We start from the raw sequence: 576,716 nt of genomic DNA on the forward strand, positions 1-576,716 counted from the left end.
TGTTAGTGTACATGGCTTTCTGTATCAGCAGCTCTGACAGCCATCAGCCTAAACACAGAAACAAACTGCACTCAGAACCAGATTTATCAGTGTCCTTATTGCAAGAAATATTTCCGTAAATAATGAAGAATATGAAACCATATTACTCTCACTAAACATTTTGGTGGAAGCAAAAGATTTTACCTACCATTAATAAGTACAATATATAATAGGGCTATTTCTCCTTTATTTCATGCTTTACATTTTCAGTTTTGTTTTCTTATAACATATAATGCAATAATTATATATTAATGTCATGTACAAATGAATTACCTTTGTGCAAGTTAAGAAATGTCTCACCTATAAGATTGTGTGAGCAGAAGGAAACCAAAACAAGTATTGGAAAAGAGGCATCTTTGATCTGAGTTGTTTTTAGCAAGATGACTTCAGCAACAGCATGAAGTGGAGGATGACAGCCGATACTGATGGGGAGGACCTCAGGCCATGCCGATGGTGAAGGAGGGGAGAGATCTCCAAAGCAAGGGTCTTCAGTAGGGATGTGAGGATGTGTGTGTGTGTGTGTGTGTGTGTGTATGTGTGTGTGTGTATGGGTAGGTCATTCCCAGATTTGCAGCTCCCCAGTCTGAGTGGACAGTGGGACTAGAGACGATAAAAGGAGATATCCAGCAAGACACCAGAGTTCAGTTGAGGACACATTAAGTCAGAGGTGTCCAAGGCATTCCTGGGAGATTCCTGGGAGATGTCTACAGTTTTACAGTAGCTTTAATGTCTTGATCTTCATCCCTTTCTACAACTGCTGGCTTTAAAAAATATATATTTTTTCTTTAAAAACAATTAAATATTTGTAACTATTTATAGTGAAACAAAAATAATTTAAGAATCAGCTACTTCCCCTAATAGCAATAGGAACAAATCATTACTAAACAGACAATCCTAGAATATTAATTGCACACCTGGACTAGGTTCACACTTGACTTATTTAAGAGCCTATTGTCCTGTGCCAGTTCTCCACGTTTACTATTTTTCTATCCTTCCAATGTTCTCTAAGCCATGATCTGTATTGTAAGATAGTCTGTCTCTCACACTTCATTTTATTTTCCCCCATCTAAATCTTTGGTGCTCAAGCCAGACATTGTTTTTCTTTCATAAGTTATAGAAATTGTGAATGTTTTCTAATTCTGCTGCACAAATGCTCCTTTAGGAATCATAAACACTGTAAACCAGGGCACAATGTTTGCTCTTACTCTTTCTACATTGCTTACCAGAAAAACCTGTCATAGCACGTTCTTGATAAGTTATGATGATATCTTTCATGCCATGCCATTTTCCTCCATTTACTATTATATTACGATATAATAGAATATCTGTCTCTATCTATATATCTATATAGTATCTGCCCCTTGTTTCTGTCTCAGAGCTGCTAAAACCCATGTAAGGGGTGCTATATGCATCTTTTGTTCTTAATATTTGGTCTTTGGTATGCAGTTCCTGACACAGAGCTCTTAATCCCCTGGAATTTATCTTTCCAATTGTCTTTTGTTTTTGGTGGGCTCCTGGATAGGGGCTGGTCACCAGAAAGAAAAAAACAGGATTAGAAGCTTGGAACTTCCAGATCCACTTTCATTTTCCGGGAAAGTGGAAGAGAAGTTGGAGATTGAGTTCATAATTGATCAGGTGCGTATCGGGGTTCAGAGAGGCCAGGTTGCTGAATATCACAGGGTGCTACCAGGATGACTCACCAGGGAGGGCATAGAAGCTCCCAAGTCCCTTCTCCTCTATTTGCCCTGTGCATCTCTTCTATCTGGTTGGGCATCTGTATTGTTTGTAATGTCCCGTAATTAGCTGCCAAATTTAAGTAAATATTTCCCTGAATTCTGTGAGTCACATTAGAAAATTAACTCAATCCCAGGAGGGGATTGATGGAACTCCGATTATAGCTGATTGTTCAGAAATTTTGCATGACCAGATTTGCAATTGGCATCTGAATTGGGAAGAAGTTTCGTGGTATTGAGCCCTTCCTCAGTGAGATCTGAAGCTATTTCCCCAGTAGAGAGTCTCAGAATTGAGTTAAACTATGGAGCACACATTGGTGTCAGCTAAAGATTTTCTTGATGTGTGGGAACTCCTCCCACCACATTGGGTGATCAGAAGTGTAGAGTATTGACTATGTAAGAGGAGAAAAAGAGTTTGTTTCTCCTTTACCTTATACTTAGTAAGAATTGGCAGGCAGATAATTAACCACTGTTATTTTCAGGTTTCATAGAATTCTATTTCTAACCAATTACCTCATAAATGTAGACTTGTAGTTAAATAAGGGCAAATAGATATTTGTTTAAATTTGGATATTCTCATTTTGTGGCTTTGTGGCATGTTATTATTTAAAATCTCTAGCACTTATGTCCCATTTTCCATATTAAATTGGAATTTATTTAATGTAGGGTGTTTTCCAGTAGAACCCAAGGCTCAGATGAATCTATAAAAATAAAAGAACAGGAGAGATTCATAAATCTCTTCTGATTTGAATTTTCCTTTTTGTTTATTCAATCCCAAATTTCTATACCACATTGTATTATTTCTCTGTTAATTTACCAACCTTATTTATTAAAAAAAAAAAAACCGTTCAGTATAAGTTTATTGTAAGTTAGTAACTTTCACACCTACAAAAAGCTTTCTTCTTTTAGTATGTAGGAAAAAAAAGTCCTTTCAATCTTTTAGCTAACAGGTATGATAAAGATCACAAATACATTTTATACAAGTCTCCAAGCAATATTTAGGTGAAAAGCTTAATATTCATCTCAAAAATAAACCCAGAATTTACAAAGTAACAATTTGCTTTTGAATATGACAAATAAATAAAAAGGGAAACATAATATGTGTGAAATAGTTGAACAAGAGACCTTGAAATCCTTTTCTTAAAGAGAAAGATTATCTGTATCTGTGAAATAAATGCTAACCACATGCCACATTTCAAGGTCTTGCTAAAATAGCATCTAACCACATCCACAAATTAATTCTTGCCATCACTATCACCATTTCACAAAATGTTTTTATCCCTTATCTAAATTCTGAGAAGAGCAATTAGAAAAAAATGCCACTTAACTGTCTCAGAGAAATCCAGCTGCTACGGGTTGTGTGCTTGCTCTGGGGATTTGGGTCAGGACCTCTGTAAATGGGGATAATGGGTGGAGAATAAAACCTGCCGTGGTGGGAGAGTTGGCTCCCAAAACCCCCAAGTCAATTGTGCTTTGGAGAAACACTAACATGGTTTGCCACGCTACCATGTGTTTCTTTGTTTCCCAAGAACATCCATTCTGTTCACCACTCATGAGTGCACATGGACTTTTTATCCAATAATTGGGAGTGTAAATGAGCAAATATAGAATGCAAAATATGTTCCTACTGAGACTCCCAGCAGGTTTATTTAGAACTCCTCTTCTTTTTATTTTCTTTGTTGATTTTCATTCTTATGAACATCTTATAAGATGAAAGAAATTTTGGACAAATCACAATATTACTCTGTCACTTGAAAACAAAAGGATGCTCATAACAGTGATTATGACAGAAGAGCAGGAATCAGGAGTCCACATCACTGCCACAAAGACCTTTATGATGGGTATGGATCTTCATGGTTTAGTGATATTTTTTGATGCCAGGCCAGACTTACTCTGGCTAAAGGCCAAGTTGGCAACATGCTCTTTATTCATAATGAGCTCTAGTTTGCACCAAGTGAAACCAAGTGCAACATTTTTGATCCTGACCTCTAGAGACTTCAGGTTTCAGAGGCAGTGCCTAGTTGGCTTTTCAAATCAGGAAAGTACCCTGTGGATTTAAGGAATGAAAAGCAATTATCAAAAAGCCCAGAAACAGTCAAATAGTTAAAAGAGATTGTAGTTTAGTTGAGTGATGGATTATTTGATAAGAGCTAAAAAAATCATATAAAAATATTTAAAGGCATGGAAAAATGGTAACTTTAATATATTTAGGAATTAAAGACAAGATTAAAAGATTTTGAATATTGTATAACCAGTATGATACTATTTGAATAAAATAAGTTCCTCTATATTTCTATGTGTAGAAAAGTAAGTAGGTAGACAAAGTTGAAGAAAATATTTCAAAAGGGTGACATCCTGGATAATAGGAGATTTCTATTCATTTTTATAGTTTTCAGTTTTTAATGGACTTTTTGGTTGACTTTTGTATGCACACATGCACACACACACACACATACACACACACACAGTGTGAGAGGGGACAGAAGAGAAAGATTGATTTGAAGATGGTTCCATGCTTATGAGGCTGGTAAATCTGGAATTGGTGGGAAATCAGCAGGCTGGATGCTCACTAAGTGTTGACATTGCAGTCTTGAGTCTGAATTCTGCAGATGAGCTGTGCAGGCTGAAAAGTCTGGTAAGGTTTCTATGCTATAGTCTTGAGGAGAGGTCTTTCTTCTTCACGAAACCTTAATCATTTCTCCCAAGGCCTTCAACTTGTTGAATGAGGACCACTACCTTAAGGAAGTTAATTTGCCTTGCCTAAAGTCTATGGATTCTGATGTCGATCACATTTACAAAATAGTCTTGTAGCAACATCAAGACTAGCATTTGGTCAAACAACTGGGCTCCATAGTTGACATGCAAAATTAACAATCACTGCTTTACACATTCTTTTCCTCTCTTTTTATTCTAGTAATAGATTCTAACTTTGGATATTACCACCTTCCACATGTGGTCCCATGTGGTTTTCTTGAACATTTTTAATTTACCTAGCTACAGTTACAATTCAGGTGAGATGAAATGACTCAGATGATCTTAGTAGAGCAACAATTCTTGCTTGGAATGCTAGAGAATGTAGGGATGCAGAACTGATACCATGGAACTGATACACCTAGAACTGATACCATGAGGGAAGCTTGTCTCAGGAAGGCAGATGCTACGAAAAGCAGAGCAGATGGATGAAAAGAAGCTGTTCTTGCCTTAGCCTTTGGTTGCTGAATTGCATTAACCCTAACTGATGTTTTTCCCTCTGGATTTTCAATAATACAAATTCTAATTCAATCTAGTTTTTCTAGTACTTGATACTCTGTTTCTGTGAACACATGGTATTTTTTAGGTTTTCAAACATATAAATTACTTTTATAATTGGAAAGAAATTATTATGTTCACTGATTCTGAGAAAATTTTTAAAAACTTTAAAATCCCCCAAATTGACATGTATTATACATGTATCATGCAACCCATTGCATGTAATAGTTTCATAGAACTTTCTTTTGTACCATGCATAAAAATAATGCTTGAAATAGTCTAGCAAGAGTTGACCATTTCAAGCAAAGTGTCTGCTCTCTTTTCATGGAACTGTGATTTTGTTTAAGTTTCAAATGGCTTCAGAATCATCTCCCACAGTGATATTTCAAGCTCTTACATCATAAATACTTAGTGATAATAATACACCTTACACATGTATAAAATGTTAAAAATCTTTACAATACATTTTTATGTGTACCGTATAGTTTGATTTCCATAACATTTCTGTGAGTTCGGCAGGCTCTTGTCATCCCTTTCATATTCAAGAGACTTGCTTGCTGTTACAGAGTTGTGGTGGAGGTGGGATTTCCAGTGGACTAGAAAGGGCTGACAAATGAAGTTTTATTGCATAAAGTTATATGATCTGTGACATTAGCAAAAATAGAATACAATTTTAGAGTTTTTGAACTCTAGTTCAAGGTTATGGTTATCTTTTCACGACTGTCTTTTTACATATAGATATATATTCCTGTTGCTAAAAATGGTCACTGAAGAACCGAGGTCATTGCAATTCACGAATTTTTAAAAGGCTCTATTTGTTTTGTGCTTACAGTACACTGTAAATATTTCAATAATGAACTACCTCAAGAACTAAAGTCTTAAGTGCTATTATAGTTTACTACATTAATTTCAATTTTCAAATGATTTGTAATGTGTTTATTTGACCAGAATTGGTTACCTAAATCGATGATATTCTTTTATATCATGACAAAAATTAAATTAACAGTGACAATATGTGAAAAATTACTTCTACAATTTTATGAGCAGTGCCATGATATACTTAATCAGCGTCTGTGATAAAATTTATTAGTGGCAAATAAAATCAATCATACTTTATTCTCTAGTCCTTGAATAATATGTTAATCCAGATTTCACTTCGAAATAAATTATATTATCTTAGTCTGCTAACTTAAACAAAATGTTAATGTCAAATCCTTTTCTTGTTTTTACTTAGTTTGATAATGGTGCTGTGCTCCTGAGAGAAGCTAAATGCTCATTCATTCATTCATTCATTTAAGAAGCACTCATTAAAAGCTGCTCTCTTATTTCTTTATAATATTGTCTGTTGAATTTTCTTCAAAGTATTTGCAACTACTTAAAATTATTTAATGGGGGGGGGGGGGTAAACTTATGAAGTAGATAGATTTCTACCTAGGTTACTGCTGCATCACCAACACCTAGATCATCGTCTGGTCTAGAGAAGGGGCTCAGTAAATATTTTGTGATGGCTATAAAGACTACAAAGTGTGTGTGTTGGGAGAGGGAGCGACTTCTTGATATCCCAGTGTTACAAGTGAACCTGACCTTCCTGCCATTCCCACCGACCTGCCATACATATAAGTGGCCATCTTGGATGCTCTAATCCTCTCCAGCCTCCAGAAGGGGAAACCCCAGAACAACCATCCAGCTGAGCTCAGTCAATCCCAGAATAGTGAGGCGTTATGGAGTGTTGATTTAGGACCCTGAAATTTGGAGGAGGTTTTTAAATACTTCTGTAGGTAACCGAAATATTAGGTTTTCATGGTTTTGTTGTTGTTGTTTTGTTACTTTTTCTTTTCTTATGGAAGAAGTTTTAAAAAGGAGAAAAGGATCTTGGGATTCCAGAGAGTACAAGATTCTAGAAAGAGGTAAATCAGTGAATACTATAAAATAGGTTCTTACCTTCTTTCTTTCTTTCTTTAAATATTTATTTATTTTTTTAGTTGTAGATGGACACAATATTTTTTATGTGGTACTGAGGATCGAACCCAGGGTCTCAGATGTGCTAGGTGAGTACTCTACCCCTGAGCCACAACCCCAGATCCCCTTATTTCTGTCTTTTAAATTTATCTGTTTACCTACTTATTCTATCTATCTACATTCATATGAAAAAGAAAAAAATAAAAATAAATGTTTTTCCTACAAAAAAAACACAGTAGTAACATTTTAAATAGCAATCTGTAATTGGAACTTCACATTATAAGTAATGGTAATTTTTCTCCTTGATTATCAGTAATCCACATATTTCTCTCATATTTTCCTACAGTAGACTAGGCAGGAGTTAAACAAACAGGAAAATAATCACAAATTAACAGATAGGTATTAGCATGAATTCATGGAGAAATTCCCGGTAGGTGAATTCTGCATGTTTTGATAAAAGCTCTGCTTGTCTTATGAATTACTATCCTATTACATTCAGATTTATATTTCAAATGTTTTTTTTTTTTTCTGCATCCTTTCCTTTACCATGCTAGGCATTTCTGGAAGGCAGAGACTGCATCCTACTCTTAGGGATTTTTTTTTTTTTCCTCAGTATGCTGCCTGACACACAGTAGGTGCACAAGATCTGTTAGCTAGTGGACTTTATGGCCAAAAATAAGGGATAAGTCTTTATTTTTGTGGTGAAGTAGTTGAGCTCATCTGCCCAGAGGAATGGGTATGGGAGATTGATAGCACAAAAGGGAACTTTCTAAGGCTGTCCCAGGCTTTCCCAATAGTCCTGAGATTCCAGGGGAGGTGGGCTGCCACAGGCTTTATGTTTGAGTTTGGGTTGGGGTAGATGAAGAATTCTCAACTGGCTGCTTTCATTTTTGGTCTCTCAGTTTCTGACTGTGAATGGTGACCAACATTGAAAAAAATTTAAGCATTTTCCTTATTTTCTTTGAAGTGCCCATTTATGTAAATTAAATACAATGATTACTATTCAATACCACCTAGAAAAAAAATGGGACAATCACAGTGCCTTGTTTTATCTATTTGGGCAGCGGCCCTGAAACCATCTGGGAAATTCATAGAAAGATTCCACCTAATGAGCTAAGATAATGTTTTAGGTAAGTAATTAAAGTAAAACAGTGAAAACAAACAAATGAAAAAGCACTCTCACTTCAAGTCCTAACAATAAAGCAGTTTTATTTACTTAAAGAAATCAATACTTAGCCAGGCATGGTGGTGCACTCCTGTAATCCTAATGGCTCTGGAGGTTGAGGCAGGAGGATTGCAAATTGAAAGCCAGCCTCAGCAATTTAGCAAGGCCCTATGCAACTTAGTGAGACCCTGTCTCAAAATAAAAAATAAAAAAAGGTCTGGGGATGTGAATCAGTGGTTAAGTGCCCCTAGGTCAATCCCTGGTACAAAAAAAAAAAAAAAAAAAAGATACTTAGATACTTTTTCCTGTATAATTGTGAAAATTTAATTAGTGAGGAAAACAGGGATAGAGCAATGACATCATTCTGAATGGGTCGGGGAGGAGAAGAAATGGAAATGCACAGTTCTTTTCACACTTTATGTTGTGGGTGGCGAGGTGGAGACAAGCTCTCAATATAGCTACACATTGAAGCTGAACACCAGACAGTTGCAGGATCAAATTGGGGTTGTGTTAAAATCTTCACAGGAAGATACAGAAAATAATTCCCGAAAGAATCAGACAGTACTTAGATTTGTTGCAATGCAGACAAGATGGTGAAGGGATTGAAAATGCAAATCATTGAGAAATGATTTGAGAAATAATTCAGGGTAATTGTGGGCTGCTAGATTGTCCCCTTTTAAGAAATGAAATCCACAGTGGTTATAAACATGGGCTTACTCTATCCCAACCTTTCAAAAGATGGGTCTTTTGGTTGTCCTTGATAGCAGCTCTTGTTCATAGAAAAGACTCTTTATCCTTGTTTTCATTTTTAAAAATTAATATTTGATTTATTAACATTATAATCCAAAATCCAGTTTTTTTTCCTTGAGCTTTAAATTTAAACTCATACACCTATATTTTAAAATTTAATTTTAGGGAGCACAATAAATTTAATATATTTGATTTTTTTCAGAACAAATAGGACTTCGCAAGCATTTAAATTATTGTTAAACCTATTAAATTATAAAAAAATCTATAAATATCAGTTATTTTAAGTGTTGTTATATTGCTTATAAGCCCATATTTCTTTTGCTCATTTTTATTTTGCATTATGTCTAAAATAATTATATAATTGCCAATTAATAATGAAGAAACAGAATTAATCTAACAGATTCTATATTCCCTTAATTATTATATTATTTTTTGGGCAGAGGGTTGCTGGGAAATTAACCCAGGGGCAATTTACCAGTTAGCAACATCCCAGCTCTTCTAAAATTTTTTTTTTTTTTTGAGACAGGGTCTCACTAAGTTGTTTGGGACCTCCCTAAATTGCTGAGTCTGGCCTTGATCTTTAGATTTTCCTGTCTCAGCCTCCCAAGAGCTGGTGACACCCCTGCCCCGCCCTTAGTTATTATACCCTTAACGCCAAGGATTCATATGTTTTTCTAACATTTAACATAGGAATACTAGGCATTTGGCTTATTTTTCTTCTCTCTCCTTTAACCTATTTTTTTTTCCCCTTGGAGAAAAAAAAAAAAGGGAAGCATTTCTACCCAGTAAATTGGTGTCACTTTACCAAGACCTTCTAGAATGAACAAATCGCAGATATGATGGTCATTTTGTTTGGATCGCACTATGGTTATTATCCTGAAACACTGTTGAGGACTTAGGGCAGAGTGAGACCTCTATCTAGTGGCTTTCACAGGGCCTCCATCACTGATAGAAGGAGAGGACAATTGATAGCCTACTCAAGTCCCTGAAAATCAGTTTATATAAAATCTAATTCTTCCTCCTCATAACTGCTTTACCAATGGATAAAATGCAACTCATTTCTTTATCCCTTGATCCTATTCTGATTTCTTTCTTCCTTCCTTCCTTCCTTCCTTCCTTCCTTTCTTTCTTTCTTTCTTTTCTTCTCTTTCACCTGGTAGGGCCCAAATCTCATAAATGTTTAAATGGGATCTGATTGGATTCCTCATGACTTTGCCTAGTTCTTTAGCTACAACACTGAAGTCCTATTGATGATGGATTTATTTAAAGTTGGCCCTGAGATAAGGACTAGAGTATAAGTAGGATGTATAGTGAGCACTGTTAAGTGAGGAAAAGAAGGAAGCCAGTCAGTAAGAATTGTTTTATCAAGTCAATATGGGCTACTGGAGCTTAATGCTGATGAGGAAACTCTGAGAACCCATGCAGAACACAATTCATCCAAGGAATGAGGGTAGGTATTTACACATCAATTCCTGTTAATTTTGTTTTGAATGGGGCTCCTGGAGGTCATTAATTCCCAACACTTCTGCTTCCAGATTACAGAACACCTTCAGTCAAGGGGGTATAGGAGGGGAGGTGGCAGGAGCATGAGCCCATCTGTTATCTTCTTTCTTCTTCAGTACTTCCATTGCACTTAACAACCAACCATTTTCATAGGATTTTTGGTGCTGGGGATTGAACCCAGGGCCTTGTGCATGTGAGGCAAGCCCTCTACCAACTGAGCTATATCCCCAGCCCATTTTCATAGTTTTTAATAAACATTACTACCCAAGTCTTCCAAATACTGAAGATTTCTTTCTTTCTTTCTTCCTCTCTCTCTCTCTCTCTCTCTCTCTCTCTCTTTCATTCTTGTCTGTCCCATTGTTTTTTTTTTAAGATGAGTTCAATCTGTTTATGTTTTTAAAAACTTTGTTTTATTTATTTATATTTTATGCAGGGTTGGGAATCAAACCCAGTGCCTTACACATGCCAGGCTAGTGCTTTACCACTGAGTCTTAATCTCAGCCCTAGAGATTTTTCTTCTACTTATTTCATATCCTGTTCATCACAGTTGAGTCTTTTTTCATTTGGTCTTTTCAGATACACATGACAGTAGAGTGTATTTTGACATATTATACATACATACATACATGGAGTATTACTCTAATTAGGATCCTATTCTTGTGGTCGTACATGATTGTGGAGTTGCCCTGATTGTATATTCATATACATATAGAAGGATATATACTTCTACTATCTTTCTTATTCCCCTTCCCCTTCTCTTCTCTTCATTCCCCTTTGTCTAATCCAATGGACTTCTATTCTTTCCCTCCACCCTCCCTTGTTATGGGTTAGCATTCACATATCAGAGAGAACATTCAGCCTTTGGTTTTTTGGGACTGGCCTATCCATCCATTTATCTACAGATGCCAAAATTTTATTCTTATTTATGGCTGAGTAATATTCCATTGTGTATATATACCACATTTTCTTTATCCATTCATCTGTTGAAGGACACGTAGGTTGGTTCCATAATGTGGATATTATGAATTGAGCTGCTATAAATATTGATGTGGCTGTATCACTGTAGTATGCTGATTTTAAGTCCTTTGAGTGTAAACAGAGGCATGGGATAACTGGGTCAAAGGTGGTTCTATTCCAAATTTTCTGAAGAATCTCATACTGCTTTCCAGAGTGGTTGCACCAGTTTGTAACCCCACTAGCAATGTATGAGTGTGCCTTTCCCCCCACATCCTCACCAACATTTACTGTTATTTGTATTCTTGATAATTGCCATTCTGACTGGAAAATGAGATGGAATCTTAGTATAGTTTTAATTTGCATTTCTCTAATTGCTAGAGATGTTGAACATTTTTTTCATATATTGTTTTGAACATTCGTATTTTTTCTGTGAAGTGCTTGCTCAGTTCTTTGCCTATCAATCTAACAAAAGAGGTGAAAGACCTCTAGAATGACAGCTACAGAACACTAAAGAAAGAAACTGAAGAAGACCTCCGAAAATGGAAAGATTGCCCATGTTCTTGGATAGGCAGAATTAATATTGTCAAAATGGCCACACTACCAAAAGTGCTATATAGATTTAATGCAATTGCTAATAAAATTCCAATAATGTTTTTCATAAAAATAGAAAAAGCAGTTATAAAATTTATTTGGAAAAATAAGAGGTCCAGAATAGCCAAAGCAATCCTTAGTGAGAAAAGTGACTTAGAAGGCATTACAACACCAGAACTTAAATTATATTACAAAGTTATAGGAACAAAAATGGCATGGTGTTAGCACAAAACAGACATGAACACCTGTGGAACAGAATAGAAGACACAGAAATGAACCCACACAAATATAGTCACCTCACTCTACACAAAGGAACAATACACATTCATTGGAGAAAAGATAGCCTCTTCAACAAATGATGCTAGGAAAACTGGAAATCCATATGTAGTAGAATGAGATTGAACTCCTATCACTCACAAAACTAAAGTTAATCAAGGACCTATGCATTAGACCAGAGGCCCTGCGCTTAATATAAGAAAAAGTAGGCCCAACTCTTCATCATGTTGGCTTAGGAACTGATTTCCTCAATCAGACTCCTAAAATGCAGAAGTAAAATCAAGAATCAATAAATGGGATGGTATCCAACTAAAAAGCTTTTTCACAGTAAAGGCAATAATTAAGAGTGTGCAGAAAGAGCCTAGAGAGTAGGAGAAAATCTTTACCACCTGCATCATAGATAGAGCATTAATCTCCAGAATATACAAATAACTCAAAAAACTTAACACCAAAAATCCCCCAAATTACCCAGCAAATAAAAGGGCACTGTTAAGTCTTAATAGTTGACTCGCCACAGCATGCCTAGGACTGTTACCACTTTGATTGCCCTTTGGCAAGTCAATCATTCAGTTCTGGAATCCCATCCTAGGGATCTTCTTCTCAAGACTTCTTGTCTTACTAGGGATCTCAATTTGGGCTCTCACAGAACTATATCCTGGGAGAAAGATGGGGATACAGAAAGTATAATTGGGAGGTGAGGCGAACATCAATAGAATTTTTAAAAATACCAGGAGGGAAGCAGTCAATAAAAAGGTAAACTACCTGGTGATGTGGGCTACTGGGTTTTACCTCCAGCTGTGTGTGTGAAGGGGGTGTGTGTCTGGGATCTTCTGTAGAACATGCATCTCAGTGGTATTCTTTGCCACCCAGGGGTAAAGGATCTGAGATATTTATTTACTAATTCCCTTCCATGTTGGTGGATGGCTCCTGCAGAGAGATGCTAATTCGCGGGCACTATTGACCTGTTGTGAAGTGGCTAGCAAAAGCACTCTGGGAAAGACACAGGGGTACTGGGAGTGGGAGGTCTGGCACACATGCCCTGCAGGGGTGAGAGGATGTTAATGGGCAAGCGCAGCCTCCCCACACAGCACTGTTTTAGAAGTTTTTGCTCTAACTTGACATTAGGTGCTTAGGTAAAATGAGAATATTAAAGTATATTTTTTAAACAGATTTTTAAGCAAATTAAAATTTACAAAATTGCTAGAGCATTTAAAAAAATGATGAAGCATTTTCAGAGTGCTGGACAATAAGTGTGACTTTTCTAGGGAGGATAGATTTGCAAAGCTATTTAAGCAAAATTATTTATTTTTACTTCTGCTAATAAGACTCCCAGATGTAAATGTGAAGGAATAGAATAAACACATTTCTTGGATCACTAGAGGAAGGAAAGAATATGAGTCATGTGTATATAGACAGACAGGGATTTGTTTAGAGAGGAATTAGCATTGCTAAGTATTCTTGTACTTATTTTGGGACAAGTAAATAAGCTACATTGGAAGTTGGGATCTTTATGTACCATGAGAGAGTAGAAATAAAATGACAAAATAGAAAAGCTTTATTTTAATATTTGGCCCAATTACTTTTTAAAAAAGAAAGAAGCATGATATTATTATGAAATCATATGAAACATATGGAGATGAAAATTGTCAATAAACTTAAAACAAAATTTTGTGTCAAATTACACATGTACTCTGAAGACATGTTGAGGAAACACAATCAATTGTGATAAGGTGTTCTGAGTAAATTATAGCAGTAACAACACAAGTAATTTGTATTGTGTGTGAAAGAAAAGTTGAATCAGCTCTTCTGATTTCCAGAATCACTTGACCATTTTTACAGTTACATGTCAAACATTTTATTTTCCATTGACTGAAATCTATACTGTCATTCAGCATAATATGCAAAGCATGCTATTGGGCACTGTGGATAATACGAGGTCAACAGTTGCTGTCTAGAAGATCTTTATTGCCAGGATGAGAGATGACCCAATTTGGCTATTCATAATACAATCGGGCTTCCTCAGACATTTATTGAAAATAGGTCTCACCTTGTGCCTAATAGAGGAAAAAGCAGCCCACATCTTCATCATGTCAGATTAGGCCCAACGTCCTTAACAAGACTCCTAAAGCACAACAAATAAAATAAAAAAAATCAATAAATGGGATGGATTCAAACTAAGCTTCCTCTCAGCAAAAGAAACAATGAGGTAAAAAGATAGCCTACATTTTGGGAGCAAATTTTTGCCTCACACATGTCAGATAGAGCACTAATCTCCAGGATATATAAAGAACCCAAAATCTTCTTTTTTTTTTCTTTTGGTGGTACTGGGGATTGAACCCAGGGCCTTGAGCATGCTAGGCAAGCACTCTACCAACTGAACTATATCCCCAGGCCCCAAAATCTTAACACAAAAAACCCAAACAACTTAATCAATAAATGAGCTAAGGAGCTGAATAGACACTTCTCAGAAGATGATATATAATCGATCAACAAATATATGAAAAAATGTTCAAGATCTCTAGTAAATAGCGAAATGCAAATCAAAACTAAGATTTCATCTCAGGCCAGTCAGAATGACAGTTATCAAGAATACAAACAATAATAAGTGTTGGCAAGGATGTGGGGGAAGAGGCACACTCATACATTGCTAGTGGAACTGCAAATTGGTGCAACCAATCTGGAAAGCAGTATGGAGATTCCTTAGAAAACTTGGAATGGAACCACCATTTGACCCAGCTATCCCACTCTTCGGTCTATACCCTACAGACTTAAAAACAGCATATCATAGTAACTCTGCCACTTCAATGTTTATAATAGCACAATTCACAATTGCTAAACTATGCAACCAACCTAGATACCCTTCAACAGATGAATGGATAAAGCAACTCAGGTAAATATACCCAGTGGAATATTACTCAGCATTAAGAGAGAATAAAATTATGGCATTTGCAGGTAAATGGATGGAGTTGGAGAATATCATGCTTAGCAAAATAAGCCAATCTCAAAAGACCAGTGGCCGAATGTTTTCTAGGATAAATGGATGCTAATCCGTATGGGGAGAAGGCATAAGATAAGTGGAGGAACTTTGGATGGGGCAAAGGGGTGGAAAAACAGTGGAACGAGATGGACATCATTACCCTAGGTATGTGAATGATTGCACTAATGGTGTAACTCTACTTTTTAAAAAAATATTTTTCAGGTGTAGTTGGACACAATCCTTTATCTTATTTATTTATTTTTCATGTGGTGCTGAGGATCAAACCCAGGGCCTCACACATGCTATATGATCGCTCTACTGCTGAGCCACAACCCCAGCCCTGGTGTAACTCTATGCACAACTAGAGAAGTGAAAAATTCTGCTTCGTTTGTGTACAATGAATAGAAGAGCTTTCTACTGTCGTGTAAGACTGATTAGAACTAATAAATAAATAAATAAGAAAGAAAATACGTCTCATCTATGTCAAAGAAGGGCTAGTGACTCTACCATAACATTAGATGCTAAACAACATTTCTTTGTCTGTTTAAAGAAATGATTGGCTCTGCATGGTAAGAAAAGTGAATGGGAACCCAAGAGAAGGGTTATTGAGTGGTCATTTAAAACATGAAGGTTGTTAGATTCTTTCCAAATATAAAACTTCTTAGGCAGGCTGTTTGCTGTTTGGACAGAAGTTGGTTTCCCCTTCACAGCATCTCTAAGTATCTGCAGATGTGGCTGGAGTAGCTGTAGATGCCTATGAACCATTAAGTATGTTTGGGCAAATATAAGCTCTCGGAAATGGTTGAGTCTCTGCTAGATCCTTGACCTGCATGAACTAATTTTATTTGAGCCATTAGGTGTGGTCACAGTTGATTGTCCTGGCTTAGTTGCTTGGCGGCAATTGAACAGATCTGTTGAATTACCCAACATCTCAGATCAGGAAAATCACAGAGCAGTCTAGTCCTGTTCAGCTGTGTAATGGTATTGAGTAGGTGGGCAGCTGCCTGGGGGAAATTCTCTGTGCTGTCACCACAGTTCCCAAACCCTCTCCTGAACAGAATTCAGTTCTGCGGCCAAAACAGAGAGCAAATGAATCACATTGAACATGCTTTCAAATAAATAAATAAACAAATAATCAAAGCTAAGTCTGATTCTAAGGAAAAGCTTCAGTTACTTCCATGAATATTTTTTAAAAGGCAAAACCAAAACCCACACCTTATTCTGTATCCATGCCTTTATTATCTACTAAAAATGGACCAATTAGCACATTTAGGATAGGAAAACTATGAAATTGATAAATGTGTTATTCACTAGGATAAATGGAGTTATAAATTGTACAAATACATTTTAATTTTAATTTGGAATCACTCTGAACCCTACTTACATCTTCAAATCAACTTATATCAAAAGATATAGGTTCAACAGTTTGAAATGAGCAAACTCCAATACTCTTAAGTTTATACTGAGTTGACATCATTGATATGCATATGTCTCAAGTTGGTGCACATTTGGCTAAACAGATGCCCATGGTTCACCACTGTTGGTAAGGGCAAGGATTTGGCCTTGGCAGGTTAGAATATCTAGTACACCTTGATGGATGGTGGGAGTGAGAGATCCCTAACTACATCTTACAGGGAGTCTAGCAGTGACCCTGGGAACTGGGAACAGAGTTATCTGACACCCAAAGGAAAGACCAAGACCAACTAGGACCACGATACCTATTGTCCAGAGGAAGGAACTTTCATTAGAAAAAAACATGGGACTGAAATTCAGCTTTAGAAGTAAAGAGATGAAATGGCAAGAGATCTCAGATCCAAGTTCCAAGCCATTCCAAGAGTCTTGCTTGGAGCAAAGTAGGGCTGAATGACAGCAAGAATCAGCTCTCAGAAAATGGGATGGACTGGAGCCAGGTGGCAAGTAGCTCCATCTGCTCAATCAGTCATGGATGATTGAAGGCTGTGGACTTAATAGCAAGTACAGGTTTAGTAGACTAGCCATTGGAATCAGATGCAAGAGTACATTCCTCCAGGTTTGGCAGATGGAAATACAGAAGAAGATATAGAGAGAATGATGACATGGAAGGTGATCTGATCACCTTATGTGTATATTTGGGATAAGAATATACAAGGGACTTTGGTGCTCATGTAAAGAACAGTAATAGTGATTTTGAATCTACTATAGAAGTATCCATTCTTTTATGCATCGTGTGTTTATTGAATGACTATTGTACACACACACTGTTACTGTTCCTGTGGCTGCTAGCACATTCTTTAAAAAAGTACAGTTAATTACAAGAATGAGACGATGAAGAAGGAAGTGACTTGGTCCAGCACAGATCAAAGGTTGGAGCGGAAATGCTGACAGGTGGTGTGATTCAGACAGATAGAGCAAAACATAGACACAGTGGAGAGAGATGGTTTGTTTTACTGAGGGAAATACTAGCAGTTCAGCACTGTTGCCCAGATGGTGAGAGCCAAAGGAGCGTGAGATGCCACAGGACAGGGAAACTGACTGTGTGCCATTAACTTATTGCTCATAAAGAACTACAGGATGATCTGACCTTTATTGAGTGTGTATTCTGTGCTAAGTTTTGAATCTTAATTCATTTCATTTTCACAACAACCCTTTGCAGTGCGTACCAATGTGATCTTTGTATTATGATTGAGAAAGCTGGCGCTTTCAACCAAAGTTTGTGCATAAAGAAGGTTAGGGCTGGAATTCAAGCACAGGTCTGCCAGCCTAGAAAGCTCATGCCCTTTGCTACTACTGTGGCTGTGCACTGGAACCGCCTGGGAACAAACAGGGTGGAGATGGTGTCTCATTGAGGCATGCAAACTTCAGACCTGAGTCTGGGATTGTGGGCAATAGTGGATATTCAGCTAGGACACCAAATCATTAACCTGGCCTCAATTTCTGTCTTCCAAACTTGGCCCATCTACATCAAGAACTTTCCCAAGGTGTGGATTCTGCAAATAGATTCCATCAGTTTGAAGCTCTCCATTGGTTCATACAGTTGTACACAGCTGTGGTTCTTAAAATGTGGTTTGCTGACCACTCAGAGTCCCTGAGACTCTTTCTGGGTGTATTAGTCGGGGTTCTCCACAGGAACAGAAGCAATAGGAAGTATAATTATAAAGGGGGACTTGTTAGGTTGGGTTATGCTATCAGAAGCTGAATAGTCCACAATGGCCATCTGTAGGCTGGAGAGCTGGAAGAATCAGTAGCTGAGCAGTCCAAGAGGCCTCAGCCCCAGAACAAGAAGGATCAATGATGAGACCCTAGTCTGAGACCAAAGACTTCTGGAGAATCCCCTTTGGAAGAGTGAAGAAGCAAGAGTCACATATCATACATAGTAATATAGCAGCAATCAAGAACTCATTCAAGAAGAATTGAGCTTGCATCTACTGCTGCTTCCTTACTCTTCCAACTTTTATTCCATCCAAACCGTCCTATTGTTTGGTGCTGCCTACACTTAGGGAGGGTCTTCATTTCAGTTGGCTATCCCACATGCCAATCATTCATAGACAGACCCTCATTGACATGCCCATGATTGATCCTCGGCATTTCTTAATCCAATCAAGTTGGAAATTCAAATTAACCATTACATTGGGGATCTGTGAGGTCAAAACTCTTTTCATAATAATACCAAAGCAATATTTGTCATTATCACTGTGTGGGCATTTTGCTGATGCTATAAAAAACACATGAAATTTTAAAAATGTCTTTAATGAACTGGGAGTGTAGCTAAGTGGTACAGCCCATGCAGGATGCCCTGGTTCAATCCCTAGGACCAAAAAGAAAAGTCCTTAATGAGGAAAAATAGATAATCATACATCATATGGTATTAAATATTGACCCTTGACAACACATTTATGTGGCTGATTGGGAAGTATCCAGAAGCATCTTTGTTGTATCCTGAAATATGTCAGTTGTCTTGAGAAAAAGCATTCCTGTGGTTCAGTTGTGGGCTGAGCTGAGCTAACTTTTTTCTCATGGTACACCATTTTACTTCAAAGAATGGCTGTGAGACAAATATAGTTACTTAGGATTTGGCATACATATTACTAAACAATGAATGAACAGAGTCTGTCAATTTAAGAAAAAAGAACAGACATGATTTGTTGGCAACCATAAAACTCAATCTTTCAAGTGCAAATTAGAACTTTGGGAAACTTAGATCTGCTAATATGAGTATGATAGCTTTCTGAGATATATACACACATATGCACACATATATTTTTATTATATTGGAAATGATATTCATAAATGTTATTTGAAAATAGTATATAATGTTTGGAAGGGTTGCATGATTCATGAACCAAAGTTTGCCAAATGACCATTGCATGATGTTACAAAATTATATTAAACATTTAAAGGGCAAGAGAGACCAGTGGATTTTAATGTAATAGGGCAGCCAAGTTCATTGGTAGGGTTTCACAGTCTATCTGGCAACTAATCACCACTTCTTGAGTTTTAATATAGCATCAAAGAAGAATATTTACATTTATCTGAAAAGACTTTAAAATACAGCTCTACTTTCCAACTACATTTCTATGAGAGGATGAATTTTCTTCATGTACTTTAGCCAAAACATCCTTAAAAGATTGAATGCAGAAGCAGTTATGAGAATCCAGATGTCTCTGATTAAGCTAGACCTTAAAGAGATATGCAAAATTATAAAACAAGTTTGCCCTCCCCTCTACATATTTTTAGCATGGGAAGATATAGTTATTTTTTTTTTTTACGAAATATGTTATCTACATTAACATACATTGAGGGCTGGGATTGTGGTTCAGCGGTAGAGCACTCGCCTAGCACGGGCGAGACCCAGGTTCGATTCTCAGCACCACATAAAAATAAAGGCATTGTGTTATGTCCATCTTAAAAAAAAAAAAAAAGATTTTCTCTCTCTCTCTCTCTTTAAAAAAATACATTGAGTTTATTATTTTTAAAAATAGTTTAAAATTTTCCATTTTAATTTCTGATATAAATATTGATAGATGTAATTCAAACACTGTAACATTTCCCTGAGACCAAAATACTTGATTAGACAGTGTTTTGAGTCAGATTTTCCTTGAAAAAGTGTTTTCATCTGCTTATTGTTTAGGTGTAAGCTGTGTTTACTATTTAAATGTTGTGCCTTGAGAATTCAGAATACATACGAATTCATTTCTAAAGCATAGATTTAAGTTCTATAAATAGTTCCAGTGATATCCAAGAATCTTCAAAGAAACTCACTTTTGATCAGGAATAGAGTTAGACAGAGCCGACATACCCTCTTTTCTAGGAACAAGAGGAAATCCTATCAAGGGCAAATGTTACTTCCACGCCTTTTTATTTCAAGTCAATAAGCAAATGTGTGTACTTATGGCGTTTCTTACTGAAATTACTTCCTGCTTTTGGAAAAGATCTAATCTAGCGTTACCTTTTCGTGGCTCAATGAAGAGTAAAGTGTTCTTATTGATACTTGAATGATTTTGTGCTTAAACTTCATATCTGCTATCACTTGGTTTTAAAAAATTAGGCATATTTGTGATGCAAAAGCATTTTCTAATCAACACATTTACTGGATAAAAAGTGAAAAATTACATTGCTATTTATTTTTCTATAGAGTTAATTGACTTATTTTCACAATAAAAATAGTTGGGTCTGAAGACCAAGCAAATTGCTATAAGATGGTGATGGAATACTGAGTTTTGGGGGAAGAAGATCTTTTAAAGACTCTTATAAGTAGATGGCTTCCTGCCCCCTCATGAAGGGTCAGTTCCCATGGAACCCTTGGAACCATAGCAAGGTTCTTGGAGCACCAGAGTCAGTCAGCACTGTTAGGAACATAGGCTGTCAGGTCCCACCCTAGACCTGGGGAATCAGAATCTGAACTTTAAAAAGACCCTCAGGTGATGCATGAACACAGAAATGTTTGCCAAATATTGTCCTAAGGGATAAAAAAAAATGTTTTCTTCACACTCTTTTTAAATTTTTTTTTTGGATTTCTTTTTACTATTCAACTTCTCTTTTAGTATGTTTTTATGAAATACAATCAGTATTCTCAGGCTTATTCCCAGATTGTTAAAATGTTTATCCCATCAAACATCTTAAAATAGAAAAGATACTTAACCTCTCTCTTTTAAACATCTTATTACTGTGATGGTCAAAAAACTCAAGAAACATATTAAAATCTAAGTGTAATTAATTAAGAGAATCAATAGTTATTTATTTTTTAAAGTATTTTGTCTTACATGAGCCTTTCTTAAGGAAATTTTTTTGTTGTTGTTTAAACCAGCAGCTCTTCTATTTAATCTTCTATCTGCTTAATCCCACATTTTTAGGTTGGAAGGGATCTTATTTGTGAGATAAGTTGGTATTGACATTCTTTATCATACTGTACTTGCTTGACAGATACTGTTGACTTATTTGTCTGCCACCCAAACTTTGAAGTGTAGTGAATTCACTTTCTTAAAGAAAATGAGAGCCATTATCCAAATATCTTTTTTTAATAGCCCCCTAAATTGACCTGTTTGAATAGCCAGCCCCCACACTTGGTGGCTCTGTGGTAGCCTTCTTTAGATCCGTTGAGATCATGGGCAATCTTCCCGGAAATGATGAAGATCACTTTATAAAACCAGACCTTATTTTGCAACAGCTGGTTATTTTTGCTTCAAAGGAGCAGGCAATGAAATTCTACAAAGTATGAGGAAAAGCCCAACATGAAAATACGATGAAATCTTTTCATATTCTGTGAATATTTTAATGTACCTGCCATTTGGAATGTTGTCTCCCCCAGTCAAAGAGGTAAGATTTAGGCTTTTTACTTGAGATAGCCCACATTCTCCCTTGAATGTGTTTCCACTTCCTAAATAAACCTTTGTTTATGTCTTTGTCTGACTCATGCTGAGATTCTCTTCAGTCATGTATGCCAAAAAACCCCGGGGTCCTGAGTTGAATGCCCCTTTCCCTCTGGAAGCCCTCAAATTGTTCTCTGGGGACATCTCTCTCCCAAGGCATCTCTTGGTGGCTCATACAGGGACCTTCAGAGGTATCTGCTTCAATTATAACAATTCCATGTTAAGAGGATGGTGTCATAAGGATTCCATCCTATCCCCACAACTGAGAAGACAGCTGTCTTCTTTAGATCAGTCAGTATGAGACTTTTTTTTTCTTTTGTGTGTGTGTGTGTGTGTGTGTGTGTGTGTGGTGTTGTTGTTTTATTTTGGTAACTGGGCATTGAATTCAGGGGCACTTGACCACTGAGCCACATCCCCAGCCCTATTTTGTATTTTATTTAGAGACAGGGTCTCACTGAGTTTCTTAGCACTTCCCTTTTGCTGAGGCTGGCTTTGAACTGGTGATCCTCCTGTCTCAGCCTCCCAAGGCTCGGGGATTACAAGGCGTGCACTGTGCGCCACCATTTCCAGGAAACAACACCTATTTATTTATTTGGTACCAAGAATTAAACCCAGGGTATTTAACCTCTGAGCCAGATCCCTAGCCCTTTTTAATATTTTTTATTTTGAAACAGGGTCTCAATAAGTTGCCCCAGGCCTCACTCATTTGCTGAGGCTGGCTTTGAACTCACTATCCTCCTGCCTCAGTCTCCCAAACTGTTGGGATTATAGGCATGTGCCACCACACCTGGGTAGAAAACAACAGTGTGAGACTTTTGATCCCTGAGTAAGCACTTAATTGCCCTTTGTCAGCCTGAAACAGTCATAGAAAGTGGGTCTTCACTCCTTACCAATCCTTAAGACAAAGGGACCAAAGTCTGGGGGTGGACAGGAAATAAGAGGGATTTAGGATAAGGAGAGAGAGAGAGAAAGATACTGAGTCTCTGAGTCCTAATGGAACTGTCCACAAGTCATTGAGATGCACAAAGCACAGTTGTAAATCTTGAGCAACAGGCCTTGGCCCATGCCCTTGTAAAATGATAGAAATATAGAAGCACAGGGAAAGCTGTTGTGAAATTGTGTAACCCCACCCTGGGTCCACCTCTAGTCCAGCCCCTCCCCACCCTGGGGCCACCTCTAGTCCAGCCCCTCCCATATATATTGGGGCCCCAGTACAAGGCAGGCTTCTCACTCTTAAAATTGTTCTTATTCTCCCTTGGATGTGTATTGACTTCTTAAATAAATCTCTATCTATGCAGAAAAAAAAATTGTAAGATTTGAAGATAGACCCAACCTGGTGTGGTGATACCGGCCTGTAACTGAAACTGAGGCAGGAGTTTCACACGTTTGATGACAGAATTAAAATAAACAAATAAATAAATAATTGTGACCCATGCCTTATGTACAAAATATTTTTAATATGGAGTCAATAAACCCTTAATTGCAATTTTTATAATAAAAAGCACATATGTTAGACTTTCCTTCATGTAGAGCATTATATTAATTAAAGGTTGTAACCACATCATTATGTACTCCAAGAATTTAGATAATGATTCTTTCTTTTTCTTTTGTTTGCTCCCAATTTTAATGTGGTCCAGTGATAAATGTTTAATAATATGTGCTTTCAATACTCTGATAGAAATGAGTGTCATAATGTAAATATATTCCACGCTTCCTATGTATTACATTAGTCATTACTGGAAGATAAAATATGAATAATTTATTGGTGGAAAGTTAGAATTAATCTGCTGACAGATCATACTTAACAGTTCCTAAGGGTGTGGAGCTTTGGGAAACAAAGGCATATTCTTTGTTAATAATAGTGACTCCTTGAAAGACTGAGAAAATAATTTTACCTCCTCCAGAAAAAGTCAGATTAACAATTATGTAGCTTATTTTCTCATAGTGTGATGATCTTAAGTAAGAATTGTTTCATACATTATAACTGGCATTTTATCATTTTTTATTTTTTAAATATTTTTTATAGTAGATAGACACAATACCTTTATTTTATTTTTATGTGGTGCTGAGGATCAAACCCAGTACCTCACACATGCTAGGCAAGTGCTCTACCAACTGAGCTACAACCTCACCCCATAACTGGCATTTTAAATTACAGAGTTTTTGTAAGTGTTTGCCTGCAGATATGCAATAAAGTAATATCATTTATTTAAAATTCTATGTTCAAATGCGATTATTTTTAAAAGATAAGTTTTATATCAGTCCATTTGAAAAAATAAAATATTTAAATTTAGAATAAAAATAAAATCCATTAAAAGTACACATTACATAGAATAGTGCTCTACACCGAAGCTACAAGTAGGAACGGGGATTGAGATATCATGAGAGAGGGTTTTTGAAAATTGGAAGTCAGAGAGGAGAAAATAAGTGAATTGAGATACTTTGAGAACTGCTAATTTTGAGTAAAGTCTAGGTGAATAATAATGATTAAACATTAAAAATTTATTAGAATTTATAATGTTGCACGTGCGTTTTCCCCATTTAATCTTCAAAATAACTCTTCAAGCTGGATGCTATGTTTTTCCTGATTTCCAGTGAGGAAACTCAGGCATGGAGTTGTCTTAAGGTCTCAACTTGAATAGCATCAAACCTAAGAGGTTGATCCAGGAGCTCTTGTTGTCTAATACTGCAAGTCTGATGCATGGTAATTTTCCAATAAGATCTTCACTTGATTCCCCTTCCTTGTCTCCATTTCCTGGGATCAATTATATATATATATATAATTTATAATATAATACATAATATTTAATATATTTACATATTAAATATTATATATAATATTTAATGAGTATTAAAATATATATATTTTAATACTCATGAGAAGTAGCAAAAATAGTATAGACTTGCTCAAGTCCCAGCACTTGGGTAGATCGGTATTTTTTGTATTAGCCATTCTAACAGGTATGCTATAGCACCTCCTATAGTTTTGATTTGTATTCCTCTAATGGCTACAGATAATGAATATCTTTTAATGTGCTTATGTGCCATTTCTAAACTATGTAGTATAGTGTTCAAGTCTTCTGTCTACTCTCTAATTGGATTGCTTATTGCTTTATTCCTGAGGGTAGGGAGTTCTTGATAAATTTTGGCTATCAATCTATGACACTGATATGATTTGCAAATATTTTCTCCCAGCTTGTGGCTCACTTTTTCATCCTCTTAATTGAGTCTTTCTCAGAGTAGAACTTTTTAATTTTGAAGAAGTCCAATTTATTGATTTTTTTCCCCATAAGGATCATGTCAAAGACATAATAGGTGTCATGTCTAATAATTCTTCCTCTAACTCCAGGTCATGAGAAGTTTCTTTATGTGACGTTTAGGTCAAGGCCTTTTTATTTTTGCCCTGTTGTCCAATGTTCCAACACTATTTATTGAAAAGACTTTCTTTCTTCCCCACCAAATTTTAAAAAGTACTTTCAGTGCTTATGGACTCCTAGTTTCCCAGGCTAAAGTAACAGTGGAACATAAGACATTTTAGCAATGTGGAATTACTGTATCCTGAGCTTTCTAACTGCAGTTTGTTCATTAGTGCATGGAAAGGAGCAAGTGCTGGCTCAGCCACCACCCACTGGAGGCATGAAACACACTCAGGGATGGTGGGAGTCGTCCTCAAGTCCTCCATGTGCCCTCCCTGCTCATGCAGAGTGAACCAGTCCTGGCTAACATACTTTCACAAATTGTGATAGAAAACTATTTTTTTTCCCCAGAATACCTTCCATTTGCACACCCTGAAATAAGAAGATACTGTTATAGTTTTGTGTTTATTTAAAGGTGGCATTTTCTTATTACAAAAGGAATATACACTCACTGTAATATATTTGGAAATTAACAAAACAACTCCACCAACCCCTCCTCTTCCTTCTTCTCTTCCTCCTTCTGGTTCTCTTCCACTTTCTCTTATCTTCATTCATGGGAACGATATAATTTCATAATGGTGGTCTATGTCTGTTGTAGAAGGGGAAAGGTGAGAAAGGACCTTCAGCAGGTAGATGGATGGAGAGATGGAGTTTGAGGTAAATATAGTAGAGGGTAACATGTTTCATCATGGTACAGATATGAGAATCTATTTTTGCTCCCATGTTGGTCTTTCAGCTTGAAATGTTTCAAAAATAAAATAAAAATGAATAAAAACCCTTAAGGCATTCACTTTCAGATGAAGAGACACTAAACATTTATGATCTCTATTACTAAATTATACTGAACTAGAAGGTCAGAGGCAGAGTTCCTGCCATCCTGGAGATGAGTGGATGCTGCTCTTGACTGTTTAAAATGCACAGTGCTTTTATTACATGACATGAAAAATAAAACCATAATCTGTCTGGATTTGGGGGTAGGTGATAGATGGGAGGTAAATGAGATATTTTCCCTGAGTCTCTTTATAGGTGTACTATTCTTGGTATATGTGACAGCATGAATAAATGACAAGTATGGCAATTTCAAAGAATTTCTTGATGTGTTAAGATAATAAGAGCAGGCAGGTGAACAGAGTGGAAACCATTTGTTCAGCAAGTTGAATTTGCCCTTCACAGTCAAGTGACAAATTTTATAGAAGGTTTTGTAGGTTTAGTTTGCTAATGGGTCTGTTACTTTTTAATAAGTTCCTTTTTTCAGACATCTTGGCCCCATCGGTCACCTGATTAGGCTTTGGAGACTTAATATTGAAATATAATTATAAATATTAATAAGCTTTAAAAATGGAGGCATCTGTCGAAAATCTGTAGCATAAGAATCAAGTGGGAAAAGTTATTGAGGAAGCAAAACAGGACACAATTTTATATTATCTATTGTGTGAGCCCATGGCAAAAATCACAGCAAAATTATTTAAAAGAAGTATTTGGAAGTATAGGTAAGTTTAATTTCCTCATTTACATTTTTTCCTGTAAATCCGAGTTTTCTAAACCTGTGTATGAAGCTGGAGTTACATTGAGAGTAATAACACAGATGTCTTTGTCCTAATTCCCTGCCTGCCTACACAGAACTGTGGCTCCTTGTAAACCCACTCACCTTCTTTTCCAACACATGGAACTCCCAAACATCTTTAATCTGAGTTAGAAACTAGAATTACCCATCACTTAAGTAGAAATCTTGGCTTCACATATATTTATTGTAAGCAGGTATTACAACCAATCCTTATGACTTGCAGATTCTGTATTTACAAATTTTCCTTCTTGCTACAATTTATCTGTAGCCCACAAATCAATAACTCTGGTGTTTTCATACTAGTGAATCAGCATATTTATTAAGTGAGGTGTGTCTTTAAACAGGAAGGCACATAAAACACGATTTTGTATTAATCAGCTGATGGAAATGTGATCAGAAGCTCACTGGAACCTAATCCTGTGTTTCCCATAGAAGAAATGGCTCAGTATTTGCTAATCCACTGTTCATGGTTATTTTATATAATAAAACTATCATGAATAATAAGAAATGACTGTTCTTGAATAAAGATAGGAAAAAGATCTAATTAAAGTAGACTAAAATTACTATAAATCAATAAGATTAACATCAATCATCCTGATAGAGGAAGGCCAGAAATTATAAAAGGGTTTGAGGACTTGGGGAAGGAAGTAAAAGGGAGAAGTAAGGCGAAGGAAATTTGAGGGAAGAGTGGGAAATGGCAGAGTTGAAGAAGACCAAATTCAAGGAGTTGAGGTCATCTACCAAAGGCAATGTGAGACGTAGAAGGGGACCCAAGAAGAATGACAGCATTTGGAATAGCCACTGAGAGAAGCTCAGATTGAAAATGAAATGGCACTAGGGTGCAAGAACAGGAAAAATAAATTTATTTTATGGCATTTTTAAAATTAAAATAACATAGAAAAACGAGGCTTATAAGAAGATTTCATGGAAACTATAAAGCAGCTTTTTTTAAAAAAAGACAATATAGTCACAAAATAATATTGTTTCCCCCTAGCCATTAGCCCAGCATTTACATTGACTGTTTGGAGGTAGAACTATCATTTTCAGGAAACGTATATGTTCTTCATTCTAAAACAAATTGCATATGTGATTTTCAAGTGCCAGCCTTTATATTGTATTTTTGGCAATACAACATAAAGTAAATTTATGTTTCCTATTCTTGCATTCTAGTACTATTTCATTTTCAACCTGAGTATCCCTCAGTGGCTATTCCAAATGCTGTCATTTTTCTTGGGTCTCCTGCTAACTCACATCATCTTTAGTAGATGACCTCAATGCCTTGAATTTGGTCTTCTTCAATTCTGCCATTTCTCTCTGCCCTCAAAATTTCTTCAACCTAGTGCTTCCTTATTTCCTTAGCATTTTACATTTAGTAGTAATTAACAATTATTTATTGAGCTGTACATATAGATGATACAAGCAAGAAATATATAATAAATGAAAAAACATCCTCAACCACCAAGAGTCTTTTGTTGGTAGGATACACTGACAAGGGAAGAATTTATTGTGTTTTAGAGTGGTGGGTGCTACAATTGAATAGACAGAATGCTTGGATTTGTTAGAAGCCCCAAGACCCAATACTGGTGGTTTCATAGATGGGAAAACTTGACAGAACAATTGTGTTAGAAATGGTTGTCCAGGAGATAGAGTGGATTTTAGGCAGTATGAAGTCCCAGAGACACTAACTACATAAAATTGCCTATCAAAGAGAACTAAACAGACATTTCTCAAAAGAAGGAACACAAATGGCCAACAACTATATGGAAAAAAAAGTTCAACATCCTTAGCAATCAGAAAAATGAAAAGCAAAATTACACTGAGATTTCATCGCACTCCAATCGGAATAGTAATTATCAAGAATACAAATAATAAAAAAGGAATACAAATAATAATAAACACTGGAAAGGATGGGGAAAAGGTACACTCATACCTTGTTGGTGAGACTGCAAATTAATACAACCACTCTAGAAAACAGTGTGGAGATTCCTCAAAAAACTAAGAATGGAACCACACCATATGACCAGCTATCCCGCTCCTCAGTACTCATCCCAAAGTACTAAAATCAGCATACTATAGTGATGAAGCAACTCCAATGCTTCTAGTAACATAACTCACTATAGCCAAGATATGGACCCTGTCCAAGTGCCTGTCAATAGATGAATGGATGAAGAAAATGTGATACACACACACACACATCACTCAGCCATAAAGAAGAATGAAATTATGGCATTTTGCTGGTAAATGGGTGGAAATGGAGAACATCAAGCTAAGTGAAATAAGCACAACTCAGAAAAATCCAGGGTTGAAAGTTTTCTCTCGTATGAGGAAGCTAGAGCAAGTAAGAGGAAAAGAGCAAGGAGAGGGAGGATATCATAAAGATAGAGGGAAGATCAGTGGAATAGAAGGAGATGAGAGAGAGAGAGAGAGTGGGGACGTGAACAGGGAAGAAATGAGGAATTAATTCTATTATGCAATCTGCATATGTAATTATACCACAGTGAATTCCACCCTTATGTATATCCATAAGCACCAGTGAAAAATAAATAAATAAATGAGTGAAAGGAAGAACAGTAGAGTAAAGGAAGGGGAATAGGAAGAGGGAAGAAGGGAGGGAAAGAGGGGCACTGGGGACTGAAATAGAGTAAATGAAACTCCATATGTGTATGATTATGTCAAAATGAACCCAACTATTATGTATAACTATAATACATCAATAAAAGCAAAAAAAATGCTTGCCAAAATTAATGTCAAAATTTATGCTTTATTCTATGTTGTATTACAATTTTTTTTTTTTTTTTGGTACCAGGTATTGAACCCAGGGATGCTAAACCACTGAGCCACATCCCCAGTTCTTTTATTTTTGAGACGGTGTCTCTCTAAGTTGCTTAGGGCCTTTTCAAGTTGCTGAGGCTGGCTTTGAACTTGTGATCCTCCAGCAACAGCCTCCTGAGCGGCTGAGATTATAGGCGTGCACCACTGTGCCTGGTTATATTACATTTTTAAGACTAGTGGTTGTCATGATTGCTCATCTCATACTCTTCCTGTGTAAAGTTTTATGTCACCATCAGAATAATTGTCATGAAAATTTTAATGTTAGTATTTCTATAGATTGCATTTATTATTTGTTCTTTTAAACTATGACATTCCCCCATTTTTACTATAATTATAATCTATTTAAATTTTGAGTGGTCATAAAACATAATAAATTATTATAAATTTATGATTGTGTTATGAAAAAATAAAAAGACATTTATCTATTACTAAACTATTTTAGACACCTCACAAAGATGATTTAAGAATATATATGGAGAGGATTTGGGGTGAATTTTTCATTAAACATCTTTATTGACCAGCTTTTAAAAAACATTTAAAATAATCCTGAGAATTCTTTTATAAGCTAATATTTTTCTCCCAAGCAAGGTTGTGAGAAAACTTTCAAATAATAAGCCTCAAAGTTCTGGCAAAGTTTGAGGTTATAAACATATTTTTTGAGGAATGGAGCATTTCTATAAATATTCACCCTGGATGAATGGTCTGCTTGGAAGTGGTATATATTTCAACTCAAATAAATTTTACATTGGTTTATCTGTCTTTCGTTTATGGAATAGAAAATATAAGTGCTTTCAGATGTGTTGGGAGTTCTTTTTATTCTCCAACTGGCTTTTATTAAAACACTGTCTATAGAATACTTATTTGCAACTAGAGTATTTTCTGCTTTAGGACAGCTTTAAATTGTCTTAAATTTTTTTTTTTCATACACAGACTCATTGTTTGAAAACAGTTTGAGTCTTTCTAGAGAAATGCCCGTGAGCTGTGTGGTTATATATTACATTTTAAATTAGCCATTTTCTCTGACCTGTAGACTGTTTTTATGTTGCCATAAAAACACAGAGAACAGTATTTTAAATATATGGTCAAACTATACTGGCTGGTTATTGGAACTGGCTAATGGATCTTGCACAATATTAGATGTCTTTAAAGGTTTATTACTGGTTTAAAGAATACCAGGATGTACGTGCACGCACGCGTGCATATTAAAGATAAGCCCTTTGAATTCTTAGAACATGTGCATAAAGGCAAGTGTTGTACTTCATTAGAAATAAATTTATGTCAGTATATTTCATGCTGCTGCTGTGGTTTCAATTTTATATTGACATAACATATAGTCATAAATAGACATTTGGTATAATATTTCTTGTTGTCATTGAGTTGATATATTTGAACTGAAATGCTGTCTATTTTTCAGTTTGCTATTTGAAGTGAACATGGATTGCTTACACTGTTGTCGATGGCATTGGGTTACTTAGTTTCCTGAGGTGAATGTGATGTGCTAGTCCTGAAAGACATGAAATTATTTTAAAAAATAGTTTCAGAAGAGGAGAGAGAAAAACTACCAAGTTATTAACTTGACATTTTAGATGTCAATTATTAAATGACTGAATATAGAAACTGTCTATCACAGTATTGTAGCCAAGGGAAAAGTTATATTTGCTTGAGACCAAATGTAACAGAAAGGGTCAGGAATATTCACCAAGGCTTAACTTGAGCAATGATTTCTAACCTTTTCTCTTTTGTGATAGATTTTTGTGGATACCCAGTGTTGAAGAAATTTTTAGTGTTCTTTTATATATCACAGTGGATAACTGCTACAACTATTAACATTATATTAGTATTGTAGCAAACTGTTGATTGCTAGTCAGGATAAGCTGTGCTCATAATGTCCCTCACATATATAAAGCAAGTGAGTGAGGGAATGCTTGAAATCACTTTATGCATATCTGAAAAAGCAAATGATTTTAAAATATTGATAGTTTACCATATACAGCACTGAAACATGCCTCATGCTTGATCACTGCACAGAAGCCTATTCTGATAGCATGTTTAACAACTGCCAGTCTAGAGGACCCTGCCTATGGAGGACACACAAACATTGTGAATGATCAAGATTTTGTTATCATTGGTGGAAAGTAGCATTACAAGACCTGAGTTCATTGCAACATGTAGACTTTATTGGATTGAGCTGTTCACCAAGGAGCAGTATTGATTAAGTTTCTAAGATAAATGCTTTGACGAAATTTTAAAATCAATACATATGTTTGCATTAGGACTTTAAGTCACTTGTAATTTTTAATGGAGATGATGGTGCTCCATCTGGGAATATAATTTGATGAATTATGGATGAGAATAATGATTGGACTTCATTTATATCAATCAGGATTTTCTAGGATCTCTGATTGGTTACCACTTCTAGAGATTTGGAAGAATTAGGACTGGAATGTATCTGAATAACTATTATTTATGACAGGCATGTGCTTGGGCAGGATGTATGTCATTACAACGAATAAGAGAAGGATTATTTTTCTTTGGCAGTCAAGGCATTGTTTAAGTGTTATAAAGAGGTAGTTATTCACAATGACATCATTTATGAGATGCCATTGATGGAAAATGGAAAAGGAAAATGGCAAAAAGGAAAGAAATAGAGAAGTAGCTTTCAAGTTTTTCTCCAATGGAAAAATAAAAAACGAAATAATAACCAAAAAAGAACATGCCAGAGAAAATATTTAAAATGGAAGAATATTGTTTTTCTGAAGGATAACTGAATTAAATTTTTCTTTTAAGGTAAATTAAAAGAAAACATTACAGAAGATAGGGAGAAATAAACCAAAGCAATAATATATGGAAGAAATAATGTAAACTCTGTTTATTTTTTTTCTTCTAAAATATTTCTAAGGAAAAAGACTTTCTAGTGAAACATGAAGGAAGGCAAGAAAAACTCTCATGCAGTAAAATGTTAAGCAAAGTGTTAGATAGGTTAATGCAGTATAAAGATGTAGTACTGGCTTCTTAAGCAATGCAATGACTGAATCATTTCGATTGCTATTGCCTCAGGTAATTCCTCAAATGATAAAAATAAATTTATCTATATTTCTAATAACAAGATCAAACTAATCCCTGAAGGAGAATCTTGGTAGCATACATCTGGGTTGTCAGGCAATGACCTGGATAAGCTGTGTTGGCTGTATCTAAAGGTTACATTTATTTATTCACTTATTATTTACTTATTTATTTATCCAATGCCTATTGTTATCAGCAATGATCTAAGTGCTAAGGAGTACAAATTATTTTAAATCAATGAGTTATCAGTCTAATGTGAAGAGTGAATCTAATCAGTATAAAACATTCAAGGGAAAAAACAGCAACTGCATTCTTTCCAAACCCCCTTTTGAAACACACACACATATATAAATTTATACATAAATTTTTGTGTATAGTTTTATATATAATATATATATATAATATATATAATATATAATATATATATAATATATATAATATATAATATATATATATATATATATATATATGCCGCAGTCTGGCTGGGCACAAATGCCGCAGTCTGGCTGGGCACACAATCACGAGCCACCACACAGCTTGTAGATTCAAACAGCAACTCTTTATTCCCGAACTCACACCAGCCATCTACAATCACGTTCTGGGGAAATCCACGTTCTCTGCCCAAATCCACTGGGCTTCTGTCTCCCAAAAAATACTGTCTGAATCCCGTGAGAACTCAAGGGGAACTCAGGCAGCAGGATACGCCCTATTCCCAGCAGGAATAATCTTAAACCTTAAACCTGGAACCTAAACTGGGAAAGCCCTAAACCCGATTATCTTAAACCGGGAACACCCTAATCCGCCCTGGTCCTTGAGCAAGGTCACCTACATTCAATGTCACTGCAAAATGTCAGCAACATGGGGTACGCTGGCAAGGAAATTGTCATACCTACTTGGCTAATGGCTCCCAGTATATATATATATATATATATATATATATATATATATATATATATATATATAGGATTGTGCTGAAATACTGCTCTTGGATACACATGTACTTCTACAAATTTCATAATACCCATATAAGTAAATAAGGTCATGTGACTGTTCATGATCAAAGAGTTGGAAGAAGCAAAATTGATATAAATCATTTCCAGGTTAAAGCATTTATTCATAGGCGTGTTCTCTTCTCCCTACTGAGATGACTGAGAAGCTATGTGTTACTAGTTGGCATAGCAATATTGAGTAAGTAGACTGGGTTCTCAAGTCACCTCTTTGCCAGGAGCTATCCTGAAGAGCCTCTGGGCTCATAGCTGACTTTCCAGGCATTAATCCACTGAGAGATCATGGTTGTTGAGCTTGTAGTAGAACTTAACCTACACTGACCAATAGGCTGCCAATATCTGACATCCCCTTGCTATTGCTGTGAGATATCCCTGGATGGAACTCTCAAATACAGTAACGATGTTCTGGGAAATGTCAGGGCACCAAACTTCCCCACCAAACGTCATTAATTCCTTAGCTATAAATCAAACACAGAGTGTTTTAACCTTAATCTCTTTATCCTCTTCCCTTATTACAGGCTCTTCACTTGTGACCCATCATTTTAGCTGATAGAAAAATCATGCAACACTTGATTGGGCTAAGTGATTATTTTCATGCCTTACCTTGGTGTTGCTGGATTTTTATTAAATGGGACCTTTGGAACTTGAGATAATCCTGTCACAATATATTACAATTATTTCTTGTGTGTCTGTATCATCATATACATCACTGGGACCACTTCTTGTTCAATTTTATATTCCCCAAACTTTAGACATTGTCTGGAACATTAATAAACATATGAAGAATAATTGAATAAATAAATTGATAAGTGAGCAAATAAATGATTGTAATTATGAGGTCCCCCCCCACACACTTTTGTTTCTTATGACCAAAAGAGTATAGTTAAAGAAGAAAATGGAAAGAGGCTAGGGTTGTGGCTCACTGGTAGAGTGCTTACCTGACCCTAAGCACTGGGTTCAATCCTCAGCACCATATACAAATAAATAAATAAGAAGTCCATAAAAAAAAAGAAAATGGAAAAATGGTCTTTTTACAGTGAAAACATAAAGAATTTTTATAGTGTTACAACAACCTAAAATGTATTAATATAATGTTAGGCTTCAACTTCAAACCAGCATTTAATCAGGTGTCTTCTTTGCCCTGGATAATCAGATATGACCTAAGGGAAGAAAGTGACACAAGACCATTAGAAGGACTTATCTTCAAGGATGATAATCCTTTGTGTCTAGAAAGTGGTATTTCAGACGCTTGGGGGCATGGTAGGAAATGGCCTAGGGCTTTAATGGAGTGGTTCCCTGTGATGAGATACTGGATTTCCTAAATAACTTAAAGGCAGAACTGCAGAAGCTTAAAACCTAGTAGCAAAACAAAAGGGCTCCTTGGTCTTCAGTAGGATTAATAGTTTACATTGTATTTTCTTTACTATTTAATGAGAGAAACAAATAATGCAACTCAAGGTTTTCTTTGATAGTTAAAGCATTCCCATAAATGATTCCCTTGGAACTTTGAGATGATTTTCCAAAAGGTTAAAGTCAGGGTGGCTGAGGGGTATGCAGGCTTCCAGGCAAAGAGGAAGAACAACTTGAACACTTCTTACTGAATTGTCAACTTGAGCAGCATTAAGGCGATCTTAATGTCTAAAGGGGAAATAGAAGCCAAATTTTTATTGATGTGGTTAGTAGTATCAGTAGTTGCAGACACTGAGCCCCTACCATGTTCCAGGCATGATGATAACTCTGAATATTTTACCTTATTAAATCTTTCCAACAACCTTTTGAGTGTTGTTCCATCATCTCCATTTTACAGATGAGAAACGAAGGTGAATTGTGCATGTTATAATGTCCCACAGTTAACAGGTCAGTCCCCAATTGAGGCACTTCACAGTTTTCTCACAGATGAGAATGGAGTTCTGTCATTTCTTTCTTCCACCTCTTTCCCTCCTGTGCTCTTTCCAGCTTTGTTAGGATGTAATTGACAACTAGGAATTGTATATATTCAAGGTGCATGACTTGATGTTTTGATATACATGAACTCCGTGAAATCATCACCTTGATCAAATTAACTAACATATCCATCGCCTCACATAGCTATGTGTGTGGGGGGGTTATAGTGAGAACTATTTGCTCATAGCAAATTTTAAGTATACAATTCGCTGTGGTTAAGTATAGTTGCCGTGTTGTACATTAGATCTCCAGAACTAATTCATCTTGCCTACCTGAAACTTTGTACCCTCAGACCACATCTCTCCAATTCCTCCAGACCCTAAACCCTGGCCAGAACCACTATTCTATTCTGTGCTTCTATGAGTTGAACTATGTTAGATTTCACATATAAATGAGATCATGTGGAATTTTTCTTTCTGTGCTTAGTTTATTTCATTTAGCACATCTTCCAGGTTTATCCATGTTGACATAAATGGAAACATTTTCTTCTTTTTTTTAAAGGTTGAAAAATATTCCAGTGTGTGTGTGTGTGTGTGTGTGTGTGTGAGTGTGTGTTTATGTACCCACCAACTTGGTTCTTTTCCTTGTTACTAAGGCTCATTTCATTTAGCACCTTCATACCAAGAAGTTTTTCCTCCTTGGTCCACTATGGTTGGTCAGGTTGGAGAGTACATCTTTCTCTGAGAATCCTTCAGAAAAACCCACAGCTCTAGTTTGGGCTATAGCCTAAGATTGGGTAAGAGGGACTTCATAGTGTCTGACCTCCCTTCTATTCAAATGGGAAAGTGAGCAGCTTTAGCTCATATATCAATATTTTTCATGATTATGGGATAATTTTTTAAAGAGACTACATATTTTGAGGTAAACATTAAAATTAAAAAAAAAGAAAAGAAAAAAGATAGCCAGAATTTCAATGTTTTCTTAGGTTTAATGAATTTCTGGAACTCTTTTCTGCAAGTATTTTTATCACGGGTTGTTGGATCACATATATTTTTTTAAAAACAGTTCTTAAGTGCATATAAAGAGTATGTGAATAGAGAGATTTTGTTTTTGTGATAAATGGAAATATTTAGGGAACCCTAAAACTATTGAGCATACTTTGGCATTAGTAATAATAAAAATAAGATATTATGTTTAGCAATTGGATTTTTATATTTGTACAATTACCAAGTACTTTTGCTAGTGTATTTCATCAATAGATTTTTAGAAATGGTTTGTAAGGCATGTAGAGTGGGTGTTCTTATTAATTCCTATTTCATAGAGAGGAGACTGATCTTATGTGGCCAGATTTGTGAGGGGATTAAGGAGAAGAGAAAGAAGAGGCCTAAATAATGTATTTATAGAAGATTGGAAGTTGATTCTTGAGACCTGGAATGTTCGAAGGCAGAAAGTACAGCATCATGCTTGCAGGTGAGTTCTACTAGTCTGGCTCAATGACCAAGGTTGTTATATTCTCCTACCCCTTTTCTGTAAGTTGCTTAGCCAGCCAGAGCCATTCTGATTTGTTCAATAGATATTAACATTGCTTTAATCCAGTTTCCTGGAAAATTCTCTTCCCCAAATGCTAACCTGGCCTGGCTGGATTCTAATAGTGAATTCTGAAAGGAGGAACTACAACTATGGGAATATTGTCAGTTTAGTACTTCTTGGCTCCACAGATGATGTAATCAGCATTATAATTGGGAGCAAAAATTCACATCCTTGTACACACGCTATGCGTAAGATTGCATGTGAGCTCTTGGGATTGAGGAGAAATGCAAATGCATGAAATATATTTCTTAATGATCTTGCAACCTAATGAAATTGTTTCTAGGGCTAAAAATTAACTCAGTTTTCCCTCTCGTAAACAATATGCGGTCTTTAGCACTCAAAGATAAGGTAACCAGGAAAAAAAAGATGCATTCATTTATTTAGTAACAGTGAGTGCCTGATGGGTGAACTGACAACATCCTAGACCCTGGGGACCAATGGCACTGGAGACCACCAGATCCTCTTCTCCACTCAAATAGAGGAAATGATTTAAAAAGAAGTAGACACCAAAATCAACTAAATAGTCCAAATTGTAAGTGTGATGAGGCAAAAAAGAAAAAAAAATCAAGAGGCTAAGAAATGGAAAAACAAATTTTAATAAGAACAGGATGCTCAGGGAAGTAGGTACAGAACTTAATTTAAACTGAGACCTGGGGTGAGAAGAGCTGTATGGAGAGAAGAGGAATGGTGTTGTAAATAGAGGGAACAGCACCTTCCAGAACTCTAACTCAAACCAGCAAAAACAGAAAGAGGAACTTTTTGGTGTATGTGAGCAGGAAATCCAGGGGTGGATCTCATTTTCAGCATGCCCACGTGGTGGGACTCTGCTCTTGCTCTGGCCCCCACACTCTGCAGCTCTGTTTCTCTGTGCATGGGCTTTGTCCTCAAGGCCTCCCTCACTCAAGGCCAAGGTCTCACCTGCAGCTGAAAGCACAGGCAGAACTGGTGCCTTCCTCTCCTGTGAGCCATTGGTGGAGAGGGTTTTACCGGAGGAAAGGGGATTCTGGGTAGGTAAAAGCAACAGCCTTGCACTTGTGAAAATCATGAAAGCCTGAGAGATCTCAGCAAAGGCCACGGCAGGCAGAGGGAGGGGAGCGGGCTGCCCTGATGGGGAGGTCTAGAAGCCAGACTGTGTCTTCCAGGTTTTAGGGAGGCAGTGTGGACTCCCACTAGGAGCTGTGGGGGCTGTTAAAGGGTTTTAAGTGGAGTGATATAATCCAATTCATCTAATTTTGTAATTTATAAGTTTTTTCCAAACACTTAAAATGAACTTTCTACTCTTATCTAAGGAATAAGAGTCGTACATGAGACACGCACACCTGACTCAGATTCACCTGAGGTTAACATTTTGTCCATTAGTTTTATTATTTGTCTTTTCCATTTGTGTCTCTGTCTACACACACACACAAAAAAAAAAAAAAAAAAAAAAAAACAAAAAAAAAAACATACACACAAAACTTAACTTTTGGGCCACTTCAGAGTAAGTTGTATGCATCTTAGTACTATATCTCTGGAAACTTCAGAGTGTTCTCCTTAATAAGGATGTGATGGCAAAACCAGACCTAGTTGTGAAATGAAATTATAAAAATTCTATGGTAAGAAACCAATGCCTGGGGAAGGGTTGGTTCCCCTGCCCTCTCTGAGCCTTTCTTCAGAAAGCCTGGTTGACCCTGGGTCCCTATCTTTTGGATTGTAGATAACTTCCTCTGGGAGTCTGACTTCTCCCCTTTGAAGTGTAAATGCACCTGTGTTGGCTGAAGGGGGGCGGCAAGGTTGAAATTTACAAAAGGCCTTGGAAGAGGAGCCAGTTCTTTCCCTTATCACACTCTTCTTCTGTAAACAGGCTTTCTGCCAGAAACCACTGTGCACAGTGCATGATCTGTGTTGGGCAGACTAGAAAACTTACAACCCTAGATAGCCAATAAATATTGTAAGAAACTGTGGATGGGACTCAGAATTTGGAGTTTTGTTTTTCCTCTGGACTCTCTCCGGTGTAGTGCAGTTTGCTGCTTCTCAACCAGTCTGTTTCCTGCAGCAAGAATATTCTCTCATAAAACCCCAGCAGAGTTAGCAACTTCTGTGAATTTAATATTAATACAATATGTTAATGAATCTAACATCTGTATTCCAGTTTTGTTAGTTGTTCCCAAAATGTCCTCACTAGTTTTTTCCCCCCTCCTATGAAGAATATAGTGTATGGTCACATATTGTATTTTATAGTCTTATCTCTTCCGTCCTCTTTCATCTGGGACATTTCCTGTCTTTGTTCTTTATGACATTGACATTTTGGAGGAATACATACCTCCTTTTATAAAAGGAGCATGTTCCTTGTTTGGGGATCATCTGACGACTCCTCAGAGTCAGGCTGAGATGTATGTGTCACTTGCACGGGCTCCTGTTCATCTGCTCCCTGGGTTATACCAATTTTGCTCTCTTGGTCAAGATTCAATTTCTTCTCCTCTTCCTTCTCATTATTATTAATTTGAAGTTAATGAGCTATCTGAGCCAGGTGCAGCGGTACACACCTGTAATCCCAGAAGCTCCGGAGGCTGAGGCAGGAGGATCACGAGTTCAAAGCCAGCCTCAGCAAAAGCAAGGTGCTAAGCAACCAGTGAGACCCTGTCTCTTACCCAACGTTGGAATCAGCTCTTTCTCTAGTGGGGAATAGTATTAGAGACCAATAACTGGCTGGGTGCTAGGTGTACACATTGCTATTTGGAGGGTCCTGGTGATAGAACTAGGAAATATATGGGCATTTTAATTTTACACACATCTAGGTATGAATGCAGATAATGCATGTACACAGATACATATTTATGCATCTACACATATGCACACATATTACACACACCTATCTGCATTTAGAACATGAGTCGACACACTTTTAGCTGTGATCTCCCCTCAGACTTGTTCATCCTCTTTCCTTGTACAGTTAGAACTTGGCTCCCAACAACATTATCTACCCATTTGCTCAAGCCAGTAATACATATGTAACAGTTTCAGAATTGTTCTTCCTAAACAAACAAATGTATTGAAAAGAGTTCAGGGTGTGTTTGCTATTCTCCTTCTCCCCTGCTCTGCCAAAGCCTGGGGGTATATCATACATTACTGTGTTCACAAATGGCTTAGATCAGGTCTCTGTCTCCTTTCCTCTTTCTGTGAGATCATGTTGTTCATTTGAACCACAGTTGGGTTGGTTTGTTTTAGCTTACTTTCATTTTCAGTTTTTCCTCTTTCCCTTCCTGTTGATTCATTTTTTTTTGGCATGTGTGAATGTTAACATCCTTCTGAAATAAAAATTGCATAAAAAGTTACATGCACAGGGGTCCTATTCCCTCCCTTCCCCACCCTTTCCTATTAGTTATGCTTCCAAAACCCTGCTTCCTACTTATCTTGTCTGAATTTCTTTGTATGGATAAGAGGTAAATTAATGTCTTTTTCCCCCTTTCTTTCTTACAGAAAAGGTACATACTACATAAGTTATTTTACAATTTGATTTTTTTTGATTAACAACTTCTGGGAATTTTCTTTATCAGTTCATGAATGTTGTCCTCATTCTTTTCACAGCTGCTTAATACTGCATTATGCATATTTATCATAGTTTCTTCAGTTTCCTCTGCTTCAAATATTTTGCATTTACAAGTAATTTTGCATAAACAACCCTTTCTGCACATCTGTGGGTATTTTTAGAGATACCTTTAGAGTAAAATTCCTATATGTGGAGTTGCTGGATAAATGGTAAAATACATACATAGTGTATTATAGGTTGAAAAATAGTTCTCTCTAGAGAATATTCGATTACCTATAACATTGCATTCTAGTGCCTGTTTCTCTACAGCCTTATAAGAGAATGTGTTGTCTTTTGCCAAAATTTCTGCCATTATTTCTTGTTTAGATAAAGCTTATGTTTTAGTAGAATCCTCAGGAAGGGCATATGAGCACACTGGGTAATGATTACCTGATTTCTTGTATACTCAAGGGCATTTGTTTACAGCATTGACTAATGAGAACAGCTTAGATGGATGTTGTATTCTTTCTTTCTTTTTTTTTTTTTTGGTGTTGGGGATTAAACTCAGGGACACTTAACCACTGAGTCACATCCCCAGGAATATATTTTTTAAAATTTATTTTAATTAGGTATATATGACAGCAAAATGCATTTTGACTCATTGTACATAATTGCAGCACAATTTATCATTTCTCTGGTTGTACACGATGTAGTGTCACACCATATGCACAGACTTACATGTACCTAGGATAATGATGTCCATCCTATTCCACCATCTCTCCTGCCCCCATAACCCTCCCCACCTTCCCTCCTTCCCTTTTGCCCAATCAAAGCTTCTCCATTTTTCCTATGCCTTCCCACTCCCCATTATGGATCAGCATCCACTTATCAGAGAGAACATTTGGCCTTGGTTTTTGGGGATTGGCTTACTTCACTTAGCATGATATTCTCCAACTCCATCCATTTACCTGCAAATGCCATGATTTTATTCTCTTTTAATGCTGAGGGATATTCCATTGTGTATATATACCACAGTTTCTTTATCCATTCATCTGTTGAAGGGCATCTAGATTGGTTCCTTAGCTTAGCTACTGTGAATTGAGCTGCTATGAACATTGATGTGAGTGTGTTACTAGAGTATGCTGATTTTAAGTCCTTTGGGTATAGACCGAGGAGTGAGGTAGCTGGGTCAAATGGTGGTTCCATTCCAAGTTTTCTAATGAATCTCCATACTGCTTTCCAGATTGGTTGTACCAATTTGCAGTCCCACCAGCAATGTATGTGTGTTTATTTTCCCCCACATCCTAGCCAACATTTATTGTTGTCTGTATTCTTGATAATTGCCATTTTAACTGAGATGAATGGTGTGAGATGAAATCTTAGAGTAGTTTTGATTTACATTTCTCTAATAGAGATGTTGAACATTTTTTTATATATTTGATGATTGATTGTATATCTTCTTCTGAGAAGTGTCTCTCTTCAGCTCCTTTGCCCATTTATGGATTGAGTTGTTTATTTTTTTGGTGTTTTTTGAGTTTTTTACATATCCTGGAGATTAGTGCTCTCAAAATATAGGCTCTCTGTTTACCTCATTGATTGTTTTTTTTTTTTTTCAGAGAAGAAGCTTTTTAGTTTGAGTTCACCCAATTTATTAATTCTTGATTTTATTTCTTGCAATTTAGGAGTCTTGTTAAGGAAGTCGGGACCTAATCCAACATAATGAAGATTTGGGCCTACTTTTTCCTCTATTAGGCACAGGGTCTCTGGTCTAATTCCTAGGCCTTGATCCATTTTGATTTGAGTTTTGTGCATGGTGAGAGATAGTCATTTATTTTCATTTTGCTGCATATGGATTTCCAGTTCTCCCAGCACCATTTGTTGAAGAGGCTATCTTTTCTCCAATGTATGTTTTTGGTGCCTTTGTCTAGTATCAGATAACTGTATTTATGTGGGTTTGTCTCTGTGTCTTCTATTCTGTACCACTGGTCTACATGTCTCTTTTGGTGCCAACACCATGACATTTTTGTTATTATAGTTTTGTTAGTATAGTTTAAGCTGTGGTATTGTGATGCCTCCTGCTTCATTCTTCTTGGTAAGGATTGCTTTGGCTATTCTGAGTCTCTCATTTTTCCAAATGAATTTCATGATTGCTTTTTCTATTTCTTTATGGAATGATGTTGGGATTTTAATTGGAATCACATTGAATCCATATAGTGCTTTGGGTAGTATGGCCATTTTGACAACAATATTAATTTTGCCTATTCAAGAGCATGGGAGATCTTTTCATCTTCTAAGATCTTCTTCAATTTCTTTCTTTAGTTTTCATTGTAGAAGTTTTTTACCTTTTTTGTTAATTTGACTCCCAAATATTTCATTTTTTGAGTCTATTGTGAATGAGGTAGTTTTTCTAATTTCTCTTTTAGAGGATTAATCACTAATGTATAGAAATGCATTTGATTTATGGGTATTGATTTATATCTTGATACTTTGCTGAATTCATAAATTCAGAAGTTTTCTGGTGGAGTCTTTTGGATCCTCTAAGTATAGAACCATGTCCAGTCAGCAAATAATGATAATTTGAGTTCTTCTTTTCCTATGTGAATCTCTTTAATTTCTTTCATCTATCTAATTGCTTGGGCTAGAGTGTCAAGGATTATATTGAATAGAAGTGATGAAAGAGGGCATCCCTGTCTTGTTACAGTTTATAGAGGGAATGCTTCCAATTTTTTGCCATTTAGAATGATGTTGGTGTTGGGTTTAGCATAGATAGCTTTTACAATGTTGAGGTACATTCCTACTATTCTAGTTTTTCTAGTGTTTTGTACACGAAAGGGTGCTATATTTTGTTAAATGCTTTTCCTGCATCAATTGATATGATCATATGATTCTTATCTTTAAGGCTATTGATGTGATGTATTATATTTATTGATTTCAATATGTTGAACCAACCTTGCATCCCTGGAATGAACCCCACTTGATCACGGTACACTGTTTTTTAAAATATGTTTTTGTATGCAATTTGCCAGAATTTTATTGAGAAATTTTTCATCAATGTTCATCAGGGATATTGGTCTGAAGTTTTCTTTCCTTGATGTTTCTCTGCCTGGTTTTGGTATCAGGATGATACCAGCTTTATGGAATGAGTTTGGAAGGGTTTTTTCCTTTTATATTTCATGGAATAATTTGAGGAGTATTGGTATTAATTCTTCCTTGTAAGTCTTATAGAGCTCAGCTGTGAATCAGTCTGGTCTTAGGCTTTTCTTGGTTGGTAAGCTTTTGATGGCGTCTTCTATTTCCTTGCTTGAAATTGATCTGTTTAAGTTGAGTATGTCCTCTTGATTCAGTTTGGGTTGATCATAAGCCTCTAGAAATTTGTTGATGTGTTCAAGGTTTTCTGTTTTATTGGAGTATAAATTTTCAAAAATAGTTTCTAATTGTCTACTGTATTCTGTAGTGTCTGTCCTGATATTTCCTTTTTTTAATTGCAAATTTTAGTAATTTGAATTTTCTCCCTCCTTCTTTTCGTTAGACTGGCTAAGGGTTTGTCAATTTTATTAATTTTTTTAAAAGGATCAGCTTTTTTTTGGTCAGTTTTTTTGAATTGTTTCTTTAGTTTCGCTTTCATGGATTTCCACCCTTATTGTCATGGGTGGACTGTGTGTGGATTGTTGCACATAGTAGCCTCTTGAGGGGACAGGTCTGACACTGCAAACTGTCAGGGATTGATCATAAGATGCAGGTGAACCTCCCCCTCTAGCTCTGCCTAAGTTCCACACAGCACCTGAGATGGGTATGACTTGCCAAGATGTCAATCAATCTGCTGACCACAAGACATCATGAAGCAACACTCCACCCTTGAAACCTTATCCCTGCCTCTGATGTCCCCCGCTATAAAATAAAGGAAACTTGGGCTTGCTCTCTCTCTCCTTCCAATGTGGAAGCAGGACCCTTAAGTTCCCAGAGCCATTGCAGAACTGTCCCGCCTTCAATTTATAAATTATTTCTGTGTTGTGTGATTTTTCATCATATCTCTCAGCCGGCACATTTCACTCAGGGAAACCCCAAATTCATAGCTCAAGGGGACACAGGTGAGTAGTATAAGAATTGGCACCTGATTTTAAGTATTTCCTGTCTTCTACTACTTTTGGTGTTGATTTGTTCTTTTTCTAGGGCTTTGAGCTGTAATGTCAGGTCATTTATTTGTTGAATTTTCCTTTTTTAATAAATGAACTCCATGCAATGAACTTTCCTCTTCGCACTGCCTTCATGGTGTCCCAGAGATTTTGACAAGTTCTATCGGAGTTCTCATTTACCTCTAAGAATATTTTTTATCTCCTCCCTGGTCACCTATTATCCATGCATCATTCAATAGTGTATTTTCAGTCTCCAGATGTTGGAGTAGCTTCTCTTTTTAATTTTATCATTGATTTCTAATTTCATTCCATTATGGTCAGATAGAATGAAGGGTAGTATCTCTATTTTTTTTTTTGTATTTGCTAAGTCTTGCTTTGTGGCATAACATGGTCTATTTTGGAGAAGGATTCATGTGCAGCTTAGAAGAAAGTGTATTCGCTTGTTGATGGATGGAATATCCTATATATGTCTGTTAAGTTCAAATTTTTGACTGTATTACTGAGTTCTATAATTTTCTTTATTTAGTTTTATTTTGGAAGATCTATCCAGTGGTGGGAGAGGTAAAGTCACCCAGTATTATTGTGTGGTGGTCTATTTGGTTTCTGTATTTGAGAAGGTTTTGTCTGACATACATATATGCCCCATTGTTTGGGACATAGGTATTTATGATTGTTATGTCTTGTTGATGTATGAATCCCCTAAGCAGTATGAAATGTCCTTCTTTATCCATTTTCACTAGCTTTGGTTTGATGTCCACTTTATCTGATAGGAGGTTGGAAACTCCTGCTTGTTTACATGGTCCATGTGAGTGGTATGTTACTTCCCCACCCTTTCACCTTTAGTCTGTGGATGTCTTTTCCTGTGAGATGAGTCTCTTGAAGACAGCATTGTTGGGTCTTTTTTAAAAAAATCCGACCTGTCAGTTTATGTCTTTTAATTGATGAGTTTAAGCCATTCATAATCAGGGTTATTACTGAAATATGATTTGTAATCCAGGATATTTTGGTTTATTTTTAGTTTTTAACTTAATTTGGTTTCTCCTTTGATTATCCTTTCCTTTAGTATAGTTCCTCCCTTTGCTGATTTTCGTTGTTGTTTTTCATTTCCTCCTCCTGGAATATTTTGCTGAGGATGTTCTATAGTGCTTTCTCACTGTAATTCTTTTAACTTTTGTTTATCATGAAAGGTTTTTATTTCATCAAATCTGAAGTTTAATTTTGCTGGATATAAGATTCTGGGTTGGCATCCATTTTCTTTTAGAGCTTGGTATATGTTGTTCCAGGATCTCCTGGCTTTGAGGGTCTGGTTGAAAAATCTGCTGAGATACGAATTGGTCTTACCCTATATGTGAACTGATTCCTCTCTCTTGTGGCCGTGAAGATTCTATCCTTATTCAGTATGCTAGGCATTTTCATTATAATGTGCCTTGGTGTAGATCTGTTATGATTTTGTACATTTGGTGTCCTGTAAGCCTCTTATATTTGATTTTCCAATTCATTCTTTATGCTTGGGAAATTTTCTGATATTATTTTATTGAAGAGATTGTTCATTCCTTTGATTTGAAACTCTGTGGCCTCCTCTATCCCAATAACTCTTAGATTTGGTCTTTTGATTATATCCCATAATTCTTGGGTGTTCTGTTCATGGTTTCTTACCATCTTCACTATGTGGTCAACTTTATTTTCCAGTTTGTATACTTTATTTTCATTATCTGATATTCTGTTTTCAAGTGACCTAGTCTGTTGGTGATGCTTTCTATTGAGTTTTTTATTTGGTTTATTGTTTCCTTCATTTCAAGAATTTCTGATTTTTCTTTTTCAGAATCTCTCTTTCTTAAAGTAATCTTTTGCTGCCTGTATTTACTCCCTTATCTTTTTGTTGATGTGTTCACTGGTTGTTTGTATTTCCTTTCTCTTTGTTGGACTGGTCATTTTTTAAATTTATTTTTTAGTTTTCGGTGGATACAACATCTTTATTTTATTTGTATGTGGTGCTGAGGATCGAACCCAGCACCCAATGCATGCCAGGTGAGCGCGCTACCGCTTGAGCCACATCCCAAGCCCGGACTGATCAATTTTTGCCTGTATTTGCTCATTTAGGTCATTCTTTAATTCACAGATCATTTTAATTAAGTACATTCTGAACTCCTTCTCTGACATTTCATCAACTGCACTGTCCATAGGTTTTGTTACTGTAGTGTACCGATTTGTTTGGGGCACTTTCCTCCCTTGTTTTTTCATGTTGTCTGTGTCTTCCTTTCTTGCAATATGGACCTGAGGTATTGCAGTTTCTACCTTATAATCTTTTAGTATCCATGCAGATTAACTGTACCTCTCCTTGGAGTTGGGCTTCCACACCCTGCCAGTGTCCCAAGTATAGGGGGTGGAGGCAATAGTGGAGGTAACTAGAGATAGCAGTGGAGGTAACTAGAGATAGCAGTGGAGGTGCCCCAAGATGGATGCAACCTCTTTCAGAGATGGGGCTGAAAGGGTGGGCTTTACACTGGCTTTGAGATGCCTGTTCTGTGATGTACCTGCTTCTCACTGTAGTAGTGCAGGCTTTCTCACTGTAATTCTTTTAACTTTTGTTTATCTGTCTGTTGTTGTAAGGTGAAGGCTACTGTGTGAGGAGTTCTATGGCAATGGCTGCATGGTCCCAAGATGGAAGTGGGTTAGGCCTGGGCTCCCAGATGCGTGTGGGGCCTACCTGGGCCTACCCTGGGCCTGGGCTCCAGTGCAGTTCGGTGGGGGCGGGCCTGGGCTGGGGCCTGAGCTCCAGGGTGGGTCTGCTGATCCTCGGGGTGACTTCAGGCCTACTTTCCCAGCACTATTTTGTATTTTATTTAGAGGCAGGGTCTCACTGAGTTGCACAGCACCTCGCTTTTTGCTGAGGCTGGCTTTGAACTTGCAATCTTCCTGCTGCAGCCTCCTGAGCCGCTGGGATTACAGGTGTGCACCACTGAGCCCAGCTGAGTGTTGTATTCTTGATTCACACTTTCTTCTTTCTTGCCTTGCTTGGTGTGTTGATTTTGAGCAGTCTGTGCTAGTCTATTTTTCTTAAAAGAAGGGTCTTGTAGCAATGAATTTCCTCAAATTTTCTTTACCTAGGTTCATCTCTATTCTACTCTTATCGTTGAAACATAGTTTTGCTTGATGCAAGGTTCTTGACTGACAATTTCTTTCAACACTTTGTATATTTCATCCCAATGACTCTGGACTCTGTCCTTGCTGATGAGAAGTTAGTTGTTAATGTCATCAGGTTCCTTTGTAGGGGACAAGTCATTTTTCTCTCGCAGCTTTTAAGATTTTCTCTTTGCAGTTGTCTTTTAATAAAGATGTGTTGGGGTATGGATTTCTTTGCATTTATACTATTTGGAGTACATTGACATTTATTCTAAAGCTTCATTTATTTCTTTATCTCATTTTTATCTTTTGGTTGTTTTCTTTCTTTTTCTTAGATTTTTATTGGAATCTAACCTTGGGTAGCTTGTGATTTCGTCTTATTTCTGGCTTGATTTTATCTTGTTTTCCTTCTATTTCTTTCCTGAGTTCATTCAACTCTTATTTTACTCCCCTCCCCCCTCCCCAATTTCTGGTCTTAGTTTTTGTACTGAAGATTCAAGACATTTTTTTTTTATATTTACAATTATTTGTGTGAAAACATATAATTCAGTTTCAAGTGTTGGATTACAATTTCTTCAACTTTGTTGTTGATTTTTTTGGGGGGAAATTGTTTATAAATTGAAATCCTTAACTCCTACTTTCCAAAGGTTCCTAGGAGTTCTGTGTGGATGTGGTCTACTGTGTTTATTCCTACTTTCTTGGTGGTCAGTGCTCCTATTTGGTAAGTCTCTGGGCAGTTCTGCCCTCTCTTATTAGAGTGTCATGGATAGTCTCAAGAAGGTGAGGGGTTGGTGTGTTTTGTTTCTCTAATTATTTAATCTAGTAAGGATATTTAGTTTTATTTTCCTCTGCCTTTCCCTTTACTGCTGTTTCCAAGGGTTATATCATTTTTTTTTTCCTGATGCCTTGTTCTCCTGGGCAATGCTTCTGAGATTCCTGTTTCTGGTGCCAGAAACCTCAAACCTCTTCCCTTTGCCCAGTGCTATTAATTACCAAGTTCTGGGGATGATTTCATCTGTACCATGCCTAAGTTCTCTGCATCCCTTTGATATTTTCATGGAGTCTTCTAAGCCCCTGGCTCCAGCTCTTCACCCACAGGCTTGCAGAGGTCAGAGGGAACTGGAGTTCAGCTAGAATGTGCTGGATTTCTCTGCTTAGAGAAAGAATACTGCTAAAGGAGTGGATCACGTATGACTTTATTTTCTCTCTTTGTTGTCTTTATGTTTTTTTTTTCAGGGGGTTGAAGATGAATGGGTAGATTTAAAATCAGGAAGTTGTCATTAGCCAATTTTTTGAAATGCAACATCTCTGAAATCAAGACATTATCTTAAAATTGTTATAATGAGGAACATTGTGTTATTGTCCAAGAGGTATGTTCTCTTTTATCCATATATATTGTGTTTTAAAGGCAAGGGCTTTAGAGATTTGATAAAATATGGTAATGTCTTCAAATGATTACTCTTGCTACTTTAGGGACAGTGAGTAGTACAATAAGTGTAAAATTAGCATCAGTCATTACCAAACTTCTGTAGCAGTTCAGGTGAGATAAGACAGTGGTTGATACTTTAGGGAGAAGCAGACAGTGTTATGTTTTAGATGTGAGATAGACCCCAAAAGTTCATGTATAAGACAATGAAAGAAAGTTTGGAGGCGAAATGATTAGGCTGTGAGTGTCTTAACCTAATCAGTGCAGTAATCACCTGGTAGGGATTAATTGGATGGTAACTGCAGGCAGGTAGGGTGTGGCATGAGGAGGTAGGTCCCTGAGGTCATGCCTTTGGGGTATATATTTTGTTCTTGTAAAGGGGAGCTCTCCTCCTCTCTCTGCCCTCTGTGTAATATCATGAGCTGCTTTCCTCTGCCACACTTTTCCCTCATGATGTTCTGCTTTACCTTGGTTCCCAAAGAATGGAGTTGGCTGTCTATGGACTAAGACCTCTGAAACCGTGAGCTCTCAAATAAACTTTTCCTCCTTTAATTGTTCTTATCAGGTCTTTTGGTCACAATGATGAAAAAGCTGACTAAAACAGGTAAAAGAGAACGGGGCAAGATTGTTTTTGGCAGGGATTGCCAATAGGAAGTGAAGGAAAGACGAATAAACATTGATTTCCGAATTTTCAAATAGGGAAATTGATTTTCATTTGCTTGGATGGGGAGACTATATCTGGGAAGATTAGCAGTTTGGGGAGTTCTGTTTTAGACATCTCAAGTTGGAGCTGTCTGAATTTTTCAGAGGGCTCTGTCAAGGAATCTGGAATATATGGGGGTCTGGAGCTCAGAAGAGCAGTGTGGATTCAGAATATAAGGGTCTTCAATGTACTGCTATTGGGAAGGCTATGATTGCCTAGAGCATGCGTGTTGTGAGAGATCAGGTTCAGGGGACATAGTCCTGAGGTGTTACAATGAAAAACTTTTGGATGGAGATTGAGAATCCAGAAAAATGGACTGAGAACAGCATCCAGAGAGAAAGTAGAAAGACCAAGAGGGTACAGCAATGCAGAGGCCAAGGAAATAGATTGTTTCGCAAACTCAGCAGTGGCCTTTGTCCAAAGCTGCTAGAGGGGAAGGTGATGGACAAAGAGACATAGAGACATGCTCTTTCTTTCTTTTTATACTGGGGATTGAACTCAGAGGCACTAAGTCACATTCCCAGTCTTTTTAAAATTTTTTACTTTGCCAGGGACTCACTGAATTGCTTTGAACCTTGCTAAATTGCTGAGGCTGGCCTTGAACTTGTGATTCTCCTGACTCAGCCTCCCTAGACTCTGAGATTAAAGGCATTGACCACCACACCAGACTGATCTTTTAAGTTTATCAACTGAAAATGAATTTGGATCTTGAAATACTAGAAGGTATATAAAGGTTGTAGGTAGTAGAGAAAATTATGTCTTGTGGGTCTGTCCCTGTCTGGTACCATTTACAAAGCACATTAACTCTTTTATTACCTGTTTTCCACAATGTCCCTGTGCAGTGGCAATTCAGATATTGCTGTTATCATTTCACAGATGAATGAGTAGAGTCTGGTATGACAGAAACATTTATATATCTACATCATAAAGTCATGCTTTCCTTGGCTGGACCATAGTCCTCATGCCTCTGCCTCCCTCCTTGCAATTGGTTTTGGCCTTATCACTAGTTATTGACATTGGAATGTGCATAGAAGTAGGATGTGTCACTTGTAGGCCAAATACTTAAAAAGCAGGTGGGCCTTCTCCACGTCCTCTTTCCCTTTGCACTAGCTGGAAGCAGAGGACTCTTCCCAGTGGACAAAGAAATTGTAAAATGGAAAGAGCCTGAATTCCTGAGATACCACGTGGAGCAGAGTTGCCTGCTGACTAGGAATACCTGCATGGCATTTTCCTTGAGCGGGAAACATTCCACTCAAACCACTGAACTTCAGTGTTTGTTATGCAGCTCATGTTATCTTAACATGCCTGGGAAATTAAATGTCTTGCACAATATCCTCATTTAATGGCAGATTGATGACCAGAGCCCAGCTATCTCACCTCTTTGTTAAATGTTCTGAGCAGTCTCCATTGCATAGGGCACCATGGCATTTGGTAACGAAGCATGCATTTTATAGAAAATCTAAAAGTAGGTGAGTAGATAGGTACCTCAAATGTTCACTTTTTTAAAAAAATCATGTTTTTTTTTAATTTTGAATAGGTAAAACTAAGATATCTGCTCTGAGTACTTCATGATTCTGTGGTTTACTGAGAAACAATCTCTTTGAGGAGGATATCATGATTTTTGTGGTAAAAAACTAAAATATATGACTAACAGTGAGACACCAACAACGCGCACAGCATTTGAATACAGATGGCTCTCTCTTTTGCCAATTTTATATGGAAGTCGGTACCCTGTCCCGGTCATAGTTCTCCTTACGGAGGAATACACTCATGTGTTTTTCTCTGAGAGTGCCTGCTCAAGCTAGAATCCATTCCAAACTAAAGTATAATTAGTCCTTAAAGAGTAATCCTTATTCTAACAAAAGTATTAGATTTCACTATTCAGGAGCTGATGATCCCATTCATGGATAGCTATCAAGAAGTCACTATTATCAGGCTTTTGGTTTGTACTATTTTGGTTAGTACTCTTTCCAATATTTTATTTTTAAATTATTATCCATCACTGGTGGAAATGATGCCAACACCTCCACACGTGGCTTGACATGTTTTAAAGAGAACACTTTCCCTGTTGGCTACCCTGAGTCTATTCCTGTGGTTTGCAGTTCTGTCTTGTACACAGCAGGGGCCTGTTGCTGTCTCAGACCTGGCTTTAGGAAATGAGTTTGGAATTTTCCCTTTTAACGTGAAAAATCTCTCAGCAGGTTTTCTCCTTGGAGATTTAATGATTTGGGGAGCTTTCCATATTACAAAAGATAGGACAGGGCATGAGGTATGACAGAGAAGCAGACACAGGACCCTGGGATAATGAGATAAATGCTCTTGTTCTACACACAGGCCTCTCTGCAGCTCTGGACTCCTCACTCCTCGGTGGTTGTAAATTTGTTGAGTACAAAGCTCGCCTCTTTTTGTAACAGGCAGAGCCTTCCCTTTGCATCCAGAGGGTCAGGGGTGACAGGTGGTATGCATTACCCTATCTGTGGGCTTAGGGAGAGGGAGGCAGAGTCTACTGGGCACTGGTGCAACTTGTATCTCTGTGAGGTTAGAAATGGAAACATGGGGTCTGGTGGAATTTGTTGGAACTGGAGGGACAGGTCAAGTCAAGAGAGGGTACAAGAAAGTTTAGGTGCAGAAGCCTGGGAAGAATCAGAATGAAGATGTGATATTGCAATGTCACAGTAAAAAAATATATGTTCTCTGCCAAGTTCCTGGGACAGAGCTCCATATTAGAGGGGCATTCAGAGACTATTTTAGTCTAATATTTGGTCTTTGATCCTAGATCCTGACACAGAGCTCTTAAAACTTTTGCAATTTCCTGATAGGAGTGTCTGGACACACACCTCTTAATCCCTTGGAATTTCCTGGGTGATAAGAGCATTTTTTGTTCTAATGAGGTGGCTCTTGGTATGCTCCTGGATAGCCTTAGGATGGGGGTTAACTGCCAGGGAAACCAAGCATGTAATTAGAGAGTGGGAAACTTTTAGCTCCACTCCATGACTTCCAGGGAGGGAAGAGGTACCACAGGTTGTAGTTGATCGCCAATGGTCAGTGATGCAATCAGTGATGTCTACGTCATACCCAAAAGGACAGGTTTGGATGAATTTCTGAATAAGTGGATACCTGGAGGTTCCTGGAGAATGGTATGCCCAGAGAGGGCAAGGAGCCCCTCACTCCTTCTCACGATGAAAAGGTCGGGCGAACGTCGGAGGAAAAGACCACCAAGAGACCGTCTCATGCAACAGCAAAGGGTTTATTGGGGGTCCAGCATGCTGGGGCTCAGAGCTCACTTCAGAAGAGCAGAGAACAAAGAGCCCCGAGAACAACTTGAGCAGAGTTTATATACATTCTTTAGAGAGGGCAGGGGCCTTACATACATCATAACCTCCTTTAGCAAATCATCATATACCGCGGGAAAATCAAATAACAACTCTAAAACATGATTAGCACATTCATTGGCGGGAACAGGTCGGGTGGGGGTGATTGGTTAGTACTAAGATAGGTATATATTTAAACTGATTGGCTGAGGCCCTGAAATGTATACGTGCTGAGCGGCACGGTTTCTGGGAAGGGGTTATTTAGTAACTAGGTGGTCAGGGGAAGATTTCGACACACATCTAACAGGCAGTTCCGGGAATTGTCTTAACTGCCACAGGAATTTCAGGCTCTGAGTGCAGCTTGGAAACTTTACAAAACCTGGTCCTTTACATTTTAACTTCAATTTCTTTTATTCTTTCAACATAACTTGCTTTCATTTGGGTGTTCGTCGATAGCCTTTGTAAGTTCCCTCAAAACAACTGGGTAATTAAAATGAGTCACTTTAGCAAACTAATCTAACCTGAGGAGAGAGAGGGTCATGAGAACCCTAATTTGTAACCAGTTGGTCAGAAATATAGGTGGCAAACTGCTACTTGTGATTGGCATCTGAAGTGGAGTCAGTCTTGTGGGACTGTCCTCAGCTCGGGGGATCTGGTGCTGTCTTCAAAAATGTAATGTCAGGATGAATTAGGTTATAGGACACCTCGCAGGTGTCTGTTAGAGAATTGCTGGTGTGCATGGAGAAACCCGCTCACATTGGTCATCAGATGTAAGGTGTTCTATGCTGAGTAATGAGTAGTGTAAAAGTAGAGAGGAAAACAGGGTTGTTGTTATTGCTGTTTAAATCTGAGAAGTGAAGATCAGAGATGTGGATTGAAATCAACCCTATGAGGCCAAGAGCTTAGATGGAAAATACCAGTACAGGCAAAGTAGGATCATGACATAAATCATCACTTAGGACCAAAGGTCACTGTTGCCCACTTTTGGGGAAAGATATTTCTTTATGGAAATTCCCTAGAGCTCCCAATTCTCTTAAAACTTTTCTCCTTTTTGCCCTGGTGTGTGTGTGTGTGTGTGTGTGTGTGTGTGTACTTTGAATATTTTCCTACAGGAAATTCCTTCAGAGTTCCAGGGTGAGATACCAGAAACACTTGCTCTGCTGCAAATTGAACTAGGACTTGCTCTGACATATTTCCATTCCTTGCCTGGGCAGTAGGATCAGCTTGGGCAGCTGTAAAGCAAAGCACCAGGTTTGGTAGTGTGGATCCAGCTGGTAGCTGAACAAGAGTCAAATTCTGATCAAAGGAATACTTTCTGCAGTAGATGAACCCCTAGGAAACCAGGACGGAAGAAGCCTTCTGTGCAGTCAGACTATAAAGCCATAGATTAGGTAGCAGAAGAGATTTGGAGATCAGGATTACTGCTTTGCTGGGGGTGGTGTCTGGGGAAAGAAATGCAATTAAAAGATCATCATCTTAATCGGTTTAACTCTCCTATCCCGGTATGGCTACTGGGAGAGAAAGTTTTCTTTTGTTCTATTTAACAAAAGGGGAAACAACAAAACCTCCGCAGATTCTTCTAGTTATTTGCCCAAAACTTTATTAACCGATAGTACGTGATAGAGTGGCTCAGAGCCAAGCAGGGGTGGGCTTCAAAGATAGAGTACTGAGAGGCTGGGTTTCCCAGGCAAAACGAGGGTGAGGGAGCGGGATGTAAGGATTTCTGAGAACAATTTCTAAGGTAATAAAGAAAGATAACTGGAGTACGGGGATCAAATGCAAGCAGACAGTGGGGGACATATCTGATCTCCCTCTCCTTTGGTTTTTAAAAATTGTTTATGATCAAGTATATTTTAGCTCCACTAGGTTTTAGGTGGTGGTAATAAAAAGGTGTTAGTCGTATGGGGCTCCGGTTTTATTTTATTGAGTCACCATTAGGAGTACAGACACACAGTGTGGATCTACCCAGCAGGTCTGTGGCTCTCTACGACATGTTTTCTCCCTCAAAATGATACTCCAGTGATAGTCTTTTGAGTGAATGTCATTCTCTTCAAAATTACCTCTTGCTATTTACTTATGCCTTTATATTTGCTAAGGGCAAAGCTCATGGTTTCAGAAGCAAATAAAAATTAAGCTGAGTTTGAAAGAAAGTGTTTAGGAAAAGAATTCTAATAGAAAAAAAAAAAAGAAAATGAAGTTTTCACCAGTTCTTTCTTTATTCAGAGTGTTAATGTCATTGCTTTCAATCTGAGCTGTCACGCTACTGTGTTCAATATAAGTCATGCCTGGGGAAAATTTTGTTGGCTTATTGAAGTTTCTTGAGGCCTAAAAGACCCATTAAATCTCCTTTGCCAATGGTAAGAAGTCTAGCCAACATCCAGACTTTTTCTTTCATTCCTCTCTTGATAATTTTGTTTTCAAAAATGGAGTTTTAATCCACTTCAGAATTTATTCACATGTTCACCTGTCTCTGCTCAAGGCTCAAAATATAACTAAATCCGAGGGGTCCTGGATCATGGCTATAGTTTGGGGATTGTTGTTTTCTTTTGTTCAGAAAATATTGTGTGGGGAAGAGTACTTAGAGTAGTCTTTAAATGTAACAAAGAAAAATCTGGCTATTGATGGAGCTTCTGGTCTGAGTTCACTGGGTTCATGTTGAAACTCAGTTTTACTTTAATTTTACCAGATCCAGAGTCCAGTTTGGATTTGCATCTCCTGAGTAGAGAACACAGGCAGAGAATGCACATCTTCTAATAATATAAGCTCCTGATTTTCCTCTAAATACTTTATCCATAGATATTATAAATTTCTGATGCTAAATGATATGCATAACAAAACTTCTCATTTGAGAATATAGTGAACTATGTAGTTTCAGTCAAGCAAAATACTTTTTTTTTAAATTCACTGTAATCAGGCTGCACAGAATTCTTTGCTTTTGTGATATGAGTCATTATGATTCTACCACAAATGCTGAAAGCTGTGGCAGAATGATAATGTCTTCTTTAGTGTGAAATATAAGTTCAAAATGAATACTACAAAAGGTACATGCATGTTCCATTGAAACCAGTTATGAATATTTATGAAATTACTTAGAACAATGTGGTTGCCAAGGGTCATAATTTTGGAGGGGGGTGGTATCAGGGATTGAACTCAGGGGCACTTGACCACTAAGCCACATCCCCAGCTCTATTTTGTATTTTATTTAGAGACAAGATCTCACTGAGTTGTTTAGTGCCTCGGTTTTGCTGACACTGGCTTTGAACTTGAGATCTTCCTGCCTCTGCCTCCTGAGCTGCTGGAATTACAGGCGTGTGCCACTGCGCCCAGCATAAAATTTTATTGGTTCTCCTACTCAATATATGTGTGAAGTAGGCTACACTATTGTTTCTCATGTTTTAATCATTAGATTTTGTTAAATTTATCAGGGATGATAGTCCTAGTAAGAGGTAAAAAATGTTCCTAATAAGTAGACAAATAAATAAGCAAATAAGTAAAAATGTGTGTAGATGAGTGAATGAATGAATGAATAGAACCTGTGCTGGGAATGACCTGTTGTCTCAACAAGGAGGCCGTGAATGGAGTAGGAGGAGCTGGAGTTTGGTACAGAATGGCTCTTTGTACTATAAGAAGAATAGTTGCATTCTTCCTTAAGCTCCAATAAAACAATTGTCTATCCAGATCCCCAGGTGCTTTACTAACTTTGTGTTATTTCTATTTCCGGTTGTTCCTGTGGTGTGCTCCACCCAAATGAAAACTAGATTCATATTAAGGAGACCTGGATTTGGATCCTAATTTGGCACATTTTAGTATGACCATTAGTAAACCACCTGATCTTTCCCAGACTCAATTAGATGTTAATAAGGAGTTGTTTGGCACTGTAACCATTCCCTCCTACACAGATAGAAGATCAAAGTGTCAACTGAGGAGGCATTATGTCTATTAAGTTTTTATTATCACAAACTTGAAGGTGATAGCAACAAGGTAAGTGGATGCCACTGTGTTTATGAATGAAAATAAATTGCCCTTAATAGCTTATTAAATATTATTAAATAATTAGAAACTTATTATTAAATAATAAATAAACATCCAATTATTAAATAATTAGAATAGGAAATTAGTTATGTTATATAAATGATAACAATTAAAATATTACTGTACCATTTTGTATCCCATTATCCTCCTTATGATTTAAAAATTAGCTGAGGGGAACTCATCATGAGATTATAATGATAGAGTGAGAAACAAGTACCTCCAGGGTTTAAGTGCTTCTACAACAGAACTTTGACATCTTGATGTGGAGCTTCCAAAAAGGCACCTGGGGAGGAGGTGATGGAGGTGATGGGAGATGACCAGACACCTCTTATTTGAGTGGCTCCCATGTCTGGGCTGAAACACTCAACTGTGTCAATGCCAGAGATACTTGGCCACAGAAGGCAATTTTTGGTGTGTTTTAACAGCTAAACTGGAAGGAGAGTAAAAAAAAGGAACTGATTCCACACAGCGAAGTCAACTATTGCAATCTCACAGATGACATAAAACCAAAATGACAATGCCAACTACAAAAATGAAACCTAGAATGCATTAATTAAGTAGAAAAATCCTCAGCTCTCTCGGATCAAGTCTATCGCAGAGCTTGCGATTTAGCTACTATTTCCCGACCAAGTGGACGGCCGAGCACATCTCTCAACAAATGACCCTGGGGTTGGTCTGGGCATTTCAAGTTTCATATACCACTGTTCTTTCGTTTTAGTAAACAAATACTCTACAGCAATGGGCTGGGAGGGCAGAGATGGCTTGCTTTCAAACCCAAAGGGACAGGAGCTCTGCTTGCAGAGTGTACCCTGTGGGGTTGTGGCAGGGAAGGCTCTGCCCAGGGTCCCAGGGATCTGGCTCAGAAACACTGAGACCATTGTCTTTAGCGGCAACAAAAGGGGTTGTTGAAAAACCAAGCTTTAATATAAAGCCAAAAATCTGTGCTTGTCATTTTGTGTTTACTTGGCACTCAAGTGTGGCAGTCATTCGCGGCTCCTGCTGCTGTTTATGTTTAAGGGAAGGCCCGCAGCCACGGAATGGGGGCCAGTGTTCAATATCTCACTCTTAAAAAAACAAAAAAACAAAACAAAATTGTTTGTCTTCGTGTGTCTTTTGACTTCTTGTCTGAACCTCGGCTGGGGAGATGGAGGGTGACAGCTCTTGGGCTCCTTGACACTAGAGCCTGCTAACCTTCCTGACTGTCCTTCAGAACCAGATGCACTTTTGGATTTACTCAGAGGAGGGAGACAACATTCCTGGGCCATTGAGTCAGATTTTCCTCTCTCTCTCTTTCTCTCTCTCTCTCTCTCTGGATGTATGTGTGGTTCTTTGGCCAGTTCCTGTCAAATTGTAAGAGCCGGGGGAATGTAATCATTTTGGAGTTTGTCTCAGTTTCTTGGTTAGTAGCTCCATATGCCTCTGGTTTATGGAAAACAAAGCTAAGTTATCCTTGAGCCCTAGAGGAAGTGCTGCAGCTATGTAACCTTTACCCTCACCTCCTGATGAATGGGAGCCGGAAGCCAGGAGTGAGCAAGGGTCACTACAATGTTAATTGGTGTCTGCGCGGCAGTCCGATCTTTTAAGAATAGCATCATTCATAGAAATGGACCAGTGTCCTTCGCTTCTTAAAAGAGGTGAAGAAATTGATCACAGTAAGCTCTCTCAACATAAAAATTAACTAAGACAAACATTTGGGACTGATGTGGGGGGTAACGATAAGATAATTTACATTTGGTAAGTTTATATGCTTTTAATTTACATTGTAAATTACTATGAATATATTTCATTGCATTATTTTATTTGATCATCACAGTGCATCTGTAAAGAATTTAAAATAAGTATTTGTACTTTTGATTACAGATACAATGAGAAATTTGTTGAATATAAATTAAGTTACTGACAGAGTCAAATAAGGCAGGCTTTGCATAGGTATCTTGACTCCTAGTGCGCCACATTATTATTCAGTATATCATCTGATTTGTGAAATTTTGTCACAGAGCCAAAACTTAATGATTCAGCAGATGAAATACAATTGAGTACATGTCATTCAGTGAGAAATCTCTAATGGACATCCCTGTTCTTTAATGTTCCCAGTTCTGATCTGAAAAAAAGAATAAATACTTCTTGTGGGTCTAAGACAAGGCTTATGATACATTCCTTCCCATTTCTTTTGTGGTCCTGGAAATTGATTTTCTCTTGATCTCACTGATCTTTCATTTAATTCTGTTTTAAGTTAACTTAAGGCAAAGTCTCTTATCCATGAAATCTTAACTTTGAAGGAGTTGTTTCCTTAAGTCGTTGTTTTGTAGGTCACAACCAAACTCAAATGCCATCTCCTGCCATCAACATTAATACTACTCACAATAATGAGTCTTCTCAGTCAAAAGTGCTTATTGGAGCCCTTGGCTTAGGTAATCTGCTCAATATCCTTTCTTGATCCAATTTCTAAAGAGCGAATGAAAGCTCATGAGCACGAAATAATTACAGGATCCTATGAAATCCCAGTTTGCCAACTAGATATGTGAAGTTTATGCTATATACTAAAGGAAAGTGTATTGGTCTATAAAGAAAAAGCCTAATGGCTCCTTGCACTTCAAGGATTTAATCTCAATAAATATTTGCTGATGGTAAACATCATGACTGGAATTGTTTCCCTTTGGAATTTTATTTCAATTTTTCTAATACCGTCATGAGCGGGCGTTTTATGAATGTTGAATATAAATATTTAAGGGACACAGTAAAACTCTAGCTGTGAGCACTTACTGCTTCCAACCTTGTGTTTTATGTTCCAGTGAGAATGTACAGTAACCCATTTCGAACTCCGACTTGCCTCTAGACAAAACTTCCCTGGAGGAAGGAAAGCCAGGGCAAGAATTACCCAGATTGTAATCTTTGTGCCTGGCAGTTTGACATCACTTGTAAACTCTGCCAACATTCCTTTGGAAACAGATGTTCATAGAGAAGGAATGGTAATCACATATCCTCTTAACATTTGTTCAGTAAATGCTGATTCATAGAAAATACAAGTTTTAGGTTATAGTTAAGAACAGTTCACTAGAGAGATACCTTTTGGAAGAGAATAAAACAGGACCATTCCATTTTTTTTTCTCTTTACCAATATTTCTCATGTTTTGTAATTCAATCTTTCCCATTTAGTTACAGTCAGGGTGGATCGGACAAGTACTTTCTCTTCTCCTGCAGGGCCTCCTGTGTTAATCTGTGGGTGAATTATAAATCTTAGTAATATTTTCTAACCATTACTCTGATATCCAAATAAAAACGTCAGTCCCTCCTTCTTGTGATTTGTAAATTATCTCTTTTGGTTAAAAAAAGAAAAAATGAAATTATGACAAAACTCCCAAAGGGGCAATTTTGTTGATGATTTACTTGTAAACAAGAACAACATTAGCTTTCACATCAGCACTGGGATTACCATGGCCTTTGGGAACTATGATGAATGGATATATATTGATACATGAAGAAAGAAGATGCAGCCTCTGATGTAAAAGTTTATGTCAAGGATTTTAATTTTGCATGTATGCATTTAAGGAATATGTGTTATATGGAATATAATGCTGAATAAAACTTATGTACTACTGATTTATACTTGTTTAACTCTCGGCCAAAAATTCTTTATTGTCAGTTACCATTGAATTGAATTCAGTTGAATTTTCACCTGAATAAGAAAATTCATTCAGAGGTGAACTCTAGGTAACAATTCAACTAGCTTACCCAGGAACCTTTTATATAATTTGTGGTATGTTCTAGTTTTCTGGGTTGTCATAATTTTTCTTATTTTATCTTTCAAACTTCAAATTATTCAGAGAATTAAAATATATATATTATAACAAGTTTCCCCCAGAAATTACAGGATGTGGGCATTCTATATTGTTATGTGTCAATCCCACCATATGTTAATAGCTATTCCAGAAATATAAAGGTGATTCTCTCTTTCCCTCTCCCTCTTTTTTTTTTTGCTTCACTGCAAATGTAAGTCTTTACAAAGCTTATTGGTCTTTGGTTCGATTAATTAAAAAAAAAAAAAAAGATCTGTAAGGACCAAATAATTTGTGCCCACATGAGACCCCCAAGTTCATGTGTTTCTTGTTAGAGTGTTCCCATGGCCCATTGAGATTACAGTGGAGAGAGTGGGCATTGGGCAAGATAGGGTAATGGTACAAACAAGGCTTGTCTTAACCTGTTTCATCTACATGGTTAAAGAGTTTTGATTCTGCTCCTTGATGAATGCATGATGTCCTTCCTTCAAATAAAATAGGACAGCAAGTTAATAACCTGGTCAAAATTTCTGAGGTGTCCTTAAGAATACATTGATTCTCATAGCCAATCAGTGAGTTTTTTAAAAAAGCACCATATCAGGACAAAATTTGACTTATTTTTAACAGATTCTTCAGTTTCTAGATGTGTAAGCAACTCTAATCCATAGGATACATCATTTTAGAAACCCCAAAGTGAATTCACAGGTGTTCTCATTTTTAGATACCCCAAAATAAATTTTGCAGCTAGTATGTCCTGGGAGGATGGAGGCCTGCTAAAAATTAGGCTTCTGGGGAGGAGGAATGGGATAAGGAAAGACAATGGAATGAATCTGACCTAACCTTCCTATGTACATATTTGAATATACCACAGTGAATCTCACCATCATGTATAGCCACAGACACTAAAAAACAAAACAAAACACCTTATAAGTAAATAGCCGAAAGATCAGTTGAGAAAAGGAAAGGGAAAGGGGGAGGGAGGAGGGGAGAGAAAGGGGAAGTACTGGGGACTGAATTAGAACAAATTATATTCTATGCTTTTATAATTATGTCAAAGAGGATCCTAATGTTATGCCTAATGCAAAAGAACCAATTAAAAAAATAATAAGCTTCTGATAATAAAGCTACCTTCATAGTAGAATAAACATTTTCTGTCCTCGAAATGTCTACTCTGAATAATGTCTTGCACACTTTATGATGCAGAATTCGACTGAGAATTGTGACCTGCCTGGGAGCTGGAGCATCCCTTCTGCTTTCTTGGGGACCAATCAATCTGCAATTATGGGAACTTGGGGTTTCTTGAGACTCAGGGCTTTTAGTGCTAAAATGAGGTCAATCTCAAGCAAACTGCTATACACTATCTGAGGCAAATTCTTTGCAGCCTAGTGGTCAGAAAACAAATCACTGTCTCTCCTGCCCAGAATGAAGATCACTTCCATCTAATTATAGAGCTCATGGGTTTGCCTCGTCAATTTCTCACTTCTAGTGTTTACCCGAGTCTATTCCAAATAGGGTTTCTTCTATTCCGAAGCTTCTATGAAAAATCCTATGACCACTGATAGAGGAGTATCCTGGGGAATACTGCATCCCCCTTATTTTCTTTATTTCATTGTATTTATTGCTCAATCATTTTGCAATAAATTGGGTTAGGTGATGCTACAAATGAGGACAGAATCTACTCACCATAGGCTTAGCAGCTAACAAGGCAAATAAGTGAATGAGCACCATTCACAAAGTTCTGGCCCTCCAGCAGGCCAGACCAGGCCAAAGTTATTGTTCTAGAATAATTCCTGTTAGCTTTGTACAAGTCACTTTCGCAAACTTGCAATTTAGCCTCATGTTAACTAGTCATACAAAGAACAACTCTGTGCATTTTTAGAAAAAAAAATTGAAGACTGTACTTTACACTATTCAATGTTTATTATACAGAGATCATCACAATATATGCCTCGAGAGAGTTCATAGCTGGAAAAACATTTGTCTTATAGTTGAACAGCTTCCTTGTATTGGATAGTGGGAGCCGAAAAGCTAAGTACATTTGACATTCAGTTCTCAGTATTTTTTCTTAGACTTAGTTGAGGTTTTCTGGTAGAGGGGTCTCTCTTTTTTATTTTGTAAAAATATTTTGATCTCTCTCCATTGAGTTTTCTCTTTTCAATAGAGGAGAAATGTTTCTCTTTTCACATGTAGTATCCCCCAAAGGCTTCATTCTTTTTCTGTTTAAGACTATAAAGGATTTTATTTTTCAGAGAAGCATTGTTCCCAAATTGGCTGTGAACCAGGGAAAAGTTTTTTGCTCTGAACCTCTCCAGTTTTCTGCATCTAGACCTGCCTTCTCACTCCTGGCTTTTGTGTATTGAGTCTTAGGGGAGTACTTTGGGGAGTGTGTTCTTAGTGTATAACGCAGTCTGTTACGGAGTCTAATGTCCTAGAAAAAGAAAATTGAAATTCTCTTTTCACCTTTCCCTAGACCCCATTCTCCTTTACTCACCCCATGTTAAAAATAAATACTCTCAAAGTTCAATATATGTTGCTAAGGCAACCAGAAGACAGCAGGATGAATTAAGTCAAAGCCAGGAACCGAACACAACTCTCCAGTCCAATCTAAGTCTTGGCTGATACCATATCTGACGGCAGTGAGCCAAAGTCCCCTGGAGAGAGAGGGAGAAGCCTGCTTTTGAAACTTCTCCTAGAAGCATTCCATCGTCTCATAAATGTGAAATGACTTGATTTTTCCCTCCGCCTTTTGTTTGATGGCATACCTGGGTCTTCCTTCTTACGTTTTCTCATCTGCAGATGTTTTAATTGCAGAGAGCTTTCTAGGTTCTATTTCTGGGTGACTACACTGTTGCCAAGTGGATACAAAGGAGCATAATCTGGATTAAGTGGAGAAGGAGTATCTCAGGTTCTTCTCAGGTTTCTGTTGGCTGCCTTCACTGAGCACTTTCTGTAAATATCCATGAAGATGTTGCAATCTGGGCTCCAGCCATAGCTTTCCCACTGAGTGTTTTTTGGGCAAAACACTCCATGACTCTCATTTTTCTGTTTTGTTAGAAGGAGAAAAGAATCAACATTTTCCGGAAAGGAATATTGGAATGATTAAATGTAAAATAAGTTTTTTGAGAGTTGTAAAGGGTTGTACAAATATTGGTTATATTTTTCTGGCATCGGAAATTGGAGTAAGAAGAATAAATCCAGAGGAAGGGAAGAGAAGAAAGGAAAGCGAGTGTGTGGATTTTTGACCTTGAGAGGTTTATAACTTTGTGACAGGCAGAACGATTGACATGAAATGAAATTGCCTAGTGACAGCCCTGGTCTAATTACCAGTCAAGTGATTGCCTCAAAGGGGCCCTAAAAATTACAGTAATTCCTGAAGAGGCATTTATTTTGTTATTAAGGGGGTGGGGATTAAGGCAAGATAGTGAAGAAAATGAGGGAGGTGTCTGGTCAAATATATGCAAATTTTCTATCAAATGAGAAGAAATTTAATCCCATAAATCTGAACTCCTATTTAAGTCAAATAACTAGAAATTTAAAATATGAGCTAGTTTCACAGGCATTTCACATTTAATTTTTAACAGCTTTTGAGATAGACATTACTTTTATTCTTTAACATGTTGATCATTAAAGTAATCCATGTTATGATGGAATATGCAGAAAATATAGATGAAAGAAGGAATATCTTAATAATTTATTCAAAAGTCTTTTGCTCAAGGACAACTACTGTTAATATGTTTAAGTATTTTCCGGGGCTGGGGATGTGGCTCAAGCGGTAGCACACTTGCCTGACATGCATGGGGCGCGCTGGGTTTGATCCTTAGCACCACATAAAAATTTTCAAAAAATAAAGATGTTGTGTCCACCGAAAACTAAACAATAAATATTAAAAAATTCTCTCTCTCTTTTTAAAAAAAGTATTTTCCACCATTTTTTTCATTTAAAAAATAAAAATTAGACTCACATATTTTTAGAGTTTTCATCTCTCTAAATTCCCTTTGTCAGAAGCAAATGACTTCAAACTTTTGTTTATTCTTTTGATATTTACCTAATATCTAAATAACATCTTTTATCTCTTTTTGTTTTTAATAAGAAGTCCATAGATAATGTTTAGGCATTATCTATGGACTTCTTATTATGGAAGATGAGAACTTAGCTGTTCCCCTCTTCCATTTATATATCTATATAACTATATTGATATATATAGATATACACACACATATATATGTATATATCTTCTCAATGTATGTGATTTTGACTGATCAACATTCTGTGTGCATTTAAGATTCAAAGCTGAGCTACAAAGTATTCTATGATTACCTCTTTTCTTAAACAACTTGGAAATTAATGAATACCTTATTTTTCTTTCTCTACCCTTTCCCCTTTTTTAAGCTTGTTTCTAGGTAGCAATAAGAGTAGATCCAGGTTTTCTTGCTCTGAACATTATTCAATTTGGGGAACCCACTAAGAAACAGAATACAAATTAGCAATTGTAAAAAGGTGAAAGGAGCCTGAATCCCTAAGTCAGTATTTGGAGGAGACCTTCTTACTAATGAGGGATTCCAATTTTGGGATATATACTAGGTTTAAGTCATTGTTCTATGTGGGTTTGATATTTTAGCAGCTAGTGTCATCTAATTTCTCCAACGTAATTTGCTATTCCACTAGGTTGAGTTTTTGCCTCTCTTCTTTGGTCTCTATTATTTGTTAAAAGCTCTACTTGGATGTCTTGTCATGTTTGGTGTCTACTCATATTCAATAGTGGAGGGATCTAAATGAGCTGGTTGGTAGTCCTAACATATGAGGGGTAGAATTTGAGCATGAGTTTTTCTGTACAGTGCTCTGGTTGGGTACACATTGATATTTTTAGGGATTTTTTTTTTTAAATTAATCAGAGTCCCCAAAGAAAGCCCCTTATCTCTCATATGAAGAGTTTAAGGCTGCCAGTGTTCTGTGTATAAAGTTGGGAGAACTAACTGGAGGGTCTCAAGAATTTAGTATTATGAGAATATCAGAGCCCTTGTGTATGTGTGATCCTCATCCTCATGTTAGGCCTGGTACCCTCTAGACCCCATTAGACATTCTCTTTCTTGCCTTCATTGTAGTAGGAAACTCCAGTTGTCTATTTATTTGAAGAGGGCCAGTCACCCAATGAGATACAGAAGATAAAAAGATCTAGAATCTATTTCCTCAAAAGCTTTCAAATCGTCTTCCTAGTTGTCTCTCCCATTTTCAGAGGCAACTGATTCTGATTCCTGAGGCTTTAGGATTCTGGTTAGTTCTCTGCACAAGATTCTGATTTTTCAGATCCACTAGGTCAGTGACCCTGTGCATTTCAGTTTTCAAAATGGTTATTTCCTCCTAGATTGTGCTATTTAAAGGTATCACCCAGAAGTCTCTACTCTTTTTCAATCATTTTTTTAAATAGTTGTGTGCTTTATGTACATTTTTGGAATCCTACTTTGATCATTTTTTCCATAGGAAATTTGAGTGTTTGATCCTGTTATCAAAACATTCTTCAGTCATGTTTATTCATCACAGCTTTATTGAGATTTAATCCACATATCACAATTCAACAATTTAAAGTGCACAATTCCACAATTTTTAACATACAGTTGTGCTCATAGTATGTTGATGACAATTAATTTTAAAACACTTTTATCACCCCCAGAGAAAAATCTCATTTTACTGGCAGCCATTCCCCAACCCCTCAGTTCTAAGCAACCACTAATCTACTTCCTCTTTCTGTGGGTTGCCTCCTTTGGACACTTCATATAAATGGAATAAAACAACATGAGGTCTCTTCAGACTGGTTTCTTTCACCCAGCATACTTTTTTCAAGGTTCTCCCATGTTGTTGTAGCTATCAATACTGGTTGAACATCTCTAATCTGAAAACCTAAAATTTAAAATGCCACAAAATTAGAAATTTTTGAGTGCTGACATGAACATTCCACCCCTGATCTCATGTGATGAGTTGCAATAATAAAATGCAGGTACACTAAAAATGTGAAATAAAATTTCCCCCACATTATGTGTTTAAGATGGATATGAAACATTTGAATTTTGTGTCTCAGTTTGGGTGCCATCCCCAAGTAAATCATTATGCAAACAAAAATATTTTAAAATTCCCAAAAGTCTGAAATCCCAAACACTGTAGTCCCAAGTACTTCAGATTAGGTGCACTATCTTTACTTAATTCCTTTTTTATTTACAAATAATATTCTACTATATGTATATACCAAATTCTGTTTATCCACTCACCAACTGATATTGGAGTTGTTTCCATTCTCTTTGTTATTACTGGGAATACTTGTGTATAAATCTTTGTTTGAATGTATGTTTTCATTTTTTAAATAGAATTGCTGCATCTTATGGTTAAGTTTTATGTTTTATCTTTTGAGGAACTGTCAGACTGTTTTCCAAAGAGGCTCCACCAATTTACATTTTCCTCAGTTAATAGTCATTTTAGTGTTTCTGCATCAATGTTTATATGATGCAAAATATTGCATTGTTCAGATGTACATAATTCTGTTAACAATTTTCTGTTGTCTGTATTTTAAGTTATTTATATTTTTGTCTGAAAGTTTAGACTTGATGTGGTGTTATTGGATGATAAATTAAGGATATTTTTGAATTATTCTTCTTCCTTCCCTCACTGCCTCTCTTCTCCCCACACTTGTCTGTCTGCCCCCCCCCCCCCAACCATTTTTGCAAGTGCTTATTTCTCAGTGGCAAATACTTCACTTTCTATGATTTGTTGATTCTACTAAAAATCTTTGCTCATTTAATAGGTTTTTAAATAGGAATAACTATCTTAATTTCCATTTTATTCCTAAGAAGATTGAACATATTTTGTTATATTTTTTAATGTTAAATTTATTTTTGTGTTGATTATCCATATATAGAAGAATGAAACTAGACCTTTCTCTCTCACCCTGCACCAAAATCAACTCAAAATGGATCAAAGACCTTAGAATTAGGCCAAGAATTATGCCACTCCAAGATGAATACATAGAGTCAACACTCCAGCTTTTAGATACAGGCAGCAACTTTCTCAGTAGGACCCCTAAAGCTCAGGAAATAATGCCAAGGGTTACTAAATGGGACAGCATCAAATTAAAAACCTTCTGCACAGCAAAGAAAACCACTGGGAATGGGAAGAGAGAATCCACAGAATGGGAGAAAATCTTTGCTAGCTACTCTTCTGATAAGGGTTTAAATCTATAATATATAAGAACTCAAAATCTTTACAATAAAAAAAGAAGGGCGGGGATTGTGGCTCAGTGGTAGAGCTCTCGCCTAGCATGGGCGTGACCGGGGTTCGATCCTCAGCACCACATAAAAATAAAGGCATTGTGTTGTGTCCATCTACACCTAAAAAATAAATATTTAAAAAAATCAAATAATCTGATTAATAAATCAGCAAATGAACTAAACAGACACTTCTCAAAAGAAGAAATACACATGATCAATAAATATATGAAAAAATGTTCAACATCATTAGCAATTAGGGAAATGCAAATCAAAACTACACTGGGATTTCATCTCACACCAGTCAGAATGGCAGTTCTCAAGAATACAAATAATAATAAATGCTGGAGAAGATGTGGAGAAAAAGGAACACCATTGATGGGATTATAAATTAGCACAAACAATCAGTATGGAGTCTCCTCAAAAGACTAGGCATGGAACTGCCATATGGCCCAACTATAACACTTCTCGGTATTTATTCTGGAGCATTAAAGTCATCTTACTACAGTGACACATGCATACCCATGTTTATAAGCAGCACAAACTATGGAACCAACCTGGGTGTCCATCAATGGATGAATGGATAAAGAAAACGTAGTGTGTGTGTGTGTGTGTACGTACATAAAATGGAATTTTGTATTCAGTCATAAAGAAAAAGGAAATTGTGGCATTTATAGGAAAATGTATAGAACTAGAGACCATCATGTTAAGCAAAATAAGTTAAACTCAGAAAGTTCAGGGTCGTATGTTTTCTTTCATATGTGGAAGCTAGAGAGGAAAAAGGAAAACAGATTGGGGTGGATCTCCAAAAAATCAGAGGGATATCAGTAGAGGAAAGAGACCAAAGAGTGGTAGGTATAGAGGGAGGGTGGAAGTGCTGGGGAATGACAGTGGCCAAATTATATTGTTATATTGCATGCATGTACATGTGAGCAGGTATGAATATGTAACAGTTCCCATCAATATGTACAACTGTAATGCACCAATAAAAAATGTGGAAAAAACCTGTTGTCACCCATTTATGAGTGAGGATTGCAAGCCACACAAGGGTAAAAGGGAAAGGAACTGATATGTGCTGATGTCTGTCTTGCTCGGATGTCTTGCTAGGTCCTTTCCATGTATTCTTTCATTTAGTTTCACTCTCAAAGAAACCAATAGACAAATGCCAAACAAACACACAGAATGGCACAGTCATTTTTAAACTTTATTTTTACATATCCAGAGAGCAAGGAAGATTTATCATGTAGCACTTATTTCACTGAAAATAATCGAGGCAGGTGAAATTCCAAAAGAAAGAAAAGCTCCTCTTCCAAAAATAACAATTATATATTCTTTTCATTAAAAAGACATTTGAAAGGCCAATAGGGGAATATTTTCTACATTGATGTGGTTGTTATAACCCCATCACAATATGTAAATTTGTCAGTATTGTCTATGTCTGTTGACATCTCCAAAAGGGAAGACAGGAAGCTGGCTTGTGAGGGTGTCTGGAGATGCAACTCTTGTCAACTCTGTGGATTTATTATTTAGGACAAAAACTTCCTTAAGGCCCTCAGAAGGGAAACAAACATGCATTTCCATCCAGCTTTTCTCAAGATTTCATTGAGAATATAGGAATTTTTGAAAATAGCAAAGGGCTTCTTTGACATTTTTATGTTAATTCATTTCAACACACATGTAATGAGTCAATTCCTCATTCTTATCTTACTTGACCTATCAGCTGCACTCAGCATGGTTGATCACACCACCTTCTGTCTTGAAACACTTTCATCACCTGGTTTCTAGCCTACTATACAGCTTTTGACTTTATTACTACCTTTGTGATCATTCTTTCTCAATCTCCTTTATCATCTCTATGGTGATGACTCTAAGATTTGTGGCTCCAGTTTCAACTTCACTCCAGGATTCCAAACCTAGATCACCAATGTTGTACTTCTCTTTACCCTTGAGTGTTTAACAAGCCTCTCAACTCTATTATGTCCAGAAAGGAAGTATTGAAATTCTCCCCATCCAAAGTCTGGTCTTCCTACTCACCTTTCTGGTTATTTAAATGCTCAAATTAGCTACCATCCTTCTTTCCCTTCTTTTTCTCATACAAATTCGACCCAGCCACAAAACCTGGTTGTTCTATCCTTCAAAAAATATATTTAGGACATGACCAGTGTTATGGTTTGGATGTGAGGTGTCCCCCAAAAGACAGTGCAAGAAGGTTCAGAGGAGAAGTGATTGGATTTTAAGAGTCTTAACCCATGAATGAATTAATCTCCTGATAGGGATTAACTGAGTGGTAACTGAAGTGGTAGGTCTGGCTAGAGGAGGTGGGACTTTGTGGGGAGCGACTTTGGGGTGTATCTTTTGTATCTGGAGAGTGCAAACTCTCTCTCTGCTTCCTGATCACTGTGATGTGAACTGCTTCCCCCCCCATACTCTCCAGCCATGATATCCTGCCTCACCTTGAGTCCCGAGGAATGGAGCTGTCTGTTGATCTCTGAAACCATGAGCTCTCAAACTTTCCCTCCTCTACAATTGTAGTAGTTGGGTCTTTAAGACATAGCAGTAAGAAAGCTGATGAAAACAACCAACTCTACTCTACTGTTAGTCTAAACTATCATTATTTCTTTCTCTTGTATTTTTGCAGTGACATCCCAATGAATCCCCCTGAAATGTTATCTGTGGAGTTTGTTTCCATACATCCAAGAAACTCAATAGATTCCATGTAGGATAAACTTAATGGAATCCACATCAAGACAATTTATAACAAAACTCTTGAAAGCCCAAGACACAGAGAGAATCTTGAAAGTAGAAAGAAAGAAGTGGTTGTCTAAATCAAGAGAGTCTCAATCAAGATTTACGGTGGATTACTCATCAGAGACCAGGGAAGCCAGAAGGCAATGAGCATATTGAAAGAAAGCAAAAACAAAACAAAAACAAACAAACAAACAAAAAAACTATCAACAAAGAATACTATATATGGCACAACTGACCTTCAAAAATGAGGAAATTAAGACATTCCCAGTAAAACAAAAGCTGAAGGAGTTTACTACCAATAGATCTGTCCTGTAAGAAATGCTGAAGAGAATCATCATGATGAAATGAAAGTAATAGTAATCTGAAGCTGTATGAGGAAATAAAGTTCTCCAGTAAAGGTAAGTATATGGACAAATATAAAAGGAAGCATTATTATATGGCATAACAGAGAATATATCTCGTCTAGAGCTTTAAAACTGATATTTCCTGATAGGAGTGGTTTTGTTAATGAGGTGACTCATTGTGGGTCCCTCGATAACTTCAGGAAAAGGATTGGTCCCAAGAAATATCAATTATGTTATTAGATGGTTGAAACTTTGAGTCAGCCCAACCTCCAGAGAGAGGAGGTCAGAGATTGAGTTGAATTGATTTAATCAATCATGTCCCAACAAAATCCCTGTACAAAGGTTCAGAGAAGCTTCTTGGTTGGTGAACACATGGATGCGTTGGGAGAATGACATGACCAGATTTCACAAGGGGAGGGCACTGCTACTCCGTGTCCTTCCCCAACCCAGGACCTTGCCTTTTGTATCTTTTCATTTGGCCATTCCTGATCTGTATCCTTTGTAACAAAACTCTAGTACAGAATCTAGTGCACTCAGTGAATTCTGTGAGTTGTTCAAGTGAATTATTTAACATGAGGGGGTCATGGGAACCCCTGAATTTCTAGCTGTCTAGTCAGAACTGTAGGTGACCCCACAGACTTAGGACTGTCTTAAGCAGCATTATTGTGGAAGATTTTGTCCTTTGCCTGTGGGGTCGGCCCTAACTCTGAGTAGTTAGTGTCAAAATTCAATTACAGTATTCCAACTTGGGGTGGGGATATATTGCATTTTTTTATTACTAATACCATTTTTATTGCCTATATATGATTTAAAACACAGGTGCATAAAACTAATGATAAATCTATGATGTCACAAAACGTATAGATATAAACAGGTCCTGGCAAATAAACTCTTCATTACCTTCAGGTGTGTGTCCCACACACTAGATGAGTGAGACTCGAGTGTGTGTGAGGATTCCCCCTGCTTAGAGGAGGCACACCTTCATGCACACCTTTCTTCTCAGTCTCCTAGTCTCCCCACTTACTCCCATGGATGGCCGGAAAGGTGTTTGCTAAGAAATAATTACAAAGAAAGCAAAAATAACTTTCTCTTGGAGGTGTAGATCAGAAAGCAGGTCTAATTGTTCCTACCTAGGTATTTTCAAGGTGTAGCTATTCCCAAGCTAGAATAGCCACAAAGAGACTTCCAGAAAAATGGAATGTCAGATCATTTGCCCACTGCCCTTTATGTTCTGGTTGTCTGATACTCATCCTTAGCAGCATTTCTTCTCTTGGTGGCACAATCATGGCACTGCAAAGTGAAGGAGCCAACCACATATGTTGTTTAGCTCATGTCGCGTGTAAGCCAGCAGATCCAGTGATGAAGAATATCTACAGGGGCTGGGATTGTATCTCAGTGGAAAAGTGCTTGCCTGGCATGTGTGAGGCACTGGGTTCATTCCTTAGCACCAAAATAAAAAAAAAAAAAATTAACAAATAAAATAAAGGCATTCTGTCCATCTACGACTATATATATCTATATCTATCTATCTATCTATCTATCTATCTATCAGAATATCCATGGTCAGCATTATTGGTCCATATTTTTTGTTTCTATCCATTACTGAACTAAATAGCTTTGAGGAAGAGGGAATCACAAATTGTCACTATTTAACTTGATTCATAAGCCTCTAGTATGCTTATTATTTTCTTTAAAATAAACCAAGCATGCATATAATTTTTAATGCTCTGTAGCCTAACAATTCTATAGAAAGGGACTTCTTTATTCACTGAAGGCAAAGAAAATTCCCATATTTAGACGGGACTTCTAAAGGTATTGGGTGACTCAGCCTTATTTAAAAAAAAAAGTTCAATCCAGGTGTTTCCTATGTATTCACCCATCCATTCCCTCTATTCCAAATATCTATGGTAGGGAGCCTGAATAAGATAATGAAGAAAACAAAACTATCATCCTTAAATGCACAATTTAGATTGCTAATCTTTTGGCGTATATTTTTTTTTTCTGGGCCTTTAAAAAAAAACATAAAGCCACTCAAATATTTATAGGAGATAAGCTATTTTGCCTCAGTTAATCAAACATTCCATCACTGTTACCCTGCTCCATACTGTAAACGCTGATCTGTCTTCTTCAAACAGACTGACTCCATGTTGCTCTAGGAAAGAGTCATTAAATCCAGGAATAAAACATGCAAGATTTAGTGTTTTTAAAAACATTTTTAATGAAGAAATAATTCCATTCCAAAATATAGACACACAATTAAATAGTTTAATCACTTCAAAATATAACATGTCCCCAGGAGGTTCCAACACACACACACACACACACCCACACGCACACACACAAAACAATACTTAACAGCAATACAAAAAATCCATACAATAGTAGTTTTGTTACAATACCAATGAATATTGTGAAATCTTTAGTGTCTCTGAATTGGTTATTTCAAATGGTGTCAAATTACAGTAATCATAATTAAAAATGTCTTACAGTTAATTAGCCGCAAGATGTAATGCTTCTGATTTTTTTTTCTTTTTTTTTTGGTTCAAAAGTAAAAATGCCCTTTCTTCTGAGGACACAATGGAGTTCTTGCTTGTGGCTCCTTGCATGGAATCGAACCAAGGTGAATGCAGCAACCAAAGGTTGCTGTCTGTACAAGATCTATCTACAGTTAACAGCCAAGAACTAATAATGGTGGACAAAGATGATCAAAATAAAAGCAGACATCAGTGCTAAATTATGACGCAACAGTTTGGCTCATGCATATAAGAAAATACATAGTATATCACAACAAAGGCCACACTCTTAATGCAATTCAGTTCACATTACTACTTACAAATGAGCCTTCCCTGCCTTATAATAGATCATCCGAGAATCCGTTTTCACAATCTCCAGCACAACTCCCTCTGACCAATCGAACTTACCCCGACTTCCGTCCTGACCAACCACAACTGATTCCTGAATCCTGTCCTGTAGATTTCACCCTTCTACCCTCCTCTGTTAACATGGTGCTGTGGGGGAGGGTTGGCTGTGTTAGACCAGTGCTCATTAATAGGCTATAGCTCTGATGGAGATGGATGTGCAATTCATTGTGGAACAAGAAAGAAACAACCCCCACATGATATAGTTGTTATCTAATGGACAGGACAGATGAAACCTGCTGGGTTTGCACTTAGAACAGACCCCAAAAATAAATTTGGAGAGCCACGGAAAGAAACCCACCAAAAACCACAAAAACCCAAAACAACACACGCCATTTTGTCTCGGTTACAGGACAGGGGTGCTTGAGTCTGGTCTCAGTGCTGACGTGGAGCTAAGAGAAAGAAAAGGTGGCTGGTTAGTCAGAAATTGGTCATGGGCGGCAGTTTCCAGAGTCCTTGCAATGGCTTTGAACGATGGGTTATGGAGTTGGTAGGCCATGAGAGCTATGACAAGGGGGAAGGTTTTTAGCAGAACCGTTCAAACCTCAGACAGACGTTTTGATGTCAAAACACAAAGAGACAACATATGTCAGCTCAGTCCAGCCAGTGGCAGAAGTGCCACTTGCAGGGTCTGAGTTCTGAGTTCAAGAACCACCTGGCTCTGGTTGCGAACTGACAGCAATGTAGGTAGCTGGGATGTAGTGGTTTTCAGTACTGAGTATGAGGCACCAATGGCCACCTGCTCCATCTAGAGAGGTATGGTTTCACAGAGGATGGGCAGGGGAAGAGAGATGAACATCAACACACTGACAAAACCCGCAATAAAATTCATCTGTGCAAAGAAATCTGAGAACTGTGCAGTCGTGCCACTTTGGTGTTAGCCTGTGCTCAGGGACATTTGTTTAGGCGGGTTCTCTGGAGGGAAGTATGATTAAGTACATCCAGGGACAGGGTGGGGTCCTCACTGATGCCAGTTAATCACTTTACTATCCCCAAGGCAAGCGATTTTGTTGTGAAGGGCAGCCAAGGAGATGGTTTCTGACCAAATGCAGAGGCATAAACATCTGATGGCCCTCTGCTAGCAGAGCTTAAAAATATTGGAATGAGTATTCTCAGCTGACACCTACCAACTACAGACCAGGTACGTGGGGTGGGAGGTTTTGCAAACCTTGGAAGCAAAATGGAATCGCTGAAGCTTTGAGGTTGACTCAGAGCCTTTCCTACTTATAAGACCTTTCTGGAGACTTTACTATACAACTGAATTCTAAAGCAGTAGTTTCAACCTTTAGCATGCATCAGAATTGCCTGGAGGGCTGATTAAAACACAGATTGCTAGGCCCCATCCCCATCATTTCTGATTCGGTAGGCATGGGCTGGGGCCTAAGAATTTGCGTTGCTAAGACATTCCCAGGTGATGCTGATACTGCTGATCTGGGGAACATCGTTTGAGAACCACTGTTCTACAGGAATTCCAGAGAAGCTGCTCATTTAAGTATGAATATATCCAATATGCTGCAGGCTTTTATCCCCCATCAAATCTTGAAACAAACAGAAGATTGCTTTTCCATTTTCCCCAGAATCCCAAAGTGAGGGGAGGGGACGGTCTTTAGTTCTTTCTGAAGAGGGCCCTCCTAAGGACCATCAATAGACTTTTATCCTCTTGTCTTTGCAGTTCTTTTGCACATTAGTTATTTTTTCACTGAGTGCAAAAATCCCAGCTTAATATAGAAGAGCCTGTCCTCCTTTCATGTGACCACAGAACGCTGCATGCAGAACACCAGGTGGCCAGCTAAGGCAATCGACATTCAGAAATAAAAGGAGAGCGACGTTTCGCAAGCGCACTTTAAGCCTGTACATTTAAAGCTGAAGGCCTCCGTGACCTGATAGGGGAGCTTGTGAATGAGCGGTGCTGTTAAAGACATGCTTCCTAAAGCTAAACCGAGAGGAACAAGACCATGGAAGAGCATAGATAACTTTAGTCCGTTTGGGGATCTTATGGCACCTGTGGTTTATAAACAGCTTTAGTAACGAGTATTTCAAAACATAGTTCACAGTTTTTAAGAAGATCTGTGCTGATTTTAAAAACTAGATTCTATATAATTTGAATGTTGTCTTTTTTTTGAATATGATTATTTGGAAAAAATATTTACACTAAATTCTATGGCTGACTTGTTAGAGTATCTTGAAAGAAAACAACCCAAAGTTGGAAAGAAGCCCCTAAGAGTGGATTATTTCTAATGATGGGTTCAAATCACTGCTCACAAAATCTTTTGGGGTCAACTGCAAGCCAAGGATCTGTCTTGGCTTCCAGATTCTGAGCTTGTACACTCAGGAACAGGACCCTTCAGGATTTATGAATGTTTGCAAGTGGTTGTTTTTTTCCAATTGTTATGGGAAAAAAAAGAAAGGTCCAGTGTATAATATACTGTTTTGCTAAAATCTCAAAGAATCCAGAAATCAAACTTCTAGCTATAAACAGTATTAATATTGTCATTGTAAACTGAACAGGTTCAATATCATGTGCAAAGGTTTAAAATGCTTGTTAATACTGCCATCGTGTGTAACAGCAGCATGGTTCTCAGCCTGTGTTGGTTTGTTTTTAACCAGGGATGAGCCATGTTACAGAAGATGTAGTGGATAAATTAGCTTTGAACAGAAGTCTTTTTTTTTTCCCCTTCTAAAACACACACCTATGAACTACAAATCTTAAGAGAACAAAAAAATTAGCTGCACTAGAGGCATCAGAACACATCTTTAGGGGGTGGGGGTTTGTCAGGAGCTGCTGGGTGTGGTGGCTCCTCTCTCCGGTGAGGCTGCTGCCAGGCTGCCGTCTTCCTCTGTCTGGGTGCAGTGCTCTCCATCATCACCAGTTCTCATCTTATCATCTGTCTGACTATCGCTTGCCTGGGAATAAGGAATGTGTAATTTTTTTTTTAAAGACGAAAACTGTTTCTAAATTAGGGTTATGAAACTTAGGATTCCCCCCTTTCCCACACATACACACACACACACACACTCATGCACACATATATACACACGCACACACATACACATACATGTGAACGCACACTTGCTGTACTTCTTTCCTATGAAAATCAGGGACGGGTGTTGTAAGACACGGTGTGCTGTTGCACCTTCTGGAAGAGAGGACGGGAAGTTCTCTTTGTTGAGTTTCTTTCTGGAAAGGTACCTGAGGTACCATGGAAGGATTTGTGCTATTCTTTGGACAAGGAGAGGACACTACTGACCCACCATCAGAATTCCATGTTGATTTTTTTTTTTTTAAATTCACTTTCCATGGTCCAATCCTCCAATATCTAAGTTAAGATGTGACCAGGCAAGGAAAGTGATATACCAAGTGTCCAGAGGATGGAAAAAAATCCAAAATTTGAACGGAGTAAAATGGAGACAAGGGGGATACTAAGCTGAGCACTAATCATATTTGTACATTGTTTTTTCAAAAGGAGCTAGTTGAAAAGCAGTCCACCAGGAACTCCATTCGCTTGCTCAGGATGCTGATAAATGTGTATTTATTTCCAAATACGCCTAAAGCCCTACTTGAGCAGAGGATGAGTCTTCTATGTTTCTGATGTCCCACTTTCTGACTCCTTACCCATGTAGGGCCCTGCCTTGGTGGATGACTGGCTGACATCAAGCCAATGAAGTGGGCTTCAGGACTTCTGACTAAGAGGAACATATTTGGATCATTTTTGGTCTTGCAGCACAGTTGGAAAGTCCAAACAGAAATATTGTAATAATGTAAACTTTTAAAATTTCAACTATATTTCCTAGCTACATTAAGAAAAAAATTTAGTAGGATGGAACTAGTTACAAGATGAAAAGCCACTAGCTTTTGTAGTATTCTGAAAAGATGTTAAATGAATTTTGCCTAAGTGGCTGATTTAGTACCAGGCTGGTTCATATTCAGAGTCCTGTCAAATTCTAGATGGGGCTGGGGGTGGGAGGGACTACTTGATGCAGTTAACAGCAGAGGTCACAAATGTTTAATTTTTCACTGCCAATTTTGCAACAAGGATTTTTAAAAAATGGTCTTAAGAACTTTCAGGATACTGAATTTTTTGGCTTTTAGGAACACAATGAACCCAATGCCAACTTTTATGTGGTTTTATATTAAGGCCATTTTAGTAGGCTTTTTAAAAAGAAATATTTTTCTAAGAAAAATCTACCAATGTTTAAATAATGGATAGAACAAAAATGATTAAATTTCTGGAGCTCAGAGAAAGAAAATGCTATTAAAGGAAAAGGCTTGCTCCTTCGGGATTAGGTTTGTTATAACTGGAGTGAATATTTTCAGAAACTGCTCCTGGGAATTTTTTCACTCTAGTCATCGTGAATGTGGAGAGTATGTGGTGTTGTATTCTCAAATCCAAGCGGGGAAGAGCAGAGTGTGGTCAGTATGCGCTTTCCTCTCTGCTCATGAAATGTATATCATAGACATTGTACATGATTTTTACTTGTTTAATCTTAACCTGAGGATCAAGACAGGATGTCAGCAGTGCTCAAACTAACACATATTCTTTACTAATTGAGATGCCATTTAAAGAAAAGTATGTATATATATATATATATATATATATATATATATATATATATATATATATCCCTTTTTAAACTAGCAACCGGAGTTGGTAGTTTACTCTCAACTGTGCTATATAGACAGAAGGGATTCCACGATTGGAAAGAACTGTATAACTAAGCAGACACAAGTCCTTGGGCATGGGTGGTAAGATTACTGTGGGAAGTACATGAACTCTGAACTCTAGTGGGGGACATCTAAATGACCATCAGCTGGATCCAGAGAAACCATCTAGACTTATGGGACAGTGTAGCCCAAGATCTCTCAAATCATTGTATGTAGCAGAGGCCTGATTTTGTTTATAAAAACAGGGAGAGCCAGCTCGCTCTAGTCCCCGTGGTCCCAGCGGTTCCCAAGTGCTTGCATAACCACTATATATAAATCATGGAGCATCACGGCATGCATGTATGTGCATGTTCTTAATAAATTGTACGGTGTCTGCTACTGTGTCAAGCTCTTTAAAAACACACCTCAGGAAGTACAATTCTTTTATGAGGTAGGCTCCTGACATGTTGTGCAGAGGAAACTGAAGGCTAAAATAGCTTTAATAATTTGTCCAGATTTATGCTGCTAGAATTTGGTAAAACCAATATATATGTATATATTTTTGCCAGGAACCCTTAGACCCCCAGGTGTCAAAGGTCTTGGGGGGGCACTTTATCCTCAAGGAGTGGTCAAAACCCAGTAAATCATTATTTGAAATTGGGTCTGATGTCTTCCATAGCCTAAGATTTGTAAATCACCCTCAAGTGATCTTGCCAGATCAAGTGCTCTTTACATTATAACTATGAGAGATTTTACATGTATTCAGGTAGATCCTTGGGATGGGATCCCATACGGGATAAATTATATTTTAAATTAATTTATATCCTGCTCAATTACATCATGGATTTGAATCAGTTATCCCCAAAATATAAGACTGTAGAATCCCTTCTCCATTTTGATTCTTTTTTTTTGGTACTGGGGCTTGAACTCAGAGGTGCTTAACCACTGAGCCACATCCCCAGTCCTTTTTATATTTTATTTTGAGACAGGATCTCCCTAAGTTGCTGAGGCTGGCCTTGAAATTGTGATCCTCTGGCATCAGCCTCCCATGCTGCTGGGATTACAGGTGAGTGCCACTGTGTCAACTTGATTCTTTCATTTTAAAAATATTTGATTTTTTCTTTTTTGTTAAGGTACACGTTTGGTCGTTTGGGCCCTGAATGTAGCATGATTAAGGAGCTGATTCATCTATAAATGCTGAACAAGGTTGGTTCCTTCCTAGGTGCTACAGAGGGGGCAATTCTGATGTCATGATGGATTGGTGAAGTGGCTAGCTAAGCATCCTGGCTGCAGAGGACTTCCGGGGTGTCTCTGATGTTAAGAAAGTTTCTGGTAGACTTCCCTAATTCACAGAGGAAAAAGTCAACTCCCAAGGATGTCTGGGAGATTTCCACTGGATTATAATGAAATGCTCCATAGACTTGAGAGAATTTGTCGACAAATGTCAGCAGGGAAGGAGGATATTTTATTACACAGAAAGAAACACTTTGGAGAGAGTGATTGTGAATTCAGGTTACAAGCTCTCAGAATTCAGTGGAGTGGCCATGTTTCCTCCCAAACAAGAAGGTACTTACTTGAGAGGAGAGTGATAAAAGGATATTGCATTCAACCTTGCAAGCTGACCTGTGGGTGACAAAGGACACAAACAAGAAAGGTGACATGTCAAGTTGGTGACGCAGTCAAGCTGGTGAATTATTTGGCTGGAAGCCATGCACAAAGACAGAAAGAGAGTGCAATGAAAGAAAGTAGTGTTCCAATCCATTCAATAACCGTCTGCTCACAGAGCCCTCCAGGAAAACCACTCCAGCGTTCTCCAGGGCGTTCATCTTGAGGGGGGACACATGGGCTTATTATGTTCTCCCAGCCCCTTCTCTGCCCTTTCCCTTGAAGTCATCGGGCATGGAAAGGCAAGGAGAGAGACCTTCAGACTCACCAGAGACAGAGGTGGTAAGAACTCCAATGGGATTGTACGTCATTAATAGAATTTCCCTTCACTTTACTCATCTAAGATTAAATTCCTAATTCATTAAAATAAATAAAGATTTACTATTTGATATAAAATGGTGAAAGGCTGCCTCTTTTTTTTTTTAAATAACTTCTAGAATTTCAGTTACTGTTGTCACCCAAATCCAGAAACTGATAGGAATTTAAAGAGGGAGGCCTAATAAGGACACCCTAACAGCATGAACTGGAATATTGATTATGTAGCCACATCTCTTTCCCTCTATGTGCAGAGTCACGGGAGGCATGTGTAGGGATGCCATCCCTCAGAGTTCCCAGAGAAGCCCGGCCAGCTTCATTCTGGGATAATTTCCTTCTGTGGAGAACCATACAAGTTGCAAAGAAAGAGCGCCCTCCATGATTTTCAGACGACTACTGTTTCTGTAGCATAGAAGCATGGTTCCACAGATGCTATCTCTGTTTTTCTTTTCTTTTTTTCTTTGTTTGACTTTGATCTTTTCACGAAAGATCAACATTTTGGTTGCTTCTAAAATGTGTTTGCTTAACTAAAAAGTTGAATGGAAACTTCCAAAGAGGCAAACCTTTTTTTATATTGTTGAGGTGAAGTTGGCAGGCCTCCAATATCTCTTTTGCTACATTCTTCTTGGGAAAATATTTCAAGGCTTAATCTATAAATATACGAGAAGTGAGAGACAATTTATTCCCTCTATTTCTCTGTCCTTCACTAATGCAGTACAAAAGGGCCACTGCTGATCTAAGAATATGGAGAAAGGTTGTGTGGCAATTGGAAAGAAATCTGACAGGAAAACAGTAACCCACTGGGGTTGGGGACCAGCAGGTCTCCACCAGACAAGCATCCCTGAGCTCCCAGAACTTAACAACACACCTGCAGGTAAAGAGAAAGGATGCTCACAGAAAGACAAACAAGACAGGACAACGGTCCGTTGGGTAAAATGCACCTCTTTTAGCAGGAGTTTATTCCCAATTGCCTGTGCTATGTTCTATGAATTCTCAGATGGGCTAATATACTCTCTATCTGAAGATGTGTCTATTCACACCTCATTGAACTTGGGCCTGCAGTTCCCCCAACGTTCCTCACTAAGTTTTGTCACCTTCCCACTTCCATTCGGCATGAAGTGGGCAGTCAGGGAGGCTGAGGACAAACAATTCAAGGGAGGAAGTATATTTATGCATGCACTGTTCTTTGTATTCCTCCTCTTCTTTTAATTTATGGTGGGGAAGAAAAAGCACCTTAATGATCCTGGGGGAGTTTGGATTGTTAAGTCACCGTGTTTCTGCTAATGTCACAAGGCTTCTTTACACTTTCCAGACCCGAATTCATGAGAATGCACAATGAGTGATGGCTAGCTATGAGAAGTTTTTAAAATTTTTACTGTCTGGAATACATGGACTAAGAAGTAATGTGAAAATATTCTGGAACAAGAAGGCGGAAGGGAGGAGGAAGCTCCAATTTTGTGAGGATTGGGAAAGACCCATTACCGTGGGCTGAGGAGGTGGGGTTGAGTGGGGCTGGGGGTCCCGGTACCTGGTAGGCTTCGTCCTGCAGCTTCTGTTTCAGGTATTCCTCCATCTTCAGCTCATTCTCCAACTGCTGGACAGAGTCGTTCTCGTAGTTCTCGTCCTCAGGCCGCACGTAGGGATCCCCATCTTCTGTAACTCTGTGAATAAACCACAGTTGGCATTTTGGAGCACCTCTTAAAGACAAGTATGAGTGGAATTTGTGGCGTTAGCTATCTGTCCCTTGAGCCACTTCTATGTCTCTTTTCCCCAAAGGGAAACTTAAAAAAAATTGGAGGTTTGGAGGAGTACACAGTCAAGGCATTTTCATACACACTTTTCCCATGGCAATCTGGTGATCATTGGTCATCAGTGTGTTTGCAGGGTTTACAGGAATAGTCTGGCCCTTTACATATCCTATACTCTACAAAAAAAGGACAAACTTGTTTTTTGAAGGGTTATTAAATTTTCCCATTAGGGGGGATTTTCACATAGAATCCAAGAGCAGTTTCTATAAGGAGAGTGAGCCCTCTAGTGAAATAATTCTTAAAGACATTTATTCATAATTTAACCCTCTGTGTTACACACATGCACCCAGAGACACACACACACACTGACACATGTGTGTGCATACTCATGAGAGTCAATTTAGGGCACATGCTTTTGATCTTAAAAATTTACACTAGTTCCAAACCTGAAGATTCATTTAAATTGTCTAATTCCACTATCAAATAAATAGAAAAGAATGACTTCACTCATTGAGATGAGACATTATCTCCCTCTATTCATCCCAGGATATGTAAAAAACTCTTCATGGGGCTGAACATAAGTTCACTACTAAATCATGTGACTAGAATATTCTCAGTGTGTAACACAGTACAGATATTAAAATATCCTCTAAAGTGAAAAGAGTGGTCAAGGAGACATTTCTAGTCTGGAGATTAAATGCCATTTTTCACATTTATTTATATCTGTATGACATGTTCTTGTTATTTTTGGAGGTTTGGGGCCAGCCTAAAAGGTTCTGTGAGGTGCGTGTAAACTTATCCTTCCAAGATCCAAAATCACTGGTTGGTAGCTGGTCCTGCTCCCCAGCATACCAGGGATAGTAGATTGGAGTGGCACTAATGGTCTTGGCTTTTAGAATTGGGGCAAGGGACATTTTAGATAGCTACCATGTACATGCTTAACAATAAAAAATCAAGTAGATATGTATTTACTTGACAAAACAGATGACAATTAACCCCCCAGTTTGAAAAAGAAACAAACAATTCTAAATTATAGAGGAAAGAACATGAAAGCAAACTAAAATTAGAAGTGGCTGCAGCCTGCCACTTTCAATCATATCGTAACTGTTCTGCTCTGATCTCATACTCTGCTCCTTCACAGCTGGCTTTCCACAGGTCTCTTTATAGCTCTCCATTCTTGCTGGTCTTTTGTTCACTACTTGGATTGAGAAGCAAAACATCAGAAGGGCCTCTGGTTAGTTTTTCTTTGGGTCTTTAACACAGTCGATTTATTTTGATGGGGAAGGGGATGGTACTAGGGATTGAACTCCAGGGCACTCGATCACTGAGCCACATCCCCAGCCCTATTTTGTATTTGATTTAGAGACAGGGTCTCACTGAGTTGCTTAGTACCTTGCCATTGCTGAGGCTGGCTTTGAACTGGCGATCCTCCTGCCTCAGCCTCCTGAGCCACTGGGATTACAGGGCGTGTGCCACTGCGCCCAGCCCAATTTATTTTTGTAGACTGGTCTGGAATATTTTTCACTTTTCACATTAAGTGTCACCCTTCTGTTATTTTTTTAGTGCCATTCCCTTCATTCCCTTTCTCAGCCTTTGGTCAACCTTTCTTCACATTTCTCATAACTCCAGGAGACTATGCTCCTAGCGCCTCACTTCCAAATTCCCTTCCTTTATTTTATTCTTTTCTCTTCCCAAGCTGAATTTTGCAACTCTGTCTGGGGTTGTTTTAGTTTCTCAGCTTCATTTCCTCTGCTGCCTACTTTGAGCTGATCCAGAAAGGTGAAAACCTTTGCAAAACAAGTTTTCCGAGGGTCAGATCTGTACATAGTCAACATGTTCAGGAAAGTGGGTTTCTTTATAATGAGACTTTATGCCTTTATTTATTTTAATCCAATTTATATTCATTGTGAACAGAGAAACTTCTCCAGAATCACTAGGTCCTCTAAGTCCAGATACAATAAATTCTGAAGGCAGATGATTAATCTTCTGAACTAGCCTGAGTCCTGGAAAAGTAGCTACAGTGTTTTTTTAAATATGATAGACTATTCCTGAATTATAACGTGTTTGACGGACAACTTGACCACAGTGCAAAAGTGATAAGCACTCAGAAGAAGCCATACTTCCAATTTTGAATCTGGATCTTTTCCCAGGGTAGCCATATGCAGTGAAATATTGTTCTGTGATGTTGGGCAGTGGCGATGAGCTGCGGCTCCCCGTCAGTCATTCAGATGAGGAAAGTCAATGATTGATATTTTCTACAGTGTGCTCTGTAGCTAAGCTAGGATATTTGGTAGGCTAGTTGTTTTAAATGTATTTTCAACTCACAATATTTTCAACTTATGAGGGTTTTATTGGGATGTGACTTCATGGAGGAGCATCTGTGCCCAGAGCCTTGGGCAAGCCAAGTTCTCAACAAGCACTGATTGGCTCAGTTTATTGATAATCCCTCCAATTGTAAGGGGAAACAATCTCAATGCCAGATTTAAATGTAGTACCCTTCTGTCTCTTCTGGTAGAAAGGGAAACGGCCTCATTCCTTTCCAAAGTGAAGAACTAAACAACCATGTTTTTACTTTCTTAAGGCTCCCTACAGATTGGTTTTCTACTAAGAAAAATATATTCACACAAAAGATACTCACATGTCACTACGCATGGTGCTTGTGGTGGGGCCTCCGTGAATGTACCCAGGTTTTCGGGCGTGGATTTGAGCTAGAAAAGCCTTTTCAGAGGTTGGCGATGGAACCAGATCCTCAAACTGAGTCCGTGCAAATTCAGAATCCACGTTACTTTCCGTTTCACTGCCCACCTCTAGTGGGTGCAGTTGAAGAAATAAAAAAAATGACTCATTAGATAATTTATGACCTGCAAATCAACCTGTGGGGTATAAAACATCAGCCAGTGAAAGTACATTTGTCAATTTTTTTTTCAAAAAGAGAATTGATACTGACACAAATTACTATAAAATAATTTCATACACAACAATTCCTTCCTTCCTTCCTTCCTTCCTTCCTTCCTCCCTCCCTCCCTCCCTCCCTCCCTCCCTTCCTTTCTTTCTTTTACTGGGATTGAACCCAGGGGTGCTTAACCACTGAGCACTGAGTCACATCCCCAACCTTTTTAATATTTTATTTAGAGACAGGGTCTCTCTGAGTTACTTAGGGCCTCAATTAGTTGCCGAGGCTGGTTTTGAGCTTCCAATCCTCCTGCCTCAGCCTCCTGAGTCACTGGGTTGACTGGCGTGCATCACTGCGCCTGGCAATATTTTTTTTTTTTAATTTCAGAAATGTTAGGAGGAATTTTTGTGTTTTAATATTCGACTTCACTTCTTAAAACTCCTATTTTTTTCTCTCCACAAAAGTCTTCATTGGAATTGTTACTTTTGCTTAATATTACCCCAGTAAATATAAACCTATAATATTAAAATCACTTAGGTAAGAGTATAAAGTAATAGTGCATGAGACTTCCACCTGAAGAACCCGTTAGTTATCATTTGTTAGGGCAACTAGTATGTGCTATTAATTGGGATCTTATTTTGTCATTTTGGTAATCTTTTTCTTTTAAAATTTTTTTTGGTTGTAGATAGACACAACTACAATTTTGTTTATTTACTTTTATGTGGTGCTGAAGATCGAATCCAGTGTGTCACACATGCTAGGCAAACACTCTAACGCTGAGCTATAGTCCCAGCCCCTGGTAATATTAATCTAAAATTGCAGCACAGTTTTCAGTTACTTTAATTCTTATTAGAGAGGCTTTAAAAAATTTAAGTGCTGGATTTTTTTCTTAATACTGAAGTTTTATTTCTTATAGATGTAATCTACTGTAAGACCACAGTCCTGCCAGACAAATACCTTACTGGGTTGCTTTATGGAATAGATGGAGACATATTAGTAACTGCTAAGATATTTATGTGTATATTCATCCTGCTGAAATTTTAAAAACTCTGTAGTATTAGCAGGGAAAAATGTCCCCACAATATTATGTTATTTGTTTTCTGAGTAAATTTTTCTTAGGAGATATTGCAAAGGGAAATTTCAGTTTAGCTTCATTCAAATGATGATCTATTTCAAATCAACAGGGTGAGAAAAGGTATATAAAACACTTAATGCTGTAAATATAACTTCCACATCATGTTACTATGGATCACTAGATACATTAACAGTGGGTATCTTTGGATTCTAGGATTCTAGGTCAATTTTAATACTTTTTTTCATTTTTCAAACTTTCTGTATTGAGCATGTAGTAAGCAAAATATAAACATTATGAAAAAATCTGAATATACCAACAAAATATCACATTGACCTTTCAAATATCCTTTTAACATTGACAATGAGCAGGTCTCTGAAAGAGGCCCCTTGGACTTACAGATCTTTTGCAATGAGTAGATAAATGAGGGGGCACCAAGGACTCACCAGAATTCAGCTCTTTGACGAGAGAGGACATGGTATTAGTGATGGAATCTGCTGCCACTAGCAAATCATTCCTTAAATTTCTTCTTGAACCTTCAGCAAAAAAGAAATATTCATTAAAAAAAATAGGAGCTTCCCCATGCCTCCAATTTCAGGTTGTTTGTTTATCATTTCCTTTGATAACCTATAGCAAGAAAACTTCTAGTACTTCCTTTCAGAAGTGTTTTGGTCCATTTCCTAAAAGAAAAAAACCATACACCGTGCTTAGGGTAGTGGCCCCAATATAAGAAGACATGACTAATGATGGAGATTCACATAAAGTATCGTTCAATTTGGGACAATTTTTGAAAGTGAAAGAGATTAGCACTGATAAGACTGGGTGACCTGGCATAATAACTATGATGGTCCAGCTTGTGTGGTCATCCTTCCTAGGAATGTCCACACTGATAAAAACTCTGGTCTGTGCAGACAGCTGGACCTTCATAGTTATTTTTATTGTTCTAGCCATAACCTTGTGGCTGAGCACAATGGATTCTGGTCTCGGACAGCACAGACTCATGCTCCTTCAGGGTTTCCAGAGCTCTTCCTACCAGGATAGGTCCCTGTTGGGAATGAGAAGTTTATGCTCTGAGTGCTCCCAGAATGTGAGAAAAGGGTGAGGATTGCTGCTCCCACTGCCAGTATAGACAGATGCATGGCAGGTACCCTGAACTGGAGCTTGGACTAAGTTGGAACACACTCTATGGTAGAAAAAGATTATTCTCATATTTCAGGCATACTAAAGAGTTACATAGGCTGGCTTGGGAGTGGGGCAAAGTAGAGAGAGAACAGAGGGCTAATATCTTTGGGAAAAAGCATACAGGGTTCCAAATAACTGACTTACAAATGACCTTCTGTAGAATGAACATTTTATGAGCTAAGGGTTGCTTTTAGGCCTCATTTCATTGTTGTCTCACAACACAATATTAAATAAGTAAAATAATCAATGCATTTAAATCCGGAAAATCAAAGTAGCTAGGTGAAGACATTAATTATAATAGGAAGCACAAATTGATTTAAAATTCTGTACTTTCTCTAAAAGGTGATTTAGAAAAAGCATATTTTTCCTTCTAAAATTATAAAAACAGAAAGTTCTTTTGTGAATTACACAAACAGCTCTTGAATCATATTCAGTGCTCAGAAGAAACAGCCTTAATGTGGACTCTCTTTTTTCCCCCTCAAAACAGAATAAAGTCTATCATTCTTTCCCATTAAAATATGTTAAGGTATTACCCCTATACATGGAGGATGAGAGCGTCTGTTTCCTCCCCTTCTGGCTATCTTTGCATATTTTTGATGCTCAAAAGCATTTAAAAAATATTGTTAGGCAAAAGATGATATTGAAGATTTGTGTTTCTTTTGTTTTAAATATTTATTTTTTAGTTATAGTTGGACACAATATCTTTATTTTATTTATCCATGTGGTGCTGAGGATCAAACCCAGGGCCTCCCATGTGCGAGGTGAGCGCTATACCACTGAGCCACAAGCCCAGCCCTGAAGATTTGTGTTTCTAGTTATTTTTGAATGAGTTTCCTTGAGTCTGTTTTTGTCCTTTGATTTTGTTTATGCTTCCTTTTGCTTTAAAACATGAGTCAACTATGTTTCTCTTCTCTTTAGATCTTTGTATGAGAACCTGGAAGATGGTTCATGATATATTACTCATGTCAAGAAGATGCAAATTGTAGACCAAAATACATTGCTTGATCTGATTTTTGTAAAAAAAAATAATAATATGTGTCCTACACACATACAAATATATGTATTTATGTACAAAGTCCGCCAAAAACTGAAAAAAAAATATTAAAATTCTCTCTCTCTCTCTCTCTCAAAAAAAAAAAAAAATTAAAAAAAAAAGTGGTTGTAGGAAAGTTTTAAGTCACTTGCCTTGGGGGGCCCTCCTGTAGGTATAGAATACTGGTTATCATCTCCACCCCTCTTTGCCCTCCTCTGCTGGAGGCCTAACTTTGCGGTTCCATATCACAAGGCAATGATCCCCCTCTTTAGGACATCTCCACAGACAATCTATAAAATGACAGTGAGTTCTCTGATACCCTGGAGTGTCCACATGTGGCAATGGCGGGTAACTGTCCACCACTCAATGGATCTTGGTGACCTATTTGCCCATTAAAAGGAAACCACAGCAAAATAAAATAAAATAAAATAAAACAGTTTGTGCAAACCACTTACTTTGTGCAAATGCCTCCTGTACATCTCCCCCGACCCCTGTGAGAGAGTCCTGAGGCGCATGCGTCGGGGTGGAGCAGGTGGACACGGACCGGATGGGCATGGGGATCGGCCTGCTGATGGTGTGGCTGGGGGAGGAGCGCGGAGAGCCTGCCCCCTGGGTCTGGGGAGACAAGGTGAGTCATTAATTTGTTTTCCCAAGAAAATGCCATATGCCATCTCAGTGCCTTGGTCCAATGTTAAACACAGTGAAATTCCAAAGCAGGAAGAAATCTTAGGTCATTGAGTAGGTAATCTTAAACCTGGGTTGCAGGTGTGGATAATTTAGGATCCTATTTTCATATAAATCTGAAATTTGGGTTAAATATTGAAAGTTAACAATATTAGTACAGCACTGTTCTATAATATAGGAGATGTATACATATGATGAAGCTGTTGTTAAACAGAGATAATAATTACAAGGTGTGTATTTCCTCCTTAAAGGAAGTTCTATGTAGAATAAAAGCATATTGAGGAGAATGTTTTAAATACAAAGTAGGAGACTATTTGAAATGGATGCAGAATATTTGCTTCCTGAATGTTCAACCTGTCTTCCCTGGTATCATCTTCAGGGACAAATTTAAAGTTTAAATCATGTCTTGCTGTATTGTGCATATTAAGTCTCAAATTAGGAATCAAATGAAGTATAAATTGTTTAATCTTTATTTTACAGTAAAAGCTGATTTTGTCAAATTACTCTGAGACTCAGGGATTTGAATGGGGAAGACAAAAAAGAAATCTTGTTTTCTTTTTTCCCTTTGTTTAATTAAATTTATCTTTAAGTGGTACATGAAAATATAAAAATTGTAGATATTAATGTAATAACCATGTAAGGTTGTGATCTATGTATACATTGGGTAACGGTTGAATCAGGTTAAACATATCTGTTTTCTCAAGCATTTTATCATTTTTTCAAAATCCTGTTTTTTTGAAATACACAGTAAACAGGGTACAGTAGGGTGCTTTCGTCATCCTCCTGTACAATAGCACAGCAGATCTTCTTACTCCTATCAAGTTGTAATGTGGTACCTACTGATCAACCTTTTCCCATCCCTCACTTTCCCCTACTCTCCCCAGTCTCTGCTTCCTACTTCTGTAAAACCAACTTTTTATAATTGACATATGAGTGAGATCATGCATTACTTGTCTTTCTGTGTCTGGTTTATTTCACTTAACACAATGATCTATCTCCAGTTCCTTCCATGTTGTTGCAAATGGCATGATTCCATTTTTTATGGCTAAGTAGTATTCCACTGTGTACATGTACCACATTTTCTTTATCTGTTCATTAATTGATACTTTCCATCTCTTGGAATAGTTCTACAATAAACATGAGAGTGAAGATGTCTCTTTGACATACTCCTTTCACTTCCTTTGGATAAATATTCAGTCATGGGATTGCCTATCATATGACAGTTCTATCTTTAATTTTGTGAAGAATCTCCATACTATTTTCTACAATGACTGTACTAATTTACACTCTCATCCACAGGGTGCAAGTCCTCCCTTTTCTTTACATTCTCTCCAGCACTTATTATCTTTTGTCTTTTTGGTATCTGCCATTCTTTCTGGAGTGAAGTAATATCTCATTGTGATTGGGGGTTGCAGAAATCGTGGTTTCTAACTGTTGGTTACTGTTTCCTGCAGAAAATGTCCTTCACCTCTGAGAAAGCAGTATTATAGCAGAGTGAGAATAATAAGATTTTAAAAGAAGTAAAGATAAAAGAAAACAACTAAAAGCCCCTTTTCTCTGCATTTGCACTTGGCATGAAAGCTTTCTGAGATGTTGTTTCTACAATGAGGTCCCTTGGAAATAGTCTCTCTGTTTTAATAATTAGTAGCCAAAGGAAGACAATCAAGCATGCATGTAAGAAAATGCAAGGAGACCCTCAAGTGCAAACACAACCTACTTGGGGGTCCACACCAGTTCCATCCCAGCCTGCCATTTGGCCAAGCTACCGTGAGAACTCTCCCATAGCGAGGCCCACAGATTCATCATAAAGCCATCCAAACTCCTAGACATGCACTGCGAGAGCAATGGTCTGGAATATTCTATTTAGATCCTTGCTTTGGGTTCAGCTGCTTGCAGTTAAAAACACACAACATCAATCTTGAAAATGCCATGCCGTTAGCTCTCCAGGGCTCAGCATCACACACAATTGTCAAATATATAAATTGAAGAAAACCCCAGAATTTAAAATGAAGCAAACCAGAACAGAGCACAGAAAAAACTCATGTGGTGCCCAGAGGGCGGAGGATCCATTCCTTCCCTCTCAACAGTACCTTGCAATGGTCTTTCCAGGCCCAGGAGAGAGAACTTTGCTGGTTTGCGATGCTTTGCAGCCTGCTTTCCTCAGCCTGCTCAAGGAGGGGTCTGGTTTCCCCAGAAACGTTGCAGCTCAGCCCCATGGCCTTGAAACCCTGTGAGCTCCTCCTCCCCAGCTTCCCATGCCAGTAATAAATAACTCCATATTCGAGTCATGCTTTATGATATTCAAAGGGTTTTATAGATATACACATTGATTTCTCTCCATGACCCTATGAAGTAGGAATTATTCCTCTAAATATGCAGCTATGGATTCCAAGGCTCAGAGAGTGAAAAGAATTGCTCTTAGGAGATGGAGCCCGAGTGGCAGCGCTGGTAGCTGACACAGTGCTCTGGGCTAGAGGAGGGACTGTGGTTGGTGAAGTGTCCCTCAAAGGAGACAGATGTTGGTTAGGTGGTCTGAGTGTTCCCTAGCTGGACCACCTCTCCTGTGCATTCTTTCCAATCCAGGGCCCTTAGCAGGGTCCCTGGGTCTTTCCTCTCTGTCCTCTTTACCAAAGAACTAGTCACTAGGGTGTCGGGACTGGAGATGGGAAGTGGGGCAGAGTACTTGTAGAAGTGGTCTCTTCTTGGCCTCTCAACTCTAGGAACCAGATTCTTGGTAGGAAGTTCACAATAATAACAGAATTTCACTTCTTTTTTTTTTTTTTTTTTGTGGTGCTGGGGATCAAACCCAGGGCCTTAAGCATGCAAGGCAAGTACTCTACCAACTGACTATATCCCCAGCCCTAAAATTTCACTTTCGTATGTAATTTACAGTGCATAAACATTTTTAGACACATTGTTTTGTCCCATTTTCTAATATAGTAGTAGAAATGATAATTTATTTAAATAGCAATTTGCAGTCTGTCTTTAACACCCCTCCCCCAATACTTCACTTAATCCTCCTAACAACCAAATAAGTTATTATGATTCCTGTTTTACAGATTGACAGACTGAGGTTCCAAGGGGAGAACTGTGTTACCCAAGGTCTCTGAGCTAGTGATTGGCAGAGATAAAAAGGACCCCCAGCCTTAGCCCCTGGACTACAAACCTGGGCTTTTCCACAGCAGCTCAGCTGCTTCTCAGGATTGTGAATGTTGTCATCATCACATGCTTCTGTCTGTGGTACACTCAGCCTACAAAGATTTAGTGAGCTGCAGGCCGAGAAGGGTGCAGGCACAGCCCCACGAGGGTGTGCTGTTGGAGAGGGTCCTCATCGTGGGGAGATGTAGGTGTTCATGGTGGCAGGAGGGCCTTTGGCTGCTTATGGATCAGTACAGAAGTATAGGCCCCCAATCTCTTCTCTGTAATTTTGATACCCCTTGCCAACAAACTATTGCTTCCTAATGAATTGGGCTCTAATGGGACATGAAGCTATGGATACGATATTTGCATAACACTGCCTTTCAGAGACCTGAAAACTTCTGAATTTGGGGACCTCACAATTTCAGAGACGGGCTGTGGACCATATTTCAATATTTCAGTAGTTGTACTGGGGCTGTATTGACCCCAGCCCTGCTTACACCTGTTATGTCAGGTTCTCTGGCACAGGATGTTCATGGGGCTCTTCCCTTTAGCAGCATTTGTAACTGAGATGTACATCTGGCCCTTCCGCCTTTCTTTCTGTGAGCCTGTCCCCTGCTCTCAGTGTGCTGGGCTTCCAGGTGTCTGAGGCCCAATGCCTCCCTGCTTAGTGTCTGATCTTCAAAGCCAGCTAGCCCTAAGAATCTGCCTGATTCTTTTCCCTGAAACTCCCATTAGTTGTTCTGTGATAAGAGAAAAATAATTGACTGTGGTTCTGTGTTAAGGGAAAAACAATTGACTGAATCTAAATTACACCAATGTGTGAATGACTAATAGCTACCATCTCCCAAATGAATCCCTAATTGGAGCAATTTCAAGCAGTCTGATTATGTGAAGAATTTAGGTGGAAGATTCTGTGTGAAAAGATTCAGCTGCATCTTTCCTACAATTTTCAACTCCGAGGCATGTCCACCCTTATGCAGACTTCTGGGGGCAGGATGCTAACTGCCTGGGTGATCCTGGCCCCATCTCTTCGTCAGAGCAGTTTGATGAATGGTACCTTCCTAGCACTGGTGTGGAAAACACCTTCTCTGTTCTTTCTTTCTGTTCCATTCTTGTAGGGCCATTAGGAAAGGGCAGAGGCCTGCTGGCATTGGGGCATATCAGTGATGATGTCACTGAGTTTCATTTTCACAGGTGATGACCCCTGTAGAATGGTGGCCTCTAGCTGGGTCATGAAGCGTGGTTATCTGCTACCAACTTCAGAAGACTTAGAGTGAATAATCCCTGTGAGCATGCTTCCCTGGAAATTACTCCATGATTAATGGTGCAAAGACTTAGGGGACAATGGTCCATGCAGATCAATATATAGATCTAAAGTTCCCTAGGAGAGAGTTGATTTATTGAAGAAGGAAAACATATATCACACTTGGCAAATTTTAAAATAGCTCTCTTCCTAGAGAATAAATGAAAAATTAATTTCCACACACCATCCTCTGGGTCCACTCAACCTGCTATTGTATCAATTTTTAAAAAGTCTGACAAGATCCATAAATTTTTTGATTTTTTTTTCCAGGAAGTATTTTGGTTTCTACTCAGCTCTAGAAAGGAAGGGTTCTTCAAGCAAAGGGGCAGCAGTCTAACTGCTGAACAGCCCACCCTGACGGTAAGGCAGGGCATTATGCAGCCCACTCCCCAAGTCCTGTAAAGGCTGCCTCCAGGTCTGGCTAACAATGCAGCCTGGTCATGCCTGGTGGTACCTCACAGCCTGGGAAGGCACAGCAAAGCAATGTGGCACATTCACTGTCATCCTTTCCTCCAATACACGTTCACCCACTGTCATTGTACTGCTGGGATTTCTATACTATGGCTTCTTAAAGGGAAGGATGTATACAAAGTGTTGTGGGATACAGAGGAGGTGGTTCATTCTGACTGGTCTGGCAGTGGGAATTATTCCACTTGAGTCCAAACAAAGGATATCCAGGCAGGAGAGACCAAGTATTGAGAGAAAAGTACCTGGGTTTTGGACTAGCCTGAGCAAGGCATGGCATGTGTGAGGGGTATTTTGGGATGGTGGAGAGGCCAGTGGAGCCAAAGCACCAGATTCCCTGTGGGGAGTAAAGAAAAAAATGAGGTAGAGAAGGGGGAGGAGCCACTCTTGGGAAATTCAGTGTAGACTTTATTCTGAACTAGAAGAGGAGGTCCGTTGTCTTTGGAGGTTTTTAAGAAGAGAAATTCTTTTTATTTTCTAGAATTAGTTAATGAATCCCAACTTTTATTTATTTATTTTTTTTAAAAGAAGATCGGCACAACTGAAAAGGTACATTTTAAACACTAGATATTAGTGTTTATACTGCTGATGATCATCTATGAGATGAATTATTACCTCCTTCAATTTTTACTGGTCCATGACTTCATGGAAAACCCACCAAAGAAAATGACCAAAAAAAGAAATAAAGGAAGGAGAAACCCAGGCTGTTAAAACCGGTCCTTTCTGGTCTGGTCATATTCCAGAGTGTGTTTGGGAGTAATTGGAACCTGAGTGACAAGAATTTCCTGAGTTAATTGGACCACCCAGTTTAAACAGGGAAGAGAATGTGGACAGGAGATGGAATTGGGAATGATATTTGACAATTTTTTTCTCCACTAAATTGGAATAGTTGTACTGTTCAATGAAATATCAATGTACACACATTATTCTCCCAAATGAGGAACAATTTGATTCTAAAGTCTATAGTTTTCAAAGTAAATCTTTACTATAAATTCAAAAAGAGAATTCACTGCAAATAAACACAAACTTTATTTTGATCCTTGACTAAAATACACATCCTGTGCCAATTAGCTCTTTCAAACAAAAAAATATGTGTTATAAATAAAACTTTCAGAGAAGATCTTGGAGTTCTTGTTGAACACGGTGCAGAAAGTTTGACACTTTCAGCATTTTTCGGTATTGGCTGTTCAAAAATGTCTCCTCTGACATGAGTGATAGCAATGCTCTGAAAATATCAGCATACCTAGGATGATATTTATGTTACCAGAAACAGGAAAAGAAAATCTTATTAGATTGCTCTATTACTTTTTCTGTTACAAGCACTTACAAGAAATATGAACAAATTTAAAGTCTATTCAAATTTCTTCTCCTGATGGAGATACTGTTTGTTAACTGAGTGAGTCTGTGTGTGTGTGTGTGTGTGTGCGCACTTGTGTAAACTATGGGTCCAATTTGAAAAGTTTATATATACTTAGATACATATAAATACATACATATATAGTTAAAGCTGACATCCATCTAGTATTTTTGCGGAGTGCTTTCATATCCATAATCTTTTAAAATACATGAATTAATTCTATGAGCCATGTATTATCAGTATGTTCAAAATAAATTATCAGGAAGTTTATTTACTTACTCAAGGTCTTATAGCTGTAAGTGAAGAGCAGGAAGCACTGTGATACATGTCTAACCCTTGTAATTTTTTATAGAAATTTATTATTGAGACCTTACTTTCTAAACTCAAAGTCAGTCTGGCACATAATATTTGGAACTAGTAGTACACCAGAAACTCAGGAACATATTGTTATTGCAATTCCATCCCAGATGCTGCCTTCATTATTGAACTTTTTATGACTGTTCTTTTTATGGCTCCTTCAGTAAATCTTAAAGATACACAAAGAAGAAAGAGGGTAGGATAACTTCAATTCAAGTTTTGTAAAAAAGAAATTTATTGCTTGTGATACCATAATCATCATATTATATTACAGGCACTATTTTTTAAAAATTCATGTTCTCTCCTCAAGGGGGATAAATTCATGCATTACCCATAACAAGAAACAGTATAAGTAGGAATTATATATACCAGTATAATAAAACACTACATCGAACCACACAGACTTATGATAAAGCATGGAGAGGTTATTAAATCAAGCACAATTTGTTGTGTGGGGAGTTTTAAGTTTGATTTTACAAAGAAAATGTCCCCAAAGGGGAAAGGTTCATAAATAAAAATAGAATTTAGAAGCAGATACCAATCTAAAACCTCTAAATTCTCTCCTTAGATCATGTTATACCATGAGAAGTCTATAGATTTGAATGGCATTTGTTTTCTTTATAGAACTGCCTCTATAGGGCTGGGATTTATGGGATTCTGTCTTTAATTTGGACTGAAGGTCAGTATAAGGAACAGCCACATGAAATCTTTGACTGCATTTTTCCCTTTTATTTTGCAGTACTATTTCTATAAATTTCTCAGTGAAGACTGCCTTTTGTATCATATGCCACAGAAATTTTGTTCTGCTAAAGAGTGGTATTTCTGTACTGATGAAACCACGGATCATATTTCCCTTTTTTTTGATTTATTGCCAGAAAGCTCAGAGTAACATCCTTGTCCCTTATGATTAACATATTTGCATTTCCTCTTCCTTAGTTTTAGATTTTTCTATTTTCAATTTCACGGAATCCTTGTTTATATATTCTGTTGTAAGCTGCTCCAGGTCCTTTGTGAAGAAAGGCTTGAGCATAAAAGCAAATAGATAAAACAGGCAGGCAAAAATCTCTGAACACCCAGACAATGTTTAACTGACATCTGGGTGGTACTGATGCCCTCAGGTGCCAATGCTGCAGTACCCACTGCTGGCTGACCCTCCAAGATGCAGAGGCTGGAGGAGCTATGGGGCTAAAGGTGAGGTGGCAGGGATACCACCCTAAGGGCACTGCCATGGTTTGGCTCTGTGCATCTACGTGTTTATAAACATCCTAGGTGAGGGAGCCTCTCAAGAATGTGCTGCCTGGGAATGGTAGAAAAGGGATCCCATGGGAAAGGGTTGAAGCTCGGTTGACCAACTACAGTATAATTGCCCTCTCTCTCCCCCAGAAGGGGGGGAAGGTTATATTTGAGCAGTATTTTTTTTTCTATGCACATGCAAAAGTAAGAGACAGGAAAGAAAAGAGGCTGTTTGCAACGAGAGGTATTACAAGTAAGGCATTTTTCTCTACCATGATCTAAGTGTGTTGAAAGTACAATAGCAATACTCTATGTATGCATTTAGGGGCAGTTATACAGGCTGTACAAGTGATGTGACCTTAACCCACGAGGACTGTCCCTCATTAAAATTTGACTTAAGCTTAGTAAAGTAATTGTTTTCACAAAGTACAAAATAACGTAGCACATTGTTTTTATTATCTGACATTACAGATTGATTTAACACTTTCCTTTTTTTTTTTACAGAACATGGGAATGAAGGGTAGAAATGTGTCCAGCATTTTTGCAAACATTCTTTGTTACACACAAACACACACAATGAAATATAGAAAAGAGCATACAGAAAAATTAAAAGGTAGGTTGATATCGGACAGGCTGTAGTTCTAATTGATCCATGGAAATAATGTGAAACTTTTTAATAACACTAGCAAGTGGCATATATTGTCATACATAGTTTGGTACATGCATGGGGCATTAAAGCTGTTTTTCTTTTGCTTTCATTTAATCTAATTATTATTATTATTTTTAATTATGCTGCTCCCTTTGCTGATCCTGAACCCGACCACAGGGTCAGACACAGGGGTCCATTTTAGGACATGGTTAGGGAGTTCACAATGCCCCTATATTCAGAAAATAAATGCGTTGTATCAGATTTGTGAAATCACAGAGCAGAAATGTTCTTGTGATAAGAGGAAGACTGAAAGTGAATTAATTTTTTTAGAGATTATTGTCAATCAACAGCTGAGATTCCATACTGGGAAAGAACCAAAAATATGGGAAGTGGGTAGTTAGTTACCGAGTACAGTCTTACATGATTGAGCACATTTTGGTGAGCAACGGGGGGAAAAGGCCTAATAATTATGTGATGAAAAGGGATTTAATTGCCTGATTCTTATAAAAAAGAGTTTCCAAACCATTTCAGTAAAATGGAAACGGAACTGAATATTCATGGTATGAGAGGATGTGGAGGTTCCCTTCTGTGTGCTGTGGGTTTTGGGATAACATTGACCTCTGTGTATCTCTAGTAACTGGGTCTTTCTATTAAGAGAGAGAGGTCTGATCAACAACCCCTAAAAGCTTAAATTGATTTGAAACTTCTATCTCTGGGGACCTAAAATGTTTCCAATAAAATCCAATTTGTTCCCTCTTCTAAAAGATGTAATAGGTCTTCTTTTGGTGCCAACAGCCATGATAGTTATAAAAGAAATGCCAAATTTTATAATTTCAATTCAAGCACTACCATTGAAAAGGAAGCAAATTAGTATGAGTTTTTTTTTTTCTTTCCAAACTGAAGCATGAACATACATTAGAGGCAAAAGCAATGAGAAAAACAGCAGGACGCAGGCCCCTCCACTGTTAGTTAAGACCTGCAGTAGGGGACATAACTTACTCCCTGCTTCAGTTCTTCTTCCTACAGAAAGATTGAATCGATAATAGTTAGATTACCCAGGGTTCCAGTTAGAGCAGGTACACAGTGTGCAGGAAGGCAAGATGGGGAAACATCAATGGCTCTAAGGCAGGTCCAGGCCTCTGCTACTTCAGGGACTCTATTTCCAAGCCTAAGTGTCTAAGTATTGGACACTACAGACCCAATCCCTCCTCACATGTCCAAGCATCTCTCAGCACCATCTGTCTATCTCAGTGCTTGCACATCTTGGTAAAAGGCTGTGTTGAGTTGGGCCAGGTTGATACCAAGATGGCTGGAAAATTAATAGACTCCTATCCCATTGTTTTCCTTGTCATGGTGACAGAAACTCTAGGAACACTAGTAGGGGACATTTTTGAAAGTTTCCTGCCATTTGGTGAAGGGCAGGATAGGTTCAGACCTCTTCATTGGATATATTTGGAAAGGGAAGCAGAAAAGAGCTTTTCTGTTGCATCTAATGAGATAATAGGCCAGAAACAGCAGAAGGTTATTAATGATCTAGTCCTGTCTTACCATAGATAGGTGGCAACCCTGAATTCTACACTTTGTCGGTCTAAAGCACTTGAGTGAAATAAAACATTCCCCAAACAGATTATTAGAGAGGACACAGATGACATAAAAAAATTTAACTAAGGAATAAAACAGTAAAGAAAAACAAAGAAATATATGTTACAAGAATAGTGTCTGGAGATTTTAAAAGAAGTTTATTAATGAAATACAAGGAAAGAAAGGATAAAAGGAAAGAAAGAATGGAAAAGAAAGGATATAAAGTAAAGAAAGAAAGAGGAAGAAAAAAAGAAGAAAGGAAAGGTGATACAGAAATAACAAATGATGGTGTTTGGGGGATAGGGGGACCCTTGGCTGCAAGTCAGGACATCCTGCCTCCTGGGAGCTGCCCAGAGATACACCCTTCATTGTTCTCCCATCACAAGTTCCAGTTCTGCCTTTGGAATGTGGCAGGTCCAGTCCCTGATGGCCAAGCCTGATTACATCAGACAGATGACCATATGGCACGGGCACTTCTGGGCTGACTGTGGACACGTGGCCATAATTTGTATGAAAAGTAATTTCATGTATACTGATGAAGGAAATAGGCTTTATCAAAGAAGGAATGCCACTTCCAACGAGAATCGTAACAGATTATAGCACTCTGTAGAGGACTTCCGCAGATCATTTTATTAAACACTCTATCTACAGAAGAGTAAGGAAATATTCCCATTTATAGCTCGTATTTGAGACCCTTATAAGTCACGTGAAAAAGTCATACAAATGGGATAAAATATTTTACTGAAGTTATTCATCTTTTTTTTTGTACCAGGAATTGAACCCAGGGGTGCTTACCCTTTGATCCACATCTCCAGCCCCGCCCCCTATTTAAATATATATATATAATTTTTTTTTTATTTAGAGACAGGGTCTCACTGAGTTGCTTAGGGCTTCACTAAATTGCTGAAGCTGATCTTGAACTCTCGATCCTCCTGCCTTAGCCTCCCAAACTGCTGAGATAACCTAGCTAAGTTATTCCTTTTAATAAAATTATAATCACCAAGATTGTCTAGTGGCTATATCTTATTTTTCTGAATTAGACATTAGCCTTTGTTCAATTTGGTCAGAACTGCTGAAAGTGATCAAATATAAAATATTTCTAAATGAATCCCATTTTATTACTTTCAAGGACATAAAGGAACTAGAAATAAGCCAAGAAAAAGTTGCCCATAAAGGTCCTGGGTCCAGGAAAAGGTGAGAATGAGCTCTATAAAATTGACTACTATTGTTGCAAGGGTCTAAGAAATAGTTCCTTATCTGAGTTTGTAACAACATTTGGGGGAAAATCACATGTAGGAAATGGTAAAGCAAATTGAAAATTGTACATTATGTACAAAAAACTTACAAATGCAGTAACACAAATTGTAATAGTTCTTGGAAACATTTATTGAAATGTCTTACCTTTAGTAGCTTCATGAGACCTTCCAATTGGACCATTAACTCTCTTCGGCTCTCCTGGAGAGCAGACATTCTCTGTTCCAGCTCATCCTTGCGTTGTCTGAGAAAGAAGCAATTGTCATTAGAAATAGCATTCAATTCACTGAGCTAATCACATTTCCCAATTTTGTGGGACCGGTAGACTATCAGAAAACAGCATTGCTGGTTCTCTGATATGGTTATCAGGCAGGTAACTGTCTTCAAATGAATGAACAATTGCAGTTTGAGGTGTACTTTTATTTGTTAAAGTCATACAAAATTATAGAGAACTTAACATGAGACATTTAATGAAATATTAAATAATCATTTAATGAAATATTTTAAAAATGCTTACGATAGAGCAGGTCCCATTCTGTGCCATTGCCTTCTCTTGACAAAATAACAACAGTAACAACAAAACCCAAATACCAAATTGTCACTGAAAAGGACCAATCCTACAGATTCTCCAAACCAAGGTACCTTTTGTAAATTCACAGAAAATATGGATTACCTCAGTATTTGGAAATCTGATTTATAAATGTACTTTTAAAATCTGTTCCATCCTCAGTATGTAACATGGTACCCTTCAGAGGTGAAATATTAATTGAGCATACTTATTATAATCAATCTACTTGGTTTAAGTTTGATTTGATAAACTCAAGTCAGAATAAAGTAGTTCCTACATAATTGTTCTACAACTGAAAAAGATATATGAGATGTGTTTAATTTTGTTTTGTTTTTCTGGACTTGTATTAAACTGTCAGCAATAATGTAAACCACTAAGGACAACCTACACTCTCCCATTTATGTTGACACGAAGAAGCACCAAAAATATCTTTAACAGGGGAAAGAAATGAAACAGTAAGGAGAAAAATATTAATGGTTCACATTTCTGAAGGCTATGTATGCTTTCTGAACCAACTTTTGAGTCCATTATTTCAAGGTCATTGAGTAAGTAACATATATACTTTTTCCTTGCCCCGAAGACTTCTGTTTGAATTTTAAATATTAGAGCTTATATTCTAAAAATGTGTGGATGCCTTAACCATGTATGTTTTACTGTGTGAATGAACATGGCTGTCTCAATGGCACAGATACCATATTAAGTAGAGCTATCACAGGGACCTTGAAATAAAAATTGACAATATAAAAATGTCACCATGAGTTAGGTCTGTGACTCATTCAGTTGAAATATATTTATAGGAAGACAGGTTAGAGGTATAAATGAGACATTTCTTATTTGCTTTCATATAGGCTTTTTCTACAATAAATTATAAATTTAAAATTTATAAAATTCTCAATCCTTTCTGAATATATTTTTATTTTTAGCTTTTCTTGCTACTCATGGCTTACTCATGAAGTGCTTCTTCCTTTAATTTCCTTTATAGTTGTCTCTTTTCTGAATCCAGAGGTTCAGGAACATCATAATTTTGTAGACTTTAGTGGTTTCTTATTTTAGCCTGTCTCCTTGGGCTGAAGCATTCTAATTTTGTAAGTCTTGCCCCATTCAAAAATATTCTTAAACGGCAAAGTCATTGACTGTTTTTCCTTGACCTTGTGTGCTCATGGTGTTCCAGATACACTCACAAAAGACTTCGGACACGAGTAGGTAGTGTTTCTGATTTATTTCCAGTTTTTGTCTTAAGACTACTTTATAATTTTTTGCCCATTTGCCACAAGAACACCTTGAGAAGGTCCAGGCAAAATCCTAACATTGTAGGGAAGAAATACTAAGGGAGGCACTAGGCTCTATTATAAAAAGTTGATGTGCATTAACTTATAATCAGTCAACATTAAAATAATCTCATTGTACATTTATTTTACAGTACTTATCTTTTAAAATATGGCATTTAATTCAATTAAAATCATTTCATAATGCCTTTTCTCAATCTTCTCTGTAAGAGTTTACATCAGTGGTTACCAATTGTGAATCCAATAACAAATCTGCAATGTAGCCTTCACCATTCCAAGGAGGTATGAGAAAATAAAGATGAAAAAATGATTTTATTTTCCTACAGCTAAATGTATTCTTCTTTAAAAGAATGCCTTTTTTCCCACCCTGAAATTCTGTCAGACAATAATATATATTCATACTAAACTTCCTGTATTTGAGGATAGTAATGTGATTATATAATTTTTTTCTTAGAAAACACACACACACTGAGGAATAAAGAGGTATGATGGGCTGGGGATGTGGCTCAAGCGGTAGCGTGCCCGCCTGACATGTGTGGGGCACTGGGTTCCATCCTTAGCACCACATAAGAAAAAAAAAATAATAAAGATGTTGTGTCCACAAAAAACTAAAAAATAAATATTAAAAAATTCTCTCTCTCTCTAAAAAAAAGAAGAGGTATGATATCTGATATCTGCAACTTTTATTTAACATCTGTGAATTTCAGTTCCCTTATTTGTAAAAGGAGTGTAATAATATTGTCTATCTCCCAGCTTTGTTATGGCAATGATATGGAACAGTGCATGGAGAGCTTAGCACATCATACATGTCACACTAGCAAATAGAAATGTCTGTTATAGAACCACATCTGGGCTAGAAATGTGGCATTCAGTTTCCTTGTGGTCAAAGTAAAAAGGGAAACATGATCATTTAGAAAGTCAGAGATTTTAAGATAAAAATAAAACTATTCATTCATGAGAAGCAAGGCTCCACTCCTCTCTCCCTCTCCCCTGTCCCCAGCTGCAAGACATTTCTCCAGTTGGTTTCTTGGTAAGAGGTTCAGGAAGGATGTAGTGGAGGGGCCCTCTATGGCAGCTACAGTAAGGAGTTCCTGTGGCTGCCTCACACTGCCACCTCTCAGTGGGAGCCAAGGCCAAGGGAACTTTGCAAGAGGCCACTCTTTTGGAGCTCTTTGAAAGTCTGAAATGACACAAGGATAAAAGGATAACCAGAACAGGGTTTCTTAATCTGGGGTGTCGGGGCATCTGTGAAATCCTTAAATTGTGAAAATGTTCAGCACAGAGTAGGTAGTTTATAAGCATCTAGAGACACAGCCTTCAAGGGAGGCTACTTCTTCCTTCAGGTAGAAGAAGTGTGTAGAATGTGGAGGCAGGGGAAGCAAGACAGCTGGCTTTTCAGATGACAGGAAGGCCAATGGCACAGAAGTTCACGGCAAATCCAGACTCCTTAGTGCAGCCTTGGGCTCAGCTGGAGTCACAGGATGCCCACAAGTCAGGGCCAGGAGGGTGGTCAGATTTATCAGTCTATTCCAAGATGACCCATTAAGGAGGGAAGAAATATCAGAAAATAGACACAAGTCTCTTCAGATGACTTCCTGGACTCTCTCTCATATGAAATGGAATACTTTCAGAAACAAAGGCTAGATGAGGCAACCAATGAAACTGCTTATGAAAAATTTTTAGTCATCTCCCATGGAGCATAGGATGCACAATGGAAAAGATTAAAAAAAAATTCAGGCAGAGACTACACTGACCCTGGAAGAAGAATGACTACTCTATTTCCACCTGGGGTTTTTTTGGTTCTCTTTCTGTGTATATTAGATTTAACTTCCAACTTGTGAGTGTGGAGGACCTCCATGACCTTATTTGACAATGGAGAGTTAATAGGGACTCACTTTTAAATGCCTTTAGTGAAGATGATATAAAACATCACTTTTTCCTTCTTTTCATTTCCACCTCTTCTAGGTAAAGTGTAGTAGAATGTGTAGGAATGTCTAGTACATGGCATTGAGGGCAGGGCAGAAAGCATACAGGCTGAGAAGGAAGAATTCCTGTTTCTTTTGTTAAATTAATTTGTTACCCAAAAGTATGAAGTGATCTCTCCCCATTGAACAGCTCCATAAGCTGCAGGTTCTGCAGATGTCTTTCCCACAAGAGAAGCCTTTACAGGATCTGCTCCAGTCACGGGCTTGGGAGAGGCACAGTGGATCCCAGCAGAAGAGAAGGTGCTCATGGTATCACCTCTGAAAAGCAGGGTTGGGATGGAAACCCCAGAAACATCCACGACTGTAATCAATAAGGATTTGGTAAAATCCAAACACAGTCACACAGAACCTGCTTCATTCAGTTTCTTTGTAGGGAGGAAGAAAATAGCACTAGTTCTGATAAGGGTTTCTGAGAAGAGGCATCTATATTTACTATAAAACGTCTGTTTCAGAGTTATAGATATATACCTGGAATGTACTTGGCACCCTACAGAAGGATAAAAAAAGGTAATTCTTGCTAATTAAAAGTGTCTTGTGAAAGCTCAAGATGCCATTTCTGAGAGGGAATGCCTTTGAATTTATGCTTGTGTTGTTTCATACACAGATACATTTGAGTAGCTGCCATATTCAAGGCATAGTGCTCAGCCGGTCTGATGAGGTGGAGAAGGGGCATCCACACTGAGGCTTGTATTTAACACTGTGGGAGTAAATGGGGGCAACTCTGGCCCTAATCTAAGGCCATCTACTCTCAGCTGATTCTGAGAATGTGCTGAAACTCAGGGGTTGAGTCAGATGGCTCTCCAGGTCCCTTTCAACCCACATATTCTATTATGACAGACAAGACAAAGCTTTTTCATTCATTTGCAGAATAAGAAGGTATGATGACTAATTTTTGAAATCTGTATGTAAAGCTATCAGGGATCATGATTTAGACAAATGGTTGCCTTTTATGAATTACACGTAAAATTTCAAATTTAGAAATCTGTGATGTTTATGCAGCTGTTGATGTGTTTGTTTTGTGAAAAATTTGTAACATCAACATGCTGTTAATAATACAAACAACTAAAAAAGCTGAGTTAAAATTTTTTTCCCAGTGAGATTTTTCTTTCTGATCTAATGGATTATTTCCTTTATTTGTATCTACTAAAAGAATAATAGCAATTCACAATAGCCAAGCTTTGGAACCAACCTAGATGCCCTTCAACAGATGAATGGATAAAAAAATGTGGTATATAAACCCAATGAAATATTACTCAGCTATAAAGAAGAATGATATTATGGCATTTGCCAGTAAATTGATGGTGGAAGTGGAGAATATCATGCAAAGTGAAATAAGTCAGTCCCCAAAAAACCAAAGGTCGAATATTCTCTCTGATATGTGGATCCTAACCCATAACAAGGGAGGGTAGGGAGGGAAAGTAGAGAAGTTCATTGGAGTAGACAAAGGGAAATGAAGGGAAGGGTAAGGGGATGGGAATAGGAAATACAGTAGAATTAATTGGACATAACTTTCCTATGCTCATATGTGAATACATGACCAGTGTAATTCCACATCATGTTCAGCCACAAAAATGGGAATGGGATCAAAATTGTAAGGGGTTGCACTCCATGTATGTATAATATATCAAAATATACCCTACTATCATGTATATCTAAAACTAACAAATAAACAAAAAGAATAACATAAACTTCTTTCCAAATTGCCCAAATATCAGCAATTAGGTCTATCCTATTAAAAACCAAACATCTGGGTGTTGTGGCATGCATATTCCACAACTTGCTCAATTCCAGCAACTTGCTCAGGCAGGAAGATTAAAAGTTCAAGGTCAACCTCAACAATTTAGCAAGATCCTCTCTCAGAATAAAATAAAAAAGGGGTGAGGATGTATTTCAGTGGTAAAATGCCCCTGGGTTCAATCCCCAGTAAAAATAATAATAATAATAACAACAACAACAAAAAGAAAGAAAGAGAGAAAGAAAGAAAGAGAGAGAGAAAGAAGAAGAAAGAGAAAGAAAGAAAGAAAGAAAGAAATATTGGCGGTTATAGTGGCTCAGGGCCATTTCCCGGCTAGACACTGTTAGGCCATATTCCGAATCTCGAACATTCGTATGCCCTGCGGTGACTGGGGCACTGCCTTACCTGAGGAGCCGGAGCTCTGCCAGCAGGGTGGGGTTTTGCTGCGCCTTCTCTGGTGTGGGCTGAGAAGCTTGCTCGTGTTCTAGTCGCAGCCTCTGGATCTCCTGTAAGATTTCTCTTGGGAAAGAGGAGAAGGTGAGAAACCAGGGTCAGTTAACTTCTGGGACACCAGCCTCTGAGCAGAGTGATCTACCAGAACACAGAGCAAAGGGATCATCCTGTTTGGGAGCAGAACCGACTCTTACTAATCAACAGACTGTGTATGTTTAGGAGGCCTTGGTGTAGCCGTGTGGGTGCTGTGGGTGAGGGGAGGGCTGCTTTCATCTCCATGTGGCATGTCAAACCATGAAGGCTCTGCAGGCTGTCACGGAGTGTTATCACCAGGACCTAATCATCTCTCCAGGAAGTCATGTAGTGCTGTGGTAATGTGTCCAACTTTGATGAGTGCACTGCTTAAGAGACAAAAATGTATCTTCCTATTATTTATGATCACACTCTGACACCATAAAGTACACAGCTATCAAGTAAGAGGTGCTTGGAGGGAAAAGAAGGATAAATGGTGCTCATTGCACAAAACTAAATAACCTCATTCTCTCACTAAGAATAACATTCTTCTCACCAAATTTTTCTGAGATGCCCTGAGTTAGGCAACATTCTCTTTTTTTTCTTAACATTTTCAGCTTTAACAACTGGTCTCAATGAGGGCAGCCTGAGAAGGAAAATGCTTTTAAAAGGATTCATGTAATTGAGTCTGTGACATAGAGTGCTATTGGTGTGACCTCTGTAAGGAGGTGAGACATGTCAGCCTGTTATTGATGTTGAGGCCTGGGCTGCCCTGCTTTTGGTTGAACATTAAGCTGGCCATAAATGATATGCGCCCAGAACAAAGCCAATTATCTCTAAGTGAATCAGAAGCCATTAAGCAAGGTTACAAGTCACATATTCTTGGGGACTAGGGGTGTCAGTCTCCTTCTTATCAAAATGCACAAGTCACAGTAAGACAGAACAAAGATTGAGAATGGAAGGTAAACTTGGTGAGCCAGGGGGATGGCATTCCATTGTGAAAATAATTTTAAATGACACAGTAATTGTGCATCTATATGGGTTATGATGTGATAATTTTATGTGTGTGTGTGATCAAATCAGGGTAACTAGCATTTCTTTCTTTCTTTTTCTTTTTTGTATTGGGAACCTTCAAACTCCTCTTGGTTGGATAACAGGTACCAAAATTTAGTTAGTAAGGGATAAGTTCTAGTGTTCTATAGCACAGGAGGTGACTATAGTTTATAATTTATTATTTCTCAAAATAACCAAAAGAGAGAAGCTCCATGATTTTCCATTGGAAGGGAAGATGTATTTCTATTTCCTAAACACGGTGGGACCAGGAGGCTAATTAACAGGAGCCATTACACCTTTCATGGGTGTGCAGAAAAGGCTGGATTGTAACTCAGTGGTTCAACTACAGAGTTCTGGCAAGGAAAAAAATATAATGAAACAATACATAACCTGCATTGGTAGAACTGTGCAATCTTCTGTAATCTTATTTCACCCGATAACAGTTCTATGACATTTAGATACTATTATTATCTCTGTTTCACGGATGGGAAAATCAAGGAATAGTGCAGTTAAAAGATTTGTTTGAGTGTAAGAACAAGCAGGTGTTGGAGGCGATTTGAGCTCAGGCCGGCTAGCTTCAAATGCTGTACTTCAGACTGCTTCTGTTTCTGGCACTTGCTTTGACTGGTCTATTCTAGGTAGGCTCTGAAGAGTCGGCTTTTCCCAGGGTCCTATAAGGAAACATCACCCTCGAATGATTGTGGCTGACAGGGTGCTGTAGTTTGGATCTAGAGTGCTCCCAAAGGCCCATGTGTTAGAAGCTTGGTCACTAATCTGTGGCACTATTGGGAGGTGGCAGAGCCTTTAGGAAGTGGGACCTGAGGGAAGGAAGGAAGGTCACTGGGGGTGTACCCTTGAAGAAGGTAAAAATTGATAAGCTCCATTAAATATCTCATCTTGGCTGCAGTGTTAATATGCTCTTTCACCTCTCCATAGCACTTTGTTTCCTCCTCCCAATCCTCTGCTTCCACTGGGGCATGGGGATAGGACATTTGAGGGGGAACTGGGACTTCCGTTGTGGAAATAATCCCAGGATATTTGCCTTCATTTGGGTCTGCTCCTTCCTCTCTCTGCCTCCTGGCTGCCATGATGTGAACTCAGTTCCTCCACCATGCACTTCCATCATGTACTGCCTTGCCACAGACCCAGCAGCAATGGAGCCAACCAACGACGAAAACCTCTGAAACCATGAGCTAAAATAAGCATTTCCTCCTTTGAAGTTAATTCTCTCAGGTGTCTTGTCATAGTGATGGAAAGCTATGGCACCTGTTCATGAATTAGTTAGGGTAAACACAGTCATGAAGCAAAATGAGAAACTATCCTCCTCTTAAGTTCAGAGGTCTGTCTGATTATTGGGTTCACGGTCACTGTGGTGACCATGGGACCTGGAGTGAATTTCTATGGTGCAGGAGTGTGACCTGGATAATCCTCTGGAACAGGGCCCTGGAGTCTTTGCAGAGCATAAGGCTGCTGGTTTAGAGATACGAGTGCAGAATGGACTAGCAGCTACTCCTCAGGGATAAACTGGAAACTCTAGGAATCATGAAAAAACTCAGGCACAGGATGAAGTTCTCTTTCTACTATCCTTCTCATTCTGACTTCTTTTTTTCTCTCTGGTCCTAGAAACATATATGCAGAGAGTGCAGTAAAGCCATGGTGGTTAGAATATTCATGGTATTTTTTGGAAACAGAAATAAATTCACCTGAAGGCAGATATCACTGGGGTCTTTCCTCAAAGGAAGTAAGTCCCTATTCCCCCTTAAATGATCTACACCCATGGCCCAGTGGGAGCAGAGGACTGAGTGGGAAAACAAAACTCTCTGGAGAGGTGGAAGAGCATGTGCAACCAAGATGAGATATTTCATGGACTGGTGAATGTTACTAGTCTTTTCTTTCTAGGAAGAGGGGAAAAAGTGAAGTTGACCCTTGTGGAAACTCAGGCCAGGTTTGATCTGTTCCTCCTGATATTGCACAAACAGCTCTTTAATCTTGACACTGTATCTCCTATTCAGAGATCCAAACTCGGACTTTCCTCTTCATATTACAACAAAAAGTGTTTTTTGTATGTGTGTGTGTGTGTGTGGGGTGGAATCAGAAAAAGAAATCTGGGTGGTATGAAGATGATTAACTTTGCAAAATTTCTGATAGAAAGTTTAGAAGTGAACACTGAAGAATCTCATAAAGAAACATTCCACAGTATTTCTTTTTTCTAACCACCTCCTGGTGTGGTTCCATTAATCCTATCTCAGCATCACCTACTTAAAGTATGTCTTCCTCCCTTTCAGTTTCTAGCTAACTTCTTGTAAATGCAATATGTCCTGACCGATGCTTTCCATCATGACATTATAAAATTCAGATTCTCTGGCCTGATCTACAAGATTTGTATATTAATGTTTCCATTTTACTATTCATCTCTACCTCTTGGTGCTAGCCTGACAAGTATCTTCAGCACTTTTCTCAGACTTTATGGGTATTTTTACTAGTATATCTATCTTCCATCTTGCACTGCCAGATTTCACTATTTTTATATGTGCAACTAAAACCCCATCTTTTCCACAAAGTTTACCCCACCTACCTAGACCACAGTGGTGGCGAAGTGGATCACCATCACTGGGAAAAAAGAGCACAAGTGACACTTCACTTTTTAATTTTAATTCGTACCATGGGAATGATAATAGTCATCCTGTCCACCTCAAAGTTCTCTTCTGAGTATGAAATGAAACAATAGTTGTATATATATGTTCTGTAAATATATAAGATTGTCACTGATCTCTTTTCAACACCTTGAAACAAAGACCCAGGTTTCTTATTTCTGCCACCTGGCATCTATGGTTGGATGTTATCAATCCCAGCTTTGCACCTTCCCCCACTCAATGGCACCTTGCTGGTTAGCAGACATAGCAAGTTTTAGAGAAAAGGGTCTAAGGGTTGGAGAAGTGGGTAAGGCATGATGCCTGTTAGAAACTGAATAAAAGGACCATCTAGAAAGCCAAACCCTTCTCTAAAAAGTGGTCTCTACTTCTCTAGAACCAGGCCTCAAGCGTCTTGGCCTTCCAATTCCAGATGAGTCCATCGATGGGTCCCTCCTATCCTGCTTTTTCTTTTGCTCTCTCTGTTGACTTTATTATGAGGCACTCACTGATGTACCGAAGCCTATTATTCTAATTTGGAAAAACCTTTCATGTCACATGTTATAGGTTTACTTTGTTGAGTAAAAAGAAAAAAAAACACTTTGCATTTCAATTCTAATATTTGCAAAGGTTTATTTTTCCTAAAGGAGTTGAAATTTTGGATTAAGTCAAGAATTAAAAACTGGTCCATTTTTCTTTTTCTGTACCCTTTTTGGTGCCCAAATTGGTGTAAGGCATCGAGACAACATCTGAACATGGCCTCTACTCCCCATCACCATCAACACTCACACAACCATTCCAGGGACCTGGGTGGCACAGCAGATCTTTTATATTGTTGGTTCTGAACCCTCTGGCTGGCAGTTCACATGCTTTCTACAATGCCTCCCTGCTCCCATTTGACCTTCGCCTCCACCTACCTGCCCTTTCCTTTCTTTGCATTGTTTCTCATACTGGATATTAAGTGCCTTGGCTCATTTGAAATCACTTCCTTCTCTCAAATGCTTTTTCTGACTTAGGACAATTATTTTCACATAGTAGATATAATAGAGGGAATACAAAATAAAACAAACAGTTTCACAGACTTGCAACTATCCTGAACAAATTTCAATTTATATGGGCAATTTTTTCCTAACTCTTCACCATGCTTTCGTTTTTTCCCTTTAAAAATTTTGCCTCCTATTACTTGGGAAGTTGAGAGGGATCACATAGGGCACATCTCTTTGGGAGGTCAGCATAGAGCAATAATTTCAAAGGCTATAAAGTCCTGGTGTCACATTTATGGGACTATTTCCATTCTAATTAGTAGTCTCCTAATGATGAGAGATCGGTCCTGGGACAATTAAGCAAAAAATGTTTTTGCTATAAAAAATATGAAAATGTGCCAACAGTTGGCACTTTTCTTTAAATTTTTATCTATAGAACTTCAAAGAATGCTTTTGAAGTAAATGCACTTACTGCAAAATTCTCAGGTAAACCTCTATAGGTATGAAGTCATCATCATATCCTCCTCCTTTACCCCATAACCTCAAAAATGATATCAGTGTTTCAGAATGGGATTACATGTTTAAATATTGTAATGTCATTTCAAGAAATATGGAATATATGCACAGTTCCTGTTCTGGGCTTACTTAGCACTGAGTTTGAGAGCTGATTCAACTATTCATTATTTTTTCATTCAGGGTACTCCTAAGCATCTGCAATGTGCCAGGAATGGTTCTGAGCCCCAGGGGATTCTGTTCTCAAAGAACTTCCATTTCAGTGAAGGAAGTCAGAAAACAAGCAAGGAAGCAAACTCCTAAATAAGATTATTTCAGATAGCGGTAAGTCTCTCTCTCTCTCTCTCTCTCTCTCTCTCTCTCTCACACACACACACACACACACACACACACGCACATTTCTATTAAACGAGATTTAATAGAAATTGTCACTGGGGTAGGAAGTAGTGGGCAAGACTAGACAGATGGTTTTTAGGAGGTAGCACTTGAACAGAGTCCTGGATGACTGGAAGGAACCATCCTACAGAGACCCACAGGCAGAGCTTTCTGGGTTAAAAGAACTACTAGAGCAAAGGAAGAAGCTGCTCAAATATGGAGTGTGATGGGCAGTGGGATCTTATAGTGGTAAGGCAGGCAGGAGCCAGGTGGGGTAGGACCTTAAAACCCATGGTGAAAGAAGTTGGTTTGAATCAAATTGTAATGGAAAATCTTCAGAGGTTTCAACATGGGAATAATAACATGATCTGATTTATGTGTTAAAAAAAGGCAGATTGGATTGGGTGTTGGTGATGGAGATGAAGAGGACAGTTTTCAGGATATGCTGTGGAGACAAAATCAATTGAACCAATCTGTATTGAATAGAGAAAGCACCTGTTGATGGAGGGGACATGGAGATGTTTGGCATGAAAAACTGGGGGATGATGGTATCATTCCAAGTGCACCTTTAGTCTGGATCCTTACAGGAAGCCTCTTTGGTGAGCCTCCTCCGTGTCTCTGGGTGAGAGGGATAAACTTTGCCTAGTACCCAGGAGGGCCCTACTTCATGTAGCTTGTTAACAAAAACAGATGTGTCAGAGAAAGGAAATAAGAGTGTCTAGAAGTACAGCATTAATTTTTTTTTGCCATCTCAGAACACACACACACACACACACACACACACAGAGTTTTCTCATGAAATTTCTGTAGATCTGAAGATATAAAGACTCAGCTTTTCAGAAGCCAACATCACTGACTCAAGATGTCCTCCCTTAAATATGCATACAGTGTGAAATTACAGGCTATAGGTTATTAATGAATGCACAGATTGATCAAAAAAGCCAGCATGTCTGTTAAGCCTTACCTGTTCTTGTTTTCTAGTTCTGCAATCAGCTGCCTTTGTTGCTTATTTGCATCAATGGTGAAGGAGATGTCAGGAGCACTTCTCTGCTGAGTTGGCTGCTGTAAAATATGTAGTTCACATGATTTATTGCTGGGAATGTGAACCCACATGTGTTTGGGAACATAGGGTGCATGAGATAGGCAGACAAGGAAGGGGAAACTATTTCTATCACAATAAAGGACAAAACATAAAATGAAATTGCTATTCCTTTCCTAAGAACCAACTTTTCTGCAGCTCTAGAACATATCTATGCAGTGGAAAACAAAACATAATATGTTGGCAGGCAAATAAACAAAACAGGAAAAATTTGTTTTTCTGTTTTCTGATTTGAAGTCTTTTGGAAGCTATTTCATTCTTGCCATGTGTTCCCATGGCAATTATTCTGTCAATATAGGTGGGTTAAAAAATGTTACTGTTGAGGTAACTCTTTCTGTAGAACGATTGCTCAATCATTCTTATTGTAGATTTCAAAATAACTAGAAGAGAGGATTTTGAATGTTCCTAACACAAAGAAATGATAAATAGTTGAGATGATGGATATGCTAATTACTCTGATCTGATGATTACATATATATCTACACATATTACATGTATCTACATCACACTGCATGCCATAGATATGTACAAATATGTATCAATTACAAATAAAAGTATTTGGGCTAAGGATGTAGATCAGTAGGAAAGCACTTGCTTAGTGTGTGCAAGACCCAACATCAGAAAAGATACGATAAAATACAATGATTAAATAAATAAAACTATTTACAAAACTAAAAATAGAATTCTAACAAAAATTTCAGTTTTGAAAACAGTTAATTTCTTTTTTTCTTCTTTTGGTCAAGATGCTTTCATGTATGTCTTTATTCATCCATGTAACGTTACATCTATGGATTCGTATATATATTAGCTTCTTCTACCTTCATCCCACAGCAGCCCATTATTCTCAATCGTGCAACCAACTTTAATAACTGATATGTATGCAATCACAGATTTCTTCAATCTCATATGATACGTATCATAAATTCTATCATATAATATTTTATGTATGTCTGTATATGTGTATCTGTATTCATTCAAGGGTTTATTTGGGATTATTTTATTTAAAAAGGGGGTCAGACTAGGTACTAGTCTTGCTTTCTTTGTTCCACAGTACATTATAGAAATTCCTCCAAGCCAATTTTCATTGCTTTTAAAAATCATAAATAATTTTTCTACCAAATAATGTGAAGCTTTTAAAAATGGCACTTGCTGCCTAAATTGGAAGACATAGAAAAGTGCAGCCTACTTTTTAATGTCCATAAACCTAACTGTAGGAAAGGTTCAGAATAGTAAAAGTCTGGCTTTCCTAAAATTCTCCTATGATTTTTATTTTTCATTTCCTTTTAATAAGGAAAAAAATCTGTGTTGCTAATGAAAAATTCTGAGGTTCTGTGTTCTGTATCCTAATTGGCTTTTGATAGTTAAGTTTGACATGTGACATTTTTTATCTATGATCCAGGTTTTCCTTGTGATTTTGCCATATTAAGCCTCTCTTTCTTCTATATATTTTATGCATTGATAAAAGAAATTTACTTGAGCAAGTTATGGATTTCAGTAATTGGTTTGCTATTTATATTAATGGATCAGGAATCATCTAGATGAAGGAGGTGTTAAGTGGGCCTAGCAATGTTATAACCATAATATCTCAAGCTATGATTTTTGCTATACTAGATTGTTAACTGAAAAGTGAAAAAATGGAAGAGACCATAAAGTAGTCACTATTTAAGCTGCTACAGTATGTAAATAGCCATAGATAATATGTAAAAAAGTGAGATGGAGGTATTCTGATAAAATTTTTACTAGTGGACATTAAAATTAAATTTCATGTAATTTTCACTTGTTACAAAATATGACTCTTCTCCCTTTCCCACCAATTAAATATTAAAGATTATTTTTAGCTCATGTACAAAAATGGGCTGAATTTGGCTATAAGTAGTTTGTTTATTCCTCAAGAGTTAAGAAGTCTCTTAACTTATTTGCAATCAATCAATAGTAATCAACAGAGGGGGAAAACAATACCAAGCTATAAAATGTATAGCATCTAACTTACTTGATTTAAAAAATTAGGACTAAGAATTTAAAGTCAAGAAATATAAGAAATAATATATGGCAGGTCAGTTCTATATAATTAGGCCTTTTGAGGAAAAAAAATAAGAAAGAAGAAGACAATGAGAGATTTGAATTGGAGGAGAAAAAACAAATATAGGCAGACTAAAGGGAAGCAAAAGGTAGAGATGTAGGGAGAAATCAAAAGAAGGGAGATATTTATTAATTTTTACTGTGTTGGCATACTTTAAATGTGTAATTATTTTTAGCCTCTTTAATTGATGGAATAGAGAGAGATAGAGATAAAGACAGAGAAAGAGAAAGAGAGAAAAAACCAGATTTTTAGAATATTAGTCATAAAAGATAAGATCACCACTTTTGAAATTTGGTATGCAAATTTCTGATCTTACCACCTTCTGGCACCATTTTTGGGCACCATAAGGCACCCAAACCAGCTAATTTTATGTAGTCATGTCTCAATATGTGACCTTCAAGAAATCCAAAGTTATATCCTTATGTGGCTTTTAAAGTCTAGTACATTTTCATAACATAGACTCTCTCTGTGTGTGTGTGTGTGTGTGTGTGTATATATATATATATATATATATATATATATAATATTTTTTCAAATATCAGGTCTAGCTTATTGGTTAGCCATATTCTATTAAATAATTTGATTAATTAAAGTTCACATGTTATTTTACTATCTTGTTGGATGCCCTTCAGACTCAAGTTTTGAATTTGAGGACATCCTACTCTTCTCATTTGGATAAAATTTTCTTAAATTTTAAGTTGCCTCAAATATACTGACTCATTCATTTTTCCATTCAACATATTTTTAAATTCAACATCTATTATGAGCACATATTGTGGCTGATGTCCTATATTAAGATGTTTCTTATTCTCAAAGCACGGACAAATATAACTGCTATGATTACTACTATGGTTAAAGTAGCACAAGACTCAATAGAAGCATAGAGGAAACATGACTACATCATTAAGGTAACCAGGAAGGGAATATTAAGAGATGACACTGAGTCGACCTATTAAGTGGGTAGAGGGGTCATCTGCTGGATGGGTGAACTCTAGGTTTCTGCATGGTGTATTTGGAAATGGATAGACCACAGGGTATGAAGTGGTGAGGAGTGGAAAGGCAGAGTGCTGTAGGAAATCTAGTGACTGAATAGAAGAGCACAGTGAGAAAAAGATGTGGGGTTTTCCATAGGGAAGACGCAAAAATGGACCCAAGTAATGACCTTTCTATCTCCATTCTAACGTGGAGATATCTTGCTAATGATGATTTATTTAGTTAATCATAGCATTCTTGACATATCATTATGAGAAGATTGACAAAAAAACACAAATGATTGTGAGAATGTTATCATTCCTGTGATGGATCCACAAAGGTTGTATATGATATAAGTAGGTGGACAACAAAAATAACCAATGTTCTTAAGAAAGGAAAGAAACAGACGGGAGAAGTTAGTGCCATCTAAATGATCACATGCACACAGAGAGTTAACACTTCACCAGGAATCACTAATTCAAATGTTGAGTGGGGCCAGGGAGGTAAAGTAAATGAAAGAAAGAGACTAGGGGTGGGGGTTGTGGCAAAATGGTGAATGCCTTCCCTGTCCAGAGTAAGCAAGAAAAGGAATGTTCCTACTCCAGGTACCTGCTGCTATGAGCAACATGGACCTGGTCTTGTTAGTCTTTCAAGATAAACTGAAAATTCAGAGTTTTAAGGTTAACCATCTGACTTGTTAATGCTGACAGCTAGTAAAGAATTGAAAACACCGTGGGGGCCATATAAAACACTTCTGTGGGGAAAATTTAGACATAGACTGTATTTTTTGTGATGAATAGCTTATGTGCCATGTTCATAGTTTATTATCTCATTTGACCCTAATTACATGTAGCACTGATATATATATATATATATATATATATATATATATATATTTTTTTTTTTTTTTTTTTTTTTTTTCCAAGTCTGCCATTCTAAAACTGGGAATTCACTACTACCAAGAAGCCATAAATGTAACAACAGACACATGAATCAATAAATTAGTACTATTTTCTTGGTAATTAGCATCAACTGTAATGATAATAATGGACATGGCATGTGAAATTCAAGGATCCCAAATGCCAACAGATGAATCCTTTCACTCAAACTATATATATATATAATTATAGTTATACCTATTTATAAATGAGGAAACTGAGTTCAAAGAAGTGGTGCCTTGCATGAGGTCATGGAATGCTGGGACTCAGACGCACAAGCCCATACTGCTAAGTCCACGTCTTACTGCCCCACACCTTCTGTCCACAGAGATTTATGCATGAACAAGGGCCAGAAAACTTGGAAAATAGGTCTTGACAGAAATCGTGTTTTTCCTTTCTTTTTGAGTAAATCCCCCTAACAGGGTTACTTGTCCTAAAATATAGTTCTCCCATTCTTTCAGTTGACTTTAATTTTCTTGAGCACAATTGTTTTTTATTTATAGCATTTAAGATTTCACAAAGTCCAATAGTATCTCTGCTTTACCATGTCCCATTTTTGGGTCATAGTGCACTTTCAGCCGGCCTGCATCCTTTACCATGTAGATCATGGTAATTTCTAACAATATTACAGTTGCTGGTATTACAGAGAGCAAGTTCCAGGGCTAATGCAATGGGTCATGGTTTCCATTTGGGATTATTATTTAACTGCTCAGCATGAAGGACTCTGATAATGGCAACATCCCTTGTGAGAGGGGCAAGTAGCAGATTCCTCACTTTAATATCCTGCCACTCATTGTTTTTTGCAATGCATCAATAGCAGCTCATTCTCAGTTCAGCATAGATGAATTTCAAATAACAGTGTTAAATTATTGCTTTTGCTTTAGAGATGAAAGCATATGGAGAAAGATTTGAGCCCTATTTCCTCTACTGGTGTATTTCAAGTGTCACTTGCAACTATTCTGCCTTTAACCTAGTATCTTTGCTAAACATACTTGCTTTAAATTCATTGAAGAATCATAACCAGTCCTTACTCTTTTCTTTGTGTGCTCATATGGGGGACAGGACTAGGTAAAGGGGGTCGGATGGGCTTCTAGTTTGACCATATTGGCACATTACTGTAGATATTTTGTTCTTCAAGTCTGCCATTCTAAAACTGGGAATTCACTACTACCAAGAAGCCATAAAAGTAACAACAGACACATGAATCAATAAATTAGTACTATTTTGTTGGTAATTAGTATCAACTATAATGATAACAATGGACATGGCATGTGAAATTCAAGGATCTCAGATGCCAACAGATGAATCCTTTCACTCAAACTACTTACAGACGAGGAGGATTCTGCTGCCAGTCTTGCTGCATACCTGGCGATCAGCCTGTGCTCTTCATCAAGCCGGTTTGAACTCTCAAGCATACTATCCAGAATAGAGCAAGAAGTAGAGTGTTAGACAATCGAGAAAGATTGACATATTCATATCACCATCAGGGGGTCTTCCTATTTCAGTTTTTCAATGCCAAAATTTTGCAAGCTGTACAAAACCCTGCTAGATTAATGATCTCCAACTTTGATTCATGACATAATCTAATATGTGGACAGGAAGTTGAATAATAAATCCTGAGTTCACGCAATTCAATCATCTTACTAAGAGAGCTCCAAAGAGAAATGACTTTTATAATCAACATTTCTGATATAAAAATTCATTCTTTAATTTAGTTTTGTTGTCTTTAATATTTTTGTTTCCCTATTATACGAGTAAGGCATGGACAGAGTTCATAATGTTAGAAAATATGACAGCACATAGAAAGGAAAAAAAATCCCAGCTGTAGTTCGTTTCCAGTGACCTCTTCTGCTAGTTTTGACATCCTTGCGTAATTTCTTCCCCTCTAGTATGAGCTGGCATTACTAACTTGCTTCTGATGAATAGAATATGGCAGAAGGAATGGAATGTTGCTTCCAAAATTAGGTCTAAAAAGACCATGGTTTTGATTATGGGATCTCTTTCTCTTGAGCTCTCTTGAATTGTTTACCTTGTGGAAAGCTTTCTGCCATGTCTAAAGCATGTCTATGGAAAGGCACATGTGATGAGGGCTCCAAGCCAGCCAACAACCAGGTGAATGAATCCCCACCAATCCCCACCAGCAGAGCCTTCAGATGAGCTCAGAGCCCCAGTCCACAGCTTAACTGTAACCTCAGGAAACTCCTTGAACCAGATGCAGCTCATTAAGCCAAACTTGGATTCCTCCACAAAACTATGAGTTAATAAATATTTTTTTGTTTTTAAGCTGCTAAGCTTTGGGGGTGAAGGTTATGGAATAATAGATAGCTAATACAATTCTTATCTATAATATCTATAATATTAGTATCTATAATATTTACTTTCCAGGTAATTTACCTTTTATATTTACAAAGAAGTGGCTCCCCATAACATTAATGGTAATTGTTTAGTGTCTACTATGAATGTATAGAAACTTTTTTTACTAGGCTGTTCTGAATCCCTGAAAACTAGGACAGGTAGAAGTATTATCAGTGTTCCCAAATTTCAGAAAACTTTGTCTTCTGAAGCCCTTCATTCAAGCTTCAGTTTTGGGTGCTATTAAAAAAGAAGTTCTATGAAATATACCAATAACACTAATCCTGTTAACAGATTAATTGGTCTTAGTTTGTCTTATCAGTTATTATGGTGTACATTGGTCAGAATCAAGATTAGAAACTGGTTCTTCTCATTTCCAAACATACTGTGTTCTTCTCCATTGGCTCTTATACTTTTGTTTCTTAATAAAAACATTAGCATTCATGATTATACATTTTAAAAGACACACTTCCATACCAATATTAAGGTTATAAGAATTATCCATTGGGAAGACTCAGATCAACATGAATAACATACAACTATTTATATGTGCATTTACATAAAAATTAAACATGCGACACAATTTTTAAACTTTTGTTCTAAGGTGAGAGAATGAGTGGAGTTCATTACATACTTCTGGTACGTTGGCCTGCCACTTCAAAATAGCTCTCCCCTGGTTGGCTAATCCATCACTATAAATCTATTTCTGGACATCTGGAAGACTTTCTTGTCTCCGTTATCTCTGCTTCTCTCTGTACCCATCACATATATAAACTATACCTATTTTTAATCCTGAATACATTCACTCTAGATTTAGCTCCTTTTCTGGGCTACAGTAACAAACTAGAGTATTTCCAAATTTCCCTATTTACCAACTCACAGCTTCATTCTCAGAAAGAGGTATTTATTTACTTTTGTCCAAGTGATAATACATGTAAAAGATGTCAATGTATCATCATTGTGAGGAACACATTAATAACCTAAAAATTTTTAGATAGTACAGTATTACTGTTTTGCCTCATAAGTATCTTGTATAGATTTGTTAACAATTCTTGTTTCTTTCAAAAATTTCATCTACTATCTGTATGGTCCAGAGCAGTGCTTCTCAAACTTTAAAGTCAGAGCTATTACTTAAGGCTTTTGTGAAAAGGCAGTTTCTGAATTCTGTAGTGGGCAGTGGTAGAGTTTGGCCTGGGAGCTGAGAACCTGAATTCTTATGAGATCCCAAGAGATACTGAAGAACACTTTGAGTAGAAAGGATCTAGAAGACAAAATGGGAAATCCAAATACATGAAGTAAAGCCCAGATGTAAGTCATATAAAATGGATATTTTTCATGAGAGTTTAACTGATACTAACATAGCATGTGTGATATTTTTATAAACATTCCCTGAAGACCAAAAATTCTAGGAAATGGGGCTCACAGAATGTGTAGCGTCTCCTAAAGTAGATTGAGATCTCAAACAGCACACAAATTTAGACTTGGAATAAGAAAATAATTTTCACAGCAAAACACAGAATTATTTCTGGAAAATTGGTTCTTTAAAGCAGATGTTGGTCTTTATAAAACAATGTCTGCACTCTACAGTAGTTAAAAATAACTAAGTTTCTTAGTGTAGTTCCAACAAGAAAGAGCAAGTTACACTGTCTTTGCTTCAAACATATGACTACCAGACAAAGAGCCCATTTCTTTTGATTTTAACATGTTTCTCACTTCTTGCTGGCATATTAGAGACTATCTGCCTAATTCAATACAGTTTGCACAGACAAAAGGGACTTTTAATCCAAGTCCAGGATGATGATCTGTTTGCTTAAGACTGACTTTGAGCAGCTGGGGTGGTGGCTGAATGGTAGAGCGCTTGCCTAGCTCTGGGTTCAATCCTCAGCACCACATGAAAATAAATAAATAAAATAAAGGAATTGTGTCCACTACGACTAAAAATTTTAAAAAAGAGTGGCTTTGACAGAAATACTCATATGAGTATTTTGATAGACAACTTGATGAAAACCTCTTGATGTAATTTTTATCATGAATGACCAGCAAGTATAAATGATCTGAAGGTTAAATAAAAAGCCTCCTAGCAATGTAAGATGTGAAGTTATGGGGCTCTGTCTAGCAGGCGATAACTCATATTCCATGCCTTCCTTCCCCCCACACTGTGTGAACGAGAGCTGGTGTGATATATTACCCCTCTGTGCACACGAAAAATTTATGAGTCCACATGTTCCTTTTCAGTATGTTCAAATTATACAAAGGTGAATGAGGCATTCTTCTGATGGATTCCATTATTTCAAGACTTCAATTACAAATAGTTGAAAACGAATAGCCAATAATCCCTGAATCATTAAAATACATACCAATCCCAACCCTTCCTCCCTTGCTAGCTAATAATTTCAGGACTTTATTTTCAGTAATCTTGCTACAAGACTATGATGAATTAAAAAGTGGCTGCTGTGTTGACAGCCTTTCAGAGTGGAGAAATCCATTATTTTGAAAGCTCTCCATTTTCTATCTTATATGCATGGATGGAGTTCGTTGCCAGTGATTTCAAATGACAATCTAGGACACTCAAGTGGCCCCATCTAAGCCAGGACTTACTAAATTGTGATTCAGCAACGATTTCTGAGAACTCATGATGTGTTCACATTTTGATTTCTTGTGGGCCTGATCTGACTTCCAGGGTGGGACAGTCAACCCCAAATTGTTGTGATCCAAGGGGTACCACAAATGATTCTCTAGTTTTTCCTTGGTATTTTTTTCCCTATCTATCTAGGAATATTATCACTAGAGCTTAATTTTAAGGCCATCTAGTCTCATTTTCTGGTCTTCTATTAAAATACAAGTAGCTAATGGGAAGATTATTGTCTAGGGAGGCATTATTATTTAATGCTTAACTGGAGGGTTTCTTTTTCAGGTTGTTTCCAATCTTTTGCGGGTGGTTGAGAGCAAAATGCTATGGGAAAGTGCACTGTTCAGACAGTTAGGAGTCTGAGAGAGTAAGGGTGGAAAAGAATGAAATGGTATTGGGGCCTGAGCAGTGTTTTCGTGGGACTAAACCTCAACATTATGATCCTTTAATGAGTGGTTTGTAAGAAATAGACAGGAAATAATGGAATGGAATTCTTCATGGATAATAATAATTAAAAAGCTTACCATTATAATGTCTCCTCCTAGGAATATCTTCAAACTCTTTTATCAAGATTCTGACCTTAACAACTCACTATGTTACAATCTAGGTTACACGTTCAATCAAAGCTTAGGCTAACACATTAAAAATACTAAAGGCATACAGTTCAGTGGATTCAATGTTGAAGTGTGTTAGGAACTGAATTTAGTCCCCCCGCCCAAATTCATATATTGATGCCCTAATGCCCTACTTTAGAAAGTGACTATTTTGGAGATAGGGCTTTAAAAGCAGTAATTAGGGTTACATGAAATTTTAAGGATGTGGCTCTAATACAACATGACTGATGCTCTTTTAAGAGGAGGAAGGGATGTTAGGTATGCATGGGATCAAGGAAAAAGTTATTTGATGACACAGTGATGAGGATTATCTGCAAGCCAAAGACAGAGGAGAAACCAACTCTGCTGGCACACTGATCTTGGGATTACAGCCTCAAGAACTTTGAGAAAATAAATTTCAGTCCCTCAGTCTGTGGTATTTTGTCATGGCAGCCTTAGCAAACTAATAAAAAGTGGAAGAGATCAGAGAGCATTATTTTTTTTAATTCTTGCACAATGTCACTTTTAATTTTTCATTTTATTAACCCCTATTAATTGGCTTTGCCACATCAGTGAATTGCTGGTGCTTGTTCACATTTAGCACCTCTATATACATAAAGCTTAATGGTCTACTTTTTCATCTACTGTATACTTCTATACTAAGGAGTAATAAGGGCTACTCTACACAGATGATTGTTTTTAATGGTAAAATATTTATTTTATTGTTAAAATATTTTTTTTATGTTAAAAAAATTTCTGCATATCCTGACAATTTTGTTCAGGGTAAGAGGGAATTTTAGGTACAGCACTATCAATATTCTACATCTGCAGGTAAACACCTACTGAATACCAGGGACTGTGTTAGGTGCCAGAGAGGATCTGTTTCCCATAGAGGGGAAGATAGATGGTAAATCAACCACCCACCCACCCACCTAAGGATGACGGTTATGATGAAGAAATAAACAATATACCATGACAGTGATTTATATAGGAACCTACCAGAGGTGGTACCTTTAACCTAAGATTGGAATCTGGAAGAGTCAGCACACATGCATATGGAAGGTGGGTAGCAGTGCAACGAGGAAGAATGTTCTAGACAGAGGGAAGAGCCAGCATCATGGTCTTGATGCAGGAAAGAGCTTGGCTTGACTTAGGAATTGATCCAATGCTGATGTGACTAAATATTCTGATGGAGAGGGAGAACCTCAGGAGAGCTGAGACTGGGGAGGGGGTAGGCGAGGGGCAGCTCACACAAGGGCTTGTAGGCCCTGGTGAGGGGTCTGGGTTGTAAACTAAGTGCAGTAGGAATCCAGCAGGCAAGCTGATGAAAGTTTAGACCTCATATATGAAATTCAGAAGTGGGCATTTTAAGAATGTGGTACGTGTCTTTTTTTTTTTTTTACCAAATATAAAATATTGTAGAACAATTTCAAGCTAGTTGGGTTATCAATCCATTTATCAAGATATCTCTTGGCATTACAAAAGTACAGTCTCTTGTACAGGAGGAAAACACAAGCAGAACATTTTTAACCCAGTTTTATGAGAAGTCTAACCAAATGTCAGCAATCGATTGTGACAGTGAACTACAGACTGGAGCGTTAGGCTGTTTTCCCTCCATCCCTTCCAGAGTTAAAAGGAATATGCTAGAAGCTTCTGAATGATAAACATGTGGAATATAATTGTGGTTGGAGGTAGAAGTTCTAGGTTTGTTTCTAATCTTTGGTCTGCCAGCCAGAGACACTTCCCTGTAAGTCTCTGGTAAACCCAGATACTTGGTAAATTTAGGGGAGAGCAGAAAAGCCCCACCATGGTATATTTTGAGATACCTCCTACCTGAATTGGAGAAGGTGCTTAAAAGCCATAAAGGATTTTTTATTTTTAAATTAGGAAGGCAGTAGCAGAAGTTCTCCCCTGAGTTGCTATTACCGTAGGTGGCTTATCTGACATCAGAATCAGCAATGACTTGAGTGTTTCTTTAATTTATCAGTGGACTACTTACACATGGGCCACTTTCCCATGGTGTTAAGTAGTTAATATAGGATAGAAGAGTACAAGATTCCCACGTCAGGAGCCTGTCTGAATAGTGGCAGAGACCAACCTTTTGATGGAGATCAACTGAGGTGCCCATTTGCTGAGCATCTCATGAAGGATGCAGACAGGAGCCGGAAAGAATGGGGAAGAAAATGGATGGTGGCTGGTTTCAGAAAATCTGTGTGCAAGCCCCTAATGACATATAACCTTGGATGAGGTCTTAATGTCGTGGGGCTTGCATTTTCTTAATAGGGAAATGGAAACAATATCCAACCTTCTAGGACTTTGAAAAAGTAAATTAAATAATGTGTCGGAAAGGACCCTGTCATTTATAAAGCACTTCATAAGTGCAGAATTTATTATTCCCATTCTGTCTATCTTGATGAGATAAAAGAAAATGAAAACAAAATTCTCGCCTTTTTAGAAGCTTAGAATTACTACGAGAGGTCACAACTCATGGAGCTAGTTCACAGAAGTTAACTTACAGGCAATCACCATTTTTCTTACCCATATGTGTTCAAAATATTTATTAAAGGGAAATTAAAAAATCACACAGTAAGAGATGCAACTGCAGAAGTAAATATGTGTAGGCTGCAGTGTGGAGAAATTACCCATGAAAGCTTCCTAGAGGGCAAGTGTTGATGCAGGTTTTATAAAAAGTGATGTTAGCACAGTGGCCATGAACTTGGAGGGATAATAGTTAAAATCTCTGCTCACTGTTTAGTAGCTGTGTGACTATGAAAGAGTCAGGTAAACTCTTTAAAATGATTCCTTCACTCATTTATAAAATGGAAATGACTGTATTTACTCTGTGGGCTTACTCTAAGGACTCAGAGAAATCATGTGCATAAAGTTTTAGCAGAACTTAGCATGAAGCAAGTGCTTTAAAAATAGTAGCTCTTATGATTATTACCATTATATACCTCACAGTTTTGAATGATGGTCAAGCATTAGAGTTCTGATGACAATATAGAAGGTGATAGATCACTATATCATTTATATAAAATCATGACAGGTGTGAGAAATTGTCAAGACCTAATAAAACATAAAGGAAATGGAGGGGAAAAAATGAGAAATCTGAAGACGTTGGAACTTATTAAGGGGGTGGAAAAAACAATGAGAAATATGAAAGCAGCTGTTCAAATGGAGCCTGCTTCATTGATCAGTCTTACATGCTGTTTTGTTTTCAAAATATAAATCCCTTGTAGCTTTATCAGGCAGAGGTAAGGTGTCTCTACTGAGACAGTACGATGATCTTAAGTGACCATCAAGTCAATATGATTAATCATCTGAGTAGGATAATGGTTAGTAGTGACAGACTCTGAGCTTTCCTCTTTGGAGATTTCTTTGTTACAGCTTTAATTAAGAAAAGGTCAAAGAAGAGTGGTTGAAATGACTGGGGTGCACTTAGAATTATGGGGGAGAGGATGGAATGCTATCACATCACTGCCTTTTGATTGAATCTCTACTGACTGAATTCTTTGAAGATTACAGATACGTTTTTTAAAAAATAATTATTTAATTTTTCAGCTCCCATTAACATCAGGGTACTAAATTTGTTGGTAAAAAGATTAAGGCAATCTTATAGTTTTGAGAGGTTGAGCTATGAAAAAGTAGCTGCTACTGTATCCAGAAGCTCGGGGAATTTGAACAAAGTGATGGGATTAGTCAGCTGAAGAGTATATTCTTAACCATAAGGAGGGGATTAAATTAGCGTGCTTATACATTTTTAAACACACAAATTAATAGGTGTTTATTATATTAATCTATTAAAACAAATGAACATTCACTAGTTCATCAAACCTAAAATTGTCTTGGGCTAATCTTGCAAAAATAGGTCTAAGGCGTCAGAAGCAGTAATAGAAAGGAACTTTGGAAATAGTCAAGGTAGGAGAGAGTTCTAGAAATGAAGTGGTGAGGACAGTGAGCATCAAGCAGTGGACATTAAGTGTTTCAGCATGCCTTTGTGAAGTGGAAAGGGGACCTGGTAATGCTGAAGGTGGAAAACACTTTAATGGGAATTTAACCCACTGGTTCATTTAGTAGTGGTAACCTCAGAAAAACTATGGACCCTTAGCTCAGAAAAAAATTGGAGTTGTTCAGCAAAATTAAAATATTTCCAAAGAATTGGTTGGCTAAATAATTCTTGTATAACAGTAGCCTAACCTAGATTGAAACAAACATCTAAGTTTACAGTCTGTTCTTTCATTTTCATTCAAATTGCAAATGTACAATTATTAAGAAAATCAAGTAGCTTTAACCAACCTCCTATGTCACAATTGAAATAGAAAAACTTCATGAATAAATACCTTTATCCTAACATACAGGGCTACCTGAATTCCATATTTACACATCTGAAAGCAAACTTTGTATGTTCTGGGACTTGAAAGCAAGCTTCATCAGTATGGGTACTCAGATATGTTCTTAAGTAATCGAATTGTTGAAAGACAAAGAAGTGATTTCCATATGATCCTATCATACTACTTTTGTTCTTTTTCAGTTCTATGTTAAGTGAAAGGGCGTTGTTTCACAAATTAGCATGTCCTTGGAATGAGACAAGTGTCTGCATCACCAGCCTGTGGTCATCTGATAGGAAATAGCAAAGAACCGACTGGTGGGACCCAGTGTCCTGCATCCACCTGAATGCTCATCTTTGGCACAACACCCATTCGCACAAGTTTTCACCTTAGCTAAGACATAAACAAGGTTACAAATTCTATGATATATTCAAGGGAAATATCCAAACTAACATGGCAAAAGACTTCTATATTGAATTAGGTGAAAAGTGTCTTCGTGACACCTTCGGCATGCCGTGGCTCTGCCCCTTGCTAAGACTCCTTGTCACCAGCTCAGACTGTTCCCCTTTCTAAGGACAGTCAAGAAGCCAAACCTGCACTAACCATGATGGGTTGTTCCGGAGCATGTTGACATACAGCCCGATGAGAACATGTTCATCGGCTAGCCTGTCTGCCACATTCAGGCTGTACTGTATCCTGAAACAGGGCAGGAGGAAAGAAAGAGAGGTGAACAGAAATGAGCAGGAAAAGCAGGAGTGAGTCTGTGGTAGAAAAAAAAAATCTGGAAATCCAAGGCAGTAAAGGGAGTGTCTAAACAATGTTCTAAGAAAAACACAAGCAAAACCCAGGCAAAGGAATTCACAATTTCGTTTGACTAACTTTACAAATGAAGACTTCCATTTAGGCTGAACAATTTTTTTGGAAAACAGATCTGCATTCTTTGACCATGAGGGCCAAAGAATTCATCTGTACTGTAAGAGGTTGCAAGCAAAGCAAAAAAAATTTTTTTTGAAAATCATATCATCAGGTTAGTCATTTAAAAGAAAAACAAAGGATATTAGAAAGTGAATAACAACACAGATGTGTCCACGCAAAATAACTAGTTGGTGCTGTTAATTGGGTTATGACAGGTCACTGCTTTCACTAAACTGAATATGGTCTTTCACTCACAGAGCATTTTTGCAAAAGAAACTCCATTTTTAGTTTGGTTAGTTCAAGGTTCCAGTGCACTCTGGCTGTAACTTACCCTTTGCCCTTCAGCAAAGCTGGAGCAGCCCTAGCCAGCATTTTGTTCTGCTCTACTTCACTGTCCTTGGGAGGAGAGCTGGTTAATAAGATGGGAAAGCCAAGAAGAGCGTAAACACGGCAACGCATTCAAGACAGAAACTGGCAACAGAAACTCCCAAGGCTAGATCCAAGCTCTATTTGCAAAGATCTGCAATATTTTGAAACTTTCAAGATGTTTTCAGATCTCCACAGAGTTCGACTAGGAGTGAAAACCTGGTCTGAGAACTGGAATTAGAATTACACAGGCCACTTCAATTCCAGATTTGCCCTCTGCTGTTTGCTCAGTAAGTGAGCATTTATATTTCATATGCCTAGACATCATGAAAATTTTTTCAACATCCATTAGAGGTTAGCATGAAAACAGTCCAGTAGTTCACCAAGTCCTGCCAACCTTTAGATCCCACTCTAAAGGAATTCTTCTGTCGTCCCTAAATTTTCCAGCTGTCTATGTTGCATAGACTTGAAAAGTACCTAGAAATGGCTTCATATTAATAGTGTTTTACTACTTTAAGCACAAGTCACTTGACCCTTGACTGAGAAGTTACAAAGAAAACTGTCAGAGAAACAGAAAAATATACTCTGGAGATTATATATGTATTCGTATTTCTTATGTCAATATTGATATATAAGTAGTGAATAGAGTCCTGTCACTAAAGCCATTTTTAACATAGGAATATTAATTTCATTTAGTAATTTAAAGGACAATTTTAATGTTTGAAATATTGTTTTATAATTAATCAAGTGTGGCCAAGCCAAAGTCACCCAAGATTTACTGTGATGAATAGGCATACTTCCCTGGGATATATGGTATTTCAACTAGATTAGTAACCTGTTTTAAGAGAGTTTGCTCCTTTGTAGGTTAAGAATTTCCCTACACATTGGTGTACCTAAAACTATCCCACACTTCATGGAAAATACAAAGGTAAACTGTCCAACTTTGTTAAAATACCAAGTATTAGCATGGTATCTAAAAGTATAGGGTTTTGCCACAATTTTCTCTAGATTATATATAAAGTATTAAAATCTTACAAAACTTTTAACTACAAATTTTAAGGTACTACAAAGTACCACTTTTTCAGACAGAAATTCAAAACACATAGAAATGTATAAATGAATAGCCTTAGAATTATACATATTATGATTAGTATTGTTACTTTGTAACAGTGTATTCAAAAGCTTCCTTAAATAGTGAAATCTGATAAATTTATGTCAAATTTGATTTATAAATAAAATGTCATGATAGAGTAGCCGATGGTGTTTGTGAGTATTTGGCATATTCACTTGGCCTTTTAGATGGGCATCTGTAACATAAAGTATTTCTGTGCTTAAAAAGTATAGCTGCACATAAAAGAAAAGTGACTTTAGAGTGTGGGGTGCAATGTGATGTTTTGTTTTGGTGTATGTACATATTATTGAATGATCAAATCAAACTAACATTTATCATATCATATACTTATTTTTATTGTAGTAAAAATATTTAAATCCTATTCTTTTTGTGGGGGGGATATGGGGGATTGAACTCAGGGGCACTCCATCACTGAGCCACATCCCCAGCCCTATTTTGTTATTTTATTTAGAGACAGAGTCTCACTGAGTTGCTTAACGCCTTGCTGTTGCTGAGGCTGGCTTTGAATTTGCCATTCTCCTGCCTCAGCCTCCCAAGCCACTGGGATTACAGGCATGTGCTACCGAGCCCGGCTGAAATCCTATTCTTGCAGCAATTTTGAAGCACACAATTTGATGCTATTAACTACAGTCAACATGCCCAGCGATAGAGCATTACAACTTTGAAAACAATAAATTAGATGAATGTTCTAGGAGACTCTTCTTTCCTGATGGCCTTATTTTTTTCCCAGCATATTGATCTTTATATTCTAAGACTGAAATATACTCATCAGGGTCAAAGACCACCTTAACCCCTCATAGGTGGTGTTTTCAGTGACGTTCCCTTATCCCACCAACACAATATCCCAAACCTGTCTACTATAGTCTTTCTATTGCCCAATATCCTCAGTGACTTTTTTTTTCTGAATTAAGGTAGATTTATCTATCATATAATTGATTTCAGATGCTTGCAAAACCACTTGGAACACTGTGTGAAATATCAATGATTCTTTCCTCCCAACTAAAAGATTTCCCTGCCTTATTGTGTTTCTTTGTTCTTTGAATCCCAGAAACAGTGTAGCAGTATTTCTTTAAACCAATCTAATAATTACCCATGTATATCCACTGATGCTGAATGTGTGAGATAAAAAGAAAAGAGAAGAAAAAGAGCAAAAAGGAACACAAGAAAATCAACCAAAGAAATATGTTTGCTACAAACTATTCCCGTGGTGCTTTATGGGAGAAACCCACGGTTGCTGTGGTAAAGCCCAAAAGTGATCTTCCCACCACTTGGTCACTCCACAAACATGGAGGAGCTTTCTGATATAAGTACCTAGTAGGGCCAGGGTGTCAGGAAAGAGGCAACTGACTAGTTTTTCATTGGTGATCTTATTTCTTTTTCTTCAATTATTTAGCCTTTTCTCTTTCTTCCTCTCCTCCATTACCCTGTTTTCCCTCTTCTTTCCGGATCTCTCCTTCCCTCTAAGAGATGAGCAGATATTCTAAGTATTCACATCTCTTTGAGTTTTGTTATTTTCTTTGTACTGACCCTTGCCAGTGTTGGCTTGAGGGAATCATTTAAATCCTTTCATTTTCTTTTTCCTCCTCATATGAATTCTTGGAAAAACCTGTTGCTGAAAAATATAAGGGTAATACCATGCACATTTTTGAGTTTGTGGAAATAAATTATTTTGTTTTGCTACAGGAGCAGGAGCATTTCTTCCTTTTTGGTACTTACTGTTCACATAGTTTCTACACTTCCTGGAGCTAGATTTAAATTCTCATTACTTGTTTCTGGGAAGTCAAGAATATGACCATGCATGAAGGTGGCCAAGGGCACAAGAAAAAAAAAATAGCTACTCTTTCAAAATAAAATAGATCAGGAACTTCAGAGAGTTGAGTTAGAGGCAGGTTTTTATTTAAACTTGAGTCTTTAAAGTCTTCCCACCTGAGGTACCTTCTCCAGAATCCCTTCTGCTGCTCCCCAGGAGCTTGAAGAAGGGAAGCAAAGTGAACTTTTTTTTTTTTTTCTTCTGAATTGTGAAGACAGTGACTCCTTGAGGCAATGTATTCTCCTACTGTTTCATGGAATAGTTTAGATTTTTAAATTTTCATCTTATAGCTGGGTGGCTTGCATTGAGAAGTGAAGTGGTATTTCCAGTTGATTATGGGCTTTAGGGTCAGGCACATGGATGTGGCACCTCTTCCTTACCCAGAAGCACTGACAGCATCTCAGTGTGTCAGAATGCAATTATGACATTATACAACTCTAGCTATTGCTCCCAAAGCTGCTCTTTGCCCTGTCTCAAATTGAAATGCACTCTTCCTTTCAGCCTCTGAAACTGGGAACTACTTGGGGCTCCCTCCACATGGAGGATAACATGGCTGATAACATCTTTCCTAATCTAAGTCTCAAGGAGAAGCAAGACCACATTCCCAAATCATATATATATGATATGTTTACATATATCTCATTTTTTTTCTGCCAGGCTCATGGCAAGTTATACAGACATCCCTCTGCACACATATTATCATTGCTGTTTACCCTGGAGGGCACGGCAGGAAATTTTACAATTTGTGTGTTCTTCAGGAGGCAGAACGGCAGGGAATATTCCTTGAGATTGTGTTTTATTTTTTTTTCCCCTAAAATATCTTCAGCAATTTACTTTTAAAAACCTCTCTGGAAAACAGCATATCTAATGATAAATAGCCTTTTCCCAAAAGTTTCATACAAAAGCCTACAGATATGCAATGACTTAATGGATTCTGGAAGGATAGATATATTCATGTTTGTTTATTTTTAATTCTCCCCTTAGTTTTGGTAACAACCAAAGCCAGTATTTTTAGTTTAGTGCAAACATTTTTAGGAAATCCTCAGGTAACAAAATTATACGCAAATGCTCCCTGGAGTCTTACCTGAACCTTGAATGCGTTTTTAAAAGTCACTTATGCCTATGTTGGATCACTATATCAGTCTTGGTCAAATAACTTTTTTCTTCTACTGAGCACAGTATTTAAAAAGCCTGGATAAGAATATTATATAATCAAATTGGGAAATATGAAATATAATTATTACCACAATATTTAAAAATAAATATTTATTTCTGTTGATTCTTGAATAAACCTGTGTGGTATTTGGAGTTGTAAAGAAGGATTTGTAAAGTTGACTCTCTCTTTAAGTAACTTTCACTTGTGAATAAAATTTTTCTTCTCACTACTATTTACACAGTTTAGTAATAAAGTCACCAAACTAATTAAGCACAATTAGAGTCCATTGATCAGTTTTAAGAGATAATTTCCTGAAACATCCTGTTTCACTTTCTTTTTCTAAGCTTTTAGTAGCTTAGAATTGAAATGTAAAATGTCTCTTATATGCAAATCAGCAAGCATATAAAAAATAGGTTAGCATCTTAGTAGAAGAGTTAGATGTCAATCAAGTACGGCAGGCATAAATGTTGTCTCATGTTGAACAGGTACCAATCCTGCTTACTATGATGTCCCCCAGTATTATCAAGTCATAACAATTGCATTTTGCCAACAGAACCTAGAGAAGAGTGTGCTGAGTGCACAGTGTGTACCAAAATCACCTGAAGCATGTTAGTAAGATTAAAAAGGTTAACAAAGGAAAAAAAGAGAGGTGATTGTGGTTTTAATTATGCACTAACAGTTAAATATAGGAAATTGTTAGAATTGAGTGAAAAGACTGAGTGAATTCAAGTTTGAAAAAAATTTAGTGCATACGTGGCTCTAGGGATACATGAAATAAAGAATTATCTACAGAGGGTAATTATTTCAAATTTCATGTAATTTCACACAATATCCTCAGAACAGTGTAAGACTGAAGACATCTTCAGGGTGGTGTCAGATGTTGATTTATCTATTTCTCCATTTTTATGACTGAAAATGGATAGGCTTCTTAGAAAAAAAATAGTCATGGAGAGAACTTTTGATTTTCAGAAGCAAATCTACATTCAATATGTCAGTTTTATTTCTAGACACTTTTGATTACCAAATCACAAATGCTTGAAAGTTAGTTTGAACAGTTTAATTCAGATTAAAAGCCTTGGTTGTTAGGTAAATAATCTTTGGGTAAGCAAAAGCATTTGGAAAAAAAATAATAAAAAAAACCCCACAGTGAATTAGTTTTTCTTTGGATGAAAACACAACCCAATTAACCCAATGACCAAGAAGGAGTCAACCAACAAAAACCACCAACAAATGCTACTTCACCCAGGAAGAACTAGGATTTAGGAAGTGCTTGGGGTGGGTGGAGGGCCCTCCTCATAGGTATTATAGAGGCTAATAATGTCAGTAATAACCAGTGTGACTGCAATGAACCAGAAAATGGTATATTAGACTGCATTCAGCACACTATATGAATTCCAGGTCATTTCCTAATAATGACAGGATGATAGGATCTGGCTAGGTGCTCTATGTAATAGCCCAAAAGCTTCCTTTTATGAGTGATTTCCACCTTAGAAATTGCAACTATGAAAATACCTGTGAAGTCTTTAAGCAATATTTCTAATATCGGAGGTAAAAGAAACTAGTCATTCAAATTTCCAGTGTACCTTATAATGGCCAATGAAGAAGTTGGGCCATAATCAAAGAAGTTTATTTATCATAGGAAAGGCCTAATTAACTCTCTTATAAATTAAACCAGGATTTTGGAAAGATAATTAAGATTTTACAAGAGGCACCAACAAAGAAAGAAGATCCTCAGAGGCCCGAGGCTGTGGGCAGTGAACGGGAGAGAGGGCCATATGAGCCTGGCTTTGTGGTCAGTCCTTGCGATGATATTTGCAGTAAGGCTATGCCATCTTTCATAAGCTTAGATAAGAATGCTGGCTGCCATGTTTAGCTATTGGAGGCCTCTTCCTAGTGAGCATGATCGATGGCCATCAATCCAGCTATTCTTTCCTATAAATTTACAAGAAAACAATCTTGGCATAAGAACATAGATAATGATCAAGAAAATGAATGAGGTGAATATGTCTATAATTTATATTATTTGACCCACATCCTACCTAACTGCTAATCAGCATTGAGTGCACACATGTGCATGTGTACACATTTAGACAGGTACACACACACAAGAGGACTTCAAAGGACTAAAAGAGAGTGCCTTTGAGAATCCCTTCTTTTAAGTAATGGAAAAGTGTATCAAATATATCACTGGAAAAGGAACAGGGGATGTGACAGATGGTGGTGGTAACCAGAGGTACACACTCGTAAATCTGTGTGAGGTGGATTACTCGGGATGTCAGAAGACTTCAAAGATTCACCCTAGTGCCTTTTGAAGATCAAAGTGGTAGACTTGTAAAGGACTCTAGGCGGGGAATGCCAGGAGTGTGGAGAGAGGATTTTGCAATGGTGATTTTAATTCATCCTCACTCTGTTTTATCTTTCTAAGATCTCTGAGATTTCTAAGTTAAAGTACAAAAGACTAACAACTCAGGCTAAATAAAATACCTGCATGGCCAGCTTCCCTACTTTATTAACGCTGCCCTAATACTGAACAGTACTGTTCTTGGCCTGTTTCGGTTTTATTTGATTTTAAAGGGGGCAGCTGGGGGTGCAGTGGGGTTGAGGGCAGACTTCTAGGTTATATGTCTTTAGTCCTGTTCCAATCATAGAAGGAATAGGGCCTTTAACTTATGCCTTCATCTGGCATGATGGGTTTCCATCAACCTCAGTGTATCGACATACTTAAGAAAGCAAAGTGGATCACCATCATTATCAAGTGACAGAAACCAAGCACTGATAGTTAGAAGTTGGTTTTGAAATTGCTACTCCTACAGGAATCAGACTGTTCTTCTTGGGGGAGAAATGGCCCTTGCCCAGTGGAAAAGAAAGGTCTTAAGGCTGGTTAAGTCCTTAAGTCTTTCTTTAACTGCAGTAAGGTCCAGCCACATAACATCCTACTTAGCACTAAAGATCATCCCCAATGGCTCTTTAGTTCTAGTGTCTTAGAAGTCATCCTCTAGGGACTTAGAGATTACACAAAATCAGAGAGTTGTCCAAATGAGAGCCAGCACAGTACTCTTCACATATTCACCTCATATGTACTGGTATGAAGGTATGAAATGAATAAGAAAGAAAAGAGCTGAGAAGTCCAGCTTAGGTTGAAAATTTTCTACGGAAGCTCTTTAAATCCCAGAAGAACTTCATCTCCACTAGGACATGCGATAGAAGGATTTTAGTGCTCTAACAGAGAGACTAGCCATCTAGCTGGGGGAACTACTTCTATGATTAGTGATTCAGGGATACTGACCGTGTGCTGTGGTCAAGCTGATTTACATACAGCTTAATGAGCGAATGCTCTTCAGCCACAGGGCTGGGTGCACTTATCCCCTCAGGTAACCTGAGGGATGCAAACAATGAGACCTCATTAAAACCTCCATGGACAGAGCAAGGCCCACTCAGAGAGGAAGAACATTCAGTGTACAGAGCTTTATTGAACAGCACCCTTCACACAGAAACCAGGGTCCAGTCTCCATGGTGACAGGAAGAACTGCACGCTTTAAACAACATGTCTGTGGTTCACAGGGAACATGCCAAAAGGACTGAAAATGGGAGAAAAGGGAAATGATCATGTTTTAAGTTAATGGGTAGCATGTACCCTGGAGAAAGCAGAACAGCTCAAAGCATTATAGGCATATTTTAGGGTAGAGGAAGTCATGTTATCCATCTAGACGCATCCACCATAAGCACCGTCCGAGCTGAAATGATATAAAATGACCTTCAGTAAGGATGGGGTCTACCTCTGCTTGTCATTTACAGAATGTAGAGTTTCCTAATAAAAGCACAGTTACTCTAAATATCACACCGGTCCTTTCCTAGGTAGATGAACAGGCCTGTGTGTCTTATAGACTTCACAGGTTAGGGTTTTCTTTTGAATTTGCTGGTGGTTCTGGAAAAACCAACAGGAAGTTAGTGAGGACTTAAAATCATCATTTTGCTGTGGATGTTCTGCAGTACCAGGACCTCCTCATTTCTACTTGTTGGAAATAACATGTACTGCCCATTGTCCTAATGCTGCTTGCTATAATTATGGGATGGTGGGAAACATCTTCATCTCAGGTTCCCATTGATGGGCAAACATAGGAATGCAGGGGAAAAATTAACAGAGTCTTGCTGTCTTCTGATCCTTACTAGAATATGCCAGGATATTTGTGAAACTGGAACTTTACAAAACTCTTTGGGGAAAAGATGGATGGATTATGTTTTTTTTTTTTAATATGAGCTTTTTTTTTTCTCCCATTCTATCGATTTACTGGCAAATGCCATCATTTCATTCTTCTTTATGGCTGAAAGGCATTTGAGAGCTTATGTTAAATTACTCACTCCAATTTTCCTTACCTCTGTTCCTGATTTCCTGTAAACCTTCTCCATGTATATACAAAACAACTTTCAGGTGCTTGATTTGTGATATTTGATCAAATGACTCAGAGCACCTCTTGAGCCCTGCATGTTTCCAACGCTAACTGTTAGAGAGTACACTTCTCCTGTTCCTGAATCTTGTGCAAAAAAGATGAGACATACATCCACCCTTTTAAAAAGTTCTTGTTATCATCCACTAAGTTATGTACATGGAAACTACATTTCTAAGTTTGGTCTTCAGCCTCTAGCCTCAGGAATTCCAGAAGAGGACTTGCCAGTAGAAGATTCCTTTATATCTGGAGCCTCAAATAATGAGATATTTCAGAATCTAGATAATAACATGCCACACATCTTGAAATTCCAACAGACCACTCCATGTGCTATAACATGACTCACTCAGTGAGATGGAATTCCTGGGCGTCCATAGTGAAATTAGAACGTACCCCACATTCTTACTGTGGGGGCGATTAGAAATGCAGGTTTCGAGAAATGACATGAACCCCAAAGGCATCCCAGCCCTCTTTAAATGCTTCCAAATAACTGAAATTGAAGACCTGGGATGGATATGTACAAGTCAGTTTCCAATAATAGTCTCCTGCACTTGACTTACAATAGAATATTCTTCTTGCCATGGAACCAAGGCTTATTTCACAACAGGACTTAAGAGGACTGGAACTTACCTCCTGGTAATAAAAGGACTTCCTGAGGAGGGAACAGAGTGGGAGAACAGGGTGTCGTTCATGCTGGTTACAGGTCTGGGAGGCCTAAAACAGAATACAGTGAGTGTGGACATTTAAAGCAAAGCTGAGTCACAAGTGAAAAACTATCCACAGCCTTTGAGGATAGGGGATGGGAAGATGTTCTACCCTGCTCAGGGTCCATACGAAAGCAGACATGCTCCAGTTAGATTATTCAAGTGTTTTAAAGTTCCATTTCCTTGAGAATGTAGCATCTCAGTAAAACACGGAAGGAAGGTCTCTGGACAACATGAGCAGGTTTATTCATGGGCTTGGAGCCTTGGTGTTTCACTGAATCATGTTCTCGAATGGGTCAGGATGTGGAAGAAGGCTGTTGCCTTACTTCTACTTGGAAAACCTGATGATCAGAATCCATATCCTTTTGGAAAGAGGAGGATTCCTGAGCTCTTGGAAACTCCCCTTTATGTTCCCCATGACAATGGCCCTCTCTAATATACAAAAGGGCACAGGCTGCCAAACAATATTTTGCCCTATTTTCTCTTTATTTTTGTTGTTGTTGTTTATAAAACTTAAAAAAATTTTATTTGTTCTTTTTAGTTATACATGACAGTAGAATGTATTTTGACATATCATATATACATGGAGTATAACTTCTCATTTTTGTGGTTATACATGATGTGGAGTTACACTGGTTGTGTATTCACATATGTTATGTCTGATTCATTCTACTGTCTTTTGTATTCCCATCCCCCTCCCTTCTCTTCATTCCCCTTTGTCTAATCCAGTGAACTTCTATTCTTCTTTACCTACTGCTTATTGTGAGTTAGCATTCACATGTCAGTGAGAAATTTCAGCCTTTGTTTTTTGAGGACTGGCTTATTTCACCTAACATGATAGTCTCCCATTCTATCGATTTACTGGCAAATGGCATCATTTCATTCTTCTTTATGGCTGAATAATATATATATATATATTTGTGTGTGTGTGTGTATATATATATATATATATATATATATATATATATATATATATCACATTTTCTTTATCCATCCATCTATTTTCTTTTTATTCTAAATGAAGGTACAATGAAACAACACAAGGACTCACTGTTTCTGATCTTGGACTGATCCCTATGATGGGGTGCATGGTGTAAGGTATCCCCTTACTTCACTCTATTCATATGATCAGTGTAAGGAAACAGGATTCAGTGTTTTTCAGAATTCTCCTTGGCCCTAAACATCAATTAAGTGCATCGAGTCTGTCTTCCATGGTCTTTCTTCATTTTATTCTGTCCCTCTTTCCCTATCATGAGTATTTTTAGTCCAAACAAAACTATGGAGCCAAGATCCCTATCTCATCTCCAAGCAGTTTTTGGTCTTATTTTAGGTTCAGTGTAAGATACTGAACAATAAGGTGAGATGGGATTCAGAGTTCAGGAGATGGACAGGGAGGCAGGGAATCATTCTGAGTCAGAGGAAGTTTTGGTTTTAGTCTAATTCCATATTTGAATTTGACAGTATAGAATTTCTTGAAGATGAGGCAGTATTTACAGTAGCCCAGAGGATAAACTCAATTAATGTTGGCTTGGTTAAAAGCCAAATTTGTAAATAGTTTAATTTTTAGAGAACCAGAGTTAGTTTGGGATTTTATAACAATGAGACTCTGGGGAAAACAGACTTGTCTATCCCAATGTATTTATTGAAATGGACATGACACCCCATAGGTATTAAAATGTCAGTATTATGTGCAACAATTCTTTGACATTTTTTCCTAGTAGATGGTGCTAAATGGTGATATGAGACACATTATTTATTGGAGGAGGTCAAAATAGCATATTCACTATTTAATCTACTCTGGATATATTAACTTAAGTTCTGAAAGTGATCTTAATGTTTTGCATTACCTATCTAGGTTGTATCTTGTTATAAGTGAGCAACATGAGGCTGATTTAACTAATTCTTTCTTGAGCCAAACACTTTATAATCAGGATGCTAATTTTATTCAAATTTCCTCTGTAGTTACGAATTTAGGTACATCTGATTTTAAAACACTAAACAGAATGGAACCCCTTCATTGTAGCTTTGCAAAAATTTGAAAATAAAATAAAAGTGACTCCTCATTTCTGGTTCTCTTTTGTCTGTTTTTTAAAAAAATGCTCCTATCTTGTTCTATTTGCAGAAATTGAGAAAACAAGTGGATCTGGAATGCTTTTTAACTAGCTCAGTAAATTTACTCTATTGAACCTGGTCATTGCAAAGCTGAAATTGAGATTTCTCAGTAAATGGCTTCATGTATAAGGTTCACTATCAAAATGTTGCACTTGGAACACAGAATGGCTAACCTTGGCACCAAATGATGGCTTTCAGAAGGAATGAAGTTCCTATTTCCTCCATAGCCAAATGGCAAGTTGCCTTAATCCAATAAATAGGTCACATTGGGAATGTTACACACATTGACTCTCATGAAGACAAAACAGTTCCACAAAATGGAGAAAGTCATAAGGAATAGTACAAAGTGTTTTTTTTTTTTTTTTCCTCTCTCTCTTCAGGATAAGATCTTTGCAGAAGACATTTTTATAAAATTGGCATCCTTTTTTTTTTTTTTAAACTCAGAGTTCTGCTCAAGGCAGAATAAGTTTAAACTAGCCTCATGTTGCTTACTTGTTTTGTGTCTCATGACCATTTATAATTATGATTCTAAATCTTTATAAGTACACAGGAGACTATTGAACTACTTACCAAGTATCACTTTTGGCAGCAAAAAAATCGAACAGAACAGAGACTGTTAATCATGGCAACATTTACGAGCAATACAATAGATAAGAACAAATGCCAAAAACCAAAATGCCACCACCTGCTCGTTTCTATTTAGGGACTGATTCATGGTTGGCAACACCTCTTTACTGCATGTGTATAAAATCCCTTGGCTATAGTAAGGGCATGGCATTTTTTGTGTTACATGATTCATTTCCATATGCAAATGTGTGTGAGATAGCAGGATCACAACCTGTTTAAAAGTTCTATTGATTTGGTCTCATTTTACTCTATCTTAGCCTTCTTTTTTCCAATTTTTTACACTTAAAAGTTCAAACTAGAGTCTTAAATAATGAAAATATTTTCTAATTTATTTATATATGTATTGATCAAGTATAAGCCATGTATTTTTGTCTAATTTATATCTAGAACTTTTTACTTCTTAAGACTGGATATACATATTAGAAAACTAGTGCCATTTTTTTTAACACAATCACAGCCAAGAAGTATGCATTTAAGAAGACTGTATAATGCTCAGCATTAAATTCCATATTCGTGAGCTTCAGAACATTAAATATATTTCATTGTTGCCAAGGGACATGCATTCGTCCTTTGCATGAACATCTGCATCATGTGATTTTTTTTCTAAGTAGTATCTTTGAAGAATTTGCACTAATTGACACAATGAATATACTTTTTTATAATAACAAAGAAAAACTGCTTTGTGTTCTTAGTTATGCTGTAATGCTCAGTGTCTCAATCCCAGGTCACCCAGTGCATGACAGAGTATGCTCATCAATATTGTCAGTGCCCACTGCTTCCTTATTACCTTTGTCTCTAAGTTTCTGTATGTGTGTAAGTGATATAGGCTGGAATACTCTTGTGAACTTACATGAAAATGTGTCCAAGGCATGATAAAGATGTGGTCTGTGCCACAACTGACCAACTGATTAATAAACTATTTGGAAAAGGTCAGGGATCATACTGTCAGGGTGCTCTTTGCTAGAGACACAAACAATAAAGTTCACTATACATATCCTTGTACTAGGGTAATATTCCCTCAGCTTAAGACCTTTATGCTTTAAGCCATATTGGGGAGCAATAAGAGAATTAAGTGGGGGTGTGAGTATTGATGTGTTCTTCAAGTGTTCATTCACTTATTTTCACTCTCTAGACATGGTACAATGGCTTATGCTAAAAGTACATGCAATGGAGAGTCAAATATTTTTGTCAAATGTATCAAAATTACATCTATAATAAGTTGAAAGGATTGTGAATGTTCATTAACTTCTCAATACATGCTGATTATGGAAGATTAAGGTAATATTCTTTGTAAAAGATGAAAGATATGCCATTTATTTTGTCATTTAAATGACCCGTATATACTTGTGTTGATTTAGAATAGCTAAATGAGCAGCATAGTTTAAAATTAGAAGTCTTAGAATATCCTCACCCCTGAAAAGGTATGCATATCTATTCATTATATAGCATTTGACTAATGAAACAAATATGGGGGAGATTTCTATAGCTAAAAAATACAAAAAAAATTCTAATATAAACTGGACTTTCTGCATCCAGAATTTCTTATATATTATTTTAACAATTAAATGCCTCATATAATTTGCATTTTAAAAATAAGATGAATTTGGAAAAAGTATTTTATCAGTGAGTGTAGATCAGTATTTTGATTAAAAAACTTTTGGGAATCTGGTTAAATATATGGAAGTTTTATCAGAAAAAGGCACATTTTGTGTAGAATTTTAAGGGAATTTTGAAATTTCTCCCTGGAACTCCGACTAAGAACCCATTGTAGGGGTTGGGAGTATAACTCAATGGCAGAGCATGTGCTTAGCATATTTGAGGTCCTGGATTCAATCCCCAGCACCAAGAATAAGTAAACACATTAAATGAAGTACTTATTGTGTAGATATTTCCTTTAGTTAATGCAGCAAATAACACATCAAATTATATTGTCCCTATAAATTAAAATTAAAAATTTTTTACTCAGTCAATTAACACAGAGAGACACACACACTCACACATACATGCACACCAACCCTAAGCATTGTGTGTGAGGTGGGTAAATGCACTCTGAAAGTGACTTTCATTTCATGGTGGCTCACTTTCTAATTCTCTCTAGAACTGAGCAGCAGTATCCTCATTCTGTTCTCCTGCAAAGTTCTTAGCTCCAAGTGACTCACACCCATACTCTATCGCCTTTGTGCCCATGAAGGCTGTTCTGTCCTCCTGGGCTGGTAGAAAGTGGCTCTGGGCAGCACTCACAGCATGGACTTGCTCTCTGTGTTATGTTCCTTCACTAGCAACTTGGTGATGTCTCTTGTTGACTATAGGAAAAAAAGTTGAGACCTTAATAGGAACAGCTCCTATGAAGCAGATTTCTCCAAGACGGAAATTCCCCAGATTTATTTACTCCTAGAATATTTTTAGGAGAATAATTTCCATAAATAAGTTGGCCAACGTTTTCCATTTTGGTTTATATTAGTTTTCTGGATGCTTGGTTCAGACTAGTGTGTTGCCAGAGAAACAGGAGACTCTGTTCTGTGTGTATTGCTGGGGTCAGTGATCCCTCAAAGCACACTCAGGAGCACACAGCACAAAGCCCTGCAGTATTTATACAAAGCTCATAAATGCAATATAGCACAAAGAAGTTGATGTATTTGCTTGGGCCCCTCAGAGGAAAGAGTTACTGCTTTCATAAGGGTCTTATCCCCCCTAGTGCCTCTTACAGCTCATGTTTGACCTGCCCAGAGTATGAACTTTGCATCAGTCAATTCTTATACTGTTAGGTCCAGGATCCTGCCTGCTGATGTCAACATGTAAATACAGACCTTGTGATGTGGCAGTTCCCACTGAACAAAAGGTAACCCATAAGGAGGAGGAACCATCTATCCAGAGACGCCTGTGACTACACAATTCCTAACTGTACAGAGAAGCAGACAAAGAAAATTTTTCTTTTGAGCCCAAGTTCACAGCAAGGAAGAAGCACTTTCTTTTCCCTGAGCCCCTTCCTGTGGTGGCCGTCCAAACCTCAGAGAGGCCCCAGGGCCTGAGGCTTTGGGAGGTGGCTGGAATGGTGTCTGCATATCCAGTGGCCAACCTTTCTGCCCACAAACTCCAAATACTTTGGAGAATTTATCTATTTGGGTGGGGGTAGAGTGTTCTTATGAGGACTCCTACCAGTTCCCCCATTCAACCTTCTCATGCATAGATCATGAATTTTCTAAAGTTATGTAGCTTAGAATTTAAAAAAAAAACCCTACAATTTTTAGATTTGCTGGCTAATTTTAAGGTGACTGGCTGTGCAGAGAAATGAAACAAAGGGATTTTAGATTTGGGACTCAAAATGCATTTGCTATTAAAGTATGATATGCTTAAATTTTTTAAAACCATGGTAATTCCCTTGAGCATTAACTTCCAATTGTGAAAACCCCACTAACATTTATATTTTAAAATTAAGCTTTTGAATGTTTTCCACCTCAAGGAGAATTACGTTAGTGTTGCCTACTTTACAGTCAAGCAGAAGAACTGTATAGGCCAACAAGGAAAACCTATTACTTTGTTTCTTTTTTTTTTTTTAAGAATAAATTTTAAAACTTGGATTCTGACAACTGATATGAAATTGCTTCTGTATGGCTTCAGACAGGTGTCAGTGAAATAAGATGATTTTCACCTTAATCTGGAGTAGGGGTGGGGGAAGAAGATACTCACACAATGTGAGCCAAGTTGAGTGGCTTCTCAGGCTGATCCGGAAACATGGGGTGCAAAGGTTCACGGCTGGAAGCGCAGCTCAGGGACTTGCTTAATGCATTGGTTAGCTTCTTTGCAGGTGATTTCTGGAAAGAAGAAGAAAGAGAGAAGTGATAACAACTAACCATGATTGTAACATTTTATCAGGTGATTTGCTTTTCATAATAGCCCTTCATTTGTTAGTCATTCATTCATTCATTCATTCGTGAGCAAGAAATCCTTTTTGAGTGCTCAAAGTCAGGAAGCTCGGACTAGCTTGCTGCAACCAGCCACCAGGTCCTTAACTCCTGCTGCTTAGGGCAAGGAAATGTTGTGATAAATGGAAGCAGTTACTGAGTATGGGCCACCTCAATTAGATGGAATTGATGAGTCAGCGGGAGTCTTTCCGACAAAAACTCAGGGGACTGGGAAGATAATTCCAGATGGAGGAATAAGCAACTAGAAAGGCAAGAGGAGGAGGAACAGAGTCCATGGTGGAGAGAAAAGCAGGAGGCAGAACGTGTCTTTGTCTCTTGGGCAAAGGGAGGTGATGAAGACTTTATAGGGGTTACAGGATGAAACCTCACTTTCGAAGGATTGTTTCCACTGAAGAACAGAAGGATTGGAATGAAGGAGCTGAGCGAGGTGTTGCGGGAATCCAGGTGCCAGATGTTTCCAGCATGGCCCAACACATCCAGTTAGAAGTAAAAGTGGAACTTCAATCTGTGTCTCTCAAGTTTAAAATTCATGTTCTTCCCAGAGCACTGTGTGGCCTTTTTCATTTGAAGGGATGGAATCTTTTTCTTTATGTGACACCATCAAAATTATAAACATGTAATGTAGTTTTGTAAGATAGAATATTGTATCCATATAATAAATCCCTAACCAAATTTTCCCTTTTTGTGAGGAGTCATTTATAATTTTGGCACTTCCTTTTACATGTGGAGTTCATAATTATTAATATAATAAAGTGTCTTTTGCCCTTATTGTTTAAAGTATTGTTGAGAAGTCCTGCTCTATTGGGAGATGTGATTCTTGGGACTCTTAAGTTACTAGTAGAAACAGAGCTTCACCCATAAGTCCTGGGCACTTTGTTCTCTTGTACATTTGGATCCAACTTTGTACATGGCATCCTGTTATACAATTTTAGAGTCCACCGTACTTAGGAAAGAGGCTCCCTATGTAGCTTCAGCATTTACATAAAAACAACTAAAAAATGATTAGTCTTCAAACATAACCCTGTAGCATCTGGAATAGAAGTTTGGAAACTGGTAATATGTTGATCATAACAAAATAGAAAGTTTTTGCTTCTATCTTCTGTGCTGAATTGTAGTTTATGATCCATGTTCACATACCTATCCTCAGTATGTGATCTGAGCCATATCGAGGGATAGCCTATGACCTGGCAGGAAGCTCTCACGTACTTTGCCTTAGTGAAGAACTTGAAGTCAGAATTTGACAGATGATGAACTAAGAAGTTACACTGAATATCAGTTCCCTATAGTAATTTCTAGAAGGAACATTCTCATTTAAGATGCATGTTCAGAAGATTTTTTTAAAAAAAGAATAGTAAGTTACCCTTTAAGTAAAGACTATATAGATGGAATTGAAATACACTTACATATAGAAAATTCATACAGCTATGCATTTTCTTGTGACAGAGCTACTTTAAGATAGGCTGGCAGGGCTGGTGGTATATGTTACAAGAGCAACACTGCTAGAACTTTGAGCTGAACTGAGATAGAGGTAATAAAAGTGCAAACCATTAGCAGACATACTGAGTGAGCCAAATTCCTCCCATAGACCCAGCTGTGCTCCTGAGAATACATCATCACATGGACACTCACATGTGACCTTTCCCAAGCTGGTCATTAACACTATTCATAAAAAGTTGACTTGCTAATATAACCACAGTTTCTCCTCTACACTCTCTGGGAAAAGGAAAAAACAAAATGAAATAACATTAAGCCCAAACACTCATACTTTTTTCACTTAGTATTCTGTTCATGCACTCAAAAGAACTCAGGGATCTAGGAAAAGTGAAACTAACACTATTTTCCAGTATTTTCCGCAAAAACAAAACAAAATAAAATTTGGAAAAACTCTTAACTTACTGTGAAAATAAGACTGTTTTCCAGAAGATGCTTGCTCTTCAGTTGTTATTTAAATCAGTACCGAATTGTCTATATTCCAAGAAGCAACATGATTTGAATCTCCCTCTATTTAAGTCTTAGGATGCTACACTGGGTTCAGACAGAATGAGTAAGAAATCCCAGTAAGCAAGAGAGAAGGGGAGCAGGCGGGAATGTTAGAACGGGAGTGGAAGTTCAGCCTGCCCCTTAACACTGTCAGCATCCTTGATGCTCCCTTTCATTCCACACAACACTTGCACACACCCCACGGTGTGGGGACCTTGCCTTACCCATGACGTGTACTCTTTCATTTGGTGCTGGTTGCTATGGGAACCACCAGCATGCCCCCTCCAGAAGCAGTCCTGACAGAGTTGGTAATTGTGACACTGTTGGCATCGGTAGCGAAATCCCATCATACTCTCACTGTGGCAGTAGGAACATTCAACCGGATGGAAGACTGGGAGGTGGGGTGGGGGTGGGAGTAAATGAAGAAAAACACAAGAAAACAACAGTATGAACAAGAATAAGGAGCACAGTCTAAATGGAATTGCATTTGCTGTGTGTTGTGATTCCAGAGGATAGTCTGTTTGGCTTAGGAAAACATTTAGTTTATTCTTGGAATCTTACTACCCTTTCCATGCATGCATGTGTGTGTGTGGGGGGGGGGGATTAAAATGGGATAGAGAATAGGTGTCCTTTTAGCAACACAAATCTCTGTAACGCCATTTGCTCTTTCTGCTTCCATCTCTTACACTATAAGAATATAAATTACTCAAACTGGCTAGCTTTTCCCTCAAACTACTCTCTGTCTCCTGGAGACGGGCACAGCTCACTAAAGATTCAGAAGCAGAATAGATGGATACAGTTGACTGTCCAGGGGGTAGAGAGCAAATATCAAAGAAATGGAAGAAAAAGAAAGGGAAATGGGGAAGGAGTAGGAAAAGGGGATGAGAGATTTGAGTTACTACGTAAAAAGTGGAGTGGCTAGTGGGCTTATTTAAGAGTGACACTGGCTTCATCTAACATATTTCTTCTTCTCTGAGGCAGGTGGAGAGGACCCCCCCAAGATGTGTAAATTATCTGAATGTAGTTCTACTTCAGAGAGTTAAAGAGACACTTATCTTTCTTTGGCAAGAAATTAGAATTGTTAAGTAGGAAGGTAAAATATTTTAGATTTGAAACTAACAAAAGATAAAATCCATTTAATTGCCCATACACTCTGAGCTAAAGATGCTAAAACAACAGCACAACTGTTCTTGTGTTTGGTAAAGTATTCTCTGGCTAACCTTCCAGGAAAAACAATGCACATAAGAACAAATGAAGATAAAAGCAGTGTGAATACAAAGATCTAACCACTTCTGGGTGCACTGTCTTCTAAACAAGGTCGTAAGTCCCTTTCCTGACTCTGGGAAAGAAAGACAAGGAGGGGGGACTTCCATCTCAGACAATTGTACTAGGACAAATGCCTAAAAAACTGATCTCCTGCAACAGGAAATAGTGAGAGGGCAGAAATGAAATCATAGCTTTAGGAGTGGAAAATGACTAGTCCTGCAACTGCAAACAGTGATTAAGCTCATCTTGCATCATAATGTGAGCCTCAATTCCTCTTTACTTCTGCATATAAATAAAAGCATGTTAAAAATCTGATTGTTAGTAATCGCAAAGAGACTAGTAAATTCATCCTTCCAATTTTGCCCATGGGCGACAGGATAAATTCATAATTTTTAACTAAGAGAGCTAATGAAATCAGATGCCCCAAATTCTGATTGAGAATTTAAAAATGAAACCATCTTTAGCCCTAATATCTACTAAAGGAATAAATAGAGACTGAGATTCTAGTAAGAGACATAGGATAAATTATGTTTTATTCAAGTCTGGAGAAATTTCAAAGTTCAATTAAACTATAAATAAGAACACCTAAAGATTAGAGGGAAGTACTAAACTCTTCAGTGTTTAAACTTCTTTAACTCTGGTCCTATATTATATTTCATATTTTAATTTGTATATACTAAAAGGAAATACTTTTATTCTGGAAATACTTCCTTTTTGTTCTTAAAAATACTATGGAACTTTCATTACTCTCATCGTTAATGTAAGTATAATTTTTGAAAGATTACAATTTGGAGCATATGATTAAAGATTAGCAAGGTGCTACCACTTAATTTTTTTTTTTTTTTTTGCCATCTCTACCATCTATTCCTGGCTGACTGTCTTGGGAGAAATAGTGCCACTTATGCAAAATTGGAAATTCACATCTCAAAAACATACTAGAAAATGTCACATTCCTTATTGAGGCTCTTCTATTGAACACAACAGAGAGGTGCATGATGAGATTTAATGAGTTTTTAGAACTGACAGTTCTCAAGGCTTTATTGATCAAGGAGATGAATTAGTTTCTTGGGCTTAATAACTGCACACTTGATGATCTAATTTCAATAATTTTAAAAACTGCCTTTGCTCAGCAGTAACTGCTCACCATTTTCTACATTTGCCAGTCGATGCAGGAGAGGCAACCAGACCAGACACTGAGGGGGAGGATCTGACATGAGCGTGTCCAAGAAACCATTTAACGTGACTTTTTTCTGCATTAAAAAAAATCACAAAAATTTAGGACAGAGAATAATTTTAACTTACCTGCTATGTAAATATCATTGGAAATAAAGACATAATCCATCAATGAGGCTCTGATTTATGAAGAAATAGCACTTGCCAAATGTGTTATTGAACTAGTTCAGAAATGAAGACATCGATTGCTTCATGCACCTGAACATACACGAAACTGGATTAACTCCACCACTGGATGATGCTGGTGATAAAAGACTTTTATCACCAACATCATCGAGAGAAAAACCTCAATTTCATATATGACAAGGAAAGACAAAGAATTGAAATTCTCCACAGAATTATATTCAATAGAGCATCATAGCACACTCTGATTCCCACATCAGTCTTCTAAATTTGCAAATGGCTTCCCTCCCAGCTCCCTCAACTTGCTTAAGTACTCAATATTTAGTGGTTATGGTGAATGGCTCTGTTATGTAAGATCAGGAGGGGATTCTGTGAGGAGTAATGTTCTAAATTTTAAAAACTTCTCATTTCTTCTCTGTCTATAGCTTTCCTTCCAATTCAGTCTCCTCTGTCTCCTCGTCCAGGTCTTTTCTGCTGCAGAAAAGGAATGTATCATATCTATACACTTCTTTCAAACTTTGATATTTTAAAGTAATAAGTCAGTCCCCAAAGAGATATAATGTCGTTTTAAGGCATGCAGCTTATACTAGTCCTTGTAGTTCACTAAACAAATGTTTTGGAACCCATTAATTTTTTTTATTATCAGTGGAAATTTATAATTTAGTTTTTCCTCATAATATTAAATAGCGTAAGCTTTCAATAGGGTTGCTATCAGTATTACTATTAAAATATATATTGTGTAAAGTATTTTTTAAAAGCTACTAGAATTTATATGTCTAAAAGGAATATTCTCTTTCAAGACTATCAGTGGGTGTGGACTTAAAATTTTTTTTTCCACAATATCTTTATTCTATTTATTTATTTTTATGTGGTGCTGAGGATTGAACCCAGGGCCTCACACGTGCTAGGCAAGTGCTCTACCACTGAGCCCCAGCCCCAGCCCAGCATGGACATTTTAAATGAAGCATTTCCAACATTTTGGGACTTTCATCCTTTAAACTGTTATAAAAATATTAAGACAAAAATAAGCTGATCTTTTTATTTTTAATTTGGGTTACCTCATTTTGTACTTCAAAGGATCTTATTAATTTTAATCATTCACCAAATTGGCTAAAAATTACTCCTAGAAGTTTCCGAAACTGTTATTATTTTGACATGTATCAATTTTCATCACTAAGAATACATAAATGATCTCAAAATGGGACAACCTATAGGATATTTAAAAAGTAATTTTTAGCATAGGGATATCATATAATTCTCTTTGAGTGTACAGTTCCTTTTAATAATAATAATAATAATAATAATAATAATAATAATAAATCCAGGCCCAGAAAGACAAACATTGAATGTTTTCACTCATGTGGAAGCTAAAAAGTTGATCTTAGAGAAGAAAAGAGTGTGATAGTGACTACTGGAGTCTGGGAAGGGTAGGAAGACGGGAGGCTAGAGGGAGGCTGGATTATGGGTACCAAAATATAGTTGGAGGGGAGGAAAAGAACTCCAATGGGAAATTATTGAAAGAAGGACATTCAGTCTTTGGGGGCAGAGGGAAGCAGAAATGAATTCATAGGAGCACATAAGTCTGCCTGGGTATGGGGCACAGGAGTATGGGGAGGGCCAAAAAGGACTTCCAAGTGGGGTGACACAGGAGCAGAGTTAGCATTTAGTGCAGTGAACCATGTCTTCTTTGCTACCATTATGGATGCGTTTATGAGTCCACCCAAATTCATGATTCTTAGGAATGCCTTTGCAGCTTTGACCTCTCAGGTCACCAGGTACACAGAATGATGATACTTGCTAGCTGGACAGTCAATGAATTTTTCCAGAGGCTGCTATGCAATGATTTTATGTATATTTTGGAGCATGGAAACATCACATATAATTCTTTTTAGCATGTAATAAATTTGGAGGGAATAACTAATTAGTCTGGATTTTTAAAAGATTATAAGCAAACCTTCAATTTATGGATTTATACACCGTCACTGTGCTGCGTGTAGTCTTTCCCTATGATCAGAGAGGTGTAAGTATGGAAGGATCTCAAACCTAAGCAGCTTCCTTTGTGCCATGTTCGGTTAAAGCACATCATTTGGAACCCTAAGTGTGTCATATTATGGAAGACTTAGGCAGCTGTCTGTCACACTTTGGGCTGCTGTGGTCACATTGCAAGATGTGAGGCAACACCTTTCTACTCTCCTTTGCTGAACATTAGGAAAGTCTGGTGCTGGGTCAGATGTGTCTCATGTGGGGCTGAATGACAGTTTAGCCATTTCAAAAGTATAGTGGTAATAACGATGATACTGAGAGTCTAGGATTGTTGTAAGGATTAAATTAGATAAGGAAGTAAAGAACTTAGCATGGCACCTATCTCACAATCAGTGAACACCAGCTTTTGTTACAGTCCAGGTGTGGTAGGTTTGTTACTGGCTCAGAGGTCATTTGTCAGATGCTGGAAGAAACATCCTCGGCTATTGTCATGAAGAAAGATAGTCCTTGCACCTGTGACTGGGAACCACACACAGAAGGAGAATAACAGCTATTTGAGAAACATTTCCTTAAAAATGTTACCTGTTGGGAGAAACAGGATCTAGCTGATTGTTCTGTGTAACCAAATGAAGGGCCTTCAAAAACTGCTGTGGGTAGTTTGAGAACTTCCCGGAGGAATTGGTCGTACCGTCCATAAACCATCACTCCACTGGAGTCAGAAATCATTGAGAAAATATCTGATGGAAGGGAAAGGATGGAGATATTTATTCATCACATGAATATTCTCTACTGATCTGGTCAACATATCTGATGCAAATAACTAAACTGTGGCAGAATATACATTATCTTTATGAAAGAATAGTACAAAGCTGATTTTTATGCAGAAATATTCCTGGCATGGTGTTTTCTCTGGTGTCTTTTCATAGATGATTCTGAGACATAACATTAACTGGTTATTTGTGTAAAATTAATGTATTTTAATAAGACAGAGACCATCACATTTTGTTTTGAAGTCAGTCACTGATTCATGTATGACCTGATGGGGTAATTTTTGTATGTATAAGAATGGGCTGACTTCATTTGAAGTGCACAATGAGAATTTTACTACACAGTTAGAGTGTAGGTGTGTATCTATGTATTTATCTCGTTAGCAATTTCTTCATCTATGTTATCACCAAAACTTTTGGGTTTTGGTCTAAGATATCTGAAAAATGAAAGATGCAATAGGGATAAAGATATAATAAAGACACTTGATTAATTTCCCACAAAAGCAGAAAACGTCCTATAAATCATAGGGTTCTGGGTGGAAGGCGTTTTGATTTACACAGAAGGGTCTTTTGGCTCATGTAGTGAGCAGAAAGCCTTGCAGATGATCAATGAGGTGAAAGTCAGGGTCTTGGATTATTCTCCAAAGTGCCTCTGGCTTCACTGAAATTCTGATCTTCAGCTTCTACCACGGGGTCCACTTAATGAATATTAATGGCATAATTTCCCAAGGTGCTTTAGAATTCCTCTTTAGAAAACAATAGGGCACAAGGATTTGCTATTAGTTCATCATCATGTTAACATAATTGTCACTAGTCTAGCACAGCTGCTGGGATAAATTGCCCTAAGTCCAGTGTGTTAACTTCTGTTCAGTTTGGGTTTAATTTTTCCAGGTCCAAATGTAATCTGAGGACATTGCTTTTAGACTGCAATCAGGTATTAAGCATATTATGGAGTTTTACTGAATTATGTTTTAAGCATGTGAATTGACTCTCATTTTCTTTAAACATTCCAGCTATAAATTATATCTACTATATTTCAAATAGTCTATTAATTATGAGACTATAGAAATTCTATCTGGGGTTAATATCCAAAATGAGAAAGTCAACAACACAATAGTGAGAAAACAAATAGCCGGATTAGAAAATAGGCAAAACAAAAACAAAAACAAGTAGATATTTCCCCAAAGAAGACATATCAGGTACAACAGTTATATAAAAAGTGTTCAATAACACTAATTATCATGGAAATGCAAAACAAAATCACAATTACACCTCACTCTAGTTAGAATGGCTATTACCAAAAATCCAAAAAAGCCAGGCATGCCTGTAATCTCAGTAATTTGGGAGGCTGAGACAGGAGGATTACAATTTAGTGAGGCCCTAAGCAACTTAGCAAGGCCCTGTCACAACATTAAAAAAAAAAAAAAATTAAAAGGGCTGAAGATGTGGCTCAGTGGTTAAGTGCTCCTGGGTTCAATCCCCAGTACCAAAATAACAAACAAACAAATAACAACAAAAAAAACCCATGCATTGAAGATAATTTGGAGAAAAGGGAACCCTTATACACTGTGGGTTGGAATAGAAATTAGTATGGCTATTATGGAAAGCAGTATAGAGGTAATGTGAAAAGTTAAAAGAAGAACTACCATGTGATCCAGTAATCCCACTACTGCATATATATCTGAAGGGAATGAAGTCATACTGACGTGATATCTGCACTCCTGGGTTTATTGCAGCTCTATTAAAAATAGTTAAGATATGGAACCAACTCAAGTACCCATCAAAAGATGAATGGTTACAGAAAATGTGATATATATTCAGAGGAATACTATTCAGCCACAAAATAAAGGAAATTCTGACATTTTGCAAGAACATGAAGGAATTTGGAAGACATTGGGTGAAATAAGCCAGGCATGGTCTTATTCATTGTGTGTGGAGTCTAAACAAGTTGACCTCATGAAAGTAGAGAGTAGAACTATGGTTACCAGAGGTTTGGAGAGTTAGAGGGGATGGGAAGATAGGGAGATGCTGGTCAAAGGAAACATGGTTACAGTTAGATAAGAGAAATAAACTCAAGAGATTATTGGGCAGCATGGTGACTACAGTTAAAGACAATATATGGTAGTTTTGAAAAATGCAGAGAATAGACATTAAGTTTTCTCACCACAAAAATAACTATGTGAAATTATGCATATGTTAACTGGTTATATGTAACCACTTGATAATGTATTTAAACATCAAAACACGATGTACATTATCAAAATATACAGTTTTATTTTTCAATTTTTTAAAAAAGAAATTCTATCTGAACAAAAAACAATGCCGTTCTCATTTACCACATAACTTTGCTTACATAGTGAATTTCATCTCACAGTCCATTAAATTAGTCAAAAAACAAACAAGAAAGGGAGTTGCTAGTTGCAAAAACTGTTGTGTAATTCCAAATATAGAAGTTGGAGAATTCTGGTCAAAAGGGAGGAAATAATCCCAGGAAAAGTAAATTGGCTTTCTCATGAGAGCTGCCATCTTGTTTGGAGGCAGGGTGGTTGGTTATAACAGGGTCATACTCATGTTCTTCCAGGCTCTGATTTTCCAGGGAACACTAGGCTTTTCAAGTCACCTGCTGAAAAAATTTGGGAAACATCTCTAACTAAAGCAAAAGCAGGAGTAACAATGATGACCTTCCACATACTTGAAAACTAATTAACCTCGTTTGTGTCTGCAAGCAATAGATAAACTAGTGTTATGCCAATGGGATTAATTGGAAGTGGCTATTAATGGCCACTCAGGTTTTAATAAAGAATTGAGGGGACTCTAAGAATGATACCAAAATGATATGCATTTATACTTTAGTTTTTGGCTTTGGTAAAATGTCCACAATGTATATGTGTATGTAGATGACAGGATTATTTCAAGGAGTAAATTAGTAAATGTAAATAAAGCACTCAAAATGATGCTTTCCACATGTATTTTATCCATTTTTATTATTAATTTCATATGACATCATTTTTCCATTGACTTCATATGTTTAGGCTTTGCCTCCCCACTAGGATATTCACATTCTAAACTACCTTTGTATTTCCTGTAGCACTTAACAAGGATAGATACTTAAAAGAATTTGCAGTCACTGACTGACTCATTCAACTATAATCAACTTAGCACATACTAAGCATGTGAAACTGTGCTAAGCAGTGAATATACAATAAGTTCAGAATAGAGTTCTTTCCCCCTGGGAGAGTTCTTTCCCCGTGTATAGAGGGTGACCGAGAAGTGCTTTCAGGATGCATCTTAGAACATCCTAGATTATAACCTCATGTTGTGAATACTGGAAAAGTAGCATGAATGGATAGAACAGGAGCCGGACGAGAAGGTTCCCAGAGAAAGGAGTAGGTCTGGGACTAGTATAAAGGCTAGTTAGGGGCTAGTCTGGCACAGATGAGGGAGTGGGCTTTAGGAAACAGGATCAGGACTGCAGTGTAGGCACAAAGAGGACAGCAAGCATGGATCTTCAAGGAGGCCCTGTGGCAGGGCTGGGGGTGCACACAAGGGTGCGGTGGGATGTATGGCATTACATGAAGAGCTTTGAAAGCTCTATTATGTCCAGAGGATGCTGAGGGAGATACTGTAGTTCAAGCAGCCAATGAGTTAGAAACACTGCCTTGAATGTATCTGTGGAGGCAGATCAATCAGTTCAGTGACACTCAGTAAATACAAAGTGTTTGCCGTGATGCTAGTCTTTCAACTAAAGAAAGCAAGTACTCCTCAGTAGCAATAGATGAGCACATGACATCCCAGGCTTACAGCAGTGGATTTAGAACTCCTTAAGATCCTTAGGACTGACTGTCCAGGAACTCTGAAGCAGAAGAACCCATTAAAACAGTATATTACAATCAGTTGTGGAACAATTTAACAGAAAAGGAATATATTAGGTCAGTTGATGTTTAGGGTGCCATGTCACACAGCTGCAGGGGGCGCCCTTTTTTTTCCTCTACTGGGTCAATGATATCCCCTGGATTACACATTGAATACCCTGAATCTCAGTTGATGGCTCTGCATATTAGAAATCATGACATAACATAGAGTTGTTGTCCTTTTTAATGCATTTAAGGACATTTTTAAAAATCAGCCTTAATTTTTCTGGTTTTCTCTCTCTCTCTCTCTCTCTCTCTCTCTCTCTCTCTCTCTCTCTCTCTTTTAATTCCTAATTTATTTTCAGCCAATTATTCTGGCTCTATGCTCTCCAACAAAAGGGGCTAGTTGGAACAAACTAAATATCCTTCATCCCTACGCACAGAAATAGAAAAATCGCCAAACAAGCACAGCTGGCCCGTTGGCTTAAAGTGAATTAGAAAAATTTACAAAAAAGGAAAACAAAACCTTCAAAGCCTGAAACATTCCATATCCTTTCATTTTACTTTTTTTCTTATTACAAAAGTCATGCAGAAAATCATGACCTTGTGTGCTTTGTTGTTGAAATGAAAGCCAGCCAGAGACTACAGAAAATACCCATCATCCCACTTACCAAGAAGCAGCCATGGCTGTTTGTGGGTGGATTTGCCCACATTTGCTCTTTCAATCAATTATCATCATTTAACCTGGAAATATGGGTGACTGAGGATTTTCTTTTTTGACTAACGTTTTGGAGAGATTCTTCCAACCAAACTGCTTCTACTTAAATTGTTTTTGGTCAAATTGCTTTCAAACAAGTTAACTGGAACCCACCCAAACTGTCTTCCTGGGATTACCTATTTGAAGAGGGGATACATGAGACTGATTTTGGCCTACTGATCTCAAAGAGGGGAGCATGATAAATGGTGGTCATACTATCTGTTTTTCTACATAGTTTGTGACATGGTGGGACTTGTTTCCAAACTGCAGAGCTTAGTCTGTCTCCAGTGGGACTCACGCCTCTGCTTCCTTTGCTGTCCTCAGGAGGACTAACTTGAGCCCCTAGGTAGCATACCTGCTTTTCTTTCTGGAGAGTGATGGGATGGGATGTGGAGAAAGCACTAGAGCAGTTACACTAACGTCTGGGTTTGCAAGAGAACCACAGGGCTTCTGGGAATTATTACAGATCTGCTCAAAACCAGCTTGTGCTTCACAACTGTGCTGACACTGTAAGCTGCTTGCCTAACAACCATTCCCTTCATCTTTATTGGCACCAAATTTGTTCCTGGGCTAAGAGAAAGGAGTAGCATTTCCTGGCCCAGCAAGTGAAAGTGGATTGATTATGACTGTCCTGGTCAGGCCGTTCCTCTTATAGCAACTGGTTTAGGAATTGGTCTGAGATGCTGCCGTGGGCAATGAGACATAAAGACTGGGTAGAGTGTGGTGAGACTCTAGGCTCCCCTTTCCTGCAGGAGAGGGGTGAAATCTAAGGAAGAGGGATTCTGAGTGGGAAGATTGGAAGCACCTAGGGCACAAGATTAACCTGGGCTTGGAGAGGTTCTAAAGTTCAGGAAACTGGTTTATCAACTTTCCTCACACTTATTTTAATAGGGGACCCTTTTATTCAGGTACCTATTACCATGACATTGAATAATTATTTGAAAATATTTCTCAAGATTCCTCAGTATAAATGGCCAATTGTGACACAAAGTGAATAGGCAAGGCCCCCAGGGCTTTCTTCCTCTGCTTTGGTTCATTTTGCTAAACTTCCTCTTCCCAGCCTGAGGAAATACCTCCTGGATTACCCTGAAGCCACTTTTTAAAAAAGGCATTGGTTGCAGCACATTCTAATTGAGCTATTCTCTCTCAATCAAGCATGGAGGTAGGTAGTTTTCGTTTTTCTATGTCTTTTAGAATAACCAAAGAAAAACTAAACTGACCCTCATAAGGTCTGGTTGGGCTTCTCTGGATTGTGGCTGCATTTGGTTGCTCAATGAAAGGAAGTTTCTGGAAGTGAAGGAAGCCAGGTGGTTACTTGGGGCTTGGAGGCCCCTTTCACTTATCTCCTGGGCCACTGAGACAACCTCCTTAGAGAGTTTATGTTGAAATTCCAAAGAAGGAAAGGGTGTTTTTTTGTATCTTCCTTCACTCTTTCCCTCTTGGTCATCCAGAGGCAAGAGATACACTCAGAAGCTGACAAGTAGCAGGAGAGAAAGAGCCTCATGACGGTGAGTCACAGATGGTTGCAGCTGGGAGCCACCATCCAGTCTCTGATCCCAATATTTAGAATGTGGCAGGAAGCTGAGGACTAAAGACATGAAGTAACTTCCATAGGGAAACTCAGCAAATAAGTCACAGCTGGGCTTGCCACCTGGATCTCCCAACTCCATGGCACTACCCTTTCTTACAGCATTGTGACCCCAATTCTACAGTATTTAGGGTAAGGGATAGTGTGAAACAAAACTTTCCTTTAACAGCAGCATCAATATAATTTTAAACTAGTTAAAAATAAAAATTCTTGCTCCTCAGCCCCACCTTAGGAATACCAAATCAGAATTTCTGGAGGTGGAACTCAAAGAAGTCCATGGTCTAAAAAGCCCTCCAGGTGATTCCAATGCATACTGAACATTTGAGAACCATTGGTTGGAAACATCAGGATTAAAATACTGGTACCATCTTAGCTATATGATATGCTCTCTTTGGGTCTCAGCTTCTTTACTTAAAACAGAGAAATAAGAAAAATTCCACTATGATACTGGTTAAAAAACTGTGCCAGTTAGTAACAACATGTACATGAAGCCTATAGTCACTTGATGTCCTTTAGTTGTGCAGTTCCTGGTAATCTGATTAGCACTGGCTTAAAAAAAATGAGGAAATTTACCAGGAGCTTTGATTTTTAGAATATTTAAGGGGGAAAGATGCTCAATTTGACCTTCATGTCCTTACACTGATGAACTACTACTATAGTGGTATAATAAAACAAACTACAAAGAATACTTATTTTTCTTTAATATCAGAAAGAATCTATTTGATGATACTCAGCAAATTCTAAATAATAATAATCTGTAAGTAAAGGAAAATGTTCATTTCATCAACATTTATTCAATATGAAAATACTTCTTTGACAAAATCCCAGGCTCAAAGAAGATTGCATTTCAAACAACTCTCATAAAAGACACAAATGGTCAGGGGGACATGGCAGGAATAAAGGAGAGGAAAAGTGGTACATAAGAGAGAAAAGCAGGGAGAGGCGCAAGGAATAGTAACTTACATCTTAATTTGTCCATGATCTTCCCTCCACACAATGTCGCTAAAGCCATTTTGACAGCAAATACTGAAATTTTACCATGGCCTTCCCTGTTTAGTGATAATAGGAAAAAAAAATCATGTCATTTGGAGTACTTCCAGTGATGAGATCTGACATTTTCTAGTCTGTATAAATCATAGAATATGTGGCTGCGTGCATTTTATGAACACATCCGTTTTAGAAAAGGTTGTGAATACAATTCAAAGCACATTTCTGAAAAACTGTCTATTCAATGCTTCCTTTCTTCAAGAGACATCAGAATTTTCTAGTTTATTCTTTGTATATGTCACTTGCTCAAAACATGGGCTGCTAGCCAGAGAAATATACACTAGCTAACGATGGATTTAAATAACACTACATGCTTTTCACGTTAGGCTTCTCAAGATACTTTTGTGTATGATGATTGCTATCTCTATCATTTATTTAAACAAGCTTTGGAAATACATACATATTTCTAAATATATACACCCACACTCACAGTTCCTGAACTTGAGATTTTTTTCCATCACATAATTTTTCAACTATCATTTCATACCAAAAGGTCAACTGTGCTTATGTTACATATTTGCTGTTCAAAGGGAGTTGCTATTTTAAAGGGGCAGGAGTAAACACTTTGTTTGAATGCTGCTACTTCTATCTATATTGACACAAATACTGCCAAGTCTTCATTGATACAGGAAGTACAACCAACTTGTCCTTCATAAAATGTGATATAGAGGACATACTGTAAGAAGTATAATGTTTTACATAAATTATTTTTCCAGCTGGAATGAACTATTTATTTTTATATCCTTGGAATCAGAAATAATATCATATTAATAATTAATTGCTTTGATAGTTGCTACTCTTAAGAATTGTCAAGAGTTATTCAAAATAATGTGGCTGAAAGGTAAATAAAGTCTACATTAACAAGGATTTAGTACATAGAACAAATCCTTTATAAAAGCAAGATCATTACAAGTTATATAGTTAAAGAATAAGATGTACTAAATGATTGTGTCTTTTTTCCTAGACTTAAGAAGTGTCATTTGCTATCCATCTTTGTTGCTGTCTTTCTTAACACAGTACCTGAAATACAGCTAGCCAGAATGCAGATACTAATAGAATGCCATGCTAGTAACTCTGCAAAGCTACTTTTAAGCCTGAGTACCAGATTTATGTAGTTATTTATTGGAAATTTCCACTAGTATACCACCTGCCAAATCAGGTATGTTCAAATTAGAACTCGGTATCTTTACAGAGCCCTCTCACAATAAACCTTCCGTAAAAACTAACTGCTTTTTTCTCTAACACCCTTCTTCTAGTTGTTAGAACCACTATGAACCTTGATACCCCAAAATTGATCCTGGAGCAGGAGTCACATTTGATTTCTTGCTCTTCCTGAATTCACCAACATCCTGAACAAATGTTTGAGGCACTCAAATACACCTCTTAAATATATATATTGGGTCCATTCCCTTCCGCCCATTTTCATGGTCATTGCTTCCATTAGTTCTTGCTTTAACACTGTAATAAACTCCAGAACAATCTTTCAACTTGTACACCCATATTACAAATTTAACCATGTTATTTAAAATTGTTTAAAATTCTTGTTGCGTCCTTTTCTTTACACGATGAAGTTGTAACTTTTTCTCATGGCAAACCTCATTGTTTCCTCCAGTCTCCGAAGCCAGCCATGATTTCTGTTGTTACAGGGCATACCACAGACACTGTTCAATGACTCCTGGCCCCTGGCCCTCTAACTGTGGTCTACCGAGGATCCTTCCATCCACTCTTCAGGATGTTGATCAGCACCATCATTCACCCAGCTTTTCTCTTGGATGGGGAGAGGATCACTCCACCTTTAGTCTTACCTATCATGTCATGCCTATCATATCAAGATTCTTGGAGGAAGAGATGATTCTTATGAACTAGTTAAATTCCCAGTGCCCACATTTTTATTTCATACAGAATTAGCAATTAATTAAAATTTTTATATTAATGAACGGATACTAATCATTATGATAAACAACAACCCTAGAATTTTGAATGTCCATTCATTAAGTTGTTCAGTAATTTCAGACCACGTAGCTGTAATAAAAATGTGACAATTCTGTAAAAGCCATCTTATTCAAAATTATTTTATGTCCCCTGATTCTCAATTGCAAGGACAAACATTTAACTTCAGGAAATAGCTTCTAAGTGAGACCATGGTTCAAACAAAAATGGGAAAATCCACCAAGAACAGAAGATTAGGAATAATACAGCAAAAAGGAGTCTTCAAAATGCTAAGAATTTCAGGAGCATTACATGTGAGATTTCAAGAGCAATACAATTTCCTTTTAATGATTCAGAGAGAACAGTTTAGCTCAAGGGAGAGGATTGAGTACCGAAGACGCTGGAACAGAGAGTTCTCCAAATAACTCACGAGTGAATTCTTAAACCTTAGTTTTTAATGAGGAAAATCAGAGGGAGATCACCAGTCCTGTCTTTTTCCTAGAAATGGAAGACCAATCATATTAAATCCAACAATGGTTGTAACAGAACTATTCTGCCAAATTGACACAATAAATCCAGATAAATCACTGAGTGGAGGGCAGCTGAATGAGTTTTGCAGGAACTCAAGGATGAAATTAGGCCACTGGAATCTATTGTTATGCAAGCTACTGTGCCAGACTGCAAATGTGACCCCTGTCAGGAAGAAGGACTACAGGGTGGGGGATAGAGTTGCAGGGATTTAGATCCTGGTAAGCATCAACACTGGTTGAGTTCAGGTCTTGCTCACCCCAGGGGCACCAGAGACCTAAATGCAAATGGGATTTTTTTTTTTTTTTGGTTTGTTTCTTAAAGCACATTTTCAGTGGATATAATAGAATGGAGAACTGAAGAGGAAAAATTTTTCTAAAGGCCTTGAATAAGTTCTATACCAAAGGCCATTGCTTGGGACCAGGCTACATCAGGACCAGAGTCCCTAATTTTGTTGTGAAAAAGGAATTGGTATTGATGCAGGACGCATCAAGGAATAGAGAGAAGTTGGTATACCACACATGGAGACCATGAGAGTTATGTTCACCAGAGATTGTCATTAGTTGGACCCTGGTTTGATTTATGAACAGTCAGTGAAATCTTTTAGGGGTCTGAGAATGGAAAGACAGACTCATGAAGATGGATAACAGGAAGTTCCCAAGAGTCTTATGCAAAGCAGCAAAATAGTAGCATATTGTTCCAAAATGAGTCTGAATGCCCCGGGACTAAAATAGTCCACTGCCCCTTATGGGATGCTGGCAATCTGCCATAACTCAGGAAGCAGTCCTGAGGAGGCCTGCTGAGGAGATGACACTCAGATTGTCCCTAGTGCCCAGGTCAAACAACCTGGGAGCAGGCAACACCAGGAACAACACAACAAAAGGCTATACTCTTATGAAAAACTGTGAGAGCACATCTTCAATTTTACAAGGGGTTCTGATTGTCACCTCATAGTTTGAGAGTGCCACAGGCACCACAGTGTATGCGTTAAGAGTTGCAGACTTAGGAGTCAGTAATCAAAGACTTGTCCACACAGGATTTTCTTCGTGAATTAAAGCTGCTAGGGCAATTGATTTCTGTAGTAGTGTAGAAGGCACGGTAAGAGCTTAAAAAATAAATTAGGATTAGCAGATCATTTTTATTAAAATAATTTTATCTGAAAAATAAAACAAAATTTTACTGATTCTAAGGTTTTTCCCTTTCAATGCAGATGGAGGGCACAATGCATGCTTTATTCCTTTTTTCCTTTACTGTCTTTTGACATAAGGGAATTCATTCTGGTTTTAAACCAATTATCCCAGAACTTTTTCTTGGGCAAACTTTCCTATTCTAGCTTGATATCCAAAAATATCCAATTAAATTGTTCCATTGGTATTTAATGACTACCCAACAAGTTATTTCAAAGAATTAGGTTAATCTAAGCAAATTATCAAAGGTACAAACTGAAATTCCTTCATAAAAATGATATTTCTTTAACTCTTGTATTTCTCTTCACAGTTTGTTGTTGTAGTCTAGATACTTGCCAATTCTCCCAGGGCACAACTGATTGAAAATGGAAAGAGGAAAGCACTTACCCTGTGGCTAAAATATATATGGTGAGTTGTAGAGTATCTCAGGAAAACATGGCTTAAAGTTTGACTCATCATAATAAAAAATAACTGCTTTACTCTGGGCTGGGTTTTCCATTACCTGACCAAGAGACAAACTGAGTTTTATCAACTAATATGTTATTTTTAGTGGAAAGTTGCCTGGAAGGGAAAATTTGCTTTTGACAAGAAATGAAAGCAGCAAATAGATACTGATAGGCCTGGGAAGTTAGGCTGACCTCAGAACAGTACATTTTCTACAAATTGCCAAGAGAGTTTCCTATTTGAAGCAACAGAACACCATGATAATTTTTTTTTTCATCCTCAAAGGAAAAGCTGAATTCTGACTCATGCTTCCTTGAACAGACTGAAGAAATTATTTCTTTATAAGAGTACTAAAATCAGAAGCTCTTCTTTTACCAACATATTTGACAAAAACATTTGGTAAGCATTTTTGATAAGCAGATGCACAGCACTCAAATTGCTCTTTCTCACACACTTTGGTGACTTAATTAATTGAGAATTGCTTCCTCCCCTGTGCCTCCCCAACATGACACATTTCTTTATCTGGGAATTATTTTGCTCATAGAGATCAATCACTTAGTTGCTCACTAAATATTTATTGGCATTGTTCCAGAAGTTGGGGATAAACAGATGAATAAGAAGAGGTTTCACCCTCCATTTGCTGACAGGCTGTGGGAAAAAGTCTGAAACAGACACCTTGAATTTAAGATGTGCTAAGAAAAAAAAAATCAAGCCAAGTAAACACTTTTAAATACCTAGTTTTAGCCATAGAGATAACAGAAAAGAAGGACATTTGGTTGTATGTAACTCTTCTCTTTTTCCTTTGGTGCTATACATCTACGATATGTTTTGTTGGCACACAGAGAAATGGCCGTGTGTTTTGTAGTGCTTCTTACATTAAATATTGAGAAATTTCTTAAAATTTAAAGGGCAGTAGAAATTTGGCAGAGTTTCAAGATCATTTCATACCTCTGCATTTGAAATAGTGCCATGGTCCCTTTCCTGGTGTAGGGGGCTCAGCAGTGAGAATGGCTGTTTACATGGCTCAGCAAGGTGTGATATGTCACACAGAAGGGAAAATGCCAGGATTTTGTATTCTCTACATACATCATATGAAGGATTTGTTGTTCTGGGTAGTTGTCAAAAAACTGATTCTCGTGTTACAACATAAAGATTTGTTAAGTGCAGATATTTCCTTTACATAACGTTCTGTCAAATATGTCTAAATACCTCAAACTGGAAAGGTTATGAATGTGAGAATAATACTAATATTCTGTAATAAGCCAAGAAAAGGCTGGGAGAAAAAAGTGTATTCATTCTCATATTTCAAAAATTAAAGAAAAGCATATTAGAGATGAATTAAAACCAATTCCTGAAACAAAATGATCTTTTTTCCCATTCATCTCATGCAGTATGAAGCTGTATGATCTGCAAATTATTTAATCTCTTTATATCTTGGCTTCACCACCTCCTCACCCTGGAACATTATAATAATATAGTGCTAAATTAGTAAGATTGCTGGCACATGGTAAATGTTGAGTACTTCTTAGCTATCATAACTATTATTATTATAATTAAAGAATTGGCATTAAAATACAACTTGACCCTTGCAAATAAGAAAATCATTATTACCTTTAAGACATATTACTGACATACTATGATTTCTGAGTGACTGAAAATAAGTAGAAATGATATTTGCTAAAAACAAGGCCTCTGCCACATGATCTATGAGAAATTGACCTAAGAAGAGAGAGAGGTCCTATTGTGTTGAAGTAAGACTAAGTCAAGATGAAAGTTGTTAGTGTTTCCCAGGAAAGTAGGAACCAAAGAAGAGAAATCCATTGCTACTTGTAAAAGCAAAAGAGAATAAAATCATAGCATTTGCAGGTAAATGGATGGCGTTGGAGAAGGTAATGATAAGTGAAGTTAGCCAATCTCCAAAAACCAAATGCCTAATGTTTTCTCTGCTATAAGGAGGCAGATTCATAGTGGGGTAGGGATGGGGTGCCTGGGAGGAACAGACGAACTCTAGATAGGGCAGAGGGGTGGGAGAGGAAGGGTAGGGGCATGGGGTTAGAAATGATGGTGGAATGTGATGGACATCATTATCCAAAGTACATGTATGAAGACACGAATTGGTGTGAATATACTTTGTATACAACTAGAGATATGAAAACTTTGTGCTCTATATGTGTAATATGAATTGTAATGCATTCTGCTGTTATATATATATAAAACACCCACATTAGTAACCATGAAAATATGGGTGACCAGGACTCACTGGTTTGGGTAATTATACTAGAGATTAAGGAGAACTTAATCTTGAAAAAAGAATTTTAAAAAATTAGTGTAATGAGAGCTAAGATAAAAGGTTCTTCTTTGATTTTCACCCATCAGTTTGTTCCTGAACTGGAGACATGGTCTCAGGAACGGTGTGCATAAAAGAATAAGCCATCGTCCCATCCTGAAAACGGTCAGACATGTGCTGTAAGAGGACAGTAGAAACTTGTACAAGGAACAGTGGGTGGGACCTGGGGGAGGGTGATCAATTTGACCATGAGAGACAAAGGGCTCCACAGAGCATCAGAGTTTGTGACCACATTTCCAAAAGGTTTCACATTTCAGACTTTTAAGAATTATTTTCATCTTGTAAGTTTGGGCCCTATTGTTTTTCTTTTGAGGTATTCTTCATTTCCTAAAAAAAAAAAAAATGATAACAGCAGCAGTAAAGATCTTTAGAACATTTTAAAGAGATTTATTTCCCCCACTGGGACATGGCCAAGAGGTGTGAGCAAAGGATGTTGTCAGTTTGTTAGAGGATTCTGAAGAAGAGTGCCACAGATGGACGGCTCCAGCCAGCAAAGAAGGGAAGGTGACTGGCCGGTTTTTGGGGTACACAGAGGAAAGACAGAAGAGGAAGAGATTGGCCCAAGCTCTAATAAATATATTTCCTAATATATTCTCTTTTCATCCCATTTTCATCTTCTGTCACCTCTTTTCTCATCCTTCCCAGGCATATCCATCCACTTCCCTAGATACCCTCGAAAGATGGCTAATGGTTGTGGGAAGCATCTGCCTAGAAGTTGGTTTAATTGCTCCCTGGGTGACCTCCACTCCTAGGGAAGTGGCCAATATTAGAAGGAAAGTCAGGAGGAACAAATATCTTTTAGATTCAGAAAACGCTATCTCCTAACATTGTGCAAGTATCCTACACATGCTGCTCTGTACCCTGTCTTCTAAGAGTCCTACTAGGCCAAACAACAGAGAAACCTTATAGCTACAAAACATGATTATCTGCAGGAAGCATCCTTGTATGAGAAGTGAGGTCCAGATTTTTTGGGGGTGTAGGAAGTGCTATTCTTGGGGAACTACAGTTGTAGGAAGGTGAATCTGGTTTCCAGGGATACCTCTATGTGAAGTGGGCTTTGATCATTATTTTAGAGTCCAGCTGGCTGAGTCTGATGAATTTTAAGACACTGCCAAAAGCATGAGCAAGTTTCTTTGAATGTGAGTTCTTAGTCTTCGTAAGTTTAAATTGCTATTTTGTCTTTCCTTTTAAAACATTATCTCTTTAGGGTACAGATTCTTAAAACATCTCTATTTTTCATTTTGAAAAAAATTTTGTTTTTTAAATATGTCCAAGTAGCAAATAGGATAGATTTTCTAAATGTTTTAGTGATTCTACATCAACAACAGCCCATCTTTGTTTTACTAGTATCAGACTCATTCATATTTGCCAAAATAGAGAAGTTTGTCTTAAACACTTGGGCTCTGTGATAGGTGGTAGGAAGTGACTTCAGGTTTCCATACTAGAGCTCATTTGGGCGAACAGAAGTTCACTGTTCTGAGAAATAGAGTTGAACACAGATTTTATTCCTAAGGTTCTCTGGTTACATTCACTTCTAAGTTACATTTCCCATTAGTTGTATGTTTTAATGGCTTACATTTCACATTATAATTTCAAAAGCAATCAAATGGAAAATTTGAGCACAAGTAGAATTGCCTACATGCATTTGCTCTGCTAAGGGAGAGATGGCAGAAGTGTCTGCAGACTTGAATTTCTTTGTGGATGTGTCTAAAAATCTCTGCAATGAAACTTCTCAATGTGGTTGTGTTTCTAAATCTACAATTGAGATTAGGGAAATACACATTAAGGGCCTTCCTATCAGTAAGAAAATAGGTAAAAAAAAAAAAAACAACATTTTTTTCTGAATATTCTGAATTGCTCCTTACCTTAAGACAGGCCTTAAATTTAGCATCCCTCAGTCTTGAAATGATTCAGCTATACGATCAGTGGGGCTACTTATGGAACATGTATGACTGTATTTTATAATGATCCAATCAATATTTCTAAATAAGAGTAAAACATCTAACTCTTTTAGTTGGAGTCCCATATATTTCACAGAATACTGCCCCCTTACCAACCTGGCCTGGATTCTGTATTTATGAAGTGGGCACAAACTATTACTTAACTTGGATTCTCTGTGAGTCTTTCAGCAATAATTCAGAACTTATTGTGGTAGATTATATTTCATTTTTTATATTTTCCATTGTTACATTTTGTTATGGTTTGGATCTTAAGTGTTCTCCAAAGGTCCAAATGGTAAAGGCTTGGTTATCAAATTGTGGCATTATTGGAAGATACTGGAACCTTTAAAAGGTGTGGCCTAGTGGAAGTCAGTTAGGTCATTGGGGGTGTTAGTTTTTTGTCACTATGGCCAACATACCTGACAAGAATAAGTTGAAAGAGGAAAGTTTATTTTGGGCTTATGGTTTCAGAGGTTCAGCTTTTGGTCAGTGGACTCCACTACTCTAGGCCTAAGATGAAGCAGAACATTATGGTAGAAGAATGTGTGCCTAACTCTTGAAAGCCAAGAAGGAGAGAGGGGTGGTTGTGGTGGTGGATGGGGGTGTGAGGTAGGGACAAAGTACAATCCCCAAGGGCATATCCCCAATGACCTACTTTTCTAGCCACATCCCACCTGCCTACAGTTACCACTCAGTAGTCCTTTTAAATTATTAATCCATTAAATGGATTAATCCACCTACTAGTTTATAGCTATCATAATCTAGTCATTTCACCTTTGAACAATCCTTCATTGTCTAATATATGAGCTTTTGGGGGAATACCTCATATTCAAACTATAACAGGGATGTGCCTATGATGGGGATATTGGGACCCCAGCCTCCTCTTCTCTGTCTCTCTCTCTCTGCTTCCCAGTCATCATGAGGTGAATAGTATTCCTCTGCCACATCATCCACTATGATGTACTGCATCACCACAGGTCCAAAAGCATTGGGGCCTAGTATGGACCTCTGAAACCAGGAGTAAAAAAAAAAATCTTTCCTCTTTATTAATTGACTATCTCAGATATTTTGTCACATTGATAGAAAGGTGATCAATACACAAGTAAAACAAGTAAGTCCCATGTAGTCTTTAATGGCAAGTCTGAGAGCTGCCACATTCTTTTAAGAGGCCAGGACAGAAACGCTGTTGTAGAGACTCCAAGGCCTGGTTCTCTTCTGCTGCTTGTCATGTGGAATCACAGCCCTTTCTACCTGCCTCCCCACTCAGTTACCATAGCAATTAGGCCAGAGCGGAACATCTAGTACTGTAGTCTGCACAGATGAAGCAAGGAGTCTACCAAGCTGGACTGCTCATTTTAAAACTGCTTACTTCAACTTTAGAATATAACCATCATGGTGACAATAATGTATGCTGGTAAAACCAAGCAGGGACAATTCTGTTACTACTCTAGCTTGCAAAGTGACAGCTGGTGAGTAGCATAATGACATTATCCTGACTGGAATATTGCCACTACTAGGGTGAATGCTCCCAAGCATTGACCAGACAAGGAGACTAAACAAAACCTTCTGAATGTCTTAAAATGTGCTAAAAGGTCAGGTTAGCAATTTCCCTTTTTAATATTCAAAACAAGTCATGAAAGTGGAGGTAGTGACGCTCTGTCGAGACTTGGTCACAATGACAAAAAAGCCCTTTTGAAATCTAGGGCCGATAATGTAATTCAGTGGAGTTTCCACATTTCAAGAGGCTGTCATGTACGCCTTGGAAAAGAAACCTTAGCTGAATACTTAAGTCCCCACTCTGCCACTAACATGCTGCGAGACACTGGGTAAGTGACAATCTCTTTGTGCTTCAGTTCCTTCATCTGTAAAATGAGAGATCTGGATGAACAGTCTTTAAGATGTCAGCCAGCTCTGAAATTCCCCGATTCTATGAGGGGAAATTATACAATAATGAGGCTGACTTTCAACGGTGGTCTGTGAACAGCATGCACCGTTTTATGGTGCCACATAATTGACCAGTCCATTTAATGCAAGTCATGGTTACTTTGACTAGAGCTAGTCAAGAAAGTCTTTGCAGTTTCTTTCCCATCTACTCTGGAGTCTTGTCATGACACCTCAGAAACACTGTCTTAGACAATTTGCGAAGAAGAGAGTTAAAAACATCTTCCTACTTCGCGCTTCATTAAATTTCTCCACAGGAATGCCATCATGCCACACTCTCATGAGCGTCCATAGCTGCGAGGTAGCATGGGATGAGTTAAATAAAGGTCAGCTCATAAAACACAATTGTCCTCACATTCCTATGGCACTATATTACTCTCTAGTCTTTTCTGCAGCCTTTAAAGTTTCTGTCAATCACGTGGAGTCTTTATTGACATAAGCATCTGATGAAGGGAAAAGAGATAGTTAATCTGGAAAAGCATTTTGAGGAAAATAACCAAGGAAAGAACAAATAGAAATGCAAACCAAGCATGTAGAGAGCAAGTGACAGTCAGATGGAGCTTACGGATCAAAGGCTGCAAGCAGGAAGTTGAGCAGGAGGCTGATGGACTGCTCCACATGGATTTGGTGAGTGGTTGGCATCCGTTTGTTAAGCTGGTAAAAAATGGTGGAGAGCACAGCCTCCAGGCGGGCCACATTGAGCTCTATGTTTGGGTCCAGGTTGTTCAGAGCATTTTCCCGCAATGCTTCTATGACATTCCAAATGTCCACCAGGTGCACTACAATTAAAACAGAGTTAACACATTAGCCCAAAGTGCATGGAAAGGAAATACGTTACTTTATATGTCCATCTGCTCTGGTTTCTCTAGGCTCTTCACATGTGTCCCACTGTTGTAGGGGTGGATACAAATAAATGTACATACTGCGTGATCTCTAAGACTGGAGGTACAATATTTTGCAGCAAGCAAATGGTTTACCAAAGACTGCAGTAGATATTTATTTCTAGTCCTCACAGTAACCCCTGAAATCTAGCTATTATCCTCATGTTGTATGCAAAAAGACTGAGCATCAGGGAAGTTGACTGACAGGTGCAATGGTGCAAGGCCAGTCAAGGGCAAAGTTGGCATTCAAATCCAAGTCTATTGATCTAAAGCATTTTCACATACACAGTGACTCTCAAAAAGAAAAGACCAGCATCTACATTCTAGTTGCTGAAGGATAGACAAAGTACATTTGAGTATTTAAAATGTCTTCATTTATTATATATATTTCTAGTAGTATGTAGTTTGAAATAAGAAAACAAAGGAAAGTTAAGGTATGTAGGACAACAAGGGGGAAAAGACAAGTTATTTATGCTGTGCAGCAACAGAATGAAGAGATCACTTGCTAACCTGGTCAAGAACAAGCAGTTTCTCCGTTCCATTGTTGACTAGATAATCTAGCTTGATTCATGGTTACTTTCATTAGGGTATTCAAGAAATCTGTTTCTGTTTCTTCTCATTTGCCCTGAAGTATTTTTATGACATCCCAGAAACCATCACCACCACAAAGACAATGAACATGTATGCCACCTCAAGACTTTCTCTGGGCTCCCCCGTAATCCATTTCTAGCAGGTAGACAACCTCTGATCTGCTTGCTTCTTGTCACAATTTTCCAGAATTTAAAAAAGCTGGAATCATATAGTATGTACTAGTTTTTCATCTGGATGCTTTTACTTAGTGTAACTACTTTGAGATTCATCTGTGTTGCTTCAAATATCAGTAGTTGGCTCCTTTTCATTGCTGAGTGGTTTTTCATTATATGGATTTCTCATTTTTGTTTTGTTTTGTTTTGTAGCAGGGATTGAACTCAGAGGTGCTTAACCACTGAGCCACATCCTAAGGCCTTTTTATTTTTATTTTGAGACAGTGTCTTGCTAAGTTGCTCAGGGTCTTGCTAAGTTACTGAGGCTGGCTTTGAACTTGCGATCTTCCTACCTCAGCCTCCGGAGCCACTGGGATTACAATATATATCACCACTTGATCATGGAGTCACTTATGGATGGTCAGTTGAGTGATCCAGTTTTTGGTTGGGATGAATAGAGTTGCTATGACCATGTCCAAGCCTTTTGATAGACACATGCTTCCATTTCTCTTTGTAAATAGTGAGAAATGAGAAGGTGGGGTGGTATAGTAGATATATATTTAATTTTAAAGAAATTTTTAAGTGTTTTCCACAGTAGTTTTACTGGTCCATATTCCCTTAAGCAGTGTATGAGTGTTCCACTCCAGTTCCTCCACATCTTTACCAAGTTTTAGGTTCACTTTTCATTACACTTTTGCATATGAAAATAAATATTTTGTCTTTTCTCAATGAAATGTATTCACATTTCAGTCCTTGAGGAATGTGTAAGCCACATAAGTTTTTTTTCTCCAACAATTCCCTAGTTTTTATCTCCTACCTTTTTGCTCACCGTGATACTATATTTTATTTTTAATTTTTTATTGTTGGTTGTTCAAAACATTATATAGTTCTTGATATATCATATTTCACACTTTGATTCAAGTGGGTTATGAGCTCCCATTTTTACCCCATATACAGATTGCAGAATCACATCAGTTACACATCCATTGATTTACATATTGCCATACTAGTGTCTGTTGTGTTCTGCTGCCTTTCCTATCCTCTACTATCCCCCCTCCCCTCTCCTCCCCTCCCCTCTTCTCTCTCTGCCCCCTCTACTGACATTCATTTGTCCCCCTTGTATTATTTTTCCCTTTCCCCTCACTTCCTCTTGTATGTACTTTTGTATAACTCTGAGGGTCTCCTTCCATTTCCATGCAATTTCCCTTCTCTCTCCCTTTCCCTCCCACCTCTCGTCCCTGTTTAATGTTAATCTTCTTCTCATGCTCTTCGACCCTACTCTGTTCTTAGTTACTCTCCTTATATCAAAGAAGACATTTGGCATTTGTTTTTTAGGCATTGGCTAGCTTCACTTAGCATAATCTGCTCTAATGCCATCCATTTCCCTGTAAATTCTATGATTTTGTCATTTTTTAATGCAGAGTAATACTCCATTGTGTGTAAATGCCACATTTTTTTAATCCATTCATCTATTGAAGGGCATCTAGGTTGGTTCCACAGTCTTGCTATTGTGAATTGTGCTGCTATGAACATCGATGTAGCAGTGTCCCTGTAGCATGCTCTTTTTAGGTCTTTAGGGAATAGACCGAGAAGGGGAATAGCTGGGTCAAATGGTGGCTCCATTCCCAGCTTTCCAAGAAATCTCCATACTGCTTTCCAAATTGGCTGCACCAATTTGCAGTCCCACCAGCAATGTACAAGTGTACCCTTTTCCCCACATCCTCGCTAGCACTTGTTGTTGTTTGCCTTCATAATGGCTGCCAATCTTACTGGAGTGAGATGGTATCTTAGGGTGGTTTTGATTTGCATTTCTCTGACTGCTAGAGATGGTGAGCATTTTTTCATGTACTTGTTGATTGATTGTATGTCCTCCTCTGAGAAGTGTCTGTTCAGGTCCTTGGCCCATTTGTTGTTTGGGTTGTTTGTTCTCTTATTGTCTAATTTTTTGAGTTCTTTGTATACTCTGGATATTAGGGCTCTATCTGAAGTGTGAGGAGTAAAGATTTGTTCCCAGGATGTAGGCTCTCTATTTACCTCTCTTATTGTTTCTTTTGCTGAGAAAAAACTTTTTAGTTTGAGTAAGTCCCATTTGTTGATTCTAGTTATTAACTTTTGTGCTATGGGTGTCCTATTGAGGAATTTGGAGCCCGACCCCACAGTATGTAGATCATAGCCAACTTTTTCTTCTATCAGACGCCGTGTCTCTGATTTGATATCAAGCTCCTTGATCCATTTTGAATTAACTTTTGTGCATGGTGAGAGAAAGGGATTCAGTTTCATTTTGTTGCATATGGATTTCCAGTTTTCCCAGCACCATTTGTTGAAGATGCTATCCTTCCTCCATTGCATGCTTTTAGCCCCTTTATCAAATGTAAGATAGTTGTAGTTTTGTGGATTGGTTTCTGTGTCCTCTATTCTGTACCATTGGTCCACCCGCCTGTTTTGGTACCAGTACCATGCTGTTTTTGTTACTATTGCTCTGTAGTATAGTTTGAAGTCTGGTATCGCTAAACCGCCTGATTCACACTTCCTGCTTAGCATTGTTTTTGCTATTCTGGGTCTTTTATTTTTCCATATGAATTTCATGATTGCTTTCTCTATTTCTACAAGAAATGCCATTGGGATTTTGATTGGCATTGCATTAAACCTATAGAGAACTTTTGGTAATATCGCCATTTTGATGATGTTAGTTCTGCCTATCCATGAACAGGGTATATTTTTCCATCTTCTAAGATCTTCTTCTATTTCTCTCTTTAGGGTTCTGTAGTTTTCATTGTATAAGTCTTTCACCTCTTTTGTTAGGTTGATTCCCAAGTATTTTATTTTTTTTGAAGATATTGTGAATGGAGTGGTTGTCCTCATTTCCATTTCAGAGGATTTGTCGCTGATATACAGGAATGCCTTTGATTTATGAGTGTTGATTTTATATCCTGCCACTTTGCTGAATTCATTTATTAGCTCTAATAGTTTCTTTGTAGACCCTTTTGGGTCTGCTAGGTATAGAATCATGTCATCAGCAAATAGTGATAATTTAAGTTCTTCTTTTCCTATTTTTATGCCTTTAATTTCTTTCGTCTGTCTAATTGCTCTGGCCAATGTTTCGAGAACTATGTTGAACAGAAGTGGAGAGAGAGGGCATCCCTGTCTTGTTCCAGATTTTAGAGGGAATGCCTTCAATTTTTCTCCATTCAGAATGATGCTAGCCTGAGGCTTAGCATAGATTGCTTTTACAATATTGAGGTATGTTCCTGTTATCCCTAGTTTTTCTAGAGTTTTGAACATAAAGGGATGCTGTACTTTGTCGAATGCTTTTTCCGCATCTATAGAGATGATCATATGGTTCTTATTTTTAAGTCTATTGATGTGGTGAATAACATTTATTGATTTCCGTATATTGAACCAGCCTTGCATCCCAGGGATGAATCCTACTTGATCATGGTGCACAATTTTTTTGATATGTTTTTGTATCTGATTCACCAGAATTTTATTGAGGATTTTTGCATCTAGGTTCATTAGAGATATTGGTCTGTAGTTTTCTTTCTTTGAAGTGTCTTTGTCTGGTTTAGGTATCAGGGTGATGTTGGCCTCGTAGAATGAATTTGGAAGTTCTCCCTCTTTTTCTATTTCCTGAAGTAGCTTGAAAAGTATTGGTATTAGTTCCTCTTTAAAGGTTTTGTAAAACTCTGCTGTATACCCATCCGGACCTGGGCTTTTCTTAGTTGGTAGTCTTTTGATGGTTTCTTCTATTTCCTCAATTGATATTGGTCTGTTTAGGTTTTCTATATCCTCCTGACTCAATCTGGGCAGATCATATGACTTAAGAAATTTATCTATGCCTTCACTATCTTCTAATGTATTGGAGTATAAGGATTCAAAATAATTTTTGATTATCTTCTGTATTTCTGAAGTGTCTGTTGTGATATTGCCTTTTTCATCCCGTATGTTAGTAATTTGAGTTCTCTCTCTTCTTCTCTTTGCTAGCATGGCTAAGGGTCTGTTGATTTTGTTTATTTTTTCAAAGAACCAACTTTTAGTTTTGTCAAGTTTTTCAATTGTTTCTTTTGTTTCGATTTCATTAATTTCAGCTCTGATTTTCATTATTTCTTGCCTTCTACTTCTTTTGCTGTTGTTTTTCTCTTCTTTTTCTAGGATTTTGAGATGAAGTATGAGATCATTTATTTGTTGGTTTTTTTCTTTTTTTAAGGAATGAACTCCACGCAATGAATTTTCCTCTTAGAAGTGCTTTCAATGTGTCCCATAGATTCTGATATGTTGTGTCTGTGTTTTCATTTATCTCTAAGAATTTTTTAATTTCCTCCTTGATGTCTTCTATAACCCATTGATCATTCAGTAACCCATTGTTCATTCTCCAAGTGATGTATACTTTTTCCTTCCTACTTTTATCGTTGATTTTCAGTTTCATTCCATTATGATCAGATAAGATGCATGGTATTATCTCTACTCCTTTATATTGTCTAAGAGTTGCCCTGTGACATAATATGTGATCTATTTTTGAGAAGGATCCATGTGCTGCTGAGAAAAAAGTGTAACTGCTTGATGTTGGGTAGTATATTCTATATATGTCAATTAAGTCTAGGTTATTAATTGTGTTATTGAGTTCTATAGTTTCCTTATTCAACTTTTGTTTGGAAGATCTGTCCAGTGGTGAGAGAGGTGTGTTGAAGTCTCCCATGATTATTGTATGGTGGTCTATTAGAGTCTTGAACTTGAGAAGAGTTTGTTTGATGAACATAGCTGCACCATTGTTTGGGGCATATATATTTATGATTGTTATGTCTTGTTGGTGTATGGTTCCCTTGAGCAGTATGTAGTGTCCCTCTTTATCCCTTTTGATTAACTTTGGCTTGAAATCTATTTTATTTGATATGAGTATGGACACACCTGCTTGTTTCCGAAGTCCATATGAGTGATATGATTTTTCCCAACCTTTCACCTTCAGCCTATGTATGTCTTTTCCTATCAAATGCGTCTCCTGTAGGCAGCATATTGTTGGGTCTTGTTTTGTGATCCATTCTACTAGCCTGTGTCTCTTAATTGGTGAGTTTAAGCCATTAACATTTAGGGTTATTATTGAGATATGGGTTGTTCTTCCAGCCATATTTGTTTATTTATGTTACTAAACATGGTTTGTTTTCCTCTTTGATTATTTTCCCCCCTTTACTGTCCTACCTCCCACTGTTGGTTTTCATTGTTATTTTCCATTTCCTCTTCCTGTAATGTTTTGCCAAGGATGTTTTGAAGAGATGGTTTTCTAGCTGCAAATTCTTTTAACTTTTGTTTATCGTGGAAGGTTTTAATTTCATCTTCCATCCTGAAGCTTAATTTCGCTGGAAACACAATTCTTGGTTGGAACCCATTTTCTTTCAGTGTTTGAAATATGTTATTCCAGGATCTTCTAGCTTTCAGAGTCTGTGTTGAAAGATCAGCTGTTATCCTGATTGGCTTATCCCTAAATGTAATCTGCTTCCTTTCTCTTGTAGCTTTTAAAATTCTCTCCTTATTCTGTATGTTGGGCATCTTCATTATAATGTGTCTAGGTGTGGGTCTCTTATGATTTTGCACATTCGGTGTCCTGTAGGCTTCTAGGATTTGGGATTCTGTCTCATTCTTCAAGTCTGGGAAGTTTTCTCGTATTATTTCATTGAATAGATTGCTCATTCCTTTGGTTTGAAACTCTGTCCCTTCCTGTATCCCAATGACTCTTAAATTTGGTCTCTTGATGTTATCCCATATTTCTTGGATGTTCTGCTCATGGTTTCTTAACAGTCTTGCTGAGCTGTCTATGTTCTTTTCAAGTTGAAATACTTTATCTTCATTGTCTGATGTTCTATCTTCTAAGTCTTCTACTCTGCTGGTAGTATTCTCAATTGAGTTTTTAAGTTGGTTTATTGCTTCCTGCATTTCTAGGATTTCTGTTTGTTTGTTTTTTATAACCTCTATCTCCCTGTATAGTTGATCTTTTGCTTCTTGGATTTGTTTATGTAATTCATTGTTGAAGTGATCTTTCATTGTCTGATTTTGCTGTCTGATGTCTTCCTTGAGACTCCAGATCATCTGAAGCATGTATATCCTGAATTCTTTATCTGACATTCCATCTGCTGCAGCTATTACCTCTTCTAACGTTGAGTTGAACTGCATTGCTTGTGGTCCTTTCTTTCCTTGTCTCTTCATACTGTTCGCGTTCCTTTCTACTTGGTGAAACTGTTGTGCTATTGAATTTTCCCCCTATATATTTATATTGGTCTTGTATAGTTGCAAAGTCTCCCTCGCAGGTGCGGGCGGCGGCTCTGCCCCTCCTCCAATTGGGGCAATGTGCCTACCACGCCGGCAGGCCACTGGGCCTGCTCTGCCGGTTGGTAGCAGGTCCGCCTACCTTGCAGGCACGGGCGGCGGCTCTGTCCCTCTGCGGGCCGCTAGGCTTGTTCTGTCGGTGGTCGCAGTTCTACCTACTTTGCAGGCGCAGGCAGCGGCACTGCCCCTCTGCAGGCCTCTGGGGCTGTTCTGCCGGTGGGTCGCAGGTCCGCCTACCTTGCAGGCGCGGGGGGCGGGGTGGCTCTACCCTTCCTCAGGCCACTGGGCCTGTTCTGTCTGTCGGTTGCAGGTCTGGCCTGTTCTGTTGGTGGTCACAGTTCCGTCTACCTTGCAGGCGCGGGGGGAGGGGGCGGCTCTGCCTCTCAGCAGGCCTCTGTGGCTGTTCTGCCGGTGGGTCGCAGGCCTGCCTACCTTGCAGGAGTGGTTGGCAGCTCTGCCCCTCTGCGGGCCACTGGGCCTTTTCTGTCGGTGGTCACAGTTCCGCCTACCTGGCAGGCGCGGGGGTTAGGGTCGGCTCTGCCCCTCAGCAGGCCACTGGGCCTGTTCTGTGGGTGGTCACAGTTCCGTCTACCTTGCCGGCGCAGGGGGAGGGGGCGGCTCTGCCTCTCAGCAGGCCGCTGCTCCTCTTCTGCTGGTCGGTCGCAGGCCTGCCTACCTTGCATGAGTGATTGGAAGCTCTGCCCCTCCGCGGGCCACTGGGCCTTTTCTGTTGGTGGTCACAGTTCCGCCTACCTGGCAGGCGCGGGGGGTGGGGGGCTGCTCTGCCCCTCAGCAGGCCGCTGGGCCTGTTCTGTGGGTGGTCACAGTTCCTCTACCTTGCCGGTGCGGGGGGAGGGGGCGGCTCTGCCTCTCAGCAGGCCGCTGCTCCTCTTCTGCTGGTGGGTCCCAGGCCCGCCTGATAGTATATTTAAAAAAAAACAAAACTGACATCTATTGAGTGGCCCCCATGAGTGCCTGGTGTTGTCCTGTGAGATGTTTTTTGTTGTATCCTCTTTTCCTTTTGTTTCTCTACACAGATTTTGTGATTTCTTGTTTTTGTACAGCAGGACTTTATTACCAACAAAGAAAGTCTCTTGAAGTCAGATTCTCTTCTCCCAGGCTGGGTTTAACTGTAGATCTTTGAGGTTTAGAAGAACCAGGGCCAGACCTCCTGACTACCAAAATAGGCATAAGTTAAAACAAAACCCCAAAGTTTAGATTAGGTCTAGATAGGGAATAGTGGTGGGAGGGAAAGGGAAAAAGAAGGGGAGTAGGATGGATGGTGAAAGGAGACCCTCATCACAATACAAAATACATGTATGAAGATGTGAATTTGGTGTCAACATACCTTATATATAATCAGAGATATGATAAATTATGATATAATGGTGTATTAAGAATTGTAATGCAAAAAATAAATAAATAAATAAATATTACCAAAAAACCCCCAAAACCAAGTTTGGCTCTTATAACTAACTTTATATGCATTTGAAACCAAAGAGGTAAGTGGATTATGCAAATCTTAAAGCTGTTAGTTTTATAGAGCTTTCACCATGTCCTTCACTTGGATGTTTACAGTTGCTTTTAATAATTACTTAAAATAATGTTTTATGTTAGGAAGGGAAGAGACCGGGCTTAACCGCAAGGAACGTTGGAGGTAGTTTGTAATAGAAACCATTTACCAACTGAAATACTTTAATATTTATTAAATTTGAAAAAAAATCTGATTTATTATATTTGGAAAAATTCTGATTTGATCCCAAATATGCAATCTTTTCTGTATATCAAAAATATTAAACAAGGCAATTATTTGTATTTCTTAGCATCGTTTATTCGATTTTCAAGCAAGGCACAACCAGAGAAATAACATTTATAAAGAGAACTGGTTTATTTTAATTACCTAGTGGAATATCTGGGATTCCTTACATATTTGATCTACAAATCCTCTGGATCTGATCCTTGGGGGTGTATCTGGGCGCAGGATGAAAAAAGGACAATGACAGTGAGATCTGGCCTGTCGTCCTGGCTGATCTCTGTGCCCAGGTTACTCTGAGAAGCAGGCTCCTGGCCCTTGGCTGTGGATCATGTGGAACAGGCCTCGAGGAGGGGAGCAGAGACTGTAAACTGGCACCCAGTGAGGGGGTGCTATCAGCCATGGAGATAGCTGCTGGGGGACAGAAGGAACCTGGATGCCCCTGTCTCTCCTGTAAGCCTCTGAAGGCTAGGGAATTCTCCTGGGATTGCCAGGAGTGAAGTCATACAGGTCTATAGGAGTGACCATTATTATACATGCCCACGGGAGTGTCCAACATGCCCACCTGGAGGCACCTTACATACTTCAGCCTCCACTTGCACAGCCTACATTCAAAAGGGCCAAACTGGATCACTGGGGTTCCCATCTTTGGTGAATGGCACCACCTCTCCCTGCCCCTCCCTCAACTGGAATCTGGATCTCATCCCTGGATCCTGTCAATGTCCAAGACCCACGAATTCCATTCAATATCACTTTAGTTCCTCCATTGCCATGGACCCTGATGGCCACCACCCAACTCCTTCACCCAATGCTATTGGAAGCTCTTCCAGGTTAACTGAGTCAGTTCTCTCTCTTGGTTCTTCACCCACTTCAATGTTTTCTACACACAGCAGCCAGGGTTGGTATTTCTGCATTGCAAATCTGACAAGTCACTTGTAAACTGCTTAAAGTCCTGTAATAACTTCCCATTATTTTGTAATCCCAACATGCCTTGAAAGTTGTCATTTCATTTTTCAAATCTGGCCTCTGCTTATTTCTCATCTATGTCTCCTTTATCATAACTTAGCATCAACCCCACTTCCCCAAGGATAGCTTTCTGGATCCTCCCTCTCCAGTGTTCCCACTTCTCCTGTTGCCACCTTGGAACCCCGTTCTTCCTCACAACAACATTTAGGGAACACTCATGGCGCGACTGGTTGCCTCATTTCTGTATGGCATGTGCCCCAACGCAGGGAGGGACTGTGTGTGGTAAGTGTTCATATCTCTATCCGTCACAGTGTTTTACACAACAAGGGAGCTCAATCAATATCTGTTGACTAAGTGAGAAAATGACAAAGAAGTGACTCAACAGTGAAGCAGGGTTTCCTACAGATTTATTTGATTTCTAAAAGAGCAGTAAGACACAGTTGTGAAGAATTGCACAGGTATTGGTTTGAATCCATGATGTATCATCAGTGGAGTGACTTAACTTCTCTGATCTTTCACCTTAGAAAAATGGAACTGATAATAACAACTGCCCTTCAGATGATGACAGTGAAGATTAAATGAGATAATGCCTGGAAAACACTTGGATTAGGGCATGTTGCATAGGAAATAATAATTGCTTATTGTTGTGAAGCAATAAAATACCTAGAAATCATATGAAAGTTGTTAATAAATAACTATGCTCCATATTTGTGTCCCTACACATTCAAGATCTCAATATAAGGAAAACGAAGTATTAGTTCTGGATAATTGTAAGAATAGGTAGTTACAAATGATTTAAATAAAACTAGTTTTCATAATTGTGTGAAAGACACCATAGTAGGTCCTGGGGGTTCAAAGGCAAACAATACACATGTGGCTGCTGCCTCGGGGAGCTAATAGTCTGGTGGGGACACAGTTTCACGAAACTACTCAGACCAATCCCTCAGAGGTTATGATACACTGTTACATCCAGAATCCAGACACCAGGTTCAAAATGGGATTATGATACCCTTGTGATGGGGCCAATCCCTGGAAAATAAGTGGAATTACATGGCACATGATTGTAGTTTTTTTCTGCATACTACCACCCACCTATGTAAAAATACCACTGTCTACTTGGACTACAATAGGCTCATCAACTTCCCACTGCCTGCCTGTCCATCTCCATTTCTTTCTTTCCTACAAGTCAGAAATAATTTTAAGCCACATTTCTGATTATATGGCTCTTCTTAAGGTCTGTGTCTTCATACTCAAGACCAAGTCTTTCCATGCCTACGGTGCCCTCTGGCCTCGTCTTGTCTTCCTGGCTCCATCACACACAATCATGGGCAGAAGGGAACAAAATCCTGGGCTCTTTTGGGCTTCTCTTACCAGCAATGGGGACACTAAGAGTCTCCCAATTAAAGTGTTATTGTAGGAATTTAAAGAGATAATACACATGAAGCACTTCCCACAGTGCTTCGTACAAAATTAGCATTCAATATATATTTGTTATTATTATTATTGAGAAACAAGTATTATTAACCTCTTGTTTATTTAAACAGGAAACTGAAAAGTTCTGTTAGGAAATTACTAACTAGTGTGTTTTAAAAGTCTGACAGCTGTGTATATATGATGCTTACTGCTGTGCTCTGAAATCAACTCAGAAAATGAGGACATTTAGGATGTGCAATAATGATTACATACCGCTAGATGGCACTGCGCCTATTTTACTAAATAGCTATCAAGCCTTAATTGTTCCTCATAAGACACCTGCTAGTAGGAACAGGCAGTAGGAAGCGGGGCTCCCTTATCTCTACAACTGTATACATTTCACACTAATGTTCTTGGTAAAGCATCAGTTTGCATAATGAGTTTCCTTAGTTAACATTAACCATATCAAGAATAAACAAAATGTATTCTTAAAGTGTTCTGTGTGTCTAGAGATATACATATCCCCAAATGCATATTAACAAAATATATTAATTCCCAGCCCAACCACAATTTCCTTCTCTTCTAATTAAGAAAGCAATCATAACACAATGAGTGAATTTCTTAGAAATGTAAACTTCAAACCCCTCTAAACTAACCCCTCTAAAATAAGGTATCTGTTATTATATATAATAACAGATACCTTAACTAATAACTAAGCACTTCATATAATCCAAAAACTAAGAATATTAGTGTTCATTTCAGTCATTAATTATTAAAACCTAAGAGGTTTTCCTTATAATTAAATGTAAATAGAAAAAGCATCAATAGTATGCTGCAAGTTTAGCTAATGTCAGAAAAGGCAAGGTCAGGGTGGAATAGGGAGTTACAGGTGGGTAGGGAAGAGTTCATTCATATCAAGAAATTCTTGTTATCTGCTAATGTCTTACACTATTTTAATAGGATATGGACTCTTTAGTTCATAGTTAAGGATAATTTCAATCTAAGTATAGCTGGGAAAAGTGATAAAATGATAGGTGTTCAACAAATGACAGCTGTTAGTATTACTACAATTTAACACTCACTGATTTGAAGTCATCTGTACTTTTATCAATTCATAAGATCTATAAAACCCACTAATAACTTCACAGAAATGACTAATGTCATGAAGTTTATTAGGAGTAGCAGGATCATATAAATAGAGTAAAATATGGGAGGGGGTGGTACAGAAAGGACAGGGATGATAGGGATTTAGCCTTTTTTCAGGATTGAGTCCAAGGCCATCCTTTCTTGAACCAAATTCTACAGGCTGGGTTCAAGTCACTAAATTTAAGCTTGGTGCCCTGTTTCTAAAACACCTGGAGATATCAATATTCTCAACTCCAAACTCAATCTCCTCTTGATTCCAAGATTTAAGGAAGTGGGGAGGGTTTTGACAAAACTTTTCAGGTGATTTAACAACCACTGATTTGCAAACCTTTGGAAGGGTCTCAAAGGGCTTGCAGCTGGCAAAGGTCAGTGGACCATCATCTTAGACTAACTTAACTTCTGTCCTTCTGGAGTAAAGTGATTTTCAACCTTAGCTGTGCACTGGAATCTCATTCAATGTTGTAAAATGACCCCCTGGAGCTGCTACAAATGCTGGTTCAACATTACGCTTGGAGTAGAAAAGCACAGACTTTTAGAATAGCAGCATCTCAGGCCCCCAGCCCAGACCAGGGCAATCAGAAGCTGCCTCTTAACATATTCATGCAGTCTGCCTTCACAGTCGAATATAAGGAGCACTGCTTAAAGCCAGGCATCTCCAGTCCTTTGACATGAAGACAGACTGGTATGTCCTAATAGGTTGTAAGCTGTGTTACAAAAAGTTGATTACTATTAATTAATTTATGAAGTTTAAGAATGATTTATATAATTATGCATATATATGTGTATATATATATATATATATATATATATATATATATATATAATTTAAGAGGGGTTTAAAGTTTACATCTCTTAGAAGGTCACTCTTGCATTATGATTGCTTCCTTAATTAGGAGAAATAGCAATTGCATTTAGGTTGGGAAGAATATAATCCGTTGATGTGGCATCGGGGATGAATATATCCTTGAGACACAGATAATGTGTGTACACATGTGTGCCCCTGCCAACCTATGCACCAGCCCTCTCAACCCTCATCCTTGCCCCTGTGCTTAAAGTGATGTTGGTGGGTGTCTGAGATTTTGTCAACTTGTTTTCCCTGCTCTGAGACAAGCACCTAAATGCAGGAGGAGTCCTGCTGGTAACCTACTCATCATATCCCATGATGATGGACATAGATTGTTGTCTCTGAAAATTTATCTGATTCTTCCCTTCCAAGATGGACATTTCCTGGTCTTCTATGCATGAATTTTCCAGTGTAATCACACTTTTCAAAACATGAGAACCAAGTTCAGGTAATATTTTTGATTAGTTTACGTGTTGGGATTGAAGTGCAAATTGGGTTCTTTCACATAGCACACTCTTAAAAATATGTTTGTGAGCTTGTAGAAGAGCTACCTGTGGAGTCTCACTCTTGTACTTATCCAACAAAATTCTGATGTTCTCAGAACTAAAAGAACTAAAGTCTTTTCCTTGTGATAACTCTCAAATGGGAAGTTTCATCTAGTATTCTAAGTGACAAGTGGACACTAAGTAAAAACACTTAAGGGGCTTCACATGTGAGTAAGGTGTCGTGAGATGGTATATGAGGAAGTGGGGACAGGAATTTAGCCCCTTGTCATAAGGGAGTGCAGGAAAATTCCATATTCCTCAAATAGATGCTCACTGGCCTTTTTCCTTATCCTTCCATCTCAGAGACTTAAAACTTCTTTCATGAAGTAAGTATTTATTTAGCCCTTACTGTGTAGAACTATTGTTTTGGGTTCTAGAATTATTATAGTGTGATAGTAGGAGCAAATGTGACTCCATTTTGTTTTATGACTTCATCCTGTAAAACAACCATGCCAAGTAGAAGAGTCATGACTGGAGCAAGATGTTCTTTTCCTTTTGCTATAGAAACCTTTAAGAACACGGAACTACCTAATGGGGTATTGTTTCTGTAGCTAGGGTAATGGGGCTCTGTTTCTGTAACTGGGGTGACTGGGCTAACTGTGATTGGTTAGGCTTCCCTCCGCTTGACTGCACTGTCCTGCTTCTGTAACCTGGCTTGCTTGCATTGGCTAGACCCCCTGAACATCCCTTTTGCGGTTTTCAGGCTTATAAGGAGTGCCCTTGCAATTGTTCGGGGCTGATCAGGGGAACAGCCTTATGTTCTGGTCAGCCGCCACCGGTGTGCTTCAATAAAGGCTTGATTCGATTATACGTGAGTGGTCTGGAAGTCAGTTTATGAAACCCTGGGACAAAACTTTAACTATAACAATAGTATAAAAGACAAGTAGGTTCCTCAGATGTGGTAGATAGAGATACTAAGCAAATAAATGTATTGAACATGAAGCATAAGCTATTTTCTCTTTTTATTTTAAAATATTTAATTAAAAATAAAATAAATCAAATGTAATCAAGGTGTACATCATGATGATTTAATATTCATGCTAATTGTTATACAATTTATGCACATATCTGTTTTTTTTTATAGAGAAAAATGGGTTTAGAGATAGTAGACGGGATTCAAGTGTATCTTCATTTGTAGAAGAGAAATTATAATATACCCCTTTCTCAATTTGCAGGTGTTCTGAGGAACAATGAAAATGTATGTGAGAAAACAGTGAAGCACTACCTACATTTTAGGCATTATGTTTATTTTTTGAGAGAAAGTAGGCATTAAAATGCACTGTTGGGCTGGGAGCAGTGGTGCACACCTGTAATCCCAGGGGTTTGGGAGGCTGAGGTAGAAGGATCAAAGCCAACCTTAGCAACTTAGAGAGACCTTAAGCAATTCAGTGAGACTCTGTCTCTAAATTAAACAAATAAACAAACAAAAAAGAAGGATTGGGAATATGGCTCAGTGATTTAGTGACCCTGTGTTAAATTCCTGGTACAACCCCCAAGCACCCCAACCCCCCCCCCCACACACACACCAAAAAACAAAAACAAAACAAAACAAACACTATCATATTCAGGTAGAATCATAACACCCTCGCCCCCAGGAAAAAATTCTTTAAATTCTTTGCTCCCTTCTGTCTGTTACAAAGATATCTGGCCCTTACTATAAGCTTTCTTTTATAACTTCTGATTTATTTTCCTTTTACTGGATGAAATGGTATTATAAATCCATGAGGGAGTGTTGTATGGTAATCACTAGTTTAGTTCAATTTCAGGTCAGATATCTTGAAATCCACACAACTTCAGCTCATGAGAAAAAAAGAATATTTCACTGTATCACTACTTACCATACAGCCATTGCCCATGGAAGCAGCAACATATGGAGAAAGTCTGCCATATGCTGACAGATCCAGAGTTGGAAAAGGGAGCAAGAGATGAGATTCCATAACAACTTCGAAAGAAATTAAATCTAATCAGGGATTTTTAAGGATTTAGAATGCATGGTGGTTCATGCTGTAGGTGATTGGATAAAATATAAGAACTTGACCATATAAGAGATTGGATTCCCTTGAGGAGAGATAGATTCAGATGACCTAGCTGGAGATCAGCACAGGAAACTGAATTATGAATAGTCCACACCCATAGGGCAGTTTTTCTCTAAAGTGCTTCAGGAGCTGTAAATATGGGGTTACTATTGTGAGTTGGAAACTTAAGAAAGACTTGGAGGAGATAAGGCTCAAGTCCACGTCTAAAGCATAGCAGAAAGTGCACAAATGAGGATGAGGAGGGGAGAATACTCCAGGAAGAAGAGGATCAGGCGGCCAATAGCCCAAAACAGTGAAGGAGGGTGGTGTGTGTTCAGTTTTTGAATTGACCTTACTGGGCCAGAGAAGTTTGAGTTAAGAATAACAGGAGAGCAGGATTCATAACTAAGCACATTTATCTATTGCCCATTATGTTAAATTTCTCTAATTTTTTTGATAAGCAAATCCCTCTATTTTAAAATTGACATGAATTTATTTTTTATTTTATTGAGAATTTGCATTTTATAAAGCTTATGCCTAGTTTTATTTTCAGACTACAATGTGAGCTAATTCAGATCCCTAACTATAGCCAACGAAGCTGGCTGGGAAAACCAGGGTTGCTCTCTATAGTTTGAGTGAATCTCAAACTATGGTTTCCCACAGTTCTTAGGTCTGGCCAGGGCATCCCTAAGTATAAACAGCCCTTCAGGTGATTTTGATAGACAGTAAGGTTGGAGAGCCCCTACTATGGAGCATGAGTTATGAATGAAGTTAGACACCAGATAGGAAGAACAGGAAACTGATGTTCATTTGAGTCAGTGGAATTCATTTAAAAGATATCCCAAAGGGGCTGGGAGCCTCCTGGTCAAGAATGCAAGGAAAAAATTAGCCTGTTGTTCAGATTTTTTCAAATAAATATTTTAAATTTTATGCTCTGATTTATCTCTTTTTATGACAAAATATTATTTTAAAATCTGTTGGGAAGGAAGAACCAGTAAATAGTGTGCTTTGCCAGGGTAAACAAATGTATTTTGATGTGACTATATTGTGGGTATTAGCCATCACTCACATTAACCAAACAATGAATTCAGAAAGAAATGTTGGTGAGAGCACAATTTTTAGATTTTTAATTAGTAGTCATTTGCTAAGCCTTTATAAAATGTGAACATGAACAATGACAATGCCAGAGTAACTCACAGTTTTTTTTTTTTTTTTTTTAATGCTTGTAATCTCAACTTCTTCCTTGCTTCCAAAGTATGCTTTGATCGCTAAGGCAGTTAGTTCTCTATCTTAAGAACCCTTGGAGAGAAGCATCATATCTTAGAAAGATAACATTTCAGTTTCACTTTAATTTCCTGGTTAAGGTGATGTAATAATGCTTAATGAAAAGTTCTACAACACATTTTTGGTGTAAAATCAAATTGAATATCATGCCAATCCTCAGAGGCCCTGGCAGTACATCCTTTGCCCATTAGGAAAAAGTATTCAGTGTTCCTTAAATTGTGTTTGTAGACCAGCTTCATTTTTCAAAATGAGGTATAATAATTGTTGCCTCAATAGCTGTCATACTATAAATTAAACTAAATCCAATGGAACTAAGCATTTATTAAGCCTATTATTTTCAAAGTATTGCACCAAGGATTGTAAAAAATAATAAGGAAAAGTAAATGAAAAGAAAAATATGAATAATAATTTCTCCTTGCCAGTGCTTAACTTTGTATAGAATAACTTTGCATTTGTTTAATAACTTTAGTGTTTTAGTTTGTTTAATGACTTTAGAAGCATGAGGACCTAGTGTTTTACTTCCTCTGAGGCTAGTCACTGTGCACAGGGTTTTTAGATTAGATAACTTTGTTCAGGTTTCTTTAATAGGGTTTTACCATTTCCCATATTCTAGTCCCCTAGTTTAGGTTTTAATACCTTCTACTTGGAAGCAGGCCTCCTAATCATTGCCAGTTTTATACCTTTCTACTTAACCTAAGAAATATGAGGGTCACCTCTGGCTAGGCCATTCTTCATTGCCTTTTGAATCATATCCAGAATGCTCAGAGTGAAAAACCCATGTTTGGACTCCAGTTTACTGACCTTTAGTCTCATTTTATGCTACTCTCCAGCTTCTTCCAAGAGTCCTGTGCTCCAGACACATGAGACTTCTTACAATTCCAGAATATGCCTTGGCCTTCTTAACGTTTACCTGTCCTCAGTCTGCTCCCTCCACCTGGTGTAGCTTCAATCCACTATCCTTCAAGGTGATATATATATGCCATGTCCTCTAGGAAGCCCATTCTGATATCCTCTATATGTTGTAGACCTTTTCATTAAGCTTTATTACATCACCTTAATCAGGAAATTAAAGTGAAGCTGAACTATTGTCTTTGCTTGTCTCCAAGACTTCTTGGAAAATAGAAGGTAAACTGCTGTCTGTCTTTCGTCATGCCCGGAGTCCTTCACATATCTATTAGATCACTGATGACATTCTACATTTTCCACACTAGTGGACATAATTTTTCCCTTAATGTTCAAGATCAGCCCATAATTGGGCTTTAGAAGAAAAGTCTCTAAAATTATGAACTAAATGTTGTGTGTAAGGTCATGTGTGTTTTTTGGGAAACCGTCCACAGCTTTTATGGGAGTCTCTAGAAGATATGTGGGGAAACACAGAACTAAATGATAAGCAGATTGAAGATACAGACGATGTTTTACTCATGTTCGAGTTCTTCACAGTTCCTTGCATAATACCTAGTTCAAATTGGAGTGACTCGTCATGCCTATTGAATGGAGTATAACACCTGCTGCAAGCCAGCTACCATGCATAATCCCTAGAAGCTTTTCTCTGTGCTTCAGTATTTCAAGAAAGCTCCATGATCACTGAGCATGAATTTTCACTTTACCTCTTATTCTTTACACACTATGCCTGGCACAGATGGCCAGAACCCTAGGTGTCAGAGGCCACATTCCAAAAAGAAAGTGCATCCACAGGGCTGGCAACTATGAGCAACTGTCTTCAACTTTTTCTTTATAACCTTTGATGGGCACACGTGGCCCAACATGAAAATAGTTAGAGGACATAGGAGCATTGGAAACATTGAGCAAGTAGCAACTGGCTGTGAAGTGTTACTTTCTCTGTACTCATTCAGTACCATTTCAATATATAGTTAATTGTGCATTGAGAGTAGATAATGGGCTAGATAGTAGAAAATGCATTTCATTCACCAATTCAGATAATATTGACAGCACAGCTTCCTAGCACACAGAACATTTTTTGGGAAGTGGGGCAAGCATTTGGCTGGTGTTGTTATTAGTAGTAGCAGCAACAGGCATAGTAGTCTACAAAGCTTGCTTCATTGTACCAGTGGTTTTTTATTTTTATTATGTCAAGTTTTGACAGGTATTATAGGATAGCAATTCTGTATACTGTGACACCTGGCTGATTTTGGAAGTTAGAAGTTGAGCTCTTATATGATTTTATCTGGTGTTCATCCAAGGAAAGCTACTCTTGTGCAATGCTCTCCTCATCTGGAATAAATAGAACTAACTTTATAATGATGTATAAGGAGATAACACAGAATTCCTAGCCCAATACCATGAAGGGTATTACAATATGTATTAGATATACATGATTTTTTTTTTTAGCCACCACAATTGAATAACTTTTCTTTCCTTCAGAAAAATGACAGATGGCTCAGGGAACTAATAGGTTAGTATTAGTTTATTAAAAAAACATACAGCAAAGTTTTAGAGTGCATCTACTGTTTGATATTCATAAAATCCAGATCTACTATAAAGAGAGCACATTCATTACATTCTGAACTTGAGCTCATCCTATTACTAAATTTGTACACTAAGGAATACAACTATCTAGGATAACCTAAATTAATGAGATGATCTCATGCTGCATTTTTCTTTTTTGTGCTGTTTCAGTTAAATTTTTCTTTTAAATGCACTTGATAATTTCAAGAATCAGCACTATGATTGACAGGCCTCTAAATGTTCCTATAGATGCACTGTTGAAAAGGGGGACTTTAAACAGCAAAGAAAGGGACACACTTTCATTGGCTTATTTCAGACTTTCAGCTTATTTGCTATTGTTTAATATTTGGAAGATGGTCAAGTAAATCATACAGATCATGCCAAGCAGAGATTTTGGAAAGGGCCTGACAATACAAATAATTGAAAAAAAAGTACAAAAAAAATTAAATAAAGGGTGAGTTTAGGCCAAATAAAAGCTAGGTAAGTTATTAAATAGCTGTTTCTAGAATGGAAACAGTATACCATATGTATATTGGGTTTCTTATGATTAACTATAAGCTCCTAGGGAGAAAAGCTTTGAGTCTGAATCAGTCCCATGTTTCTCAGGGTGCTCAGAAGCTCAGCAAGAAGTCTTTAAAAAGTCATTACTTACTTTATGAACACATCTGCAGGTAAACATGGATTTAATATATGCTGTGTGTGGAGAATATAAGCAGCCATTAAGACACAAGTCTCACTGTCCTGGATTATTTTCCTCAGAGCGCTCACTCCTACCTAAATTGTTGTGTTATTTGCAAGAATGAAAGCTTCATGAGGGTTAGGTTTTGTTGTCTTGTTTCGTTCATTATTCTGTATACAGAATGTATACAGAACACTGGCATATGGAGGGTTAATTTGTTGAATGATTTCAAAAAAATGTTTTCCCAATGGAAAAGCTTTTATTTTACAACCTAAGTCACTGATGGTTAAGAATTTTTTTTTTTTAAAGGATCACCAGTATCATTTAGTCATGTTCTTGGTTTTCAAACACCCTTTTCCATATCACAGAACTGAGTCTGTGTAGTGGCCATCGCTGGAAAGAAAATCTGATAGGACCACATTTCCAGGATTTTAAAAGACTGACAGGTACAGAGTTTTTGTTTGGTATGATGAAAAGTTGTGGAAATTGATGATGGTGATGTTTGGATAAAATTGTAAAAGTATTTAATGAAACTAAATAGTACCCTTAAATTGGTTTAAACAGCAAATTTTATGTTATATGTTTTGAAGCAAATTTTTGAAAAGCATTGAACAACTTTAGATGGAAAAATAGAAGATTATGTTAAAATAACCGTGAAGTGGAGTCAGTGCCACTATACATTATGCTTCACATAATGAATTATACATTTTTTGGAAAGTTATTTTGCCTGGATATATTAGCTATTGCTTTTTAGGTAGTGAAGTAGTTTGTTTTCTGGATATTTGCATTTTTTAGAGTTTAATGTATTCATCCTTCCCCATCTTTTGTAAGGGTAAATATGTTTCATGGTTTAGAATGATTCCCTCAAGTTTCACTGAAATGCTGAAGTGCCTTCAACAACTCAGGAAAAGAAAATTTCAGTCTGCCTCTAGAACCTTCCACCCTGTGAAACTTACAAATCCATGGGGCTTACTCTGAAGGGGGTTTCTCCACATGAACTTCCAGTCATAGATTTAATAGGTAGGCTTCTTAGAGCTACTGCCGTTTCCTCACAACCATGGGAATGAAGTATAAGTTTTTGAAAGCATTCATGGTGAGAAAAGTCAAAGTTACGAAACTTAAGATTTTTCTAAGATGAGGAGGGATGAATACATTAAACAAAAAAGGTATCCAGAAAATGAGGGCACCTGGGTAAATCTAGAAGATACTAACAAATATTTTTCATTTCTGCAACATAACACTAGTGACAACACACTAAGTAGGCTGGCCGTGGTATTTTACTCATTTAAATTAATAGATACTGAACCATATACTGTCTTTGATATCACCAACTTGTTCAAAAGCTTCTTCCCAAATGGTCTCAAAAGGTCCATTCATTTGCTTAGTAAGTATCTATTGAACACTTAAGTGTCAGGTACTACAGATACACAAGTATACCGACCGACACACACTGATCTTTCCCTTACCCTATATTTAAATTAGAGAAGACATAATAAATATAACAACTAAGTAAATTATATAGCATATAGTATATTAGAATGTAATAAGTACTTTAGACAGAAGAAAGACAAGCCATAGAGCAAGAGGGATGAACTGAGTTCTCATTTTTTTTGGCTCTGGGAAAATTTGCTTCCAAATTCCTTTTCTTTTTTGTTAGTAGAATTCAGGTCCTTGTGGTTGTAGGACTGAAGTCCTCATTTCCTTGCTGGCTGTCAGCTGTGCATCTTCCAATGTCTAGAGATTGAGCATGTGGCTCCCTGTATCTTCAAGCCAGCTGGTCTTTCAAACCTCTGGCTTTCTCTTCTGCTGACAGCCTGAGAAAATTCTCTGCTATTAAAGAGTTCATATGATGAGCTCAAGCCCACCCATATAATCTCTCTATTTGATGATCAACTGTGAAATATAACAAACTTTATTAAATTCACAGTCCTGGTTGATTTTGCACAGGATTGCCCAGGAGGTAGGAAATCTTGGGGTTATTTCAGACCGTAGTCAACATCAGCTGGGAATATAGCTCCGTGGCAGAGCACTTGCTTAGACTGTAATTGAGGTAAAGGTGTTTTTGGCCAGGTATTTAACATCAGCACAGAAAGATGTAGAGGAACTTCAGAGGTATGTAAAATGTATAACTGATGAGACTTTATGATTGATTCAACTTGAGGTGGGAGAAGATGATTACCAGATCTATCATTTGGGCAACGTGATGGGTCTCTGTATCATTAACAGAGGGAGCAAGTGCTCTTTTTAAGGATCGTTTGAACCAATCTTCCACTGTTCTATCATCATCTTCAAACTCTCTTTTTCTCTAATTTTCAACAGGTGAGAATAATATATTAGAAATGCAAATTTCAGGATTGCTGAGAATCGAACTAAAATAAACATGCACTTATTAAAAGTTTGTATAGGAGAATGCTCCACTCACTCTCTCACCACTGCCTCATAGGGTTTGGCGTGCAGTCAGTGACTGTCCCTATTTGTTGAGTGAGTAAGTAAATAATGATTGCTAAAACAAACAAAGAATGTTAACGAGAACTCAGTGAAAAGTGATTCAAGGTGACATCAGGAATGGCTTTCAAGTAGAATGATGGGTGGATTTGGTTGGAGAGGCCACTCTCCCCTGAGAGTCTTTTGTTTTCTCTTAGTGTGCCCCACAGTCCCAAGATCCTGGAAGCCAGGCTGTGAGAGAACATCCTCTAAGGGTTCCTTCATCACTCTGCTGACTGGCTCTGGGCCAGGTGTGCAAGCTCCCAGGAACAGGGCTTGGCAGACCACAAGAGAAAGATCACTGAAGCCTTGACACTTGTTAGATAGGCTCAGGGAAGCTTGGCAGGCATTCCTCTGCATGCACCTCTCTTTCCCAACTGACCAAGACATTTAAAGATGATGCTCTTTCCTAACTTGTGGAAGGAAAAGTGTTCAGTCGACACAACGTATAGGCATGATGCAGAAGCAGAAGAAAGGGAAAGAAGCATTAGTCTATTATATCCAGATCCCTCGTAGTAAGACTGTAGGTGTTGGCTTAGTCCACACGTTGTGCTGTGGCACCAGCTTGAGCAGACAAAGCTTCCAACATTCTGTAAAACTAAAACTACTGCATCTTCAAGATCTTAAAAATAAACACAACTGAAGGGAAGAAGCAGCTTCAGTTAAATTTATATTACAATCACCAGGATTCTAAATGATGACTTCACTCTACCAGAGGTTTGCTCTGATAGAGAGGAAGAATTTTGCCGCAGGTTCAGGGAGCCCAAAGAGGAGCAGTTTTTCCACTGTCATATTCCACGGGTATCATTAATGGGTTTGTTTATGCTTTGCTGCCGCCACTAACCTCCCCACAGGGAAATTCCGGAACACAGAATTCTAGTGCAATGCACTTTTCTTTAGTCTAAACAAGTGTCTAGAATGATTTACCATCAGGAATGAAAATTGTAGATCCAAAAATTTGCAACAATACAGAGATAATTGTGCTCCAAGGACTAGTCATCTGCCTGTCCCTAACTCTTAAGGTTTCTGCCATTATGTCCTTCACTGTGAAGATCCTTTTCCCCCTAACTCTAGTTAGTTTTTTTTTCTTTCAGCTCTGTTTTTACACTCAAAAGTCTCCACATATCATGATCTGCAAGAATAGAAAACCTATGTTGTCAAGTGGTCTGATGGATGTATCCTAAGATGGGCTTCTTCAATTCCTGACCCCAAGGTTCTACATACCTTCTCCCAGCTATTCAATTAAACACAAATACTGGTCCCCCTCATTGATTTTAGAATATGGTGATTATCTGGGTAGGGCTGACATAAATGCACTATTTTAATAGCAAAACAATTTCACCTGCTGGTCACAGAAGGAGAAATCGGCAAAACACACCTAACTTGTCTGGAAGAAGAAGCAAATATTAACCTTCTGAATGGCCCAAAGGAGGCCACATGGCATTAAGAAGCTCTAAGAACTGAATGTATTCCTCAGTTGACAGCCAGCAAAGAAAATGATTTTTGCCAACAGCCAGTGCACTTAGAAGCACTGAGCCCACATGAGAACCACAGACCCAGCCAGCTCTTTGATTTAAGCCTAGTGATGCTGAGCCCAGAATCCAGCCACGCTACATTAGATTTCTGACCCACAGAAGCTCTGAGATAATAAATATTACACTGGCTGTTTTAAGATGCTAAATCTGTGATAATTGGCTATGCAACAATAAAAAACGGATACAGGCAGCCTCAAATCCACCTATTTAATCATGAAGCCAGGAGGAAGAATATACTGGCATACTAGGTTGAAGAAAAATTAATGGGATATTAGTATTTGCTACTAAAAACATATCCCCAGGGTTCTACTGCATCAGACTACTCACCTGGCTGGTGAAGAATAGAACTACATAAGTATATTCATCCATTCATTCACAGAAGAATATTTATTCAGGACCTACTAGATATCTGACACTCAGATTAATTTTGCAGTGATAGAGAAATATTTAGAAAAGCAGGTAACTGCATCCTTGGATTCGGAAATAGTCCTGAATGAAGTTTAAAGACATTAACATAGACAAAAGCTCAGATTCTAACTTAAATTACTTCAGGATGAAGCACATTTTTAATAAGTGTTTGATTTACTAAAGAAAAGATATATTGAGGCACTTTGAAAGCCCACCTGCAGGTATAGACTGTTCGCCCTTGTCCCTTTAGAGAAAATTTTAATTGATATGACTGATGATATGGATAGGACTATAATGTGAGCAGGGGGGTGAGGGAAGGAGCATCCCCTTGCCGCTCTAGTTCTCTTTTCACTATTGAACAGGAGAGATTAGATCGTTCTGATTTATTTTTCTTGTTTCCTTTTGATGTTGCCTTTTGAAGCTACGTTTCATTGACTCCAAAGTAATTTCTGAAAAAAGGTCTGCTGACATTGCAGGATACCTGGATCATTAAGCATGTCAATGCTGACCAAAGAAATAAAGTTCTTGTAGGAAGCAGTTATTTGTTTAAAATAAAGGCCAAGATGTTGCCATTTTACACATGCGTATAAACCATTTATGGGTATTTATTTTTTGTGGAAAGTGAACAAAATAATCTGGAAGCTCTAGATAATGTTGTGAATTAGAATGGATTATTTGAACTATTTGTTTTTTGTATTCTCTATCCTGTCCTCTTATAAAATACAAAACAGCCAGCTTTGTGCCCCCTAATTTTCAGAGGCATTAATTCTTTTATTATAGAAGGGAGTTTGCTATTTATGTCATGTGGAGGGAGGGCATAACAGGACATAAAAGAAAAATGATTAGGAGAAGTAGTGATTTGGAAAACCTTTCCTATGGAAAAATCTGGAAGGAATGGAAAGTCTTTTGCCTGAAAAAGACAAGGTGTTCTTGCAATTCTTCTATAGGGTTGGTGAACTTTTTTGATGGACACAGAGACATAACCAAAGATACTATATAGCTATACATGTAGGAGAAAAAGAACTTCCACACATTTTTATGGATGAAATTAAATATATAATAATCGAGGACAAATTTTAAACATTGTTGGCCTACTAATGAGAAGGGTGAAATTCTTTCTCGGGGAGACATTTTATCTTGCTTAATTGGGATTAGATGTTAGTGTTCCCTTTCATCAAATCAGTAGCAAATATCTGTCTCTAAAATCAATTCTTAATTCATGGGATATACAGAAAGAGGTGCTGGGCTGCATTTACTCCACAGGTCACAGTTCTCTGGCCTCTTGTTTGGAGGGAAACCGTAAATCTCAGTATCCATTAAGAATTGCATCAGAGAAAATGACCTTTGAATTTAGACAAGAAAAAAAAAAAGAAATCTTCTAAAAACTTATCCACTTTATGCTGTATCCAGACAATATTTATTTTTTGGTGATGGTGACTTTACAATGTTAGTTTTTATGTTTTTTCTTCCATTGTGTAGGTTTTAAACTTAATTTTGTTAATATACAAAATAAATTTTGCCCAAGGTCTGCACCTAAAAATAAACTGTTAAAATCCATTGATTTCTGCTGCTTTTCAGAATACAACAGACACTAGTATGGCAATATGTAAATCAGTGGATGTGTAACCCGATGTGATTCTGCAATCTGTATATGGGGTAAAAATGGGAGTTCATAACCCACTTGAATCAAAATGTGAAATATGATATATCAAGAACTATGTAATGTTTTGAACAGCCAACAATAAAAATTATAAAAAAAAGAATTAAAAAGTTTCTTGGACTTAAAAAAATCCATTGATTTCTGTGAAAAAAAATATGATAAGGAGTTTCTAATATGGTCTGAATGTTTGTGCCCTCCCCACTCTAACTTCGCGTTGAAATCTAATCCCTATTGTGGCAGGAGGTAGGGACTTTAGGGAGCTTGGTTAGGTTACAGTGGATCCCTCATGTTTGGGATTAGAGCCCTATGGAAGAAACCCCAAAGAGCGGAACTGCCCCCATCCTGTGAGGACACAGCAAGAAGGTGCCATCATCAGAAAGTGAGCCCTCAGCAGGCACCAAATTGGGTAGTGCCTTGATGTTGGCAGAATTGTGATGCATTTCTGTTGTTTATAAATATCCAGTTGATGATATTTTTGTTATAGCAGCTCAAAATGACTAAGACAGTTTTTGATAAAGCAATCTGTTAGCCCCTAGAAGGAGCTTTTAGGGACAATCACCCATGCTTGCAAAAAACAAAAAAGCTGTGGCCACTTGAAATGATGGTAAGTGTGCCTTTAAATTTTAAATGTTTTGTTGTTGTTTCAGAAAAGGCCTACCAGAGAAATTTATAAGGAGCCAGCCCAAATTACTAAGTCACCTGCTTCGTCCCTTTTAGGTGAGCTAGAGTCAACTTTGATTATTATAATACTAAATTCTGTTCCCAGAGGTGTTCCACCCATTATTTTTGGAACATGTAATGTATGAAGAAGCATGACATTGTACGGAGGATGCTCAGGAAAGTCCTGCCTCTACATGTGATGAGAGTCTGTCCTGCATGAATATGTATGAGTTTCCCTAATAAAAGCCCCATGCTTTGTTGGCTAAGAGAGAGACACTGCTTTTGGATGATCCCCAGTGCGCTCCAGACTTGCTGCAAGGCATGACCCTCTCTTCCCTCTTTCATCTCCTGGTTGTGCTTATCAGCTTTGCACTCACAAAGCAGCAAATCAACTGCATTTGGTCACAAATGCAGTTATATATATATATATATATATATATATATATATATATATATATATATATATACACACACACACACACACACACACACACACTACCTAAAATTTTTATCTAATTTATTTTGATGCAAAGTAAAACTCTATTATGTGGTGCCATAATTGTTTTGAGTTAGGTCTGACAACAGACTAAAATTATCTTCCTCTAATCCAGGAGAGTAAATTCAATGTTGACTAATGTTGTCAAAGTAAATAAATAAAGAAAAGAAAAATAAATCACTGCTTCTGATTATCTGTCTAGAAGGAAGTTTCCAACTTTGAGTAAGATGAGCCAAGACTAATTGTATTATTATTCTGTAAGGAACTATGAATATCACAACTGATATGTTTATTGTCAGGAAGGAAAACTCAGCAAACACATGTAATACTTGTATTAAACACTTCTGAAGAAGGTAGAAGCAATTTTAGAAAGAAGCTTAATTTTAGCAGAGCAATCAAATTATGCTTGTTTTTTATGCCTGAGCCTCAACTTTGTCTAGTATCTTTTCCTAAAATGAATGGAGTTTATAAGGTACATTGTAAAGCAAATAAGACTCCCCCACTCCCCGGCTTAATATCTGCTCATTCTTTAAGATCCAGCCTAGATTTCCCTTAGGAAAGTCCTCCCAGCAGCCTCCATCTCTCACGTCGGGGCACTCCTTACCAGGGTGCCCAAACACCATGTACGTATTTCAATTGTGATACTTCTACATGGGCTTATAAATTTGTTTAAAAGTCCGTCTACCCAGCCAGGTGTGGTGGCATGTGCCTGTCATCCCAACTCAGGACGCTAAGGCAGGAGGGTTGAAAATTCAAGGCCAGCCTGGGCAACTTAGTGACACCCTCTCTCAAAATTAAAAATGAAAAGGGATGCAGCTCAGTGGCAGAGCGCCCCTGGGTTCAATCCCCAGCACTGGGAAAAGAACAAAAACCAAACAAACAAAAAGTGTATCCATCCAGTTAGACTTGGAGCAACAGGAAGTCAGGGATGACATCCTATTCACCATAGCCCTTTCTCTGGTTCCTAACACAGTGCTAGACACATAGTAGGAGCTCATACATGCCTACTAAGCCAAGACATGAACAAATGGACAGGTGGGTCACTTTTCACCCACTATGCACCATCATCCTCTCTTCTTTACCACTGCTTTCCAAGAAGATCAGTGTGACAGAGACACAATTCTAGATGTAGGATAAAGACAAGGTCAGAAAATAATGAGAAGAAGAAGAGATGTCCAAGAATGAGAAGAGACCTTTCTCAGGGAGCAGGAGCCATGGAGCAGTGCGTGAGGGTTGCTAGGTCACCTGACAAAGGATGACAGTGTGTGTGCAGTTTGCACTGTTGGCAGGAGGGCTGCAGCTCCCTGTGAGTCTCTTTCCTTCCCTTCTGTCCCCTCCTCTCCACGCCCCCCCCACCCCTCTGTTCCTCTTTCTCTCTTCTTCCCTCTCTCTCACTTCTTTTCTTCTTCCTCCTTACCATTTTGTAGGCTTTTTCCAAAGAAAGAAGCCTAAGGAAGGCTCTGTTGGGCTAAGCTTTAAAAGGGGAACAAAACCCCCTTCCCCGTGCTCTTCCTGCCTCCCCAGTTTGGAGGGCCACTGTCATGCTACTAAATGGCCAGAACTTGGGAGAATCCTGTAATTTTTCATTCCTGAGAATGTCGAGATTCTTCCTCTGGTTCTAACAAGAGTGTTCCGTGTCAGGGGGAAGGGCAGCTTTTCTTCTCTGGGAACATTTTCCTTGTCCCCTAACCCTGGAAAGGGTTTTTATTGACTCATCGATGCCCAGGACTACAAATACAGCCCTTTTTTTTTCCCCATCTGCTGTAGCCCTTTTCTCACTACTGCTGTGGGATTGGCTTAGTATCCTGAGAGGAATCAAAAACACATATTGATGTTCTACCATTGTTTTTTTTTTTTTTTCTTCTTCTATCCCAAACCCCATGCTCAGCTAGTGGGGCTGGAGAACAGGCTATAGCTGGGCACCTTAAAGAACAGATGCACACTGCCCACCCTCCTGTCACCATCAGCTGTATGCTTGGAAACCTGGCCCTGGGAAATACCTGCTGGAGATTCTGGCAGGGTAGAAATCTGCAGGTGGCTGGTCTTTGCATATGCCAAGAGTCCCATTCCCATGCCAGTTATTCAAGAACTGTCTGTATGTGCTCAGGAGAACATTATGGCTTTCACTGTGTAGAATTTGTCCAATATTAATTAGAAAAAGAGACCATTATCAGTTTTTAAAAGCAGAGCCAGTTTTTCTTTCTTTCTTTTTTTTTTAAAAATAAGAATAATAAATTTATACACATGGAATAGGAAGCAATATTTTTTTTCCAAGAGAAAATGGATATGGTGATGGGACAGAAGCGTTGACCCAGCAGGGAATGTAAACTGCTCATTGTGGTCAGTGATCTGACTCATTTCCTATATTTTAAAATTCGGGAACAAGTTGAAGCGAGTTCCCTGGTTTCTTTAAGCAACTTCCCTTCTGTCACTGTTGTCTGATGTCAGTAAATGTAGTTAATACTCCAATACAAAGGGCTGATCTTACAGCATCAGAACTAAGCTTTGATGTTTTCCAGGAGCTTGTAAACATGTTCCAATACTTACAAAGGAAATACACATATCAGGAGGATTTAATAATGTTTGATGTTTTACAAAGTTCATGAAAACCATTTTGATGACATTGCATTTAGAATACCAAGGGTAGAGAAAAGACGAAAAACTTTTGCCAGACTTAAACCAGTTCAAAGTTGGGATGATCCATATTTCCAGACGCTCATGAATTTCAATACTTTAGTAGGTAAAAGTAATTCAGACCTCAGAATTACTTAGGAACAGTCTTTGTACCATTTGTGTATCATTATAATCCTTTTATTGTTGTGTAAACATTTTTTATCAATACGTGCAAGAAAATCTGGTTTCAATAAACTTAGTAATACATGTAAACTATAGGATTCATAAAGGTAATTAGCCCAAACAACTGGCATACTTACAATTGCATTTCTTCTGAACAAATCTAAGCTTGCATGCTGTTCTGTAGGTGGAGAGTCGGATGCGATCCAGATCTTGAGCCCCTAGTGGGGGAGAAAGAGTACACATATGGTATGCCACTTGTGTGGAAAGGAATTATCATGTTTATAAATAAAGTAACTGCAGATATAATCATACACTTATTAATTTTGTTAGAATACAAATATTATTTTAAGACTTGAAAAGGTCTGTCTCGCAGTCCTCAGGTTCAAGGGGAAAAGGAGCCCCTGCATTCCATTCAACATTGGAACCTAGATTGTCAACCAAGTGCATGAACCAGGGAACACAACCTCTTCCCTGTTGTGTCTATCATTTCCAAGAACAATCTGCTCAAGCTGTGACTTAAATAGCTAGATGATATCAGACACTATCATAAAATAAATGCACTGCTATTGAAAACATTGCTACTAGGTGACTGAATGTGAGCACCTTCTCTGTGGATCCTTCAGCCAGTTGCTTTTAGAAGCCTCTGTTTTCTCACCTGAAAGTTGGGGATAATGAAACTAACAGTACTTATTTCACAGGATTGTTGTAAAGATGAATGAACATATGCCTAAAGTACTTAGAACACTGCTTGGCACAGTGTTCACGATTGGCCTAAGTGTTCACTATTATTACGAATATCTATTATAATATTAGAGGAGGAGACTCCTTTCTAAAAAAAAAAAAAAAACTTGTATTCTTTCTTACACTATAGCTTCCAGTTCCTTCCTGGCAGAGGGAACATGCTCCCTATATTGTTGAATGACTTTCTTATTCCACACTTTAACTCAAGAATCCAGCCTGGTAGGTACCACATCTATCATCCCAGTGACTCTAGGAGTTTGAGGCAAGAGGATTGCAAGTTCCAGGCCAACCTCAGCAACTTAGTGGGGCCCTAAGCAAATTAGCCATACCCTGTCTCAATAAACAAACAAACAAATAAAAAGAATTGGGGGTGTAGCTCAGTAGTAAAGTGCCTCTGAGTTCAACCCTGAGTCAAAAAAAAAAAAAAAAGAATACAGCATGGCTCCCCGTGATCAGAATATCAGGTCTGAAAGCTCTGCTGAGAATCCATGACCTTGTGCAGGCTCTTTCCATCTTACCTGCCCAAGAGTACATCTCCCCAAGCCACAGAATCTCTGCTAGGTTTGGGCCAGTCTCTCCACAAGCCACATCACAGCAAACTGAGCTCCTAGTGTTTCCTCTGCCCAGATTTGAGTGGGTTAATCTCTAGACTCTATTTAGAACATATTCGACTGTCAATAAATGTGCCTGCTTTTCTTTGCTTTTAAGTTTTGGGCTCTCTTCCACCCATATTCATGTTTTGTAATAGATATAAGGCATGTAGCTATATTTTGTATTGAACTTTCTCTTCACCAGTGGTACATCGGTAAAATGTGCCACGTGAATGTTTCAAAATGTAATAGTGTACCAAGCCAATGAACTGCCATGGATGCAATTATATTAGGAGGCCAATGAAGTGCTTTCTCAGTGAAACTCAGGATGAATTAGTGAGAGTCCTTCACTGACAGCATTCAGCCTTCCCTCAATTCAAACTGATCTCTTTAGATTCACTTAAAAATATTGTCAATAGTCCTATTACTTTGTGGTTTTTTGAGGAACATCATTAAACATTCATTCTTATGAAAGTATATTTCTTGACAAACAGGCCCATCGGTACTGAACACTTATAGATACAAGAGGTGGGAGCTACCCTGACTCAATCCAGAAATTCTCTGAAACATGTTCTCAGGAGATGGACGTCTAGCCAACAGCCATCAATTATTTCTAATGATAGGAAAGATTATAATTTTGTAAAAATAAATAGATTTTTAAGCCAGTAATCCTTAATTCTGTCACCTCCTAGCTGTGTGAACTTCAGCAAATTTTTACTTGGCAATTCAATTTCCTCAGGCATAAAATGAGGATAACAATATGAACTTGAGCAGGTGGTAATAAATATCCAGTTTTGACCTCTGCACCAGGTAGTCAGTCAGCAGCTAACAGAAATGGACCGGCTTAGAGGGCTTTCTGTACAATAACAGATTTTTTTAAAAACATTTGAGCTTTAATATGCCTCTTTGTGACTTCAACCCACTTGATGTAGTTTCCTATCCAGAGCCACATACTCTTTTCTCCCCTGCCACTCAATAATTCATTTCTCAAATACTACGTGGCAACTATCATTATTATTATTACCATCTTAGTTGTCATCTGAAAATTATGGACAAAAGCCCTGTCACCATAAACTTTAAAGTTTAGCTGGGGAGGTAACTTTTCCTTCATTTTTTTAATGTTAAAAACAATATGATGTCTATCATTGAGTCTGCTTTGCAACAGGCACAGAAGTTGTTATTATTATTCTCATTATCATCAGGCATGGTTTTAAAGCCCTTAAGTATTCCAATCACCCTGTTCATGGCTGGTTAATATCTTCCTAAAATGAGAAACACAAAGTAACTCAAATGCCAGAGATAATGCCTCCTCATATAGAATGTATAGAAAGCAGTTAATGCCACCTTTCATAAGGATATTTATGAATGTAATAATATATGTATATGTATATATATGTATGTATATATACATATATATGCAGATGGTTTATTTTTTAGGTTCTTATTAAGCTTGCAGTTAATTCAAAAGCTGCTTTTAAAGAATCATATGTGCTTATTTTCTACTCCTGGATTAAGGATAAGGGCTGTATTTATTTGGTTAGTTTATTTTAATTTTTAGCTCATGCTTCTAACCTTTCTGATATCTTTTAAAATTTTGTTTTTGTCACTGGCATATCAAAGATCCTCCCCAGTTTCTTGTCTTCTGTAAATCAGATAGGCTCCTGTGGCTCCCTAAGATGCCAGATAACCAGAGACAGAGAGACTGTCACAAATGCCTGAGCACTCAATCTGCCTTTCCCACTGCATGGGGATGGACTTTTATTGATGCTGAGTTTGGCTCAGTAATCAGGAGAGGCTCAATATCTATACACCATCTTTTAAAGAAAATAGTAGGGGGCATAGACTGCTTGTGTAAGTTCCTTAAGAATAATGATTCAAGCCGCAGATAGTATACAAAGACTGAGGCAGATCGTAGTAAAGGTTCTTAGTTCCATCAAGACTTTATCTCTGGAGAACAGTAACCCTGGTACCTCTGATAGAGGTCCTGGGGCAATGTGGTAAAGATGTATCTCCATAGGATGTGGTAAAGAGACACAGAGATGATGCTGAGGGACTGAGGTGTGCTGACTGCTCCCTCCTGCTCTATCACTATGTTTACTTAACACATAGTGGGTTTTGTTCCAGGATCAAGAAGGGGCCTAGATGTCTATAAATGTTTCCCATCTGTGTATGTTCTTACCACCTGATGATGTAAGTCCTGAAGTGACATGGTGAGCAACAAAATTGAGCTCTTCAGATACAGCAGCATACGACCTCACACCAACAATGCAAATGGCACCAGAGGATCCATGTTGGATTTTGGGACCCAAAGAAAACTGAGATATGCTTCATGGACTTTTGCTCTGTTTATTCACCTTGCTTAAAATAATTTTTTTTCTTTACCTCAATAAATCCTGAACTTAATTCACTTCTCCATGTATGGTCTTTCTATAAACCCAAAGTCTACCTTGGAATTACTTGCATATCTTCTGTGTCCTCATCCAAGTCATTGATTAAAACCAAGGACCTGAGCAAGGTCAGCATACTGTAGAAGGCTGCCTTCCTCCCGCTTGGCTGACTTATTAATTAATCCTCTGGACACAGACACCACACCACCTGTCGATCTACATAATTATATGGTGACCCAGGCATCACTTGTCCAACGCATAAACAACCTAAGAGGCTTTGTCAATACCTTGTTGAAATTAAGGTTAATTTTTATTTGATGGTGTTTTCCTCATCTACCAGTCTGGTGACCTTATTAAGAGGGGAAATTATTTGGCTTAATTCTCTCATTAAAAAGATAGCATTTAAGTAAATGAATAAGGAAATGGAGACATTAGAGGAATCTTTGTTTTTAGCATGTTAAAGTGTTTAGGATCACTACTACCTTTTGTCCATGAAATGAAAAATCCATTTTATCATGAAAGCTACATCAGATTCATACTATAGAGTCTAAAGAATCTGTGTTCTGGGACTGTGGCTATGGCTCAGTGGTAGTGTACTTGCCTGGCATGTGTGAGGCACTGGATTCGATTTTCAGCACCACATATAAATAAATGTAATAAACGTCTATCAACAACAACAAAAAAATTAAAATAAAACAAAAAACTAGAAAAATATCCTTTAAAAAAAGAAACTATGTTCTTCCTTTTGAATAAAAAATGAGTATAGCATTTTTCTGTCAGTTTTTTTAAACTTTTTGCAATGTCTGCAAGATAATGGATCATAATTATTTTTCTCATAATGTCACTTGGATATAATTTTTTTTTAAAACCTAGAGATTCAATTCATTTAAATTATTTCTTATATTTGTTCCATACTAGTACACAGTGAGGGCTTGGGATAAATAATTAAGGGCAGAGATGAATACTACTTTCTATAGCAGAATATATTTGAAAATTTTCATAATAGAAAATTTAAAGTTCATTTATTTAAGGAATCTTGATGTTCTCACATCAGCTCCTCAAACCTCACCTCCTCATGTCATGGTTGAAAAAAGTGATAAAGATGAGGAAAGAGAGGTAAGAAATTATGTCTGTTCAGTGACCAGCTGTAAATTACTCCTCATCCATCTTCTCATGTTTCTCTCTCTCTTCCTTCCTTACCTCTGTTCCTGCCTCTCTCACTTCCTTATTTCCTTCCTCTTGCTTTTTTCCCATCCATTTATGAAACCAGCTCACCCACCCAACAACCAAGCACTTTACCTAATTTTTGACTTTAGCTTCATGACACTCCAAACGTTTCCACACAATTTATGTATGTTTTGCCTTCTGTTTTGATAGTTCGTTATACAATCTTCTATATAGTCAGTTCAATTTTTAAATATCTCATTCATTTTAAAAATTTGCTCAACAGAAATTTACAGAATGAAAATGAAGCCTACAAACTCTCCATCTGAACTCTGCCATACTTGATGACTCACTGAACGGAGGCATGTGTGTGCATGTGCGTGTGCGCATCTGCTTGTGTGTGTGTGTGTGTGTGTGTGTGTGTGTGTGAGAGAGAGAGAGAGAGAGACAGAGAGAGAGAGAGAGAGAGAGAGAGAGGAGAGGGCGATTGGGAGGGGAGATGAAGGAGTTGATAGATCAAGGATGACACTTGGATTTTAACCTTAGGCAACTCAGAGGGATGACCTGCCCCTCACTGAGCTCAGGTATAAACAGGAAGGAACAGGTTTGTAGACAGGGGAAGATGAAGAGCTCAGTTTCAGGTATACAGGGCTTGAGCTGTTCACGGGATATGGCGGTGGAGGTATCCAGTGGGCAGTGAGTCTTGATGGGGCCAAGATTGGGGATATTTTTCCAAGAGAAGACTTTGTGCACAAGTATACATTCTAGATGACATCAGGAGGCACGAAGTTGGGAACTGAAACTTGTTCCCACTTCTGAAGAGTGCCCAGCTATTTTATAGTTGTTCAGAGCCTATGTGAACTGGACAGCAGCAGCCTTGGCAGGGACATTGGCTTTTTTTGTGGTGGGAACTATTACTGGAGTCAATGATGAGCTCACCTCAAGCTGCTTTGTCAGCAGAACAGCAAGAAGGCAAGGCTGGAAGAGATGTTGAGTCTTCATGCTGACTGCTCTGGATAAACTGCTTCATGGGATTACAAGAGGTGGTTTTAAAGGACACTTGAGAGTTAGGGCAATCAATATGATGGCTTGGGTGGCAGAGAAATCATGGGTAGAGAGAACTGGCCAAGAACAAAACTGACTTCAGGTCTATTGGGTACAAAGAGAGAAAATATAACAACAGAGTGGTGGTGACAGAAGACAGAATGGTGATCTATGGTGTTAACATCTTAAAGAGAATAAGAAGCATGAGAAATGCAAACTCAAGTGAAAATGGTCACAGTGTTCAACACGACCTATGGTGATGGGATCATTCATGTCATTTTTCTGGATTTTTGAAATTGGTGTTCCTAAAACTCATAGTGTGTATGACAGAGCATGTCCCAGCTTCCTTACCAACTGTGCGCTTGCTGACTGCCATCATTCTGAAGAGGCCCGCCTGCCCTTAAACAATTCAGCATTGTTTCCTGAGGGCCCATGTTTGCCTCTTTTGATTTGGGTTCCCTCCTTCAGGTGGAGGCCAGTGGTGTCTTTGCCTTCTTCTCAAGGAGGCTGACTTCTAGGTCCTCCAAAGGTATTTCCAATTGCTTCCCTCTCATTAAAACCTAGCCACCCTGGGCCCCCTGGCTTCCAAGCAAACAGCGATTCAGTACCTAAGGTGAATGGATCTGAAGATACATGCCTAGGGTGTGTCTCTAAAAAGGAGTTTTCAATAGTGAATGACACTGAGAGCGTGTGTTCACAAGAAATTGAGAGTGGAAAAACACAGGAGAATTTCATCGGAAGACAAACAAGTTATTCTGCTAAAGGCCAGTCTGATAAACCTGTTTGAGCAGATCAACTAAATTGTTGGCTGAAAGGTCAAGGTGAAGATGATGTTTACATTTAACTAGAATTTTTTTTCTGTTGTAATCCAAGACCCTAAGTAAGCTGATAAATAGGACATTATAACAAGCAGAGTTTTTGTTTTAGTACAACTCGCCAAGGATTTCTTTCAAAGTAGATGGCCAGGATTTCTTCAAAAGTAGACTCACTTACTTGTGAGTCTGTGCTGTCTTAATTGCATTTCTTTGCTGTTTCTTCCTGCTTCTGCTGCTAGTGGTAATGAGCTCCGAGTAAATGTTTAATGCATATGTTCTGCAATCTCCTAGATTTGACAAACCTTCTTATCAATTATTCTCCCTATGGATTGTCGTTCTGTCTTTATAAGGCAGGCTTAACATTCCCTGCCACCTGCCTAACTTTAGACAGATTTCTTCCTGCCTCTAGACCTCTGGTCTCCCTTTGCTCAGAGCCTTTAGCTTTGGAAAGCTTCCCATTATAAATCTCTACTGGGCTTCTGTGAGATGTCAATCTCCGTTTCTTCCCAGCTTTACAACCCAGGGATGACTTTCTCAAAGACATGGGAGTCAGCCCTTTGACATGTAGTCATTCAAGGAGATCATGTCCTATCTCCCTGTCTCTGCAGTGAGGGAAGAGCCTAACTATTCTCCTGCCCAATTAGCAAATGTGGATGGTAGGCCTAAGCACATTGACCAAACTTCCCTGTAGTCCTCTGGTTATTTTCCACTCGGCACCCTGGTGCTCAAAAACTCTCCTCCAGGGCAGTTGAGGTTGATCTTTCTCTCCTATTGCCACAATCTTGAATAAAGTCCTCCGTGCCTATCTAACTCTGCCTGATGCAATTTTTCTTTCACATTCATAATTTCAAAAGTGAAAAAAAATATCTTTGGCACTTTGTTTTGCTGTCTTAAAAAAAATCATTACTAGATAAAACTTTATAAGCACCTAGCCTTTTTTGTACTCCCTGTCTAGACATGACAGGTTTCTGGGGTAAGTTACTTTCTAAGTCTCAGTCTTTTCCAACAGTAGTTTTCTTTTCTTTCTTTGGTGTCCTGCTGATAGAGCTGGGGTCACCCATATATTTTTTCAACCACTTAATACATTCTTAATGAGATTATCGTTCTCTTTTTTAAGACAGTCTACCTATCTGAAGTCAATCCTTTCCATTGAAAGCAGTCATTTGTTTTATCAGTAGATTTCTACCAACTGAGGATGTGCATTGTGGTGATCGAAACTTGTTGTTCAAACTAATGGATGATTAAGGTCAGACATGTTCAGCTGTCTTGGGCTGACAACTAAGTCATTAGTACACCCAGGGAGGAATGATGCATATTTCTTGGGCGGTTTATCTATTCTAATCATTAATGAGGAGAACTTATAAACTATTTAATAAACTCTCCTGACAGTCTGAGAACTCTCTACAAAAAGATAATTAAAATTTGGGAAATGAACACATGGTTTTCCTAAGTCTCTCTCCCTTGAAAAAAAATTTAGAGTTGTTCTTTTTTTTTGTGACTGTAAAACTTCTGTCCAACTTTCTTTAGTTGAACAATTTTAAGTCACTAGACATTTGCAACATTCCTATTTGTGCCTTGTACTACATAAGGTGCAGAAGGAACTGGGCATTTAAATTCAGATATGGATTTGCAAAAGCATTTCAGTAAAGCACACTTCTAGAATTCTTATGGTGTGCCAGCTGATATAGTCTTTAGTGCTACAAAATAAGTTCAAAAATCTCCCCCAGATTTTATTACCTTCTTAAAGTAAATATTATTTATTTTTTCTGTATCCGACAGGACATTTCTCCACTATGTCCTACTGGTCTATTTTGATGCTTATGCTCCTTTGGATTTTATTTATATGGGCAGTGGCAAGTAGGTGTGCTTTTCCCCTAAAATGTATTTTTTTAACTTTTTCCCTCTTGCATTTTAACTTTCCAGGTATACAATATATTTTCCTTTCTAGAAATTCATTTACTTTTAATTGACAAATAATAGTTATGCACATATATCAGGTACATTGTGATATTTCAATCTATATATGCAATGTAGAAGGATTTTTTAAGCTAATTAACATATCCAACTCCTCACTGACATATTTTTTTTTTTGGAAAAATGTTAAAAATCTGTTCTTTTAGCAATTTTGAAATATGCAATACATTATTATTAACTGTAGTCACCATGCAGTACGGTAGATCACTAAAATGTATTCCTCTGGTCTAAGATTTTGGGAGGGAGTAACTGGGCTTCTTACCTGTTGGGTTTGTATCTATTTAAAAAAAAATCCCTATTCCAGGTGACTGGCCACATCATAAGTAAAGATTCTGGTACCAAACAAGGCCTAGATAAAACCACAAGGCACTAGATAAAATTGTATTGGAATGTCTTGACTGAAACTCTCAGACTTTATATTCATCTCTAAAAATGGAAAAAGCAAGGAGCATGATTGAGATTCCCTATGTCAGCTTTAATTTTCTTTCCTCTTTGTTAGTTCTAATGATGTCTTGGTGCCTCAGATTTATTGAGAAATGATAAAAAGAAAATCTGAATCTTATTATCTAGGACTTTCCTTTATCTACTCTGACCCTCATTCTTGCCAATCACTTCCCAAGTTCCATAGCAACCTAATTTTTTCCTACTATCTTCTCAGGAAAGGAGGTTGTTCACAACTCAATTTGCTTGTTCTCACTCTTTATGCAGGAGGGAGAAATAAAATAAAACAAAAAACCAATAAAAGAATCACAGGGTTGTTTTTTTGGTAATATTTAATTTGAGACATCTGTTTTCCCTCTAATGTCAAGTTGTTGCTCTTTATGAATAAGAAAAATGTTCTATAAAGGAGATAATACCAATTATACCATGACTATGCATTTACATAAACCAATAGCCTTTATTTAATAGGTTCAACACCCGAGGCTGTAAATACAATCTTGGTTTGGTTTTCCTTGTACAGCAGGTCACCTCTAAGTTTGTTTTGTTTTGTTTTTCTTTGTACTTTAAGAAAACTAGTGTGTAGGACAGAATCCCCCTCTCCACACGAAATCTGAATGATAGCTTCTAGTTTGATCCAGTATTTGTATCTAACCCTTCTTTCTCCTATGAATATATGATATGATTTTGCAGGGAAGACATTAAAGGATGCGTTTCACAATTTTATCTAGTGTCCACACTATACCAGCCACTGTGACAGTGCAGGAAGAGGAACACAGACTTCAAAGTTTAGTGGACAGAATAAATGTCTGTACTAAGCAGTGTTTACCAAGTGTCTCTGGGTATGTGTGTGAATATAAATACATAGGTCCATAAGCTTTTCAAAATGTAAATCTAGAGAGAGTTCAGTAACAAATTTTAACAAATCACTAACTCTTACCTAGTAAGAGGCAAAATGGCCAAATGTATGCTTTATGCATTTTTCTTAAGTTTTAAGGAAAATTACAAATGCCATAAGGATTAAGTAGTTATTTCCAGCCTTTCCATGAATATTCAATGAAAACTGTAGGGAGTTCCTTAAAAGTTCCATACTTACTCATCTCTGCAAACAGCTGTCTTCTTTCTGCCATGGTATTTCCTCTTTTCCCACTATCTTCAATCATTCTATGATAAAAAACATTGTTAAAATATGCATTATCTTCACATTAATAAGGCAAACAGCCATTTGTATGTAAACACATTTGCTGCATTTGTGCCACAGAGAAAAACTATTTTAAAATTGCAGAGTATTTTAAAATTACAAAGTACAGCTTTACTTTCACTAATCTAAATGGCTGTACGTATTTTTTCATATGTAATGTTTTTGTATTTTGTTGAAGGAGGTATAAAAATTTTATTTCCTAGCATAAAAATTACTACAACAGCAAATGACCTTATGCTATAACTAAATACAACCATAGACCATCTGTTAGGAGATTGATTTAAAATATAGTGTCTCCTTCCATTCTGGGAATATCTATCAAGGCTACTAAGCAGATTTGGTGGCTTCCATTAAATAGCTGATGAGACTGAGAGTCTCATGGACTTGGTGGATGAAAGGCATAGGACCTTTGGACTCTGCGACAAACATACATCCCACCTCTTTCTTCTGCTAGTTGTCCCTAGTACACGCAAACCCTCAACTTAGAAACAGGAAACTTTCTTATGTTCATCTCCAAGTTGGGTGTTCACAAGGTGCAACAGTTTTCCTGCTCATAATAATTTAAAATAAGGTGGTTGGGTTCAACAGTCCTTAACCAGACCATTCTCTGCTGTAGAATGATTTAAAAATACTATTAAAATGATGAAAGTTAAAACAGAGAATAAGAAAAGATATAGCAAATTAAAATTTAGCTTGAGGAAAAGGAAAGTTAATGTAAGTGCTGTCTAGTTGTGTAGTAGGTTTTGGGCTAAATACAGAGGGTATCATAGGTTGGCGGACTTGATTTATAATCATACCTAATTAAACTATTAACTATTAAAGACTCAAGTTTTCTCTCTCATACATGCATGTCCATATGCACACATATGTATACCACTAAGACTTCTGTTTTGATTCTCAGGCATGGTTAACATAAGGCAGAACTGCATGCATCTTTTTGCTTTTTTTTTTTTTTTTGTATTTGTTCTAATTAGTTTTAATTATACGTGACAGTAGAATGCACTTTGACATATCATACATATATGGAGTATAACCTCTCATTCTTCTGGTTGAAACTGATGTGGAATCACACCAGTCATGTAGACATATATGCACGTAGGGTAACAATGTCCACTTCATTCTACCATCCTTCCTACTCCAATACCCCCTTCCTTCCATTACCCTCGGCTTAACCCAAAGTAACTCTACTCTTCCCTAGGGGCCTTTCACCACCACTTATTGTGAATTAGAATCCACATAGAAGAGAAAACATTTAGCTGTTGTTTTTTTGAGGGGAGGGAGGAGGATTGGCTTATTTCACTTAGCATGATATTCTCCAGCTCCATCCATTTACTGGAAAATGCCATCATTTCATTCTTCTTTAAGAGTGATTAATATTACATTATGTATATATACCACATTTTCTTTATCTATTCATCTGTTGAAAGACACCTAGGTTGGTTCCATAGTTTAGCTACTGTGAGTTGAGCTTCTATAAACATTTATTGGCTGTGTCACTATAGTATGCTGATTTTATGTCTTTGGATATACAAAGAACTCAAAAAACATAGCACCAAAATCCCCCCAAATAATCCAATCAATAAATGGGCTAAGGAACTGAACAGACACTTCACAGAAGAAGAAATACAATAGATCAATGAATATGCAAAAAAATGTCCAACATCTCTAGCAATTAGAGGAATGCAAATCAAAATTACACTAAGATTTCATCTCACTCCAGTCAGAATGGCAATCATCAAGAATACAAGCAACAACAAATGTTGGTGAGGAGGTGGGGAAAAAAGTACACTTGTATATTGCTGGTAGGACTGCAAAATGGTGCAACCATTATGGAAAGTTGTATGGAGATTCCTCAGAAAACTTGAAATGGAACCACCATTTTTGTCTGTTTTTTGATGTGTGCTATTCTTTCTCAAATCTAGGTCTTCAGGCATGTTCTTTTTGTGACTGGACTACCTTCAGGTCTCAAGTTTCTCTGAAATCTTTCCCAGCTCAATTTCTGCCTGGATTTGGTGCCTTTCCTCTGAACCTTCACAGGGTGTACAATGCCTTTCTCTTGATACTGAGCATTCACTCCACACATGTTTGTTCCATCCTTCTGCACTCCAAGAACTGTGCTAACCTCTGGGCATACCACAGGTATCAAGTCACAATTTCTGCCCTCAAGGTGCTTACATGATAGGGGAAGAGATACAAGAGCACAAAAGCATTTGAAACACAAGCAGCTGGAGGCAGTCATAGAGGTAGAAAGAAAGATGTGAGGATGAGAGAGGTTGATTTCCTGCAGCTGCATTTAACAGAACGGCAAGCAGAAGCCTTCTCAGAAGTTAATGGACTGTGTATAAAATGACTTATCTGAGAGGAAAAGAATTAGTGTAAAAATGATTTTTATAGTTTATAGATGAGGTGTCCCCCAAGAAGCCCATGTGATAGACACTACAGCAATGTTCAGAGATGAAGTGATTATATTATTAGAGCTGAAGTCTAATCAGTGGATTAATATATTTGATAGATTAATAATTTGCAAGGATTTCTGTACTGAGTGGTGACTGTAGGAAGGTAGGAAGTTCTTGGAGGAAGCTTGCCCTTAGGAGTGACTTATTATCCTCTGTCTCTTTTCTCTCTCCCCACTTCCTGGCTGCCTTGAGTGGCCAAATTTTCTCTGCCATGCCCTCCCACCATGATTTTCTGCCTTGCCTTGGGCCCAGAGCTACGCAGTGGGCCGACTATGGAATGAACCTTTAAAACCATGAGTCAAAATAAACTTCTCTAAAATGTTCTTGTCAGGTATTTTGGTCACAGTGTTAGAACGTTGACTAACACAATAATGTTGGCTAAACTGGTCAAATAGCTTCATGTGTTACTTCTAAGGACATATCTATTGCTAAGGAGAGAAAGATAGACCTGGGACAGCCTTTGTTAACAGAATCAGGGGAAGAGTCTACACACATTCATAACAGGTTAGATAATAGAACCAGGGTATAGCCTAGCTAGCAACTGGAAAGGAGGAGAGTTATTAATGATCTTCTTCAATTTGTTAACAACTCACCACAAAACATGGTCCAATCTTCTTTGGATGAGATTTTTAAATATGCAAGTAGAGTTGACAAATAGAGATGTGGAGAGAAAGTCCCTTTCCTGATACATATCTCCCTATCTCCTTTACTCCATAAAAATTGGGTAGCTAATCACTTGACATCCACAAAATAGTTCGCCATTTAGCCTCTAGTTCAAGGTCTCAGAAGGAAGTTGAGGCAATAAGAGAGACAGGGGATGGAGCCAGTGATGTGTTCTTATATTTGTCCATATGCTGGTATGAAATGAAAAGAACCATCAAAATAAATCACCAACAATGGCAGATTGGAGCTCTTATTGGGAATATCAGCAAGCTGAAGACTAGCATTTGAGCTCATAGCTCTTACTGCCTGGACAATTTACTTACACTGCTGTGACATCTCTTTACCTAGTTAACGTTGTGTGTCCCTGTAAAGTTTTCAAAAGAGTAGTAACTTCATTAATTTGAAGCTCTTTTTGTGTCTAGAAAAATCCAATCAACAACTGAGGTGACCAGTTAGTATCTATTAATTGAATGAATGAAAGAGGGGAAAAAATACTGGAAGTGGAAAAGAGAGAAAAACAAGAACTAAATTTTCTTTCCATGAAATGGACTTTCAATTAAATATAGTTCTAACTTCTGACTCATGAAAAGTGAAATCCAAATTGTACTAGTTTCAATGATTCATTATTTGAAATGAAAGAAACTAATTTACTTTTATTATAATGTAGGATTGTACATTTTTAAAGCAAAATCATGTCTCATGAAATAGAAGTTGAAAAAGATGCAAACTGTATGAATGTAGACTTTTGGTCTATTCATCACCATTTTTTGTTAATTAATTCATAAAAGAACCATCATTAGTTATACAATAGGTTTTAATTCTCACTTCTAAGTAAAATGTATACCGTAAGAGGAAAAGAAGGAGGTGTGAAATAGTAGGAGGAGGTGTGAAATAATAGGAGGAAAAAATACAATTATAAATAAAAAAGAAAAAAATAATATACTTCTCATTTTACCCCCAGAGGTTCCTGGGAAGCAGAGCTGTTAGGTACAATTGAGAACACTCATTCATTACTCATTGATCATAGGTATCACAGTAAAAGAAGAGGGGAGCGTACTAGCTTAAATAGGGGGAGTCTTCAACAAAGTGAGCTCAAGGATCGGACTGGTAGGGTCGCCTTTGTGGGCTCCTTAATTGCCAATCTGAGTTTGATCAGTAGATTAAGATACACATTCTTGACTACATTCTCATTACCCAAGAAAGAGAAAAGAATACAATCTTCAGCAGAGGAAGGACTGAGGGGTTTTACAGAGGGCAGTTTTGCTTCTGAAATAATGGAAATTGCCTAGTACCTCTTTTTTTCATGAATTTTTGGTATAACAACTCTTTCTGAAGTCACTTGGGGGAGCTGAAGGGAAAATAAACTCTTTGTAATGATACTAATGTATGTCACATGGGGACACCCGGTTCAATGGTCATTTTTTTTCTCTCTCCTTTATGTAGATAAGATGCTTACAACCTACAACCTTAGAAATTATCAGAGTATTATATAAATGTCAAAAGAGTGAAAAGAACTAATAGTGATAAATGCATGATGAACCCCTTTAGATGAACTCCTTACTAGAAATCCATCCCACAAATTATACAGGGCATGTGTTGTTCTCAATAATAAGAATTCATCCATTCATTTAAGAAATATTTATAAAGTAACTATAATTTGTCAGACACTCTGTGGCTTTCTCCAGATACAAAGATTAATAAGACAGGATCCTTAAGAAGCTTGCAGCCTAGAGGGGAGAATACATTTTCCTAGTAAATACTTAGTATTTGGTGTAATATATGCTATAATGAAAGCATGTGCTCTTTGATATAATAGTTTGTTTCCAGGAAGATCTGAGAGAGACATCAAAGAGAAGGAAATTCTGGAACAGAATTTTAAAGAATGAATAGGAATTTTTCAGATAGAAAAGAGTTGAGGAAGAAGAAGGAATCATAAGAAAAAAAAAAGCCTGGTGCATTAAAAAGGGTGTGGTCTATTGGGAGATGGGAGTCCTCAGCATTGTTGGGTGCAAGTGTGATTGGAGATGCTGGTGAGAGGAAGAGGCATGAAGCCTAGAAAGCTGCACTGGTCATGTCCAGACAATCCAGGCCCTTCCTACAGGAAGAAGAGTGGGTACCACCCAAGGTTGAAGTAGGGAGTTGATATACAGAGATTTAGGCTTTGGAAAGATTATGCCAACATGGCTTGCCAAAGTCTAAATTTCTATGGAGTGGAAGAATATTGGGTAGGCCAGCGGGGGGAGCATATGACTAAAGGAAGAGTCTAGTTAATTGGCTACCTCTGTGCCTTAGGAACACACATTATATCTGTGCCAAAAGGTTGATTTGAAAAAAACTTAGGAGACATATTCAGTAGGACAGGGTGATTGCCAGGCCCCATGGAGAATGGGAAAGGAAAGGATCTCAACTTTCACCCTTCCATATTGGGAAATGACCTTTGCCTCAATGGCAATAATGAGTTTTTAGGAGATGGGGCTATAATGACTTCTTTCAGCCCAGTCACCAAAAGAAAATCGCACAACTTGACAATAAAGTTATCAACAAGAACCCTGCATATGGGGAAGGATAAATTAAAACAGCCTGAGAACCAGTAACAAATAAAGAATACCAAATACCAAAACAGGGTACAGAGTGTTAGAAGAAATGTGAATTATGTTTTTGCATACTGAGAATAAGTTCACGTGCAACTTTTGCAACCTCAAGTTACTGCATGACCCATCCTTAATCCAACTCTATCCAACATATTTCTATTATACATGATATATGCGAAGTTTTAAAGGTAAACTTAAACTTAAAGAAGCTTAAACTAATTGTATCTTATATTTGCATAACTTTCTGAAAATTACAAACTGCTTATTCCTGTAACCTGAGAGGAAGTACAGAGGCATTATTATTCTCAAGCTGTCACGGAAGATCTTGAGACTCACTCAAGCAGGTAAGGTGGCTGTCCAAAAACAAAGAATTATTTTCTGGCATAGAAGGACATTGAATCCATTTTTTCCCCTGCTTTAGTATTTTTTTAAATCTTTTTTTTATCAGTGCACTATAATTATACATGATAGTGAAATTCACTGTTACAAATTTATACATGCACACAATCTAACAACATAATTTGGTCAATTTGTTCCCCAACATCCCCCCCTTTCCTCCTGTCCTCCATCCCTCTGGTCCTCATTCCCCTGCTCTACTGGTCTTTCTTCTATTTTCATGAGATTACATTACAGTGTTTTCCCCCCTTTTTTTCCTCTCTCCTTCCACATGTGAGAGAAAACATATGACTGTTGACTTTATGAGTTTGGCTTATTTCACTGAACATAATGCTCTCAAGTTCTATCCATTTTCCTACAAATAACATAATTTCATTCTTCTTTATGGTAGAATAAAACTCCATTATGTAGATGTATCTTATTTTCTGTATCCATCCATTCATTGATGGACACCTAGTCCAGTTCCATAATTTGGCTATTGTGATATTTGTGCTTGTTGTTTCTGATTTTTAAATTCCCAGGCTAACATGGATTCCAATTACCAGTTATTTTATTCCACATGCTTCTGCTCAGCCCACATTACATTTTCTGAAATTGGTAAACTGAAAAGACATTGATAGGACTTGGTGAATAGCAGACAACAAGGAGAATGGAGAAGACTCACAGGTCTCTCAAATTTCACTGGGGAATTCTTCTGTATGTCATTTCTTAATGGACACCTCCTATTCTAAAACATGGTTATGCTAAAAATAATCATGGAGATTAAAACAATCCCCAGTGACAAGATTTAGTAAACACATAAACACATCAACTCACACAGTGATTTGCACTCTCACAATTTAAATCTGCAGAAGTTGGGTAATGTTTTTAAGAAATGTCTGGCTCAACTTTGCTTTTGCTCCACTTTAGCAAACACTTGAAGACTCACAGAATGTGTTTAATACAGTGAGATTGTTCCCACATTTTATATCTCTCCTTTTGCTCCAGGTGGATGACAAGAAAATTCTGGGTTCAGCAATCATCAACTGCTGCAATCCCTGAAGTTAATAACTCCAATGAAGGCCGTCTCCAGATCCTTTCACCCTTTAATTGATTTATTGGTGGCACATAAATGCCCACTTCCATTTCATATGAGAGGAAGGATTCTCATATGACTTTCTCAGATTTACATTCTAGTCCTAATCTTTGGCAATATAATAAAAAATTATTCAGAACTCTTTCCTGAGGCAAAGTATAATTGCATTTGCTTTTACCTCCTCATCCTTTATCTACATGAGCCCTGACAGTAGGAAAATGGTGCTACTAAAATAAATGCTTATAATGAGTTTCTGACTTAAGTCTTTTACTTTGAACATCATCTTATACTCTTGGAACTAGGGTCTTTTTATTGACTGATTGATTGATGATTGATTTAGCAGGGGCATAGCTTACTACTTTAGTGTAATGACCAGCTAGATGGGTTATAGATTATAAGGGATTTGGTCTTGTCTCTAAAGTATTCAGCATAGTTGTTCTTAGCCGTGACTGTCCATCATACAAACCTGAGACCCTTATACAAAATGCAAATATCTACACCTACTGAATCTGGAGTCACAGCTGAACACTCATACTTTTCAACTGCACCCTAGATGTATCTGATACACAGCTATGGTTGAACTAGAAGTATGATGCTAGTTGAGTTTAACTTCGAACTTAATTGTCCAACCTTAGGTTGAAACCCTTGGAACCCTTATGTTGCTTTGTACTATGTTTCTGTAGTTTATAAGATTCACTTAAAAATGTTCTTTGGGCCAACGGGGAAGACAATTAATTCTTTTGGGAAATCTAAACATATACATATACTGACAAAGGTACCTAACAGGGCACACATTAAAAAAAAAAACAGAAAATGCCATTAAAAAGTGATAAAACCATTTTTATTCTGGAAAGAACTACTCAACTGCTCTTTCAAGACAGGTAGGAACCTCTTTGGCTGAGGTAAGGGTTACAAGATGTTAAAGAACATTTGGTTTTGTTTACTTTTTATGTGGCCTGGGGAGAAGCTGAGACTCCTTTTCAATAGCCTGTATCAATCATGCCTCCCCCTTGTTGTTAGCAAAGACTGAAGACTGAGGCTGGGAGCAAATGGGCATGGTCAGAAGATCCTTTTGGAAGGATGGTAATTAAAACTTAGATGATCAGGTGAGATTTAGAGTTGTTAAAATGTCTCAGAAGAAGTGAAGAGTCCTAAGACTGATCAAAAGGATCTCATGGGTCCCTAAGAGGAGATGTCGCCAGGAGGAGGCTGCCTGTCCTGGTACCTTGAGCACTGCATTAGGACCTCAGGCTTCTCCAAACAAGCCCATGTTAAGCCATAGGATGTGTCTTGGGACAGTGGCTTTGGACATGTGTGCATCTGCATTTTCATAATATTACACATATGGCCCACTTTGTCATGGTGGAGCCACAAGCTGAACCTAATACTGGAGGGTCGGAATTCCTTGTCCTCCCCCTGGAACTGCTGAATTCTTAACTTCTAAGGTCAGATGCTAGGACCTGATTTCCATGAAATCAGTCATTTCATGGAAATGACTGATTTCCAATGGCTGGCATGAGATATTGCTGTTCTTGATTTACCGTAAGATGTTACTATTCATAAAAATAGGTCGTTTTTTCTTAGAGATCTAATAAATGAAAAAAAAAAAAGAGTGAAATTCCCCCCCACTAATAATTATGAGACTTTTTCATTAACTTTGCAACAAGTCAACTCCAAATTTTGTAATTGAATTTTTGAACTCCACTCATCTCATTATAGTAGGAATATATTCCATTTATACATAAGCATTGATATAAATAAAATAACTTGGAAAACTTTAGGAACTGTAATTTCAATTTTTTTCAAGTGATTGGGCTTAATTAAACTTTCCAATAAAGGACTGCTGGGGTACAGGATGTGCTTAGCTGCTTAATTGATACAATCCTATCTATAATTTCTTTTAAGATTTGGACTTTTTAATGATCTGATAAAAGGTTTGGACTCTCATAGATAAAGGAATCATGGTTCCTTACCTGGGCTGGTTTAGGGGAAGAAGGCCAGGATTTGGTGAGAATTAAAAGCAGTTTTATTTTCTGTTAGTGAAATGGAAGCAGCCAAGTGTAGCAGACACACCTACAAAGCACCTGTCCCTAGAAGAGAGTGAGAAGGATGTTGGTGGCCTGACAAGACCAAGAGGGAGCAGTGCTGGGCTCCTCACGTGGGAGGGACCAGGGTGCTTGGACATACCAATCCAAGAGTCACGTGTCAGGCAGAAACTCGCATCTAGAAAATCCAAAGACATTACTGGCATGACTGCTGGAACTTAAAGGATTCTAAGCCGTCTTTTGTTTTTGAAAATCTTAGAAAGCTTAGTCGAAAGAAACTGATGCTCCCTTGTCCAGTTCTAATGTGTTGAGAAAACAAAACAAAACAAAAAACAGAGGCTGCTACTGACCACCAGCGAATGATTACCTGGACACCTGGGAGCAGATTTGGGGAAAGGAAGTGGGAATAAAAGTGCAGGGCATGTCAGTGGGGGCCAGGGAGGTGTATGTGTGTTGAATTTCCCATTCTTTTATAGGGAGGAGTTGTGATGAGTTTGGAGAGATGTGATAGAGAGAGGCAGGAAAATATATTGTATTTTTGGCAACAGGACAAGAAAGTCAGGCTTCTTCTGAAAGAGGAAGTAATGATAATGATACTTATAGCTAGCAGAGCACTTAAAAATTATCATTTTACAAAAAAGATGATTACGTGTCAGGCATTATTTAGGACTTTTATCCTTATGTTCTTAAAAGAGCACCACTATATTGGTTTCATTAGTATATTTCACCTTGTGAAAATCAAGGTCCAGAAGACTAAGCAGTTGCCCAAGTGGATAATTTAAGGCTTGACCCAGCTATTGCTCTCTTCGGTCTATACCCAAAGGACTTAAAAACTCATACTACATGGACTCAGCACATCAATGTTTATAGTAGTGCAATTCACAATAGTTAAACTGTGGAACCAAACTAGATGCCCTTCAATGGACAAATGGATAAAAAACTGTGGCACATATACATAATGGAATATTATTCAGCAAAAAAAGAGAATAAAACCATGGCATTAGCAGGTAAATGGTTAGAGAAGATAATGCTAAGTGAAGTTAGCCAATCCCAAAAAAACAAATGCCAAATGTTTTCTTTGATATAAGGAGGCTGATTCATAGTGGGATAGGGAGGAGGAGCATGGGAGGAATAGACCAACTCTAGATAGGGAAGAGGGGTGGGAGGGGAAGGGAGGGGCATGGGGTTATTAATTATGGTGGAACATGATGATTGTTATTATCCAAAGTACAGGTATGAAGACACTAATTGGTGTGAATATACTATGTATACAACCAGAGATATGAAAAATTGTTCTCTATATGTGTAATAAGAATTGTAACTCATTCATCTGTCATAAATATTTAAAAAACTCTAACTTAAAAAAATGATATTGTGTCAACCTAAAACTAAAAAACAAATATTAAAAAAAACAAACTAGACATGTCTGTCTACATAGCTCATCAGGCTTCTTCAAAAAGACCAAAATGAGGTTGGGGAGTAGCTCAGTGGTAGAGCAGTATGCCTATCATGTGCAAGGCCTTGGGGTCAATCCCCAGTACCAAGGGAAAGAAATACTAACAAATAAATGCAATTCTTAAAAACCTTTAAAAAAAAGACCAAAATGGAATAATGGAATGGATAGAATGTTATGACATAAGACTCAAAACAATTTTTGTGTTTTTTCCTGAATATATTGATTGAAGGATGTTGCCTACACTAATATGTTAGTGGATGCCAGGAAAGGTTGGTAGGATACAGTTTGTGGGTTGCACCATGTCCCATATTCGCTAAGTTAAGAGATCTGTGAGCTACAGCTCAGGATAGCTAAACTATGGAACCAACCTAAGTGTCCTTCAATAGATGAATGGATAAAGAAAATGTGATAGATATACACAATGGAATATTATTCAGCCTTAAAGAAGAATAAAAAGATGGCATTTTCCGGTATATGGATGAAACTGGAGAATACCATGCTAAGCTAAATAAGCCAATTATCAAAAAAACCAAAGACCAAATGTTTTCTCTGATATGTGAATGCTGATTCACAATAAAGAGGCAGGGGGCTAGGGAAGAATAGACTTACTTTGGATTAGGCAGAAGAGAGTGAAGGGGGGGGAGGGGAAGGGGTACGGGGGTAGGAAGGATATTAGAATGAATCAGATGTTATTACCCTGTGTGAATATATGACTACACAATCAGTGTGCTTATACATCATGTACAAGCAGAAGAATGAGAATACTCCATTGATGTATGATGTGTCAAAGTGCATTCTACTGTCATGTATAACTAATTAGAACAACAACAAAAAGAGAGAGATCTGTGAGCCATAAGGTGTCTTTCTTCTCTACCTCCCCACCCCCCACACTTAATTTTCTTCCATTTCTTTTCTTCTTTTCATTTTATTCCCTTATTCTCCGATTTGAAGTTCTGTTCTTTTTCTTTATTTTCTCCCTTTGCTTACTCTAGTTTTATGTGTCTTAGGGAATGGAACTCAAATCAACAAACTAGAGGGTCCTCACCTTGAGGAAAAAAAGGTAGAGTGGGAAGAGAATTATCACGTGGGGTCCAGAGGAGTCATGTTGTACATGATCAATGGCATGAAGATCATCATGGTACTTTAGACTACCTTATACTCAGAGCAAAGGGCTGCCTAGGTATGAGGACTCTGGTGTGAATGGGGATAGAGGAATGGTCACTTATTTGGGGGTGATTTTGATGAAACGAGAATATCTCCTTACCATGAAATCTCTCTGCAATTTCCTGTGTGTCATTGAGATTTATCTTAAAATTTCACCACCAGAAGTTTATTTGATGCCTTAAGATATACAAACATTCTTGGGAAAATCAGAACGTTCCATTTAGTGCAATTAATTTAGTTGCTTTATTCTTAATTCTTGGCTGAGCTAAACACAGTGGTAGGATTGCAATTTTGATTCACTGGGAAAAGGAAATCATAATGGCTCTAGTGTGCTTGTTAGGGGAGTTCAGGTCTGGGTGACACCCTCCAGAAGCCACATGGGGAAGCTGTCTTATGAGATAAAGATGATGGAAGGACAGATGGTAGATGAGGGATAAGATAGAGCATAGAGGATATCAAAATGTCCATCACTATGTATTTACAGATTCAGAAACAATAACAAAACATAGGAAGAGCACGTTTCCACATTCTGCATAAGAAGGGTAAGAAAAGACAATAAGTGTGTCTTTTTAAAAAAAATTTTAACTCTTCTTTTCCCTACTGATTATGCTATATGTTCCTGAAAATTCATCTGGGCCAGAACAGATATTTTTAAAGGGTAAGTCTCAGCAATTCTAGACTAGAGACAAAGTTGACTTTTTTTTTTTTTAACATGCATTTAAAAAGAGGATGTGCAGGAACCTACATTTAACCATGTTTCAATCTAGTAAATCAGTAAACTATTATAGAAAAATCCACTTAAATATTAATCTTATTTTATTTTTCCTTTCCCCATTTAACTTCTCTCTGTGGTAGATATCTAAGGCTGATATAATATAAAACAATTAAAAAAAAACATGAGTGACATGGCAGGGACACTAATGATTGCCATCTCCTCAAAGCACAGCCAAGCCTAGGGGTTAATGAATGCAGATGCCAAAATTAAATAGGCCGCATGGAAAAGAAACAGGCAGAGGGTCTGTGCCGCCAAAAGTTATGGCTGCAAGATCTCCAGCAGTCAACAATGGCATTTTGCACACTCTGGTCCTTTGCCCTAGACCAGGGTTGACGGGCACGACAGGAGTGCGGAATGGAAAGAGAAGAAACAGAGGCCGCCCTTATTTCTTGCCTCTGGATCTGTTCCTCTGAAGTATAAGGCCCTCAGTTATGTTCCTTCCATTGAAGGGAATTTTGTCTGGAACCAGAAGAAGACTGGGAGAAATCTGTTTGTTGTGAGAACCATGGCTCTCAGTTGGCGGTTGCCAAGAATTTGAGTGGGAAAGAATAGCTGGTGGGAACGCGCCTTCCTTTTTAGTCTTGGATCATCCAGGGCCCCTGAGTCATCCTGGGGAGGCACAGGCAGGAATGCTGGGTTAAATGGTGGGAAGGGACTCAGAGGTGACTTCACGGAGTGTAAATTAAGTGCTTGCTATGTGAGAACAGGTTTAGCACTAGTTAGTCATTTAACAAGAATCATTTTATTTTTTATCCTAATGTTTCAATACATCATATTAGATTACTGTATTTTATAGATGAGAAAATAAAGGCTGATGAGGTAGATAGAACAGAGCTCCCACCCTCAGAGAGGCCCACGTCCTGATTCCTAAGATCTGTGAATATATTACTTTCCATGGCAAAAAGGACTCTTTACACATGTGCTTAAGTTAAGGATTTTGAGATGAGGAGGTCATCTTTTAATTACATCCCTGGGCCCAGTGTCATCACAAGTGTCCTCACAGGGAAAGGGAGAGTCTTCACAGATAGGATAGAGGAAAGGCCCCCACACCAGGGAAGGCAGGTAGTTTTCCAGAAACTGAAAAAGGAAACAGATTCCCTCTAGCATTTCCAGAAGGAAAGTAGCCCTGCCGACACCCTACTTTTAGATCTGTTTTGGACTTCTGGATCTAGAGAACTGTAATACAGTTGTGTTGTTTGAAATCATTAAATCTGTGGTAATTTGTCACAGCAACAATGGGAAACTAAGACAGTTGAGAAGGGTTAAGAAATTTTCAGAATATTGTAGCTATCGTATGCTGAACTTCCTCCCATTCAGATGTAATCACAAGATTACACAATATATTTAAATATTAAGTAGCTCTGGTTACTTAATTAACATAATCTAATGTTATAGAAATATATATGATTAAAAATCTCAATTATTAAAATAGTGACTGCTCTAAATACCATGATAGAAAAATCCATGAAATCCTAAGCTAACACATCAAAGGCCATCTGAATGGGAGGAAGCTCGGCATACGATAGCTACGATATTCTGAAACAGAAGAGTGACTAGCTAACCAAAGCGTGTAGAAATGAAGATCATATTACTGGGAACTTTATGATCCCCAAAAGCCAGCACCATAATGAATTGTATTAACCCAATTAAAATACCACATCTTTTTATTATGCCATGTTATTCTCACCATAATATAAAGAACAGAGTGATATCCAATACAATTATGTAGAAAATGGACCTACCCAGAGACCCAGAAAATAAAGCTAATTTCTGAATTATAATTTCCCCAACTCAGAGCTTGTAAGTGGAACAAATAAAAACACACGTACATGTTGTGCTTCTCTGATTCATGAGGCTCATATGTCAAACCACTCCATAGACACACCACAAGAAATAGTCACAGGGATTGCAAAACAGAACTGCAGCATCTGTAGTCAAATGGCATTGACACCACTGTGAACACACTTTTGAGAACTGGAAGAGCATGCTGGCGATGCATGAATAGGCGTGCACTCTATGAATCAGCCAATAGTGAAGTGTTCCAGATTCATGCTTCAGCGTGTGCATTTATGGGAACAAGTGTCCCTGGACCTGGTGAGAACACAGCGCAGGCTAAGTGTCCTGGACTGAACAAGCAGTCCTTTTTAACAAAGCCTTTTGCCAAAGGGTACTCAAGTCATTTCCTGAGGGTGCTGGGCACACAGACAAGCAGCCGCCATTTCACTGTCATTCAATGCACCGAGGCAGCGATGCATTTAATAGCACCTTAGTGACTTGAAAGACTTAATGAGTCTAAACTACTACCTGGAAATGATTAGGCACCATGAGAAAGAACTATTGAAAAACTGTTCTTTGAAAGCTGAAAAAAAAAAAAAAACTGTTGAAAGGGATTGTGGGACTTAAGACATTTCCAATAGTATTCTTTGAACTCACATAGTGTAGAAATCAATCTCAGAGATGCTCCCTTCCAGCTGTGAGTTGTCACCTTATGAGCCTTATAGCATGAATGGCTCCTCTCTCAAATCAGACCATTTCCAATAAAAGCCAGAACCTCCAAAATATTTCAGGGACAAAGAAGAATGGTGTCCAAATGAAGGATCACGACAAGAAATTCCTCATCATTTCTTTCCCATTAGTAACAGGGGTCTAAGCTACTGTTTCCTAACTTCGCACTGTCACTTGGTGAGAACAATGAAAACTCAGAAGTAAAGAGATAGGACTAAGGCAAAGCCAACACCAGAATCTATATTTCTTGGACCCTATTTAGAGATGTTTTTTCTCTCCTTTGATTTAGAGATTTATTTCTTTGAGGCAGTGCCTCAAGTGTAAAAACTCTCAGAATACCTATAAAGACAAGAATATGTGATATCAGGAACGGGGATGGTTCCTGATGGTTCCTGAAATGAGAATCTTGGAGTGTGCAAGCAGTTGTTATAATCACTAAGGTCCACAGAAGACCTTTCAAGCAAGCAAGTAATCATCCTGTAATACCATCTGCCTGAAATGTTTTAACTCGAGTGATGGTTCTCTGAGGTCCGTTAATAGTCTGCAAAGGAACCAAACTAACAAGACTTTGGGATGACAGAGCTTTTACAAGTTTGATGTGCTTTTGTTCATCCAAACTTTAGGATCAAACCAATATTTCCTGAAGATATACTGGGAAACGGTGTTTAATAGTGAAGAATACCAAGACAGCTGGACTGCTCATCTCTAAATAAATAAACAACAAAAACTGATGGTCACTTTTTGTTTTAAATGTCACTTCAAGTGTGACAAATGGGTTTAAATATAGAGCCTGTTTCTATCCTAATGACACAGACGCAGAGTTCAGTGTTTTTTTTTTTTTATTTTTAGTTTAAAAAGTTCAAGATAATTATGCAGTCAAAACTCTTCAGGAATTACTTGCAAAATGATCTCAGAAATTTTCATCAGGCAGGGCATTCTGTATTAATCCTCCATTAATGTGCTGCTTCCAGCTCTGGGCTCTCACAGGACTTTCCCATGACTGTTAACTATGCACAAAACTTTAGGTATAGAGGGGTCTAAGAAAGGGCATTCCTGGTATTTCCAACTGTCATGCTCTCTCTTCTGTCAGACACACTGAACCCTCCACAGCCAAGGGGAGAAGTTGTCAGGTTGGAACTCCAAGTAGAAAGAATGTAAAGAGGCCCAGGTAGAGTGGGAGGGAACAGGGCGAAGAAGCTCAAAGTGACTCCCCCAAACAGGCTTCAAAAAGGTGTCCAGACTCAGCATGCACTTGGTAATATGGATGTTTAGTAAACTTGGCTTTCAATTGCAAAACAACAACAACAATGTGAGCACCTTTGGTTTGCACACAGTAAACATACTGTGTTGTTCAATTTCCAAGGTCCCTGGGATACTCTGCTCGCTAGCAGGATGGCACAGTGTGTGCCTTTCTTGGTTTAGATGTCGCACTTCTATCATTGCAGCTTGTATTAAAGGAGTTCATGTAATAGTAGCTGTGCCTGTTGTTTCTAATGGCCTCCATGGTCAATGAAGGCGATTTTTGGAGAATAGCAAATTAAAGCAGGATGGACTTCCCACTGCCTTTATTATTTAAGGTCCAAAATCCTTAAAGTGGCTTTGGAGGTCCTGAGCCATCTGGCTCCTAGGTTTATTCGAGGTCCATGCATCTGTTCACATACTGTGCTGTAGTCACACATGCCCCCGGGGCTTTCCTGTTGCTAATTCCTTTGCCAGGAATATTCTTTTCCCTTCTCAACCCTGAACCTGACCAGTACCAGTTAGCATCTTTACTCCAGGGCAGCTTTTGCCAATTTCTCTGTTACACTCCAGTATTCTACTTGCATAATGCCCCCATAAATCCCTTTCATGACAGTTATCACAATTGCCGTCATGAAATATTTTATGAACTTGTGTGTGTCTGGATCCCTCACAGCACTATCAGTTTCACACGGGCATGCACTGTCTCAGTGATGCTCACCAGCACCTCGGATGCCTGGAAGAATAAAGGTAAGAGCACTACATGGGCTGCAGGTTGGCTGAGTGGCTTACACGTCACAGAGGAGACAAGAAGGAACATGAGCAGATTTCTGTGCCCAGAATGAGGATTAAATTAATTGAATTCAGGAATTTTAATTCAACTGTAAATACTCAGGATGAATCAGAGATGGAGAGACCAAACCTTAGAAGATTTGACCTAGACGGACTAGTAATGAGAACTGAGAACTAGCAATTCCCAGGAACTGACAGCCATCTCTGTCTAACAGCCCTTGGTTGTCTACACTGTAAGAGGACATTACATAGGTGATTCAGTTGGAGCTAAGAGAAACTACTTGAAAAGAAAATGAGAAGAATCATTCACTTTCATTTTTATGGCTTTAAAGATATTTTTAAGAGATGGGAAATGCAGTAAAAGAAGACCATCTTAAGAGAAACAATTAAGATTTCTATTAAGTAAGTGAGGTTTCACCATCATTCTGCAAAATAATTTTGAATACACATGTATTTTTAAATTTTAAACCGTATGTTATTTGCGGATGTGAATTTAGATAATAGCCTTCACAGGTGTAACTTGACTCAATTTCTTTAATAAATGTTAGCTAGCTCTCTTTCTTTGATGATTAAGATAGCTTTTCATGTACATCAAAAATAGTCCTGTTTCAGATCAGCCCCAAGTGGTTAATTTTCAAAGAAGCCAAATATATAGATATTTTCAAAGAAGCCAAATGCCCTTAGAATATGAGTACTTTCACACTATACAGCTGTTTAAAAATGAAAACAAATTAACTTTTACTACTTCCCAATTTTGAACGGAGCGACTTTGTAAGCCATAGAAGCGAGAAGTGTTGCCCTGCAGTATCTTATGCCCTTTCTGACAAAACTGAGGATGTTCAGCAAAGGAGGAAGATCAAAGTGTATGAGAAGTAAGTACAAAGGTATTCCCCAGATTCTGTCATTCCTAGCACTAGAAAGAAACATTTTTTAAAATTTTTTTTACAGATTCACTACTGAATTTCCATCTCTATTTTTAAACAGAACCTATTCTCAAGTGACATGGTAGATTCACACTGTTTTGGGCCCAAATGTACTATGAATATTTCGTGAAAGTTCATAAAATCATTCTTATTACAAATGCATCATTTTGAATAGCTTAAGAGCATGTGGGCAATGTCTTCTCATTTCAATAAATTCAAGGCCTCTAAATGCAGGCTTAAATTTCAGAATGTGAAGATTTTTACCTTTATAATGCTGACTCCATCTTCTGTCTACTCTAGGGGTGTTAGAACACCTGGAATTTGATTTTTCCTCCTATTTGTGGCTCCATTTTAAGATCCATGACACAATGGTCATGGAAACCCATTACGTTCTACATTTGGTGACAACTGCTTCTTTGCTATAATATCAATGGGAAATAGACACCCTAATTTTTTTCTGGGTTGATTTATTTATATTAATTATGCTTATATATGATTCATTTGAAAAGACTCTCCCACATATTTTAGAAATGAAATCTCCAACCAAGGGAGACAACTGACAAGTAGCATATGCCCACATAGGAGTCTTCACAGCATGTGAATACTTGCTAGGGACAGTGACATTTTAGAGTTTATAGTGCGGTGTTGTTCTCTTCTAATTATAACTTTTAGCAGTGTTAGCCAATTGGAAAGCACAACTACAAGCTATAGTAATTAGTCACCAGTGTTGTCCAATTCTGCGGCACACGTGTCCTCTGGGTATATTCACTGTATATTTAAGTTCTGTGTATTGAACTCCATTTTCTCATTGGCTTCAATTTTTAAATTAGAAATAAACTCCAAAGGTACAGGGAATAGTGCCTTTTTGGCCAGAGATCCTGCGTGAGGTAACAAAAGAAAGAGTTGAAGGTACAGATGTGGTTGGCATTTCATGCACTTTTGGTGGTCCTGTGTAAACAGAGAACCTTAAAAACCAGATCCAGAGAGAGCTGCCTCTTCTGGCTGGTCAGTGGATGACACTGTGTTGTGATGTGACACAAGGCATTGAAATAGTGCAATGAATTTCCAAGAGTCATACCAATGAGTAATAATAATACAAGAAAACCAACAGAAAAAGTTCAACTTTACAATCTGTCTTTGTGTTCTTGGTGTCTACCCTTCCTACCCAGAGCGCCTAACATATAAAGTCTTAGCAAATTAAAAAAAAATATATACTTTTTAGTGTAAGTATGGCCCAAATATTGAATATGACATATGTTTATTAAAAAATTGCTCATTGTTTAATCTGAAACTGAAATTTCACTGGGCATCCTGCATTTTATCGGGTATTCTTACTAACATAGAGCTTTGAAGATATTTATTGGGTGATTTCATTTTCTTTGACTGGGATAACAGAAGAGTCTTTACTCCAGATTTCTAATTTTAATTTTTGCCATGAAATCTTTTATTCAGATGAATTTCTCAACGTGAGCCTAGCAGGAGTTGCTCTGGTAGAAAAAGGAGGGCAGAGTTTAGCCGGTTTAGGCTCCCAGCCTTCCTATTGTTTGAAATCCATTTCTGTAACCCTGAGTTCTTATTTTAGATGAGAGAGAGGATCAGTGAGAAAGGTGGCTGCGAATCCGTGTCTTTGATTTGGATTGTGCTGTCTCGGCACCTGCAGGTGACTGCAGTACAGGAATAAGGTATGTTCCTAAAGTTAATGTACAAGCTTCACTGTGGCACAGAATATATTTTCCTAATTAGAAAATACTGTAATATTAAAGTTAGATTATAAGGTGACTCAACAAGGTCGTTAAAAAACACAGAATACTCGCCACAGAAAAAACATTAGGGAAAAAAGCCTCAACTATTTAAAAAAATATATTTTTTTTTAAAATTATGGGTAAAATAGGCTTTCTTGGGATAATCTGAAAACCTAATGGTCATGGTTTGGGTTAAAGAGACAATGCTGGGGCTGGCAAACAAATATTATCTTTTTCTCAGCTTCATTGATACTGATAAACCTAACATAGGGAGCAGACTAAGGGGGTGGTAAGAGGAAAAAATGCTTAGAAATATGAAGTAAATAAAGAAATTATTAAGGCCCTGTAAATCTTTCCCAAACTCTTAAGAACTGACAACATTCCAAAAACATCCTAAATAACTTCACCTTCATTTGTCTGTCCTGTCATTTCTCTATATAAAGTTACAACTCTAAACAAAGAGAAAAATCTTCCACAAGTAATACCTGCCCATTTCCCTATCCATATGCCACATGTTAGGAGGCATTGGTGACATACAGTGGTAAACAAAACAGAAATAGTTTCTGCCTTCAGGGAAGGGAGCAGTCTTAGTAGTGGTGGTGGGGAGGTGGACAGACATTAAAACATGATTGCAAAAATAATTCATTATAATTGTGACAAATGATATTCAGAGAATTACAGTTACTGCAAACACCTACTATCCACTCCAGAGTCATCATCATTATCACTAATTATGCACCATGTATCATACATTATATAAAAAGTACCGTGCACCCTTTACACCAAAAATTTACACTAATCTTAGAAAATAGCAAGGTTTTTATTGCCAATTTTTAAAGATAAAGGAAACCTCCTTTTTTCTATTTATGATCTCATATGTCTTCTGAAGAGACCATCGGAAGACCCTCTGTTTTGCTAGCATCTTGATGCACTTGTGTATGAAAGTTGGGAACAAGAACAGAAGAGAGCAAAATTTCTCTTCATAGTAAGATAAAAAAAATTCACATTCCTAAGCAAGCTGGAGGCATATGTGAGTGAACAAGAAGATGGATTTTACTGGAGAGATGAAGGTGGCTGTGGACCTCTCCAGTCTCCCTATCCTTGCCAATCACTAACCTTCAGCAATGTTACTGGATACACCATACATGAGTGCTTTCTTTGATGGCATGGGGACACAGCTTCACTTGCAATATAATAATGGGGACAAAGAAAGCACAACATGCAGAGACATCAGGGCCAGAGGAATAATCGGGTAGGAGACAGTAACCTTAAGAACTCCCAAAAGTTGTGGGAATGGGTTCAAAGCAACTTTGTGTGAATCCTCAATAGGCTGAGTTATTCAAATGAGGACATGAGACTCAGAGCCACTTAATTCATGGAAATTATATTTGAATCCAAATCTGAGTCCAGTAGTCTATATTTTCCTACTTTGCTATATTTCCTTTTTTTTTTTTTTTGTCAAGAAGTACACAGGGCCACACACAACACTTCTCCTCTTGTCTTGCTCTGGAAGAAATGAGTTCCTGAATGATCAGGATACAGTTGACCATTCTCACCTTAGAGCCCTAGCAATTGCATTCTGCTTTAATGCTTCAAGTTCAAAGCACTTTACAACCATTACCTAATATATGGAATTTTACTCCTTCTGAATGAAGAATGAAATACACTGTGCTAAATAAATCCAGAGGCTTTGTCAATGCTTTTAACTCCGCAATCCTCCTCCAGCTGCTCTTCTATGGCATTATCTACCAAGTGCAGCTTTGCCAAGCATGGCCACTCAGCAGGGAGCAGTGCAGAGCTTGCATTTGGTGGGCTGCGGACAGACTTCAAGAGCAACTTGTGCATCCTGTAGGCTCTGGAAAGAAAACCGGGACATAATGTCCTGGTCAAAGCAAATGCCTACATTTATTTTTGAAATTATTCCTTGGAACTTTGGAGAGACGAGTTTTTTTTTTTTTTTTTTTTTTTTTTTCAGGCAGAGCCAAGGACAGGAAACAAGAAGGTTAAGGAAACACAAACCTTGAAGCCTTAAAGCTTTCCTGAACTTCTGTAGTGTGTTCTGGAGGTTTAATCACTAGGTTTAGTAAATCCTCAGAAGGTATAAATAACCCGAGGTTCCTTTTAGGCTGTCTGCTTTGGCTGGGGAACTGCCAAATCTACAAAGACTATTATTCCTGGGTTGCCATTTATGTCTCTCCACCTTGAATCTCCCATCTTCTGTCTTTTCTTTGTCTCCCAATTTAGACTGTGTTTACTTTTCTATCTTTGTGAATGCCTAGTAGGCTCTCGAAAATACACTGGAGTGCCAAATATGGAATGTGCCAACTTACTTCAAAAAAAGTTTAAAAATTTTAGTGTGAAATTCTTTTTTAAATATATTTAAATCCTCTGCTCAATTGGAAAGTATCCAACATTTTACCTAATACACATACTTTGAGGGGTTATTCACTTGATTAGTTTTTCTCCAAGCAGAGTTCTCAAGGGAGAGGGTAGCAACCTGACACCTAGGTGGTTAATCCGGTTAATTAAAACTTGGTTGCCCTCTTGCCATTTCTCACTCATAGAAAAAGAAAAGCTCCATCAGAGGTTTGCCCATGGAGTTAGACACCGTATTTCAAATAACCTGGCTGCCATATACTACCTGCATGTTCTTGAGCAAATAGCTTATTTTTTTTACCTTCAATTTCTTTATTTAAAAGTGGACATCATAATTTAATACTTTCATGAGGATTGAATGATTTTGTAAAATATTTGTTCTTATACCTGTTAGATTTTGTCATTGACCTCTGTCTTACTCCCTTTCCAACATTCCCTCTCCTTCTTTTTTATTCTGACTTTTGTTTTTAAAATTTCATGTTTCAAATAATACTTGTTTGTAAATTTTGGGGCAAAAATATTTTCATTTTAGATAATTCCTAAAAAGAATTATTATGTTAATGGTCATATTCATGTTAAATCAATTAAAAATACCACCAAATCTTCTCCAGAAAAATTTGTAGAAATTCACACTCTACCAATAGTTTATGAAAATACTTAGGGAAACCTCTATATAGGCTATAAAGGACTTCTCAGGTTTGGAATAATTTTAGCTATTCACTTTCCTCTTATAAGGTATTTGGTTGTTTTCAATTTTTATAGCTGTAAAAAATTCTATAAAAAGCTCCTCTGTACATAACCCTTTGTATCCATTTCAGATTATTTTTTTAGATGATTTTAAAATAATTTTTTATCAAAGGGTGTAATTATTTTCAAGCCGTAGATCCATACTGATATGCCAAATTGCTTTTCAGAATTATTACATTAATTTACACTCCCACCAATGAAGAATGAGAATGCTTTCTAACTTCACTAACATTAAATTTTACCACTATTAAAAAAGCAAAACAACCCAATAATATATCTAAAAATATTCATTAGATAGTTGTCATAGTGTGATTTTATTTTTAATTTCTTTGATTAAAATGAAGTTAATACTTTCATATAGTTTTTCCTTTCTCTTGGCTGTGAACTACCTAATTATGTTATTTTCCCATTTTACAAGTGTCTTATTATTTTCCTGCACATTTGCACAAATTCTTTATGTATTAAGGTTAGTGATCTACCATCTGATATATATGTGTATCAGACATATCCATTTTACAGATCATTTCCATTGTGTTTCATAAGTAATTTTCTGCATCAGGATATTAATCTTTTCTTTGACAGCATCCCATCTATGTGCTCTATGCTCTTCTCCACTCAGGGAGGCAGCACAGAACAATGGCTTAGTATATAGCCTGTGGCACTGGACCATCCTGAACAGGGATGATAGTGTCCATCTTTTAGGTTAATGAATGCAACAGTTTTGATGCCTCTTTATAGGTAGTTCTTACCATTGTCAGCTAGTATAAATTGGCTAGCATTTAACCTGTAATGTTATTAATGACATTTTCTGATACGCAGAAATTTACAATGTTAATGTTGTCAAACACAACTTCCTTTTCTGCTATGAATCTTAATTTTTCTATTATCAAGCCATTTTTCTTTCATGGATCATTTCAAATTTTCATATGAATGTTCTCAGTGGTTTTATTTATAATAGTCAAAAACTGGAAACAACCCCAATGTCCATCAACAGGTGAGTGTAGAAAAAAATAAAGTATTAGAATTGATCATAGCATTGATATATACAACGACTTGGAGGAATCCCAAAATAATTATACTGAGTCAAAGAAATCAAACAATAAAGTATGTACTATGTTATTTCATTTAGATACATTCTAGAAAATTCAAACTAATCTCTAGTGACTGAAAGCAGATATGGGGTTGCCTGGGAGGAGTGGGGAGAAGAATTACCAAAGAGCTGGAGGAGACCTTTGATGATGATAGATATGTTCATGATCCTGACTCTAGAGAGGATTGAAGGCATATACATTGTATCAAAACATTAAATTTTGCACCTTAAATAGTATAGTTTATTCCCAACTATATCACAACAAGGCTGTTTAAAATTCCTCTATATTATTAATTCTTATAGCTTGATTTATTATAAATATTTAACTCTAATCTAGAATTTGTTTAGTTGTATAAACACTCTTTTCCTTTTTAATATTATTTACTGTATAATAATAATAATCTTCCTTATGAATATGCACAGCTTTCTCTAGCACATCTTAATACACATGCAAGTATTTGTTTGTATTCTAGGTTTTGTCTAGACTAATACCTTCTTTAATTATAGTTCAACTTAATTATAATTATAGCTTTATGAAGTATTTAATAGCTAGCAAGATAAGTTCCTCTTGATTTTAATATTCTTTTCTTGCCTGACCCTAGCCCTAATCAAAAAATTCCAGATTTTACCCTTATTATCACAAGAGAATATTTAAATGCAAAGGATTATTTTAATACAATTTTGGATATCAAAGGTAATAACCATTGCAATTCATATTTTTTAATTTTAAGTAAAAATATAAACAAAATTAAACTCAAACAGCTGCAATACTAGCTTAATTTGAGCCCAATTAGAACGCCTGTTGCTGACAATCATCTGCTCTACCTTCTTTGGCCCAGATTTTAATCACTGATTCTTACAGAGAATTAGCCAGGGGTTAGAATATTTCTGATGTCTCTGGAAGGCAAAAAAGAGAGCTGGACTCAAGGGCAATTCTGGGAATCAGGGACTGTCAAGAATACAGATGGCACATGATACAAAACACACTGCAGAGATATCAGGGCCTCTCATAGGCAACTTAGACGTGTATAGTGATTGATTGTTATGTGGATATGTGGGGGAGAACAGTGTGGGGCTCATAATAATTTCCTTTTATTGGCTCTGATAGGTCCAAAATGTCTGCCCTGTTTTCCGGTTACTTGACGTCCTCTCTTTTAGGTTACATGTTAGATTATTTTCTTAAATCAAAAAGAACAGGTTCACGTTTACTTTTTCTGATCTCTTTTCCACACTGCAAATTGTAATTACTTTTTTTTTCTATCTAAAATAAGAAACGTTTTCATCCAATGTGTAAGAATCAGAATGATCACTTTTGAAGAGTGCAGAAAGACAACAATCAGGCAGTTAGCACTTATTAAATACCTACAGCGTACCTGTCCCCTTGAAAGTGAAAAGAGGATCTAATTTAAATAATATTCTGAAAAACTGCAAAAGCTCTTTGTAATGCCAATTTTCTAAAAGTGAATGTCTATCATTGAAGAAACTTTTCAAGGGGGGAGGGTGCTGAGGGAAGAAGTATGGGGTTGGTAAACCAGTAAATAAAAATCTGTGCTTTGCTAGTTAAGCCAGTGCCACTAAGGAAGCTCCTGAACTTGCTTTCCCTTCAGCTTTAAGAGGAAATGATGGTGCTATTTACCTTCCAGGATTGGTGAAGACTCAACTATAATGTAATTGCAACACCTTGTGAACAGAAGTCACCATACAGTTATTAATTTTTATGGTTAGTAAAAGCTCCTTACTTTTCTAGATAATAAGCTACATAAAATATTTGCAGAGGTAATGTCAGAGACCCCATGAATCTCTGCCATTATGAACACATTCCCTAATAACTGACAGAAACCAGGACCACTTAAGCTCATGGAGAGGCAGCAACTTGAGATGGGTGACAAGGCAGAGGACACACCTCTAGTGAGGCTTCCCAGCCCCACACCCCTGCGGCATCCTTCTCCAGGAATAACGGTGGTGACAGCTAGTGCATCCCTTTACTCTGCCTTCCTTGTCCCCTTATTGGGGTAGTCAGCTTGGTGCACTTGCCCAGTGACATTAAAACCCTTTGAATTCTCATCTAAGGTTACAGATAAAGACAACGGGAGCCACAGGAGACAGAGGCAGATGGCAAGGCAACTGCTGGGCCCTCAGATGAAGCCCTTCTTTGCCCTCTCCTTTCTGCAGCCTCCTGTACATCTCTAGAGTCCCCACATTTCCGCTGTCCTGAGTCACAGTGTCCTCAAACCTCCTCTGCCTCCATCTGTTGCCTAGTCATCACGCATGGCCTACAGCAGTACCCTCCTCCCCAGGAAATCCAGCAGCACCGAGGCGTTGTTCTCACACTGCCTGGCATCCATAATGTTTCAGTAGCTTTAATTCTGCATCTGCTGGTATTCTTGTTTCAGTTAGATTTCAAGCCTGGTTTTCCATAACATTCTTCCAGTGCAGAGGATGACAACCAACCCACCCCCAGCAAACCTGCATCACAGGGAAAAGAGATCAGAAGGCAGTTTGTACTTGACTCTGTTCTAGGGTCTGACTGTTCTATGCTAGAGCCACTCTCTTGACCTTGACTCTGTTACCCATCCACTCCCTATGACTAAGCTCTGGCCAGCCTCTGGCCTGATTCCCCTATCCTGGCTGCCAACCTCTCATTTGCTCCCTTAGGTTATAAAAATGTCAGAGTATTTAATTCCTAGCAAGATGGCAATGAACAAATTGACATATTATTCAAGTACAAAGCATAGAAGGGGATTTCATTTGCTCTCATTAGTACCATTAGCAGCAGTGGCTCTCTGTCAGAAAGTCAGGGTTATGCAGCTATATAGGGAGAACATTTCAAAGAGGCATATTCTTTGAGGTGAAAGCTTCAACTATGCCAGTCAAACTGATTGATAGTATTTGGGTAGAAACAGGGTTTCCCCACCTTCCAAGGGGCATGCTCCTCAACAGCTCTTCTCACACAGTGCATGAGAAAAATCTTAAGCTGCCCCGTTACTATTTCTGAGAAGGAAATAAACACCAGAAAGTCTTGTAGAAGGAGACAAACACCAGAAAGTCTTCTAAATCTTATTACATAATAATTGCTGACATTTTTAATGGTTTATTATATGCTAGGCACTTCGCAAGCACTTTACAAATATCATCTCTTTACATATAATAAGCTTTGCGTAGATGAAGAGTAGGCAAGATGGTCTGGTGGATAGTTAGCTCACCCTAGCTTTCTCTCTTAACTAACTATATGCTTTTAGGGGCTATTACTTGACCTCTCTGGCTCTGATTTCTTCATCTGTAACATAAAAGTGCTAAAAATACCTAGCTCATGGGGTGGTTGTAAGGACTAATGGAGAGGCATCCTCTGCACTGGTATTTATTCAGTGGATTCCATGTGTTAAGGACTGTTCAATTAATTTCAATGATTACTCAAAAAGCACTTGGAACTGTGTCCAGCACTTAGGAAGTATCCTGTTTTGTCACACCAGAAAACTCCAGGAATTCTCACCCTGTATGTGTGTGTGTATGTGTCTGTGTGTCTGTCTGTCTGTCTTCCTGTGTGGCGGTTCCCACTGTCATCCAACATATGGTCGGCACCTCGCCCGCTGGTACTGCCTTTCTTTCATTTCAGCTCTTCATTATCAAGGCCACACTCCATCTACTCCACCTCTTCTACATTTTTCCCAACACTCTTCTCCTACTTCAATGATCCTAAGACTGGGAGACATCAAAAGTAACTTCTTTTTTTTTTTGTATGCAAAAAATAAATAAATAAATAAGAGAGCTCATGTATAATGGCATAATTTGGTATGAACATACTTTATATACAGAGTTATGAAAAATTGTGCTGTGAATGGATAATTATGAATGTAATGCACTCCACTATTGTTATGTATGTAAGAAATGAATAAATAAATTAATTTTTTAAAAAAAGTAACTTCTTGGAAAACAGTGGGGTTCTGATGCCAGAAGTCCTGGCTTCTCCTATCTTCCAATCCACAAAGGGACCTGGTATACTGCCAACAGCGTGGAAAAATCCCAAGAAAAATGGTGCCAAAGTGGGAACATAATAGTGTACCCCAATCAAAAATGAAGTTAGGTTTCACAATGGTGAAGGGGACTGTGTTTTGACCTTTCCAAATGATCTCTAACTTCACAAGAATTGCTACATGTTGGAAAGAGAAATAAATCACTAAGAGCCTTAAGATTTCAACGCAGGAGAAAATCCCATAAGATAACACCTTAGTTTCTTTATATCCCCAAACAATACTGTGATGCGCCATATACTTTGTGAAAGTGGATGATGCAGGGTGGTTTGGGAAGGTTAGTCTTATTAGCAAAGCTTGGATGTTGCAAGATCTGCTCAGTTTCCTTGACCATCACAATCCTGCTTGAGTGCTGCAGGCAGTCACTGATAGTTTGGGGAGGCTTAAAAAACAACATCAGTTGTTTTCTTGCTAACTTTTGTAAAGCCAGGCAACTGACAAACACCTTTCAAATACACTCCTTTTCAAAGTCTACTTTCACTCCTGTGTCACAGAGCCACTCTCATTTTTGTCCTGAAGGGTTACATGTCCTGCATTGACTTCAGGACTCATTTCTGACATCTAGTGTGGTTTATTTTCTGTGTTGCTGCCATTATTAACTCCTCAAGTGCATATGGCTTCCCACAGTATTCAGCTATTCAGTATTCAGGTAGTGTTCAAAAAGGAAGTTTGAATTCTTTACAGAAGCAGGGAAGTGGAGTCTCAGCACAGTTGATAGAGCTGACTCTGGTCTATCATCCTGGCTCTGCTCTTATGTGGTATGCAGGTGTCTTCTCAAAAAACAAGGTATGCTTCATAGGTTGTGATGAAAATTAAATGGTCCACGAAAACAGCCTAATGCTAAGGGCATGGTCATTGTGGTGGTGGTAATGATGTCATGATGATGACCTGGTCCCTGAACACCTTTTTGAGTTCCGGTGTTTGTTTAATTTGTGGCTATTTTAAAAATCATTGGGGAGTTTATTTTTTCTTATTAGTTTATGAGACTTCATTAAACATTATGAATATTTACTTTTTCTATTCCACATATACTGTGAATATTGTTTCCAGTTTGCCATTTGTCTTTTAATTTTGCTTGTAGAATTTTTCAGAAGTAATGTTTTCCTCTCACCATTCCTTTAACTTTGAGGGCATAACTTTTCTACTTCAGTTTCTGTATCTTCTCCTACTACTTCATGGATCCTAATTTTATCTTGGAATTTCCAATCCACTTGGCCTTTTACTTCATGTGTGGGATAAGCAGAGATCAGAGATTTTTCTGATTATATTATTTCTGCGAACAACCCCCAAATCAGCAGATTTCAGATACAAGATATTGTTATTTGCTTAAAATGAATAATTTAGAATTTAAATAGAGTGAAAATATCAGGAGGGCATACATAGTGATTGTTTCATAAAATACATGTCAGAGTGGGGGAATTATAATAATATCACTATAAAATATATCCAGCTAATATTATTATCAAAGTAAAAGCAGTGGATTACTCCTTTGTACTAAAAATATAACAAGTGATTCATTCCCAGAAATGAGTTTATTCTTTTCCTATCAGATACTAGCCCACACATTGTGCAATTCTTGATAAGTTTAATCATTTTTCATAGCCTCTATTGCTTATTGAACAAAGCCCAACATGTATTATAATATCTACTAAGAACATAACAAGCACATCTATTGTTAGTGATTTATAAGTGCTATTAATGGAATTAATTAAATATCAGAGTAAATTTCTGAGAATCATATAACCATTTAGAAACGTTCATGTTCTTTTTTAAACATTGACCTTTTACTAGATATACAGCCAAGCTTTCTATTTTATTCTCCAAAGTAATCATTAGTCCAACATCCTCATCATCATGATAATTGTACCATTAGTTTTTCACTGAAAAGTTGAAGAATACTAAAGAAAAAAATTCCTTTTATCCAATTTCTTGTATACCAAAAAAAATGGTGATCAATAATAAAATTTAATAAAATAATAGGTGCAAAAATAACAACTCTTAAAAATGGCACATAAAGCTGATATTAGATCATCATTCCTTGGTTTCATCTTATTCTATATTAGAAATATTGTCTTGGGTTTCAAAAGTTATTAATTTTCTTTGTCGATACAATTCTCCTTTATTGTGACTCTGTTGAATGTCTATCGCCTTAATAGAGGTAAATGTTTGCAGATAATTAGCTATTAGTCTGAGCATCTAGGGAACTCTAGAAATGAAAGCTAAAATGTTAAGAAACATCAACAATTAACAGTAAAGCATGATTTAAACAACAGTTGACAAAAGTATTCAGTTAAAATGTCCTGGCAAAATTCATAGCTTTTTCTGTATTAAAAAAAAGAAAAAGAAAAGAAAGAAAGAAAAGAAAAGAAACAAGGGTGGGGGAGAATGAATGCAGATAGAAGTGAAATGTTTCATAAGTGCTATAATGATTTTGATATTTGTTATCATGAGAGGTTACGGCAAAAATTATTTTTAAATGTAACAAAAAATGTTTCTGTTGTAACTCCATGCTCAAACTTGGAAGATGACTTGAACATACAAAAACAAGAGACTAAGGAACTAGCAATGAAAATCAGCGCAGAAGTGGATACAATCAAATCTAAGTTCCCCTTTTTGAAGAAAGTGTAGTACTTATTCAACTTGGGGTAATTTATTGACTTTCATTCTAATCAGTGCCAGCTAGTGGCAAATTAACTGACTTAACTCACTAGGAAAGCATTTTTCAAAGATTTTCATATGTGGAAAAACTGCAGGTGGACAGTAAATACACTGTAATAACAGTAGTCTCTGCTACTGTGTAGTTAGGTTTTGTCTCTAAAAGCTGCCAAGACAACTTGGTCCAGAAAGAAGTTGCATAAGTTAGCTCTCTGCTAAAACGTGAAATGCATCGTAAAGTCCCCTAAGCAAGTCAAACACAAAACATCAGTAAAAACTATAAACAAGGAAGCAAAATAAGTTATCAATAAGGAAATGTTCCTCTTCTTCACTAGCTTGCCCTGTGTATCTGGAAGCCTCCCCTTGATGCAGGCTACCAGTGTGATATATAAACAGCTCAGGAGGAGGCTGCTGCTCTCTGGGATTTGATGCCTCACCAAGTCACACTGAATTGTTTACATTCAGGTCTTTGCCTCCAAGCAAAAGAGTTCATTTTACACTCACCCGTATTATATTTACTTCTATTTTTAAGTCCACCAGGACTCTTACAGCTGCAACACCTAAAAGAATTGAACGTTGCTGGAAATAAAATACGTTGCCAAAATTATAGATAAAACTGAACTATTCTCGTTGGATGAGGTGGTAATATGATACAAGAAGGAAAAAAAAAATCCCACATACAACAAATAAGCTAAATAACATGCTGGAGAACTTTGTCCTACTGCTTAATTTAGTATGAGACAAGCAGCTTTGGGCTAATGCCACTAATAAGGTGTCCCCTAAGAAAAGCGGACTGTCTTCAAAGAACAAAAACAAGAAAACACTCTTCTTGGTTTCTCACTGATCTGAAGACACTAATTATTGCATTCTTATTATTTCCTTGGCAGTTTTCTTTCTTTGACTCTCGTACACACACACACACACACACACACACACACATTCTACCAGAGAGCTCTAAAATTTTGCAATGTTTAAGACTTTCAAATGAAAAACATCAAATCGGAGGTGGAGAAGTTGGGGAGGGGACAGAAGAAATTTGTCTTGTGCCTCTGTGGGGGCTGGGGGGCGGGGGCGATAGTGAAATTCCACCCAGCCAGTTAGTTATGCTGCTGCTACAAAAGGAAGAGAGTTCAGTTTCATAGATTCAATTGTACCTTACCTGGTTTTGTAGTTAAATGCACCAACATGCCCCTAATTCTTCTGCCGAAGCACTACATGTGCTGAGAGCTATAGTATTTGACCTTACACATTTCCACAGAAGAAACTCCAAAGTAACCTTTAACTTCAATAAAAAGCTGTGTTCATTCTCCCCCTGTGCTCAACACACAGCAATCTAATACACCTCATCATGTGGTCCGTTACCATGGTAGCAATGAATCCAGCTGCTGAAATACAAAAGACTGACAAAAAGTTGCTTTTTTCCCCCTCCACCCACCCTGACAAAGTCAGATTTTTTTTTTCTGTATGACAGTCTAATTTGAATGTTTCTCTTGCTGACTCAACTCCATGAACAAGGGGAAAAAAAAACAAGAAAAATGAATAACAGAGGTATAAGAATAAAAGGTTTTCAAAAGTATTTAAACTAACTAATGAAATAACAACATGTATTTTTAAATCACCACTAATCTCTTGAAATACTGATCATTATCTCCTACTTCTGCCAACTAAATATTTTCAAATGCTGGTCACTAACTCAGTAGCAAATAATCCCACAGCTCCTTTATGAACATTAAAAAAAAATATTTAGTAAACACAAAAGCTCAAAACACTACATCAGTAGACAAAGTTTTTTTTTTCCTTAGAGCAAACTTTACTCACGGCTTAGAAGGAGGAGGAAAAATTCTTCATCTTCTTTTTATTAAAGTCTTGTGTTTAACCATTACTTAAACAGATTAGTTTCAATTCTACTTCAATTTTAGAGGATAAATTTGGAACTATGGTGATACACCTTGCTAGAATTAGCCAAATTATATTTGGGATGTTATATTAAGAGCAGGGTCTTGAAGTTGGGTCAATATCAATTGTGGTCACTTCTGGGAACCCCCAAACCAATGGCTGTGGAGTAGGACGAAAGGAGTGCTGGTCCTTTAAGGAGAGACTGACAGAGCCCGGGAGCCTGGAGCTTTCCTTCAGCTCAACCCTGCCCTTCCTCCCCACCAGCACACCTGCACCAGCTAGGGCTCCAGGCAACTGGGTCCCTCAGGCCTGGCCTTGTTACTCAGCTTTGTTTACCTCCCAAATTTAGATATTATTTTGCAATGATTTGTTGATGGATCTATCTTCCCTTTTTGGATATGGGCTCTCTGAGGAAGAGGAACCTTGTCTTATTCATGTTTCTGCACCAAGGAATTAGGGAGAGTTGGCATCAGGATGCAGGGCTACTTCTCCAATAAAGAAAAGCCGTTCACCCCCTGCGGTGCACTGGAGGGAAGCTACCTCTTGCGGTGCTGTTCACAGCATTCCTTGCTGCCTTTAAAGTCTTAGAATCTCTGTGCAGCCTTTTCCTTCACCCATAGTCTTACCAGGGGAGGCTGGAGAGGGGAGCTCCAGGGTCAGCCATGGACTCAAGCAGACGCAGGTTTGAAACCTGGCTCCCAGACACACCACTTTTGTGATTATGGGTAGATTATTTACCCTTTCTAAACCTCTACTTACTCCTCTGTAAAATCCTTAAAGTTATGAAAAAGGAGGCATCATGCACTGAGCTTGAAATATACTAACTTTTCAATAAATTCCTGACTATTTTTTAGTAAATATATTTATGACTTTTGAACAAGAGGGACAATGAGGAAACTAACTGGTACTTGACTTCCCCTTGTTGATAGAACTCATTTTTAACCAGTACATATTATTAGTCTCAAGTTTCATAATATGGGTTTGGATAATAACACAGTATAAATACAGTGGCCATTTTAGACAAATAGCTAAGGCAGCTTGCCACCACCCACAAACCAATCATCAGTTACACATATTTCCAGTGCAAAATGGATCATTAGAAGAATATTGAATTTCGAAGTAAACTAAGTGTGGTGGCTCACGCCTGTAATTCCAGTAATGCAGGAGGCTTAAGCAGGAGGATGGCACGTTTGAGTTCAGCCTCAACAACTTAGCAAGGACCTAAGTAACTTAGCGAGACCCTGTCTCAAAATAAAATATAAAAAGACTGGGATATGACTCAGGGATGTGATGGAGCATTCTTGAATTCCCTGATACTATATATATATATATATATATATATATATATATATATATATATATATAAAACAATACAAAAACAAAACCTTGGGACTATATTTTTTTAATCTCTAAATATGAAAAAAAATATTAAGTAGTTCACTGCAGGAAACATACTGGATTCTCAAAAATGGTCATATGATTTATTAGTATTGTTTCAAATTAAAATGAAATATTAAGGGATATTCACCATAAAGGATTTCAGAATAGAAAAATAGATTGAATCATTATTTACTTATTTATTTTTTAGTTAGTTGTAAATAGACAAAATACCTTTATTTTGTTTATTTAGTTTTATGTGGTGCTGAGGATCGAACTCAGTGCCTCACAGGTGTGAGGCAAGCGCTTTACCGTGGAGCCACAGTCCCGGCCCCTAGATTGCATTTTAAATAATGTACTGATATTTGATTAACAGGAATGTTTAAAAGGTCACCTTGATCTGTTAACAACTACTGTGAATTACTCAGCAATATAAACTTTCAGCTGCTTTTCTCCACAGTCATCTAAGTCAGGAAATTACCTGACACCAAAGCCAATTGCATGGGAAAATGAACATCAAAATCCCTTTGAAGACTACAGTGCAAAACAGTAGCCTGGGGTTAAAATATCCCGTGACAGGAAAAAAAAACAAAACAAAACAAAAAAAACTTTCCTTCTTGCAGGAAGTTACCAGAAAGAATGTTGTGCATTGCAAGGTTTCTCTATCATGAAAAACAGAAAGAAAGAAAAGCCCCACAACAAATCTGTTGAGATTATGAAAATAGCTTGGGCAACTGCTACAAACATGAAAAAAACCTCAAGTGTTATGACTCACAAGGACACAGTCCTGTAAAACGTATGAGAAAGAACAGGAAAAAAAAGAGAAGGAGCAGCCACGCTGGAAAACCAACATCCACTAATCCTCTTTAGAGCAGTTGATGAAGGCAAGACCAATAGACCCACATGTGAATAATTCATAATGATTCTCATGTGTGGCTCCCTGAACGGAGACTCTTTTAGGGCTTGTATGCATTTCTTTGGAACCGTGTCTGTGTGCCTTTTTGCTCCTATGGTCAGGTGCCCATTACATGGATCTAATTATTTTTTATTTTATAAACGTAGAGCCTGCCTTTATCTAGTTAATGCATACGACTACTAGAACATTTAATATGATCAGCCAACATGAGGAGCATCGTTTGTCAGATGTTAAATCAACTTGTTTGATTTTCTCTTTTTAAACATTATGGAATATGACATCAGTGTATTAGGGTTGTTGAAAATTTGAAATTCCTTTTTGTGAATGTTAAGATTAATTTCTCTCTCTGTGTGAGCTGAATTTGTAATATAATCTGTGCTGGTATGACCCACTTAATTGCATGTGAAGAATCCAATCACCTGGGGAGAGAAAGTTTTTGCAACATAGGTGATAATTTGGAATATACCCCAGGAAGTTGATTTGCCAAGCCCTGGTCTCACAGAGGCAGGAGGAAGCTTAAGAGGTTATTTGCTTCACTGCTTTCTCTTCTGATGTGAGAGCATATAATTTATCACAAACTCAAGGTACTAATATGGGCTCAGAGGTCACTGGTTTGAATTACGCAGCAGGGCTACAAAAAATACTGGCTGCCAATATTAGCGAAACTAAAATAAGAGAAAACGAGTTGAGCCTCTGCAAATGCCATTTTTAAGACTATTCTTTATTTATGAATACCACAAAGAGCTTTGTTATTCGGGTGCTGGTTTATATTGAATAAGAAAACATGGTAACAGCAATGAAAACAGATTGTGATCTACTGAACAATTTTTGCAAGCATATAGTTTCTTGAGCCACTTTGAGCAACTGACCTAAAAAAAATATTAATCAGATTAGTATCTCTTCTATTCATGACAATTTCTTATGAAAGAACAAGGCTGTTGCTAGCCATCTCAACTTATATCAATAGCCAGATATTCTATTTTATCCTTAGGATGTTTTCAAAATATACACGCCTCTGAATCATATCAATAGAGCTACAAATAATAAGGCTCTTTTATGCTCTCCTAGTGTGGAAATATCATATAAAATATCTATTTTTAAATAACATTTGTGAAATTGAGGGTTATATATTTTACAGACAACCTAACATGAACCCATGATTTTCACCTTACTCATTTATGGAAATTGATTCCTAAACTTGTTTTTGCACTTTTCATTTCTTTAAATTTCACAGCTATATAGTTATTTCTGGATTTATCCTTAGTAAAAAAATATTCTTGGTTTTTAAACTTAATTATATAAGTACATTATACTTCTTTGTCCATCTTCTCACTACTAGATAGTATCATGTGTCCAAAATATAGAAAATATTTTTGAAATAACATTAAAGGCTCTCATAATTCAATCATCAAAGGTAATCAATATTAACATTTTTCTGTATTGATTTAACTAAACACAGATAATTTTAAGATAATTTTAAGATTGTCTTCTTACTTAATGAAAGACATATAAAATAAGCATGCTCTAGTATTTTACACTCTTTGAAAGACTTTAATAATGGCCTCTAGGTCTGTTATTTGGATGTGTTAGAATTTATTTGGCTATATCTTATTGTTAAATGAATACTTAGCCTTTTCCTGGTTTCTTTGACTGATGTACTTTTGTATTTAGATTTTTGGTTGTATCTAAGGTTATTTAGTTAAAATAGATTTCTGGGGATAGGGGAGATTATTAAATTTATGGTAGGTAAATCCAAGCACAGAATTTTAGAATTGGCAGGATTAGCAGGATCATACCTATAATTTAGTCTAATACCCATTTTACTGATTTTATTGATGAGACAAGTGAGGCTCAAGGAAGTGAAAAAGTTTCCTCCAAGTCCCATCATGAATTGTTCTAGTACTAGAACAGAAACAGCTTTGCATTTCGTAATTCTGCCATTCTGATTCTAAATGACAATTCACTCCTGAGGAGCTCCCTCCCAGTTCCACCTTGGGGTTGTGGTGTCATCCGTGAAATTCTACCAGCATGCTCAGGAGAGACAGTCCACATGGCAACATCTCTTGCACTACCTTCTACTGATAGCAAAACAGAATAAATATTGAGAAATAAAGACTCCCTCAGACAAAAATTTATTCTATGAAGAACAAAACAGAAAGTTCCTGGAGTGTTGAGGGATCAGGGTCCTCTTAAACTTGGTGAGCTCAAACTGATGTAAAATCATCAGAGATGTTATGGCCTCTAAGTTCTTTTCATGGCCTTACAGTCAGTCGGGAGAGCAGCAGATCTGTGATTTGAGTGGCAGGCTGTCAGCCAACTCAACAAGAACAAGCCTGATCACCTGCAACAATGTCCCAGCCTGTAAATACAGGTGTGTTTGCAGGACTTATGAAGTCCCCCTTTGACAGGATATTCTTTCTCAGCTAGAGAGAAAAGAGAGTCTACCTAAAAGTCAAGGAGATAGGCAGATTCCTGAAACTTTATTCTTAAAATGATTCATTTTCTTATTCTGAATACACAGTACTAGAGATTATTATTTCCTGGTTTCTTCAGTGTGTTTTATTCTGAAATGAGATGACTTATTTTAATTCAATAGATTTTAATTAAGCGTCTTCTAAGAAGCACTCACAATGCTAGATGGAGTCAGAGAAATATAATGGCATACAATCTAGATGGGAAGGTAAGAATGTGGATATAGAAAGTACAACTGCAGATACAACAATATATGAGAAGGAATATAATCAACCTACCTGAGAGTGGATAGATAACTGAATTACGTCAGTTGAAGTAGAACATTTAGGGGAGAAGAATAACCCATTCAGTGCCCCCCAGTTTTGGAAAGTATTTGTTGTTGGAATCTTGGGCATGTTTCCCCTGACTCTTTCACTTTCTGCTCAGACTTTGAATACAACAGCACAGCACCCTTTCTAAGCTTTGAGCCTGATGAACCCTAACAGCAGATTTGGTGGCCGAAATTAGATGTAGGCGTAATAAAAACTACTGAGTTTCTCCTTGCCTCAGTTATAGCACCCTGGGAAAGGACAAGTCATTTAGTATTTGGTGGCAAGGGGAAGATGAACTGTAACTGCCTATGAAGTAGGGGGGAGAGAGAGGAGAGAGAGAGAGAGAGAGAGAGAGAGAGAGAGAGAGAGAGGGAGAGGGAGAGGGTGAGTGGGTGGGGAGAGAACATACATATCTATATCAGAGACAATGATAGAGATGAGACAGGAAGTAATGAAGGTTATGCACCTGTAGGCACTCAGTAAAAGTTAATTATTGGTGGCAACTATGATAAAATTACAGGGCTGTAGGAAATGAAGCAAGTTAGAAAAAAAATTAAGGTAATTTTACAGATGAATAAATTATGGAAAAAGATTAAAAATAGTTTGAAAAGGGTATAAACTGATTGGGGGAAAGAAAAAAAATAGAAGCATAAGTGCTTAAGAAAGCATGTAGCAAAATTACCATATGGAAGAATAGAAAAAAAAATCTTGAAAAAATATACCCTATTGGGAAAATGGTTTCAATAAACTGCGATAAGAAATAGACTAATAGTTGAAATTTCATTCTGTATACTTAAATGAATTCTATTATTGAAATGAATTAAAAACATCCAATCAGTAGTTAAAATATTTTATATAACTTGGGTCATAAAATAAAGATATGGGGCACTTTGAACCCTTCTGAGTTCGAAGTGTGTTATTAATGGCAAATACTCCATTGGCAGGGCTGTCCACCTGATATTTCAGAGGTTCCACGGAGGGGCTTACTGGAGTCAGTCTGGGAGACACTGTCCTTGCTCCACACGATGTCATTTTCTCCATTCCTTTCAGCCACTGCATTCTGTTTAGAGCCTCACAGAGACAGGTGAAATGGAGTAACTGGAGAAGGTGTAACGGTGAACAATGAACAGGAAGGGAAGTGGAACAGAAGCCTCTGAGAGAGATGATTCAGCTTTTGAAAGGATGCCTGCATGCAAACAATGGTGAACAGGTGTTCTTCATTTTTTACTGAAGCCACCACAGCATGCTTTGGCCAGGTTAGCCATTGGAAAGAACCTCTTGATGTAATATCAAAATTCTGGTTCATAAGAATATGAGACAGGAAGAATCAATGTTCAACCTGAAGATGAAAATGAGTTTTGTAGGGAATTAGCCACACATTGTTCTTTTAAGAATGCTCTACCTCCCAGTGGGGATACAATTATGTGTTTTTAAGTTCTCATCCACACATACCAAGCACAGAGAAATGCTATGTCATGCATTAGACATTGGCTGAGGTTTGGCTTGCCTACCCCTATTGCCAACAGAGCAATAACATCTAGAACACTGAACACAAAGATTGTGTGTTCTATCTGTTTTAGACTTTATGATAAACATGTTTCATAAACATTACAGACCAATTAAAAAAGAAAGAAAAAACATTTTCTAATCATTTATAATTCCACCAATGACAGTTCACTTTAAAAAAAAATCCCTAGTCATATCTGTTTCTAGCTAAACATGTAGCTTGATTATAAAACAAATTGTTATTTTTGAAACTGATTCCCCCCACACATTCTAAGGAAGGGTATAGATGCCATGGCATTACTTTTGAGAAAGGATCAGTCTTTTTTTTTTTGTAATCAGCTTTAATGGGCCTATTGATTACATATAGACTAGTCTAGAAGAGAGAGGTAAAAGAAAAGAAATGAAGCCATTTTATATAAAAGACAATGACAGTGTGTTCATTATGAGTTATTAGTCCTATCCCTAATAACTCATATTATTATGAGTTATTAGGGATAGGACTACAGACGAGAGCCAGGGGGCATGGGTGTTGAGGTTCTGATCCTGGGAGTCAGTTCCAGGTCAAAGGGAACTGTTATCTGTGGGGGAAGCAAGCTGTAAAACCCAGTGGTCCAGGAAGAAGCAGCCAATTTTGGAGGGACCTGAGTTATGGTGTAAGGAATAATTGTGCTGATGACTAATTTTAAATATTCTGATTTATAAAACCTTTTTATTATTGTCAAAATTTGAGGAAAGTTTTGAGAGGCAGTGGGTGGTTAAGTCCATTCTGGGAAAGGGGTATGAGGAAGGAATGTCCTCTTCAAGGGGATTTGGTGGGATCTCAGACTTCTCTGAGAAAGCGACATTGAGATGACACATGAGAAGGATGGGGAGAAAGCATTTCAGGCAAAGAGAAGAGCATACACAGGTCCCATAGGAGGAAATAGCTTGAAGTGATTGAGGAACACAAGGCGACAAGTGTGGCTGGAGCACTAGGCATGAGAGAGAGGGAACATGATGTGAACCTGGCAAATTCCACAGGGAGCAGCACTTTGTAGGGCCTGCTAGGGCTTTTGACATTTATTCCAAGTGCAATGGAAAACATCTGAAGGATTTAAAGCATGATAGTGACATAATATAACTTTGATTTTTAAAACAATACCCTGGCTATGGTGTGGAGAATGGGCAGGCCAGCAGCAAGAGTGGATTAAGTGAAGTGAGTTTGGAGGCTGACAGAAGATGGTGAACTAGATGTTGACAAGTTAACAATGGAGACGGTGAGACAGGATCACATTGGAAATCCACCATGGAGGTAGGATTGATGGGAATCAGTCATTGATTACATGGCGAGGATGGGTGAGAGCCAGGTACGCAAAAAAACTCCCAGCATTCCAAAAATGAATGGAGATGGCATTTACTGCAGGCAGAGGCTGGGCACAGGAGCCTGCTGAGGGAATGTGGAGAGGGGCAGTGGGGGTGAGGAAAGTGTTCAACTTGAGACATCACATAGGTTGTGCTTTTGTGAGCCTAAAGCTAAGCAAATAGGGTTTAGATGGAGACATACATATGAAAGTTGTAGACTTTTCAAAGTCATGGGGAAAAAACAAAGCATGCATAGAGACAATGCCCAATGCTCCTCCCCAGAACAGAGGACTCAGAGAAGTAGGAGGAAAGCCTTGTTAGTGTATTTCTATAGAAGCCAAGACAAGGGAGTTTTTCAGAGGGGAAGGTGGTCTTTGAGTTCAGAGGTACTGAGAAGTTGAGTTAGATGAGAATGGAAAAAGAAGTCATTGGCTTTGGCATGTGAAGATAACAATGACCATAATGAGAACACTTTTTTTTTTTTTTTCTGGAAAGGTAAAGGAAGAGGAGGAGAATGGCAAGTGAGGAAGTAGAATCAACCTGTGTCGACTTATTTTTGAGAAACTTGGATTTATAACGGAGGGCAGGTAGGGTAGGGATGAAAAGGAAATGTGAAGCCAGGGTAAGTTTTCTAAATATAGGCATTCTTGAAATATTTACTGGATGTATGGTCAACTCCAGGCAGGGAAACTGATAATGTAGGAGAAGAAATGGCTGACTGATGTGCTCAGTCCTTAAGAGGGTAAAGAGGACGAGTGGAGAGAAACTGCCTCTCCTATGACACCAGGGAGAAGTGTCAGAAAGTTGTAAAAGGATGCATATTTGTATATTTAGAAATGGAAGGAAGTAAGAAGCAAAGGGAAAAGGAAAGTAAGAAGTAAAAGAGGAGAAAGGAATAAAGCCTAGGAGGAGGCTCATTGGTAGCAGAAAAGAACGAGGATGATAATATCCTATAAGGAATACAAAAAAAAAAAAAATGGCAAATGTGGACTATCAGAGCAAAAGGGCTGGCAGAGAGGTATGTAGTGTTTGGAGATTGGGATAGCTTATTTGGTGATTGTGGTCCAGTTTCAGATAACTAGCTCTAGTGGTCAAAGAAGTAGATGGCAGAGGTCAAATGAAGGTCCTCCCGAACCCCTGCCATACGAGGAGGATACTGATTGGGACTGCTAGGTATGATGAAGTGATCAAGAACAGAAACAGGAGTTGGAGTAGGAATATTTATGTATTTATGTGACCTAAACAGGGCCAGTCAGAATTCTGTGGGAGTGAGGTTTCATCTCTTTTCTTTGTGACTCACAGTTAGGTAGATTATTTACACTTGCAGAGGCTGATGGCTTTCTTCCTCATTGCACGGATGGAGTCTCCTTAAATATTAATCCAATACTAGAGGAAAACAAGTGAGAATGGAGAAAGAGACAGAATCCCGAGCCAAGCCTTCAAACCTCTGGATCTACTCTTACTTGAAACCTAATTGTCCTTTTTTTTTTTTTTTAAGTAACTTGAATATTTTGTTTGTTTTGTTTTTGTCTGTTACAAACACAAAGCACAGACTAGTGTGGATGGCTCTGAATTTTCAAAAAGAAGTACTTGGAAATAGAACAGATTTTTTTTTTTTTTTTTTTAGTTACCTACCCAATATCCAATCTCTAATTTTTCTTTGCTGGCATAATACTCAGTTTTTGCTGTCTACGGTTCAGGGAAGGGTCTAAGTCAATCATCACTATTGCAGTCCCCTCACCAGTAGGATATCAGTGAACTGTGGACAATCTTCTGGAAGAAAGGTAGTAGTTTGAGTTGTGTGCCATTTAACTTAGGTGTCAACTTGACTGAAACATGGATGCACAGATATTTGGTCATATTTTATTCTGGGTGTGGCTTGAGGGGTTTCTGGGTAAGATTAACACCTGAATTGGTAGACTGAGTAAAAGAGACTGCCTTCTCCAGTGCGAGTGGGCCTCCTCTCATCCAGGGCTGGAAGAGAAAAAGAGACTAACAGGCTGAGCTCCAGGAAATTCGTACCCTCTGCCTGATGGTCTTTCAGCTGGGACAGGAGTCTTCTCCTTCTTTTGGACTTAGACTGGAACTTACACCAACAGCTCTCCTGGTTCTCAGGCATTTGGACTACAAATCTGGGGACTTCTTTGATTTCCATAATTGTGTGAACCCATTCCTAATAATAAATCTCTTTTATTACTATTTTTTTTTTGTGTGTGTGTGTATGTGCACAGTACATTGGTTGTTTCTCTGGAGTACTCTAATACAAGCAGTGTCCTTCAAAAGCTCATAAATACTTGGAAACTCAAAATGTCATCTTGTTTAGGAGTAGAGTCTTTGCAGAGGTAATCAGCTGAGGATCAAGATCAGATCACACTGGATTATGTTGAGCCCTAAATCCAATTACTGGTATCCCTAATGGAAGAGGAGAGGACATTACAGAGATGCACACAGGAGATGAAGCCACAGAAGTCTGAGGCAGAGACTTGAGTGACATAGCTACACGTCAAGGAATTCCCAGGATTGTTGAAGCCAACAGAAGTTAGGAGGCGGCAAGGAAAGCCCTTGGTTAGAGATCTCAGAGGGAGAATGGCCCAGCTGACTCCTTGATTTAGACTTCTTGTCTAAGGAACTGTTAAAAAATAATGAATTTCTGTTGATTCAAGCCCCAATCCTATGGTTATTATTAGAGAAACTCCAGAAAACTCACAGGGAGTTTCTGGGAAAGTTCTCATCACTCCAAAAAGACTCACAGAGAGAAATGAAAATGTCAACATGTCAGGTGAATGGCAAATGGTTATGCATAGCTGGGGCCCAGGTGGAGAGTCAAGGGAAGAGACTGAAGAGCTAATAGAGTTCAGCAGGCTATCACCAAAGGGCTGAAAAGCAAATGATTGACGGTCAAGGATAAGATCAAGGGAATCATGAGTGAAGAAAAAAATACCATTCACTGAAATCCCATTTTCCCCAGCAAAGCTGTGTTCTAAAGAGGATATTCCCAGAATGACGTTTTCTTTCACAGGAATCCTTGGTCTTCCTTTCTAACTGTGTTAGTTCTTTTCCAGTCCAGAATCACAGAAACAATTTTATTTACTCTAGACTCTGGGAATGGAGTAAGAGGCCATGGTTAGCCACCTTCCCATTCTGTACAGATGACATGCATGCATTTCAATAGGGACTCTTCGGAAACAAAGAGTTTTGGGAAGCACAGAGGTAGTTGATATGGGTACTTTTGAAGAATGGGGCATAGTGACCTGATAGGAGCTGGTCTTTAGTGTGTCCTCTGCTTTCAAATTCATGCTGACTGCATGGCCTTGAACAAGTTACTTACCCTCCTGAGCCTCTGTTTCATCATCTAAAAGTTAAGACAGCAGTACCTAATTAATGGATTGATGGTAATTAAATAGGTAATATGTGGAAAGTACCTAATAAGTACCTGGTGTACATTAAACAATAGCTCTTAATATTTTTGAGTGGCGTTTCAAAATCTTAGCACTAATAACACTTTGGGCCAGACAACCCTTGCCTTTGGAAGACTATCTTAAGCATTATAGCATGTTGAGCAGCACCCCGGCCTGTACCCACTGGATGCTTATAGCACCCCCTATCCCCGGACATGACAATCAAAAATGTCAACAGATATTGCTAAATTTCACAGGAGGAAAAACTGCACACAGTTGAGAACCACTGCTTGGAGTGAAGTGGGCAAGGTTCTGAACAACTTTCAAAACCAGTTGTGGATGATTGTTTTTGTCCCATCTATATAGTGAGCAGAATTCACATAAATGCTTTTGTTATGAGTAAGAACATTTTTCTTATTTAAATAAAACACCACCCTTCTTTCCACATAGTGGAGGGTCTATCTTGCATGATTGTCTTCCTTCAAATTTCCCACTGGATGGGCTGGGAAGGTAAAGCCATGGTGCTACATCAGATTGGGGTATGAGGGCAGAATTATTTCCAACACTGATATTTCTTTGATATCTTATGGTTTCCCATGAAAATTCATACTGATGTATCTTCTTCCTGGGACTTTGAAAGCTCCATCATATGATTAAATATTCCAAGTAGAAAAGAATGGGCTTTGGGTGCACTTCAAGCTATTGATGGTGTCTTGTATTCAGGTATTCAGATATCAGGCATTTTAAATTTAGGGGTTAATTTTTACTACCCAGCTAAAATTTCTTTTATTCTATACATTTTTTTCTTTTGCTTCTACATTTTTTTAAAAGCATACATGTTTTTCTTTTGCTTCTACTTTTTTTTTAAAGTAACCACCCTTTAAAACAAGGGGAAATATTTCAGAATCCTTAAATACTCAGCATGAAAATGAATACTATCAGTAAAAGGGGAACATGTTAAAATATTTTCCCAATAAAACTGAGCAAACAGAATAACAAGCACTTGAAACAAGCTGTCTAAGAGTGTCAGTTCTGGTGGGTATTTCATTCTGTATTCTGTTAAAATCATTTTGGAGACCGTAGGATGTAGACCTGTTATTCTATACTCATTTTCCAGACCCATACCATAGAGAACGACATTACATTAAATGCTAATTTTCATTTTTTATAATTTAATGAGCTCCTTCTGAGAAAGCTACTGTTTCACTGGCACATCAGAGATATGCAGGATGGCCAGTGAAGAATGAAGGTTGAGATGTTGCTGTTTCAGTTATTCACTGATGTTCTCCAGACTCTGACAAGCATCCACTCATTACTAAGCAACTGAAGCTTATTGAAATTAGTATACATTAAGCAACACTCTAGATATAAGTATGAAAGGAATCTAAATATTTTTTGGGGGGAGGGTACCTGGGATTGAACTCAGGGGCACTCCACCTCTGAGCCACATCCCCAGCCCTATTTTGTATTTTATTTAGAGACAGGGTCTCACTGAGTTGCTTGGTGCCTCGCTTTGGCAGAGGCTGGCTTTGAACTCACAATCTTCCTGCCTCAGTCTTAAGAGCCACTGAGATTACAGGCATGTGCCACTGTGCCTGGCGGGATCCCAATATTCTAATGAGAAAGCATCCATGAGCTGAAATAGGCTATTTTTTAAAATTAGGGAAGACAAATAATATTTAACTGAAAATCCCTTGTGCTTACAGGTAACAAATTTACACAGAATACTTCAGAGCTAGATGACATGGAAAATCACAAAGAAATTCTTTTCATCAGGTAGAACAACTTCTGTTAAGAACTGAGTTTTAAGGAAAGAAACTGAAGAAGACTTTAGAAGATTGAAAGATCTCCCATATTTTTGGATAGGCAGAATTAATATTGTAAAAATAGCCACTCTGCCAAAAATGCCATACAGATTTAATTCAATTCCTATTAAAATACCAGTGATATTTTTCATAGAAATAGAAAAAGCAATGATGAAATTTATTTGGAAAACTAAGAGGCCCAGAATAGCCAAAGCAATCTTCAGCAAGAAAAATGAAGCAAGAGTTATCACAATATCAGACTTTAAATTATACTACAGAGCTCTAATAACAAAACAGCATGGTATTGGTACCAAAACAGAGATGAAGACCAATGGAAAAGAACAGAAGACACAGAGACAAACCTACATAAATATGGTTATCTCATAGTAGACAAAAGTGCCATAAATACACACTGGAGAAAAGGTAGCCTCTTCAACCAGTGATACTGGGAAAACTGGAAATCCATATGTAGCAGAATTAAATTGAATCCCTATCTCTCATTCTGCATGAAATTTAATTCAAATGGATCAAGGACCTAGGCAGTAGATCTGAGACACTGCACCTTCTAAAAGAAAATGTAGGCCTAACCCTCCACCATGTAGGCTTAGGAAATGACTTTCTCAATAAGACTTCTAAAGTGCAGGAAGTAAAATCAAGAAACAATAAATGGGATGGTATCAAACTAAAAAGCTTTTTCACAGCAAAGGAAACAATCAAGAATGTGAAGAGAGAGCCTACAGAGTGGGAGAAAAATCTTTGCCACCTGCATCTCAGATAGAGCATTAATTTTCAGGATATATAAAGAACTCAAAAAACTTAACACCAACAAAACGAAAGAAAACCCAAATAACCCAATCAATAAATGGGCAAAGAAACTGAACAGACACTTAACCGAAGAAGAAATATGAACAGTCAACAAATACATGAAGAAATATTCAACATCTCTTACTATTAGAGAAATGCAAATTAAAACTACACCGAGATTTCATCTCTTTTCAGGCAATTATCAAGAATACAAGTAACAATAAATGTTGGTGAGGATATGAGGAAACAGGTACCCTCATATATTGTTGGAGGGACTGAAAATTGGTGCAACCACTCTGGAAAACAGTATGGAGATTCCTTAGAAAACTCAGAATGAAACCAACATTTGATCCAGTTATCCCACTCCTTGGCATATACCCAAAGAACTTAAAATTAGCATACTATAGTGATGCAGCCACATCAATGTTTATAGCAGCTCAATTCACAATAGCTAAGCTATAGAACCAACCTAGGTGCCCTTCAACAGATGAATGGATAAAGAAAATGTGGTATATATACAAAATGAAGTATTACTTAGTCATAAAAAAGAATGACTTTATGACTTTTGCAGGTAAATGGATGGATCTGGAGACTGTAATGTTAATGAAATGCTAATGAAACGAAATAAGCCAATCCCCAAAGGCAGGATGTTCTCTCTGATATGAAGATGCTAACACACTATAAGGTATGTGGGGCATTTAGAATAGAAGTTCATTGTTTTAGACAAAGGGAAGGGAGTGGGTATGGTAATAGGAAAGACAGTGGATTAAATTGAACATAGCTTTCCTATGTTCATATACGAATAGATGACTGGTGAAACTCCACATCACATTTATTCACAAGAATGGGACCTAAGTAGAGTAAGTTATCCTCTATGTATATATAATATGTCAAAATATACTCTACTGTCATGTAAATATAAAGAGAATTATAAAAAAAAATTACTTATAAAAAAAAACTGAGTTTTTGGGGGACTAGCAAGCTCTGTCCTTCTTGGGCCCTTTCACTCCTTGTACTGTAGGAAGGGAGAATCTGGGACAGAATAATGTGATTTTACCATTAAAATGTGTGCAGACCTTTCTTGCGTGCAGACCTTTCTTGCCAAAGAAGGGTTCAAATTGCTATGGGGATGCATTGGGGACTCAGGTAAGGGCATAGCTCTGTCTTACTCCCGGTGACATTGGTTGCAAAGGAACTCTGTTAACTGAGGGGTCTGTTGCTATATAGAATGGGGGCCTATGTAACTGCCATTATGGGAGGCTCATTTGCTATGGCTGAATGGGAAGAATGGAAACTTATGTGGAATATATTAAAGCATTTCCCCTCCAAATGTGCCCTTTGAGGATGCAACTACCCTAGGAAGAACTCCAACTTCAGAAGAGACACTGTTGGATATTAGAGTTGTTTATATACTAGGACCACAGGGCATAATACTACAAAGTTGTTCATAAAAAGACAGCCACCTTATTTATTCACATACTATTAGAAAATGCTCTAAGTATTCATCAGTCTCTGAAAGCACATAGACACACACAGTAACATTTATGTTATAGAATAATTAGGAACTGCCAGAATTGAGAGCTACATTATTAATCTCATTTGCTGGTTCGAAACCATCAGATTCACAGTTTTAAATTTTACTTATATAAACTCAGTACAGACTTAAAACTCACATTTTGAAGGTTATAAAAATCAGTTGATGGATAAAATACAAACTCAGACAGTAAACTGTCACTAATATGAATGCACTAACATTAAACCACATTGTTACTGGCGTTTGTAAGCCCATTTCAATCTCTAGTTTTTGATGGGAAAATATTCCTCTATTCATTCTCGTGATAACACAGTTTTTGAAATGGTACTTATGTAAAGGTAAATAGCATTTTGCAAGCTCTTCTGGAGTAGTAAAGGGCAATTAACAAACAAAAGATAACTCAACAAGTCAGGACTATAATCTGTGAATGTGAATAGACTTCTGTTTTCTAAGACACTATATATTTGTCTTACTCAAAGACACAACAGTGCAGATATGCCACTCATATTTTTAAAAAATTCTCTTTTCACTTTTGGAATGTTTAAGTAGGTATGAAACAAGTTTTTCATGTAACAGTAGTAGATCAAAGTCATGGATATGAATCTTTTCAATGCAATATATAAGGTGCTTATGGATCCCGTTGTTTTATATTTTTAAAAGTGATTATGTTACAATTATTTTAGTTGCCATGTTTAGCATTACATTGTGTCTATCATTGCCTGGACTATTTTATTTATTTATTTATTTTTACTGGGGATTGAACCCAGGGATGCTTTACCACTGAGCTACATCCACAATCATTTTTATTTTATTTTTCTAAATTTTGAGACAGGGTCTTGGTAAGTTACTGAGTTTGGCCATAAACTTGAGATCTTTCTGCCTCAGTTTCCCAAGTCACTTAGATTCTGGGTATGCACATTCATGCCCAGCTTCGACTATTTTACTGTCTACATGGGAGAGCAGTTTAACATCTTTATGCTGGGGGTTTACACACACACACACACCCAACAGTAAGCAGAATGTGGGCCTGGAAGACCTTCCTGTTTGTTTCCGCCATATTTCCAGCATTTAGCAAATATTTAATAATCTCAATAAACATCTAACGAATAGTAAATCTTCTGCACATTCTTTAAAACCAGAATCAACCTTATTTTCTTTTATTGTCTCTTTAGGCCTGGAAAGTTCTCTTGGAACAAAAGAGGACCAAGAGGACAGGGATGCAGACCACCCTGTTGTGTGAGAGGAGCTGGATAGGGGAAACTCAGACAGGTCCTAGCTGTGGCTTTGCAGCTAATTCCTGGAGTAGTCCTTAACTGCTCTGGGCTTCAATTTCCTCAAATGAAAAATTGATGGGTCTCAGTTAGATGACCTGAAACATCCTTCCTGATGCTTTAAATTCTAGGATTCTAACAGATGGTAAATCTAACCAAGATATTACTTGGAATAGTTGTACCTAGTTCAGAATCAGGGAACAAGAAGGATATGTAAAGAATGTTTAAAAACTGAAAGGAAGAAAGAATAAATAATTGTTCTAAGAATGCATTAATGCTGCCTGTGCATCTGTAGGATTTTCCACAAAAGGAAGGAGCTCTTGTCTATAGATATAGATTTTTGCAATTAAAACAAAGTCAGAGATTGTTTTTTGATAGTTTAATTTTAATTATATAAGTTATTCTCACTCTTGGTATTTAAAAGGTGTGATTTAAAAATTCAGAATGCATTTATATACTCCCTTAAGAAGTGCTAATAGGGTCACTATAGGTAGGGAAATTTTTATTTTGCATCTTAAGCCCTTTTGTAAGTTATAAATAATCATTTCATAAATATTCTTCAGGAGAAAAAAGAAAGGGAGAAATTCCTGCCTTAACAAAACCTCAGCTCCTAGTGTTGATTCTAGATAACATTTAGCCCCCAAATTCTATTAGTTTACAACTTCAGACATTGTCATTTCCAGAATTACCCTCATATCAGTAAAGGAGGATTTTACCTAAATAGGTCTCAGAACTATAAGGTGCTAGATCTTTGAAATTCTTTTTGAACAGAAGTAATACTAATTTTAGTATTAACCTAAACATAAACTTATTTGACAATCAGAAAAGATCTATGTATTTTCAAATAACTTACTCTTCAGAAAATATTTTAAATGAAAAATTCTAACATTATCTAACACATGTATTCTTCTTATAGGATTAAATCAGAATGTTCTTTAAGAATGGAATTTTGCTAAAGAAGACATGTCATTCTTGTTCTGCTACTTAACCAAAAATATGTCAGTGGTAAGTTATTTAAACTCTTGGAACCCTAGTTATTGCATTTGAATAACAAAGGTAACACCAGGCTTATTTGAGGGATTATTATGAATTTTAAAAAAGATAATGTGTATGGAGAATCTGCTTTGGTGCTTGACACAGAGAGCTAGGGCCCTCTGTCAGGGAAGTTTCCCTTCCCTGAATGGAGCTCTCCTTTTCTTGTAATGGCTGAATACAGTGTTAGAATCTTAACCACCCTGACAGCACTCAAGCCTCTCTCCAAACAGGACCCTCCATACTTCCTTCATACCAGAAAGAAGACTTCGCTGTCCTTGGTACAGGACTTCCAAAAGTGAAAAAAGACCAGGCATTTGTCCTTGATGAAAAATTCAGAAGGAAGACAGACAGATAGCATGAGGAATTACAGTCTGATGCTGTGAATGCTGAATGAAGATTGCTTTTATTTTTGTTGTCTACACTAGGAGCTCGCCTCCTAAAAAGGTCTATACTCAAAGGACTTAAAATTAGCATACTATAGTAACACAGTCACATCAATGTTTATAGCAGCTCAATTCACAATAGCTAAACTGTGGAAGCAATCTAGATGCCCTTCAATAGATGAATGGATAAAGAAAATGTGGTATATATACGCAATGGAATATTACTCAGCATTAAAAGAGAATAAAATCATGGCATTTGCAGGTAAATGGATGGAGTTCGAGAATATCATGCTAAGTGAAGTAAGCCAAACCCCCAAAACCAAAAGCCAAATGTTCTCTCTGATAAGTGGATGCTGATCCATAATGGGGGAGGGCTTTGGGAAAAACGGAGGAACTTTGTTTGGGCAAGGGGGAGGGTGCACGGGTACAGGAAAGATGGTGGAATGAGATGAACATCATTACCCTAGGTACATGTATGATTGCACATATGGTGCGACTCTACATTGTGTATAACCAGTGAAATGAAAAGTTGTACTGCAATTGTGTATAATGGATCCAAATGCATTCGGCCATCATATATACCTAATTAAAATAAATAAATAAATTATTATTATTTTTTTTTTAAAAAAGGGCCCAAAGGGCTATGTGAATTCATAGAGAGGAGTGATAACTGTTGATCCAGGAGGGCTTGTCAATGATTTCAGTGAAAAGACAACAACAATAGTTGTAATGGACTTTGAAGGATGACCAGCATATTGTGAGTCACTGGAGAGCACGTGGTAGTGAGGGGGATTTGGGGAGGAGAGTCTATGCAGGAGAACCAGCTTGTGCAAAGTAAAGGCACGAAGAACAAGGCTTAGAAAAGGTGAAAACATTCTGGAAAAGATCAGCTGATGAGGAGCAGAGGCAGGGACCCTGTATTATGACATACTAAGGAACACTGGACATAGATTTTTCTTTTTCTTTATTTTTTTGGTAACCGGGGATTGAACCCAGGGGCACTCAACCACAGAGCCATATCCCCAGCCCTATTCTTTGTATTTTATTTTAGAGACAGAATCTCACTGAGTTGCTTAGGGCCTCACTAAGTTGGTAAGGCTGGTTTTGAATTCATGATCCTCTTACCCCAGCTTCCTGAGCCTTTGGAGATTATAGGTGTGCACCGCCAGGCGCGGCTTTAGCCACGAACTTTTAAAACTTGAATTTCAGAACAAGACACCGAAGAATGAAAATGATGCATTCTGAATGTAAATCAGGAAGTTGATTTGGGCCATCATGTTTTAAAAGGAAAAAAAGGTTAAGAACACTGAGAAGGAGTCACTTGTGTTCAAAGCAAGGCTGTTTAAGATTTGCCTAAGATCCATTAATGTGATAGAACTTTTCTTTACCATTAAAAAAACAATGCTTCTATGTATTAAAGTTATTTGGTGTTTACATTACACGAGAGGCAGAGGAGCATAATCATTCAGAGTTTAGGCTCTGAAGCCAAAGTGTCTGGATTGGAATACTCACCCCGACTAACTGAACCTTAGATAGGTTAGTTAGCCAACCTTGATGAGGCTCCAATTTCCTCCTTAAATATGGAGTTAAAACGTGCACGTTGTCAGGTGTGTTAATACAAAATGAAGTACGTGTGTATACAGAAGGATGTCTGGCGTAAATGAGAACTCCGTAGACATCAGCCCATCTTGCTTTGAGCCTTTGCCCTCATTCACCAGCCATCTCTTTAGAAAGTCCCTACAGTGTCCAAGCTCTATGCTGACTTCCAGGGATACAAAGATAGATACAAAATGACTTTTGTCTTTACAATCATTTGTGGTTTCTCACATCACACTAGAGGGTTCAGCAATAGTAGTACAGACTTATATCCTAGTTAAAATACTTTTCTGAACTGTTTGGGCAACAGTGATTTAAAAATCTCGCACCACAACATTGTTTATTATTATTATTATTATAACAGCCAACTCCTCTCTTCTCCCTTCTCTTCTTCCCCAAAATTGGAGAATATCATGTTAAGTGAAATGTTATATTTCTGCAGCCTGAACTATCTTTGATGGCAGGTATTTCCTGTGATTCCAGGCAACAGTGAGCTTATTTTAGTAGCTTCCTCTACTTATGTGCACCAAACCTTCCAAAGATGAGTATTTCCACCATTGCCTTAGAGGTCTCTTTGCTAATTCATTTGACTTATGTGTTAATGTAGCATCTATTATTGGTGGGTGAATTTTTCTTTCCCAATGGTATTTTCCCCCCAAAAAAATCATAACTTCAGAAAGTCTTATTTCCATAAGCTGGAGAGAAATGTTAATGATTAGACTTTTCAGTGCTATGCCAGACTAAGGAGAAGACTTGCTTGGAAAACATCAGTTATTCGCTGCCTTTTAAACCACAGCATAAAGCTGTTCATCCCTGTATCTCTTAGCTGCAGGTTTATGACGGGGTCCAAGTAATTCTGTTCTGTTCATGATGACATTTGCTCATTGTCTGAAAGGATTCTAAATTAGGTATTGCAGGTTCAACATTAATTTTGGTTGAATAGTTGAAAATTGTTGGAGAAGGGACACCATGTCCTTTTGAGTATAACCACAGTACATTAAAATGGACAGATGAGCAGTTGTGATAGCCTCTAAGGAAAAAAAATTGAAAAGGAAAATGTCTGCATACAAATGAGAAGAAATGAAAACAGCAAGGCACTTACATTTAAAATAACTAAGGAAAGTACCAAAATGATTACATGAAAAATTACTTTAATACCAAGGAAGCCCCTTAGAATGAATGGGATCTTTGAAACAGGACAAATTGTTTACCTGTTAAAAAAGATAGACACTGGCATCCTGACCACTTTATACATCTATTCAGTATTTATTATAGGAAAGGTGTGAGATGTTCAGACCATAAGGCATCTTCAAATAGTAAACACCCATTCTTAGAAGACAGAGAGATCAGATCTCTCAGCTAATGGTGAAAGGTCCATAATAAAATAAGAAGCTCTAGGCTTAAATGTAAATGTCAAATGTATGGAATTGGAGAATATCATGTTAAGTGAAATAAGCCAATCCCCCCAAACCAAAGGCCAGATGTTCTCTCTGATATGCAGATACTATCTCACAATAAAAGGGGAGGAGAAAAGAATAGATGTTCCTTAGATTAGACAAAGGGGAATGAAGGGAAGGGAGGGAGAAGGGGACTAGTTAAGACAGTAGAAAGAATCGGACATAACTTCTCTATGCTCATATGTGAGTATACCTCAGTATAATTCCACATAATGTAAACCACAGAATGGGAAGTTATACCCCATGTATGTATGATACGACAAAATGTACTCTATTGTCATGTATATCTAAAAAGAACAAATAAAAATTTAAAAAGAAGAAATAATAAATAAAAATAAATATATTTAAGTATAAAAATAAAAAAGTTCCAACAAAAAAATGTGAATGCCAGAATGAGACTGGTGTCCCATGAGAAGTTCTTGTATTATACACACTAGTTTATGAAATGTGAACATTAAAAATTGAAAATCGTATTTAGGATATACCTAAAACTTTAAAAATATTTCTATTAATTTGAAAAGCCAAATGAGAAGGGTGACAATGATTTTGTTAACAGAAACAAATTAATGTTACAAAATTGTACAGCTTAGAATACAGTTTTAAATATAATAAGTTAAAAACTTTTAAGGATAAAAAAAAATTCAGTCTTTAAGAGAATGAGAAATAAGTATTTATAAACACTGCTATCCAAAATATACAAAGAACTCCCAAGATTCAACAATAAGAGAATGAAGAACCCAAATAAAAGGTAGGCCAAAGACCTGAATGGGCACCTCATCAAAGAAGATATACAGATGGCCAAAAAGAAAAAGAAAATATGCTCAACATTAGATGTCATTAGGGAATTGATAATTAAAACAACTATACACCTATTAGAATGACCAAACTCCAAAACACAGACAACACCAAATGCTGGCAAGGATGTGGAGCAAGAGGATCATTTATTATTGGTGGAGATTAAAAAAAATGGTACAACCACTTTGCAAGACAGTTCATCAGTTTCTTACAAAACTATATGTCTTCTTATTATACAATCCAGTGATTATACTCCTTGGTATTTACCTAAATGACTTGCAAAGTTATGTCTACACAAAAACCTACACAGATGTTTACAGCAGCTTTATTCATAATTACCAAAACATGGGAGCAATGAAATGTCTTTCAGTAGGTCAACAGATAAACAAAATGTGGCACATCCAGAAAACAGAGTATTATTCAGCACTTGAGTGATCAAGTCATGAAAATATGGGGAGTGAATTTAATTCCATATTACTGAGTGAATGAAGCCAATCTGAAAAGGACATACACTGTATGATTTCAATTGTATGGAATTTTGGAAAAAGAAAACTATGGAGGCATCAAAAAGACATTGGTTTCCAGAACTTAGTGGAGAGGAGGACTTTTAGGCAATGAAACTACTTCATATGATATTTTAATGGTGGATATGTGTCGTTGTACATTTGTTAAGATCCACAGAATGTACACAAAGAATGAACTCCAATGTAGACTATGTAGTTGGGTGATAACAGTGTGTCAGTGTAAGTTCACAGATTGTAATAATAAATGTGCCACTCTGGTGGGATCTGGATAGTGGGGGAGGCTATGTGTATTTGGGGACAGGGAGTATATGGGAAATGTTTGTAACTTTCCCTCAATTTACTGTGAACAATAAATTGTACCCAAAATTAAAGTTTATCAATTGAAAAAAAAAGAATGTTCTATTGCTGTTTAAACCACTGTATGATTCCATCAGATAAAGTTCTGTAATAGGCAAAACTAATCAATGGTGATATGAACTAGGATAGTGATTTCCTCTGGGGGAATCAGCTACAAAAAGGCATGAATAGAACATCTGGAAGTATTGGTGAAGTTCTGCTTTTTTATTTGATTGACAGTAATCACATTGTGAAAATTCATAGAAATACATGTTTCCTGGTATCATGTGTGTGTTATATCTCAATGTCTTTTTTAAAAAAAAATTTTGTAGTTGTAGATTAACACAATACTTTTATTTTGTTTTATTTTTATGTGGTGCTGGGGATCGAACCCAGTGCCTCACGCATGCTAGGCGAGTGCTCTACCACTGAGCCCCAGCCCCAGCCCTCAATGTCTTAATTTAAAGTTTTTTATAAGTGAAAAAAAGAAACAAAATCCAAAACAAAACAAAGACCAAATGAAACTACCCAACTTTAAATTTATTTCCTGTGGATCATTTGTTTTACTGGGGAGAAGCAAGTAATCCCTGCACACTTTTCTTCCAGTCATTTTGGAATGAGGCATTAATGGATGAGTTAGGATGCAACCAACAAGAGAAAACACTCTAAGTATTTTAAAACGGGTGGAATTTAACCCAAGAGAAATGATTACATTTGACGAGAGGCTAAACTAGGGATAGTAAATCAACCTAAAGAGCATAATTAGCAAAAAGTCCAAGATACTACCACCTACAGTTCTCAAGGGACCAGGGGAAGAGCCAGTGTTGCTAGGGTTCAGGGTTCAAGGTTACTGGGGGAAGCTGGAGGCAAAGGCTGGGGTTGGAAAGCAGCCCACAGGGGTCTATCCCCATGGAACTGAGCAGGTTCAGGGTAAAGCATGGACCTCAAGGTAAAAACAGGCACAAACTGGCACACTGGAGAACAGAGAACTCAGAAAATCAGTTTTTCATTTTCATTCCTCTTGGAGTAACTGCTCCAGTAGGGAGATGGACTTAATGATATTTTCAAAGTGCACTGTTTACCTCTTGGGAGGTAGACATCTAGCAAACATCTTGAAAACAAATGAAATCACCATTGTAGTTCTATATCCAGTCTCAACAAACCAAATTCATGCATGCACCCTTAAGATCATGAGAGAGTTACAGACCTTACTGTGAAGTTAACCAAAAGTATAAAAAAAAGTGTGCCTGCCTTTAAGGCAGGCAGTGAGCAATGCCAGCTACGTTGCTTTATTCAGAAAGTGACATGGGTGTATTCTGATGATCTGGACATCACCATTCTTCACAGAAGAAAATAAAACCACATTTTGAAAACTGATCTTAGAAGGAAGTGAAAAGTCACACAATTTCCCCAATATGACCACTACTCAATTCCTCCAATCCTCTCTGTCCTGCTTAAAAAAATGATGATATTTAAGTCTAATATTAAAGCACAAATTTGCAAGTTCTGTTGTACCATGGAAGGGTATTATGTCTGATGATATAAAACATATTTATTCATCCGTTTTATAGCCAGGCAAACAAAATTTAATGTGTTGTATGTGTGTACTTAATTGTTCATAGAAGTTAAAAAAAATTACTGCACTTGAACTTAACCATGTCCTGATTTTAATGTAGGCAACATAAAACCCTCCGGCAGGCAGCTTTTGAAATGTTATCTTTATCTCACACGTAGATGTGTCAATGATTAAACTGCCAGAGACACAAGCAAATTTTCCTTCAGTTTATACCTTATTAAAACATGGTTCTTACCTCATTCTGAATAATTACTCTAATATGAAATATGTTTTCTATCTTTAAAAAAATTGCTAATTTTTAGAGGAGAAATAAAACATTATGGCATTTGCTTAACAGAAACAAGAAAGATATTGTTGGGGCCATCTCTGTGTTGAACACCTCATAATTCAGATGGTTTCTGATAATAATAAAAACAAAAGGAACAGAAAATAAGTCTTTCACTGTCTGACACCCCATTAAAAGTAGAAAGCTGGAGGGTGTTGGTAATATTTAACCCCTTTTATTAAAGGGAGAGAAGCACTTTACAAGGACATCATTGATGTCCTTCTTACATCCGTGGGCTTAAACACACTCACCTAAAATTCCGTGAAGAAACAGCATGAATTTTCCAAAACCATCTATATTATTTTCTTTGAAATGGATGTTGATTATGGCATTTAAAGACTCCCCAAGTGCTTCATCCAGGGATTTGTAAATCCTATATATCTGCAATGACAAAACATCGGTTTTATTTAGCTAAGAAACTCACATGTTTACTACAGAAAACAGTCAAGAATGGCAGTTCTAGAACATATGTTATTTTACAAAACCCTCATGCACTATTAATAACTTGTAATATTCAACTCAGAACATTGGTTTTCATTTACTATAAGAAATAAGTTATTTCTTTTCCTATAAGAATAATGGCATGGATGCTAGAAGTCCTTCCACAGATGAGGATGGACAGGCCTAGAGGGATCAAGTGACTGTCCAAGGTGAAACAGCAGGTTAATAACAGGAGAGAGTCTTGAACCTGGGGGTCCTAGCATAACTCTTTGTTTTTAGATGATTAAAAACTTAGAAATGAAACCAGGTGTGGTGGCGCACACCTGTAATCCCAGCGGCTCAGGAGACTGAGGCAGGATGATCTCGAGTTCAAAGCCAGACTCAGCAAAAGCGAGGCGCTAAGCAACTCAGTGAGACCCTGTCTCTAAATAAAATACAAAAATAGGGCTGGGGATGTGGCTCAGTGGTTGAGTGCCCCTGAGTTCAATCCCTGGTATGAAAAAAACAAAAACAAAGCAAAACAAAACCTAGAAATGGGAGAATATGGAATCTGCTATGCTTTCCAAGTAGGTAATTTTCTAGAATATTGAATCACCATAATTTCTACTAAAGCCAAGGAACTTCCTGTTGAAGCTGGAGTCCTCAGACACAAATGTTCTCTAATGGCCTAATCTTGAGCAGTTGTAAGTAGATATCTCATAGGAATTAGTTACATACAGCAAAGGCAAACTAACATTATTTAATTATCCATATGATTTATTATGTTGTGTTGTAATAACATATAAACAGTAAATAGCTCACAAAATGGGCTGTTTATGTTTCTTAAAGCTGAATGGCTTTATAAGTTTTTGCCTTCTGAGAAAATTCATAGATGAGAACTGGAGGAGAGAAGCTCTGCATGGTTCTGGAAATCACATGTTAAGACAAAGGAGAAGAGAGGGAGGAGGGACACATTAAGGTAAAGGGGACAAGGTATCTGACAGCTGTGGGGACAGAAAAGGGAGGGACTGATAGGTAGAGGGTGCCCTCTGTCCCCAGCTCCAACCAAACTACTTTCCTCTCCAGCTGTGTTCTCTAACCCAGGTCATCTAAAATGATCATAATCATCATTTTAACTTTCATGACTAGCTTTAGGCATCTTATGGTTTTAGGTGCATAGAAAACAAAATCCTATAACAATAACTCCCCCTTCTTCGAATCCAAATTTTCAGATAAGTTTGTTATTTCATGAGTTATTAATAGGAGATAAAGAAAATTTCATTGCACAATTAACCCCTGTTGTGTCATATCAAGACCCAACAGTGCTAGATACATGCATGAATTTGACACTTTTGAATTAAATGTATTATTACAAAACTTTCTGATTTTTTTGTTTGTTTTCTTGAAGTACATGCTGTCATTATTTTAAAAATTGGGTTTGAAGTAGATTAGACCTATGCATTTGAAAATATGTTATATGTTAAAATGTTGCCCCTCCCCCCCATGAATGCAGGTCTCCAAACCACAGTGTCAGGAAATGAACATAAATTTACACAATCTTATATTCTTTCATGTAAAGCCGTGTGCATGTGTGTGTGTGTGTGTGTGTTAATAAAGTGAGCACACAGAGATAAACATATCTAGCTCTATTTGGCAACCCAGAATCATTCAAGAAATCCCTTGTTTTTGGCCTAGTGACCTGTCAGGATCTTGTTGCTGGTCTTTGCTCCTCCACCTGTCAATCTTGGGGTGGGTATTTTGCATGTTTGGTTTTTGCCTAGCTCCCTGGGTCACCCTGGACTGCAGTGGACTAGGAGGGAAACCAGGAAGCACTCAGACAGAGAGCTGGGTAGCCCGAGTGGACTGGGATCTATGACTTTAATAACAATTGCACCTTGGATGATATGCTGATTGTGAGCCAGCTTGAGTTTCTGGCCACTACTCCTTCACCAAGAAGTGACCCTGTTTCAGCCTGTAGCTCAGGCAGTGATCAAAAGCATGTGTCTAATCTGGAGGCAGCTCCATCTCTAGTACTCCTAGCTTTGTTCCCTGTGGGACCCCAGGATACACAGAACTGAATATAGATAATTCTTTCCACGTCTGAACCAGAGGGCGGCTTCCTCTGGTTCTGACAGTGAATCAAAGCCTTCAATCCTGCTCCTTCTCTTGCTGTAGCCTATTGAACACTTGAGAAGCAAAATTCTCACATGAACACTCTCTGGGGATAGAAAATGATACTTTTTTTTTCTTTAAAATTTTAGTTAAATACTAGGTCAGTAAACTTAAATTCTAGGTTGGCTAACCTAGAATATCTAATTCAACTAGAAGTTAAAGATTTAGTACACCGAGATAAGATAAAAAATAAGGTCTCCTTTACCTAGTTCCCTGACAAAGATTTCAGGCAGGGTTCCCATTCGAGTTAAGAGTTGATATCACACCACAGATAAGAGAGAGAAGTGTTTTATTCTATTTGGGGCACCATATTTTAGGCATCTAGGTTGAATGGAAATTGCAGGAGGTAGATTTTTGCTAAATAAGAAAACTTCCTTAAATTGGAGCATACACAAATAGAAACGCCTTCACACCAATGGTATTAATATAGGGATAAATATGATAGTCTATTGATAGTCACCGTGATGTGGGATTTGGTAAGGGCCATACAGCCATTACACAAGGATGGGGTATGTGGTCACTCCAGCTGTAATTCCATGGGACCAAGCCAAACATGAGACTCAAGCACAGTTAGTATTCACATTACCATTGAAGTTTGTGCCAGTGCTGATCTTCCCACTTAAAACAGCTCTCCATCCTCACTCTATAGTGTTTACCTTGAAATATTTTCCTCATAGCACTTCTAACTTTCTAATGTATTATTTATCCATTGTCATTTCACACTAACGTGTAAACTCTACAGAGGCAAAGTTTTTGTTCTTTATTGCACTCCCGATGTTCAGGGTGACGGCTAGCACACAGTAGGCCTGAAGGAATATTTATAGCAAGAACACACAAACCAATGAGTGAATGAAGTCTTTTTGGTTGTCACCAAATTTAAATCTAAGAAGAAACTTGGATATTCTTAATCACAAAGATTTGCAGATCAGATTTAGGCTTATAATTTATGATTTTTATCTATTCATCTCCTAGAAAAAAACAAAGTAGAGTGAAATATAAGATTAAATAACATGGATGCAGTAAAGAAGAAATCTTATTAAATTATCTTTCTTATTTTAAAAGTTGCCTCCTTTTCTTATAAATGTATTAAGTCCAATCTCTTCTCTGTTACCCCTGTGACCTTGCACCTCATTAAAATAATTTCATCCCAAGAATTCATAGGAATTTTATTCACACTGGAAAAAATGAGGAACCCAAGCAGTCATTTTATCTGTTTTCATTATTAGGTAGGAATTTGCAGCAGAAACACTAAAGGGAAGGGGGAAGTTGGTGGTCTCTAGGACTTACACTGTAGGCTTTCCTTTTTTGTTAGTTATACTTGGGAAATTGGGGTGCCATGGTCTGGCTTATTAGATTTCAGTGAATGGACAACAATTTCAGATCCTTGGGTTAGATGATGATGTCCATAAATTTGCAAAGGGTGCACCAGAGAAATGCAAACATGGAGAGCCACACTGCATTCATAAACATATAAAATTTGGTAATTTATGGAGTTTGACACTGTTTGTCGACATAAGTTGCAGCACCTATTAAAAGAGTTTGGTTAAGAATGATTGTAGTCATTGGAGACATGGTAACGACTTGTCCAAATAATTTCCAAACAAATAAATCCTGCTTTTTTCCAGCAGCTCTATGCCATGGAATTCAAGATGGCATGCTAAAAATTTCACCCCACCTAAGCCTGGGATTCCTGTTAACCCTCTTTTGCAAATATAGCAGCAGAAGGATCCTTTATAACAATGAGAAGGCTGGGAGAGAAGGAAAAACTTTGGATCTGAAAGGTCTCTCTTCTGCTGTTATGGAAAGAAGACTGAAGTAGGATTAGAAGACTGGGTTTTCTTACCACTAACTAGCTGGGCAAGTCATTTACTCTTAACTTAGTTTCAGTTTTCTCATTAGTAAAATGAGGGTATTAGGTCTAGATCATTGGTGTTTCAGTCAGTAGTGGTTCTCCTCTCACCCTTAGGGACATTTGACAATGTCTTGAGTATTTTCACTTGCAAGGGAAAAATAGGTACAACTGGCATCTGGCAGGTAGAGGCCAGGGTGCTGCAGAACATCCTGCAGTGTCCAAGATGGCCCCTACCAAATACTGAACCAGTCCAAGTGTACCAATACTAAGTTGAGAAACTTTGGTCCAGATGGTTTAAATCCCTCTCAGACCTCAAACCCTTCTGTAATTTTACCACAGGCCCCATACAGATCTCTGATATTGCACAAAGTAAGCCTAATTCACCACTGAAGTTAACCTGGCAAATGTCCTGGCAAATGGACAGATCTGAAGACTATCATACTAAGTGAAATAAGCCAATCCCCCAAAACCAAAGGCCTAATATTCTTTCTGATATGTGGATGCTAACACACAATAAGGTGGGAGGGGGGAATGGGAAGAATATAAGATCATTGGATTAGACAAAGAGGAAGGGAGGAAAGATGGGATTAGGAAAGACAATAGAATAAACTGGACATAACTTTCCTATGTTCATATATGAATACACCAACCACTGAAACTCCACATCATGTACAACCACAAAAATGGGATCCTGGTTAGAATAAATTATACTCCATTTATGCATTATATTAGTCCTCATAGCAACTCTAGATTTCCCATAACTCTAGCCACCAATGACCATGAAGTTTCTCATGTTACCAACAGTTGTGCCTGCTAAAAGAGAAGCAATGCATCCTTCAACCTCAGATAACAAAGTTGTTGATGTCAAAATACACTCTACTGTCATGTATATCGAAAAAGAACAACATCAATAACAAAAGATAGCAAGAGGGTATTTGAGCAAATATAAGAAAGTAGCAGAGAATTCAGTTTCACTCTTGATATTTTATCATCAGGGATAAAAAAAAAATCATACTTCATCACTCAGGTTAAAGTAAGATAAAATGGAAGGCATAACATTTGGACAAAATAGCTGTCAAAAGGAATGGATGTATACATTCAGTAGTGAGTGCAGAATTTTTACACCATAGAGCCAGAGACCTGCTCACATTCAGGAACTCTTCAACCATCTGACGACTTGCCTGTCAGCCTTAGTTCAGTTGGGTGTTCTGTCAACTGTTTTACAGATGATGAGAAGAAAGAAGGTGATTTATCCAGGATTTCTCAGCCGTAGTATTTCTTGCACAGCATTTTCTGCCTAAGGTTCTGCCTTTGTGATTCTTCCTGTTGCATCTCACTGAGGTTAGGGCAGTGGCTGACCAGATGATATTAATTTTAAAAGGACATGCCCCTGATATGGTATGTTTAATGACATATTGCACTTGGGCAACCTCAGCGGAGGAGCTCAGCTGCTAAAAACTCAAGGACTTACACATATTTTTTTTTCTTTTATTAAACAAGAAAAATAAGAATGATGAGCTCAGATGCTAATATTTATGAAAAAAACAAATTGAATTTAAAAATAGAATGAGATAGCAGGAAACTAATAGAGCTTTTGGTTTTTTAAATTGCAGTAACTTTCTTTATAAGAGAGGTGGAAAATATGACAAACTATGAAGAAAATTATATTGCTTACATTCTTCCCTGGAGGAAATTCCTATGAAGATTTTAAACATTTACTGCCAGTTATATATACACACATATAAATATGTATATATGTGTGTGCTTATGTGTATATATATGCCCACAGGTACAATACACATACATATACAACACATAATTTTTAATGAAGTTGAGGGATTATACTTTTCTTTTTTAACTTCTGGTGTTTGCTAGTGATCCATACATATTCAGAATAAAGACTTCTTTTTATGGCTAGGAGGTTGTTTTTATTCAATTTGCTAATTAAAGTTTATGAACATATGACCATATGGGACATCCACAGTCACAGAGTTTTATTTTATTCATTTACTTCATGCACACATTCAGTCAGAATGTATTTCTGCTACATTCTAAGGTAAGGCAGTAGGTCATCATTTTACTTTTATAATATAAACTTCTGTAAGAAACCCAAGTTTCCCAAAATATCAGAAAAAGAAGAGTCATTTTTCTCAGAAAACATCTAAAGAAAGTAATTATCTCATATTGCATCTTTGAGGGAAATATGCACAAAACCAACAAGAGTCTCATTTTGTTGCATAATTACTGAAAATAAGTGCAGTTGAAGTTTTCTTAGAAGAAAATCTCTTTGTCTGAATATAGGTAGGGCAATATGCAGCTAAAATCATACAGGCAAATGCTTCTGCAGTGTTGAGCTCATTAAATCTTCAAACTTGTTGACATTAACTCCAAGTAAGGAAGAAATATTGACATATATTTTACTCACTAGGAAAAAAAATCTTTATTTTGTCTTACATTTAAGCGCCACCTTGAAATTGGTCAAAAAGAGAATTAAGTTCAATTTTGAAGGATAACTAACAATGTGACAAAGATTAGTCCAATTAGTTTTTTAAAAGAGGAAATTTTAATTAGTCACATGCAGATATATCATAGATTGTATTAAAATCTCCCTGATACTATGTGACCTTTGCTTTCATGTTCATAGTTTGTGTTCATTCATTCGACAGAGAAGCCCGTCTTACGTGTCTAAGAGATTAATCACGCAATGTGATTTGCTTTAACTGTGTTTGATTTTATCATGGTATAAAGATCAAAACAATCCGAAGAAAAGGGACAAAGAAACTCAGGGAACTGCTTATAGAAAAAGAGCAAAATTTAAAAAGAAAAAAGATTTAAAGAACATTTTATCAATTACTAGTAACATAAAAAATAAAAAAAGAACGTGGAGGAGAGGAGAGTATGTTTGCAGGCAGAGTACCACGCTTCCCACAAGTCTCCTGAATCAAAGTTGTACTAAGTACATGGAATCCCACATGTTTTAAACATTACTCTTCTCTAATATGCATAAAAACCCAACCATAAAACTTGTTCTCACAAAAAATACAGCAGTTATTTGGATGCAATTTCAGTGACAAACTCTGGCTGGCACAAAAACCAGATTTTAATTTTTGTTGTTGCTGCTGGTAATATATATCTTGTTTCCTCAGGAAAAATATTTATGTGCAAAATAAAGGAGGGTGTTTTCTTAAGCAAAGATATACTTTTTCTGGAAGGCATAAGGAGACAAGTGCATCTAATTCTGGTCTTCTACTCTGGCCTGGCCCTTCAGGGGTGTGTTTCTCCCTTATCTGGTGGACTTGAATATACCCTATGCCTAGGAGCCACCTGAGGGCTACCGAAGGGCTGACCTGTCATCTCCACCTGACTCAGAAGATGAAAGTGCCTTTTTAAAAACATGAAAATAAAAGATATATCATTTACCTTAGTATCAGTAATTAACACGCTACTCTGGGGTTAAAAATAGTGAAACTAGAACCTACATCAGGGCTTCTTAAACATTTGGTCCAAAGAACCCTCCAACACCAAAGGTTTTTTTTCTATAGTTGTTATAGCTATTAATATTTATCTTATTAGAAATTAAAACTTGGGAATTAAAAATATTTATTTATAAATTCATTTGAATAATAATGGTAAACCCATTGCATGTACAATACATAATAAAATGACAGTATTTTCCAAAACAAAATTTGGGCAAGAAATACAGCATGGTTTTACATATCTGAAAATATCTTTAATGTCTTGGTCAATAGAAGATATCTGGGGTTCCATATCCACTCCTGCACTGAATCTATTGCAAAATGGGGCTTGAGTTGAAGAGTATGAAGAAACTCCAAGTTTACACAGAGACACAGTCAGAAACATCAGGATATTTCATATTAATATGAATATTTGCCTTTGATGTGACACTGAAATTCAACAAATGGTTGATCCTTAAAATAGAGTTGTAGTGTGGAATCTTTAGCCAATCAATGAGCTTTAAATAATCATGGCATTAAAGTTTATCATTAGTCTTATACTTCATATAGATATTTTTACATATGTATAACTTTTATAACACTGTACATTTGTTGTTTGGAAATTATTGGTTCACTAGATGCTGAAGATATTCAAAATGTTGACACATTTCACTTTCAGTAACACAAATCTTTTTCATATCACCATCAACACCTGGTGCTGTGGCTCATGCCAGTAATCCCAGTGGCTAGGGAGGCTGAGGTAGAAGAATTGAGAGATCAAAGCTAGCCTCAGCAAAAGTGAGGTGCTAAGCAACTCCTTGAGACCCTGTCTCTAAATAAAATACAAAATGGGACTGGAGATGTGGCTCAGTGGCCGAGTGCCCCTGAGTTCAATTCCTGGTACCAAAATCACCATCAGTCTCATCAGAAAATTATTTTAAAAGTAATGGGAAGCTGTCAAGCTTATAGTGGCAGATGCAAGCTTTCCAAAATTCTGCTGGAAAGTTTAAATTTTTTCATTGTTGGAAATTTTTCAGTTGTTTTTTTTCCCTGAAGTATCAAGCTCACTTCATTCATTTCCAAGAAAATATTTGCCAAATTCTCATGTCTGGATAATCTTAGTTTGCCAGCCAGTTGTTCTTTCAAGTAAACATGTTGTTCTATGAAAGAAGTGGTGGGTTCAGCTTGTACCCCAAACAATTGTACTTGGAGACAATTATCGTATCTTGATATATTTTATGGATACTTTCCATTTTCTCACACCAACTGTCAGAAGGATGTGTATTAAGGCTTTGAAATTTAACAAAAAGGTTTCTTCTTCTCGTTGCTTTGTTTTTCACTATACATGGATTTGGGTAAAGAATATAATGACTACTAGAGTTTGGCACTACTGCCTTGGATTATGATAAGATACCCACAGTTTTAGCCACCACAAATTTTACACTATCAATATAAATGTCTGCAGATTGAAAAATGTAAATAATATGCTATATTATTAGTAAGAGGGTTTTGATATCAAGGAAACTTAGAGAGTCTTAGGGACTTTACTTTGAGAACCACTGCCCTAGAAGGAAGGGAATATGTTAAGGTGGTCAAGTGGGAGCTCTGAGATTTGACAGTCAATGGTAACTCATATCATTACTGATTTAATCTCTATATGTTATAAGGAAAATTACTTATCTATTTCAACCCCAGTTTTCCCATTTTTACTCTTCTGAAAGGAAAAATACCAGGTCTTACCTCATAGAATTAGTTGTTCCTAAAGATTAAAGGCAATCATTTGGCACAGTATCTGACACACAGTAAACTCAACAGATGTTAACTATGATTACTAATATTTATATTATCTTTCTTTTTGAGATCAAGGATTAATGATGTGAATAAATTAGAATATCAGCTGTTGGATTCTATTTATCCTACCCAAATCCAAATTTAAGTTCGACATTTTATCTGTGAATATAAGCTACATGCAGCTATACACTTTTTCTCTACTCCCTTGAGTACAAAGGGAATACATTTTGCCCCTTGTATGTTGAATTTGCAAATTCTTATACAGTTAGTCATGAGAGACATTGTTTGGTAGTGAAAGCCAGCAGTGATAAATGAGAGATGGTATTTTTAATAGGTCCCTAAATCCCCCAACCCCTGACCTGATGCTTGGTACACCATGTTTGCTTGGAAGCAGAATGTACCAAGGAATTACCCTATGACCAAAACACTAGCACCATTTGCCCAGGGTCTAGAGCAAACACCTGAGAAAAGTCTTTCCTGAGATGTTGGCTCTTTCCCTAACCTAAGTCCTCCAGTATTTATCAGTTTTGGGGAAAAAAAACTGAGTGCAAGGACATGAAATTTAAGAAAAAAATGTGTGTGGGGGGGTGTTCCTAAAGAGGAGGGCAAGTGTGTGTGTGTGTGTCTGTGTATGTGCACGCACGTGTTCATAGGTGTGTGTTGCACTCTCACAGAAGGGATCTGGCAGAGACCGAGTCAGTCGTAGAAAACTCAAAGTTCACGGGAACATCTGGCTGACTTAAATGGGAAAAGTAGGTAAGACCAAGACACACCCGGCCCTCATATTTTATTTGGAAATATTTCTTAATCCTTCAAAAAGCATTCCTTTCTCTCATTTTCTTTGAAATAATAAGAGGTTTGGTTGATCTGTTTTTCTTTTTACCTTTTTTTTTTAATATACCAGAGTACCAAAAAAATTTTTCTAACACACACACACACACACACACACACTCACACATTATATATATATAAAACAAACCCCAAACTTGATGATAAGTGGCACATAAATTTGATCTCAGTGTTGAAAAAGCAATAGAGGGTGTTAGCATTGGAGCTCAAATGAAGAGTGTGTGTCATTGAAAGGGAGAAGCTCCCTGTACATGTGCCATGTAGAGGCACCCAGTAAACACCACCACATCTTCCTATTTTCAAATTCAGGGTAGAAATCCAGATTTCTACATAAAATCTTCAAATTAATAACTCTTGCCTCAAACTGGATAGGACAAATAAAACATGTTGGCAGAGTTTTCAGGTTGCTACATTTTGCCCCCCGCAAAAGATATAATTTCCTTTCCCTTCTGATCTTCAGGATCTTTAAACTGTGCCTTTGATTCCTATTACAAAAACTCAGTTGGGACAGAGAGGGATCCAAAACAGAGAGGCACCTCTATCGCCCTCTAGTGATCACAGCATGCCAAAACAGCAACTGAATGCTCATTCATTCTCTTTATTGAAAACTTCCACCTATGCGAAAATCATTATTCACCACCCAAAAGCCAGCAAAATAATTTTTGGCTACTATGTGTGAGGAATGAACCACAGGGTGATTTTCCTGTTAGTTCAGATTTTAAGGCAAGAGGGGATGGAAAGAAGGAGTAGGGCCATCAGCTCAAGCAAGGACTTAGAAGACACAAGTTCTAGACCATGCCACCAGGAAAAGAGAAGAATCTAAAAACCAGGCCTGGCAGCTCATGTTGTTGGCTGGAAGCTAGATACTGAGTTTTATGTGGACAAATGAGAATAGCATCAATCATCAACTTATCCACTAAGTAGAACAGCATGTAGCAGTTACTGCTAATTTGATCCCTGTTTTAAGTATTTAAAACACTTATTAATTAATGAAGAGCATCTCATATACTTTGTTTAGAAGCTTCACTTAAGCAAAATAGTTTTTAGGTTGGGGAATGGGAAAAATTTTGCAATTTGGAAAAAGAAAATTTCAAACAGACCAATAATACAGAGTTAATCAAGGATCCTGGGAAAGTTAAAAATTTAGCTCTTGTGACATCTCTGTTTCATTTCCATGCTCATGTTGTCTTAGATCACTGTCTCCAAGAATTCCATTCCTGTAGCTCAAATGTCAGCTTTCAAGGATGGTTCCCTCTGTGCATTCATTTCTTGCTGTTTTGCCCTCCTTGACACATTCTGATAATTTAATGAACTGAAATCCGATTGCTTCTAGAAGCTCAATACTTGGTTATACTTTTGTTTTGAAAACAGCTTTTGAGTAGAGAGCATGTCAGCAAAAGCAAGTAAAAGAATGTGGATGTTGTTACAAGGTCAGCTTTTCAGATGCTGCAGACGGCCATTGCTGGCATTCTGTCAAACAGTTACCATGGGCAGCAGGGCCATTCATAGGCCATGAGTCAGCAGCCCTGACAAGGCTAAATACGGTGACCGCTCAACGCTCAGTATGATGCACACCCATGCGCCTTCAGAAAGCAGAGGAAGGAGGAATTATTTTATTCTCGAGTTTTGCTTAGAAAGAAATCTGCCAAGGTCATTAATGTCCAGATGTTAATTTGTATATGTGTACATGGGGTATGTGTGTGTGTGTGTGTGTTAGAACCTAGGTTAAAATATTTATACATATAGATTTCTTCTGTAAAGTGAAATATAAGTGGACTGAGAGCTGACATATCAGAAGCCAGCGATTTTGAGGGAGAGAGGCAGTTGAATTGGCCTACCAGCTTAATAGTAGACACATGTGGCTACTGAGCAGCTGAAACGTGGCTAGTCCAAATTCAGATATGTAAGCATAAAACGCACACGTGAATTCAAAGATACAGTACTGCAAAACAAACAAACAAACAAAAAAAACAACAACTCACTAATAACTTTTGAAATCGAGTACATGTTGAAATGATGCTTTGACTTATGGAAAAATAAAATATATTAGTTAAACTAGTTTTGCCGGTTTCTTTTTACTTTCTAAAAATGTGGCTACTAGGAAGTTTAAAACAATGTACAAGGCTTGGATTCTATTTCTATTGGAAGTTCTGTTTTAGGAGACATTAGATATGATCTCCTTTCAATATAATACACACATGCCCTTACGTGCACACCTGTGTGTACACACACATACACACATGCAGAGGAAAAGGATAGGAAAAAGGAGCCTGGGTCATGGGTTAAAATAACAAGGGCTTCAGAATTCCATTTAAGGTGCTGATTTGAAGATTCTAGTTCTCTAAGCCAAAGAATGGTTGGTACAAGAATGATACTGAGTCAGCCCATTCTGAATTGCCAAAAGGCCTCAGCTCTAGACCCAAGAGTGAAAAACATTTGTCATATTTCATTGAATTATGGCTCCTTCACTAACAAAGAAAGGGCACTGTCAAAGATGCTAAGAAATGTTTCTCCTCAAGCCACTCTTAGAAAAGAACAAAATGAGCCCTGTAGAAAAGAACTGGCGAAGATCTCAGAACTTTTCAGTTCTGTGTTAGACTTGGATGCTCTTGAGAATGAGTTGGCCATAGTGGTCCAGATCATATCAGATAGATTGGGCTAAAACTTTGTCTTAAGAAGGATTTTGATAAAGCATAAGCTGGATACTGATTTGGCTAATCAAATCAGTGAAAAGTTATAATTTCCTGATTTGACTGACTGCATTTTCTGTTACCAGAATATCACTTGGAATTTTGGCTAGTGTTCAGAGTTCCCCAGAAGCCTCACTTCTGTATTTCACTGCATCATTTAGCTTCTTTTTAAGTTCTTCTTAACTAATGTCTGCTTTGATATTAGTTAGAGTCCTGAAGTAGAAAACATGCTCCAAAGGGCTCCAAAGTCGCTACCTCTTATCCTTGAATTTCACTCATCCATTGCAACATTAACTATTGACTTTAATTTTCATGAGCCCAGGTGACATTAAATGGTGGCTAAACCATTTTGAGCAATTGTCCAAAGACATGCATTCATCCTAACAATGAAATAGTCACAGTGTGCATGCCTCCTTAACTAGTTGAGAGAAAGGATGGAATTCCTCAAATGTTTTTTCAATCAGAGTCGTGAAGTGTCTGCTTTCTGTCCCAAATAAATATTGTAGTTTTGTCTATTAAATTAAGAAATTGAGATGAGTTTCTGGGGGAACTTTAGGAGAACAGATCATTATTCTCCCCTATGATTACTATCATTTCTCTAAATGGAGAGTTGGAATATGTGAAACTTAGTGTATTAATTTAAAGTTTTGGAAATATTCTAAGGGAAAATTGTTGGGTTAGTATTTTAATGATTTCATATATTTTTGCTTTCTCATTAAAAAGATATTGAACATTATAGGCTGAACATTTACATAGGGACTGAAACAGACAAAATATTTTTACTACTCTTTTGGGGTAATTGATTTTTAATATTTTCTTCTTTTTTTTTTCCAATACTGGGGATTGGATCCAGGAGCCCTTTGCCACTGAGCTGTCTGTGGCTCTTTTTATGTTAATTTGAGACAGGGTCTTTCTAAGTTGCCCAGGCTAGCCTTGAACTTGAAATCCTCCTGCCTCAGCCTCCTATATATCTGGGATTTTAGATGTGAGTCACAGTGCCTGGCCACATTTTACTTTAAAAAGAAAAATTAAAATATCTTTTTTATTTGTAGATGGACCCAACACCTTTATTTTATTTATTTATTTTTATGTCGTGCTGAGGATCAAAACCAGTGCCTCACACGTGCTAGGCAAGAGTTCTACCACTGAGCTACAACCCCAGCCCCCACATTTTACTTTTTGACAAGTTTTTCTAAACCTAAATTCTTGACAAGTGTTTCTGACCAATTTTTAAGAGTGTCCATATTTGGAAAATATACAAAAGCAAGAATATTTTAAGCAAGGTAAGATAAGCTTACAGCATTTGCAGAACCTTATATTATCTGATTCTATTGATTTGGGATTAAAATAATAAATATTGAGTAAGACTATGCAAAGATGAAAGGATTGTGTAGAAAATACTGTCAACTTAATCTCCCTACATTTTTGGATAACTGCATTAGAGTACTTTTAAAAAAGATTTAAACATCTAATAATTAGAATTTTCTCTTATTTTTATTCTAGATTTTATAATCAAGAAATGTAATTAAGAATCCTGTACAGTCTAAGATTTTATGAGTTGTTAATGAAACTCCTTCAGAGAAACCAAACAAAGGAAAACCATAGTATGTGAAGGCAGTGACATCGGTAAGACATGGTTTGAGAAACCTGCCAGGGCCTGGAGAATTTTACTGGGCCAGTGAAAAAGCAGCTGTGATGGCTCCTGACCTGGAAGTTCCGGAAGAAATGGTTAATGGTGATTGACAGCTCATCTCAAGTCCATTTAAAACTCCATATCCCTTAAGAGGAGAAGAAATATGAGACAATGCTCAGACACTTAAGGTAATACGAGTCCCTCTGTTCTTCCAATGTGATTCCCAGCAGGACAAAAATGTGCAGACGATAAAATCCAAACTGGATAGTTCTTTACTAGCCTAACTGAGATGAATCACTCTAATGAATGGCTTACTTCACCCCTTCCAGGACTGACAATCTGTGCTTAGTGTTTAGTAACACTAAAATTGGAAGTAAAATCATGTCTGAAACACATCTTATTAAAGAAATAAAAAGAACTTGCAGCTTGATAAAAGGAACTTACAAGCTATGCTAAAATTTTATAATGACAGAAGCCATTCTCTCGTGGATTTCCCCAAACCACAGAATTACTTCTAAGCACATAAAGAAGACCATTCACATAATTCAATTGTTTCATCTGCAACAAGAGAAACAGGGGACAAATATCACTGTGTTTGTGTGTGTGTGTGTGTGTGTGTGTGTGTAAACATGTGCATGTGTGTACATATGGGAAGCCTCCCATTTTTGTTCATTTCAAAGGGTTGAATGTGAAAATCGACATGTTTGAGAACAAGGTAAAACGAAAACTTAGCTCTTTGTATAGATGAATATTGATTTTTTTTTCTCAGTGTCTGTCTCCTCCTAGAAGGACTGGCCTACTCACATTCCAACAAAATAAGAGTTTTATTGTACTCAAATACATGCAGTTCTTTGGTTTAAAAAAGCTTGAGAAACCCAACTGCCTGAAAATTTAACTAACTATTCCTTATTTACAGTAAAGAACTTATAGGAAAAAAAAAAGAACATGATTTAAACTGTGGTTCTTGGATAATTTAAGAAATTTCTGGATGAAAAACAAAAACAAATGAGTAATTTGACAAATGAATAGACAAAATAAGCAGCAGTCTGCTTATCTAAGAAGGTCGCCTGTTGAGTCTTAACAGTTTACTTGTTGGAGCTATTCTGCCCAGGCTTTACTTTTCTGCCTGGCTGCATAACAGAGTATCATGGATTGCCTACATAATACAGAGTCCTTAAAAAATTACATATATTAATCAAATAATTCCTTGATGTTATTATCATTGCTCTGTTTTTATTCCTTAGGGATTTCCAGTCAACTTTCTAAACGTATACTTAATGGAACATAGAGGATTATCCTATCTGGAAGATAAGTATGCATTTGGGTTCAGAACTGAAGTTTTTTCTTCTTCAGAATGTACCCAAGAGATTAATTTTCACAATTAATCTTTGTTTCAGCTAGTACTAAAGGTTCTGTATGTGTTCAGAATACACTGGCAAGTTACAGCTTGATGACCAAGAATAAGGACTTGCATCTGTTCCCTATTTTCTTTAAATAATTTCCTCATCTTTAATAGGGCTTAGCTAGAGTAATCTGGAATTTTAATGCAGATAATGAATATAGTGTGCCTTGCATGTGACTCATTCAGTAACTGTAACTGGTCTAGAATTATTAAGTGGAGTAAGGAGTGGGAAGAAACTAAGTAGAAATGGGGCACAGGAACATTTCCAGTCACTTCTAAAGTGCAAATCTCCCTGTCAATTAACCATGCTTCTATCATTTCAGCTGTTTGAGAATATCACAAAGCCAGCCGGCCAATCACAGAAGACGAAATTGAATAAGGTGACAGGTGAATTACTGAGAACACCAAGCCTGTAAATCAGTCCACACAGTTCCTTGGGGAGTCATCACCCTCCTAGGCTTCCTTTCAGAAAAAAAAAAAAAAAAACTCTGAATGTTGTTGGCTTTCACATATTATCTATGGTGGCTGACAAGGAACAGTCCTCAAAAATCTTTTATGTAGTTTCAAATAAAGCTCAAACAGCATTAGCAAGCATGGACAGAGAAGCAGGACAATGCATAGAAGGTCTCTAGTGTAAAGCTGCTTGGTATTTCAGCATGGATTCCTCAGTGGTATTTAAAAAAAATATTCCGTAGTGGCAAGTGTTTTTGCCTGGTCCTTTTATTCAAATAGACTGTGATACTTTGGAGAATATTAAGCTTCAGCCACAGTATTCACTATGGAGACAATTAAGATTCAACTCTAGTGTTCACTATGAATCACAGAATCTGCCAGAAGATTGGTGCACCTAGTAAATGCAGAGGCAATCACCCAAAAACGTTAGCTATAAATCCAGGAAGAGAACAGTAAAACTGAAAAATTAAAGGCAAGGCAGAGTTTTATCTTTAGCAATCAACAGGTTACAACTTTCCTCTTTTTTTTTTCTTTTATGATTTACCATGAGTATAAGTAAATCTGAAAAGTACGAGTAAATAAGTAGTAGAGCTGATATTAGGAATGATACAGTAGTAGATGTGGGATGATTTGGAGGTGATTTCACACTTGCTTTGAAATCTTGTTGCTGGTGTAGGGTCTTTGAGAGGAATTGATATCTTTCTCATGAAACTGGATTAGTTCTCACGGGAAAGGGATCAGTTCTCCTGTGAGTTTTGACTCACAGGACTGGATTAGTTATTCTGGGAACTCAGCCCCCTGTTCTCACCTACAGGTGCCTGCTTGTTCTGCTTTCTGCCATGAATTAAAACTCTATAGGTCCTCACCAGAAGCTGAGAGGATGCCAGAACCATACTCTTGGATTTATACTACTGAGAACCAAAGTAAGCCTCTTTTCTTTGAAAATTACTCAGTCTCAGGTATTCTGTTACAGCAACAGACAATGGACTAAAACAGTGTGTAACCTTCAATATCCATCTCTTTGGTCTTCATGCATATCTTAGAAACCTGTAAGAAATCGTAAATTTTAAGAGAAATTGTACCAGATTTCAGTCTTGATGAATTTGAAACAAATAGATAAGTTGCTTTGGTTGGCCAAGTAGATCATTAGGAAGTTCCGATTATATTCTATATAATATTAGAAAACGAATTAATCATTTGTATATTTATTATGAACAACAAAGCTTCTAGACTACTGCAAGGACATGTGCTCTGGAAACAGAAGTGGGACCAGGACTCAATTCCCTACAACACAGAGATGTCATTGAGGTTTCAGATTCAGACCAATTCCTAACTATCATGCCGCATAACGAGCTGCAGGAACCGTAGCAGAGACACACAGAGGATAATAGGGCATCAGGGGATGAAGAAAAGTAGAAAAGATCATGCAGCTGGAACATCTGGGGGCTTTAACAGAAGTTGTCCTGGAAAAGTAGCACCACACCCTCTGTATTTTGACATGTGATAAACATTTATAGAATGAATGAAGGAAAAAGTCAATGGAGCAATGATACCTCACCATGCTGGCACAAACCCATTGCCAGCAAAGACATCCCAAATTGAACTATAGAATTTGAGGATGGACATTCTAGTCAAGGAAATAAGCAAACACTTGACATGTAGCAACACTGGGCAGGGCTATGTGAGGAAATACTGAAAAAGGGGGATGGGTCCAAATTACTCAGCCAAGAAGACTGAATGGTCTATTGGCTTGTTGAAGAGAAGCCATCGATGATTTCAGAGCAGACTTCAGGAAAAAGTCCAATCTCTTTAACATGAATCCCAAGGCCTCCTGAGATCTAGTGCCTGCCCATCCCTCTGGCCTTCTCTATCCTTTCATGTTCAATCTCTTCCAATTTCTCAATAAACAGCGTTCTCTCTCACCACCAAGTGGCATACGTGCTATTCGTTCTGATAATGTCTCTACCTCCCTTTGTGACTAGCTCTTAGAGTTGGCATCATTTCTTCCAAGAAGCCTTCCTGGTCCTTGGTACTAGGTTACTTTCCCCTTCTCTGTTACCCATTGATTCTGTACTTCTCACTACACCATGTTGTAGCTATCTACTTATTATGTTTGGCCCTTTGAATGCCTGTCTGTAGCTGTCTCCCTAGTACCTAGCTCAATGCCTAGAATAGTCATTGAATGGATTTGTTGAATGAATGAAACAGATAAGACCAGAGATGGGTATCAGGAATGTTGCTCTGACTAACTCATATCTCACATTACTGAGAGAAAAGCCTTGGAAGTAAAAAATAAAATAAAAGTGGCCGGCACATAGCATATTAAGATATTATAAAATTAAACTAAATAGTAATGATCGCTAATATCTATTGAGGGCTTATCATGCCAAGCACTGGGCTAATTACCTTCCAAGCATCATCTTACTTAATCCTCCTAGTAATCTTATTAGAAAGGTATTGCTAACAAGGAAATGAACCATAAATGGAATTGCATATGAATAAAATATTACCATTCTATAAACTATTGTGTTTAACCCTTTAATACCTCTGTTAATTCTGGATGCCATAGTTCACAAAATATATTCGAAGTATGTAAGTGAAAATAGGTGGTATCTGCGCAAAGACAGAATAAAAGAATATGGGGTTCTCTGTTTGGAAAAAGAAGATGTGTAGGCTATAAAGCTTTGAATGGTATGAAAAAGATGACAACAGACTTGCCCGCTGGAAATTCTGCTACATTTCCAAGAGGTAAGTTTTGGGCCCATGAAAGGATATATTACTTACTATTAAGAGTAGGTTGAAAATAGAAAATAATTTTTAAACATTCAAATGATTCATGAGCCATAGGGCTATAAAAATTACTAATGTGCATTAGGAAGAATAATTACATTCTTTGATAGCACATCTCCTGGGGCCACTGTAATAGAAAAAAAATATGACAGGAACAAGATACTGATTCAAGGCACTAATTTTATGTTCTTTACTGACATGAGAACACATATAGTTTATCACCTGATCCACAGCAGTATCGACGCATGGACCTAGTATAGTGCCTGTTTCTAAACTCAATAATGCTAGGAGCGTCACCATAGAATCCACAAGCTAGGAAACTGAATTTTCATTCTATTTTAAGGTACAGATATTGGCTCCAAGTCGAAAAGATGATTAAGAGTGGCTCAAAGGGAACAGATCTAATTACACCATTACTATAAAAAGACTGTATCCCCAGGGGAGAAGCAGGAACAAAGCAGGTGTGTACAAGTAGAGAAAACAACACACATGCTCACACACCACCTTCCACTTTTTCCACTTGATTCACAGAACTGAACTTTCACCCATGAAGGAAGATTCGCCTGACTCCTGGTTTCTCTGCACAGGTTCTTACTTAGTGATCTGGAAGTAAATCGGGATGCTTGGAAGGTCAGCTTCTGCTCTCCAAACACTTAATTTTCAGGAAGTGAGGATTTTCATCTTCTGTGTCAGGTGTCAGAAAGCAGTGTGATCAGAAATCTGTGCAATGAGGAAGTTTAAAGGTTGCACTCCTTTGACTCTTAGGTTCCCTTGCACAAATGATTTTATCCAAGATTTGGGGTCCTAGACTCTTTTGGGGCTAGAACACAAAGTAGCAGTTTTGAAATGAGCAAAGTGTTCAAATACTTGCCTAAAATCTGTAAGCAAACCACTGCCATTTTTAATGTTCTTTATCCTACTTATACATACAAATTAAAACAACAAAGTGAGTTTATAAATTTGCCTCAGTTTCCTAAGCTTTTTATCACATATGGCAATATCTTGAAATGAAATGGCTATGCGATAAGAAAGAGCTGGGGAGTGGGGGGGAGACTGTAAAGATTTTTGAAAAAAAAAGAAAATACACATAAAAATTAATCTGGAGTATATGTCAAAGAGAAAGTGAGGGATATTCCAATAGATATGAAGTAAAAATATAAGGTTATAAAACATCACTGTGTTCGGCAGAAACAACCAAAGAGATTTCTTTTTTAAACTCCTGGTTTTTCCAATAGGTCATTGAAGAATTTTATCCACTAATTTGTGGCTTAAAACAGTGAATTTGGGGTAAAAATAAATTATTTAAAAATTCAAATAAACTACTTAAAAATGGAACAACATTTAATGCATGTCAATGTCATTGCCAGAGAATCTCAGAACTGAGGCTCTATCTTTAGAATGAGGAAGGGAACCAGCCAGAGAAGTATTTCCCCAAAAATTTGAATAACATCTCCGAAGGAAATCTTCCATCCAGGTCTTGACAGCATTTATGTTTGTGGATAGCAGTCATTTTGCAGACATATCTATTCCTAAATTGGTGATATCCCTTTACTCAAATCCCCATATCATTAAAAGCTGATTGATAAACACTGACATAATCCTCCCAATGCCTCTGGGAAATCACCGTGGTGTTCATTCTCTAGATGATAAACACAGACAGAGATTAATCTTTAAGCCCAAGAACGAATGGGGAAAGGGAGGAGAACAGAATGGAATTCAGGAGCATCAAATTTCCAGTCCTCTGTACAGAGTGTTCTTATCTCCAAAGAACCTAATAAAGACCAAAATCATTAGAGCTAACTCTGAAAGAGCAAAACACTAGCTTCAAGGATAAAGTTTTAACAAAATTGCAATATGTGTATTACTTCCTAAAATTAAATTGAAAATTAAAACAGAACCAATAGTACAAGTACCTCATTAGCAAGGTACAAGAGATGGTCCAAAATTTATGTTTTAATAAATGCATTCTTAAAGGTAAAATACTTGAGGCATTTTTAAAAATGCATTTGCATGCATACACACACAACCCTCCATTATAATTATGAACTTAACCTAATTCATTTCTTGAAGAAAAAGAAATGGCTATGCAATATACTCTGAAGCAAGTTTATTTTTTGTTTGTTTTTGTTTTTGTGGTGCTAGAATTCCTGGCCTTTTGTGTGCTAGACAAATGCTCTACCATTAAGCTATACTTGCGACTCTCTAGATACAAGTTTTGAAGAACTCTAAGAGTCAGTCTAGTCTAGGCATTGAAATGCCTACTATTTGACTGATCTTTGAGCAAATCTTGAGTTGGGAGTAAGCTTCCAAAAAATCTGAGGGAAGGAACACTAATTTTCTTGAAAGTTCTACTTCTAGTAGTCACATACTCATTGTAATGACACTTGCAATAGAATAATAATGCAGTATGGAACCAGAGGACTTAATTGCTGCATATGGTCAGCTACGGCAATTTCTGCCTACACAATGTATTTCAAATCTATTTGCTCTGCTCTCGGTTTGTTTTAAATTATTGCACTGGTCAGTCATTTTATTTAGATAATCTGCAATAGTTTTCCAACTAGTCTACTTTTAAACCCCACTTCAATGGAGTCTTCACAGAATGAACACATGATCATTGTACTTGTGATTAGATCCGTAGTCCGTCTTCAGACAAGAAGAAAAGATTGAACATATCATATAAACCTTGCTGGGGACAGCCCTTTCCAGGGACAGCCCTTGCCTACTTTTCTAGCTTCATTTCCACCACTACTACTCAGCCCCTGTGGGTTCCTGCAACAATGGCTGTCCTTCAGTTCCTTATATATACCAGTCTCTTCTTAACTCAGATCCTTTGAACATGCTGCTTCCTCTGCTAGAAAAAAAACTTTGTTGAACAGGTAACTCTTTCCTTTGCTAACTCCTACATTCCTTCAGAACTCAATGTCAATATTATTTCATGGAAAGACCTTCCCTTATCTCCAAACTAATTCAGATTTCCTTGCTACATTCTTTCACAACACCTTTTGTTTTCCTTCAGATATTTTTGTCCATTCATTCACACATGCATGCACGTAGGCACCCATTCACTGAGCTGGTGTGGCTGAGCACCTAGTCTGCACCAAGAACTGTTCTGAATGCCAGAGAGACTCTCATTGAGCCTTCACTAGTCATAATTTGTGATGATATATTTATTTGTATGGTTATTTAATACCTGTCTTTACGACTGTGACACCAAATAGCATGAGGAGCAATGAGGCTAAAACCCCTTAAATATATTAAAATTTTAGTGGTAAAGCTAGATATAGACACCGGTATTGAATAGGTTGATGCTTGTCTTCATGTTTAGGAACACACAAAGCAGCAGGAGTGGCAAACACCACTAACTGTTTTTCTTCTTCCCGACAGACAAAGTGTACTACATTTCCCAGACTCCTTTGCTATGAAGTCATGTGATTAAGTTCTAGCTAATGGAATGTGGGCTCAGGTGATGGGAAACACTTCTGTGTTATCTGGAATAAAGTTTCCCTGTGTGCCCAGGGTGCTTCCCCACCTCTCCTGTTTCAGTTTAGAAAGAGAGAACCCTGTGATCCAAGACGATGACAGAATCCTAAAGTGAAAGGGAGGGACTTGGTTTTTTGAAATATCACATGAGAAAAGCCACCTGCTGACCAGGACCACTTACAGGTATATGGAGACATTATGGAATTCATTTGTAATAACAGTATAACTACCTCATTTGTGGGTTTTAAAAAAAATAATGTTAGAATTTAAGGATATTAGCCATTTTGAATCCTGGTGTGTGTCTTAACAAGGTCCATTGGACCATCAGTCAAATGAAAATCCTGATCCATCTCAATTCCTAGCAGGATTCTGTGAACCTCTTAGGCATGAAATTGATTAACTTCTAATGGGTATTTGTAGAGAATAAAAGTTGTTTGACTATGCTCTAATTCTTTTAAAATAAAATTCAATATTCCTGCTGTTATGTTGCTTTTAAAATAAAACTAATCTAAAGGGTGACATTTATTCCAAATATTGACTTGTGACAAATAAAGTGGTATAAGTGTTAGAACTCTTTGATTATTGCCCTACTAAGTTCATGTCATTTGACTAATAGTTCAAACTGACTTTTGGACACCATATAACCAACCCTTGAAATAAAATACACTTTTCTTCCAATAATGCACAAAACATAACCTGATTTTGTGTTATTCTTTGTTTGAGCCATATCTCCCTAATTATAAAACTATCAAGTTAAAAACACTACTAAAAACAAGCTAATAAATAACTTTTGAGTTTATTATAGACAAATAACAGATACGAGATTAAGTAACATGCCCATTTTTTTTAACTGTGCTATTTGTCATCATATAATGAGGAATGCTGTACTGTTATTTGGCTAATTCTGAAATAACTGATACAATAACCTTTTGAAATGCTGGTTTAAAGGGTACAGCTGATTGAAAAGGCAGGAGCACAGATATGCCTTGAAATACTCAACCAGAAAACGAATGCCAGCTAAGTAGTAGTACATATGCAGTTAATGCAGTTAAAATGATCATCTGCCATGTAGTTAGAATACAAATGGAAGGGGATGCAACATATGTCTCTACTTCCATTTTTTGAGCTCTAGATAAGACTAAGAGAATAGGGGGTTGTGGTGTGGCTCAATGGTAGAGCATTCACCTAGCACATGCAAGGCACTGGGTTTGAGCCTCAGCACCACATAAAAATAAACTAATAAAATAAAGGTATTGTGTCCAACTACAATTAAAATTTTTTTTTAAAATGGAGAATAGGTGATAGAAATGTGTCTAGAGGAAATATTAACAAACGGGACACATTTTTTTTTCACAAAATAGTTACAAGACTAGGAAATGAGTAATAAAAGAGTAGAAAATAATGTAATGTGGGTTTAAAAAGTCAGTTCAACTGAGGAAGCCTCTGAATTATTTGTATTTCCCTCCTCTCATAGCCTTCTAGAAAAGACACCAGGAAACTAAGAGATCCCCATTTACTCCAATAACGTTTATTGACTGTGCTTGCTCAAAGACTCAATCAAAAAAGACCCTTTCCAATTCTGGGGTTGATATAACTCTGCCATCCTCCTGTGAGTCTACTGTATACACACTACCTCTACCTGTGTAATCTGATCCTTTATTGAGGTTTATTTCCTACTTTGACATACAGAGATATATAGTTTTAGATTTTCCTTATGAGTAGGAATGTTTAGAACAGAGAGGGCTTGCTGTATTACTAAAGCTAATATCCATTCAACAAACCCTAATTTTTTTTTCTTCCCTCAGTCAACATTAATTCTTAAATACTTTCCCACATTACAGGGTGGGATTAATGACACTCTCAACCCTTGCCAATTTTGTGAACAAGCTTGAAGACCCATATGCAAATCTTACTAGCAGTAAAAAAAACTACTCTTGAGGCGAGATCCAGGATTCACCATAAGTGTCAAATATTGAGGATAATAAACACCTTTAAAATCATACCATTAATTTAACTAAGTCCTCTTCATGGTGTACCCCCCATCCCCTGCCCAAAAATGTCTTCTAGAATCAGAATACACAGGCTAGTGTCCAGCTTTATGAATATCCCTATTTCTAGGATAACTTTTACATCATGTTTAAAAGCTATGGGTCAAATAAGCGTTTGAAACTCTGGAAAAGATTGTGTTTTCTTCCAGTGGGAAAGTGATCAGAATTAATGCACCAGGTTCACAAACTCACAAATATGCACTAAGAACTCCTAAAGGGCAAGAATCCAAAGACTGAATTTGCCATTTTGAAAATACATTCAAATACTTATTATATATTAAAATGTGTTCTGGGATGCAAGGAACATTAGAAGGAATGTGATGAGCTCTTTAGAATATTATGTCTTTTTATATTTACTGTAATAAAGGATTCATTGTGCAAAGGTCTGAGCATTCCAGCAAGCTGCAGCAATACTAAGAAACACTAATGCCAGATGCATTTTATAGCCATATTAGGCTGAAGAAAAAAGACTGGTTGAAGTGAACTAAAAATTATGGTTTTCTTTTGCTTGAAAATTTTCTGAAATGTCACTGATGTACTCTTCAGATTATAAAGTGAGGCGCCAAATTGTGTATTTCTAGAGTATTAGTGATGATTGCAAGTACACACATCAACAGTGACTAAATCAAACCTGAGCTCAAAAATAAATTTAGAGATATTTAAGTGACTACAAATCCTTGGAGAGCCTTCTGGCTCCATAGTAGGATTTAGGGGATGTTTCAAAGTCTGTCATTCCAGAAAGCCTTCTGAAATAATGATTATGTTTAAACTGGAATATTTTAATGTTATTTTATTAGCTTTTATGTAGTTTTATTCTCTATACACCTCAGCTAATAAATATAAAGATTTTTAACCATCATAATGTTCATAAAATATCCTCTTGATAATAACAGTTAATTCCTACATATTCCATGAATCACTTGGATTTGTGGGTCTTTGGCTCTCTCCTGAATTTTTCTATAGTTTCAATTTCTATGTACTTATTCTACTGTTTATTTAGAATTCTATCAGAGGGTGAGTAGGACATTAAAGGGACATAAATACATTAGGATCTGGCAAGGGAAGGCTGGAAATACTTACTCTAATGAGCTTTAACTTATTTGTGGATTTGAAATACCTGTTATTCCTCTTTTTCATTGTCCTTCATAATTGCATTGGCCACTATAGGAGTGAGAGATAATTTAGAGAAGCATTCAAATATACAGTTAAAAAATGTACTATTTGATAAGTTATTGAGTTGTGCTCTGGCAGTTAGTTTTGGGGCTACCAAAGTTTATATTTTTTACAATCTATGAAGGGGATATTTAATGAGGTATGGGGATTTAGCAAATAATGTAATTAAAGATTATACAACCGGATTGTTATGATTTATATAATAATTTCCTTAGGATTTCATATTGGCAGCTAGTTCTAAAATTGTAGATCAGAACACATAAACCCAGTTTTTTAAAGACAGCTTGTATCATGTAATCTAAATATGTTTAAGGCCAAAATTGGGGTAAAGATTGATGCTTCTGGTCAATAGTCTAGAAAATGAAACTGGATACTGGTGAATTGTTGCCAGCTTTTCTGCTTTGTCCAGAGAAGACATTCTCAAAGCTTCTTTTACCACCATAGATAAGAATCAATGAGCTCTGATTAATAGCCCTGGTAGATAATACAAGAGAGACCCTGATGAGCTAAGCACTGTGACATGTTTTGGTACTCTGCATTAAGGTACATATTCCCTATGTCCACTAAAGACTGGCCATATTCCCTGATTAAAAGAATGTCACCAGAAATAGTCACCAAATTCTTTTTCTCCCCCTAGTCACAAGCTCCAGCCCAACCTAATACCCAGAGGAGTGCTGCCCTGGCCTACAGCTGAGTGATGGCATGCTATTGACCAGCATGGATTTCAGGCTAGTGGTCAGCAAGCTTGGGACAGGGTGGTGCTGCTGTGACATTTCTGGGAGGGTTGGAGTTCTGTAAGCAAAGAGATTTAGCAATGAGCCAAGGCAATATGATTCCCTATGAAAGCCAGCTTGAATCAGTGTGGAATGTGCAAGCTGTTTTCCCGTCAGGAGACTTTGTTCCCTCCAGGAGGGTAGTAAGATTGGGTTCTTGAATGGCATTCAAGAGTTTTAAATAGTAATGAAAGTGCTCATCCTCAGAGCAGTGAGCTGTCTTGAGACCCAGGAAATCCCAACATGGAGAGTGGGTCTATACAGAGCCACCCAGCTTCAGCTTGGGCAACCTTTAAAGAGGACCTTTGAAGGAGGTTATGGCTCCAGAGATCTTCATTCTTGGCGTCTTGGAACCACATCTGATTCTACTGTTGATGCTCCAGTGGGTTCCCAGAATTCCTCAGCTATCCCAAAGAATGTTGCTATGAAAAGGATATAATGAGAACTCAGAAAGCTTCTGCCTACTGTAGTAGTAGTTGCTCCTATCTAGGCGATAATCAATACATATGGCTTTAAAGGCAGCTATGAAGCAATTCAACAAGAGGTCTGAATATAGTACAATCCCTAAATAAGAAATGATATTAATACCTATTTGGTGGGTTGCAGTTTGCCAGGACTTTGCTTTGAGACTGTTTTTCAGGGGTTACTGTTTAACTCTCAGCCTACGATGTAATAAATAAATAAATCCATGTAATATAATCTATTAAATTTAGTTCTCTGGTGCACAAGACTTTTTGTCCTTTCTGTCTCTTGGTATTCCAAATGTCAGTCTCACATATCAACTTATTTACGTTAAAATAAACCAAGGACCCCTAAAGAGAGAATTCTCCAGCTCAGTTCATACCTGAAACACAATGCTTAGCTCCCTGGGCCACACTTTTAGAAGCAATGATATTTGAGATAAAAGAAAGAATTGGGTCAATGCACTAGTGGATTTCCTCCAGTAACCTTGTTACAAGCAAATGGTTGGATAAGTGAATATTGATATTGTTCCACTTGAAGAAGAGAAGAATCAAGATTATTAAGATTGTCCTTGTCACATGTAGAGCTATGGCTATCATGTGAAGAGAGAATGGACCTTTTAGTCAGGTTTCAGAGGGCATAAAGCAAAGGGGAGAAGGTCTAGAAATGATAAATGGATGGGCTTTCTAACATACTCTGAAATACCCTGAGCTGCTGTGGTCACGGTGAGTTCCTGGAACTAGAGAGGACAGTTTTCCAGGAATCAATTACATCAATCATTTTACTTGCTCATAACAGGGTATACAGACATGACTTAATAAATGTTCTCATTAATTATTACATATTTCATCCTTACAATTATTTTGAGGCACAGGATTTGGTAAATGCCTAAGTTTCCATGGACCTCTGATATTCTGTGATTCAGGAGAGTTTACCATCACTGGTTTATCTTTGTGTTCATACATTATTTGCCCTGGGTATTAGAAATATTCTGGGTTGATTTTTAAATTCATATTTATATTTCCTAGAAAAATAAATACTGTGTTCTGACAGTTTGAAACTTATTTTAGTAGAAATTTGCATCCAAGGCTTTTATTGGAAATTTTAAAACACAAATTTCATGTATTCACTAGACAATGCAGAAAAGGACATTGAAACTATCATCCCAATCCCATCTCAGTAAATATCAGGGAAATGCACCCAAATGGACACAGTAGAGTAATGCTGGTGATGTCACAACTTCTTTGCTGCTATCTGTCCGGCTGTCTGGCTGTCAGCTGACCTTACAGTCTTCATTTCTCAGTTGAGAGAAATGCAGAGACTACATGAAAGCAGAGTGGAAATAAGACTTGAACCCACCATCCATCCCAGCTTTAACTTATATTTCTTTCCCTTCTAGAGGTGGAGTAGATCAAGATCTGTTTATAGTTTGAGCGCGAATTATGAATTTCAACCCAAGAAGGACCCTAAGAGCCTTGGCTGGAATGAGTAATTGCATTATGATGCCATTTCCTGGGTCTCAAACATGGGTGATGTTGCTGTCCCTCTCTGGGGACACTGGCAATATCTGGAGACAGTTTAGGTTGTCAGAACTCTGTATGTGTGTGTGGGGAGGTGGTGGGGACAGGGGTACTGTTAAATATGACACACTGCACAGGACAGCTCCCCAGAATGAAGAACTATTTTCCTAAAATGTCATTGTACCTCGGTTGACAATCCCTGATCTAGGCTGAATCTCCACTTCCCAGGAATATGCCTGGAAACCAGCCTGATCAAGAAATACTTAATAAAAGTATGATCATATACCAAGTTCAATTGTCAAAACAGATTATTCCAAGTAGGGCAATAAACTTTATTTTGTTTCATTGTGAGCCTGAGTATCATGTTTTTCTTTATTTGTGAATTAAGAAAACAGAAGTGCTTGTGAATTAAGGTGATTGCAAAATGTAACCACCTAAAACTGAGAAATGTAGGAAGTAAGGTGTTCTCTGAGAATTAAACTACAAGTCCACACATAGTGGGCTGGTCCAAGGTATGCAAAGTCCCCCTGAACATAAAGGAAGGTGGTAGGCAAGTCACAGATGAGTGACAGGTACCAGCTAAAAGCATAGTTTTGGAGTTATACAGCCTAGATTTCAATCTCAGCTTCCCTATTTTCCAGGTGGGTAAATTCACTAACCATCAGGTTTCCATTTTCTTATCTACAACAAGAGAATAAGTATACGGCACTTGTCACAGGGCTGCTGAGAGGAGTACATGAGAATGCATTAAAACAACTTTTAATGCAACATCACCCATGTCAGTGCAATGCCTAGAACAGAGTACTCAGTAAGAAGTAGCCATTATTTCCAAGACCGACTTATATAACTTCTTCACCTAGGGTATTAGCTGACTGAAAGAAATTAGGTGTTAATGAGAACGGCAGGGGAGTCCACAACAGGAGCCTAGAAAAGCAAGAGCCAGAAGAGGCATTCATACTTCTTGCTTTCCTACCATATGTCAAGCATTTTATTAAGTGTTCCATATCAATTACCTCACTTAATTCCCAGGGATACTCTTTAGCCAAAGGAGGCTAAATAACTAATCAAAGAACATAAAACAGTAAGAAGCGGAGAGAGCCGAGATGCCTGGAACCCGTGTGACAATGGGCAATCCTAACTCTTTCTAGTAAATCAAGAGGACATTTTCTTCCAGGCAAAAAATGACAATGTCCAGTTCACGTGGAAAAGATTCTGATGGCAATTTTACCTTACATGGATGACTACAAAATGTAATGAACTGCTCTGTGGCTTCTCAAGTTTGTTTCTGTGAGCTAGGGCAATACGAATTCATCTTGAGAAAGAACTGTTTGCACCCATACATGACAGGCAGGCCAGCTTCTGCGTGGGAATGATCAGAGTGAACACTACCAGCGGACTGTGTCTGGGTGGGTGTGCTTTGTGGAGTGAGGACTCAGCTGTATGCTAATCTTTGGCCTAACAGCATCTGACAGCAAAAACAGAATGGCATCTTAATTAGTTTACATATTTACCCATTGCTATGGTTTGTCCCCTTGGAAATTTGATGTTGAAATTTGGTCACCATTGTGGCAGATGGGGATGTGGGCTTCTATGAGGTGATTACCTGGTGAAGAAGGACCAATGCTTTTCTTCTAGGAGTAGATTAATTCTCCTGGGAGGGAGTTAGTTATGCAGGGAATGTGTTGTGATAAAGTGGGGCTGCTTCTTGGGCTTTGTTTCCTCTACTCTAGCCCCAACTACCTTTTTGTTGCTGTTGTTTTTACCTCTGGGCTAGATTCCCATCATCTTTTATTTTTGAAGACAAGAGTCACTACTTTGTGGAAGCTGGCCTTGAACTTGCCATTCTCCTGCCTTAGCCTCCTGTGTTACTGAAATTACGGGTCCTCCACTGCACCTGGTTCTTCTATTCCTTACTAATCACCCATCTTAGGTATTCTGCTATAACAACAGAAAATGTACTATCATTAAGAAATTTACCTCTTTGTATATGTTTTCCTTTTGGGTACTTTTGTTTCCTCCTAGTTCTGGGGGAGAAATAAATTCTTTATTTCCTGAAAATTTCCCCTGCATGGGCAGCACTTTTTAGATGATGATGGTGGTTTTACATTGATGAAAGATGTGATAAGAGTAGCTGGTGGGGGGAGGGCAATGAACTACACTTAATTAAACCCTGTTTGCTAAAAGTAAATACGGGAATACACCACAATAGCAATAATGACAGGCTGTGACACAAATTATACTTGTGGCTGAAGATATACCTAGTTTCTTTGCTCTTAGCACAATATTAGGACATAATTCCAGGCATTTACTTTCTTTTGGAATAATTTAGAGGGAAAATACTAGCAATTGAGTAAGCAAGGCATTGTGTAAGTAAATGGTATTTATTTATTTATTTAGTACATCAGCCTGTTTAGAGGCTCCTGAACAACTTGCAGGTGTAATCATTTCTATCCCTCTTTCTATGGGTTTCCTTTAGAAAAATGACTTGGAAATAGAAATTGATGAAAACACCCCTTAATAACTATCCACTGATCATCAATGTCTCCTATGACAAACAAAACCATGAGCAAACAAATTACTAAATCCATTTTAATTAACACTAACGATCTGCTTTTTACTTGACAATTGAATATTCTTTGTTTTTAATTTTTATTTTTTAGTTTTAGGTGGACACAAGATCTTTATTTTGTTTTATTTTTTTTACATGGTGCTGAGGATCGAACCCAGTGCCTCAAGCATGCTAGGCGAGCGTGCTACCACTTGAGCCACATCCCCAGCCCAACAATTGAATATTCAGGTATCATCCTGACTTTGGATTCTGTAACTGAAGGCTTAAAAGCTGAGGGTGAGGAGGGAGATATTTTAAAATAAGACAAAACAAGATACATTTGGAAAGAGGCATTCTATGTTACAGCATTTCAGTGTGACCCATAGGCCCCTGGTGTCTTGGGGACTTTGTCAGGGTATGTACACTTTCAATACTATTTTCATGATAATGCTAACATATTGCAAGATGTATTCACCATATTACCAGTTGCACTGATAGTGCCAGAACAATGGTGAGTCAAATTTTCAGCCCCTCTGTAAGAACTGAGGGAGTTTCTTACACCACACTGCTAATATTTTTTAACTCCAGTTAAAAAATAAGCATTTCACTTCAGTTTTCTTGATGGAGTAGTGAAAGTCATTAATTTTTCTAAATCTCAACATCAAATTTGTATCTTTTAAATATTTTATGTGATGAAATGGGAAGCATACAGAAAGTATTCTGCTGCACACCCAGGAGTGTGTGTTTGTGCATGCATGCATATAAAGGATTTGTGCAAATGATTGTGAACTGGGCTAGCTCCTTTTTATGGAATGCCATTTTAAATAAAAGGAGACTGACAAACTGTGGTCATTCAAGTTTGAGTGTTCACAAGTATTTTTACTTGTCACTTTTAAGTTAAAGAAATGACAGTATTTGTTGCCAATGGAAAAAAAATGGAATTTTAAGCAAGAATTAAAATTCTGAAAAGCTTGTATCCACCACTACAAATATGACAACTTCCCAATACATACAAGACTTTTCTGATGAGATTGATGTTTATATTAACAAAAAGCATTTTTTATTATTGTAAAGTAAAATGTGTCAATATTTAGAGGATTTGCTCAACTCGATAAGTGCATACCTTCCAACCAACCAATGCATGATATTATAAAACCACCCATAGGCAAAAAGTCTATACAAAGAATGAGAGAGATAATGGATATAAATGTGATAAACTATAAGAAGTTCACTGATATAGCTTAAGATTTCACATTGCATCTCGCCTTTAGGAAATTATCACTTGTCGAATGTAAATGAGTACAGCCTTTATGGAAAACAGTGTGGCAGTTACTTAAAAATTTAAACCAGAATGAACACATGATCCAGCAAATCCACTACTGGGTAAAAATTCAAAGGAAATGCAATCAGTATGTAAAAGAGATATCTGCACTCCCATGTTCATTGAAACATCATTCATTTTTGACAAGATATGGAATCAACCTAAGGGCTCATCAGCAGACGAAAGGATGAAGAAAATGTGGCATTTGTACAAAATTGAATACTAAAGCCCTAAGAAGGAAACCTCATTGTTTGTGACAGCATGTTTGAACCTGGAAGACATTATGTTAAGTGAAATAAACCAGGCAGAAAAAGACAAAGAATGCTTCATCTTACTTGTGTGTGGAATCTATAATAAAGTTGAACTTATTGAAAATAGGAAGCAGAATGTTGATTAGCAGGGGCTTGAGTGGAGGAGTGGGGAGATGTTGGTCACGGACACAAAATTTCAGTTAGGAGGAATAAGTTCAAAAGATCTATGTACAACATGGCCATTCCAGAATACATGCTTATTTCAAAATAAGTTGTACACTATCTAAATTTATAAGTTTCAGTTAAAAAATAAAAGAGAGAGAGAAAAACAATGACATGTTGAGTTCAGGTATAATATTAGTTTCATTAGCTTTTTGTCTCTGTGACCTGACAAAAACAACTTAAAAAAGGGAAAGTTAATTTGGGGCTCAGAGTTTCAGATATTCCAGTCCATAGATGGCCAACTCAATTGCTGTAGATCCAAGTGAGGCAGAACATCATAGGGGAAGGCCCCACTGAAAGAAAGTTGCTCAGCTCATGGTAATATCAGGAAGCAGGAAGTGTCAGAGAGGAAGTGGCCACAGGAAGAACATCCCTTGTAGTCTAGGGGTGCACCCCCAGCAAACTTACTCCTCCAGCCACACCCTATCTGCCTACATTTACCTCCTAGTCAGTCCATTCAAACTAGGATGGACTAATTAGGTATCAGCTTTCAAAATTCAATCATTTCACATCTGACTATTATTGCATGAACAGGAGTTTTTTGGGGGTACCTCATATCCAAACCCTAAGAATATTGAAGAATATTCACAATTGTCTGAAAAGGCTATGAAAATTGTCTTATGTTGTGTTATTTAGCTTTTAGTCACTGTGTCCAAAATACCCCACAAGAACAACTTAGAGGAGAAATTTATTTGGGGCTTATGGTTTCAGAGGTCTCAGACCATGGTTGGCTGCATTGCTCTGGGCCTAAGGCAAGAGAGGACACCATGGAGAAAGGGTTTGGTGGAGGAAAGCTAGCTGTTCAGCTCAAAGCAGTTGGGAGGCAGAGAGAAAGGGAGGGGCAAGGTTAATAAAATGAGTATTAAAAAATTCCCAAGGGCATGTCCCCAGTGACCTCCTCCAACCACGTCTCATCTGCCTAAAGGCTCCACCCAGTAATTCATTCAAATTATTAACCCACCAAGTGGATTAATTTACTCCTCAGGTTATAGCTCTCATAATCTAATCCTATCACCTCTGAACATTTGTGAACTTTTTTTGCCATGTGAAATTTTTTGGGGACACCTCATATATAAGCCATAGCATACCTTTCCAACTACATATCTATGTGAGACTGAATTTTCTTCATATACTTCAAACAAAACAACATATCGCAATAGATTAAAGTAGCAGTAGATATGAGAATTCAACTGATCTTTATCAAGCCAGGATATTAAAGAGGCTTGTAAAACTACTGTTTTTCTTATTAAGTATTTTTGCTTACAAATTATGGTTTATTTATAATAAAAAAGGTGTCCTGTATGTCATGGTAAATGATTTGTTCTTATTTTTGCCTGAATTGATAAGTCAAAAAAGTCTTAAATTTCTTAGTTCTAGTTTGGACAATATCAACAGATGTAACCTATATAAACAAAGCTCTTTGAGGGTTCTTAATAATTTTAAGAATATAAAGAGGCTCTGAGAATAAAATGTTACAGAAGAGCTGGTGTTCAGGAATGCATCTAGGGCAAAGGAAGTAATCATTTTAGAGAAAAGTAAAGAAAATGTAACCAAACAGAATGAAAGACCAAATCTCTGGCAGCCATATTTTCCCTATCTCAACCCCATATTCAAAAAGTGCATTGAAATACAAATACACTACAGGTATGGATCCTGTTGTTTTTTTCTTTATTTTTTTTCTTCTTGTTAGGTATTGGGGAAGCACCTGAGTTTTGCCTAGTAATACCATTAACTACCATCTATTGGAATGTATTATGTATCACATAATAACGTATGGTAGATTTTTGTAAAAGTTATCTCATTAATCAACTGAATCATATTACTACCACTTAAGCCCACAGAATCCAATTTTGATGATGCCCAAACATTTGGTTGGAGTCTTAAGAAAGGCAGAATTTGCTTTTCTCATTTATTCTTTTTCCCTGTGCTGAAAATTCAGGAGACTGTACTACTTCATAGGCCTGTAGGCAAGCAGTAGAAGTATGCAAGGAGTAGAAGTGTGTGTGTGTGTGTGTGTGTGTGTGTGTGTGTTTCTCCACAAAATATATTGTATTTAGTAATTATAGGAGCCCTTGGAGTTTATGACCTGTTAATACTGTGTATATTCAAAACATTTTCTGGGTACCATCTCTTCCTCTCCCATCCCTACCTGACTGCTTTCAATTTCTCAGCTTGCAATTTTTTCGCTTCACCAAACATTATCATGCTTTGTAATGCACCTGATTTGAGTTCCTTGCTTATGCCTTTCTTGCTACCCAGATCTTTATTTTTTCTTTTTATGTTATACTTAAATTTAACACTCACTCAAGCAATACTATTAAACATTTTTCAAAGTTTTGCATTATTTTATACTTTCCTTGATTTTGGCATTGTCACACCGTAACTTGCATGCCAAGATTTGTAAAACTACTGTTTTTCTTACTAAGTGTTTTTGCTTAAATACAGTGTGTTTCAACTAAGAGCTTAAATAGGATTTTTGTGAGCTGGGCAGAGGACCACCTCTCTTTAGTATTGTATTCTGAATTCCAAATGATAGACTTACAGTGGACTTTAGGAACATGACATGATTGTAAAGAACTGACTGAATCCAGCTATTAGAATAGTTACCATTGCAGTATCCAAGGAGGTACGTCGACTTAGAATTTTGTTTTTTTTCTTATCAAATATGGAACAGTGGTTAGGCTCTGGAGACCATCTGGGTTCAAATATTGGTTTCATCACTTACCAACTTACAGAAATTTCCTGTCTTATCTAAGGATACCCTAATTCTTCACTTAGTAAATTCTTGTTATTAAAGAAAATTTCATTTTATTTATTAAAACAAAGCATTAATATACTTTAAAAGTGAGCTTAAAAGCAACAGAAGTGAATTAATGAGTGAGTTAAAATTAAGATTTCTACCTAAAAAAGAAGTTTGTAGCAAAGAATGAAATTCCCTGATAAAATTTTTTGTTTCTAAGGCTCATAGGAAGAACAATTAGGGTAAGCTACAGTTGGCATATTCCACAGGAAAAAAATTTACCAGTAAAGCACTGAATGATTTTTGAAATAGCTGAGAAATCCCGCTGTTAGAAAGATTCTCCCTGACAGGGGACAAGAGTTCAAGCTGAGTCCTGGCATTTTCTGCAAAGGACTTTTCCAAAACAACACCAGGGAACTGTTAAATAAGGCACCATGCCCAGAGTTATGTAGAAATCCACCACAAAGCATAGCAGCATAGTTTGCAGCTATCACATTAGAAAGCTGAGATGCAAGAGGAACCACTTGGCTTGCTTTCTAAATGATCCTCCCCTTAAATCACCCTTAACAGTGGGAATGTAAGCTTCATGGACTGGTAAAGCAAAATGTCCCCAAAGTACAAGCCTTTTATGTCTGTGCCACCACACAAGGGCAAGGAAAAGCACCATGCCATGTAATCTGCTTCTGATGCCAAGAGATTTATAAATCCTTAGTGAGAATTTACATAAATTCTATTTTCTTTAATTAAAAGCATATTAGATCAAAAATGTTAGAAGACATACAAGATGATATTGATTAAATACAATTCATTAGGAATGGTGTGAAATAGTTAGCAAAAAACAAACAAAAATTACAGTTCTGCCAAACAGAAAAAAATAGACTCCTTTAAATATGATTAAAAACAACATAATGCAATGAACCTAGAAGATGGATTTCAAACGGGAGTCAAATGTTAAAAAAAAATGTGCACAATTATGAAATTTCCAGTACGAGTAGAACTGAGTAAATTCTACCACAACCCAATTGTTCCACTGAACGAATTTAAAAGGAAATCTCATCTGTGAACTCTTTCTGGCACAGTGACTCTTGGGAGATTAATTAGTTTACACATGGGAATCCTTGGTGTTCAGGTAAAACAACATGAACCAAATAGTATTTTTAAGACAAACTTTGTTGCATTTAATACTGTTAGTCACTCACTACTTTCTAGAACTGTTTGCTTTTTTGTTTCTTTTGACCTTCTTCTCTGTCTCTGAAATACATGGACTCCCTAGTCAGAAAATCCCCTTCCAAAAACCAGTTCCAAAACTAACTGACCTAAGTAACACAATCTGTTTGCTCAATTGTAAAAAGAAGGGTGGGGATATAATTATACCTCAACATCAAGTCATGGAGATATTAAAGAAAATTGCAATGATAAAAATAACTTTAAGTCTTATATGGGGCTTTCGATGAGTCAGGTGCTGCTCACATGGTGAATTAACCTTTTAGTCTTTACACTAAGCTTATATGGTTGGTATCTTTATTATCTTCATCCATAGTGGTATAGAGAGCTTGAGTAATTTGCCAATGGCCACAACTAGTAAGTGACAGAGTTGTGATTTCAGAAACTCAAAAGAGTTGGGTTACACAATGTCCCAGGATCTGGTTGGGGAGTGGGGTGTCTGAAGTGGGGTGGAGAAGATGGCTGGAGTCAGGGAAAGCAAAGCCGTGAGAGGCTCTCATTTTCATGGATTACCTACCCAGCTGTGAAGTCACTCAAGATGTTGGCAGTTACCAGGGTTGTATTAAATACTATACTGGCTTCTAAACTCTTCAGCATGTAAGTGGATGACACTATTAACTAGAGGCACAGAGAGGTTTAAGTGGATGCCATATGCCATAAAAAGAGATTTTTATCCAAGGATATTAGATACAGGCTTGGAAACCACTCTTCCAAATCAAGGGACAAAAATGGCGACCACAACATCCAACCCTGAAGCACAGAGTTAATGGGGGGCAAGTAGAATAAACAACTTTCTTTTGAGAGGGTTGTTGGGATGCTATGTAATCAGAGAAGCCCATTGGTCTTCCATAAAGGTGAGAAGATAGAGAAAAACTTAGAAAAGAGAGGGACAGTGTGTAGGTTCTTGGGAACAGTAGTCCAAAATGGAAAGAGTTAGAAGAGTGGTAGCTCAGGATGGTATGTCTGATGTAGATGTCCAGGAGAGGACAGGTTTGTTTGTTGGGTTGTGGGTGACCCAAGTTAACAGGCTTGGGAGGCATGGAAAATGGAGGAGGCCCTAGATTTTTAACTGTACTTTTTGGAATATCCAGGGGGAGTGAGGACATCTTAGGCTTGTCTGGAAAGATTTTACTGAGACCTGGATTCATTGATTTTCTGAAGAAATCTTGGCCCCAGGAGAGCAGGTAGCAAAGTGATTGAATTCCTGAGACCAATACTAGAGACCCTCTGAGTTAGGACTGAAAGTACCACACTAATCAGAAATATAAGCAACAATGGTGATAACATGTAATAAAGGTAAGGTAAATGGATAAAAGTGAAATCAGTTCTGAACACTGGAGTTCCCAAACCTACTTTCTGGCTCTTAGTTCCGTTACTTATGAAAATTCCATCAAGTCTACTAACAGATTATTGATTAGAAAGTATTGGTTTAGTTGAAGGATCTCCTGAGCTAATTCATAATGAGAAAAATGTTCAAGCATTTTAACTTACATTAAAAAATCTGGTTTTGGTAAACTTTTTGTATGTTAGTTGAAACTGAAAGTGACCTGTAATAAGAAATGGATTGTCCCTGATTAAGAAAATAAAAGCATATGTGAGGATAGTGGATAATTTTTTATTGTTCAAATATTTTATAATATACTATTTCATAATATACTTTATGATATAATAAGACACTTGAAATTATGTAACTAAAAATAAAACTGCTAGATAAAGTTAACATTACTCAGTGAAGAGATATTATATTTGAATATTATACTTTTTAAGTAATTGGGAAACTATGAATGTAGTATGTAGAGTGTGTATCAACCTTTTAAAAAATATGAGCTTACCAAGTGTGACAAATAGGTTCAAGTCTGGAAAAAGGAAATATGCACAACTTGGAAGAAACCAAGGCAGCCAATAATATATCACATAGCTATTGTTGTGCATAAGATATATCTTCAGGAACTTGGAAGTTTTATATTTACCACAAACAAAATTTTTATCCAGGGAATATGTAATTTTGAAGTGCCAGAAGGTTACTGGAAATTTTTTGATGAGTAGTTCTTTGTAAAGGCATCGAGCAAGATTTAGCTGGATCAATAGAAAAAGAAATCTCAAAGAACATAATGTAATTTGAACAATGTATACATAGAGGCCAAGGGAAAATGAGTCTTTCTTCATAATTGAATCACTAACCTGAGAGCAGGCTTTATTTATAAAATTGTATGTCACGTCTAAAGATCTTAGGACAAAGGAGCACCAAAACAAATCACTGTGTCATATGAATCCTTTACCAAATTGTTTCAAAACATTTCAGTAGAGTTCATTTGGCAGAAGGATATTTTGTATCTTTCAACTTCCTATTTTATTAAAAATAAGGTGATTTAGAGATATTGATTAACAGAGAAAGAAAGCATAAGTAGAATCTGTCTATCTATCTATCTATCTATCTATCTATCTATCTATCTATCTATCCATCCATCCATCCATCCAGCATTAGGGTTGGACACCAGGTCCTAACACTGAGCTATATCCCTCACCTGCAGAAATGGAATTTTACATGTCTTCCATAAAATCTAGAGAAATGACAAACACCTTAGCATTTAATAGTTATTTCAGGACACTTGAATTCATATTTTAAAAAATTAGTATACATTCAAATATAGGATGTACCAGGAGATTCCTAAAAGTAACTAATGCTAGAAGAAATAGAAGCAGCATCAGGAAGTCATTCATAATAAAGACATTCAATAGAGAATTTGAAGGAAAATCTTTCATATTTTGCCTAGATGGAGCACACATCCAAAAGAGTAGCTGGGCTGTGGGTGGAATCTCCATAAACACAGCTGCACTATCAGAAATCAAGTATATCATTCTTCCTGGATCCAGGAAGTTGAGATGGAACACTATGCTTCAGAGCGGCCAAGGGCAAAGAACAGTGGTCTAAGTGTTATAAAGAGGATGGAGTCAGAAGTCTGAGAGGAATTTCACTGCAAGTATTAAAGAGAAATTTTTAGATGAGGTGTCCCTCTATGATCTGTAAGGCATATCAATATGGCGGACCTGAGGTTAATGTGCTGGATAGCCATATGACACTAGCTGAGAAGAGGCAACAGGACATCAAGATGCTATCTATGGGAGCTTCACTGGGAAGGGGCCCTGGGGAACTGGGAAGAATTTGATCTCCTGGGATGAATGGAGCAGTGAAGATTTTAGTGGGCCAAGGTAAAGCAAATATGCTGTACCCAGGTACACTTGGAATGACTGTTGGTTCCCAAACTGTGATAAGTTCTCACACAAATATTTTTGTTTTGATAGTAAATCTGTTAGTTTGTTTTGACCCATTGAATCAAAAGTTCAATTCATTTAAATCTCAACTTTCTTGATGTAATAGATATTTTGAATGAGTATACTTGTTTTTTTGTTGTTGTTGTTGTTGTTATTGTTTTGACTCAAACTCTGTGCATGTTGACTTTGCCCAAGCAGGATCTATGGGGATTTTTTCCCCCTCTTCTAGTAATGAGGATTTAGTTTGTAGTATAATTTTATTCTGGTTCTCAAGTGACAACAGTATACACTTTGAGTCAGTGGGAAGGAGGGAGCCCAGCTGGTAATGTGATTCCAGGATAAAGCAAGTCCACATGGAAGGCAATTCTGTGACTTTGACACCATTAACACACCTCTGACCCCTGAGCTTATCAGCTACAAATATTTCCACATTAATGGTGAGACATTGTTGATCAAGAAGCTATATCTGGATTATAAGTTATCACTATCTGTCTCCGTGTGCAACATGCACAGATTGTGTCTGTGTAGTTTATTAAAAAGAATGTCAAATACAACAGACCCCAAAGTCTTAGAAAACTTCAGCCGCTTTATAACCTCCTTATCATTAGGATCTATTACTTTGTCCTGGGTGGAAATTGGATTGACCTGCCTCGATTTTCCCTTCATAAGGTCTTGTTGGTTACTACCTACATTTAATGTTCTGCTGGTTGTTGGCAACCTGTTGGGTTTATTTCTTATGTATTAAAATTAAACTAATTTGGAATTCCCAAATATATTTCTCTTATTAAAAAAATCTTACAAAAGGAAATTTCCTTTTTGCAATGTCAAGATACCTTCTGAAGCTTCTGAAAATTTTAGAGATGGATGCTTTTTGGACAGAAACCTTTCTTTTTGTGAATCATCTCATGTCGGGTCTCTCAGATTATTTTTTAACAATTGTTAATCCATTATGTCTGTTTTTCATCTATTCCTTTATAGTAGATCAGGGTGACTAAATGGTTTCTTATGTGCGGTTCCAGAGAACACTTTACCAAGTGTTAGGGTTATATACAAACTCATTAGTTCTCTGTATGCATCTAAAGTAATAAGAACACTGTGTATTCATCTAATGCTATGAATTCCAAACTGTTTAGAAGAACTTCATATAAAGCAATTCTTTAGAAAAGCAATAACGGCCAGACTAATCCTTCTAGTGGTTTCCACCTGTCACTAGGCTATTTGACAAACTACAGGAATTGCCTGTTCTTATCAGGTCAAATCCAGATACCTCATCTTGGCATTCAAAGGTGGCACCCCATCCCACCATTCCTTAATGCAGCCAATATGTTCTCCCAATGCAGCTAGAAGAAGACCCCAGCCAGGTCCATGGAACAGTCCTCCCTTCATTAAGCCTTTTCATCATTTCAAATTTCTGCTTCTACTACAAATAGTTCCAGCACTTCCCGTCTACCCCATGGTCCATCTTTTCCAAGATGTCATTTAATCTCTCCTGTCAATACCCAGCGGTTCCCCTAGTGAACTCCCAGAGCCTTTACTTTCTCAACAAACTCTTTTGTTTTTCATATGTAATTGTACATTTTACAATGTTTTGTCTGTTTATGAAATCTTCTATTTTATGTATAAATCTTATCTCCCCAGGAAGATAAGTTCCTTAAAGGGAGGGCCATGTTTTATGTTTGTTCTGTTGTCCTCTATGGTGCTTAATGCATGTCCATCATTTAAAGGGCATCTTCAACTGGAATCAATCCCCCTGCACTCTGCAGTACTTTCTACCTGCATGTTGTTTATTCAGCTATTAAAGCACTTATCACAGCTGTTTCCCACTGTATAATGTGAGATCTGGGTGAGTCACAGTCCTGTCCAATTTATCTCTTTCTTTCTCAAACTACCTAAGATAGTACTGTTTATAAAGGATTTTTAACAATAATTCCTAATTAATTTCTATTAAATTTCAACTTTGTTTAACATATCAGCATTCTCTATATCTCTCTTTTTGGAGAATAAACATTTTCACAGTTAAAAATAATTAGACTTGAAAAAAACCACATTGACACTTGGCATGTGAAAAAAAAGTTTGATGCTTTCCTAACTCATTTATTCAAACATAGTGTTAGAGTCTAAATTTATACATAGTCAGTTGTGTTGTCAAATCATCATTATAGAAGAGGCAGTTGCTGTTCAAAAATGCAAAAAATAAATACTGAACATTGGCAGTAGGCACTTTTTATAGAAATGTTAATATATCAATGTGCTATGCTGGTCTCAGAATCAGATTTTAAATCATCGCTAATTTATTGACCTTAGTATCTTCATAAATGAATATATTTGTAGCTGGCAAAGGTAAAATGAAAACTATCTTCCCATGGTGACATTCAGGAAAACCTCATGACATAACTGATCTGTACTTGATAATCTTCTATTTTTCTTTTTCTCTTGATTTAAATTTGACACTTTTTTTTTTAACAGGTGGACACTTTTCTTCCTCCGGACTCAGATAGCCATGAAAAAAGTATTCATTAGGCTTTTGAGTAATTTTAATTAAAATTCAGATCAAATCAATCTTTTATGCTTAGCAAAAGCATCTGCCATGTTTTCCCCACTTAAGGACTTGAGCTGAAAATATGAGCATTTTCCTGTTATAAAAGCGCTGCGTCTGTGTAAAGTTAAAATAGCTTCTGAGGACAATTTTCAACACATTTGGAAGAATTATGGTTTTAAAAATGCAACTTTCAGAAAACAACCCTGATGCCTCATTCAGTAATGTGACTGCATTTCTTGCTACACATAATGCCTGCTCTCTCAGCATGCGCTTAATTCCTTGAGCCATTAGCTGACTCCTGGTTTTTGGTCTGGCCCATGGCCAGCCCACAGCACGATGCCTGCCACATAACAAGAGCTCAAAAGTATTGGATGAATCAATGAATGAATTTGAGGACATTTGTATTAGTGCGTTTATTTCTAACACTTGTACTGATTATAGTTACTGCTTCTATCTTAGAATGTTCTTCCAAAAGGGCAGCACCTTTGAGCTCTGGGAATAAAATGGTGAAAACTAGAGATGCAGAAAATCTAGAAAGATGAAAAGTGTCTTTGTGCTAACAAGAACAGAAAAAAAAGTTGTATATATATTTTGAAATGACTTCCATCTGCCAGTGTTCTACAAAAATCCAACTCTACATTATAAATGGAGTTAAATGGAGTTTCCTTTGATTTGATTCTGATCCTTACTGCAGTCTCTGTATAACCAAAATGAAAGCCCTGGAAAGTCTGCCTGTTTTGTCTTCCTCGAGGCTCAGACCCTGGTTCCTGAATTAGAGTTTTGTTCCCTGTTTAGGTAAAGCCTTCATTTTCTGAGCCTTGGCCCTACACTAGAAGGGATATCATGTTATGTAGCTCTGATGTATTCCATTTGACCTGTGCCCCAGTGGTCCTCTTCACAAGAGTTCTTCCCCAAGGTGTCCTGCCACAGCCTGAACACGCAGCCATGTCTGCTATCCTATGGCATTTTTTCAAAAGAACACTCTCATATTTTCAAGAGAGTGTGATGTTACCCATCATAACACCAAACGATAGAATTTTTGATCAGAGATTACAGGCGTGCACCAGGGCGCCTCGCCTCAAGCTATTCTTTTGAAGGTAAAACACACTAGTTGACAATGTAAGTTACATGTATAGGCTAGTTCTGAATCCCCTCCCCTATCCCCCAGACACATCCCCGTACAATAGACAATAAAATTACTTATATGGCAGCATGTATTGTTTTCATGTGTACATACATTGTGATAGGATTAGATGAAGCAAATTGACAGAAGCATCACCTCACATACTTTATTATTTATGTGGTAAGAACATCAACAATCTACCCTCTTAGCACTTTCAAGTATGTTATTGTTAACTACAGTTACCACACTGTACAACAGGTCTTCAGAACATATTTGTCCTGTCTCAATGAAATTTTGTACTTGTGACCAGTATCTCCACCTCTCCCTACCCTATCTCCTGCACCTGGCAATCAATCATCATTCTACTCTCTGCTTCTATGAGCTCTACACATAAGTGAGATCATGCAGTGTTTGTCTTTTTGTGCCTGGCTTATTTTACTTGGCATAATACCCTCCAAGTTCACCCATGTTGTTGCTGGATAATATTCCATTGTAGATAAACATCCATGTATCTCTACTTACCTAAACACAAACACACACATGCACACATGCACACATACTACAACTTTTGTTATTCATTCATTTCTTCATGGGTGTGTATGTTGATTCCATATCTTATAGAGTTTCCAAGAGTGCAGGCTCCTGTTGGCTGTGTGAACTTTTCTGTCTCATTTCAATCAGCAACCTAATGCAGTCCAGCTCCCTCCCACTTTCCACTGAACCTACTCCCAACATGGCCACCAACTGCAGAACATGGCTACAAATTGCAGAATATGTCCTCACCAATCTTCTTTGTTTTATGAAATACTAATTACTAATACCAAAAAAAAGTAAAAAACAAAAACACAAAAAAACCAACCAACTGATCAACCAAACAACAACAAAAAAGCTCTTTCCTTTGCATGGAATCCTTCCATCCTGGTTTCTCTCTCTGGCTAATTCTTCCCAGAGTCACTTGATGATACAATTCCCTTTCCTCAGCCAACCTCCCTGGTGTCCAGGAGCATTCTTCCTCAGCCTTCTTTACCTTTTGGAATACATGCTTCCTGATGTTAATAATTTTCATGATGTTAACGGCCTGTACCCAAAGGTCATTTAAACTGATGTGTGTCCTCCAGACATTTCGTCTATTGGGCATTTTTTATATAGATATCCCACCAAAGCTTCCAACTTGAAATATCCAAGGCTGCTGTCTTCATTTTAGTCACCATGATGCTCATTCTTCCCACAAGTGAACCCTTTCCCACATTTCCTATCAACATAAATGATGACCAACCACTCTCTTGCCACAGCAAGCACCTGGGAACCAGCTTCTATTTCTTTTCCTCCTAACCTTTCACAAAAAAATCTCCAAATGATGTCTATTCTATTTTGAGTCTAGAAGGTACTTCTAGACTCATCCTATTTTGTATTTTACTGCCATTATCACTGTAATTCTCTCAGAACATGTTTCTTACTTAGAATTTGTGGTGTATTTTCTCTTTGCTGTTCTTCCTGGTTCACGGGGTTCCCTGCCCTGCAGTCCTCCTAATAGACTGTGGTAATGGTGGTTTTCCTAACATTTAGGTTGATGGTGCCATTGTCTACTCATAATTCTTAAATGCTCCAATGTAAATTTTAACCTCCTTAACACAGTCTTAATGTTCTTTTATGATACTTTACCCTGTATGATACTTACAATACTTTTGGTATGATACATTTTCAGTCTTATTTTATACCACTCATTACAACAGATTTTATGCTTTAGCAATACTAAACAATTTCAGTTCCCTAAAGATAAAATACTCTCTTATCACCCCAATATTTCTTATATTTACTTCTTTCAGAATATTACTTTAAATTGATATAGTAAACTCCATCCCATCCACAACAAGCTCATCAAACTTGTAATCATGTTTTGAGTTTTAACTTGCTTGTTATTCCCTCTATTAATACTCTGACTCTTCTATTATCCCATTTGGGCCTTCTGTTGTATCTGTCACATGAAATCATGATGATGTGCTTGTGTTTGTCTCCCCTGTGATCTGTGAGTTCCCCACTGGTAGAGACAGCATCCACAGACCTAATCAGAAATTGGTCCATAGCTGGTGATCAAGATAGCTGGAGAATGAATGAAAAAAATGATTTTTTTTTTAAAAAAGATTCTCCATTATCAAGGACCATTCATTTGACCAATTCTTTCATGAAGATGAAAAATGTTAACTCAGGATTGTGAATAAATATTTTCTTATGTTCTAACATGACACTCGTTTGAAGTTTTATCTTCATCTGCAATGCAAAACCCTTGAAAACACCCAAAATCCTGCTTCCTAGTATTGAAAGAATTGGTGTATGCCTCCAAAAATACATGGGCCGAAAGGACAGGAACAAATTCTAGAGTCACAGAATTGTGCCTGATCTGCCTTAGTCCTTAATGAACACACTTCATTTGTCTATTCCACATATAGAGAATCATCTGATGCTGTTTGAATAAAATAGTGATTTATAGTCACCAGTGATTTAGAATGCTTTTCAGACCAACTCTTAGTGGATTTTCCTCACTAAAATGATTTCATGGTGTTGTAAACAAATGCTTTGAAGTAGGTTGAACTTCATAAAATAGGGTACCTGAGGATGACCAATCATCATTATATGGGCCAAAAAATAGTTGGCATTAATTATCAAAAGGTCACAAGATGTACAAGAATAGAATTGGACTGGGATAGTCTTGGCCTTTGTGCTCTTGGACAAAGCTAATCTTTCTAGACTTTTGTTTCCTCTTCTGTAAAGCAAACAGATTGAACTATGCAGTACACTATCTAAGCCTACTCTCAGCTCTAACATTTGGTGACCTAGGTCAGAGATGAGCTGGATCTAGTAAAATATTAGAAAATTATATTGCCAAAGTGATGAAGGAAGTGTGCAGGAGTAAATTATCATAAAATGTGCATATTTAAAAAATTGTTTATTAGTGTATTATAGTTACACAATATTGGGGTTCATTTTGACATAATTACATAAGCACAGAATATCATTTGCTCTAATACTTGTTTTCAAAAGCACTAAGAGTATTCCATGAAGGCTGACTTATTATAATTGATTGACACATTGATAACTCTCCCAGTCATAATTAATGTTTGTGGGTATAATACCTTTATTTAGATTAATACATACGATTTGTAATTATAAGGTGAACAAGGTAAACTGGTGGTGAAATGTTTACAGGTAAGCTGAGCACCACTGAAAACGTCAAGGTGTAATAATGTGTACTGATGAGTGTAAGTGCTGCAGAATTAATGACAACATTTCCTTGTTTATTGCTCCTCAATATAGCTAATCATTGGATGGACCCAGAAGACTCTCCCTGGAGCTTTCTATTTCTGCAGTGATGAGACACTACAGAGCCATTTGGAGTCTTCAGTGCTACTTCCCTGAAGTTATGCACCCCTGTGTCCTTCAAAGATCATGATTCTTCTGAGTTTTTTTCTTTGCTAAAAGAATGATATAGGTTCTGAACAAGGAAATGAACTTCTATGAATCAAGATTTATACAGCTCAATGCCCGAGAACAGGATCATGTCACTTTCTAACATCTAAATTTATTACAGGCAGATGAACTGGTCTAAAAGGCTAGAGAGGATTTGGACTAGAACAGAATGGTACTGTTTCCTTAGAGCATATGATATACACATTTCTAGATAAAGGTTTGTAAGCAAATAAAACTACACTAGTCCCCTCCCCAAATACAAGAATTGTTAAGATCCATGGGTGAGAACTGTGATATTTATCTTTTTGAATTTTATATATATATTTTAAATTTTTTAGTTGTCAAGGACTTTATTTATTTATTTATTTTAAATATTTATTTTTTAGTTGAACACAATAGTTTTATTTTGTTTATTTCTATGTGGTGCTGAGGATCGAACCTAGGCCCTCAAACATGCTAGGCAAGCGTTCTACCCCTGAACCACAACTCCAACCCTGAATTTTATAGTTTTGTGAACATATTTTGTATGTTATTTGTAGAAAATTTATGTGATACAGGTAAATACAAAAAAGGAAATAATCTCAATAGCTAATATTTAATTTAAAGATAGGTAGGATAAATATTTCCCTCTAAATTCTTTTCTTCTATTTTTATATCTATATAATTGTAATCAACTGCATAATATAGTATCTTAGAAGTTGTTAATGTTACATTATGACATCATCATCTCCCCAAATCATCAATAATTTTTAGACATCATTCTTACTATGGATAACATGCTGATCTCATATATTCGACCTGGGTCAATATTGCATCAAACCTTCTCAACACCCTGGATAGTAGTCCTATTATTACCTCAATTTGACACATGAGAATAAGAAGTTAAATGAACATCACACAGTTTATGAGAAGATAACTTGGTCTAGCTCATGGAAGCATATACACCAAGCTTATATGCATAATGACCATATAATATTTTACTAAGTTGATTTGCCATCATTTTCTAACATTTCCCTTCAGTTGTGTCTTATAATTCATGAAGTTCCACATGCCTTCTCCCTCATTCCTTTGGGCCTATTCATTTTATAAGCCTACTTCAAAACAAAACACTCTGGCTATGCTACTGGCATGAGAGACAAGGGACCATTCCCCTCGCCCCAACATAGTGCTCTGCATGTCATCCCAACAGTGAGGCATACCTGGTCACCCCTTTCTGTCTCAATATATTATTTCAGACAACTTATGAGAAACACCTGAGAAGCAGTTTAGGAAGGTTTCTGGATTATAAATCAGGAAACCTGGGTTTGAGACTTCCATTTAGATGGATTTGTTCTGATGTTGGACAATTACTTCATCTCTCCAGTCTTGCTCTCCTCACATGTAGGAAGATTTCTATGAGGGAAAATGCAGCTCCTGTGAGTGATTATTGGTCTGACTCATCCCAGTTCTCATAAAGCCAGCCTCGGAGGCACAGTCCTCCTTGGCCTAGACAATTCTCCTCATGTACTTGACTAATGGCCTTGGTTGCAAGAATAGGACAAAGTGATGACATAAACACACGGTAATCAAGCATGACCTTATTGCTTAACTATTCTGTCTAGAGTCCTCAGATGCAAACCCTAACAAAGTTAAAACTTGCTGAAAATAAAACTCAATAATATAAATGGTGACATGATAACAATATATAAAGATCTGGGTAAAAATAAACACCGGGGTGTAAAAGGACATCATCAAACTCTTTAGGAAAAAAAATGGTTTCAAAATGTCCTTAAGAATTGTTACTATTTTTATTTATTAATTATTCTCAATACTCTTACTAGTTATTTCTGATGGCTTAAATTTTTACCACCTATACTCAAAAGGTAATCACTGATTATTTAAAAATACAAGGAAAAAAACCTAAAAATACAAGATCATGCAAAGTAATTGTAATTCCACAAGCATTTATTCTCTGTTCATAACAAGCAACCGTAGACCACTAAGCAGTTGTGACCTGAGTCAGAGATCAGAGGCAAGTACAGAAGGAACAAATTCTGACCTCATGAGATAAGTGTCCTGAAAGAGGAAATAAGATATGATTTAAAAGAAATTTTGAAACCAATAATTATAAAAGGCACCAAATATTAGGTCATTAATAACAACTTACTGTTCAATTTAGCTCCAAGAATTGAGGAAGTCAAAATAAAAGTGGGAATGGATATATGACACAGTTTTCCTTGTCCAATAAAGAAAGCTTATGAGCTAATCCTGAAAGATGAACTTTTTTTCTGGAACAAATCCTTAGTATCTGTGTGGCATAGCTCCTTAGTCTGAAGACATCAATTATCACTTAGCATGATGTTCCTGCAGATACTCAAAACCATTCTTTCTTTATTTTCCCCAAAAGAGTCCATGTATTATGGTAAACTTCAACAGAAATCAAGGTACAACATTAAGCGGCTGCTCAATCTCGACCTTACAGAAATATGTGGCGATTTCTAGAGGAGTCAAGCCAAGAACCTGTGGCATGTGCTTCAATATCCCAGAGCACTCAGGGAGGTGCATTTGCCATCATCTTAGCACATTAAGCTCAAGGTTACATTTGTTGATAGTTGTTAAAATGCTGATATTCAAAGTGGCTAACTGAAGAAGATCTATACATCTAAACAGTAGGCAAGATGGCAGCAGAGTTGACATTGTCATGGAAAAATTAAGAAGCCAGATTTTAATTCTCGCACAAGGGTAGATCATTCCAATACATAAAGGAATGAACCAACTCTACTCTCAAAAAAGAGGGAGTTCTGAATCTGCTCTTTTGGTATGTTAAGTTCCACAAAGCATGGAAGGAACAATTTGGGCCTAGGAATTTTTATGGATAGTATTTCCATTTCATTGCCTGAATCCATGATCCTGGAAACCAAGAGACTTTTGTTAAATACCTGAATATTTAAGTAGAAAGACATACTGTGGGTGCTCCAGGGTGTTAAAAACTTTGAGTATATGAACAAACTGATCAAATGGGATTGCTTACTATTTTGTATCTGAATACTAAGTGATATGTCTTTTTTTTTTTTTTTCCCACTGTGAAAGTCTCTTCCTAGGTGCAATTAGTAAGAGACAAGGCATCTTATTAAAGCTAGTCCTGATTGTGATAACAAAACCAAGCCATCATAGTTTGGGGTGCTTATCTTTTTATAGGATTGGGAACATAACATGTCTCCAACTCACCTAATTACCAACCCAGGATATGGCACACACTTTGTTTTATAAGATTGGAAATTTGAATTGAATTTGTGGGAAGAGTGTAATGTTAGTGTAGCTTCATCAGGGATTGGGGAAGCCTTCTGAGCTTCTCTTAATTGGTGTCTGTTATGGCTTGGATATGAGTTGTCCCCCAAAAGCTCACATGTGAGACAATGCAGGAAATTTCAGAGGAGAAATGGCTTGATTTTGAGAGCCCTAACCCGATCAGTGAAGTAATCCCAGATGAGATTAACTGAGTGGTAACTGGAGGCGGGTGGGTTGTAGCTGGAGGAAGTGGTTAATTGGGGGCGTGGCTATGGGGGTATACATTTTGTTTCTGGAGCTGGAGTCTCTCTCTGCTTCTTGACCACCATGATGTGAGCTGCTTCCCTCCGCCATACACTCCGCCATGATGTTCAGCTTTACCTCCAGCCCTGAGGAATGGAGCCAGCTTTCTCTGGACTAAGACCTCTGAAACTGTGAGCCCTCCAGTAAACTTTTCCTCCCCTAGTCAGATCCTTTAGCAAAAAAGCTGACTAAAACAGTGTCACAGCAACTTAAGATTCAAATCTTAGGGATTTGGAATCTTCTAGGTGGAGCACTATTATTCTCTATCTTGCATTTCACATTAAACAGACTACCTGGGAAAAAAGTCCTCCTTGAATATCAGAATGTTACCTCTTTTGTTTTTCTTCTAGTTTTCTATCAGTTCTGTATCTTCCAACTAGTGATGCTGGATAAGGTAGATTGAATAAGTGCATAAAAAAAAACAAAGTACCAAAATGTCCAGAACTTGGAATGTTTATGGAAGACTGCCACAAAATGCTAAGAGGGTCAAAGGAGAGATGGGAAGCACTTTTCAGGAATAATACCCCTATGCCATAGGTGCTGGTTATAGTGACACACAGTTTTCTTTTTCTCTCCTAATAGGAATTCATAAGTGGAAAGAGCTGAGAAAATTAAGAAATGCAATTTATTTTCATGTAAGCTTTGCTTAAGGAAATGTCCATTTTGAAGCTAGGCTGGGGAATATGCAGCTATATCAAATAGATTCAACAAAATCAAGATTTTAAAATTATGGGAGCATCCCTCACTGGTCAAAATCATATTGCAGGTAACTAGACACTATGGAATCACTTAAATCTAATATTTATGAGCCTCCATTCTTTGCTTCTTTAAAATCATCATCCAGAGTGGTCAATTGATCTAATTCATTTCTTGTTACTTTTTAACCTTAAATGATCTTTGCTACCTGCTGTGCTTCTCAATCAAAAGGGATTTGTAATTACAAATCTGAGAACACCAACCATGTATCCAGAACTCTAGAAGCTATTGGATCAAATGACATACCTTCGTGGAAATTTGGAGAAAAATACTTTAGTGCTGAATGAAACACAGATTTGCTAATGAAGTAAAATGTAAATACATGAGAAATCAAAAACAGATGAGCTAGATGGGAAGCCATTTTGAGCACTGGCACCAGGCCCTCCTGTGAGGAGGTAGTGATTCTAATTAGGCTTTGCTTCCTCTGGGGGAGGTTTTCAGGGCACTACCCTCTATGGACTAGAGAGAAAACCCCTTGGAATGATATAAAAGGACTTCCACATGTGACTACCCATTTACTTCTTCAAATTTATCTCCTTTCACTTTAGCTTCATATTTGGCCCTAGAGTGAAGGTGTTGGTTCCCCCCATACACACCATGCAGTTTTATCTTTGCTCCTGCTAGACCTTCAACAATGAAGGCCCTCTCCATCTTTCTTTGTCTCGGAAACATCTACTCATCTGTTAAATCCAACAGTGCACCCCTCAAAGACAGAGCTTTGACACTGCAGACTATTTAAGTTGTCAGACATAGAGTCTGACTCCCAGATTTAGGACTCTTATACTCTGATGCAAATTTTATGAGTCTTGGTTATGAAATGATTATTCCAAAAAAAAAAAAAAAGTACATATATAGCTCATTTCTCCTTTTTGGTGGTGAAATATTTTTTCTTGTGAAATAATGAAAGAACATAGTAAATTAAACCTGATTTCATTTTATTTTGTGTTTTGAAAATTAGACCATCTTATCAACTAGGAAATCAAGATAGATTTTACAACACTAAGATTTAAATTGGTGATGTGGAAGTTGCAGCTACATCAAGTAGATTTCTAAAGAATTAGTTTTAAAAAATGAGAGCCCTCCAGTGGCCAAAACCTATATATCCAAAACCCCAGTTATTTCTTACTCAATATTTTTCCCCTCTAAAGAACTTATAAAACAATCTTCCTTTCATAAACATGCCTGATTTGATCATTTTCTTATATCACTATATATTACATAATCATGTTTAGCACAATGGGGAGAATAGATATTTATTTAAATCATTTAAATAAACCACAGACAATAGCAGCCCAAATCACCCATTTATGAATGAATGGATTTGAGCAGTCACTAGAATTTAACCACATAAGAACGATGCTAAATCTTGTCAAGATATGAAAAATTGAATTCCTTCTGCTGTAGCCATTGAGGAAAATGCTGCTGTATATTAAACCACTCAAGATGTAGCAAGAACCCAGCCAACACCAGCTGCGTCTGCTACTTCTGTGCTTCCTTTGAGCCTGGTTGTATTTTAATGCATATATTCCTGGACTTGTAAAAGCATACTGAGTGTGTGTGTGTGTGTGTGTGTGTGTGTGTGTCTAAGTTGTGATTTTGATGGTTTGCTTAAGAAATGCATTGGCTTCTCTTCTAGCAAATGCATATCTAACTAAGCCTGCAGCAGCTCTTCCTTTTGCCATCAGATTACCAGGAATTGTTTGGCAAAAAGCCTGGAGCAATGTCTCTGCTTTGAAATTTGTCAAGCTCTAAAATTTACCCCAAAGACTGCACACTGACTACTGAGGGCATTTTTTATTTGCTTTGTTTTAATTAAATTCTCATATTGCCTTATTAGACGATGAAGCTTATTTAAAAAGAATAACTGTCACACACACTTGTGTATTTGGGTTTGTACATTTGATGTTCAAACTAGGAGTAGGATTCTTGTTTGCAAATATAAATCAGTATATTTCATTATTATAATTCAAAGTCTCCAAAGACCACTCCGGCAAAACCCATGTTTACTTATTTTAAAAAGTTTGCAACAACAGAGGAGAATTGTCAGGAAAAAAAAATTATGCCCTATAATTTAAATTCTTACCCAGACTTTTTCTTGTTTTCTCAATGTTATAGACAGAAGGGAAATGTTCATTAGTTTTTCTTTTGTATATTAATGTTTGCAGACTTACTACTTCAATGTTTCTGAATTTTTTTAAATAAAAAAGTAAAGTTCGGTTAGTATCTGTGAATGACCTTCAAGAAATTCTGCCTATTGTAGGAAATGTTATGGGTAATTCTCAGAAAGCATACTCCCAGGGAGTAAGTTATTGCCTAAGACAAAAGTAGGCATTTCTGGAAGCTACATTGTGTCTTCGAGGCCACTGGGGTACCATATAGGAAACTAAAGCAATAATTTAGCTTTGTGCAATGAAAATATAATGTAACTTGCAAGCCAGGACCCTCTGCCTCATTAAGTTAAAAGCTTCCCTCATGTCATTTTAGAGGAGACATTGTAACACTGCAAATCTCAGTAACTTAGATTTACATTCTGGTGTTTAGCAAAGAGTTACAGAGGACCCTTTCTAGCATTCCAATGATTTATGTGCTAGTCTTGGGAAGATCACAGGTTCAAGGCCAATCTCAGCAATTTAGCTAGCCCCTGTCTCAAAATTTTAGAAATGTAAAAAAAGGGTGGGGTTTTAGCTCAGTGGTAGGTGCCCCTGTGTTCAATCCTCAAAAGAAAACGTGGCGGTAATTGATTTTAGAATTGAGCAGACAAGAAATAGAATATTGCTGTGTGACTTTCAAAGAGTTGCCAAAGAGCAGCCCTGCAGTGCTCAAGTGATCTTCAGATCCTCCTGAAATGAAACTTTAGAGGTATTACTGACATCATTATACTTCCTGAATCTTATAACCCCAAGGAAAAATATGAAAAAAGAATTAATAAGAGGATAAAATGTAGGCTAGAAATTTTTGCTACCCAAAATTTTGATTGAGTGTCATCTTCTTCTATGGCCTAAAAAAGAAGTATATTTTGCAAATCAGTTTTGAGTATTAATTTGTCTCCTATTTCAAAATGCAGGGAGAGGAACTGAAATCATTAATGAATAAAAAGCAGAATAATCTAACCAGAGTAAGTAAGGACACCCAAGCCCTGTTACCTAACCCACCTTCACATCCACCAGGGAACCTCATACCTAGGGTTTTCTTTGAATGTAGGTGTTGCTAGTATAAACATTCATAGGACAATAGGTTCCTTCCAAGTGATCACTGCACTTGGTTATATATAACATACTGTAAAGGTAAAAGTGAATTTGTTCTTGTTAATCTATTACTCTTCTTTTGCACAGGAAAATTCCCAAGGGGTACATTTAGTAGAGAATTTTCTGAAACCCAACAATTTCTTTTTCTCCACTTATGCTTTAAAACTTCTGACCTTAAAAAAAAAATGGGGAAAAAAATCAAGAAACAGACCTTGAAGTTAAATGATGACTTTTCTCTTCACAAGGTCTTCATAAAGAAATGATAATTAAGGTTGATATGTTAGTAATGTATGATCATGTCATAAAATGGCTAAGACAGAGCAAATTACGTATGAGTTCTGGGTTCTGAAGGATACAGCCAACGTCCTTATTTGTGGCATATTACAAATTATGTATGTGCCTACATGGTGTTAAATATTATTGGATGCTTTGTCTACTTTAAATTTCTGTTGGTGTTTCCAATCAGTGTCTTTTATTAAGAAAATGAAAACAAATCAATAAATAGTAAAGATATGTACAAAAGTCCTTTAAAATTCTTAGCTTTATGTTGTAAAATGATTACATGACCTATAATATTATTATACTATAATTTATTAACACAGCAAACTAGAGAATGGTTAAACCAGAATTTACCAAAGAGTGTTTGTGCTGTTGAAATGGAATCTCTGTCTCTCTCTCAAAAGTTCCATAGTTTAATAAGCTTGGGAAGCATTGGGTTAAAACAGGTCTCTTTACGTAGTGCTTCTGTGAACATTTAATGCTAACATTGACCTAAATCTCTAAGAGGGGGATACAGTATATAGCAATTCACTTTAATCCTTAAACCCACCCCATCATCACATAGCATATCCCTGAATTATGGCTCACAAGAGCACAAATTAGATTTGCTGACTTAAATTGTGATTCACAGGACCTTAAAATATTGGCTTAAATTTTTTAAACTTTAAGTGTCTCATTAATCCTTGAATTTTAGAGTTTTATTTTGTTAATGCTTGAAACTAAATACTAAGCAAAAGGTAGAGTATCAGTAAATAGAGATGCCATTCAAGACCATTTATGCATTTCTAATGTATAGTCTATATCAACATTCCTCTGTGCCTTTCTGGTCCTTTTTGTTTTTTAGTCTCTGGTATACATGAGCATACTTTCTCACCACACGGTAGGAATTGCTCTAGTGGAGGTTCCTTTGACTTCCTGGCACTGTTTGTGGGCAGGACTTCATGAATGGGAAGAGAGGTAAAATCCCAGCATTCCATGGCCCTAGAGAAGCTGTGACTGAAAAAGTCACAGACACTTTGGAAAGGCAAAGCTTTAGAGAGCTAAAAATGCTTAGTGGAGATGATAGCCAAAAGATGTAAAGGGCAAATGATGTGAGCATCACAACTCGAGTTGTGTACATGTCCCCAAGCATGGACCTTTTCATAGGTGTGTAAGACTGTGGGTGTAGATGCTTGGGATGAGGGTTGTTCATCATCTGTTAGTGTGGAGAGTCAGTACAGCTCTTCATAAATATTCCAGTCTTTTCTTTTTAGGCATGAAGTAGGATTGTGCTTTCCACCCAACTGAAGTTAGATATGGCCATGTGATCTGCTATGGCCAAGGGAGTACGAGCCTAGGAAAATGTGGAGAAAGCCTTCTAGCCAACCAGTGATATTTGCTAGAATGCATGAGTGAAGAGGAAACCTTGGGGTTCATACTACACTGATGCGGTTTTTTGATGCCCCATAACAAACCTCACTTAGTATAGCTGGAACACTTCCTATGTCTACCTCTTAGTTTAATCATAGACAATAAGAACATATGTCTCCTACTTAACACTAGATTGATCTTAGAATTGTTAAATTTATCTGAGGTGTTAAAAACAACATATCTTGGTGAGTAAACATGTTCTATAAAAACGTACTAATGAACAATCTGAGACTTGTAAGTTTATTTGCATTAGAAGATCAATTTCATTCAAAATTAATCTACATCCTTTAATAAAACCAGAGGAAGTGTCTGTATTCCTGAACAGTGAAAATTCGATGAATTCATTGGTTCAACATCCACAAATCTGTGACTTATCACATTACATAGGAATGGGTACAAGAAGTAAAATGAGGCTAAAAAGGAAAAATAAGAAGGATAACTTGCTCTTTTTAAAATAAGTAGATGTTTACAAAGCTTTTTTGACTCAGGGTGTCTCTGAGTCATCCTTTCACCATATTTATTTTGCAAAAATGCAAAGTTCAGATTTATTTATGCACATAAATGTACTTCTGTTTTATATTATGGATGAAATGCAATAGGTGACAAATACACATTCTATTTCACTTTTTTCTTTTTAGACTTTGTTTTCTTTAAGCTATTCTGTAATAAAAGCATCTGCTAAATATGGGAGTTTTTAAAGCATTAAGATAATACCAAGATAATAATAATATCCCATTGCTTGGCTTTCTGAGAGAAAAATACTGTTAAGAAAGGCAAAATGACATTTTTAAAATAATGTGTGAGATTAGCACAAACACATAAAAATAAGTGAAAGAATATATAAATAAATAAGCTAATCAAGACCATTTTAAAAAACTTGATATCTTTCAATTTAAATATCCAGAAAAGGGGGTGAATACGTAATTTTATTGCCTAGTAAGGCACAAGACAGGACCCTGAATAACTGAATTAATGAATCAAATTACTTGGCTACTTAGAAGTAATGATTTAATCACCAGTATTTAAGAGTTAGTCTTTTATAGATGAAACACAAAAAAGGTCAACATCATATTTTCATACTTTGTAATAGAAAATTCTGGCTTCCATTTAAACATAAACTTTGAATATTTCACTACAAAAAAAATTTTAAAGATGATTTTTGGCTCAATCCGTGTTCAGTCTTTGCTCTTTATGGAGATAGGAGAGTCCTATATGAGAAATAGTATAAGCCAACTTTTAAAATTTTTTCTAAATTTCATAAGTGGGCATAACAAAGGCACACAATAAATATATGATGAAAAATTTATAAGTGGTCCCCCAAATACAAAATCAATTCAACATCCTTATAACATCACCTAGGTATTCTACTTCTTTTGGTTCCCACAAGCTATATTCAATTTTTAACTAATAATGGATCATTTTTTGCTGCCAGTAAAATGAGATCAAAGTTACACTTTGAGGTCTCAACATTTTTAAGAGAAAAATCTCATCCAGCTTTAAGACTTAGGGTCCCAAGGTCCTATTACATAAACAATCAGCTGTTTTCCTTCTAGCACCACACTGATATGTAAACAATCCACTGTTTTTTGATGGCTGAGATTTAGGTTGTGTGTAGTGAAATAATTTAATTTAGTTGTGTCTCATGGACTCTTTCCTGTTATGCTATCCAACATTCTGAACAAGATTTGTAGAAATACGCCAGTTTCCCCACACTTTAACTGCCTTTTGATTAAGAATCTCTCTGATAATACACAGCTGATTCACCAAACTTAAACTTTTACTGTGTCTCTTTTCATAAGTTTGTCTCATTTGGAAAAAGAAAAATTAAAAAAGGAAATAAATAGGTTATCCCCTCTTCAAAAACAATGACAACCACCAGACAGACAAACCTGTTTCTTGTGATTCTACCTGACATACACAACTTCAAGTTATAGAACAGAGAGTCACTAGACAAGGATTCTAAGATTAAGAGTAATGGTTTTTTAGAATGAAAAAGAGTAAAACAAAAGAAAGAAAAAGGAATTATTGAAGGAAAAGTTTCTCAGAGTAATTGCTTGTTAATTCCTTAATCATATAGTAAGTGGTTTCTATATATCAGTTACTGAACATACAGAAATGAGTAAGACACAATCCATGTCATTAGAGGCTCCTAGAATAGCAGGTAAACTATGCAATTAAGGAAAAATACAGTGAAGGTGACTTATGAGGTCAACCTTGAAGGAGAAGAAGGGTTTGCCCACAAAGGAGAGGAGCGATAGGCATTCTGGGAAAAATGAAATTAGTGGGTGGATTAGCACAGAGGTATAACAATATGGAGCATGTTCTGGGGGCAGTAGTTCCATGCGAGTGAAATATGAAGATAACCAGCAAAGGAGACAATGTTAGAGAAATGGGTTCAGGCTTGTAACAGACCTTGGAGGACATATCAAGGAGATGGAGCTTTATTTTGAAGGCTCATGGTGAGCCACTGAACATTTTTAAGTAATCATTGGTGTCTATGATATTTAGAAGATATCTGTGTTGGTTCGAGTGCAGGAGATGTGAGTTGGGCGGGGTGGCACTGTGAATGGAGCCCAGAGGCACACAAATAACTGTGAGACCATAGCAATCCCCAAGTAAGAGGATGAAGACCTGAAGGAGAGCAATTGCAAAGAAAAAGAACGGAAGAGATTTTTTTTTAAGTTTTTTTTTTTTTTTTTATAATGTGGTGATACTAAACATAGGCCAAAAGAAAGCTGGAAGAGTCAAGGTCAACAGCTGAGAGTGACAGTAGTGGGACTGATGAGAGATTAAAGAGATTACCATGGAGGGTGGCCAGCTAGGGACAAAGAAATGAAATGTGAAATACTGTGGACACTCACATCAAGTTGGAAAACACATATCTTTCAATCAGCATGTATATGCAGTTTCTCCCCAAAAGTCTAAATAAATCAGGTCATGACAAAAAAGAAAAAAGAAAAAGAAAAACACATCAGAAAAACTACCTGAAATCACTAGTAATATAAGCAGACCATCTCTTGTCTCTAAGTCAAGGAGTTAAAAAAAAAAGTGATTATATAAGTAGTAGAATGAATTTCCATCTCTTGTAACTGTAGTCAAATAATTTGGACCAACACACCTAGCCAGGTTAGTAAAACTATTTGAAATATAAAAATAGCAAAGAACTAATAAGATGATGAGAATTTAGAAAATGAAAATTTTGAGGGGAATCAGAGGTCAGAGAGGTAAGCTCAGTTTTAAAAGGGTTTGCCCTTGGGTATTTGACCATCAGGAAAAAAAAGACCTGAGAAAACAACTTTATTTCTGGGCAGACTGGTGGGCTCATGGAGAAATCCCTTAAGTAAGAATTTTCACTAAGTAATCTAACTTCACATCTGGATCCCCAAAGGCCATAACTTTCTTTAGGTGACAGAACCTGAAATAAACAAAAGCAGCACAGATGTTCAGTTTTGTTTCTTGTCACATTTGTGATTCTAGGAGCCTTAGGTGTTATACTTCATCTAAGGTGATTCTGGTCTGAGATCGCCCTCAGGTGCCTGGTGGGTGCAAACCCAATTCTTCTGTGGAGGAACACACTCCTCATTATGCCTCCACTTACTCTTACAAACATGCTTTAAGATACATTTCCAGCCTATACCAAAAATATCCAGGTTACCAAGAACATAAGACACTCTGAGTGAGAAATGGCAGGATTGGTAATAATAGAAACAAATCCAATAACACTTGAAATATTATAATTAGCAGACAATATTATATAACAGCTACTTTTACTATGTTTAGTAACTTTACTAGAAGCCAAGCCTGACAATTTTCAGGGAGCTAGAAATTATAAAGGTAACATAATACAGCAGACAAATATTTGCTTCTTTTACTCTTTGGCCACATGATTTAAAATTCTTACATTTTAGAATTTTATACTTGTATTATTTTTCTTTTGACACACTGAAAACTAAACCAAAAAAAAAAAAAAAAACCCATAAAATCCCATTCTGATAAGGCTGATATACTTGTTTATTTTTATAATTGAATGAGAAACATATTAGTTAAGTAAAAGCTATGCCTACATGTGTCTGTGTGTGTACTCTGTACAGGTGTATACATTCACAAACTACTCGAATGCGCTTTTCTTCCAGGTGCATTTTTAATGTCAATCATTCAGGACACAGCTGGTAGTGCAATAACCCCAGGCATCTGATATGACCAGGGGAAATTTACAAAGGTACCATCCACTCATAGGATAATTAGCTGCATTTTTTACAACCTAATGAGTTAATTCCAAGTATTACTAAGGGTTAGCCATGATTTAAGAAATACTTAAGCTCTTCAAAGATTAGGCATTTATACTGAAATGCAAATATTCCTGATGAATTTAGTACTCTAACTTTAAAACACACTACAGTGTGATTCTTCCTTAAGGACAGGTCTCAACTGTTAACAAAAAAAACAGTACTGAGCTATGATTCTCCTCCAGGATCTGGAAAGAGGAGGAAAATGGGAGGGGGAGGAAGAGGGGATAGTGGGCAGAGAAAGAGGGAGGGAGACCAAACCTGAGCTCTGCCAACTTCACATTTTGTTTGGACTTGTCATATCATTCAGTAGTTGTAAAATCAAGTGGCTCTATCAAGATAATGTCCTTTTTTTTATCTTAAAAGATTAACATGGCATATTACTCGTCCTTAGCAAAGTTGAAAGATCCATATTAAGTCATTCATTATTTGTACCTAGTTGAGTCAACTTAATTCATTTGAATCTGTTCTCTTTGATAGTGTAAAAACTGGTTGGTTACATTTAACAACTGTTTGGCCTCACATTCTGTAATAAGAGCGTCAGCACATTTATTTTCCCCATATAAAGTAGAATTTCCAATTCACACCATGTACTCTGACTATTATGGACACTATTTATTCAGCAGGAATGCTGTGCAAGTTTGGAAAAGATGTCACTAAGAGCAGAGGGAGCGGTCACTTGACAGAACAAGAAACAAAATCTATACATGGGCAAAACATGAAGAACTCAAGTTTGTCATTCTCTCTTTAATGAAAAAATCCAGAAACACAGCACGGCAAGAGTTAGAATTAGACAACCCATTTCCTCCTCCTCTTCTCTCAAGCTCTCTATAATCAGAACGCCTCCATTCACTTAGCAAACATCAGCTCTTTTGGAAGGGGAACCTGCTTGGAATTAATGAGGTAACACCAAAAAATAACTTCTATTAATAAATTGTTCTCTTCACTGAAAATTGCTTGTGGTTTTTTTTCTCAGCTGCTTTTTAAAAAAAAAAAAAAAAAAAAAAAAACAGAAAACTTTCTAGTAGCTTCTTATGCACTTGTAGACCACCCTTAAAGCTCACCTTTCCCCTCCCTTTTTTTTTCTTGAAAAATATTTTTTCATTTTAAAATTAGGAAGTGTGTAGTAACATACAAGGGAAATAGAACTCCATCTCACAATAATACAGTTTCATCCAGTGACATAATGAACACAGTAACATTCCGTGTATGTAGCAACAGAGAACTACTGGTACTGTAACTCAATATTAACACAGGGTGTATAAGGGTTAACAGAGGATAAAAACTAAGAAGGGTACAGGAAAAACTGTAGTTACAGACCTGCAATGTAAATTTTAACACTAAACTCAAATACTGTATTTCATTCTGCTACACAGCATGCACAATACCAACTATCTCAAAAAGGTAAGCAAATTACACGCAAAACTACAAAAATCTTCATGATTGGCTTTTCATTCTCACCAATAAAAAATCAGTATTAACCTTCCCAGAGAAAGGATGCACCTTAAAGCCCATCTTTTCACTTACCCTAGAGTGCATACACCATGATCTCTTAATCCTTTTAATTCCAGTACATCCAGAACTTACATGAATTCTTAGCACATTCACTGGAAGAGCAAATTTTAACCAAATTGTTAATTGCCGCAGAGATCATAACAGAACTCTCTGAAATCCTAGGGACAGATATGAGTTTAAAATCCAGCTCCTAGATCCTGGTGTGCACTGTGTCTATCTTTAACTTGAAAATGATTTGGTTTCACATTCCACTGAAGTCCCACTGGCAGATGCCTTTGGTAAGCTCACCAATGGCAGCCTTTCAAACGCCCTCCCTCACCCCCGCCCTCCAACAGAGCTTCCGCCTTTTGATCTATTGCTGATTTACTCAGCTGTCTTTTTTACCTGTCTCTGGGTGGGTAAAAGGAGATGCCTTCGTTGATGGCTATTACGGAAACACTTGGAAGCTGAAAGATCAGCCAGAGGACTCACTGTGCCTCCCCTGCCAGCCCCTCCCCCTACTCACTGCCAGAAACCAACTGACTTCCAAACTTGGCTGCCTGAAAAAGAATGTTCTCTGATTGGCATTCCTGGAAGCAGAAAGCAAGGCAGCTCAAGTTTTGTACTGTTACTCAGCATGAGTAACTTCCCAGGTGCACACAATACAAACAAGTAACACTTCTGCATTTTGTTTCATAAGTTTGAGGAGCACTGAGCAACATTTGGGGACACTGATGATATTTTTGTCGTAGGACAGTACTGAAGTTCTAATATCCACATATAACCGTACCCCAAATGGCTATGGCTGTTGTTTAAAAACTAAATCGGCAAAATTTTGGTGACAAGTTGAGGAAGTGATAGTAAAAGAGTTGGGACCCAGTGGAGGGACATAGGACCCTGTTTCCTGCTTCACAGTATTCTGGAGGACCTACTGTTTCATCTGTGGATTTTCTGAGAGAGAAAAACTTGCTTATGGGAATTGTGGAAAAACTGATTTTAGTTGACCTACACTCCAAACAGCAGGAGGAAGAAATGATCTACCACCCTATTGAATCTTCTTTTTAAGGACTCTTGCAAAACTTTAGTGAGAGGAAAAGAAAAGTGTGTGTGTGTGTGTGTGTGTGTGTGTGTGTGTGTGAGAGAGAGAGAGAGAGAGAGAGAGAGAGAGAGAGAGAGAGAAGAAGAAGAAGGAGGAGGAGGAGGAGGAGGAGGAGGAGGAGGAGGAGGAGGAGGCAGGAATCTGAAAGACAAGATTGAATGAATGGAAACTAGGAAAAAGTCACTTTTCACCAAGTAGTGTCTGGAAAGAATTAATAATGGGGAGTGCCTTTAAATCAGCACTGATAAACCTGTGTTTAACATTTATTTAGTGGTCACTGGGGTCAAAAAGATCTGCAATTGAAAATAATTTACCTCTTTATGTTCATAATAGTGAATTTATTACATGCAATTCAATGGACCACACAGTGTCTTCAAAGCATGATAAGGGCTTTATAATTTTGGTAATTAGACACATCACAACCCCAAGCATTGCCAACTCTTGGCAACTGTCAGCTGGCTGGGTTCTAGGTGGTGGTGTGGCTGCAGCTGCTCCTTGGGACTTACAGGGACATCTCAAAAATATTCAAAGTCAAATGGTTGACTCCAGAAAGAAAGCTGTTTTTGTTTGTTGCTGGTTTTAAATTTTGTTTTTGATTTTGGTTGTCTTTTACTTGATGTTTTAAAAAGAAAAAAATAAGGGAAGAAGAGAAGAAACATGCCTTATTCTTAGCCTCAAAGTTGATTAGCTTAGGGAAGTGCAGGCTCTAGGCAATGCTGTTAGATAGGAGCATCTGTCATTTTCCATAGGTTAAAATATACATTTCATAGCATTTTCCATAGGTTGAAATATATTCTTTTCTATAACCATTCTTCATTATCAATAGACATTTTCAAGTGCTTATTATGTGCTATTTATGACATTCATAAAAAGTTAATTAATAATAAATCCATAAAGAAAAGGAAAGAAAGAACCCCAAAGGGAGCCCAGAGAGCAAGCATCCTTGTCCCTTGTCTGTTTTGCCCTCTATCAGATCACACTCCTTGGCCAGGTTGGTTAAGGAACAGCATCAAAACCCAGAGCATGCAGAGCTGGTGGCAGGTCATCTGGGTCACCTCCGGCACACTGTTCACTTCTGTCTGTCTTTGGGAGAACACCAGCACAAAACTGACACTCAAGAAGTGTTTGTTGAAAATAACAACTACCTGTGTAAAAGTTTATATTTCAACCTATGGAAAATGGTTATATGTTGGCCCACATTTTAGATAAAAGTAGTTTTCATTTATCTTAATTATTTTAGGAAAAAAAATCTCTCTTCAATCAATGAACCAAGAGATTATATGGAATATATATTCTATAATTAAGCACCTAACTGAAGCCAAAAATAAAAAGGAGATGTTAGGCCTTCTAGTATTTCCCATCAACTATAAACTGTAACAGTTTTCTTTATTTAATGTCACTGGCCCTTCTTAATAATGCAAACATTCATTCATCAAGGAGTTTCTCAGGTTCCCAACTTTACCTCTGCTTATGTTTTCATCTGTGCCAATCCTAGAAATTTAGAAACATTTACAACAGTGGTAGGAACATCAGTCCAGATGTTAGCTAAGTGAGTATATAATGAATTCTTTTTCTTCCTCCACCCCCGCAACCTTCACAAGGCAATTGATAAGATTTATGATGGTTAGAATTCAGTCTTTACCATGAGTAGATGTTGTTTTTCTCTTTTATAACCACTAACAGGGGAGTTAGGATTGATCAGAAAAAATAGCTTCCAGGGCTTGTTTCCAAGGAAAACTGGGCATGTAACAGGCAAATCAGATGCCCTTAATTTATTGTGAATGAGCAGCTCAGTTCTCCAGAAAAAGACCGTGTTAGTATAATCCTGGGGATGGCAAATGCTGGTGCAGGCTTCTTGCAGGTCTAAATGAGGGGTGCAAACTCGTGTCTTAGTTTATCTGTAAGACATCCATGTGAATAAAAACCCTGGTCACTCAAAAGTAAATGGTCCTATGAAATATGGCCTTTGCAGGTAAATGGATGGAGGTGGAGAATATCATGTTAAGCAAAATAATCCAAACCCCAAAAAACAAAGGATGAATGTTTTCTCTGACAAGTGGATACTGATCCATAATGGGGTCAGGGTGGGTTAGAGAAGAATGAAGGAACTTTGGATTGGTCAGAGAGGAGTGAGGGGAGGAGAGGGGGTGTGGGGATGGGAAGCATGGTAGAATGAGATGGGCATCATTACCCTACATACATGTATGATTACCAGAGTGACTCTGCACCGTGTACAGCCAGAAGAATGAGAAGTTGTGTTCCACTTGTGTACATGTGTCAAAATGCATTCTACTGTCATATATAACTAATTAGAACAAATTAAAAATATTTTAAAAACAGTAAATGGTCCTTTCTAACTTTATCCTGCCTACTCTCCTTAAGAGACAAACACAAGTGGCATTCTTAAGATTTCACAGTTAATTTTTTAATTGTTTACATCTCATTTATTTAAAAAAATCTATGCAAAAATAAAAATTGGGGGGAAGGATCATAGTTTTGTTCAAAAGAAAAAATTACAATAAATGTAAGTAGTAGATGTTAAAAAATAACTAAAATAGATACTACCCAAGAAAAAGTACAAAAACTACACACACACACACACACACACACACACAGATACATACGCTGGTAATTTGCCAAGAACAAAAGTAAACTATATGAGATGATGGTATGTTAATTTGCTTGATAGTAGTCATCATTTCACTAGATATATATGTATCACTACTTATATGTATATCAAAACACCATGTACACGTCAATGTATACAATAAAAAGAGAAAAGGAAACAGAGCTGTGAAATCCTATTAAATGCTAATCAACTTAAAAACTGGATGAAATGGATACCCTTTGTGGATATCTATTGTACGAAAATAACCTCCATCAAGGAAAAGTTCATATGTATATATACTAATGATAACATATTTGGTAGAGAATAATGATAGTTTTAATGACAACAAAATGGCACAGGACAATGTTTAGCTTGAAAATCACCACATACATTCACCATGATTTCAACTTTATTAGCACATTTGCAGATATATAGAAAAAAGTTTAAGCTAGAAGGAATCCTATTAAAATGATTTATAGGCCATTTAAAAAAATCTTATCCCTTTTTTTTATCTTCTGTAATGAGGTTATTTTACCTTGATAATTTACACACACACACACACACACACACACCCCATTCAAATATTTATGTAAAAATAAACTCAACTTTTTCTCATCCCCTCACTCTCCTCCCTTGTCTTGAAGAGGCATCTCTATTTCTCTTCTTTGAGTCTTTATTGTGGGTGGGTTTGGAAAGGGGAGCAGAGGGGAATGGCGATGCTCTCTCATGTGGAAAAACATATGGGTTTTAAGAAAGGGCATGGAAGGAAATACCTAAGAAAAAGAACAATTTAAAAGAAAAGGTAAGAACTCAGGAAGACACAGTGGGACACTGAATCTGGTACATAGCAGGTGGTGGGGTGGTGGGGCAGACTGGGAACCACTGTCACTTCCATGAGGTGGACTTTGAGGAGAGCAAAATCTAAAGAGGAGATTTAGGATATCTAAAACAGCAAGCCGTATCTTTTGTGATTTTTTCTCATGAAACACTTAAGAGAGGTCTTTTCTTTTCAAGATTGAATAGTCAAGTTTGTGTGTCTTTTAGACACTTCATGATATTGAAATAGATCTTAAATCTATAGATACATTCTACTGCATAAATAATTTTGAAAGGTTAGTGCTAATTGTCAGGTTGTTATGGTTCTTAAAATTAGTTTTCTTTGATATAGGTAAGAAATCATTTTACCCTCATCTAAATGAGCTTTCTGGATCTTCTTCCTCTACTTGTGTTTCATTTCCTGTATCCCTTTCAGCTCCTGTGATGCATCTGTTCTCATTTCTTGTGATCACCACTTCATATAAAGTTACCAACCACCCTGGTTTGACTGGGACTGAGGCAATTCATGGGTGCAGGATTTTCAAAGCTAAAACCATGAAAGTCTGGACAAGTCAGGGCCAGCTGATCATCCTATATATGTAATCTGAAATTTTTGAGGTCATAAGGATGCTAAAGACCAGCCTCTTGTGAATTAGGATATGTTTACCTCACCATGCTCTGAAAATATGAATTTCATAAACCCTGCTGTAGTTGCCCAACCTGGGAAAGCACAACCTCTGATAACCACTGTTGCTTCATTCCTATAATGGGAATAATAATACCACAATGAGTTGTTGCCAACCTCCAGGGAGATATGCATACAGATTCAGATTACATAAGTGTATAAACCTATAACTTATGTCAAGTGTGTTTTACAAAAATTTTATATAAACTTACCTGTAGTTATTTTTCAAAACAGCTTTTAGATGTTTTAGATTGAAAACAATGGAAACATACAGAGGAGGTATAGCACTTCACAGTGTGGCATAGAGAACTGGAAAGAGAGAGATTGACAGAGGGAAACAATTTTTTCAGAAGTATCTGTTTTATGATTTGATATCTTCCTAAATGTTTTAATTGTTTTTGAGAGGCTCTATAGCTCCAGGAACAAGCAAAGCAACACATTTGCAAAAGATTTGGATTGTCTTCAGTATGGAATATGGGTATTTTAATTTATTTTTTACTTAGGCTGAGGCGGGGGTGTTTTTCCTTTGTGGAACATAATGGCATTCATCTCTAGGATGTGTGACCTTCTCTCAAGTATAGAGAAGTCCTCTGTTGTATCAGCACAAGCCACATCTGATGCCTCTTAAGAAGTAAGGATGAAATCTGGCTTGGGAGCAAAATGAAAATGTATTTAATGTCATTATTTAAAACTTATGTAAATTTTCATAATCCAATATCCAATCCACATTTAAAACCTAGTTGAAAAATTGGTTCAAATCCAAGTTTTTAAAGAGGTATCCAGATAAAAATAGGGCAGTCCTGTTATGTGTGATAAACTAAAAAGACAGGTGAGAGCCAAACTGGATGGAGTTGGTAGTTATATCCTGCTTATTTATTTGGGAGCAGTTTTTTGTTTGTTTGTTTGTTTTGTTGTTTGTTTTTTTGGTCAGATGAACATATAGCTATCAACATTTTTCGGACTTGTTTTGCTATGGAATCTTTTGTTCAAAAGCAAATATCTCACTGAAACTTAACAAGGATAAGGAAGGGATAGCTTCTTTTGCAGAAGTCTGGATGTGAGGCTAGTGGCCTGGCCAGCTCTGCCCACTCTTTCATTAGGCAACCTCCAGGAACCTAGAAAGCACAGTTGAGAACCACAGAGCTCTCTAGTAGTCACTTAAAATTTTTAGCTAGAGCCCAGCATGGTAGTGCACACCTATAATCCTAGCAACTCTGGAGGCTGAGGCAGGAAGATAGCAAGCTCAAAGCCAGCCTCACAATTTAGTGAAGTCCTTGAGCAACTTAGCAAGACCCTGTCTCAAAATAAAAAATAAAAAGGGCTGGGGTTCAGTGGTCAAGCACCCTTGGGTTTAATCCCTGGCACCAGAGAAAAAAAAAGAGCTGGCACATATTAATAAAAACTCATGCAGATATTTTTTAAAAGCCAGAGAGTTAGAAAGTTTAAAAGAAAGTGCCAGCTGCCCCTCGACACCTTTGAATCCAGACGCAACATCTTCAGTTCTCAACTGTTAATTATGATGATGATTCTATGCTCCTAAATGATACTCTCATACACCTCCTTTTTTATGTTTCAAAAGTGGTTATTATCTTTCATCTCTGTCTATGGAAGACAGGGATTCAACTACTAAACACTTCATCTAGTGTGTGAACTTCTCAGCCTTGCTCTTTCTGTTCCTTCCTCCCTCTGTCCTTTTCTAATTCTCAAATTACACACACGTACACCCTCACACATAAAGCATGTGCATGCATGCTCACACACATACACACTCCTCTTCCCTCAATCCTCCCAATTTAATTTCACAACAGTTTTAGATGAAGCATTAATCAGTGGTTACATTATTTTGGTTTTGTATATGTTATTCAGATGTAAGTCACATGGGTTCTGCTTATATTTCTTTTATGTTTTTCTTTTTCCTGACATTGGTTGAGTCACATTTTGTTTGCTGAATTTCCTATCTGCTCATCATTACATCTTCTCAAACCGTCCAATACAATATGTGCCATTTCTTGTAATATCGTCAATTATTCTTTTCTCCCACACCCTATTCTTTGGTGGTAATCTTGCTATTGAGCTGCCATCCTGTGACAGCTGGAGAGACACCCTTGTCTTTCTGTATTATTGAGTTCTTTGCCTGAGTTTTTTGCTTTCCTCTTTTATGATGGACTCCCTTATGGGTGGATAAGAGAAGATACCTTCTCGTAGCTTCCCGAGAAAGATGTCTGGGACAAATGAATTTTGGGAGAGCTTATATGCTTAGAAATATTTATCTTACATTAATGATTAGTTTGACTAGATACAGAAATACTTTTCCCTCATATGGGAAAAATAACTTTTAATGCTCAATTGCACAGCAGAATAACTATGGTTGACCCCAATTAATTATATATTTCAAAATAGGTGATTTTGAACGTTCCCAACATAAAGAAATGATAAAGGCTCAAAGTAATGGGTATATACATTACCTTGACCTCATCATTACATATTGTATACATGTATTGAAATTTCACACTCTGACTTGTCAATATGTACAATTGCTGTATCACTTAAACATAAACTTCCCCCACCTCCCAAAAAAGATTTTTCCTGCAAAAATTCCAAGAAATTTACTGTCTTTTAGTTTCTCATGTTATTGAGAAGGTTTTGTTTCCTGATGCCTTTTATTTGAATTTCCATCCTTCTTCTTCCCTCTGTCCTGCTCTCTCCATCTCATTTTCTTTTTCACATCTGGGAAAACTTATTATTTCCTCTCTGGCCCTGGTATTCTTCTATCTCAGGACAATATATCTCCATGCGATATCCCCTTCTATTCTTCACCTGCTGATTATGTTTGAAATTGAAGGAACTTTAACTCATTCTTCTATTTGTGGGAAATTTTGTATATAAAATTATACATATATAAATATATGTTTATAAGATATATCAAATTTATATTTATAGATATATAATTTTATATATAAATAAAGTCAATTTCTGACTTCTATTTCCTCTGTTCTTTCATTCTGAAATTGAACTCCTTTCAGTTCCTTTCAGTTGGATAACACACCCCCTTAGACTGGTACTCGTTGTTATCCTTCCTGTTCTATTCATCTTTTTTTCTGTCATTACCTTTCTAGAAGAATTTCTCATGTCTCTTCAGTTGACAATTTCTGCTGACATGCTTTCAATTTCCAAGAATTTTATTTGTCTCTAATTGTCCCTTTTTCATCACACCATGTTTAGTTTCATGGGTACAATTTATTTTCTATAAGAACATAAACTTCAGCTTTTTTTCAGCTGCTCCCTGCAGAATCTGTGTTTCCTCCAATTTTTGGAGTTTGTGTACTTAAGACTCTTTAAATGGGAGACTTTCCTCCATATCTGGTATTCCATAGCTGTCTGCTCAAGCAACATATAATGGACTAGAGGATATGACTATACAAACATTAGACAAAGCTGAGCTGTTTTGCTGAAGCACACTTGAGAGTAACTAGATTTCTACTGGGTATTCAGATCCTCCAGAGAGGTGCACTCCCCTGTTCTGCCTACCTGTACACATGCTGGAGTGCTGGTGTTCTGGGAGCTGAGCTGATAAAACATTTTGAAGGAAGGGAGAGCGGGTTTCTATTCAGCGTGCGGATTTCCACTTAGTCTCACAGAGCTCAGTACTTCATTTCACCCCCACCTGCTGTTCTCTTCCTGTCTTGTTGCTCTTGAGCCTGAGCCTGCTGACCTTGAGCATGCTGACCTTGAGCTTCTCTAGTGAAGTACTGCAGAGAGTAGTCCTCTACCTGAAGGCTGAGGTCATGGCCAGGCTGCTCAGATAGAGGAGGAGATCTGGGAGTCCAATTGCTCTGTTTAAGAGGTTCAACCAGTCCTGATTTTAGTTCCAAGTCCCTCCTCTAGCTTCAACAAAGGCCTTTGCTGCTGTCTTGCATGTGTCCAGGGTTCTCTAGGGAGCCTTGTCTGCTTCCTGGTAGGATCTCCCCTATAGACATCTTGCTGTCACATCTCTGCTCCACTGAATCAAGTACAACTCACCGATCCCCTTTTCATTTCCAAAAAATGTCTACAGATCTCTGCTGCTGTTTTCTCTCTTTGAATTTTTTCCACTGAATTTAAAAACAGAATTGTCAATATAGGGATTGCTTAGGGAGGAAGTGGGTGGAGCTGAGCAAGTATTTCATCCACCACTTTAATGATAATTCTCTGCCTTACTATTTAGCACTATTTTAACAAAGGAAGGAATTCTGATAGTGTCCCCCCAAAAGATCTGCCCAAATTCAGCATGTGTGTGTGTGTGTGTACGCATGTGTGTAAGGGGCAACATAATATTTCAGATTTCTCCATAAGTACATTCAATGTTAAATGAAAGCTAAATCCCATCAAGGCATATAATTAACTATATAAGACACAGTGAAGTATAACATTCAATTAAAATAAAGAGATCTTTTTTTTTTAGAAGTTACTGGTGGCCGCTTATATTCAAACTTTCATCATATGTCTGTGGAATTAAATATCTGAACATATATAATTATAAATAATTCCTTCATGTGCAAAAACTGTATACCTTAAAAACTGAAAATGCATTTCTTTTGTAACTAAAGTTCCACATAGACTATAAATGAAACCACAATCTAGTCAAGACAAGTAAAATTTTCTTGGCAGTCATTTTGTGCTTTCTTTTTTGTTGGAAGGCAATGAAAAATCAGATAGTGAAGTCATTTCCCCTTTAAGTTATCACAGTCAATTGCATATGGGCCACATTTGTGAATTTTGTTATTTGAGGCAAGCTGTGTCTTGAATCAATTTATAGGCTAAGTTTGCTCCTTATGTCAATCTGAAGGCATCGGATTTCTAGAAAACACATTGTACCCTATTTCTTCCAGAGCATCCCATTAGTATTGAAGCTCTAGGAAGATGTATACATTCCATGTTTCTGCAGCTGTAAAAATTGGCCTTGGGCAAAGGGCCAAAGGGCATCCTTAGCATCTTGTATTTTGCTTCCACATTTCCTCTCTCTTTGGAAACTGCTCACCTATTTGTGAAATACTGTTTATTTCTATCAGTACTGCCCTTAGTCCCAGCCAAAGGGAATGGGAAGATGGATGGATGGGGCATGCTTTGGTTTCACAACTTAGAAGGCTGTACTTCACTAGTCTTCCTCTGCTTATATCTTTCCCCAAAGAGTTATGAGTTAGAAAATCCAGAGGCCCCTTCCATACTTGGTGTTGAGTGCTTGGGACTCTGGAGTTTCCTTTCCCAAAGGCCCTAAGATGTTTCCAGGTCAGTTCTCCCAAGGTGGACCTGACTCTAGCATGCACAGCTGGAGCCTTAGGGGTGGTAAAGTGTGCTTGTCTGTGGGATGTGGATGCAGAGATAATGAATCAAGCTTGGGATAGTGTGCTGAGGAGTTCACACACGTGTGTCAAGCCCTTTCAGACAGAAGACAGAAATAGGGGTGGGAACAGAAGGCAGAGTGTCATCTTTCTTGGACTTGCCACATGGAGAAGAATTTCAGTTTGAACTTGATCTTCAAAGTTATTATGAAGACACATTTATCAATACAGGAAAACATTTGATTTAATGATTTTTCAAGTCTGATTTATAACTCTTAAATATTTAGACATATTTTCTGTGTGTCCCCATTTGTACTCCAGACCCAGGTCCTACAAATCCTAGCATCAGGCCTGACAACCACGGCATTGCCCTTCCATTTACATTGCAGAGCCCAAAAGGCAAGTGGGTACAGTTCAATGTTTTCTCTACAGAAATTATCTGTCTTGAACAACAGATGAGCTTGTTAATGCATCAAGAGCTCAAGACCCCCAAGAAGCTAAATTTATTAGTTTCCAAAATGGGATTAACCCCTCCCAGGAGAGAGGATTCTCTAGTTCTTATCACTCCTGGGGACACCATTAATGAAGACGTGGGTAAAGACAACTGGCCCGACTGGCAAACCTTTAATGACTACAAGTGGGAGAGTGTTACAAATTATAATCCTGTGGTCCTCCTGCTCCACCACAGAAAGGACGCATACCTTCCTGCCAACACCTTCCTACAGTCCCTTACTGAGTACATGGGGGTGGTTGATACAGGCTGAGGGAGGGCAGGAAAGCTGATGTCAATCCCTCTAGGTGTATAGACCTTCACTTGGCACACTGTGGAAGCTCTCCAAAGGCAGAGGGAGGTATCATTAAGGCTGGACAGCAGAAGAAGGAGAGATCTGTTGGCACCTAGGCTCTCTCTAGGCATCAAGACATCTCTGAAGCATGGGCAATCCATCTTGTTAAACGGAAAGTCCTACGCCTCCCTCAATACCTCTAAAGCCATTGGTGAACCAGATTTAACTAAAGCTACAGCAAAGCTCAGAAACAGATCTAGTGACTATCAGAATAACCCAGTCCCCCTGGCCTCCCCCCAACATACACACATTGGCATCTTGATAGAAGAAAGGGTGAGCCCTTTTCAGGGGGTAAATATTACTGACTACTATGGTTTTACCATGAAGACTGATATATAATAAAAATTGTAAAACACACGAAGCAGACAAAAATGTGACTCCTAGATAGAAATAAAACAATAGAAGCCAACCCACAGATGGCCAAATGCTGGACTTAGTAGACAGAGATTTAAAAATAAACTACGGTAAACATGCTAAAGAGATATAATGAGCGAGTAGAAGAATGCACTAAGAGTTGGGGAGTTTCAACAGAGGTATGAGCACTTGGAAAAAGACGAAAATGAAAATGGTAAAAGAAAATTATGTGTCACAAATGATGGATTCATTCAGTGGGCTGACCAGCAGAATGAATCAGCGGAAGAAAGAATCAATAAAATTTAAGACACGTCAGTAACATCATCCAGACTGAAACAGAGGGGAAAAGAGTGAAGAAGACCTGTAACTATGACACAATATCTAATGTTCTAACGTGTGTCATTAGAGTTTCAGAAGAACACAAAAGAGAGATGGGACAGAGAAATATTTGAAGAGATTACTGGTGAGTATTTTTCAAAATTGACAAAAGATGTCAATTTCATATACTCAGATATGAAAAACAACAAAACAAAACAAAAAGGAATGAAATCCAAATGGAATAAAGCAAACACAAACCAAACACATAAAACTACCACCAACAGTGAGGATACACTGAAGCATTTTATAATTAAACTGCTGGGAGAAAAAGACACATATTAAATCTTTAAAGCAGAGGGGAAAGTTTTACATATAGGGAATATCTTGGAGAATGAGCCTAGATTTTTCATGTAAAATGCTGGATGTCTGAAGGCAACACAATGATTTCTGCCTGTATTGAAGGAAGACTCCTCTTAACATAGAATTCCACATTCAGGAAAAAAAAAATCTGCCCACAGGAGGGTGAAATAAGACAGGGAAACATCGAGAAGGGAAAGGAAGTTTTCTAAGGTAAAGGGAAAAGACTTTTGATAGAAGCCTGGATCTACATGCAGGAATAAAGAAAAACATGAGACAGGACAAATGGATAATTATCTGAGTAAACATAAAAGATATTTAAAAAATCATTATCTACCCACCTATGCACCTACCCTTGCACCTACCTACTTACCTATAATCGTCTACCTACCTATCTATATTTTTCAAAATAATGATTATTTAAAGCAAAAATAGTGACATATTTTGTGTTCTTTACCTAGGAATAAATATAATCAATGCAGAGGACAAAGGCCAGAAAGTGAGTAAATAGAATTAGACTTTTTTATGGTTCTTAGACTAATATTTTAGTAATATTATTTAAAGGTAAAGAATAATAAAAGTGCATATTGTGTAATCTCAAGACACGGCTACTGAAAAAAACATTTCTTTGAAGTATAGTTTTAAAAAGTCAATAGAGGAGATGAAAGAGAAGGCTAAAATATTTAATTAGTTCGAAAGAAGGCAAACAAACAAGGATCACAGGAGCAAAGAACAAACGAGATTAATAGAAAACGATTACAAAAATGTTAGACTTAAATGTAACAATAGCACGTTATATTAAATGTAAATATATTAAATACTGCATTATCAAATTGAATTGAAAAATCAAAACTAAATTATATGCTTTTTGTAAGAAATATGACTTAAATTTAAAAAAAATGCAGATTGGTTGGAAGTAAAAGAATGAGAAAGGATATATCCTAAAAAGGTAGGTGTACATTTGAGACATAGTAGACTTCAAAGCAAGATACATTATCAGAGATAAAAAGGGACAATTTACAGTGATATATGGATCAATTTATCAAGAAGACATAAAACTAAAAGCAAAGCTTGAAAATATAAGAAGCAAAAATGGATATTGTTATAGGGAGAATATACAAATCCATAGTCATTTAAAGATAAGCAGAAACCCTTTTAAGATCTTTTATGCCAACACACACACACACACAAACTACTAACCACTGATAATCTGGAAGCACAGTGTGTTTGAGGAAGTGTTCTTTGGGACCTCTCAAGGCAGGATGCTTCTCTAGGTACCTAGAAGTCTGATAGTGAGAAAGGAGAGTCTCAGCAAAGTTTTCTGACAGCCAGTCAGCTTGGAAGGTCCACAGTTAGGACAAGACATGCACCATGTATCCCTTAAAGGTTTCCACAGGGAGCAAGTCATAAACAGCCTTACCCATTTTCCCTGGGGATCATTACAGACATTACCAATTTCTTGTGTTCCATAATGGGACAGGTGAGGAAAAATGTGTTCATATCCTTATTCCCTTTTCAGTCAACTTTTGTATTGCTGTGACCAAAATACCCCACAAGTCTCATGGTTCCAGAGGTTCAGTCCATGGTCAGCCAACACCATGGCTCTGGGTCTAAGATGAAGTAGAATATTATGGTGGAAGAGCATGGTGGAGGAAAGATGAGCCTTTCATGACATTCAGGGAAAGGGGCAAGGTAGGGGGGGACAGACAGACAGAGGGGGCTAACTGCTGGCCAGGGGCAAAATATAAACCCCAAAGGCATACCCTCAGTGACTTATTTCCTCCCGTCACATCCTACCTGCCTGTAGTTATCACCTAGTGCAATAGTCCTTTCAAATTATTAATCCATCAAATGGATCAATCCACTGATTAGGTTATAGCTCTCATAATCTAGTTATAGTACCTGTGAACATTTCTTCATTGTCTCACACTGGGGCTTTCAAGGGACACCTTATATCTAAACCATAACAGCCCCCCTCTGTGCTGGTTTGTCTTGATTGCCAATCGCTGGACTTGGGTTCCAAGTGGATTGTTCTCGGTTCCCTGTAGTTTATTGTGGCCATGTCTTGTTGACAATCTGAAGCAGTTCTGTGGCAGCCACTTGTGCCACAGAGGCCACACACTAGGCACACAGCTTTACCATAGTTTACTCTGGCAGTTCTATGCAAGACTGTGAGCCCTGTGCCTGCAGGTGTGAGCCAATCTTGGATTCTGAGATTTTCCTAGAGAGCTGGAGCCTGGGCAGCTTCATGCAGCTAACTATGGAGGAAAAAAGCTTCAAAAATTGTTTTCTGGGGCTCGGGATGTGGCTCAAGTGGTAGCATGCTCACCTGGCATGCATGAGGCACTGGGTTTGATCCTCAGCACCACATTAAAAAAAAAAAAAGATTGTGTCCACCTAAAAACTAAAAAGTAAATATTTAAAAAATTTGTTTTCTGCCTGATATGAAGAAAACATTAAAATTTCTGATAGGCTCTGGAATTTTAGCACTGGGGAACTATTTGCTGGAGGCCAGACTTGAAACAAAGTTATTTAAGGTACCAAGGCTGGAGACATAAATAGGCCCTTTTCTTTACTGAAGTTAAAACACAATGGAATACTACTCATTATTAAAAGAAAATTAAATCATGGCATTTGCAGGTAAATGGATGGAATTGGAGAATATAAGGCTAAGTAAGTGAAGTTAGCCAATCCCAAAAAACCAAATGCCAAATGTTTTCTCTCATATAAGGAGGCTGATTCATAATGGGGTTGGGCAGGGGGAACATGGGAGGATTAGATGAACTCTAGATAGAGCAAAGGGGAGGGAGGGGAAGGTAGGGGACATGGGGGTAGGGAAGATGGTGGAATGAGATAGACATCATTACCCAAAATACATATATGAAGACACAAATGGTGTGATTTGACTTTGGGTATAACCAGAGATATGAAAAATTGTGCTCTATATGTATAATATGAATTGTAATGCATTCTGCTGTCATACATAACAAATTAGATTAAAATTTTTTTAAAAGATTAATATGGGAAATATAAATATACAGAAGAACATGATTGTGAAAATAAGGGTAAAAACATTATATATATAATATATATATATAATATATATCATATATAAAAACACACATATATGTATATCATATATAAAAACATACAGGATCTGACACAAGAAAGAGTTAAGAGTGAGTTTTATAAATACAGGATCAGACAGAGGCAGAGTAACTCTGAGACCTATGAATGAATATATATATATATATATATATATATATATATTAAATATGGGGACAATTGAATAAATCTTATATAGGATATTGTGTGATATGTATGCAAATTTAACATAAAAGATAGAAAATAAATATAAAAAACCCTCTTTAAAAAAACAGACTTGCTCGGAAAACCAAAAGTGTGGAGGAAAAATTTAAATACGCAGATCAGAACTGGGTGATAACTGATTTTATAAGAATGTAACACAGTTACTGAAGTATAAATCAAATCCCTCCAAGCCCAAATGGCTCAAACCAAACTGATATTGGAATTTATGTCAGAAGAGTAAAATGCAACTATAGATACTACTGAAGAAAAGTTTTTCAAAAGTAAAAATTCTATTCTTTAGGAAAACAGAAAAATTCCTGGAGATTGATGATAAAAGGATGGAAAGAAAGATGGGGAAAAGAGGGTTGAAATCTCAAGAGCATCTTTGGAAAATATTCTATAGGAGAAGGGTCATCAGAACTAGAGTCTGATTAAATACTTGTTGAAGATTACCAATTCTGTTTGCTGTCCTTAGAGATGATAGGAGTGATGGTGAGTAGGAGCTGGGTATAATAAAAGGGTCTGAAGTTGGACACCACCTAGATGAGGAGCTTTAAAGAATCAATCAAAAAGTAATTAGACAATTAGTTAATTGGCTGAAGAAGATAGAAGAGCTTACATATTATATTAAAACTCTCCAAAGTAAGGGAGCATCGTTAGAAACAGAAATGCAAAGATGGAAAATGGAGTTCAAAAGCTTGACAAAAAACTAATGATAGAAGTGTATCAAGAAAATGAAAGGAAATCTCTCACGAAATTAACTAGAGAAGAGAGGGTTTAGAGTGAAAGAAGAAATATTTCACAGTGGATGAAAATATCAGCTATGCCCCTGAAGGGCTGGATACCTATGAAAAATTATTTCCTTTTCATTGTACTCTTTAAGTAGTAAAAGCAATATATTATGATTTGATCCGCTGAACCATTATAACATTAAGAAAAACAATTTTTAAATGAACCATGCAACAAATAGACACTTTTCAAACTTAAAGGTCAAACTCGGTTTGCCAAAACCTTTATTCTCTTATAGTTTAAGAATAACTAGGTATAGCGGTGCATGACTGTAAGCCCAGCAGCTCGGGAGGCTGAGGCAGGAGGATCATGAATTCAAAGCCAGCCTCAGCAATTTAGAGAGGCGCTAAGCAACTTAATGATACCCTGTCTCTAAATAAAATATAAAATATAAAAAGGGTTGGGGATGGACCCAGTGGGTAAGCACCCCTGGGTTCAATTCCTACTACTTCCCCCAAAAAATAAAAATAAAAAAAGAATACAGTTGAAGTGTATTTATGTAAAATTTTATTTGCTTTTAAAAAAGGAAGCTTATATATGCAATCTAAAAAACTTGAACTCACAGAGCTGGGGTTCTGGCTCAGCGGTAGAGTGCTCACCTAGCACAGGTAAGGCACTGGGTTCTATCCTCAGTACCACTAAAAAAATGAAATAAAGATATTTGTGTACCTACAACTAAAAAATAAATAATTTTTAAAATATTAAACTCACAGGAGCAGAGAGTAGATGGTGGTTACTACTGGATGGGTGATGGGTGGGTGGGTAGACATTAAGGAGACAGTGATCAAAGGACAGGAAATCTCAGACAGAAGAAATAAATTCAAGAAATTTAATATACAACATGGTAACTATAGATAATAACAATGCACTATATTTTGAAAACTACAAGAGTGGATTTTAAGTGTTTTCACCATACAGAATAAGTGAGGTCTTGCATATGTTAATTATCTCAATAAACCATCCCACAAAACATCATGTTGTACATGATACAATTTTTGCTTGTCAATTAAGAAACAAAAAAAGGAACCTCCTCTTTATCCAGCCCTCTACTTGCCTTCCTGGGGGCTGGTGGTAATGGCATACAGAGTGTGCCTGTGTGTGGCCATGCCTCCACAAAATGTGCCATAGACAAAACTCATTTTCTTTAACACTTCCTTGGAAGAGATCTTAAAATTAGCATTTTAGGCATTTGAATGTTTGAATAAATGTTGGTGGTAGTGGAAAGGAAGGGCAGGGAGGGAGGCTGTGATATTTTTAAGAGATAATTTTGGTTTTTTTATTTCCTTAGAGTCCTAAAATTATGTCACATAGCTAGCTCTCTACATACCAAGCCTTTCTCAAACATGATTTGGGCTGTCCTGTACAACCTTTGAAACACAGAAATGAGAAGGAAAAAGAAAAGCAGAATTGTAGAAGGTGAACAGCAGTTTCTGGGTGTGAAATCAATTGTATATTCGGCGAGGGAGCAGGTAAAAGCATGTTGATCCTCAGCACCACATAAAAAATAAAATAAAGATATTGTGTCCACCTAAAACTAAAAAATAAACATTAAAACTAAAACTAAAAAACTAAAAAAAAAAAAAAAAGCATGTGTGCTAGTGTCCACTGAGTGCCGGGGAGCTTTGTATATGTTAGTCCACTTTGTATATGTATGTTCTTTATCTTCCCGTGGTTTAGGAATCATTTTCATTTCATTTCATAGATTTAAAAAAGGAAGCATCAGAGAGATTAAATTACTTGCCTAGGATTGATAACTAAAGGTCCATAAATTCCATCTTACATCTGTGTGATTCCAAAGCCTTCTATTCTTTCCACTGCATTTAGGAGTAAAGAAAGAAGACACCTTTCCAAAAGAGATGAGCCACCCAGCAGTAATGCTTGAAATCTTGAAGGCTTGGTGCTATTCTACTACAAAGTAAATGCAATGGTATGTGGGATGAGATGGCAGAAGGAAGGACACTCCTTATCAACTGAGAGGGGAATTGGTGAGCCTGTACCTAATTTAGACTGCAGAAGCCAAGAAGGAAAATGACAATGAATCTGAAGGGGCAGCTCAGAGATATAATCTCGTTGATTTCCTAACCTCACTGGAGGCTGTAGTGCTAGAGTTGGACTCCCTGGATTCACATGTCACTTCTGCTGGGTCTTGCAGCCAGTCACAATCTCTTAAACCTATTTCTTATCTATGAAAAGGATGACAATAGGCAGGGTGCAGGGGTGCACAACTATAATCCTAGTGACTTGAGAGGCTGAGACAAGAGGATCACAAGTTGAATTTGTTGACACCACCCAAAGCAACTTACTGAGACCCTAAACAACTTAGCAAGACCCTGTCTCAACATAAAAAATAGAAAAGGCTGAGAATGTCACTCACTGGTAAAGTGCCCTTGGGTTCAGTCCCTGGTATCAAAACAACAACAAGAACAACAAGAAAAACCACCAAGAAAATAGTTCCCTCACCAAGGAGCTTTTATAAGCACACTTACTATATGTAAAATACTTGGAAAATTTGCTTAGCAATTAGCAAGCTCAATTAGTTACTATCATCATTATCATTATCATTGCTGACAGTAAATATGTGACTCTAAGTATTGTCATTTAATACTCATCTTCTCCAACAGCCGAAGGTCTAAGGAAAGAAAAAGCCAGTGTGAATTACCTAGGGAGCATTTAAAATAACAATGACTACAGCAGTTGAATCAGAATACCTAGCATGGGATCTGAGCATCTGTTTGTTTAAAAAGTCCCCCTAGATTCTAATGTGCAGTCATAGTAGAGAACTTTTACTATCTTTTTTTTTTTTTTTTTTAATGCCAATCTTTCTTATCAGGATTGAGTTTAAACTAATTAGTTTGGTCTACATATACATCATGTCTCAAATACCTGATTAAATTTTCACACTATTTCAGGAGTTTGCACAAATGTATTTTATTTTACACAAAGTTATTGGTCCTCCACATTAGCTACAAGTTTTTACAATAAAAAAAAAATGAGCTTTGTACTACCAAAATTTATAGAAGAAAATCTGATATCAAATGTGACAATTGCTCCATAACATCAACCATACCCTGTTTCTTTTGTACAGTGAATCTGTGTATGTGCATTTGTGCATGTGTGTACAGGTATGTGTAAATGTGTATGTGTAAATATATTTATCTACATATATACAATGAGATATCTATATGCAGATATATATATATACACACAGATAATATATACATAGATATATATCTATAATATATGTACATACACACACACACACACACACACACACACACACACACAGGATATACCTACTACTTAACCTGGTTTTGGAAGGGGGTAGGTTGAATAAAGCAACCAGCTGTGCTATAAAACTCACAAAGATGGAATGCCCCTGAGCTGGACTCCTTTGTGGAGAGTTGGAGCTAGTGTTGTGATCTGTTTCATTAATTCAAAGTTACAATAGGATAGAACTATTTCTAACATCAAAGCAGACAGACACCTATTAAGAGCAACACAGATTACCCAGTGGATATGTGGCTCTTCAGGCTCCTTTAACTGAATGCAGGGTGGACCCTTCACAAACTGATTAAGTCAGGTCTCTTCCTAGATGAGAGTACCTGGAAGCCCAGAGGGGGAAGCTGGGCAAAGTGGAGGGGACCTGTGGAATTTGTGGTCATGGTTTTCAACCTTGGTAACATTTTAGAAACTCAGACAAGATTTAAAATTAAATAGTGATGCCTGGGTCTCTTACCCAGAGATGCCCATGTAACAGTTCTTAAGTGGGGCATAGATTTGGGTGGTTTTGCTGGCTAAGAACCACTGATGTGGTGCAAAGAACAAAACTTTGTAGGCAGTCAATCATAGGTTTGAACTTTTTGCTGTTGTCTTCAGTGGATGGGAGGAACTTAAGCCTCAGTGTCCTCATCTGTAAACAGAACTTAACACAACCTGGCAAGGCTGTGACAAAGACAAGTGGCAGTGCAAGTATACTAAGTTCTAGGCATAATGAATGGTAAATATTCAGTGATTACAAAGCACTCCACCACTTTCTTTCACATTTCTCTTTCCTTTTTAAAAATTCTATGGTCCTCCTCTGCAGCCTGTTCAAAGATTCCACCTAGCATCCTCGTACAGTGATGCCTTTCATAGAGGTATGCCATATTTTAATCTTCCTGAGCAACCTCCCTATTTGAACTCTATCTAGTGCAAGGATTCTAAACCATTGGAACTCCCTGAAGATCTTCAAAAAACACTACCCGATCCCTACCACTAGCATTTTCTGATTTGTAATCTTAGTTGCCAATATATTTTCTCTAACATAGACCAATGCAGATCTGTGTAAGGGATTCAAAATTGTTTATGAAATATTTGTAATAAAATAGAAGCCTTCAGGGATAAGAAAAAATATGCAATAAGCATTTGGTAATTCAGTTATCCATTATTCTTTCAATAAACATTCCCAGACTCTTAATCTATGCTAGGTTTGGGGTAGAAAAAAGCAATTAAGACTCTGCCCCTGCTTTCAGGGAGTTCATAATGTATAACTAAGAGATAGAAATTAAAAGCCATTCCTTTCCTCCTTTATTCATTCACTTTTTATTGAGTGACTATAATGCAGCTGGGGACATTTTGAGTGACAGTGATACAGGTGTGAACAAAACCCACAAAAGGGTCCATGCTCAGGGGGCTTAGATTCTAGCAGGGGCATTGGAGTAGGATGCATTTTATGATAACATAAATACAGGGTGGTCTGGGAATTTAGTTAGAGAAACCAAAGTTCCATATGGGGATGGATATCTTGGAAGAAGAAGGAAGATGTGATTTGTGAAAAAATATTCTGGGAAGAAGATGGAGGAAGTGATTCTTAAAGAACAAGGATTTAGCCAAGAAGTTGAGAGAGCACACAGATAAACTTTAAAAGAAATAATAATCAATGGAGTACTTTATGATAATACACAGGGGAAATGTAGGCCAGAGAAATAAAGAAAAACACATAGTCAGAAGAGAAGGAAGAAAGGAAATCTGGAGAAAAAGTAAAGATTAGTGACACAAGGGAGATTTGGGGGAAGTGAGACAAACCCTCAACACAAGCATTGCCGTGATCTGGATATGCCTGAGTGTGTCCCTCAAGGGTTCCTATATTGGAGACTGTGTCCTTATCCAGGTGATATTGGGAAGGTGGACTTCTAAGAGGTGGGGACTAGTCATAGGTCCTAAGGTCATTGGAGGCACTGTCCTCTGAAGGGATTAAGATTGTTTTTGTAGGATCCTGAGCTAGCTCCTAAGAGAACAAATTATAAAAGTGACCCTTATTGTTAAACTCTCTGGCTTTCTATCTGGCAACATGATCTTTTTTTCTCATCCACACTGCTGTTATTGTGACACCACCAGTCATGAGATCCTCACCAGAGTCCACCTGATGCTGGTGCTACCCTTAAACTCCTAGAACTGTGAACTTGATAAGGCCATTTTCTTTATAAAGTGGCCTGCCTCTGGTGTTTCATAATAGTATCCAAAAACAGACTAACCCAAACACTAACAACTCATTTTACTTAGGACCCTTGCTGTCTTTTCCTTTACACAATTACATCATCTACATCCCAAATTCAGTGGAAATCAAAGCAGCCCTCAAATTTGTAATGCTACAAATTGGTGCCTTGACCAATCACAGTCCTATGCATGAACATACACACAAGGACACACACTGCAGGTAGAATGTGCTTTGAGACTATGGTGTGCTCAATTATCAGAAGCACAAAATGTCTGAGTTATGATAAACTATGAAATCCCAGATTTCATTTTCCTTGGCCTTGTTTTTATAAAATTATCCTTCATCTAGTGTGAACAACAATGACTCAGATTCATATTGAATGTGCCTCATTTTCTAATCCACTGTTGCCCATAGAACATTCCTATTTCTATAGAAACAATAGTTGATTTTCCCCTTGAAATTCCAAAGAACATTCTCTGCAGAAAGCAATATTCACATAAAGAAAACAGCATAATTGCAACATGTAGGAAAATAATGTATAATTATATCTTTAAAAAATAAACCTGTAGAATAAAGCACTTGATAGTGACATTAGAAGTAGGGCAAGGATAAAAGCTTTAGAGAGATCAGGATTCTGTCTTGGGTGAATGACTTATTAAACTAATTAGTTACATATATGTAGTTTATGAATACAAATGCTAAAAGAGTAGAAAAACATGCTGCTTGGTTTTTCTATGGTGAGCAGAAATCTCAAAGTCATTTCTTAATTTAATGTAATATCAAAATAACAGGAAGAAATTTAAAGCGATTGTAACACTGTATGGTTCAACCTTAAGAAAAAGGCTATTTATATGCTTATTTATTGACTTGTTTGTATTAATCCTAAATTTATAGATTTACTTTAAGTATGACAAAATAGCTTAGATTTTGTATATGCTACACCATAATATATATCTATACTTCTAAAATCTGATTTATAAAAATCAGGTACAAAGTATTTATAAAAGAAAGTTTTAAATAATTCCCATATGATCCCTTCCAATTTCTGAAGATTTCAATCTAAAAATATGTTAACACCTAAAAAGCTGATTTTAAACAAGATCTTTTATTTTGCCTAATATTAAAGTTCAACTTGTTAAGGCAGGGAATGTTCAACCTATTTTTAGGTTTCAAAGTGAACACACTTGCCATGATCTTAGTCCATAAGTCTGATAAAATGTTTCAAAACTTACCAATAATGATTGCTACCATTTAAAATATAAATCAAAATACCCAAACTTACTCTTTTTAATTTTTTTTAAATTAGTCAACCTGAGTAAACTAGTACATAGTTACCATTGTTATTAATTCAAAAATTTTGTGGGGGTAGTCCAAGTTATGAAAAGAAAATGTCAATGTTCAGCCATTAACATGGAAGTGAAAGGTCAAATGTGTGGTGTATTGATTATATACCAGGTTTCTTCAGTGTTCTTCCAGCATCGAAGGTTAACTTAAGAAAACCTGACTCCCTTAACAGCAGATGTCATTGTAAGGGAGAGAGCTGATATTGGTTTTAAAATATAATGTGGCTTTAAATCTCTCCAGCATGTAAAAATGAAGGCTCCTTGTACTCCTAATGTATTTTCACACTGTTGATCAGGAGGGTCTCTCATCAGTGTTACAGATTCCTGACTCATGTTTTATAGTGGATTCAGTAGGATGCCCTGTTATGGTCTGAATTAATCAATACAAGTAATAAGTTATAGGTTATAGATTAAAAAATACAGATAAATAAAATAGTAAGATTAGCCATAGTGCCTCCATCTTTATGGTTCCCATGTGAAACTGTTATATAAGCTGTTTTTTTTTTTAAATTAAAAAGTTGTTTTTTTGTGTGCTTCATACATCCTCAAATGTACTCCAACCCAGGATGTACAACCACAACTGTGCTCAAACCCAGGATGTAGCTGTCTGATTCAGCTCTGCTAACTGCTTTCTCAGCCCTTGTATCCAGCTTGCTTGCAATTTGCAGATTCCATAGAATATGGGATTTTTCCTTAAATACTGGAACCTCAGACAGCCGGGTGTGCTTCAATCAGAAGGTAGTTTGGGCCCTGGCAGAAGCGTCCCTGGCCAGAAAATCATAGATAATATGAAATTCTTCGATTTGTTTCACATTTGGACTTAATGTGTATTCTGAGCGGTGGTCCCATAACAGCCCAAGGAACATGGACATCACAGTTTGCAAAGTGTGCTCTCCCCTTGTGAATGTGGTAACATGCTCTGCAATGTGCAGAGAGGTGACGAGTGAAAGACTCCAGCAAGCGCTTCTAACGACCAATGGCAGCTCACACAGTCTCCCCAGTTCAAAGGAAAGAGGTCACAGATGTGTATCCTCTGGTAGAACTGTTAAGACCCTGTTCTCCAAAACAAGTGCATTGGGCATGAAGGAGGAAAGGCTATATGAAGATGGTCCGCAACTTGATGGTAATGGGCTACAACCAGAAAAACCCATCTTAATTGAAAATACAGTAAGCTGAAAGGCATGAATTCCCCTCAGCTACTGAACACTGGAGCTTAGCAGCACAGTGCATACTGGAGTCTCCCTCCTTCCCCTCATGATCACACAGCTGAGAGGGACTGTGCCTCACTGCCCCTGTGCCGCATCACAGGAGAATATCACTACATATCACTAGCCCAGGAGAAGATCAAAATTCAAAGTGTAGTTTTGGCTGAATGTGTTATCACTTGCACATCAATATAAGTTGGAATACTGTAAATTGGAGACCATCTGGATTGATTAAATTTCATTGTTCATTAGGAAATTTTAGAAAATGATGTATGTCACCCGTTCTACCATGTTTAATCCATTGAATTTGGTATTTATAACTTCTGAAGTTGCTTCTATCCAAGTTCCCAAATCAAGGCTTTATGTAATCAGTAACCTAACCTGAAATCTCCTCCCCACCCCCACTGACCCCCTTAAAGATGTATTCCTCTCTTGTCTCCTAGGCCACATTTCTTTCCTGGTTTCCCTCTTGTTTCTACTGCAACTCCTTCTAAATCTCTTCAGAAAGTTCTCAAAAATGGACTGCCTCTTGGACCTTGCCTTTCTGTCTTCTTACACAGCTCCATTGGTGATCTGATCTCTTCTGTCCAACCTAGTTCTTTTTCCTGATGTCTATACTAGTGCATCCACTTGTTCACTAAACATTTCATATATTCCATTATTAATCCTGAGGTCTCTGAGGGCTTGCTCTGCTTCAGGCATGGTGCTATAACTTGGGTATCTCACCATGTCCATGCCAAAAAGGGAACGTGCTACTTGTCTCCCCTCTCTCCTCTAACCTGCTCAGAAATGGAGAGGCCACCTTCTCTGGGGAGTTGTAGCTGGTTGAATAAGATATGCTCACCCAGAAACTGAAAATATAATACTATTTGGAAAAAAAGAACCTTGTAGATGCAATTAAGTTAAAGATCTCAAGATCATCCTGGATTAGGTTGGGCTTTAAATCCAATGACACATATTCTTATGAGAGACAGAAGAGGAAAAGACAGACAGGGACAAAGAAGAAGACCTTAGGAAGACAAAGGCAATACTGGAGTTATTTGGCTGCAAGCCAAGGAATATATGGAACCACCGGAAGTTGGATGAGGCAAGGATGAATCCATTCATAGAGACTTCAGAGGAAGCTGGGGTTTCTAGACTAACAGAATAAATTTCTGTTGATGGCGGTCCTAGGTCCCAATTCTATACCCCATTCATAAATGTCTATTGTACACTTCCCTTTTAGACTACTATTTTTTTAAATGCAAGAACCTGGATTTTTTTCTTTAATACTTAACACTTGGAACATAGCAGATATGCCAAAAGAATGAAACCAAGAATGTCTTTTTAGTTTGTATGCTTGCTTGTTTTCATAGTTACAGAGCTAACATAAGCCTACATAAAGATGGATATTTCAAGTCATTTAAATTATTTTAGCAGAGTTGTCTTGCTGAATATTTCTTCCAATTCATCTGACTTTTAAAAATGCCTATTTATATATTAAAATACAGATGGTTTACCAAGTCATTTGAGGGGAAAAAAGGTAACAAAGGAACTCATGGCACTATTAGTATAAGGTACTGGGAATGCAATTTATTTCCTTAAGGCAGGCTCCCTAAGTATATTATTCATAATTACATGTGTTTTGTTTAGGACACAAAGAGCTTTGCTTGGTGAATCTCGCTTCTTTATCTGAGATCTACAGCTGGCAGCCCCTGCACGCACGCGCTCACACACACACTCTAATTAACCCTGTTTGTGGAGGGTCAGTGCATTTATGACACAACCAGAACAGCAACAGAAGGAGGCACAGATACACTTAATGCTATTAGTTATTTGCATATAAAATGGTCAAATGGCCTAATTAAAAGGCTTGCTATGCATTTGAAAAAATGAGTATAGAGCAGCTTAAAAAGCATAATCCACTTCGACCTTAAATTTTATTGAAAGACAGATGGATGGGAGATAATAGGCATAATTTATAACTAAAAATCCACAAATGTTTTATTTCTGCACAATGAAAAGGGTTTTTACATTTAATTTTTCTCTTAGGAGAATTTTCCCCCAATAACATTAAGTAAGAATATGACTTTGCCAGCTAAAGCTAGACTCTTCAAAATCCTTTACAAAGGTGGAGATGTTGGTCAAAGGAGGCACACACACACACACACACACACACACACACGTAAGTTAATGGCTATATACTAATTAAATTGACTATGATAGTCATTTCACAATGTACATGTATATCAAAACATCACTGTATACCCCTTGAATATATACAATTTTTATTTGACAATTATGTCTCAACAAAACTTGAACACAACAAATAAGTGTGGTATGGATGGGGCAGATGAGGAAGGTAGATTTGATGGGGTGGGGAGCATAGTCCTTTAGAGATTATTTTATGAGGAAGGTTTTCATGGACCAAAAGCAAAGCAAAGAATATTCACAAAATAAAAAGCATATGTTCTTATTTCATACACAATAGCTCTAGAATATATGTAATAGACTCCTTATATGTCATACAAAATGATCAGATTTAGCATCAATGTAACACCTTAACTCAATAAAAGATCATAAATACAAATTTTAAAAAAAAAGTATGAAGTCCTCTGTCAATTTCCCAGAGCTTCCATAACAATTAAGTGAAAACAGGGCTGGCTTAAAACAACAGAAATTTATTCCTTCATAGTTTAGGAAGTCCCAAATCCAGGTATCAGCAGGGTTGGTTCCTTCTGGAGGCAGAGGAGAGAAGTGGCCCATGCCCCAATCCTAGCAGATGTAGCTGGCAGCAATCCTTGTCATGTCTTGGCCCATGGCAGCTTAACTCCACTCTCTATCTCCGTGTTCACATGGCTTTCATCCCTACATGGCCTTCTGACTAAGAAACCAGGCATGGGATTTAGGGTCCACCCTAATCCAGTATGACCTCATTTTAACACTTATACCTGCAAACTCCCTATTTCTAAATAAGGTCACATTCTAAAGTTCCATGTGGACATGATTTGGGGGGAAACTATTCAACCCATTACAACCCTTCAATCTTTGAAGTTCTCAAATCTCATGTTATAATTCAGAGGTAAATTCTTCATAGTCACAATTTTGGGGGATAATCTTTCTGAACTTGCGATATGTTCAAAGACACAAGTCCTCATTACATCATTTTTCCCCCTGCATTAAACAATAAATGTGGGGAAGATCTTCAAGGACAGCATGGAACTTTCTGGGCACTCTCTCATGGGTAGCTAACGTGGGATTGTCATGGTAACTGTTCCCTAAATCAGTGGTCCTCTAACATTAGTTGCATTTCACAATCACCTGGAGACTTGTTAAAATACAGATTTGCTGGGCTCCACCCACAGATTTAGGAACTTATATTTCTAACAAGCCTCTGGTGATGCTGATGTGGAGGCCCTGGAGACCACACTTCAAGAGCTGCTGCCTTGAATCATCATCAGGTAAAAGGTTCCTATTAGTTACAGGAAAAAAAGTCTTTTCCCCATCCATTTTCAAGTTCCTCCTTCCACAATTACTTTAAAGACAAAGAGAAGCAGAATGAATGAAGAAAAGGATGGAGATGTCACTTCTGGTGACAGAATGTTTCTATTATTAACATCTGATTGCTGAGGAAGTAAGAACAGAATGAAGTAGAATGACTATACCTACTATTTGCTAGTGTGGGATTCCTGCTGAATTATAATTCATATTTGGAAATCAGGGGAAGTTTTTGTTTTTGTACCCCTTATTTTCTGAGTGTAGTTTAGAGTCTGTAGATTTGGGGTGGATTTAAGACAGGGTAATGGAGTGTGATAAATATAGTGCAAATATGGACATGGATTATTTTCTTTACTAATTTAGAGGTGCGTGTGTGTGCATACACGCATATGTATTTTAAAAAGGCTTGTAGCTGCATTGATTATTGTTATGATAGTTTTTATTCTGAGAAACATTTTTTGAATAGATGAACATCCTTCAACAATGAAGCAACAGCTAATGCTCCAAACTGGTTTCACAAAAAATACTTTATAACTTCACCATAGTCTGTAGTGCAGATGGGAAGAAATACAATAAAGATTATTTGGAAATTTGAAAGAGGAAATGTGCAATCACATAACTGGAATAAAATTTAAATTTGCTGTAATTGAGAGTTGTGATACAACATTCTCAATTTCCCTCTGCACTAGTGTAGATAAATAAAAGTATAGTTTCAAAATGAAATTTGTTCCTAAATAAATAGCAGTCACAAGATTCAACTAATTTGCCAATAAAAGGACTATGCCAGGATGTTGCTATGAGCATCCATTTATAAAAGTATGTGCAGCAAAATTTTAATAATTTTTCTGTCAGTTATAAGGAACAAGAAGAATGGATTATTTCCTAGATAGTTAAACCACTGATTTGTAAAGAAAGTAAAGCAATTTTGGATTTCAATAGCAGTGTAAAAAAAGTCACTACTTCCTTAGACTCAACTGTGATGCTAGGAAGGCAGCAAAAATCAAATATATAATTTAGATGAGAAAACTAGTTCTATTTGCTAAGACTTCAGCATTCAAAAAAAGTCTAATCTTTTACTCCAGTGTGTGTTTTAAAATACATGCAAATGCATCCTGAGAGAGCTGTGGTTTTGATATTGAGAACTTCTGTATAGTTCTTAAGGATCCCAATGATAGTATTTCAAAATTCATCTCAATGTCTTCTTAAGGATATTAGAAGAGCAGAGTATTTTTAGGGAAATATATTTTATCTTTGAAAGAGATGCTGAAATCTGTTATTGTCACAGTCATCTTGGCTGTAGTATATGTTTACAAAACTGTGGTTGCATATTGAGGAAAAGAAGAAAAATAGACTTTTTGTCCACTGTTCTAGTAAAATTATCCCCACCATCTCAATGACATAACTAACAAATTTATTGTGCATATAATAATTAGCATTCAATTAGAATAGATAAAAAATTTTAAAAAAACAGAACTTAATATTAGATCTAATAATTTAGATTGTTTTTATTCATGTCAATTTTTAATGAAAAAATACCATCAAGAAGAGGCTTAATTCAAATTTTAAATTGCTGTGCATTCTCAATGACTAACCATGAAAAATTAAGATATAATATATATTCTGGATAGTCTGTGGATTCAAGGTTCATCTCTATGAACATCAAAGTTAAATACGTGTGGGTTATTTCCATTACCTAGGATAAAATTCAAGTGCAATTACTTTAAAAGTAAATATAAACAATAAATTTCTGCGAGACCTTAGAACTTACTATAACTTTCTCATTACTATGTTTAGTTAAACACTATGATTGGTTTGTAATTGTATTTATTCAGTTATTCAACAAATATTTTGAGTGCTTAGCCATGTTCCTGGGGTTGTGCTCCATATGATGTACTCTCAAACAGCTTGTGGTCTCCTACAGACAACACAACTGAAACAAAAAAAATCAACACTGCATGTTCAATTCTAATACAGGGCCACAGTATCCTAAGGTTCAGAGTGGATGGTTAGGAAAGGTTTAAAGGAAGAGGTTGCACAAAGCCTGTTTCCGAGAAATGAGAGCTGTCAAGCAAAGCAAGGAAGGGCAAGAAGGGAAGCATTCCCAGTAAAGGGAACAGTCTACAGGAAAGGGCTGGAGTGGGAAAGGGCAGGGGGATTAAAGAATCTCCAGTGGTTTATGAAGGTGAGCAAGATGTAGTGCATGATGATAGCAATTAGAACGTGGGAGGTAGTATTTTCCAAGCACTGTGCACTGGTGTTTATTTGTACATATTTTGTAGTACAATATATGGAAGGACAGAAGATGTGACATTGCTCCTAGCTTATTAAGGAAGAGATGGATGGCAAAAGAGGAAAAGGAAGGAGTCCAGTTCTGGCACTAACCATGTTACCAGAGCTTTCAGATAGTGGTACTCCTTTGTTCTGATTTCAGAAGTAATTACAGTAAGTAGATGTGTGGATGAAAACCTTGTTTTCTGTTTCAGTCAAGCATAATCAACATTGAATTTAAAGATCATCATCAGATAATCCTGGATGGATGAAATAAACTGATGAGGAGATCACAGGGAAACCTGATACTTCTTTCCTTCTGAATTTCCTGTCCAGAACAGCAATTCATTCTCTTTATAGCAGTCACATGACATTTAGATATCTTTTATCTATACAATGAAAATATAGCACTGCCCATGTATACACTACCTGCAGTTTTAAGATTTCAATTAAAAAATAAAAAATATTGCACACACTTAAACGCCCATTTGATATTTTTGAAATCCCTTCATTCTCTATTCATCCTTTCACTTGTCCATAGAACTTGATTCGGTTGCTTACCCTGGCAACACTGCAATATAAGAAAGCAATTAAACAACTGTGAATTTGGAATTTTAAATAACTTTGAGACAATTAGCTCATTTTCTTTTAGAACTATTTCTAATTACTTTTTTTTTATATATAATATGCCCTAATTATCTTCGCTTTCTCTCCACTCTCAGCCTTCCTAGAGTCGGCTAGGGAAATCAGCTTTATACATGTCATGCATGTATTATTCTTCCTTGAACCTGGGGCACGGATGTCATGTTCCAATGCCTGGTACTCTCTGCCAAACAACATCCAGGGTGTCCATGTGTAATGAGTGCAGTGTGTGTAACAAGCTGTGTTACAACCAGTTTGTCCAGGTCAAAGTCCGCCAACGATCTTCATCAATGGTCTTACTGGGGTACCACTAACCTCATCCCAGCACTGCCTTCTCCCTCCCTAAGTTCAGCCATATCAAGCTTCTCATTTCAGTCTCAGGACATGTGTCCTTACTATTTCCTCTGTTTCCCTTACCTATATGCATGGCTTGGCTCTTGATTTTTATTTAAGTCCCTGTTCAAATATCACCTTATGACCAAAGATCTGACTAGTTTATGTATAAATGTGTGTGTCTCTGATTCCCCTCCTGCACCAGTCACTTCCTCTATACTTACTTTGTTTTACATTTTATTCTCATGATATATTATACATTTGTCTCATTTTTAAAAATTTTTTTTTTCTATCTAGTAGCATGTAAGCACCAAAAGAGCAAGACCTTGGTTTTGTTCATGGCTATATCCCCAATAGCCAGAATAGTGCTTGACACAAAATGGGTACTTGGTAAATATTAGTATAATTCATCAATGAATTTTTTAAAAAGCAAACTCATACTAGCAAGGGAGCTTTGATGGTATACATAGTGATCTATAACTTAGGAACTTTGTGGATTTGTTAATGAAATGCTTGATTCTAACATATTAATATATTCCAAGGAAGTATTGATGAAATGTACCTATAAGAAGACTAAAAGGTCATAAGGTATTTTATAAAACTGTTCACACAGACTAACTACAAAAAGTAATGACTAAAAAGCCTGATTTATAATAGTTCCCAAAGAAAATCCAAACATAAAAAAGGTAATAGAATCCTACTAGATTGGGTGTCTAGGAAAGGGCACAATAAATGGGAGGCATTTGAACCAAAGTCAGAGCCAGAGCCAGTGAGTAGCACTAATGACAAATGGTTGAGACAAAGAGAACAATATGGGGCAAGATTCTGAGGGGGAAGAGTCTTTGCACATTCAAGGACATAAAAGGCCACCTGAATGGAGTGAGAGCCACTGTGACAAGATAAGAGTTGAAGAGACAGGCCAAGACCATATTACTTGGGTCCTGCAGGTCACTGAGTTACATGTGTCTAAATATCAAGAGCAACAGAAAACCACATAAAGGTTTTAAGCTTGAGACAGTGATATAATGTGATCTATTTTTTTAAACAGTATTCTGGACTTCCAGATCCAGATCAGACATAGCAAATAGGTTCTTTTTTCTATTCTTCATGCTTATTTCAGCTCAAAACTCTAAACAAGATAATATTTTAAAGCAAACAAAAAAGACTAATAGGTGGAGAGATGAAGGCAGACTGGCTAGGGTACTTCAGGACCTGGGGAACAACCCAGGAGTGAGTTCTCCAGGTTTCTTTTTTGCAACACACATCCTGGATTAGTCAACGGAGAAGCCAAGAATCTGGAAATGCCAACAAGCACAGAGAAAAAGAGCTCCCATAAAAAGTAAATCAGAAAGGCATGCTGGCTACTACCTGGAGAGCGTATGAGTTGACGGGTGAGACAGGAAGAGATGAAATTGCACGGCCTCGACTTGAGTGGTAGCTGTGGACCTGGTCGTGGAGAGGGGAACACTTGGTTATAGCATGGGGACAGAACCATTTGATATCTGTGGACCTAAATGTGCATAGGATGGACAGGATGCCCTCATTTGACTCACGAACTGTAAGAATTTGAGTGATAAATTATCAATTTGTAAAATAAGATAGGAAACAAAACTCCTTTTGTCTTGAGAGTTGACAGGACAGATCCATCAAGAAAGCATGAATAGACAGTAGTCTAGTTACAGCAACAACAAAAATAATAAGAGCCCAAGCTCAACAGATGGCCTTATAGTTCATTACAAAACAAATAAAAGATCTGTTGTAGTCTGGATTAAAAGAAGTTGGAGTTAATATGGGAATAATAGCAGGGCTCAAGGAGAGGATTTATTGAAAAATATAGAATATAAGCAAAGTTATCAAAAAATGCATGATTAACTGAAGAACCACAAGAATAAAAAGAAGTGAAGACAAATTCATTAATATAGTAAAAAGCCAATTTTTTCTTTTAAAGGATTGCATATATATATATTTTTTAAGAGAGAGAGAGCGAAAGAATTTTTAATATTTATTTTTTAGTTTTCAGTGGACACAACATCTTTGTTTGTATGTGGTGCTGAGGATCGAACCTGGGCCACACGCATGCCAGGTGAGCGCGCTACCGCTTGAGCCACATCCCCAGCCCAAGGGTTGCATATATTTTTGATTGGAGATAATACATTCAGACTGTATTGGCTTCTACTGCACCTTGGATGTAATGAAACAAAGCTCAAGATCCTTCACTTGATCTTAGCCAAAAGGCCAAGAAGCAGTTAAAGATCTAATGCATAAAAGGTTTAAAATCACTTGATGTTTTAATAAGTTTTACATAAACACAATGAGAACAAAACTGGCTAATTTTCTCATTCTTTTAAAATATAATCAATTTGGAGTTTATATTAAAACATACACAAACCTGAACTGGCATTCTTTAGACTCAAAGGATTTAATAAGACAATTAGGAAAATGTGTTCAAGAATGTGTGTATTCACCTATTCTCCACTCTGATGTGATTTAGACAGTAAATCGATTATCTAGATTCTTTTCTGGTGATCCAGAATCTTTAATGATTTGTTTTGGGTGAACAAGTAGGATCCAGTTTGGTATCATGTTTAGATCCCCCATAAAACAATAAAGCAACCACGGAACACCACATATCTTCTGTTATGGTTTGGATGTGAGGTGTCCCCCAGAAGCTCATGTGTGAGACAATGCAAAAAGGTTTAGAGGAGAAATGACTGAGTTATGAGAGCTTAACCCAATCAGTGAATTAATTCCTGACTGGATCAACTGAGCTGTAACTGTGTGGGTAGGGTGTGGCTGGAGGAGGTGGGCATTAGGGGCATGCCTTTGGGGTATATATTTGTATCTGGCAAGTGGAGTCTCTTTCTCTGCTCTCTGATCATCATGTGAGCCACTTCCCTCCACCACACTCTTCCACTATGATGTTCTACCTCACCTCAAGGCCTGAGGAATGGAGAAGGCTGTCTTTGGATCTCTGAAATAGTGAGCCCCCAAATAAACTTTTCCTCCTCTAAAATTTTTTGTATTGGTTCTTTTAGTCATAGCAATGAAAAATTTACCTTCTAATACACACAGCAGCACTCCTTGCTCATTAGCCCTGAGTTGCATCACAAAGATAAATTTATTAAGCTTCGAAAGACAGAAGTAAAAGGTTTACCCCAACTTTCAAAAAATTCACTCTTCAATACTTAAAAATTAGCTATGTTTATAATATAGTGTTTTAATCTTCCAACAATTGTAATTGAGTCTCATTTCTTTTAGATTTGTCTTGAAAGCATCCAAGAAAGGTTCTGGCTGGTTGACCCCGAGTTTGGTTGCTCTCATTGTAATTGAGCTGATAAACATAGACACATTACACTGGGATGTATTAAAATCCATATTCACAAAGGCAAGGCAGCATCCCCATAATCTTCCCCTAAATAATCTATTCCAACTTTCCTCATTTGAATTTAGTCCTGTGTCTTTTTAGAAGTGATTTGTCCCCATGAACACAGTTTATATCAACAGGAATGTTTTTGTTTTCTGATCAAGGTAAAGTGAAAACAACTCACTCGAGAAAAACAATACGGTGACATTTCTAACAGTCTAAGGTAGTTTAAAAATAATAATGCACATCTTTCATAAACTCATCTGGCATAAAGGGAGCCTGTAATTTTTAGTGAGTTAAGGCCTTATGCAAACAGGTCAGCGTACAGAGTAATTTTCTCCTTGTAAGACTTCTACCAGGCTATCTCACAGAGACACATGAAATACAATAATTCCTTGGCCAGTTGCAGCTCAGAGCAAAATCCATAGAAAGATCAATTTTTGTTTCTCATAGCTCTCTTTTTGAAGGAAGCAAAAAGATGACAGGTGGACCAAGGGTCTCTGGTATAAAGAGCTAGAAATTTAGTAACTTAAAAATTGTCATTACAATTTCAAGATAGATTTTGAACTGTTTACATTTTTCTTTTGTTGGTGAGCAAGAGAGCTTGAGGATCAAATATACAAAAGGCAGAACACACTTCCTCCCAAAATATTACTATGAAAGGCTCCAGTCTATGTGAAAATTGTCAATATTTACAGTAAATCCCTACTATAGGGTAACTTATTTTATAATTATTCCTTCTGTGTAACTTTAGACAATACCTTAATATCTATAATCATGAAAATAATAACAAAATCAAGGCAGGTAATTACTGGGTAGCTTCCCCTCCTTTATGGTCCTTCTTCAAATGACACAAATTTTACTCAGAAAAAGTCACTGTACCTTTCTTCAAAGGTTTGATTGATGACTTGAAGTGTATGAGATAATGTTGAATGCATCGATTATATCTTGTGTTTTGGGTTATCCTGGGAAACGGTACCTATGTGACTACTGTGTCACATATGTTGTTAGCATGGTCAGTCAAGCTGGAAGTCAGGCATGAACCTTGACCCTTTGAGTAATGTGAATTACTCCTTTAGACTCTATGCCTCATGAATTAACATGGCATGATTAATTCAGAGTTACAAGAAATCAAGATTACTGGTAATGTTTGAATTCTTAAGCTGGGCAGGTGTGATCTTTGTCTAGAAGAACACGAGATGGATAAATATAGACTTACTCAGAATGTCCCAGAAGGTAAAAATGATGGCTATTCCCTGATTTACTCAAAGAGGCTGGTTTAGGGTGCTACTGTAGTATCACTGAAGTAAAATGTTGGGTAGCATAAATCAGGTATGGCTTAGAGTGCCTGGGGGTGATATTGGACTAATTTGGCTCAGTCAGTAGGGCAAATCTCCATGTAAATTAGTCAGACCAATGGTCATAGTTGCAGAATTATCCCATATCTTCACTCAGGATAAACTAAAAATCCATGTCTTTGCCTGGACATAGGCCAGAAGGAGGACTGTGATAGCAACTGGACTCTCACTGCTAAGGAAAGATGTTTTTCTTCTTGTGGGTCAGCAAAATCATTTTTGGAAAGCATTTGGCTATCTTTTATACTCTTGTGACCAATTTGCAGGAGAGCTCTATTTAAAAAACCTTTTGCTATAGCATGCACTATAGAGCTGTGTATCCCGCAGATCCTTAATTAATGATCTCTGAATAAACTCACAGCACACCTTGGCGTGCTTGGAGAAAGCTGTGCACACTTGGGACCTGATGGCATGCTGAAAAAGTGTTGACACAGAAGAAACTGACCCCATGAACTATTAACCTTACTCTACATCCTGCTATGAGAAAGCAATAAAATTAGTTTCTCTCTTTATTTCACTATAAAAAGAAAAAATGAACAATGAACTGAACAAAGCGTCCTAAACTCTATATCTTGCCATTTGAAAGAAAAATATTTTAAAAACTTACTATAGTTAAATATAATTCATGAACTCCTAGAGTTATGCAGAAGAAAACTGAAGGCAATGGGAAGTTCTGGTTTTCAAAGCTGGGTATCCAATATGTTGTTAAATATATTGATTAAATGAGGAGGGTAGAATAAAGGCACTACTGTCAGTTTCAATGTTTTGCATCCTACTGTGAAAATAAATGATTAAATCTATTTACTAAGCTATATCTTTTTTTAAGCCTGACATCATTTATTGATAAATCTGTTTTTTTCTTTTTTTTATTGATTTTTTAAAAAATACATGACAGCGGAATGCATTACAATTCTATTACACATATACGGCACAACTTTTTATATCTCTGGTTGTATATAAAGTATGTTGACACCAATTCCCTGTCTTCATACATGTACTTTGGATAATGATGTCCATCACATTCTACTCTCCTTGTTAATCCCCTGCCCCCTCCCTTTCCCTCCCACCCCTAAAAATAGAATTTAAAAAAATTGCTTTTATCATTCCTATTTTATCCTCTATTCTGATTTAATTATCTTCTGAGTCAGCATAAAATATCACAAACTATTTTAAATTTCTATAGTTTAATAATATGCAAACCTGAAGAAATTAAGCTATATCTTCTATATTTAGAAATGAACTAATGCTTCTCCTTTATTGTTCTTAACTACTACGTTCCTGGTTGTATTCATCATGCATTACAAAATATATAACAACTGAGATATTTAATATACAACTGAGATATTTAACAAAGTTCAGAGTAGGAATACAAATTTTAATTCACAGTGTATCCTTGTCCTCCACTGCAACTCTGCACAGCGACTCTTTCCTTATACTCCAAAGGAAACCAGGATTAACTGGGACTTCCAAATCTAGTGTCCATTGACTAGCCAGACTGAGGGGCATCTCATGTCACTACCATCATATCTACTTCCAATCAGCTTCTGTGTTCTGACCGGCTGCCCTGACTTGTATTCCCTACATACCTTTCCCATACACGCCTAACAAGTTCTAACTTAAATTTTCTATCCTGTCAAGGACTTATCCATCCCCTTCCTGTGACAGATGCTGGGCAGGTACTTCTCACACTCTCTTAGTAGGAAATCAAGTTGGATGAAGATGACTTTCTTTGGACTATACCTGCCACATGTCAGAATCACAGAGTTCACCATTACTTTTTCCTGAGGCTGCACCTGGCTAGTTAGGGTAACCCAGTCAGTTCCAACTGCTTGGATGCTACCTAATGGCTCTTTCAGACAATGGATATTTATTGCACCATGTTACCCACTTGCAAGTTTTCAGACTTCCTCTTCTACATTGAAGACCCAGCACTCACTCCTTCTTTCCAATGGAGCCAGAGTAATGAACATGTCAGAGAACATGCTACAAGGCACTTCCTCAAGAATGCACAGGCAGGTACCTAAAACTTCATTAGATTCTAAAGTGTCACGAAAAATGGCTGGTTTGACATGATGACTTTCCAATTAAAATGCAAATGTTGATGTGGTTTTATATATATAATATACTGTAATTGTATACACTTTAATTTGAAATCCTAGTGTATCAATTAAACTTTTGAACTCTTTATTAAAACTGTATTCTTTTTCATCTTTAGTACTGTTAAGATCAAAGAGAAGTTCCCAAATAAGATTTTGTTGACTTTGTGGAGCACTGTATTGTCTCCTATGTCAGGGGATAGTGCCTTTTGAAATAGGATCTGTTATTATTATTTTATTCAATTATGTCAGTAAGCTTCAGCTAGACCAAAAATTTCAATTATCATTTTAAATCCTCTTCTATTTAATCACAGACTTAGGACCTGAAATGTATAACACTGTAGTATGATACATCATGAATTTCATTTTTATTTACTTATATTTTGTGATATTAGAGATCAAACCAAGAGCCTCACATATGCTAGGCTACCACTGAGCTACATTCCCAGCTCCATCACAAAATTTTTAAATTAAGACAAACTGGAGTGTAGTACAATTTATAGGAAAAACCCCAGACTCACCCCACCTCTGCTAGACCTGGTACCTATTAGTAATTGCACTGGTGACTAGAAATCTTTTCACTAAGGAACTACTACAACTGTCTCACCAAGAAACTTATTTCTACTTTATACAATTGTCATTTTCCTATATCCATACATAATAATGAACATTTTATGCAACAGACTTTATTACTTTCATACCTGTCATTTATTGCAAATACTTATTGAAGTTAAGAGCTGGTCCTGAAATTCTGTACAAAAAGGACCTCTTTCCTTCATGCTATTCCATCCTGAGTACTATAGCTCATGCTAATTTTTATCATTTTTTATGGTTTTCCAGATGTGTACTGCTCCTACCACAAGGTTGAAGAGTACTTTGAGTGAATCAAGTATTAAATTCTGAGTGTTTCTGTGTGTGTATGTATGTGTGTGTGTGCGCGTGCACACACTCATGAAATATTTGTAGAATATTTTAATTTGGGGGATTATCTATTTTTATCCATTACCTACATCTTCCAAATCCAGTGTACTGATATTATAGCTGAATTAATAAATGTTTATTCAGGGCCTTCTATGTTTTAGAACTTAATGCCGTGTGCTTTCATATTCTTTGTTTAGCTGTGGTATTCAGGTAGTTCAAGCCTCAGGTGATGGACAGTTTCCTTGGTTCTTATTTTGGATGATTTTGCCATGCCATTTAACATCCAGAAAAATTGTAAAAAGTGTAGATGGAGTTATTTTGTAAGGAAGATAGAGTACCATTGTGGAAAGCATTCCTAGCCAAGAACAAGTGCAATATGCTTACAAGACTGTATGGACTTTGAGCTGCCTTTGGAAATTTGTTCCCTTTAATACATACATAATGTTCTACTGTCCACTGAAATGACAACTTCCTCAGAGGTTTTTTTATCATTATATTTTATACATTATATATATATATATATATATATATATACACACACATATATATTTCCTATAAATTGTACTACACTCTAGTTTGTCTTAATTTTATGTATATACACACATACACACATATACACACCATTATATTAACATTTTAATAATTTTCATTTTGGGGAGAAATAATGCATTTCCCATGATGGCCCTGGTTCTGTATTTCTTGAAATTCCAGGGCCATAGATAAGACTATACATTGGCAGGGAGATATCATTTTTTAAAAAATTTAGCATTTGTACTGAACCTGGTTGTAAATCCTGGCTCCATCATTTGGTACCCTTGGGCATATCTGACCATTCTGAATTTTAGTTTTATTATCTATAAAAGGAGGGTAATGATAAGATTTTCATGTGATTTAAGTGAGAAAAAATATTTAAACTACTTATAACATATGCAGTCAATAAATGTGGTCAATGTGATCAATAAGAGACCATTATTTTTGTTATGTCAGACGTAAGTGGTCAAAGCACCACATTGACTCTATAAAGCAGACTAGAGTCTCATGATCAAATCAATTCTTTATTTTACTTCATGAAGGATGACATGTTCATTAAGAACAGGAAGAATTTACTAAGAAAAAAATAATGCAAACTGATTTCTTTTTTTCTTTTTCTTTTTTTGGTACTGAGGATTGAACTCAGGGGCACTTGACCACTGAGCCACATTCCCAGTTCTATTTTGTCTTTTATATTGAGACAAGATCTCACTGAGTTGCTTAGCTTCGCGCTTTTGCTGAGGCTGCCTTTAAACTCGCAATCCTCCCGCCTCAGCCTCCAGAGCCACTGGGATTACAGGCATGTGCCACTTCACCTGGCCAAACTAGTTTTTTTTTTTTCATAATGTCACTAGGTGGTAAACACAGTGGGTTAAATTTATGTGAATTTTCCAAGGCTTAACAGAGCTTCTATAAGTCCTTCAAGGGTCAGGGTAAAATTTTCTTCAAACATTTAAGTGTGCATTTATAAAATCTAAATGGAAATTACTTATAAATATTAGTAGAGTTAAAAAAACTGGACTTGAGGTTTTAGATCTTTATATATCAAATAGTTTGAAATGAAATTTATAACCAGTCATTTATAAATTTATGAAATTATGACCTATATGATGGGAAAATGGGTTTATTATAGTAGGATACAATATAGTAGTCATGCTTATCTACAGTTTCTCTTTCTGTGATTTCTGTTATCCATGGTCAACTGTGGCCAAACTATTAAAAATATATTAAATGGAAAATTCCAGAAATAAACAAGTTATAAATTTTAAATTATGTGCCATTCAGAGTATCATGATGAAATCTCATACTGTCTCACTCTCAGAATGTGAATCACACCTCTGTCCAATGTATCCATGCTGTATATGCTACCTTTCTGATAATCACTTAGTAGCTATCTTGATCATCAGATCAAAATGGTCATGATAGTTCAGTGCTCATGTTTAAGAAATCCTTATTTTACTTAAAGTGATCTAAAAGCACACGAAAAATGATATTGTCAAGTTGAATATGGCATAGATAAGCTATAAAGTGCCTCCTTTATGTGAAAAGGCAAGGAAAGAAAAAAAAAATGTATGCCGAGGTTGTAAAGATCTATGGTAAGAACAAATCTGTGAACTCATGAAGAAGGAAAATAATATTCCTTCTAGTTTTTCACTTCAAACTGCAAGAGTTAAGGCCACAGTATGTATTTGCTTCGTTAAAATAGAGAAGGCATTATTCTTAATCATAGGTATGTTGCTTTAATCAGCTTTTTCAAACTATGACCAAAAGTCCTGATGAGAACAAATTTAGAGGAGGAAAAGTTTATCTGTTTCAAAGGTCTCAATACATAGATGGCCAATTCCATTGCTCTGGGACACAGGTGAGGAATAACATTATGGCACAAGGGTGTGACAGAGAAAAGTAGCTCAGGATATCTCACCAGGAAGCAGAGAGAGACTTCGCTCAGTTCACAAAATACATATGGCAAAGCCATGCCCCCAAGGACCTACCTTCTCCAGCCACAAGCTACCTGCCTGCAGTTACCACCCAGTTAATCCCTATCAGAGGATAATGCACAGTTTAGGCTAAAGCTTTCAAAACCTAACATTTCACCTCTAAAATTTCTTGCATAACTCACGCATGAGCTTTTGGGTGATACTTTATATCTAAACCATAACATATGTATTGAATAAAACACAGTTTATATAGGGTTCAGTACTATCTGCAGTTTTAGGCATTTAGAAAGGGATTTGAAATGGTATTCCTTGTAGATTATATATGGAAACTACTGTAAGTCTTTTCCAAATCACTTTAATAGCCCATAGCACCTAACACAATTCTTTGTATTAATTGGAAACTACAGAAAAAAATTTTAATTCTTCTAATAGGAAGAAAAGACTTTAGAGGTTTTCATCTATATGACACTGATAGTGAATTGCAGGCAGTGTATAGGTAACAGAACTGCTATTTGTAGCATGTCACAATTCTTTAATTTCAACTTTGTCATTGTCAGTTTACCAATCATTCTGTGGGACACTGAGGACGACTACCTTAGTTAGTAAAAGGAACAAAGCTGGAAGAGATATAGACCCATAAATGAGGGATCTGCAGTATTATATGTTGAAAAGAGGAGTTAAATCCATCAAGGTGAAATTTTAATTAAGTCATAATCTGAAACAACATAGGAAGAGATAAAATTGAGATAAGAAGATATTAGTTGACTATAAGATCAACATAAGCCATGGTGTGATGTATTTGGATAACAGAGAATAAATCTCATGGTGTATTATTGTATGCAGAATTATAAAGTGCTACTTCTAAGGTACTCAGTGCTGGCTAAACCATTCTGGCATATTGTATCATGTCAGTATCTAACCAACAAATCATAAGACATTTCATGGAAAGAATCCAAATCAATGAGTGGACTTGAAAATCTTAAGAGCAGAGTAACCATAAAAACTAAAAATACCAAGCCTGCAAAGAACCTGGGAGGAAGAATAATGCATAATGTTGGAAAGCCATTGTGTGGAAATGCAATGAATTTATCCATATGGTGCAAGTCCAGACAAAGGAGAAATGTGTGGAAATTATAGAAAGCTGTACAATATTATGAAATATAAAGTTAACTTCACTGGTGACAGGGAGTAAAATGAGTTTCATAGAAAAATAGTGAATTCCCCAACACTAGACACTGTCAAGAGGAGACTATAAAGAAAACTCAAGTGTCCATCTTATGGGATGGAAAGTGATGACTTTCTATGTATTTTCAAAATCCAAGAATCTGCTTCAAGGAATTTCCTATCTTATTATGCAATATGTGCTTTGCGCTCATAGATATGCTGATGGATGTACATTATGGTTACAACATGTGAAATCAAAAATGTATTCACAACACATCTTAGGAAATAGGGTAAAAAGAAAATTTTAAGGTTAGGGCAGCAAATTTTTTGTTTGTCATTTTCTTTCAAGATTAATTTTTTTTACCAAATTATTATATTTAAGTATACATAATGCACACATTTATTTAAGTGCATATGAAACAGGTACAGGTATAATTACAAAATAGATAGAACTGAATACATTTCTCAGGACAGCTTTCCTAGCCAACAAGGAACACGATATACCAATATTGTTGTATGGACTTTCAGCTGCTTTTGAAAGTTCATGCTATTTAACACTTTTTTTCTTAATGTCTGCTGAAAAGACAACTTCCTCAGAGATTACTTATTATTGGTATAATTTGGGAGGTAAATTATACATTGCTCATGTGATGACTTATAATAATTATAAAAATATCATATTTAAAATATATTTTAAATAGTCTGAGCAGCTGTGTCAGATCTTATAGCAATGTGGGGAAAATATAGGAAAATTTACTATAGGAAAGTAAATACATACAGAATATCTCAAAATAGATTCTAATATCATTCCTAGAAATTGTATTGACGCTCCACGTAGGCATAATAAAGTAGACCGAATAACAGGAAAAAACACATAATTTTGCATTTTACCACTAAATAATACTAGCCCAGAATACCACATTTGTAAAGGTCAGCTTGTTGAGTTTCTTTAATTCTGGTCTGCAGCTTGTAGATCTATGCGAGGGTTTTCATGAGTACATTATTGCAGGGAGAAAATAATGAGGACATCTAATGATTTTTATAATGTGACATGTAGTCAGTTTTTAAAGTGAGAAAATATCAATTTTTTTAATGAAATGCTGGTGAAAATAGGCATTAGTTGCTGTTGTTTTAAAAAAAAATGGTTGGTCACCTTGTTCCCATTTGCCCATTTGTAATTTAAAAAAATTATATAGTTATATGAAACCCCAAAGCCTGGCAATGCTCATCCACACCTACCACCATTAATTCTTAATTTTGCAGCTTGTAGGTAAGAGAAGTAGAACTACCAGAATCTCTGGACATTTCCTCAGCAACTTGAATGAAACAGTAGCATGAATTGAATGATTCATATAATGAACACCCAGAATCCCATCTCTGCCTCTCCAGGGGTGGGGGAGCATGTTAAGAGTAGAATAGACTAATCTTTGTTGGAGATGAGTTACTACATAGGCATTAATGAGCAGGCATAAAACCAAAGAAGCGTTCAGTTCAGAAAGAGGAAAAATCGTCCATGGGAAGGAACATGTCACCTCAGTACAGATGCGTGTCTACCCAATTTTCATGAATGTCATGAGATACGATTCAGGGAGCTGGGACACGTTCACAGTATAATCACCAAAGCAATTTGAAATCCAACTCTTGTCCTGAATTGTGGGTTCTGGATAGTAAATTACAATGATAAAAGTGAATTTGTAGAGTTTTAGATTTGAATAATCAGAAGACACTTTATAAAATATATGGCAAAATAATGAACAGCAATCAATGCCGGCAAAAATGGAATGATTTACTGCAGTTCCTGGTGATTTCTCTCTCCCCTCACTTTTCCCAACCTAACTAGGGGACTGTCCACTGCTAGATTGAGGGAAGGCCAACTGATTTCTGTCTGCTTACCTGATTAAAAACCACTCTGCTTCCTCACACAGCCCTTGGATTCTCCCTATCCCGCCTGCCACAAACTTTGAGTGACTTGCTTGCTCCCAAGAAGGCAGCAATAATTACAGTCACTTACTATTCATCCATATATGTATCTTTTTTTTTTTTTTTTTGTACTGGGGATAGAACCCAGGGGCACTTAATCAACCATTGAGCCACACATTTTGAGACTTTGAGACAGGGTCTCACTAAGTTGTTTATAGCCTCAGAAAGTTGTTGAGGCTGGCTTTGAACTTGCAATCCTCCTGGCTTGGCCTCCCAAATTGTTAGGATTACAGGCATGCACCATGGTGCCTGGCCTCTCTATATATTTTTTTTCAAAAAATATTTTTAATTGTAGATGGACACAATATATTTATTTTTTATATATATTTTTAATGTGCTGAGGATTGAACCCAGTGCTTCACACATGCTAGGCAAATGCTCTACCACTGAGCTACGACCCCAGTCCTATACCTTTTTTTTTTTTTTTTGTACCGAGGTTTGAACCCAGGGATAATTAATCACTGAGTTATATTCTCAGTACTTTTTTGGCGGGGGGGTATTTTATTTAGAGATGGGGTCTCATTGAGTTGCTTAGAGCCTCGCCAAGTTGCTGAGGCTGGCTTTGAACTCACAATCTTCCTGTCTCAGTCTCCAGAGCTGCTGGGATTATAGGCATGCGCCACAGTACCCAGCTCCTGTATATATTCTTAGTCTCTTTCCTAAATGTTCCCATTACCTGTGCTAATGGAAATTATTTCCCTCTGAGAGTACATCATTCTACTGTGGGCCAAGACTGCAGTAAATATCCAATTTACACTTCATCTCCCCTGCCAGGCCCTCTTCCTTCCCCGCTTAAAAACCAAACAAAAAAACCCCCTCAGTTCCTTTTGGAGCATGAGCCCTCAAGTGATAGTACCTCACATTCCTCAGCAAAATGATGCACTCCTCTGGTGAATTCTTCATTTGCTAAAGATTTTAGCCTGAGCAACTTGAAATTGGGCTGTTGTCCTGAACAGACAGGTGCATTTTCTTTCTGTATTTATATTTGTGAATGGGCTTTTAAAATAATTTCTTTTCTTTGGCCAATTCTCACCTCCACATACGGAAACTAAATCTTCTACCTTCTCCCCATTCCTCCTATCCTAGCTGGTGATGTTGCTTCTTATTCCATTGAAATAATGCAAGAGAAGCATGCCCTTATTCTCCCATCACCAAATCTACCAACCTCACTGCATCTGTCACTAAGTAATCTTTCTCTCCCAGTAGAGTTGATTAATTGTCAGAAATTTTACCTGAAGTCAAGGGCACCCACGTGCTCATACTCAAGATTTTGTTTCTTAACATTATTGCCCTTTTAATTAATTTCCTCTCTCTACTGGATCATTGCTACCAGCTTATAAAAAATGTATTATAATATCTTTATCTTAAAAGATTATTTAAAAAATTCCCTTAACTGTATATTTCTTTTTTTTTTAATTTTTTATTGTTGGTTGTTCAAAACATTACAAATTTCTTGACATATCATATTCCACACTTTGATTCAAGTGGGTTATGAACTCCCACCTTCACCCCATACACAGATTGCAGAATCACATCAGTTACACATCCATTGATTTACATATTGCCATACTAGTGTCTGTTGTGCTCCGCTGCCTTTCCCATCCTCCACCCTCCCCCCTCCCCACCTCTCCCCTCCCCTCCCCTCCTCTCTCTCTACCCCCTCCACTGTATAACCCTGAGGGTCTCCTTCTATTTCCATGCAATTTCCCTTCTCTCCCCCTTTCCCTCCCACCTCTCATCCCTGTTAAATGTTAATCTTCTTCTCCTGCTCTTCGTCCCTACTCTGATCTTAGTTACTCTCCTTATATCAAAGAAGACATTTGGCATTTGTTTTTTAGGGATTGGCTAGCTTCACTTAGCATAATCTGCTCTAATGCCATCCATTTCCCTGCAAATTCTATGATTTTGTCATTTTTTAATGCAGAGTAATACTCCATTGTGTATAAATGCCACATTTTTTTTATCCATTCGTCTATTGAAGGGCATCTAGGTTGGTTCCACAGTCTTGCTATTGTGAATTGTGCTGCTATGAACATCGATGTAGCAGTGTCCCTGTAGCATGCTCTTTTTAGGTCTTTAGGGAATAGACCAAGAAGGGGAATAGCTGGGTCAAATGGTGGCTCCATTCCCAGCTTTCCAAGAAATCTCCATACTGCTTTCCAAATTGGAAATCCATATGCAACAAAATGAAACTGAATCCCTTTCTCTCGCCATGCACAAAAGTTAATTCAAAATGGATCAAGGAGCTTGATATCAAATCAGAGACACGCCGTCTGATAGAAGAAAAAGTTGGCTACGATCTACATTCGGTGGGGTCGGGCTCCAAATTCCTCAATAGGACACCCATAGCACAAAAGTTAATAACTAGAATCAACAAATGGGACTTACTCAAATTAACTGTATATTTCTCACTGACAAATTTCTATGTTCCTCTTTAAAGCAGAACCCCAAATTTGCTCCTCTGTTCCTTTTTGATCCTTCCCCTCACATTTTTTTTTTTTTTTTGGCCTGGCTTCCATTTTCCCTTTAATTCATTTTAATTACTCTTTCAGTCCAACTGTATAGAAACAGCTTCTAGCAGTGCCAATGAACTTGACGGCTCCAGATCCAATGGGAAGTCTCAGTTTTCATCATACCCAGCCTTTCAGTAACACATGACACACTCGTTCACTGCTCAAACCCAGGCTTCTATGAGTGTCCTTCCTCATATGTCTATTTCCAACACTGGATGGAACTCTTGACCATGATATGCAAGTGTTTTAGAGACCAGGTGGTGGTAGTCAGCCTCCTTCTCCACTCTAGTACACATATTGGGCTACCTCATACATGCCCCACCTCCAAATACCATCTCATGATGTTTCTCTATTTTATAACTCTAGCCATATGCCTCCCAAGAAAACCAACTTTGTATACATGACTGTCATGCAATTGCATTTTTGGATGACTACAAGGCTCTTCTAATTTAAGATGGTCCAAATTGAATCCTTAATATTCTATACTTCTGCCATCCAACTTTTCCTGTAGTTCTTTGGTCTCAGAAAGAATGTTTATTTTCTCTGTCTTACATATCCTATATCCAGTCTACTTAATCATGTTGTCTTATATTCAGAATTTTTTGGAATGTAGTCATTCTTCACAAGATCTATTGCTCCAACTCTAGACTAAGCCGTTATTATCTTTTACTTGAAGCCTTCTGTTTGGTCTCCTTGCCTCTACTGCCTGGCCACCCGATCTTCAACCCCACCTCTCTGTGCTCACCTAAAATCTATTTTCTACCCAATAGTCGCAGTGAGCTTTATAATTATAAATCAGACAATGTCAATCATCTGCTCCAAATTCAATAGCTTCCCATCACTTCAAAAAATATTCAATTTTCATACCATGGCCATGACCACTGGAACTTCTGAGCCCTCGCTTAAATTCAGTTCCTTTTATTCAATTCTTCTGGTTTTCACTCTGCTCAGTTCACAAAGGGCTTCAACCTGTTTCTTGAAAAACTGGAGCATTTTCTTGACTCAAGAACTTTTGCAAATACAGACCCCAGTGGATAATCTTACCCATAAATTCAGATGATTTATTCCCAATTTTCCTTCAGGTCCCTGCTCTGTAAGGAATTCCTAACTACTTTATCTAAATAGTGTCTGTGGTTATTCTCCATCTACTTAACTTGCTGTATTTTTTTAAAAAAATATCTATCAGTATCTGAATGTGAGTGTGAGTGTGTGTGTGTGTTTTATGTTTTATTTACTTGTTTGATTTGGTCTTCTCTACTAGTACAAAATTTCCAACAGTATAATGGCTCCAATAGGACAGAGAGAGAGATCAGACTTTTGTCTATTTTGTTCACTGGTAAAATTGCTCAGAATATATTTAGTGAATGCATAAATTAATGGATGATCGGAGATAATTTTTAACTGCTACATTTTAAATACTGACATTATTATATCTGTGAAATATTGCTCATTAATACAGTTGATATAATAAGTTATCTTTGTAAATACATATTTCTTTCTTTACAGGATTTAAATTTGAGTGGCATGATATAAGTCATGAAACACAAGAATCTACGATAAAATCAAAGTAATGTTTGCCTCAGTGGTATGATTATTTGACTTGTAAAACTGTTGCTTTTGACATAGAAAATTCTTGTACTCGAAACTGAACTTTTTGTGGAAGTAGTTTTATGGTGCTTTGAGATGGCAAAAGGATTCATATTTTACAATGCTTTTACAGTTCCATTTGGTCCTCAGCACTGCTGAGTATATTATGTCTTAAGAATATTATGTCTTACTGTATAACCTTTTCCAAAACCTATAGTGTATTAGGTTCACTGAATCTAGAAATGACTCCTGAATTGGCTTAGCAGGTCTGTTACAGATGCAAACAGAGCTTCTGCATAAGAGGAACACCCTCCCTTTAAGGAACATGTGACTAATGAAACTACTTAATGCATTAAACATGTGCAATCAAACCCCAAACTCTTAGTTGTCCAGCACATCATGAATCTGGTTTAGGGGAACCATATTTATGGAGAACAATTTTAAGGATATGAAGTCTATTTTTCCTTCAGGATAGTTTATGTTTTGCCTAAACGATTTTCCCTGTGAATAAACCAAACTATCATAAGGTATATGCCCAAGCCAGCTATTCATGGCTTCCCATAGGTTGTCCTTTATTTAACTATGTACTTTGCTACTACAACTTTAAGTATTGTTGAAAGAAGATACTACATATTATTTTATGGAATCTGATAATGCATATGTTGTAGAGATGTTAATAAAGTCACTGTCCTTCCATTGTCTATTACATAAAGTCCCCAAGTCCCCAATAAGGCTATATTTGAACTATATTCCAGGGTAAGTTTTTCTTTTCCTTTTCTTTTTTCTCCTCCTTCTCCTCCCTGCACCCTTTTGTGTGTGTGTGTGTGTGTGTGTGTGTGTGTCTGTGCGCATGCACAGACAAAATTTCCTCATATGAATTCTGTGAAATAATTTTTGTAAGAAAGAAGAAAGTAATAAATAAATATATAGAAATTAAATAGACCCCCATCTTTTGGACATCTTCAATTTTAATTATTATTATTATTACTATTTTCAATAAAGGTGAGTTATTAAGTGAAATATTTAAATTAATTTAATATTAATATTCAAGAGTTTCAGTATAACTAATTGTCCAAAAATCAAAGTAAAGTTTTCAGATTTGTCACTTGAATTAGGATTCATTTTTTATATTTTATTAATTATGTATATTTTATTTATTATAGTGAAAATATTGGTAAGTGGCCTGAAAAGCAAACAGCATTGATTAATTTCTTCAGTCAAGTAATATTTTCTTCTCCACATTTGTTATTGGTGCATTATAGTTGTACATAATGGTGGGATTTATTGCTACATATTCATATATGCACACAATAAAATAATATAATTTGGCCAATATAATTTCCCCTTTCCTTCCCTCCTTCCTCTCCCTAGTCCCTTTCCTCTATTTTACTGATCTCCCTTCAATTTGCATGAGATATTCCAGTGGAAAAAAAAGTCTTTTTGAAAAGTGTATAAATCAGATACAATATTTGAGGAGGGTTATATGGAATCCCAAATCTCTTTAGTCAGAGTTATATCATTAAAAGCTCTGCCCTAAAATATTTGTGCATTTGAACAATGTATCTACTGCTAGGAACTAGTAAATCAAGATCAAGGCAGTAAACAATAAAATCCTTCCACCACCAAGAGCATCAGTAGCCATGTTAATAGAAATATAACCGTACACTCCATGACATCTGTAATCACATGAAACTGGGCTACCTGGAACCTTTCATTCCTGACCCTTCTGTTAGCTTACTTGAAAGGAATTTGTAAATGTAGATTGCCTCCAATTTTTTCTAAATTAACAAGTCAGTGAGCTGCCATTGTCTTTATAGCTTGTAAAATTTCCAATGATCACCTAATAATCTTTGTATTTTAATTTTTTTAGCTTAAAAAACTTGAATCAAGCTGGGCGTGGTGGCACATACTATAATCCCAGTGGCTTCAGAGACTGAGGCAGGAGGATCTCGAGTTCAAAGCCAGCCTTTGCAAAAGTAAGGCCCTAAGCAACTCAGTGAGACCCTGTCTCTAAATAAAATACAAAATAGAGGTGGGAATGTGGCTCGCCAAATGCCCCTGGGTCCAATCCCTGGTACCCCTCCACACCAAAAATAAAAACTGGGATCAAATTTAGAATTCAATCCAGAATAAAAAGCAATAATCTTATAATTAATTAAGGCAAAAATCAATACCAGTTTTAAGTCATCTAGTTGTAAAATAAAATCTATTTTAGAAATATTCTTAGATACACAATTTTTAATAATTTAACTGCAAGGAGCATTCACCTACACCAATTTATATTTGGCTTCTATTTCCTGAATTTCTGGATACTCTCACAATATCCTATGTGAAGGTGCAACTGATTGCTAGTTGTCTCTAAATATCTTTTATTTCCTCCTTTCACATTAATATCATTTATATGGCAGGTGCTCAAGCATAAAACACAGTTTTCCTGGAATAAAGTGTGTCCAACTAAGTTCTATTAGTGTGATGTGGGCAGAAGTGATTTGTACTATGGTGGGTCTCGTCCTTAAAATAATGTATGCTTCCTGATCTCCTTCCCTTCCTCCTAGCTATGAGATGGCAACAGCACTTTAGCCCACAAGTGAATGCCACATGGTGAGGATGACAGTTATCGAACAGCCCCAGATTCCTTAGCTTCCACTAGTCTATTATATGAAGAGAAATAAGCATAGGACTTCATGAAGCTGCTGATCTTTGGAGTCTTTTTGTTATAATAGCTAAATCTGTCCTCTAATCTGGAAGGTTTGGTGTAAATACTGAACACAGAATACAGAGCAGTAGAATATATTACTAGAATATACTCTATTCACATCAGATAATATTAAGTGATCTTTGAAAATTACACTTATACATACTTTAAAACCATGGGAAAGTAATTATATATTAGGTAAGTGAAAATATTTAGGACATAGGATTACTTATCAAGAATAATCTGAAATATGCAAAAATCTTTTGAAAAACTGCCTTAAAGTAAATATGTATAAACAATACCCAAATTTTCTGTGGAATTGGGAATACAGGTGCTGTACCCTTATATTCTTAATATGTTTTTCAATTTAGAAATAAAGAATGTCTATTATTTCACGGTATCAATGATTTCTATGCACAGAATGTCATTTATATCAATTCTCCATCAGCAGAGACAGTACCTGCCATGAAACTTCCACCCACACCTTACAGTGGCATGCACACTGACCTTCTAACTAAAATTTTCCAAACGATTTACTTCTGATTTCTTACTTCTTGAATTCATAAGTAAATTAGAAAATCTATTGGGGTCAGGAACAATGTTACTGATAATGTAACTCAAGTGTAGCTATGGTTTCATGTAGTACAGACACAGGATCATGAATTTCAATTTCCATCTAAATAAAGTGTCTGATAGTTAAAAAAGCAATTAAGAATAATTCTTATCATTCTGTTAGGGAAAGAATGCCATATAACATTATAATTAAATTGGTTTAAAACACATATAAATGGTGTAGCTGCTATTTTAAGAGTTCTCCCAACAATGTCCCATGCCACACCCCAGCCAAAACCCTCCCTTGAAAAAGGATAACTTTGACTTTGCTCTGTACACTTCTGTTATTCTTTCTTAACCTTAAGTGAAAATCGGACATTTCTAATGCAAATCTTTCAACTCTTCATCACTGGTTCAATTTATCTCACCTCTTCCCCTTAATTCTACATAACAAAATCCCAAGAAAAAAGAGAAGAATAAGAGAGAAAATTCTTCTCAGGGACTGATACTGTTAGTGATTTTTATTTTCTACCTGGCCCTTATCTCATTCAATCTCAGGATCACATAAGTTCATTAAATCCTAACCCTGTCAAATTATTTTTCCTTAGTGCTCCTCATTATATTATTGTTGGTCGTTCAAAACATTACATAGTTCTTGACATATCATATTTCACACTTTGATTCAAGTGGGTTATGAACTCCCATTTTTACCCCATATACAGATTGCAGAATCACATCAGTTACACATCCATTGATTTACATATTGCCATACTAGTGTCTGTTGTGTTCTGCTGCCTTTCCTATCCTCTACTATCCCCCCTCCCCTCCCCTCCCCTCCCCTCACCTCACCTCTTCTCTCTCTACCCCCTCTACTGTCATTCATTTCTCCCCCTTGTATTATTTTTCCCTTTCCCCTCACTTCCTCTTGTATGTACTTTTGTATAACCCTGAGGGTCTTTAACATAAATTCATAGCAAGAAGTTTTTATGCTATGTAACTTATGTTTAATTGAAATTGGTTGAAGCATGTTGAGAATGATTCTCAGGTTGCATTTTTTGGCAGAACGGGATTATAAAATGGCAGTAGGAAGTCTGTCACCAGCACAGGCAAGAAGATTGGGCAAATAGTTTCCCGAGATCATTTTACATCTATTTAATATTCTTTTGGTGGGGAGTATCAGGGATTGAACTCAGGATCACTCAACCACTGAGCCACATCCCCAGCTCTATTTTGTCTTATATTTAGAGACAAGGTCTCACTGAGTTGCTTAGCACCTTGTTTTTTTTTTTTTTTTTTTGAGGCTGGCTTTGAACTGGAGATCCTCCTGCCTCTGCATCCAGAGCTGCTGGGATTAGAGGTATGGGCCACCAAGCCCAGCTAATATTCTTGTACTGAATTTTAAGTGTGTATTTTCTACAAATTTACTTTTGATTCACAACATATGTCTCTTTTTTGTATGCGTGTGGTACTGGGGATTGAACCTAGGACCTGGCTCGTGCTAGGTAAGAGCTCTACCACTAAGCCATATCCCTTGCTCTTTGACAATATAAAAATTTCCTTCAAATCAAAGTGTTCATCATAAATGTTTGCTCTGTATCTGTTTAACTATTTATTTTTCTACTGAGTATACAATTCAGTTTTCTATCATAATAAAGTATGGCTATTGTCTAATTTGTGTTTCTTTTCACTTGTATTTTAAAATAATATACTACCCATTTACTAAATTAAACAAAACTCCATGTACCTAATTACCCTCTTCTGTGTGCTGTACAATACTATCCCTACAGCCTATGAAAAAGTGGTCAAATATATCAGAGCTAAAATGCTGTCTTTTGTTGAATAGTAAATGCTATGGGAGGGGAAGGAAGATAAAGGATATGGGAGTCATTGTTGAGTGTCAGGTACAGAGATAATGCAAGTCGGCCAGCTGCTTTTATAATAGCAGAGTGACATGGATAAATGGAAACAAAAATATACCAACAATAAAGGAAATATATTCCCTTCTTTGCTCTCTTGAAGTCAAACTCTCTTCTATGAACTCTCAGAACAATTTGCTACACCTGTCTAAACCCATATGACAAAACCAAGTTCTTTTTAATTGTGACATTTTGGTGTTTAAACTCATTCAGATAAGGAGATTAGACAAATTCTTCCATCACACTGATGCTGTTATTAACTCCAAGTATATACAGTTTATATTATATTATGTCTATTGTAAATTTTTACCAACTCTCTTGCTCTTATGCTGATACAGCAAGCATAACGATCTGCAGAGAGGAAACTGTAATGTTGAAAATAATCTGAATCTCACTAGAAAAGTCATATACACACCAGTCACATAATTTTTAAGAAAAAGAAACCAAAGAAAACGCTATTGCTGATTAAAAATAAGACACTTATTTTTTTTAAAAGAAAAAATTTCGGCGTATACTTACAACTCCCTACAAAGCAAGTTATAAAGCTTAGAAAAAATTTACTTAATGCATTCGAATTCTGAAATTTTAGCACCTCAATTTGATAAATATAGTAAAATAAGAAAGAATGGCAATAGCACAAAACACAGAGGATAGGTCTGCAGTAAAATTCATAAATGGAACTGAAATTCCAGGTTACTTCATAAAAGGATGGTGTAGAAAATGAAGGGGAAAAGTGTGTTAAACTTTTAGAAGGAGCAAGAGAGGAAGGCAGATTAACTCTACAGTTTGTTGAAAGAGTTTAAACTTGAAAACTGTATGTTCTAAATATATGAATAATTATTATTATAAGATTGTAAGTAGCATTTGTAACTTCATAATCATGAGAGAGATAAAGCAGAATAAAGATAGGTTGTTCAGTTTATATTTATTTCATTTTATTTTTGAGACATGATTGCCCAGGCTGACTTAAAACTCCTAGGCTCAAGTAATACTTCTAACTCAGCCTCCCAGAGTAGCTGGGGCCAGAGGCATGCACCTGGCTCAAATTGGTCCATTTAAAGAATGACAAGAAAGAGGCAAAAAGAAGTAACAAGAATCATAAACCCCCCAAAAATTGTGAGAAATAAATTAAAGTTATCAACAGTCACAATAAAAATATTTAAATAAACAATTTGAATTTCTCACACTGGATAAGTCGCTCTATACATTTAGCAAGATCTGTGCTCACCAGAACAGCAAATACAGTTGTAAACAGGGAATATACAAAGGTATACCAGAAAAATGCTAATAAAAACAAAGCACATTTGTTCATCTAAATATCATATTTTGGGGGTGAATTCTCAGGTGCCAACTCAGACCTACTGAAACAGACAGTGTGGGGTTGGGGCTCAGCAATCCTGTTGTAATAACCTCTCTAGGGGTGTGTGATATTTGATCAAGTTTGTATACTGCTTTATGTAGACCCTGAACTCCAAATTCTACTGCTAGGAGATGAGATGGATTAGAACAGAGATCATATAGTTACAGAAAATTTATTAAAAATGGAAAATGATCCTTCACCCTAATAAAATACTGCAAACTTTCACTAAATCCTTAAATAGCCACAGGAGAGTGAGTTCTGACCCCTCTAATTTCAACACAGTCTGGTTGCTCTTTTAAGTGACTGGCACAGGGACCTCATTACTATAAAACTGTAGTTGAAAACGCAGGCATAACACCAGATTCAAACCCCAGCCCTAGTCTTATGAGCTTGGGTGATGTAACAAATATCATTGTACCTTAGTTTTCTCACCTGTAAAAGGGGATTGTTGTGAAGATGAAATGATTTACCACAGTGCTAGTTAGTAGTATTTGATGCATTAACAACAACAATAAACACAGTATTACAGTGTATATGATTAATGCTGAAAGCACATACATACAGAAACTTCTACTTTATTCTTCCAGTAAGACAATTTGTTCCTTTTTCTACAAAATTTTTAACTTGACTCAACCATTTTAAATGTCTTTCTCAATCCTATATCACTACATATTTTTTCACATTCTGTTTTCTTTATTAAACAAAAGTACATAAAGTTTATCCAAGCAATCGTAACTTGAACATTTTTGTTGTTTTTTCTTACTTTTGTATTAATAAGGCACATTTATAAAGGTCCAAAGATATACATCTTCCTTTCCTTCTTTTCTTTAAGCAACAAGTACTTTAGATTTTCTAATATGTAGGATGGATACTACAACTCAAAAGATAGACCAAATACCTGTCTGCTTAGATGGTTCAAAGCAAACTAACACCAGTACATAAGTAAAATAAATATTGAGCTCAGTAGCATGAAAACTACTTTAAATCAAATAAAACTTTTGCTCTGATCTGAAAAAAACAATGAATGTTTTCATCCGGTCCAGTGGTTCTCAGAGCAGGCCATACTTGCCTTACTATGTGGTATGCAGAGTTCAAGGATATTTTTTATTTCATAATAAGAACTTCCCCTAGTCTTGCAAAATATTTAAATGTCTGTTGGGACATTCATATTAGTGAAATATCTGTTTCCATTTTCTGAGACTATGACCCAAATATAAAGTAGTTTTCCCTACAAAATTTGAAAATGCACTGAAATTTTCAGGACTGCAGTTCATGAGTTTTGCTCTTGTGATGGAAATTTACTGAGTCTTGTTCACCATTCTGGAAAATTGTACCACCAACCACAAAGTCACTGGAGCTATCTGAGTAATCAGTACAATACATCTGTATTAACACACATACCACAATCTGTTCTTGTTACTGTCACACTCATGATAAGTCTTATTCTAATATATTTTCACTTATATTTCACTTATAAGTTATGTTGATATATCTTTTAATTCAGCATAAATAGGTAATACTTTACACTTCAGAACAGCATAGGACATGACAAAATATTGTTTTAAAGAGGGGTTTTGGATTTTGATAGACTTAAAAGTCGCTGAGTTACTCAAATCAGAGGCCTGAAAGAGTCACTTAGTAAAAATTTAACTGGAAAGATGAGGGAAAGTGGTTCAGTAAGGTTAGTTTTATGCTGGTCTCCATAAAACCAAAAATGAGTAATCAAAAGCTGGGAGCAAAATTCAGTGACCTAATGCAACCTCTTCATTGAACATATGAAGAAACTGAGGACCACATGATATAACAAATACCAATTGCTTATTTGAGTCTGGATGTGAATCACACTTCAAAACCAGTGACAGTTCTGTGGGTAATCTTTTTAGAACACCATGATCACCTCAGTAATTGAGAAAGGGATTCAGAGTAGGTAGAATGGAGAAAATCAAAAGAGACAGGATAAGGAACTAATTTAGAAGCTAGCGGGGGGTCCTTTGGTGATTCATTTAGTAACTTGTTATATTTCATCCTCAGTCCTTAAGGCTTGCTAGTCACCCAAAAAAAAAAAAGTAAAAGAAGTTTGAGAGAGAAAAAAAAAAAAAACTGGATAAATGAATCCTGGAAAAATTGACCTACACAACTATGCAAAATATTTTTGTGTAACTGATACAACAACTATAATTATTTTTACTTTTCCATTTTAATTGTAGAGAGCTTTGACTTGGCACAATGATCAAGTCAATCAGGTCAAAGTGTCCTTCCCCTTACAACATTTGCATTTTGGAGGGCATGCTTCAGGAAGGGGAATTTCAGACGTCTTCCAATGAGGGTTGCTTCCGGCTGAGATTTGCTTTCAAATTTTTAAACATTTATCAGCAACAAATGTTTTATGTTAGATATGATACAAAAAGTTGACCTTCATTGTAATCTAAAGCATGCAATAATTAAAGATTCTCAAGATATATTTCATTAACTATCCACAATAGATAATGAATAAAATCCTATCATTTTCCCCATCTTCCAAAGTCTTATAACTTATTTCACTAACAAATGTATCCTGCATTCCTGCATGATGATTACATGCAAACCGTTGTGTTAGAATGTGTGGGTTCTAATCCTGGCTCTAACTTGGTGGAGGTATGAATTTGGGTCAAGTATAGGTCCTCTGCTAGTCTCTATTTCTTCAGCATAAAAGAGGGGGTAATCATAATGTTAAATTTATTAGATTATTTAAGATCAAATGAGCTCATGCATGTATAAAGCACTTAGAAAAGCACTTGGCACATGTTATAGGTAACGAACAATTATTTTGTTGGTTAAATTCTATTGCTCAGAGTAGCCTTGACAAGATAACCACAGATTGACCACATCCAAATAGTTCATCATCCCTTCTGCCATGAGTCTCCCCAAAATCTGCCTCTCTTATTCTTTTCTTTAGCTAGCTCCCAGTGACAGTTATTAATATTGCTTAAAAAAAAAACAAACAAAACAAAAACAAAAATTCCAAGTCAATTTGTTTCCTATTGCACACGAATGAATTCCAAATTGAGGAGTTGCAATCAGCTATTCAAACTCTCCATAAAGTGGCCCAAATGGAGCCCAAAGCAGCTTTCCACCCTCTATACGGGCTCCATTTGTATTTTCGGCAAAGGATGCCAAGCATCCAATTGCACTTTCTTTGTTTTCCATTTCTTGGTTCATTTTCTTCCCTGGGTCTAGAGTGGCCTCCTTGCCTTTATCACTTTTCAAGGAACAGCTTCATGCTCCCACCTCATCATGAACCCTGCTCAAAGGCTCTGTCAGAATCAGTGCCATTTGTGTTTTGTCCCCCATCAAGTCCTCCTAGGGAGCACTGACCCCAGCAAGCCGTGATTCTGAGGAGGATCTCCCTCTCCCATTGCACTGGGTACCACCAGGAGGCCAGTGCCAGACCTCATGATCTTTGCATTCCCCTTGGGGCTTTGACAATAGGGCACCTAGGAAGTGCTCAGCAAATGCTTTCTGAACTAAATTAAATTAAACGGTTGAAAAGGCATGTTCATTCTTTGTGGTCCTTGTGCGCTTCCCTGAAAGGCCCTCTAGTCAAAGGATTTAACCTTTGGGCTGAAGATTTTCATGCTCTTTTTCTCAACTCTAAGGGATAGGATTATTTAAAGAAGAAGAAAAAAGAATCCTTTCCATTTGATTATTTAAAAATTGTGGAAAACAAAGAAACATATTCTTTGTTTCAGGGGTTTTCAGGTATTTTTTTAGATTCTTGAAACCCCAGATCAGAAATGGTTTAAAATTCTTACTCAATTGAACAGAAAACAATGAATGAACTCAAGATTACTTCAGAAAACTGGACTTAAGCAAGGTATTCATATTGTCTTGTACTTTCTGTCCACAGTGAGTGTTTTAATTATTAAATATTTTGTGTTCATATTGTGCCAAGTTGAATAATTTATGTAGAATGAATGTAAATCTGTTCAATGAATGAAGTGATGGTACAAAAAAAAAAAAGAGCTTAAAGTTAGTTGTAAATCCCATAACAGATGTTCACAGGAAAGACAGAGTTAAGAAAATTTCATCCTCATTTACTTAGAGCATAAGGTAGTTTAAACCTTTCAAAGGAAAATTTAGCTTTTTTTTTTTTTTAATCAGGTTTTCAAAATGCTAGCTCAGCCGCAAGTCCTAACAGAGCTATGAATACTTCTGTGAGAGAAAGAAGGAAACAATATCTGATTTAAAGTCACAGAGCAGCCAGCGACAGGGAGACCAGAATCCGCATCTCCTGAACCTTGGTTCTCTGCATATCTCACTAGTGTTAGGTTGTGAGGCCTCCAGCCCAACTTCACCTCATACCCAGGGTCACATGCAGAGTTTATAAGCAGAGGGAAAAGATTTCCAGCGAAACTTATGTTTCTCATGTGCCTCCTCCATGTTAATTCCCTCTTCCCATTCATGCTAATCTCTAGCCCAGTGACTGTGTAATCGCCTTTCCCTCACCAAAGTGGCCTTCCAGAAAAGCTGAAGCCTTCACTTCCAGTTCCTGTATGACTGCAAAGGAATATCCTCTTTGACACATAAAGCCTGCTGTAGATTGTGATCTGGGAGTGGAGGCGGAGGAAGAAAGGGGTAGGAGATGAAAGGACATGGCATATTAGGAGAAGGGATTCCCTGCTAATTCTTTGGTAACACCAGTAAAATTAGAATAAAAACAGTAAGTTCCTTTAAAGTATTATAAAATGAGTTAAATGGCATAACATATGCAAAAGTGCTTAACCTAGATCTTGGCACTTACTAAATTCTGGAAATTTCGCTATTATTTTAGTAGTAATATAGAATTATTAATTTTGCTTTTCCACATTTAATATAAAAGAAAAGAGAAATGAGGGATTGGGTGGGGTTGGAGAAAAGGTAACTGGAAAAAAAGAGAACAGTATCTGCGAGAATTGACTAGAAGTAATATCAGAGACTGATTTCTGAGTGTCAAATGCTTCACAATTTCATGGTTTCAGAATGACTTCATTTTTCATGTAGGAGAAGGAAAAAAATAACTGAATTAAATGTCAGAAAGGTCTACAATGATGTACTGAGAGGAGCAAAAGGATCATTTAAAAGACAACAATTTTATTAAAGTGTCCCCATTCATTAAAGTCCCCAATTAGGATAAATCATCCTTGATGGAGATGTCCACTTCTTCACTCTGAGGGTAGGCCTTCACTGACCACTGTGGGAGTCTCTGTGCCCTGAAGGAGGGGGGTTGTCAGACCAGCTCGCTCTCCTCAGCCAGGAGCAGGAACACAAACTGTCCCCACCAAGAGCACTTCCTCATGGATAAAGTGGCCTAGAGAGGTCTATGCAGCTCCTGCCTCCATTTATACTCTCATAAAGTGAAGGGAGGAGCAAGGAAAGCCCTCATAATCATATTTATTAAGATCATTATATGATTCAGTGTCTCTCAATAGCTTCCAAAACTTGAGCTGAGAAACTGAAGTTCTTTCTGAAGCACAATCTCCCATTTGACTTTTCTAACTATCTTTAGCTCTGCTCTGGGTTAAACCAGATTCTCAAAAAATTATGAATATGCATTGAATCATATTGATTACCTATAACGTTGTTTTATTAGAGGGTCATTTTAGCCGGCTGCAGTAGCGAATGCCTGTAATCCCAGCAACTTGGGAGGCTGAGGCAGGAGGATCACAAGTTCAAAGCCAGCCTCAGCAAAAGCGAGGCCCTAAGCAACTCAGTGATACCCTGTTTCTAAATAAAAGACAAAATAGGGCTGGGGATGTGGATCAGTGGTAGAGTGCCCCTGAGTTCAATCCCTGGTACCTGCCCATCCCCCCAAAAAAAGTGTTAAAGGGTAATTTGGCCCTGTAACATTAGCATACACTAAAACAGGCCAAGAAAAAAAATATGTAAAATCTGTAACTGTATGAAAACAGTTGAAGATCTTGTTCATTGCAGCACACAATGACTACTTTGTGTCTATCCACGGGGAGAATGTTTCCATCATTTCCTAGTCAGTAGTCCTTGGCTTCTGCTAAGCAACTGGCTGTTATCCTCTTATGGATTGTATAATGCCTCACTTGTACCCTTTGCATGGGATTGTAAAAAATTTCAACCAAATCTTTGTCTTATTTCTAATACATTTCATATATATATATATATATATATATATATATATATATATATATAGTTATGATTTAGATACGGTGTTCCCTCAAAAGCTCATTTATGAGATAATGCAAGGAAGTTTAGGGATAAAATGATTGCATTAAGAGAGGTTTAATCTAATCAGTGCATTAATCCTCTGTTAGGGATTAACTGAGTGGTAACTGTAGGGTGCAGTGGAAAGGGGGTGGGTCACTGAGGGCACGTTTTGGGGGTTTATATTTTTTTCTGTGGTAAAGGGAGCTCTCTCTCTCTCTCTCTCTCTCTCTGTGTGTGTGTGTGTGTGTGTGTGTGTGTGTCCATCTCTCTCTCTCCTTTCTGGTGTGATATTCTAAGCCAATTTCCTCTACTATACTGCTCTTCCATGATTTCCTGCCTTAACTCGGGCCCTGAGGAACAGGGTCAGCCACCTATGGATTTAGATCTCTGAAATCATGGTCACAAAATACACTTTCCTCCTCTAAAATTGTTCCTATCAGGTCTTTTGATCACAGTAGCAAAAAAAAGTAAACTAACACAGACACACACACACACACACACACACATGAAAGTGTAAATATATATATGAAACTTTCAGGCATAATATTGTGTTCATTTAACTTTAGTTTACTTTTCCACCATTATATTCTCCCCACCTTATATTACTCATAAAAATTTATTTTGATTTTCCATGTTATATGCCAACTTGAATCATCTGTTATACCACAATGAATGGATAGTCCTGGTGATAAAGAAGTTATACAATAATACTTCACAGGATAAAGAACAGAGGGCATGTCAAGTCTATATAAATATAATAGAGTTCTAAAAATCATGAGAATTCTAGAAGTAGGCAGTTACCAATGTGGGTTCAGTTGTCTAATATGTTATATTTGGCATCACTCAGATCCTTGAGGTATTTTCCTCATGTTGTCATGATGGCTGCTACAGCTCCATTAGTTCTACTGTTGATCAAAGCAAGTTGAAAGGAATGGGAACACGAGCAAGGTCAGTGGACATCCAGCTACATCTCAGGGGCTAACCCTGGGTCAAACTGCTATCCATACTTAGAAGGCAAACTAGCAGGATCAATGTCCAACATTTACAAACTACAGAGCAGGGACAGGTCAATAAGTAGGGCTGGGATTGGGTCTTGGGTGTGCAATTAATGCCATTGGCATCAACCATGGAAACACTTTCAACTTTCAGTTATATTCTTTCTCCATATTCTAACTTTTCATAGAAAACATAGGCTCCTGTCTAAAACCAAAGCACTTATACAATTAGAGGCTTGGTCAAGGAAAGACATTATTTTACTAGACAACTTAGTGGACCCTTCACCCCAAGCCACTAATCTCCTTATGAAACATGGTACCTGGGTCTAGGTTCTGGGTAGTGCTCTTCTTTTAGAAAACATTTCAACCTGAAATGTTCTACATTTACAGTTATTCAAAGTGCAAATCCTCATTTACTTAGTATTACTCGGGTCAGAGCAAATATATGAATATATTTATATTATCAAAGGTGACTAATAGGACACTATCTCCATGGCTTTTGTTTTTAACTACAATTGCCATATTCTCTGCAGTGGCCACGCCCTTTGGCATGATCTGATTTGAACGACCGCGACTATCTGCTTGGAGAAGATGCTACAAGCCAGAGTGGCAATGCTGAATTTTTTAAACACTATTTTAAATGTATATGTGTATTTATTTAGTTGAACAAACTCCAAGTTATGAACTTAATGCTCTCCCTCAGTTCAAGTAGCTTTGGCACTCAATTCTAATATTTTTGGCAGAAGTTCTCCGAGTTCAGTCAATTGTCTAATTTCAAGGTCTTGCACAATGCAGAATAATCATACAGAAAATTCAAGTTTCAAGGGCATGTTTTCATAGCAACCATGTATTAGGAACAGATGGGTTTTTTAGACAGAAGCATGAAGATTCTAACTTATTAAAATAGGAAATAAAAAATAGAATGAAATTATAAATCAACCACAGTGGCAGGTATATTAATATTCCTGTGTACTACTCCAAGAAAAGAAAACACTCATGCTATAATCTTATGGTAAAGTCTGAGCATAAAAACCCTTTTTAGTGAAAAATAGAGATTTAAATAACTTCACAGTAAGAAGGAATTCACAGAGAATTTCCGTAAATAGGTGACTTTGTTGAACTTGATACGGGTTCAAGTAAAGTTTAAAATTCTGTTTAAACTGCAGTATTTGGACTCACTGATCATGGCTTAGTGGTCTAAGTAACAGTTTAATAACTGAAAAGTGGGTGTTTTTTCACCCTGGGTCTTACCAATGATTTTCTCTGACCTTGGACTAGATACTTGACTCTATGGAATTGCTCCTCCAGGCGTTCATATTAGTTCTATAAAATAAAAATAAATTTTAAAAAATGGTAGATCAAATATACTAGTAATAAACCTGGAGAAGTTAAGCAAGTAACAATGTATCTTCACTGATATCTCAACAGACTTTGGAACTTGATTTATTCTGCTGCTTAAATGATTTCACCTTCTTTCTAAGAAGCACAAGTCCTTGAATAAAAACAAAATGAAACATTGTCTTGTTTTGCTGAGTCTCCTGCCTATATCTAGAATGTCTACTATTAAAATGCCATTCTTTATTAGCTTTTGGCAGCATCTGGTGAGCCACTAAAAATACTCCTTTGTATGGAACTAAAGGAAGATAACAAGTCCATTTCTTGATGAGCTGACAATTCTGTCTGGGTTTGTGGGAGGTGGAACTTGAGAATAAAAGGGTCTGAGCAAATGAACTCTTGTGTCCCTATCTTATCTGGCTTATTGCTGTACTACTTTATCAGAAAGATCTTACTAGGTCCAAATGGACCCCTACGCCATCCTATGCATGCATATATCTGTGTTTTTGCACACAAGGTGAAGGACATTTAAGACATTACAGAAAGGACAGGTGTAAAGAGAAGAGAGTGAGAGAAAAAAGAATGGTAGCCAAATGCTCAAAATATAGCAAGCCTGAGAAAAACAACATGACAAACAAGCGGAGCCTTTCACAAGTATCTGCCTGAGATTTCACTGTCTTTTCCTTCTTAGCAGAACTAATAAATAGTCCCAGGACTGAAAATTCTTCCCTGTGCCTCTCACAGATGAAAACCAAATACACTTGTGAAATGATAGATCCACAAAAGAAAACAGTCTCCATAGAAATGACTTCTCTCAGTGAGACAACAGCAACTTTTGAATTTCAAAGATGGTCAGAGATTAAAAATTGTCTATTCTTAATTTAGTAGAAGGATCAAAGTTTGATTCTGGAGAGAGACTCAGATATTGTTTGCAATAGGATCGACTCAAAACTATTAAACTTAGTATAAAACTATAAAAAATATAGTTCTAATCATAGTCTTATGATTAGAATTAGTGTTTCTGTGATGTAAATATAGGGATACAGCAGTTTTCTGTTGTTGATTAATTTTAATAGTAGCCATTCATACTTAGCATAAGGTATGCCAGGCACTGTTCTCAGTATCTCACATTCAGTCTTGGTCTACTCACTACAGCTCTTGATAAAGCTACCATTATTAACCCCATTTTCAGAGATGCAAATTTTTAATCAATCTCATCCTAAAGAGTGTAAGGACAGGAAGAAGACAAAAGTTATCAAATCACAGCATTTCTTTTTAAATCTCCCACTTCTTTTATGTAAAATACAGTGTTATAAAATTTTGCTTATGTTTAAAAACTCTAGTAAACAATGAACCTTTCTTTTTTTTGGGGGGGGGGGTCATGAATCACCAAACATTTCTGTCTACTAGCAGCAAACATTCAGCTACAGAGCATGGCTCAGTGTTCCAGAGGGGAGTGCTGAGTTCAAGGACATGTCTACCCTTAAAATGACATTGACCTTGAGTAACCCACAAGAAAGAGGCCTGGGTCAGGCAACAGAGGACATGAGTCCAGCTTCAGACTATGATGAGGAAAAAACACTAACTTATTTACAGGGAGGGTAAATATATACATGAGAAAATAGACACATGGAAAATGTAAAATCCTTGGAAGGTACCTTGGCCAGTCAATCTATTTCCTTTTGGGTTTTCATTATGTCCAATAGAATTCCATAGGCATTATTATAGATTACATTCCCTGTAAAACCTATTGGCTCTTTCTAGATAAATAAGCCTGTGTCGAGGATGATTCATTTCTACTTCTCCCACTCAGAGTCAGAGGAATGGCTTTATTGGAACAGTGGACCTGCCTATGCTGAAACAGTATGACTGCAGCCTGTGCTCTCCTTTAGCAAAAGATGTGAGGAACAAAGGAGAACCTGTGTCTTCACTATGCTGTTTCAAAACCTAGGAACCAAAGATTTCAACAGTCCTCCAAATGAGGACAAATCCTATTTGGGATAGTATAAAATAGATACTGATGAACTCTGGCAATCAGACAGGAGGAACTGAAAAAACAAGAGAGGACAAAAGACAAAATGAAAACTGGGGAAAAAATTAAAAGCAAGAAGTGGCTTGAAAGATGGAAGAGTGCAGAGAAAGGAATGGGAACAGAAAACTACAGCTTGTATTTTCCCACCATCTAGGGAGGCCACGAAACAAATGCTACAGATCAGCCTGAACCACTGGACACCCTGACGCCCTGGAGAGTAAAGTCGTTAATCACTCAGTTCCTGCTTCTTCTTCTTCTTCTGGAAGTCAGTCAGACAGACTCTGCAGGGTCCAGCAGCAAAGAATTCCATCTCAGCACCCATAAGGAGGGTTGCTTCCAAGTTTACTATAGAGCTGACACCGAATCTGATTCTTTTCAAAAATTTGCCACTTTGGGCATGTTTTTAATTTAATGGTCCTATTTTTTTTTATGAGTTAAGTAGTTTGTGAGTTTTAGAAATTGAATTTTCACCCAATCCATACTGCAGCTCATCTTTTATGGACAGTTCTACTATGCCCCAAACTCACTTGTCCTTGGGTACCAGGCTCTGCACACACGATTAAATTTAGTCCTCTCTCAGACACAGATGACCCCACTGTTGCAGCTTCTTGAAATATGTTTCTTTTAGATTCTGAGAACTGTGTAAACCTTCTTTTTAAAAAATTCTCTTGTGTCTCTACAAAGTTTTAAAAACTATGATTTTTCTGCAACCCACTGACAACAGAAAAGACACACTATCATTGCATACCAGAGCACCAGCCACCAGACAAAATAACTGCACTGGGTCCAAATCCAGTAACAGATATCAATTCCTTGGAAAACAGTTTGTAATTTAACTTACTGTTATCTCTTCAAACAGGCTATTTCTAATAGGAGACAGATGATACTGTACCAAGCTTTAGGAGGAGAGTGGCTTCCTGGGTTTCCTTAAATGAGCTCACTATCAAAAGATTTTTGATGGGTTCTCAAGAATGGGAAATTGCATTACCAGTCTCATGTCTGAAAGCAGAAGTCTGTATGCTTTCAGGGTAAATGGAAACAATGATTATCGCATGTTGTTTGCAGTATGCCAAAATAAGAACATAATATTTCCAGTTGGAAAAAATACATAAATAGGTAGGTAAAGTAGTAAAAAATGAAAATGTATTGTTCTTTCAAGGATATGTTCATACAGAGGGTCCCCAGAGCATAGTGATTTATGATAGCATTCTACTTAGTGCTGCTATTTTGCATGAAGGTCACCATTTGTGTTGGTAAAAACCCAAATAAACAAACAAAACACCATATGGCTAAACACACAGTTCTTTAGAGCAGTGATATTGTTTTAATATCTCTAAGAGGAACTGATGGAGAATATAGTAAATCAAAGATCAGCAACAACCACCCTCATGATTATTCAAAAAAATTAACACATGCGAGGCAGTGCAGTGACTCTCTAAAAGCCCTGGAGGATCCAACAAGTGTCAAAACACAAGTAGAAGTCAATCAGCAACCTCAAAAGCTGATTTTACAGTTGCTTTCCAAGATATCTAAAACACTAAGAGGTCTCCTTAAATACCATTGCCAGATTTAATTGATAAAACCAATAGATTTTAAAAGACCATGGTTGTTTCAAAGCCATCACTAGATAATTTCTCACTATAGTCTGCAAACTGAAGTTAACCTGATAAATGACAAATGATCCTAAAGTATGAGCTGAGTCATTTTACCTGCATGGTCCTTAGTCTCCTCAGTTGCAAAGTGAGACTCAGGTCTGTGTCTTTCCTATTCACAAGGTGATTATGAAGTTCCAAGGAGGTAACAGGTGGAAACCGAGTGAGAAGTGAGAGGGGCTACACAATGTGAGGAAATATTACAATGTATCTATGAAGTTGATGTAGGGCCTGTAAGGCCTTCACCTTCTGAAGTTAGCAAGAAAAGAAATTTTGTTCTTGTTCTCTTAAAAAAGAAAAAAGTTTTAGAAAAAGAATAGTATTTTCAAATAATGAATATGTTGATAAAAAAAATTTCATTGTCTGCAGTGATTTCCTTCATCTCTAGAGCTGCCTTGTGAGTCTGCAAGGGAAAATTGCTGGAGGGACACAGCAGCCCCTTCAGTGAGGAGCGATTTGGGATTGAAGAGGGTTTGCAATGAGTCACTTCACAAGCTTTCCTCCATGAGACCAATGCTTCTCTTGAATACTTTGCTTGAATGTTTTAATTAAGGGCTGACGCTCCTCTTTTCTGACTCTCAGTTTGTAAGCCCAGGCTTTCTATTCAAGAATTTGTCTCCTGTAAATGAAAGACACAAATGATAAATATGCACGTGTCCGGAACGGACATGCGTGCTCTGCTGCCTGCCCCTGCTGGGCCCATCTGCTCTGATGGCAAGGTGCCCACTAGGCAAGCTGGCCCATTTCACTTCCGCAGAGCTGCCAGCTTTCCAAGGGTCTGTGAGTGGGTACACTGTGGTGAGAGCTAGCTTTCCGCAAGAAGCCCTTCCACCACCCTGCATATGGGTCTGTTTGCACTTGACCACACTTGCTGGCTCTCATGGGTCATAAAACAAATGCTCCTTGGTGTGCGTAAGAAGAGGGCAGGCAGTGCTAGTATTTCAGGCATCAAGGAACATAGAACACATGTAGAACTTCCTGTAGGAAATGGCTCAGAGTGGAGGAGGAGGTCACAGCTGAAAGGGAGAGGAAAATGATCCATGTATCTATTATTAGTAGGAGAAGCAAGAATATTAGCCCGAAGGTCCCAGTGTGAGCATTTTATTGTCCTGCATAAAAGTCCATTTCTCTCTCTCCTATGGTTCTAGAAATATCTGGGATAGGCAGCCGGTATACAGACAGTATTTCCCTGTCTACAGGGGCACTGACGACCCCACGTAGCATGCTCTTTTCTATCCCTCTTCAAACTAAATCCAAAAGCACCAGAGGAAAAGGGGCAGGATGCAAAGCTTGGAGACTTGAGAATAGAGGGGTACTAGTGAGGTAAAAAGGACCAACTGTTTAGCAATGGCTCTGTTCTTTATAAATATTAGTGTGCAAAAAAACAAAAAAGCAAACAATATCATGAATACAATGAATGACAGAGATCAAGACATGTCATCTAAATATACACAAATTTCATGTAAGTCCAAGGGGTGAGAATGGAAGGCACTGCCACAGGAAAATCCAGAAAGGTGACAACTACTATATTTACATATTCATTTATTCAACATATACTGAATGAGCAACTGAATATGTGCCAGTGCTAGGGCTAAACAGGTGAACAGACACAGATAAAACCCTTTCCCTCATGGAGCTTCCTTTCTAGGGAGTGGGGTGAGAGAGCAAATAGCCAAATCCATTTATGCCATGATGTCAGGGAGTAATAAAGACTTATGAGGAAAAGCAAAAGAGTGAGACGGCAAAGTGACAGAGGTGCCGTTTTAGATAGGACGGACAGGGAAGGCCTCACCAAGGATGAGATGTGAGCAGAGATCTGTGTGATGGCAAAGAATGAGCCGTGGAAAGCTCTGGAGGAACAGTGATCCAGGTAGCAGAAACGAAGTACAAGGGTCCTGAGGTGGGCAACGCTTGGCTTGTTCAGAGAACAGCAGTGAGGAAGGAGGGAAGGCAAGGGACAGAGTGATATGAGGCGACTCGAGAGAACAAAACCAGGTACTTGTGGGTACTGCTTGTGAAGGCTCTGAGTTTTAATCGAAGTGTGAAAGGAAGCAAAGGATTTTGGATGATGAGTGACATTATCTCTGATGTGCACTTTAATATAATTGCTCTTGCTTCATTTCTGAAGGACTAACCATGAGATACAAAAGTAGAGGCAGAGGCCAGCCAGATGGTGCATGCCTGTAATCCCGGCTGCTGAGGAGGCTGAGACAGGAGGATCATGAGTTCAAAGCCAGCCTCAGCAACTTAGTGAGGCCCTAAGCAACTTAGCAAGACCCTGTCTATAAATAAAATATTTTTAAAGGGCTGGAGATGTGGCTCAGTGGTTACACACCTCTGGGGTTCAATCCTCCTCCGTTCTGAGGGGGGAATAAAAAATGAGTGGCAGGAAGCCAGTCACCCAGCTACCAAAGTAATGTAGACAATTGATAATATTGACTGGGATTGAATACGTCTTGGTGGAGCAGGTGAGGAATGGTGAGACTGGGTTTTGAGGACTCAGCTGACAGAATTTACTGATAGATTGGTTATAAGGTGTTGGGGGAAGGGGAAGACAAGAATAACACCTAGGTTTGGGTTTGAGCAACTGGCTGACTGTTGGGACCATACCAAGATGAAGAAAGATGGGGGGGCACATATCAGGGAAGGGAGGAATCAAGCCTTGCATTTGAAATATTGAGTAGGTAGTTGGAAAGAAGCCTCTACAATTTAGACTTCTGTCATCAGAAAATACAGTCAAAACACCAGGAACACATCTGTCTCATGTGGAATACTCAATAAATGATGGCTTTTATGCTGTTGTGGTTATTGTAGTTAATATCGCACCAACACCATCTTTTGCTCTGAGATGTTGCCACAGGGAAGGATTTGATGAATGGAATAGGCTAGTGGTTAAGACAGGGACTGTTTCAGGCATCTACCAAAACGTTTTCTAGATCTGAATAAGATGGAAAATCTACGTGATGCTATCACATGTTTAAAAGCAATAGTTTATCTAGAAAGGAAATGGCAGGGGAACCACAGTACCAAATTCCAGAGTCCTGTGCAACATCCCAGAGCAATGATTCTGAGATATTCCAGACACACCTGGGAAATATTGAAAAACGGAGCCAGAAAAGATCCACTTCAGGTGAACTAACTCAAAGTCTTCAAGAGTAAAATTGCAGAATACATCATTTCAAAGTGTTCCCTGGGGAACTGAACAGTGGTCCAAGGACACATTCTTCTAAGCCAAGACATGAAACGTTCACCAACACTGACTGTGAGACAGCAGCACAAAGATCATGGTCATCTTTTATATAAAGCAGGCACACAAAGCCCCTTTCTCCTTGTTTTTTCTTTTGTAGTGGGGATTGAACACAGGGTCACTTGACCACTGAGCCACATCCCCAGCCCTATTTTGTATTTTATTTAGAGACAGGGTCCCACTGAGTTGCTTAGCACCTTGCTTTTGCTGAGGCTGGCTTTGAACTTGAAATCCTCCTGCCTCAGTCTCCCAAACTGCTGGGATTATAGGCGTGCACCATGACACCTGGTTCATTTCTTAAATATATCAGAATATGACTATCAAAAATAGGCTTGTTTTTCAGGATAGTTTTAGAAGCCATGAGTTAAAGGATACTACCATATCTTGAAGAATATTTGGACTCCAGTTTCTTCTGAGACTGTAGCCACAGTCACCCATGCAAGTCCGTGTTACTATTTGAGTCATGGCATTTCAAAAAAAAGTATGAGATAGGGAACAGACAATTTAAGGACTTTAACTAAAGCCTGCTTCCAGCAAATCATGTGACATGAGGACATTTTCTTTACCCCTTTAGATCACAGCTTTTTCATCTTTACATTTGGAATCTCACTTTCGCAGTGATTGTCAAAAAGCCCTAAGTTACATTCTACTATCCTTCCTATCCTCATATCCCCTCCCCTCCCTTCCCTCTCCTCTACCTACCTAATCTAAAGGAACTCTACTCTTCCCTAGTGCCCCCATTTATTGTGAATTAGCATGAAACAGACATTGTTACCTTATGTACATATATGATTGTATGACCGATGTGATTCTACAACATGAACAATCAGAAGAATGGGAAATTATCCCCCATTTATGTATAATATATCAAAGTGCATACATGAATTCTACTGTCATGCATAACTAATTAAAACAAATTAAAAATTTATTTTAAAAGATCCTAAGTTTCCATATTACTGCTTAACATAAAGTTTGGATAACCTGAAGATAACTCTGCTTCTAACTATTTCCAGATCCACATTAAGACTTTGCTATGGTTCAGATAAGTGTCTCTCAAAGGTCCACGTTTAAAAGTCTTGGTCCCATCATGGCCCTTTTGGGAGCCTTTAGGAGACAGGGCTTACTGGGAGCATGCTTTAAAAGACTATTCTGGAACCCTGGTTTCTTCCTCTTCCTTTCTTGCTTCCTGGCTGTGAAGTGAGCGATTTTGCTCTGCCACACACTCTAGTCACAATGTGCTACCTCCCCACAGGCCCAAAGAAGTGGGACCAAAAATCATGGACTGCAATCTCCAAAACTGAGGGTCAAAAATCAGGCTTTTCCCTTTATTTTATTATTATTTATTGTTTGGCAGTACTAGGGTTTGAATCCTGGTCCTTCCTTGTACATGCTAGGCAAACTTTCTATCACTAACTACATCCCCCACTCAAACCTTTTTTCTTTATAAGCTGATTATCTTGGATGTTTTGTAAGAGTGATGTAAAGCTGACTAGCACAGACATCATTTGGGGGAAAAATGGTTTTCTCTTCTTAAAAATTAGTTTGAAAAATATTATACAAATGATCTCAAAAGTATCTTTCAAAGGAAAAAAAGAAAGGCAATATTCTCATGATAGGCCAAGCATTTTGGGCTTGTCATCTTGTTTGGTCTTCACTGGAATTTTGTAAACTCCAGGGTTATGAATACACCTATTTCATGAAAAAGAAATTTGAGGCTCAGAACACAATCTGTAAACACAACCATTACATTTCAGATTCAGGCTTAAAGTGCACCAAAACCTTTACATTAACTATAACATTTGTGTCTAAAATTGTATGATCTCTGTTTTAGACTTAAAGCAATATAACCTAAATTTATAACATCTTTCCTTAGCTCTGAATGATTGCTGACAATCTTCAAAAACTGTCCACCATAAAATTCTCCCCCCAAATTTGGCTTTATATGAGAAAACTATTAAAAGGGCAGTTTCTAGATATTTGTTAGTTTTCTCAAATACAAGGAGTTTGAAACAAATTTCATACCTTCCATCCAAACCTGCTCCTCTTTGCTATCTTTTTATATATAACCACCCATCTACTTTCCATTGTTCCTTCTCTCTAAATCATCCGTAAGACTCTGGTCAATTTTCCTCACAAGTATTTCTCTTCCTTCCTTTTTGTCTTTATGTTCCTGCTTTAATTCTCTCTCATCTAAGCTTTCGTGACAGCTTACACCTACCCACTGGCATCTTCTCTTGTATCTTTCAATGTCTTGTCCTCTGTGCGTTCTTATAATTTAACCTACAAATTTGAAAGTTTTTCTCTGTGTAATTCCCCAGTTACACTAGAACTCTTTTAAAGGACTGTGTTCTACTAATTTTCTTGTCTTTACTGCCTAACAGTGTCTCATACATAACAGCCTCTCACAAAAATGTTTGCTGAATGAAAGAAAAAAAATTGACAGGTTGAAATTAAACACATTTTTTGCTGGAGAAATTGAACAAAAAAAAAAAAAACAATGAATCTCAACCGAAACGTTAAACCTTATACAAATATTAACACAAAATAGAACATGGATTTAAGTGTAAAATAATGAAAGTTTATGAAAAAAAATAAGAGAAAATCTTTGTGATGTAGGGTATAGCAGTGGTCAAACAGATTAGAGGTCAGAGGTTAGGGATGGAGGCTGGAGGGGCGGGTAGAGAAGTGGGCAAGGCTATAACAAGGCAGCAACAGAGATCCTTACAGTGATGGAACTGTTCTCTATCTTGACTGGGTTGGTGTTTACACCAATCAACTCATGATAAAATTGCATAAGGAAAACACACACACACACACACACACACACACACACATACTGCTGTAAAACTCGCAAAGTCCAAATAAGGTTTGTGGATCATGTTTGTGTCAATTCCCTGGTTGTGATGTTTTACTACAATTTTGCAAGGTGTTATCATCAGGTAAGCCAGGTGAAAATTTCATGGAACTTGTGCATAACATCTTAAAACTGCATGTGAATCTATTATTATTATCTCAAAATTAAAAAATAAAAGTTTTGAAAGTTGAAGACTTTTAAGAATATTATAAGAACTTAGGGCAGCTTCAGTGTGAGAAAATTTGACAATCTATTAAACAATAGCAGCTACTTGGTTAAAGGTTTTCAACAATCATGTAGATGAATAAGATCCATTATATTGTTAAAACTTCTGATGCATTTGTAGAAGAGGTTGGCTGAAAGGCTAAAGGGTCTTGTCCCTTCATCAATATTTGAGAGACTTAGTGTGTGGCCTTGGTCCATCCACTTCAGCTTCTCTCTGATGAAAAGATGGAGCTGGCTGATATTTATGCTCTCTTTTAAAGTTAATGTTCCAAAAGCACATCATGATCCTAAGCCAAGAGTAGAGGATAGGGTTTGAACTTTCTAGAATAAAAAGAGAAAAAAATCACTAAAACTTGATTAGAAGAAAAAAGGCTAAAATCTTCTCCTTTGGTAAGTGGTTGTAGGGTAGCTCTTGTTAATAATAAGAAACCTATCTCTGGAAGCAGAATACATCAAGCAATGTACAGTGTTTAAGAACACCTGACTAGGAAAACTGGAAAACTAACAGCACCATCCTCTTAAAACGTAACTAATAGAGAACGAGGCGATGTTCTAGTAAGCAGAGCAGTTTACAATACCATTAGAGATGAGGATTATTTCACAAAAATAGTTGTGGCTATGAAATAGCAAGTAAGATGCTTCAAGAATGGTTTTGTTGTATGTATGTGCAAGTGTTTTTAAAATATTTGCCCAAGAAACTAACATCCTTTTGCATCACAATAGTAGTTTTCAAGGAGGCAAGTAGAGATTTAAAACCGGAGGAGTACAAGAACATGGATTTCCTGACACAAGAAACCATGAGGATTAGTCAACTGATAGTCACAACAGTGATTAAGGGTGCTGTGGAGATCAGGCTGTGCTCTGCTCAGAGTTACTCCAGGATGTATAAAGGAGTTTTCAGACTATTCCTAAACCTGTGTTAGTTATTCTACTTTATAAAGCCATAGTTTGCCATAAGCTACTCCATTTTGGTTTTAAGGACTGAGGTGGAATGATTCTATACCTTATTTGTACAAGTAAGCAAACATCATCTGCTTGGCACAACTGTGAGGCATAAACTGATATATTCATTAATGGTGGTAGTAAGAATGACCACCTGTGAACTGATGGAATTCACCAGGAACACATGAAGCATGAGCATATCAAACTCATATTGGAAAAACCAGGTCCATGAGCTTATCAAACATACCAGACCATCAAATGATGCAACTGCCACACTCATGACCAACAAAAGCACTCCGAGCCTGAAACCAGTGGATTCTGACCCCATCACCTGGTCACTCGTCATTAGCCCTGCCCAGGAAAACTGCCACAGCGATCAAGCTCTGAATTTCTGTCCTCAGGCATTAGTAGCGTGCCATTTTTCCTGCCAGTAATGACCATGCAAGTCCCACTCCAAGCTGACATCTCAAGCTGACACTCCAAACTAACACTGTGAAACAGTTATCCATTGTCCATTGGGACCTTGGCATAGAATAAATTCCTGTGCTTTGATAGCTCTGCTTCCTGAACAGGTTCTTTGGCTGGTTCTTAATCTAATCTGCTTAATCTTATCTGACCACCTGTGGGAGTTCTTTGCCTTCATATCAGCTCTTTCCTGTGGCTCTCAGTTCAGCCTTCTGAATCCCTGTGGCTGTCTTAACCCTTTCTTAGCCTTTCTGATATGTGTGTGTGTGTGTGTGTGTGTGTGTGTAAATTGTGTGAAGTGTGATGTGTGACTTGAGTGTTATATATATGAGAAATTAAGATTGGAATAAAAGAACTTGTGTTTACTCAGTGAGTGGATGTCTGCCTGGTGACCCATGAGTATTCAGTGAACTGCCACTGGTATAAGGATGTAGCCTGTGAATGTATTGTTATTCAGTAAATTCTGACACTGTGGAAAGACCCAAATATGTTTGGTCTATTAATGACCTAGTACATTTCTTCATAGAGTTTGTCATCTAGGAAAGCAAACAAAGGTAGTGATCCTACTTACAACATAAGTGGAAAAAAAATCCCATTCAGAATGGATTAGTTAGAGCTGATCTTAGGGGAAAGTCAATCAGATGAAGTGAACTGAACTAGCTATTTTGTGGTATTTTGAGCAAAAAAATTTAAAAGGTATCCACCAAGAGGAAGAGTCTACTCTAACAGCAAAATCAAACAAACACCACAAAGCTTGATCAATCCATGAACATCAGTCTACCACAAAATTTCAAGGCAAAGTACAAGGATGAGTTTCAAGGGGTACAAAAATACTCACTCTGCTATGGTCTTACATGTTGAAATCCTAACCTCCAAGGTGATGAGGTGGGCCTTCCAGAGACGTTCAGGTCATGAGGTTAAAGCCTTCATAAATGGGGTAGTGCCCTTAAGAAGAGGCCCAAATGATATTTTTGGTCCTTTTCACCCAGCAAGAATGTACTATCTGTGAGCCATAAACAAAGGAGGCCCACCAGATGCCAAATCAGCCTTGATCTTAGACAACCCAACCTCCAGAATGTAGAAATAAATTTCTGTTGTTTATTAGTTTATCAGTTTATGGTGTTTTGTTATAGCAGCTTGAACAGTCTAAGACACACTTCTTTGTATACACTATAGTACCTATTTCTTCCTTAAGACTGCCTTAGATACTATGTTTCAGTGACTTTTAATAAAGTCACTGTGATCACTATGAGCTTTACTGTCATATTAATTGCTCTCAAAATCTGGTCCCTGGATCAGTAGTGTCAGCATCATCTGATAATTTGTTAGAAATGCATGCACTTGTTTTTCATCCCTCATTTCTAAATCAGGAACTCAGAGTAGAACCTAGCCATCTGTGCTTTCAAAAACTCTCCAGGTGATTCTGACGCATCCAAAACCTTGAATCACTAATAAAGAATGGGTTCCAAATTTCATCTCTATGAGGTGATGAGCGAGGAGTTTGGACAAAGATCATATAATCACAGATTTCTTTAACAGTGAAAATTGATCCTTCAGCCTTATAAGATACATGGCGGGGGTTGGGAGAAGAGCTAATTTAGAGTCCTTATGTATCTACTCTCCACTGTGGAATGGATTCTGACCACCATGATCTCTAGACATAAGATGGAGCAGTCCATTCTGTCAGTTTGCTATAACCAAGGCACCCTATCTAGTCAGAAGTCATAACCCAAACACTGGTATGTGCAAGGAACTCAGAATTCAGGAGCATCCAAGTAGGACTCAAGTTCTGTCTAGTTTTTCACTGCAGAGATAGGAGGTGGGATGCAGCATTAATTAATGGTGACAGCCATTTTTTTATGTAGTTGTTGATCAAAAAAAGGAAATGTTATTGCATACCTCTTGATAGCCTTCCTGCATCTCAATCTGTCTATATATATTTTTTCTATTTTATTATATTTTATGCAACACAGTTTTGACTTCCTTTACATCAGGTTGTCTCACTGATGGTGTCTCTTCTTAACTGCATCTCCTAAGTAGAATTATAAGCTCCCTGAGGGTAAAAGAATGATGTTTTCTTCACTTGCTTGGTGTGGTCCAACCTTCAAGTTGACCTTGATGTGTGGACACCTTCATCTTCTCCTAATCCTACCCTGAATCATTTTGGCAGCTAGGATGTTGCCTTGCAATCCACTAATGTCGTCTCCAGTGAGAACTCAAAACAAGTAATTACTGTCAGTTCAACATCTGGAAGAGCCAGAACAAAATTCCAGGTACTGCTAAGGAAAATAATGCTCCTCCCCAAACCACTACTTTTGAATATGAGCTCTGCCACATTTTCCTCTTAATTCATCACTAGGAAAAGATTCTTGCACATTATGACTATAACTCCTTAGTGCTACAACCATTCTATGTTAAATTTACCATTAGTAGATATTTGTTGTTAAGATTTGTTTGTCTTATAAATTTGTTATCAATCTCAACTAGTGTTTTCTGAGGTCCTAGACATAAAGGTTGCTCAACAGATCCAGCTGACAATAATGTGTGCCTTGGCAGTTTTATGAGATAGGAATTTATTTCTGGAAAATAAACTAACCTCCAAAAGCCACATCTGTGAAAACGCACAACAATCTAAAAACAACACCACGGTTACATTCACCACTCCTCTTAAGCAGCTGCTAAAGTATTCCACACATCCTTAGACTTATGCAAGTGGACTTTATTCACTGAAGTCAACTTGATTATAGCAGCAGCCACATCTAATGTGAAACTAGTATTCCTCTTCTATGCTGTTTCCCTAACTTGTATGCCATAATGCAGCAACTAGTTACTTTTCATCACAGTGGACAATTTTTATTTATTTTATCACCAAATGCAACATCTAGTAAACCCTAATGTGTTTGATGTAAACAATTTTCACTTAAGCATTGGTGTTGGTCATTTTTTATGGCAGAAAGGATTGTTTTAAGTTAGCTTTTTTATTATTATTATTTCTGAAAGATGTCCATTTGGGGATGCATTGTGTTTTCAACATCTAGGGCCCTAAAGTTTTCCACTCTTAGCAGATTATATACCCTCACAAGTACTTTTCAGTTAATAGTAACACCACTACTGTGGAGTTAGGGCTACTCACTCTGACTTAAAAGAATCTCAAAATATTAGCCCAAGGACCACACAATGTCACTGTGCCCTTCATCTGCTGGATTTACCACGGGGGGATGGCATGTTTGTGTATGGTGAGGGATTTTCAGGGATGGCTGTTGGCAGACATTTATTTCATAGCTGAGAAGGCCACTTGCTTCTCCTGAGAGAGTAAAGGTTACATTTCAATAGTAGCTAGAAATCAGATAGGCAGCTCCGAGCAGACCAACTGGGGAAAACAGAAAGCCAGAAATATGATTTATTAGTGTTTACCTGCCATTTTGAGATGAATCTGTGCACTCAGAAATAACCCCGTTTCTCACATCATAAGATGCGGAAGCATAACTTTAAAAGATGAACTCTGATTTTTCAGAAAAAAAAAAAATGGTTGAAGGATTTTTAGTACTAGGGATATCTAATATCCCTGTCTTATAACTCAATTACATTGTCCCAAACCTACAGCAAAGTCTACTGAACATACAGCCTGGAGCTGGTGGTAATTTGGGAGTGAAGGGATCAAGGGCAGGAGCCAGGATGATCATCTAAGTTGGCACTGTGCTTTGGAAACAAAACTCAGAATGGCAATTAGAGACTCCAGAGACACAGAAACTTAGAACAGAGACACCGGGGAACTGGAAGCTTCACAAAATCCCCCCAAATAACAACAAATGTGCCTGAGTCAGAGTTAGTAGAGATTCAAGCAAATTTTACTCAAAGTTCCTGAGACAAGGTACCTTCAGGACTTGGGGACATTCAGGAGACTGATATCTACATACTTTATTATATGTCTCTATTATTTTTATTTATGACTTGATATTTCGATTGAGCTGTGATACATTTAACAAAACAGATTTAAGAGCAGAACTTGATTGTATAAATTTTGTTCTCAATCACAATCATGGAGAGGCTGGTAAAATAAACAAATAGGTTGTGACCACAGTGTCACTCTGCCTCCATCCAGGGCTATTCCTCCTCAAGGCCCGTGACCTGAAAGCATCCTATGCACATGAACAGTGGTTTGCAGATGCCTGTCTTTGCCCTGCCCTCATCTGACTGCTTTATTAAAGGGCAAGGCCCGGGCAGTGCTCATGTTGTCTAGCAGCTTCTGTCTTCCTTCACTAATAACTCAGTCACAGAGCCCAGAAAATTCTGCTGTATCTTGTGGAAGCTCTATTATGTTGAACAAGTCAGCTAGTTTTTCTTTCCCTATCCTTTTCTGGCCTAGAAATTAAAGCTAATACTACTACCAAACAGGGTTACTGAGAGAGATTAAATGAAATAACATGGGTGAAATGTTTAGGACAGTTCTAGACACATAGTAAGTCTTCCTAACGTATTTACTAATTTTATTCAGCTAACTTCCTTCAGTCTGGTGCCAGTGTCATCGAGAAACCTGCTGGTGGTAGCTTCTCCTGCCATGGATATCAGCGTACAGGGCAAGAATGCTCCAGTCACTTTGGTCCTTGTGACAATGATCATTCTATCTGTGCATAAGCAAACTGCCATTCTTATTTATAGATCAGTCTACATAAGCTTGGTGAATTTGACTGTGGCCTTTGAGAAAAAGACCTGGTTTTTAATTTACAAGTGAAGATCAATCCATGGACTGATGAAATAAATGAAGTAACACTTCTCAGTCAACACCAGCCTCTATTCTTTCCTTTTGACTTCCACAGCTCATTTCTGATTGCTGATGAAGACTGCATGTTTTTAAACTGCATGCCAGGCTGTTTAAACTAGTATTTAGGGTGGATATTCATGCATTATGATTTTTAAAAAGCTTCCCAAGGTTATGAATTGCAAACCTGGATTCATCTGTATCAATAGTGTTATTCTTAAAATCTTAAGAGTCAGAAATAAAAATTCTGATTCAGAAAGTAGCGCTAGGATGGAGTTTGGGTACCTGTACTTTTAACGAGCACCCTCCTGTGATTCTGATACTGGTGGTCCTTGAAACATACTTTGGAAACACTGCATTAAAAATCTGGTCAGTATCAGAGCCACATTGAGCCATAAGGTCACACAGAAGATTTGGTAAGTACCATCTATGCAAAAAGCGCATTCTCCCACAGAATATTATAAAATGATAAAACTAAGTGAGTAAAGATAAAGCTAAAGAATGATTGATGGAACAGAGAGAAGGGAAAACTTTAAAAATGCAGTCTTGGGGAGAGCTTAGAGAAGCACAAGGAAAGGACTAAAATGTTCCTGGTTTTACAAGGCTAGGGACAAGACTTCTTTCATGCCCATCCAACTGAGCAGATGCTGGCTAGAGGTATCAAGGGAGGAAAATTAAGAGAAAAACAAAGCAAGACAAAAGCAAAGGAGGCCCTCAGTAATACAGTATGTGTTTGGCCCTGGGTTCAATCACCAGCACCAAAAAAAAAAAAAGTGTGTGTTGCGGGAGGTGATTGCTATAATTTAAGTGTGTCTACGGGTTCTTGTGCTGGGAGCTTAGTTCCCAGGGTGGTGATATGGAGAAGCAGTGAAACGTTTATGAGGTGGGTTTAGTAGGAGGGTATTACTGGCTCCTTTCTATCTTCCTCTGGTTTCCTTTCTTTCAATGTGATCTCTCCATTTTATGCATGCTCCCACCATTCTGATGCCATCTACCACGAGGTCCATACTGTAGCTGAGTTGATGCTGGTACCACGCTCCTGAAGTTCCAGAACTGTGAGTTACATAAACCTCTTTCCTTCATAAAGTCAACTTTGGTTGACTTTATGGTCTCCAGTACTTTGGTATATAGTAACAGAAAACAGACTAATAAGGGATGGACAGGGTGGATAGGAAAAACAAGGACAACTGGTAGTGATTATCATCTGTCCACACACGGGAAGAAGCAATTGAAGTCTAAGAAAGAAATGAAGCACTGATAACTGCGACCTTCATCCACCTTGATCACTAACCTTGGCCTTAACAAAACCAAAAAGCTTTATACACACTTGCTCAAGTGAAATCACAATACTGTTTTTCCCTTACACTATCATAACTAGGGGAAATTGGATTATTTTGCCCTTTTAACCAATCCCTAGAAGATGGGTGATAGAATACCACTTCCTTTGGGTTTACTTTAGCTGCTATTCTTGCTTTCTCCACAGGCACTCCAACTGCGGAAATATAAAGCCAACCTCAAAATCAAGTCCACACTCAGTGTAAATATCAGAGGAAGTTAGAAATCCTGTATTTTTTTTGTCACAGGCTCCCTAAAAATAAGGCATGAAAACAACATGAACACAAACTAACCAATGAAAAGCATAATAAAAGAAGATTTAAGCACTCTATTGACATCGGGGAAAACATAAAAAGAACAGCCAGGTGCTATGAAATGTTTTTCTATTTTGAAAACCTGATTCATATTTACATCAGATTTTAAAAATCTGACTCATGTATAACTTCCGAAAAAGTGTTTAGCAGCAGTAGCAAAAAGTATTATTTTGTATACATTTTAATGGTATATAGTGTTTAGATTAAAAGAGGCAGAATATATGAATATATCTGCATGTGGTACACTTTGTATTTATAAATAGAAGCTAACTTGGTAGGGGAAGATCTGGACCACTACCCACAGAAGACTCAGGGGGCACTTTCTACTTTTCTAAATCTCCCTCTTCTTGCCCTGTATTTACTATAAGACCTGTGGGTTGTTGTTTTTTGTTTTTTTGTGGGGTTTTTTCCAGTCTTATTTAAGCATTGTGGTGATGATTTAATCACCACATTAAAGAAATGCCAAACAAGTAACTACTTTAAGAAAGAAAACATCTGATTAGTATTGCTAAGGACAGGCCTTTATTTTAGAAAGAATGACTCCGTGTGTGAAAAAAAAATCTGTTGCACCATTTAAAAATCTGTTCTTAAAGGGGTGGCTCCTCCAACCTGCCCAAATGGTGTTACTGAACAAACATTGTGTAATGATGGTTTGAAAAAGTCTTTCCCCAAAACATTGCAGAGGCCCACAAGCATTTAAACCCACAAGCAAAATGAATAAGTGAGAAATAAAATCAGCTTGAATGTACACCAGAAGGTATGAAACAAATATAAAAGAACTTGTGGTGGAGAAGAGCAAAAGTAAAGAGAACAATATTTTTACAAACCAAGAATGTGGAACATCTTAAATGAAAATCAGATAAATTGTTCATAAGCTATTTTTCTGAAAACGAGACACCTTTAAAAAGGTGTACGGGATAGAGAGTACATGGAACTGGAATTTATGATTTATGGAAACTAAAAATTGCACCTTAAAAATTAAACAATGTGACTCCCCAAACAGTTAAACTATTAGTCATCAGAAGTGGTAGATATTAAGTAATTGCAAATCTTTCATGTCTTCTAGATTCAGTGATTTGCTAATTGACAGAATAAAATTATGGAAAATATTGTCCTTAAAAATAAAATGGAAACACATTTAGGGCTAGTGTCACAGACTAATCTAATCTGCATGCATCTGTATTTTACTACAATGCCTAAAACATTTTAAAACTTTTTAACCTTTTACTTCTTGTCAATTTTGCCTTACCCCATTCTAGGGTTTGGAACTATACCTCAATTATAAAAGCACTATTCAGAAATGCAGTTTCTCTTTCCTCAGGACAGCCTTGTAGTGGAGATTTCCTTTAATCTCACATGACCCAGGGAAAGCACCTGAGCGCCAGAGACTGGGAATCCCCCATTGTGGAGCTGATGTGGCTATGACAATGATGAGTTTGGACATCTGCATATGCATCTGCCTCTAACAATATCGTGTGACAAGATCTTCTAAAAAGCATCTTCTTTAAATGATGCAGAGACACCTCTACCCTCACCTCCAAATACCTTCATGACTGGTGTCAGCTCACGAGAAGGGCAAAAAAACCCAAAGACTGGGCAATGACTCGGAACAAAAGCAGGGAAGTGTGGGAATGGCTCCCCTCCCCCTGGCATGTGTCAATTATAATCAGATATGGAGTAGATGTAGTAGAAGGATAGAAAATAATTTTGTAAATCATTAACATATATTTAATCAAAGAGATTAGGTAATGCATTTTTAAATTTTTTTACTGTATTTATTGGAGAAAGCATTTATCTTTACAGAATATAAAAAATGCTACATATAATAAGTAAATTTTTCCAAAACATAGATGATGAAATGAGGGTCATTAAAAGCACAGCTTTCATGAATTCTACAATGGTTGAAGTATTTAGTCTAGTCCAGGGGTTTGCAGCTTCGCAGCTATCAGAGTTTGCTGCAATATGCATTGCTGGTCTCTATCCCCGAGGTGGAGTCTAGAATCTGCATTCTCGGAGTTCCCAGGTGATGCTGATGCTGCCTCTCTGAGGAGCTCACTTTGAGAACCACTGCTCTCTAACAGTGAGAACCTCAACATTAGCTACAATGTCAACTTGATTTGTTTCTTTGGAGAATTTCCTCAGGCTGTTGCTTTTTGTGATCTGATTTCTGTCATCTGTCTTTTCTCAGCATACTGGACTCAAGCAGAAAATTCTTTGTCCCACCTTTCACATTTAATCTAACAAGTAGTGATCAAACAATGTGACAAATCAATATTTATTTTTAATGTATAATTTTTACATCAAAAGAAATGAACAAGAATGCTTTGCTGATAGGAGCTCCTTGGAGTTTAAACATGGATTTTGAGTCCACTATTTTCTTCCAAGCTCAGGAGCATTTTCCTGCATATTTACTGTGCAGAACTACATTTAAGGTGGATGATGTTCCTGGTAATGAAGAACACTCAGTGAGAAAATAAGAATTCCCCTGGTGTAGTACCAGAATTTTGCCAGTAAAGTACATCTACTCTAGTGAAGGAAATCTCCAACCTTGCTTCAGCTTGCAGCAATGGCTTTCCAGGAGAGGAGAGGACACTGATTTGCAGGGGAGGGTGAGAGGGGAGGATGGGAGTACCTCCAGGTGCTCTTAGATTGTTCTGTGATCTCATCTGCATCATTTTCTAAAGACTCACACACTTCAGGACCTTAGTGTTCATTATTTGGAAGCAGATCAGGAGTAACCCTCTGAGATTCATTCTCTGAGGATTAATGTGGAGTGATATTTTTCAGTTTAGATTTGCAGAAAATATATGGATTGCCTTCTGCTAAGACGGAGAAAAAGGAATTTTCCTAAAGAAACTAGAAACTGAGAAATGCTAACAGGCACAGATTTTCAAAAGATGCCATCAAAAGCATGCCCTCTCCAGCCTTAAGGACCAGAGAGGAGCAGCACAACAACAAAAACAAACAAGAACTGGCGGCTGAGGATGTGGCACAGTGGTAGAGCACTTGTCTAGCATGAAGATGGCCCTGGGTTCAATTCCCAGAACCACAAAGATCAGTGAATAAAACAAAGCAAAATAACTGTTTGCTCCATCCCAGCCATACAAGACAAAAATAAAAACAGTGACTCACCAGATTCCTGCCAACACAGGCTGTGTAGACATACTAGACTTTCACCCTTGTGATAAGCTGCTCCAACTTCCCCCACCCCCATCATGGTGATGCCCAGAGGGCAAGGTAGAGAGCTGGGGCTTTTACTCCCATCTGATGACAGTAAAGGTTCCCCACTCCCAACCTCCCCATACCTCAGTGGACTTCACTCTCACCTGGCAGTACCAGGCTCCTCTCCCCATATCTGCTTGGTGGTGTCACAGGACAGCCAATAGAGAATCAGGACTATCACGAAGGCCCAGCAGTCATCAGCCACCTTCTATGTCCCCAAGGAGTCATGGAGACCATGCTGGGAACAGAAAAGAGACACCTCCAGCCAAGGAGCATTGAGTGAAGACCCAGTGAGAAGCCTAAATTTTTCAGCTTGTCCCTATGTCAAGGACAGACTGAGGAGCCTGTCCTTCTACCCACACACGACAGTGATGAAGTGAAATAACACACTACTTTGCTCACTGGGTGATGTTAGTGGAAATGAGCTAAATTAGAAGGTTTAAGTAAGACCCAAAGTCTCCTAATATGTAAGGAAATATTCAGGTTTCAATTGAAAATCATTTATGATACCGAAAACTGGGAATCAAAATGAATGACAAAAGACAATTAACAGACACCAACAATGAGATGAATAGCAATGTTGGAATTATATGACCAAGTTCTTCAAGCAGACACAAGAAAAATATATCAGTTAACAATTATGATTGTGCCTAAGACAAATGAAGGAGTGGAAAGCTTCAGCTAAAAAAGAAAACCAGAATGTCTACGGAAGAACTTTTGGAAATTTTAGAACTGAAAAAACATAATTACCAGAATATAAAATTCAGTGAGTATGTTCAGTGACAGAATGGATGTGACAGGAAAGAATTGAGAGATGGGAACTAGAATAATAGAAATGACTCAATTTGAACAATAAAGACAAAGCAAATTGGGGAAGAAAAAAGAAAGAACAGGGTCTCAGGAATGTGTGTGTAGGATGAATAGTGATTTCCAAAGATATTTAGTAATTAGTTCTAATCCTTGGAAGCTGCAAATACTGTCTTATATAGAAAATGAAAGTCAGGCATGGTGTAACACATCTGTAATCCCAGCGGTTTGGAAGGCTGAGGCAGGAGGGTCACAGGTTCAAAGCCAGCTGCAGCAATTTAGTGAGGCTGTAAGCAATTTAGTGAGACCCTGTCTCAAAATAAATAAATAAAAAGGAGAGATTGCTCAGTGGTTACCCACCCTTGGGTTCAATCCCTAGTATCAAAATAATAACAATAATAATAATAGTAATGATAAAATAAAAACAAAAGAAAAAAATGGAATTTTGCAGATGTGGTTAAAACACAGGTCTTGAAATAAGGAGAGGGTCCTGGGATTATACAGTAGGCCGTAAATGTAGTCTTTTCTTTTTAAGAATTTTTTATTTGTTTTAATTAGTTTTACATGACAGTAGAATGCATTTATGCACTTCTATATATCATACATAGGTGGGGTATGATTTCTCATTTTTGATTGTACATGTTGTAGAATCACATTGGTCATGCAGTCAGATATAAAGTAATAATGCCTGCTTCACTCTACTATTCTTCCTATCTCCATATCCTCTCCCATCCCCTCCGTTCACTCCCCTCTTCCTAAGCTAACTCTAATCTTCCCTAGTGCCCACCTCCATAGTTTTAATGTCCTTGGAAGAAGGAGGAAGGGGAGACTTTACTATAGATAAGGTAGTAAAAGACTGAGGACAGAAGCAGGATATTGAAGTAATCCAAGGAAGTGACTATAAATGAAAAATACAGGCCCCCTCCAGTACATAGAAAAGGCAAGGAAACAAGTCTCCTGGAGCCTCCAGAAGAAAGAGGCCCTGCCAACACCTTGATTTAAGTCCCATGAGACTACTGTCTGACTTTTGGCCTTTACAATCATAACAGAATAGATGTGTGTGATGTGGTAGTTTGTTTTAGCAGCCGTAGAAAATGAATTATTTGGGATTATGACGAGAGACTGACGTTCATGTTTTGGAGGCCTAGAAGGAGGAGAAAATAGGTGAGGCTAAAAAAGGCAATAAAAATGTAATGACTGGAAACTTCCTAAATTTGACAAAAGATATAAACCTAAAGGTTTAAGAAACTGAGTGAAGCTAAATGCCACTCTCAAATAGGTTAAAAATTAAAGAAATTATACATCGGAGTCAAATTTATGAAAACTAAACACATAAAAAAAGAGAAATCTTGTGTACAACAAGAGAGAAATGACACTTTACCTACGGGAGAACCCCAATGACAGTGGATTTCTCACCAGAAACCATGGAAGCCAGAAGGAAGTGACATGACAGTTTTCAAACATTCAAAGAAAAGAATTGTCAACTTAGACTCCATATCCAATAAAAATGTCCTTTGTGAATGAAAGAGGAGAAGGAGACATTCTAAGGAAAACAAAGATATTTTTGTTACCAGTGGATCCGATCTGCTCTCAATGAATGACTGAAGGGAATTCTCAAAACAAAGAGGAAACGGTAAGTAAGGAATGTTCAAGCATCGACGATAATAAAAGAACCTGACAAGAAAAATATAGGTAAATGTAATAAATTTCCCTTTTCTTCCTCAACTTTCTAAATTAGTATTTGACAAAGGCAAAAATTATGACATTATCTGATGTAGTTCTAAGTGTATGCAGAGAAAATATTTAGAGAATTATAAGTAAAGGAGCTAAAAAGACATGAGATTTGTACATTCACTAAAATTTACAAAATGATAATAGCAGTAGGCAATCACAAATTATATATATATATATATATATATATATGTATATATGTGTGTATGTGTATATATATATATATATATATATATATATATATATATATATTGCAATACTTATAATGATCTTTGACTATACAAAGTAATACACAAAGCACTGTATACTGGAATTCTAAAAATGTTCAATTAACTTACAGAGTGGTCAGGAAAACCCCAGAGAAACTAAAACCAGAGAAGAAACAAAAAAAAATAAAGTAATAGACTTAAGATATGACATGAATATTTACAATAAATGTGAATAGTCATAATAATATATCAAGACACAAGGCTGACAGAATGAATTCAAAAACATGACCAACTATATTTTGTTTACAAAGAAATCAAATAATATGTAAAAACATAGGCAGGTAGAAAGTAGAAGGATGGTGTGTTAGTCAGCTTTTTGTGGTTGTGATCAAAATACTCAATGAGAACAACTCACGTGAAAAAGTTTATTTGGGGTCATGGTTTCAGAGGTCTCATTCCGTAGCTGGTTGAGTACATTGCTCTGGGCCCAATGTAAAGGAGAACAGGATGGTGAAAGGGCATGGTGGGGGAGTACTGTTCACCTCATGGTGACCAGGAAGCAGAGAGAGAGAAAGGGCAAGGGGTTAGAGGGAAGATGAACCGTTCCAGGGCATGTGTGCTGTGACCCAGTTCCCTCAGTCATGCCCCGCCCGCCTACAGATAACACCCTGTTCATCCAAACTAGAACTGATTAGGTTACAGCTCTCACAATCCAATCATTTCACTTCTGAACATTCTTGCACTAACACAGAAGTTTTGGGAGAACACTTCACTTTCAAACCTCAACAGATGAAAATAGAGACATCATGAAAATGTGAATTAACAACAACAACAAAAAAAAAGAGTGTCTACATTAAGATCAGATAGAATTCTGAGCAAATAAAATTATCAGATATAGGAAGCAATTGATATGTAATGAAGGAAAAGTCAATACACCAAGAAGATTAAGCAGTCCTAAATAAGCATGCAGTAAATGATGAAGCTGCAAAAATTATTATAAAGTCAAATTGGTAAAAGTCAAAGGAAAAATGAAATGAATAAATTTACGGATACAATTAGAAATTTTTACAGACTCTCTGACCAATAGGACCAGTCAGAAAATCAATGAAGATGTTACAAGCACCTAGCAACATCAATCAACATGTTTAATCAGTATTATAGAACACCTTACTTAAAAATAGTCAAACACACATTCTTTTCGAGTGCATGGAGCATAGGCCAAGATATACCACATATTGAGATGCAAAATAAACCTAAATAAACATGCATAGATAAAACACTGTCCTCATGTGACAATGGCCGAGTGAGACCTCAGAAGAAAAAAACTATGAAAACATCAATACCTTGATCTTGGACTTCCAACCTCCAGAAATGTGAGAAAATAAATGTCCATTGTTTAAGCCACTTAGTCTACAGTATTTTGTTATGATAGTCCTAGAAAACTAATACAAACATTAAAGAAATATCACCACATTTCTAAAGAAAGATTAATATTAATTGTGCATATCTTTTTCAGAAAACAGAGGAGGAGGAAGCACATCTCAATTCATTTTATGAAGCTAGTGTTATCCTAAGAGCAATTCCAAAAATGAAAACTTCAGGCTAATAACCCTTATGAACATAGATATAATTTTAAACAAAATATCAGCAAATAGACTGAATGATGCATACAAAGAATTATATACATAATAACCAAATTAATTATTGCAATCAGTGTGCAATGCTGCCTTAATATGTTTTCCATCATAGTTCAAAAACAAAGAAAAAATAAATGATCATATACTTTGGGGGAAAAGTATTTGATAAAAATCAATACCCATTTGTGATTTTTTAAAACAAAAGTTCAGGAAAAAAAGGTGAAAGGAGATAAAGTTCTTCAACTTGACATGTACAAAAACTACAGATGACATTTTACTTAACAGTCTAATTGCTTTCCTCTGAAGATCAGCAGCAGGGCAAAGATGTCTGTTCTTTATCATTCTTATTCAAGTACTAATAGAAATGCTAGACAATATAGCAGAGCAAGAAAGGACCCAAAAGGCACACATAAAAATAAGACTGTTCCTCTTTTTAGATGATTTGATCTATATAACAACTCCAAGAAAAAAAAAACAGAATAAGTGAATTCAACAAGTTCTCAAGATACAAGACAAAAGTACATGAGTCATTTGAATGCCTCAGGTTACAATTTGAATCTATAATGTCACCCCAAAAGTTCACGTGTTGAAATCATGATCTCTAATGCATCAAGGCTCAGAGGTGGGGTTTTAAGCCATAATGAGAGCTATACTCTCATGAATGGATTAAGTCATTTGATGAATTAATAAATTGAATGGACTACTGGGTGGTAACTGGAGGCAGGTGGGTTATGGCTAAAATAAACAGGTCACTGGGGATATACCCTTAGGGACAAAATCTTGTTTCTAGTTATCACTCACTTTCTGTTTCTCTGCCCCTCCCTTCCACTATGATGCTTTGCCTCACCTCAGGTCCAGAGCAATGGAGCTGACCAACAATGGACTGAAACCTGAAACTGTGAGCCAGATTAAACTTTTCCTGCTCTAAGTTGTTCTTGTCAGGTATTTTGTTACAGCAATGAAAAGCTAACATACCCAAACACTGAAAAAAATACATTACATTTAGAAATGCTCAAAAAATTAGTTAGATATAAATCTAGGAAGACATGTACAGGATCTGCATCTTGAAAAATCATACTACTGATAAAAGTTAACAAAAAGAATCTTAATAAATGGAGAGACATACCATAATTATGGATTAAATATCAATTCTCTTCAAATTGCTATGTAAATTTAACATAATTCCTTTCAAAATTCCATTCAAATTTTTGTCAGTATAGGAAAAATCATCCTAAAATTTGTACAGAAATGCAAGGGAACAAGAATAACTAAAATCATTTTGAAAAAGAATAATAAACTAGAAGGAATCGGTCTATATGATTTCAAGATTTATTATATTGCTACAGATTGTGTGATGCTGGCTAAGGGTTATACACAGAAAAGAACAAGAAACATAGAAACATATTGAAACAAATATTTCCAATGTAAATCACATATATGACAAACGACTGTTATTTAGAACATATTAGAACACACAAAACGTAATAATCCAATCCAAATATAAAATGCCCTAAAAACACGAAGTGATATTTCATCAAGTGAAATACACAAATGACACATTAACACATGAAAAAAATGTTCAATAGCATTACCTGCTAAGGAAATTAATACTAAAGTCCTGATGAAATATTACTACAGAATTATAAAGATAGCTAAAGTGAAACATAGCAATAACACTAAATGCTGGTGAAGATATAGAGAAACTTAATCTCTCATCCACTGTTGATGAGAAGGTAAAACAGCACACTCTGGAAAACTCTTTGGCAATTTTGGATAGAAATACACATGTAATTCTTGCAAATTTATCCTAATTAAATTAATAATTACATTCAGACAAAAATATTCACATGAATGTTCATGTCCATTTTTGTTATAGTATCCAAAAACCGGGAGAAAAGTCCAGATGTCATCCAGGTGAATGGCAAAATAAACTATGGCACATGTATATCACAAATTACTATTCAGAAACAAAAAGTAATCAAGTATTGAGACAGGCAACCACTTAACTATCTCCAGAGAATTACACCAAATGCAATATCAATGCCCAAATCTTACATACTATGTGATTTCATTTGTGTAGCAGTCTTGAAATGGCATAAGTGTGGAAATGGAGAAGAGATTAGTGATTGCAAGAAGTTAAAGGGGCAGAGGTGGCTAGAGCAGAGTTGTTATGTCCAAAAAAGAGCAACAGGAGTCATCCTTATGAAAATGGAATTTGTTTTTCACTGTATCACTGCCAATGCCCTGGTTGCAACATTGTATTATAATTTTTCCAGAATGCTGACAAATTGAAGAAAAATGGGTAAAAGTACCATGGGATCTCTCTTTTTTATTTCTTAAAACTGCCAATGTCCAATTATATCAAAATAAAAAACAATTAAAAATATGGATTGGAAATAATCTAACTATGGAGATTATGTTTGACAAAATAAAACAAACACATAGTATGATTCGTCTGTTTATCCATATTCCTTTTTACAATACATGATAGCACAAATGATATTTTTTTCCAATACTGGTCAAGTGACAAAATCATACCCACATAGCTGTTCTGATTTCTATACCATGTCAATTATATCAAATCTGTTCAGAAAACAGAGATTGGGTGCTGTGTGTAGGTCTTGCACTATTCTTAGCTCACACTTGCTATCATATAGACTACTTTATGCATTCACTCAAAATAAACCATAGCTTTTATCCTCATTCTTTAACTAAACAAAATTCCTGCCAGAAAAAGTTGATAGTATCAATTTCATAAGTTTAGCCCCTGATTTCCTTGCTTTTGGCTTTTAGAAAGAAGAAACTTTCTTATTCTGAGTTCTAGAACACAGATGTTGGTACTTTTACATTAAATAATAAGTAATATTTTAGTGACAAAACTATTTAAGAAGTTTGTTAATTTTATGTTGCAATTATTAGGTCTTTTTACTAATGTAGCTGACTTTTTTCTACCTGGATGTGTGATACGATTATATTGTCTTATATCTTTAGGTGAAGTGTAGCCATGTGACTCGCTTTGGAAAATGAAATGGGAGATATGAAATATGAAGTATGAAGTGGGAAGTGCCAGTTCCTGCAGAAGACTGTAAGAACTGGTGGTGATTAACCATGTTTTCATGTGCCATGATAAACGATGAAGATGTTCTGGATGCTAGAGGCTTTACCAGCTTAGATCCTTGAATAAGCAAGGTACAGAATAGAATCTTTCATTGACCAAGATGAGAACAAAGCATTAGCAAGAAATAAAGTTTGTTTTCTTTTTCAGTTACTGAGAGTTATTATCACAGCATAACCTAAATTATTATAACTGATTGATGCATTTTATATTTACATTAAATATGCAAAACTCTGCAATAAGACACTGCACTGTGACATTAAATTATAAATGCAAGTTAATGAACCACTCATGGGTCCGCTCAATGACATTTCCAGTCTAACAGATACATGCTAAAAGAGTCAAATAAAAATCAAGTCTTGTGTCTTTTTGCTTATGAAAAAATCAGGAAGATAGTTTAGTAGCTACTTTATGATGTCAGGCTTTGTGTGAAGCTGAACATACAGAGAATGATGTATCACATTCCTCATAGGGAAATATGAGTCACTGAAAATATATTTGCCACCATGAGCAATTCTAAGAACTTCAAAGAAAAGCTGTGCACATTTGCACATGTGTTCTATGGATGAATTCAAGGTTAATATTATTACTACTCATATAAGCTGCACATTACCCATCATTTTCAGACAGAAAAAAAAAAACATTTACTGACACTTATCATCAGAAACTGAGCAAAGTTTTTTAATGCCATTACCACAGTTAACTCATCAGTATTTCACTTTGTCAATGACATGTGCCATACGACTTAGTTAACATTATCTGCAAGATATAAAACTACCAAATTATCCTCCATAATTTTTATTGTAACAATTACATTGATTCATGTCAAAATATCCCAATGTCAAAATTAGCAGCGTCTTTCTAATTGTGTCAAGATAAATCATCAGGTTGAGATTAGACTCTACATCTTCTTTTCAATGCATGCGCCAGACAAAGAAACCAGAAAAATGTAACACAGTAATTTAAAATTCTTAAGTTTATTAAAGGTCATAGAACCTGTAAGTATTCAAAACATTTCCCTAATTATTTGGAATTCTAAATGTGTTTACTGTTCATTTTAAAAATTTTAATTTTTTTAAAGAGAGAGAGAGAATTTTAATATTTATTTTTTTAGTTTTCGGCAGACACAACATCTTTGTTTGTATGTGGTGCTGAGGATCGAACCCCGGCCGCACGCATGCCAGGCGAGCGCGCTACCGCATGAGCCACATCCCCAGCCCTAAAAATTTTAATTTTTAAAAATGGTACTCAAATGACCATTTCTGCAAAATATATCATATATAATTAGGAATTTCTCATAATCTAGTAGTCACCAGTCCTTGTCCAGGTATTCACATATCTCTTTTCTTGTTTTATATGTTTTTGTCTATAAAACATGGGGCAAAAAGCATTGACATAAAGCATGTTCCATTTTTTCCACAAATTTGTATTAAGGAAAAAGAATCAAAATATCAGGTTAGGAGGTGTCAAGATTTTCAACAATAATGGGAATTTGGTGCAGAAGTAAATTTTTTGAACCAGATGTTATTCATCAATAGTACTATAAGTTTAAAACCCATCTCTAAGAATGTGACAATGGTCATGGTTATAGTCATGCTTTTATTCCAGTTCTTCCTGCTATAAAATAGAAGATAATAGATGATGATAATTCAGGCAAACCTCATATGGCTATTGTGAATTATACATCAATGAATTCAGATAGAGTCCATACAATGATATCCAGTACACAGTAGTGTCCAATAAATTTAGTCACTATATTGCTTAACCTTGTTAATACCCATCTCCTCAGCATATCCAATATTCAACCTCATCCCTCTTACTCTGAAACCTCTTCTTTTCCCTTGGGCACTTCAGAGAATCTAAGGGACTATAGAATAAACCCACTAAAATTCTGCTGGAGACATTTTGCAGCCTTAACAACAACAACAAAATACCTTACATTCACAAACCTACAATTTAAAAATTTTGAAAGTTGCTAGTGCAAAGAAAGAAAATGACTATTTTTCATTAAACATAAATAACTTTTTTGAAAATTGGATGACAGCCAGAAAAGAGTAGTACATGCTCTCTGTACTTTAAAAAGTATTGAAAGGAGTGTTATAAACCTCCCCAGGTGTACAGGTGGATACAGAGGAAATAACAGGACTCCTGATGAATAGGTAAGTAAAATGATAATTGGAGAGAGACTCCTGTCCCTGACTCAGAAAATAATTCAGAAAATTAACATTCAAGCATTTAGGAAGATGACTAGACTTGACAAACTCCTCCTCACACATCATTCCTCCACAAATATATGACTTCTCGCTTACTTTGTGCATCCTGTTCTGACCTCAGTGTCTAATATACAATCTCCTATTATATATTTTCATAGAATTCCTTCCTTTGTTCAGAAAACTTACATTAACTTCAAAATAATCTCTTATTTTTATAATTATCTTGTGAAAACTTGTCCTTTGAACTATCAGGGCCCACACACTTTTCTGCTCAACCCTGATGCCCAGTTCACTGCCCAGTGTCTGGAACTGATGGACTCTTCAGAGGTAGACAAGATATAGTTCTCCCCAAACCAGAAGGGTGAACTTGAAAGGAAAAAGTCAGGTCAGAACCACCATGTGAGATCAAACTAGCAAGAAAATGCTGTCTCTAAAATAAGTAACAGAAGCTAGAAAACTGGAACAGTTTTGAGTCAGTTAAGAAAGGGTCTATGTATGTATCATGGGATTTAATAACAATATTAAATAACAATATTTTATGCAACATTGAGAAAATTCAAATTTAATTCTAACATCAAAAACGCTTGTTCTTGATGGTATATAATCACCGTGACCACTAGCATCCCCAAGTAAAGATGTGGACACAATTCAGATGTGTTCAAGGATGGGGCACAGGGAGTTAACCATTGAAGAGCAAGATAGTTATTCTTATGCCTCCAGGTCATGTTTATGATAATTCAGTTGGATTTTTATTTCCTATGAAGTTGAAAATATGGTTTGAAAAATTATGTATATTGGGTTTAATTAAATGGAAAGATAAGAATGAAAGGAAATTTATGAACGTCAAAATAAATTTGAAATTCATTATTGATGACACAATTAAGTTTACTTGAAAAAATAACAAAGACTTGAGATGGGGGCTGTGGCTCAGTGGTAGAGCACTTGCCTAAGTGTGAGATACTGGATTCAATTTTCAGCACTACATATAAATAAATAAAATAAAGGTCTGTTGACAACTAAATATATTTTTAAAAATGATTTGAGACATCTGTCCAATAAAATGAACATTACGAACACACCATGTTAAGCTCAAATGAAGAGTAATTTTCTAAATATGTAAAGTTAGAGTTTACCCTAGTGAGACCTTTCTTTACATCATGGTTCATTTAAAACAAGAGGAGATGTTAAATGTATTTCAACTTAGAACTAATGAGAAAATTTGGTTTCAGTCTTCATTGCTACACAATTTTGCAGAAAGGACATAAAACTGACTAAAAGACATGATGTACATGAATGCCCTCAAAATATACCCTATTTTTTTTAATCACTGACAGTTGAAAGAGAATTGTATAATTCTTCTTTTAAAACTGCCTGAACTCTTGTCAGAGTGATTGAATTAATGATAATTAAACTTGCTAAAAAATTCTGCAAAATAGTGTTCTGAAGGAAATGAGGGTCGTGTTTTGAACAAAGAATAGATTTTAATAACTTAGGAAGTTTAAAATTAAGTGTAAACAAATACATAGCTTCAGCCATCCATTTTACAATAATTTTTTGCTGATAAATGTTAACTGCTGAACATCTTTGCTGTTCAATGTGACTTTAATCTATAATTATTGTAGGAAATTGAGGCAAAGGAAAACTACTCAAAGAGTTTTTGCCATAATCATAATATTAAAATTGGAAAAAGAGTTCATTGGCCTGAATGTGTAGCATGTAGTCAGTTAAGAGGTTCAGCTCATAAAAAGAGATGGAAAATATAAAGTATAGAAGAATTTAGGTAGGGCGAATTGTAAAAGGACACACCAAAGGGTAACTGGTTTCCAACAAGTAATAACTGTATGACCTTGGCTATGTTACTTCACTCATCTCTGCCTGGACTTTTCTCATTTATAAATGTGGATCACTTTATTTTCTCCCACTCATGGTGGTGTAAGAGTTAAGAAAATGAATAAAGCTAAACCACATGGAACTGTGGAACATGTGGGGAGATGTTTTGTTCTAAAGTTTCTACCTTTAGGACAAGAATAAAAGGCATATTTTTGCCAAAGAAATTAACCCATTGAGTTCCAAATTTTCAATGTTGCCAATATTTCAATGAAATTGACACGGGTGCATAATAAGTTGGTTGGAAATCATAATATAGAGCTTCTAAATCCTTTTTACGTATTCATATATGTGGAAACATATTTACATTTTCAAATGCTCTAATCATTCAAAAGAATAGAACTCTAGAAACATTTATTTCAGCAGTTGTCATAGTGGTATATTTATTTGTTGCTTACTTTTTTTTAAATAGGTGTCCCACATCTGGGAAGATGGAACTTAGTGGGTTAATAACTACGAATACTACAACAATAACAGCTTTTTCTTTAAAAGGAAACAAACACATTAAATATCAAGTGACCATGACGGGTAAAAGAAAAATGTGAATGTAAATGTCAACTTTAAAGACTTTTTTTTTTTTTTTTTTTTTTTTTTTTTTTTTAGAGTAAGAATGAAGTAATCGGGGATATCCTTTACTGAAAGTTTACATCTAATATCCCCATACACTCACACTTCGCACTTCTGTTCCCAAAGCCATGCCCCGAGCCTGCCAAACAGCAAAGTTTTACTGTCAAGTACCAGTAATGGTACCACTGAGTCCCAGCACCCTTTAGTCCCTCTTCCTCTTTGGCTTCTGTCTTCTGACAGACACCTCTCTTCCCCTCCTCACACTTTGGGTACCAGAATAAATGCCTTCTGTCCAGCCAAAAACTCGGAAATGGGCAACAGGCTATAAAAGCTGAAGACACTGGAGCACCGCGCCCACCCGCCCCGCCGCCCCCAGTCCCCATCGCCCACTCCCACTCAGCCCTCCGCCTGCACCGCGGTGCATTGCAACACTCGCAGACGCCGCGGGCTGGAAGAGATCGCGGACTCCCTGGTCAACCCGCCCCCACCACCCCGACTGTTCCCAACGTGAGTGTCATCCTTAATGGAGGTGGCCACGCCACCTCCCAGCAGCTCAGCCCACGAGGACCACCAAGAGGACAAACCCAACAAAACAACTCAACCCGCGTTACGAGGGAGTCGGCTGCCATCGCCACCCCAGGAGCGTTGCCGCGGCGGACAGCAGCCAGGGGTTGCTGCGCTGTCGGGGCCATTGCGGGCGGCGGTGATTTACCTGCGCGGCCCCGCGCCCCCGGGCTGGCCATCCTGCAGCAGCTGCTACCGCCGCCCCGTGGGCCCGAGGCGCCGCCCGCCGCCCGGGGAGGCGCCGCGCCGCAGTCCTGGCTGCGGCGCCCGGCACATGGTTCGCGCTCGCTCGCAGCGGCCAGCGCCCGCGCACAGGTGGGAACCCCGCGAGTGGGCGTTCTGGTGAATCCCTTCCCCGCGGGCACTCTCCGCCGGCTTCCACTCTTGACTTTGCTCGGTGCGCGGCGCCTGCCCTTGCTCTATTGCCCAGTCGCCTGTGCCCGCGCCCCAGCGCCGTGGGCGGCTGCGGTCCCTGCGCAGCTGGGGCTGCGCGTCATGTGCACCTCCAGCCCCGCGGCGGGCTCCCGGGCAGCCGGCGGCCCGGGGCAGTACGCAGCGCCCGGCCCCGCGCCCACTCCCCGCGCCCGGCACACCGACCCCCTCTATGCCCGCGCCCTCCCCCACTCCGGAGCTGTCAAGGAAGAAATCGCCGAGCACACACCTTGGAATGGACGGGCGCCTCAATCTGCGACTCGCCAAACTCTTAGAAGGTGTCCATTGGTTTGTAGGGAGGTTTGGACATGGAGTAGGAGCCGCTTTCTTATTATTTAATAATGTTGGAAGTGCCGGGTCCGCTGCCAGAGTTGTGGGTCATGTGGGCACAGCAGAGGCTGGCTGCTGCCAGTACCAGGGTTTCCTGAGGATCCTGAAACTATGATCTCATCCTCCTCATCCGCCTCCCCCGCCCCTCTCTCCGCGGGCGCGCACGCACAGCACACACATACTCTCTCTCTCTCTCACACACACACACACACACACACACACACACCCGCGCGCGTGCGCGCGATCTCCCTCTCCCTCTCTCTCTCACACACACACGCTCACACTGCTTGCACTACCCTCTTTCCTGAACCAAAATATTCCTCCAGGGACATAGAGTGTTCAGGCTCCTCATTGAAAAAAAAAAAAAAAAATCCAGATAGAGATTTTTCTCTTTAAAAGCTTGAGTTATGTGCTTTGTTTATTTCCTAGTTTTCCCTTACATGTGCAAGGGAGACGAACAGAACCTCATATTAAGATTAAAAAGAATCTTACTCTTAGGTTGACCCAGATTTTGGTCAGAACTCAAGGACTCAAACAGTGCAATTTTCATTTAAAACCGTAGGCAATAATATACCAGGCTCAAATATGGAATAGTAATAATATTTAGATGTGTGTATTGGGTTTCTATTCCAAGCTGCTAACATTTCCCAAACATTACCTCATTCATTTGCAGAGCATCATTGCAGAGGAGGTGGATGAGAAGGCAGAGTATTGTCACTTCAGGGACACAGAGGTTTAGGTAAAATAACATGACCTATCCAAGTACACATAATAAGTCAATATCTCACTATAAATATTAATTGCACAGCTATGCATAGGTTACATGTTTACTATAATCAATTCCTGGAAACTTGGGTTAGTGAAAATAAGGGAAAAGTATTGATTGTTTTTTGTTTCCTGCCAACTGAAATTGTAAAACAATCATTTTTTCTCTATTTATATCTTCATAGGTTTTTCTTTTGTGTATCTGTATAAATCTCCAGTTTCATGTTTATTTCTTTGTGGGGGCGGGGTAGGTGTTTTGTGTGTGAATTCATATTCCTTTGGGTTTTTTAATTCCCTGGATCATAGTTTCAAGTAATTTTAGTTAATGTTTTTGGTGTTGTCACCAATTTAATGATCTGTGTTGTTCACTCAAGCCCCTTGTAAGTGCCTGGTGTATCTGAAGAGCTGGGCTATGTTTTGAAGGATATAGAGAATTGTAATACATGGTACCCACTCTCCATTAGTTCATATCTATACATACTGACTGGCTACAGATGAATAACTTTATTATTTGGGTGTTATGAATTTCTTACTTAACTTTGGTTTCATGTTAAAATAATTTGATTTGTCTGTGTCATTCATATTTGTCTGTCATTGATAACCCTAGCTTCTAATGGGCCAAGATTATGTGTTTAACTTTCCCCTCTACCTATATGTGGACCACACTCACATAAACACCAAATGAGGATTATTTTAAACTATGAAAGTTCTCAGGAAGAGCACTCCTGGGTAGTTTCTTTTCAGGTACCAGTAAGAAACTTTAGCAACTAACTAGAATTTTAATAATCCAAAGAGAAGAGAAAAGGTGTGTTAGAAGGAATGGGTCAGGGAAGATGGTAGAAGAAAAGACAGTAAGAAAAAAGGGATCTAACTTGCAAGAAGAGTGAAAAAACAAGAAAACAAAAGGAGAGCGACGACTATCGTGTGAAAGCTAATACTTTTCAAATTTTACTCCATGGAAAATAAAGTCAGGAAATTGTGGAGTTTCTTACTGCCATCAAACATTTTTGATAAACTTAGAGGAATTCGGTGGCAAAGACACAAGGTCTCAGTCTTCCAGAGTCTTCACTGAATAATCTCAATTTCTGAAAATTCAAGTATAAGTCCAGGATCCACTAGAAGAAATAAATAGACTAACCTATCAATAATGTGTAATAATGAAAATAACAACAGAAATCAAAGTCATATATTTAATGTATATTTAATGCATACATATTTTAAAGAAGAAATTAGTACTGAAATTCAGGGAGGTAAGTGGGAAACCAAAGGCACAGATACATTCAAATGAATAATAAAGAATCAAGCTTGCATCATTTAAAGCAATATAATACTACTAATAATATTTTATATTTTTAACGTACTTTCAGACTTTTAAGTGCTTTTCGTAATTTTTTTCTGAACTTAAAAAATGATTAGAGGTAGGCATCTTTGTTTGGGGTCTTCATTTTTAAATATGATAATTCTCCCTAACTTTCTACATGTTGTATGGAGAAGTGCTGAAAATATTTTCTCATTGTTTTGAAAATATCATGTATATTTTCTAATCAGTCAGCCCTAAACATATTGTTCAGCATACTTTTCTTCAGTCCTTCTCATGGACAACATAAATAGATGCACAGAATGTAACAGTGATTTATAATCCAGGATATTACACAGGCTATTGGAGTTCAACCAGAAGCTTTAGCATGTAGCCGACTCTGATGGTTTTGTAGTATCTCTGGGAGATTTCTGCAAAAAAAAGGTGAAGGCCTAATGTGAACAGCAATATATCAAGATAGTTTTCCTTTTGATCTGCGTACTCATGTCAGCATTTGTTTTAATTAATTAACGATGTATTTAGGCTTGATGATTATAACATGTTTCAGAAATGCATTACAACATCAGTGGGCTTGACAGTCACTAGCAGTTCATATCAGAATATCTTCATTTAGGAAAAATATTTTGGATGTGGTTATGAATAAATATTTATGGCTTATACTAATTTAGGCTTATCTTTACCAAGGAAAAGAAATTATTAATGTTTACTATGTTGTTCTTACAATTTCTTGATTTTTAAAAACAAGTCATAGTTCCCATGAAAACGGCCATTGGTAAAATCAGGATGTCTTCTAGGTTAGAGCAAGACTTGGTATGTGCCTATGATTTAATATGTGGTATTTGATAAGTGTATATGTACCATAGGTCAAATAAAAGGATTATTCTTATCTGCATACTGGTAATAGTTTGGGAGCATAAGGAACAAATAATTTTGGAGTATTTTTGAGACTCACATGATAATAATAAAATGAAGATGGATTCAAAAGAGTTGAAGAAATAAAGACATTGCTATTATATCAGTTAGGATCCCTCTATCCCCTGTGATTTAGGGATAGATGATTTGCGGGTTGAATAATGCAAAATAAACAAATTCTATTCTGGGTAGATTTTTAAAATACATTAACATTTTAATTTAAAAGTACATTAACAGTGCAATAGATCAAGAAAACGGATCAACTGAACCATGGCTTAGGAAATTCATGGTTAATTGTCCCCCCCCACCCCCTGTGTGAGCTACAAAATTCTTAGTCCAAGGTGGCTTCTGGGCATTATTATGAAGTAAGATTAATATTGTACTCCTTTAAAAAAATTAATGTTCCCCTCTTCCAACGTAAGCCTTAACTTTTCTGACTCCTCAAACATTCAGCAACCCTCAGCTATTCTCTTGCTTTTCAAGCTACCCCTATCATTGAATTCATCAGCCTCAGGTGGGACATTGTGTTCTACCCTCACTGAAATGTGCAAACTGTATCCCAAGCATTCATGAAACCTGAGAAGATGTAAATATGTTTGTATTAATAAATACCAAGGTCCATTCAGTTTACTTATGCATCACTTCAAGACACATATTTTTAAATGTTAAAATACATTTGCCTAAGAAATTCTGCATTGAGACATGGTCTAGTCAATTTTTATGGAATAGTTCCCAAGTCCAAGAGAGCAGAGGTACACCTGTGTCTCCTTATTCATGAGAGATACCTTCCAAGACCCTTCGTGGATATTTGAAACTGTGAATAGTACTGAACTCTTTCTATATGTACTATGCTTTTTCCTATACATACATGCCTCTGATAAACTTATCTCTTTTCACCTAAGGAAAGCACTTTATGACTTCTCTTTTACATATCTGAATTGCAAACACCAATACTTTTGCACTTTGGGGCCATTAAAAAGTAAAATAAAGTTTACCTGAATATAAACACTATGATGCCTCATCAATTAATCATGTAACTGAGTGGGCTACTATGTGATTAACAGGCAGGTAGCGTATACTGGATGGATACACCTGGACAAAGGGATGATTCACACCCTGGGCAGGATAGAGCGGTATAGTACAAGGTTTTTGTCATGCTACTCAGCATGGCGTGCAATTTAATACTTATGAATTATTTATTTGTGGAGTTTTACATTTAAAAATTTTGGATCATCTTTGACTGGAGGTAACTGAAACTATAGAAAGCAAAACTATCGGTAGTACCCAGTCTTCCTTACATCACACCTTTGCTCTGCCCCCTTAGGCTGACACTTTGTGCACATGTACAGTGCCTCATGGCTCAGCTGTTACTGTGGTTTCTATTAATGTGCTCATGCAAAGTATCTCATCTTTGATCTTCCTGTCTGACTAATGCCCTCAGGAGAAATGCTACTTGCACTTTCCATATACTCCTTGGACTGAAAGGGAGAACCTAATGTAAAGATGGGTGTATGTGATCAAGTGTATTCTGTTTCCTAGTGCTAGAATGAATAAATATGTTGCCATTTTAAATAGCTTTGATTCTACTTTATATTGGCAATTTATTAAATACATATTATAGTGGTTCACATCTCTCGATAGCATTACACCAGCATGTCTTTTGCTCCTGGGAGAATTTATTTTCTCAGTGGACCATAAACAAAACACAAATATTTTAGATGAAACTTTAATGCGCTGTCACAATGAAGGAAGAGAGAAAAAGTCAGTGGACGAATCCAGCTCTTCAGAAGATGATTATAACCACTCATTGCTGCTAAAAGTGTTTTTAACCATATTTTTCATTGCTTTTGGGTTAAATTTTTGTGCACAGATACACAGGAATACAGAGCTTATTGATATATATAATCAGGAATAATATTGAGAAAATCAGGAAAGTTGAAGGCAAATAAATTTCATCAATGTAGATGACTCGCTCATGTAATTAAGGACAAAAAAGAACCCCTACTCTTTATTACAGATTAATTCACTGAATAATTATCCACTGACCTCAGGGAAATGTCAAAATTTTCAGTGATTATTTCTAAATAAAGACCTAATGTTTTAAAATAATACCAAAAAAATGGGTACAGGATGAAAAGCTTTGTCAAAACATTGTTATATGAAACCAGCTTGCCTAACATATTTTTTCCCCCTGAAATGATTCTTTACATATCATGTAGACACAGCTCAAATCTCGGTAGACTGTCAGGAACTATGTTAACAAGCACACATTTTAATTTGAAAGTTAATTCCTACAGTAAATACCATGCAATTTACTTTCTACTGAGAAGCTCTATATTTTATGAAAAACTAGTTGAATGAACTAGATGAAGCTAAATTAACCAAACTCTAATCTTTAAAAATGTATAACAAATGTGAGTCAATCCACACTTGAATTTATTGTTGAAAGTAGAGTAAGTTACCTTTTAGGGAATATGTTTTGAGATAATTCAAAGTGTATTTATATGAGGTGATAATGTATCTACTAGCATGTAGATTTTCTGGGGTAATCAAGATGCTTAGGTGTGCTATACATATCATGTATCATTGTCTTGTTTTTTCTTCCTTTTTTTTATCCCTCACCTCTTGCAAGTGCTCTATCACTGAGCTGTATTTAAACCCTCCTTTTATTTTATGTCAATCACTAATCTGAAAGAAACAGGAATAGCAGGAATTTTATGTGATTTATCATAACACAAAGCCTTCCTTTATACTCAGTCCCTCATCTATGGTCATAATCACCTATGCTATTTTCTAAAACATGAAAATATCCTATTTTGAAATTGCTATTACTTTTTGTTTGTATGTCTTTCAAAAAATATGCTAAGACCCTCAAGGACAAGGTCCATGATAATAACATTCTTGGTTTTTGCCTCCCTAGAAAATCAAGTATATTTATTTCCTAATGGGGATGCTTAGAAAATACTTGATAGTAAGAAAAATTGAAACATTTTTACCTCTGGCTCTATGTAGCGTACAGAAATAATTCCTTTAAGCTTGTGAGCACCTTTGACAGACTATTTTTATGTTTCATTTGAATAAGCTGAATTGGACTTGTTTCCTCTATTGGGGTTCATACACCTTTTTCTTTGTGTTTTAAGCAACATTTGGATGAAAGAATTATGTATATGTAAGGGTAATGATTTAAACATTTATATCATATAAGTCTGACAATCTATTTCTCCTTGTAATGATAATTCTTCAATTTAATAGTAACAAGAAAAAATTGTAACTTCCCTTGTCCTGTACTTGTGTCTAAATAATTAAAGAATCTGAACACAAAAATAAGTTTATAATTTACATTAAAGCAAATATTAGTTATGTGAAAAAAGTTTTGTTTTTTATTTCATAAAAAGTAAAAAAAAATTTACTTGTTTTACAGAAGTGAAGAGACTACTTTCAGGAATATGTTCAGGGTATAAATAAGGGAATCCACAGCCTACCATCATTCAAAGTGCAGTCTCTGGCCTAATGTTGTCCATTCTCCTTGAACTTATAGGAAAGACTCACTCTTGGACCACTATTTAAAAACCTATTCACATAACATATTATATTATTACCTAATAGTTTCCTGCATATTAGACATCAAATCTGCAAACTCCCATTCACTTGTTGTACATGTCACAGCATCTAATGGTTATTCCATAAATACTTCCTGATTTCATTGTTGATTAAGTGAAAAGAGATGATGGTTTTGACAGGACATTGCCCTAAATAAAGAGTAACATCTGTGTTTTTCTATTACTAATCTCTGCAAATTTCTGAATTTTTAAATATATATTATGAGTGGAACACTAGAGTTATTTATAATAATAGTTTAAGGTCAATAACAGAATTTCTCATTCTGTGTCTCTAAATAAATAAATAATAGTCAAATCAAAATCACTTTGTTGTTGAGTTTCAAATAATGATTAGGACCTATGATTTCTTAAAGTTCTACTGTAGTATCATTCAGTTGGGTAGTATAATTTTATTTCTCACCTTGGAAAACTTCTACAAATGAATCTAGAGGCATTTAAGTAGACATACTTTTCTCTGATATTTTTTTCTTAGTGGTATAAGTTTTGGGTAATCTAAAAATTCAAACTGATTTTTTTTTACAATTAGATGCTCAGCATATTACAAAATGACTTATATTTGTTCAAAGAAAATTAACAAATATTTCAATAACTGAAAATATTTATTGAATGTCAAGTATGTATTAAACACATCAGTTTAAGAAGAGGTCATATCGAAGAAGCATGGTTATCTTCGATTTTCTTCAAGAAATTGAAATTTATCAACTTGGGTTTTAGTTCTAAAATAAAAATCCCAATTATAACTTTCTTTGCATCCTGAATAGAAAACAAAAATATACTGGAGCCTGCTCACTGCTTCCTTCCCCCCATCTGTCCCCAAAATATTTCCAGTCCTTTATCCTGTTAGTTGGGATGCTCCTTACTGTGCAGTGACAAAGGCTTGATTCCTTCACGTCACTTTTATAACCACTGCCCCCTGGGGCACCTTTAAACTGTGAAACCATCCGGATATGAGACAACAGGAACAGAGTCCTCAGTCCAGCCAGGACAGCACGGCCCAGTAGGTGCCCTGGGCACAGGCTGTTATCATTGGCAACAGGAGTGCTACATTTCTTAAAAGCTATTATTTTAAGTTTCAAGGTAATTATTCCTGAAAAGTAAGTAAAAACCTCTCTGTTCTTGGCACACTTATTTTATGGTTACTATGGTTTTCTTTGACTTTCTTTTACTGAGAATTCTAATAAATATAATAATAGTACCCATTAGCCAGCTGTAGCAACTGGTCATCTGAAGCCAAAGCCTTCCACATACCCAATCTTCCCATTCTACTCCTATTATTTTGAAACTTGTATATGCCTATCCACCCATCCATCCATATTTCAGCATATGGTTAATGCAATTTTAGTTTGGCATTAGGTAATGGAATACATAAGGAAGAAAACCATAATGCTTTCTGTGTTCTAAAAGTTGGCTCTTACTGCAGCGTTTTACAGGTGCGTACTGAAACCCAGTGTGATTGTTTAGAAAATAGACATTGCACACACAAACACATCACAAGTGCTTAGAGAGAGTAAATAACTTAAAGGACTGTTCATCCTTGAAAGATCCTGTCTCTTCTTTAGAGACTGCTGTTGCTTACCTTAGTGTTCACTTCTGGATTTTTCCAAAAGGTCAATCTTGTTTTGTAATTATTCTAAGCCTTTATACTCAAGATCCTGTCTGGATTTTTGCTTCCTTCCTTCCTTGCCTCCTTCCTTATATCCTTCCTACTTTCTTCTTTGTCTTTTTCTTTAATCCTTTCATAGTCATTCTCTCTTCTTCACTGATCCCCCTCTCAGATCTTAGGTACACAATCTGACAACTTCGAAAAATGTAACCCACATCAATCAAGATGCAGAGAGAGCATCAAGATCACCAAGAAAATTTCCTATCCTTCTTCATAGGAAACCTTTGCCTATCTCCTCCACCCAGAGGTACTGACTGTTTAATATTCATTACTAAAGATTCTTTTTTGTATGTTCTAGGATTTTATATAAATGAAATCACATAGTATATGCATATGTCTCTCTTTTAGCTCAGCACCGTTATCTATGAGATTCATCAATGTCAGTGTATCAATAGCTTTTTTTTTGCTGACTTCTGGTTCTTCATATGAATATATCACAATTTGTTTATCCATTCCTCTGTAGATTGACATTTGAGTTGTTTACAGTGTTCAGAACATCAATAAAGCTGCTGCAAATATATTTGTTCAGGTATTTTTGAGATTCTGTTTTTTCATCTTTTGGATAAATACTTGATCAGCTTTTTTTAGACCTATAATTTCATTTTTATTTAGTAAATACTGAGAAATCTGATAAAGGTTATTGATTTTATTTATTAATTCAGAAAAACCAGCTTTTGTTTATATCGATCTTTTTTTTTTTTTTTTGCCTTTTATTGATTTCACTCTTATTCCTTCTTTCTGCTTATGTGGGGTTTATTTTTCTTTCTCTAGTTTCTTGTGGTGGGAGCAAAATTAACTGATTTGAAATATTTTTACTTTTCTATTATTACATTTTAATGTGATAATTTTCTCTCTAAGTACTGTTCTAGCTGCATTCTACATATTTTGAGATGTTGTTTTCTCCCTTATATTCAATTCAAAATTTTTTCAGGTTTTCCCAATGATATCTTTTTTTATACAATTTATTTGGAAGTGTGATTTTAATTTCCATATAGTGAGTGTTTCTAGACATTATTCCATGATTGATTTCTTATTTAATTCCTTTGTAGACATAAAACATGCTTTGAATGATTTTAAGCCTATTAAATTAATTGAGGATTATTTTATGATCCTGAATATGACCTATCTTAATAAAATAATCTATATTCACTTGAAAATAATGCATTTTATTCTGTTGTTTAAGAAAGCATTCTCTAAATTTGATTTAGGACAAATGGGCTGATAAATTTTAGAGTATTTTACATCCTGATTTTTCTAATTGGATCTTTCTTGTTCACACAAGAAAAGTAAATCTCTCCTTTGATAATTTTTTAATATGATATTATGATTTTTTTCTTCATACAATCTTTCATAATTCACAATTACTTAATTTTATGTCAGTTTACCTATTTGTTTCTACACTGTCTTGTTAAAATTATGTAGCAAATAGATAAGTATGCATGGAATAAAAGAATGGACTATTACATGATTAAATGATATTTTTCATGATGATAACACTTAGGTTGCAAAACGATTTCAATTACAGTCCCACAGACACTTCCAGAGACCACAGTCAATTAAGCAACATCATCATAGGGGCCCAGAAACTTCTCTTCTTTAAGATCTAAGACAGTGGAACTGGGGATGTAGCATAATCATAGAGTGCTTGCCTAGCATGCACATGGCTCTGGGTTTGCTCCCCAGAAACACACATACACAAAATCTAATCCAATCCAATCCAAACAAAACAAAATAAAATGAGATCCACCATAGATACTTTGAGAACAAGTTCACCTGAACTTGACTTTTATAGGAAATTTTCAGAATAATGCCTGATCAGAGTGATGAGAAAGGCTAAAAATATTCTTATTTTATAATAAAGAAAAGTCTAAAATATAAACTTTTATAAGTTATCAAATAATTAGAAATATTTATTTAATAGATATTACAGATTACAATAATACCATATTTTCTATGATTAATGAATAGGTGTCAACTTTAACAATTTAGGACCCTGGTTCTTTGTGTAAAACATCCAGTATAACAGAGTAGATGCTCAAGCAATGTTTATTTCTTATTGCTTTACCCCTCTCTTCTCCATATTAAATCAGTCAAGTTCTTTCTTTAATCAGTTTAGTTTGCTAGTTTTCCAGAATACATTTACTTAAATGTTAAAAAATTACCTTTTGATAATAAACATTCAGTTTGACTTGCTAAATTATACCATCGACTTGCTCTGTCAACTTAGGTAGCATTTAGGATATTTACCCCTAATTCCTCCCTTTAAAATTGTGATTACTGCAACCATAAAACTCTTTGTTTCATGATTAAAGTTTCCTAGATAAAAAAGGGAGCTAAACTCTTGTCAAATTGGAAGACGTTGCTTACAATGCTCTTGCAAAGCACATACATGAAAGAGACATTATTAAATTCAGAATATAATTAATATGTCAGAATAATTAAAACATGATGTGTAAAATGAATGACTCTGTCTTTTCAGTTTTCAACTGTGTTATCCAAACTGAAACCTTAATATTTTATGTCTATTTTTTTTCAGTGACATTTTATTTAATATTGAAATGTATATATCCCTGATCTTTCACCCGGGTCTGCATTTTTCACTGCACACAGCATATTTTCTCTTATCTATTTATACTTCAAATTAAAAACTTCCAATCTCTAGATGTATTCCTTCTGAACTAAGTAAAATGATAATTCTCCCAGTATAAAATTGGAGTTGTCCTTGACTCTCCTTATCAGCCCTATATATCATAGCCGATTTGAGTAATTCTTTTTTCCAAGTGCTTTTTTTACTCTATGAATCTTACTGACATCACCTTGCTCAAGCTATCACTAGCTCACACCTATTTTAGAAACCATCCCCTCTATTGATTTTTCTTCTTTCAGGCTTGCTCTCCTTTAATTCATCCATAATGGCTAGCACCAGATCTTTCCTTTTAAAACCATTGGTATGCTCACCTCAACCTGTATCTCTGCAATGGTTCTCCATATCTGTAGAATGAAACATGAATTCTTTAGCTTCATATTCATTCTCTTTATATTTCAGCCATATCTTACCTTTCAAGTTATACTAATTCCAATGTAAATCTTCCACTGTAGCTAGATTTCTAGACTATCAAACATCCATGTGCTTTCTGGATTTTAAGATTTTTGCTATTTCTATAGCCTTGTAGGCATGTACTCCCTTATTGTTCATGTGGAGATAAATTTAAGGGAAAACTGAAAATTTTGATACTAAAAAGCTTTAGAGTTAATTTAGTTTAACCTCTCACCTCTTCTACAATTTTTAACAGTGAAGACAAGAATCAGAAAAAATTTATGTTCATATTTTCTAATATCTAATGAGTACCATTTTGCTTAAACTCGGTTATTTTGGGAAAATACATGATTACCAAATTACCAAGGTTATTAGATTAAATTTTTATGAAGACCAAAAATTTGCAAAATTCAATAATCATGAACTATCTCGAGGAAGTCCCAAGTGAAGCCCAATTTCCAAGATGCTAGATGAACTGGTTAGAGACAAATCCTGAACTGACTTTTCATTGCCTAAAAGATTTTCCTGGTTCTAAGAAAGAAGTGCTCACCTATGCCTTGCTAACATAAAGGTGAATTAACGTAAAAATTCAGAAGGTAGTCGTTAAGGAGTGTTTTTAAATATTTCAAACTTTATTAGTGTGTATGTGTGGGGAGAAATCATCTGATTACAAAAATTAGTTTAAGTTGTATTTAGTACAAATAGCCCTTTGTAATGAATGGAAGAGAGGAAAAATTAGTCTCCTCTATACTAAGAATACATGGAATCCGCCACAAACAACTTCATATTCATAAGAATTAAAGCATATTCTGTATTGACCTTGAAATAATCTATTTCAGATGACTTTGTTGGTTATATAATATCTTATTAAGCACATGACACTATCGTAAAGTGAATCATCTGCAGGTATTCCTGATGATTTTCTATTATTCCAGGTTAGAAGGAAAATGATTTCCAGGCAACTGATGTGGTAGTGTATTTTTAAATGCAAAATAATTATAGATATCTGATAATAACTTGTTAGAATGTATGGAGATAATATTTTTAGTTGACAAAATATAATAAAATAGCATGTGAATTTTCAAAAACGAAGGAACATAATGAGATAATGATACTTGAAGGAAATCGCTCATCTCAGCAAGTGTCAGCACAATGGGACACTTCAAGGTGCCACGTCCCTGCCACTATAATGCCACTATATATCTCTCTGAGCTTAGAATTAGGGCGAGAAATGGCAGGGGAACTAGGGTGGGGTGAATAAAAAAAATATATATATATATATATATATATATTTTTTTGGTACCAGGGATTGAACTCAGGGGCACTCCATCACAGAGCCACATCCCCAGCCATATTTTGTATTTTATTTAGAGACAGGGTCTCACTGAGTTGCTTAGCACCTGGCCATTGATGAGTTTGGCTTTGAACTTGTGATCCTCCTGCCTCAGCTTCCCGCAATGCTGGGATTACAGGCATGCATCATCACGCCTGGCTAAGATATGAAATTCTTATCAACAATGTGAAATCCTAAACCAGTTTACTTGGAAATGACTAAGTTTGCATATGCTGAAAAATAATGACTCAATAGAAATGTAGTTTTAGCAAAATAAGAAACTTATTTTATGTATTCTTAAATTCATAGCTTCTGCTACAAGAAATGATGATTCTTGGATAGGAATCTACCAATAGTAAATTCAGTGTTCTACTCAAATCTGTTTTCTGCAAAGAATGTTCAGTTGCTTAGTGCCTAGTGAGTTACAAAATTGATTATGCTCTGGCAATTTACTTACTGTAAAGAGGCTCAGCTACATATAGGTACATTTTCATGGAAGAGTGTTTTGTTTGGATCTTGAATTGTTAAGGATTGATTTTGTCTACCAAAAAAAGGAGTTAAAAGAATGTTCACAGTGGTTTTATTCTTAATAGCCCCAAAACTTATAATAATAGAAAATCATAAGCAGGAGAAGGAATAAACAAACCCTGGTGTATTTACACAGTGAAATAACACTCAGCAACAAAAAACAATAATCTTCTTGCTTATTCTTCCTGTTATAGCTCCAACATATAAAAGAGAGAGAGAGAGTATTTGCTATGGCTTGAAGAAGAGGTGTCTCCTAATAGCTCCTGTGTTAATGCAGGAATATTTAGGGGTGAAATGATTAGGTTATGAAAGCTGTAACCTAATCAGTCTATCCTAGTTTGGATGGGCTCAATGGTGATATGATAGGCAGGTAGGGTGTGCCTGGAGGAGGTAGATCACATGGAGCAGGCTCACAAAGGGCTCATCTTTCCTGTGGCCTATTCCCCTCTTTATCTGCTTTGTGACCACCGTGTTCTGAGAATTTTTCCTCCACCACACCTTTTCATTATGCGTAATACAATTGGACAACCATGAGACAATGAGCTCAAAATAAGCTTTTCTCCTCTAAGTTGTTATTGTCAAGTATTTTCACACAGTAGTGAAAAGCTAACTAACACAGAAATTGATACTAAGAAGAGGGGTTTTGTCTGTGACTAACCTTATTAAGTGTTTCAGAAGTCATTGGAACTGATTTTCTGGAGGAGTTGGAAAAGTTTGGAGAGGCAGACTAAACAAGCCTTAGAATATTTTAAGTGAAGCTTAATGTGCAATTCTGGTGAGAATTCAGAATTCAGAATGCTGATAGGAATGTGCACAGTAAAGACTTGTTCATGAGGTTTCAGAGGGGCACCAGGACACTATTAAAATTGGATTTGAGGCTATTCATGTTACAACATGGCAAATAACTACTTTTTTATATTTTCTCCATATCCTGAGATTTTCTGTGAGGCTAAACTTAAAGGTGTGGACTAATTAATCTGGCAGAAGAAATTGAAAGCAGCAGAACATTCAGCCAGTGGCACTGATATTGCTGTTGGCCTTCAGCCAGGTTAATTCTGAGAATCAGGAGGAAAAAAGTATATCAAAATTTGCCATTTGGCCAAGAATGTGCATGTAAAACTGGGACAAAGGAAGGCATAGTGATTAAAGAGATTACAGTCACTAAAGAGATGCTAAGTACTTTGCACAGAGACAATAGGAATGATTCCTAGAGGGTATCTCAAAAATTTGCAAGACCACATGTTTTATAGACTCAAGGATGTTGAAGTAAAAATTTCTTTGAGAAGAGAGGATAGGGACCCCTTTTGACACGGGGTGGTGGGGCTAGGAAGTCATTTATTTGTGTTCAGTCACTCAGGCACTCAGAAGTCAATGAAGCTATGGTCCTAGGAGGCCTGGATACTGCTGAAGCTGACTGTTGACCTTGGTGTCATTGATGTGGTTCTGGTTCTGCCAGAATGCAGGATGTTGAAGTTAGGTGGTCATAGAGGCTCCCATCAAGATTTAAAAGGAAAGCCTAGGAAGCCAGGCAAAAGTTAGCAGGTTGGAATCCCTGTGGGCAACCCCTGAAAGGGCAATGGGTTAAACTAAGAGAAGGAAGTCAAACTTGCTATGGAGAACTGCCCCATGTTAATAGATACCAGTAACATGAACTGTCCACTGAGAAAATTTGCTGTCTGCAGAGATCCATGTCAAGAGAGAGGCAAGAGAGACCATAAGCACTGCAAATAGCAAGGCTAAAGGTACAGGGCTACTTAAGCCCTTTGGACCTTACAACTTTACAACACGTGCCCCAGATGCTGGATGTGGAGTTACAGAACCTAATGTTTATCCAGCTGGGATTTGGTCTTGCTTTAGTCCTATGTGTTGTTTAAGACTAGGAGGACTCTTGGAGATGGAAAAAATGGATTTTGCATTATGAAATGGACATCATCTTTTGGGCTCAAGGGGCAGAATGTTTTTGTTTGAGTATGAGGTGTCCCCGCAAAGCTCATGTGTTAATACAAGGAGATTCACAGGTGAAACGATCAGATTATGAAAGGCAAGCAGTCCATCCTAGTTTGAATGGACCATCTAGGTGATAACTGTAGGCAGGTGGGGTGTGGCTAGAGAAAATGGGTCACTGGCAGCATGCCCTGGGATAGTTCTCTTTCCTGCAGCCTCTTCTCCTCTTTCTCTGCTTCCTGACTACCATGGCATGAGCATGTTTCTCCCACCAGGCTTTTCCACCATGATACTCTGCCTCACTTCAGGCCCACAACAATGGAGTTGGCTAGCCATGAACTGAATTTCTAGAACTGTGAGCTTAAAATAAATTTTTCATTTTCTAAGTCGTTATTGCAGTTATTTTGATTCTAGCAACTTAAAGCTAACAAAATACTGAACAAATGGAAAACTGTTGAATTTTCTTTAATCCATCAAAAAGCTTGAAGTTGCATCTAAATATCTATCAATGGATGAATGAATAAAGAAAATATAGTATACCTATATATTGGAATAGCATTAAGCCTTTAAAAGGAAACAAAAATATTGCATTTGTGACATAGATGAGCCTGAAGGACATTAAGTGAGATAAGTCATATACCTGATAAATGTGGTCTTAACATGCCACTGCTTGTGTCAGCATTCAAACTGTTTCTGCAGTGTTAAAATCTGCAGCAGGTTTTACAGTGAGAACAAAAGTCTTACTAGATCAAGTTCAGAAACAATCTCTGGTCCAAGGGCTTAGCATTCATGAAATGCTGGCACATACATGATGGTTTTTAATTTCTTTTCTTAAAATAATTCTATGAAGTAGATAAAAATGAGGGTCCACCCAACTGAGACAGTGATTGGCAGAGCTTATACTCAAACCCTTGTCCTTTTATGGTGCTTACTTCATTGGATGATTTCTAAGACACAATCCACTGGGCAGTTACATTTTGATAGGCCTTTCTCACCTACTGCTGAATCATTTCTTTAGTGGCTGCATTTGAAGTCTAAAACCTGTGGGTCTGTTCAAGCTATTAGAGATGCCATCATTTCTAATAGCACATGCCTAATCTTTGTTTTTAGTTGGAACTCCTCCTCTCTGTCCATCATTTGCTGCTTTCACTGTAAGACATCACCTTTTCTGAGAGCTCTCACAAGTACTCTAGTTTACCTCTGCCATAGTACTTATCACCAGACATGCATCTTCTCACTGGAATTAGCACTGGGCCAAGTAGTCAAGGAATGTGTTGATTAAAGACATGGCTATTTACCAAAGTGTGCATTGCTCTACCTCCTTATTTGTTTCTGCTTCCCATTAGATTGATTTATTTTACTTTCATGTAGCCCATTGATCATTACCATTGTACCTTTTGAGCCTTCTTTCTAAGCTGCCATCAGTAAGTCTCTTTTGCTCACTAGAATATTCCCAGAGAACTAGAGTTAGTAGGTAAGATGTGATGCCAACAGCAGAGGAAACAGAAGGTGTTCTTGTTTAGTAACTACCCAACTGCAAATTAAAGCCTTATGCATTGCCAAGAGGGAATGTGATGTCAATGCTATTGTATTTTAAGGTGTCAATAAATATTTGCTGAACGAATGAACAAAGGTGGGACATAAAATATTCTCAATGATGAGGGTAACTAGGCAGGCACAGAATCCAAAGTTGTTCTCTTCCCCAAGTGTAGCAGAAGCAGAAGGAAAAGGTAGCTATTGCCAGAGGCCACATAATTCTCTGAAGACCAGTTCACAGATTTAAGTAAATGGGGGAAACCTGGTAAAACTTAACCAGTCCTCTAACAGCTAAAATTGAGGGTGAGAAATGTTTTTTGAAAAGTTTTTTTAATAAAAATTTAAATTTAGTTATATATATTAAATATTTATTTAAATACATATGCTATGTAATATAATAATATGCCACTAAAATGATACTTGTAAGTCAATATTTACATGAATAGAAAATTGCAATATGCTATGTGAATAAGTAAGTTAAATGAAAAAAATGTTTCTGTGTTTATTAGAAAGGGATGAATGTATATAATTCATATATGTATAATAAACTCTCTGGAAAGATATATACCAAAATACTGATTATGGTTGGCTCTCTGCAGTAAGACTAATGGTGGTTTTTACTTTCTTCATCGAGCTTTCTTTTATTATCTTCATATTTTAAAATGAAATAATAAATTTATTTCAAACTTTAAAACCAAAATTATACAGTGTGACTAGTCTCCATAATTTATGATGTGTTTCCAATACCACCTGTTGCAAATATTCAGGGGGACTAAGTGTTGTCTGGGGTTTAGACAGGAGGAATGACAGACAGACAAATGAAAATGAATTGATTAAACACAAAATACTCTCAGAAATATTTAAAAGTCATAAGTTCCCAGGAAAGTCTTTCTTTAAACCTTAACAATTCCTCTTTATCAGTAGTGCTTTGAATAGGAGCAGTTATAGATTGGGGCCCTGACACTGTGACACCAATGAGAAAGTGCTGTACTCATGGTAGGAGTCAAGGAAAGGAAGACAAGAAGATGATCAATTAGTCTAGAATGGTTCTCTTTGGCATTTATCAAGTAAAGTACCACATAATCTACTTAACTGTTTTTTAAGTTTGAAAGCAAAGTGGAATCAATTATTGTGAAATTTGCTTACACCAGCTACTCAGAATTTCTTCAGTGTCTTTCGGCAGATTAAACAGATGTTAAATTAGGTCAAATATCTATTTTTTTAATATATTTGACCTCTAAAGAAATTAGTTCTTTTGCAGAGCATGATGATTACGGACTGCAAAAATTAATTAATCACATGTTTAAAATATATTAAATAGTGCTACCCTATTTTAAAAGTAAAGTGAATCTGAAATTATTAGTCCTCAAACTAGTACTTTTTTTTTTTTAAGAGAGGAAGATTAACTGGGGACAGGTATACAAATCAAAGGAAAACTATACTTTTAATGGTATTGTTGTTAAATATAAAAGGACTATAATGAACAAGAAAACAGAATTAAGAAATCGTGAAATTTGAAGTTTTACTCTTTCTATTATTAACTCTACAACACATAGTACTATCAAAGTAGACACATATGACAAATTAGATATATATCTATTGAATGATAAAATTGATTGATGTCAAGGTCAATGAATAACAAATAATATAATATATAATTTTCAAATGGTTACATTGATATAGATAACCAAGGAGGATATCAGCATTCAAGGGATGGTTTGGGCTGACTGGACATACTGATGACATCGGATTTATGGGTTTTCCACTTGATCTCCTTGAATCTGTGTGAGGCAATATTTTTATAAGCTCTAGGACTGCAGTTTGGGTTGTTTCCTTCAGATGACCCTAAGAACTAGCTTGTAGTTGTGTTCCCCAAAATATGCTTTCCTTGATTTGGAAAAAAATATGACAAACATAGCATAAAATCATTTTCAGCTTTCTGCAACTTATTTTTTAAAAACTAAAAAATAATAATAACTCTATTTTCTAACACATTTGTACACATTTTAATAGCCATATTGTTCAGAAACTTGTTAAACGAATTTGAAACATCTAACTACAATCTGCTATTTTCCCCAGCGAGATCTTTACCCGCTTCCCATGTTGCTTCTTTATTTCAACTTTCATCTCAAAGCTTCGATAATCATTCACTCTGAATTTTTAATTGCTCAATGGTATTCTGTCTCTATGTCGGATTTTGAATTCTGTATCCCATATTTTAAGTCAAATTCATAACTTTTCAGAGAAAAGGTAAGTTGTTTTGTAATGCCCCTCTTATTTAAATGACAGTGTTAACTGTAACTGTATATTAGTGTTAGTTCCTGCCATTCTTTTTTCAAGAAAAAAAAATGATGTTTGAAAGGAACAGATGGAAGAAATAAAGAACACTGAAAGTGACACAGACCATTGCTACCATTCATGCATTTGATATGACTCACATTTAGTGGGAAATAAATGATTAATGTTCAAACTCTAGCAATCCGGCGTGTGAAAACAATTTTAAACATGATTATAATTTTATGGTTTGAATGAAGGAGTAGCCACAGAGGAAAGGCCTTCCTTGTAAAAGAGATTTTTCTGATGTGTAATGACTACATTGGTTTTTAAAGTCAGGTGAACCTGAATTATTTTTCAAAACTGTATTCATTTTTAATCACCAAGTGCCCATGAATATTTTTTTCTGATACTAATTCAAAAACAATACATAATCTGAAGCTCCTTTGATTATGTTTCTGCACCCCAGTCCCAGTCACTTTACACAAATAACTACCATCAGTTTAGATATAACCCCCCAGAGTTTTTCCAAAACTTTTATATAGATATACCTATAAATATATTATAGGTGTTAGCAGACTTAAATAGACTTACATGGAAAATATATCTTCTTCATTGATATTTTATCCACTCAACATTTTGCTATAGAAATTTTTCTTTCTATAGCTAACAATGAACACAGTGTTGGTTTCTATTTATTTGCTATAATAAACAGTACAAATAATAGTGGAATAAATATTCAGCATCAGCTTCCTTGAATAAATATAGCGGGAGTGAAATTGTAGACTCATGACGAGAGGGCATTTTCATATTTTCAGAGCACTTACTTGCTGAGCACTCATGTGAGTGTGAAGTAAACTGCTATTTCCCCATTTTTTAGACACAGGGAAATTGACACATAGAGAGATTAAGTATTTTTTATAAGAAGATGGGAACTAAGGCCTGAGAGGTTATAAAGAAGCTGCTGAAGATCAAGTGAAGTAAATGGCAGAGCAAGGATTTGAACCCAGAGAGTGTTTAATAACTTAACCATGTTATGATTCTATCTTTGGAGTAGATTCCACCAAACCAAACCAATGACTAAACAGATTTGCATTCTCCCTAATAGTGTGTGTGACTTCCCATTACCTTTGGCCTTCACCAGTACTTAACATTACAAAATGCTTCAATATTTGCCAATTTGATGGCAAAAAAGTTATCATGTTGTTTTAATTTGTAATTTCTCATATTTCTGATACTGTTGAACATATCTTATAGTTGATTAGATATTCACATTTCCTACGAATTTTTTTTCTTATTTTTCTTTTGTTATATGGGTTGAATCCAGAAGTGCTTAACCACTGAGCCACATCCTCAGCCCTTTATATTTTTATTTAGAGACAGGGTCTCACTAAGTTGCTTAGGGCCTTGCTAAATTGCTGACGCTGGCTTTGAATTCAAGATCTTCCTGCCTCAGCCTCTGGAGCCTCTGGGATTACAGTCTTGCACCATTCGTACCTGGCTATATGGATTATTTTTAATCCCTAACGACTAAAGGATCAGATGTAAAGATGAACTGAATCTAAATGCTGGCACCTTTCTCTCTCCCTCCCCCCAAACACGTGATTTGGCATGTGTTTCTATATGTGTAAACACAAGTATATGGCATATAAATAAAAATATAGAGTTAATACGTGCACACAAGCAAGTGATTTTCAGATTTACAATGTGGCCTTGGAGTAAGTGAGCAATACATTACACACTTGTTATAACTGTCAATTTGTCCTTCTCCAGATCTATCATCTGTCTTTTTGTGTCCTGCACTAGGAGAATGATCTCCAAGGACTGCACCACACTTCCTTCTTCACCCTGTGGTTTTACTTGGGCTGATCCATGGAGGGAACTGCAGGAGATCAGAGGGCAGCAGGAGAGAAGCTCAGTGGCTCCTGTGTGCCTCTTCTCTCCACTGCTCTCTCATGGTGATTCTGACAGTAGATGCTTACTCCACACCACATCTCCTGTAGGATGCACCTCTTGTGTCCCATAATTCAGGTCCTATAATTCTCTCCCCTTTGTTAATTTTGATTTTGAAGATCTCATCTGTTTCCTTCCTGGACACTGCCAGCCAGGGCTTCTAATTAGAGTACTAATAACATTCTAATCTCAGAGCAGCTAGGAAAATGCCTGTCCTGATTTGGGTCCAAATCCTCTTTTTTAGAAAATCAGATTCTAAATAATCTACTTATTTTTTCCACATTGAACAAATTCAGTATCAGTCAGTCCTGTACTGAGTGAGCACTTGCATGTCTCTGTGGCATATTTTAGTGAGAATACAATCTGAAATTCAAGCTGTTGCTTAAATATTTGCACCGATTATTTCATGTAAACTAATCTTCTGCCCTAAGTAATTATATATACATGTAATTACGTATGTGTGTGTGTATATATATACACACACACATATATGTATGTATGTCTATATACATATATGTATACATATATATATACAGATATGTGTGTGTGTGTGTATATATATATATATATATATATATATATATATTTTACTTTGGAGAATTTCAAACATATAGATAAGCACACTGAATAACAATGAACTCATATAGATCTAAAACTCAGTTTTAATAATTATCAACACATGACCAATCTTATTTTAAACTCCACCCACCTTCTCCTTTACCACATTATCTTGAAGCAATCTCAAAACATTTTAGTAGATTTCTCTAAATGACCAGAGATCTTTTAAAAATGTCTAGTTATGTTTCACTGTTACAATGACAAATAATAATTATTCCTTAACATCATGAAATACATACTGTTCATATTCCAGTTATCTTGTATTGTATTTTAATTAATCTTGATCTAGATCCTAATAAGCGTCCACATTTCAGTTCATTATCTTTCAATTCTCTTTTGATCCACAGGTTCCTCACTCATTGCTCTTTTATTCACTTTCCTTTGCGGTTTGTTGAGGGAATGAAATCAATTGTTTGAGGAATTTCCCACAATTTGAGATTTGCTGTTTCCATTTTCCATCCTGTTCTCTCTCCAAACTATGTATTTCCTGTCAATCAGAGTTGTAAAGAGCTAGGACTTCGGGAGAAAGTAGTTTCGTTTTTTTCTTAAGGACTGTTTCATAGGTGATGTTGGTATATTCTTTCATCAGGAAATACCTAATCTTTTGTTGCTCTTCTTTAGGGGATATCTAGTGGTTGCTTCTCAAAGTCTAGACCTATTTAGTGACAAAGTGGCAATAGCTATCTCTATTATTTCTTCTTTATTGACTGGAATACTTAGGTCACAAAGTTTAAAACCTAAACTTCTCCTCATTTGCAATTTAGTTATCCAGTGGTACAGTTCATATTGGAGAATGTTTTAGTCAGTTTTTTCACCACTGATACCAAAAGACCTGACTAGAACAATTTTGGAGGAGGAAAAGTTTATTTAGGGCTCCTGGTTTCAGAAGTTTCTGTCCATAGGTGGCCAACTCCTTTGCTTTCTGCCAGAGGTAAGGCAGAAGGGTGTGTGACAGAGGAAAGCAGCTCAGGATATGATAATAAGGAAGTAGAGATGTCAGCTTGGCTCCTAAGGAACAAAATATATACCCCCAAGGTACTCCTCCAATGACCCTCCTTCTCCAGCCACACCAGGCCTGCCTAAATTTACCAACCAGTTAATCCATTCAAGTGGATTAATGCACTGATTAGGTTAAGGATCTCACACCTCAAATTATTTCACTTCTGGTTTTGTCTGCTTTTTTGCTGTTATGATGAAAACCTGACGAGAACAGTTAGAGGAGGAAAAGTTTATCTGGGGGTTCATGGTTTCAGAGCTCTCACTCCATAGAAGGGTGGCCCCATTTCTCAGGGCTAGGTAAGGAGGAACATCATGGCAAAAGAGTGTGGAGGAAAGTATCTCAGGACATTGCACCAGGAAACAGAGCTCTGATTAACAAGGACAAAATATATAGCCAAAGGCATGCCCCCAGGGAACCACCTCCATCAGCACACCCTACCTGCCCACATTCAATTAATCCATATCAGGAGATTAATACACTGATTATGTTAATATTTTCATAACCCAATCATTTCACCTCTAAGTCTTCTTGCATTGCCTCACACATGAGTTTTGGGGAGATACCTCATATATAAATCATAACAACTTTCTTACTTTGTCTTACACTTGATCTTTTGGGGGGATACTGCATGTCTAAATCATAACAGATAAGAGAAATGTTCAGTTCCTTTGATTAGTTTCTTTACTACTTTCCAATTTGGAGTTAGTTTATTATACTATTCAGTGATGACCAACTGGTTTACTTTAGTGTAACTTTGAAGTCATGCATTTAAATATATTGATGAGTCTCAGTTATCTTTACTCAGAGTCAGCTTATCCTATTTTGGCTAGGGGGGCCTTCTACAAGTTGGGCATCTTATGGGCATAATCTAATAAATGGTCTTGAAGATCTTTCTTGCTATCTGACATTCAAACTCATTTTGTTCGTTTCTGGCCGCAGATCTAGAATCAGTTCTCTTCTGAATATCCCTATTTCTTTTTTCCCTAATTGGGAAATGGTTTTTTAATCATAATCTGGGGATTAATGGTGTTTGTTGCTATTAGTTTGCTCATTGTTTCTAGGGCTTTCTGGTGGCAGAATGCAGGAGGAAAATAGGATAAAACAAATCATGAGTTGTTTATATCTTCAGCTCAAATTCAAGTCTACATTTGAGTCATTTTTCTCCCACATAGAATTCAGGTCTTGAGTTAACTGGGAATAAGAATTAGAGCATCATATAATTTTTAGTTGTTGTCCAAATGTCAATTTCAGAATACTAATAACAGCAGCAGCACCACTAATATGTTTATAAAACAGTTAATTTATTGCAGTTAATTTTGTCTCCTTTTATAGCTTTGTTAAATTCTTAGTCTTTGCAGTCATTTGGAATTGTGCTTCTCTCTGGGTGATTATGCCTCAAGTTATATTTTCATTTAGGTTCAGTTGTTTTTATAATGTTCATTTTTTGGTTTCTTTGTTGTGATTTAATTTAGTTTTGTAATTATGTAAAAATATTTACATTGTTCCAAGTTCAAATCACTAATTCTTGTGTTGATATCTGTTCAGTGCTTTTGGTTATCTGAAGCTCAATCCATAGTATATTTCTCAGGAAGGATTCATATTCCTTAAATTCTGTCATGTTCATAAATACTTATGGGATTTATAGTAAAAGGTGATTATCTGATTTTTTAACTAATATGTAGAGTGCTGAACAGTACCTTTACAGAACAGACCCCTGAAAATAGTCTCTTCCTGTATGCAAATGACATATCCCTGTAACATCTACATGACTATACTTGTCTAATCAAGGACTGCCTGACATGAGTTTTAGCAGTTTTTTCTAATTTCCAGGTCTTTCTTTTCATATTTGCATAGAACTTGAATATATGTGTCCTGAATTCTGTACATAACCTCAAAATATTAAAATCTAACAAACTTTGACAGGTAATTCATAATCTTTTACAAGTTTACTATTTTTTTTAAATTTTTTATTGTGGGTTGTTCAAAACATTACAAATTTCTTGACATATCATATTCCACACTTTGATTCAAGTGGGTTATGAACTCCCACCTTCACCCCATACACAGATTGCAGAATCACATCAGTTACAATCCATTGATTTACAAATTGCCATACTAGTGTCTGTTGTGCTCCGCTGCCTTTCCCATCCTCCACCCTCCCCCCTCCCCACCTCTCCCCTCCCCTCCCCTCCTTTCTCTCTACCTCCTCCACTGTATAACCCTGAGGGTCTCCTTCCATTACCATGCAATTTCCCTTCTCTCTCCCTTTCCCTCCCACCTCTCATCCCTGTTAAATGTTAATCTTCTTCTCCTGCTCTTCGTCCCTACTCTGTTCTTAGTTACTCTCCTTATATCAAAGAAGACATTTGGCATTTGTTTTTTAGGGATTGGCTAGCTTCACTTAGCATAATCTGCTCTAATGCCATCCATTTCCCTGTAAATTCTATGATTTTGTCATTTTTTAATGCAGAGTAATACTCCATTGTGTATAAGTGCCACATTTTTTTTATCCATTCGTCTATTGAAGGGCATCTAGGTTGGTTCCACAGTCTTGCTATTGTGAACTGTGCTGCTATGAACATCGATGTAGCAGTGTCCCTGTAGCATGCTCTTTTTAGGTCTTTAGGGAATAGACCAAGAAGGGGAATAGCTGGGTCAAATGGTGGCTCCATTCCCAGCTTTCCAAGAAATCTCCATACTGCTTTCCAAATTGGCTGCACCAATCTGCAGTCCCACCAGCAATGTACAAGTGTACCCTTTTCCCCACATCCTCGCCAGCACTTGTTGTTGTTTGACTTCTTAATGGCTGCCAATCTTACTGGAGTGAGATGGTATCTTAGGGTGGTTTTGATTTGCATTTCTCTGACAGCTAGAGATGGTGAGCATTTTTTCATGTACTTGTTGATTGACTGTATGTCCTCCTCTGAGAAGTGTCTGTTCAGGTCCTTGGCCCATTTGTTGATTGGGTTGTTTGTTCTCTTATTGTCTAATTTTTTGAGTTCTTTGTATACTCTGGATATTAGGGCTCTATCTGAAGTGTGAGGAGTAAAGATTTGTTCCCAGGGTGTAGGCTCCCTATTTACCTCTCTTATTGTTTCTTTTGCTGAGAAAAAACTTTTTAGTTTGATTAAAAAGTTGATTGTTGATTCTAGTTATTAACTTTTGTGCTATGGGTGTCCTATTGAGGAATTTGGAGCCCGACCCCACCGACTGTAGATCGTAGCCACCTTTTTCTTCTATCAGACGGCGTGTCTCTGATTTGATATCAAGCTCCTTGATCCACTTTGAATTCACTTTTGTGCATGGCGAGAGAAAGGGATTCAGTTTCATTTTGTTGCATATGGATTTCCAGTTTTCCCAGCACCATTTGTTGAAGATGCTATCCTTCCTCCATTGCATGCTTTTAGCCCCTTTATCAAATATAAGAAAGTTGTAGTTTTGTGGATTGGTTTCTGTGTCCTCTATTCTGTACCATTGGTCCACCCGCCTGTTTTGGTACCAGTACCATGCTGTTTTTGTTACTATTGCTCTGTAGTATAGTTTGAAGTCTGGTATCGCTATACCGCCTGATTCACACTTCCTGCTTAGCATTGTTTTTGCTATTCTGGGTCTTTTATTTTTCCATATGAATTTCATGATTGCTTTCTCTATTTCTACAAGAAATGCCGTTGGGATTTTGATTGGCATTGCATTAAACCTATAGAGAACTTTTGGTAATATCGCCATTTTGATGATGTTAGTTCTGCCTATCCATGAACAGGGTATATTTTTCCATCTTCTAAGATCTTCTTCTATTTTTCTCTTTAGGGTTCTGTAGTTTTCATTGTATAAGTCTTTCACCTCTTTTGTTAGGTTGATTCCCAAGTATTTTATTTTTTTTGAAGATATTTTGAATGGAGTGGTTGTCCTCATTTCCATTTCAGAGGATTTGTCGCTGATATACAGGAATGCCTTTGATTTATGCGTGTTGATTTTTTATCCTGCCACTTTGCTGAATTCATTTATTAGCTCTAATAGTTTCTTTGTAGAGCCTTTTGGGTCTGCTAGGTATAGAATCATATCATCTGCAAATAGTGATAATTTAAGTTCTTCTTTTCCTATTTTTATGCCTTTAATTTCTTTCGTCTGTCTAATTGCTCTGGCCAATGTTTCGAGAACTATGTTGAACAGAAGTGGAGAGAGAGGGCATCCCTGTCTTGTTCCAGATTTTAGAGGGAATGCCTTCAGTTTTTCTCCATTCAGAATGATGCTAGCCTGAGGCTTAGCATAGATTGCTTTTACAATATTGAGGTATGTTCCTGTTATCCCTAGTTTTTCTAGAGTTTTGAACATAAAGGGATGCTGTACTTTGTCGAATGCTTTTTCCGCATCTATCGAGATGATCATATGGTTCTTATTTTTAAGTCTATTGATGTGGTGAATAACATTTATTGATTTCCGTATATTGAACCAGCCTTGCATCCCAGGGATGAATCCTACTTGATCATGGTGTACAATTTTTTTGATATGTTTTTGTATCCGATTCGCCAGAATTTTATTGAGGATTTTTGCATCTAGGTTCATTAGAGATATTGGTCTGTAGTTTTCTTTCTTTGAAGTGTCTTTGTCTGGTTTAGGTATCAGGGTGATGTTGGCCTCATAGAATGAATTTGGAAGTTCCCTCCTTTTCTATTTCCTGAAGTAGCTTGAAAAGTATTGGTATTAGTTCTTCTTTAAAGGTTTTGTAAAATTCTGCTGTATACCCATCCGGACCTGGGCTTTTCTTAGTTGGTAGTCTTTTTATGGTTTCTCCTATTTCCTCAATTGATATTGGACTGTTTAGGTTTTCTATATCCTCCTGACTCAATCTGGGCAGATCATATGACTTAAGAAATTTATCTATGCCTTCACTATCTTCTAATTTGTTGGAGTATAAGGATTCAAAATAGTTTTTGATTATCTTCTGTATTTCTGAAGTGTCTGTTGTGATATTGCCTTTTTCATCCCGTATGCTAGTAATTTGAGTTCTCTCTCTTCTTCTCTTCGCTAGCATGGCTAAGGGTCTGTCGATTTTGTTTATTTTTTCAAAGAACCAACTTTTAGTTTTGTCAATTTTTTCAATTGTTTCTTTTGTTTCAATTTCATTAATTTCAGCTCTGATTTTAATTATTTCTTGCCTTCTACTTCTTTTGCTGTTGTTTTGCTCTTCTTTTTCTAGGATTTTGAGGTGAAGTATGAGATCATTTATTTGTTGGTTTTTTCTTTTTTTAAGGAATGAACTCCAAGCAATGAATTTTCCTCTTAGAACTGCTTTCAATGTGTCCCATAGATTCCGATATGTTGTGTCTGTGTTTTCATTAATCTCTAAGAATTTTTTAATTTCCTCCTTGATGTCTTCTATAACCCATTGATCATTCAGTAACCTATTGTTCATTCTCCAAGTGATGTATGCTTTTTCCTTCCTTCTTTTATCGTTGATTTTCAGTTTCATTCCATTATGATCAGATAAGATGCATGGTATTATCTCTACTCCTTTATATTGTCTAAGAGTTGCCCTGTGACATAATATATGATCTATTTTTGAGAAGGATCCATGTGCTGCTGAGAAAAAAGTGTAACTGCTTGATGTTGGGTGGTATACTCTATATATGTCAATTAGGTCTAGGTTATTAATAGTGTTATTGAGTTCTATAGTTTCCTTATTCAACTTTTGTTTGGAAGATCTGTCCAGTGGCGAGAGAGGTGTGTTGAAGTCTCCCATGATTATGGTATGGTGGTCTATTAGACTCTTGAACTTGAGAAGAGTTTGTTTGACGAACATAGCTGCACCATTGTTTGGGGCATAAATATTTATGATTGTTATGTCTTGTTGGTGTATGGTTCCCTTAAGCAGTATGTAGTGTCCCTCTTTATCTCTTTTGATTAACTTTGGCTTGAAATCTATTTTATTTGATCTCAGTATGGACACTCCTGCTTGTTTCCGAAGTCCATATGAGTGATATGATTTTTCCCAACCTTTCACCTTCAGCCTATGTATGTCTTTTCCTATCAAATGCGTCTCCTGTAGGCAGCATATTGTTGGGTCTTGTTTTGTGATCCATTCTACTAGCCTGTGTCTCTTAATTGGTGAGTTTAAGCCATTAACATTTAGGGTTATTATTGAGATATGGGTTGTTCTTCCAGCCATATTTGTTTATTTCTGTTACTAAACATGGTTTGTTTTCCTCTTTGATTATCCCCCCCCCCTTTACTGTCCTACCTCCCACTGTTGGTTTTCATTGTTATTTTCCATTTCCTCTTCCTGTAATGCTTTGGCGAGGATGTTTTGAAGAGATGGTTTTCTAGCTGCGAATTCTTTAAACTTTTGTTTATCGTGGAAGGTTTTAATTTCATCCTCCATCCTGAAGCTTAATTTCGCTGGATACACAATTCTTGGTTGGAATCCATTTTCTTTCAGTGTTTGAAATATGTTATTCCAGGATCTTCTAGCTTTCAGAGTCTGTGTTGAAAGATCAGCTGTTATCCTGATTGGCTTACCCCTAAATGTAATCTGCTTCCTTTCTCTTGTAGCTTTTAAAATTCTCTCCTTATTCTGTATGTTGGGCATCTTCATTATAATGTGTCTAGGTGTGGATCTCTTATGATTTTGCACATTCGGCGTCCTGTAGGCTTCTAGGATTTGGGATTCTGTCTCATTCTTCAAGTCTGGGAAGTTTTCTTGTATTATTTCATTAAATAGACTTCTCATTCCTTTGGTTTGGAGCTCTGTACCTTCCTGTATCCCAATGACTCTTAAGTTTGGTCTCTTAATGTTATCCCATATTTCTTGGATGTTCTGCTCATGGTTTCTTAACAGTCTTGCTGAGCTGTCTATGTTCTTTTCCAGTTGAAATACTTTGTCTTCATTGTCTGATGTTCTATCTTCTAAGTGTTCTACTCTACTGGTAGTATTCTCCATTGAGTTTTTAAGTTGGTTTATTGCTTCCTGCATTTCTAGGATTTCTGTTTGTTTGTTTTTTATAACCTCTATCTCCCTGTATAGTTGATCCTTTGCTTCCTGGATTTGTTTGCGTAATTCTTTGTCAAAGTGATCTTTCATTGTCCGATTTTGCTGTTTAATGTCTTCCTTGATACTCCAGATCATCTGAAGCATGTATATCCTGAATTCTTTATCTGACATTCCATCTGCTGCAGCTGTTACCTCTTCTAAAGTTGCGTTGACCTGCATTGCTTGTGGTCCTTTCTTTCCTTGTCTTTTCATACTGCTTGCGTATCTTTCCTGCAGGTGCGGGCGGCGGCTCTGCTCTCTCCTTATTCCAATTGGGGTGTCGTGGCTACCACGCTGGCAGGTCACTGGGCCTGTTCTGGGAGCTGGCAGCGGTTCTGTTCTGCCCCTACTCCAATTGGGGTGACGAGTGTACCATGCCGGCAGGCCACCGGGCCTGTCCCGCTGGTCGGTCGCAGATCTGCCCACCTTTCGGGCAAGGGTGGAGGCTCTGCTCTGCCCCTACTCCAATTGGGGTGTCGTGACTACCCCACCTGCAGGACGCTGGGCCTGTTCCTGGCACGGGCGGTGACTCTGCTCTGCCACTACTCCAATTAGGGTGGTGTTTGTACCACACTGGCAGGCTCCTGGGCCTGATCCGCTGGTCTGTTGTAGGTCTGCCTACCTTGGAGGCGCGGGCGGTGGATCTGCCCTGCCCCTCCTACCACGCCTGTGGACCCCTGGGCCTGATCTGCAGGTTGATCACTGGTCTGCTCACCCTGCGGGCACGGGTGGCGGTTCCGCTCCGCCCCCACTCCAATTGGGGTCACGTGACCACCACACCGGCAGGGCCTAATCCGGGCGTGGGAGAAGGATCTGCTCTGCCCCTACTTCAGTTGGGGTGACGTGTGTACCACACTGGCAGGCCACTGGGCCTGACCCGCCAGGCTGTCACAGGTCTGTTTACCTTGCAAGCGCAAACGGCGGCTCTGCCCTGCCCCTCCTACCACGCCCATGTACCACTGGGTCGCGGGTCTGCCCACCTTGCGGGTGCGGGTGGCGGCTCCGCTCCGCCCCCTCTCCAATTGGGGTCACGCGGTCACCACGCTGGCGAGCCGCTGGGCCTGCTCCGGGCACTGGCGGCGGCCCGGCTCCTCCCCTCTGGCTCGACGACAAATTGAGGAGACTCGGGTGACTGTGCCTCACCCCCCCTACCAGGAGACCAACTGCTTATGTCACCGCTGGTATTGATGAAGTTCCCTCCTCCGCCGCTTTCTGCTGACATCAGATCTCTGCCATGTTGGTATCCTATGCGAATGGCAGCATTTCGTTCCCCTTGCCGGGCAACCAAAGCAACGGGTGAGTCCTGACCGGCCCTCAGCAGGACCCGGACCGAGAAGCAGTTTCCGCGGGCTCCTAGCCCCGGGCCAGGGAAGTTCCGGGAGCCGGAACTCGGCCACTCCGTGCTCGGTGTAAGCTCCTATAAGTGTAAGCTCCAAGAAGCAGTCCCCGCGGGCTCAGTTCCGGGAGCCGGAATTCGGCTGCTTAGTGCTTGGTGTATGCTCTGATAGGAGCAGGGTCCAAGAAGCAGCCTCCGCAGGCTCCGCAGCCCTGGGCCAGGGCGGTTCCGGGACGGTTCCGGGAGCCGGAACTTGGCCGCCCCATGCTCGGTCGGTGTTCGCTCTGATAAGATCAGGTTCTAAGAAGCACCCAGGCACTGAACCCTAGCAATCTGTCTGCAAGCCGCAGGGGAATTGCAGCCTGAAATTACCTGATCTATGGCTGAATGAGCTGCGGTCAGTCGAAAACAGGGAAGGTGACGTCAGTTTACCAACATGGTGGCTGCTGGCCTCCTCTGTGGTCTGACCGGTGTGGAGAACCGAGATGGACCGCTTCCTTCCCCCGTCTCGAACCCAGAATTCAGCCCTGAGTACGGTGCTTGTGCGGCTGGCAGAAACTGCAGCGCTGTAACCCTGCGTCTCTATCCCAGCACGCGCTGCAGACTCTAGCCGCGGGGCGATTTGCTGAATAAGCAGTGTTACCCTCAGTGCGACAAACCTCTCTCGTTTGAGTCCCCGTAGCCGATCCTCATGCGATGGAAATCCTTCCTCCAGGTTCCGGAGCACCCCACTATTGCTGGAAATTCCTAACAAGATATCCTTTAGCCGTCCTGACTTGTCATACTCCCACACAGTGAAGCAGCACACGGGGGCAATGCACTCCCCTCGCCGCCATCTTCCTTCTCCTACAAGTTTACTTTAAATAAAGTATATTTTAATTTATGCAAGCAGTGCATATTATCTATATATACTGTATATACACACACATATATACATGTGTAGGAGACAAATGATATAAAATAGAGTATGTACCATGCATACGTATTTATGTGTAGCTTGTTGATTTCTTGTGGGAGAGGAAGCGAAGGAGTAAGATGGATTCAATTTTGGCTATAATAAATTTAAGTGAAAATATTCTTAGACATTTACAAATGTATACACACATATATATTATAATTTGTATATTGTTATACACATACAGTATATGTAATGCCTATACATACATACATATATATACACACATATATATACATATACACACACACACACATACATACATATATATTTTGACTGTTCATCCTTAATGGTATATCATCTAAATAAAACACACCCTTAAAAACATAGCTATAGTTTTCTTGTAGTCTAAATCATAAAAATGATTATGAGATCCACAGATATCAATATTATTAATTTCTTCCAGTTAAGACCCTGTGTTAATCAATATTATAATTTTTTCCAGTTAAGACTTAAGTTAAACTGTGCTTCCAAATAAGTATTTTCTCTTAAATATTTTAATTTACAAACTTCTCTAAAATATTTATACTTTTAATTGGTTATAGCCCAAATAGAGTCTGTCTTCCCATTTACCATTTGTCCCACCAGCAACCCATATACACACCCACATGCACCAAACTCTCACCCCAAAGTTTTTCTTCAAATTTATCTTTTGGTCTGGTCCAGTCTTATATAATCTGCAAGGCCATAAACTTTAGCACCTTCTGATTCTTCCCTCCCCTCATTTATGTCTTCAATATCTAATCTGTCATATTTACCTTGGGAAGAATTTCTGAATTCACTCCTTAGTTTCCAATTCCACTATATCCTTTCCAGTTTTTTGGACACCTTTGCAGCATTTCTGATGCCAAAGCCATGCTATATCTATAGCTGGAATGAATCTAGGTTTTGAAACTACAGAGGCTTTGTTTCAAATTCTGCTTTTGCCAGTTGCCATTTATGTGATTTGTCTGATATTGAGTTTCTTTACAAGAAAATCTAGGTAACATCAGTTCCTTGTAAGGCTCCAATAAGCACTAAAGACAGTAAAAGTCCTCACAATAGCACTCTACCTGGCATATAGTAGATACTAATTAATGTGGAGCTTTTTATTTTCTCAACTCTTATTGTCAGGCTGGCCCAGTTCAATTCCCAATATTCCTTTACATCTTTTTTATTTTTTTGGGAGGTGGGGGTACCAAGGATTTAACCCAGCGGCCCTTAAACATTAAGCCACATTCCCAGCACTTTTTATTTTTTATTTAGAGACAGGGTCCCACTAAGTTGCTTAGCACCTTGCTAAGTTGCTGAGGCTGGGTTTGAACTCGAGATCCTCAGCCTCCCAAACCTCTGGGATTACAGGCATGCAACACTGTACCAGCTTCCTTCACCTTTTATAACATCTCTTAGCACTTAATCAGTAAGCATAGCTGGTTCCAAGAATACTTTTTCCCTCTAAGAACTCATAAGTGTTCATTTTCATTTTAACCAAGGATAAATATAAAAAGTCCAGCTATTCTACACTTATTTCCTTTCTCCTTCTGATAACATGCCCTGATTCTGTATCTTTTATATCTTTCCCTGTTCCTGATTTTTACATTGTCCCTCATTAAGTAAGTGAATATTGGTTTTACACTCTGTCCTTGTGCCTACACTACAAATCTGCTTAGTGACCCTGTCCCTCCTTGACCAGGGTCCCTGCTCTGTATGTGGCAATGCTTCCTAAGGACAAGTCCTTCTCAATGCTTGTATATGAATTTGTGCTTTTCCAATAGCTGGTGGATTCCTCTGATAGGAACCAGTAGTGTTGGTTATCTGTATTTTCACTTTTCTCAACGTCATACAATCATGAATTTCTCACCATTTCCCTTGCATACCTCATTTGATTGCTTTTGAATTGATCTGATGCTAACTGCTTCATGAAATTTCTTTCAATACCAAGAATCTCACTCCCCCAACCCCCCAACACACACACAACATATGTTACTGGGTTTATCTGACCAATGGCTAGTCCTTCCAAATGTATGTTTTTGTTTCAAAAACTTGACTATCTTTGTTATTCCTTCCTAGTTAATGGGCGAGGAAAGGTGTCAGATCTGTGACATCATCACCTTGTCCTCGGAGTTTTGAAAAAAACTTATCTTCTCTTTCTGTGTCCAGAGATCCTTTCTGTGCTCAAAGTACCCAGCTGACTGAAATAGACTTATAGTGTCCATTGGCCTCTTTCCAGCCTATTCTTTCTTGTCATTCTGCCATTGTTCTCACTGTTATGTTCAGAGGAAGCATCCTTCCATCTCTTCTCTTGTAGTCAGATGCCACCAATTCCTGAGTCCTAAATCAAGTTCCATCTTTTTTTTTTTAACAATTTTTTAAAAAAATTTATTTTATTTTTATTGTTTTCCACTTCAATTTTTATTTTGCAAGTTCCATCTTTCTTAAAGGTATAACATCACACTTTTCTTTTTTTCTCAGCTCATACAGTATTTACATGGTATCACTTACCTGATAGTATGCTTGATTATGTACCTAATAAAAATATATTAGCTAGTTCAGTTACTGACAATCCAAGAGTGAGCCAAATCAGAAACATGGGAACCATTCGGGAACCTTCTGCAATTTCCCCACACCATATTCTTTTCAATTCTCCTGCTAACTCTCTACTGAATCTATTAACTTGCTATGAACACTCCCTGCTAAGGCACTCCCATTTCTTCATGTGATTGACCTCCCACCTGATAGAACTCCTTTCCTCTAGTCTTGACTCCTAAGCATCTATCTTCCACACACCAGCCTGAGCAATCTTTCAATTGATTCTAAGAGTCAAATTCCCATTTAAATCTTTTAATAGCTTTCTGTTGCTCTTATGGTAAAATCTGAACTCATTAATATGACTTGGAGGACATACATATTCTACTCCCCCGTTTGCTTCCCTAGACTTATTTTTAACGTTTCCCAAGTCTCTCATCTCATGTCCTCTGTACTGCATACCACGGGAACTCTGATATTCTATAACTCCTTCTCTGAGCATGTTCTTCTGTCCTCAGGAGCTGTGAGCCTATTAATCTCTCCTCTCTGCTAGCATATATGTTTTTTTCTCAGGACCCTTGTCCTCTTCCTTCAGCCTGGGCATCAGTTGCTTGAATAAAACTTCCCTAGCCAACTTTCCTTTTTTCTTCTCTACTGTGCTTTATATTCTTTGTCAAACTGCTTGTGAATGCCCCTTTATACTTTCACCACTATATAAAGGGTGACCCAGATATAAAGAGTCCATGTAATCAGGTCAGTTCTACCCAGATAGTCAACACTTTGAGAGGAGTGGCCATGTTCATATTATTCAGTATTACATCTCTACCTCCTAGCATATTCTTGGCACAAAACAAGCATATAATGCATACTAATGGAAGGAAAGGTGGAAGACTGGAAAGAAGTGTGGAAGAAAGGAAGACGGAGGGGGGGAGTGAGTTTTTCTTGCATTTGAACTTTAAAGTCTGTGAATTAGGCAGAATCTATACCTCCTGCTTCATTTGAGTAACCTACAGCCTCTGTTGATTGATTGCTAACATCTCAGACATGTCCCAGCCTTAGGACATTTTTGGATGGTCTCATTGCTAAAAGCTTCTTCTTTTGAATATATATAAGGCTGGTTCTCTCACCCTAATCTACATTTGATTCAAATTTTTCCTACTTTTCATATTTCAGTGTCTCCCACTCTAAATGTTTTGCTTAGTGTCTTTCAGTGCTGAAATCAAGGTATTGCCAAGGCTAAATTTTCATAAGGAGGCTCCAGGGAAAATCTGATTTGGGGCTCCTATGGTTGTTGACAATTCTTTGTAACTACAGAAATAAAACCCTGCTTTCTTGATGGCAGTCAACAAGGGTCTGTTCTCTGTTCCCAGAGAAAGTGCTCAGGTACTAGCTGCAAAGCCCCTTCATCTTCACATCAGAGACTCTTCCTCACCTTGACCTCATCACTCTTCACCTCTCTGACCTCCCTGTTTCTGACTCTCAGACCCAGATTCAAAGGATTCATGTGATCAGCTCAGGTCCACCCAGAGAATCTTATTATTTTAAATCCAACTGATTTGAGATCTTAATCATGTCTACAAACCCCCTTTTTTTTCCATGTAAGATAACATAATCACAGGAATGATATTTTATCACATTCATAGTTTCCACCCAACTGAAGGTCAAGGGAATCACGTAAGGACAAGGGTAACTAGGGGGCACAGGTATCTTAGAATTCTGTCTACCACAAATACCATACAGTTTCCTTGTTTGCTTTCGTTTGGTGTCAGTCTCTATTAGAAAGAAAACTTAATGAGGACTGAGACGTCTGCATGTTTTATTCATTGCTGTCTTCCAGGGGTGCTTGGAATGGCCTTTGGACTATTGTAGATGCTTGAATAAAGATTTCTTGAATAAATGAATTTCTCAGATTGACAAAGGTGAATTATTCCCATAAATTTTGAAGATATTTTGGGAAACCTTTGAAATGCAGAAATGAATTTCTAATATCTAAGTGGATATCAGTGAAACATATATTTTTGTAAAATCAGTTCTTTACAGGAATGCAGTATGCTCCTGTTCACCTTGAACATGAAGTAGCGGTAAGTCCACCTGGCAAAGAAACATTTCATAGTAGCTTTCATATAATGTCATGTTTCATCTACTTGGATCATTCTTCCAGGCCTTGATAGAACTTGGAATCCTTGCTTCTCCTCCCACCCCTCTCTTTTTCTCTACCTACTACTAGGAAACTCATAAGAGCTCATTTTGCATGGCATTTAGCTCAGTCATCTAAACTTGAACTCTTGTTGGTCTAATGAATGAATTAGCTATGCATGTAGGGTGAGAGATCGGGTTTATATATAGCACTCTAAGGTAAAATAAAAAGTGAAATTATAGCACAATGTACTATTAGAATGAAAGGAATATATTAAGTTGTGCTATTCTGGTAAAATAACAGGTTCTACAAAAGGAATGGAATAAATTAAGAAACTTGCACCTAAATACGATGCAGTTATGTACCATTATAGAAACAAGTTTTCAAGAATGTGAATAATTTTTTTCATTTATCATATGCTTGAATTTTTCCTACTCACAATTATTTTAAATTTTTATTTTGAATATTGTGAGTGGAGTGACTTTTTAAAGTTATGGTGAATCAAGGAATATACATATATATATATATATAACATATAATATAACATATAATATATATAACATATAATATATATATAATATATACAACATATAATATAACATAACATGCATATATATATGCATGTTATGTTATTAACACATGGTTAATGGCTCTATGATGATAGAAAAATAATAGCTAGACCATTATATTTAAATTGATTTTGTTTTGATTCAACTGTGAACATAAGCAAGTGCTTTAAAATTCTAAAACCTTGTGCTGTCATTAAGACAAAGAATAACTACAATATATTTGAAGGACATGTAAGGGTTACAATATTTTTCAAATTTTAAACTCAAAATACTCTTTGAAACAGAAAGTCTATGAATTTTTCTTGTAGAAATTCATGTGTATGCCACTAAAGGTATATAATAAGGCAAGGATGTATACTATATTTTAATAGATCAAAAATGAAAATAATCAAAATGCAGTTTATTCAAGAATTGGGTGAATTAGAGGTGAGTAATACAACAGATTACAGTACAGCCATCTAAAATTGAACATTACAGCTATATATTATTAAATAAAATTTTAGGAGCTGGGGTTGTAGCTTAGTGGTAGAGCACTTGCCTAGTATGTGTAATACACTGGATTCGATCCTCAACACCACATAAATATAAATAAATAAAATAAAGATATTGTGCCATCTACAACTAAAAGTATTTAAAATTTTTTTTATCCAGTTTCACTTAGATAAAGAATAAATTTCAAAAGAGAATCATATTTAATCCATTTTTATAAAAACAAATGTTATTTGTACACACAGGATTATTTCAACCTAAGAACAAAATTTCAAATGATATGCCCTAATATATATGCCTCTGGGTACATAAGTTGGGGGAGAAAAATTTCTGCCTTTTAAAAAATTTATAATATATTCATGAACATATTTAGTTTCACTATGATTTATGCTTCTAGCCTCAAAGAATTAATGGATATGGGATTTATTCACAAACTACACAACGAGAATAACAACAAAACAGACAAAATATTGAAAACAATGATTTTCAAACATTAGACAGGAAAGAGCAAAAAATAATCATGAATATAATTATTGGAAGAAGGGAAACAAATGAAATTATCCCTATAACGGACCCCAGCTACTGCCTGGAGACAGTTTTCAAGCTGTAGTTTAAAAGGGGAATGTTGGCTAACATCAGCAAACGTCCTGGGTTAAGAAAACAAAGCTAAATATTCAGTGGGGGCAGAGCTATCTGCTCCAGAACATCATAGAAGTTGGAGGAACACAGAAAAACAAATTGAAATGTAGAGAATAAATTGGAGAGAACCACACCATAATCAGATCCATTGTAATAAAATTGCTGAGAAGAAGTGATAAAAGGGAAAAAATTAAACATTTATTTTAATAAAGCATTGGGAAGGCCTACTGAAGGCACAATTGTGGCACTTACTCCAAAGGCAATGCTCTGCAGTGATGGGGTGACATCCTTTAGTTCACAGTACATGCGGTAAATTTCAGACTTCTATTTGTCTCTGTCTTCCCAACAGGAAAAGTTCATGGGTCTGGAAGCCAAGAAATTCAGGCCAGCATAGCTCACTTATCACTCCTAATGATCCCCTGGAGTGTTGTGCACTTCTCATCCCCGCAACTCTGGGAACCACTTGGTTCAAGGTCTTGGGCCCCAGAGAGGGTCCCCTGTTGATAGGGATGTGGTGTGGATATGTTTGAACTATCGGCTACAGATTCCAGCTTGTCATAAAAGTCTAAAGATAGCTATCTAAATTTTAAGAAACTAGAAAAATAACAAACTAAACCCAAAGTAAGCAGAAGGAAATGAATATTTTTAAACCCCCCAAAAGAATGAGACACAAAATGCAGAAGAACATCATTGAAACTAAACACTATGAAAAGGTCTACAAAATTGAGAAGTTTCTAGTCAAACTCGTTAAGAAGAAAGAACAAAAGAGGAAACACCATCATGAGGCATACATGCATTTAAAGATAATAAGGAATTAATCTAAGTAATGCATGCTAATAACATCAGCACATTCAATAGAGTGGAACAAATCTTGAAATACACACTACCAAAGTTCGCTCATGTAAAAATATTTAACCTGAATAACTGTATACTTGTTAACAAAATTTAATCATAGTAGTTATCTAAAGTTGAAACTAACTTTATGAGGCCAGCATTAAACTGATATAAAAAACAAACAAAGATATTATAGGATTAGAGAACTCCAGACTAGTATCCTTTATGAAAATAGATGGAAAAATTCTTAAATACCAAAGATCTAATTCAATTCAGCATTATATAAACTAAGGGAGGTGTGTACCAGGAATGTATTATTGACTTAATGTTCAAAAATCAATCAATGAAATTCACCATATCAACAGACCTCACAATGCTCTCTTTATATGTAGAAAAAATATTTGGCAAAATTCAACATCCACTTCTGATTTTAAAAAGTATCTTAGAAATCCAGGAAAAGAAGAGAACTTTCTTAACCTATTAAAAGGCATTTATGGAAAACCTCTATCTACTAACATTCTTTTTTTGAAGGAGGGGTTCCATTCCCCAGCCCTATTTTGTATTTTATTTAGAGACAGGGTCTCACTTAGCATTTCACTTTTTGCTGAGACTGGCTTTGAACTTGAGGTCCTCCTGCCTTAGCCTCCCCAGCTGCTGGGATTACAGGCATGCGCCACTATGCCCAGCTCTAATAACATTCTTAATGATGGAGGATTGAACTTTTTCTTCCTAAGATCAGGAACAAGGAATATTTGACTGTTTCTTCTCACCACTTCTCACAATGTTGTTCTGGAGTTTTAGCCACTGTCACGAAGCAAGAAAAATACATAAAGGGAAAAAGATTGCAAAGGAAGAAGAAAAGCTGGTCTTAAGGTTCTTATTTTTATAACCTAAAAAATCCAATACAATTGGAAATGGTGGGTGAAAATAACTATGCCAAATTTTTACTGCCTTTGTCTAGTTTTCTGCCAATGAATAGCTGAAACTACCATTTTTCAAAAGACAAACTGTAATTCAAAGGGAACTTATTTCATTGGAGAGAATATATGTGTTAGACCCATATTATTTTTAAATCATATAGCATAAAACTACCAGAGGGTTTAAATAAATTATTCTGCAAAGTCAAAGAGTAATTAAAGAATTAATCAAAAATAGCCTGATTGGTGAAGCATAGTGAAAATTACATATAAAAATATGGAATGAACAGGGGTGATGTTGTTTTCTCCATTTAAAGTTACCCATATAATTTAAGCATTAATATCAGTAGATATTCAAACAATTTAAAAAACTGGGAGAAAATGTCACATCTTTTATATTTATTTTATAAAACAAAGGAAGAGGAAATACTATAAACATACTTATGACTGTTTGGTTCATAAATCAATTTTAAACAAATTATGCTATATTAGAATGAAGTAATGGGTACCTACAGGTAATGACCAATCACAGAAGTGAGTCCTGTATTTTTAGCTTCAATTCTCAAAATTACTTTTGTAATAATTGAGGTTTATAAGTTCTGTTCTAAAACTTTATTATGGAAATAATGCAGTTATTATAATTTGGGATACAAAATTACATGTTTTGGCACCAAGTACTTCCTACCTGGGAATTTTACTATGAACAGTCCAGAAAATGCATTGCCTTAACAAATTGATAAAACATGTTATACTCTAAACATGGCAAAGAATTTTTTTCCTAATTCTTACCTTGCAAGCTGTAAATAACCTTCAAAGTTTTACAGTAATTTTTCATATTCAGAGATCGACTGCCCATGTTTTAGAGATTGAGAGCTCTATCTGCACAGTGCTTTCCTACTATTTCGGGGAAGTGAATATGAGAAAGCACTTTGTTTCTCCATGTCAGTCCTAGTAACCACTAGGGTACTTGTTCACATACATCCAATAACCTCCATCATTATGGTTCATACTGCAAAGTAGAGAAGAGATGAGAATCATGATACAGAAGCTCAAGTATTTTTAACTTATTATGTTATTAACTTACTTTGTATCTATGGTATTTTAACTCAGGGTGTGGGCTCTGTTATCCTATCATTAAAAATAAATAATGATAATTATTCTATATATCTCAAATATTAAATATATAAAAATATTTAATCCATGTAAATGTATCATTTAGTAGGCAATTTGTCATTTAAACTTGATCAACAATACCGTTAGGCTCTGTCACAAATTTGTATCTTAGTAACAGGGAACATATAGTAGTGAAAGAATAAAGTTTTTCAAATAACACTCTTATTTGAATACTTGCCCCATCACTCACCAGCTGTGAAATCTTAGGCAAGTTACTCAACCTTTTTGAATTAATCTTTAAAATAAAATTGATGCATTCTTGTGGAATTTAGGATATTAGTGTTGATATACAATGTACCTGGTGCAAAATAGATGCTTTAGTGTAGGTGCAACTTTTGTTAGATCCATAACCCTCTTTCCTACATGCTACAGGGAAGCATTTCAGATCTGGAAACAGAATTATGGGTATCTACCTCATCATTTCCTATTATTCTGATCGTGAGGCAGAGTAGGGAAGCAGTATCTTGAGGATTTTTACCTCTGTGTGGTGATGTCTGCATGTCCTTGGGCAAGATCTTCTAGTCCTCCATTTCCTCGCCTGTAAAAATAGATAATAATGCCATCTTCCAAGGGGGTTGAAGGGAAGATAGGCAGCTAGAAAGATAGAGGTAGATAGAGATAGAGAATCACTTGAAAATATATCTTTCTCACCAAGTACTATGCCTACTACATAGTAAATAATTGATATATGTGTAAACATTTGAATGAATTTGCTAATTATAGAAAGTAAATTTTTTTTTCTTTTTACCACTGCCCATTAAACTTGCCCTGTGAATTCATTCTTTCTCTTTCCTGCAGAAGATCGCTGTTGAGCCTCATTGCTTTTCTCATTGTTTTTACTCACAAAAACAAATCTAGTCTCAGCTATTTAAACATTTGCTCCGATGTAATAAGAAGAATTTTTGAAGTCATTCACAAGTTTCTTTTCTTTTTCACTCAGGCCTGGAATCCTGCAGTAGTGGAAGGGGGCAGAACCCATTGTTCTGCTTTTGGGGATTTTCCACTTTCTATCCTAGTTTTCACAGTTGTCCTGTATCTACTAACCATTAGAGGGAAAAGCATCATATTACTTTGGGGGCTCATGAACCACTGCTGATTCTTTCTTCCTTGGATACTTCTTTCCTTATTTATTTATTTATTAGAGATCCTTCAACAGCTTCCCTTATCCATGGAAACGTCCCTCCTATGACTGGTCATTTTTCACTTTCTTTGTACCCACTGGTGCTGTGGGTTCTTACTCCATATAGATCTGTTAGAATACCTCTTTATTCTCCAGACAAGTAATTCATTTGAGGAGAATCTATTTTTAAATGACCTCAAGGTTATATTTTCCCAAAGAGTAACTTGGCCCAAAAGAAGATCCATGCTTCCTTGTCCCCCTATTTTGTTGCAGTATAGCTCTCAGTGTGTTACACTTTGGATGTGAGGTGTCCCCCAAAAAGTCACATGTGAGACAGTACAAAAAAGGTTCAGAAGAGAAACAATTTGTAAGAGTCTTAATCCAATCAGTTATTTAATCCCCAGATAGGGATTAACTGAGTGGTAACTGAAATGGTAAGGTATGGATGAAGCAGGTGGGAATTGGGGCATGGCTTTGGATATATTTTTGAATCTGGTGACTGGACTTTCTCTCTGCTTCCTTATGTTGTGAGCCCTTCCCTCCCCCACACTCTTCTGCTATGATGTTCTGTCTCACCATGAGCCTGGAGGAGTGGAGCCGACCTTCTACGGAAAAAGACCTCTGAAGCCATGAGCTCTCAAATAAACTCTTCCTCCTCTACAGTTGTGCTGGCTGGGTCATTTAGTCACAGCAGCAACATAGCTGACTAAAACACAGTGCAATCCTCTTTTTTCCCCCAACTCCTTGCTGTTTCAGGCCAAGATTCCATAGAACACCCTTCAGTTCTCAAAATGAAGGTCCACTTTCAGTTAATATTCATGGTCCACTGAAGGGAATGGTTGGAGTAGAAGATACATGCAACCTGTTATAGTTTGGATCTTGAATGTTCCATAAAGACCTATGTGTAAAAGCCTTTGACCTCAGCCTATGGCTCTATTGGGAAGCAGTGAAACCTTGAAAAAGGTGCAGCCCATAGAAGAAGGCTAACTCATTGAGGATGTGTCCTTGGAAAGGATGTTGAGACCCCAGTCCCTTCTCCTCTTTGCTTCCTGGCTATGATTAAGTGAGCAGATTTCTCCACCATGTGCTCCTGCCATGTTGTACTGCCTCACCACAGGTCCAAAGGCAACATGTGGGGCAGTGCAGCACCATGGACTGAAACCTCAGGAACAGTGAGCCAAATAAAATTTTGCTCTTTATAAGTTGATTATGTCAGTCATTAGTCAGAAATAGAAAGCTATCACACAGCTTACCAACAGCTCTTCCCAAGCTCACTTTCTCTTGGTTTCCTTACTTTCCAGGCTCTTCTTGCCTTAGTTTGTAGTGAGATGACAGCTTTAGACCTCACAAACTCTCTTCAAATAATTTTCTTCTCTTCTCTTAAAGTTGGATGGAGATGATTTATGAAATTAAAGGTTGCAGAGACAGTTTCACAAGTGAGCAGTATGTTTTGCGTATAATCTCTGACTTTAAGATCTCACTTCTATTGTTCTCAAACTTTGAGGTCTCAGTCTAAGGCAAAGTATTTCCCTTTCTGTATCTGTTAGAGATATGGGATATTATAACTCTCAAGTTGGCTGTCTCATGCCCAGAGATAGCATAGTTCCTTAAGAGAAATGTGAGGCTAACATCTGAGAAAAAGCATTATACAGTAATTTTAAACTTTACACTTTTGTTCTCATCTAAAAATTCTGAGGTTGAAATTATAATACTCTGTGTTATCACATTATTAGCAACCACCCTATTAGCAGTTATGAGAGAGTATAATTAGCAGATCAGTTCATTTTTTAGTGTTTATTATAAAAGAATGTGACAAAGGATGTAGAGTCAGAAAACATGAATATATATGACTTTCTTTAATGAATGCAGAGTCTACAGTTGTATGATAGTCCATGGATATTTTTTATGACACAGAATGCTTTCTTTTTTATTACATAGCATTCATTTTAAACATTTATCTATAAAAGCATTTAAAACTCTTCTCTGTTTGCTGTGGTGGGCTATGCCACAAAGAGACGTTGGTATTGTTCCCCTGATGTAGATTGGTCATAGAGACATTGTACTTACTTATTGAAAATGTGTTCCTCAAAGCATGAATTCCTTTAGAAAACTAACTAAACAATCAAGCAACAAACAAGAAATCAAACAAGAAAGGCATTATTGTCTTTTAAGTGGATAAACAGGATATGTTTCATATTCTAAGCATTATCCAGGTAGATGAAGAAGACCTGGTACCTACGCTCATGGAGCTCACAGTTCAGTCAAAAGTGATTGGAGTAAACCTTGTCAAAGCAGTACCAGAACTGGCAGGAGATATTGGTCAGGATAATAAAAGAAATTAGAAGCTTGAATTTTCAATAGTTATAAATTAGAATTTAGTAGTGAGAGAAAGGGTCTCATATGAGGCAAAAACTACGGCTGAGGATTTGAAGAAAGACTTGATTATTCTTGTTAACTTTAGACCTTATCCATGGAGCAATAGACACTTAATAAGAATTAGGTAGAAACCTTCTGTTTTGACTCCTTTATACATTGTAAATTCCTTGATGTCGAGGTCCATTTTTCTATGCTTTCCATTATGTAAGCATTTAGCCTAGTATTATGCATATAGCAGGTGCTAAATAAGCATGCTCACCAATGATGAGGAAGAAGATTTGCTCCTAGAACCTTAGTTCTATGAGCATACATAACTAAAAGTAATCTCTTAAGAGCTATTAAATTTCAGATTAAAAGGGAAGGATCACATACTGTTAAAGATTTAAAGTGTTATTTTCTCTGTATATAGCACTTTGGGAAAGTAAGTGTGCCATTGATGGAGAAAACAAATACTTTAAAGCTTAATACACTTAGGTTTTTAATCTCTATTTGCTATGTTATCTTAGGTCTCAGTGTTATTCATTCATATAGCAAAGGTAATAATACTTGATTTATAAAGTTATTGTGAAAATTAGACAGCAAAATGAGTGTAGCAAATTCCTGATTCATGAAGAAATAGTGAGATCATATACATAAATAATCTTTTAAGTATTTTTGTTTCATGACTTAGTATAACATTCTACACTCCTAGTGACATTTGTTCAGAAAAAACTATTTTTTTCTTATTACAAAATAGCATATGCTAACTCAAATTGTGATTTTTTTTTCAGAAGTTAATTTTAGTCAATTTTTTCCATGGCCAGTAAGCAGTCAAGTGTCGAGTAAAGCACATGTGTGAACCATCTGTGGGAGAAAACAAAACCAACAGCTTCCAGTGAATGAATGAGAGGGAGAGAAGGTCATGTGGGATAATAAGATTGTTTGTGTTCTGAATAAAAGTTCTTAGTCAGCAAGGGAACTCACTGATTTAAGGTGACCAACCCCAGGGTTCCTTTGAAAATGTTAATAGTAGTGTGTCTAAATTTTGTTTTGAGAACGTTTAGTTAAAACAATTTTAAAGTAGTTTCTGCAGTTAACAAAATTTATGAGCTAATAGTTCAACATCAGTAGTGAAAATTAAAGGTAGAAAATAGATTGCAACCTTATTTCTTCCAAGATAAAAACAACTAATAAATACAGTTTTATGGTCAAGAAAAAAAGGGAGAAATTCCTAATTGCTCTATCATTTATAATGCAGTCATATAAGGTATAATCCAATCTTACCTCACTGTTCTAGTCAGCTTTTGTGTCTCTGTGACCAAAATACCGAAAAGAACAACTTAGAGGAGCCAGAGTTTATTTGGAGCTCACAGTTTCAGATTTCTCAATCTGTAGACTGCCAGCTTCCATGCTCTGGGCCCAAGGGAGGCAGCAGATCATGGAGGAAGGGCCTAGAAGAGGAAAGCTGCTCAGCTCATAGTTGGGTCAGGAAGCCAAGAGAGAGACTGACCCAGAGAAAGAGAGAGACAAAGAGAGACGAAAGGGCTGCAGGAAGAACAACCCTTTTAGAGTATGCTCCCAGTGACCCACCTCCTTGAGCCACGCTCCACCTGCCTAAAGTTATCACCCAATCCAGTTCATTCTAGTTTGAATTATGAAGTTACAGCTGTTGTTATTCAATAATAGTAACTCTGAACATTCCTGCAGAAACAACACAGGTTTTTTTTGGGGGGGTGGGGGTGGGGGGCGCATTGCATATCAAAACCACAACACTCACTCTAAACCAGAACTTTAGAAAAACGCTACCTGCTCCTTAACCCCTTCACTGTTATTGAATTGTCTCCCACCCCTACCCCTGCCCCAAAGGTTAAAATGAAGTTCTCATGCCCTAATGAAAGAGAGATTTTAGAGACATAAAGACACACAAGGAAGAGACCTTATAATATGAAGAGGTTGGGATGATGGAACTGCAAGTCAAAGAATATCAAGGATTGCCAGCAACTGCCGGAAGCTAGGAAGAGTCAAAAGACTTTTCCCTGGAGACTTCAGAGGAAGTATAGGACTGTCAACACTTTGGTTTCAGACGTTTAGCTTCCAGAACTGTGAAAGAATGAATTTCTGTTGTTTCAAGTCATTCAGTTTGTGGTTGTGTGTTATGGAAGCCCTAGAAAACTAATATATCCCAGACTAGATCTAATCCTGTTATAAACCTCCATGAGATTTTATTCCTGTTTCTCAAAGCCCTTTCAAAATTAAAATGAATTCATGTGTAGTTTTAAATGTCTTTCTTGCTCATGTGAACGTAATAAGGATATTCTGAAGAAAGGGGCCATACATGTTCTGTTTATACCTGTTTCGTCAGCACCATATTACCTAGAATAAATGGATGCCCAATAAATATTTGTTAAATGCAGAAATGAATTTCTCTGCAGTGTTTCTTCTTAAATGCATGCACATAACAATGCCATATAATTCTGAAGCCGAGTTTGCCGGTTTCTATGTCAGTGAGAAGTCATTTGATTGCATTCAGTGAAAAAAAAATCAAGCAATTAAAACCTCTAAATGAACAATAGTTATGTACATTGGCTTTATATTTTAGAAGCCCAGCAATACAGCTACTCCTGGCTGAGAACTGATTCTGCTACTTCAAAAATATCACCAAGATTGAGATTCTCTCTGCCTCTGGGTTTTGCCTCCAATCAGGTGAGCTCAATCCTCAGCTGTGTGTAGCACTTCTCTGCTGGCCACAAAATGCTTGAGGCATCTATAAACCATACATACTTAAATTGTTATCATCCAAAAGAAGAAATATCGATGCTCACAGCTTGTGCACATATCTTGAAGTTTCTTCTCTTTATTTGTCCAGATTTGGACAAATCTTCATCTTGGAACCAATAAGAGGGCTTCATTCAAAGGCTGAGAATCAATTCTACTCCAATTACTTACCCAAGAACTTGCGGGAAGTAAACTTAAGAAAACCAGAGTACTGTTGGCAGGAAGGAGGAGAAATTGGATGCCAGGTGGCAACCAGTGAATGTTCATTCACATCAGGTACAATAAAATCTTCCAGTTTGGTCAGGGGATCCAAGATGGCGGGCAAGAGGGAGACAACATTCTGTGTCATTCTGTGACCTGGGTCCCAACTAGTAAGAATACTGCTTTTTTAAGAGTGATAGAGGAACACTTCACAGCTGCTCTCATGCAAGAATTATGGCTGCCATGCTAGGCAGGGCCCCAGGCCTCAGCATTAGAACAGGATCCCTGACTCCTGACTACTCGCCCAGGCAGTTCTCGCAGGTGCCTTAGCGGGACCACCTGCATCAGCACCCACACAGAATTCCCAGATGCTCTTCCCATGCAGGACACTCAGTTGCTACTCACACACAGGAACTCTGGTGGCCACATTGGTGTGGATCCCCATCTACCAATATGGGGCTCCCTTCGGTCACCTCCATCTTGGGACTTGGCAGCTAATGCCATAGTCCCCTACTCTTGGTAGGCTGCCTACACCTGGGGACATCACAGGCTCTGAAGAAAGCCAATAGCCACAACATTGCACACCACAGAGCTCACATCGCATGACATCATCGCCCAATTCCCCCCACTCAACCGAACACCCCATCACTGAAAGCAGCCTACATCTTGGGTCACCTCCATCACCATTTTTAGTTGGGGCAGCTACCAGTTTGGAACACTGGATAGCCAGGTACATGGTTTTCTAATTGCCCCCAATCCCCAGCAGCCTCTAACTCAGCAGAGTGACTGCCCAATACAAAATAGCCCTTTGTGACAGGTACACAGCCACCAGAGGGCAACACGCAAGGCCCCAGGAGAAAAGTTTCTGATTAGTAAGTAGAAAGGGAGAGGGTGAGGGAGATACACTTTAGAGACTAATTTAGAGGCCAGGAACTGTGAGGTCTACAGGTGAGATGAGGAGATAAGACCCAGGGCCCACATCACAGAAGCAGAACCCAAAGGAGATCCTTGAGGTGTAGTTTCCCAATGGGACCAGCGGGTGCCATACCCCACCTCCAGGTGTCCTGAACCCAAGACCAACCCTCACACCCTGGTAACCTCCACCATCTTGAGGGTGGAGATACCAACTAAGAACAGACAACCCCTCCTATTGGATGAGAAGAGAAGCAGGAAAGATACTGATCTCCAGCCAACACAATCCTTATTTCTTCCTTCGAGATTTTTTTTTCTTTCTTCTCCCTCTTTATTCTCCTGTCCTCACACCCCCAACATACATGAAACAAAGTACTTTGCCTGAAATAGGATACTGAGGACTGAGATGACTGAATAGGATATGACTGTTGTGTTGTGTATTCTTTTTTCTCTCCTATTTTAACATTTTTAAATTTTTCTTAGTATATATGTGTGTCTCTTCTATGTACTTTACTGTCTTCCCTCTTAAATGTCTACCCCAAATTACTTCTTCTCTATTCTCTTGCTACTAACCTTCTTCTTTAGATTTCTCTTCACACTATCTAAGATATAATAATTCTATATCCTCATCTCACACCTCCTCAGCATATCTTCCTACACCTCACCCCTGTTTCTTTGTCCACCATCTGAAACTGTAAACTCTTTTACAAACCTACTGATTATATTGTAGATAATAATTGAATTCACCATTTCTGTACATTGTGGCCAAATGGTAAATGTCTTAATAACAACTATTTTTAGGTGGTGTTTTGTTTATATTGGGATCTGTTCACATTGTCCTTCCCCTCAAAGGGGAGGTATTGGAACCCTACAGGGGTGCTAAAAGCCTATAGGGTAAAAATGGTAACAACTCGGATCCACAGTGCTAGAAGGGAAGACACATGAGCAACATGAAAATACAAGGGAAGAAAGTGACCCAAACAAATCAAGATAGCACATTATTAGAACCCATGGCCAGACAGCAGATGAAATTACAGAGAAGGAGTTCAGAATGTAAATAATTAAATTGTTCTTTGAATTAAAGGATGATATAAGAGAGCAAATACAGGCAGCAAAAGATCATTTCAATAAAGAGCTACATAAGCAAATACAGGAAGCAAAAGATTACTTCAATAAGGATATAGAGTTTCTAAAGAAAACCCAAACAGAAATCCTTAAAATGAAAGAAATAATAAACCAAATTAAAGTTCAATTGAAAGAATCAGCAACAGATTAGACCACTTGGAAGACAGAACCTCAGAGAATGAAGGCAAAATATATAATCTTGAAAAAAAATGTAGATCACACAGTGAAAATGGTAAGAAACCACAAGAAGAACATTCAAGAAATATGGGATAGCATAAAAAGACCAAATATAAGAGTTATTGGGATAGAGGAAGGCATAGAGTTCAAAAACAAAAGGAATGAACAATCTATTCATTGCAATAATATCAGAAAAAATTTCAAACATAATCAATGAATAGGAAAACCAAATTCAAGAGGCTTACAGGACACCAAATGTACAAAATCACAACAGAGCCACACCAAGGCACATTATAATGAAAATGCCTAGCATACAGAATAATAAGAGTATATTAAAATCCATGAGAATCAAATTACGAATAGGGGGAAACCAATCAGGTTATATGCAGATTTTTCAACCCAGACCCTGAAAGCTAGAAGATCCTGGAACAACATATACCAAGCTCTGAAAGAAAATGGATGCCAACCAATAAGTTTGCATCCAGCCAAATTAAGCATTATTAGATTTGATGATGAAATAAAAACCTTTATGATAAAAAAAGTTAAAAAAATTTACAGCTAGAAAACCTGCACTATAGAACATTCTTGGCAAAATATTCTATGAAAAGGAAATAAAAAACAACAATAAAAATCAACAGAGGGAGGTATTACACTAAAGGAAAAACTAATCAAAGGAGAAACCAAGTCAAGTTAAATAACAAAAACAAAAATGGCTGGGAATGCAAATTATGTCTCAATAATAACCCCAAATGTTAATGACCTAAACTCACCAATCAAAAGTCATAGGCTAGATGACTGGATAAGATAAAATAAGGTTTAAAAAAAAAAAAAACATAAAATATACTGCCTCCCAGAGACTCATCTCATAAGAAAACACATACACAGACTGAAGGTTGGGAAAAATCACACTACTCACATGAACTGAGGAAGCAAACAGGGGTTTCTATCCTCATATCAAATAAAGTAGACTTTAAGCTAAAGTTAATCAAAATGGGCTAAGAAGGATATTTTATGTTGCTCAAGGGAACCATATACCAATATGACATAACAATTATAAATTTATATGCCTCAAACAATGGAGCATCTATGTTCATCAGAGAAACTCTTCTCAGATTCAAGAGTCAAATAGACCACAATACAATAATTATGTGTGACTTTAACACTCCTCTTTCACCACTGGATAGATCTTCCAAACAAAAGCTGAACAAATAAACTACAAAACTCAATGATACAATCAATAACTTAGACATAACTGACATATATTGAATATTTCATCGTTCAACAAGCAAATACACTTTCTTCTTCTAAAATAAACAATACATTATGCCACAAAGCAACTCTTAACAAATACAAAAAAGTAGAGGTACTACCCAGCATTATATCAGATCACAATGGAATGAAAATAGTGTTAGAGTCTGTAAACAAGTCAGGATGGCGCCTGGCAAATGTTAGAGTCTGTAAACAAGTCTGGATGGCGCCTGGCATTTTGCCAGAGGGAGTGGTTTGTGAAGTAACGCCAGCGAGCCATTAAGTGTGGAGATTCCTTATTGGTTGACTGCTGTATCTAGTTTATGTTAATTAAGATAAGCTGTGTGGAATGTATAAATACCTCTGTTGTCCTACAATAAACGGCTTCCTCTCCTGCTGTATCAATCTACACAAGTTACTCATCATCTCCCCGGTTATTATGCTGCAGCTGGACTGCGGCAAAATAGAACTCAATGATAAAATAAAAAAATAAAAGCTACTCCAACAACTGGACACTAAATAATATGCTACTGAATGAACAATGGGTTGAAAAAGACATCAAGGAGGATATTAAAAAATTCTTAGAGGTAAATGAGAACACTGATACAACATATCAAAATCTCTGGGACACTGTGAAGGCAGTACTAAGACGAAAGTTCATTGAATGGAGTTTATTTCTTAAAAGAAGAAAAAGTCAATAAATAAATGACCTATCATTACATCTCAAAGCCCTAGAAAAAGAAGAACAAATCAACACCAAAAGCAGTAGAAGACAGGAAAAAATTAAAACCAGAGCTGAAACCAATAAAATAGAAACAATTGAAAAAACTGACAAAAAATTTGGTTCTTCAAAAAAATAAATAAAATTGACAGAGCCTTAACCATGATAACAAAGAGAAGGAGAGAGAAGCTCAAATCACTAACATATTGATGAAAAAGGAAGATCACAACAGACACTTCAGAAATAGAGAAAATAGAAATTATTTTGAACAGTTGTACTCCAATAAAATAGCAAATATCAAGGGCATCTACAAATTGCTAGAGTCATGTGATTTGCACAAATTGAATCAGGATGACATACACAATTTAAACAGATCAATTTCAAGCAAGGAAGTAGAAGACACCATCAGAAGCCTACCAACCAAGAAAAGCCTGGGACTAGATGGATGCCCAGCTGAGTTCTACAAGACCTATAAAGAAGAACTAATATCTATACTCTATAAATTATTTCTTGAAAGAGAAAAAAAGGAGCATTTGCAAACTCATTCTATGAGGCCAATATCAACCTGATTCTAAAACCAGACAAAGTCACATCAAAGAAAGGAAAATTCAGATCAATACCTCTAATGAACATAAATGCAAAAATTCTGGCAAATCAAACACAAAACATATCAAAAAAGATAGTGCACCATGATCAAGTGGGGTTCATCCCAGTGATGCAAGGTTGGTTCAACATATGGAAATCAATAAATATAATTCATCATAACAATAGACTTAAAGATACGAATCATATGATCATCTCAATAGATGTAGAAAAGCATTTGACAAAATACAGTACCCATACATGTTCAAAACACTAGAAAACTAGGGATAACAGGAACATATCTCAACATCATAAAAGCTATCTATGCTAAGCCCCAGGCCAACATCATTCTAAATGGAGATATACTGAAAGCATTCCCTCTAAAAACTGGAAGAAGACAGGGATGCCCTCTTTCACCACTTCATTTAACATACTTCTTGAAACACTGGCCAGAGCAATTAGACACATGAAAGAAATTAAAGGGATAAAAATAGGAAAAGAAGACCTCAAATTAGCACTATTTGCTGACAATATAATTCTATATCCAGAAGACCCAAAAAATTCCACCAGAAAACTTCTATATCTAGTATATGAATTCAGCAAAGTAGCAGGATACAAAACCAACACACATAAATCAAAGGTATTTCTGTAAATCAGTGACAAATCCTCTGAAATGGGAATGAGGAAAACTACCCCATATACAATAGCCTCACACCAAAATAAATATATAAACAAAATACTTGGAATCAACCTAACAAAATATGTTGAAAGACCTCTACAACAAAAACTACAGAATGCTAAAAAAAGAAATTAAAGAAGGCCTTAGAAGACGGAAAAATCTCCCTTGTTCTTGGGTAGGCATAATTAATATTGTCAAAATGTCCATACTACCAATAGCACTATACAGACTTAGTGCAATTCCAATCAAAATCCCATTGACATTCATCATAGAAATAGAAAAAAACAATCATGAAATTCATCTGGAAAACTAAGAGACCCATAATAGCTAGGTGAAGGAGGTGGCATCACTATACAAGACCTTAAACTATACTTCAGAGCAATAGTATCAAAGACAGCATGGTATTGACACCAAAATAGACCAGTAGACCAATGGTACAGAATCAAGGATACAGAAACTAACCCACATATTATAGTTATCGTGTATTAAACAAAGGTGCCAAAAACATACATTGGAGAAAAGATAGTTCTTCAACAAATGGTGCTGGGAAAACTGGAAATCCATATGCAACAAAATGAAATTAAACCCCTACCTCTCACCATGCATAAAACTCGACTCAAAGTGGATCAAGGACCTAGGAATTAAACCAGAAACACTGCTCCTATTGGAAGAAAAAGTAGGCCCAAATCTCCATCATGCGGGATTAGGCCCCAACTTCCTTAATAAGACTTCTACAGCACAAGAATTAAAACCAAGAGTCAATAAATGGGATGGATTTAAACTAAAAAGTTTCTTCTCAGCAAAAGAAACAATCAGTGAGGTGAATAGAGAGCCTACAACTTAGGTGCAAATTTTTTCCACTCACACATCAGCTAGAGCACTAATCTCTAGGGTATATAAAGAACTCAAAAGCTAAACACCTAAATAACAAATAGCCCAATCAATAAATGGGTCAAGGAACTGAACAACACCTCTTAGAAGATGATATACAATCAATCAACAAATATATGAAAAAATGTTCAACATCTCTAGAAATTAGAGAAATGCAAATCAAAACTACTCTAAGATTTCATCTCACTCCAGTCAGAATGGCAGCTGTTAAGAACGCAAACAACAATAAGTGTTGGCGAGGATGTGGGAGAAAAGGCACACTCATACATTGCTGGTGGGACTGCAAATTGGTGCAAACAATATGGAAAGCAGTATGGAGATTCCTTGGAAAACTGGGAATGGAACCATCATCTGACCCAGCTATCCCTCTCCTCAGTCTATACCCAAAGGGCTTAAAAACAGCATACTACAGGGACACAGCCCCATCAATGTTTATGGCAGTACAATTCACGATAGCTAAACTGTGGAACCAACCTAGATGCCCTTCAGTAGATGAATGGATAAATAAAATGTGGTATATATACACAATGGAATGTTACTCAGCAATAAAAGACAATAAAATTATGGCATTTGCAGGTAAATGGATGGAGTTGGAGAATATGATGTTAAGTGAAGTTAGCCAATCCCAAAAAACCAAATGCCAAACGTTTTCTCTGATATAAGGAGGTTGAGAATACAACAGTTACTAATAGGGCATTATGTAAAAATGTGGATGTGTAACCGATGTGATTCTGCAATCTGTATTTGGGGTAAAATTGGGAGTTCATAACCAACTTGAATCTAATGTATGAAATATGATATGTCAAGAGCTTTGTAATGTTTTGAACAACCAATAAAAAAATAAAAAAAAATAAGGAGGTTGATTCATATTGGGGTTGCGAGGGGGAACGTGGGAGGATTAGACAAATTCTAGATAGGGCAAGCAAAGGAGTGAGAGGGGAAGGAAGTGGGCCTGGGGGTAAAAACAATGGTGGAATGAGATGGATATCATTACCCTCAGTACATGTATGAAGATACAAATTGTGGGAATATACTTTATATACAACCAGGGATATGAAAAATTGGGCTTCATATGTGTAACATGAATTGTAATGCATTATGCTGTCATATATAACAAATTAGAATAAAAAACAATAAAAACAAAACAAAGCAAAAAAATCTTCCATTTGGAAATAGTTATCTTATTCATGAGATATTTTATGTAATAGAATAGACTGGGTGAATTGGTTTTGAAATGGATGAATGTAGTGAACAAAGGAATGAGAATTCAATGTTCTAGTCTTGGTTTTAGGATGCCTACTGAATTAATTTAAATTATCTATAATTCTTCTATATTAGGTTTACATATAATATAAAAAGTAGAATACTGTGATTTTCATTTCTAATATATATATATCCCATCTTATGAACCTAGTAAGAGATGAACTGTTAATAGTAGAATTCAATCATCATGAAATTCAGTCTCAAATTTAATCGCCTTTCTTCAAATGACTGAAAAACATAATTCCATCATCTAAATGGAATTCATAAAAGTTAAAAAGATTAAAGTAATGAAAAAGTTATTGATAAACCTGAGAAATAAAGCATTGTTTACATTTCCTATATATACATGACAACAGATACTTACCAATGATATTTTTTTGAGAAAGTTTTAGTCTTTTATGTGAATTTTATTGGTATAGCTATGAGTCTTGGAAAATTGTGATTTATACAAAGATTGTAGGAGACAATTATCTTAAGTTCATTATAGACATTGATATTTAAGAATGTGATGACTGGAGATGACTTTTATTAGTACTTATAAATATATACAAAATTAAAAATTCAGCTTTAATTCTTATGTTACAAAGAATGCTTCAATCTACTCAAAATCAGGCATCCATTCATTCCTTATTACATAAAGTTGCTTTCTATTTGTCTGTTAAAAAGAACTGAGCAGCAGAATGTATATGTATTTGCAGCATTCTCCTGGGATAAGGAACATTAATTTGTCAGGCTTTTGTCTTCGGTCATTAAAGAATGTTTCACTATTGAGGGGGGTTGAAAGACTTCCCTATGGTCTGAATGAAATGGTTTTCATGAATATCCAATGATCTATTATTTTATGCTCACTGAATAGATTTTTTTTATTAACTTCCTAAATGTCTGATTTATAGAAAAAGGTTTGCCCTGGCTAGTGGACAAAAGTATTGATGCTTACTCTAATTGAAATTAATAAACTGACATTCTGGTTTTTAAATGGTGTCTTGTGAACTTGAGAAACATGACTATTATCAGTTCACATGGAGCTGATGGAACTCATCTTTCCAGAGTAGTGCAACTGGGCACAAACATGGCATTATGGTGGCTGCTCTACCCTGCGGCCACTAAACATCCTCTGTCTCCCTTTTCAGGAGCAGATGTTGGAATAATTAATGTAAGAATGGGTAATAGGAGGAGAAGGGTAATTGTGATTTTGCAAAGAAAATTAAAGAGGAAATAATGCTATAAATAAGCTCAGCCAGTGTTCAGCTTTGCTAGTCAAGAAACTCCACTGAAAGTAGGTCCATAAAACAGTGTAACTTAACACATCTATCAGGATGTTTACCTGTAACCAGTTTTCACCCACAATTTCTTTTGAGTCTAAACTGAGGTTTTGTGTTAATTTGTCAGATAAAGTTTTATTTAAGTTCAAAGAGAACAGCCCAGCATATTTAGCAAGGTTTCTCATATTTTAAAAATTTCTTCTCAAAGTGCATTCTAAATTAGATGGTACAAACAAAATTAATAAATGGATTAATATAAACTTGGACTTTTTAGTGCTCCTTTATCCAGTGAACTATAGGGAGAAAACTTCTCCTTTGGAAGGTAGGAGAAGGTCCCATTTAACAGTTTGTGGAATGATATTCCCTACTTCTCTGCATTCAGGAATAAATAAATAAGTGAGGTTTTGGAAGATTTTTTTTTTTCTGTAGCATTTACTTCAAGTATTTATGGCAAGGCCAAACATAGTCAGACAACTCATAGGAGAACCCAGGTGCCAGTTCTGCTTATAGTCATGTATACTTATTGACTGTTTTATTCTCACTATTCACTCATACATTCCTCTAATAATTATGTATCAGGAAATCATGACAAACAAGACATCCAAGTCTGTTTTTGTAGAGTTTGTAGTCTGGTAGAGAAGATGGATAATTGTTTAACCAATTACCACAAACAAGCACAAGGACTCATCATTTATTGTGTAGATCTTCCACTTGTTAGTCCCATTGGTTAAAGCAGTAATTCTTGAATGTTCTTCTGCCTTAAGCCCCATGGCAGAAGATGCATCCAGTGATGTACCACTTCTTTGAACAATAGTCAAGGTTATGTTCATTTATCACCAAAGCTACAACTCAGTTCTTTTTCTTCCCATCAGAAAAGCATATTGGAACCTATGTAAGTAGAAGTAATATAATGTAGATAAACTTGAATTACCTTGGAAGGAAATAAAAGTGCTTGAAAGCAAATCATTCTTAAGCTGATCTGCTAGCTCTGCTTGTTCTAAATTTATTCAAATATTTAGCAGGCAAACACCAAGTGTATGTTAGTTGTTCAATACATTTTTAAATGGCTTTCAAAACACAACTGATTTGAAGCAAAATATTTTTGATAAGTATGGCAGAAAAGGTGATAATATCTCCCATACTTTAAGAAAATGACAAAAGGCATTTTGAAGAAGAAATTCTATTGCTAATAAACATATCAACATATTAAGTTCCAGTTGCAACTAAATTATGCAAATGAAATAACTAGATTACTAAATATTATTTGAGCATATCAAATCAGGAAAGATTAGAAAGAAAAAAAAATCCTTATGGCAACATCAAAACCATGTCAATAAGTAGCCTCCCAAATAGATCTCTAAGGGGTTCTTCCTTATCACTAGGTAGAAACAGGGATGGGAAAGGAAGATGATAATGAAGAGGAAGGATGTGGTGCTTCTGAGGCTTGCAACTCATTGACCAATGAATACAGTAGAGGACTTGGAAGGCTTCCTCCACAGGCCTCAATGCAAGGGCAGCAGTATTTGCAGAGATGAAAATAGGGTAGAGTAGAGGAAAAGGAAAAGGTAGGTGTGTGTTCCATTAGAGCATGGAGCAGGGAGATGGAATTGCATGGGTGGGAGGATCGGTTTACCAGTAGAATAGCAGCTGTCAACTCCCAGCATGAGTTTGCCCTTTTCCTATGATCTAGATGACAGTGACAGGAAGGGAATGGTAGAGGAAGGTTCCTCCCTGTGAAGTTCACACTGCTTGGTGCTCAAGATGCAATATCAACTTGGACTTTTTAGTGCTTCTTTATCCAGTGAACTATAGGGAAAAAACTTCTCCTTTGGAAGGTAGGAGAAAGTCCCATTTAACAGTTGGTGGAATGATACTCCCTACTCCTCCGCATTCAGGAATCAAGAAAGGTCTTTTTTCCTTTCATTGAGTTTCAAAATTTTTTACACTGTCCTCTCTGGTCTTTCCCTCCCTCCCCCTTTCCTTCTTCTTTTTGTTTTTTTAAAACAGAACAACAACAACAACATATTCCTTTTTCTGTGCTGACTCTCTAGGATGGAAGTAGGGCCAAAAGGAATCTATGATGGCTTCCATGAACACAGGAAAGTGTGTATGTGGAAAGTGTACTAAGTGTGTGTGTTGTGTGTGTGTGTGTGTGTGTGTGTGTGTGTGATATTAAAAATCAAACTGCTTGAGAGATGACAAGACAGAAAGCAGCCATCATCCCTCTGAAGACTCTGCCAATTGAGAAAACGCACAGCACACAGTAGGAGAATATTAGGCAGTGAGAGTATGCAGCAAGTTTGCCAAGTAGAGCTGTAGACTCATAGGTCATAAGGTGCTCGAAGATAAGTTTGTTAAACGGGGTCCAGAATACCCAACTTTCTGAGCTTCCATATCCTCTGTATGGTTAGCATCTATCACTCTAAACCTGGGGTTTATAAGGATGTGTGCACATGTGCCTGCTTGAAGAAGAGAACCACCTTCCAATTCCTCTGAAAATCAGTCTGTAGTAGGTACTTGAGACTTTCAGTGATGAGGAGGGCAATTATTCTTGGGAGTCAAAGTTGAGAAGCCCAGTGTATGAAATGAAATATATCAACATGTTGCTGAGGTTATGCATGGGGATGGAAATATGGGCAGGTTCTTTTTTTAAATTATTCTATTCCTCTTTTTCTTACTTTAAAACTTTTTGTGCTCTGTATTTTCTGTAGTTTACAAAACAAGAAAAAAATTTAGAAGAGTGGCATTACTTTTTAAGTTTGCAATTCTCCTTAATATTTGGCTTAATCTAATGCAGACAGATTCTCCTACCTGCATTTAATCTGTTGCATCAGTTGTTCTGGTTGTAGTACATGATAAGTAGCTGGAAAAGAGAACCATATTTTAGCAGCCTGTTTGGTTTGGGTATGTGGTGTCCCCCAAAAGCACATGTGTGAGACTATGCAAGAAAGTTTAGAGATGAAATTATTGGGTTAAAGAGCCTTAATCTAAGTACAGCATTGACTCATTTGGGATGGATTATCTGAGTAGGTCACTGGAGACATTCTTTTGGAGTATGTATATGTCCCTGGAGAGTAGAGTTCTCTCTCTGCTTCCTGATTGCAGTGTCATGAGCTGCTTTTCGCCACCATATTCTTCGGCCATGATGTTCTTCTTCACCTCTGACCAGAGCTATATAGTTGGCCATCTATGGACTGAGATCCCTGAAACCATGGGCCCCAAATAAACTTTTCCTCCTCAAAAATTGTTCTTGTTGTTTCTTTTGGCCATAGCAGTAAAAAGAACAAGCTGACTAAAACATAGCCTTTCTGATAGTTGTGAGTATTCTTTGCTACTGTATAAAACTTGACAATTAGTAGTTTCTTAAGGATTATTCTCAATGCATTACATGAAGCAATATCAAAGAAGTTTCCTCAATCTCTATATACTTGGTCACATTAAAATCCATTGGTCAGTTTTACATTTTGAATGGATGTTAATCCCAAGCAAAATTTTATAGCATCATGCACTGGTTGTTGGAATTTTGTAGATCTTTTAAGTGTTGACACATTTCATTATCCAATATTTTAAAAATCATCACTCTTGCATCAGTTAAATATTGCAGAGCTGAAAAGGTCATGGGGGCAAAAGCAAATTTTTCAAAATTTGAATTTTCTCTTGAAAGCAAGACAACGAATATGATAAGTTGCTTTTCTCAAAACAAGAAGCTGATCTTCATTTGTGTTCAAAAGGTGTCTGTTGTTTAAACATTGCCCTGATTAAACATTACACAATGTATAGATGTATCCAAACACATGGTACCGTGCCCCATTTTTACTTATCAGTTATAAAAAAGAAAATTTGTTTTTTAAAAAAAAGAAAGCTGCCAAATACTCTAGTCTGAGTAACTCCAATGTGTCTGCTAAATGTTCTGGTGTTCCAGAAAATATGCAGTTAGATCAGCTGCAACTCAAACACAGTGCTTTTCCAAAACAGTCCTCAAAATCTGAAATGTAGAGGAAAACTTCCTGTTTTGTCACACATTGTATTAAAACTAGGTGTTCTCAATATTTGTGATGTAAGTTTCTTTAACTTTTTAAAAATATTTTTGGTCATAGTTGGACACAATATCTTTATTTATTTTTGTGTGGTGCTGAGGATTGAACCCAGTGCCCCATACATGTAGGGCAGGCACTCTACCACTGAGCTACAGCCCCAGCCCTAATTTTCATTAACTTTTAAAGTTCTTTCTAGATGGTCTTTTGGAGTGAATCTGGCACCTTTGATGTGAATAGATATCTGTGATTGCTAATGCAGTTTGGTTCTACTGCCTTGAGTCATGCAGAAGACTTACTCACCATTGTTTTTGCATTATCTGTAAAAATGAAAACGACTAACATCTTAAAATTATTAGGCAAATAATTTTGACCTCACGAGCTAACTGAAAACATGAATTTTGTTGTTGTTGTTTATTGTGTGTGTGTGTGTGTGTGTGTTGGTACCAGGGATTGAATCCAAGGACACTTAACCATTGAACTTCATGTTAGACTGTGCTTTTTTTTTTTTTTTTTTTTTGAGACAAGGTCTCATTAAGTTGCTTAGATCGTAAGTTGCTGAGCCTAGCTTTGAACTTGTGATCCTCCTGCCTCACCCTCCCAAGCTGCTGAGATTATAGCCTTGCACCACCATCCCTGGCTAGCATAAGACGTTTTAAAAGAGAAAATTGAAGATGTATTTGTAGCTCATTTAAAACTTACCTGTTGCCCTTCCTTTCTAGGGATGATCATTATCTTTATGTGGGTGTACATTCTTACCATCATGCATGCACATTCTATCTACATAGACACATGTTGATCAATAATGTGTACCATTTCAGGAGGTCTCAATTATATTTTATATCATGTTTTGCTATATTTTGTTACGTGCATTATTATTTAACTTCCTTTTTTTCTCTTTTACACCATGTCTCCAGATTTATCCATGTTGGTATATATAGATATAGTTCCTTTATTTTGAAGTTAGTACTATAGTCCACTTTATAAATATTTCAATTTATAACTATATGTAAAAAAACTAGTATGTAATATTTATCTAGTTCATTTACAATTATGTAGTTTCTGAGTTTTTGTTATTTCAGACATAGCTGGATTTAACACCTGTTCACATAGCTCCTGGTGTGCAGGTAGGAGAGTTGCTTATAGATATTTATTTAAAAGAAGTCCCTATGCTGATTGGTTAAAAACCAAACAAAAATAGCAATGCAAGGTGATGAACTTAATCTTAAGATTTTAAGTCTTTATAGTTATTGGTTGGCTACATCATGTTGCAGTTTTTCTGGTTTCAATTGGTAAGCAAGTTGACAATAATTAACTATTACCTCTATCAGAAAAACATATTTCAAAATTCAAAAAAAAAATGAAATCAAAAGACAGTGTTTTGGAACATAATGCACTTTAAGGTTAAGAATTGCTTATGTTTCTAATTTCTCACTCCAGAGTTAATAACAGAGAATAACCTTGAAGAATAATGTTAACATGTAGCACATCCATTTCTAAAATACTGTGCTCAGCAAAGGTAAGTAAGAAGAGAATCTCATTTCCTAGTATGTAAGAGAATCAAAGAAAGAAGATGGGAACTATTTTTCACTAGAGCCTATAATCATTGTTCCAATTTCTAAGGATGGAGGGTAAACTAAACATGTTGGATAATGGAGATTCATTATCATGACTTAAAGGAAACAAAGTACTCTCCTATAAATTCTGTGTAATTTGTCTTTTTCAAACTATCTAGCAATGAATTTCTATTTGTTTACAGATTGAGTACGAACACTTTTTTTTCCAAATGGCCAAGGAAACATGCCCTCTTTTATCTATCTTCATTTATCTGAAACTTTTGTAGACATAGAACTTTTATTTCCTTTTGGACCTCAAAGTACAAAAGCATGTAATTCTGTATTTACAAAATGAGAAGCCATTTCTTTCTCTGCTGTGTGTGTGTGTGTGTGTGTGTGTGTGTGTGTAACTGGGAATTGAACCCAGAGATGCTTTACTACAGAACTACATTCCCAGCCCTTTCTATTTTTTATTTTGAGAAAGGGTCTTTCTGTTGCTGGGTTTGCTAGTGTGTGCCATTGCACCTAGCAGGCATGACATTTCTAATAGCTAATTTTCTTTAGTTACAAGTATGTTACTACAACTTTGTCAGGAGGAACCTAAGCGAAATTGTCAATATGTGGGGAAAGTGTCAACTACTGAATGGGATCAGATCTAATTAATAAAACAAAAACAAAAGGAAAACCTCTTAACCTCATCCTCTTAACAGAATTCTCTAGTTAAGTTTTTTTCATACTCTGGAGGAAAAAGATACTTCATGTGCATATTTTCCTCAACAAATAACTGATAAATTATTAGTTGTGTTTTATTTATTCTTCATAAAAGGTATGTCCTGCCTGTGGGAACTCTTTAGAAGCAATTAAATCAATCAATTCTTATAAATACACAATTTAGAAACTCATAAGACTCAAATGAGGGTAATTAGCTATAGTCACTTTCAAAAAAAATCTAATAAATAGGTTTAGTTTTGATAAATGATCTAAAACTACATCAGTTTTACAAAGCTGTTGATGGTTGTTCTTTTCAAGATTCATTTCAAAGGAAGAGTTAGAAGCCTGCCTAATCTCTTAAAAAAAGATGGAAGTTAGAAAAGAAAATGTAGCTTTTGGAAGATGACTTGTCATTTAAATAAAAAATTCTCAGGAAGAAGTCAAAAGATTTAAGTATAAGCCAATCCCATGAAACCAAAGGCCGAATGTTCTCTCTGATATGCGGATGCTGATCCATAATGGTGATGGTTGCGGGGGTGTGGTGCTAGGGAAGAATGAAGGAAATTTGTATTGGGCAGAGGGGAGTGAGGAGAGGACAGGGGGTGTGGGAGCACATGTACCCTATGTACATGTAGGACTGCACGACCTATGTGACTCTGTACCATGTACAGCCAGAGGAATGAGAAGGTGTCTTCTATTAGTGTACAATGTGTCAAAATGCATTCTACTGTCATGTATAACTAATCAGAACAAATAGGAAAAGATGTAAGTATAACTGTAACTTGATTTTGTACATTTGTTACACAGAGTGGGCAAAGAATTTTTTCCTGAGTTCAGGTAGACATTTTTTTTTTCTACTGAATGGGATCATAAGTTTAGATATAAAAGAACCAATGAAACAAAGACTGCTATATAAATAATATCAAGCTCTTCTCTAATTGCATTGTTAAACTTTATACATAAATTTCAACTTAGTATGTTCATAAGCAAAAGCACAGGGATGGAAAGAGGGAATGCATAAAGAAAAGAGTCAGCACCTACAGACTTTATCTAGGCTCTCCAAACCCTTCCTTCCCACGGGCTGGTCAGTGAAAAGAAAAGAAAAAATTGTCAAAATTATGAAAAAGAAAGCTATGTAAATTATAAAACATAAATCATGTCCTTTTTCTTAGTCACTTAAAATTAGAACTATTCTATCAAGTCAGAAAATAAATTCACAGAAGAAAGATGACTCTTGTTTTTCCAGGAAAGTTCCACCACCATCAAGTGAGAAGTTCCTCCTCCCTACCATTTCAATCATTGCATGACTTAGGCCTCTGTATTTCATAATTTATTTCAGAATTTCTATCAATGCAATGATTTATCCACAATAATTGAAATGACAAAATGTATGTGGTGTGATTTATTGCTCTTAAGAAATTAATACCTTCATATCTGACATCTATTAGCTATCTATTTCTATCACTCTCTCCCTCTCTCTCATGAGACTTGGTAGAGGATAATGTTGCAAAATATAAATTCTAGAGTTTATGATCCCCACATTTACCACCTGTACAACCTCATGCCTGTTACTTATGCACTTCATATCAAAGTTTTTGCATCTGCAAAGTGGCAATAATATCAGCACTTTTTTTTCTGAAGCTTACATGTATTAATATATGTAACATGTTTAGAAAAGTGTCTGTTTAATTTTTGAAAAAGGCTAGCCTTCTAAGGAAGGAAAATGGAACTCTGAACTTCTGGCAATCAGAAGGAAGATGAGTGAGGTCAGGTAAAAGATTTTTGATTGTAAGGAAAGTTGGAACTCCTGAGTAGCCTAGCCCAGAAACCAGTCTCTGTGTTGATTATCAGGGTTACCTCATCTGATCTGGACTTGAATTTCTCACCCCAGGACCTGGATTTCTTGTAGGAATTTAGCAACAGAAGGCTAATACATTCTTCTAGGATGGGCCTTATTTCTGGTCTGTTTCTTCATGAGTTTTACTGAGTAGGCAGGTTATGGTTTAAATAGGTGGAGTCTCCCAAAATCTCATGTGTGGGTCAATGCAAGAAGGTTCAAAATGGAATGATTGAGTTATGAGAGCCTTAACCAAATAAGAACAATACTCCCCTGACAGGAATTAACTGGGTGGTAGCTGTAGATAGGTAGGGTGTGATTGGAGGATATAGATCATTTGAGACATGTCTTTGGTATATATTTTGTTCTTGTAGAGTGGAACTATCTCTCTTTCTCTCTCTTTCCCTCTCTGCTTTCTGTTGCCTGTCCTGAGCCACTTTCTTCAACCACAATCTTCTACCATATTGTTCTGCCTCCTCTCAAGCCCTGAGGAATGGAACTGGCTATCTATGGACTGAGACCTCTAGAACTGTGAGTCCCCCAATAAACTTTTCCTCCTCTAATTGTTCTGGTCAGGTCTTTTGATCACAGCAGCAAAAAAAAAAAGCTGACTAAAACAAGGCCCTCCTGTGAGGAAGTTTTTATCTTTCCATAATATCTTTGTTCAGTACTCAGATTTTGGTGTGTGGAGGCTCAAATGGGTCTTATGTCTGTCATGTCCACAGATACATCACACACTCCTTATCAGTTCTTCCAAAACTAACAAAAACTTTTTTTTTGTTTTCTCAACTGCCTTCTCATTATTCTTTTTTTTAGGTCCATATTTACATAATTTTTATTTTTTTTTCTTTTTTTTTTAATTTTTTATTGTTGGAATATGATATGTCAAGAAATTTGTAATGTTTTGAACAATCATTATTCTTTTTTACATAATTGGTTCAGAATTTGGGATGAATGTTAAGAAAGGAAATAGAGTAAATCCCTTGGATTTTAAATTCTTTCATAAAAATTATAAAATTGTAAGGAAGCATAATTTCTAGACAGATTTTCACAAGAATTTTGCAAGCATTATATGTTATTCCTCTAACTGTTGGAGAAAGGCTCCAAGATTTTACTATAGTTAAGAATAATAAAAAAGTCACAATTCTCCAACTCCAATACATTCCCAAGGGAAAGGAAATGCCATTCATTATATTTTAAGAGTTGAAACTTCAGGGATATAACAGGAAATATGAACCCAACATTTATTTGAAACCAATATCTACCCAGATTGAATAAGAACATTCTTTAGGCACATGTATGAGTACTTCATGTGCCTGGTAGATTCAACAAATATATGATGGAATTACATTGGAGAGATGATAGTAAAGAGGCCATAATAGGTGCTCAGCACTAGGAAGGATCATATAATTTTTTTTGAAAAAATAAAAAAAATAGTCGATATACACTGGGAAGTGCAGACAAGGTTGAGTAATTAACACCAGCTAAGAATAGTCTGGTAACAGATGGGGAAAAAGCTTATGTATGAACCCAAGATATTTCAAGGCAGGAGAATATTAAAAAATAGAAACATTTTATTTATAGAAGTCTAAATGCAATTGAAGTTGCTATGATGATTAAATAATTGGTTTTTAGCTTTACTTTTTAAACATATATAATTGTGAATATGAATAGGTATGCATTAAACTTGTGTGCTCCTATGATTAAATTTTGTTTGTATGAGATATGAAACTCAGAAGAGTGAATGGTATATTATATTTGTGTCCACCTAGGTAATCCAAGTCTAATCTACTAAGGGCTTAAATTTATTGGTACTTTCTGCATGCAAGACATTGTTGTACATACTTTGCTTTATTTAATCCTCACAGTAATCTGGTACATTGTTATTAGTACCTTCCCCATTTTGCAGATGAAGAAGGAAGTTGGTTGATGTAGTCAAAGAGTAAAATTCTAGTGCATCAATACAAAATGAAAAATAAATAAAAAATAAAAATATAACCTATTAAATGTGAAAAAAGTATTGAATGTAAAACTGCATCTGTCAATCAAGAACCTTGCAAGTATCAGAGGCTCACTCATATGTGGAATCTAGAAAGAAAAGAGCAAGTATGACATGAAAATAGAGGGATCCTATTAGGGAAAGTTTGGGGACTGTGAGGAGGAGTAAGAGGAGGGATTAAGACGTACCTAAGAAGGGTGGATAGGATCAAAATATGTTATATGTGTGTATGAAATTGCCACAATGAAAACCACTATTTTGTACAATTAATATACACTAAAAATTATAATAAAAATAAACAAAAATAAAACCTTTACAAAAAAAATTCCCAAGATGTGTTCTTTAGAACTAAAACCAGATTCAAGTTGGTTATGAACTCCCAATTTTACCCCAAATACAGATTGCAGAATCACATTGGTTACACATCCACATTTTTACATAATGCCCTATTAGTAACTGTTGTATTCTGCTACCTTTCCTATCCTCAACTATCCCCCCTCCCCTCCCCTCCCATCTTCTCTCTCTACCCCATCTACTGTAATTCATTTCTCTCCTTGTTTATTTTCCCATTCCCCTCACAACCTCTTATATGTAATTTTGTATAACAATGAGGGTCTCCCTCCATTACCATGCAATTTCCCTTTTCTCTCCCTTTGCCTCCCACCTCATGTCTCTGTTTAATGTTAATCTTTTCTTCCTGTTCTTCCTCCCTGCTCTGTTCTTAGTTGCTCTCATTATATCAAAGAAGACATTTGGTATTTGCTTTTTAGGGATTGGCTAGCTTCACTAAGCATAATCTGCTCTAGTGCCATCCATTTCCCTGTAAATTCCATGATTTTGTCATTTTTTAGTGCTGTGTAATGCTCCATGGTGTATAAATGCCACATTTTTTTATCCATTCATCTATTGAAGGGCATCTGTGTTGGTTCCACAGTCTAGCAATTGTGAATTGTGCTGCTATGAACATAGATGTGGCAGTATTCCTGTAGTACGCTCTTTTAAGGTCTTCAGGGAATAGTCCGAGAAGGGCAATAGCTGGGTCAAATGGTGGTTCCATTCCCAGCTTTCCCAGAAATCTCCATACTGCTTTTCCAAATTGGCCGCACCAGTTTGCAGTCCCACCAGCAATGTACAAGAGTACCCTTTTCGCCACATCCTCGCCAGCACTTGTTGTTGTTTGCCCCATTATGATGGCTGCCAATCTTACTGGAGTGAGATGGTATCTTAGGGTGGTTTTGATTTGCATTTCTCTGACTGCTAGAGATGGTGAGCATTTTTTCATGTACTTGTTGATTGATTGTATGTCCTCCTCTAAGAAGTGTCTGTTCAGGTCCTTGGCCCATTTGTTGACTGGGTTATTAAATATGATATGTCAAGAGCTTTGTAATGTTTTGAACAACTAATAAAAAAAAAACTAAAACTAATACGTGAAAACAAAGTTCTAGGTTCTACTAAATTTGGAAAATGCACACACAAAGACACACATACAAAGAATCTTATGAAGAATAGCTATTTTTTAAAACTGAAGGCAAAAATAAAGATTTCCAATATAAACAAACACTGAGAGAATTCCTTGCTAACAAGCTGCCTTGTAAGAAAATATGAAGTTCTTCAGGCTGAATGCAAGTGATAGCAGACAGTAATTGAGTCCACAAACACGTGTCCTTTAGTGACTACATAATATTCAATTATATGAAATTTTTCATAGCACATTAACAACAGAGCCTTCCATGAATTTCAATGTCTTTATGCAGAGGCCCTGTTACTTTATGTAACTCTGATTTTAGTTTGTATATCCAACAAATACACTCTCACAAAGATTTTCTTTAAGGGCTCACAGATATCCAAACATAAATTTCGCCTATAACATTTGGGATCTTTGATGTGTCCTCATGGTTCCTCATTTTTCACAGAGTACAATTTGATGTCCTTGGGCTGTGCTGGTTTTCAAATCCCTGCTGTGCATTAGTCAAACTTAGCTGCTCTCTGTTCCATATTTATGGTATGCCCCACATTCTCTTGCCTTTAGGTTGTTGTTCTCAAGCTGGGGTCAGACTTCTTAGGTTTTTCCTCCATACCTCATGTGTAAATTCTCCATGTTTTACTCCTGCAATGAAATTTTCCTTCTGCTAATCAACCAAGAGAATTTGTTTCTCCTTCAACTATCATGGTTCTTTATCCATATGGGTTTTTCTATGACCTTCATTACTTTGTATAATGAATTATTTGAAGAAACTTTAAATCAAACAACAAATACCTGATGTTCTAAGGGGTCCAGTTCACAATATCTATCTCTTTTCTATCTGAATTTAAAACAAACGATAAGTAAGTATCTAGCAGATGGGAATCAAACAGCCTCATAACTACTGATATAGTAAAAACATTCTTTCTAGCACTATTTACCCATCAACATTTACAGTGTACGAGAAAGAGACTCCATCCTGTCTTTCCTGTAGGCAACTGATTTCCAAATGAAAAGGGAAGACTTGAATTTGGCTTTAGATACCTTGTTCCTCTCTCACACCTGCTGGCAGGTAACTTCTTTTATGGCAAAAAGTAGGGAATGTGGCAATGGATGAGGAGATTTAGTGATAGTCCTTTCATGAAAATCAGAACAGTGCTCACTAACACTGCTTAGCATTTCCATCTCTTAATGCATTGGGTTTCATCATTAAGTCCTAGTTATCCAGAGGTGTCTCTTTTCCCCTTTGGAAAGGTGACTCACATTCTATTGGGAAGTCCTGTTTCTATTTTCCTGAGGTTGTTTCAGAAAAATCACACCCCTGTAGATTTCCCAGAATTCTATTCGGGTGAATATTTTGTAGAAGACTCACAAAAATGCCTAGAGAGTTTTTTAAAGATTCTAAGGCCACTCTGTACTCAAGACTGAAACTTCACTCTCTTTCGTCCATGCCTATCTCAAGTGATGTCCAGCCACTGTGTCACCAGGAGAGTCAGTCTCTATAGTTCTGCATCTGGGGCTGAAGGTCACAGGAATGGGTATGGTTTTTGGTAGGCTCTGATGTACCTACTGCTGAGGAGTTTACAGATCACACAGAGTTATCACAATACTGACTCCCACTCATGATATTTAAAAATGAAGCACAGATGGATAATGCATAGTGAAGTAGTCCCGGGAAAATATGCAGTGGTATAACCCATCACTACTGTTGGCAAAGCAGAGAAACAATAAAAACCTGAGCGATTGAGGAATAGCCAGAGAAAACTTTGACATATACTTCTCCAGAATCCCAATCAGTCTAAGCCAGTCGTCTGGAGTCCACGACCTGTAAACAAACAATTGCTGGGAGGTTGGAGGTGGGTCCCTGCCTGGCAGATTCATCATATCTGGGGAATGAAAATTCACCTGTGCCCATGACCTTCTATAATAAGAAGACATGGTTGACTTCTTGCAATTTTTTAAATTTGCATTTCTGGCAGCCATGAGCTAGTGTTTATTTACTTATTTTTTTGGAGGAGTTTTTTTTTTTTTTTTTTAATCCATCACATTCAGGATCCTTTAATCTCCATTTCTCCTTGGAAACCCCAGGGCAGTATTATGAAAGAGCGTGTCCTCCAGACTTTTACAAGAGCATTTTTAATCCTGCACTTCTGCCTTTTGGTCCTCAAACTTAATGAATGTTTTAGGCACTGTGGGAAATAACAGGAACAGTTTAGGAGTCTATTCAATTGTCCAAATGAAAGATAATGGTGACTTGGATCCAGGTGGCTATGTTGGAAGAGGCTAAAATGATCAGAACTGGGATGCATTTTGAAGAAAGAGCACCTTGGTTTTGTTCATAGATCGGGTGAGTGGTGGGGAAAGAAAAGAAATTGTCACAAAGATTTTAATTTTTTTTTTTTTTGCCTGAGCCACTAGAAGAATGAGTTGCCGCCTACAAAATGAAATGTCACCTAAAATCTCACTCAGAATGTTGTAAGTATGTTAAGTTCTATCAGTCTGCTCATACCCTTCTGATCTGTCCAGAATTTTTACAAGAACTTGATTTATCTGTTCTGATATTCATACTGTGGATTCTGCCATTATGTATCTTAGTGGCATCTAGATACCAGCTTCCTATAAGGCTAGAAGATCTTAACTGTTTTTTTAACCTGGACCATTTTGTGATTTGCCTGGCATAGCCTAGGTTTTTCTTCTTAAGCTTTTGATCTTAAATGCATAGAATAAAGTATATAGAATTATAAAGAAAACTAATAATCTTAAAAAACAATAATCAAGAAATGTTTAACATTTATGTCATAGTTATGTATTTCTTTATGTATTAAAGAAACAAGCTAACTTTGAGCCTAATAACTACTCTAATGTCAAAGCAATAATGGACCTCAGTGACATTTTTAAGATCTTGTTAAATGGGGTAATGTGAAATGAAAATATTGTGACTTATATTGTTGACAAAGTCATAGGCACTGCAAATATTACTGTGGGTTGTTTCCTACAGTCATCATTGAAGGAAATGCTAAATTTCAATTCTCTAACTGAAAATAGTAAAAATGCAGTGTGTTTTTATTGTCATCCAGGTTAATGGACTTGAAGATGAAAGAGCTAATGTGGACATTAATCTGTAATGGAACAATGTTTAAGCTTTGGAATGAGGAGAATAGAATGTAACACACAGAAAGCAGATAGCAGGCTCCCCTTAAACATAAGGCACTTCAGTAAATTTTGAGTGTGCATCATTCCATTTAATTGCCCAAGTAATATTGCATGTTAGATATTATTTGCTTTTGTTGATTAGGAATTTGCGATGCTGAAAGTCAGAATAATTTGCCAACTTAGGATATAAACCTAGGCCTGCCCCTCCTCGAAAGCTACACATTAGAAATTACTATGACCTCTCAGCATTTGGATAGAGATCTTATCAACTGCACAAGTGCCTTCATGCCATTGAGGAGTTGGAGAGTTTTTGGTATCTCCCATGGGCCTTACAGAGACTCACAGGTAGCTTTAATCCTCTCATTTTTATTTGTAATTATAAAATAATTGAATATCTTTAGAACATCAAAGAAATGTCAAGATATTTTTAAAAGCCACTATTTTTGCCATCTTTCTAGAAAAGCAATATAGGAGTTAATGGAGGTGACTCCTGGGAAATCTGATCTCTGGAGAGCTCCTGAATAAATTACTTAAACTGTATTAGCTGTTGAATAATATTTGAATTAAAAGCCTTCCTGGTGTGCCTCACCAAGCAAGTGAGTATATTCCTGGTTATGAATTATATACTGAAGCTATACAGGGAGCAGCATTCAGGTTTCTCAATTAATGATAATCACACCAAAAATAAACAGACTAATTAACATTAACTCTAATGAAATTCATTGGTTCTGATTATATAGTTTACTTAGTAAAACACAGACTTAGAAATTTCTTTAACTGAAAGAAGTAGTGGTAGCTAACACTAAATCTTCTCTTTTTCCATTAAAGTCCTCTAGCATATTAATTGCATCATCAGCCTTTTTATTGATTTTAATGCCTTGCAGTTTTCTAAAAATGAAAGTCTCTTGAGTTGCTTTAGGATTCCTTGAAATTTAATACACACAGTGATTTGGGGATACAGAAGTTCCACTGGCCAGTTTTAATTAAAAAATACAATACAGTGAAAAATAAAACTCTAGGTTGGCCAAATTACTTTTTGTTCAGTGGGGGGAAAAATCCAGATAAATCAGACTTTCTTGCATTTGCTTTAATAATGAGGAAGTACAAGCCAAGCAAAATAAATCTTTTCTTGCAGAAATGGCAATTTGTTAGTGCTAGAAGTTTTATTTCTTATTGATTGGGTAATAGATATAAAGAGACTCATTACTCTTGAGTGTCCTGACTTGAAGAATGTTAACAGGAGACAACTTCAGAGGGATTTTGAGTAATTCTGTGAATCCACATATGAAGAGATGCATATTCTACGTCATTCTTTGTTTTAACCACATTCTTCAAAAATAGAAGCATGTGCAGTAGAAAAATGCCTGCATTTCCAATTATTTTTTTAATCCAATAGAGCACTAGAAAATACTTTGAAAAATATATTTTTTTCTAATAATTTAAATGACTCAGGCTGAATGCTTGGGTTTGTTCCAAGAAAGCATAGCACATTGGGTTATTGAAAGGATCTAGAACAGCAGGAATTCCAGGTACATTCTGTGTTCCCTGCAGTCCCAGACTCCAAAATGGTATTTCCACATACAGCATGTTAACTATTCCTGATCTATTCCTAAATGTGACATTTGGGGGAACATCTTTTCTATTTTTTGCTACTTGGCACAGTTCATGACAGAGACCAAAATGTATTAGTCATTCTTATTTTTATTGTGTTGCTGCATGACTAAATGTCTTAGCATAAAGCTATTGTTGAAAGAATTCTGAATCCACTCAGTGGTTTAATGGGACTTTGGTCAAGCCAAATCAACAAGACCCATATACTTTGTTTTCAGTAGAATCTCATTCCACTACTATGAGAAATAGGTAACCTCTATGGGTTTCAGCAGTTACAAGCCAAGGGATTGACCCCAAGGGTTTTTATTTGATTGTTTGTTTGTTATTTAGATATCTGATATTAAAAATTTGCTCACATCTCCAGGCTAGCAGAGAGGGTAAAATATAAATGTAGTCTTAAAGATCAGACTCTTTCTACTGGATAACATTCTAGCTTAGCCAGAAAAATAACTTCTTGGCCTAAAAGAACTGGCTTAAGTTGTTTGAACCTGATTTTCTTCAAGAGCAAATTAAGAAGAATCAGACTACAGGAATATGGTGAGGAAAAATGAAAATCCTCTGATGCCTAACACAGAAAAGGAGCTCGGTAAAGGAGAGCAGCGTGCTAGCATAGCCCAATATAAAGAAGCCTGAAATACACTTTTTATTTTAGAAAGAGAAGTCTGATAAAGAGAATAGAATGTGGGTTGGTTGTGGAGGTAAATCCTAGAAGCAGAAAAGTCAAGTCTAGGATAGTAACCTAAAACCAAAGGCTGATTCCTACAGCCAAATATCTGTTTTCTTATTCGTGAAAAGACAACTTCAATATTGAGTTTTAACAATATTTATTGATATCTTTAAAAATATCTATTAAAGTCAGGCATAGTGGCGTATGCCTATATTCCCAGCAACCCTGGAGGCTGAAGCAGGATGATCATGAGTTCAAAGCCAGCCTCAGCAACTTAGTGAGACCCTGTCTCAAATTAAAATAATAAAAAGGGCTGTGGATGTAGTTCTGTGGTTAAATGCCCCGGGTTCAATCCCTGGTATTAAAAAAAAAAAAAACTATTTAAAATAATATTACCACAAATGATACCGGAATACAATACAGTAATAATGATTTTCCACCTTAGTTTTACTTAAAATTTCACTGACTTTCTGTTTCTTTCTGAAGAGAAACAAGGATTGTGTTTCAATCAAAAGTTAAATAAAATTGTGCATTTTTCAAGACTATAAAGGACACTCAGATGTTATTGTCATGGGCAATTTATGTAAGTGTAACACTGCAGATGACACTTCAAAACTAAAACAGGCCCACTGGAACTAGAAATTGATATATTTTGCATTAGTTTTAGTTTCAGTGAGTCTGTTGCAAGGGTCTACTCTTTCAGCTATAGTCCCAGGTTGACAAATCTATCTTTTCCTCCTCCTAGGTTTAACTAGATCAATTATCAAGTTCTGCCAGCAACCAGTACATGTCTCCTTTGATCTACATAAAATCACAGGGCAAGGGTTTCTTTCTGGATATAAGTGAATGGTTGGTCTCAATAATCACCCAACCTTTAGCTTTGAGCTGAGCAGCTTATGTCTGTCTCTGTCTCCCCCTCTCTTTTTCCTGTTTAGCCATGGTTAGAAGCACGCTCTCACCCATAATACAATTTGCCACAAGTGTTCCAAGAACCATCTACTTCAGAATCGCTTAGTCTTGTTAAAAATACCAATTCTTTTCTTTGCTGGTAGGATTTTGATGGTGTCTTCAATTTCATTGTTTGAAATTGAGCTGTTTAAATGTTCTGTGTCTTCCTGGTTTAATTTGGGGAGGTCATAGGTCTTTAGAAACTTATCAATGTTATCATGATTTTGTTTTATTAGAGTACAGATTTTCAAAATAGTTTCTGATTATCTGTATTTAAATAGTGTCTGTGGTGATATTTTTTTTCATCACAGAATTTTAGTGATTTGACTTTTCTCTTTTTCTTTGTTAGTTTGGCAAAGGATTTATCCATTTCATTTATTTTTTTCAAAGATGCAACTTTTTGTTCATCTATTTTTTGAATTTCTTTTGTTTCAATTTCACGGATTTCAGCTCTGCTTTTAATTATTTATTGTCTTCTACTGCTTTTAGTATTGGTTTGTTCTTCTTTTTCTAGGGCTTTGAAATGCATTATTAGATTATTTATTTCTATTCAATGCATTCAGTGCAGTGAACTTTTTTCTTATAACTGTTTTCATACTGTCCTTAGAGATAAGTTGTATAAGTTGTGTCATGATTCTCATTTGCTTTAAGTATTTCTTTATTTCATCCCTGATTTCTTCTATTATCCATTGGTCATTCAATAGTGTATTATGTAGTCTCCAGGTGTTAGAGTAGCTTCTATTTTTAATTTTATCTTTGATTTCTAATTTCGTTCAATTATGATCTGATATGATGCTAGGTATTATTTCTATCTTGTATTTTCTAAGAGTTACTTTGTGGCCTAAGATATGGTCTATTTTAGAGAAGGAGCCATGTGCTGCTGAAAGAAAAGTGTATTAGATCCTTGGTGGATGAAATATTTTATATATGTCTAAGTCTAAATTATTAATTGTATTCATTTGTTCTATAGCTTCTTTATTTAGTTTTTGTTTGGACTATCTATCTAGTGATGACAGTGGCATGTTAGAGTCACCCAGTCTTATTGTGTTGTAGTCTACTTGGTTCTTGAAATGGAGAAGGGTTTGTTTGATGTACATAGGTGCTCCACTGTTTGGGGCATAAATATTTATGATTGTTATGTTTTGTTGATATATAATTCTCTTAAGTGGTATGAGATGACCTTCTTGGTCCCTTTTGATTAACTTTGGCTTGAAGTCCACTTTATCTGAAATGGGGATAGAAACACCTGCTTATTTATGAGATCTAACAACAAATCATCAAAATGGAAATTTCCTATAGAATTATATCCTTATTCTCATCTGTCAATCAAATGGTAGTAAATATTAGCATTACATTTAAAAAATACAAAGGCAATATAATATACACATTTTTGATAAAGAATTAGATGGCTCATGCACAATGTTCATTGCACTTTATCATGTTAAAGTTAATTATAAAGTCAAAAGTGGATTAGCTATAAATAAAATTGTCTCTAACTAATAGATAATTTTCTCTTAATTTAGGATTATCCTTTCTTTGGTTCCTTTAATATTTATTTAACATTCTCTACATTCCACATGTTATTCTAATCATAAGGCACTTCTCTTGTTCTCTAGGAGTTCACAGCACAGTTGTATAAGTGTGTATGTCTGTATAACATCAATCATATTGTGCAATAACTACTATAATATTTACTCACATATTCAAAATATATTGTTTGAGCTTCTAGGATGTGGACTATGTTACAGACATTGGTGAAGGCAAATAATATTAATGAATCATGTCTTTGTTCTTAGAAGTTATGTGGTTTTAAATATTTGACTAGTCTTCTCTGTTAAATCCCTTCCTTCTTTTTCATTAATAACTTCATGAATAGTTTAAAAATTACTGAAATGATGAAACCTAAAATGTTTAAAATATGGGTGATGGTTTTTATAGAGACAGTTTAGCTCATCATATATTCTGTAAGGGTGAAAAAGGTCTCGTTGAAGAATTATTCAACATTGGTATCTAAAAGGAGATTGTCTAATAGTCATTGTCCAAGAGTCATAGATAAAGAAAATTTATTTTAAGTGGATCCTTCAAAATGTGAAAAAGGTGGTTTACTTCTTTAAATGAATTTGTACTATGAAGATTTCACAAGAGTTAGCTGTCTAGCATCAGGAGAAATGCTTATGTTAATTAATTTACCAATAAAATTAGAATTTGCCATGCCCTTGGTGGGAAAGCATTTGAGCAGTACACAGAGAATTAAAGATGATTTCAAATCAGATGGAAAAAGCAGTGCACAAGCATAACTCTGAACTGTTATTTCCTTATAAAAGGGAGACTAGTATCTTTTTTAATATATATATACTTATTTCTTCCATCAAGGTATTTGGGTACGAAAATAATGGTTATCTTTTTCTCCCAGTGAGAAAGGACAGCTATAAAGAATTGAAAATTGGCTTGATAACTCAAAATAACAGAGACTTGCCTGAAATATGCAAGGGCTCAGAATTGGAAATCTGGAAGCTCTTACACCATCATTCAAGCAGAAACTCCTCTGATGAAATTGGAGGTATCTCAGCTTTAAAGCCACGGTGCTGGGTGGGGGAACATCTAATGACATTCCTGAAAGCAGATGAAGAAAATAGGGTTAAGTAACACACTATATGGAATGTTTAATTGCTTTTTAAAAACTGAATTGGCAAATAATTTTATATCTAGGGGGTAAAATGTGATGTTTTGACCCATGTATATACTCTGGAACGATCAAGTCCAGAATTAACATATCCATTGCCCCACATAATTATAATTTCTTCAAGATGAGAACATTTAAAAATTCCATCAGCTTTTAAAACAACAGAAATTCTGTCATTTGTAATAACATGAATGAATCTCGAGGAAATTATGCTGAGTGAAATAAGCCAGAAACAGAAAAACAAATACTACATAATCTCACATATTCGTGAAATCTATGCAAGTTTAATAGAAGTAGAGAGCACAATAGTGGTTACAAGAGGCTGGGGTTGGGGAGGGGAGGAGTGGAAATGTTGGTCAGAGTAGAAAGTTTTTTAGAGATAAAAAGCTTCTAAAACATAACACAGTGAATATGACTACAATTACTAATAATGGAAAGACTAATTCCTTTAAATAAGTTATTAGAAAATAGTTACTATTGGGGTAGGGGTTGTGACTCAGCGATGGAGCACTCACCTAGCACATGCGAGGCCCTGGGTTCGATCCTCAGCACCATAAAAATAAACAAATAAAATAAAGATATTCTGTCCAATTACAACTAAAAAATTATATATATATATATATATATATATATATATATATATATATATATATGAAAATAGCTACTATCAAAGTTCAGAGCCATAAGATTACTGAGGGTACTATAATAAAGAAAATTGTGGTACAGAAATGTAAGAAAATACAACATTATTTCTAAAGATATCATTTAAAATCTGGAATAATGTATGGACTTTCAATAGGAGTAGTGAATCTAAGGTTTAGTATTTCCATTTTTATAAACAACAGGTTTATCCACTAAAAAATGTAATTTGTGTATACGATAGCACAAATGTCCAAAAGGAAAGTAAAGGTTTTATAGTTTAATTTAAACATTTTGACCTATTTAATTTCAGAAAGTAAAGGACAGAGTTGTTTTTTAGTGTTTTGGGATTTATGCATAATATTGTATTTATTTGTGCCTTCTGAGCAGCTCCAATGCCATTGCCTCTGGGTATATTAACTGGAAAGATTAAAGACATAAATTATCATAACTAATAAAATGCTTCCATAGGCAATGTAAGAAAAACAATATTTCTATAGGAATGTCGTTCATACTGACTATGCTAATTATTACTTTGACCAAAATTATGTTTTCCTTGAGTATATGTTTTTTAATAGAATAAAATAGAATTTTGTTTTTGGTGTTTGAACATGACTCATTATTTAATTACTTACAGCCTTCATAATGGCTTATTATATTTTGCCCCACCCCCACCCCCACCCACACACCTTTTTTCATGAAGATTCAAACAAGTTACATTTTCTTACTGGTTGGTGTGCTTCTCTGAACTTTCCCATAATATGGACTGTTCAGATTGAATCCTTGTGTAATTGTTTAATGTGTTTTTCGGTGGTCTAAATATAGTCAGCATTAGCTTCAGTGGCTTGATCACATTCAGGTCTGAGTGTCTTGGCAAGATGGTGAATTCTTCCATCAGAAGGCACTTAGTGTCTGGCTCTCCTTCTCTTTCAGTGATGTCAGCAATCATTGCTATTCAGGGCCTAAATCCAATAGTTATAAAATGATAACGTTCCAAATATATCCTTTTTTCTGGTTATGTTTTATTTGGCTTACTTTTATTAATATTTGATCCCTTCATCTATTACTTGGTTTTACCTACCCAGTGGTATAATTCCTATAGAAAACACAGAAAATATGCTTTTCCTTTATCCTTCAATATTCAAGTCAATTATTTGTTTTTTTTATACTTCTTCAATTTTTTTTTACTACATTATGAACTCATGGACTTAACTGTATACTTAGTTTCTCAAGCTACTGTGTGTTCATCAACAATTTGTCACTGTGACCAAAATGTTTGAAAAGACAACTTCAAGGAGGAAGGGTGTACTTTGGCTTATGGTTTCAGAGGTTCAGTCTATGGTTAGACAACTCAATGGCTTTAGGTCTGAGTGAGGCAAAACATCATGATGGAAGGGTGTGATGCAGAGTGCTTCTCCCCTTATGATAGCCAGGAAGCAGAGAGAGGGAGAGAGAAGAAGGATCCAGGGGAGCAAGATATAATCCTCAAGGACACCTACCTCCTTTCCCCTATGCCCAACCTGTAGATGCCACCCAGTAGAGTAGTCCTTTAAAATTATTAGCCCATCAAATGAATTAATCTATAGATTAGGTTATATCTCTCATAATGTATTCATTTCATCTCTGAACATTCTTACTAAATTAACACAAGAGCTTGATGGGGGATACATCATATCTAAATCATAACATTTTATTTATTATCATTATTATCATTATAAAGCTATCCCATTTGGGGCCAGTGTATACTCCTGTATATTGACTCCTAAGTCCTGCTGCCTTGCACTCTGGTATAGCAAACTGTTTCAGCCATGTATATTGCCTCCCCCAATATGAAATCAGCTATTTCTCGAAGGATCATTGTTTCCTTTTAGTGGGAAATGGTTTAGAAAACACAACTTGGGTGCTAAGAAGATGATCATTTCCATTGGTTTCATCATTATTTTTAGCTTTTTTTTCAGAAAATAAAGTGAAAAAAAATACATATACCCACAAATGTACATATATAATTATAAATAAATATCTATATAAATACATGTGTATTTATTATTTATTTTATTATCAATAAAATATGAATTTTATTGGTACTTATAATAGTTAAATTTATATAATGCTTTAATATAAAATAATTTTATAAATATTTAAATTTATATAATTGAAATTTAAATTCAGGACTAGAGGATTAAAAAAAAGTCTACTATCTACACTTCTTTTTCCCTACTTCAATAAGAATCAAAAATCTTGATTTTTGATCACATTGAGAGTCATAAAACTAGAATTTAAGATAATTGCTCACTTTATTTCATAATTCAGAAATAATTGTTTCAGTATTCTAAAAGAATACTAATATGCCAAATACTAACACTACAGTCAACAATCTTATTACTAGAATGAGTTTAAATTTTGTCTTCCAATTCTCTTTGTCTTTAATTTTTACACAGTGAGGCAGCAAAATTACTCTTTTAATGTTACTTTTTATGTGATAATATAGGTTAAGAATCCCTAATTGGAACATGGAAAATCCACAATGCTCCAAAATCCAAAACTATAGTTCAGGACATAGCATTACAAGTGGAAAATTCCACAGTTCACTTTATGGAACTAAGAGATACTTAACTTTTATAACCAATTAGATAATACCCGGTTTCATAAATTTTATTTTATTTTCTATTTTTAAGGATTGTTTTTAATTTTAATTTTATTTTATCAGTGCTAGGTTTAATTCTCACAAAAAAGTTTTGAAGACAGAGTAAATTTTAGTGATCTATTTCACAGGTAAAGAAATAGAGGCTCAGGGAAGGATAGTTATTTAAAGTACATTCAAACCTGTAGTTTTGCATAAATTTAACACTACACTACCATATTAACTTTTCGTAAATCTCACATGGCTTTAAATGAACTACCTAGTTTTTTTAGTAAATGAGTTTTTGATTTTCAGTATCATTACTAATAGAAATTTAAGTAAAGGAGAGTAAAAGTTTGCTTTTATGCTAGTGACTCAATACTTTTGTAAAATTATGCAACTGATTCTATATTTATTATTTTTATTTCAGGTTTATAGTGACATGTTTTGTAAGATAGTTTATTCCTTTGCCATCAGCTCCTTTGTTTGTAAACTAACTCCAACATCTTATTTAGAAGCTGCCTATTGCGTTTCTACTACATTGAAGAAAGTGCTAGTTCCCACTCATATGCTGAGTGGGAAGACAGAATGCTACATAAGCAATTGCAGTGTGATAAATGTCATGCTAGGGCTTGTACTAGTACCATAGGTAGAGGTAGACAAGGAAAGGCACCTGGTTCAGGACAGGGAGGGAAAAAGTACGTATCTTTAGCATCTGTTTGGTTGAGTGCTAGGTAGCTAAAGCAAACCAGGTAGTGAATGAAAGGATGATGTGTTTCCAATGTAAAAGAGTATACAGGATTAATAATCTAAAATATTATTCAAAGACTGGTCATTTCTTTGTGACTCTTTTTCCCCTGATGCCTTTTCAACATTAAAACTGGATTTTCCATATACCCTGTTGCCTGCACATATGCACAATTTTCCCCATTATCACATCCCCATCACAGTGGTTCCTTTATTACAATCAGTGAACCAACACTGATCTATCATTATTACCCAAAGTCCTAGTTTACTTTAGGGTTCACTCTTGATGTTCTACATTCTGTAGGTTTTGACAAATGTATGACATTTTCCCACTAATGTAGTATCATTCAGAATTTTCTATTCTCTCCTATTCATTCCCTTGATTCACTGGCAACCATTAATTTTTTTAATATTACCATAGTTTTGCCTTTTCATAAGGTCTTATAGTTGGAACCACACAGTACATAGCCTTTTCAGATTGACTTCTTTTTCTTAGTAATAAAATTTAAGTTTCTTTCATATCCACATTATTTTTTAAAACTTTGTTTTCCATTTCTTTTTTCTTATTAGTTGCTCATGACAATACAATGATCTTGACATATCATACATTTGAATTAAATGGAGTATAATTTCTCATTTTTCCAAGTGTACAGTTGCAGGATCACATTGGTTATACGGCCACGTATATACATATAGCAATACTAGTGTTTATTTTATTCTGCTGCCCTTTCTATCCCCCCTCCTCTCCCCTCCCTTCCCATCACCTCTCTCTACCCAATCTAATGTGACACATTTCTCTCTCTCTCTCTTTTTTTTTTTCTTTTCCCCCTCAAACAGCATACTACAGGGACACGGCCACATCAGTGTTTACAGCAGCACAATTCACAATAGCTAAACTGTGGAACCAACCTAGATGCCCTTCAGCAGATGAATGGATAAAAAAAATATGTGGCACATATACACAATGGAATATTACTCAGCAATAAAAGAGAATAAAATCATGGCATTTGCAGGTAAACGGATGAAGTTAGAGAAGATAATACTAAGTGAAGTTAGCCAATCTCCAAAAACCAAATGCCGAATGTTTTCTCTGATGTAAGGAGGTTGATTCATAGTAGGGTAGGGAGGGGGAGCATGGGAGGAATAGACAAACTCTAGATAGGGTAGGGGGTGGGAGGGAAAGGGAGGGGACATGGGGTTAAAATGATGTTGGAATGTAATGGATATCATCATCCAAAGTACATGTGTGAAGACACGAAGTGTTGTGAATATACTTTGTATACAACCAGAGATAATGAAAAATTTGTGCTCTATATGTGTAATATGAATTGTAATGCATTCCTCTGTCATTTATAAATTTAAAAATTAATAATAAAAATTTACATGATGGACATGTTTTTGTAATTGTAAAGTAGACATTACTATTAAATATGTATAACCTTTGACCTGTTTAATAAAATAAATGAATAAAATAAAGTCCAAAAAACTGGATTTCCAATACATAAATATATGCATTTACTAATGTTCTTAAAAAATGGAATTTGCTAACTTAATAAGGCAATTGAGTTATTTAGCTTGAGTGTCCTCTTCCATTTTAAGAGATATAAAAATAAGAATAAAATAACATCTATAAAACACAAACTAAAGTAATATTTGGAAATTAATCAGCTAATTTCACCACTTCAGACTAGGCTGAATAGATCATGGCGATAAAATTGTGTATAATGCCACACACTTCATGGTGTCATTTGTGTAAGGAAAATAGAATTGTTTTACTGTCTTCTTTCCATTCTGGACACATCCTAGTGTGCTACAAAAGTTCTTATTGAAATCTAAAATCATTATTATTTGTTGCCATTAGTATGTGACTGTCAAAAGCTAACATGTCTGAGTAATCTGTTAAATCAAAGTCCAGCAAGCACGGGAACACTTAATCAAATGTTTGTATGCATGTAAATTCTGAATTATAGTGACTGTAAAATGGACTGTAACTTTTTTTTACTTTAGATGTTATGAATTAATGTAAATATACATTTTCTTTAAACAAAACTTGAGGGATTATTACCTAGAAAAGGAAGCAAATCCAAGAAGAATGAAGAGTTGATTATTATTATTATTATCATCATCATCATTTGTTTTGAGGTTCATTATGTACTTTTTGATAAGGTCTGTCAGGCAGTATGTTGAAAGTAATTTTGAATTGCAAGAGACAGGTACTTGAGAGAGAAAAATGCTTTGGAATTCGAAGGACTTTTCTCTGCACGTCAAGAGTAAAACCTGGTGGAATCTGTGCATTGAACTCTATCTTTTATTAAATTTGTTCTAATTAGTTATGCATGACAATAGAATGCATTTTGACATATCATACATAAATGGAGTACAACTTCTCATTCTTCTGGTTGTCCATGATATAGAATCACCCCAGTCGTGTAATCATATATGCACATAGGGGAATAATGTCTAATTCATTCTACTATCCTTCCTTCTGTGTCTTAAAAGTGTCATGATAAAAAATAGCCTTTTCACTACACAGAAGGGATTAAGGTCTCTCTGAGTTGAGATGGATCTGAAAAGCATTGGTAAGGGCAGAAAAAACATTCAGATCTAAGTAGAGTCCAGCTTCTGCCTTTTGGCTTCCTCTTCAGAGGTGTAGTCTTAGAGAAGGAAGGACAATAGAAGTCCTAGCTAGACCACAGAGATCTGAACTCGGGAGAGGCAATATTGCAGCCTCCCTGAATGCAGCGGAGTTGAGGAGGCCATGCTGAAAGGGCTAGAGGACAAGTGCCTGCCCAAATCTTTCAGTTCTCGTGGAATAAAACAGAGATCAAAAACTCCTCTCTTTGAAAAATTAGGATGCAGAAGAGAGCTGAGAATTAAGAACCACTGTGCCTCTCAAGACATTTCCTTGACTGTTCAAGGAGTACTAATTAGAGAAGAGATAGAGGTTGAATCAACAGGTAAGATCATTACATGCTGACCTTTACCCTACTGACCATGACATAGAGAAAAAGGAAAATACCTGTTGCAGTCAGGGGCATGAAGAGAGCAAGCTGAAGACAACCACCAAAACAAGAAAAGACAAGACTCCCCTCAGCAGAGGCTAGCAATTAGCAATAGAGGATGACATTTGGCTAGATGTCTCTTTCTACATATGAGGAGAGATGTGAAGCTGACGCATGTAAATCTATACTTGTATCTGAATCTATATCGAACTCTGGCAATAGGAGAGAGGAGGATTCTGGAAGTGTTCTTAAACCTGTATTCTGAAATATTTTTTTTAATTGACAATGTTTTGCTTTTTCCATCAGAAATTTATTATTAGGGGCTGGGGTTATGGCTCAGTGGTAGAGCTCTTGCCTTGCATGTATGAGGCACTGGGTTCAATTCTCAGCACCGCATATAAATAAATAAGTAAATAAAATAAAGATTCGTCAACAACTAATGAAAATATTTTTAAAAAGAAATTTATCATTAGTCAAGACCATCTCAATTTCAGTTAGAAATTATAAATGTTGTATGGCAGTATGTAAAAACGTGGATGTGTAACCGATGTGATTCTGCAATCTGTATACAGGGTAAAAATGGGAGTTCATAACCCACTTGAATCAAATGTATGAAATATGATATATCAAGAGCTTTGTGATGTTTTGAACAACTAATAATAAAATAATATATAAATATTATATGGGAAAAAAAGAAATTATAAATGTTACATTATTTTTCCCAGAAAAAAAAAAAAAATGGGTTGAGAAACTTGACATCTACAATGTAAGCACCATGGACAGAACTCCTGGGAAGTTTTATTTTTGGAACTGCAGCTTATTCTGTAAGACCTGACTGAGCACATGGTTTTAGAGTATGGTAAGGGGGTGAAATACTGATGAAGGGTATGGCCAGAGAAAAACAGGGGAAAGATCTTTATCTCCGGTTAAATAGTTTAGCAGTAGGGTAGAGGGGCACCATTGATGGATTTAGGTATCAATATAGAAAAATAAGATTTGTTTCAAAGACATGATCAGTTTAAATGTAGTAAGAAGAATACTATTGTGGTTTAGATAGGAGGTGTCCCCCAAAAGCTTATATGTGAGATAATACAGGAAAGTTGAGAGGTAAAGTGAGTGGGCTATGAGAGGCTTAACCTAATCAGTACATTAATCCAGTTTCATGGATTAACTGGATGGCAATGGTAGCAGGTAGGGTGTGGCTGCAGGAGGTGGATCACTGAGGGCATACCTTTGAGGTATATATTTTGTCCATGTTGAAGGGAGTTCTCTCTGCTTCCTAGTGCAATGTTCTGAGCTGTTTTCCTCTGCCTTGCCATTTTACCATGATGTTCTGCCTCACCTTGGGTCCAGAGCAACGGAATTGGCCATCTATGGACTAAGACCTCTGAAACTGTGAGCCCCCAGATAAAGTTTTCCTCCTCTAATTGTTCTTGTCAGGTCTTTCCATCACAGTGATGAAAACTATGACTAAAACAAATACCTTGGGGAAAAGTTGAGACTAAAAAAATAAACCAACAAAACAAAACACTGTTATAACAAAAAAAGGTTGCCTTATTGGGGTAGATGGATAGAACAAAGTAAGAGGACTTCAGAGTAAAAATCGAGAATCAAGACAGTTTAGAGATACCTTACCAACTCTCCACAAATTATCAAAGATATGTCCCTGGTTCAATTCCTGAGCAACTGCCTAATGATGGCACTATTTTTTTGGGGGGGTTAGAGAATCCCAAAAAAGGAAGAGATGATAATGAGAGTGGCTTTTCAAAAATTGCCCTTGGAGGTTCCTGTGGTGTCTGTAAAGGGGCACCTTGTAGGAGCTGTGTGAGTCCCTGACATGCAATGGTAATTGAAACCTTTGAGCAGGTTGTGGGTACCCACTGAGGGTAAGTGGACTATGGACTGGAATCCCACAGCAGAAGTAAAAGGGTGGCCCATAGTGGAGTGCTGGAGTGCTGAGGAGTCCGTGAGGGTGGGAAAGGCAGGCAATACCAAAGAAACAGATTCCTTCAGAAAACAACAGAGAAAAAGGAAGACAAGACTGGAAAATCCCCCCTGGGTTTAGCAATAATACCTCCTTGGCAGGAAGGGGAAGAGAGAGATGTGAAGAGAGGGATGTGAAGCCATGTCAGGTGAGTATACCATTAAAAGCACCTTCTTTGGACTCAGAAAACCTGAGTTCTAAATGTCACCAGCTGTGTGACCGTGGACACATTTTTTAGCCCCTCTATGAATCAGTTTTCTCTTATTTGAGGTGAGTAAATATAAATATAAAGAACTTACTAATAGAGTGGGAGGGTCACATAAGTTGGCCCACTGTTAGCGAGATACATATGTTAGCTATTATTGGGAGAGGAGTTTGTTAATTGGGAAGGTTCTAGGCTCACCACATGCTGATGAGAAAGATGGTAAAGAAAGGCTGTGGAGACACAGTAGAGAATACCATATGCCATATTTTCCTTCTGTCTACTGGCTGTACCATCTTGGTCTCCTTCATAAGATCCTTCCCTAAAAGCAACTATTTCCCAAGGCTCTGATGTAGCCCTTGTCTCCCCACTTGATTCCCTCTGGGTGATCACAATCCAGCCTATGCTGTACTATCTCTGTTCTTGAAAAACTCATACTCAAACCTCTCTTTCTGGATGCAACATCTGTGTTCAAATTCAGACCTGTTACACCTTTGAAAAAGAGCTTTGCTTTTAAACCTGTTTCTCATTCCACTGAATGACACCCCTTTGTACTTTGGAGTCTGAACTTTCTACATCACACCTTCCTACTCAGTCTTCAGCCAACCCATGACAGATCTTGACACTCTCGATTCACCCTATTCCTGTCCATCCCCATTTGCCACTACTTCTGGTTAAGCCATGTTTGAGGTCATATCTCATGTTATTAAATAGTATAATGGTTTTCTTATCTTAAATCTTCTCCAATTATTCCCTAAACCATAGACAGAGTGATATTTTGAATTTTGTCAAATTACTTGTGACTTAATTTTTCCCCATTTTAAACAACTGATTATTCTTGGGACAAACTTTAAGCTCCATAGCAAGACACACAAGGCTGTGCGATATGATTCCAGCTGAGTCTCCATCCTCCATCTCAACTGGAAGCTCAAAGTATGATGATCTTTTTTTCCAGAATAATTTGTCTTTCTGCACATGCAATTTAAGTTACCTGAAGCATTCTCCTAACCCCACACCTTTCTCAAATTCATAAGTAAATGTTGCAATCTCTCACCCCTGATCTCTGTCTCTCAATGTCTCCCATGGGGTTCTCTCCCTTCCCCCTCATAATCTGTACCTTCATATGTTAGCATTTACCAATTTGAATTGCATTTTTCAGTGTGTCTGTATCATTTTTGTTCAACTCCTGGGATAGAGTTAGAACATATCAAATCTCTATCTATCTATCTATCTATCTATCTATCTATCTATCTATCATCTATCTATCTACCATTCCATCCAGTTATCTATTCTACTTATTCCTTGTATTTGTTAATCATACCACAAATCATCCAGAAACCAAATCGCAAAAGGTCTTCTCTTCCTTTCACCCTTTTTTATTGAGGTCATTATGAAGTTTTATTAATCCTATCTCCCAAATATTTTCTTCAATTCCACAAGTATTGTTCCAGTTCAGACCTTCAACACTGTTTACTAGACACATTTCAATGATAATTTAACAATTCTGTTTATTGCCTTGTTCCTTCAAACTACCCAAAATTGAAATCCAGTGTTATTTCTATACTATTTAAAACTTTTCCTGCTTCAATAGCTGCCCATCACTTACAGCCTACATCAAGGAAGGCATCAAGGGAGGAAGGTCCCATTATTTCCTCTTTCCTTGCCTTGTGTTTTATAATTCTCCAGGACTCTCTGTTCTGGTCACACCAAACCAGGACTCAGAACAATATCCATAAAAAGATAGATAGTAAATATTTTAGTTTTTGTGGCTGCAGGGTCTTTATCACAGCTATTCAATTCTGCATTGTATCCCAAAAGCATCTATATATGATATAGTAAAAATGGGAATGACTGAATTTCTATAACATTTTACTTATGATAGGACATTGAAATTTGAATTTCATAGAATTTTCATGTACCATGAAATATTATTCTTCTTTTTCATTTTTCCCTTCAACCATTTAAAATGTAAAAAGAATTCCTGGCTCCCAGGCTGTATAAAATAAGTGGTAGGCCAGACTTGGCTCACAGGCTGCAGTTTGCTGACCCTGGCACCAAGCCATTCCAGGAGCTCTGAACCTGATATGAAGTTTCAGGCATATGTTTTCTTTACCTGACATGGTCTTCTTGTTTAGACTGGAGAGCAGTAACCTAAATGGAGTTTAAAGAGAAGCTAAACTACAGCACCCCCTCCTGAGGTGTTCCCTAATCCCCTTTCACAAGATAAGAAAATGTTGGTCACATCTTTTTTTTATGTTCTTGAACTGTCTTATGGATACTTCTGCTATAATACTTTTTATGTTGTATCTCAATTATTTGTCTCTGCCATTCACATTCAGAATATGGAGCATGTGCTATATTTACTTTTGATTGTCTCTATTTAGCATATAAAACTATGAATAATTTTTTTTGTTGTTTTATGAAGTCATTAAGGAAAAGGTAGCTGAAAAGATAAGAAATACTTTGAAGATAATTATCTCTTGAGCAAAAAAATTTCAAGATGTATATTGAGTTGTGGCAACTTTTTAGGGTTTTTCAAGCTGCCAACTAAAACTGTGAGTGGTATCCACTTGATCTGGCCAATATCATATGCCCAAACTAACTGTAGAAAGAGATTAATTGTATATCTACAACCTATTAATACAAAGGGTAAAGGAGGGTAAAGATTTTATCTGAGTCTATGAAATGGTCTTTTACTTCCTGGTAAGACTTTTTCCAGAGTCACATCTGTTCTGTTGGTACAAGGGAAGATCCACTAACCAACACTTCAGTGTAGAAAGACTTGAGCAATAGAGAAGATAGACTATCACACAATAGAGAAGATAGACTATCACTGGACTGATGTGTGAATCTTTTGAAGAGCAGATATTGTGAAATTAGATATGAAACAATTCAATTATTATAACAATGAGAAAATTAAAAAATAAAGAACTAATTTAGTTAGAATCAGGAATTTAGCTGAATAATTTTCAAGAATATCTGAGGTGACTTTTGCTCATAACTTTAATACCAGATCAGAGTCTCAATAGTTGACTACAAGCACAGAATAGAGCTACTTAGTAGGATTTCAATCAGTACTTGCTTCTGTTAATTACTATTGTTAGCTCTAAAATAAAATAACTAATGACTAGTATAGTTATGCTATTAGGAAAAATGACAGAATAGGTCAGTGCTATTACAAATTTAGAAAACTAATGCACAAATGTAACTAATATTTGTATAGCTCTTAATATGTATAATATCTCATTAGATAATCATAAAGTTGTCATTGATTAATCCAATTTTGAATATTGGTTATGGTATAAAGTATTTACACTAAAATATTTTTGCTCTGTTAACATTACAGAACTGAACAGAATTATGCAAGTTGTTGAATTTGTTATATTTTATTTGTGGGTATAAAAGAGATGCTTTGGATAGGAATTGAAAATAATCTGAGTGACAGATTAAATGAGTTTCATCTCTACAATAAGATTGAATAGAATGTACACTAAAATACATATTCCTTTAACCTATAGGAGGAAAATTTTTAGAAGTTAAAATAAAAACAAAACTTCTCTTTAACTCTGAAAAAATAAACAATTTGTTGATTTCTAGGACTTACCTTTTACTTCATTTCATAATTTGTCAAAACTCACAGTCAATTGTTGAAACTACATAGGTAGTAAAAATTAGAAAGTAATTTAAGTACTTTGGTCTAGAGTGAAATTTTCATGATGTAAGTAATAAAAGAAATATCATTTCTCATGTAATAAATTCAGTTTATTTGAGTGAGAGAGACACAAAGGTCTGGAGAGTTTCTATGTAACATTTTAATGGAACTGTTTCTTTTGATACCATTTAGAGTACAAGAAATGTAATTACATGTGGAATTTGATTTTTTTCTTCTTAATTACATATGTAAACATGACCTTTACATTTGTTAATTTTAACTTCTATTTTTCTCCAAAAAATTTAGGTGGAATATAGTTTTCAAAAATGAAATGAATTTTGTCTGGGGCAAGGCTAAGGCCACTCGGATACTGTTTCATATTACAAATATCAGATTGCTCTTCCTTCACTTAGAGAACTAACTAAAGCATATTCCAGTTTCTAATTTATAAGTTCATTGAGGGCAACAAGTAGTTCTTGTTAAATCCCCCTTTCACTACATCAAAAATGTTTAATATAGTTAAGTGGAATCTCAGAAGGTTGGTCCACAGCAGGATGGAAGTGGTGTTTTTGTTCTGAAGTTTGCCTATGAAGCAGAAAATGAAAATACCCTTGGAAATATCTGTGCCACCAATAGCAAAACAGAAGGGAGACAGACCTTTCAATAATTGCAACACATTTATCTTTTCCTGTAGTTCATTTCCAATTTGGAATAGATGATTGGCTGCAGAAAATATTAGGTATTTTGTTGATATTTTAGGGGCCAGATTGAGCCCCCCTAAAATTCCCCAACTTTATATACTATCATGATATTTAGTATTTGAGGCATTGAGTTGAACTTCTCTCAGTTAAATATGTGTCTAGTGGGATCTTTTATGGTACATTGTAGATACATGTTTGTCTAATGATTGATTGACCAAGACAAAATGTTACTTTTTAAAGAGTACAACAGATAAACCTCAAACAAAAATACCTTGATACATTTTCTAGTCTTCTTTCTATGACAAGGTATTTATTTTCATGGTCAATACATACTCTTGGCAATAGGGATTAAAGTTTTTGTAAGATGATGGGTGTTATTCTACAACTTGTAAAAGGCAGAGCTGTAAAAGTGTTCTTAAGCTGTGACTGCTAATGACAGCTACAGAGAGGAAGGACCTCAGTTCTGCTAACAGCTTTGTAGTTTAGCGGCCAGTGAAGGGACACAACTATTCTGGTCAAACAATAGAGATTATTTCTGCCTTAAGGGAAAAAATAATCTTTGTAGTTTTGTTAAAATGTCCATTTTCATTAAAAAGTACCACATCTATACTTGTTGAATGAATAGTACCTGAAAGTCTGAATTTTGACAGAACCCAGTAGGGTCTAATCACCATAGTGCCTTTGCCCAATATGGATTTGCCAAAGAATTCCAGAAACATAATGAGATAACCTGTTATGGGCTGAATTGTTTGTGTCTCCTTAGAATTTATAAATTGAAATCATAATGTTGTTATGAAATGTAAACCCCAATGTGATGATACTAAAAGGTAGAATAACTAGGAAATAATTAGTTCTTATGGATGGAACCCTCATGGCTGGGATTAGTACCCTTATAAAAAGAACCTAGGCAAGCTCTCTTGTGCTTTTTCTGCCATGTGGGGACAGTCTGCAGCCAAGGAGAGCTCCCCTAACCATTCTGGCATCCTGATCTTGGACTACTAGTCTCCAGAACTGTGAGAAATACATTTCTGTTGTCTACAACCACCTAATTGATAGTATTCTGTTAAAGTAGCTGTAACTAATAGCTACCCATGCTGTTAATTTCTGGTTGTCAGGAATCTGTGATAGTTTGATAAAGCCATGAGTTTAAGGAAGTAACCAAACCTATAGGAAACACAACTCATCATTTATGGGCAAAAGATGAACAAGACCAGCACTACATACATATACCTCTGGAAAAGTTACTGTTAAGAAAACAGTGGGATTTATTTCTCTAAAAATAAAAATAAAACAAGCTATTAAAAATTTGTAATGAAGGTGGCATTGGATTTAATAGTAATTTTAAAAAGAACGTTTTACCATGTAAACTTGCTTTCGAATGATAATGATGGGTTTCCAGATAGGATGGTCATGGATGCCCATCACAATTTTCAGAGGAAAAAAAAAATAATGATTATAAATAGAAAGCTAATATTTTCCTCTTGATAATAACTCCTTTAATCATAAGACATGTTTTTATTATTGTATGAGGATCATTGCCCCATTTGAAGTCTTTTGAAGCCCAAATGGATTTTTAAATAGTAAAAATAGTTTTTGAAACTGCGATGTACTTTGAGGAAAAAAAAATAAAACAATTTATAAGTTATCTCTGACTTCAGATGGATTGATCCGTATCAATTCAGAAAAAAAATGCCACTCAAAGAAATTCAGCAGAAAAATAATTTATAACAAAATGAAGTCATTATTTTTAGTGGCATGAATGAGAAAACTCAGATAAGGAAAAAGAAATCTTGTCGTCTGGTTAGTTTTTCTTTTGGACAGATTAATTTCTGGTTGGGGAAATATATCTGCCACATTGAGATATTTTTGCTTGAATTTCATGCAACTAATTTCCATAAAAATAAAAATTTCACTCATATTACTTGAGAAACAGAAATATACACACAATAAATGTCATTCCCTTAAAATTTCACTGTTATTTATATTGTAATGGATAATACAAAATATGTAAAACACATAAAATACTGTATAAATCATAAAGTCATTTCTACAGCTTGCATGAATCCCTTACATACAAATTTATTTTCAGATATAAAAATATCATTTGGACAATCAAGATAAAGTTTTGTTAGACAAATTATAAAATCAATCACCTCATAATTATAGCATTTTATATTTATAGGGTGCTTTACAATTTACAAAGCACTTCCACATATATTGCATCATCATGATTTTAGCAATATCTGCCCTAAAAACAATTTTGTACACTAAAAGTTCTCCAGGTACCACCAGTGGAAGGGATAGAAAAGACACAGTAAATGAAATATGATAAAATGGATTATTCAGAAGATAAATAATGTCTTAGAAGCCAATCTGAATGATTTCAAAGAGTGAGTGGTTCACACTACTCATACCAATTACAGGAGAGAAGTCAACTAAAATTTAGAGTGAAATTTGTTGGTTAGATTTGGCAATGGGAGAGAAAGTGGGAGAATGGTCAGATGTTTTGGGCAGAAGAGGATTTATTCTAAAATTAATGAGTATAAAATTAATGTATTAGTACAACTCAAAGGCATGTTTCCTTCATAATCCTCATTTTATATTCAAATTTTGGGTGAAACCCAAGGATCTTTAAACTTCCACATTGAGAAGCCATAAGAATTTGCTCAGTGATGTGTCATAAGTGAGCCATAGGTTCAAACATCCTGACATATGGCCTCTGTCAGCTATACACCGATTACTGTATAGCTTTAGCCCAGCTGGGGATAGCTGTTGCTATGCACATCTCCAAGACATGGCAGGATACCCATGTCCAAAAGGCCTGTGGGAAAGCAAGATGCCTGATTAGATTGTTCGGGCCCCACTCCCTTTAGTACTTTGGACTGGGGCTGGAGCATAGTACACAGGGAATCCTGAAGGTCATGGTAAAAGCTAGCATGCCCTGCCTGGTGTGACCAGCCCTCAGATGCCTGTGAAATCTTCACTGGCAGGCTCTGTGACTAGATGGATCCACTCTACTCTTCTTCTTTCCAACTTTTCTGATTCTGGCTTGTATTTATCTCTTCTGGCCAATTTAAGGTACCTTCTGGGAATGAGCTACAAAATATGACTTTCATAAAGTTGGTGATGTCACATACAAGTTTAATGCTCAATATTTGCATTTAAAATTGGCAATGAATAATACAAAGATGCATGATAAAATTTATGTTGAAAATTTAACATTTTAATTTTACTATATGATAGTCTTCCCATTATCTTCAGGGGTTATATTCCAAGGTCTCAATAGAAAACCCTATATACACTATGTTTTTTCTTATGTACATATACCTATGTTAAAGTTTAATTTATAAATTAGGTCTAGTACAAGATCAACAACAGTAAGTAATAATAAAATGAAACAATGATAACAATATAATATAGAAAGGTACTTAAAACTTATAAATGGCATAATTTTTGTAATCTTCAATTTAATATTTCTGGGTTTAAATTAACCGTATCTATATAATTAAAACGTAGACGACAAACATATGGATAAATGGCTACTTATAATGACATGAAATAATAAACAAAAATAGCAAGAAAAGGTGAGAGAGAAAAAGGGACCATAAAAAACAGGAAAAATGTTTTTGATATAAGGATACTTTCCCCCTAATTTCTTTCCAGGTATTTAGAAACACTTTATTATATATAAAAAAAAAAACTTTCAAATACACACAAAATTCAAGGAAATAGTATAGTGTCAAAATGTTTTGAAGGTGGAATTTTGATACTGTCAAATTTTGATACTGAATTTTGATACTACCTGAGTGACTGGTAGCCATCTAAATAGTCATTTGTGTTTGAAGATGGAGGAATGCTGACCAGGCCAAGCCTGTGTGCTTACTAGGTAATATTGCAGTCCACATGATGCTAATTAGAGGCTTCCCATTGCCAAGTTTTCCTGATAGAATCACAGGCCCAAGGTATCAGGAATCTGGTTTTTCTTCTTTATGGCTTCTTTGATGTGTAGAACTTCAAACATAAAAGTGAGTTACCTTTTCCTTTGGTTTTCTAGTTCTTCCCCAGAGAAGGATCTTGATGGAGATATGACCAATTACCAACTCATCTAGTGCTAACCTAAATGACCAACCAACCTTCTTACTCACACAGCTTAGCTAATAATAGGTACTCAATATACATTTCTTTACTAAATGAAGGAACCATTGCCAGGCTGCTACCATTACTGGAGCAATGGAAGCCCCACAAGAAAATAGGGTTTTGAAGTAGTAATTTAAAGTTCTTCTAGGAGGGTTGAAGAAGATGGACTACAAGAGAACTCTTGGAATTGGTGTCATTCTTGGATGATAGTTTCTGGATTCTTTATATACTAAATAAACAAACTCCAATAGAAACCAGACACAATCTTCCCAAAACCAGTTCCTACAACTTGTCCTGTAAACCTAAGAAGTCCCAGCACTCTCTGCATTTAGATGATACACCATGACCTTGCGTGAAAGTTTACTCAGGGCAGATATGACAACATTCCTCAAAGAAACGATATACCCTAATAATTAGAATCAGGCTATAATAAATCATCTAAATCCCTAGTTGAGATGGGACCTCTCTTTTCCCCAATTTTTTGAACAAAGACCTTGTATTTTAATTTTCTACTGAGTTCTGCAAAAAGCCATCTGCTTAATGAGGTGAATTTGTCTTTGATCAATTAGTTGCTATCACCACTGATGGAAGGGGTTCTGGTGCACTTCCTTGCTTTAATCACGCAGATGTGTCAGACTGGTACCTAGGTCATGACTATGCCCAGGCAGAAAAGGAGGCTGGGGAAGCAGCATTTCCCATTTAGGCAGTCTCTGTTTTCTACTAAGGGTCAAATAATTGGAAATTGTATCAACTTAGGAAGTTGAAGCAGAAATTATAGCTGTCTTACTCCTATCCCTTGAGGCTGACTATTCTGGTGTGTTCTGGCTGACTTGGACTTCCAGAAGTCAGTGTCCTTGCTTGGAGACCATTTCCAAAACTAGCGAAAGGGACTCCGGATATTCATAGAGATGACCCAAAGGCTGAGGGAAACTAAGTACTCCAGAGAAGGCTTCAGTCAATGACTACATCTCTTCTCCTCTCTCCTTGGATGGATAACTGAGATGTTTTATACCATTCTCCAGAATTCCCAAGTGAAATTAAGTTCTGATCTCTTACTGATGACATACCCTTCACTGATTGCCTTCTCTTCTCCAGTGCAATTCCCCTCTTGTAGCAAAGTTTCCTTTAATTCCCAAACAATCACCTTGCCTTTGAATATTTTTTCAAAGACAGCCTCTAAACTAAAGCTAGCATGGATGCTGAACTGCCACAAAGAGTAGTACACGTCTCCCTTTCCTCATGATATAAATACCTGCTTCTCTGCAGCCATAGCAACTTTCTGTGCATTTCTTCTTCTTCTTCTTCTTCTTCTTCTTCTTCTTCTTCTTCTTCTTCTTCTTCTTCTTCTTCTTCTTCTTCTTCTTCTTCTCCTTCTCCTTCTCCTTCTCCTTCTCCTTCTCCTCCTTCTCCTTCTCCTTCTTCTTCTTCTTTTTTTAAGTTGTAGGTGGACACAATACCTTTATTTTTTATTGTTATTTTTATGTGGTGCTGAGGATTGAACCCAGTGCTTCACACGTGCAAGGCAAGCGCTCTACCACTGAGCCACAACCCCAACCACCTGTGCATATTTATTTAATAACACTTATCATTCTGATGTATTTATGTAACTTGCCCCTGGGTTAGGCTCACAAGATCCAGTCCCACCTGTGTATGACTTTGTACTCCCTGTGTTTGTTGCAAAAGCTGCACATAATGGGTGCTGATCAATATCTGTCAATGCATGAATAAACATATGAAAAATGGCTCCATGCTTATCCAAACACAAGGGCTCAGGAAAGGGGTTATATGAAAAATGTTCACTATCTTACTATTATCTGGAAACGTGATTGAAAGATTATGATGATCTCTACACTTTCCAGTCTGCCCAATTTTACCTTTGGCCTGGTGGCTATGTAAATGTAGGCATCTGAACAGCACTAAGCTCTGTGTATGAGGGTGGGCAAAGAACAATGCCCTACTGTATTTTTCTTTGTATTTTTTAATCTGCTTGAAATCACAGAGAAATGTCTCCCAAAACTGTCCTGGATAAGACAAAATATATTAGTTAGACCTACACCAAAAGGCAGACCTTGTCTCTCTTACCTGATGCTGAAAGGTTTTGACAGATTTAGGGGGACAGTATCTTATCAGTGACTCAGTCCAAATTTGTTCTAGCTCATGAGTTTGGTCCCAGAATTTTCCATAGACGTGTCCTTTAACATTTTTCTTCCTGAGTGTTTATGCTGAATTTAAAGCCAGTGGAATATGCCAGCTCAGGGATTCTCAAATCAGAGGATCTCTGTTTCCTAGAGAAGAAGTTTGGCTCACATGCTCTAACACCACCCACATTCCAGAACCATATCAGAAAAATGCCTGTGCATACCCCTTTACTTTCCCGGAATAAAAACATTTGATAAGCATGTCAATTTGGAGTTCAAATCTCCTTCTTTCTTTATCCTTTAGCTATTGTTTTTATAATTCTTTTCTCCTCTCTTAAAAACAATAAACTGGTGACTCTGCAGATGGCAGAGTAAGTTAAAGGCATTGAGGAAGGGTGCTAATGCTGAAGGAAGCAGACATCAGTTCTTCAGGCTCTCACCGAATTTGCTAAAGCAAAGACAGCAAAATATGCTCTTCAGATCTTTGCTGGTTGAACAGTGGAAAATGACAATGTGAAACGCTCAACAAGGCGGTAAGGGTACTGGGAGGATAATTGTGTCCCTAAACTAAGTAAACAAATGGCTAAATCTTCAATTTTAAAGATTTTTTGAAAGAATTATATAGTTTTTAAATTTCCTGAGTTAATAGTTAAACTTAGATTTTGTTAGCATATTTTTAAAAAGCAGTGAGTGACTTAATAAAATATTCTTATTTATTTAAAAATCACCAGCTTTCAAGTAAGTTCTCAGACTATACTAGTTTCCTATTATTTTTGTCATGAATTACAAAAAAAAAAAAAAACTGAAAACAACACAAGTTTATTATTGTATAGCTCTGGACATAAGAAGTCCAAAATGGGTTTCCCTGAGCTAAAAAATCAAGGTATCAACAAGGCTGTGTTCCTTTTGAAGGTTACTGAGGAAAATTCATTTTCTTTTCTAGTTTCTAGAGGCTACCAGTGTTCCTTTAACTCATGGTCCACATCCTCCATCTTCAAAGCCAGCAATAAAAGGTTGAATTTTCACATTGACTCACTCATTAGGTATGTCTCTGACCCTCTGCCTCCTTCTTTCATGTGTGAGGTCCCCTGTGATTACATCAGGTCTACCAGGATATGCTTCTGAACTCATAGTTGTTTTATTAGCAAACTTGATGCCATTCACAACCATAATTCTTTCTTACCATGCAACATAACATTCACAGATCCCAGGGATCAGGAGATGCACATCTTTGGAGACCATTATGATGCCTATTAGAGAATGAATGATAAAAAATACACAAGCAAAAAAAAAATAGACACTGAAATTAAGTGAGAATGATATAATACATTAATTGAATATCCATAATCCTCTAAGAGAAAACTACACTGTAGGCTTTTTATGAAACGTACTGCTTTGCATAATTCAGTCTACTGGATATTGCCACAAAGTTGGAATAAAAATGATACCTCAGTCATTTAAGGGATTTTACATTCATCCAGAAAGCTCCTTCACCTGGAAGACTCTCATCTTTTTTTCTCCTCCTCTTCCTGAGCTCCTTCTAAGGCAGATCTTGGAACAAGTATCACTTCCTTGCTAAAGCTTCTTTAGGGTCTTCTCCTGTCCCTATTACTTAATTAGAGTTTTTTGCAAATGCTCTAATAAAATGGTGCTTTTCAGTTTGTAATTAATTAATGTGACTACTTGATGAAGATAAATATCTTCCACCAGATCGTAACATCCATGAAAGAACGCACTGTATGCACTATTGTACCCCAGGCCTTGCATGGTGCCTGTCATGTAGCAGATGATTGATTAATAAGCATTTATAAAATGCATGAATAAAATCTTAGCTTCTACATATTTACCACTCATTTAATTTTTTCCCCTTACAGGAAATCTTGCATTTCACATGATAGGACTAATGAATTTGGTGGAAACAATGATTTAAAAATATTTCATTATTTCTGAAATTCTACATTTATTACATTCAGCACAACATATTATTTATATAGATACAGGGTGAACAATCATGTGGGTCCTATAACTACTATTCATTATCTCTTGCACAAACTCGCCAACTTCTTGTCTTTCACACTATCCAACTTGCTGTTCAGTCTAAACTTTTCCTTTTGCACTATTTTTTCACAGGTGGAGTCAATCAGTAGTGAACAAGAAACACTACCACCGTAATTGGTAACTCCTGCAGTAAGTGATTGCAAGTGAGCGGCTCCTTAACATTGTGTGGCAATTACATCAAAATTCTCCTCCATTCACTCTTGCTCTTCTAAAAGACTATTTTTATTTTCTCTTTAGACTTCTAACACTGCTGCCTTTTGCCTCGTTTTCAAATGATGTCCTTGTTCTGATTTTACTGAATGGAAAACTCCTCACCGTCTCTACCTGCCCGTCGGCCTTTGTGCTCAAACAATCTGCCTTCTCTCCTGCTGCCAAAGATGAACCATCCTTAGTCTTTAACTTGATCTCATTCTAGAAGAATATTGTAGGCACGAATATAAGTGAGAATGAATACAACTTTTCTGCCCATTTTGTTTTTGTGACTTTAGAAATAAATAAACTGCAATGTCTTAAATCTCTTTGATTTAGATGAGTGTAAAAAGGTTTAAAAGATGTGTTAGTAACTGTATGGGGGGAGTTCATATGGAGAAGGTGAGTGCTACACATTTTTTTTTTTTAAATCAAAACCGAATTTAAATTAACTGGTAAGTAGGTTCTGAGAAAGTTGCCCATGCCAAATATAAGCAGGCTGATCTCTGGGGGTGTATTGATTTGAGTACAAATGAGAGTCAACTTTGCTATTAATGAGTCAAAACCTGGTTTTAGCTGAGAGGGTGTCGTTTTGATCGTTTTAAGTCTCTACTGCACAAAGGGCTAAACAGCTAGTCCTGAAGTCCTGTGAGTGGAAATATCCACCTCCCGTGGCATCAAATTCCTGCACTCAACCCTTTGATGACAAAGGCCTGCATGTGCTTTAGTAGAATGGTTAGAGTCAAAAAGAAGGAAGGAAAGTAGAAATAATCCTGGGTGAGGAACCCAGAAAAGGGAACAAGGACCTCAATAAAAAATACAAAATTTTAGCTATTAGTGGGTAATAAAAACTCACTAAAATTTTCTATGTATGCAGAATTCAAAACCAACTTATTTTCCTGGTGTTTATTTCACCTCTAATGAATTCATATCAAAATAATATGCATTTGTAGTTTCTTTTTTTAAGAAAATAAGTTTATTATGAAAAGCATCAATTTGCTTGCCTTGCTTCTCTCTACCTCTAATTCCTGCTCTGTAAGGTTATCAGCTTTTCAACTCTGAACAGTTTCTGCTTTTCTTTTGCATTTCTAAAATAATACACTCATAAGTTTTTTTTTCAGTCTCAGACATGTTTTATGGAATTCTGTTCTGAATGAGAAGTAATCAGGCCTCTTACCACTGCACCCCACTCCCCAAAACAGCCTTGCTCCTTCAGATTTTCCAATTATTCTGCTCTTGGTTTAAGTCAATACTGCAGCATTTAATTATTGGGCATTATTGGGACTGTGAGTAAGCACTTTATATATGTGTTCATGATGCATATTTGTGTATACTTACAAGAGTATTTGTGTGTATTTGGGATTTCAAATAATGATTCTATACTTTTATGGTATAAATCTTTTAAACATTTTATTTTATGTTTTTAAGTTCAACTTAGAAATTTTTTTTGTTCTTTTTAGATATACATGACAGTAGGGTCTATTTTGACTTATTTTACATACATGGAATAAGTATAACTTGTTCCAATTAGGATCCCATTATTCTGGTTGTATATAATGCGGAGTTACAATTTTCACTTATTTACATATAAGGATATAAAAGATATGTCCAATTCATATCTACTGTCTTTTCTACCCTCATCCCTCTTCCCTTCTCTTCATTCCAATTTGTCTAGTCCAGTGAACTTCTGATCTTCCCCTCTCATTGTGGGTTAGCATCCACAAGTCAGAACATTTGACCTTTGGTTTTGGGGGACTAGATTATTTCACTTAGCATGATATTCTCTAGTTCCATCCATTTACCAGCAGATGACATAATTTCGATCTTATTTATGGCTAAGTAATACTTCACTGTGTTACATACCACATTTTCTTTATCCATTCATCTGTTGTAGGGCACCTAGGTTGGTTCCATAGCTTGGCTATTGTGAATTGAGCTTCTATAAACATTGAAGTGGCTGCATCACTGTAGTATGCTGATTTTAAGTTCTTTGAGTATAAACTGAGGAGTGGGATAGCTGGGTCAAATGGTGGTTCCATTCCAAGTTTTGTGAGGCATCTCTATACTGCTTTCTAGAGTGGTTGCACCAATTTGCAGTCCCACTAGAAATAACTTTTTCCCCACATCCTCACCAGCATTTATTGTTGCTTGTGTTTTTGATAATTGCCATTCTGACTGGGGTGAGATGGAATCTCAGTGTACTTTTGATTTGCATTGCTCTATTTGCTAAAGATTTTGAACATTTTTTTTCATGTAAATTTGACCATTTTCATTTCTTCTGTGAAGTTCCTATTAAATTCCTTAACCTATAACCCATTTATTGATAGGCTATTTTGTTGTTGTTGTTGTTTTTGTTTTGGTACTAAATTTGTTGAGTTCTTTGTATATTTTGGAGATTAATGCTCTATTTGAGGTATTGGTGGTAAAGATTTACTACCATTCTGTAGGCTCTCTGTTCACATAACTGACTGTTTACTCTGCAGTTAAGAAGCTTTTTAGTTTGATACTGCTCAATTTATTGATTCTTGATTTCACTTCTTGCACTTTAGGAGTCTATTGAGAAAGTCAGTTCCTAAGCCAAAATGGTCGAGTGTTGAGCGTATTTTCTCTTCTAGTAGGCACAGAATCTCTGGTCTAATGCCTAGGTCCTTGATCCATTTTGAGTTGAGTTTTCATAGGGTGAGAGACAGAGGTTCAATTTCATTCTAAATCATATGGATTTCCAGTTTTCCCAGCACCATTTGTAGAAGAAGCTGTCTTTTCTTCAATGTATGTTTATGGCACTTTTGTCTAGTATGAGAATACTATATTTATGCTGATATGATTCTCTGTTTTCTATTCTGTTTCATTGCTCTTCATGTCTGTTTTCATGCCAACACCACACCATTTTTGTTACTATAGCTCTGTAGTATTTTTTAAGGTCTGGTATTTTGATGACTCCTGTGTCACTCTTCTAATGATTGCTTTGGCTATTCTGGGCCTCTTATTTTTCCAAATTAATTTAATGACTGTTTTTTATATTTCCATGAGGATTGTCATTGGAATTTTAATAGGAATTGCATTAAGTCTATATAGTATCTTTGGTATATGGCCACTTTGATATTAATATTAATTCTGCCTACCCAAGAACATGGGAAGTTTTTCCATCTTCTGAGGTCTTCTTCAATTTCTTTCTTTAGTGTTCTGTAGTAGTTTTTATTGTAGAGGTGCTTCATGTCTTTTGTTAGGTAGATACCCAAATATTTTATTTTTTGAGGCTATTGTGCATGGGATTGTTTCCCTGATTTATCTTTTAATTGATTTGTCATTGGTGTATAGGAATGCAACTGATTTGGGTGTGTTAATTTTATATCCTGCTACTTTACTGAATTCATTTATGAGTTCTAGAAGCTTCTGGTGGAATGTTTTGGGTCTTCCAAATATAGAATGATGTTGTCAGCAATTAGGGATAGTTTGAGCTCTTCTTTTCCTGCTTGTCATGTCCCTTCAATTTCTTTCTTTTTTCTAATTGCTCTGGCTAGTGTTTCAAGGACTGTGATGAATAGAGTGGTGAAAGAGGACATCCCTGTCTTGTTCCAGTTTTTAGAGAAAATGCTTTCAATTTTTCTCCATTTAGAATGATGTTGTCCTTGGGTTTAGCATATATGGCTTTTATAATGTTGAGATATGCTCTTACCATCTGTATTTTTTTCTAGTGTTTTGAGCATGAATGAATGCTAAATTTTGTAGAATGCTTTTTCTGCATCTATTGAGATGATCATGAGATTCTTATCTTTAAGTCTATTGATGGGATAAATTCATTTATTGATTTTCTTATGTTGAACCAGTCTTGCATCCCTGGAATGAACCCCACTTGGTGCACTATTCTTTTAATATGTTTTTATATGTGGTTTTCCAGGATGTCACTAAGAAATTTTGCATGTGTGTTCACCAAAAAATTGGTCTAAAGTTTTCTTTTCTTGATGTGACTTTGTGTGGTTTTGGTATCAGGGTGATACTAGCTTTACAGAATGAGTTTGGAAGGGTTCCCTCCTTTTTTAATTTCATGAAATATTTTGACAAGTATTGGTATAAGTTCTTCTTTGAAGTTCTTGTAGAACTTAGTTAAGAAGCCATCTGGTCCTGGGTTTTCATTGTTTGTAGTCTTTTGATAGTATCTTCAATTTCATTGCTTGAAATTGATCTGTTTAAATTCTCTATGTTTTCCTGATTTAATTTGGGAATTTTAAAATTCTTTCCAATAATTCACTCTAATTTAAAGTCATCTTTAAGAGGTTCTTTTATTAATGTTGGGTCCCAATTACTCATATAGTATTTAAAAATTCTATAAGTAGATTTAAACTTTATTTTCTAAAGAAAATTGTTACATATGTCATTCTTCTAACCATAAAATTAACAATCCTAATAACCCAGAAATGTAAAGGATAAATATTATGAGTCTACAGTTACCTTAAACATTCCAACAAGACTAACATTTTCAAAAATTCTCTTACACTTCTCCGTTAAATTCCTCAAGGCAAAATCAAATATTCTAGAATATTAAGGCTCATCTGATGGAATCCCTAATTCATTGGCACTCTGACTTCTTAAGTACCAAGTTAAAACAAAGATATTAAATTATTTGCTAATATTTTAACATATTATCTTATACTTTATTCTTAATTTCCCAAAGTTGAAATTATTACCTCTTACTAAATATATTGGGATTCTTATCTTTACAAACTATGTTGACCCAGGCCTAAAATTATTGTTTTTTTGAGGTAGGCCCTTCAATCAAACAAACAAAAAACTTCACATACAAAAATCTTTCAGTCCATAGCCTTGGATTTCAGTTACTCACTGCTTAATTTTAGATTGAGTTTGACCCCAAATCTCTCCATCCCATTCCCTCACAATTGGGTTGCTTCATCATTTGATTGGAGTATTTTCAGTGATAATATTCTGAATTCTTTTAATATTCCATGAGTCTTGTAGGTCCAAAAAACTATAAATATTTTTTAAAAGACCCAATGTTATTTTTTAGTTTTCTAATGCCTCAATATCATTTTAAATGAGAATCAATATGTAAATATTACTTCAGATGAGCCATGTGATATTCTCAGATTACATTTCCAACTTTGGAAACCTCCCCTTTTCTTATTTTTTGCTTTTGCTTTGTTATTTTGCTCCTGCATAGCTTAGGGATTCTAAGACATGTGTCTTTTTTTTTTTTTCTATTATTTTAAAACTAGGCTAATATACCTGATATTCTAATTCCAAAAATGAATTTAGACTTATTTTGATCAGCTTCTTTTGTTTGTTATTTCCTTTTTATTATGTAATTGGTGTGATATAACTATGTATGTCTAAACATCAACAAATATGTTTTTTTTAAAATTTACACGTAATTGGTGAACCATTTTTTTTCTCATTAGTGTAGTACATAAAAATGATGGTTCATTTGGAATCTAAGGTACCTTAGCTTTGATACAATAACGCTGTCACTTATTTTTTCTAAAATTCTCTGGAGAAGCGAAAACTTCCTTTCGCTCTTGCCAAGCCTGTCAGGATATATTTAGGCATCTCCACATTCTTCTTATAAGCCGCTCTGGTTTTCCTGAATCTGCCTCCTGCATTGTCCTAAATGTCTATACAATTTCTCTTCAGCATTTTTTTCTGAAACCACCTTCTCTCTAGTCTTGAATTCCCTGTTCTCAGGATCTTCCAGTTTCTTCCTTATCTTGTTTACTTATCTGGGAGGGTTCATCTTTGAGAGCTTCAATTTCTGGAAGATGTTTTCATCTAACTTGCTATATAATATTTTTTCATAATTTCCTCTGTGTTTCTGTATAGACTTTATGGATATTTGGTGGGGGGGGGGGCAGATCATTTGTCTTTTAAATGTGATGTTGTTTATTCTAGATAGATTCTTCTGCTTTTCTTCTCTTCCTTCCTCTTTTCTCTTCTTTGTCTTTATCTTCTTTTTTTCTGTTTCTGGATTGATTTTTTAATTTATTTTCTAAGCCTTTTGTTGAATTTTAATATCAGCATTCTATGTATAATTCCCAAGAGTTCTTTCTTGTTTATTAAATATTCCTTCAGAAATTTGTATCCCTATTTTGTTCTCTTATTTTCACTGTCAAATTTACTAAGTAATGGACAGTTTCTGGCTTTTTCTATTGCCTACAAAGCTTCTCTTTCCTCCAGGTTCCTATATTCGTTTTGTTTTATTATGTTTTGCATGAGATACCTTCCTCAGATATCTGAAAGTCATTGGTTCAAGTTTAAGAGTGAGATACTGAGAATTTGACTGGAAGTTATATGTGTTTGGATAGAATTTGCCAAAAGGTGACCCCACAACTGAATGGATCATGAGGTGTGAACTTAGCTATGCTATAGGACACTGAAGGCTCAGATTTATAAACTAGTCAGTTTTCTCAGAGAATTTCTCCAGTCACTTTCTGGGGCTTATGCACCTACCATCAGAGATGCATGGGCTGAGGAGGGAGGAGGATGTGGGGAAGGGCTCAGTAATTCCCACTGTCCCACAATGGCCTGTTGATTCTCCCCAGTCTACCTCTGGATCAGAATGTATAGCATCTCAGTTTACCTTTACTGCCAGAGAGAAGAAACCTATGTCTTTTGCCTGGAATCTGGGGAGAAGTTTTGGCCTAAAGTTATGGGGGCAACCCTGGAATTTTTTTTTAAGAGAGAAAGAGAGAATTTTTTAATATTTATATTTTAGTTTTTGGTAAAAATAAAAACATCTTTATTTTATTTTTATGTGGTGCTGAGGATCGAACCCAGCGCCCCGCACATACCAGGCGAGCGCGCTACCCTTTGAGCCACATCCCCAGCCCAACCCTGAAATTTTAATTGGAGTATCTAGTTATAGAAAAAACATCTAAAAATAAACTTTAATAAGTCAACAAAAAAAATTAAAGACAAATCTTATCTGAGGAAAAGCAAGATCCAGTCATGTGTATCTTTTTCCCTTTCTTCTTTCATTCACTCAACAAGTATTTATATGATTATGTACTTTGCATCATTCTGGACAATGATCACCTGAGAAGCCACTCACAGTTCCTCTTCTCCCAGTGCTTAGAGAAAAATCAGGAGAAGAATAAAATTTTTTTAAAAAATCATTCCACAAATAATTGCCTAATAAATTATATTTGCACTAAGTGCTAAGAGTAAAAGACAGTGCTATGATAATATATAAGATGGGGGGGATAACATGCTTTGATGCATAAGGGAGGGAGGGAGGGAGAAAGAAGGAGGGCGATAGGAGGAGAGAGAGAGAATAGTAACTAGACAAAGTTGGGAAGGAAGGTAATGGTGACAAGAAAAAGGTCAGATACCTGGTAGAGGAAAAAGGATCCTTAAGAGTTTTCTGGCAGGTGGATAGATGGGCTGTGTAACTGAGCACTTCAGAGGTTTGAGGAGAGTTGACTGAGGAATGGAAAGGAAGTCTGGATACTAAGAAGACAGCAGCACATGGGGCAGCACATGCAGGGTCCCCAAAGCCATGCTAAGAATTTGGGAAGGGACTTGGTCTGCTCTGTGTTTTAGAAAATTACTCTCCTGGGTGATGAGAATTCACTGAAGAGAGAACATTTAACTGCTAGCTGGGTGTAAAATTATATAATCTTTCTGATAAATGATTTGGCAGAATGTATCCAGAACTGTTAAAAATTCATAGCCTTTCATCTGTTAATATTGCTTTTACTGTTCCATTTGAAAAGGTAAAAAAAGAAAAAGGCAGGGATTCATATCCATGGATAATCATAGTTTTTTATAAAAATAAATAAAAATCAAATTAGTAACTATACTTATAGATTATTCAGTGTTTTAGCTACTTATGCATAATTTTGAATTTCCTAGTAATTTTATGAGGTAGACAACATTATTCCTGTATTTCAAAGAAAATATTTTTACAGAGAAAAAAATTGAGAGGTTAAGTATATTTTCCACATTCACAGAAGTGGTGAGAGAAAGAGCTGGAATTTCAGCATCAGGCATCTGAATTCAGATCCTGTGCTTTTACCACTAAATGAAATTACTTGACTGATTGGCAACCAGTCAAGCGGGTAGTAGATCAGTGGACAGAATATTCTCCAAGCATTAACACAAAGAATAGTCTACGGCTTAGATAAAATGCCTTATGTACGTAGTAATCAATAGAAATGCATAAAGACACACAATAGGCTATGCATCCTTTTAACTATGTAATTAAAGGTCCATGCATGTATAGCTACAGTTCTCTTAGACTTCCTAGATCATAGAATTCTCTTTTAGTTATTCCAAGGGTCCTTTTGCAAGATTATTTCATTCGATGGGCACAGATCACCCATTTTGCATACAGCTCTAAATATCATAAATCTCAAAGACAAAAGTTGCAAGCTACTGATGTGCTGCATAAAAATATTCACAGGCTTGTCTGAGGAGCAGGTTTTTCTACTTTCTGAAAGACTTGGAGCTGTGGAAGAGAGAAGAAGGCTGAGAGAAAAAGCAGATGGGAGGAAGGAACTGAGAGACCTCAATACTTGTGGAGAAAAACAAAGCCTTCCTTCGCAAGCACCAGTGCCAAACAGTGCTCTTGTTGCTAACTCACGAATTCCCCCAGTTACCTGTTTTGTAGTCCAGAGCCTCCATCCAATGGGTACCATAATTAGCTTACTGACCAGTGACTGGTAATCTGCAGGGAAATTCAATATTCAGAGAGAGATGATGGCTGGATGAGACTTTGAGGTGAGACAGCAGCTAGTACCCTTTTCCTGTTACAGAGACTTCAAAACAAAGAAAAGAGAATCCAACAACACATCAACCATATTCATACCATGATGGTGATTATAAGTGTTCTTTCCTCTTCTTTAAACTTAATCACATTTTTAAAGTTTTCTATAATATGTAATATTTATAATCAGAAAAAAATGATTGAAATAGAGAAAGATATGATAGCCTTCATTGGGACATGTGCTTTATATATGTCAACTCCTTCATGCTGGGTTTGGCCAACAGAATACCCACTGAAGTGCTAAGTGTTCTATCTGAAAATCCAGGTTCAGTGCAAGCCATAAGTAAACAATCTTAAAGGCCCAGAGTTTTGCTGTGAAGCATAGACACAATGATTTGAGCTTGGACATCCAATGACATAATCTAGGAGGAGAGGAGAAGAATGGAGCTTCCTAACTTCAATTGACTATGTAATTAAAAGTTAAATCTGTTGTTACATTCTGCATCAATGGCCTGAATTTTGGTTCGTGATCTCCTTTGATTGCCTTCTCCCACAGTGGTTATCCTAGTTGTACTTACATTTATTCGTGTAAAGAATTCCTGCCTGCCTTTCTCAGTAGATCTTAGACTCCACAGGAGCAGAAATTCCATTGTTCTATTTTCTTACCATTGAAAATCCAAACCAGAGACTATACTTCAATACATATCTGATACTTGCTGCTCAAGAAACATTTAATTCATCTGACGGCATGAAAACCCAGTTCCCATTTATCAGTGGTGAAGGGAAGTTTTGGAAGTTTTATCCTACAGTGTTTTAGAGATCAGCCAAGATCAGAGTAACGGTTGGAACCCGTGGCCCATGCAGAGGTACTGCAAGGGAAGACACTAATTTTCTGTCATAGGACAAAAAAAAGGCTTCCTGGATGAGTCTCACCAGATAAATTGTAGTTAGCCAATTAAAGAGGAGCACAGCATAGGGTGTTCAAAGCTTTCTAGGGTTGAAATATTTGGAAGTTGATCAAGTGACAGCATCATGCATGAGCTTTATAGCGACACCAAAAGGTCTGCAGTCCCCACAGCTGAATCTATGCAGAGGCTATGGCACAGCCGTTGCTACTCAGAAGAGGAGGAGGCAAGGAAACTCCTAGGGGAGAGGCACATCAGAGAGCCTCAAAGGGACCTGAAGTGTCTAGATGACATCAGCTCTGCAGTACAGTGGGGAATATTTAGGTCAGAGACACCCAAAGGGCAACTGCAGCTAGGAATCTTTATGGCCCAGGGCTTAACTTATTTACTGTCAGAATATGTAGGGTGAAATTTTGGGAGGAGGGTAGGTAGTGCTATGCTAATTAGTCAGGCTCTAAATGGCTAAAAATATACTTCTTTGAGCTATTTAAAAAATAATTGGATCTGTAAAAATTTGAGTCTGGTATTGGCTGTCTTTGGAGCTAACAGATACTCAGCCTGCTGTAAAGAAGTAAACAACCCAGGGTCCCCTAAACAGAAGCCAGCCTGGGTTATTTATATAATTGGCTTTCTGGGGGTCTGGGGTGATGTCTGTGACGGGGCTGTTGGAAGATATGGGGTAGTGGTAGCAGAGGAAAAGCAAGGATTGTGTACGGATTAGTCTTGTGTGTCATTCTGGGAATCTGAGCTCTAAGCTAAAAGAAATATGAGTCAGTGGAGAAATTTTAGCAGTTCCTATTGACACATCTTAAAAAGCTCCTTGTGTGACTGAAATATATAGCTGGAGTTAAAAAAATATTGCTCCAGAGCCCCGCTGTTCAAAAGGTGAGCCTATGAACCAGTCCTGAGGGGCTTGTGGTAAATGCACAATATCAGGTCTTACTTGATTCCTGAATTTCTAAGAGAAGATCAGGAGATTCCTGGGGACATTGCACTTGAGGTTCATTGGCCTAAAGCAAATGATCACTACATTTCAAATATAGAATTATTCTGAAGAGGTTCTATCACAATAAATTTTAGCTCCTTTAAACATATATATGAGCAATATGTAAATGGTAATTTGATAAGATTTGAGATGGAAAAAAAACAGCAGTAGCATTATTTACATCTTTTCCTATATTTGGCCTTTCCACTTTTTTGGAGATACTTATTTCATACTCATAAATATATTTTTTAATATTTCTGCCATTCTTTTCTTCATGTTAGACATTATCAACTTTTCACAATAAAAGATGAGTATTTTGTACTGTTTCACTTCTAGACAGAAGTGAAATTCCCACGTCGTCAAAATTCTCCCTTATCCTGTCATAATTTTTAGTTAAAGTAACATTCAGTGCTTGCATTACTATTGCTATGAAAATCCTATTTACAACTTTAGTGCAGATTTCCATTTTTTTATTATGCATTTTTATCCCCTTGAAGTTTTCTTTTTCTGTAAGTGATTATTCATTCATCTAATATTCTCTGCCTTAAGTTTAAAATTCCTCAAACAAATCAGGTATTGTGCTTCTTTCCTCCACTTTCTCCTCCTCCTCCTCTTTGTTCTTTTGTTGCTGTTGTTGTTTTGAGAGTCAGTTGGCAGGTTCCAACCCAAACTGGACACTCTGGGCCTCCTGACCAGCCCTCACCTTGAAGATTCCTCCCCTATCATCTTAGGGACACTATAATTCTTTTCTGCTGAATCCTGCCTCCTGAATTCTTTCTTCCTAGGTTTTGTTTGTTTGTTTAGTTATTATTTTGGTGGACCATGCCATCATATAGGTGCTGGAAACACAAAATGTTTGAAATCTCATGTTTTATTCCATTCTAACATTTAATTGAATGTTTTTGCTGAAAAGGAATATTAGGTGCGAAATCACTATTTTTCCCCTCAGAATTTTGAAGTCGTTTCCCCTGTTGCCTTCTCACTTCTATTGGAAATGCATATATATTCTGATTCTTAGTCCTTTATATAAAACTGATTCTTTTACCCCCTCTACTCAAAAGCTCTTAGAATCTTCTTTCTGTGCTCACTACAGTTCCCACAAGCCCACTGCCATGTGCTCACCTGTGGATCAATTCTCATCCATATTGTTGGATACTTGGGGGCCTCTGAATCAGTTTCCTAGAACTGCTGTATCAAACTAGGCAGTTTAAAATGAAAAACCTTGTCTCAGAGCTTTGGAGGCTGGTCCTCCAACATCAAGGTTGATGGCGGTTGGTTCCTTCTGAGGCCCCTGAGGGAGAAGCTGTTTCATGCTCCTCACCTGATTCTGGAGGCTTGCGGTCAATCTCTGGCATTCCTTAGCTTTGCCTCACCTCTGCCTTTAGTTTTGCCTGGCTTTCTCCCTGTGTGCATCTATATCTGAGTTCAAATTTCTCCTTTTTTAAAGGACACCAGTTATATTTGACTATTAAGAACCAATGACTTCACCTTAACTTAATTACATCTGCAAAGACCATATTCCAAACCAGGTTCAGTTCTGAGGTACTGTGGTTAGCACTTCAACATTTTTGGGGTATCCAGCCAATATATAACTGTCCTTTTTGAACACTTTTTATTTGTTTTAATTAGTTATACATGACAGTAGACTGTATTTATACCCTTTGCTATATATAGATGGGATATAATTTCTCATTTTTCTGAGTATACATGTTGTAGAATCACATTGGTCATGAGGCCACATATATATATAAAGCAATAATGTCTGTCTCGTTCTACTTCCTTCCTATCCCCACATCCCCTCCCCTCCCCTCCTTTCACTTCCCTCTACATAATCTAAGGTAACTCTATTCTCCTCTAATGCCCCGCCCCTCTTATTGTAAATTAGCATCTGCATATTAGAGAAAACATTCAGCCTTTGGTTTTTTGGGGATTGGCTTATTTTGTTTAGTATGATATTCTCCAACTCCATCCATTTACTGACAAATGCCATAATTTCATTCTTCTTTAAAAGCTGAGTAATATTCCATTGAATATATATATATATATATATATATATATATATATATATATATATATACACACACACACACACACACACACACACACACATGCATACCACATTTTTATACATTCAACTATTGAAGGACACCGAGGTTGGTTCCATAGTTCAGATATTGTGAATTGAGCTACTATAAACATTGACATGGCTGCATCACTGTAGTATGCTGATTTAAAGTCTTTTGGGGTATAAGACAAGTAGTGGGATAGTTGGGTCAAATGGTAGTTCCATTCCAAGTTTTCTGAGGAATCTCTATAGTGCTTTCCATAGTGGTTGTACCAATTTGCTGTCCCAACAGCGATGTATGAGTGTACCTTTTCCCCTACATCCTGTCCTTTTGATGTAGAAATTCCATTTACTTTGTTCTGGAAATTTTTCCTACCTGTATTTTTTTTTCTGTTCTTTCTGGAACACTTGTTATTTGTTTGGATCATGGAACTTGTGAAATGTAATGTCTAATTAGATCAACTTTTTTCCTGTTTTGATTTCTTTATCTTAAAATCTATATCTTCCAATATTTTATTTTTTCATAGTTTTCCATCATATAGAAAACCACAATACCCACCTACCTATCTATGTCCATGCATATAATTCTCAAGAGCTCTTCTTTATTCCCTGAATATATTACATTTTATACATTTCTGCTTTTGTTTCAAGGTCATAACATATTCTCTTTTCTCTATGATGGTGTTAATGATATTATTTGATATTTTCTTCACCCACTGTTATTTGCTTATTCACTTCCTTTTTGTCTCTTTGTCTCTTTGAATATCTGTTCATGTACCTTAGGACAAATCAAATGGACGACTTTTGTGTGTATTCAGAGCTTTTCAATTGGTGCACCTCAATCTTTGATAGTCCGTGTGGGTGATTTAATGGGACCATTTCTATTAGGAATCTCCAATATCTGCATATTTATGTTTCCAGAATTTTTTTCCAGATTTTTTTATCTGAAGGATAAATTGATTGAATTCTGAGGGCCCAATTTAATATTTTACTTTATTTCTCCATTTTACTTCTTCCAGCCTTCAGCTGTGCTGGATGTGGTGGTACATGCCTATAATCTCAGTAGCTGGGGAGGCTGAGGCAGAAGGATTTTGAGTTCAAAGCTAGCCTCAGCAACTTAGGTCCTAAGCAACTTAGCAAGACCTTGTCTCTAAATAAAATAGAAAAAAGAGCTAGAGATGTTGCTCAGTGGTTAAGTGCCCCTGGATTCAATTCCCAGTACCAGAAAACAAAACAACAAAAACACAGAATAACAACAACAAACAAACAAACAAAACACCATAACACTAAAAACCCAATCCTCAACTGTACCTGGTGTTTCTTTGTGGTAGTTAAAGCTTCAAACATGTCCCTGCTGCCCAGTGAACCTGCACTTCCTGGTAGTCTACTTGTCCTAAATCTGTACTGTCCTGTGACTTTGTTCCAACCAAAACAATGTAACAGAAATGATGCCATCTGACTTTCAACTCTGTCTTGACTCTTTGTAGCTTCTACCTGGGTCTCTTGGAAAGATTGCTTTACATGAAGGCAGACTCCATGGGAGAATTTCAGCTACTCCCAGACTGCCAAGCTGTGATAAAACCAAACTAGCCACATAGAGAAACTGTGTGGAGAGAACAACTCCTGATCATCTACTTGCTGGCCCAGTCATGCCTATTGAGGATCCAGGAATGTGGGTGAGGAGTTCATCATGGTGATCAAAACCACTCACATCTTCAGAGACTCCAGCTTAGACAGCATCTGACTGATGGCTTTAGAGAGCCCCAGTGAGTTCTTCTCAACTGAACCCTGTCCACCCACATATCCAGGAGCTATTTACAATAGGTGACTCTACTGCTACGTTTGGGGGCAATGATTTGTTATACAATGACAGACCAAAGAAATATCCCCAGTCCAAAGGATCTATTTATTTTCTCCCCAAAGATTAAACCTCCAATTTTCTGTTGGGTCAGAGAAGGAGCAATCTCTTATCTGTGCACAACAATTGGGGGAACTGAAGGTCTAACTGTTCCTTAAAAACGTAGTCTTACTGTCACCTTCACAGCCATCAGTTTCTGAGCCATTTGGAAATTCAGTATTTAAATTTTATTGCTGCACAACTTCTAATACCAAAGCTTAGGATCCGTCTTTGTGAAGTTCCCTAAGCAGTTACCCCAATCCACCTCCTTCCCAGCTTTCAGAATCATGCTTTGGCTAATTCCTCTTCTGTTCTTTTTGCCTCTGTAATTTTATGGCTTTTAAGGTTTACTTTATTTTGTATCTTTAACCAGAAATCCCTTGAAATTGTTTTCATAAAAGATCTTTTAAAAAACATGCGTTTAAAACAGATTAAAACCAATTACTTAAAAAAAGGTAAGTCTGAAGGCATAAAATTTGGGACATCAGCTCCAAACACTGGAATTCCTTAAAGGACTTGTCCAGGCTCCCTTTTAAAGAGCATATTTATAAAAGATGTTAAACAGGCAGGCAAAGATACTCTTAAAAGGATTGCTGCCAGGGATACTAAGTAAATATTACTTGGACTTACAAGATTGAGGGGAGAATTCAATATGAACCCTCTTTCCTTCAGTGTTTTCTTCCTCCGTCTTCCCCATGAATAGGGGAAATCACAAGGAAACTCTGTAATGAATATGTACTTAAAGTCATTTTCAGAAACAATTTGCTGGAAGACAGCTTACTATGAAAGTATTTTTTATGTCATAGCAACAAAAGTAACAATTCCTAACTTATTTCAAGATGAGTCACCCTTTTTGAGAACATAGCTAAGTATTCTTAAATTTCAAAAATATCTTCATTTGTTCACAAAAGGCAGCGTGACTGTCCACAAATGATTCAAGGCAGCAAAGAAACTTGGGGGAAGTGATGAAGGACAGAATTAGGAAGCAAATGGTTTAAGCAACATCATCCTATTAAGATTTTCCTTTGATTTTTAAGTCTGAAGATGGAGTTTTAGTTTATGCTGGTCCTTAAGATGAATTAGTAAGAAAACCTCAGACAAACCTTTACTTCTAAATGAGGTGTAACATGGTTATCATGAGGCTCTAATTTCAAGTTAATTATCCTAATATGCTAGCGGCTTCCATAAAAACCCTCTGGAATCCCTTGGGAAAGAAAGCATTACATTCTGCTGCCCCCTGGCAGATATTTTGTTTACTGAAGAGCATGAGCTGTCCTAAATGAAATAAAAACAAGAGGGAGACGGCCCTGTCTGTCTCTATGGAAGACAGAATATTCTGTTGTTTGTTGCTGAATGAACAAATATTATTTCTAGAACAAAATTTGTTTGAATTAGGACTTTGCTGAAGCAGGACCAACTGGTCTGAATTCTTGCCTTCAATCTCAATCTCTGTAAGTGGGAATACTTAACATTAAATGAAACACCCGAGAAGGATGATTGTTTTAAATAAATGATGAGACAGAAATTCTCCCATCACCGTTCCAGGAGATTATCATGAAACTAAACACCAGTGAAGCTGAGGTCCGTGTATCTTCTCAAAGGTCATGGATGTGATCATGGGTCTGTAATATGGTTTACAAAGTGAGGCCAGAATAAAATAGGAAATATCAATGTCTCTTTTTCTCCACTTGCTGTTTTTGAGAGTAGAAGAAGCAATGCGATATCTCAGTGGTGACAGAGGAAAAGGATTTTCAAATTTCTTGGAAGTTGTTTTAACTGATGCGTTTGGTGGGGAATATTTGACAAAGAAGTCAAGTGAGGAAAAATAGGTCCACCTGCTTCTCACTATTGTCAGGAATGTTCTGGAACTGGGAAAGTGAGGTAAGGTTAAGGGAGATCAGAGAGGGATGTCAGATTTGGACATCAGACTGTGACTGTGCTTCTTATTCTCTTCTCTGGTCCCTCAGGATTTTTAAAAATTAAATTGAATTGCATTCTGCTGTCATATATAACAAATTAGAAAAAAATAAAATAAAAATAAAACAAGAAATGTCAAAAAAGAAAAAAAATTGATTTGCAAATGGGATAGCGTAGCTTTATTTTGGATTTTATGTCAGTTTGCTTCTTATAATATGCACAAAACTGCTTAGCTCAGGGTAGAGAATATCCCCATCCTCATCAATCTCTACCAGTGTTTCTCAAAGTTTGTGCTCCCGGTTCCTTGCATTAGATGTCTCAAAAGGATAATCTGATTCTTCCCCGAAATCAGCATCTCTGAGGATCAATTTGGGAATCTGCATTTTAACATTTTTAGATGGTATTTAGGGAGTGTGACTCTTAGTGATCTCTATTATCTCCTGGAACTGTGGTAGAATGGTTATCTGTCTGGTACCACACTGTAGGCTGTGGCAAATCTCCTAGATTCTTCATGTGCCTCCTTGGATAAATTCCAGGTATGAATCCCATGTGAGTCTACTCGATGTAAGAATTAAATATTTTTTTAAAAAGCATTGGAAATGCCATGTAGAATTGCCTCTTCCTTTAAGGAGGCCTTTTGAGAGTTTCAACCTCAGTTCTTATTCTAGGGCCAGGGTTGCTGGTTTTGGAAATCATTTTGTTTATGAAGTTTTATAGACTGCTCTGAGAGTAACGAAAATAGACTAGAGGAATTAGTACAAAATTCTCCAGTGCTTCTATTTGTGTAGCTAACCTTGAGTTAAAGGATTTCTGCATTCTTTCCCCATACAAGCCCAGGAACACATACTCAGATGTGGTTTATATATCAGTTCTGGTCTCTTTAGTCTAGAATGTATGTGTTTTTTTTCTATTAAATGTTATTATTCATAATTATAATTTATTTGCTATTATGTGTTTTATTTTTCTATATATTTTGTAATATGTGTTTTGGAGAAGAGATTTGTTGAGAAAGAAGGCTAAACAAGATGATCTCTAAATGTACATTCCAATTCTCAGACACAATGTTTAACAACTTTGGGTTCTTATGAACTTGAGTACTTTCACCAATTCTATGGTTTTGGACAAATAGTAGGGACAATCTTTAATAGATCCTTTAAATTTTTAGTAGTAGGCTTAATATTATAGCAGTTTTAGATTTAAAGAAAAACCACACAGAAATTATAGAGAGTTTCTGTCTGTCCCCTCTGTATCTCCTCTCCAGTTACTATTATCATTAGCATTTGTATTAGTGGTATAATTGATAAGCAAGTAGTGACACATTATTATGAACTAATTTCTATAGTTTTTATTAAGCTTCATTCTTTTCATTTTACTTTCTATGGCTTTTGACAGATGTATAATGCCATGTGTTCAGCATGTCAATTTTGTGAAGAAAAGTTCCACTCCACACACACACACACAAAAATCCCTTCTTCTCTTCCCCTTTATCTTTCCCTTCATCCCCTAGAATTTCTGAAAACCAATAATATTTTTCTGTCTATTGTTTTGCCTTTTCTAGAATGTCATATATTTGACATCATACAGTACATAGCCTTTACAGGGTAGCTTCTTTTACCTAACAATATGTATTCAAGGTTCCTCTACATCCTGTCATAGCTTGGGGGCTCATTTCTTATCACTGAATAAAATTTCACTGTATGGACTACCAGGGTCATATCAAGCATTCACTTTTTGAATGGAATCTTGTGGGGTTTGTTTTATTTTGTTTTTGATATTTTGGCAATCATGTATAAAGTTGCTATGAAGATTTTGGCCAGGCTCTTATGTGAATCTAAGTTTTTGATTCATTTGGGTAAATATCTAAGAGCATAATTACTGGATTGTATGAAAGCCTAGGTTTCACTTTGTAAGAGACTACCAAATTGTCTTCCAGAGTGGCTATACCATTTTACATTCCTGCCAGCTGTTAATGAGCACTTCTATTGTTGCAAATCCTCACTGGAATTTGGTGCTATCAATGTTTGGGATTTTAGCTCTTACATTAAGTTTGTAGTGGCATATCATTTTTGTTTTAATTTTCAATTTCCTAATATCATATGATAATCACATGATAATCAGAATATTTTCACATGTTTATTTGCCATCTACATGACCTTTTCCTTTTGCGTTGGTGTGCATTTGTGCATTCAGATCGTTTGTCATTTTTTTAATGGTGTTTTTTTCTTTTTCTGTTTTCTTTCTTTTTTTTTTTTTTTTTTTTTTGGTATCAAGGATTGAGCCCAAGATGCTTAACCACTGAGCCACAACCCCATCCCTTTCCTTTTTTTTTTTTTTTAATTTTGAAACAGGGTCTCCTAAATTGCTGGGGTTAGCCTTGAACTTGAGATCTTCCTGCCTCAGCCTCCAGAGTCACTGAGATTGCAGGCATGTGCCACCATGCCAGACTGGTTGTTTGTTTTCCTATTGTTGAGTTTTAAAACTTCTTAGTATATTTTGGAGACCATTCTTTTTTCATATATGTGTTTTGCAAGAACTTTTCCTAGTCTGTATGGCCTTTTCTTTTTCTTAGCAATGTCTTCCGCAGAGCAAAAGTTATAAATCTTAATGAAGTTCAGTTTATCAGTGTTTTGAGATTTTAATGTCATATCTAAAAGGTCATTGCCAAACCCAAGGTGATCCAAATTTTCTCCTACTTTATCTTCTAGGAGTTCTTCAGTTTTGCATTTTACATTTATATTTGTGATCCATATATTTAGTCAATTTTTGTGAAGAGTATAAAATATGTGTTTACGGTCATTTTCCACCATGGGGATGTCCAGTCATTCCTACATTATTTATTGAAAAAACTACCTGTTCTCCATTGAATTTCCTTTGCTCCTTTATCTAATATCAGTTGAATATTTCTGTTAGATTCATACCTGGCCTCTCTATTTTTCCCATTGGTCTCTTTGTTCTTTTGCCAATGTCACCTTGTCTTGATTACTGTATTAAGTTTCTAAGTCAGATAGTGTTAGTTATCTAACCGTTTAATTTCAGATTTGAATTGGCTTTTCCTCTTTGTCCACTTTTGCTACCATTATTACTACTCTTAACATATTAACATAGCCAGTTGTTTGTCATTTTTAAAGTCTACACGATATCCTAAATATAGTCATTTACTTAATTGTTCTTTTAGTATTGAAAATTTTTAGTATTTCCAGTTTATATTCTTATAAATCATGCTGTCAGAAACATCTTTGGGCTAGTTAGTTTTTCTTTTTTTACTGCTTTATTTCTTTGGGGATATTTCTCAAATAAATCAGTATAAACCAGGTTTATGTAGCCTAGTGACTTCAATTTCAAATGTTTTGCCATACACTTCCTAAGATTAATATTTGAGAATGATTGACTCAGGAAAATTCACTTCCACTTTGTCTCTGAAATCTACCCTGTCTTTCAAGTCCTGTCACCAGAAATGATCATTATATTTTGTTGTTCATTATGCTAATTCCTCAAAATCATGTTTTCACAGAACTACAATGAAATCTTATTAATAAATGTTACTATTACATGTATCTTCACAAATATTCTTGTATTCATGAATTGTACAAACATATATAATAAGTTGTTAAGAGTTCAAGGCTTGGTTGCTTCCCTTAGAAAATGTTACACTTGCTCTTATGAGATAATAAGTATCTGAACCCAGGGTGTTAGATAGCTTTGGATTCTGTGGTGTCCAGACCCAAATTCATGCTGTAATAAAGAAGCTGCTTTATTTTATTTTTTACGTTTTTGGTCTACTTATCTTTCCCCTTAGCTAATTTTTGTCTTAATGCATTTATAAATTTATATTACTTGATTATACATTGATATTGACCCATTGCTTTATTATTTTATCAATATTATATATGAAAAGTTTCTTAATCTTAATTTCCACACCCCCCCTCCTTTGGCAGACAGACTATATAAACTCCTTCCTTTGTTTATCATGTTGTAAATATTTAACAAATGTTTATCAATTTTTAACTTTTCATTTCCTAAACAATTTTTGTTGTTCATGATTATCAATTAACTCTACATCATGTTTTAATTGTTAGCAGAAAACATTTCCAGAGGTTAGTTGTGGATCTTGGGGAGCTGGCTTTGCAGGCAGGATACTGGCATGGCCCCATGGACCCCTCACTTGGGAGGTCTTCACATTGGGATTCATGATCTGTTGCTACTGTCTTTAAATTCTTAGCAATCTTACCTTTGAACTTGTGATCTTTAAGTGGATTCTGATGGGCTAATAAAGCAAAAGCAGAAGAGACACGCATGTTTTTAAGATGACTTGGAAGCAGGAAATGTTGGTGGACCCAAAATAGGTGAAGTTTTAGCCAGACTCACAGAACTACAATGAACTTACAATGAAGCAAGTTACAGAGAGTAAGGAGGGTCCTGCTGGGCCACAGAGGCATGCTTACTTTGAAATAAGAACTTACTTCACATGTAGAAGAAAAGCAAGAGAATTCTAAAATAACAATCAAGAAACCCTATCTTATTTATATTATCCCTTGTATTAACCAGCCTTTTAAAAATAAAATGATTTTAGAGAAGAGAAAGAAGAGATAGTTCAGCCCATAGTGTCTTTTCCTCATCGTTCTTCCTTCTTACCAGTAAACTAAAGGTAGAGGATGAGAGAATGTGTGCACATCAAGAAGCAAAACAGCTGACTTGCTTTTGTGCAGCATCTTTAATGTTTTGGGAAGAACAAAATACATATGCTGGTATGAACTATAAATATGAATTGTGTAACTTCATGATCCAAAGTGCAAGTTAAATGCACTTCTATTTGCATTTAAAACTGCCATTGCACAATATAAAGGCAAATTATAACATTCATGTTAATAACTTAAATTTTTAATGCTACTTTAATTAGAATAACAATAAATAGCAAATAAAAAGCACCATGCCAAAGTTAAGAGAGACCCATAGAACAAAAGGCTTTAAGTTTTTTGGTACTTAACTGAATTTTTATCCTGCTTTTTGTACAAAGGCCTCATGCTTTATTTTTATGTAGGGTCCTGCAAATTATGGACCCAGTGCTTAAATTTTGGAGAAAAAGAAACATTTCTTATAAACAACAAATGTGTTAGTCATATCGAAATGAATATGCCAAAATTAGTGACTTAACTTATGACCTAATAGAGTAACTTGCAAGAAGTTATAAAGAATATGACAGATTTATTTGATTATTCAAAATTTAAAACTTTTGTATCTAACCAAAAACTTAAAATTAATGTTGTTTTTCTACAGGTAGCAAACTACCTGTAGAAAACAACAGGCAAAGGATTAATAATTTTGTACATAATGAATTTTTCTAATTAACACATAAAATATCCTAATAGACAAATTGACAAAATTCATCAACAGACAATTCATTACAGAGAAATACAAAATGTAAATAACCATAGGAAAATGCAATTTCTTTTTAAGAGTTCTTTTTTTAAATAACAAATTCACATTGGCTTGGATACAATAAAATAGATGCACTTTCATTTCTTGTGAGCACATCCATCTTAGTAATGACTCACTATAGCATTGTTTGGCAATGTATCAAGATTCTGCAAAAAAACTATTGTGCTTTGATCCCATAGTTCAGTTTCTAGGAATTTAATCAAAGACAATTATGAGAAATGTGTTCAAAGGTTTTTGTAGAAAGACATTGTCTTTTATTTTTTAATAGTATGGTGGTGGTTTAAAATACCTCCACAGATTTTTTTTAACTCCTTACAAAAGGTGACATCAAATTTACCTTCATTAATTGAGGACAAGGATTAGTGACTAAGGAGTAGAATATGGCGCAAGTGATGATTTGTCACCAAGTCATAAATACATCATTGTTTCATCCTTCATAATTCTCTCTTACTTTATTTGGGAGAGATCTGATTAACAAGGAGCTGAGTTTGCCTACTAACAGCTATCTTAGAGGGAAATTGGATTATCAGCTCAACAGGTTGTAGCAGATTGGAAGCTGCTCGAAACATCAAAGGTGGTTAGAAATGCTACATAGAATCATTGGCAGTAGCCTATAAGTGAATCTCAGAATTATAACTAATATTGGAGCAAAGCTTTGCAATTCTTTATGAATTACTACTCTCTTATTAAGAAACATCTTTTGGTTTTTGCTCCTGGATTTAGCAAAGACTGAACACTTTTTACCACAAGCCACCATGTATAAAGAAACCTGAAGTGCTCATCATGACCTAGTCTTATTTGACCCATGAATTTGGACACAAACAGTGGAACTCTATCATCAAATGGAAGCAGAACCTACTAGACCAGGCTCAGGAAATTTGTAAGGTACACATAAATTTCACGAGGAAGGCCCCAATGACCATAAGCCACTATTTCTCTTCAATTGCCTTCTCTCTGTCAACCTTCTCTATGTACAGTCTCATGAGTTTCCTATGTCTATGGGATAAAGAAAGTGAACTTGGTTTAACTAATGAATTTACCAAATATGTAGGTACCACCTAAAGGTGACTAGTGGCAGTAGCACCATAGCCCCAATTCAGGATCCCTGAGAGACAGTAGTACAGACAAACCATTTGATGGGTAGAAACTCAAGTCATTCCATTGTCCTAAAAGGGGAGATGACCAGTGTTGTCTACACTTATTTCTAGATTTAGCTAAAGGGTCCGTTGGATAGTCTGGGACTCGGAAAGGACACAATTAGAAAATTGGTGACAAGGAATCCAAAGTAAATGTATATGGATAAACCTCTCTGAAAAGGCACCCAGGTGAAGATATGTGGGTCCCATGTTAATGCTCACTAAGGGCAATCTCAGCAGAGGATTAATATATAGGTAGGTAAGACAACCAATTATAGAACTGTCAGTGGGCCTTCTTTTGCTCTTCTTGTCACCATTGAGTTCAGGAAAAGAGGTCACTGTAGTAGGAAAGGAATTTTACATGGGCTCAGCCACATGTAAACATGTAACAAGTTCAACCTTATTGTAGCCATTTCTGAGCACCCAAACTGCCTTCCAAATTGCTTTCCCTTTTAGCTTTTGCTAAAACCATCTATGGATTGAGCACCTTATCCATCACCATGTCATTCACACAGCATTGCTAATAACCAAGAAAATCACTTCACTGCAGATGAAATGCAGCAATGGATCCCTGCTCACGGAATTCACTGTTTCTACCATTTGACTCACTGCTCCGAAAGAGCTGGTTTGATGAAATGGTGAAATGACCTTGTAAGGATTGTTATGGCACCAATTAGGGTATAATACCTTGTAGAGCTGGAGCAATGTCCTCCAGGATGTGGCGTATACACCAAGTCAGCATTTAGTATTTGGCATTCAGTATTTGGTGTTCTATTCCCCACTAGGATTCACAGGTCTAGAAATTATTAATCCTATAAATCCACCAGCAAAATTTTTGCTTTCTGCTCCCAGAGCTTTATGCTCTGCTTGTTAGAATTTATAATTCAGAAGGGAGAAATATTTCTGCTAAGGGATATATTTCCATTGAGTTGAAAGTTGAGACTTCCCCCTGACTACACAAGGCATCTCTTGCCACTGACAAGAGGATTTTTATCAATGGGAAATTGGTTGTTACTTTACAATGAGAGCAAGGAGGAGGAAATTTGAAATATAGGAATTCTTGATCTCTGACACTTTTCTTCCTTATGAATGTGGCTTGCTCTTGTGAAGGTGATGCCTATGTGTTTTACTTTGCCTTTTCTTTATTTTTTATTATACCATCTGTTAACTTTAAAATTTCCTGAACGTAGGACTTTTATTATTTATTTTGTAATTGCTGAATGAATGATAAGAAAGGATTTGAAGTCAGAAGTTACTCAGCACAGTGAATGGGTCAGGATTTGTTCCCCTAAAATCTTAATTCCTGAGTTTTCCCTCTTAACGAACAATGTTCTTCCAGAGCAATGAGATAGAATGATCCAGAGGCAGTTACTCCCTACCATGGTCATTTTAATTCTGTACACATTCTTCCACATTTTTTGATCCTTTTTTGTTGCCCTCAATGTTCCTTTCCTTTATCTCTCCCTTAGCAGTATGGTTGCTGAACAAATTGCTTCGGGCTTTTTAAAGGAGTAGACAAGATTGCTTTTTGTCATGATTAACTTTGGGGATTTATGAGGAGGCTGCTCACAAAGTGTGGGCAGAAATCGTCCACTGCCCATATGTTGCTGGCACTGATAACATGTAAAATCTATGGAGTAAATCTGCACAATTTAGCTTGCTTAACTATTAAAACCACTTCATTTTAAGGTTGGAGGTTTTGTTTTATGCCCCTCTACATTTTTTTCTAGCTATAATTCAACCTTCGAAGGAGTTACCACCATCTGTCTTTTATTGTCATAGAAAATATTTTTAAAATATTGTGAAAGTAGAAATAATTTAGTGGATATGGTTAAGGCAAGTTAGAAAACTTGAATCAAATTCAGCTTTAGAATATTCATAATTTTGTCAGCTTGGACTAGGTAGTAATTGGGTTATAAGGAAATAAAACTATTCATGATTTTTGTGGGTGAAATGCTGATAGAGTCTTTTTTTTTTTTTTACTCCATTCTTATGAATGGTATTCTGTTATACCTACTAATATCTCTTGAAGGTGTTTCAAGGAAAAAATTTTGCCCAAGTCTTATAGATAAAATGATTGTATTACAATTTTGAGGATGAAAGACTGCTAAAGTATGGAGAGCTAAAATAATAAACCCATAAATCATATATGTGATGGAATGAACCTGGAACCCCAGGTTCTTCTAACCATGCCCATGCTTCTGATCACTGGTCACGTGAACACTCAAAGCAGAGTAGTGAGGAATGCTTTTCTTTATAGCTCATCTTTGATTATTTCCCAGCTTCTCACAGGCTGAGGGACTGCTGGCACACCTGCTACTTCAGAAGGTGTCAAACAGAGTGGCTGAGGGCATAAGAAAAAGGAAAGATGATGGCAATCTTCTTGAGAAATGGATGGAGCCCAAAGAAAGAGGTATGGTACATCCATTCCAATGAATATGACAGAGATACCTTTCTTTGCCTGTTCTAGTCAGCTCTTCCATGGCTCTTAGTAAAGGATCTGATCAGAACAACCATAGGGGAGGAAAAGTTTATTTGAGGGCTCATGGTTTTAGAGGTCTCAGTCCATAGAAGGCTTGTTCCATTTCTCTGGGCTCAAGATGAGGCTGAAGATCATGGCAGAGTGTATGGCAGAGAGAAGCTCATATCATGGTGATCAAGAAGCAGAGAGACTCCACTTGCCAAATACAAATATATACACCAAAGCCACACTCCAATTCCCTGCCTCCTCCAGCCACACCATACCATTTTAATTAATCCTATCAATTCACTGATTAATTCACTGATTAGGTCAAGGCTGTGATCCAATCATTTCTCTTCTAAACCCTCTTGCATTGTCTCACACTGTGAACTTTCAGAGGACACTACATCCAAACTATAACAATGCTCTTGGGAGAAACCCAAGTAGTAGTTACTGGACTGGTTTATGAAACATGTAAGGCATTCTAGTTCCATGGTTGTACCTGAATTTACTACCTGCGTGATATTGACATGAGAAACTGGCTTCTTTTGAATATACAACACTGGCAACTCATTCTTTCAAAAGCAAGCAAGCATTGAAATAAGTTGGGGGTAAGTTCTAAACACAAAAATCAATAAAATAGGGAAAGGCCTGAGGCTAGCAAAGATTGTACATAAGTTTTACTAACATCATGGACTTGATCTGAACAGAATATACTGCTTAGTTTAACTTACAAGTAATTTGCGACATTACATCTGACAAAAATCACATTTTTAACATAATTGATTGAATATAGAAACAACGTGTAACTATCAACCTCATTGTTTGGGTCCTTTTGGAAATAGTTGTAACATTGTGACTTAAACTGCTATATGATAGAGCAGTTCAAAAACTCAGCCTCAAAAGTCAAATGGATAATGTTTTGAACATAAGACTTCATCATTAAACACTTATGCAACCACTTACATACCCAAGTTTTATTTTCTTCATCTGTAAAATTTGATGATAATGGCAACTACCTCTTCAGGTTGATATGAAGATTACATTATATTTACTTTCATGGATAATCAAGTATACGAGTAGAAAGTGTTATATTTCTACTCTTTGTGATGATAAAACCAAGGTACTATAAGGAGTGTAGTAGTCAGATGCTTGGCTTGATCTATGGTTGGGAGTGTGCAGGACAGGTGTATTCAAACAAGCAGAAAGTGATTGAGAGGGATGGCAAAGAAATGGTTAATATGATGTGCCCAGTGGACTAGGTTGTATACAAAAGGAAGGAAAACCCTCAGCAGGCTGAGAGACAACTGGATAAGTGCAGAGACTGGATCAAACATGAGATACAGATTGCAGGCATGGTAGGTGAGAACTGGAAAGACAGGAGATTCTGCTCAGCAAGTTGAGCTCAAGTGGAATAGTCAAGGTAATGCTGAAGAGCAGTGGAGAAGGCAAAAATTGTAATTAGTTGTGAAAGTCAAAGAACCATGAGGTTAGGGTGACAGAAGGGTAATTTGCATGCTCACTGAAGTCCCCAGAATGAATAGCAGAAGACAGTTTGGATAATGAACAGAAGACAAATAAATAAGAGCAATGAAGAGTAAAGTTAAGTGGGGTCAGCTCACCAAGGAGGATGGAGTTTTGCAGGAAGTTCACACAGCATTTAGTAGCTCTAAGGCAAGTGACACTCCTGTCCTAAGGCACCTGGGATTTCAAGAAAGAGTTCAAACTTAACAAAGCTTGGAGGAAAGCAGTATTGGGAGGGGGGAACCAAGGTAAAGATGGGATTAAGAAGTGAGGAGGGTGGAGGATAACAATTTTTATCTGCTGAACATTGGAATCACATAACCACCCGAACTAGCTTTTAAAAGTCACCATGCCTGAACATTTCCTAAAACCAACTGCATGTTGTTATTTGTGAGGTCCTGCCAATCATATATTATAAAAGTTCAGAATTACTTAATGAGAGTTCAAAAAAATTCAACTAAAAGCAAGAACAGAGCAGTAGTGAAGGGGAATAGAAAGCAGGAGATGATTCTAAGGGCCTGGCAGTTGGGCTGGTGGGGGTAGGTGACATGGGGTGAACTCCTCTCTGGACATGGGATGGGACTTGGAGCTGCTCGTGTATTGTTAGCAGCCTGTGCATAGCTTCCTGGGAGAGATCAGAAATAACTTATTTACCTTTGTCTCCCTCCTGTTCTCACTCTCTTTCTTCCTCTCTCCCCAATGCTCTCCCCACTGCCCAGAGGTGCACAGAACTTTGCTGCCCCCATGAAACGTAAGTAACTTATTTAGACATGGTCATCACTGATGGTCGACCCTGCATCTGCCACCTCTTTTTCTCTGTACTTGACACAAAGCTTGGCCTCTTCCTCAGTTTTCTTGGAATCTCTTTTCACAAAGTGTTAAGCAAAGTTCAAAAGCAACTCCATTGGGGTTTCAGTGATTGTGGCTGAAGCTCCCAGAGGGACAAGCTGGAACACATCTCTACTTCCAGAGCCACTGGCTGACCCCAAACTGGGAGATAAACAAAATCAGGCAGCTCCTGATCACCCACGGCCCTCCCTCCAGTCTCAGGTTCCTCACACTGTCCTCTTTGAGTAGCCAACCAAGTTTTTTCATTCCTGTAGTTGTGTCTAGAGCTCTATGTATACAGCTCATCTCTCTTTGCCATAAAATTCTTATTCCCTACATAATCATAACAGATGTCAGGCCTTTTGTCTCCACAGATTTCTCACACACACACATACACACACATACACAGGCACATGCATACACATTCAATTTTAATATTTCAATCCCCTCCTGGAACTATTCTATTCTGAGTAGGGCCAATCAGTGAAAGGGTCAAAGTGCTCTTATGACCCCATCATTTTTACTTTGACTCTGCCCCATCCTGGAAGCATGCTTAAGAGTTTGTTTCAGACCAGGTCCCAAGGATTGTTCTGGGAAATCTTTGGACAAGTGGTGGTAAACACACTAGTTCCTGGATCTCTGTTTCAGGAATTTGTCTTCTAAAGTCTGAGTCTTGCCTTCAGTAAAACCAGTTCCCTAAATCCAAGCTGATGGCTGAAATTCCATCCTGAAATGTGGACATTTCTGTTTTTAACATTCTTCTTTTTATCCTGTGGTGCTGGGGCTGGATCTCAGGGTCTCATGGATGCCCAGGCAAATACTCTTATCACTGGCTTCACCCCTCTCTCCCTTTATCCTTCTGAATTTACTTCACTGATGGAGAAAATGTAAGGGTTTCTTGGGCTTTCTTTAAACTTGTGCTTCCTCAGTAAAATGTGTCCATGGCAATTTGTTCCAAGTCAGACTAAAATTGCCAAACTATATTTAGTTGTTCCGTGTTATGGTTTGTAGCAAAGGATTCTGGCTGTAACAACTTATGCAAAAAAATTCCATACTCATGACCCATCTACCTCCCAAAGGTCTCACCTCCTAATACATCATGTAAAGGATCAGGGTTTCAACCTATGAATTTGGGGTAGGGGATATTCAGTCTATTGAAAGGAAAAAGAATGCTCTTGGCCCAAGGATCAAAAGATGCAACAACCCTGATTTGGGAGTATTTCTAGTATGTGTGAAGAACAGAGAAGAAGCCATTGTGTCCACAGTGCAGAGAAAAGTAGGGGGCATCTTAGGAGATGAAGTCAGAGATGGAGATGGATCAGATGATGGTGTTCATAAGAGATATGAGGGATCTTGCGTGGAGAAGGGTCTGAGTCAGATTCCCCAGGCTGCTATAGGCTGCTATGTGGACAAGAGCCTGTAGGGGGAGTTAGAGCAGAGCAGAGAGATCAGTTACACTATTGCCCCAATCCAGAGAAGAGACTTTGTTGTATTTTACCTGGTCCAGATGGTAAGTATTGATCACATTATAGACAGACCTGTATTTTCCTTTATTATCAGGAAACCCTGTGTACCAGCAACACGGTCTGGAAGTTTCAGAGTATGACAACCCAGCTTGGCCAGGCCTTTTTATTATAGTACTTTAGAATCTTGCTTGACCAGATTCAGATCAATAAACACTTGAATCTTTAGGGTTTTACCAGCCAGTTCTTTAGCAGAGATGTAATACATATACATATACACATATCTGTATATGTGTGCATATATGTATGTATACCTATTTACATATATATGCTATATATCACTATATATCACATATATAGTTACATTTTGAGTGTAGAGTTGAGAGATGTGTCAGGTGTAGGATATGAGACATAGAGAGGAACCATAGATGTTTCCCAGGGGTTGGGTTTAGGACTGGAGGAATAGAATTGTATGAGACTGAAAGAGAAAAACTGAGAAAAATGTTTGTTGGTGAGGAGGGAGAACTCAGTTTTTAATAAATATTGAATTTGATATGTATTAAAAATCCTAGTGGGTATATTGACTAGGAAATTTGCAAGTTTATATGGAGTTTTAAGATAGGGTTTAGACTGCAGTTTTGAGTGTATGTTTTATTTTAAAAAGAGAAGAGAAAAAAACAGATGCCATCAGGGAGGATGTGGGGGAAAATATTCACTCATACATTGCTGTTTGGATTGCAAATTGGTGCAGCCACTCTGGAAAGCACTATGGAGATTCCTCAGAAAACTTTTTGACCCAGTTATCCTACTCCTCAGCATAAACTCAAAGGATTTAAAATCAGCATACTATAGTATGCTGATGTGGCCACATCAATGTTTATAGCAGCTCAATTCACAATAGCTAGGCTATGGAACCAACCTAAGTGCCATTCAATAGATGAGTGGATAAAGAAAATGTATACTTAATGGAATATTATTCAGTCATAAAGAAGAATGAAATATGGCATTTGCCCATAGATGGATGGAACTGGAAATTATAATGCTAAGTGAAATAAGCCAATCCGCCAAAACCAAAGGTCAAATGTTCTCTCTGATATGTAAATGCTGACTCACAAAAGAGAAGGGGCAGTTAGGTAGGGAGAAGTGGAGTTTCACCCAATTACAAAGGAGGAAGTTGGGGGAAGGGAAGTGGAATGGGAATAGGAAAGACAGTAGAATGAATCAAACATAACTTTACTATGATCATATATGAATACATGACCAGTGTAACTCCACATCATGTACAACCACAAAAATGGGAAGTTATACTCCACATATGTATGATATGTCAAAATACATTCTACTGTCATGTATAAATAGGGAGAGCAAATAAAAAATTTTAAAAAAAGAAAAAGAAAAAAAGAAGGAAAGAAAAAGAAAGTAAAGAGTGAAAGAAGAGAAAAAAGAAAAGAAGTTCAGATCTCACAATTCATAAAAATAGCATTGCTTGGTTGGTCATTGCTGTTCTGTCTTCTTTTGTTTTAGTAAAGCTTAGACCTAGAACAAACAAACAAACAAAAACAAAAACTAGATGCCATCAGGGATAGATTTTAGAAAAGCACAGATAACAGGTCAGTAGGTTCCAAGTATACTCCTACCTAGAGGAGTATGGTCTTGCTCTAGAACACCCTGACATTCCCCTTACCCCCCAAAAAAACTTATCAGAATAAATTAATTTGATCTCAGAATCTTTCCTACAGGCCTTTGGGAATGAGGGGCCCCAACAGATTCATCTATGTGAAGCTACGTCAAGCTCAGATCTATCTATTCTCAGGCACACCCATCTCTCCTTCAGAACCCGGCTGGAAATAGACCAGCCTGCCCATGTAGAGTCCCCAGCGTCTCTCTCTACTTATGGTTTTTGTGAAGCTAAATATTTAAGTAAAAAGAGAGCTAAAAAATGTACAAATCACTAAATCCACACAGACAATGTTTTTTCAATACAACATCAGAATCTATAGAGATAATTTACATGACTTTATCCAGGATAATTTTTGTCTTGGACTAAAACTACTGCATTTAGGTTATGCTACCTTTAAAGTCTTCTTCAAAACAAATGTGACAGTTGATTTATCTTTGCAAAAGTAAAAAGCTAATAGCAGCGATTTTCCAACAAAATAAGGCAGTTTCTCCCATAGATATATTTAAGATATCTTCAGGAGGATTATGTTTTCAAATCATTTAGACTGTTCTAGCTTTATAGTCCTATTATATAAATTCATGCATATATGAAAAAATGTATATACAGTTAGATAGATAAATAGATATATGCACATTTTAAAGAACTATTTAGGTAGCTTATTAGAATCAAGATTTTTTAAAAAGAGTTCAGCTTTTAAGTTATACCCATGGCTCATTATAGAGAAATATTGGAATTTATGTAAAACTCTCCTTCTACATTATCCAAATAAAATTTTCTCTTAGATAAATCTAATAGAAAAGCTTCTGAGCTTTTTATTAATTGCATGTCTGTAAAATGCTTTAAATTTAAAACAAGGTAATTAGGAGTAGGTAATAGCTACTCAAACTTGATAAATGGTAACAATTTTAACATACTTATAGAATGAATTATGTTACTGGAACATGTAGGAAGCCAGAAATAAAAGCAACAGAGAGGTCCATTGGTCACATCAGAAAACACATAAACATGAGAGTCAGTCCAGTGAGTCTGTTCTTAAAAACGTTAATTATGGCATTGAAAAGCTAAATCTGAATTCAGAATGTAAGAGAACACTTGGCAAATTTTCCATTAGGTACTCAAAATTGTCAAAACCCCTACATGCTCAATTCTGGTTCCATAATTAAATTGAGGCAAGGTACGTGGAAAGTATTCAAAGGATGCCAATGTGAGACAATGTAAATAATGAAGTTAAGGAGCTGATGTCATTTATCTGAAGGAAGGCACAACATAAGAGGAATGATAAAGCCATCAATTTCCTGGGAAAGAAAGTCCTCTATCAAACCTGAAACCATATTATAGTGGGAAAGGGTGTGGAACTTCAGAGCCAACCCAGCTTTAGAGGAAAGTCCTCTTTCTGCTGATGATTTCTCCAACATTGGGAAGGTGATCTAACATGCCCATGTTTGTCCATCTGTAAAATGGGGATGACATACCACAGTCTATGGGTCACTCTAAAGGTTAGATTAAGTGAGGTCATGCAAGTAAAATACCCAGCAAAACATATGGTAGGGAAAAGGACTAGAAATGACAGTGATGAACTGGCAAATCCTGTCGTGGTATTGACATTCTTTTTGTCAGTATGGAACAGTGCTAAGAATGTGATCTCTGAAGATATATTGCTTGAATTCAAATTCTCGCTACATCACTTGCTAGTTGTGGGACCGTGGACTCATTTTTAAATCCTTTAAATTTTATCATCCTCTTATCCCAGAATTGTTCTTATAATTTTGTGGGGATTTCATTAATATTTGTTATAAAATATTTACAACAGTGCTAGAAAGTATTATTTTATCTTTTTCTTTCTTCTTTTTCTCTTCTTCTATTCCTCCCTTTCCTCTTCATCATTCTTCTCATAATTATTATGATTCACGGGAAATATTTTTTACATTTCTGATTTGTATAGTGGATATTGAATCACTGCAGAACACGCGCTCTTACAGATCTGATCTGTTTTCCCAGTCCTGCTGACTTTCCTTCCATTCAACTTGGTAATATTAAAAACACTTTCTAAAAAACCTGCATGTTTCATTTCATTCTACTATCCTTCCTATCTCCCCAACCCCTCCCCTCCCCTCCCATCACTTCTCTCTACCTAATCTAACTTAGCGTTATTCTTTTTTTTTCTCATGAAACAGACATTGTTATTACTGTGTGTATATATGTGAATTCATGACCAATATATTTTTCTGTATATTCAGAAAAATGAGATATTGTATCCCATGTGATTCAAATGTACGATATGTCAAGGTCATTGTACTGTCATGTGTAACTAATTAAAACAAATAAAAAAATAAATAAATACTTAAAAAAAAAAAACAACCCTGCATGTCAACCTCCATCTAGAATTTATTTTCTGGGGAATGTGGCATGTAACAACCAGCACTGTTATCCTTCCACCAGTAACTGACATCTTCAAGATGATAATAATAACTAAAATGTGTATTTATATCATGTACTAAATGCTAAGTTTTTATATGTATTATTGAATAAAAATTTCCACAGTTGTAGACTATTATTGTCTCCACTTTATATATTTCTCAGAGAGTTTAAGAAATTTTCCTTGAGCACCCAGCTGGCACTTGAAATCATGAGGTTCAGCTCCACAGGATGCACATTTTACCATTATACATTATTATCATTTAGTATGTGCTCAGTAAATCTTATGGAATATTGTGAGGTGCTTTGGTGTTTTTGTTTCCTTGTTGTGAGAATCTTGTCACTGTGATAAATTTCCTACCCTGAATGAGCCCATTATTGTTGATAATAAATGCAAACAACTCAGTGACTGAGTCCTAATAAAGGTGATGCAGCAGCAGCCAGGTCTCAGGCCAAGACATTTCTTGAAGGGGAAATTACTGCTCAGAAAGTAAATGTTTGCAGCAAAGTTGAATGCAGAATAAACATAAAATATATGCTCGATGTTACAAGTATCTGGCGATATGTTTATGAAATGAGTATTGAGATACAATCAGTTTAACATAATTTGTAAAGAACTGATAATATTAATGTGGGAAACCAGACACCATCATACTGTTGATTAAAGTTTTAATCAATACTTTGGAGAAATATTTGACACTACCTAGTAAATCCAAAAATGTACATACCTTACAATTTTGCAGTGAATCTCAAATACCTGCAGAAATTCTTGAGCATGTCATTAATATGAAAAATTATGGATACTTTATCCGTGCTTTTTGAGAAAGTAAATTTTTTTTTTAAAGTTCAACTATCTACCATTAAGTGAATATACATATATACTGTGGTAATGTGTATGTATATATATGTGTGTGTGTGGGTGTGTATACATATTTTTGATAGAATGCTGGTATACCATTTAAAATGAATGAAGTCAATATATGTATCAATATGGATGGTTCTTGAAAGTATGTTAAAAAATATTTTCAGAATGTTAAGTACAATATGTTACTTTTATATAAGTTAAAAAGTAATTAAGATGTGTATATTGTTAAGAGATACAGATGTATCTGAAGTGTAAAACTGTAAACTATTTGAAAGAAACAGAGGGGTGATTTAAGCATTTCTCTAAAGTTTTATTTCCCCAAACAATAGCAGAAAAGATCTGAGGCAATATAAAAATAAGTTAATGTACTCGTTTGAGAACAGCAGCTTTTTTTTTTACTATACTATATTTTATTTATGCTTTCAAAATGCAATACAAAGAGAGAACATACATAATTTTGCTAATGAATCACTCTGTTGAGTGAAATTAATTTAAGTGCAATTATTTACATAAATTCTAGATATGTAGATTATTTATTGATGGGCTTCAAAAATATATGGGCATAGGGGCTGGGATTGTGGCTCAGCGGTAAAGCGCTCACCTAGCACAGGCAGGACCCGGGTTCCATCCTCAGCACCACATAAAAATAAAGGCATTGTGTTGTGTCCATCTACACCTAAAAAATAAATATTTTAAATATATATATATATGGACATAAATATATTTTACACTGAAAAACCAAGGGAATTCATCCTCCTTTAAAAGTGCAGTTTTCTAGCTGGGTGCAGTAATCCCAGCAGCTCCTGTAATCCCAGCGGCTTGGTCACAAGTTCAAAGTCAGCCTCAGCAACTTCGAGGTGCAAAGCAACTTAGTGAGACCCTGTCTCTAAATAAATACAAAATAGGGTTGAGGATGTGGCTCAGTGGTTGAGTGCCTCTGAGTCCAATTCCCAGTACCTTACCCTTGCCAAAGGTGGATTTTTCTGTTTTGGTTTTTGCTTTCCTAGGGTAGGAAGAATGGGATGGTCAGTGGTTCTAATACTTGGCTAATCTTCAGAATCACCTGGGGACCCCTTTAATATGCAAAGTCTGAGATTCACCTCAGATTTATGAATCATATTCTCTGGGGGTGGAGCCCAGAGATTTGTTCCCTTTATTTCTGTAGACTTTTATAACTCCCAGGGAGTCTAGTAATTAGTCCCTCTTGGAAATCTATCACCAGATGTCTTCTCAACTTCCCTTCCTCAGGATTATTTTTGAAGAGTAATGAATTCAGTATAGGACTGGAATCTAGTTATGTTTGCTCCCTTCAGAGATGGACTGTAAGTGGTGGCAGAAAAGACTTCCAGTTTGTAAAGTGGGTCTTTCTTTCTTCCCATCCCCACTGGGCATATTCTTGCTCACCTTACAAGTCACTGTGGGCTCGCCATGGTCCATGGTGTTTAAAACACAGGTATTTCCAGTGTCCTCTTTTGGGGGGAGTTTGAAGGGGTACCAGGGATTGAACCTAGGGGCACTTGACCACTGAGTCACATCCCTAGCCCTATCTTGTATTTTCTTAATGTCCTCTCTCATATAATGTTCTGAATGTTTTCCTCATTCCGTTGACCACTTAGCTAATTTTTTCCTCCTTTAATCTTCAAGAATGCTTCAGGAAGTTGAATGCCAGTAAGAGCATTATGATTTTGGCTGCCAGGAAAATAAACATTATTTCAGTTCCATTTAGATGAAGCTTCTTGTCAGTACAGAAAATAAACTCCTGGTTCTGAATTTTAGTGGTTTTTTGTATTTCATTGGCAGGTGAATATAATCTCCATTTGTACCATCAAAGGAAAAAAATAGGACTATGATTTGTGCCTCTGAAATACTTCATCTTTGAGGGAGGCCTCCCCATAAGTCCTTCTGTGGGTATTAGGGGAGTTCCATGCCTCACCCACTTAAGACAGTAAATACATGGGTTGTAAAGGGAAGGCCTCCTGACACACTTCTCATCAGGATCTGCCTCTGAGGGTTTTTCTGAAAGCTGGAAACAATGACAACAGAGGACAATGACAACAGAGGAGAAAATGTCAGTGTAGAAGCTTCCTAGAGGAGGAGTTCCGTGTTTTTAAAGATGATGTCCTAGGAAGGGACCAAGATACATGATTCTAAATCCCTTTCTTTCTTCCTTTCTTTTTTGTATTTATTCATAAACGATTATTGCCTTTATTTCAGAACTGGAAAACTTCATAGTTCTTTCTGAATTATCCAGTTATTCATACGTGCCAATTAATGAAAGAGTAGGTCATATGAGTTATTAGACATATTTATCAAAAGTCCCATAATGAGAAATCAGTTTGATATCCTCAAGAAACTATTCGAGAAACTTTTTTTTCTTTTTTTGTATCACTTTGTGTTTTTTAATATCGTTATTTATGAGCATGTCATATCCTATCTAAACAATAAGCTCAGGATATAAATATGTTCAGTTTTTAATGTCTAAAAATCTCCTGCTATAATCACTATAAATATTTCTTTTTCTTTTTTTATTAATTTTTTATTTATGTGACAGCAGAATGCATTACAATTCTTATTAACATAGAGCACAATTTTTCATATCTTTGGTTGTATAAATGTATATTCATAACAATTTGTGTCTTCATACATGTACTTTGGATAATAATGTCCATCCCACTCCACCATCATTTCTAACCCCATGCCCCCTCCCTTCCCTTCCCACCCCTCTGCCCTATCTAGAGTTCGCCTATTCCTCCTATGCTCGCCCTCCCTACCTCATTATGAATCAGCCTCCTTATATCAGAAAAAACATTCAGCATTTGTTTTTTGGGGATTGGCTAACTTCACTTAACATTATCTTCTCTATCTCCATCCATTTACCTGCAAATGCCATGATTTTATTCTCTTTTATTGCTGAGTAATATTCCATTATGTATATATGTCACAGTTTTTTTATCCATTCATCTATTGAAGGGCACCTAGGTTGGTTCCACAATTTAGCTATTGTGAACTGTACTGCTAAAAACATTGATGTGGCTGTGTCCCTGTAGTATGCTGTTTTCTTTTAGCTGTTTGCTCCAACTGAACATGAGGTTTCCTTATTTCTGCCCTTACCTTGTCCCTTCTGCCCATGCTGACCTCCACACCTTCTACTTTGTCAACCTCCAAGGAACAGGGACTCCACTAGGCCCACAGATGTTCACAGGCTCCTTCATTCTTGCCCTTGTCCCTACCCCGCTGCTGCAGTCACCCAGCCCGACTTATTTCCTGTTTGCAGCTGAACACTTGCCTCTGAATTCTTCCAGATTCAGCTTTTCTAACTTCACTCCCAGCTGCTGTTAACCTCGGTTTGTCCTCCTCTCACTCAAGTGCTGTTTCCGGTTTCAACATGCCAATCCAGGGTTGTCCACCTGTGCTCTTATGACTGACCCCTGAAAAAGAGAAAGTCACCACCCCTCCCCCAAAGATGAGGGCTGATGCTTTCTTGCCACATTTCGTTTAAAGAGCAAAGAAAGAGTTTGTATCCCTTCTCCAGTCATATCAGAATCTGTATAGCTAGACTGAATTTATAAATATTCATGATAACTTTTAGGACCTCACAAGTATTTTTCTGATTCCACATCCTTGGAATAATTTTGAAATACTGCAATTGGGCGTTTGCTTTTTGAACACAATGTCTCATTTAATAAGAACTAATTGTTGTCAGTTGAATGAGTTCATTTCAAATATGCACAAGACCATCAGTTTTTTTTTTAAATTTTTTTTGGTTGCAGATGGACACAATATCTTCGTTTAATTAATTAATTTATTTTTATGTGGTTCTGTGGATCAAACCCAGTGCCTCACACACATGAGGCAAAATGCTCAACCACTGAGCTACAGCCCCAGCCCCAAGACCATCAGTCTTATTGCTTTATGACAACATTCCTTGTTAGATTCAAAAAAACACTTCCTGACCTCCATCACTTTTATTCATAACATGACTCTTCAGTGACCGAGGAAATATTTAAGGAATAAACACACATACCCCCACCTCCTAAGACTGAGCATTTGCTACTATTGGAGATTTTTAAGTTCAAGCACACCAGGAAGGAACTTCCCAAACAAAAGATTGGAACAAGTTTCAAGTAATGGTAGAATCCCTGGAAGAAGTTTAGGATCTCCTCAAATGAATTCTTTAAAAGGAATTATGTTCATTTGGTTGATATATTTGATGTTGTGTTTAAAACTCAGCCATAATATTTTTATTGTTTCTTTTTAGCTATATATAACATTAGGATTTATTTTGACATAATTAATAAAGCATGGAATACCTAATTCAATCCCCAGTATTTCCCCTTTCTCTTCTTACCTCCCTCCTCCTGTTCCTTCCTCCTCTTCTCCTGCTCTAATGATCTTTCTGCTGTTTAGTTTTAGTTTTTCTAAGTTATATCTTGTGATACCTCATGGTGATATCCAATGTGGTATGTTCACATATGTATGTAGGAAGCTTAGGTCAGATTCATTCCTCTATTCTTTCCCAATACCATCCCTTCTCCCACCCCTCAGTCCACTTCATCTAGTCTCCCAGTCTTTCTTCTATTTTGATGGAATCCCCTCCTTTCCTCTTTTCCCTCTGTCTCCTTTTAACCCTCTTATTTTTGATGCTTCCTCATATTAAGATATTATTTCAACCTTTACCTTTCCGAGTCTGGTTTATTTCACTTAGCACAATAGTCTCCATTTCCACCCATTTACCAGCAAATGCCATAATTTTATTTTTTTTTATGGCTCAGTAATACTCAATTGAGTATATATGCCTCATATTCTTTACCTATTCATCAGTTGAAGGACACCTTGATTTTGTTCCACAGTTGGGCCATTGTGAATGTGCTGCTATAAATATTGATGTGGCTGTATCATTATAATATGCTGATCTTAGATCTTCTAAATCAACCGTAATATTTTACAGCTGTCCTTTTTATATTGAACTGCCTAGAATAGTTTAGTCTTGGACTGTCTAGTCAAATGAGACTATAGCACAATTTGATTTGATTTGATGGAAATCCTCTAACCTAGAGAACAATTCCTCCACCAAAAAAATCTGCACCAAGGAAATCTCTAATCCTTATGAAAACACAATGAATAACATACTCAAAGAATCAAAGCAGCACACATTTTACTTTCTGTCTCATTTCTTTCTGTATGGGTTTTCGTTGCTTCCTCAAATACTTTATTCACTATTCCCCAGATATTGCCTGTGCACTTTCTCCATTTCAGACAACATACTTGGAACTGGTCGAATAGCAATAAATAAAATGATCCCTGTCCACAAGGAGCTAACTTGGGAAAGATAGACACATGAACAAATTCTATAATCATGCTAAGTGCTCTTTAGTGGTACCTGAAAATGCTCTAGAGTTACAGAAATGATATATTTACTAGGATACTGGGGTAAAATGACGACTCCATTAAGAAAAAAAAATGATATTGGTAAAGATCAAATGTTGGCAAGCTTTTTCTGTAAATAGTCAAAAAAGGAAATAGATTAGGCTTTGCTACCAATCTCTGAGGTCATTCACCTCTGTGATTGTAGTGCAAAAGCAATGATCACGGCCTTATTCTCACAAAGATTTATTTGCAAAATCAGGCAAATGCAGGCCAGAGCTGATCCCTGGTTATAGTTCACTGTTCCCTGATCTAGGTCATGGAGAACAGGTACAATAAGGGCATATCAGGCATAAGAGCAGCAGGTGAAGGAGAGAAGCAAGAGAACACTTGTATCCTAGGGTAATAGTAACATGAATATAGCCAGAATAAAGACTGTGGGGGAATGAACTGAGCAAGAATGATTGAGGAGGGTTGGGTACGGTCTTACATGCCAATTTAAAAAGTTGGATTTTACTCCATGGGGAGTCATTCAAAGGAGCTTCTGATCTCTACAAAAAGCATGAATCAACTTGTCATCCTCAGAAGTCAGCAGTGGAAAGTGTCTTAGAAGAAAAAAATATAAGGTAAATAAAAATATTTATTTGAATATTTTAATGATTAACAGTGACTATATTTTTGAAGACACATTATAACTTTTTTCCTACACAACAAATACCAAGACTGACATAGGCAGCATTCTGATATATATGTATATATCAGGGATACATCCCTTCAACATACTGTAGTAGCAATTTGGTTTTTCTATTATCAATAGAAAAACCTATATTTATCCATATTTTCTTCCAGTATCAAGTAGATACTGGAAGTTATGGCATATATGCCACATCTTTGGTTGGGGGGGGGGGCGGTATCTACTGGTGTACTAGTCCTAGAAATAACAGGGCATGTTAGGAAACTACTTCTTCCAGTGAGTTTTCTATAGAAATTAGAGGGGAAGCTACTGGAAAGAGCAGCATTTAGGTGAAATGTCAAAGTGAGTCAAATATAGAGATGAAAAATCACCCTGTAGCTCAACAGAGTTTATAAAACAAGATGCTTTATGTTTAACATAGTTTAAAAATAATTTCCCAAGACAAGGAACATTTTAAAAGCATCCAAAACCTGAGGTACTAGAAGAATCTTGGAAGCTTTTTCTGATCAGAAATTAAACCTAATTGCAATTATTTCTAAAAATATTATAAAGTTATTTGATAGGCATATATTTGAAGAGTCTCCATAAAAAATTTAAATAATCTCTTCTCTAAGATCTTCTAACTTGAGGGTAATACTATGCAGACATGGTTAAGGGAAGAGATTCCATCCCTGGAGGAGAGTGTGAGTGAGGAAAGTCATGGCTTGAGTCAGAACATGGGCCATCCCGTCCCCTCTGAGGGGCTGCACATCCGTACTGTCTTTGATTTCAATGAAACAGCAATCATGAGATACCCAGAAATTGGGCCATGGAAGTCAGAACAGTGAGATTTCTGGAAGCCTGTGAATCAGCCTGTTCGGATACAAGTAGGTAATTGCTGGGGAGGCCGAAAGATGTGAGGAAGGAATGTTCTGACCCCTTCGTAACTTCATTCGGGTGATAAATTAAGGGACCAAAGTGACATCTTATAGCAGCCTTCTTTTCCTTGATCTGGGACACTGATCACAAGAGCTCTTCCTCATCTATAAATAGACTGTATGATATGAAAAGAATAAGCACTCAAAAGTCCTCAAAGAAAGGGGGATTTTTTTTAGCACAGAATATTTAAGCAGTGTATCAAAGAAAATTTTCTAATAAAGGATCTTCAAGTATCACATGAGTCTTTTTTATCAACAAATTCTCAGAAAGGACAAAAACACATGAGCAAACTTTGCACAAAAACAACAGTGACGACTATTGTTCATTCTTTAATTACTTTACAAAATTCAAGTAGATACTGGAAGTTATGACATATATGCCACATCTTTGGTTGGGGGTAGGGGTGGTATCTAGTGGTGGACTAGTCTTAAAAGTGACACAAAGTGTGATTAAGATCCATTGTTTTCTGCCTGCCCTTTTCTTCCTTTCGACCTACTTTTTCTTTTAGGAACTGCACTCTCACTGTGTGTAGTCTTTATCAGACTATAATCCAAGACTCTCTAGACAAAGCTAATCAAAAGGTCAAGCGAAGGTAATCAAACACTCTCCCCCAGAATTTAAACCTAGAGCACAGTGATAAAAGGGCACAAAATAATTAGAATTGATTATTCTACTTGAGGAAGGAAGCAACTAATATTTTTCTAACTACCTAAAAGCCACAACTACTACAACCCCGCAATCAAACAAATAAACCAGAAACCTGCTAATACTACCATCAACATCATCCAAGTACTAGCTGATTCGAAAAGGAATTTGAATAAATGGTATTCTTCACGAACAGGAGAAAATGCTATTCTTTTCCACGATGCTAGCACTTTCCATGTTCTTTCTTTTTGAAAATAATGAAAGCAATTAAATACAATAATTTCATTTCAAAAGCGACAGAAATGATATATTTTTTTGCAGAGTGAAAAGTGAAAGCCATCATCAAACCTAGAAAGATTTTGAGCCTATCAACAAACTTTTGAAGACATCCTTGGTCTACGTTTAGTTTTTCAGACTTTTGTCACCAAGTTACAATTTTCTTGTTTCACAATAGTTTGCAAACTCGATATAAGTGTCTGTGTCTCTATAAAGGCTCTACCACATGGTGGCGCTCTAGCTGTAACTTTTGTGAAATCGCTTGCATTTTCTTTTCAGGAAAAGGCTTGATCAAAATATGAAGTGGGAAAAAAAATTCACTCCTTAGTTTTGTATGGTCCTTGAGAAATAAATGTTCTCTTCAGTGTTTTCTCTGCCTCCTCCTCTATCGTTCTCCTTCTGTTTTAGAAGCCTAGAGATAGTTTTCATTTTGTTTCATGCAGTGGTAGCCCACAGGACTGGAAAGGGAAGACCTGGCAGAACCTCTATGATTCTGAACAATAGACACAGGTTTCATGATATTCCTAGTGTCTTCTATTTGACTGCTCCTCTGTTGGCCATTCTGAACCCTTATCATGCTCTCTGTCAGAGGAGATTCTCTGAATCACCAGAGAATTTCAGCATACCCCAGCTTTCTGACAGTTGGCTCATTCCAACCAACCTGATAAAAAAATGTTCTCCTGCAATAAAGAAAGGCAAGGTGGAATCCTGGGATGAGGCTTAAATTTAAACCCCAAATCTCCAAAAAGCCTATAGCCTTAGAGTAGCGAATGTTCTGGAATAACAGTGTTCTGTTTTTGTTTTTGCCTGCAGGACCCTCTACTTTCTCTTGAGAAAAGTTGCCTTAAGGGAGTGGAAAGTTCCAGCTCTCCATACGTGGAGAAAGGCTGACCTTGTGATTTCTGATACATAAGTCACAGAAGCTGAGGGTACACCAGGGGCCACCAGACTATCTCATAGTCTGAATGAGAAAAGCACATGTCAGCTGAGCCTTATGAAGAGAAAATTGTAAGTAGCCTGTTCAAAAAATGTTTTTCAATAAAAGAAAAGGCTGTTAAATTATCGGGTATTGTCTCTAGTTATGGAAGTGCTTCAGGTTTGTACTGCTGTCTAACAAATTCCCATGAACTTAGTGACTTAAGTCTGGGCATGGCGTGGTGGGTTCTCCACTGAGTTTCAGGAGGTTGAAATCAAGATGCTTCCAAGCTCCATAGCTGTTGGCAGGATTTGTTTCCTTGAGGTCATCTGAGAGAGGTTCCTGTTCACTGTCAGTCAGGGGCTATACTGCCCCTAGGGGCCACTGGCAGTTCCTTTCTAGGTGGTCCCCACAGGCAGTTCACAGCTTTGAGTTTCCGCCAGGCCCAGCGGAGTGTATTTTTCTGACTCCTTCCTGTGTGGCCTGCCTAAGCATACGCTGTTCCCTTGAAGGGCTTGTATAGTGGATTCGGTCAGGTCCCCAAGATCATCTCTCCTGTTCTCAAAATCAATGTATATGGGTTCTTAATTACATCCTCACACCCCTTCACTGTGGCACAGGTTTGAATGGCTAAGTGGGGAAAGATGTGTCCAATGGGGGTGAAGAGGATTGCAAATTAGCTGTATTGTCATAGCCTTAGCCTCTCGCCCTATTCTGATGTCATTGAAGAGCAATGCAAGGGAGTTCTCCCATTGTTCCTTGCCTGAGGAAGAAGGGAAGAGTGGTAGTTTTAGTTCACAGGTTCCATACTGATCTGTTTTAGAGGATACAGAGTTCCAGCTGGAGAAGAATTTGGTCCAGTGGTTCTGAGAACACAAGACTAGGTTCAGAAACAGTTCAGGGTCACACCGAGGATGACTCATGGGTCCAAAGCTTTCTAATTTCCAGGTCTAGTTTCTCTCAAACAGCTCCATGTAGTGGGCTTTTCAACCATACTGAAAGGAAATGGGGAAAATAAGAATGATTTAGTAAATTTTAAATAATAGCACTTTTATTTAAACAACTGTCCTTTATTATGAGATTATACTACCTATTTTTCACTTTTTTGTGTGTCATGGTGAGGGGCAAGAGCTAGCTGAAGCACAAGGAAATGACTTTTACCATTATTTCTCCTTAGCCATGGATACAACTTAGGACTTTTGATTTCCAAGTCACCACTTGGTCAATAAATAAGACATCATGTTTTTCAAAATGTCAGGGAGATCCTTTAAAAGAAGAAAAATACAAACCACATCCAAATTAAAATATTATAGCTAACTACCTCAAGGGTTTAGTCTGCTAATTATTATTTGCTGTTCTTATTAAGAAAATTAACTGATGGCTAAATTTTCAAGTTATTTTATACTCTCCCCATCTCCTTGTACTGAATGCCTGGAATAATGAAGAAATTTATCACTTAGAAAAATCAGGTGTCATCAGTGATGCTCCAGGGACCATCAGGAGGAGGACTTAAGACCTCTCATTTTCTAATCTGGTCTATCATCCTAACTTCTGACATGTTCAGAATATATAATGGGAATGACAATCGTTTTTCTTAATGGATTAGTAACTGAATCTGAAAGGGTTATTAAGAACTAGCATCAAGATAAAGAAAATGGATAAACATATAAAAGCTATCTTTTAGTGACTATTACTAAGACTCTTTGATATATTTTTTCTAATTCATTCATCAACCTGCAATATAGGTATTATTCTCTACTTTGTATGTGAACAACTTTCAGAGAGATTAAATAACTTGGCCACAGTCCAAAATCTAGGAAACTAGCACAGTTGTCATTTGATCTCTGGCTTCATAGTTCAGGGTCATTTCACTACCATCAACCATTCACTTCTTTCTACCACTGCTTGAGAATAATAATGACTTTCAGAAAGAGTGTATTGCAGCCTAGGAAGCCCTAGACCCAGATTCAGGAATGGAGTTCCGGTCTTGTTACTGTCAGTAACAGAAATAGACTTTGGTGGGTTGGTTTGTTACATTTTCTGAGTCTCAGTTTCTTGGACAGTAATTCCAAGTGATAGGATGGAGTGATTCTTCTCACTGATGGCTATTGACTTGAAAAGCTAGCACCCTTACGTTGAAGTTAACTTGGCTTACCTTATTTGTTCATTCAATTACTTATTCATTCACCTACTTCTTTTCTGTGTCTGTTAAAATTGTCCCTTTTAATATCACCATGACTGGGGCTATCACCAATATTGCCACACAGTTGCAATCATATTTACTGTTAGGGCTACTGCCTCCATTATCAGTGTTAACCACAATTGCAGGCCTTCTCTTATTTGAATTCACAAATCTCTATGAGAAAATTATCATTTCCGTTTTATAACTGAGAATAGAAATGCTTGGAGAAAGTTTTTAAAACTTAAAAAGAGTTCTCATCACTAATTAATGGTAGGTATAGAATTTAAAACTGTCTTCAAAGCACTTGATCTTTGCCCAAACTATCAACATGATACTTAGATTCTCTGTATCCAGTGGTTACTGCAATCGAAAAATCATCTTTTAAATGCAACAGAACATAAATGGAACTTTTTACCCAAGAAGACAGAAAAAGATTATGTTCCTCCTAGGGCTCCTCATACTCCCTGTCACATGAGCTCATACTCCTGTGTGTATATATGAAAAAAAAAAAAGATCCAGTGCTGGGATTTCGTTGATTCAACAGATGTTTTCCGGATCCTGCTTTGCAGCAGGTGCTTTGGTAGGCACTGCAGATGTAAAGATAGATAAGATAAAATCTCTGGCCAGGAACAACGAGAAAATGGACTTTATTTTCTGGTAGCTGCTTCACTGGCTTTCTGGGGTGGGAGGAGGCAGGGAGAAGGTTCTCGCTGGCAGTCTCCTGCAAGGAAAGCTCCAATAACTCCGTGTCACTGTCCTATATTTCAGTGGAAGATCTGCCAAGTGGAGTCCTGAAATAAGGTAAGTGTACATGCTTCCCCGCTTGGGGACATAGATTTTTCTCTGAAATGGAAAGGTGTGGCTTTGGGACCTAAAGTAGGAAGGGATATAGAGGAATGAACTTTCCCTGAGGCACCAAGGAGAAGTGGACTGAATCAGCAGTGAAAATGACTAAGCTCAGAAGTTCAGGGACCAAAAACAGAGCACAGGAAGACCTACTCTCATTGACTGGCCAGAGTGTGTGTATGTGTGTGTGTGTGTGCGTGTGTGTGTGAATGCATGTTCACATGTATGAGCATGAGTATGTGCATATATACCTCTGTGTGTGAGTGTGTGCATTGTGCAAATTCCTGCATAGTGCATTCATGTCATGCATATGTCAGTGTTTCATGTGTATTTGTGTATGAGTGTGTGTTTGGGGATGCATGTGTGTTAATTGTGCATTTATATCCGTACATAAATGTATATATGTAGATGCACATCTGTGCACATGAGTGTGTCTCTTTACACATATTTGTGTGTGTTCATGAGTGAGTATGTCTCATGTACATTCCTGTATATGCATGTATGCTTGTGTGTATATGTGCATGGGCGACAGTGTATCTCCATAGGCATGTTTCTGTTTACACATGTGAAAGTGTGCATATGCATACTTGTCAACATATGTGCATGTCTGAAAGTGTCTCCTTGCACATGTCTGTGCAGTGTATTTGTGTGCATGGTGAGTGTATCTTCTGTGTGTCTGTGCACATATCTGTGCACTGCATTTGGGTAGTTATGTATCAGTTTGTTCTGTGCATGCATGTCTGTGTGAATATGTATGTGATTGTGCACCTGGGTTGAGGAAAGAGTCCAGCAAGGAAAATTCCTGTTGAGGTTGTAGGTAGAATGAAGAAATCCTGAAACATCCATAAATGGATGCCTCTAGAACTTAAAATACAAATTTAGAATACTTACTGTATATTTGCTGTCAAATGATTCCAAACACAACTTCTGCTGATAATTTTGGCCACTGAGATCCACATGGTGTGGCAGGGGTGGTGCGGAGGTGAGAAGGGTTTCTTCTCTGTTATTATCTATGCTTTCTATAATGCAGTCCTTTCCATCTCCTCATGCCCCCTACTTGCCAGAGAAATTGCTTCCTTTGTCTGAACTTGTTTACAACAGATGCCTTATTAAAGCCTGGGTTTTAATTGTCCTTATGAACACTGAAAACAAAATGAAGGGAGGGAAAACCAACAACAACAAACAGGAGCCATTTACAGACGTTTTTCAACAGAGCTGGAGGAAATGATGAATTTATTTTACAGTTTTTTTATTTTGATAGGAGCCTGGAAGCCTGACCTCTTCCTTGAGGGGTTAAGTCCCTGGGCAGGGATAATTATGAGTATTTGTGCTCCTTGCACACATAGAGCTGTAAGGATCCCACGTCTTTCTCTCCAGTATATGATTTCGATGCAAGTAAGTTTCTGTTCAAATACAGCTTTTGTAATTTATTTCTGAAATTGATTTTAGTCCTTTCTCTTGCATCCAAAACAAAAATGCTGAATTTCAGGTACTGCTTTGATAATAGTTAAATTTCAGTCCTAGCATGTGTGATACTTGTTCTTTTTTAGATCAAGTTTATTTTCATCTGTGCATATGAATTTGATGTATTAAAAAGAGAACATCTTTCTTCCTTCAATTATAACCAATTATAACAGCACAACACCAAATGTAAATCTAAAATCAGAAATGATCAAGCTTTGAATGTGTAATTTTTAAGGTCGTCTCAGGTTCTCAGAAGGC

At 36.9% G+C, this 576,716-nt stretch overlaps 1 protein-coding gene and 1 non-coding gene across 9 annotated transcripts; both read right to left on the reverse strand.

The window, feature by feature from the left end:
- Nucleotides 1-73,999: 73,999 nt before the first annotated feature.
- On the reverse strand, nt 74,000-429,870 carry Dtna (dystrobrevin alpha). 8 transcript variants are annotated; one of them, XM_071602821.1, is made up of 23 exons: nt 429,636-429,870; nt 268,999-269,128; nt 211,267-211,334; nt 201,155-201,235; nt 170,497-170,710; nt 159,532-159,617; nt 152,188-152,342; nt 149,411-149,516; nt 147,225-147,391; nt 144,785-144,909; nt 138,285-138,368; nt 136,496-136,585; nt 129,077-129,154; nt 119,257-119,344; nt 113,804-113,901; nt 107,226-107,339; nt 101,394-101,490; nt 89,678-89,837; nt 87,454-87,543; nt 85,681-85,849; nt 82,823-82,955; nt 80,889-80,937; nt 74,985-77,576 (listed from the first exon to the last, which is right to left on the reverse strand). In XM_071602821.1, exons 3-22 carry the CDS (start codon nt 211,331-211,333, stop codon nt 80,920-80,922), a joined length of 2,220 nt encoding a protein of 739 aa, XP_071458922.1. In that variant the 5' UTR covers nt 211,334; nt 268,999-269,128; nt 429,636-429,870; the 3' UTR covers nt 74,985-77,576; nt 80,889-80,919. The 8 variants fall into 8 exon arrangements, with proteins under 8 accessions (XP_071458917.1, XP_071458916.1, XP_071458918.1 ...); XM_071602816.1 differs by lacking the exons at nt 80,889-80,937; nt 129,077-129,154; nt 136,496-136,585 and adding an exon at nt 395,114-395,185 and having other exon boundaries at nt 74,000-75,064; XM_027935619.2 differs by lacking the exons at nt 129,077-129,154; nt 136,496-136,585.
- On the reverse strand, nt 79,885-79,973 carry LOC114093063 (small nucleolar RNA SNORD88). The gene has a single exon (XR_003582848.1). It is a non-coding gene; the product is annotated as a small nucleolar RNA SNORD88 (small nucleolar RNA).
- Nucleotides 429,871-576,716: the final 146,846 nt, after the last annotated feature.

This window comes from Marmota flaviventris, chromosome 16 (assembly GCF_047511675.1).
Source record: "Marmota flaviventris isolate mMarFla1 chromosome 16, mMarFla1.hap1, whole genome shotgun sequence".
Lineage (NCBI taxonomy): Eukaryota > Metazoa > Chordata > Mammalia > Rodentia > Sciuridae > Marmota > Marmota flaviventris.

What these genes read in the sequence shown, in the direction of transcription:
- Dtna (XM_071602821.1), bottom strand. Translation starts at nt 211,333, where the DNA reads ATGATTGAAGATAGTGGGAAAAGAGGAAATACCATGGCAGAAAGAAGA. An exon ending in ACTGGCAAATGTAGAAAATG is followed by an intron (nt 147,392 to 149,410) that starts GTGAGCAGTTAC and finishes CCCACCTCCCAG; the next exon opens with TCTTCCATCCGGTTGAATGT. An exon ending in CAGCTTGACCACAGCACACG is followed by an intron (nt 129,155 to 136,495) that starts GTCAGTATCCCT and finishes CTTATTAACCAG; the next exon opens with CTCTCCTCCCAAGGACAGTG.